At 44.4% G+C, this 467,641-nt stretch overlaps 6 protein-coding genes, 1 long non-coding RNA gene, 3 other non-coding genes and 3 pseudogenes across 16 annotated transcripts; 6 read left to right on the top strand and 7 right to left on the bottom strand.

Annotated features, from left to right (window-relative positions):
* The first annotated feature begins 4,425 nt into the window (after positions 1 to 4,425).
* NXN (nucleoredoxin) lies at positions 4,426 to 183,530 on the top strand. The gene is made up of 8 exons (XM_066263098.1): positions 4,426 to 4,916; positions 152,410 to 152,527; positions 155,019 to 155,152; positions 155,644 to 155,744; positions 157,229 to 157,335; positions 175,458 to 175,637; positions 177,314 to 177,438; positions 181,929 to 183,530. Exons 1-8 carry the CDS (start codon positions 4,527 to 4,529, stop codon positions 182,109 to 182,111), a joined length of 1,338 nt encoding a protein of 445 aa, XP_066119195.1. The 5' UTR covers positions 4,426 to 4,526; the 3' UTR covers positions 182,112 to 183,530.
* Positions 28,215 to 29,666, bottom strand: LOC136323514 (26S proteasome non-ATPase regulatory subunit 12 pseudogene; annotated as a pseudogene).
* Positions 45,055 to 45,212, bottom strand: LOC136324845 (small ribosomal subunit protein eS27-like; annotated as a pseudogene).
* LOC136327948 (U6 spliceosomal RNA) lies at positions 60,479 to 60,582 on the bottom strand. Its single transcript, XR_010730001.1, has one exon. It is a non-coding gene; the product is annotated as a U6 spliceosomal RNA (small nuclear RNA).
* Positions 65,198 to 65,324, top strand: LOC136327559 (small nucleolar RNA SNORA27). The gene has a single exon (XR_010729752.1). It is a non-coding gene; the product is annotated as a small nucleolar RNA SNORA27 (small nucleolar RNA).
* A 5,898-nt stretch (positions 183,531 to 189,428) lies between the features above and the next one.
* Positions 189,429 to 197,791, bottom strand: MRM3 (mitochondrial rRNA methyltransferase 3). 3 transcript variants are annotated; one of them, XM_066263094.1, is made up of 4 exons: positions 197,461 to 197,791; positions 196,967 to 197,211; positions 193,532 to 193,699; positions 189,429 to 191,001 (listed from the first exon to the last, which is right to left on the bottom strand). In XM_066263094.1, the coding sequence occupies exons 1-4, from the start codon at positions 197,772 to 197,774 to the stop codon at positions 190,460 to 190,462; spliced, it is 1,269 nt and encodes a 422-aa protein (XP_066119191.1). In that variant the 5' UTR covers positions 197,775 to 197,791; the 3' UTR covers positions 189,429 to 190,459. The 3 variants fall into 3 exon arrangements, with proteins under 3 accessions (XP_066119191.1, XP_066119193.1, XP_066119192.1); XM_066263096.1 differs by lacking the exon at positions 196,967 to 197,211 and having other exon boundaries at positions 197,461 to 197,595; XM_066263095.1 differs by lacking the exon at positions 197,461 to 197,791 and having other exon boundaries at positions 197,025 to 197,154.
* Positions 197,792 to 197,848: 57 nt separating this feature from the next.
* Positions 197,849 to 227,279, top strand: GLOD4 (glyoxalase domain containing 4). Of its 3 annotated transcripts, XR_010729510.1 has the most exons (10): positions 197,851 to 197,986; positions 202,075 to 202,124; positions 203,420 to 203,540; positions 209,477 to 209,621; positions 213,143 to 213,279; positions 213,986 to 214,072; positions 214,341 to 214,454; positions 214,556 to 214,642; positions 221,084 to 221,209; positions 225,890 to 227,279. XR_010729510.1 is itself a non-coding variant. In XM_066263093.1 (9 exons), the coding sequence occupies exons 2-9, from the start codon at positions 202,085 to 202,087 to the stop codon at positions 225,953 to 225,955; spliced, it is 864 nt and encodes a 287-aa protein (XP_066119190.1). In that variant the 5' UTR covers positions 197,849 to 197,986; positions 202,075 to 202,084; the 3' UTR covers positions 225,956 to 227,279. The 3 variants fall into 3 exon arrangements, 2 of the variants coding, with proteins under 2 accessions (XP_066119190.1, XP_066119189.1); XM_066263093.1 differs by lacking the exon at positions 221,084 to 221,209 and having other exon boundaries at positions 197,849 to 197,986; positions 202,075 to 202,191; XM_066263092.1 differs by lacking the exon at positions 221,084 to 221,209.
* A 2,729-nt stretch (positions 227,280 to 230,008) lies between these two features.
* On the top strand, positions 230,009 to 237,927 carry GEMIN4 (gem nuclear organelle associated protein 4). Its single transcript, XM_066263091.1, has 2 exons — positions 230,009 to 230,174; positions 234,569 to 237,927. Exons 1-2 carry the CDS (start codon positions 230,165 to 230,167, stop codon positions 237,730 to 237,732), a joined length of 3,174 nt encoding a protein of 1,057 aa, XP_066119188.1. The 5' UTR covers positions 230,009 to 230,164; the 3' UTR covers positions 237,733 to 237,927.
* A 1,464-nt stretch (positions 237,928 to 239,391) lies between these two features.
* Positions 239,392 to 247,908, bottom strand: TLCD3A (TLC domain containing 3A). Of its 3 annotated transcripts, XM_066263115.1 has the most exons (5): positions 247,570 to 247,908; positions 247,046 to 247,129; positions 242,701 to 242,905; positions 241,479 to 241,574; positions 239,392 to 241,029 (listed from the first exon to the last, which is right to left on the bottom strand). In XM_066263115.1, exons 1-5 carry the CDS (start codon positions 247,689 to 247,691, stop codon positions 240,760 to 240,762), a joined length of 777 nt encoding a protein of 258 aa, XP_066119212.1. In that variant the 5' UTR covers positions 247,692 to 247,908; the 3' UTR covers positions 239,392 to 240,759. The 3 variants fall into 3 exon arrangements, with proteins under 3 accessions (XP_066119212.1, XP_066119214.1, XP_066119213.1); XM_066263117.1 differs by lacking the exons at positions 239,392 to 241,029; positions 242,701 to 242,905 and having other exon boundaries at positions 241,485 to 241,574; positions 247,570 to 247,704; XM_066263116.1 differs by lacking the exons at positions 239,392 to 241,029; positions 241,479 to 241,574 and having other exon boundaries at positions 242,777 to 242,905; positions 247,029 to 247,129; positions 247,570 to 247,704.
* On the top strand, positions 247,607 to 249,046 carry LOC136326746 (uncharacterized). Its single transcript, XR_010729511.1, has 2 exons — positions 247,607 to 247,739; positions 248,495 to 249,046. It is a non-coding gene; the product is annotated as an uncharacterized lncRNA (long non-coding RNA).
* A 24,554-nt stretch (positions 249,047 to 273,600) lies between these two features.
* On the top strand, positions 273,601 to 467,089 carry VPS53 (VPS53 subunit of GARP complex). Its single transcript, XM_066263104.1, has 22 exons — positions 273,601 to 273,818; positions 276,360 to 276,440; positions 293,406 to 293,455; positions 296,768 to 296,834; positions 329,444 to 329,530; positions 332,473 to 332,588; positions 334,252 to 334,371; positions 343,049 to 343,127; positions 349,477 to 349,620; positions 350,084 to 350,226; positions 355,546 to 355,687; positions 377,594 to 377,695; positions 386,572 to 386,666; positions 402,691 to 402,933; positions 407,076 to 407,223; positions 416,075 to 416,157; positions 417,783 to 417,861; positions 436,062 to 436,210; positions 442,885 to 442,954; positions 453,887 to 454,024; positions 458,828 to 458,932; positions 459,395 to 467,089. The coding sequence occupies exons 1-22, from the start codon at positions 273,732 to 273,734 to the stop codon at positions 459,563 to 459,565; spliced, it is 2,499 nt and encodes an 832-aa protein (XP_066119201.1). The 5' UTR covers positions 273,601 to 273,731; the 3' UTR covers positions 459,566 to 467,089.
* Positions 419,482 to 420,566, bottom strand: LOC136323513 (small ribosomal subunit protein eS1-like; annotated as a pseudogene).
* Positions 449,312 to 449,418, bottom strand: LOC136327851 (U6 spliceosomal RNA). Its single transcript, XR_010729912.1, has one exon. It is a non-coding gene; the product is annotated as a U6 spliceosomal RNA (small nuclear RNA).
* Positions 467,090 to 467,641: the final 552 nt, after the last annotated feature.

Raw genomic sequence — 467,641 nt, 5'->3', positions numbered from 1 at the left:
TTGATGCTTCCTGCTCCTCCTCCTTCTCTCTCTCTCACTCCTCTCTCTCTAAAAAAAAAAAATCAATAAATAAAATATTTAGGCCTGACCTGTGGTGGCGCAGTGGATAAAGCATCAACCTGGAAATGCTGAGGTCGCCGGTTCAAAACCCTGGGCTTGCCTGGTCAAGGCACATATGGGAGTTGATGCTTCCAGCTCCTCCCCCCTTCTCTCTCTCTGTCTCTCTCTCTCCCTTCTCTAAAAATGAATAAATAAAATTAAAAAATATATATTTAAAAAATGTTGATTATTAATTACTTCTTTAAAAAAAAAAGAGTCATAATTGAATCAGCTTTATTGATACACAATTAGGCTCTACCCAGTCCTTTTCCAGTTTCACCAGTGTATCAATAAATATCTGTGCATATGCATCTTTATGCATATGTGCTACTACACCTGAAGACCAAGAAATTTGATTTATGTATCATTTTTATTTATTTATGAATCTTAAAGGTAACAAATACAAGTTTGTCCTGTGTGACATGATACACCTTAGAATGCAATTTCTCAATAGGAAACTATAATGTGTTATATTCTGTATAATGTCAGGCATGTTGTAGCTCCTTGATAACTATGTTAAAACAATTATAATTTTCAGACTAGCAGTCAATTCATGTAACGTAACTAGCTAAATATCAATAAGAACATGCTCTTTAAATGGGTCTTTTTAAAAAAACTATTTTATTTACTGATTTTGAATGATAGAAGAGAGAGTGAGAAAGAGGAGGGGAGGAGCCAGAAGCATCAACTCATAGTAGTAGTTGCTTCTCATAAGTGCCTTGACCAGGCCAGCCTGGGGATCCTAACCAGTGATCTCAGCTTTCCAGGTTGATGCTTTATCCACTGTGCCACCATAGGTCAGGCATCTATTTAAGTGGGTCTTGAACTGCATAAGCAGAGAGAATGCTTTCAGTAAGCCAAAGGATGTTGGCTATTCTTTACAGGAAGCCCAATGAGTCTCTTTGGGCCTCTTCTTGTAACAAACACCAGCTAGAATTATGATTTTGGAATAATTTCCAATGCAAATCCCCTCTTTCCACACCTTTTTAAAAGGCAGCTGTGATATTTGGCTTCTAACCAAGGACTGCTGTACCAACAATTCTCTGAATTTTATTTATATTTCATGTGCAGCATGTTCAAACTCTCACTCTCCCAGGTGCCAGATGCTGGTTTGGATACACTCCAGTGGAAAGTGCTTTCCTGTAAAATAATAAAATTAAAATGCCGAACAAACCACCTCTTTATATCAGACTTGCACCTAGTTTACCAAAGTTAAGTACTCTAATGACTTCACTATTTTCCCAAATTTGCAGTACCCCAAATTCCCTCTTCACCTACCTCCACTCCAAATTGTCCCTTGGCTTCTGTAGGATATAAAAGCTTATAGTCATTTCACATTTCTTCAGTGTTCATTTGAAAATGTTAGTGTAGGCCCTGGCTGGTTAGCTCAGTTGTTGGTTAGAGCATTATTCTGATATACCAAGGCTGTGGGTTCAATCCCTGGTCAGGGCATATACAGCAATCAACCAATGAGTGCATAAATGAATGGAACAATGAATCAATGTTTCTCTCCCTTGCTCTCCTTTCCTCTCTCTCTCTGATATCAATCAATAAATAAAACAATTTAAATTAAAAACATGTTAGAATGCAAGAATCTGTCTCACATGCTTTCAATGGCGCCTGACGTAACCCACCCACAGGAATTTCAAATATGTTTTGGGTGAGGAGATAAAGCATGAATCCATTTATAGGAGTTTAAAAGATATCTAATAACTTAATGTCTGCCTTGTTAATAGTTTTAACACGTTTTCACCAAAAAGTGATGCTTTCTGTGTTTTGTAATAATACTATCACTGCAGTGGCACACAAGTTTAGCATGGCACTCTAAAAATTAACTCAGAATTTGTCTTAGTTATAGGATTCTGGCCTGCTTAAAGAGAGTCCTCAATCCAATTATCCTATTTCTGAAATGAGCAACAATGTGAGATAGATAACTAAGAAAAGGGATACATTTTTTTAGAGGTTGCCAGTCCACTCTTGGCTTCCACCTTCATTCACCTCTTGCACAGTTTATGGGGTAACATTCACTGAGGTGACATCCACTAAAATTCCTTGTTCTAGCTTAGAAAAATTGAGAACCTTAGGCATGGATATTGGTGCCAAAAGCTTGCGGTTATATTCTTGGGTTTAAATGAACTCTGTAAAGCATGCCATGATTTGTATGTGTGTGTAAAGCCGCTATAAAATAACAAAATTTTCTGTTTGGCTGCCAAGTATCTCTTTTCATGTAGTATGGGGCTCTGGTATACCTCGTCTCCTTTTTCACTCTTTCCATTAGATGGCGGTAGATGCGCAAAAATAACTTGGGAAGGGCGAGTGGAGAGCGGTGAGAGGAGCGGTTTTTTTATTTTTCTTTCCACTGGGTGTTGGTAGGTGAACTAAAACGCATTGAAGGTCGGAGATTGAGAGTGGGTGTGGTATACATTTTATTTTATCGTGTGTGTGTGTGTGTGTGTGTGTGTGTGTGGCCAGGAGACTAGCCACAGACCACCTGTTTAACAGACAGGTCTTGCTAGCTGGAAAAACAAAATCTCAAAATTTTTCTCAACTATTGATAGACCTGGTATAAGCTATGGAACCTATTCAGGAGAGCAACCAGCATTGATTTAAAGATGCTGCAGCATCTGTTGCATAGATTTATGGAGATGGAAGACAGCCACTCGCTGGTGTGGAATGGCCACTGTGAACTGTGTACTGAAATCCCACAGGACGATCTGCGACCAACCACAAGTATTATTGCAGGAAAGCAACCCAACAGAGGATAGACACTCAGATAACTTTAGAAAGCCAGCAGAGCACGAAGGGCTAGTGGCTCCAAATAAACGTGCTCCCTGAAATTAGATTTCTTACATCTTATATACCCTTTACAGAACACAAGTTCACATACAAGGGTTTTGTGATTCCTTTGTGTAGAGGTACACATGTCAATCACACGATTTCAGGATGGGAGGAGGTTTAAGTGATGTCACAGAATAAGCATTGGAAATCGCCCATTAAGGTCTTAAAACTTTTAAGAAAAGGGGAGAGGAAGGGGCTGTTCAGATCTCCCTTCCCCCCTGCGTTCCTCATTGCTTCTCTTCCTCCTCAGTGAATGGGGGGGGGGGGGGTCTGACTTCTCCCTCCTTCTTTCTTTGGAACTTTCTAGTATGAAATCTCTCCATTAGGCCTGACCTGTGGTGGCGCAGTGGATAAAGCGTCAACCTGGAAATGCTGAGGTTGCCGGTTCAAAACCCTGGGCTTGCCTGGTCAAAGGCACATTTGGGAGTTGATGCTTCCTGCTCCTCCCCCCTTCTCTCTCTCTCTCTCTCTCTCTCTCTCTCTCTCTGTCTCCTCTCTATAATGAATAAATACAATCTTAAAAAAAAGAAAGAAAACCTCTTCATTAGCAAAATAATAGCCCTTCCCAAGCAGAAAGGCAATCTGTAACTTCACTGACCATTTTTAGCTGGTGTTGCCTAGCCCTCATTGTAAATCACACACAAGTATAAAAATCATATTTACAAAATTATTTGGCCAACATTTTACCCCTTTTGCTTGCTTTGCTATCTACACCACAGGCATTCCAATGCAGGGAATGAAGTACATTACAGTAACAGTACAAGCCATACAATTACAAAGGTGTCCTTTACAATCTCTCTGAATGCTTGGCCTAAAACATAAAGTGTCCCTGAAGCTTCTTGGTTCAAGGGGGGGACTTCCTTCCTTAATATTATGGATTCCCTCACGTGTGCCTAGAACCAGATCAGAAACTACACAAGAAATATAAGAGGTGGCACCCTCCAATCCTCTTATAGTAGAGAATACAAAACATACACACAGAAGTAAGTGCCGAGCAAGACCTAGCCTGAGAAAAAGATACTTGTGTCATTAGGGTGGTAAATCCTATAAGCTTTATGAGAAGTTAGTGGGGTACAAAATGGCTTAAGGGTTAGGTTTTGTGTAGGGTGAGAGAGAGGAGGGGGAGAAATAAGGAAGGGTAAGAGAACTCGGGAATCTTTGGAGAAGTACCGAGAGAACTGAGAATTTGGGGAGAGGAAATGACGGGAGGGGTGAAGCCAAGTCCAGCAGCATCGGAAAGGAGGGTTGGGCAGACCGGTCTTTCTTCACTTAGGCCCCGGTAGGAGCGGTGGGTGTCTGGTCAGCTTCTACGCCAGGCCTGTTTCCCGAACACTTTGGCCCTACGGTGGACGCCGGCGTCCCGTGTCCCAGCTGCTGGGGCTAGTGCCCGGGCGAACCGCGCGGCCTGGGACAACCACGGAGGGGGCGTGGCGAGGACAGACCGGAGGGGGCGTGGCGTGGGCGGGCCTGTGTGGGCGGGGCTCTCCTCTAGCCGCCGCTGCTGCTGCCGCCTCCGTCCGCCGCGCCGACCGAGGGAGCGGGGTCGCCGCCGCCTGCACGTCCGCAGGCCGGGGCTGCGGTGGGCCAGGATGTCGGGTTTCCTAGAGGAGCTGCTCGGCGAGAAGCTGGTGACGGGCGGCGGCGAGGAGGTGGACGTGCACTCTCTGGGCGCCCGCGGCATCTCTCTGCTGGGGCTCTACTTCGGCTGCAGCCTGAGCGCCCCCTGCGCGCAGCTCAGCGCCAGCCTGGCCGCTTTCTACGGCCGCCTGCGGGGGGACGCGGCGGCCGGGCCGGGGGCTGGGGCCGGGCCGGGGGTGGGACCGGGACCGGGACCCGGGGCCGGGGCGGCTGCGGAGCCGGAGCTGCGGCGCCCCCTGGAGATTGTCTTCGTGTCCTCGGACCAGGACCAGAGGCAGTGGCAGGACTTCGTGCGGGACATGCCATGGCTGGCGCTGCCCTACAAGGAGAAGCACAGGAAGGTGAGCGGCGCGGGCCTTATCCGCGCCCCCGGCCTGGGAGCGCACCCCGCGCATTCCCCGGAGGCTGGTCCTCGCCGACCCCCGCTCGCCAACCCAGCTCGCTGTCCCTTCTGCCCCGTCCTCCATCTTTGCACGCGTTTCTCTTCTTGTCCCTCAGTGTCCCCTTTCTCTGTGCCCACCCCCATCTTGGGACCCCGCCGGGTTGGGACTCCCGCGGCAACTCCTCGGTTCCTGTGCCAGGCCACGCCTGCGGGGGAAAAGTTTGATACCCTTCGTCCCCCCACTCCGGCTTGCATTCTGAGGAGAGTCCTGTCCCCACAAGTTGGGTGCTTCCCGGCGGGGTGGCTGTGCTGGGGGTCCGTGCCCCCTACGGCCGGCCAGAGGTGCGGGGGAAGGCCGCTTCCTTCCCGCAGCCACTGGACTCCTCGCAGATAACTACCTGTAGTGGGTGGGGGAGGGCGCTAGCCCCCTACCCATAATGCCCAAACCAGGAAGTGTCCTTTCTTTTCGAAAGAGATCTGCCTTTCTGGGGCTCCGTCACCCGGGACCCTAGACCCCAAGGCCGAGGCCAGACCGTCCTGCGCCCCTGACTGTGGAGGGAGGCGGCCGCTGACCGTGGCATGGGGCAAGAAGGGAACACACTTCTCTCATTTTCCCACACTCTCTGCTCCCCGGGCTGATCTAGTGGCTTTTCATTGTCTAGCTGTCCAGCCAACCTCCTTAGATGCCTTCCAGGCACAGGAACGGACCCGTCCTTGTAGAGTTTAGTTGCTTGGTTGGTGGGCCACGGTCGTCTTGGCATGCTTCGAATTAAATGCTGAACTGATCCTAGGTGCAGATTGACGGGAGGAACGAAGATTTGGGGGAAATTTATACTTTCGCTGTCAACTTCTCATTCCTCTTAGGTTGCTGCTGAAGTTAGTTTGGGTTTATGACTGGATCTGTTGGATGAAAATCTCTTTTTTAATAAAACAAATTCAGGAAATTTTGTCATGAATGAAAACAATAAGTTTGTGGGTGCTCTTGCTTGATTAGTCTGCAACTTGTGAATTCAGCCCCTTCCCTTTCTGAGGAGAATCAAAGTTTATGGACAGGAGAAGGGCTATTCTGAGGGCCTTTAGGTTCCTCTAGGGAGGATGGTAAAGGCATGCCATGTGTTTCTTTTATAGTCTTGTTGAGAAGCATGATTTAGATTTAGTGAGAGCAAAAGGCTTATACTGTGACCCTGAATGTCTCTAGTAAGTCATCCATCCTGAAGTAGTGTAAGGTACAGACTTGGGATTTAAGTATGAAATACAGTTTAACAAGTACAGTTGTACATGTAATCCTGGAAAAACATGGTCTCACTAACTACACAGAGGCAAAACTTGGCATTTTAACTACTTTTAAGGTGATTTTGCCCATCTTTGATTTATACTTTTGATAGTACGTTACTATGAATGACTAGTTCTTTTTTGCTTTACAACATGGATTCCTTGGTTTTCTTTAGTGGTTGTTTTTATAGGCTTTTTGGGGAGGAATAATGTTCAGAAAGTGATTTACCAAATAATACTTTCATCATTATGGCAGTTTCTATTGTACACCAAAGTCTGTGTAAAATAATGCCCTTATTGGGCAACGCCAGTGTCTTCCAGCTTTTGCAAACATACAGTGATGGTAAAATGTGACATACCTAAGTCCTGTTGTGATTTTCACAGTGGGGGAAATAAACTTGCTGGATAGTAAAAATATGGAGCAAGTTGAGATGTTTTACAAATGCTTAAAGCTTTTTTTCGAAAAAGAAGAATATTTGATATGACATAGGCCATGCCCTGGTTCTTTATGCCCTGGCCAGTCCTCTTTGTACACAAAAAAGTGGTCTGTGTCCCCAACCTGGACCTGCTAATTTCATCAGGAAGAGCGTCTGGATGACACAGGGCAGACCCTCATTTGAGAATGTAGTTCAGCCTGACCTGTGGTGGCGCAGTGGATAAAGCGTCGACCTGGAAATGCTGAGGTCGCCAGTTCGAAACCCTGGGCTTGCCTGGTCAAGGCACATATGGGAGTTGATGCTTCCTGCTCCTCCCCCCTTCTCTCTCTCTGTCTCTCCTCTCTAAAAATAAATAAATAAAATAAAAAGAGAATGTAGTTCAGAATGCTGTACATGCCCAAACCATGGTGTGTTAGCATTTAAAAATTTTATTTTTTGCTCAGAGTGTTTCTGTTTACTTTGTTCTCTAAAACAGGTTCAATTTCTGTTCTCGGATGTTCATGACTAGGCAACTCAAGATCTTATGCCAGAAACATTCTTATTTGAGGTGATATAACCAGGTAAAAAGGCTCCAGCTGTGTTTCTTATGGAAAACATACTCCTGGAAATTACAAAAGCCGTGCACTCACTTTTTTTTTTTTAATTCGGTGAGAGGAGGGGAGGCAGAGAGACAGACTCCAGCATGCCCTGGGACTGGGATCCACTGGCAAGCCCACTAGGGGGTGATGCTCTTCCCGTTTGAGGTTTTGCTCCATTTCTCAGCAACCTAACTCTTCCTAGCGCCTGAGGCTGGTGCCATGGAACCTTCCTCAGTCCCTGGGGCCAGTTCACTCCATCTAGCCTTGGCTGCAGGAGGGGAAGAGAGAGAGACAGAGAGAAGCCAGAGGGGGGTGGGTGGAGAAGCAGATGGTCACTTATCCTGTGTGCCCTGGCCGGGAATGGAACCCAGGACTTCCATACACCAGACTGACATTCTACCACTTGAGCCAGCTGGCCAGGCCCATCCACTCACTTTTGTTTAAAATTTTTTTTTTAAATTTGTTGATTTTTTAGAATGTGTGGGGAAGCAGGAAGCATCAACTCATAGTAGTTGCTTCCTGTATGTGCCTTGACCAGGCAAGCCCAGGGTTTTGAACTGGCGACCTCAACATTCCAGGTTGACACTTTATCCCCTGTGCCACCATAGGTCAGGCCATCCATTCATTCTTAAGGGAGTTATTTTCCCTTTTGAAACCAAAGAGATGTAAAACAAACACCTTTTCTATAATTTTGAGTTTTTGTCTGTCTTGTTTGAAATTGGGGTGGTTAGAAGTCTGTGAGCTTGTGATGCCAGTTCCATGGTAAGAACAGTCAGGGCACCCCCAGTTCAGGGTGTTGGGTACATGAACACTGATCTTGTTGTTGGACCCTGTCTGTATTTCACCAGCTATAAAAATAGTTTTAAAGAAGAGAATTTTGTTTTATAGTGATGAGAAACCAGCGTTCCAGATTACTAATTTTTTAAAGTTCTCATTAACATTTGTTCTTTAAAACCATTCGTATACTTCTTCCCATTGGGAAAACAAAGGATATGGTTCTAATTAGTTATTGGCTGGCATTTCTCTAAAGAAAATTGAAAAATTGTGGTGGGGAAAGAAAATGCTGTGTGGTATTTCTTTTTTTCTTCTTTTATTAATTTCCCCCTTTTATGTAGTAGGGAAGTCTGGGGATGACCATATATGTTAAGCCTGCGTTTTGCCTGGCTCCTCTCACCTTGATTGGAGCTGTGAGGAAACAAATGAAAGAATTCCAGCATCTTTTAAAAAAATTCTTGACAGAGGGTTGTCCTGTTTAACTTGCTTTAGTGGTAGGTGCAGAAGTAATTGAAGCTTCATTTTTTTGGCTTCCAAGCACACACAAATAAATAGCTGTATAGAAATTGTAATTAGACAATAATAGAACTTTGGGTGAATTTATAAGAGCAGTTTTGTAAGGCAACATAATCCTGAAGTTAAGGCAGTTAGACTTGTTTAAGGTAGATTTGGTTTTTGTTTTGTTGGTAGACATTTTTCTGATTTCTGGAGAGAGAAAATGTGATGAATAGTTGGAAAGTGGTGAAGATTTGGACTTTTGGGATGTGGTCTATCCCATTAGATAAGTTACTTAGTTGTCAGAACCGAGAGTTGATCTCCAGGATCTACTTCAGCATCACAGAGGAGAGGACTGATTTTGGTTTTAAAGCCACAGGACTCAGCTTTGCCTGGCTGGATGCCTGGTGGAGAACATTTGATCAGTGTGGGTGTGCTGATATCAGAGGGCACAGACAGGTTTGCTGGGGCCTGGCTTGGTTCTGGAACTTTCTGCCTGACAAAGGGGAAGAGAATGTCAGAGCAGGAGAGTGGAGGAGTTAGGGAACTCTGGTCTAGCATCCCTAGTCGACTTGTTGAAGCTGGAATAAGTGGAATCTTCTTGCTACCCCTTGTGGATGTTTGCTCTCCATGGCTCTTTTGGTTCAGACTAAATCAGAGGCTTGGCCTATAATTCACCTGAATCCCTTTGGCTCTTTGGATGGAGCAAGATTTGGTACCAACCCAAACAGTTTTTTGTTCTTTCTCTTTTTTTAAAGTGAGAAGAGGGGAGATAGACAGACTCTCGCATTTGTCTCAACTGGGATCCACCTAGATGCCCCTATCTGGGGCTGACACTTGAATCAACTGAGCCATCCTCAGCACCTTAGGCTGATGCTCGGACCAGCCAAGCTATCTTCAGCACCTGGGGCTGATGCTCAAACCAATTAAGCCACAGGTTGAGGGAGGAGAAGAGAGAGAGAAGGGGGAGAAGGAGGCGAAGAAAGCAGATAGTTCTTCTTTTGTGTGCCCTGACCAGGAATTGAATCTGGGATGTCCATACTCTGGGCCAGTGCTCTATCGACTGAGCAACTGTCCAGGACCCCAAACAGTCTTACAGCTCCATCTCTCCCAACCCTTTCTCCTTTAAATCTAAATATCCTAGCCACTAAGAGAATAATTTTTACAACACTGACAGACCACTTTCTTTTAAGATGGTAAAAGGTGGTAAAAAGGCATGGGGTTTACTGCCTTCCACATAAGGAGTCTGCAAGAGAAACATTGACCTGTTGTTCCACCTAGTCATGCATTGATTGGTTAACTCTTATATGTGCCCTGACCAGGTTCGAACCCACAACCTTGGTATATCAGGATGATACTCTAACCAACTGAATGACCTGGCTAGGGCAAGGCTCCCTCTCTTGACTGTGTTTTCAGGCTTTGGATCCAATTAAAGTAATAAGAGCAGTTTTCCTTGAGAGGCTTTTTTCTTGTTCCATTATTTTTAATGCATTTTCAAATCTCATTTTTCTTCCCTGCATAATGAAGCTGTCTAGTGTAGTGCCTAAAAATATGGACTCTTGTCCATCTGCCTGAGTTTAGATTCTGGGTCTGCCATTTATTAGCTCTGACCTTGCACGTTACTGTACATGTGCCACAGATTCTTCATCTGAAAAGTGGAGATGATGATAGCGCCTGCTTTATAGGATTGTTATAAAGACTACACGAGATAATATACACATGCCTGGCATATTGTATGTGCTCTGTAAGCTTATTAATACATTGTCATGAAATTTAGTACTTCAGGCGATAGCTTAAGCCTTTGGAATATATCACATTATAGAATTGCAAAACTGTTAGGTGTTTTTTTGTTTTTTTTTTTTACAGAGACAGAGAGTCAGAGAGAGGGATAGATACGGACAGACAGACGGGAACAGAGAGAGATGAGAAGCATCAATCATCAGTTTTTCGTTGCGATACTTTAGTTGTTCATTGATTGCTTTCTCATATGTGCCTTGACTGTGGGGCTACAGCAGACCGAGTAACCCCTTGCTTGAGCCAGTGACCTTGGTCTAAGCTGGTGAGCTTTGCTCAAGCCAGATGAGCCCACGCTCAAACTGGTGACCTCAGGGTCGGTATCGAACCTGAGTCCTCTGCATCGCAGTCTCTATCTACTGCGCCACCGCTGGTCAGGCTGTTAGGTGTATTTTTTAACTTTTCAAACAAAGGTCTTTTATAAGCACACAAGGGAATATGGTTAAGCAGTTGAAAGGGTTGCTCTTGAAAAGATTATAATCGAGTAGAAAGACCTAGAAGAATGAAACAAAAGCAAATGATTATTAAAAAAATACTGTTGCTTAAAATACTAATAATACTGATAGTGACTGAGCCTCATACTTCTGTTTGCCATCGAAACAGAGACAGCACCTGTCTGCATAGCTCAGTTGGTTAGAACGTCGTCCCAATACGCTGAGGTTGTGGGTCTCATCCCCGGTTAGGGCACATACAAGAATCAACCAATGTTTATATCTCTCTGCTTTCCTCTCTCTAAAATCAATAAAAAAGAAAAGAAAAAGAAACAGAGATAGCAGATCAATGAAACTTAGATATTATAAAGCAGTGGTCCCCAACCCCCAGGCCGCGGACCAGTACTGGTCTGTGGGCCATTTGGTACCAGTCCGTAGAGAAAGAATAAATAACTTACATTATTTCTGTTTTATTTATATTTAAGTCTGAACGATGTTTTATTTAAAAAAAATGACCAGATTCCCTCTGTTACACCGGGATCCACCCGGCACGCCCACCAGGGGGCGATGCTCTGCCCCTCTGGGGTGTCGCTCTGCCGTGACCAGAGCCACTCTAGCGCCTGGGGCAGCGCCTGGGCCATCTTTGCTCCAATGGAGCCTTGGCTGCGGGAGGGGAAGAGAGAGACAGAGAGGAAGGAGGGGGGGTGGAGAAGCAAATGGGCACTTCTCCTATGTGCCCTGGCTGGGAATCGAACCTGGGTCCCCTGCACGCCAGGCGGACGCTCTACCGCTGAGCCAACCGGCCAGGGCCAAGACTCACTCTTGACGCTTGTTTCAGTCACATGATACATTTATCCGTCCCACCCTAAAGGCCCGTCTGTGAAAATATTTTCTGACATTAAACCAGTCCGTGGCCCAAAAAAGGTTGGGGACCACTGTTATAAAGGCTAACAACTTTAAGATGATTAAGATGACAAGGCACTCCTCTTGTGAGGGATTAATTTTGTGCATGGTGATGGTTTTGTGGTGTGCCTTTCTATTAGGCATGTCTTCCACGGAGGGCTGCTTCAATCTGGGCAGCATGACAGTTGCGGATTGCTGCTTTTTCACTTGGGAAGAAATGGACTATGTATGGTATCTGGAGCAGAAGAAACCTCATCCCCTAGCATGGGACTGCCTCCCTTCTCAGCTCTGGAATGCTGTAGGATAGCTTTGCTCAGACTTGTATCCTTCGTAGGTTCAATACTTGTCTTCCAGTTAGCGGCAAAGGCCCCACTGCCTAGCTGTCCACAGCTCTTGCTAATTAATTTGTTTTCTTTTTTTTTTTTTTTTTTTCCCTGAAGCTGGAAACGGGGAGAGACAGTCAGACAGACTCCCGCATGCGCCCGACCGGGATCCACCCGGTACGCCTACCAGGGGCGACGCTCTGCCCCTCTGCAGCGTCGCTCTGCCGCGACCAGAGCCACTCTAGCGCCTGGGGCAGAGGCCAAGGAGCCATCCCCAGCGCCTGGGCCATCTTTGTTCCAATGGAGCCTTGGCTGCGGGAGGGGAAGAGAGAGACAGAGAGGAAGGAGGGGGTGGGGGTGGAGAAGCAAATGGGCGCTTCTCCTATGTGCCCTGGCCTGGAATCGAACCCGGATCCCCCGCACGCCAGGCCGACGCTCTACCGCTGAGCCAACCGGCCAGGGCCAATTTGTTTTCTGATATGGGTTGGAATGTGAACCGGAGCGCAGAGAAAAAGCAGCAGTGGGTTTTAAGGTTAGGGTCATTGATTTTATTCTACTCTAGTTTTCTTTTATTTTTTCCCTTACGATCTTTTTATCACTCTTCCTTTGGGGGGGAGGGGTTCTTGTTTTAGTATCTGCACAATTTGAGAAAGAAGGCTTTGTGTTGTATACAGCAGGGGTGGGGAATGAACAAGATCCTCGGTGGGAGAGTCTTCTTTTTTTCTGGTAGAGCTTGGGGCTCCAGCCAGCCCCATTCTGAACTAGACTGGGCTCCTTCCTTCGTGTTATCATTTCAGAGGGAGAGCGCAGGCTGGATGTGTTTTCACTCTGAATTCCCAGAGGTTAACCACCAGGGTGCTTAGTTTTCTGTATTTCATTAATTTACCATTATGCTATAATCAAAGGCACTCAAAGAAAATGGCAATGAATTTAGAATCTTTCTGCTGATCCTGACTTTCATGAATCATTTGCATACTGTTGCTTTACATCTTGTCTTGCCTTTATTTTAAAGAAAATAAGAATTCTTGAGTCTCAGGAGACATCCTTGATTCTCTTCCACCTTTCACATGCAAAGGGCACTGAATCTTGTTTATTTGATCACCTTAATTGCTCTCCACTTTGACCCTTTCTCTTCATCCCTTCCCAACTATCACTGCTTGAGTTCAGGTTTCATTGAGCCCACTGTGTACTAGCAGCCTTCTCCTGGGGTTCCTTGCTTCCAGCGCTGACCTCCAAACTGATTCTGTAGACTAGTTTCTCAAACTGTCTATAGTCAGCTAATTGTTAATTATAGTTCTTAATTACTAATCAGTCCCTCACCAATACAAGTGGCCTTACCATACATGACTCCTACACAGCGTGAACCACTTGCCACTGCCCACTGAGTTGACAACACACAGGCTGGTCTCTGTCCTGTTCAATAAGACGAGTCCATTGATCACAAGCTTGGGTGCTGCTGTACTGTTGAGCTGCTGTAAATGTTTCTAAGTGCTCATTCTCAGTTTCTGTACTTGCCTGTTGCCTTGAGCCAGTAAGAAACAACTACAACAACTACTGGACAGGCACTGGACCCACCTTGATCAGCACTGCTCTAGACTATTTACAGATCAGAAGGATAAGCCCCTAAAGACTGTTGTGATCGTTATCCTCCTGCTTATGCATTCTTCAGTAGTTCAGAGTCTCTGGGGTCAGGTCCAGTAGAGCATGCTCCTGGTCACTTCTCCCTCATCTCCCACCTGTGCAGTGTTCTCTCTCCTCCCGCCTGGCTGAGTTTGGAACTTCTAAACTCAGTCCTGATTTCCCTGCTCTAAGCTTTCCTGTCTCTTTTCCTCCTGGGTAGGATGCTTCTTTAAGCATCCATAGATTGTGTGCACAGATATCCTAGCAATTTAACCTTTTGTGTTTTTGTTTGTATTTTTCTTTTATTTATTTTTTTTTAGATTTTATTTATTTAGTTTTAGAAAGGAGAGAGAGAGAGAAAAGGGGGGAGGAGCAGGAAGCATCAACTCCGGTATGGGCCTTGACAAGCCCAGGGATTCAAACCGGCGACCTCAGCATTCCAGGTCAATGCTTTATCCATTGCACCACCACGGGTCAGCCCTGTATTTTCTTTTTCTTTTTCTTTTTTGTCTTTTTCATTAAATGGTAAACTCCTCGAGAACAGAAACCAGCCAAAGGGAGGTAAAGATAATCAGTGTTCAGGTGCTGAGAATTGGATCCCAGAAAACAGGCATGTGACTTTGAGACTGGTAACTTGGAGGCATGGTAGTCTCCACACGTGTGAATTGAAACGTGCACTTTCACTATTACTTAGCTTGATTTTAAAATATTCTATTAGAATTGAGCCTTAATTGAATTGTCTGATTGTACATACCCACAGTATGTGGGCTTTTTGTGTTTTTTTTTTTTTTTTTTGAACAGATAGAGTCAGAGAGAGGGACAGATTGGAAGGGAAAGAGATGAGAAACATCAGTTCTTCATTGTAGCTCCTTATTTGTTCATTGATTGCTTTCTCATAAGTGCCTTGACTGGGGGGCTACAGCAGAGCGAGTGACCCCTTGGTTAAGCCAGCGACCCTGGTTCAAGCCGAATGAGCTCGTGTTCAATCTGGCGACCTCAGGGTTCCAAACCTGGGTCCTCTGTGTCCCAGTTCAGTGCTCTATCTACTATACTACCGCCTGGTCAGGCTTGTTTCTTAACGAATGCTTTAAAGAGCACTTAAATGAACAAATGGGTGTGTAGCTCCATTGCCCTGTAATTCTGTGCTTAAAAATAGGGAAAGACTCCATTCTATTTTTGAAATGTCAAAAATCAGTCCATTAAATAGTCTATTATGCTTTTTTACTTCATACAGAGTTGGTGTTTCTCTCACATCTTTCTCCTAAGGAACTCCAAATGCATGTGTATTACATCTTTCAGCAACTAGTAATCAGTAGATATTAAGAGTTTTAATTTTCCAGAGGATATCTGAGTTGGAGAATTAAAGCAAAGAGAACCGATTATGAGATCAGGGTCACAGTTTTGGATGAAAGGTCTCGGCTGAACTCTCTTAAATTTAACTCAGTCCTTTCTGTTTATGACATTATATCTTAAAAAGCATTCACATCAAACATTCTCTCTCCATGGAAGAAGAGGGAGCTGAAAGTTCTCTTTTTAACAAATGGCTTATGGTGTGGATTCACTCTAGATATGCATAGACTCTGAAATAAGCTAGAGGTAGTTTTTTTTCACTTGTTTTTTTGTTTGATGCTTTTAATATCATTATTTGTGTTACATGATACACAATCAAGGATGATGGTAAGCTAGAGGTAGTTTAACTGCTTAAAGCATCTGCTGTTGCTTGGAAGACAGGAGAGCCAGAACTTCTATTCTGTTGCTGCCTTTCTGGGGATGTGGTTTTTAAGTGCCTTTTAATGATTTGGCTTTTTTAGATCAGCCAGTGAAGTGCCCCCACCCCCTTCCTCCTACGCAAAGCCTGTGGTCTGCTTTAGTGCTTTTGTTCAGAGACAAAACTGAACTTCAGGTATCCTGCGGAGATCCTAGGACTAGATCAGTCCTCCCTTTTATGAGGTTTTCAGAAACTGCTGTTCCAACTTCAGTGAAATTTCAAACATGTGCTTTCTGCTTTATGACAAAGCAAGAAGTATAGTAATTGAAAGTTGCCTGAGTGCTGTTATTCTGGGGTGAAACTCTGTAATGAAAACTTTGTTCTGTGGCATCTGTGATGAAAAGTAAACATAAATTTTCTGTTTGCTGGACATAATTCTTGGGCCAGATATACAATGTGTTTTCCTATGACTTAACTCTTCAGAAAGTCCTTTAAAAAAAAAAAAGCCAAACCAATTTAAGGCCCTGGACGAGTAGCTTGGTTGGCTAGAACATTGACATGATACGCCAAGGTTGCCTGTTCAGTACCTGCTCAGGGCACATACAATGATCAACCAATGAATGCATAAACAAGTGGAGCAACAAATTGATGTTTCTCTCTCTCTGAATTAAAAAAAAATGTAAGCCACAAGTTCCACATTCCTTTCTCTTCCGTATCAACCACTCCCCATTGGATTATTTCAATTGGTAGACACCAATTACAGGTAAATTCAAATAACGTTTCTGCAGTTAATGTGCTTTTATCATCATGGTTCATTGTTGAATAGTCATAAAACAGGGTGTGGTGAATTTTGCTGTCTGAAGGATAGGGTTTCCCTTTTTGTTTTCCTAGGAGAATTTTATCCAGATGAATTGGTTTTACAGTTTCTTGTCTTTTTTGGTCAGTATCCCTGGGATAAAAATCTGAATGGATTTAGTCTGTTTAAAATCAGAAGATGTGGCCTTTTTTCTCCTTTAAACGAGATCAAGTCAGGACAGTTTGCTTTTGATTGTGGTGGCTCACAGCACAACTGCCTCATCTGTTCCTCATTTTTCAGGGTTTGATGTGAAATACAAAGATTGGGTAGAACAACATGCAGTAGGGAAGAATCACAGTATTACCCTCTGGGCTCTGAATGGCAGTGACTGTGTGTGTGAGGGCAGCGTTTTCAGCTTTGGGCACGTGTTTGACTGCAACTTAAAGCATTTATATCCATAGACCTTCAAAGTGACTCCTTTATTATAAGTGAATATTTAAAATCTGTTGCATAGTGGATGAGTATGGATGCTGGATCTGGGTTTCCTGGGTTTGCATCACTTTCTAGCTATGTGACTTTGGTGCAAGTCACCTAATGGGTGTCACTAGTTCGAAGTCAGTTAAGTGGAGATGACAGAACCTACCTTACAGGATTGTTAAGGGTTAAATCAGTTAACATTTGAAAAGTGTCTAAAACAGTGTGTGGTGCATTGCAAGTGCTCTTTAAATGTTTACCCTAGGCACTTGGATTTCATTCCATATTTTATGGTTATTTAGATTATAGGAGAAGAGAATTTTCAGCTTTTTTCTTTGTACCCTCCCCCCCCCCCGCACCCCACCCCAACCCTCAGCACCTGGTTCTTTCATCTAGTTGCCTATCGCATAATCTGGTTTCTCTTCAGTTTCTGAGGAGAATTATTTGTCAGTTGTTGGTTTCAGGACTCACTCCTGTCTTTGACTAATTAATTGGGTGCTCAGTTTTAATGAATGGATTCTATTTTTACTTTTGAGCTGAGAGAGAGTAGGAGAGGGAGGGACACTGGTTTGTGCATATTTCTCCTGCCATTTTTTTTTTTTTAATTTTAATTTTTATTTTTTTTTATTTATTCATTTTAGAGAGGAGAGGGAAAGACAGAGAGAGAGAGAGAGAGAGGAGAGACAGAGAGAGAGAGAAGGGGGGGAGAAGCAGGAAGCATCAACTCCCATATGTGCCTTGACCAGGCAAGCCCAGGGTTTTGAACCAGCAACCTCAGCATTTCCAGGTCGACGCTTTATCCACTGCGCCACCACAGGTCAGGCTCCTGCCATTTTTTATTCTAACTTTTTATTATGGAAGACTTGAAACATCACACGGGTAGGGGAAATAGTGCAGTGACCCGTTATATACCCAGCATCCAGATAAGAGGATCATAAACTGAGGGACACCACCACCTACTCCTCACTGAATCACATTGTAGCCACTCTCAGACATCATATCTGTTTCCTTAATAAACATTTCACTCAGTAACTCTTTAAAAGAAAACAATCACAATATCATATCATACCTAAAAAATCCAGTAATTCCTTAGTATGGCAAATGTCCAGTCAGCATTCAGATGCTCCCAATTTCTTCTTCTTTTTTTTTTTTTTAAATTGGTCTGCTTAAATCCCAATAAGGTTTACCTGTTACATGTCTGTAAAGTCTCTTAACCTATAGTTTCCCATACCATATATTTCTTGTTCCCCTCCATTTAAACTTTCTCTGTCTCTGGGTCTACCTTCTTTTTTTTTTTTTTTTTTTTTTATTAAAGGCTTTTTTTTTTTTAATTTTTTATTTATTTATTTATTTTTACAGAGGCAGAGATAGACAGGGACAGACAGGAACGGAGAGAGATGAGAAGCATCAATCATCAGTTTCTCGTTGCGCGTTGCGACTTCTTAGTTGTTCATTGATTGCTTTCTCACATGTGCCTTGACCGCGGGCCTTCAGCAGACCGAGTAACCCCCTGCTGGAGCCAGCGACCTTGGGTCCAAGCTGGTGAGCTCTTTGCTCAAGCCATATGAGCCCGCGCTCAAGCTGGCCACCTCGGGGTCTCGAACCTGGGTCCTACCGCATCCCAGTCCGACGCTCTATCCACTGCGCCACCACCTGGTCAGGCTCTGGGTCTACCTTCTTGCCATATTTCTAACCTTTTCTTATCGATATTTTCTCCCTTTATCTAGGTCTGTAGTTTGAAACTTTCCCAGCCTCCTGTTGCTGAGAAGTGTAGATGTAGGTCACCTTAAGGGCTGTCTCTGTGTGGCCCTGACCTCTGGCAGGCAGTTCCTTGTAGTGACAACATAAGGGCCACTTGCAGCTCTGTGTTTGCTGTCTGTCCTCCCAGTACGCCTACAGAAGGTGGCCAGCTTGGTCTTCCTCCCATCCCGGAACCTGTTACCAGGGCCAGAGTGTGTAATACTCTGGCCAAAGCTGACTCACATCCACATCTGTGTAGCCAGAAGTGAGACTATGAACCAGGTGGACTGAGCGTCAGGAAGGGTGGGTGGCTTACTAAGGAAAATGAGGGTGGGTTGCCAGAGGGAGGGGACAAGAATGCTGGGCAAGCAGAACTATAGATGTCCTAGAGTTATCTATGTTAACCCTGTGACAACACGCCCCGAAAGTGGTCATCCAGCCTCTCCAGAAGTATGTCTAGTGACGGCAACCCACCACCACCTCCTGAAAAGGCATCTCTGACATCAGCCATTCTCTCCCAGGAGACTAAACGGCCTTCAGAGAACTGGAGACCACTCTTTTCTCTGCCAAATGGGATTCTCTTGGTCCTTGGACCATTTCTCTTATGGTGTGTGGGTTTAAGTTTCCTCACCATGCTGGCCATTTGTATCTGAACCCTCTCCAGGTTTGTCTGGAACCTCTTATAAAGAGTTGTCCCCGATCTTGAACGCCAACTCCAGTGTGGTCTGCCCCAAGCACAAAGGGTTGTAAGCTTATCACCTCCTTTGTTCTGAATATTACTTAGACTTACATTATCATAGCATTAGGTTGCATTAGCTTTTCTGACAACCGAGTCACACCACATTGATTCACTGACCTTTTTATTTTTTGTGACAGGGACAGACAGAGAGAGGGACAGATAGGGCCAGACAGGAAGGGAGAGAGATGAGAGAAGCATCAATTCTTCATTGCAGCACCTTAGTTGTTCATTGATTGCTTTCTCATATGTGCCTTGACTGGGGGGTGGGGCTACAGCAGACCACGTGACCCCTTGCTCAAGCCAGCGACCTTGGGCATCAAGCCAGCGATCCCTCGCTCAAGCTGGTGAGCCTGCGCTCAAGCTGGCGACTTTGGGGATTCGAAACTGGGTCCTCCGCACCCTAGTTCGACGCTCTGTCCACTGAGCCACCGCCTGGTCAGGCCAGCCCATATTTCTCCATCTACTTAATGGGAGAACTTAACAGCTTGCTATAACTTAGATATTTCCTGTTTCCCTTTCAAGGAATTATTGTCTGAAATGACTTGTGTTTGGTGAACCCATGCTTGCTTCTAAATTGATCTTCTTTTCTAAAGTTGTGTGTTTAATAACTGAAATAAGCTATAAGGTCTTATTTAAGGGTTGATGTCAATTTCACCAGTGTGTAGTTTGCAGAATCTCCCCCCTTTTTGCCCTCTTGAAAAATCAATATTCCTTCCATCCGTTGGTTGCTAGTGATGAAATCACTGACAACAGTTAGGTGATATTATGGGTGTATTTCCCCAGCCTTGGATGTAATTCATACCTTAGGAAGAGTTGCTAAATCAGCTGTGCATGTGTGGAGTGTTGCTACACTTGTTTCCTGCAGAGTACCCTGTAGGAATAGCTGTGGCCAGATACCCCTGACAATCAGTGTGAAGTTGAGAACACGACATTTGTTCAGGAGGCCAGATCTTGTACTTTTTGAAGGCTGTGTGGCAATAGTGGCTGCCTTGTCCCCATCCCAACACGCCCCTCCCCCACCACCTCATTAGGGCACTAATAGAGCCTAAGGGAGCCTTTTTCTTAATGTCATTTCTCTCCATCAGGCCCATGCAGGATGAGAATCTGGCTGGCTAATTAAGTGTGGCATTTTGTTTCAAAATTAGCAAGAGAGGGTCACTAACTAGCTACAACGCAACCCAGTGTCCTTTTGCGGACACATTTGCTTTTCTTAATATTTGACTTCTTAGGACGAATCAGTCCATTTTTCCAGAACAATTTACCTTATTTTAAAACAAATTTGTTTTATCACCCAGGTGTATTTGCCCATTTAAGATTACACATCAATCTGTTATGTGCTTTTATAGTTAGATCCCTAAGAATTCTGACATTTCACATGTTAGGCATAAAGATCAGTTGTAATTAAGTGCCTTAAAACACTTTCCTGGGGGAAGTCACTTCCCTAAATTTGCAGAAGGTCGCTGGCTTCAACCCTCGATGCATTGTTTTAAGCTTTTGCAAACGTTCTTAAGAGTAAAATACCACTTAATACTATTTGAGCGTATTCTCTTTCATTTGGATTTGTGGAAAGTATTAATTTACAGGGACTGTGGTGGAACACTCAAATTTGAAGCACCTTTTGAAGCACGGCTTGCCTGGGAAGGCTCAGTTCATTCATTACTTTTCCCCAAACTCCTCTGGGTCTGTTCTTCAGTTGACATGGCCACAGAGGTAGTAGTTACCATGCAGATCTTGCTGCCTGGAAAAAAACCTGATATGCTCTCCCGAGCAGAGTGGGATTTGTTTGTGTGTGTAGACAGCACGAATTATGACTTTACTGCTGTTTATATTAAAAAGCCATTTATATTCCTTTACTCAGCATGTACTTAAACACTATTTCTCCACTTAGTAACTTTTTTCCGTTTGCAAGAGAAAGCCAGCATTTCATTTTTTTGTTGTAAAAATAATCCTCTTTCCAAAGATAACCACTGTTAATAGTGTCTTGTAGAGTCTTCCAGAAAAAAAGACTGGGCCTATACTGTGTATATAATGGTCTATGCTTTAATATATATTTTTTATAACAATAGATTTAGCATTTGAAATTAATTTTTTTTTCTTTTTTTGATTTTAGAGAGAGGAGAGAGGGAGAGAGAGAGAGAGAAGGGAGAGGAGCAGGAAGAATCAACTCCCATATGTGCCTTGAGCAGGCAATCCCAGGGTTTCAAACTGGCGATCTCAGCGTTCCAGGTTGATGCTTTATCCACTGCGCCACCACAGGCCAGGCTGAAATTAATTTTTATGTTCTGAAATGATAATGCCTTCACATGTTAAAAAACAATAGGCCTGGCCTGTCTGTGGTGGTGTAGTGAGTGGATAGAGCGTTGACCTGGAATACTGAGGTTGCCAATTCGAATCCCTGGGCTTGCCTGGTCAAGGCACGTAGGACAAGCAACCAATGAACTACTAAAGTGAAGCAACTGTGAGTTGATACTTCTTACTCTCACTCTTCTTTCTGTAAAATCAATAAATAAAATCTTTTAGCCCTGGATGGTTGGCTCAGCAGTAGAGCCTTGACCTGGCATGTGGAAGTTGTGGGTTTTTCAGTCACAGCACACAGGAGAAGTGACCATCTGCTTCGCTCTCCTTCCCCTTCCCCTTCCCCTTCCCCTTCCCCTTCTCTCTCTCTCTCTCTCTCTCCCCCCCCCTCCCTCTTATCATCCTGCAGCCATGGCTTGTTGGCCCCAGGCTCTGACAATAGCTCTAACAAGCCTCTGCCTCAGGCACTAGAAATAGCTTGGTTGCCAGCTGCCCCAGATGGGCAGAGCATTGACCCCAGACAGGGGTTGCTGGGTGGATCCTGGTCAGGACACATGTGGGAGTCTGTCACTGTATCTCTCCTGTTCTCTCTTAAAAAAAATTCAATTAAAATGAAAGCCCTGCAGAAAAAAGTATGTCTGACTGTAGTCTGCCTCCCCCGAAGCAGCCACCATTGTCAGTTTCTTGTGTCTCTTCAAAGGCATTTTGCACATATACAGGCATGTGAGTGTGTGAGAACCTGACACACACACACACACCTTTTTAAACCAAGCCTTTTATGTACATCTTGCTCGTATCCTTGGCTGCCTATGACAGGTGCTGCTTTTTCTGTCTCAGGTGAGTAAAAACTAGAAATGTATTGCATAGCCCTGTGGTTACTTTGTATTGTGTCTGCCATGGTAATGAACCCAATACAGAAGCAAGGAACAGAAGGAAAATGGCTCAGTCTGACATGCTATCTGAGTATGCTAGGCTAAGGAGACCTCTGAAAACAGTTTTCCCTGTCCTCCAAGAGGGGCCCCTTTAGGACTGACACAAAACAATGGGAAGACAATGTCTATGAAATTCTCACTGCTGTGCCCTGCCATTTGGATAAATTAAGAGGTTTGTTCTCTGAGGCTGTCAATCTGTTCTTCCAAGAGTATGTGGATTTCTATAGGGACAAAAGACTTCCCCACGCCAGGCACTTGTATTATACTGTGCCTTTTGTGGTGACTAGTATTAAGTTGACTTGTATTTAATATAGGTTTTTATTTACTAATGTGTGCTGCATTTTTAGAAAATCCATCACCCCATAATGCAAAGTTATGAAACAGATAAAATAACAGGCAGTGACCATTATTTTCATTATAGAAGGATCTTCATTTTAATAGGCAAATTGTTTTAGATTGTGAGTTCTAAGAGATGTTCAGAATGTGATTTCTTCCACTTAGAAAACCTCCCTTTAAATATCTTACAACTTTATTGTTAATTAAATCTCAATAAACCTAAAATTAATTAATTATAATAATAATAAAAAAAAAGAAAACCTCCCTTACAGCATCTCAGGGATGCATCTGTTTCTTTGAGAAAAGTGTACAAATATTACACCAGAAGTCATCCAATATCACACACAACCTTTCTCTTTCCCCTTCCCCCTCCACCTGAACATTCCTTATTCCTCTCTGTATGAGGCAGCTGAAAAACTTAGGATTCATTCGGTATCGATTCACATAGGCAAGTCATTTATGAAAAATCAAAGGGTTGCTCTGGGAATCAAATAGATATATTAAATAAATAGATAATAGAAATTATGTAAGACAGACTTTGCAAATATCTAGTGAATCTTAAAAGAGGACTTGATATAAGAATGGAAAGGAAATTAGTGTCAGTTTAGAAGTGAGAATATTTTTTGAACAGTTAGTCATATATGTAGATTAAATGCATAGCCTGTGTGTCAGAACACAACTATAATGATGCTTGCCTTACCTTACCTTGAAGATATTCTTTAAAGCTGTGTATAATAGGAAGACATTGGAAATGCTCTAAATGTTCAACATGGAATTGGTAAATGAACTACAGTGTTCAGAGTTGAGTTGAACAGCTATTACAAATGGAGTTAATGACCTTTGCTGGAACATAGAACCATGTACCTGAGATACTGTATTCAAAAAAGCAAGATTCCAAATCATACAGATACCATGATGGTAACACTGTTTAAACCAATGTATAAGAAGAAAGATTGAAATAAATACCATACCTTGCTAATAGTTATGTTAGGGTAGTGGTGTCTATGGTGGTGGGTCTCAGATTTCCAGATATTTTGAATGTAATCACTTTTGTAATAAAAACATAAATATATGTGAAGAAAATAAATGTGCTTTTTGCCTGAAAGAGTGTGCATCTAGTTTCTGAATACTTGTGTTAGTGTAGGGTCCCCCCTCCTTTTGATCTACTTAGCAGTTCAGTGGCATTTTCATATGACTAAGTAATGCTGCTCATGATCATGTCTTATTGAGCAAAGGAACATGAGGGGAAAGAATAAGCTTGCAGACACCAACTTATTTCCAGAAAGCTTTCTGGAAAGAATAACTTGAAAGTGACCTTTTGCCTGGCCTGTGGTGGCGCAGTGGATAAAGTGTCGACCTAGAACGCTGAGGTTGCTAGTTCGAAACTCTGGGCTTGCTTGGTCAAGGCATGAATGGGAGATAATGCTTCCTGCTGCTCCCCCTCATCCATCTCTCTCTCTCTCTCCCCCCTCTTTAAAAAAAATGAATAAATAAAATCTTTTAAAAAAGTGACCTTTTAAAATGGGGTTTGTGCAAGGGGAGGATAGTCCAGTGGATTAAGAAAGAAAGATACTCTGGATATAAATAACCATGTGGGAATGAAGGGTAAAGTTGAGAAGGAGAAAGTTCATTTGATCCAGCTAGAGAGAGTAAGTATGGGATGAAGAATGACGATGCCTGTTTTGAAACCTGATGAGTGGCAGAGGCTCCCCATGCTCAGTGGGAGCATGTTTACCTTTTATAAGGAAAACAAACGTTCCTTTGGCAGGTGGCCAGGAAAACACGTTTTAGGTGATGCTGACCTGGAGGTGCGATCCTGTGCGTGGAGGCTCTGGGAAGCTGACTTCGGTGTTCAGTTTGCAAGGTGATGGCGGCCTCTCTTAGAGGTTGGGGCATGGAATGAGAAGGGAGGCTTGGATCCCAGACATGCCACATAGCAAGAAACAGATGCTTCTACCAAGATGGCCAAACTCAAACCCAAGAATCTCATCCTGGGCCAGGTTGCAAAAATGCATTTTCTAGACTCTTAGATCATAAAGAAGAAACTCTGGGTGAATGTCTTCTGTTTGTAAAATAAAGCAAAGGAAACTCCTCTAGGAATTTTCCACTACTGTATAGTGTTGGGGAGAGGGAGGGGGAGTGATGACAGGGACTAAGAAGCTCCCAAACCAGATTTCTCACTTCGTATGGGTTCATGTTACAAAATCAAGTTTGTGCTTTTCATTGCTTTGTATTGGCACTGCCCATCCTCAGTCAGTCACATGTTTTGTGAGTGTCTCAGTTGCCCCAGGCAGTGTCAGGATGCAGAAAAAATAATGACAGAGTCCCTGCTCTTACAGGCATTTATAATTTAGTTGTGGAGATAAAGCATTACAGACACAGATACATACACATATAGAGTCTATAGGATGACATCTGGTATGGGATGAGGTTGCTCTGAGATCCTAAGAGTCCTGTGACCTGGTCAGACAGCAGCCGGAGAGGCTGACCCCTCTGGTGCATGACCTGCCTCAGCTGCATCTCTCCTACCTCTCTAGCCTTGAGATCTTGGGCAAGTTACTTTAATCTTGTGTGTGTGTGTGTGTGTGTGTGTGTGTGTGTGTGTGTGTGACAGAGACAGAGAGGAACAGACAGGGACAGACAGACAGGAAGGGAGAGAGATGAGAAGCATCAGTTCTTCGTTGCAGCACCTTAGTTGTTCATTGACTGCTTTCTCATATGTGCCTTGACCGGAGAGCTACAGCAGAGTGAGTGACTCCTTGCTTAAGCCAGTGACCTTGGGCTCAAGCCAGTGACCTTTGGGCTTAAGCCAGCGACCCTGGCATCATGTCTATGATCCCACGCTCAAGTCGGATGAGCCCGTGGCTCAAGCCAGTGAGTGACCTCAGGGTTTCGAATCTGGGTTGTCTGCGTCCCAGTCTGATACTCTGACCACTTTGCCACCGCTTGGTCAGGCTACTTTAATCTTTTGATGCTGTGGTTTCCCCATCTGTAAAATTGGAATAATAACAGTACATACCCTGTAGAGTTGCTGTGGAGATTTGAGATGACACATAATATCAAGAGCCATGAGCACTGGGAGAGGCACGTGGAAACTGGTCGGAAGGTGGTAACTACCGTTCCGCCAGACCAGAAGGTTTCTAAGGGCAGGGACTCTGTGCTCTTCATTATTGTGTCACTCATACTAAATACATTTGGTGTAACTTATTAGGAAATATTTGGCCCAAATATTTATTGGAAGAAAGAGGGAATGGTTTGGACTGAGAATTGAAGAGCTGGCAGGGTTCCAGTAGGGAGAGGAATGGAATGCCAGGCATTAAAGGTGAGCCTCAAAGTTAAACAAAGGCATGCATTCTTCTTTATGTTTGTGCTGTAGTCATAAACAAACAGTTTTGTTATATAACATGCAGCAGTGTTAAACTGGTGAGGAGACTGAGGCCCAGAGAGAAGGTGGCTATGTGGCTTCCCGAGCTTCTAGGTTCTAGGTCTCCTTATTGCTGGATCGGTGCTATTCCTTGGCATGTTTTCTGGCAGCCCTTTTAAAAAAAGGGCCAAGCAGTGACTGTGAGAGCTTACCAAATTTTGCTCCTAGAACAGAGAGATAAGCATTCTGAAAAAAGAGAAATGTCATAGTCCTAATTTTCCTGAGTAATTTTGTGTATCTTGGCCTCTAGAAAGCAGGACGAGTTCCCTGGTCCCCAGAGCCTATTCCTGAGAGCGGAGTCATTTTCCTATGGAAGGGCTGGGGTCAGGCCGGGGGTGCCAGTCAGACCTCCTCGGTGGAAAGCCTCAAGTGGCTGCAACTCATTGCTGTAAAAACAAACATGTTACCTCCCCGAACAACAGCAGGGAGCACTTAAGAAACGGATTACCAGGGCTGAATTATGGGAAACGTAAAGAAAGGAATTAAAAAAGAGCCAGGTGCTTCAATTTGTGCATCTGGGCTGACGAGACCCTGAAGTGTTAAATAGAAATTCCATTCTGATGACATGAGGCTACAGTATTTTTTCCTGTTGGGCCAGCGGGGAGGGAGAGGAGGAGGCGCGTTATCCTGGGGCCTGTCCAGGCAGTTAGTGTCCTTCTCGTGTTGAGGGACAGCTGGGACCTGAACCCTTTGGCACCTGGCCCTGGGGCCTGGGGTCATGGGAATTTGCCCTCTGCTTTGAGGTGGTTATTCCAACCTGAGCAGGAAGATAAAAACCAGAGTAGAGAAGAGCAGAGTCGGCATGGGGCAGCGTGAACCCATACTTGGCTTCAACCTTGAGAGTTTGGAAAGGGGACTGCTGGCGGAGGCCAGCTGCTTCACTAGAGGGAGAACTGACGTTCTGAAACTTAGGGAATTGTTTCTAAAGCCAGTTCTTATTACTGGGTTATATTGGTGTGTGTTAAATATATATTTTAAAATGTTTACTTACTGATTGATTTTAGAGAGAGAAAGGGAGAGCGATAGAAACGTCAATTTGTTATTCCACTTGTTTATGCATTCATTGGTTGATTCTTGTATGGGCCCTGATGAGAGATTGAACTCACAGCCTCGGTGTACTGGGATGACATTCTAACCAATTGAGCTACCTGGCCAGGGCTAAAGTACTTTCTGAAACCCGGCACAGGTATCCTTAAAGCTGTGATTTCGCAGTTTGCTATATACAAGGAGGAGATCTGACATGGAGCTAAACTGCCTGTATGCATGCATGGTCATCTCTCTCCATGGTGACTGTGTATGAAACTTTTTTTTTTCATAGATTTACAACAAAATTTATTTAAAAAACACTTAAATCACTACCCCGTAAAATGTTCAGAAAACAGGCAACCATAGAAAATAAACTTGCATATACTGCTTTTATTATAATTGTGGTTGTTAGCTGAATGAGAACAAATAATAGCTTAAAAAGGTTTCAAATGATAATATTTGGGTAAAAAAACATTTGGGTAAGTTATGATAATTTATTTATTTATTTATTTATTATTATTTTTTTGTGTGTATTTTTCTGAAGCTAGAAACCGGGAGAGACAGTCAGACAGACTCCCACATGCGCCCGACCGGGATCCACCCGGCACGCCCACCAGGGGGCGACGCTCTGCCCACCAGGGGGCGACGCTCTGCCCACCAGGGGGCGATGCTCTGCCCCTCTGGGGCATCGCTCTGCCGCGACCAGAGCCACTCTAACGCCTGGGGCAGAGGCCAAAGAGCCATCCCCAGCGCCCGGGCCATCTTTGCTCCAATGGAGCCTTGGCTGCGGGAGGGGAAGAGAGAGACAGAGGGGAAGGAGAGGGGGAGGGGTGGAGAAGCAAATGGGCGCTTCTCCTATGTGCCCTGGCCGGGAATCGAACCCGGGACTTCTACACGCCAGGCCGACGCTCTACCACTGAGCCAACCGGCCAGGGCCAGTTATGACAATTTTTTGAACACTCGGACAATAGAAATGTATTATATTTCTGTACCAATTGCAAATGAAAAGTTAACAATGAAATCAGGAAGGTGAAAGGTTGAAAGAGGCCTCAAACATATTCACTGTATTTTAAATGTTAAACAAAAGAGTTGAGAATAGGACAAAAAACCCAACACATACACCATAACTGTCTCTTTTTTTAATGACTTCCAATTTTAACTTTTCTCTAAAAGCACTAAGGGCAGCGGCCCTCATTGCAGATTATGGACCATCTCCTCTTTGGCTATGAGGTGCGTGGTCTTGTTAACTAGAGACATCAATGAGTTCAGTTTCTGAGACCAGTCATTTAATAAATTATTGGGATCCTTGGGTCTCTGGAAGTTGACAATTCCTGCCAACCTGTCTACTTTAGCAAAGATGGTCTTGTTTACTACGAGATTCGAGAGAAAAGCCTCTGACTTGTCAACAGACAGATCCAAAAGCTGTGCCATCCTCTTCATTGTTATCCTCGTGTAATACTTGGCCATTATTCTAATATTATGTTCAACAACTCTGTTCTTCAAGTCTTTCCACCTTTTTTCACCTTCTTCTGTATAACCAAAAACATCAGTTGCAGGACTCTCCACAGAACCTTTTCTTAATTCCATTCCATAGTCTTCAACAAGAGTGGACCAACGCATCAACTCCATGTGGTAAAAAGCTTTAAAAGATCCTTATATTTAGGAATCTCTTCTAACTTCTTGTCACCACTTATTCGGTGGACCAAATCTGACTGTTCATTATCAAAAGGAGCCAAGATAACATATAGGACAACACTTTTCAGAGCCTGTTGCCACTTTTCACTTTCTGCCTGTATACAGGGAGTGTCATATATTGCTCTGTAGTGCTTACAAATAGACAGATAGGAGCCCTCGTGTTGATCCAGCTGAATCATTAAGTTATAGCATTTAAACTTTAATTTCTCTGTATTTTCTTCCTGGAAAAACTTGGTGTTGATCTTCTTGCCTATGACCTGTGTGCGGATGTAATCCTTCACAGCCAGGCACAGCCTCATCTGCTCCAAAATAAACTCCACTCGCTCTTTCTTTTCCATTGACCCATAGGTTTCCACCTGTAACTCTTGCAAAATGGAGGCGGCCTCTTTGACCTCACCATTTTGCTCTTTGATGGTTGCTAATGTTTTAGTCTGTCAGGCACGCTCAATTTCAACATAAATCTTTCCTTCTGTAACCATTCGTAGAGTATTAATTAATCGAAGTTTGATTGGAAGGTCTGTGATTTCCTCAATGTAAGTACAGCACTGCTGAACCATTTTTGCAACAGCTTGTTTTAACTGACTCCGTCTCTTTGATAAAAGCATAATATTTTCATTAAGTAAATCCCATTCTTTAGCCTCATAGCACATTTTCACTACTGCAACTAAGATGCGGGATGTAGACACCATATCAGAAGCAGTACGGGCCTGTTTTTCCAAAGACAGAAGGGTTTCAATGACTTCCTGAAGTCTTCCTTCCTTGGCGAGCTTCTCGCACTCAGGCAGACTCTGGTCCACCGTGGCGCTGTAGTCCACCTCCATCTTGACGATGCGCCCATCAGCCCGCTCCGAGCCACCATCTGCCATAGTATCTGCCTGAGCCTCTCCCTCGATGTTCCCCCTGCTTCGGCCACCACTCGTTACCCACAGCGGAAGCTGCCTATGAAACATTTCATATGTGCTTCTGTTTAAAGACACCTTATTTAATATAAATTGTCAATTCAGTAATATTGAACTTTTGGCCTCAGCATTTACTGTACCCCATGCCTTAATGAAGCTCATCTGACACACTTGTTTTCTTCATAAGGCACATACATCACAACCATTTTGCACTTAGGAACACTAGACAGCACTTCAACACTATGCTTGGGGGCCATTTTAAACAGTGAAATCACCAAAAAAAAAAAAAAGCACAAAAATGGGGCAATAAACAGACTGCCAAAGGGACACTTTACAGTATGAGTTGAAACAAGAGGGCAGAGTGTTGCCTTTTTGTAAAATTCATTTTAGATGGGGGGGGGGGGAAGAGGGAGAGAGAGAGAGAGAGAGAGAGAAGGGAAAAGAGCAGGAAGCTTCTATTCTCATATGTGCCTTGACCAGGCAAGCCAGAGGTTTCGAACCAGCAACCTTAGCGTTCCAGATTGATGATTTATCCACTGTGCCACCATAGGTCAGGCTGAGTATTGCCTTGTTTAACTTCAACTGGTAATGTGTGGTGGGTGACTCAGATTTTTTACCACCCTGTGCATGTCTGTGAATGACCGTAAAGGTGTCACTAAATTGATTTGGGGGTTACAAAATATTTTAACAAGTAGATGAATTCACAAATACAGAATTCTTGAATAATGAGGCTCAACTAGACCCATTTTCCAAAGTATTATCCTAAATGTGCAGAATTACCTCTATAACTTATTACTGCGTGGCTTTTGGACCCACTCTTTTAGCAAGTTCCTTTATTCTCTCCTTTTTTTAAAATGTTTATTTTATTGATTTTAGAGAGAGGAAGGGAGAGAGAGTGTGAGAGAGAGAGAGATAGGAACAGCTGTTGCTGTATGTGCTCTGACCAGGGTTTGAACCAGCAACCTCTGTGCTTCTGGATGATGCTCTAACCAACTGAACTATCTGGCCAGGACACTTTCCCCTCCTTTTTAATTCTGGGGTTATTTAAAAAATTAGAAAATTCAAATCAGCAAAAGAAAAAATACTTAAAATCACCAAACTACCACCAACTGGAGATCATTATTGTTTATACTTTAGTGCCTCTTTCCAGAGTTTTTTTCCAGAGTTGTTTTTTTTTTTTTTTTTTAATGAGACAGAGAGAGGGATAGACAGGGACAGACAGACAGGAACGGAGAGATGAGAAGCATCAATCATTAGTTTTTTGTTGCGCATTGCGACACCTTAGTTGTTCATTGATTGCTTTCTCATATGTGCCTTGACTGTGGGGCTACAGCAAACCCAGTAACCCCTTGCTCAAGCCAGCGACCTTGGGTCCAAGCTGGTGAGCTTTGCTCAAACCAGATGAGCCCGCGCTCAAGCTGGCGGTGACCTTGGGGTCTCGAACCTATATCCTCCGCATCCCAATCTGACGCTCTATCCACTGCACCACCGCCTGGTCAGGCGGGTTTTTATTGAAAATATATATCCGTCATCTATACTCTTGCACATTTTATTTATGTATATACATAAACATGTATGTTTAAAACAAAAGTAGTCTTATACCATGCTTCCTATGATGTCACCTGCAGTTTGCAGTTCCTCATTGATGGAGACTAAAGGGAGAGGTAGGAGTGAGTGGTGGAGGAGGAGGCCAGATGGACAAGTGGGGGGGGGCAGCAAATGAAAGGACATCAGGGTGTAAGACTGTGTCTTGACGGGGACACTGGAGGGTTCTAAGCAGGGACATTTCCTGAAGATTAGATATAAAATCATGGTAGTGCTCTGGCCAGATAGCTTGGTTGGTTAGAACAGTTTGATCGCCGGTCAGGACACATACAGGAACAGATTGATGTTCCTGTCTCTCTCGCTCTCTCCCTTCCTCTCTCTCTAAAATCAATCAATAAAGTTTTAAAAAAAGATCTATTGGGCCTGACCAGGTGGTGGCACAGTGGATAGAGCGTCGGACTGGGATGCGGAAGGACCCAGGTTCGAGACCCCGAGGTCACCAGCTTGAGCACAGGCTCATCTGGTTTGAGCAAAAAGCTCACCAGCTTGGACCCAAGGTCGCTGGCTTGAGCAAGGGGTTACTCGGTCTGCTGAAGGCCCGCGGTCAAGGCACATATGAGAAAGCCATCAATGAACAACTAAGGTGTCACAACGAAAAACTGATGATTGATGCTTCTCATCTCTCTGTGTTCCTGTCTGTCTGTCCCTATCTATCCCTCTCTCTGACTCTGTAAAAAAAAACAAAACAAAAAACAATTAAAAAAAAAAAGATCTATTGGCCCTGACCGGTTGGCTCAGTGGTAGAGTGTCAGTCTGGCGTGCAGGAGTCCCAGGTTCGATTCCCGGCCAGGGTACACAGGAGAAGCACCCATCTGCTTCTCCACCCCTCCCCCTCTCCTTCCTCTCTGTCTCTCTCTTCCCCTCCCACAGCCAGGGCTCCATTGGAGCAAAGTTGGCCCGGGCACTGAGGATGGCTCCATGGCCTCTGACTCAGGCGCTAGAATGACTCTGGTTGCAACAGAGCAATGCCCCAGATGGGCAGAGCATCGCCTCCTGGTGGGCAATGCTGGGTGGATCCCGGTCGGGCACATGCGGGAGTCTGTCTGACTGCCTCCCTGTTTCCAACTTCAGAAAAATACAAAAAAAAAGAAAAAAAAAGCCTGACCAGGCGGTGGCACAGTGGATAGAGCGTCAGACTGGGATGCGGAAGACCCAGGTTCGAGACCCCGAGGTCGCCAGCTTGAGTGAGGGCTCATCTGGTTTGAGCAAAAATTCACCAGCTTGGACCCAAGGTCCTTGGCTCAAGCAAGGGGTTACTCGGTCCACTGAAGGCCCATGGTCAAGGCACATATGAGAAAGCAATCAATGAACAACTAAGGTGTCGCAATGCGCAACGAAAAACTAATGATTGATGCTTCTCATCTCTCTGTTCCTGTCTGTTTGTCCCTGTCTATCCCTCACTCTGACTCTCTCTCTGTCTCTGTAAAAAAAAAAAAAAAAAAAAAAAGAAAAAAAAAAAAAGATCTATTAAAAAAGGAAGAAAGAAAACCATGGTGGCTGTGTAGACAGTGGATTCGAGGAAGAGAGACTAGAGACACACTGCCCAATATGGTAGCTGTGTGGCTGTGAGCACTGCAGTGGGGTAGTCCTAACTGAGGTGTGCTGTGTTAAATATATACTGAGTAACAATGACAGGGTATTAAAAAAAAGAATGTAAAATATCCCAGTAATCCTTATATCAATTATACGTTGCAATGATAGGTTGAGTTTTTAAAAAACTTTTTAATGTGGTTACTAAAAAAATTTGGATTGCTTGTATTTCTGTTCAACAGACTAGACCAGAGTGGGGAAGATGAAGAGGGCCGACTCCAGGGTGGTGGGATGGGCATGAGAAGGATAGGGAGTAGACAGGAGATGCATTAGAAGATAAACTTCATGGCTGTGTCCTGGCCTTGGAGGGTGCTGTGGGCTGAATAGTTACTTACATACCTCCCAAATTCATGTGTTGAAGTCCTAAACCAACCCCAATGTGTTGGTATTTGGAGATGGGGCCATTGGAAAGTAATTAGATTTAGATGAAGCCATGAGGGTGGGGCCCCCACCATGGGTGAATGCCCTTATAAGAACAGGAGATCAGAGCTTGCTCCCCCACCCCACTCCCCATCCCCATGTGAGCGCACATGAGAGCAAGAAGGCAGCCGTCTACAAACCAGGCAGGAGGGCCCTTTCCCGACACCGAATTCGCCAGCACCTTGGGTCTTGGATTTCTGCGAATCTCGAGAGTGGGGAGAAAGAATGTCTTGTTGAAGCTGCCCAGTCTGTGGTTTGTTATGGCAGCCCGAGCTGACTAAGATGGGGTGAAGCATGAAGGAGTTAATGGCATCAAGGTATGTCACCGACTAAGATAGGGAGAATGGAAGCGGGTTTTGGTTTGTGGAGGAGGCTAGGGAAAGTAAAAGCAGGTAGAGATATTGAGCTGGCCAGTGGCCTGTTTACAGCAGCTGTGCCTGAGACAGACCTGTGGGTCACCCGCAAATAGAGGCATGGGAGGCACTGAGAGTTCCAGAGAGTTTGTGGAGAGAGAAGGAGGTGGCCCCCAAGGGGAGGCCCCGGGGAGCATCACTGTGGACCTGGGGACAGGACAGCAGGACATAGAAAGGGCACAAGTAGGAGGATATCACGAAGGCCAGTGTACATCAGAGAGGGGGTGAGCATGAAATACAGAAAGAGGACTATAAATCTTCAGTAGTTGATCTATACTTTATTATGGTTAATAATAACACTTAACAATTATGCAGCATTTCCTTGGTGGCAGGCACAGCGCTGCAGACTTCACACAGCGGCCCCGTGGGGCACCTACCTTGTTACCCCACTGGACAGGCAAGGAGACCGAGGTACAGGGATGTGAAGTTACTTGCCCAGAGTCATGTAGTAAATGGCACCTGCAGGGTTCCAGCCTTTATCTCTCTGACTCCATCCAGTACCTACAGTTTGACCTAAACGGTTTTGTTTTTTTTTTTGCAACTTCCAGACTTGCCTGGGTAAGAAGTAGGTAAGTGTCCTGTCACTTAATTAAACCAGTCACAGTCAATTAAACCAGTGTTTTTTAACCATTGGTCTGCAGACCTGTGTCAGTCTGTGAAAGAGTTAACCACCCAGATGTTGTGTGAAAGTTACACCTGCTCATGAAAGAATTAAGCACCCTGATGTTGTAAGAACATTATAGACCCAATGATTATAGACTATAATCTTCATATAGTATCAGGGTGGTTAACTCTTTTGTGGACTGGCGCGAAGTTTCTGGCAGATAGATACTGAATGAAGCCACAAAAAAAATTCTACCCTTCCTTGAGCACTGGCCTTGGGGGAGCAATGATGATGGATGGCAAATTGTGGAGAATTTTTTTTTTTGCATTCCAGGGTGCTGAGGTCAGTGTGTGTGTGAGCCAAGTGGCACTGGTTTTCAGGGCTCAGGCTCTGCTCCTAAGACAGCCCGGCCGCTGTTCATGCTCGGTGAGCGGCCGTGCCTTCCCATCCTGGGTGCTTTGCGGCTGTTGACTGGGCTGTGCCTGTTGCTTTCCTGCGTTTCATCACTTCTGGCCTTATGGCAGTTCCACTAAAGAATCCACGGGACCCCAGGCCAAAGGCAGGGCTGGAAGGGCTCCTGTCATCCATCCCTCTGGGCCCAGACTTGCCTTTCCGTGAGGAATGCCGCCCCCACCCCCAGCCCTGCCCAGACTCATGTCTGAGGTTTTACTGTTTCACTCACTTCCATACATGGAAGTGGGGCTGCCAGCCTCAGCCGGGAGGGAGAGCGCCTGCAGCAGGACGTTTGTTTCCCCGCAGCTGACAGGCACCCCTGGCTCACATTGTAAAATAAGTATATTTATTGAAAAAGACCAGGAATTTAAACCATACATGTCTGCAAAAAAAGAGAACTTGAGCATCTCAGCAGAGAGAATAGTGAGTAAAAATTGCAGTCTAGTTCCTGAAGGCTGTGGGTCCAACACTTGTCTCCAACTTTGTGATTGTTAGAAAGTTCTAATAAAGTGAGCAATAGATTTTTAAATCTTAAACTAGGTAAAGAAGCTTTCTAGGGGAGAGGAGGTTCAGTCCATAAACATATTAGTGTGTACTTATTAACATATATGAGCATACACATATTTTTCTCATTGATTTGAAAAAGAAAAGGAAATCTGAGGGGGTGAACCAAAACGTAGAAGTGCTCTGATGAAACAGGAACGACAAGCAGTCAACAGCAATATAAGAGTTTCTTTGGTTCTTTCAAGAAAATGCTTTTCTAATGCACAGTACTATGGTTCTACCTGTTTTTTTTTTGTTTATTTTTTTCTTAAATGAACAAAGATTGGACCTTGTAGAAGTGAGGCTGCTAGAAGTAATGGTTGACAATAGTGGATTCTGAAGTAGTTTTAGGAAATAATGACTGTAGTATATTTCTTATGTAACTCTCTTTACTGGTTTGGTACATAGTTTATTGGTCCTCTTGTGCCAAATTTACCATATTATCTGGTTCTTTTCCCTGCTACCATCTTAGGCCAGTTTTTTTTTATATATTTTCCTGGGTTTTCTTTGTACTCTGCCTCACATCTCTGAGATTTGTTAAGAGTGGAAGCTGAATTATTTGAAAGCCATAATTCAAGATTGTAAAATTCTGGAAGCACATGATGAACTCTGGTTTTGTTTTTGGGAACTGGATGAGGGACTGGAAAGCTGATGCTGGCCTGACAGCCCCCCCCCCCCATTCTAGATACTGTTCCTGCCTTGGGGAGGAGATTAAAAATAAAATCAAGCCTTCTAGTTCTTTCTGACTGTGATTTATTTTGAGCTTAAAATAACAAACTTTAAACATCTTGATCTCTATCCTCCCTCCCCCTGCCCCCTCACTGAATCCCTCCTTCCCTCCATTCCTCCGCCCTCCCTCCCTCCCTCCCTCTCTCCCTCCCTTCCTTCTCTTTTCTTTACTCTTCTTTTCTTCCTTCTTTCCTTCCTTCCTGTCTTTCTTTTCTTCTCTCTCTCTCTTTCTTTTTTTTATTTCAGGATTGTCCCCAAACTGTTTTTTTATTTTTATTTTTAAATTTCATTTTAGAGACTGGGGAGAGAGAAAGAAACATCTATCTGTTCTTGTATGTGCCCTGACTGGGGGTTAAGCTGGCAATCTCTGCATCAGGACTATGCTCTAACCAACTAAGCTATCTGGACAGGGCACTGAATCCCTTTCTTTAATTGCAGAAAATGATTTTGAAATTCTTCCTTGATCCTTTCCTGCCTCCAGAGAAAGGGATGAATGGGCACCAGTTTTATGGCTACAGTCTCGTGATGTTTATCTGAATTCCTTCTCTTGCTCTTTTGCTAGTTAAAAGATTCCCTTCTGGCCTGACCAGGCAGTGGCGCAACGGATAGAGTGTCGGACTGGAACGCGGAGGACCCAGGTTGGAAACCCTGAAGTTGCCAGCTTGAGCACAGGTTCATCTGGTTTGAGCAAAGCTCACCAGCTTGAGCCCAAGGTCACTGGCTTGAGCAAGGGGTCACTTGGTCTGCTGTAGCCCCCATGGTCAAGGCACATATGAGAAAGCAATCAATGAACAACTAAGATGCCACAATGAATAATTGATGCTTCTCATCTCTCTCCCTTCCTGTCTGTCCCTATCTGTCCCTCTCTCTGTCACACACACACACAAAAATAAAAGATTCTCTTCTGTGACAGATGGATGTGTATTCAGAGGACATTGAATTTGTAAAGTGGATAGAATTGCTTCTGAGTTAAAGGACTTTTTTAAAGCAGCCTCTTTTTCCCTTCTTTTAAAAAAATGATTTCTGAAGCATCAGGCTATCATCAACCTACTAATTGTCCTGCTTGGTTCTCCAAGCAGGACTAAGACTTGGGGCAAATTACTTCTGGCTGTTGAGCTGTTAGACCTTAGCTTTATCCTTCCAGAAGCTGCTGGCCAAATGGTTGTTATCACAAAGTATCGGGCCTGCAAGGGGCCTTGCACACACCGCAGCTGCTGTTCCCAGGCTGGAACTTGGGCTAAGTCCTCAGCCTTCTGGGGGTGGGGATAGGGTGGAGGCCCTCACTTTGCTGCCCTTTCCAGATTGAGGAAGGCAGAGGCCAGTGGAGGGAAGAGGAGACTCTGCTCTTCCAGTTCTGAAGTGTAGGTTCCATATTATTGTGGAGAATACAGTTCTCAATCTCACAGTGCAGGAGGGAGAGACAGGGACCCCAGTTCTGTTAGGTTTACTTCAAGAGCTTTGTTCCAAGTGAAACATCAAGTGGAAATTTTCTTTTTATTTAAGTGAGAGGAGGAGAGATAGACAGACTTCCACATGTGCCCCAACTGGGATCCTTCCTGTGACCCCCATCTGGGGCCCATACTCACAACTGAGCTATTTTTAGCACCTGAGGTGGATGCACTCAAATCAATCAAGCCATGGCTGTGGGAAGAGAAGAGAGAGAGAAAGGGGGAGGAGGAGGGGAGGAAAGCAGATGGTCACTTCTCCTGTGTACCCTGACTGGGAATCAAACCTGGGACATCCACGTGCCAGGTCAATGCTCTACCATTGAGCCAACTGGCCAGGGCCGTATGTGGTAATTTTCAAACACATTCCCACTGCTTGTTCATTGTTGTATCCCCAGCATATAGCACAATGCCTGGTACATAAGGCTGCACTATGTTAAATGCATGGGAAACTCATCCTGTCTGCTCATAATGTCCAGGACAGTGAGTAGATACAGTCTCTTAGTTCCATTCACACACAGAGTCAGAGAAAGCTGTCAGTTGTATCCTGTGTTCCCATATCAAGTCTTGTATGAAGTTATGCAGCTTTGGTCCATTCCCGATAGTGTCCTGATGATTATTGTTAGTGCTTTTAGGTCACTACTGTACTCAGATATCTGCTGCTTTGTGATCTAGAATGAGACACTTAAATGAAAGGGGACGCTGAGAATATGTAATCATAACAAGTATAAGAATTACAGGTTATATTTACTGGGTATGCACTTTGCCAGGCCCTATCTCACGGCCTTGTTTGTACTTACTTCATTCTCATGTAACTCTTTGAGTGAGCCACTCTCGGACTAAGTTTTTTTCTCGGTCGTGCTGATAAGTGTTTGAGCCAGTATTTGAACTCTGGCCTTTTGCCTATGCTGTGCTGAATTGCTAACTGACCAAGGCTCTCACTTCAGCAGGTGCCTTCCATGTGCCAAGCACAGAAATGGAAAGTACTTTACTTGTGCTGCCTCATTTAATTTTCACAGGAACCCTATGTGTATGTTACATGCCGTTGAGTTGTTTTCAACTCCTAGTGACCCTATGAATGAATTATGACTACAATGTCTTATCCTCAACAGACCTGCTCAGCTCCTTTAAACTCATGCCTATGGCTTCTGTTATGAGTCAGTCCATCTCATATTTGATCTTCCTCTTTTCCTGCTGCCTTTGATTTCCCCCAGTGTTACTGTCTTTTCCAAAAGAACCCTGCCTTCTTATGACGTGCCTGAAGTAGGACAACTTCAGTTTTATAATTTTTGCCTCCAGCAGTGTTTCAGGCTTATTTTGCTATGGAACCCACTTGTTTGTCTTTCTGGTGGTCCAAGTTACCTGTGTAGCTCTCCTCCAACACTATATTTCTAATGAATCAATCTTTTTCTTACCAGCTTTCTTCACTGTCCAACATTCACATGCGTACATAGTAATTGGGAATACGAGGGTGTGTGTGATCTTAGCCTTGGTCTCGAATGGCACATCTTTGTTCTTGGTGATCTTTCCTAATTCTTCCATTTCTGTCCTTCTGAGTCTCACCTTTCTTTTGATTTCTTGGTTGCATTCTCCATTTGAATTGATGATTGACCCAAGGTAAGCAAAATCTTTAACAGTACCCACTGAGCTAATAAGCGGCAGAATCACTTGATCAGTTTCCTACAAAGCCTATTCTTTTTCTCTGTGTCTCACCATGTCTGAGGGAGAGAATGGTGTTAGGCACATTTGGGAAGCACAAACGGCCCCTGTCTTCCAGCAGGAATTTCTCGGCGAGGGTGTTACTGAGGATAACGCAGGCTGAGTCTTGAGCTTACCAAACAGACTCTTGGAAAGAGAGTTCAGGAGAATGATTGAAATCCCTCCGTTCTTTGAAAAAGGCCTTCTGGACTTTCAAGCGCATAGACTCCATCAACCCCTTGTCTTTTAGTTAACCCAGCTCCCCCCGACACACACACACACACACACACACACACACACACACACACGTCTATCCCTATCCCAGAGAAGAATTCTGTGGCAGCAAAGAAAGAGCCTTTTGAGCAGCCACCAGGGTGAAAGCAGCCAAGGTTCCAGGATCCCAGGGACACTTCCAGCCTGTGGTTTGCTGCTTTAACTCAAAGAAGCTCCTGATTGGCTGATCATCTCTGAAATATTAGAATTTTTCTGAAAGGGCAGAATTGACAAGATTCTAGAGAAAGAATGTAAAAAAATAATCTGAGAGGTAGCAATGGTAGCAAGTGGGAGTGGTCTGCCCCAGACGTCTGATGGTGGGAAGAGGTACTAGGAGGGCTGTGCACCCTGTGTGCTGTGCCTGCCTTCGGGCACTTTCACTGGACCTCTCTGTTCCTTACGTTGGGGAAAACATCTACACCTGTAGTATCCAGTGACTTTTCAGTGTTTAATTTCTAACTCTGTAATCTGGAAAATGTTTATTCCTCAAGTTTCTGCTTGGAATCATAAGACAGGCTATAATATAGGGCAGCAAGCTCAGATACCTACTGTGACTTTATTGCATGAAACACGGGGAATTTCTATAGGGACCTTCCTTGTGTGCTTTGAAGCACAGGAATACTCTCTTTCACAAAGAAACATGTTCCTTGCCTGTTTTTCTGGAAACATATTTTCTAACCTTTGATAGTGACTTGAGAAAGGATTTTAGTTTTTTTTTTTAATTTAGAAATTAAATTTAATGGGGTGACATTGGTCAATAAGAACACATAGCTCTGCCTGACTGATGGTGGCACAGTGGATAGAGCATCGACCTGGGATGCTGAGGGTCCCGAGTTTGAAACCCTGAGGTTGCCGACTTGAGCACGGGCTCATCTGATTTGAGGGTAGACTCACCTGCTTGAGCATGGGATCATCTAAATCAGTGGTAGTCAACCTGGTCTCTACCGCCCACTAGTGGGCATTTCAGCTTTCATGGTGGGCAGTAGCGGAACAACTCAAGTATAAATAAAAAGATAGATTTAACTATATAGTAAGTTGTTTTACAAAGATTTATTCTGCTAAACTTAGTGAAAATCCGATATAAAGTACTTGGTAAGTAATTATTATTATATGCTTTAACTTGCTGTAACTCTGCTTTATAAATTTTATAAAGTTACTTCCCTACTTTATAAATCACCATTACTGTGGAACCGGTGGGCGGTTAGAAAATTTTACTACTAACAGAGATACAAAAGTGGGCGGTAGGTATAAAAAGTTTGACTACTCCTGATCTAAATGATAACTGTAGTTGCTGGCTCAAGTCCAAAGGTCACTGGCTTGAGCCCAAGGTACTGATTTGAGCAAGGGGTCACTGACTCAGCTTTGAGTCCCCTGGTCAAGGCACATATGAGAAGCAATCAATGAATAGCTAAAGTGATGCAACTATGAGTTGATACTTCTCCTCTCTCTCCCTTCTTGAATCAATCTCTCTCAAAAAAAAAAAAAAAAAAGAGTATGTAGCCTTATTGTGTAAGCTAATAGCGTAAAGTGTGAGTCTGGAGGCAATAGGTAGTTGAGGGGCCTGCAGCAGACTGGTGAGAACATGCTTCATCTCAAAGGAACAGCCATGCTGGAATGCAGACCTGGTTGGTCAGATTTTTCAAAACATTTACAAAATGTGAAACCTGATTTCTGAGTGTTGTTAATTAATTTTTTTTTCTTGACAAGGACAGAGGGAGAGTCAGAGAGGGACAGATGAGGACAGACAGGAAGGGAGAGAGATGAGAAGCATCAGTTCTTCGTTGCAGCATCTTAATTGTTCATTGATTGCTTTCTCATATGTGCCTTGACCTGGGGGCTACATTAGAGTGAGTAACCCCTTGCTCAAGCCAGTGACCTTGGGCTCAAGCTAGTGACCCCATGCTCAAGCTGGTGAGCCTACGCTCAAGCCCGTGACCTCAGGGTTTCGAACCTGGGTTCTCTGCATCCCAGTCCGACATTCTATCCACTGTACCATCGCCTGGTCAGGCTCAAATTTTTTTAAAAAGATTTTGTTTATTGATTTGAAAGATATAGAGAGAAAGGAGCAGAGGAGCAAGAAGTATCAACTTGCAGTAGTTTCTTCCTTTATGTGCCTTGACAGGGCAAGCCTGGGCCTCTAACCAGTGACCTCACTCAGCATTCCAGGTTGATGTTTCATCCATTGTGCCAGCATAGGTCAGGACCAATTTCAAACATTGTGCATGTGTTGAATGACATATCTAAGGGTCAGTTTGGCCCTTGAGTGGCCCCTTGGTGATTTTGACCTTCAGAGTTTTTACTGGTTAAGCGACTACCAACACTGTGCTCAGTTTGGACTTCGCAGTCTGTAGGCACTGTGTGTGTGTTGGGAGTACTCAGGGAGACCCTGGGAACATTCAGGAAATGAAGTATATGTTTTCCAGGGAGTGTATAGTCTTCTTACAGAGAAATGGCCCTGCCTGGGTCAGCCATAAAGAACATACTCAGTAAAGAACGAGAGAAGCTGGCTTTCAGCCATGTAGGATGGTGTGGAAGGAGTCAAAAGGCAAGTCCAGATACCCTGGAGTGATCAGAGAAGGCCCCAGGGGGGCAGGACTTGCCATGGACCTGGAAGGGCAAGGGACAAGGAATATTTTAGGGAGACTTCCCAGTGTGAGCTCAAAAGTGGTCATAACACACACTTTTTAATTTTATTTATTTATTTATTTATTTATTTATTTATTTATTTATTTTACAGAGACAGAGAGTGAGTCAGAGAGAGGGATAGACAGGGACAGACAGACAGGAACGGAGAGAGATGAGAAGCATCAATCATTCGTTTTTCATTGCGCGTTGCAACACCTTAGTTCATTGATTGCTTTCTCATATGTGCCTTGACTGCGGGCCTTCAGCAAACCGAGTAACCCCTTGCTCAAGCCAGCGACCTTGGGTTCAAGCTGGTGGGCTTTTGCTCAAACCAGATGTGCCCGTGCTTAAGCTGGCAACCTCGGGGTCTCGAACCTGGGTCCTCTGCATCCCAGTCCGACGCTCTGTCTACTGTGCCACCGCCTGGTCAGGCACACACTTTTTGCATAGCACGTGACCATTTTCAGAGCACTTTCCCCAGTATATATTTCTGACAGCAATTCTGGGTAATAAGGGAACCCACATTTGCAGAGACTGAGGAAAATATGCTAGGGCCTGAGCACCCTGCCAAGGCTTTATATCCTCTCCCCCATATTATCCTTCAAACAACCCCGTGGCGTTAATCCCTATTTTCAAGTGAGGAAATTGAGGCGCAGAGAATTAAAGTGATTTATCCAAGCGAAGCAAATCAGCAAGTGACAGAGGTGGGATTCAAGCCCAGGCCTGTCTTCCAAAACCCAACCTCCTTCCTTCACAAAAGTATTCTGGACCACACAGCTGTAAAAGACAGACCTAGGACTTGAACTCAGGTCCTGAGAGGGCCCCTGCTTGTTGGGAGTAGAGGAAATGAAGTCTGCACTGAGGGTGGGGCTGGAGAAGCAGGCTAGAAAGTTTATCTGAAATATACAATGATGTAAGCAGCCATTCAAGGGTTTTGCGCAGAGCCATGAGATGATTGTGGTATTGAAGGGAAATTTCTCTGGTATGATTTTGTTGGAGGAACTAGAGGGGGAAAGAGGGGCCTTGGGAGGCTAATGAGAGGACGCGGGCCAGGGTGCTGACAGAGGGCATGGCTTGTCGCAGGGACAGGCCCGAAGGCCTGAGGAAATGGTTTTCAGCCCCTTTTGGCACTTCCACAAGTACTTTTAAGAGAAATGCTGCTGATGGGAATCACTACTATGTTGTTATGACCAAGGCAACCATTCCTAGAGTTCTCTGGTGAGCTTTTTGGACATCTAACTCCATTTTTTTTTTTAAGTCCATTTTCATTTTGCACCCAATTTTCTCTTCTCAGTGTGTTTCACAGTTGGGAGGTGGTTTGTTATTGTTGGTTTTAAGATTTTCCCCAGTGCGGCCCTCGCCTGAAAGAAAACACTGTCTTCGTTGGCCACAATTTAAAACATTTGACCTGTTCCCAAGCATTTCTGGATCTTTATCTTTGTTTAGTTTCTAAGAGTGAGGGATAGGAACTCGATGGGAATCCCAACACAAAGCTTGGTATTTTTGAGGTGGAAATAAGGGGAGGGGCATCCTTCCCTCCCCACTTCTTTCACCACGTCCCCCCCAACTAACTGCCAGCAGAGGGACTTTCTCAGAACCAGAGAATTTGTCAGAGGTGAAAGTGCAAAAGCTCTGGTCACTCTTAGCAATTTGAAATAAGTAAACAACAACAAAAACCGACCATACTTTTGGCCTTGTGCTGTGTGTGTAACGGAAAGAGGCCTCCTCTGGCTCCAAGCATGACTGCCGGCGGAGACAGTGAGCAGGTGAGAGAAACCGCCAGGCGCACGAGCACGAAGCGCGGCCTTTGCAGCGGACAAGAAAAGAAACGTGTTTTGGAGGTAGTCCGTGTAGAGGGAGGGTCTGTTTCAACTTTTTTGAAGTCAGAAGTATATTTTACTGCCTTGGAGTTTGGGGCTAATAAGGATGGAAAAGGAGCCCGAGTCACCTGGATTCTAAGATCTCTGTATAGTTTTAGCAAGTTACGTTGCAGATGATTTCTTCTTTTAAGTGTAAGAGTTATTGATCTAAATGACTTTTTAAAAAAAGCTATAGGTGCCCTGACTGGTGGCACAGTGGATAAAGTGCTGGAGCACCGAGGTCGCCAGCTCAATCCTGAGGGCGCTGGCTTGAGCCACCGTCAGGGCACATAAGAGAAGCAATCAGTGGCCTGACTGGTAGTGGCATGGGGATAAAGCATTGACCTAAAATGCTGAAGTCCCTGGTTTGAAGCCCCGAGGTTGCTGGCTTGAGCGAGGCACCATCCACACAATTCCAAAGCTGAGGCCAAAGGTTGCTGGCCCAAGGTCACTGGCTTGAGCAAGGGGACACTGGTTTCGCCCCAATCCAGGCACATATGAGAAGCAGTGAGTGCACACTAAGGTGAAAGCAACTATGGGTTGATGCTTCTCACCCTCTCTCTCTCTCTCTCTCTTCCCCTCACCCCCCCCTGAAAGATTTTATTTATTGATTTTATAGAGTGGAGGGGGCGAGGGACAAAAAGTATCAACTCACAGTTGCTTCACTTTAGCTGTCCATCGATTACTTCTCATATGTGCCTTGCCCAGGCAAGTCTGGGGTTTTGAACCAGCAACCTCCACATTCTAGGTCGACACTCTATCCGCTGTGCCACCACAGGTCAGGGCCCCCTCCCCCCCAGAAAGAAAGAAAAAAAGAAGCAATCAGTGGTACAACTAGGTGGAACGAGTTGATGCTTCTCTCTCTCTCAAAAAAAAAATTAAAAAATAGTTTGTAGGCTATACATGACAACTTACCATTTTAGCCATCTTTAAGTGGCATAGAGTACTTTTACCTTGTCATGCGCATCCATCACAACCATCCATCTCCAGAACTTTCTCATCTTCCCAAACCTAGCCTCTGAATCTATTAAACAGGAACTCCTCATTCTCTCTCATTCTAGCCCCTAGCAACCACCACTGCTACTTTCTTTTTTTAATCCCAAAGGGGTTTACTGGGCTGGTCCCCCATGTATCTTGATTCAGGAGCTTTTAGAGCTGCTTCTTTCTGGAGGAGCCTCCTTCTGTCAGCCTTGCTTTTCCTCCTATGGACTGACGGAGGACAGTGGAGCAACTACCACACAAACTATCATTGGTGGATGGCTAAAGACAGGGCTGATTTTACAGCATCCTGTGCATTTCCCATCCATGAAGTCAGAACTGGGGCTCTGCACGAGGAGCGTCTTGTTGTGTTTTGGCTTCCCTTCTGGAGAGGGATGATGAAGAATCCTGAGCAGGAGGCGTGCTATTGTGGGGACACCGTCACCGCCTGAAAGGCCCACCATTCTGCTTTCCGTCTCTGTGAACGTGACTGCTCTAGGCACCTTATGTAAATAGAACCACATAGTATTTGTCCTTTTGTGTCTGGCTTATCTCACTTAGTGTAATATTTTTCAGTGTTCAGCTGTGTTGTAGCATGTGTCAGAATTTCCTTCATTTGTAAGCCCAATATGCCATTGTATATTTACACCGCATTTTGCTTATCTAGTCATCTGTCGGTAGACAACTGAGCTAAATTTTAAGGTCTCTTCTAAACTTATGATTTCATGAATCTCTTATTTTCCCTTTGTAACCTCATTTTTTTTTTCTGTCCATAACATAGGACTGGCAATTATGGATACTTTGGTGGGAGGATTATTTAAAATTTTGTGAGTTTTTTTTTTTTTTTGAAGAGAGCTGTATAATTTCATGACAAAGTGTTACTTGTTTTCACTGTCAGAAGGCTGAAAGAAGTAACTTAGAAAAAGTTTGTAAGTTTTGGAGAGCCGACCCACCTGGTGTGAGTGCCCAAGACCTTCCCAGGGAATCCTATCTGTCCTTCCAGAACCCTCTGGTCAGCAGATCTCCTTGGAGACTCCATTTCCCTGCCTGTGATTTTCCTCTGAAAGTCCTTGAACCAGGATTGTTAATATGGAGCTAGGAGCCATTTGTCCACAGGGTCACTTCGGTCACTTCATGCAGGACAACCACCTCAGTTGAAAGATTTAAAGTTCACAAACATTTAAGTTGAGAGAGAATTATGAGACCTGAGAAGGAGCTTACCCTAATATTTACCTTTAGAAATTGATGGGTATTTAAAAATAGTGAAATATGTTGGCACAGAGAAGGGAGGATGGCGTCTAGCGCCTGCCTGCCCAGTAGTAAATTAAAGGAGGCAGACATCCTGTGAATTTACAGCTGTGCAGTGGAATCCCATTTCTAAGGGTTCTGGAAAGCCCGCTGGATTGTTTGAAAATAAGGCAAACTGTAAGGTTCCAGGCCTGAGTCGTGAGTGAAGACACTTGTCGAGGTGGGTGATAGCTTTGTAAGCTGAGCTGCCTATGTCCTCAATGGAAATGATTTTTAGCGGCACTGTTTTTGCATTTTAAAGTTGCCCCAGGCTTTTTCTTGTTTTAACCAAAGTATCTATTGGGATATTTTTCTTATTTAAAAGTAATACAGGATCATTATAGACAATTGGAAAATACACAATGTACATAGAGGAGAAAGCCTTGTTGGCCTCTTACCATCGATTCTTTTGTCTCAAGTCAGCCTTACCTTTTTTCTGTTTGCGTATTTCTGTGTAGGAATATATGCTTTAAAAAGATGATCTCTAATAGCTACACGTATTCCACTATATAAATACAGCATACTTTAACAAGTCCCCATTTTGGGGAACTTAGCCAGTTCCAAGTTTTGCTGTAATAATCGTTGCTATTGTAAAGTTTTTATTATACGTCTTGTGCGCGCGCATCTTTGGTTGTTTTCATAGGGTAAATTCCTAAGAAGAATTGCTGGGTTGAAGATTCTATTGTATCTTTAGTTATCATTTCCTTTCCATCTATTCTACCTTCAATTTCATCTTCTTTTTCTTATTTTGATTTTCTCTGGTTTTTTTTATTACTATTTTCAGTTCTACAGTACTGATTTTTTTGGTTTATTGTCCTTAAATGGAGACTTTTTTAAAAATGCATTTTTAGTTTCTTTTCAATATTTTCTCACTGTATTTAGCTACCCTTCTTTTATTTGACATTTTGGCCTAAAAAGGATATGTTTTTTACATTTCCCCACTTGTTTCCAGTGGTCTACTTTTGGTAACTTAAATGCAACATTGCGCTGTTGTACGGTAGATTATTTCTGGAAACTTCATGGTCTGTATTGTTTATTTGTCCTTGAATGGAGAAGGTTTTGTCAGTTCCTGTGTTTGCCTGGACAGGGTGTGTAATTGTTACTTGGTTCCCTTTCTCTGCCCTGTTGCAGTCAGTTATCTCCTTTTAGATCTTGAGTTTGTTAGTATAAATTTATGTCACGGTGTCAGCTCTTCTGTGTCCCAGTGGGAGTGGGAAGTTGCTTGACACATGGGCAGTTCTAACAGGAATATCTCTCTTCTCTTTCTCCTGTTTGTTGGCGTTGCTGAGATGGAGACAACTTTATGTTGGGGACGTATATTTTCTTCCTAATAACTAAGCCGTGATTGTGGCCAGCCTACCTATTTGTCACATCTGGGAAAACTCTTGCCAACCTGCTATAGATAACTGCACCTCTGCCCTTGGACCTGCCACCCCATGCTTTTCAGATATTACTTTCCAAGTGAAATGCTTATTCTCTCCCGCAGGCCTCTCTTGTCCTCTAGCCCTTGTCCCTCTAAGGAAGGGGTCAGTAGTGGGGGTCCACCAGAGTCTCCTCCGTTTAGTCTCTGTATGCTATGGCTGCTCTTCAGGAGGGCATTTGCAAGTCTGGCCTTGATAGGCTTTTCAAATCTGGCCCCAGCTACACTGTCTCTAGCAGTGATTCCTTTTCCTCTTTCATGTCCTTATACGAAGCATAAATTTTCTGGGTTATTACTTGGTGAAGAGAGGCTAACCCTAAGCAGCCGGATCCCTCTGTTATTTTCCACTGGGTGCACCCTTGTTCCCTTGCTGGTCTGCTGCTGAGTGCCACTCTGGGCTGTGTGACTTCAAAGCCATTCCCCCAGAGGTGGCTGTCCTAAAACTAAAACTAGAACCAAAGACATTTCTGAGCTCTTTAAAAAAAAATTAAATAAATAAAACACCCTGTGATTCCCTGCTTTTCATGTGGTTCCTAGCCTCCCTCTGACAGCATGACCTGTTCTGGGCTGCCAGCTTGGGTTCCTTTGATGTCTGTTTCCAGGATACCTCTCTGGAATCTGTGCGGAGGAGAGTGAAACTGTCTGGTGTGAATGTGTTGGTTGGGAGGGGGGGTGAGGAGAGACCCCAGTAACTTTGTGTACGTGTTTGGAAGGAAATGAGGTCTAACTGGCAGTAGTCCTGGAAGAACATATGTCTTCTTGATTATGGAGAATATTTCAGTTTTTCTTCCCTTTCTATCCCCCACCCACAAGTTTTCCCTTAAAGTGCTACTTCAGTATTTATTGTGTAGTGATCATTGACTGATGGTTTTGTGAGGTATTTGTTGTTCCCCATGTTCTTCAAAGGAGGCTCTCTTCCCTGGCCAATTCCCTCTCTGGAATGCATGGGCTTTCTTTCTTTTATTAGCCATTTAGTGCTCTCTTTTAAAAACAAACAAACAAAAAACCTCCACCACATCATTTTTGTTTTCATTTCAGAGAATTTCAAATATATATATAAGGTCTACCGGAAAGTTCTGTCCGTTTCTATCACAACAAGTTTCGACTCATAAGCACGTGTTTATTTGGCGCATGTGTGCCTCTCTATTTTTATCACTTAATGTATACATACTGACGTAGCAAATTAACTAAAACAAAGTTGATTCACGTTAGTCTTATGTATGAAGTGATAGTGTACCCATGGCTATTGATAAAGTTCATTTACGCCACTGTAATTTTTATGAATTTCAACAAGGAAGAAATGCTACAGAAGCATGTCTGTCGCATCCACCATATTCCCCGGACTTAGCACCCTCCGACTCTCACTTGTTTTTGTCCTTAGAAAATTTTTTGAAGGGCAAAAAATTCAAAAATGAAGAAGATATCAAACAAGCACTGGTTCAATTTTTCGCATCAAAAGATAAAACATTTTTCAAAAATGGGATATACAGCCTGACCTGTGGTGGCGCAGTGGATAAAGCGTCAACCTGGAAACACTGAGGTTGCCGGTTCAAAACCCTGGCTTGCCTGGTCAAGGCACATATGGGAGTTGATGCTTCCTGCTCCTCCCCCTTCTCTCTCTCTCTCTCTCTCTCTCTCTCTCTCTCTCTCTCTCCCCACTCTTTAAAATGAATAAAAAAATAAATTAAAAAAAAGAAGATAAAAACTGCACCACATTTAAAAAAAAAAAAAAAATTTAAAAAAAAAAAATGGGATATACAGATTGCCCTCACGCTGGCAAGAAATCATTAATAATAATGGCAATTATATTATTTAATAAAGTTTATTGACGGTAAGAAAAATTTGTATTTTGTTTTATTCCAAAAACAGACAGAACTTTCCGGTAGACCTTATATATTTATATATAACAATAATATCATGAACCCTATATACCCATCATCCAGCTGCAACAGTGATCAACTGAGCCAGTCCTGTTTGAACTATACCGTCTCCCCCCCCCCATTATTTTATTTATTTATTTATTTACTTACTTACTTATTTAGTGAGAGGAGGGGTGATAGAGAGACAGTTTCCCACGTGTGCCCTGACTGAGATCCAGTCTACCCAGCAACCGCATCTGGGGCCCATGCTGGAATCAGCGGAGCTGTCCTCAGTGTCTGGGGCTGATGCTTGAACCAGTTGAGCCACTGGCTGCGGGAAGGAAGAGAGAAAGAAGAGGGAGAGGGAGGGGAAGAGAAGCAGATGGTCCTTTCTCCTTTGTGCCCTGATCAGGATTCAAACCCAGGACATCCAAATGCCAGGCCAACATGCTATTCACTGAGTCAGCTAGTCAGGCCACCGCCCCCACTCCATATTTTGAAGTAAATCTCAAGACATTTTCATTTCAGCCATAATATTTAAATGTGTATAAAAGGTGAGGATTTTAAAAAGAACCAATACTCTCATTGCACCCCAAAATTAATAATTTCTTAATATCAGCAAGTATCTGACCAGTGTTTGAATATTTCATATTTTATATATATATTTAAGGGTCAGCTTTTAAAATGACATGTATATATCCCTTTAAAAAATTTTTTTTTTATTTAGTGAGAGGAGGGGAGGCAGAGACAGACTACCACATGCGCCCTGACTAGGATCCACCTGGCAGACCCACTAAGGGGCAATGTTCTGCCCATCTGGGGCCCTTGCTCTGTTGTAACCAGACCCATTTTTTAACACCTGAAGCAGAGGCCGTGGAGCCATCCTCAGTGCTCAGGACCAACTCGCTCTAATCGAGCCATGGCTGCAGGAGGGGAGAAGGAGGAGAGAGAGAGAGAGAGAAGCGAGAGAAGCGACAGGGGGAGGGGTGGAGATGCAGATGGGCGCTTCTTCTGTGTGCCGTGACCGGGAATCAAACCTGGGACTTCCACATGCCGGGCCGACGCTCTACCACTGAGCCAACCTGCCAGGGCTGACATGTATGTCTTGATTAATCTGAAGCTTTCTTTCACTTAAGTGTTTATAAAGCCACAGTCCTAGAGAGCTCTAATTTAACAGCCTCCCAAGCTAGCAAGGGAAATTTGATAAAAAGCAGCCATCCAGGATCCTTGGCCTGGGTCCTTACTTAGAAGATGGCTGGCCCGTGCTGTGGACCCTCCTAGCCATACAGCCTGCTGTGGGGGCAGCTCTGGGCTCCTCCTCCCTTTGGGCTTGGAGGTCCTGGAGGCTCTCCAGACAGTTTCCCTGTGTCTGGGGTCACAGAACATTTTTCTTTCTTTCTTTTTTTTTTTTTTTTGTATTTTTCTGAAGCTGGAAATGGGGAGGCAGTCAGACAGACTCCCGCGTGCTCCCTACTGGGATCCATCCAGCATGCCCACCAGGGGGCGATGCTCTGTTGCGACCAGAGCCACTCTAGCGCCTGAGGCAGAGGCCACAGAGCCATCCTCAGCGCCCGGGCCATCTTTGCTCCAATGGAGCCTTGGCTGCGGGAGGGGAAGTGAGAGACAGAGAGGAAGGAGAGGGGGAGGGGTGGAGAAGCAGATAGGCGCTTCTGTGTGCCCCGGCCGGGAATCGAACCTGGGACTTCCGCACGCCAGGCCAACACTCTACCACTGAGCCAACCGGCCAGGGCCCACAGAACATTTTTCTTAAATATGTTGTATCAAACTATAACATTTAAAAATGTTTCTTTATTTCTTACATATTCAACAAACTTGCAGAACACTCACTTTGTAATGAGCGCTGTTGTGCTTCTACATATTAGCTCTTTGTCATAACGATGCTAAGTTTGGTTTACTTTACCAGAAAGAAAGGATTATTTTCTTTTTTATATCAGTAAGTATTGTAATGGTGAACACATGCCCTGCATTTTCTGGGACACTTCTAAATTTATATAATTTTTACTTTTTCAGTAAAGGCGAATTTATAGGTTTAAGTGTGAACCATAATGTCTTTGTAAAGTGTTTCATACCTGCATACTGGTTTAGACAACAGCTTTGATGCCTGACTGAGGCTCCATACGCCTTTAAGCAGGGGTCTGTAGCATCCTTCCTTTCTCACTGCACAGCCAGGATTTGGCATTCCAGCAAGGAGGCAAGCTGACACAGTTCAATGTCCTCTCCCTGCTTCTCTCTAGCTCAGAGTTTTTCATCCAGGTCTATTCTTTCCATAAGCAGTGTTATGTCTTCAGGTCACTTTTGGAGACTGGAAGGTGTGGGAGGAAAGAATTATGGGCCACATGGCATGTTCAGTGATTGAAGGGGATTTACCTGGGGTGGCTGCTGGCCCTGGTCTCGCTAGGTACACCAGCAGCATCTAAGGGCTGCACCTGACATGCCGGCTCTCCAAGGCATGCAGAGCTGCGGTGCTCAGACAAAGGGCAGCTCTTCCACTCTGATGGGAAGAAAAAGGTAAAAGAACCGAATGGTTTGTAATGGAGAACACTTTTGGTCTGAGGACAGTAGATAGCTTAAGCCAGGCCTTGTTTGCATGTCTTCCATGCATAGGTTGAATGAGTGGCAATCTAGTCATATGGAGAGATGCCATCCATCCTTTGGAAGACAATTGCTGTAAGCAGGCAGGGGACTAAGGATCGTGTAGCCTCATAGCAGCTGGGCTGCGGGTTTTATTTTGGGCAGGTTTAAAGGATGCTAAGCAGACCTCGTGTGGCTGGGATGGTATGAATGGCAGCTCTGTTCTCCGAAGAACTGCAGCAGTCAGTGCCCACATTAACAGCATTTTCTCCCAGAGCTCTATCAGAGTAAGTTCCTTCTGTTATTCATGGTCCTGTTCTGCACAGCTCAGGGTCTTATACACAGTAGGCACTCAATAAATACATATGTATCGAGTGAGCCAGCACATAGCTCATTGGTCCGAATGCTCCTTTATTGCTGTCCTCCATGGATTCCAAAGCTGCTGTCTTGTCCTTTTCACACAACCTTACCATATCTTCTTTAAACATTATCACCTCTCTTTTTCTAGGGTCCTCCTAATTCTGCCTTAGCCAGAAGGTTTGAGGGCTTTCTGAGCTTTGTTCCGGCCACACCCAAACCTGATGTCAGAGCTCTCAGTTTCCAAAAATTGCCTATCCTCAAACTTCATTGCCTACTTGGCTACCCACAAAATAGCCTTTGGTTTCTCCTTGTCCTGTCAGCACAGTCATCCAGTGGCAGCCCCCTGCCTCTCAGTTTTGTTAAGATTGAGGGTATTTTTGGCTGTCACAGAGACCACAAAATAGAGGGGAGGTGGTGACTTCTTGCCAGAGAATCCCCAGAAACGTAGGAATTGGGGTGGAGTCCTGTGGCTGTTTTAAAGAGCACAGCAAAATGATGCAGCGCTGAGTGGCGTTAAATGAAGCCTCTGCCCAGCTAGAAATACAGCTTGGAAATGGGTTAGGAGAATGTTCTTACTTGGGTTGAGAATTTAGCCAGACTTGGGATTTTTATTGACTATCAGCCATCAGTGCAAGAACTTTTTTAGCGGTGTCTCCCTGGTTTTGTTATTGTACTTCCTAAATTTCCCATAGTCAGCATTTATTATTTTTATAATCATAAAGTTAAAAATAAAATACCTACTTTAAAAAAAATAGAAGTTCGGGCCTGGCCTGTGGTGGCGCAGTAAATAAAGCGTTGACCTGGATGGAATGCTGAAGTTGCTGGTTTGAAACCCTGGGCTTGCCTGGTCAAGGCACATATGGGAGTTGATGTTTCCTGTTCCTCCCCCCATCACTCTCTCCTCTCTGAAATAAATAAAATCTTTAAAAAAAACTATATGATCAGAATCTGTGAATTTAGTCCAAATTAACAGTGTTCTGATATTCGTATAGACTTTATTATATATAGCTATGTTTAAATAAAGGCATATTTTAAATAAAGGTCAGTATTCAACTGACCGCACAGAGTTTGGGATAAACAGATTTGTGACTAATAGAGATATGGATTTACTGTGGGAGTCTTGAATATTTTTTAAATGCGTTGTTGTAAGTTAGTGGGAGGCAAAGATGAAAGAACATTTCAAGATAAGCCCTATGAATAATTTTGTGTTGCAGCGAAGAGGGAAGAGGGGAGACGGCCCGGACTGGCTTTGGCTTTGGCACACAGTTCTGATGCAGAGTGCCTGAGCAGAGTGCTGCCCGGGACTCATCGGCAGGGCAGGACAGGGGCCCTCGTTTTGGCTTGGATTTGGGAATTGGGCATGTGGTGAGTCTAATTTTAGAAAATCAGTCCTTCCCCTTCCCCCATCTCCATGCATCTTAAAGTGCTTCTGTCTTTCACAGTGAGCACCAAGGCTCTCCCCATCCTTTCTTTTGTGTTCTCTGTGCAGCCATTGGAAAAAAAACAATTTTTTTGGCTGCTTTTTACTAATCAGATTTTCTCCCTTGCCCGAGCTCTTCTCCCAAAGGCCTTGCCCTTGTCTTAGGACGCACGCTCACCAGTTAGAATGGTTCCGTGTTTATGAGGCACGTGTTGCCTTGTGTCTGTGGTGACCACACCCGAAGTACAAAATCACATCAGAAAAACCCAATACCTTGTATGGTGATTAGTTACACTGTGTCTTGGTCCCCGCAGCATCTGGAATGAGACACCAAATTATCTTGCACTTTGGAACTTCTGAGGACTTGGAAACAGGTGAATTTTTAGTCTTCCTGGGGATTTGGGCTGTAAATATTGAAGATGGTAGGCAGGGATGATTTTAAGTGGCCCTGAAGATTGAATCAGAACATGGTTAAAGAGGAAGACTTGGCTGCTTCATCTCTCATTTCCTTTGTGGTCTTGAACAGTTCAAGTCAATTGAAAGAAAGTTGTCACTAATCACTGACAAACAGCCTTTGGTAGGGAGGGAGGTTGTTGGACGGAGTAATTCCTCAGTTTTCTCTGGCACCAAGATTTTACATGTGAACCATGGGTGTTTATGGGGATTCAGGTGCGGTTGAAGGATGTTTGAATTTTCTAAGAAAAAGCAGTGTCTCACTGGTTGACTTGAAATAAATAATAAAAATAACCTTTGAACTAGTGTAGTTAATATAGGAGATAAGTACTACTGATCACGCTACATTTAATGAACAGTTACTATGTGTGAGACATCATTTTAATTTTTACTGGTATTAATTTGCTTGAGCTATATGACAGCCCTATGAGGTAAGTGCTGTTATTAGCCCCATTTTATAGATGCAGAAACCGAGGCATAGGAGGTTAGGTAACTTCTGTAACATTATAAATTGGGAAGTGATATAGCAGGATTCAAACTCAGGCAGGCTGATTCCAAGCCCAGTCTCTTCACTGTTACATCTTACTGCCAGTACAGTTCATTACTTATGAATGTGTTGTCTTATACCCCTCAGGGATTTCCCAGCCCTCAGGTAGCCTAGAGGAGCTTCAGGGCTTCCTATGTGGGCTGAGTGCAGTGGCAAGACAGGGACTGGTAGGATTGGTAAGTCAGGGGCAGTAGGAGGAAGTGGCAGGAGGTTTGTCTGAATTCCTTGTCTTGTGGATGGCAGATACGGAAGGACAACAAACCATTCAGTGTCATTTTACCTATCTTCTGTTGTGCTTTCCCAAAACTCAGTTCATCCCTTATGCCATGGAACTAGTCTTTCTTTCTTTTCTTTTTTTTTTTTGAGGGGGGGTGTGACAGAGACAGGGAGAGACAGACAGCAAGGGAGAGAGATGAGAAGCAGTAATTTTTTGTTGCAGCTCCTTAGTTGTTCATTGATTGCTTTCTCATATGTGCCTTGACTGGGAGGCTATAACAGTGAGTGACCCCTTGCTCAAGCCAGTGACCATGGCGTCATGTCTGTGATCCCATGCTCAAGCTAGCGACCCTGCACTCAAGCTGTTGAGCCTGTGCTCAAGCCAGCATCCTCAGGGTTTTGAATCTTGGTCCTCTGTATCCTAGTCCCATGCTGTATCCACTGCACCACCCGCCCGGTCAGGCAGAACTAGTCTTTCTTAACTACCACATTCACTTACTGAGTCATAAGAGCAGTGGTTCTCAGTTGCTCCTGTGCCCTTGCCCTCCATGCTGGCTGCTGCTGCTCCATCCCTCCCAAGTCCAGGTTCAGTGTGCAGCCCCAGACAAGCAAGCTCGTCTTCTTACAGACCCTGCACAAAAGGTTTGCTCCCATTTTCTTCTCTGTGCACTGGTTGTTCCTCCTGCCTGAAACATCTTCCCTTCTGCTCTCTGCCTGTCCACATTCAGTTGTGACCTCCATAAAGCCTTCTCCAACTCTCGGATAGTTCCTTTTCGGAACCTCTGATGTTATTTTCTGGTTAGCAGTTTGGCACTTATGTTGATTTGTATTTTTCATTTTTCTTTTTGTGAATGGCTTGTTTCCTTAGCATAATGTCCTCAAGGTTCATCCATGTTGTAGCTATGTCAGAACCACTTTTTTTTTTTTTTTACAGGGACACAGAGAGAGTCAGAGAGAAGGATAGATAGGAACAGACAGACAGGAACGGAGAAAGATGAGAAACATCAACCATCAGTTTTTTGTTGCGACACCTTAATTGTTCATTGATTGCTTTCTCATATGTGCCTTGACTTGGGGCCTTCAGCAGACCGAGTTACCCCTTACTCGAGCCAGCGACCTTGGGTCCAAGCTGGTGAGCTTTGCTCAAACCAGATGAGCCCGTGCTCAAGCTGGCGACCTCGGGGTCTCGAACCTGGGTCCTCCGCATCCCAGTCAGATGCTGTATCCACTGCACCACCCCCTGGTCAGGCTCATTTTTCTTTTTAAACTGTATTATAGGCCCTGGTCGGTTGGCTTAGTGGTATAACGTAGGCCTGGCGTGTGGAAGTCCCGGGTTCGATTCCCGGTCAGGGCACACAGGAGAAGTGCCCATCTGCTTCTCCACCTTTCCCCCTCTCCTTTTTCTCTATCTCTCTCTTCCTCTCCCACAGCCAAGGCTCCATTGGAGCAAAGTTGACCCAGGAGCTGAGGATGGCCCACTAGCTCTGTTTGTAGCTGAGCAACGTCCAGATGGGCCGAGCATCGTCCCCTGGTGGGCCTGCCAGGTGGATCCCGGTCGGGCACATGTGGGCTTCTGTCTGCCTCCCCACCGCTTCTCACTTCGGGAAAAAAAAACAAACAAAGAAGCCTGACCTGTGGTGGCGCAGTGGGATAAAGCATTGACTTGGAAGTGCTGAGGTCGCCAGTTCGAAACCCTGGGCTTACCTGGTCAAGGCACATATGGGAGTTGATGCTTCCAGCTCCTCCCCCCCTTCTCTCTCTCTGTCTCTCCCTCTCCTTCTAAAATGAATAAATTTAAAAAATTAAAAAACAAAACAAAACAAAGAAAAAACCTGTATTATAAGCACGTTGAAGGAAGAGAACAGGAGAGAAAATTTAGATTGCTCTGTTTGTGTTCAGGTAGGACTCAGACCACTTTTAAATTGGTTTCTGGAAGTTTCAACTTGAATTTCTCTTATTAAGGATGGTTAGGCCACAATCAGCTCACCAACTTCTAGACCTCAATTCTAACAAGGCTATTTAGGAGAAATGGAAATAAGTCCTATTTCATGTAGCCAGTAATAAACTTATAAAATTTATTACCCTAAGAGGGAAAATATGCATAAAATTATACATCATCAGTGACAGTCACCTGCTCCTAAGAAACTCTAGTGTAACTGTGTCATCCTTCGGAGCTTCTGTTAATGACAAAATACTTAGGTATACTGAGCCACATATGATAAAAGTTCATGTTGTCTGCAACATTGATTGAGTAGCAGTAGCTTTGTGAGCTGAGTGTTAAGAAGGATTCTGAGGCTTTGTCTGAGTGTTGTGTCTATCAAAAGCTCTATAAGCCTGACCTGTGGTGGCGCAGTGGATAGAGCATCAACTTGGAATGCTGAAGTCGTTGGTTCAAAACCTCGGGCTTACTTGGTCAAGGCATATATACGAGAAGCAACCAATGAACAAATAAAGTGAAGCAACTACAATCTCCCCCCCCCCTTTTCTCTCTAAAAATCAATAAATAAAATATTTTTTTTAAAAAAAAGCTCTGTAGACCTGACCTGTGGTGGCGCAGTGGATAAAGCGTCGACCTGGAAATGCTGAGGTCGCCGGTTCAAAACCCTGGGCTTGCCTGGTCAAGGCACATATGGGAGTTGATGCTTCCAGCTACTCCCCCCTGTCTCTCCCTTCCTCCCTCTCTCCTCTCTAAAATGAATATATAAAATAAAAAATTTAAAAAAAAAGCTCTGTAGAGGAAAATGGTGGCAATCACGAAATGTTCCCTACCTTCCTGTAATGCTGAATCCCTAAAATAGAAGCAGCAGTAAGAGACTAGCAAAGTGTATACCCTGGAGCCCATCATTAGAGTGTATTAAGGTACAAGATACTGCTTCCTCACTCTCACTTTCTTTTTTAAGTGAGAGAAGGGGAAATAGACAGACTCCTGCATGCACCTGGACCAGGATCCACCTGGTGACCCCTGTCTGGGGCCAGTGCTCTGCCCATCTGGGGGGCATGCTCGCAACCAAGCTATTTTTAGCACCTAAGGTGGAGGCTTCACAGATCCATCCTCTCAGCACCTGGAGCCAACGTGCTCGAATCAACTGAGTTATGGCTGTGGTAGGCTAAGAGAGCGAGTGAAGGGAGAGGGGAGGAGAAGCAGATGGTTGCTTTTCTGTATGCCTTGACCAGGAATCAAACTTGCGACTTCCACACACCAGGTTGACATTCTACTGCTGAACCAGCCAGCCAGGGCTAACGCTTTAGTGTCTTTTGAGTCAGAAATAGCCAAAGGATATTTGAGAGCTCTGTTCAGAATGTCAGGAGCCAGAAGTGCCTCTTGCATCCTTATAATAGCAAATGACTTATGCAAAGCCAGTCAGAGGACATTCCCAACCCACTCAGCTGCTCAACTGAGGCATCCCACTTACTGCCCACTGATGGCTGTGCCAACTGGGTACCCCTCGGAAGCTGCCTCCTGTGCTTGGTTTTCCTGCTGGCTCCCACCTGAATTCACACAGGGCATGCATCATCTCTCTGGCCCTGACCCTGGGGAAACTAGCTCTGGAGATTCTTTTAAAATGCATAATTTCTTCAAAGGCTCTCAGGTTTTCACCTGAGGTGGCCTTAATGGAGAGTGAACACTTTAGCTGAGAAGGTGGTGACACCAAACACTGCTAGTTTTGGTTCGCCCAAGACCTGTGGATTTCAAACCTGAGTCTGCGTCAGAGTTACCTGGAGGGATTGTTAAAGTACAGATTCTTGGGTCTCATCCCAGACTCTGACTAGGTAGATAGATCATGGGTAAGGCCCCCAAACTTGCATTTCTAACTAGTTCTCAGGGGCTACTGCTGATGCTGGTCCAGGGACCACACTTTAAGGACTGGTACGCAGGACAAAATTGTACAACATTGGTTGGTAGCCAGGTAGGGAGACATCTGGATTATGATGTTAGTTTAGCTATTTTTTTAGGGTTTTAACTAGATTAGAAATGGTTTAAAAATTAAATAATATATGCTTATGGCTAAAAAAAATCAGACAGTATATATAGGCTTATAATAAAAAGTGGTCTTTCTCTATTTATTTCTATTCCTAAAAGCTACCATTTTAAAGTGTTGCCATTTTTTCCCTTTTTTTAGATTTTGCTAATTACAGCCATATCTAAATAACATATGTTCCTGCTGCTATTTCCCTATCAATCCCTTTTCAACATTATTTGTTACTTTTCTGCTAGGATAGGTGACTCTTTAGCTCACTTAAATCAATTTTGCCTCACCTTACTGCTTCTCTTGATACGATTATATCACCACTTACGGTTCTCTTGATTATACTCTTAGCTTTTTATTTTTTATTTTTTCAATAAGACAGAGAGAAGAGAGAGGAGGGACAGACAGGGACAGACAGACAGGAAGGGAGAGAGATGAGAAGCATCAATTCTTCGTTTCGGCACCTTAGTTGTTCATTGATTGCTTTCTCATATGTGCCTTGACCAGGGGCTCCAGCAGAGTGAGTGACCTCTTGCTCAAGCCAGCGACCTTGGGCCTCAAGTCAGCGACCTTTGGGTTCAAGCCAGCAACCATGGGTTCATGTCTATGATCCCATGCTCAAGCCGGCAACCCTCGCGCTCCAGCTGGTGAGTCTGTGCACAAGCTGGATGAGTCCATGCTCAAGTCGGCGACTCTGGGTTTTTGTTTTTTGTTTTTGTTTTGTTTTTTTTTTTCATTTTTCTGAAGCTGGAAACAGGGAGAGACAGTCAGACAGACTCCCGCATGCGCCGACCGGGATCCACCCGGCACGCCCACCAGGGGCGAGGCTCTGCCCACCAGGGGGCGATGCTCTGCCCATCCTGGGCGTCGCCATGTTGCGACCAGAGCCACTCTAGCGCCTGAGGCAGAGGCCACAGAGCCATCCCCAGTGCCCGGGCCATCTTTGCTCCAATGGAGCCTTGGCTGCGGGAGGGGAAGAGAGAGACAGAGAGGAAAGCGCGGCGGAGGGGTGGAGAAGCAAATGGGCGCTTCTCCTGTGTGCCCTGGCCGGGAATCGAACCCGGGTCCTCCGCACGCTAGGCCGATGCTTTACCACTGAGCCAACCGGCCAGGGCGACTCTGGGGTTCTGAACCTGGGTCCTCAGCATCCCAGGGCAACGCTCTATCCTCTGAGCCACCGCCTGGTCAGGCTACACTCTTAGCTTTAAATAATATGTCTTTGTCTTTTATTCTTGTCCTCAATGAAGACTTTTTATGATTTGAGAATGTTTGTATCTTTCTTTCTGCTCTTCAGTCTTCTTTTTTCTCCCCCTCCTATTTTCTGTACCTGAAATTTTTTTGTCAAAATAGATGGTATTTACATTGTGTTGTATAACTCTGATTCAGGCTTTGTGTGCAGGTTGAAACTCGTGCTTTGTTTGTAGCTACAAATCTCTAAATATAGTTCAGGGCCAAATTCAAGTGGTATTTTTTTTTAACATGGAAAGCTTCAGAAATTTGTATGTCGTCCTTGTGCAGGGGCCATGCTGATCTCTGTATTGTTCCAATTTTAGTGTATGTGCTGCTGAGGTGAGCACTCAAGTGGTATATTATGATTACATTCTTCTACAGCTTCTTGTTTTTTCTAAAGTTTATAATTGCCTCCCCCACCCCCATATTGTTTGTGTCCTCAGTTTACCCCCCCAAAACTCGATTCAGTTATGTATTCTATTGTGTTCCCCTTTTACCTCAGAGAGTCCCCCATTTCCTGGGTCTTTCCAGCCCTTCTCCATTCTGGACAGGTTGTCCTGTGTGTGCTACACACTTGTCATTCTGGTACTTACCTGAATTGGATTTCCAATTGGATTTTATTTTAACTTCAGTCACTAACTGAATCCAAGTTTGTTTGTTTTTTTTTGTTTGTTTGTTTTGTAGCCCAGATATCAATTTTGGATGTTACCAAGGAGATCTTAAAGAGCAAAACAGCAGAACTTTAAAATTTAGTATGTGAGTTCAACACAGGTTAAGTGTAAATGAGAATCAGCTGTCTTTGGATTAAGCACCGTTATACAGCTTTTTAAAGAAGATTAAAGAGGGAAGTGGAGCAAGGATTCCAAATGCTGTCCTCTTTCCAGAGCCGCCCGGCTGCTTTGCAGTTGGGATTCAGATCTCCAGTTGGGTCATCCTGGAATCAGGGCTGTCTCTAGGGCTTGAGGGTTGCATGGTGTGCTGGGAAATGTGGGATTAAGATTTATCCCAAGTCCTGAGTTGAGCCCTGGTGCCGTAGCTCAGCTGATTAGAACATTGTCCCTCTATACCAATATTGCAGTTTTGATCCCCAGTCAGAGCAAACATGGGAGCCAACCAATGAATGCATAAGTGGGTAGAACAACAAATCCATCTCTCTCTCTCTCAAATCAAGAAAATGAAAATAAAATAAAAAAGCATTTAACCCAAGTTCTGAGTTGAAATGTTGCCTTTGGGCCCAGTTAGCTGGTTGATCTCGCTTATAATACAGACAATAAGCTCAGATTTCTTGGAATATTGGGAAAATTAAATAAAGCAAAGACTAGGAAAGCACAGTGAAAAACTGAGGTGTTTTGTAGGCGCAGGTTATCACTGTGAAGTTTTGATCAGATGTTGGATCTTGCAAAGGCTGGAAGTGAGAGAAATTGGAATTGGAGTTTAATGTGCAATCAAGCTCACAGTCTGTGGTTTTACTTCATCCATGATGCTTATTCTCTCTTCTCTTTTTTAGCTGCCACCAGAGCCCAGTTTCTCAGAGGACTTGACTTTGTTAACACTGGCCTCTCTGGCTCCAGAGATTCTAGGTAGTAGAAGGGCTGATAAATAGAAGGGCTGAGTAATTCAAGGACAGCTGGTGAGGGGTGGGCAGGGCTCACTCTAGGCAGTATTCTGAAATTAGCTTCACCCATCTTCCTTTTAGCCTCTCTTATTTTTACCACCCTCTGTTCTCTGCCCCTGAGAGCTGGGTATCCTCTGACTGGTTTGCAAAGCTTCCTGCGTTAGTACCCCTGCTACTGCCCTACAGGGAGGTCAGCTCAAACCTCCTGGCTACTATTTTGCTTCTTCCACTTCCTAGTCCTGCATTCCTTCCAGCCCTTATCAGATCACCCATTCACCTTGAGAGGTCGTAAACACTTTCCTGGCTGCCTTGAGTGGGAACATGGGCAAACATACTGAAGAGCAGAACTTCTTATGACCTAGAAACACGTTCCAAAAACACATGGGCTGCTGCTGTTAATAAAGGGGGCGGGGGTGGCCCTGGCCAGTTGGCTTAGTGTAGAGCATCAGCCACGTGCATGAACATCCTGTTTGATTCCTGGTCAGGGCACACAGAAGAGGCACCATCTGCTCCATCCCTCCCCCTTCTCTCTCTGTCTCTCTCCTCCTTTCCTGCAGCCATGGCTTGTTTGGAGCAAGTTGGCCCTGGGCGCTGAGGATGGCTCCGTGGCCTTGCCTCAGGTGCTAAAATAGCTTTGTTGAGGGAGAAGCAGCCCCAAATGTGGGGGGCTTGCCGAGTGCATCCCGGTTGGGGCGCATGCAGGAGTCTCTCTTTGCCTCCCCACTTCTCACTTAAGAAAATATAGTAAAATTAAAAAATATATATATATAGTAAAATAAAGGGGGGGGCACAAAAACAGTACTACTTAGAATTTGCAGGTTTAACACTGTCCCAGTTTTTTGTAGAGTTTTAAGTGAATGCAAACATTCCTGACAGGTAGCAATTTGTAATTTTGCTGAAACACAGATTTGAGGTGCAGCTCCATTGTAACTTTTAACTAAGTAAGACTATCTTTGTGAAAAATGGCTCTATTGGAAAGAAAATCAGCTGCTGGTATTAATGATGGTCAGAAAGAGAAAGCAAAGATGTTTAAAGAAGGGATTGGTCATTGCCAAAAAAAAAAAAAAGTAAGTTTTAGATAAATTAAAGATTAGATGAATTTTGCTGTGCTGGGAATAAGTTCACCATGTGGTTTATAGGGAAACAAGGAAATTTATGAAAATTTTAGCAATTGCTTAAGCCAAAGAGAAAGCCAGAAGCCTCTACAGCCCTTTCTGTATTCATGGGGTGGGGATTTATGGAGCTGTCTGGATGTTTTGCTCTGGAATGTCAGGGCTCTGTCGTACCCCCGTTTTTGGATGTGTTCAGACAGGTGCTGTATGGCCAGCTGTCAGAAGTATTGTGAGAAAATTCCTGCAGTTCGTTGCTGGGAGGCCTAATTCTTTGACATTTAAATTTCTGTTTCTTCCTTACCTTCCTCCTTCCTTCTGCGTGTGTGAATGGGGAGCGTCTTAGCAGCCAGAGGCAATTGAACTGAAAGAAGCAGAGGCTTATGGTTGGTTAGTCCTTGCACCTGAATACACTGGCTGCTCCCAGGGCCCTGGGCTAGACTTCAAAGTTCAAAGCTAGTAGTTACTTTGCCTTTCTATCTCTGTTTTAAAATCTCCTCCCACTACCACATCTCCCACCTTCAGATTGTCCAAGATTGCCACCTAGACCTGTCGTCTCCCAGCTCTATAAAATCTCTGGCTCCTGCCTGCCTTACTCACGCAGCCTTTTCCAGTTATGAGAGTTTGGTAGATGAAGAAATTTACACTTAAAGTGTGAAGGAAGCTTGATATTTGAATGTTGGCATTTTAAAATCAAATGAGGCTTGGTGTTTGCCAGGGGCTGGGGTCAGGGGCAGGGAGTGGTTATGGTGTGTTCGTGTTGAATGGGTACAGAGTTTCGGTTTGGGACGATGAGAAAGTTCTGGGGGTGGATAGCGGTGGTAGTTGCAGAATAATGTGAATGTACTTAATGCCACAGACTTATATGCTTGTACATTATACCAAGATAAAAAATTAAAAAAAAAAATCAAATGAGACTTTCACAGAGAACATTAGACAATATGTAAGAGCTTGTAAAAAATTGAAAATGCTGAGAAGCCCAAGGAAATAGGAGTCTTAAAACTCCCTACTGCTAACATTTTGCATTTTACTGTATTTGTATATCCTTCCAGCCTTTTTTCTGTATATGTCTAATTTTTGTGCAAAAGGAGGGCTAGACTATACATTCTGCTTTGTAGTTTCCATTTATTGTATCATGAATGTTCTCCTATGTCATCAAATAGTCATCAACACATCATTAGATTTTTTTTTAAGTGAGAAGAGGGGAGATAGGAGACAGACTCCCATATGTGCCCAGACCAGGATCCACCAGGCAACCTCTGTCTGGGACCGATGCTCAAATCAACTGAGCTACTGGCTGTGGGAAGGGGAAAAGAGAGAGAAGGGGGGGAGAGGGAGGGAAAGAGAAGTAGATGGTTGCTTCTCAGGTGTGCCCTGACCTGGGATGGAACCCAGGATGTCCACATGCCAGGCTGGTGCTCTATCCATGGAGCCCACTAGCCAGGGCCATCATTAGATTAAAAAAAGGTTTTTTTTCCTGATCTGTGGTGGTGCAGTGGATAAAGTGTCGACCTGGAATGCTGAAGTCACTGGTTTAAAAACTCTGCCTTGCCTGGTTAAGACACATATGGGAGTTGATGCTGCCTGCTCCTCCCCCCTTCTCTCTTTCTCTCTCTCTCTCTCCCCCCCCCTCTCTAAAATGAAAAAGAAAAGTATTTTTCCCCATTGATTGGAGAGTGAGGAGGGGGAGAGGGGAGAAAGAGAGAAGTATCAACTTGTTCCCATTTAGTTGTGCACTCATTGATTGCTTCTTGTATATGTCCTGACCGTGGGATCAAACTCATGACCTCTGGTGCCCCGGATCGATGCTTTATTCACTGAACCACCTGGCCAGAGCAACACATCAATAGTTTTAACAGTTGCTTGATAATCCATCAGTCTTGACCCCTATATAAGGCCCTCTTTTTTGTACTGTAGGCACTCATTGTAACCTATATATTTATTTTATAACACTTATCAGGGTTTTTTTAACATGTTTTGGGGAGTATTTGGTATCTGTCTCCTCATAAGAGTGTAACTCCACAAGGATGGGTACTGTGTGTGTTTAGCTCACTGTTTTATCCCCAGAACCTAACATTGCACCAGGCATGTTATAGGTCTGCAAACAAAAGGTGAATAAATGAGTGCATTGTTGGACATTTCATTTTCCAATATTTGGTCGAGATTATATGTAAACCTCATTTACTTTTAGACAAAATGTTATTCAAATCCATAATTGTTTTCTTATTATAAATTTCCAACCCCCTTTTCACTTTGCCAGTAGGATTCATGTCTTTGTTGGTCATTCGAGTGAGGCAAAGGAAATACCCTTTTAAAACTCAAGCAAACTGGGTGTTTGTCTTGTGTCCTGTCAGAGGCAACAAACTGGAAAAAGAGAAAAAATGTCTGCAAGTCAGATAGCTTTCGTGTTTCTAATTATTAAAGTATTCTATGCTATGTGTGGAGTTTCAGAAAAACATAGAAAAAAATTAAAAAAAAAAAAGTAAAGATCATCCACAGTTCTTTTTCTGGGCTCTAGAATAGTTGAAATAGCATAATAATTTGCTCTTCCTTAGAGATTTGAAAAATTGCCTTTGACTCCATCTGAGCTCAGTGTCTTTTTGGGCAGGTGGTAATTTGATAAGAATGTATAATAGATGTTCTGTGATTATTGTTATATTCAAATATTTTACTTCTTAAGTTAGATCTTTGGCCTTTTATATATATATTTTTTCTCTCTATAGAGTATCCATTTATCCCAAATGAGCTTTTAATTGGTGGGATTCTGAGGAGAGATTCTGTGAGCGTAGTTCCCAGCCTTAACCAGTCTGTGAAGAAGTAGGTTGCAGTCACTGGGTTAGACAGGCCTCCATTGATGAAGGCATCCTGTTTCTGGGAGAGGGCAGCAAGGGTGGGGGTGTATTACGCACAGGAACCTGGAATCACTTGGAAGGAGATAGAAAGTCAGTTTGTCATTCAAGGAGCCGTAGTGAGCTGCTGGCCAGCCTCACTCGCTGTGAGGGAGATAATTAGTGTGTCCTAGTTCTTGTGAGGATTAAGTGAAGTGGTTTATGTAAAAGGTTTAGTTCTCACTAAATGGCTGTTTTCATTTTTCTTCTGTGCTAGCCACCATCATAGCACCCGCTGAAGACATAAACTAGATGAATAAGACAAGGGCCCTGCCTCTGAGGGGCCCATTGTGAGTAGGGAAGACAGAGGATAAATAGAAAAGACTCGTGGCTGGAGAAAGAACTAGCTGTGTCTGAGGAGGAAGCCTCACTGCTCATGAGACATTTGCAGCTGCCTGTGAAGGAGAGGCGATGGCAGTTGGCTGTAGGACGGGAAAGGCCAGAAAGGCTGTGCAGTTGGCCAAGGGGTCAGAGGATGGCATGTTCCAGGGCAGCAAGAGAGTACTAGTCATGGGTCGTAGCTGCGGAAATGCTGATGGGAGGTAGGGAAGGCAGGTTGGGGCTAGACTGTGAAGGCTGAAGAAACTTATATACTCATTTCTGATGGCAGTTGGGAGCCACTGTGTGTTTTAAAGCAGAGAAATGGTGGCCTGATCTGTGGTGGTGCAACGGATAAAATGTTGACCTGGAAACGCTGAGGTCTCTGGTTCGAAACCCTGGGCTTGCCTGGTCAAGGCACTTATGGTCAAGGGACTTGATGCTGCCTGCTCCTCCCTACCTTTCTCTCTCTTCCCTTCTCTCTCTCTCTCTCTCTCTCTCACTAACTCTCAAAATGAATAATTAAAAAAAAAAGAGAGAAATGGTGTGATCACAGTTATGGTTTAGGATTGAGGATGAGAGAGGGACTCATGGTTGGGGACTGTTAGTGGATGGTGTGGTTAAAGGTGAGAAACAGAGACATCCTGGACTGATGAGATAAGGGTGGCTGGGAAGGTAAAACAGGAGACATTTTGAGGAACTTGGGACCTGAGTGGACATCAGTGTTGAAGTGGGAAGAGGGAGGAGGTGAACAGAGCTCAGGCTTCAGCTCAAACTTCAGCTCAGGCCATTGGCAGCCACAGTCACCTGGGAAGATCTGAGAGGAGGCTCCCACAGGGCCTTCCCTCACTTTATCTCTCTAGCTCTGAGCCCTAAACTTGAAGTCCCACACCCTTGAGCTAACTGGGTCTTTTGGAATGTACCCCTTAATTTTATTTGTGGCCCTATCTCATTTCTGACTTAACAATTCTTACACTTGGAATCCATGTCCATGAATACAGGGTTAACCTACTTCTCTTTACCAGTAGGATCACAGATAGCCCCTCAAATGGGTATGCTAGAATTATGTCCTTTGAGCAGCTTACCAGGGGTTTGAAGCAGGGACACTGAGTTAAAGAAATACAGAGGAAGAACAGGTTTGGGGAGAGCAGTAACCTCAGTTTGGACAAGCTGAATTTGAGATCCCCTTGGGGTAAGTAGGTGGAGACAGCAGGCAGATAGAGCCCAGAAGAATCTGGGTGAGGAATGAATGAATGAGTAGTCATTAGCATACCAGGCATTGTCCACGTTGTGGGAGGAGATGAGCTTATCTTTGGGGGAGGAGGAGAAAGCCAAGGGTGAAACCTGCAGCCCAACATTTAGGGGGCAGGCAGAGGGGCTGGTGCAAGAGACCAAGGAAGGGCAAAACCCAGAAGCAGATATGCCAGGAGAGGTGACTGAAGAGTTTCACAGGAGAGATGAAGGGCAGAGGTTTTAGATGGCAGAGTGGAGCGAAAACTAGGCAATGAACTTGCTATTAGAAGTCATCTGTGAATTTGCTGAGAGGGAAATCTACAATTGCAAGGGCAGAAGCCTTTCTATAGGAAGTCAGAGAGTGAACAGGGATAAGGAAGAGGCAGTGAATCAAAGAGCTTAGTGTTGAGTAAGAGAAAGAAAACGGTTGCTTGAGGCTAGACAGTTATTTTGGGGGGTGATTGTGATTTGATTCTGTAGGCAGAGGAGAAAGAGAGGGAGCAGTAAAATAGTCTTGCGAACATGCCAGTCACTGTTCTAGGTGCTTTATATCTGTGATCCCACTCAACCTTCACTACAAATCTGTGAAATAGATGCTCTGCTCTATGTGGTCCACGCATGAGTGGCAGATCTGGGATAAAACAAGAGTGCAGGTAGAAGAGTGGGTGGTAGGAAGTGGGGTACCAGCTTCTGAGACTGGGGGAAAGAAATGAGATGGGGAAAAGAGGGAGGAGAGGCTGAACAAGTGCTTACTGGATGCCTTCTGTTTTCTTCGTGAAGATGAAACGAGGTTGTTGAGAGTGAATGGCTGTTGGGGGAGGAGACCAAGTAAAGTTTTGAAACAGCCGCTGTGGGCACCAGTAAGGGAACTGAAGAAATCCCTGAGAGGATTTTCTGGGCAGTGGAATTCTTGGCTGGCAAGGAACTGGAGAATGGATTAGTAAGGCAGCATCAATCAAGAGTTAGTTGAGCCCTGGCTGGATGGCTCTGTTGGTTGGAGCATCGTCCCAATATGCAAATGTTGTGGGTTTGATCCTAGGCACATACAGGAATGGATCGATGTTTCTGTTGCTCTTAATTTCTAAAATTAAAAAAAAAAAAAAAAAAAAAAAAAAAAAAGAGCTAGCTGAGAATGTAGTAGGTGCTGCCAATAAGAATATGATTGATGAGCCGGCCCCTGGGGCACAGGGAGAGCCTGGGAGGGTAGTGCAGATCCAGCAGGAGCTGGTGAGGGCTGGCCACTGGGGGAAGGTCCTGGGCACCGGGAGTGAGGATTTTGGAGGGATTGGGATAAGAGACTGTGCCAAGGCCAGGCAGGCCAGGCAGGCACCAAGGCCAAGGGGTTCATACAGGTGCTGTGTTGTGAAGGCAGATTCTAGTGAAGGGCCTGGGTATTTTTTGGTGCACCTGGCTGAGCAGATAGCCATGTGGGCATCTTGGCTTTTATTCTTTTAAAATTTTTTTTGTAAGTGAGAATAGGGGAGATACAGAGACAGACTCCTGCATGTGTCTCAACCTGGTGCTGGCAACCCCTATCCGGGGCAATGCTCTGCCCATCTTGGGCCGCGCACAACTGAGCTATCTATCAGGCAGAGGCTCCATGAAGCCAGTCTCAGCGCCTGGGGCAAACATGGTTGAATTAATCGAACCATGGCTATGGGAGGGGAAGAGAGAGAGAGCAAAAGAGTAGGAGAATGGGAGGGGGAGAGCAAATGGTCGCCTCTCCTGTGTGCCCTGACTGGGAATTGAACCTAGGACTTCACATGCCAGGCTGACGCTCTACCGCTGAGTCAACTGGCCAAGAACTATCTTGGCTTCTTAGGCTGAATTTGAACAATCATAAGATGTCAGATTCCCCAAAGACAAAGAAATGTCTGATTGGGAGAGATGAAGGGATAGGAAGCAGGATTTCTAAGTTTGCAGTTTTGAACATGGAGGTATTTGTGCATTAAAGATGTAGGATGTTGGCCCTGGCCGGTTGGCTCAGTGGTAGAGCGTCGGCCTGGCATGCGGGGGACCCGGGTTCGATTCCCGGCCAGGGCACATAGGAGAAGCGCCCATTTGCTTCTCCACCCCCACCCCCTCCTTCCTCTCTGTCTCTTTCTTCCCCTCCCGCAGCCAAGGCTCCATTGGAGCAAAGATGGCCCGGGCGCTGGGGATGGCTCCTTGGCCTCTGCCCCAGGCGCTAGAGTGGCTCTGGTCGCGGCAGAGTGACCCCCCCAGAGGGGCAGAGCATCGCCCCCTGGTGGGCAGAGCATCGCTCCTGGTGGGCGTGCCGGGTGGATCTCGGTCGGGCGCATGCGGGAGTCTGTCTGACTGTCTCTCCCCGTTTCCAGCTTCAGAAAAATACAAAAAAAAAAAAAAAGAAGATGTAGGATGTTGCCCTGGCTGGATAGCTCGGTTGGTTAGACTGCAGGGGTAGTTAACCTTTTTATACCTACCGCCCACTTTTGTATCTCTGTTAGTAGTAAAGTTTTCTAACCGCCTACCGGTTCCACAGTAATGGTGATTTATAAAGTAGGGAAGTAACTTTACTTAATAAAATTTATGAGTTACAGCAAGTTAAAGCATATAATAATAATTACTTACCAAGTACTTTATGTCAGATTTTCGCTAAGTTTGGCAGACAACTTACTATAGTTAAATCTATCTTTTTATTTATACTTTGGTTGCTCTGTTACCGCCCACCATGAAAGCTGGAACGCCCGCTAGTGGGTGGTAGGGACCAGGTTGACTACCACTGGGTTAGAGCATCATCCCAAAGCACAGAGGTTGCCGGTTCAGTCCCCAATCAGGGCATATACAGGAACAGCTTGATGTTCCTGTCTGTCTTTCCCTCTCTCTCTCTCTCTCTCCTCCCCTCCCCCTCCCTCACTCTCTTGCTGAAGTCAATAAAAGAAACTTTTTTAATTACAAAAAAAAAATGTAGGATGTTGCCAGGTGAAGGTTCTTAGTTAGCATGGAGGAGGTTACAGAACTGGGTGGGCAACCTAGATGGTTGATGAGGATGCTAGCGGGAATTGAGGCATAGAGAAACAGAGGCACATTTTTTCCCTGGACTGGAGGTTAGTGAGTATCAGTTTGTAGGATGAGCAGAGGGAAGTGTAGCCGGATGAGCTCACGCACCAGTGTGGTCTGCCAAGAGTGGACGGAGTGAATTTCCAGGTGTTTTCTATCAGGACTGCTTTGCATCTAGGTGGATTTTCTGGATTCCTTTCCAACATGATTTTTCCACTTGTTGCTTTTGCCTCCAGAGCTATGTACTACCTCATAAACGTTGATTGATGCCATTCTCTTTCTCATTTGAGGGCCAAATGAGATGAATGCTGGGATTTCAATGAGTGAGGCCCAAGGGGACACAGATTCTGTAACCCACAATAAAAGGAGAAATATAGAAAACGATCTGACTTCACAAAACTGGCTGCATGAATTTAAGTCCCTATCACGCTGAGATTATGGAGTTTTTTCATCGTTGTTACAATACATTTAATAGTTTCTTAGAACGAAGCATTAGCGTAGCACATTGACAGAGCCCTGTAACAAAGGCTGCTTAATTGGAATAATCATCTCAGAACCCTTTCTCATAAGGCTGTGCAAACTGGACTTGTTCTGTTACCTGAGTCCTTAAATTCACCAAGGGTTCAACCAAACCCTTTTTAAGTCAAGAAACAAAGACAGAAGGTGTTTAGAAGAGAATTGTTGACACAGTAGCTGAAATAAAGGCAGGAGTTATGGCTCCTTGAGTCCAGTTCACAAAGGACATAAAAGGCTGTGACAGAACTCCCTGATGCATTTTGGGATCCTCCAGTTTCTTTTTAGATCCTCCTTCCCTATCCCTGCAAACCGAATGTTACAAAGGAAAACAACCTTAATCAAGACCAGATCCCGCTGGGCCCAGGGTCTGGGGCTCTGTTTATGGCACAAAGGATCAGGCCTAGCGTGGCCTCATCTGTTGTTCTGTGATTACAGATGGAAAGAGCTCTGTTGTCTTGGGAAAGATGATATGAATTTTCTGGGGTTTTTTTGTTTCTGATTTTGGTACTTCTGGTAGGATAATGTTATGTGTCTAATGTTATAGGTTATTGTATCTAACCTATTGTTATAGGTTAATTGTTATAGGGGGAAACAACTGTGTAAGGCTTGTTCTCTGGTTTCCCGGCTGCGAGCACTTTGCAAGATTAGTGCGTGAGCATGTGACAGAAAGCCATGTGTGTGTCTCTGTGAAAAGCTACAGGTGCTTTCTCTCGGGGGCAATTTTCTCAGATGGCTCTCCTGCCACCGCGAGGTACGTTTCCCTGACTTCCTTAGCTGCCACTGTGAGGAGCTGCGTTCCTGATCCCTTGCCCTCCATTGCAAAAAGCAGGTTTCCTTTGTTTATTTGCTCTCCTGTCTCTGAGAGCCTCCAATAAACAGGAAATGGCCCAGTGCTTTCCGGCTCTGCAGTTCCTCTACCGTCTGCCCGAATCCAGTGTGAGCCTGCCTGGCCTTGGCCACCAGCATTACGTTATTTTTGGATTTAGACACAAAACTTTACTTTTAAAACTTTTTTTCTTGTTAATGTTCATTTTTATTGATTTTACAGAAAGGAAAGGAGAGAGAGCAGGTGAGAGATAGGAACATCTGTTTCTATATGTGCCCTCACCAGGGATCGAACTGGCAACCTCTGTACTTTGGGACGATGTTGTAACCAACTGAGCTATCCAGACAAGGGTTATTGTCTATAAAACTGACTACAAAACTCATTAGTTTTCTTTACTACCATGCTGTTTCCTTGGTTTAGGATGGTCTTCCTACCCCTTTCCACTCTCTCATCCTCTGAGATGAAGTTTAGCCATCATCTGCTCTGCAAAGCCTTCCTGGAGAGCATTAGCTGCTCCTTCCCATTGCTCCTGCGATGCACGTAGGAGGTTGAATCAGGTAGGAACTTCCGCCTGGCGTAGGTAGTCTGAATTGGGCTGAGATGGTGAAGTGGGTCTGAGCCAAGTCCTTGAGGGGGAGTGGCCCACAGGTACCAGTGCTCAGTTCAAGGAGTCGGCATGAAATAAATGGGACGTGAAGACAAGGGTCAGGAAAGAGATGGCAGCATGGTCAGAGAGTGGGAGGAGGCTGAAAGGGAACCAGGAGGATCTGGGACAGTTGCCACAAATTACAAAGTGGTACCTGGGGCTTGGCTTTCAGCTCATGAGTAAAAGAGTTCCACACACAGAAAACGTCATCCCTTTGTTCGCTTAAGAATAAGCAATCTCATCGCAGGCAAAGTCTATTTGATTTGTAACTCCAATGTGTGTAATGGAAAGGGACACCTAGTATGTATCTAATAAACCTGATTAATGAATGCAGATAAGACCTACTGAAAATATCTTCCTTAAACTTGGTTAAACAATTTCTGAGGAAGGGATCTAATATACAGCATGGTGACTATAGTTAAAAATACAATATAGTTGAAATTTACAAAGAGTAATATTAAGTGTTCTTGCCACATATACATAAAAAATGGTGTATGTCTAGCAAATCATCACATGTAACTTCAATTACATACAGTTAAGGAAGGGAGGAGGGGGAGGGAGGGAGAAAGGAAAGGAAGGAGGGAAGGAGGGAGGAAGGAAAGGAGGAAGGAAGGAAGTTCCTTAGGAAGAGGTTAAGATGGTTATTAAGAGAAGGCCCATTGGCTGCTGAAACTAATGAGCATAACTGTTCAGACGCTCGGTGCTTTGTGATTGTTGGACAACTCTGAGATCTCTGCGCCATCTTTTCTTCTCCTTCCCCCATTTGCCCATAACACTGACCTCTGAGCCACAGGGATCCCTGGAATCCCCGACCACTTAGAACTCTGAACCTTGGATATCGACAGTCGCTAATCCAGCTGGGGTGCAATTGCACATTTCACCAAGAGAGACTGTCACTTAATTGTATCCTGAAATCTTAATTTTAAAGTTTGGAAATATCTTTATTTTTATTCCGTACTTTTTTTAGTTCAGAAAATTTGGAATTTAGTATATTAAGTTTAGTTAGAACAAGGGATTTGACCTTTAATCGTTCCCAAAAGTGCCCTGTAAGGAAAAGCCATGTTTAAAATAATTTCATTTTCAGCAGGATGAAGTAGAAAAGAATAAAATGGATCCTGACCACAGGAACCTTGCGGTTTTTCCTATTTGATACTGGGCTTTCTGGAAGATGCAATTTTCCCCTTCCAGCTCTGTTGTCGACAGGCCAGGATTTCCAGCAAAGTGGCCCCAGTGTTTCACTGGAGGTTACTTTTCATTGGAAGCAATTCAAATAAAATCATCATTCCGTTTCTCCCCTTTCATTTGACATTTGACTAAAACAATGCTTTGGCAGCTAGACAGGAACTCTTAAGAGCTTCAGTATTTTTCTGCCAGTCTTTGCCTTTCAAGAAGTGCCTTTTCAAAATGTGATTTAAAACTGAGCATAGAAATAAAAACATAGGACTGATTGCTTAGAGGCCAAAACTCTAGTGACAAGGGGGACAGACACGAGAGGGAAAGCTGGCAGTTCCAGCTTGGCCCCCTGTATGTGGTCACCCACGTCAGTGTTGTGCTTCCTGGTTTGTGGGAACTGTCACCCTTGTTGGGTCTGCTGTCGTGTCACTGCCAAGTTTCCAGTTCCAGGGCAGTCTTGTTATATTCTTTCCCTGTTCCTGCACCAAAGCTGATGAGCATTACACTATGTACTAATTAATTCTTATTTCTGTTCCTTTCTTAGAAACAACTTCTGGAGGTCATCCAGAATTTTACTTTTTGGTTCTAATCATAATCCCATTTATTCTCAACTATGAAGTCATATTTCTCCAGTATAAGTTCCTTACTGCCACCCCACCCTCTTTAGTATTTCTATTCAGCCTGTTTTCTTTCTTTCCTCTACCTCTGTTCTTGGTTCCATGAATGTATCAGTTTCTCTGGAAAGTCCTGATTCTCTGAATACGGGCTCAGGTAGGTCACTTGAGTTTTGGCCTCTGAGCAATCAGTGCTTAACAGTACTTTGTACTTTCCATATCATAATACTCTCTCTTCACTTGCATGTAGAGTTAATTATTTCACTGCTGTGAGTTCCTCTAGGGTTAGAAGCAAGTCTTTATTAATCATCTTTGTCTGCATGGAGTCCAGTGCTGGCACAAGGTAGCATTTAATAACTAGTATATGTATTGAACTGTGTATATTTCTGTCTCCTGGGAATTTTGCTTGCTACATCAATTACAAACTTGTGTGTTTTTTTCAAACTTTCCTCTACTGTCTCATTGTCTAACTTTTATCTTCAAAAATCTTCCTTCTCCCTCAATGAACCTGTATTTAAGCTCCTATCCCATCAATCTCCTTTTCATTTCCAGGCTTCTCTTTGGAAGAGTCCGCACTCACCATATCCATAGTTTTCTCTGACTTCTAGTCTGGTTGGGTTTCTCCGACTTCTAGTCTGTGTTTTTCCTTAGCACTTGACACCTTCTCCCATGAAAAGGCTTAAAACAGGTTACTGAAATCATTGTTTTACATGTTTCAGCCTCTTGTTAGACTATGTACTGCTGTGGAAGGCAAGGAGTCCATATCTGTAGATCTCAACATGTGACTGGCACTCAAGAGACGTTTGTTAAACCCCCTACAAAGAATCTTTGTTTATTATTGTGGTGGCACGTTGATTGTTATTTTTTTAAGCTATCCCACTTACACAGACATTAATTTGTGCCATCATGTGTGGATTCTAAGAACAAACAATGCAGTTAAAATCTTCCCAGAATTTGAGAGGATACATCATTTTAATTAGAGTTAATGCCCTGCGGTTATATGAGTGACTTGATGCCAGTGGAGGTGAAAAGAGAAATTATTTTTTAATGTTTTTTTTTCCTACTTCATTTTTCTGGTGGTTTCTTTCTTTTTCTTTTTCTTTTTCTTTTTCTTTTTCTTTTTCTTTTTCTTTTTCTTTTTCTTTTTCTTTTTCTTTTTCTTTCTTTTTCTGGAAAGGAGAAGAAGAAGGAGGTACCAGGAGAGAAAAAATTACCTGTGAGAACATCTGCCATTTGTTCATTGCCTGGGGACTTAGTGGGTAGTTGCAGAACCTGCTTCACTTCTGTTTTATTTATTTAGGCAGGCAGGGGGTCATCTTGTGTTGGTCATGGTCTCTCTGGGAAATTGACCAAATTGCTTTTCTTTGCCTGTTGAACTGGTGGGTGTTGTGTTGAAGAGTCTCGGCTGTGGCAGAGCAAGGGCCAAAATCTTCATCTGTAATCACTTCTGTTTTGAAACAGCTCAGCCAAAGCCTCTTTTACTAGAAGCAAAGAGGGTTGCTGGCCTCTGGGAAACTGACAAACATATGGACGTTTCAGGTGAAATGAGAAAATGTGCCTTTCCAGAGGTCTGCGGATGCCATTCCCATGAGTCACCTCATCAGGTGCTGGCGGTGGTTTGGCTGAGACCTCTTTGCTCTTCTAAATTCTCACAAATTGGGGGGGGGGAGGATTTTTGGTGACTGGTTGTTAATTTTTCTGTCTGACATCATCTTTTTGAAAGGAAGGTAACATATATGCGTGTTCAGAAAACTAAGCTAGATTTTGTTGATGAATATAAGGGATGACTCTAATAGAAAACTTCTTTGTGGTTCAAAATAACAAACTGGGTCAGATGACAAACTAGAGATGGGAACCATTTCTAACACATACGACATAAAGAGCTCTTAAAATTAACTTGAGTAAAGAATTGAAACAGAAGAAGAAATATAAACGTGTATAAACGTGAAGAGATAACCTGGTTTCACTTATAATGAAGAAGTGCAACTGATAAAATATGTCATTTTTAGACTGGCAAGAAGGACATTGGATATGCTGCTGTGTTGGCAAGGGTATGGGGGAGCAGGCGCTCACACCCAGAGGGAATGTAACACAGTTTCTTTGACAGTGTCACTCAAAATTAAAATGTATATATATTTATATATAAAAGCTTCAACCTACAACTCAATTTTAGGAAGTTGGCCAACAGAATTAACAAATACAAGCAAACATCTGTACAAAGATATTCATTATAGCAGTATTTGCAGTTAAAATGTGAATCTAAGTGCCTATGAGGAGAAGACTGATTAAGGACATTATGGTCTAGTCACACAATGGAGTACTGCTCAGTCATTGAAAAGATTTGTCCTGTGTGCTGAATATAATGAGTTTATTTTTAGCTTCTGTGTCCAATATCAGTTTATTATCACTTAGCTCCAAATTCACCTTTCATTGTCTGGTCTGTGAAAATTGTTCTGTTCCCTTTGAATATTTTTCCTTTTCCAGCTGAGAGTTGATAAATTGATAACTGACCCAGAGTTTTTTTTTTTTTTTTTTTTTAATTGTGCATTCAATTTTCTCTCATTTGTGTAGTTTTTATTTATTTTTATTTTTTATTTTTTTACAGAGGCAGAGATAGACAGGGACAGACAGACAGGAACGGAGAGAGATGAGAAGCATATATCATCAGTTTCTCGTTGCAAGTTGCGACTTCTTAGTTGTTCATTGATTGCTTTCTCACATGTGCCTTGACCATGGGCCTTCAGCAGACCGAGTAACCCCCTGCTGGAGCCAGCGACCTTGGGTCCAAGCTGGTGAGCTCTTTGCTCAAGCCAGATGAGCCCGCGCTCAAGCTGGCGACCTCGGGGTCTCGAACCTGGGTCCTTCCGCATCCCAGTCTGACGCTCCATCCACTGCGCCACCACCTGGTCAGGCTGACCCAGAGTTTTAAAGGCAGGGTGGCAGGGAGACATGATATTTATGCTCATATAAATATGCACACTTATGAACATTTTATGGAAGCTACATAAGATACTGTCGAGAGGTGCAACCTCTAAAGGTGAGACTGAAATCTGGGGGGAAAGAGACTTGAAGTGTTTTTTTTTTTTTTACCATGTGCATGTTTTGTTTTTAAGTTAAAACTATAAAACTTTGGTTAGGCATTAAAGAAAAAAAATAAAAAGGTTTGCCTTAATGGAGAAACAGATTATTCCTAGCTGGAAATGTGGAGTATTCTAAAGATGTTGTTTAATGAAAATTAACTTACAGGCTTAATGCAGTCATGGTAAAGAAAAAAAAAATCCCAGGGTGGAGGCAGGGCATGGTTTTTATCGTTAAGAATCCTAGAGTACAGTTTGGGAGACAGAAACATAGTGTTCACCAAAAATGCCTCAAACAGTTATAAAGCAGTATATCAAGTGCAAAGCAATAAAATTGAATACATATGTATTGTGGGAACTTGGAGTCCTTTGAGAGAATAGACAGAATGGAGTTAATCAGCAGTGGATACCAAAAAAAAAAAAAAAAAAAAAAAAAAAAAGATAAGCTATAACAAGAAGGAATCTCTTAAGATCCATATTCTCTTCCCCAGAATGGGAACTGACCTCCCAAAAGCTTCTTCCTCTAGGGAGGGAATTCTTTGTGCAGTGTATTTTGTATTGAGAAGAGCTGTATAAGAAAGTCTATGGACTGTGTTGTGTCACAGTACTTGTTCTACTGCCGAAGAAAGTGGCCCAAATGCCTCTGCTTTTTCACTTTTGAGTTTGCAAATAACTGAAAACGCAGTAATCAAGGACAGACGGGTTTGGGTTGACTGTAACAAGGAGTACAATTGCTTGAAGAATCTGGAAACAATACTGACCACATTTGTTGGCATTAATTCATCGAAGCAATAATGCCGTATATATAGAAAGTATGTTTTTTTTTTAAGTCATCAGTTCTGAGTATTTGTTGCAGTTGAACTCTAAGTTGGAACTGATGATAAATTCTTTAAGAAAAGAAACAAAGAGCAGACAGTATTATGCATTGGGAGCTTTAAGAAATTCCCATAGCATTTGGAAGACATTTTATCATCTTTCTATGCCAGTTATAAAGATTAAAATTTAAGTCATAGATTGTTTGATTTAGAAGGTGTGACATGTTGCTCCATGCTAGAACTGGATTGAACTTTTAGTAGAAAAAAACAATTGCTTGAAAAACAGTTGCTTTGGTAGGTCTTGGTGAACTCTTCACTATGAATGGGCGAAATTAACTTTTAAGATTTTCTCCTGGCAAATAAATTACCTTTATGTTAGGAGTATTTCATGATAATTTTTAAATAATATCTGTAGTGGATGAAGTAGATATTAAAGGAGATCTCACTTGCTAACTTTTTAAAAGACATGTTATTTATTGCATAGCATATCCCATTTGTATAGTTTCTAAGATAACATCATTCACAGTAGTTCCATAAGACGTGTTTCCTTTGGAACACAGGTTTATAAAACCTCCATTTTTCATCCCTTGCAGAACTCCAGCAGAAGTAAAGAAATGCTGTCTTTTGTGCACGGTCAAAGGTCGTCATGGTTTGGGTGGCTTTATTGTTTTTCCAATAACTGCAGGTCTGTCAAAATGTCTTACTGAGCTTTTATTCTGAAGGCACACCAGAAACTCCCAGGGAGGACAGTTCTGCAATGCTTGGGTTTATGAGCATTCTTTTTTTTTAAGCAAGAGAGACACACAGGAAGGGAGAGAGATGAGAAGCATCAACTCATAGTTGTGGCACCTTAATTGTTCATTGATTGATTTCTCATGTGTGCCTTGACCAGGGTGGGGGGCACTCCAGCGAAGCCAGTGACCCCTTGCTCAAGCCAGTGACCTTGGGTAATGTCCACAATCCCATGCTCAAGTTGGTGAGCCTGCGCTCAAGCTGATGACTTTGGGGGTTTCGAACCTGGGTCCTCAGCATCCCAGGCCAATGCTCTATCCACTATGCCACCGCCTGGGTCAGGCTTTATGAGCATTTGTAACTTCAGATTTTGCCATATTTTATTAGATTAAAGCTGAGAAAATCAAAGTGTGCTATTTTTTTTAATCATTTAATCTGCAACTTAAAAGAAGGTATTGAGATAAGTTCTCTAGCTAATAGGACACGTTACTGGCAGGTAGTATATTTATTAAAAGTGCTAGCCTTGCTTTCTGGGTTTTTAAAACACGAGGATTTCTTTTTAACAGCAAAAGGTTTCATGGCCTCTCTCATAACAGTTGTACTTTTGAATTTTGGGTCTACAGTCAGTTTTGGGTGCTCATTTGGTTGCAGAGACCTTTGTAATGACCCTGAGGCCCTGTCCTAGACCAAAGGCTCATGTTGGGGAGCCACTGCCATGCACTATTCCAATTTAATCATCCTGGCTTCAGTTCAGAGAGGTGGAACATGGTGTGGTTTTTTTTTTTTTTTTTTTAATTTATTTTAAATTTAATTTTTTACAGAGACAGAGAGTGAGTCAGAGAGAGGGATAGACAGGGACAGACAGACAGGAATGGAGAGAGATGAGAAGCATCAGTTATTAGTTTTTCATTGCGCGTTGCAACACCTTAGTTGTTCATTGATTGCTTTCTCATATGTGCCTTGACCGCGGGCCTTCAGCAGACCTGAGTAGCCCCTTGCTGGAGCCAGCAACCTTGGGTTCAAGCTGGTGGGCTTTTGCTCAAACCAGATGAACCTGCACTCAAGCTGGCGACTTCAGGGTCTTGAACCTGGGTCCTTTGCATCCCAGTCCGACGCTCTATCCACTGCTCCACTGCCTGGTGAGGCGGAACATGGGTTTTTGAAACAGCCAAATTGGACTCCAAAGTAGAGAAATTCTGTCAGAATTGAAATCGTTCTTCCTTTGTAATGCATTCCTACTCTGAGCATGCTCTGTGGATCTACTCAATTAAGACACTAAAAGTTATGATTATATCTTGTTTCGGAATGTTAACACATTTTATATTAATACCTGTAGGTACAAAAGCAGAAATGCTTTTGATTAGGGGTTATCGGTGTCTAGGGAGGGAAGCTGGGGGATAACCTGGGAGGTAGAACAGAGAAATCACTGAGCCTGTTGCCTCAGATGGTGCTGAGTCTACCACTGTTGAGGGCCGCTTTGATGTGCAGTTCAGCAATTATAAGCAAAATAGATATTCAGCTGGCTTCTGGAGAGAACCTACCTTCAGTTTTTTCCTGCCACCCAGTATATTTTGTGTTTGTTTATGAAAGTGGAAGTGTCTAAAGATGTTCTTTATGGCAACTTAAGGATACTCCAGATCTTGCCCTGACTGGATAGCTCGGTTTGTTACAACATCATCCTGAAGTGCAGAAGTTGCCAGTTTGATCCTTGATCAGGACAATCCGTCCCTCTCTCTCTCCACCTTTCCCTCCCTCGCCGAAATCAATTAATAATAATAAAAAAATTAAAAACTGTATAGTTCTTTCAGATCTGATATCCATGTTTAAATGCCTCCCCTTCAGCCCCCAGAACACTACGATATTAATATCTCTGAGCAGTAGAACCTGGTGAACTGTGTGCATGTAGCATTTTCCAAAACTCATTTGGCTAAGTTCCTCCCTGGACTTCATGAAATGCCTGGAAACATTGTGGGGAACATACTGTGGGAAAGGCTGGTCTTAGATATTATCTGGATTCCAGAAGAGCTGATGCACTACTGCTTAATTGTACAGTGAGGGTGCTGTCAACCATGGTCTTCCTGACTGCTCCCAGGGTTAGGTAGTGCTCTGTATCTCCAGGGTAAGGTGCAAACGCCAAGTGCCTCCCATGGCCTTTAGAAACAAGGATGTGTTCTCTCTCTACAGTTAGTTCTCAAAGACAAAAGCTTTCTTTGGTTTCTTTTTATATAACTCACTCTTCATAAAGTCATTACTACTTGATCACTACTCAAGGCTTAAAGTTTGGTCTTTATTCTCCTAAGAGGTTGGGGTGGGGAAGGGCACCGGCAGTCTTTTGTTCAGCTATCAAGAAATATGGAGACAGCAGCTGTCTTCTCAGTCTTAAAATATTGATCGTTTCTAACCACCCAAATTCAAAGATAATTTGTGAAAACTCTTTAAAGAATTAGAAGGACTGGAGGAAGGGCAACGAGGGTAGGATAGGGGGATGGATGGGGTGAGCGGGTTGATGTTCTCCAGCTTTTGTTCAATAGTTCAGAACATTTATTTTTTCTAATTCTCTTAGAGGCAAAGCTAGTTCCCTCTAGAATCTGCTGATCAGTGATGTCTTCCCATTTTTAAAGCAGGGTCCTCATTTTAACAAAATATCTGTTCGACCAACAGTTTAAATATCACTTGGAGCCTGACCAGTGGTGATTCAGTGGATAGAGACTTAACCTGGGACTCTGAGGTTCTATGTTTGAAACCCCAAGGTTGCCAGCTTGAGTGTGGGGTCGCTGGCTTGAGTGTGGGATCATTGAAACGATCCTTTGGTTGCTGTCTTGAGCCCTAAGGTCGCTGGCTTGAAACCCAACTTCACTGGCTTGAGCAAGGGGTTACTTGACTCAGCTGGAGCCCCTGGTCAAGTCACCTATGGGAAGCCATCAATGAACAACTAAGGTGCCGCAGCTACGAGTTGATGCTTCTCATCTCTCTCCCTGTCTCTCTCTCCCTCTTTAAAATAAATAAATAAATAAATAAAACATATATATATATATAGAGAGAGAGAGAGAGAGAGCGCTTCATATATATATACATATATACATATATGTGTGTGTGTCTATATATAAATCACTTGGAAATTGTGATGTGATCTTTCTTATGAAGTAGGTTTTAGCTTCTGATATGGTAGTAGAGTTAAGGAACTATGCATATGCATTCTTTACTGTTTAGTAGATGCCTCCAGGAAGGAAGGACAGCTGTGTGCAAAATGTTTACAGACTGCAGAGAAGAATGCTGATCTACAAGCATGATCTGTTCTCTTACAGGAGCTGTTAGAACAATAATTTCCTTGCATATCACTGTACAAAACATATGACCACATTCAATGAAGCTGATGTTAAGGTTAAAATTATTTGCCCAGAGCCATTTTGTAGTAAATGGGTAAGCGTGAACTTAAATTTCTTTTCTCGTTAAAAATCTTTTAAAACATAGTATACATTCATTATTTACAGTCATTCATTTAAAAATACACAATTTATAAGTAACCCAGAACTCTGAACCTTTCTTAATTGTACCTTACCAATTCCTAGAGCTTCATGTGCCTACTGAGCACTTGAAATGTGGCTGGTCCAAGTTGAGATGTGCTCTCTTTAAAATGCATACTGGATTTCAGTGACTCTGTATGAAAAAAAGAATATTCTATTTATAATCATTTATAATGATTATATGTTGAAATGATGATATTTTAGATATATTGAGTTAAATATACTAAGGTTGATTTCACCTATCTCTTAACCTCTAGAAAATTTATTTATTTATTTATTTTTATTTTATTTATTTATTTATTTTTTTACAGAGACAAAGAGAAAGGGATAGGTAGGGACAGACAGACAGGAACGTAGAGAGATGAGAAGCATCAACCATTAGTTTTTCGTTGTGATACCTTAGTTTATTGATTGCTTTCTCATATATGCCTTGACCGTGGGGCTATAGCAGACCAAGTAACCCCTTGCTCGAGCTAGCGATCTTGGGTCCAAGCTGGTGAGCTTTGCTCAAACCAGATGAGCCCACGCTCAAGCTGGCCACCTCGGGGTCTTGAACCTGGATCCTCGGCATCCTAGTCTGACTCTCTATCCACTGCGCCACCGCCTGGTCAGGCAGGAAATTTAAAATTGTATGTGTGGCTCATATAATATTTCTGTTGGACAGCAATAACTAGAACTATTTTTCATGGTTTGCAATAGCATAATTTGTTTCTTCCACAAATAATATACCTTTATATTTTATAGCTATTCTGACATGTAATAGTGTCCCCCATTTTGGAGGAGGGCGTTTGACCTAAACTTCCCTTTCTGTTTCAAAGACTATTCTAAGAAGCTAGTAGTCAGAGAAGGGAAATATTAGTGAAATTATATATACATAACAGCATTATAGAGAACAGCAAATCCTGGAGGGGAGGGGGCTAAGGGGAACACGGGGGAGTGGGGGAGATATATCCATTGGGACACTTGAATCTATGTAAACACAATAAATTAAAGTCATAAATTTAAAAAAAGAAGCTAGTACAGCCTGATCAGGTGGTGGCCCCATAGTGGATAGAGTGTTGGGCTGGGCTGCCCTGGGGCACTAAGGACTCAGGTTAGAAACCTTGACGTCACTGGCCTGAGTGCAGGCTCACCTTGAGCGCAGGCTCATTCAGCTTGAGCGGTTGCCAGCTGGGATCATAAACATTACTCCATAGTTGCTGGCTTGAAGCCTAAGGTCTCTGGCTTGAGTAAGGGGTCACTCACTGGCTTGGTTGGAGCCCCCCCCCCAATCAAGGCACATATGAGAAAGCAATCAATGAACAACTAAGGTGCCACAACTATGATTTGATGCTTCTCATCTCTCCCCCTGTCTGTCCCTTAATCTTTGCTTTAAAAAAAGAAAAGCTGGCCCTGGCTGGTTGGCTCAGTGGTAGAGCGTCGGCCTGGCGTGCGGAAGTCCCGGGTTCGATTCCCCGCCAGGGCATACAGGAGAGGCGCCCATTTGCTTCTCCACCCCTCCCCCCCTCCTTCCTCTCTGTCTCTTCTCTTCCCGCAGCCAAGGCTCCATTGGAACAAAAGATGGCCCGGGTGCTGGGGATGGCTCCTTGGCCTCTGCCCCAGACACTAGAGTGGCTCTGGTCGCAACAGAGCGACGCCCCGGATGGGCAGAGCATCGCCCCCTGGTGGGCGTGCCAGGTTGATCCTGGTCGAGCGCATGCAGGAGTCTGTCTGACTGCCTCCCCATTTCCAGCTTCAGAAAAATACCAAAAAACAAAAACAAAAAACCCAAAACAAACAAACAAAAAAAGCTAGTACATTATTTTATAATTTGAATGTAATATTTGTGATTTTAATGACACTGCCTTCCAAGAAAGGCTGGATCCATGGTACCGTGAGTATGAGAGTATGAGTCTGTGTGTATGTAGCTCACACGTGCATATGTGGCCAGGAGACGGGAGAGGGGAGAGGAAGATGGGAAACAGATTCTCCCAGGGCTTTGCCAAACTGTGTAGGTCCCCACCCTTAAAGAGTCTGATTCTTGAAGGGTGGAGAGTAAAGATTGGATTCTACCACTACCTCCCCTTCCCCTTAAAGAAATAACCACGTGGGTGAGCCCCTGTTACTGATGGAAATGCATTGAGTCAGAACAGGGGAAAAGGCTGAAAATCATCATACTGCAGAGAAATACTTTATAGCCCTCAGCTAGTAGTAGAAAGGAAAGGTTTTCCTTTCATGAGCCTTTTCGTATTTGTTGTACCCTTTCTTTTCATCCCTGTGGCTGGGGGACATTATTAAAGCTGAGCCAGTTGTTAAGTGGATGGAAGGCAGAAGTCGCAGGCTGCCCACAGGTGTCTTTCTCCTCTGATGGTCCCCGCACACAGCCTGCTCCGCCAGCCCTTCTTCAGGCTCTGCGGGGCTTCCAGGATAGCCGTTAAGTCAGCAGATGTTGTTAGGCATGTACCGACAGAGTTTGGTCTAATTCAGTCTGATTATTAAAATTCTTGGCAGGAATTCTACATGAATCACCTCCAAAAAAATCTGCATTAAAGTTAATGCTACAAGTCTGACTTCAGTCCACAAAACGTAAAACTTGGAGTTCTAAGCCTGCAACCGTGGTCTTAACTCCTCCATGTCCACGGACTAGTGACTCTTTTTCACAAAGGCACACAGATTTTTATTAAGAACCTGTATGTGTGGTGGAGGGGGGTGGGGGTGGCTTGCATGAGTCACTTCAGGAGGGAGTTATTCTGATCTTTGAATTAAGACAGATGTCAGGCCCTCTGGCTGTGGGTAGACAACCTGGGTTCAAATCCTGCCAAAGCACTTACGGGTTGTACGACTTCGGGCAGGTTCCTTACCCTCTCTGAACCTTAGTGTTCCATCCGGAAAATAGATACTAAGACCTCAGAGAGTTGTTGTGTGTACTGAATGAGCTAATGGCATACAAAACCTGTGGCAGAACGGAAGAGGTAAGCACCTAATAACCGCTAGCTGCTTTTGTTGCTGCCACCGCTATGATCACTCCCCGTGCTGAGCTAGTTTGGATGGCAGCTTGGGCATGTTAACACAGTGGGGCACAAGCATATAGCAGTGCCCGTCTCTATGTCACTTCCCTTCACTTCCTCCCTCACTTCTTTGTAAGTAGTTTTGGAGGAAAGACTAGTCCTGGAAAGCCCATGGCATTGCCACTGAATGACACCTGACTTGAAATAGCCTTCTGTGCTCCCCTTTTGGGGGGTGGGGCAGGGTAAGAAGCCCAGTGGGGCAGCATCTTTTCTTGTCACTGCTGTCTCCCTAATCCACCTGCGCCTGCCTCAATACAGGTGTGCTCAGGGTCTTCACCGTGGTTTTCCAGGTTCAGAAAAGACATCGCAGTGCCTTCGACATGAAGATTGTAGATGTCAGAGGTTAATACTGCGAGATAAATTTTCGTTTCTATTACCTTTGCAGTTTCTAAGAATAGAGCTAACGTTGATTTATGTCTGGGATGGATGATATTTGTTCTTTGCACATGTGGGAGTAGTGAATAGTGAAGATCGGTGAGAGGTGGGTGGACAGCCGTAATACTTTCCCTTGGTTTCAGGTTCAATCTTGACTCACCAGCTGGAGCAGACACCCTGGGGGTATTTTGGGGAGATGACCTACCAGTTTTACTGTCCAGCTGACTGACAGATGGAACTGTATCAGGCTATGTTTAAACAAGTTGAGGGGAACTTCCATGATGAGTGTTTACAGGACAAATTCCAGTTGATTCCAATTTAGCTAACATTTATGGGGTGCCTGTAACTTGCCAGGCCTTGTGCTGGTTTCAACCAGTGAAGTGTCCTTTAATCTTATGAGTTCTCTGAGGTAGGATCCAGCGAGGAAGCTGAGGTCAAGGCATTAAGCACTTGTGTCACACTGAGTCTGGGCTGATCTGGGAGGTAAAACCGGGCCCCCTGTTTCTAGGGCGAGGTTCTTCCTTGGCATAAACTGCAGAAGGGAAAGGAGCTGACGGGGTAAGTGTCCACTTCTGTGTCGGGTACTGCTATCCCATTTAATTTAGCTATCACTTCCCCTCTCCCCAATGTCCCCAAATTTGGAGAGGCTGTGTGAGCACAAATCAGAATGTAGGTCTGTCATCTGGAAATCTGCGCTTGTCCCTGAATCCACTCCGCACCTCAGAAGATGCTTGCCAGCCCAACAGACTAGATCATTTTTAACATCTGTGTAACATGGTCCTGAGCTTTTAAATATTACAACTCTTTCTTTCCTTGAGAAGAAGAAAGGCAGACATTTTTGGCCCCCTTCTTTGTAGGCGTTAGCTTTTGAGTGATTTTTTTGGCCTTGATGATAAAGTGCTAACGTTTAGGACCAGTCCCAGTGGTAAGAATGTGAAAAATTAATGTCATTCATTTTTCTTCTCCTTGTACTAGCAGATCCCTTTTGCCTGTGAATAAACTCCCCACCTCCCCCTCCCCACCCTGGGAGGACCCTAAATGCTAGCCACAATTTGCCAACAGCCTTCTGTGAGAAAAGAGCTTTCCCCCTGACATCTCTACCTGATGTGTGCCTGTCAGATTCTGTACGAGGCAGTGATACGTGGTGGGGAAGAGCTTGGGTTTTACAGCCAGACGCCTGGTCCAGTTTACTGGCTTTGTGATTTGGGCAAGCCACTATTTCTGAGCCTCAGTTTCTCTAGCTATAAAATGCTTATTTCTCTTTATAAGCATTTTTGTAACATTTTAATGTTTAAAAGGATGGCTTAAGGAAAATAACAGAAACCGTCTGATTTTCTGTCTGTAAAAATGTATCCATTGGGAGGATCCTCCCTTCAGGAAGCTTACAGGTTGCCAGGACAGAGCCCCTGTCCCTGAGTTTGTGACAGACAGCAGAAAATGTCAGTGCCTGGAGAGAGAGGAGGCAAGTGTCAGTTCATTTTGTTTTATTTTTTAAGGCTCAGTGCTAATCCTGTAGTTACAGCAGTGAACAAAGCAGACTTTGCCCCCAGGGAGCTGAGTCTCCTGGGTGGAGAGGCCAGCTGTATTTTCTTCATACCTGTTATTAATATCTGCCATTTTTTATTATTGTTTATTGCCGGCTCTATCACTAGAATGTAAGCCCATGAGAGCAGGAACCCAAAGTGTCTTATTCCTGTACCCAGCACTTTAGTCCTCATTGAATTAATTAATGGGCAGTTGAATTATTAAAGTAAGGTGACAGTTATGATGCTGTGACCCTAGGTGCTGAAGAAAAGCATGCGTAGGGCAGGCAGGGTGGGCACACAGGGGGAACACAGGGAGGGGGGGAGTGCCAGTCGTTTTCCAGAGGGAGTGGCATCCAAACTGGTTCCTGACAGCAGAGTAAGGACATTGTATTGAGTTAGGAGATTAAAAATGGGACCAAAAGTATTCCAGGCAGTGGAAAGTGAAGGGAAATTTGTTCCCAAAATTGCACAATGCACAGGACTACAAAAGTGATTCTCAACAGGGGTTAGTTTTGCCCCAAAGGGGATATTGTTACATCTAGGAGGAGTGCTCTGAACATCTGCAGTGCATTGGGCAGCCCCCCCACCACAAAGAACCCTGAGCGAGGGGAGGAACCCTTGGGAGGCCAGGGGGAAGGGCCGAGGTAGGAACAACGGTGAATAGCCACAGGAAAGATGGGCAGCAGTCGTGGGTAGTTACTTGAGAATTAAATATTGTTCAGTCAGCTCCATACATAGAGTACTTGTAGGCACACAATGTCAAGTCATCTGTAAATAATCCTGAACCAAGAATTCATTTAACACCAAGTTGAAGCACACACTGTATTGAAGAGTCTTTGCTGATCACCCTGGGACTGGGCAGTATGAAGCTAATAGATTATGCTGTCTGTAATTTCTCCGTTTCCTTCCAATAATAGCAGGACATGCAGGATGTCAATGAGGCTGCTCAACATTATCCTTCTCTTATAAAATTTAAGTGATTGCTTTTCTACATCTGACTGATGGGATAAAAATGCACCCGGCCCTGAAAGGTCAGGACAAAATAGAGTTTCCTTTTTCCTTCTTCGCCACAGAACCCGTCTTACTAATTGATTGTCCCCTAAGCCGTGTTGGGCAGACCCTGGTGGCTTTGTTTCCACTGTGCTACAGCACTGACTCACCCCGCTGCCTTTCCTGGGCTGGAGCCGGGGCCTTCGAGAGTGCAATGGCGCCTACCTCCGCCTCCCTTTCCCAGAGGCTGAGCACTCACGGTCTCCAGTGAGCCTGGCTTGGGCTTGCCCAGAACCTGCCAGGAGCTGAGGTTGTTTTCTTTTTCCCACAGGAAATAATTTTCCTGGGCACGGCAGCCCTGGGTTGCCAATCCCTTGCTTTCACGAAACCTCACGCACGTGTGACAGTGGCACTATTGTTGGGCATACTGGAATTTCCATTACAGATCCTGTGTTTATCTATTGCAGTGATTTTTCTGAGAGGCATCATTTTAACAATAAGACATAAAAAGGGACTGGTTTGAAAAAAGAGAGGGAGAATGATCTCTGGGATATGAGGCAACTTGGAAATGGGGTGCGTTGTTGAGTGGGCACATGTGAGTGGTTGAGCCTTGGTCAGTTTCGGTGGCCAGGGCTGCTTGGTCCTTTGTATTGTTTCAGAGCTCTGGAGAGGTTGAAGTGTCTGTTAGAGGGTTTAAGGGACTTTTTTTTGTTGTTTGTATTTTTCTGAAATTGGAAACGGGGAGGCAGTCAGACAGACTCCCGCATGCACCCGACCGGGATCCACCCGGCACACCCACCAGGGGGCGATGCTCTGCCCATCTGGGGCGTCGCTCTGTTGCAACCAGGGCCATTCTAGGGCCTGAGGCAGAGGCCATAGAGCCATCCCTAGTGCCCGGGCCAACTTTGCTCCAGTGGAGCCTTGGCTGCGGGAGGGGAAGAGAGAGACAGAGAGGAAGGAGAGGGGGAGGTGTGGAGAAGCAGATGGGCGCTTCTCCTGTGTACCCTGGCCAGGAATCGAACCTGGGACTCCTGCACGCCAGGCCGACGCTCTACCACTGAGCCAACCGGCCAGGGCCAAGGGACTTTTGAACTGGATGAGAAGGTTGCATTACCAGGAACAGCTCTCTAAATAAAAAAATGTCAATTTCACAGAAACTTCCCTGGGCAAGGGTTGATGAAATAAGTGGGGGAACTAGATAGTTTAAGGGATGTTTAGATTTAGTTAAACATGTCAGAATGCAAATAAAGATAATAGATGAAACCATCGAGTAAGCATGAAGTATGTGCCAGGCACCAGGTCAAGTGCGAGAGACATACAATCCTACTTAATCCTCTCAACAACCCTGGGAGGTGTGTGGACAAGTCTTACTGCCCATTTTACCAAAAGGCTCAATCGTGGAAGAAATCAACAGTGGAGAGAACAGTTAATGGTGTTGGGTAAGATTAAGTCTCTTTAGAAAGTATTGCAACAACTTTAGAGTGGTGATTAATTAATTCTATTTGTCTCCACACCTAGCTTTGTCATAGCGTAGCCCAGAGTACTTCTCCTGATTTATGTTATCATCTCTCGTTTTTCTGCTTCTTTGGTGAGGCTCTTTCCTTCCTTTTTCTTTCAGAGAAGAACTATAAAAGGATGGGGAAGGGTGAAGTGAAAGGAGGAAAGAAGAAGGAAGCGGGGCCACAGGCAAGGGAGAGGCAGGTACTCTAGGGCAGTGGTCCCCAACCTTTTTTGGGCCACAGACCGGTTTAATGTCAGAAAATATTTTCACAGACAGGCCTTTAGGGTGGGACAGATAAATGTATCACATGACTGAGACAAGCACCAAGAGTGAGTCTTAGACGGATGTAACAGAGGGAATCTGGTCATTTTAAAAAAATAAAACATCGTTCGAACTTAAATATAAATAAAACGGAAATAATGTAAGTTATTTATTCTTTCTCTGAGGACTGGTACCAAATAGCCCATGGACTGGTACTGGTCCGCAGTCCTGGGGGTTGGGAACCACTGCTCTAGGGAAACCTCGGAAGTGACCTGTTGGGCTGAGGGGGCTGGGGGGGGGGGTTGCACTTTTCAGATGTGCATGTGCACCACAGCCTGCCAAATGGACTTAAACTTGATGTTGACACATCTCAGTTATGCATCCTGGTGGAAAGGAGTATGTTAGCACAGGTCATACAAAGCAGAGGATAGGATTCACAGGCCCCCCTCTCCACCATAATGCTGTCAGCTCATAGACAGAAACACAAGAGGTAGAGCTGTAAAAGCCACTATGAGAAGGACCCCAAGGTTGGGGGAAGGTGGGGTTCAGGCACCTGAGAACCTAATGCTTTCCATGCCTGTCTTAGGCTACTGGGCTATAGAGATAATTTGTGACAAAGCGAAAACCAAGGTGGGCGTTACCAAAGACTGAATTTAGTAGTGGGGGCCAGGGCGTGAGGATTGGGTCCCTCTGTCCAGCCTCTGCCTAGATTTTTCTAAGAAATGGGGTCCCTCAACTTCCCCCATTATAAGATTGTCCTCTAGAGGAGTCCCTGCAATCCATGTACACCCAGAAAACCCGCACCCTTTGTCCAGAAGCGTGACCTGATACAACTGGATTGATCAACGTCAGAAAGCAGTGAGAGCGGCTCATTGCCAGGGACTCGGCTTGCTGCCACCGTGGTGATTCTCAGCTGGACGGTATTGTCCTATGGGGCGTATGGGCAATGTCTGGAGACCTTTCCTTAAATTAATAAACTTAATTTTTTTAGAGCAGTTTTAATTTAGGTTTACAGAAAAATTGAACAGAAGTACAGAGTTCCCATAGACCCCCTCATAGTCCCCTTCCCTATTTGCCCTAGTATTAACATCTTGCATGGATGTGGTACACATTTGTTACAATTGATAAGCCATATTGATATGTTATTATTATTTTAAAATTATTTTTAGAGAGGGAGAGAGAGAGAGAGAAAGGGAGTGGGGGGAAGAGCAGGAAGGATCAACTCATAGTAGTTGCTTCTCATATGTGCCTTGACCAGGCAAGCCTGGGGTGTTCCGGGTTGAGCTCTCTCCACTGTGCGACCACAGGTCAGGCAGATACATTCTTATTAGCTGAAGCCCACAGCTTACATTAGGGTTCATTCTTTGTGTTGTTGTACATTCTGTGGGTTTTGACAAATGCATGATGACATGTGTCCTCCATTCTAGTATCATACAGAATAATTTCACTGTCCTAAAAATCCCCAGTGGTTTCTGGAGACATTGTTCATTGTCACAACTAGAATGGGTTTTACTGGCATCTGAAGAGTAGAGGCCAAACATTCTACAAGCAGCACACAAGACAGTGAGTGCCTCAACAGAAAGTCATAGTGCTAAGATTGCAAAACCCCAAGGTACAGACATGTATGCAGGTGTGGTTGTGTGCCTGGTGGGGATGACATGGGGGGCTGCAGCGCTAGGAAGGAACCTGGTGTTTGCATGCTGGGACGCCTGGCCGTGCAGTGTCAGAAAAGGGGCACTGGAGGATTTGGACAAGTCTGGAGAAAATGAGCTACAACTTGCAGGCAGCATTCTAGCCATAATCCCTACACACATTCCTTTAACTCTCACTCTCTTAAATTCAAACCCTGAGGTCTGAGTCTAATTAAAATGCCAAAAAATACAATTATTGGGTGGTGCATGGGGGAGTTTGCTTTGGTTACTCTCAAATTAAATACAGTCCTGATCCATCCAGAACTAAAAGCCTTAGGTTTGGGTCCCTGGTGTTTAAGCAATATAGTTACTTTTTTGCTGCCTTGGTTTTCTTTGCTGAAAAGGAAGACCGTTCGTTGTCCTCCTCTTCTTAACTTTGAGTGTTTTCGTGAGTTGGTATTTGCAGTGGACTCCCATTAGCTTTTGAGGTGTCTGTGTTGCGTGGTGGGAAGCTCACATATTGTTAAAGACTTAACCCATTAAGAACTGCCCAAGGAGTAACGTTTTTATGGAAAGAGCTTAGGTGGATGCTGAGGTTTGTGGGTGGGAGTGGTAAGCTTCAAGATTACTGCTTTTAAGGACCAGAAATTTATAAGGGAAAAATACAAGTTTTGTAAAAAGTCAGCAGTTCTTGCAAGTGGAGGGTCCACAGTCATGAATGGGTGGTGCCCCATCCATCAGTCCTGCGGACCTCGCGTTGCTCCATAAATCTTGTCAAATGGAGCAAGGACTTATTCTCCTGATAGGCATCGGAGGAGAATCCGAAACCCAAACTCACTCCCTTCTAGAATGCAAATGTGGATCAAGAGAGATACTTCTTTTCATAAATGACCTCCTCCACCTTCACCTTCCCGAAATCAAAACACCAAATGTCATGCGAAAATTGGTCTTCTGAAAAAAAAAAAAAAATCTTCCTTTGTAGGTGCATCATTGGCTAGAGAAGAAAAAGCTTTGTAGAACAAAAAGGTTCCAACAGAGGCATGTAAAACAAATTTTATTAAAACTGTAATTACCTCCCACCTGCTGGTACTTTGTGACATTCAGAGGAAAAGGGCTAATTGAGAACAGCATTTGATGTGCGTGAGTGTTGCTGGGTTCTTTCCTCTTCTTAAAGGGGATTTGTTCTTAATCAAGTTTATTCCATAATAAGTAGGTCCAGACAGTGAGTTCACATTTGCATTTTTGACACTCTTTAATTAAGATCCTTTACATATGAGGTGTCAACTTGTGTTATTTTGAATTTAACGTCTTCCTGAGTTTATTTTGAATTTAACGTCTTCCTAAGTTTGGACCCTCGATTTGGGGTGTTTTTCTTTACACTAATGGTAGAGGTCATGAACTGGCCATGTTCCTCTTGCATGTTCTTTGTAAGTGGGGGTACATTTTGTAGGGCAGGTCCAGGGGGGTCAAAACAAAGCATTCTGTTTTGTTCTTTACTTTGTGGGCTCTGAAGTATCCATGGCCTTAAACTTGAATCCCCAGGTTCCACTCCTATTTTCTATTCTGCAGCCCCCAAGGATTAAGCTATCTGCATGTATCATTTTCTCTTCAGTCCTGTGGTCTTCGTTTAGACGTGAATTGAAGAATCACTCCAGGTATTAGCACTCAGAGCTTTTCAGTATGTTGCAACCACGCTAACTTTCTGACTTAAGCATTTAACATGCACAGTGACTGGCCTTAAGAAGCTTTGCCTTCTCACTGACTCTTCCAAGAAGCCACGGTCACATGGCTCCTGGGTGGTGGAGCTAAGATTTGACCCTGTTTGGTGACCCGAATCAAGTCTTTACAGGCGATGGGGCGTTCTCTTTGTGCTCTAAGACTTAGAAAAACCCACAGCTTTCTGGTTCTTGGTTTTTGTGTATGTGTGTCGTTGCAATTTTGAGTGGATCAGTTCAGTGTTTGTGTAAATTCCAAAGTACCTGAAAAGTCCTCTTGTATCCCAGCTGTGTTTTTTTCATTGTGATTGGTAATAGCATTTGTCTAAAGACTTCGAGAGTACCCTAGTTTGTTAAAGATTTTTTAATCTTGCTGAACTTTCACTGGCCCTGTTCCGAGACGTGGATTATTCTGTTTTTCCTTCGTTAAAAGCTCCTGAAGCCCAGTCTTCTGTCCTTTCTGCACCTTCTGTGGTATCTGCACTGCATCCCTTAGGTATAATATGAACCCAGTCAAAGGCAAAGGGACATTTACTGAGCATGTGCTAACCAGGTGCTTTCTGAATGTAGATTATCTCTTTTTATTTATTTATTTATTTATTTATTTATTTATTTATTTATTTTATCTAGAGAGGAAGGGAGAGAGAGAGACTGGAACATCGATCTGTTCTGTATGTGCCCTGACTGGGGTCAAACTGGCAACCTCTGTGCTTTTGGACAGTGTACAAAGCAACTGAGCCATCCCACCAGGGTGGATTATCTCTTCTAGTTGTCATAGCAACCTATGTCATAGTTATAGATCTCTGTGTTTTACAGATGAGGGAACTAGGCTTGGAGAGGTTCAGTATACTTGCTCTAAACTTCATGACTTGTGGGTTATCATAGGACAAGGGATCAAATTTGGGCCCGGGGCACTGTGACACCAAAGCCCAAGTTCTCTCTGCTCCACGTATTTTCTATCTATTGAATGGGAATTGGGTTAAATGGAATTTTGCTTTTTCTTGGGAAAATAGATATAGAGAAGGCTTTAGAAACACATGGACAGCCTTTCTTATTTCCCCCCCAAGCTAAAGAGGCCATCTCAGTAATGGTTACTGATATCAAGTGAATGGAAAAACTGGGTCATGTAGTTGCCAGGAGCCTGCATTTCTGTTTAATTGGCTAACACACACTTTCTTTGTAATTGTTTACTTATGGCAAGTTCTGACAAATAACATGGATTCTTTTCTTGGCCTCTTCAGTTGGAAGAAGTAAGCTGTGGGATTTTAGTAGAAGGAGTAAAGGACTGAAAATACCTGGATTTGGAACATCTCCAAATATGTGGTACAGAAGAAGTTATTCTTGTTGACTTGGGTGACAAGAGCATCTGAATGACCACCTCCTGCATCATACTCCCCGAATCACACACTAACCTGTTACTGCATAACTTTGTATCCCCCTTCCCTGTCCTTCACCACTGCGGTCTCTTCCCTGGGACCATACTGGCCAGTCTACGAACAAGTGTCTCTTGAGCTCCTACTAGATAAAAGTTTGTTGTACCCAGATTGTCAGGCGAAAATGTTCAAGTCAATGACAGAGTGAATCCAAGGCATTCTTCCTTTTGCTTTAGGTCAGGGTTCAAAGCATCCAGCAGAGTAAGAGCTATTGTTTCTATACTTTCCCTATGTCGCATCATTGCAGGCTTACTGGATTTGGATTTATTTTCTAGAACTGAAACTTTCAGAATCTAGCAGTTTTCCTCCAGAGCCTTAAAAGTCATTGTATAATTGGGACTTCATTTCCTGTCCCTTTTTTTTCCTTTCTCCTGCTGATTATTTTTGTTTGTTTGTTTTTGTTTTTCACCCCCTGGCTGATCCCTTGCCATAATGACTTCTGGTAGCTTAGCAACATGGATTGTCAGGTAGCAAAGCCTCCTGTGCACTGCTGGCCCTCCCAAGGAAAAGTCATATAAAAATGTCAGGTATCCAGTAGAATAGATCTCTTTGGACTAAATATCCTTTGGCTTAGTACAGGCAAAGCCCTTTAGTCCAGCCTGGATGTGAGGGGACCTTCTTCTTAATTTATTGTTTTTTTTTTTAAAAGCCAAAGCAGTGTTAGCAGAGCCAAGAATAATGTTGGCAAGATTCTGTACAAGATCTTACCCTTGCAGAGTTTCCTGACAGGAGTCCAGTCTGCCTCACACAGGGGACCCTGGGGCAGCTATAATTGAGAAACCCATCACCACGCTCAGAACGTGATGGGTGCTGAATGCAGAGCCTTTAACTTCAATGGGCCCCTCCTCATGCCAGCCTCTTTCTGCCTTTTGTGTGGTTCTTTGCCAAAGTTTTGAGCTGTATTTGGAAGCTTTGTTTAAATTTTCCTGAGGGACATCAAAAGCAAGTGTCGCAGCCCCCAGGTGGGCACAGAGCCTTTGTTCAGAATGGGGCATGTGCAGAAAGAAAAAGAAAAGGCCATTTAATGCCAGAGACATTTCCTGGCTGAGAAATTGAACAGAGGAAGTGGAGGATTGGAAGTAGGCGATGTATTAGGGAGTCTTTTATCCTTTTTATCGCCTACCTCCTGCTCAGACATGCACATCTTGTTAATATAATCATCATCCAAGCCTTGCCTGGTCTTTGTGGGACCTGTCATCCTGACAAGACCTTTTCCTGGAATTCTCCTCTTTGTACCACTTCATCCTCCCCCCTCCCAAGCGACCTGGCTCAGCACTGCTTTGTCTTAGCTGATGTCCTTCTTATTCTTAACTGAGATGGAGCTTCCAGATGATGTACTCAGATAGACTTCTTTCATACTTCAGTCATTCTTCCTCAGCTATAAATCTGGGGGTAAAGCCCACAAGTTAATCATAATAATTGGGCCTTAATACTTCATTTTCTTGTGTATAGAATTTACGAATGTGGGAAGGTGGGCATCCCTTCTAAGAGGTGTTTGACTCTTACCAAGATGAGGTCAGCCAGCTTTCCGCCAGAAGCTTCAGTTTGCCCAGTGACTTCCCTGGGGAAGGTTCATCAGATGTGAGACTGTGGAAACCATGTTGTTGATCTCTGGTTCCTCAGGCTCTAGATCGGTGATTGGGATGCAGCTGTTGATTCACATTCTAGAGACCTGTTTTACTTGGAGCTTCAGAGGTGACGAGACACTTAGGTTCAGCTCTCAGCTCAGGCTAGTTTATTCACTCACAAGGGACCATCCATCCCTTTTCTAGTTTATATTCTACATCAGTGACACCATATTTCCCCATTCTCTAGGGGACTAGAAACCAAATTAGGAACTAAAAGTTTTCTTAGAAAGGCAGATAAATGGAGAGATGGAGGGATGTTCCTTCCTGCCTGTCCCCAGCACCTGTGACCACTGAATTTCACACTTTCAGAACTTGCTTTTGTGAAGCCTGACTTTCTCTGCTCTTTTCTGACCATGCCCCACATCACCATCCACCGTCCCCCCGGATCTTTCTGTAGGGGTGCTCATCCCCCTGACTAGACCAAGGTCTCGAGGTCTTGTTGCCTTCATTTGCATACTTGAATCTGGGACAGTTACCCTTGAAATCTCACTAAGTGAACTTTCCTTGGTGCTTATCCTTATGGGAATTTCTGATTCTCCCAGTGTTGTATCTGCTTTCTGCAGAGGGTTCCGGAGGGTCCCTTCATAGGGGATCTCTCTTGAGAGGAGGTTTTAATTTCTTAGTCTGGGATACTTAGGGCCAGCTTCTTTCTTTAGCCTGAGGTCAGGAAGGTGGTGGAGGAGGAGGAGGGTTGAGCCGTGGATGTAATGGAAATTTGAAGCCCATGCTGGTTGAACTCCAAGAACAAAGACTACTTTTACAACAGCCAGCCAGCCAGCCAGCGGCTTCTGCTGGGGGAGACAGGGGAGGGAAAGGGAGAAAAGGAGAGACCTCGCTCTGAACGGGTGTTCCCATGTCTGAGACACTAAGACTGTGAGAGTCAGGTTCCCCTGTCCCAGTCAGCTCTCTTCCTCCCTGCCTTCACCTCTGGCCTCACTGGCATGGTTCTGGCACATGTTCATATGAAGAAAGAAGGAGAGGGAAGGAGAAATAGAAAAATAGTCCCCCCCCATTTACAAATGGATGGTTGTATATTCTATGAATTGGTTTCCCAGACACAACAAAGGAGAAAGAGGTTGGATTAGTTGCTAATCTCACCCTTTCTCAGGAGAGACAGGACCACCCACCTGCCAATGGTCTCTTAGTGCTGTAAGGCCTGGCCCCTTGGGGACCCTCTTGGCTTCCATCTTGTGGTTACACGTGGCCAGGCAGGGTGCAACTCCCTTTGCTCACTTTCTCTGGGTTCTGCGGGCTCTGTCCACTATGTAATTCCAGTTCTGTGAGCACGGTTCTCTGCTTTTTATTACCTCTTGGGGGGTTGTGAGCTGATCGCCTCCTCACACTCTCAACTGTTGATAAAGTCAACCTCGCCTTAAACAGCTTCCCACAGGTGTCTTCTAGATCCTCACGTCTTGCAGCTTTTTGTCCTAGAATTGCCTTCAACACATCACCTGTCCCTTAATACTCATATAAACATGCTCTTCTCAGTCCTGCTGTCTTTACCTCCTAGGAGATTGGCTCCAAAGATTTTTGCTGTTTTAATCCAGGGCTATTAGAGACTGTAAACACATTATGATCATTTTTCTAGTTCTCTTAATTCTGCACATTAAGCCCAGTTCTTGACTCTCTCAGCCACTGGAGGGTTTGAGCGAATAGAAGAGTGGCATGTGGCATGAGAAGGCAGGAAGGGCCTGCTGTTCAGTGGTTTGGCAACTGCGTAGCTGAGCAGATCCACCTCTGCCTCCCTCCATCGCTAACTCTCGCAGTGGCCTCAGCAAGATTAGTCACAGTGAGGCTTGGATCCCATTCTACAAGAAGTGCGTATACATCTATATAACGACTCATAAAACATTGTCTCAAAGCAGTAATGAGGTTTTTCATTACACCTCTTGGGCAGCAGTGTGGTAAGTGGGAATTGTGTAGGTTTTTGGCATCAGAGTTGCCTTCTTTTCTGCCTTTACCTTTCAGTGCTCTGGTCCTTAAAACAAAGTTCCTTATCCTCTCTGAAGGGTGCTGTTGGGAATAAATACCAGTGATGATGATGCCCACATTTCCAGGCAGTGCAGAGAGGCCAGGGCAATGCAAGGTATACAGTAGGCACTTCATAGAGTTGGGTTTTTTTTTTGTTGTTTTTTTTTTGTATTTTTTCTGAAGCTGGAAACCGGGACAGACTCCCGCATGCGCCCGACCCCGACCGGGATCCACCCGGCACGCCCACCAGGGGCGATGCTCTTCCCACCAGGGGTCGATGCTCTGCTCCTCTGGGGCGTCGCTCTGCCGCGATCAGAGCCACTTTAGCGCCTGGGGTAGAGGCCAAGGAGCCTTCCCCAGCGCCCGGGCCATCCTTGCTCCAGTGGAGCCTTGGCTGCGGGAGGGGAAGAGAGAGACAGAGAGGAAGGAGGGGGGGTGTGGAGAAGCGAATGGGCGCTTCTCCTATGTGCCCTGGCCGGGAATCGAACCCAGGTCCCCCGCACGCCAGGCCGACGCTCTACCGCTGAGCCAAACGGCCAGGGCCCATAGAGTTGGTTTTAAGGATCTTGTAGTTACAGAAAGGAGTAATGCAGTTGAAACGCCTGAGGATTGGGTAGGTTGAGTGACTTACTCCTAGGAAATACTTTGGATACATCCGTATTTTGCCACAGCATGGCAGATAAAAGCCTGAGACTCTCGTCTGTCCTAGAAGTTTGTTTTGCTTGTGGAATACAAAATGAATGTATGAAATACAGACCATTTCGTGCCTGTGCTTAAATGTGACATTCATTCATTCAGACAGTTAAGCTAGTACCTCTATTTTCCTAGTGCCTGAAAAGCTGAACAAAATAGCCCCTGTACACAGTTAAGTCTGTTTATTCAAAACAAAATAGATCCTCTCTATGCAGAGTGATAATTGCTATTAAATGACCCAACATATGTAAAGTGCTTGCACCTGGTCCAGTCATCATAAGCCATCTTATAAGCATTTAAGCCCCATACCAGTGTCTGGATGTCTGGATGTCTGGAGGGCAGAGGAGGATACATAGGAGAGAGTCTATAAGAATAGGTGATGCTTGATCTAAGTCCAAGTAGAAGAATAGGGACTTATCAGGTGGACAAGTGTGAAGGTAGGGGTGGGAGGGGAGCATTAAAGGGGAAGTAGTAGGAGGCTGCTCCACCCGGCAGCTGTAACAGCTAAAGCAAAGAGTTGCTTGAGGCACTGAGGGAACTGACTGCCTTTGCTAGTCCTGCTAAGGAGTTTGGTCTTTATCCTCAGGGTGAGTGAGAGCAGGAAGAGAGTGTTAAGCAGAGGCTTTTACTTTGGATAAGGACAGATTGGGGAGCCAGATTGGAAATGGTCCAAAGGCAGATGTAATAACCTGAACTCAAACTCCAGCTGAGGCCTTTGGGTGAAGAGGAGTGAAGGGGTGGGTTCAGGAGCTATCTAGGAAGTGTAAGAGAAGCAAAGAAGAAAGAATGTGGAAGACTCCCCATTTCTGACTTGGGAAACTGGGTAGAGGGTGTTTGGTGCTGTTCACTGTGACAAGGAATAATAGCAGAGAAAGAAGTGGGGTTGGAGAGGGAGGCCAATTTGATACAATAAAATATACATGTCTGCCGTGGAGGAATAGCTGTTTATTGTTAGAGCATCATTCCTAAGTGCAGAGATCGCCAGTTACGTCCTCAGGGCACATTCAGGAACAGATTGATGTTCCTATCTCTCTCTCTCCCCCCCTTCTTCTTTCTCTAAAATCATTAAAATAAACATTTTAAAAATACACAGATTTTAGTTCAATGCAGTTGGACAACTATTATGTAACTATCATTCAAAACAAGATACAGAAGATTTCCATCTCCCTAGATAGTTCCCTCATGCTCCTTTTCAGCCAGCCATTCCCCCTCTCTGCGTATTACTTTTGTCTTCACTCACTATAATTTAGCTTGAACTGGTCTGGAACTTCATATACATGGAATCATATGTATGCATTTAATGTCTATAAGGTCCATCTATAGTGTTGCTCTTATCAATAGTTTGTTATTTGCTGAGAACTTTGATATTGTACATTCATTGTTCATTCCATTGAATGAACATGTCACATTTTCTCCATTCTGTTGATGGAGGTGTGAGTTGTTTCTAGTTTGGAGTGGATAGAGGCTGCTGTAAACATTCTTGTACAATTTTTTTTTTTTTTTACAGAGAGAGAGAGTCAGAGAGAGAGGGACAGACAGGGATAGACAGACAGGAACGGAGAGAGATAAGAAGCATCAATCATCAGTTTTTCGTTGCGACACCTTAGTTGTTCATTGATTGCTTTCTCATATGTGCCTTGACCGTGGGCCTTCAGCAGACCGAGTAACCCCTTGCTCAAGCCAGGGACCTTGGGTCCAAGCTGGTGACCTTTGCTCAAACCAGATGAGCCTGCTCTCAAGCTGTCAATCTCGGGGTCTCAAACTTGGGTCCACCGCATCCCAGTCTGATGCTCTATATACTGCGCCACTGCCTGGTTAGGCTGTACAATTCTTTTTATGGAGATACTATTTTTCATTGCCCTTTTGGAAATACCTATGAGTAGCATTGTAGGGTTATAGGGTAAATATATGCTCACAAAAATTAGGGGATATTTTATTGCTTCATATTAATTTTTGAAATATCCCCTAATTTTTGTGAGCAGTGCAATTCTTCATGGTAGTTGTACCATTTCATACTCCCACCAGCAGTGTTTGAAGTTCGGGCTGTTCCAGCTCCTCACCAGCATTTGGTGTTGTCAGTCTTCTTTATTATTGCTATTCTGGTTTATGCCAAGTAGGTTTAATTCGCATTTCCCAATGACTAATGATGTTGATCACCTTTTTACATGTTTATTGTCCTAGCCACTTTGATAAATTGCCTGTTCAAATCTTTTGCCTGTTTTTTCTTAGTTCATATTTTTATTTTTGATTCGTAAGAATTCTGTATAGTGTGGGTAGGAATCCATTGTTAAATATATATTTACATAAATTTTTGGTTTTAGTATCACTTGGTTCACTCCATTATGAGGCCCTAAGCGTTAGAGAGGCATTTTCAAATTCTTATCAGGAAATGATAAGAATGAAAGGTGCTTTAATTCTTATAACAATATATTTCCATTGTTGAAAGATGTATAGAACATTGGTCTAGGTGGGGGTTGGTACTGAGTGAGCAGTGCTCATATAGGCATAGGAGAGACTCTGTATATTAAGAAATACACTGATCACACCTGATCAGGTGGTGGCGCAGTGGATAGAGCATCAGACTGGGATGTGGAGGACCCAGGTTCAAAACTCTGAGGTAGCCAGCTTGAGCCCAAGGTCGCTGGCTTGAGCCAGGGGTCACTCGGTCTGCTTTAGCCCCCTGGTCAAGGCACATATGAGAAAGCAATCAATGAACAACTAAGGTGCCACAACGAAGAATTGATACTTCTCATCTCTGTCCTTTCCTGTCTGCCTCTCCCTCTCTCTGTCTCTCTCTGTCTCTGTCACACACAAAAAAAGAAATACACCGCTCACAAATATTAAGGGATATTTAAAAAATGAATATGAAGCGATAAAATACCCCCTAATTTTTGTGAGCAGTATATGTGCCTGACCAGGCAGCGTAAGGGATAGAGCAGGGGTCCCCAGACTTTTTACACAGGGAGCCAGTTCACTGTCCCTCAGACCATTGGAGGGCTGGACTATAAAAAAATCTATGAACAAATCCCTATGCACACTGCACATATCTTATTTTAAAGTAAAAAAACAAAACAGGAACAAATACAATATTTAAAATAAAGAACAAGTAAATTTAAATCAACAAACTGACCAGTATTTCAATGGGAACTATGGGCCTGCTTTTGACTAATGAGATGGTCAATGTCCAGTTCCATATTTGTCACTGCTAGCCGTAACAAGTGATATGACGCGCTTCTGGAGCCGTGACGCGTGTGTCCCGCGTCACCGGAAGTAGTACTGTACGTGAGGGACTGACCACCAATGAAAGAGGTGCCCCTTCCGGAAGTGCGGCGGGTGCTGGATAAATGGCCTTAGGGGGCCGCAGTTTGGGGACCCCTGGGGTAGAGCATTGGCCTGGGATGCTGAGGTCCCAGGTTTGAAACCCTGAGGGCGCTAGTGGCGCTAGCTTGAGCCCAAAGGTCATTGACTTGAAACCCATGGTCACTGGCTTGAGTGCAGGCTCACCAGCTTGAGCACAGGGTCGCCAACTTGAGCATGGGATCCTAGACATGACCTCATGGTCACTGGCTTGAGCCAAAGGTCACTGGCTTGAGCCCAAAGTCACTGGCTTGAGCAAGGGGTCACTAGCTTGGCTGGAGTCTCCTGGTCAAGGCACAGATGAGAAAGCAAACAATGAATAACTAAAGTACTGCAACTACGAGTTGATGTTTCTCACTTCTCTCCCTCTCTCTCGCTCTTACTCTCTCTTTCACTGAAAAAGAATATGAAAAAGAAAAAGAGATGGTAAATTCTAAACTTCAAATTTCACAGTAGAGGCCCTGGCCGGTTGGCTCAGCGGTAGAGCGTCGGCCTAGCGTGCGGAGGACCCGGGTTCGATTCCCGGCCAGGGCACATAGGAGAAGCGCCCATTTGCTTCTCCACCCCTCCGCTGCGCCTTCCTCTCTGTCTCTCTCTTCCCCTCCCGCAGCCAGGGCTCCATTGGAGCAAAGATGGCCCGGGCGCTGGGGATCGCTCTGTGGCCTCTGCCCCAGGCGCTAGAGTGGCTCTGGTCGCAACATGGCGACACCCAGGAGGGTCGCAACATGGCGACACCCAGGAGGGTCGCAACATGGCGACGCCCAGGATGGGCAGAGCATCGCCCCCTGGTGGACAGAGCGTCGCCCTGGTGGGCGTGCTGGGTGGATCCCGGTCGGGCGCATGCGGGAGTCTGTCTGACTGTCTCTCCCTGTTTCTAGCTTCAGAAAAATGCAAAAAAAAAAAAAAAAGACATGAGGAAAAAAAAAAAAATTTCACAGTAGAGAGGTTGTTATAATGAGCCCTAATGTCTCCATCACCAGCTTTATTGGTTCACAGCCAGGAAGTGTTTCATCTATTCCCTAATTTTTGTGAGTGGAAATACGTTGCCACCCTGATCCTCCTCCCCAGCTTATTTTAAAGTAAAATCCAGATGTCATATCATTTCCATCATAAATGTTATGATATGTATTTCTAAAAGGTAAGGACCCTTTTAAAACACATCCATACACACACACACACACACACACACACACACACACAAAACTAAATACCATTATCTTAAAAGTTAATAATTCTTTGCCTGACCTGTGGTGGCACAGTGGTTAAAGCCTTAACCTTGAATGCTGAGGTCTCCAGGTCGAAACCCTGGGCTTGCTTGGTCAGGGCACATAATGAGTTGATGCTTCTCCCCCTTCTCTCCTCTCTCTAAAATCAATAAATAATCTTTAAAGGAAAAAAAAAAAGAAGAAAAAAGGAAGGAAAGGAGGGAGAAATTTGGACCCATATATTTGAGCCACTGGACCCTGGTCTGCTCAGCCTCTTGGAGTTCTGGCCCAGACTGTAGGATTTGCGGAGGAGGGCCGCTTTTCACATAGTTTTATCTTACGTCAAACCAGATGCCCTATTTAGTTTCTGGTTAGAAGTATATGTTCTTCACAATCAACTTATTCTTTTGACCGAAGGGATGCTCTGCTCCCCAAAAAAAAAAAATGAGTGTAAGGAATTTGACTGACAGATCCCTAGCTCTCTCTGCCCCCCTTTTCCTCTTTCCCCAGCTTCCTCCCGTTAGTGGGGCCTTTTGTTGTGCCAGCTCACAGCCTCTAGGAAGATTTTGTGGCTTTTCTGTGGCCTCTCTATTTGGAGTCCGATTGTTTGGTTTTGATCAGAAAAATAAACTTATTTTGAATTTTTCCCCTGACCTATCTGAGCTAGGTTCAAGTGATCTCTTTTAACTCTACCACATGTGAATTACAGGAAATGCTCTCCTATTGGGGAAATGGGTCATTTCCAAGATTTTTTTTCTCCCCAGGAAAAGTGTAATTTATTAGTTTACCGAGAAAGACTCAACCAGGAAGCAAAGAAGTGCTTACTGAGATATTTTCTTTTTTGTGTGTACCCCTAATCACAATCTTATCATAAACTTCATTCAGCCTTGGGAGTTAATCCAAAGTTGTTTAATTAAATTATTTTATTTTACATATGAGGAAGTAAAAAAATAATCTCACTCCCCCCTTTCATCACCACCAAAAAAAAAAGGGGGGGCTCAAGAATTATGTTCTGAGTATACGGATAAAACCACCACTTCAGATATTTTAAACGATGTTTTTAAAATGACTATGATCTCTTTTTTTTTCTAATTCCTATTGAAACCTCATCTTTGAATTTGGTGCATCAGAGATTTGCTTGTAATAAAAGTAGAATTTTTGCCTGACCAGGCAGTGGCTCAGTGAATAGAATGTCAGCCTGGGATGCTGAGGACCTGGATTCGAAACCCTGAGGTCACCAGCTTCAGCACGGGGTTGCCAGCTTGAGCGTGGGATCATAGACATGACCCCATGGTCACTGGCTTGAAGCCCAAGGTCACTGGCTTGAACCCAAGGCTATTGGCTTAGCTGGAGCCCCCCTGTCAAGGCACATACGAGAATGCAATCTATGAACAACTAAGGTGCCACAACTATGAGTTGATGCTTCTTATCTCTCTCATTTCCTGTTTGTCTGTCCCTTTCTCTGTTTCACTAAAAAAGAAAAGTGAAATTTCCATTCTTAACCAAACAAAATAGAGCTCAGAGATTCAGCTTGAAAGATGAATTGATCTCACTTTCATTTTGTTCATCACTTTCTTCTTAGACCAAATCAGTGCTTTACCACAGTGGACAAAGTGGTTGAATTTCATATCTGTGAGAGAAGGTTCTAGAGACCTTTGGCTTGAAACATACACAGTCAAGTTCTTTCTTCTGAACTATCTTTTTTTGCTGCCCCCTGCTGGAAGCCAAAAAGAGACAATTGCAGAAAGCTCCTCTCTCTCTGCCTGCGCTTCTCTGTAAGATGTAACTGCCCAAGTTGGGGAAAGGTAAAGTCCAACTAACAGTAGTTTTCATGTTGGACCATCATCTGCTCATCGGTCAACCAGTGGTGTCCTTACCTGGTTGCTGGAGAGAACTCAAGTTCCCTGGATCCAAACCAAACTTATTCCCTGACCTCCGCCAGTTCTTCCATTTTGTTCCCTCCTTCTCCTTCCATCTCTATCCACCCATTCTTTCTTTCATTCATTCATTCAACAAATATTTGGCCTTTTCACTGGCTTTCCTTGCCTTTTTAGGCTCTGGTTAACTGTGATAGCAGTGTCATACTGACCCATTTACCCAAGCTACATACCTTGACATTTCTCATTTCCCCCATTCTCGGAATCTAATTAAGTTTCAGTGCAATTGGTTCAGTAGTCCCTTAACTTGTCCACTGACCTCCAGTCTCACCCCCTCTGCACTGCTCATAGGACTTTTCTATACCACTGGTGGTTCATGTCACTGCCCCACATGCAGACTTCACTGCTGATGGATTAAAGCCCAAACTCCTTGGCAGGGACGTCAAGGCCTCCCACCACCCAGCCTCACCTAACTTTCTGCCATTGCCTCCTGCACTCACTTTGGCAATACTCTGTGCCACATTTATCTGCTCCAAAGATCCTCAAACCGCCGTCCACTGTTGCACCTTTTTTTAAAATTAAGTGAGAGGTGGGGAAGCAGACAGACGGGCTCCTCCATGTGTCCTGACTGGAATCCACCCAGACATTTGGGGTTGCCACTCCATTGCTTGGAAACCGAGCTATTTTGGCACCAGAGTCAAGGCCATGGAGCCATCCTCAGTGCCCGGGGCCAACTTACTCGAATCAAGCCATGGCTGCAGGTGGGGAAGAGAGAGAGATAGGGGAGGGGTGGAGAAGCAGATGGTCACTTCTCCTGTGTGCCCTGACCAGGAAGCAAACCCAGAACTTCCACACGCTGGGCCAATGCTTTACTGCTCAGCCAGCCAGCCAGCCAGGGCCTGAGCCTTTGTGCATGTTGGTTCCTCCACCAGGCGTTGCCTTCCCTTCTCTGATGGAGTTGTGCTCAAAAGTAAGCAGTCTATATTGCTCCTTCAGATACCACCCACTCTAATAAACCTTACCTCCACTGTGCAGTTATCACTTGGATCTATAGATCTCTGTTATGACGTCTATCACCTGTACTGCAGTTACTTACAGTTACTTCTCTGCTTGTCTGTCTCCCCCTCCAGACTGTGTCCCCAGTGTGTAGCTCAGGTGTTCTAGGTCTGGCCTTATTTCCAGTAGTTTGTTTCAAAGATGACATGTGTCAGAGTTATACTTGTCAGCCCATATGGCTCCAGGCTCTCCTTCTCCCATTGTTCCCAGCCCTCCTCAACATAAGCCTTGGAAGCTTTCTGTTCTGTAGTCCTGAAAACCTTGCAGTTCCCCAGTCTACTGGGCCCTGCCCTACATCTTGTTCTGTCTTGGATGCCTTACCCCATTCTATTCATGACCTGCCTGGTGAAATCGAGTTCCTTCTTCAAAAATCAGGTCAGAGGTCTCTTCTTTCCTCTTCACTTGTTCTAACTTGCAACAAGATTAAGTAATAAAAATAGCTAGCCTGACTGGGTGGTGGTGCAGTGGATAGAGCGTCAGACTGGGATGCGGAGGACCCAGGTTTGAGACCCCGAGGTCGCCAGCTTGAGCCCAAGGTTGCTGGCTCGAGCAAGGGGTCACTCGGTCTGCTATAGCCTCTGGTCAAGGCACAAAGCAATCAATGAACAACTAAGGTGCCTTAATGAAGAATTGATGCTTCTCATCTCTCTCCCTTCCTATCTATCCCTCTCTCTCTTTCTGTCTCTGTCACAAAATAAATAAATAAAATTAAAATGCAAAAAAAAAAAAAAAGCTAAAATGTGTATGGCATGAACCAGAAGCCCCGCACACTGTTCTAAGCATATGGTGCATGCCACAAAGTCAGTGCCCAACAATGGCAGCTAGTATTCTTTTTATTTTAAGAATAAATCGCATTATATTACACTGTTGATATGTTTCTCCAAACTTACTCAGAATTGTTCTTTTCTCGTCATTTTTGTCTTTTATCCCAGCTAACGTATTTCTCCATCTGGAGCAGATTCTGCTTTTGTGCTGCAGGACTGTCTCTCTGCAGCAATGACTGATTGCCTTTGTGATAAAGGGCTTGTGCTTGAGAGCAGAGAATTCATGCTGGAGATCAGGATTCTGTTGTAGGAGTGGGTGTTGGAGAATTAAAAGAAGCTGCAAAGTGTTCATCCTCCCTAGACCCCAGTGTGCCTCCCTTTTTGTTGTTCTGATTAATAAATGAACTCCCCCTGTCTTTCCCCAGGGAAAGAGTTAAATGCAGGCTTAAACATTTTTCCTTAATCAACTGTGGGAGGGTTTGTTTCATCTTTGATGAAAGGAGGCAATTTCCTACAAACGCCCTGGATATTATAACTCTGAACAAAGCTTCTGGGACTTCACTTCCTCCAGACCCTCTAGCATAGGGGCTAAGGAGGCCTCAGGTAAGCAGAAGCTAAAAGAAGGCTCCAGTGAGAGTCCGAAGTTCCAGTGCTTCATCTCAAAGGTAATAGCCTGTCTCTGGGATCTACAGAAGTCGTTGATTTGGGCTCTGTAGTAGCCTGGCTTCTCCAGAGAAACAGACCAATAGGAGATGTGTGTGTGTTTATAAATTAAGAGATTAATAATAAGGATTCGGGTCATGGAGTTATGGAGGCTGAGATGTTCCAAAGCCTGCAGCTGGTGAGCCGGAAGTCCAGGAGAGCCGATAATGTAAGTTCCAGTCCGAATCTGAGCCCAAAAGCCAAAGACCAGAGTCCTAGCTCAGGAAGAGAGAGTGAATTCTCCCTTACTCAGACTTTTGTTCTAGTCGGGCCTTCCCAGTGGATTGCATAAGGCTTTACCCACATTAGGGAGGGCAGTTTGCGTTACTTAGTCTGCTGATTCGCGTGTTAATCTTGTCCAGAAACACCCTCACTGACACACCCAGAATAACGTTGAATCAGATTTCTGGGCACCCTGTGGCCCAGTCTAGTGGACACATAAACTTAACTATCACAGGTGCTCGCGTGTGCTTTCTCTTTCTGCCTCTCTACGTCTCTCTCCCTCTCCCTTTCTGTCTCTGTCACTGACTGTCTTTTGATGATGTGGTTCAGTGTCTGGACCTGGGAGTGTCTGGTAGCGGAGCTAAAAGACTGGGATGTGATATTGGAACTTTGTTTCATCCCAGGTTCTTTCATTTACAGCTGGTGTTACTTCAGTTTTTAGTTCTGTATTAGAACCACAACCCTCCACTTTTTAATTCATTTATTTATTTGCCATAGCCCATGTAGTTTATGAAATTCCATGCATAACCTACTCCTATGGGCATGTTCAAATTTTGCCAATTCCTCCCCCATGTCCCCACCCCCATTTTCCAAGAAATAAAGCAAACAGCACCACGGATGCCTTGTGCCTGTAGTTTCCAAAAGCATTCTACACGCTAGGAGGAACTCTCAAGTGCTCATCAGTAATGCGGCATAGCTAGATTAGCGATGGATGAAACATTTAATTCCCAATTAGCTAGTGTACTTCAGTTTCTTCCACTCAAGGAAGTTTATCAAAAAACAAGTGCCTGTGCTCTGATTGATAATTGAAAAATAAGTGATTTGTAAACTTTCCTTGAAGTGGTATTAGTACTAAATTAGTTGTTTTTGAAAGAGAGAGGGACAGACAGGGAGAGACAGGCTGGAAGGGAAAGAGATGAGAAGCATCAATTCTTCATTGCAGCATCTTAGTTGTTCATTGATTGCTTTCTCTTATGTGCCTTGACCGGGGGACTTCAGCAGAGTAAGTGACCCCTTGCTCAAGCCAGCAACCTTGGGTTTCAAGCCAGTGACCAAGGGGTCATGTCTATGATCCCACGCTCAAGCTAGTGACCCCGCACTCAAGCCTGTGCTTAAGCCAGGTGAGACTGTGCTCAAGCCAGTGACCTTGGCATTTGAACCTGGGTCCTCAGCATCCCAGGCTGATGCTCTATCCACTGCGCCACTGCCGCCTGGTCAGGCTAGATTAGTTGTTGGTTATGTCATCATTGAGGTGATCATGCTAGAATGTGTAACATTGGAGATGTGGGATCCTGAGAGGTGCAAACTCTTTTGGTTTATGGTGGTTGTAAATGTGGCCCCAGAATAAGAGCTGTGGCAATCACTGTGCTTAAAACCAAAGCATATAGCTCTAAAAGTGGAGGTGATTTCAAGCTACTGAGAAGGAAAGATGATAGGGATAGGATTTCTCATTCAACCTGGTCTTTCCTATTCCATGATGTTCTTTTAGGCCTCCTAACTTTTATCAGATTATTTATTTATTCATTTTAGAGAGGAGGGGGGAGATAGATAGAGAGAGAGATTGAGAGAGAGAGAGAGAGAGAGAAGGGGGAGGAGCAGGAAGCATCAACTCCCATATGTGCCTTGACCAGGCAAGCCCAGGGTTTTGAACCGGCAACCTCAGTGTTTCTAGGTTGACGCTTTATCCACTGCGCCACCACAGGTCAGGCAACTTTTATCAGATTATAAAAATGAGACTATTACAGCTCGCTCCTGATTCTGCCACATCACACAATAATGTCCAGGTGCTTTCTCTGTCACCAGTACATGGCGGAACCCGTGCGTTGCTGAGCTAGCTCTCCCTTTGTTTCTCTAGTCTGTGTCTTCTATTCTTATATTGGAGAATTGGAAATAGGAAGTGATGCAGGAGCTAAAGAAGTTTAGCAGGGGCCTTGGCTGGTCAGCTCAGCTGGTTAGAGCATCGTCCCAAGACATCAAGGTTGCAGGTTTGATTCCCGTTCAGGGCACATACGGGAAAGTGATCAATGAGTGCACAACCAAGTGGAACAACAAACTGTCTTTGTCTCTCCTTTCCCCTCTGTCTCTATCAATAAAAAAAGAAGATTATGCTAAAAAAACCACAACAGAATTCTAACAGACTTATAGTAAGGCTTCTCAACCTTGGCACTGTTGACATTTTGACTCAGATGATTTTTTGTCTTTGAGAAGTGGGGTGGGAGGTGCTGTCCTGTGCATTGTAAAACATTTATCTATCTATCTATCTATCTATCTATCTATCTATCTATCTATCTATCTATCTATTTTAGTGACAGAGACAGTGAGAGAGACAGAGAGAGGGGCAGACAGACAGGAAGGGAAAGAGATGAGAAGCATCAATTCTTTGCTGTGGCTCCTTGGTTGTTCATTGATTGCTTTCTCATATGTGCCTTGACCAGAGGGCTACAGCAGAGTGAGTGACCCCTTGCTGAAGCTAGTGACCATGGGCTTTAAGCCAGCAACCTTTGGGCTCAAGCCAGTGGCCATGGGGTCATGTCTATGATCCCACGCTTAAGCCAGCGACCCTGCGCTGAAGCCAATGACCTCGGGGTTTTGAACCTGGGTCCTCTGCGTCCCAGTCCGACACTCGCCACTGTGCCACCTCCTGGTCAGGCACATTGTAAAATATTTAAAAGTATCCCTGCTCCCTACTACTGCTCTCTACTTACTACATGCCAGTAACACCTGCTTTCCCCAGTCCTGACAACCAAAAATGTCTTCAGACATTACCAGATGTCCCCTGGGTTACAAAATCACTCCCAGTTGAGAACAGCTGACTTAAAGCAAGCCCTTAGTGCCAGGCACTCTCCCTTCCTTCCCGACCAGCTGGCCTGCCCAGAGGCAGGCTGCCTTTGACATGGGGGCAACAGGTTGACAAAAAAAGGGTGAAGATCTGGTTCCCAGAGACACTGCAGGAAGAATTGGCAGGACTTTGCAGGAAATTGTTTATAGAATACAAAAGAGTAGAGAAAATAAAAGACTGTGACAAGATTTTATGTATATAACACTTTCTCCTTTCCTTTTCACTCATTTCCCCAAGTAACTTACATAACTGAATATTTGAATTGAGAAATTTTTTCTTAATGGATAGAGCTAGGGAGCTAAATACTTCCACTGAAACCGACCTACAGCAATTTATTCTTATAGCATCTTCCTCGAGTATTGAGTTGTACGCCACAGAAATTACACTCAAGAGTATAAAGTACATGGAAGTGAACAGGGGAAGGAACTCAGTCAAAACACCTAGGCTGGAAAGTCCCCTTTGCAGCTCAGGGCCATTTCCGGTATTTTAGTGTCCTCCCTCCACCTCGTACATGTGTAGGCTTGAAGCCCTTGTTAGATCAGAACAGAAATCTGTCAGGCAGCCCCCTGGAACCTAAAGTCGCCTTCCGCAAGCTTCCCAATCAGAGAGCATGAGCTGGTGCCTGGTGAGTCAGAAGCTGGGTCGCTCCTGGGTCAGTGTCGGGAGCTGCGGGAGCAGCCGCTGGTGCTGGTGCTAGTGTCAGCGGGCCTCCTCGAAGCGTTCCGGTCTTTGATGTAAGCCTGTGCATGTAATGACTGTCTGCCCTTTAAAAAGAAACAGATTTGTGATGAGAAGTTAACAAATAATGAAATAAAGAGAGATGTGAGGAAAGGAACTGTTTGCTGGATGGGGAACGGGGGGATGGGGTTCACCCAAGTCCCACATTCCTCTGTGAGAAGGCCAGGCTGGATACAGGCCTGCGGCTTAGGGTAGCGTGTGCCGTTTCCCTGCCTGCTTCTGGAGTGACGGAAGCAGCCCCTTGAAGAGTTGATGATGGGGCTTCTGTGTGCTCTGTACTCATCATTTGTGCAGTAGTTAATGAGATAAAAGGAAAGCATCTTTTCCTATTTGTCCTTTGGGATGTTTCCTTTTTCTATGCATTTACGCCTTCTGTAAACTTGTGATGGACTGTGACCCTGGCAAAGGGCCTGGTGGCACTGGGGCTATCATTGTGGAGAGGGATATGGGTTCTGTTCCCATCCTACCGTGAATATCACAATTCTCTCCTGTCCCCACTGATACCGTGGTGTTTTATTAACATGACATAGGCTGCACACAGTGAGTGGGGAGAAGAAGGAGATAAGTCTCAAGAATAGAGGCAGGGATTGGCCTTGGCCGGTTGGCTCAGTGGGAGAGCGTCGGCCCGTGTGTGGAAGTCCCGGGTTCGATTCCCGGCCAGGGCACACAGGAGAAGCTCCCATCTGCTTCTCCACCCTTCCCCCTCTCCTTCCTCTGTCTCTTCCCCTCCCGCAGCCAAGGCTCCACTGGAGAAAAGTTGACCCAGGTGCTGAGGACGGCTCCATGGCCTCTGCCTCAGGCACTAGAATGGAGCAACACCCCAGATGGGCAGAACAGGCATACCGGGTAGATCCTAGTCGGGCACATGTGGGAGTCTGTCTCTCTGCCTCCCTGCTTCTCACTTCAGAAAAATACAATCAATCAATCAGAATAGAGGCAGGGAGACCACTCTGGAGCTATTGTAAGGGCCCAGCCAGGAGATGACACACAGGAAGCCCCACAAGCCCAAGCCACAGTATAACTCATGCCCTCCCCACTCTAGCCCCCCCACACTGAGCTTCCCCTAAAGTAGGTCTGGTTCCTATAACTCAAGGGTCTTTACTGACAAAGCAGAGTCCTCATTCATGACTTTTTCATTCACATTCTGCATATCCTTTGAGAGTTCATGGGCTGCTAATACATTTGTTAGATCTCCCAAGGTAAGCTGTCTCTCTTTCTCTTATTAATTACAAATTTGGGATTGATTATTCAGACGGCTCAACTGCTCTTCACCCTGGCTTTGAGTAAAAGCCGTCTATCTATATCTTGTAGCTACATAGTTTTGCTAAACTTTTCCTTCAACAAAGGAAACCCTACCCAGAGCACAATTTCAGGGACTGGAAAGATTTCCCTGGATAAGCTAGGGAACTTGCTGACCAAACTGGCATCAGTTTTCTTTCCCGTAAAATGTTTCCACTTCGATGTTCTGACTCCAACCAGAGCCTGGCACCAGCAGCGGGTTTATAGAAAAGAAGTTTCTGAATGTTGGCCTTGTCCTGACCCATGTTCAAACCCTTTGTTTCACTAAGGGTATATATATATTTTGATATAGCAAAACTAGATTAGCTCACATCCAGCAATTTAATTGCTGACTAGGTTAAAAAGTCTTCACTGGATAGGGCCTGGCCTGAGGTAGAGCTCCCGCCCAGGCTGCCAGGACTTTTCCTGAAAGAAGAGGCCGTCCCCATTTTTTCCTTTAATTATAAAAGCAGACTACTTACATGCACATGGTGAAAACTGTTAAGCTGTACTAAAGGATATAACAGGTATAACTCAAATAACCCCACATCCTCCTGGAACATGAATATGTATAATACATCTTTCTCTATGCATTTATAATCGTTCATATATGTATGGGTCATATATGTCTTATTTACCAAAAAATTTAATTCTATATCTTGACTATCTTTTCCTTCCAGAACACATAGGTCAGCACTGAATTCCATTGAATGGATAATAACATAAATTACGTAGCCAGTGCTCTGTAAATACTCATCCATCCCCTAGTCTTTTGCTCTTTCAAATAATAGTACAACAAACATTCTTGCACATACATTTTTGCATTTGCGTGCATCTATGTAGGATAAACTTCTAGAATGGGAATTGCTAGGCCAAAGAATAGGTGTGTACACCATAACCTTTGATAGACATTGCCATGCCAAGGTCCTTCATGGAGGGGACAGGGCTGGGTTTGCTTTGTAGAAAATGTCAAACTCCAGCTGCTGACAGCCAACCTAAAATGCTGTTAGCTTCTCTTCCCAGAAAATGTTGCTGCTCCTTAACTCAGAGGCTGGAAGCAAGTGCATCATAGACCAGAAGGCAGCCCTGTCAAGGAGGCATGGGTGACACTTGGCAAGACAGACGACTTCTGGGTACCTGGGTGTCTTGTCTGTTTAGTCATTGTGTGCAAGATGATATGTTTAGTACCCTTCATGATTTTACATAAACCCAGGTACTGTTCTAGTTCTGAGATTCAGAAGCCTGGCTTCCCGGAGAGGCTTAAGCAGGTGGCAAAATGCCGGGCTTTCAGCCTTTCAATCTCTAGGTCATTTAACAAAGTGGGAAGGCTTCAGGATGCCTGGCCCTTCTCTGGGCGGGAGGCAGCCTGAGCAACTCCTGGGACACCTCCATTTTCACACTGGATAGCAGTTTACTTAACTGCATCATCCTCTTTGCTCCTTTAATGCCAAATATATACATTCCATAATTAGAAGGGCCTCAGAGCAAGGGGTGGGGTAATTATGGTTTCCATTACAATTAGCTTGGAAATGACTTCGGGGTACAAGTCTGGTAAAAAAAAAAAAATGTCTTCTGAGATGTTAGATCAGAGAATTGTCTGGAGAGCAAAGAAATTCAAGATGAGCTCCTACAAAGCCTCACACTCTTGTTGGTCTGATGTTTGTCAGGGAAAACAGCCTGTTCCTACAGCAGACCCCGAGTTGTTCCTTTATTTTATTTCCCTCATATAGCCCCCCCCCACCTGATACCTTTGAGGCTGATGTCTTAGTCTCACCTTGCACGTGGACTGAGAACGCGAATCAACCTAATTTAATACTACCCAACATTAAAATTTTTTTTAACTTATTCAGTTTAAAGAAGAAAGAGAAAGAGAGAGAGAGAGGGGGAGAGAGAGAGAGAGAAGAGGGGAGGAGCAGGAAGCATCAACTCTCATATGTGCCTTGATTGGGCAAGCCCAGGGTTTTGAACCGTAGACCTCAGCATTCCAGGTCGATGCTTTATCACTGCACCACCACAAGTCAGGCCACCCCAACATATTTTTTAATAGAGAGAGACACAGTGAGACATAGAGACAGAAAGGGACAGACAGGAAGGGAGAAATGAGAAGCATCAATTCTTTGTTGCATCACCTTAGTTGTTCATTGATTGCTTTCTCATATGTACCTTAACCAGAGGACTCTGCTGAGCCAAGTGACCCCTTGCTCAAGCCAGCAACCTTGGGCTCAAGCTAGATGAGCCTGTGCTCAAGCCAGCGACCTTGGGGTTTTGAACCTGGGTCCTCTGCAACCCAGGCTGACGCTCTATCCACTGTGCCACTCACCTGGTCTAGCTCCAACATTTCTGTGCACTCAAGAACCAACAGTGCACCTGACCAGGCAGTGACGCAGTAGATAGAGCATTGGACTGGGATGCGGAGGACCCAGGTTTGAGACCCTGGGGTTGCCAACTTGAGTGCAGGCTCATCTGGGTTGAGAAGGCTCATCAGCTTGAACCCAAGGTCGCTGGCTTGAGCAAGGGGTCACTCAGTCTGCTGTAGCCCCCCAGTCAAGGCACATATGAGAAAGCAATTGATGAACAACTCAGGTGCCGCAACAAAGAATTGATGCTTCTCATCTCTCTCCCTTCCTGTCTGCCTGTCCCTATTTGTCCCTCTCTCTCTCTCTCTCTATGTCTCTGTCACAAAAACAAAAAAGAAGAACCAATGATGGCTCTGGCTGGTTGGCTCAGCAGTAGAGCGTTGGCCCAGTGTGTGGAAGTCCAGGTTCGATTCCCAGTCAGGGCACACAGAAGAAGCACCCATCTGCTCCTCCACCCTTCCCCCTCTCCTTTCTCTCTGTCTCTCTCTCCCCCTCCCACAGCCAGGGCTCCACTGGAGCAAAGTTGGCCTGGGCGCTGAGGATGGCTCCGTGACCTCTGCATCAGGTGCTAGAATGGCTCTGGCCACAATGGAGCAATGCCCCAGGTGGGCAGAGCATCACCCCCTGGTGGGCATGCTGGGTGGATCCCAGTTGGGTATATGCGGGAATCTGTCTGACTGCCTCCCGCTTGTAACTTCGGGAAAATACAAAAAAGAAAAAAAGAAAAAAAAGAACCAACAATGTGAAGAAGAGCCATGATTTAGATTTCCTGAGAAGGAAATGGATTAAGACTTATTTTTCTACTCCCAAACTTTTATTTTGGGAAATTTCAAATTTGCAGACAAGTTAAAAAAAAAGTACAATGAATACCCATCCTATACCTCTCACCTAAATTTACCAATTATAAACATTTTGCTACATTAAGTTTCGTAAGTGATGCTGCTGTTGCTGCTGGTGTGGGGATCTTATTTTTTAAGAACCACTGACATATATATCTATACATAAGTATGAATGGTGGGTAAATACCATATTTTTCACTCCATAAGACACACCTGACATAGATACACCTAGGGTTTAAAGGAGGAGAATAAGAAAAAAAAATATTCTGAACCAAATGGTGTGTTAAAATATTTAATAAAATGCCATATTTTCCAAGCAATCCCCTTAAGATCAGGAACAAGGCAGGGGTGCCCCTTTTCACCACTCTTATTCAACATAGTTCTGGAAGTCCTAGCTACAGCAATCAGACAAGAAAAAGAAATAAAAGGCATCCAAATTGGAAAAGAAAAAGTAAAACTATCATTATTTGCAGATGATATGATATTGTATATAGAAAACCCTAAAGTCTCAGTCAAAAAACTACTGGACCTGATAAATGAATTCAGCAAGGTGGCAGGATATAAAATTAATATTCAGAAATCAGAGGCATTTTTATACACTAACAATGAACTGTCAGAAAGAAATTAAGAAAGCAACCCCCTTCACCATTGCAACCAAAAAAATAAAGTACCTAGTAATAAATTTAACCAGGGAGATTAAAGACTTGTACTTGGAAAATTATAAAACACTGATAAAAGAAATCAGGGAAGATACAAACAAGTGGAAGCATATACCGTGCTCATGGTTAGGAAGAATAAACATCATTAAAATGTCTATATTACCCAGCCTGACCTGTGGTGGTGCAGTGGATAAAGCGTCGACCTGGAAATGCTGAGGTCGCCGGTTCAAAATCCTGGGCTTGCCTGGTCAAGGCACATATGGGAGTTGATGCTTCCAGCTCCTCCCCCCTTCTCTCTCTCTGTCACTCTCTCCTCTCTCTCTCTCTCTCCCTCTCTCTCTCTTCTCTGAAAATGAATAAATAAAAATAATAAAAAAATGAAAAAAAATGTCTGTATTATCCAAAGCAATTTATAAATTCAGTGCAATACCGATTAAAATACCAATGACTTACTTCAAAGATATAGAACACATATTCCAGAAATTTATATGGAACTAAAAGAGAGCATGAATAGCTTCAGCAATTTTGAAAAGGAAGAATAAAGTGGGAGGTATCACACTTCCGGATATCAAGTTATACTACAAGGCCGTTGTACTCAAAACAGCGTGGTACTGGCATAAGAACAGGCATATAGATCAATGGAACAGAACAGAGAACCCAGAAATAAACCCACACTTTTATGGACAACTGATATTTGACAAAGGAGGTAAGAACATACAATGGAGTAAAGACAGCCTCTTCCACAAATGGTGTTGGGAAAATTGGACAGCTACCTGCAAAAAAATGAAACTAGACCACCAACTTACACCATTCACAAAAATAAACTCAAAATGGATAAAAGATTTAAATGTAAGCTGTAAAACCATAAGCATCTTAGAAGAAAACATAGGCAGTAAACTCTCTGACATCTCTCGCAGCAATATATTTGCCGATTTGTCTCCACAGGCAAGTGAAATAAAAGATAGGATAAACAAATGGGACTTTATCAAACTAAAAAGCTGCACAGCTAAAGACAATAAGAACAGAATAAAAAGACAAACTACACAATGGGAGAACATATTTGTTTATTTATTTATTTATTTATTTATTATTTTTTTTACAGAGGCAGAGATAGACAGGGACAGACAGACAGGAACGGAGAGAGATGAGAAGCATCATCAGTTTTCTCGTTGCGCGTTGCGACTTCTTAGTTGTTCATTGATTGCTTTCTCACATGTGCCTTGACCGCGGGCCTTCAGCAGACCGAGTAACCCCCTGCTGGAGCCAGCAACCTTGGGTCCAAGCTGGTGAGCTCTTTGCTCAAGCCAGATGAGCCCGCGCTCAAGCTGGCCACCTCGGGGTCTCGAACCTGGGTCCTTCCGCATCCCAGTCCGACGCTCTATCCACTGCGCCACCACCTGATCAGGCTGGAGAACATATTTGACAATACGTCTGATAAAGGGTTAATAACCAAAATTTATAAAGAACTTGTAAAACTTAACACCAGGAAGACAAACAATCCAATCCAAAAATGGGCAAAAGAAGTGAATAGACACTTCTCCAAAGAGGACATACAGATGGCCAATAGGCATATGAAAAAATGCTCAACATCGCCTGACCTGTGGTGGCACAGTGGATAAAGCGTCGACCTAGAAATGCTCAGGTCGCCGGTTCGAAACCCTGGGCTTGCCTGGTCAAGGCACATATGGGAGTTGATGCTTCCAGCTCCTCCCCCCTTCTCTCTCTCTCTCTCTCTCTCCTCTCTCTCTCTCTCTCTCTCTCTCTCTCTCTCTCTCTCTGTGTCTCTCCCTCTCCTCTCTAAAATGAATAAATAAAAAATTTTTAAAAAATGCTCAACATCACTAATCATTAGAGAAATGCAAATTAAAACCACAATGAGATATCACCTCACACCAGTCAGAATGGCCCTCATCAATAAAACAACACAGAATAAGTGCTGGCGAGGATGCGGAGAAAAGGGAACCCTCCTGCACTGCTGGTGGCAATGCAGACTGGTGCAGCCACTGTGGAAAACAGTATGGAGATTCCTCAAGAAATTAAAAATCGAACTGCCTTTTGACCCAGCTATACCACTGTTAGGAATATACCCCCAGAACACCATAGCACTGTTTGAAAAGAAGAAATGCACCCCCATGTTTATGGCAGCATTGTTCACAATAGCAAAGATCTGGAAACAGCCCAAGTGTCCATCAGAGGACGAGTGGATTGAAAAGCTTTGGTACATATATACTATGGAATACTACTCAGCCATAAGAAATGATGACATCGGATCTTTTACAACAACATGGATGGACCTTGATAACATTATACTGAGCGAAATAAGTAAATCAGAAAAAACTAAGAACTATATGATTCCATACATAGGTGGGGCATAAAAATGAGACTCAGAGACATGGACAGGAGTGTGGGGGTTACAGGGTGGGGGGAGGAGAGGGAGAGGGTTGGGGAAGGGGAGGGGCACAAAGAAAACAGTTAGAAGGTGACAGGACAGTTGGACTTTGGGTGATGGGAATGTAGCATAATCAAATATCAACCTAGAGATGTTTTCTCTGAACATATGTACCCTGATTTATCAATGTCACCCCATTAAAATTAATTAAAAAAAAATACCGTAGTTTTTGTTCCATAAGACACATGGGCATTTCCCCTTCCACTTTGGGGGGGGGTGCGTTTTATGGAGCGAAAAATATGATATTTTTTTTCCTGAACTATTTAAAACTTTTATGTATTGATTTTAGAGAGAAGAAAATATTGATTTGTTGTTCCACTTATTTATGCCCTCATTGGTTGATTCTTTTTTTTTTTTAAGTGAGAAGAAGAGGCCCTGGCCGGTTGGCTCAGCGGTAGAGCGTCGGCCTAGCGTGCGGAGGACCCGGGTTCGATTCCCGGCCAGGGCACACAGGAGAAGCGCCCATTTGCTTCTCCACCCCTCCGCCGCGCTTTCCTCTCTGTCTCTCTCTTCCCCTCCCGCAGCCAAGGCTCCATTGGAGCAAAGATGGCCCGGGCGCTGGGGATGGCTCTGTGGCCTCTGCCCCAGGCGCTAGAGTGGCTCTGGTCGCAACATGGCGATGCCCAGGATGGGCAGAGCATCGCCCCCTGGTGGGCAGAGCGTCGCCCCTGGTGGGCGTGCCGGGTGGATCCCGGTCGGGCGCATGCGGGAGTCTGTCTGACTGTCTCTCCCTGTTTCCAGCTTCAGAAAAATGAAGAAAAAAAAAAAAAGAGAAGAAGAGATAGTGAGACAGACTCCCACATGAGCCCTGACTGGTATCCACCCAGCAACCCCGTCTGGGCCGATGCTTGAATCATTTGAAATATTTTTAGCACCTGAGGCCAATGCTCTGGGACCAACTGAGGTATCCTCAGGACCTGGGACCAATGCTCAAACCAATTAAGCCACTGGCTGCAGGAGGGAAGAGGGACAGAAGCGGGAGTGGGACTGGGAGAGAGGCAAATAGTCGCTTCTCCTTTGTGCCCTGATCAGAGTTGAACCTGGGATGTTCATATGCCAGGCTGACACTCTGTTCACTGAGCCAGCTGGCCAGGGCCTGGTTGACTCATGTGTGCCCTGACCAGGGATTGGATCCACAACCTTGGTGTATCAGGATGATGCTCTAACCAGCTACTGTGCCAAGGCTTCCTGAACTATTTAAAAATAGATTGTATACATCATTTCAGTATGTACCTCCAAAGAACAAGGATGTTCTCTTTATAATAATAATAAAATATAATAATAATAATAATAATAATAATAATATTCTAGTACCCAAGAAAACTTGCTTCCTTTGGCGGAGAAATAGTATGATATTTAGAAACCAGGATATAGGCATAAAGTGTGCCCATTGATAGGGGTGTCACTGCTCCCAGACACTCAGTGGAAAGAACTAGGAAATTTAAATGGTTTTGACTTGACCTCATTATGGTCAGTTCACATCACAGGGCACTTCCCTACTTTCCACAATGCGAATTTGTATCCGTTTGGTCCCACAGTGAGAACTTTGTTTAAATGTTTAAAGATTCATAACACCAATTTCATGACCAACAATAAACCTACTAAGTAAAGTTCAAGATTTCATTTTTTAGTTCTCTTTGTCCTTTGACTACATCCAGGTAGGGGTGACCATCCAGAGAACTACATCCAAGTCACTTGAATGACTTCACTTTATTGTGCAGATAATGCAATAATTATCATATATAATTAGGTTCATATGTTTCTTTTCACCTTCAACTTCAGGATTTGCTTTTCCATCATGCTTTTTATGTGGTTTTATTCTTTTAATATGTAAAATATTTACATGATTCAAAACTGGATAAAAACTGTACAAAACAATATACCAAGAGAAGTCTCACTTCTGCCAGAAGTAACCACTTCCATTAGTTTCTGATTTGTCCTTTCTGTCTTCCTTGTTGTGAGACTAACCAGTACCTATCTGTGTTAGAACTCTTTTCTATGCACCTACAGGAATGATCTGAGGTGCTGGTTCTCAGGGTCAGCCATGACTAGAAGGTGAAATGTAGCATTCCTTATCTTCTTTTGCTCTGTTAATTTGCTTATTAGTTTTGTCTATTGCAAAAGACAAAGCTCTGTGGGAGGGTAATTAACCAGTGAGTGGGAGGATCTGATGTGCAGGCCTCTCAAGAGAATGAAGATGTCTAAGTCTGGTTTTGATGGGCCATTTAAAATCATTTTTTGATGAGAGTGGAGCTAACTCTGGTATCCCTGGAACAGATCTGGGAGCCGTGAAATAGATTTTGACCGTGCAGATAAGTTGCTTCTCTGGTGGGCTGTTGAGTGCAGCTGTTGTTTTGTACTTGTGTAATTTGGGTTTCTCTTTCCTTTTCATACAATATTATCTAGTTTTAAGCCCCTCCTGCATAAGAGTTGCAGGGAACAAATTTTTCTTTGAAATAAACATCTTGGGGAAGTTAACTTTTCACATTTGTTGTTGTTGTTCTTTACTTGACATTGAGGAGCTTTTATAAGCAATTAAAACTAGGAGAAAACCCAAACCAAAAATTCCCCTAAACTCCAAATGACCTCAGTAGGAATCTCTTCCAGTATTTCTGATCTTAACTCCTTCAGTGAGTGTAGGGAGTGACATTTTATTCCACTTCCTAATGACAACTGAATAATTGGTGAATATGGATAAACGCATCTAATAGATTACATTACACATGGTTTCCAGGTCAGACTGAGAAGAGTTCATCTTAAAACTATAACTGGACAGCCTGACCAGCTGGTGGTGCAGTGTGTAACGGCATTGGTCTGGGATGCTGAGGACCCAAGTTCAAAACCTCAAGGTCCCTGGTTTGAGTGCGGGCTCATCCAGCTTGTGCATGGGCTCACCAGCTTGAGTGTGGGGTTGCCGGCTTGAGTGTAGGATCATAGACATGACCCCATGGTTGCTGGCTTGAGCAAAGGGTCACTGGCTCGGCTAGAGCAATCCCCCCCTGCCATCAAGGCACATATAAGAAAGCAATAAATGAACAACTAAAGTGTCACAATGAAGATTTGATGCTTCTCATCTCTGCTCCTCTCTGTCTATCCCTGTCTGTCCCTGTCTTGGTAAACAAACAAAATAAAATAAAACTGTAGCTGGACAAGAAACTGCATCTGAAGGTATTTCCCAGAAAGACTGGGTCCTTTTTTTGACTTGTGAATGTTTTCAGTAAAGAAACTCTCCCAGACAGTGGAGGTGGGATGGCCTTTGAACCCATATCCTTACAATATTAAATCATTGTGTCAGTTCTTCCTTGGAGGATGAAGTCCATTTTGATCATGTCAGGCTGTTCAGAGAAGAGCAAGTAAACTCTGAAAATTGATCACTGCTTAGATACGGGATAGAAAAGGAAGCGTAAGGTTTTCACAGATATTTTCCATATCTTATTCATTCCACTCATGATAGTTTTGTCATGTCAGAATACCAGTTGTTTTACCATTTACTTAATACTTTTCTTTATGTATACTCAGTTTTAAAATTTAGATTTAGTCCTGGCTGGATAGCTCAGTTGGTTAGAGCATTGTCTCAAAATGCAGAGGTTGCAAGTTCGATCCCTGGTTAGGGCACATACAGGAACAGCTCTATGTTCCTGTCTGTCTGTCTCTCTTTAAAATGAGTAAATAAAATAAAATTTAGATTTATATCATTAAAAAAGGAGATGAGCAGGTGTTTGAGAAATGTTACTCATTCACTGACATCAAACTAAGACTTTTCTCCTAAAGTAATTGGAAGAACTAAAAGAAAATTGAAAAAAACAATAACATTTTATCACTATTTGATTCAATGTTATTTAATGGGAAATACTTGTACCACCAAAAAAACTATTTCCATAGGGAAATCCACTTAGAGAAACACTTCCTAATGCCATATTTGGACATATCTGGTAATATTTGGGAAGGTGATAACCATTGGTACAGTTGGTACAGACAGCTTTTAGGCTCAACTTTTTAGAAGGTCCTTTAATACTAGGGACCCAGTAGTTTGACATGTTTTTTGTTTGTTTTTTAAAGATTTTACTCATTTCAGAGAGGAGGGGAGAGAGAGAGAGAGAGAAAGAGAAAGAGAAGGAGCAGGAAGCATCAACTCCCATATGTGCCTTGACCAGGCAAGCGTAGGGTTTCGAACCGGTGACTTTAGCATTCCAGGTTGACGCTTTATCCACTGTATCACCACTGGTCAGGCTGACATGTTTTTTAAAATGTTATTTCACATTAAGTCACTGAGGTTTCCTCTAGAAACAGAATACATACATCATACTCTAATCCACATTTTAAAAAGGATTTAAGTTGACTTATAAGGAAGCATAAAATATGGCAGGATAAAATTAAGTTCAAGGTGAATCAAAATAAGATAAACACAGAAATAAAATATATAAGAAAATAAGAAAAATAAGGAGAGGGGGATGTTGGGTAAACAAGTGTGTGTAGGTTTGTTCGCTTCCCCTGCGTGTATAGTCTATGGAAGGCTGTGGTGCTTGCCCTCAGGGCGGCAGATTGCAAATTGTGGATTGCCTTCCTCCATGGGGAGGGGCGGCTGTCTGCTATAGTTTGCTGGAGCAGGGATATTTCCGCCTGGCCTGTTTTATTGGAGAGGGCTAAGGCTGGTGGGAGCCTGTGAGTCTGTAGGCGGTTGGGGCTCTGGGAGCCCTGAGTGAAAGGGAGGTGGTCTTCCCTGCCTGTTTGCTGGTCTGCTGTTACAAGACTCTAATAAATGGAATGGCCTACCATTTTCTAGCTCCATAGTTTCTTTACTGTCTGCCTGAATCCAATGAGAACTGGCATGGCCATGGTGACAGCCACTGGCTTTACAGGGGGACAAAATAAAATTATCATGAGATTTAAAATGTGTCTCATGGTGACCTATATACCTGCTACGTGGGAACTTAAAGGTTTGCATGTGTTGCCCAATAGCCAGTGTGAAAGGGAAACTGTGTCTATTCTTCTGTTCCCAATGTCTGTAAGAGAAAGCAAGACCAACTGCTTAAGAAAACCATGAGCATTTTTTCCAGGAACTTTCAGAGAGAAGAATTTATATTGTCTGTTACATGATACAATAAGTAATATCTTATTGTTAAGTCCATACTTTCTAATTGATTAATTATTTATTTTTATTTTTATATTTTTCCAAAGTTAGAGGCAGGGAGGCAGTCAGTCAGACTCCTGTATGCGCCCGACCAGGATTCACCCGGCATGCCCACCAGGGGGCAATGCTCTGCCCATCTGAAGCATTGCTCCTTTTTGGCCGGAGCCATTCAAGCACCTGAGGCGGAGGCCATGGAGCCGTCCTCAGTGCCCGGGCCAACTTTGCTCCAATGGAGCCCTGGCTGTGGGAGGGGAAGAAGGAGATAAAGAGGAAGGAGAGGTAGAAGGGTGGAGAAGCAGATGGGTGCTCTCCTGTGTGCCCTGACCAGGAATTGAACCCAGGACTTCCACACGCCAGGCCGACGCTCTACCGCTGAGCCAACCGGCCAGGGCCAGTGCATACTTTTTAAAAGATAATCACTAAAAAAAAAAAAAAAAAAAAAAAAAAAAAAGATAATCACTGCACCCTGGCCGGTTGGCTCAGTGGTAGAGCGTTGGCCTGGCGTGCAGAAGTCCCGGGTTCGATTCCCAGCCAGGGCACACAGGAGAAGCGCCCATTTGCTTCTCCACCCCTCCCCCTCTCCTTCCTCTCTGTCTCTTTCTTCCCCTACCGCAGTGGAGGCTCCATTGGAGCAAAGATGGCCCAGGCGCTGAGGATGGCTCCTTGGCCTCTGCCCCAGGCGCTAGAGTGGCTCTGGTCGCAACAGAGCCATGCCCCAGAGGGGCAGAGCATCGCCCCCTGGTGGGCGTGCCGGGTGGATCCCGGTCGGGCGCATGCAGGAGTCTGTCTGACTGTCTCTCCCCATTTCCAGCTTCGGAAAAATACAAAAAAAAAAAAAAAAAAAAGATAATCACTGCTAGACTCTGATGGCATTCTACCAAAGAGAAACTTAGTAAAACTGCTTGTGGGTTTGGTCAGTGTGAAGCTTAGCGCCCTTCTACTCTGCCTGAAGTAGGCACATTCTTTAGATTACCTGGAAGTATTTTCTTCAGGCATTCCTCGCTGAATGTGGTTTCTCTCACTTAAGGGAGTGGCAGTGGGTTAATTATTCTACTTCCTGAATTTGCCTGGACTGTAGGGGAACTGAGGGTAGGTTGGCACCATCTTGTGAATGCCAATGTGTCCAGTAACAACAGACTGGAGAGCCAGAACTCCTCTCAGAACCTCATTTGAATCTGCTCCCGTGCACAGATAGATGGTACATGGGGGATGACTGAGTGTCCAAGATTCACTCAGTAGGGCATGATTTGAGACTGAACAAGGTTTAATATGCGTAAAACCAATCAGTCATGTTGGCCAAGAAGGAAACCATCAGGTCCTTCACACTCTACCTAGCTTTGATCCTGGTTCTTGGTGGACTCTCTGTGATGATAAAACTAGAGGAAGCAGCTTGTCCCGTGGATTGTTACTTAATTTACCAGTCAACTGAAAGTTGGGACATGGAAGTGTCTATTAACAATAACAACTTCAGCTTTGTAATAGTTGGTGTTTAGCCCTTCTGACAACAGTTAATTAGCAAAATGAGCTGTCTTTTTGAAATGATCAACGTGCATCATAGATGGTAGAAGAAGGTCTATTTGTACTTTTTGTTCTAGAGAGGCCTGTGCCCAGCTCATCCAAAATGGGATCTTAAAAAAAAGGGGGGGGGGCCCTGGCCGATTGGCTCAGCGGTAGAGCGTCGGCCTGGCGTGCGGGGGACCCGGGTTCGATGCCCGGCCAGGGCACGTAGGAGAAGCGCCCATTTGCTTCTCCACCCCTCCCCCCTCCTTCCTCTCTGTCTCTCTCTTCCCCTCCCGCAGCCAAGGCTCCATTGGAGCAAAGATGGCCCGGGCGCTGGGGATGGCTCCTTGACCTCTGCCCCAGGCGCTAGAGTGGCTCTGGTCGCGGCAGAGCGACGCCCCAGAGGGGCAGAGTATCGCCCCCTGGTGGGCAGAGCGTCGCCCCTGGTGGGCGTGCCGGGTGGATGGATCCCGGTCGGGCGCATGCGGGAGTCTGTCTGACTGTCTCTTCCCGTTTCCAGCTTCAGAAAAATACAAAAAAAAGGGGGGGGGATCTTATCGGATCCTTAGAAATAAGTTATAAAGAAGATAGGCCCGAATGGAAACCTTTTCTAATTCTTTCTTTTCTTTATTTTTTATTTACAGGGACAGAGGGAGAGTCAGAGAGAGGGATAGACAGGGACAGACAGACAGGAATGGAGAGAGATGAGAAGCATCAATCATCAGCCTTTTGCCGCAACACCTTAGTTGTTCATTGATTGCTCTCCCATATGCGCCCCAACCGCGGGCCTTCAGCATACCGAGTAACCTGCTGCTGGAGCCAGCGACCCTGGGTCCAAGCTGGTGAGCCTTTGCTCAAACCAGATGAGCCCGCGCTCAAGCTGGTGACTCCGGGGTCTCGAACCTGGGTCCTCCGCATTCCAGTCTGACACTCCATCCACTGCGCCACCGCCTGGTCAGGCAAACCTTTTCTAATTCTACTGAAACGACTGTCTCAGGAAAATGTTTCTCATTATAACCCTCAAACTATTACAGTCTAGGATCTCAATGAGCTTCTAGTCCAAACTTGAGTTCATACCCTTGGCCTATGACCTTGTCCTATCTGAGGAAGCAAAGACCCATCAAAGCCAAAGATCATCTGATGTTTCTGGTCGATTTCTACACAGAGTGGTTAAAAAGTATAACAGGTGTGAGGTGGCCAGCCCATCATATAAAATATTGGCTTGAGAAACCCCTACTAATCAGTATTTCTGTTGCCTCTTTTGCCAGGGCTAGGTCAGTCTCACTTTATGGTGGATGATATGACTGGCCTTGTAGACTAATGAGCTGGAGTTTACCATGATCCAGGTAAAGTTGGCCATCCAACTTTGGGGCAGGCTTAGCCATGGAAAATGGTCTTTGCAGTGAAAGACAATATACTTATTTGCAAGACCAATGGAGCCATATAAAACCTGGTAGGTTCCCGGTCTAGAGGATACTCTACAACGATATAACATTCTCCTCCTACCAGAGCACCCCCATTCAGAATCCCAGAGGTATGGACCTCAATGAGAAAGCTTGCCTGAGGGATTTCATGTCTGTTTTGTGCTTGCAAAAGCCTTACTTTAGAATGCCATCTCCACTTACGTAAGGTTTTAGGCCTTTTCTTTCTTTGGCCATCATGGAAAAGACTTTTGGCAGATGAAGGCTGGATCGGCCCCCGCTTGTCTCCGTCTCCCCCTGGGGCTTACTGTGGAGTTGCCTGTCTCATATGACAGGAATCACTTTCTGCTGGTTTTGATTGAGTTCTCTGGCACACTGGGTAGGATTTGTTATAGCACATACATTCCCTCTGCCAAGGTACACAGTCTTTAGACCTAAAGGCTTGTTTTATGATTTCCCCCCGCTAAACTTAATTTATTCTACATATCCCATGGCAGAGCTAAACATTTGTGGGTATTTGGCTGCCAGAACTGATGGTGGATCAGATGGGGCCATGTCTGTACTTGTTGAAGAATGGGAGGATTGCTTCCTTCTGGGACATATTTTCAGAGAGAGTTGTCCTAATTAATATAAAACTTTTCAACGAACTTATTCATGCATACAACTCAGGGGATAAATTGATCCTAGGGTAGCAGTCAGGTTTTTTAGCCCTAGAGAAGGTATTTTGGATTGGGTAGAAAGCGGTCTCTACCTTCTGCTTGTAACCCTGGGCATAGCTCTCTTGGATCTCCTTGTGATACATTGCGACCCAGGAAATTCAAGGGCTGCAAGGAGCAGGTGGGTGGGTCTGTGAAGCTTTCAGCCTCTTATATCACTGTATGTTAGTGTATGAAAGTTTTGTAATTTTTTAAATTCCATTCAGGTGACCAGATGGGATCATTTAAAATCCCTTTAAATGAAAAGTATCTCAGCACCAGGATTCTCTCTTCCCAGGACCTGCTTGCTAGTCTGTCTGGGACTTACAAGTATCTGAAAAACCTTAGTGAGAAGAGTGAGGTATGGTGGGAAATGAGAATTAGAAATTTCTTTTCTTGATTCATTCGTTTAATCAACAGATATTATTACCGAATGCTGACTTTGTCCAGGAAGCTGGGGCCACACTGGTGAGCAGAGTGTCAGCCCTGCCCTCACGGAGTGCTACAGGCCAGTGGGGAAGACAGGTGTTACCACATGGCACACAAATATATAATGGAAATCATGACCAGGGCCTGTTCTAGGCTTGAGGGTGGGCAGACACGGCTTCTCTGAGGAACTGATATTTGATCTGAGATCTGCAGAACCAGCAAGAAATAACTGGGGAGGGGGGGAGCAGCATGGGAGACAGACGCTATGTGCTTAAGAGCGTGTGTGACTCAAGGGATGTAAGAATTACCCGGAAGCTTTCTTTTTTTTTTTTTTTTTTTCTTTCTTTCATTTTTCTGAAGCTGGAAACAGGGAGAGACAGTCAGACAGACTCCCGCATGCGCCCGACCGGGATCCACCTGGCACGCCCACCAGGGGCGACGCTCTGCCCATCCTGGGCGTTGCCATGTTGCGACCAGAGCCACTCTAGCGCCTGAGGCAGAGGCCACAGAGCCATCCCCAGCGCCCGGGCCATGTTTGCTCCAATGGAGCCTCGGCTGCGGGAGGGGAAGAGAGAGACAGAGAGGAAAGCGCGGCGGAGGGGTGGAGAAGCAAATGGGCGCTTCTCCTGTGTGCCCTGGCCGGGAATCGAACCCGGGTCCTCCGCACGCTAGGCCGACGCTCTACCTCTGAGCCAACCGGCCAGGGCCCGGAAGCTTTCTTAACAGTTCCATTTTGGCATCTTACCAGCAGAGAGTCAGATTCAGAGGGTCAGAAGAGGGTCATAAAGCTGTCACCCCAGGGGCTTCTGATGCAGGTCTTACCAGGGAAGTACTGCGTTAAACATTGTTGGTGAAGCTCTTTCCTTCCAATTTGCAATTTTTGCTAGGGAGAATTCCAGGCCTCCTTCATAAGGGTGGATGCAGTTAGATTTGGCCTAAGTGAAACTCCAGCTACTTAGGGGGACCTTGCCAACTTCCTGGTTATGGTGGGTTTTGTGTTTCCTTGATGGAGACAATGCTGGCTGTGGTCCAGCCAGGTTCTCACCGATGGGGGAGAGTCATCGTGATGCCCCTAGATGGCAGGAGACTTGAAACTGAGCCAGCAGGGTTTTCTCCTGGGTGAAGAGCTTCCTGGGAGGTGTGGGGGCCCTGGCCAGCATGCAGGGGTAAGCTGAGTCCCCCCAGATTCTCATCCCCTTTTCTCACCACTGCCTCCACTGGCACAGGACCTGAAGAATTTAAGGTGGCAGGACTGTTAGTGGGATTGGAACTACTGGTTAACTACCTCATGCATCTTCTCCTCTCCGTTTCAAGTCTCTGGTTATGTCAGGAGAAAGTTCTGACGTGCACAGAACTCTAAACCTCTGGAACGCTCACCAGTCTCCTTTGCAATAGAGAAAGACCTCAGAGCCTTCAGCAGGCAACAGGGGCTAGATCAAATTTAATAATTGTTTGGGTTTTGTCCTTTTTATTTTGACACTCGCCCTCTATTTATGGTAAGCGGCACTGGCTTTCCATTTACAACAGCAATATACATTTTCCTTTCCAAATAAATGGCTTCTTTTTACTTTTAAGAGTTCATTTTAAGAAAAATAAGTAAACAAGAGAGTTAGGGGCACAAATTGTAAATGACATGTGAAAGACTGAGTTTGGGAAATATAGGCGCTAGAAGGAACCATCTGGATTTTCTATCTCGTAGAATGCTCATAGCAACCCTGTGAGGCAGGAACAGTCATTTTCCCGATCTGCAGCAAAAGTAAGTTTCTCAGATAAGTGAGGTAACTTGCATGGGCTGGCCTTGGTCACTCTAGTCGCTCAACCTGCTCTTGGCTGGGACTGGGGACACAGTGAACCGTACACTGTTCCGGGACCTTCCTCTCCCCCTCCCCACTTGCTCTGCTTCCTACTTTCTGGGCATTTTCTCTTTCTGTCTTCAGATTGCAGCTGCTCTTAGAGGAGCAGGCAGAGTTCACCCCACCCTTTGTCCTGCCCTTCCTCATTACAGCCTGGAGAACTATGGGTCTTAATTGTTGTGAAGCAAAGAACAGAGCTCAAGGACACCAGAATTTGGTTTCTTGCTTTTGGATACAGATCATTCTACCAGTAGTCTGGAGTCCGGCTTGCAACTCGCTGACATTTAACAGTTTCGTTCTGGTAAAGGTTGACGGGTTTATTGTGCTCTTGAAAATGGTCAGCGTGTCCCAGAAAGTCCATGCTCCTTATGGAGAATCAATTTGTGCGTGGTTTCTATTCAGAAAGCCTCAGCATTTTAAGTTTTCTAAGCAAGTGATTAGTGGCATAGTCAAGGTCTGATTCACCGGGACATTTCTGTTCTGGAGGAGAAAGTCAGCCAGTCGCAATCTCAGAAACTTGACACTCTCTGCCCGTTTTGGCTCTGTGGCACCCGAGGCTTCTAGAACAGCTCGCAAGAAGGTGCTGGTGCAGCTGGCCTTCATGGAGCTGTCTTGGAAAACCAGAGTTTGTGGAGACGTGCAGTGTCTGCTTCTGAATGTCATGCGTGCTGTTATACCTTGGGAATGTGCTGTAATGGCTGTGGGATTTTTGAACAGTGGCCATTCATCTTGTCTGTAGAAGAAAACTTAGACTTTTTTTTCTTGCTGGCTCAGGTCAGGGCAGCATCTCGTGGAGCCAGAGGAAATGCAAAATCTTCCTCTCCTTGGAAACTCCAAGAAAACAGGTGCTTTTCTCTGCAAGTTTGTGACAGCTTGTTCATGGTCACTTCCCTTTGACCTGCAAGTCAGAGAAGCAGGCAGATTTTCTCACATCTGCAGATAATATTTTAGGCTCCCATTTAAGAAGTGCTTCATTTTAAGTGTTGGTGGCTGGCAGGAAGCAAAGAGGCCCTGGTATTATTTTGCTCTGTCATCTTGCTCCCATCCCTGCACCCACAGCACACAGATGAGTTTCCTCGCCAGGGTCCCAGGATCCTGTGCGGACAACAGAAGAAGGATCTATGAGAAAGAAATTTAAAAGGGTTAAGAGCATAATGTAATTTGCTTTTCTTTCGCTTGTGTTTTAAGCAGTGAGGATTGCGTGGTGCACATGGGCCCTCCATGTGCACATAGTGACACATTTGTCTTAGTTAGGAATTGTTTACAAGGACCGAAATTCACTCAAGTTGGCATAAGTAGATTGGGTTCAGCTGTCAGGCAGCCAGATCCAGAAGTCAGGTCCAACGAGACGGGAATGGGATTTCAGAAACAGATCCCTCGTGCCCTCCTTCCGGGCTGCACAGTTCCTCTGATCGGCTTCTCTGTTCTCTGACTCTGGTGTCTGTCTTCTTGCTGTCCCTTCTCCGTCAGCTCTGTTTTTCTCTGCTTGTCCCTGATCCAGCAAGGCTACTCCTACGTCCACTTGACATGACTTTTGTCCCCTCTATCACCTTCATCACAGTCCTGTGACGTGTAGAAAATGATCATCGCTGGTCTTGTGGCATGCAGAGACAAAGCAGCTTGCCACCAGAGCGCAAGGACCGGTGCAGGGGGCTCGAGTTGCCCAAGGGCTGTGGGGATCAATATGGCATCTGACCTTATTGAATCTATCTTTTTATCATATTTCTAAATTCCCAGGAGAGCATATGATTGGTGCCAGAACAAATAAGTGTCTATACCTACGACAGTCACCTGTGGTCCAAGACTGGCACCTGCAGAAGAAACATGCCTTCAGGCTCACCAGGGTGTTGGTGGGGGTGAGTGGGACCACGACTGGTATCCCAGGTGGAGTGTCCAAATAGCTACAGGTTCAGGTACTAATCAGCCTCCTTTCTTACCTGGAAGGCAAAGACCTTTGCCTTTCATATCAATGTCCTTACACTATTTGGCACAAGTACTTGGTAGGTTTTAGATGGGCAGTATATGTCTATTGATGTTGTGTGTGGTATAGATTTGATGTTCTGCCAAGCTGCATCTTTTTTTAAAATTAATTAATTTTGAGAGAGAGAGAGACACTGATTTGTTGTTCCACTTATTTATGTATTCATTGTGCCCTAACCAGAGATCAAGCCCACAACCTTGGCATATTTGGATGATGCTGTAACCCAGTGGTCCCCAACCTTTTTTGGGCCACGGACCAGTTTAATGTCAGAAAATATTTTCATGGACTGGCCTTTAGGGTGGGACAGATAAATGTATCACGTGACCGAGACAAGCATCAAGAGTGAGTCTTAGACAGATGTAACAGAGGGAATCTGGTCATTTTTAAAAAATAAAACATCGTTCAGACTTAAATATAAATAAAACGGAAATAATGTAAGTTATTTATTCTTTCTCTGCGGACCGGTACCAAATGGCCCACGGACCGGTACCGGTCTGTGGCCCAGGGGTTGGGGACCACTGCTCTAACCAACTGAGCTAGTGGGCCAGGTGAGCTGCATCAAATGTGACACTTGACCTATCTAGAAAATTTGGTAATCTTCGCTGCACCCTCTGTCATCCTTGCCTGCGGCTTCACCCCACATCATGTCCTTGCCTGCGGCTTCACCCCATTTCTCTAGCACATCTAGCAACTTAGACTTAGAGCACTCCTGCTGTTTTCCTCTCTCTTGTTCCCATCTGAAGCCTCACACTGAGAACAGTTAAGCAGAGAGGCAGGCTGCCTGTGTTTTTTCTCTGTATGAGGCATTTGGAACCAATTGTGCAGTGGCCCCTTTGAGTTAGCTGTTTAGAAGTGAAACAACACACACTGGTACTGCATTGTAAAAATGGCTTTCCGGCCAATGTCATGAACTTTTGTGTTTCTGTGGAAACACCTATCTAAATTTCCTGCTGGATTTTTTTTTTCATAATGGCCAGTATTAACCTGGGAAATGCTACAGTATTTTTTTAATTCTGCTGATGTTAATGTAATTAAGCAAGTGACAGTAGTATCTTTTGGACATAAAAAATCAACATTCAGTTCTTGGAAATACATTGGTGGTTGATGTCCCATTGAGAGGGGCAAGAGACTACAGAGAACCTCTGTTTAATTAATAGTTTCATCTTGGATCCATCACTCAGCCTGTTTTACACCAGCTTTGTTTGGCAGAAGGAGGGATGTGAATTGCTCTTTCTTTGTAAGGAGAGGGGAATGCAGCACTTTATTTTGTATTTATGTCCATATTTATTTCTATATTGGGTATGTAGCTGTTTTTTACTTACTCTACATGGATCACTTGGAAGCATAAATTCAGGGACATATGTTTGTGGCTCTTCCACATCTGTCTTGAATTTCATCTCTTCCACCCTGTCTTCTACTTTCCAAACAATTTACCTCCCTCTTTCTCTCTCCCTGCTGTTATTTATTTCACTGTGTGGTGGAACCCTTTCATTTCAAGAGCTGGTGGAGGGGACCAGTGCAAACCACAACCCATTTCTATATAAAAGCATCTTGGAGCATGGTGAGCACAGCGTCTTAGTGTAGGATACGACTCCTTTCACTCGAGGTGCAGCTGGTCCACATCCGAGTGGTTGATGCTGAGCTGTGGAGGAGCCTGGTTTGCCAGGTTCCCAGTGAGGTAATGTTCCCATCATGGACCAGTCCAGTCCAATTTACGGAGGACCTTCATGTGCCAGGCTCCGTGCAGAATGGTCCCTTATGCCTGTCAGCTTTGATCTTTTTTTCCAGCCTGGGAATTTCTCACATCTCTGTAAACGGTTCCTTTCCTCCCCTTGTCATTCAGCTAGGGCTCAGTGGGACTTCCTGAAGCAGGAAAGCCGTAACAAGGGGTTTAACTGGGCACTCGAGAAAGTTCTGCCAAGAAACAGAGTTTTCTGTGAGGCTAGTAGGAGGAAAAAAATTAAAAACCACCCTGATGAAATAACAATCAAGTAGGAAATTGAAAGAACTACTCTGCTGAGTGCTAATGGCTCCACGTAGAACAGGTTCAGATGGCGCTGAAATGATAAACTTCTCTGTAATTCTCACAAACCACATTTCCTGCTCCTGTTTTCATTGGGAGAGGGGACAGGGAAAAGCTCACCCTGCTGACTTATCATTTATAGCATTTGGGTTAATAGGTGTTAGGCAATTGCATTCCTAATCTACCAGAAGCTGCTGAGTTTGGAACCTATCTGTCTGATTTTTTTCTTCTTTTTGGATAGCAGCTTATTTAGGACCGATGATGGCTATGTGAAAATGAGATACCAGCTTATTTCTCATGCTGCATCTGTATAGAGTGCATGGTGAGAGGCTAGCAAGTGATTCTTTCTCATCCTGAACATCACCATCATCACTTCCCAGATACCTACATAAGGCACAGATGATGCAAACACAGCATAAGATTTAGTCCCCGGGGGGTGGTGGGGTGGTGGGGAGGCCTCTGAGAAGGAGATACAAGATGGTCTTTTTTCTTTTTTCTTTTTTCTTTTATTTATTTTAATTTTTTTCTGAAGCTGGAAACGGGGAGAGACAGACAGACTCCCACATGTGCCCGACCGGGATCCACCCGGCACGCCCACCAGGGGGCGACGCTTTGCCCACCCGGGGGCGATGCTCTGCCCCTCCGGGCGTTGCTCTGTTGCTACCAGAGCCACTCTAGCGACTGGGGCAGAGGCCAAGGAGCCATCCCCAGCACCTGGGCCATCTTTGCTCCAATGGAGGGGAAGAGAGAGACAGAGAGGAAGGAGAGGGGGAGGGGTGGAGAAGCAGATGGGCGCTTCTCCTGTGTGCCCTGGCCGGGAATCGAACCCTGGACTTCTGCACGCCAGGCCGACACTCTACCACTGAGCAAACCGGCCAGGGCCACAAGATGGTCTTTTAGTTCCGAACCCTGTGAGGATGAAAGTAGGAGTCTAGATGCGTGGGATTCTCTTGCCATTGATTTGGTAGACCATTTCACATCTTTTTTTTTTTTTTTTCTTTTTTTTAAGTGAGAGGAGGGGAGATAGTGAGACAGACTCCGGCAGGCACCCCAACCAGGATCCACCGGACAACCCCTATCTGGGGCCGATGCCCTAATCAGCCGAGCCATCCTCAGCACCCAGGGTGACACTCAAACCATTTGAGCCACTGGCTGTGGGAGGGGAAGGGAGAGAGAAGGGAGACAGGGAGGAGAAGAGAAGCAGATGGTCGCTTCTTATATATGCCCTGACCAGGAATCGAACCTGGGATGTCTGCATGCCAGGCTGACGCTCCATCCACTAAGCCAGGGGTCCCCAAACTACGGCCCATGGGCCGCATGTGGCCCCCTGAGGCCATTTATCCGGCCCCAGCCGCACTTCCAGAAGGGACACCTCTTTCATTGGTGGTCAGTGAGAGGAGTACATTGACCATCTCATTAGCCAAAAGCAGGCCCATAGTTCCCATTGAAATACTGGTCAGTTTGTTGATTTAAATTTACTTGTTTTTTATTTTAAATATTTTATTTGTTCCAATTTTGGTTTTTTTTTACTTTAAAATAAGATATGTGCAGTGTTCATAGGGATTTGTTCATAGTTTTTTTTATAGTCTGGCCCTCCCAACGGTCTGAGGGACAGTGAACTGGTCCCCTGTGTAAAAAGTTTGGGGACCCCTGCACTAAGCCACTCAACCGGAGCCCATTTTACATCTTAAAACTTCCTGGTTTTCATACATTATGAAATCTACCCCTTTTGGTCATTGGAGTTTTTTTACTCTGGTACCTGGTCCTAGGGGTTCTATCGTGGGCAGTAAGTCCAGGCTAGTGCTGAGTTTGAGAGCAGAAAAGCAGAGCCTGGAGCTCCAAGGTTATGACTTGTCAGCCCACCCAGAACTGAGGAGGCTGGGGCAGCCCTGTTGTCCTTCCTCAGGAGCCTGAGCTAACACTGTCTCCGGGGGAGAGGTCTGTTTTCAAATAAGAAGGCATCTTAGTATGGATTTTTAAAATTATTATTTAAAAGAATAAAACAAAATCTTTTTTTTTTTTTTTTTTTTTTTTTTACAGAAACAGAGAGAGTAAGAAAGAGGGATAGATAGGGACAGACAGACAGGAACGGAGAGAGATGAGAAGCATCAATCATCAGTTTTTTGTTGCAACACTTTAGTTGTTCATTGATTGCTTTCTCATATGTGCCTTGACCGTGGGCCTTCAGCAGACTGAGTAACCCCTTGCTCGAGCCAGCGACCTTGGGTCCAAGCTGGTGAGCTTTTGCTCAAACCAGATGAGCCTGTGCTCAAGCTGGTGACCTCAGAGTCTCGAACCTGGGTCCTCCACATCCCAGTCCGACGCTCTATCCACTGCGTCACCCCCTGGTCAGGCCAAAACAAAATCTTGCTGGCATATTGTTTTCCGAAGTCCCTTCATCAGCTATGGCCAGTTCCCAGATTTGATCACTTTGCATGTTATATTGAGCCACGAGGGATGGATTGGTTGGGGTGGATTGATGGCACCCACCTTCCAACAGAGGAAGAACAGCCTTGACAAGCAGCTTCCTGCAGCAGAATCCCCAGGTCTGCACAGAGCGGCACTTTTCCTTTCACAGCATCCTGTTCCTAGGGTTCTTTTCTTTATTGTTGTGTTTCACCCTTGTGGGCCCTATAAAAATATGGTGTGCAGATGCTCGGAATTATGTTATGTTCACTGGTATGAACATAACATTCTGGGTAGAACCTGTGTGGTGACACATTTGTCCAAAGAGGTGGCAGATTAAGGATCCCAGTGTTCAAGTAAAAATACACTCCGTCCAGAGTGCATGTAGGCAAATGTGAACACTTTCCTGACAATATCAGCAGAAGGATCCACAGTGACAAAAGCCTCAGAAACCCTATCTATCCCCCACCAGAAGTGATTGCCTTTGGAGCTGCGATGTGGTCTCTCAGATTCCAGACCAATTCTGGCTTCTTTTCCTCCCTCTTATACCAACACTCCAGCCACTTCTTTCGTCCTTCGTTCTTTGTACCGTTTGGCCCTGGTCTGTCATTACTAGCCACCCCCTTGCTGTTCCAAACCACTCTGCCCAGCAGAGGTTTTTATACCAGATGGAGCTTTAGGAAATCCCTCTGTCAGCTTGTGAGAGCTTCAGCACAGGGAAACGGAGCAGCCTCCTACTCCATCTGTGGTGTCAGCCGGAAAGAACTTGGCGGCCATGTGTTGCTTTGTACTCCCAACAAACTGCTCATCTGCTGGCTTATTGAGTCATTAGGGCAGGAAATTGTATGGCATAGCCAGCGAACCGCTGCCATTGGTGTTACAGATGGTACCAGGTTCCAAGTGCCAGAGGACTGGACTCTCCAAGCCCGCAGTGAACTACAGCGATTAGGAATTATTTTGCATTTCAGTAGTTTTGAAAGGACGAGAAGAAAACATTTACAATTTTGTCTTTATACTTGTGGACATCATGTTTTATCTCATTCATTTGTTGTTGATTAAAGGCCGGTCTGAAGGTACAGCTCTCTGAAGGAAAGTTTGCCTGGTGAGCAGCGCCTGAGAAGGAGGGAGTATGGAGGAAGAGGAGTCCTCTGGTGTCTCCAAGTGTGCCCGCTTCCCTGGCACCTTTTCTGATTGCTGGGGGCATGTGGGCTGCCTCCTCTTGCCCGAGCTCAGCCCTCATGGTCCCCAGTAACCCACTGTAGCCTGCATCACCAGAATCACACAGCTGCAGCTTGCTGGTAGTGCTGAGAGCCAGGCCTCCGAGCCAGGGGGAACACCACCTTTTTATTTTTTAGCTTTTCATGTCCACCTGCAAGGTCACCATCAACCCCTTGTGTTTTTGGTGGTTGTGGTCAGAATTAGTGACCATTTCTTACTTGAGTTCTGCCCCTCCCCCATTTTGAGAAAGAAGGAACCATGGACCGGATGCTGGTCTGGGAAATGTAGTCACTGCCATGACCTGGTGGAGATGCTGCCCACCCAGAGCCACTGCTGGGGCAGGAGAGACTTCTTACTCTGCTATGACCTAGTGGAGATGCTGCCCACCCAGATCCACTGCTCACTCTCCCCTCCCTTTGTCAGGGTTGCTCTGCTTATGTTCTGGCAGAAGATCTCTCGTAAAATATTCTGTATTGCCCTGGCTGGTTTGCTCAGTGGTAGAGCATCAGCCTGGCATGCAGGAGTCCCGGGTTCGATTCCTGGCCAGGGCACACGGGAGAAGCGCCCATCTGCTTCTCCACCCCTCCTCCTCTCTTTCCTCTCTATCTCTCTCTTCCCCGGGCGCTGAGGATGGCTCCATGGCCTCTGCCTCAGGCGCTAGAATGGCTCTGGTTTTAACAGAGCTACGCCTCGGATGGGCAGAGCATCGCCCCTTGGTGGGCATGCCAGGTGGATCCCGGTCGGGTGCATGCGGGAGTCTGTCTGACTGCCTCCCCATTTCCAACTTCTAAAAAATACCAAAAAAAAAAATAAATTCTGTATTTATTTGTGTGAATTGGTCTGGGTCCCAGCCCTGGCATGGACTGGTGGCACTATGGACCTGATCACCATAGTTAAATGCCTCTTGCATTTTGAGGACCATATGCAGGAACCACTGCCCTAAATGGGCTTTCTGCACTTTGTATTTATCATGGGAAAATATATGTAACATCACATTTACTATTTTAAGCTCTTTCTGCCTCTAAAATGTAAGGTTTCTGAAGGCAGGCATAGTATCACTCCCTGTTCATTTCCCGGCAGCCCATTGAGTAATGTTTACATCAGTCACACCTAATAAAGCTCTGTTGGGTTGCATGGCCCAGTGAGGTCAGCTATAAACTGGTGGGAAAACTTACTATTCTGAGACTTAGGGAAATGAAGAATACATTCTGAATGTTCTTTCTACCCAGCCTTTCCTTTTTCTTTTACTACAGCCTGAAGCAGCAGGGTTGGATCCAGAAGGAGGGCATGTGGTGTGTTCAATGCCTGGTGCCTTTGTCTGCAGGATGCAGAGTAGACACGGTATTTTCTAAACTTTACACTCTGTGACCCTTCGGGCATAGGTCTTCTTTCTGAACTAGCTATAGTGAAGGGAAAATTGATTGTTAAACTAGTTTCATAACTGCAAATCCACCAGCAGGGCTTTGATTTCTCGTAAGCTAGTGATGGTTCAGACCGCCTGGCCCAGCCCACAGCCTCTTTTCTTTGGTCTCACATGCTGGTTCTTTCTTTGTGTCGGCTCCAGGCAAAGGAGAGATGGGAAGGTGAGGAGGGTGCAGGGATCAAAGGCATTGTTAGATAAAGGGAGGAGAGCTCTAATTCCACTAGCACTTGTTTTGGATAATTTATTCTGCAGTTGAAAGAGCCTCTGGGCACCCAGGTATCCCAAGGAACTAGGAGGAGTCTTGGGCATAAGACAGGCCTTTATTATTTTATTTATTATTTTTTTCCTTTATTATTTTTTTTAAGATTTCATTTATTATTGCCTGACCAGGCGGTGGCACAGTGAATAGAGTGTTGGACTGGGACGTGGAGGACCCAGGTTTGAGACCCCGGGGTCGCCAGCTTGAGCGTGGGCTCATCTGGCTTGAGCAAAGCTCACCAGCTTGAGCCCAAGGTCACTGGCTCGAACAAGAGGTCACTTGGGCCTGACCAGGCGGTGGCGCAGTGATGATAGACCTTGGACTGGGACGCAGAGGACCCTGGTTCGAGATCCCGAGGTTGCCAGCTTGAGCACGGGCTCATCTGGCTTGAGCAAAAAAAAAAAAAAAAAAAAAAAAGCCCACCAGCTTGGACCCAAGGTCGCTGGCTCAAGCAAGGGGTTACTTGGTCTGCTGAAGGCCCGCGGTCAAGGCACATATGGGAAAGCAGTCAATGAACACCTGAGATGTCGCAATGAAAAACTGATGACTATTGCTTCTCATCTCTCTCCATTCCTGTCTGTCTGTCCCTATCTATCCCTCTATCTCTCTCTGTCCCTGTTAAAAAAAAAGAGGTCACTTGGTCTGCTGTAGCCCCCTGGTCAAGGTACATATGAGAAAGCAATCAATGAACAACTAAGGTGCCGCAACGAAGAATTGATGCTTCTCATCTCTCCCTTCCTGTCTGTCTGTCCCTCTCTCTGACTCTCTGTCTCTGTCACAGAAAAAAAAAACTCATTTATTGATTTTAGAGAGAGGAGAGGGAGAGAGAGGAAGGATGAGGGGGTGGACAGGAAGCATCACCTTGCTTCTCGTATGTGCCTTGACCGGGCAATCCCGGGGTCTTGAACCAACCGGTGATGGCAGCATTCCAGGTCGACACTTTATCCACTGCACCACCACAGGTCAGGCCAAGACAGCCCTTTAAACAGCTGAACTTGATTGCTAGCTAGGTCTGCAGTCTAGCTGATATGTTCAGTGTTTCCTCTCTCCCTTCCTCCATTTGTTCATCTGTAATTTATTGAACACATAGCATGTGCCAAGTACTGGACTTGGCCAACTGCTGTACCAGGCTGTAAAATTTCAGTCACAGGTCAAAGCACACAGTGGAAATCATGCCTCAGAAACAGGGTTTGGTCTGAGAATAGGAGGACAAGTTCCTGCAGGAGCATTTAGAATAGTTCTTAGATAACAACAACAAAAGTGACATTAATAATAGCAACTAATCATAATAATACAGTACCTAATCTATGCCAGGCTCTGTTCTAAGCACTGTATGACACACATCTAATCTTCACAATAGCCCAATGAAGTGTGTGCACTGTTATCCCATTTTACAGATGAGAAAACCAAGAGAGAAATTAGGTCGCTTGTCTGAGGTCACTAACTAGCAAGTGGCCAGAATTAGACCCGACACCTGACATTGGAAGGTGGAAGGAGGAGTGTTTCTCCTTTCACATTTTATATATATATATAATGGTCTTTGGTCGTGTTTGGTTAGGAAGGGTGGGGACACTTTTAAGGATGTTTTCGAAAGCTGCTCACAGGAAGGATGGTGTTGACTGTGGTCAGCATGTATGGAAGGGCAGGAGTGAAGTTTGCCTGCGAAGGCTTCGGCAGACCTTGCCAAGGTAGATTAATCCTGCATCTGTGTTAGCTTTGGCTTGATCCCACGGATTTGCAGCAGCTGTTGATGTTGAGAAATAAAAACTTAGCCCCCCCCCCCCCCGGCCCTGTCAAGTGCAAGGCCCAGTCCTGAGAATGAGAGGCGGATTCCACATCAGCCCCCAGAGCTGGGGCTTCTCGGAAATCGCCCGTTCGCCTTTCCCTGCGGCATCTGTGGGTGCTGAGTAATCTCACCAGTTTCAGATGAGGTCGGCTTTTGAGTTTGCGTGTTTGTAGTCCACAGGTTCCCCAGCCTGTCTCTTCTGACGTTTGCCTCATTGTTTCGTGGGTCACTGTAAAAATATTTCTGTCCAGCATTCCCAGGATGGTAGAGCTTCCACCACAACCTTGGAATTGCTAAGCAGAACCAGCCACCAGGCTGAGAAATGGGAACTTTCGAGTAACCCAATAGCTCATTTTGTCATCCTTTTTGATTTTTGCCACGTTGAACTAATATCTTGTCTCTCTCTCTCTCTCTCTCTGGTCTATTTCATCTTTTGTTGCTTTGCTTTTGAATTTGGCAAAATAATTATAAACACTTTGATTTCAAGGCTTTGGGGTTTTGCTGCAACCTATTCTATTCGAGTCATCTGGTCGCTGAGCAGCTATGCAAGAAGGTCGTTTAGCCAGTCCAAGGTGTCATCAAAATGACCTGCAGGTAGGCTTTTATGCCAGGACAGTCATGGAGGGAGAGCAGGCATTGGATGTGAAGGTCATTCGATCTTCTGCAGCTGCAGCAATGCCAGCGTCCCCAGGTGAGGGACCGTGAGCTCTTGCTCTCTGTCCAGTCTCCTAGCTTGTGGGCTGTGCGATGGGAATGGCCTGGCTCAGCACCTCCTCCTTCCAGGCCTGTTTGAGACGGACTGTACTGTTTTTCACACTGCAGCCATCCGAGCCAGAAGGCAAAGAAACGAAGTAGGAATTCCTGTCAGAATCCCATGTGGTGTCAGGGGCTTAATAGAAAAGTAAAATCCAGAGAGGCAGTTCTTAAAAAGAAATTTCAGATGTGCCTTTAAAACCTGGAAATCCAAAGTGGGAGGTGAGAGGGAGAGAGGAGAAGAAGAAGGCAAACAGGCTTCATAAAACTGGCCAGGAAATACGTGTGTGCATCGTAGAAGGTGCTTATGGTGAAAAATACCAGCTTTTATAGGAGGAAATCCTGTTTTCAGAGTTTTATATATAGCCTACTGACTATATACAGTTGATGGGTTCACTTTAAAATAGAATTGACAGGAAAATATTTTTTGAAGAGGATGCTGACAAGAAAAGAGGAAAATAAAGCATAAATTTGATTCAGATATTAATAACGAATCCCATGTGTATAATGCTTTAGTTTTCAGAGACTCTCCACACACATCACCTCATTTAAGTCCCACATTTACCCTGTGATGTGGGTATTACTGGGCTGGGTGAGAAGGTGTGACCTGTCCAAGGTCTGGTACCATGTCACCTACTGACATCCAGTAAGATGTCAGGATCAAGATGAAAACCCAAGTCTCTCAATTCTGTTTTCTCTCTATGCTACCATGTCTTCTTCTAAGAAGGAAGTTTAAGATCATGAGGCAGCACTTATGTGACTATTATACCAAGGGAAAATATGAACTCATTTCTTGGGATCCTTAAAAGTAAGTGCATTTAGTACTCTCAGTTCTGGGTGGTTCAGACCTTTACCATCTTGTCGGCAAAGGGAGGTCCAGACTGCAGGAGATAATCACGTTGAATGAGTTTCACTGTTCATCTTCACTATTGCATCATCTTGAGTTTGGGGAAATGCTGATTTTTATTAGAGGAATTTTCACAATAGGAATAAAGACGGAGGGGTAATGTCTCTCTCCCAGTTTAATCAAGGTCAAGCTGTGCACTAAAATGAACTCTTGAGACAAAGGGGTCTTTTTTTTAATGTTTATTTTGTTGTTTTTAGAGAGAGGAAGGGAGAGAGAGAGAGAAAGAGAGAGAGGGAGAGAGAGAAACATCAATCTGTTCCTGTATGTATCCTGACTGTGGCTCAAACCAGCAACCTCTGTGCTTTGGGACAATGCTCTACCCAACTGTGCTATCCGGCCAGGGCCAAAAGTGTTTTTACTTGGGGTCCATACAAGGATGGGATCAGACAGGTTCACTGTCAAGCTTCACGAGTTTCATGAACTCTGTGAAATTACACAGAAATTTTTGTGCATGTGCATTTTTCTCTGGGGAAAGGATCTATATCTTTTATCCTCCAAAGCGCCTGTGACCCAAATTTAGTTATAAAACTACTCTTTTTTTTTATGTTTGTGTGACAGAGAGAGGGACAGATAGGGACAGACAGGAAGGGAGAGAGATAAGAAGCATCAGTTCTTTGTTACGGCTCCTTAGTTGTTCATTGATTGATTTCTCATATGTGCCTTGGCCAGGGGGCTACAGCAGACTGAGTGACCCCTTGCTCAAGCCAGCAATCATAGGCTCAAGCTGGGTGAGACTTGCTCAAACCAGATGAGCCTGTGTTCAAGCAAGCTGGCGACCTCGGGGTTTCAAACCTGGGTCCTCCGTGTCCCGGTCCAATACTCTATCCACTGCGCCACCGCCTGGTCAGGCAAAACTACTCCTTTTTTTTTTTTGTATTTTTCTGAAGTTGGAAACGGGGAGGCAGTCAGACAGACTCCCACATACACCCGACCGGGATCCACCCAGCATGCCCACCAGGGGGCAATGCTCTGTGCACCTGGGGCATTGCTCTGCTGCAAGGAGAGCCATTCCAATGCCCGAGGCAGAGGCCACAGAGCCATCCCCAGCGCCCGGGCCAACTTTGCTCCAATGGAGCCTTGGCTGTGGGAGGGGAAGAGAGAGACAGAGAGGAAGGAGAGGGGGAGCGGTAGAGAAGCAGATGGGCACTTCTCCTGTGTGCCCTGGCCGGGAATTGAACCCGGGACTCCCGCACGCCAGGCCGACGCTCTACCACTGAGCCAACTGGCCAGGGCCACTATTCCTTTTTTTAAGAGGCCTTTTTGAAAACCTTTAGTGGACTTTAGATGTCACACACACTTGAAAAGGCACAGAGGTGAATCTTGGTGATCATTTCTTTAAACTCAAGAATTTCTTATTTCCAGTCAGAATAAGAAAACCAGCATCAAAGCCAACCTCTATGACTTTTCTAACAGAAAGTTCACTTTCGGATTTGGGTATCACAGTTGACATGTTTGGAATGACCATTCCTATGCCTTCTGTACTGTTTTAGAGCAGAGTGACTATGATGCTACAACCTGAGAAAAACACTCTCATTCAGATCTACAAATCATTGGTGAATGACATAAGTTCCTAAACATATCACTATCATAAAATTAGACCATGATGACGTGTTAGTCTACAAAAGAATCACCTTTTCAGTGCCAAATGTAAGTCTAGAAGCTTAATTTTTTTTTTTTTTAACTAAACCAATGGACCTTTACTTGGAAACAAAAGATTTAACAACCGTGGATAAAACATAAGCCAAGACCTCCTGTCTTTCCCAATGGGAAAAAATGGGGAGGACTCCTAGGAAGGGAGAGAAGATAAGGGTTATAGGTGCTACAGTTTCTTCCCTCTCCAAGGAGGATACTGAGAGAAAAGAATTATCTGTTGTGATTTAGGGTGGAGCAATGGGACATGGTATAGTCCTTCTGCCTACACTGAGGGACCTAGGAAAAAAAAGAGTATTTCCTTATCCATCAAGGGGGGAGTCTTTAAAGCAACTAGACAAATGCCCTCAGGCAGTCCCAAACAGTCTAGCCTTCTTCAGGGCTTCCTTTATGTCTTGTGCGGGTGAGAGGAAAGTCCTGACTCATGCTGAGTAGCCAAGAATTTAGGTACTAGGTTGCCCAGGTTCCAAAACCTACTATTAAATAAAATAAAAGATCTAGCCTGACTAGGCAGTGATAGTGGATAAAGTGTGGACTTGGGATGCTGAAGACCCAGGTTCGAAACCCTGAGGTCACCGGCTTGAGCACAGGGTCACTGGCTTCAGCATGGGATCCTGGACATGACCCCATGGCCACTGGCTTGAGCCCAAAGGTTACTGGCTTGAGCCCAAGGTCACTGGCTCGAGCAAGGGATCACTGGCTCTTCTGTAGCCCCCCCCCATCAAGGCACATATGAGAATGCAATCAATGAGCAACTAAGGTGTTGCAATAAAGAATTGATGCTTCTCATTTCTCTCCCTTCCTGTCTGTCCCTATCTGTCTCTTTCTCTCTCTAAAAAAAATTTCTTTTAATTAAAAAAATAAAAGATCTAGCCAAAAGCCAATCATATGCTTACATTTCAAGTGTAATATGGGTGCTTATATCAAACTGCTCAGTCTAATCATCTTGCATCTGTCATCCTTATATTTAAGGCTCATAGGCTGCAGTTTACTTTAGGAAACAGTCTACCTGTCCAAAAAGAGTCTTGTTATGAGATGCTATATACCACAACAGGTCAAAGGAATAACCGTAAAGTAACCATCCATTCCTGATAAAGCATTTGGTCAAAAAGTTATGGAAGGATGCCCTGGCTGGGTTCTCATTGGATAAAGCATCAGCCTAGCGTGCCAGAGGTCGTGGGTTCAACCCCTGTCAGGGCATATATGAGAAGCAATCAATGAATGTACAATTAAATGGAACAATTAAGTAGAATGACAAGTTGAGGCTCTTTCTCTCTCTCTCTCTCTCTTTCTTCCCTTCCTCTGTCTCTCTCTTAAGTCAATAGAAAAAAATTTTTTTAAGTTATAGAAGGTGATTTTTTATTATGATAAAATTTACCATCTTAACCATATTTAAGTGTACAGTTCACTGGTATTGAATACAACATTGTTATGCAGCAATCTATCTCCGTAATTCTTTTTATTTCGTAAAATGGAAACTCTGGTTATACTTGTTAAACAATAATTCCTTATTTTCCCATTCCTGCAGCTCCTGGCAACCTCCCATTACAATTTCTGTCTTTAGACTGCTCTCAGTACCTCATATAGGTAGAATTATGCAGTATTTATCTTTTTACGACTGACATCTTTTACTTAGCATAATGTTTTCAAAGGTCATCCATGTTGTAGTGTATTACAAAATTTCCTTCCTCTTAAAGACTGAATAATAATCAGGAAAGACTATATTGTTTAACATGTTAAAGAATATCTGTCTCAAACCAGTGGCTAATATTACATATGATAGTGAAATATGTCAGGTATGTACCCAGTATGGTCAGGATGCTTTCTCTTAAATATGATTCTGGCAGTTACAGCCAATAATAAGTGGTATAACTGTTGAAAAAATAAGATAAAGTCATCTCTTTCTTGCAAATTGTGTGGCTTTCTCTTGAGACTGAAAATCTATTTTGAAGTAAGAATATATATTTTAAAATGAGCTGTTTTTACAACTCCACCTTTTCATTCATGGCCTAGATCTCGTTCTTTTGCCTATTCAAGTATTTTGTTCTTGCATTTTTCCTTTTTTGTCAATTTTTTTCTCTTTTCTGGATTATCCCCAGCAGTGTATGTTATAGTATCTCCCATCTTTAAAATATTCTCCCTCTGACCTCATCTTTAAAATATTCTTCCTCTGGGCCTAGCCAGTTAACTCAGTGGTACAGCATTGACCCAGTGTTTAGCAGTTCTGGGTTCTATTCCCAGTCAGGCCACACAGGAAAGGCAACCATCTGCTTCTCACCCCCTCTCCCTTCTCTTCCCCCTTCTCTCTCTTTCTCTCTCTCTCTCTCTCTTTCTCTCCCATAGCCGTGGCTTGATTGATTCAAGCACATCAGCCCCCAGTGCTGAGTATGGCTCCTGTTGAGCCCCCACCTCAGGCACTAAAAATAGCTCGGTTGAGAGCAGCCCCAGATGGACAGAGCATCGGCCTTAGATGACATTGCTGGGTGGATCTTTGTCAGGGTGCATGCGGAATCTATTTCCCTCTTCTTACTTAAAAAAAAAAAAATCCTCCTTCTGACTTCATCATTGTGTTTTTCAAGCTACAATCCCATTTCTCTGTTCCCTTTAATAACAAAACTCTTAAAGAGAATGGTTTATAGTCCAACTCAGCTCTTTAGCTGCCATTTTCTCTTTCTCTTCTTATAACTGTATGGCCAGTAGTCACTGCCGTCGTGGCCATGCACATGCAGGTTCCCATTAGATTCAGACAGACAGTAAAGAAACAGTGAAGCCAAAAAATGGTGAGCCATTCCTTTATTCAAGACTCACACCGGCCGGCAAGCAAACACACAGGGAAAACACTTCCCTTTCACTCAGAGCCCACAAAGCTACTAACCCATTCTCCGGTCCCGCAACCAGGAGAATCTTCTCTGGTTTTTCCTAGAATCAATGGCCCCACTAGTCTCAGCTGAGCTTGCAATAGCTCCTCACCTCTGGTTCCCCATCTGCATCCGCTCTGCCAACATGGCTACTTTCTCCGCAAAACTGGCCTCTCTCCCTTTCCCTGCCATCTTGGCTTCTTTCCTGCACTCTGCATCCTCTCTGCTCTCACTCTGCAAAAATGGCTTCCCCCTTTCTCCTTCTCCTTCTCCTTCCTTTTAAAACTTTCCTGAAGCCAAAACCTCTCCTCCCGCACACATTGGCATAACAGTGGCCTTTCCCAAGTAGGAAAGTAATTAGCAATTTCACAGATCACATACCTGGGGCTACCCAGTGCCATTTTTTAACAATAAAAGTGAGCAAATTCAAAAATTATGTTTTACCAACTCATTTGCCCAATAAGAACCTTTCTCCGTTTTATTATTTTCTTCTAAATATTTCGCACATTGTCAGGGGGACTCGAATTTGGCTGGGTCCCAGGCCCACATTAGGCGTGTGTGCTGGGCAGAGCTACGTCCCCATCCCCCCCCTCTTTCCACTGCAGTCTGTCTTTCAGCTTCACTACTTGACTGACTCCTCTGACTCCGTTAAGGTCTTATGAGGCCTTAGTTGCCTGTTCACTGGTCAATTTTCATTTTATTCACCATCTCAGCGGATTTGACACAGTTGCCTACTCCAAAACACTTTCTTCACCTGCCTTTTGTGATATCAATGTCTCCTCGTTTTCATCCTCTGTCACTCAACACTCTTCAGTCCCCTGTGTGGGTGGTCCCTGGCTCTACCCTAGGGCCTCTTTTCTTCTATAGCTGTATTCTCTCCTTGGATGACCTCATCCAGGCCTGTGACCCCGTACAGCATCTAGGCACTGATGATCCCTGATTTACATCTCAGGCCACCCTCCCCCAGCAAGTCTAGAGTTGTAAATCCAGGTGCCTGCTTTGAAATCTCCACTTGCACATGTAATAGGCAACTCAAATTTGACCTGTCCAATATTGATCTTTTTTCCCTCTCAAACTTCCTCTTCCTCCATTGCTCTTCATTTAGCTTAAACAGACCCTTGACACACTTTTGTTCAATCCTTAAAACCACAATACATCCTTGATCTTTTTTCTTGCCATCACCCCTTGACATTCAATTTATTGACCTACTCTATTGACTGTCTTCAAAATACAGCACGGCCTTACTGCCACTGCTGCTACAACCCAAATCCTTGCCACTGCTCTCAACGCCTGAGCTGTCTTCAGTAGCCTCCAGATTGGTCTCTTGCCTCCCATTTGTCTTCCCTGTAGTGGCGCAGTGTATAGAATGTCAACCTGGAGCCCTGAGGTTGCCAGTTCAAAACCCTGGGCTTACCTGCTCAAGGCATATATTGGAGTTGATACTTTCTGCTCCTCCCCTCTTTCTTTTTCTTTCTCTCTCTCCTCTCTTTCTAAAAATAAATAAATAAAATCTTTTTTTTTTTTTTTCTGAAGCTGGAAACGGGGAGAGACAGTCAGACAGACTCCCTCTTGCGCCCGACCAGGATCCACCCGGCACGCCCACCAGGGGCAACGCTCTGCCCATCAGGGGGCAATGCTCTGCCCCTCCGGGGCGTCGCTCTGTTGTGACCAGAGCCACTCTAGCGCCTGGGGCAGAGGCCAAGGAGCCATCCCCAGCGCCCGGGCCATCTTTGCTCCAATGGAGCCTTGGCTGCGGGAGGGGAAGAGAGAGACAGAGAGGAAGGAGAGGGGGAGGGGTGGAGAAGCAAATGGGTGCTTCTCCTATGTGCCCTGGCCGGGAATCGAACCCGGCTCCCCCGTACACCAGGCCGACGCTCTACTGCTGAGCCAACCGGCCAGGGCCAATAAAATCTTTTCAAAGTTAAAATGTAAATCAGATCATACCACTTCTCTGCTAACCTCAACCTTTTTTTTTTTTTTCAATTCAGTAAGAGGACTGGAGGCAGAGAGACAGACTCCCACATGTGCCCTGACCAGAATCCACCTGGCAAACCACTAGGGGGTGATGCACAGCCGCTCAGCTACTGAGCTCTTCTTGGCGCCTGAGGCAGAGGCCATGGAGCCATCCTCAGCACCTGGGGCCAACTTGCTCCATTCGAGCCATGGCTGCAGGAGGGGAAGAGGGAAAGAAAGAGAGAGAGAGAAGCAAGAGGGCGAGGGGTGGAGAAGCAGATGGGCGCTTCTCCTCTGTGCCCTGACCAGGAATTGAACACGAGATATCCACATGCTGGGCCTGATACTTAACCTAAACCTATTTTACTTAAAATAAAATTTCATAATTTTTACGTCTTCAGGGCCTTAAAGATTTGGTTCATGATTGTCTTTGACCGCTCCTCCCCGGCTCTATCTGGCTCTGTCCACCCTAGCCTTCCCCGGTCAGCCTCCTGGTCTCTACGCAGCTTCCCTGGGCCTCAGGTGGCTTTCCTTGATGTGCACGTGGCTCACTCATTACCGGGGTCTTGTGTTCAAACGTCATTTCTTCAAAGCTGCCTTCCCAGGTAACTCTCTAAAGTCCATATCACTGCCAACCCCCTGCAAGCTTTGTTCTTACCCTCCTTTGTTTAACTCTCATCAATTACAAGTGTCTGAAATTGTTTTTCCATTCAGGTTCTTTTAGAGGCTCTGCAAAGGCAGTAGCTTCATCTGCCTTGTTCTTTCTTGTATCCCTTGTGCTTGGAACAGGGGTGGCACATAGTAGGTGCTCAGTTAATATCTGCTGAATGAATTTCAGCACTTATCAGTTACAAAACATACTGGGAAAAACAGTCTATTTATAACAGTTATATGCATATATATATGCCTAATTATCAACAGGTAAAAAATAAGCAACAAAAATGAGGTTTTATTTTTTTCTATTAAATTGGAAAAACTAATGTTGATGATAATACTAGTGAGGGTGCTAAGAAATGGGCACTTTCATTTGCCACTGGTGAGAATAAAAATCCATCTAAGCATTCATAAGTGGTGAGTCATGGGTGAGTTTTACCTCAATTTTTATGATGTGCTATGGTTCCTATATTTTCTAATAATCACTTTATTCCCCTGGTAATTACTTTTGAGCCAGAAAAATTTAATAATCTTAATCTTCTTTTTTTTCTCCTTTAAAATAAAAAAATTAACCTGGCTGGATCTTTGCACCAGCCAGTTTGTGAAGCTGACCTTGGCAGCAGAGGGTCCTGTTTTGTTGTTGAGCCTCTTCTTATAGGAATGTTTAATCTGGATCCTGGAGCAGGTTTCTCTGGGATGATGCAGTCTTGGCCATTGGAAACTAAATGTGCAGAATCACTCTCAGTCTGAGGTCCTGGGCTGGCTTGGGGAGCCCATTGGAAACACGAGGCCAGGGAAGAACATGCAGCATGAAGGCGGGGCCCACCCAGTTCGAGGTGGGGGTCCCACAACCCTTCCTGCCAAGACCCAGGTCTCTACAGCAGGGGAAGCCGAACATTTCTTGGCAGATACCCTGACCAACTCCCTCGCTGCCTGGGTTTAAATTGAAACAATAATTATCACAGCCACACGTGCCTTCCCTTCTGCTTTATGCAGCTGGACTTCTATGCCTGTTTCCTTAGACATATTTGTGCCCATTCTGCCATGCCCTGGTGGCCAGCCCTCCTCTCTGCCCCGGGACTCCAGAAGAAAGGCTCGCAGCTGAATCACTGGTGGGCCATTCTTCAGTTTCTCCTTGTTTCTTTCTTTCCTAGAGGTGCATAGGTAACTCGACATTTCATTAAATTATGTTGTTTTCTGGGCTTGGCAGTTAAGTTCCCAAGTACCTAGTGGCTCACCTGAACAGTGTTTACCCGGATGGCTGAGTGCAAAGCAAACGAAACCCACACATATCTGTTCCTGTGTCTGGGCTGTTGCCTTTACATTTCCTTGACCTCACCCCACTTAGACCCTGGCCTATGACAGTGTGTACAGTCAATCTCAAGAACCTGCCAACAGATTGTGGGTTGTTTTGAGTGGCACCGAGAGTTGGTTGGGGCTGGCCTAGAATGTTGCTTCCCTGGTGTTTGCTGGCTGAATGGCACATGCTTGCAATGACGGCCAGTGTTTCAGGGACCTGATGAAGCGATGAGAGGGACAGATTTTAACTATTTGTCTTCTGTTGGATACCATTGTCCCTTCTCCCTTAGGGCTCAGGGGACACAGAGCAGGGGAGCTCCAGCCTGCTGCTAAGGTAGAAAGGCACCAGTAAAAAGCCTCCTTTTTTGCTTTAACTACTTACTGGGTCTGATTGTGTTCAAAAAAATACATAATCCTTCATCTTTATGCTTATTAGATAGAGAAAGTGCCTGGGGCGAGATAGGAGAGAAGAGTTGTCCTAGAATGAGTGTCATCCGTCCGTCATCAGCCTCCACCGTGACTCGAGCCTGGGTGGGAGTCAGACACTGGGTCTCTGCACTGTCACAGACTGCAGGGCGAGGGCGGCTGCAGCTTCACCTGTCTGTCTGTCCAGCCAGCCCTGCTTTCCATCAGTTCCTCACTTATCTGTACATTAGCGTTTTCCAGCCCACCTACCCCTCCGGCCTGGGGTTTTCAAAAGAGCTTTGCAATTAATCTAGTTTGAACTTAACCACTTTCTTTAACTATTCTTCTTACAGCTTAAACTTTGGAACAAATATCGAATTTCCAACATTCCATCGCTAATATTCTTGGATGCCACCACCGGAAAGGTCGTGTGCAGGAATGGGCTGCTGGTGATCCGTGATGATCCAGAAGGTGAGACCTTGGCGTATCCATCCTGAACTCTCTCTCTGTCCCTCTGCTGACCTGTTCCTCTATTGCCAGAGAATGTAAAAACTGAATACAGTTGACCCTTGTACAACATGGGGGTTAGGGGCACTGATCCACATATAACTTGGACTCCCCCCCAAACTTAACTACTAATAACCTACCGTTAATGGGAACCTTACTGATTGTGTTAAACAATCCATTGACACATATTTTATATGTTTAATATATCATATACTGTGTTCTTACAATAAGCTAGAGAAAAGAAAATTATGTGAAGAAAATCATAAGGAAACAAATATATTTATAGTACTGTGTGTTTTTATCAACACTGTAGGTTGACATCATCAGTTTTAGGCCGCACAATTTATCTAACTGTTGGTTAAAAAAAAAAAAAATCTGTGTATAATGGATCCAAGCAGTTCACCCATGTTGTTCAAGGGTCAACTGTGTATCTAAGTGGGTTTATTTGGCTAAAGAATATTGTCTTGATGAAATTATAGTATTCTCCAGGTCATGGTTAAGATTTTTAAAGGGATCAGAATGTCCCCCCTGGGAGCTTTAATTCATAGGCTGAAGGAGATGGAATCTGAGAGAGGAAGTTCAGCTTTGAGGGTTGAGGAGGCTTTTGAGAAGCAGCCAGAGCTCAGAGACGGCTGGTGCTGTTTCCATGGCAGCTGCCACCTTCACAATGGGAGGAACACTAAGTGATTTTTTTTTTTTTAATATTACTGTAGCAGAGTCACAGGCTCTGTTGCTCTCCTGGTCTCAGTGGAGAGTGCACCTCATTTCTTGGTGCTGCCCAAGTCCTGCAGGCCTTGGTCTTGCTGGCCACTGGGTAGATGGCCAGGCATTGGGAAGGTTCCCCTGGAGCTGGAATCATAAAAGGGTCCTAAGAGCTTTCTCCCTCACTTTCTGATCCAACTAGAGGATTCAAGCCTGGTCACAAATTTTCCCAATGAAAGTTTCACCTGCTCCAAAGAATGGCCCTCAGTGAAAACTAAGGCATGAGAGAACCAAGTTTGTACCTTCTCAAATTTAAATGCACACACACCCGTGAAGCTTGTTAAAATGCCCGTTTCCTCCCTCCCCCAGCCCCCATATTTTTGGACCCATTTGTTCAGGATGGGCTTGGCCACCTGCTTTTTCCTCCGGTCTGTGCTTCTCCCTCCGCCCCATTCTCCCCTCACCCCAGGTGATTTTGAGGCAGTGGTCCATGGACCACCCTCTGAGAAAACACTGTGTCTGTTGAGCTGAGAGCATATTATTTGCTCTTCCTGCCTGGGACTTAAGTGTCGTGAGAATGAAGACCATCTGGGTTGTGTGAGTTTTACTCTTTCCTTTCCCTAGACCTAAATTCTTATCTCACTTGGTTCCCTGGGCCCCAGCCCAGACTATCTGAACCAGAAATTCGGGAAGGCGGGGGCTGGGGTGTGGGGGGTGGAGCATGATATTTTATTTACTTAAAATTTTTTTAAGAGAACAGCTTAGGAAGACACAGCATTTTGTTTTAAAAGATTTTATTGTTTTTAGAGAGAGGAGAGAGAAAGAAAGAGGAGGAGAGCGGGAAGCATCAGGAGAATCTTTTTTTTTTATTTTATTTATTCATTTTAGAGAGAGGGGAGCGAGAGAGAAGGGGGGGGGAAGAGCAGGAAGCATCAACTCGTAGTAGTTGCTTCCTGTATGTGCCTTGACTGGGCAAGCCCAGGGTTTCCAACCTGCAACCTCAACATTCCAGGTCAATGCTTTATCCTCTGTGCCACAGGTCAGGCTCTTTTTTTTTTTTTTTTATGATTTTAAAAAATATATTTTATTGATTGATTTAACAGAGAGAGGAGGGGGTGTGAGCGAGAAGAATCAACTTATAGTTGTTTCACTTTAGATATCCATTGCTTGCTTGTTGCTTGTCATATATGTGCCTTGACAGGGCATGCCAAGGGTGTCAACCTGGCGACCTCAGCATTCCAGATTGATGCTCTGTCCACTGCACCACCACAGGCCAGTCAGGAGTATCATATTTAAAAATGCCCAAGCAGATTCTGAAATGTGTCAGAGTTGAGGGTCACTGAGATTCCAGGGTTAGAACTAAAGAAATTTACAGATGTTTAATACCTGAGGCAGTGCTCCCCCGACCTGGCCCATTATCAGAGTTACCTGGGGAGTCTGTTTCATGTTTTTTGTACATAAGCTTCAACCCTGGATGCTGGGACTTGGGGTATGACCTGGGCTTCCAAATTCTTCAGAAATCCCTCAGGAAATGGTCCCCGTGATCATGCAAGTGTGGAACCATTGCCTTGAGGACAGGTAGGGCTGCTCTGTCAGGTGCTTTTTGTTCCTGTGTTTTTAGCTGCAGGTCCTGTGGGTATGTTAACAAATACTATTTGATGGTGAGGTTGTCACGCTCTGAGCTCTGAGGCCTCTTGGGTCAGAGGCCACACTGAAGATTCTTAACCTGTTCACCATCTGTTGCCTGTTTCAGGTTTGGAATTCCCTTGGGGACCTAAACCCTTCAGGGAAGTCATTGCAGGGCCCTTGCTTAGAAATAATGGGCAGAACCTGGAGAGCAGCAGCCTGGAGGGGTCTCACGTGGGAGTCTATTTCTCTGCACACTGGGTGAGTGTTTGGTCCCTCTTTAGCCCAGACAGAAGGAAGCAGTGCTGTCACCACCAAGGCCAGCTGTGATTGGCTTCTGGAGGTGTGACTGCTTGGGCATAATTTCCTGGCGGTCTTCCTTTCTTCTGTACCCAATGCATTATTGATGTGCAATAAGTGCTTATTCTTATGAATGATAACAGCAAGAAAATGACTTCTTTTGACTGGTCTAAAAGGATAGTTTTCTTAACCCACTCGGATGAGGCTTCTAATGGTCCCTGAGGGGTTTGGTTTAACTGCTGCCTGCTGGCCTGCTGTGAGGGGTGGGGAGGAGGCCATGCAGGATGCTTGGCATTAGGAGAGGCATGTTTGTTCCTGCTTCTTTTATGAACCAGGTTTTGCCAGCCCAATTCTACGTGGTTCTTGCTTGCCTGGCTTCTGATGGCAAGTAGCTGGGAAAGGGGATGTCGAAGGTGCAAAGTCACACTGCCGGAACCATTCTTGTCTTTCAGTGTCCCCCCTGCCGAAGCCTCACCAGGGTCCTGGTAGAATCCTACCGGAAGATCAAGGAGGCGGGCCAGAAATTTGAGATCATCTTTGTTAGTGCAGACAGGTAACGAGCACAGGTGGGGGGTAGGGCAGCACAGCCTTTCTGCAGGTGGTTAACATGCCTTTCTCTCACCTTACACTCTCACTTCTGTAGTAGAGTTCCGAGACTGGGATTGAGGGAGATATATCTGGGATTAGTGGCAGAGGGACAGATGCATTTCACATTTACTCTTAGCATTGTCTGAAGGGAAGCTGAGAAACTTTGTTCTGGCTGTAAATATGGAGATATGTCCTAATTCAGGCCTGAGTCATTTGAGATTAGGATGCATTTTCCTGATCAGTTCAGTTTTTTGGATTGTGGAGAAAGGCTATGGAGGGGGAAGGATGGAAAGAAAAGAGCCAGAGACGGATGGACTGAGATGTCTGCCTTAGATGCCTGTGTAGTCATTTTCCTTAGCTCTGGCCCCGGACTTTATCTGGGGGCTATCACAAAAAACAGAAGGGCAGACAGACCTTTTTCCTGGAGTATGTCAGATTCTTTTAGCCTCGGTTTCCTCTGCTTCATGCCCTATCGCTGGCTTTTACTCATCAGTGACCTTCCTGAGTCACAGAAGTCCTGCCTCCGTTCAGACCGAGCCACCAGGTGCTTCTGTCTCATCAGTTCCTGGTCCAGAGGGCTCTCTGAGATGCCTGCACACTGAGAGCATGGTGTGCGCTGCTGCGGCCTTGATGTCTATTTCATGCTTGGTTTAGTGGCCGGTGGGCCCGCCCGCTGCTCTGCAGCTCCCCCTCTCAGTGCTGTGCGTGGGGGCAAGCTTAAAGGCATGCCAGGCGGAGCAATCACTCTCTTAAAGCTTTAAAATATATATTGACTCTATTGAAGTATAATTGACATATAGTGAAATGCATAAATTTTATTATTTTTTGAAATGCATACATTTTAAGTGTATAGTTCAATGAATTTTGATAAGTGTACTGTACATACCTATGTAAGCGTCACAATTAAGATAGAGACCATTTTCATCACTCAGAAGACTCCCTCATGCCTCGCCTCCATCAGCTCTCACCCCTAAACCCCAGTTTAAAGGAACCACTGATCTGTTTCCTGTCACTTGACTAGATTTGTCATTCCTGGAATTTCTTATATGTGGAAACATAGTTTAGGATTGGTTAAAAGTGTGGTTCTGTCCACACCACTGTTTGTACATAAAATAAAAGTGTCATAGGAATAATGGTGTCTGAACCTCCAGGCTTCTTATAAAAGTAAGAGCTGTGTGTGTTGAAAAATGAAAAGTCGGGCATGAATTAAACTAGTAGGATACAGGGGATGAGCTATTGAAATGGCCTGGCATTTTAGTTTGATATTTATGTGTTGTGTGGAGCAGTTGCTTCCTAGTATATACCAGGCTAGGCAGAATGACCCCCTGCTGTGTCTGAACACAATGATGCCTCTGCATCTGTAGAGTTCTGGGCATGACTTGGTGGGAAGGACCCAGTGGTGGTGCATTTGGTGGTAATAGAGCCTTGTTCCCATGCATATTTCTGTAGGTCAGAGGACTCATTCAAACAGTACTTCAGTGAGATGCCCTGGCTCGCTGTCCCCTACACCGATGAGGCCCGGCGGTCGCGCCTCAACCGGCTATATGGAATCCAAGGTAGGCATTCCTGACTCCAGGGGCTTCCTGGAAACCTGCTCATCAGGGCTCCCCCGGTCTTTGGCTTTCCTTTCAGAGGGGAAAGAACTTCTCTATTTCCCTGAGTGTTCACTTGCTTTACCATTATAAAAATTACATGTAAATTTTACATTATGTAGGTTATACCTCATTGAAGCTGTGTTGTTGTTTTAGAGACAGAGAGAGAGTCAGAGAGGGATAGACAGACAGGAACGGAGAGATGAGAAGCATCAATCATTAGTTTTTCGTTGGACACCTTAGTTGTTCATTGATTTCTTTCTCCTATGTGCCTTGACCGTGGGGCTACAGCAGACTGAGTAACCCCTTGCTCTAGCCAGAGACCTTGGGTCCAGGCCGGTGAGCTTTGCTCAAACCAGATGAGCCCGCGCTCAAGCTGGCGACCTCGGTGTCTCGAACCTGGGTCCTCTGCATCCCAGTCCGATGCTCTATCCACTGCGCCACCGCCTGGTCAGGCGAAGCTGTTTTTTAAGCAAAGAACTTGTCCAGGTGAGATAGCCACTTCTCACACCGCGGGCCTAGTGTGTTCTGACATGGCCAGGCCACAGAGTGCGCGCTCCCCAGTGACTTGTCCAAAACCGTATGTGTTACTGTCAAACAGACCTGAAAGTGGTCTTTGGTCCTCTCTCTCAGACTTGAGTCTTAGTTTTCTCATCTGCAAAATGGGCATGAGAAATCTTTGCCACAAAGACTTGCTGGGAGTTATCAATAGGATGTAAATCACTTCTCATGATTCATGAAGCATATGGCAGAGGGAAAGTAAGTATTTATTACCTTTTAGGTAAGAAAATGGATTTCTCCATTTTCTCTAGGACTTGAAGCACTAATCCTGTTTTTCAGAAACAATGATTGTTAGTGAAGCAAACTGTATTTTTGTTCTTTATTATGTAAATACCTCCTTCTAGCCTTCACCCAGCCACCTGTTTTCTTGACAGAGCACTTAACTGGCCTGTTAAGAGTTCAACTCAGCCTGACCAGGCGGTGGCGCAGTAGATAGAGCGTCAGACTGGGATGCGGAAGGACCCAGGTTCGAGACCTCGGGGTTGCCAGCTAGAGTGCGGGCTCATCTGGCTTGAGCAAAAAGCTCACTAGCATGGACTCAAGGTCACTGGCTCGAGCAGGGGGTTGCTCAGTCTGCTGAAGTCCCGCAGTCAAGGCACGTATGAGAAAGCAATCAATGAACAACTAAGGTGCTGCAATGAAAAATTGATGCTTCTCATCTCTCCCTTCCTGTCTGTCTGTCTTTCCCTATCTGTCCCTCTCTTTCCTTATCTCTTGCAAAAAAAAAATAAAAAAGAGCCTGACCTGTGGTGGCGCAGTGGATAAAGCGTCAACCTGGAATGCTGAGGTTGCCAGTTCAAAACCCTGGACTTGCCTGGTCAAGGCACATATGGGAGTTGATGCTTTCTGCTCCTCCCCCTTTCTCTCTCTCTCTCTCTCTCTCTCTCCCCCCTCTCTATAATGAATAAATAAAATCTTTAAAAAAGAGAGAGAGAGAGAGAGAGATTATTTAAACTCATTCCCTTTGTACCAGATCCTGGTCAGCCAAGACAGATACAGCTAATATTTGAGTTCTCAGTGCTCCTTGTGCTATATGGGGGGGGGGGGGGGGCAAATGAAGACTTACCCACAAATTCCACAGTTTATGGGGGAACTCATCATATTCTTTAACCTTTTTCTTCATTTACAATAAGCACATAGCTTTGTTTGGAGCTGATGTTTCAAAAAAATTTTAATTTAAAATTGGGTCTTCTCAGTTTCAGATGTGCATAAGAATCACCTGGAGGTTTTATGTACGTGCAGACTCTGACTCAGGTGGTCTGAGTCACTCAGCTGGGAGTGACCCAGCTGCTGCTGCTGGTGGTCCAGGGGCCACATCTTGGGTATTAATAGTGTAGGTCTATAAAAAGGAAAAAAAAAGTTGGTTCTGGCTACGGTAGAGCATCAGCCTGGCATGTGGAAGTCCCGGGTTTGATATGTGGTCAGGGCACACAGTAGAAGCAACCATCTGCTCTTCCACCCCTAGCCCTTCTCTCTCTCTCTCTTTCTCTCTTCCCCTCCTGCAGCCATGGCTTATTCGAGTAAGTTGGCCCCAGGTGCTAAGGGTGGCTCCATGACCTCACCTCAGGTGCTAAAAATGGCTCGGTTGCTGAGCAACGAAGCAGCGGCCCCAGATAGGCAGAGCATTGCCCTTTAGAAGGCTTACCTGGTAGATCCTGGTCAGGGTGCATGCAGAAGTCTGTCTGTCTGCCTCCTTGCCTCTAAGTAAAAAAGAAAAAGAAATAGTGTAGGGCTGTTAATTTTTTTTAGAATGTTGGCTGCTAATGCCTCCTACTAATAAAAAAGATGAAAGCAGTCCCTTTCCAAAGAGAAGTGAAGTGGACATGACATTGTTTATTAGTCTAGAAGGAAAGGCACCAAGTTGGGTAATTTAAAGGAGACATGTCAGGCTTATTTCCTCCCAGCACTCGGTTTGCAGAGAGATTTAGAGGCTTCGAGCATGTGTCCTTTGGGGTATGAACAGAAAATTGAATTGCCACTTTATAGGGATAAGTAAACTTCATTTCTCTTAATTCATTTATTTATTCATGCAACAAATATATGCTGAATGACTTTGAACAACTTACTTAACCTCTCTTTTATCTATAAAATAGGGAAGTTTCAGTGTTGGGTACAAAGTAGGCACTTAATAAAAAACTAATTATCTCAGGGGGAAAAAAGGGAAAGAATTCAATTTTACAACCTAAAAAAGATCAACTTTTGGATGTCAATCAAAAAGCTTAAACAAAGGCAGCCAACAATATCAATAACATGATGGCAAAGAATCAATATCCTTTACAGAGAAAGAGCTCTCCCCAGATGCCACTCCAAAAGAGAAAGAAAAGACAATTTAGAAAACAAAGGTATGAGGTAGGCAATTAACCCCATGTTTATTGTCAGAATGAATATGAAAAATATTCAACATAATTTACTTTCATGAATGAGAGATAAAAACTGAATTTGTATCTCTCACATTTGCAAAGAACTCCCCCATCAAAAATAATAATAATAATCTCTAGTGTAGGAAAGACAGCAGATTGCTAGTATGAATGTAAATCAGGACTTTTCTGGAGCAGAATTGGCAGTGTACATCAGAGGCCATTAAAAAATCTATACAACCTGCCCTGGCCGGTTGGCTCAACGGTAGAACATCAGCCTGGTGTGTGGAAGTCCCGGGTTCAATTCCCAGCCAGGGCACACAGGAGAAGCACCCATCTGGTTCTCCACCCTTCCCCCTCTCCTTTCTCTCTCTCTCTCTCTTCCCCTCCAGCAGCCAAGGCTCCATTGGAGCAAGGTTGGCCTGGAGGTTGAGGATGGCTCCATGGCCTCCGCCTCAGACACTAGAATGGCTTCAGTTGCAACAGAGCAATACCCCAGATAGGCAAAGCATCGCCCCCTAGTGGGCATTCCAGGTGGATCCTGGTCAGGCACATGCAGGAGTCTGTCTCTGCCTCCCTGCTTCTCACTTCAGAAAAATAAAATAATAATAAATAAATAAATCTATACAACCTTTCATTTAAAAATCCCACCTGTAGGAGTTGATGCTCAAGAAATTACATACCCTGGAGCACTCAGCAGTGGCTGAGCTTCTCTTGAACAGATAGTGGCTTTTTTTTTTGTTTATTTCTTTCAAATTTGTATTCTTGGATTTTCATTACAGACCATGGTTCTTTCTTTGCTTTAGTCCATAAAAAACCCAGAGCTGAATTTGTAATCAGTTCAGCGATTTTTGTGAAATTGACCATCATTTCTGTGCATGCTCTTGACCCTCGCTTTGTTTTCTCTTCCTTTCTTGAGGGGTATATTTTTATCTGTTTTTATTGGATTATATCATATATATTATATCACTTTTTTTTTACAGGGACAGAGAGAGAGTCAGAGAGAGGGATAGACAGGGCCAGACAGACAGGAACAGAGAGAGATGAGAAGCATCAATCATCAGTTTTTTGTTGCAAGACCTTAGTTGTTCATTGATTGCTTTCTCATATGTGCCTTGACCGCGGGCCTTCAGCTGACTGAGTAACCCCTTGCTCGAGCCAGCGACCTTGGGTCCAAGCTGGTGAGCTTTTGCTCAAACCAGATGAGCCCACATTCAAGCTGGCGACCTTGGGGTCTCGAACCTGAGTCCTCAGCATCCCAGTCCAACACTTTATCCACTGCGCCACTGCCTGGTCAGGCATATATTATATCACTTTTTAAGCCACCTCAAATCCTTTCTGGAAAAAGATGGAGTAGATTTAAATCCATAGGATTCTATTTCTCAAGTTCCAACTGGCCACCAGTACTGAGCTCTGTGGGAAATAAGAAACCAGAAGGGTGGCCCGGTACTGCCCTTGAGTTGACAAGATGAGACTTACATTGAGAAATTACTAAAGAGCTGAATCATAATGTAAAAGGTGTTGGTCAACTAAGTGCCGTTTTGTATGGATGCTTAGTAGACTGACACTTGTCCCAGAAGAGTGGAACCAGGTGCTGGGCCTCATTCAGCCACTTTGCTTGGTCAGGACACCTCTCCACATTTCCAAGGATAAGACATCAGTGGGGTAGAATCTTTTCTTCTCCAAGGCATGAGTTGAGTTGTCTTTTCCTTGATGTGGGGTCCAGCATGGTGCCGGCATTCCTGGTGGTCAGTGCTAAGGCCATGGGGTCACCTGCAACAATTACCCCGGGACAGCCTATATATAATGCATAGCCAGTTTGAGGTGGGCAGTCTCTGCCCTTCCAGTGCTCTGTGAGATGCTTCTGAGGACTCTGTTGGGTGAGGGGCATGCATAGGCACAGAACAGCAATCTCCTAAGAGACACCATGAGCTCTTTAATAAGAATTCAACAAGAGTTTTGGACATACCACTAAGGCTGGAGGGCACCCTTCTGTGGACTGTTGGCCCCCAAAATGAAATTATTTTCTGTGTGCGTTCAGAAAGCAGAGAAGGGAACTCTCAGATTCTCCAGGTGTCATGTAAATATTACAGATGGAGGAGCCTCGGTTCAAGACGGCCAGAAAGTGGGCGACCATACTGAGGAGGAAGAGAATGGGGAGTTTGCAGAGCCACATTCACTTGGCACAGTCTCTTAAGGCCCTGGCAGTGTGGGGATGCGAAGTACACCTTGGCCCCTGACTTCAAGAAGCCCTCATTTGAGGATTAGAAAGCTGATCTGGAGAGGATCTTTGCCCAGGCCAGCAGCAGCCAGCCAGCCATGCCACACTGAGCCAACTGTCCAGGGCTGATGGTGCCATATTCTATAGAGCTTTCAACACCATGCAGAGGTCCGTGGACTTGACTCTTTGGACTTGTGGAGCCTTTTAAATTTTTTGATTAAGGAGAGATCAGTACAGAAGTGACATTTAAGCTAGACTGGAAGAGAAATCCCAGAGGTTGGTTGTCCACTGATATTTCTTTTTTAAATTGAGGTAAAATTGGTATATAACATGATATTAGTTTCAGGTATACAAGAGAGTAATTTGATATTTATACACTGTACATAGTGATCACCACAATAAGTCTAGTTACCATCCATTTCTATATAATTGACGCCCTTCACCCATTTTGTCCACCCTCAGCCCCCTTTTCTACTGATAACCACCAGTCTGTTCTTTATGAGTTTTTTGTTGTTGTTGTTCATTTTGTTTTTTAGATTCCACATGTAAGTGAAATCATACATTTGCCTTTGTCTCTCTGACTTAACATAATACTCTCAAGATCTATTGGTGTTGTTGCAAATGGCAAGGCTTCCTTCTTTTATGGCTGAGTAGTAGTCCAGTGTGTGTGCTTGTGCACGTGTGTGCATACTTGCACACCATGTCCATTTATTAACTCATCATTGAGGGACATTTAAGTTGTTTTCATATCTTGGCTATCAAAAATAATGCTGTAGTGAACATAGGGATGAATATATCTTTTTAAATTAGTGTTTTTGTTATCTTCAGATTAATACCCAGAAGTGGGATTGCTGGGTCAAATGGTAGTTCTCCTTTTAATTTTTTGAGAAACCTCCATACTGTTGTTTACGGTGGCTGCACCAATTTATATTCCTGCCAACAGTTTGGAGGGTTTCCCTTCCTCCACATCCCCTCCAATACTTGTTATTTCTTGTCTTTTTGATAATAGCCATTTTAATGGGTGTGAGGTGATGTCATATTGTGATTTTGATTTGCATTTCCTCGGTAATTAGTGATGTTGAACATCTTTTCATGTGTCTGTTGGCCATCTGTCTTCTTTGGAAAACTGCCTATGTAGATTATTTGCCCATTTTTTAAATTAGATTGTTTGTCTTTTTGCTGTTGAATTCTTTATATATTTTGGATATTAACCCCTTATCAGATATATAATTTTCAAATATTCTTTTCCATTCAGTAGGTTGCCTTTCCATTCTGTTGATGGTTAACCTTTGCCTTGCAAAAGCTTTTTAGTTTTATGTCAACCCACTTGTTTATTTTTGCTTTTGTTGCATTTTAGGGTCAGATCCAAATATTTAATGCCAAGGAGCTTACTGCCTATGTTTTCTTCTAGGAGTTTTATGATTTCGGATCTTACATTTGTCTTTGATTCATTTTGAGTTAATTTTTGTGTATGGTCCAGTGTCATTTTTTTGCATGAGTCTGACCAGTGTTTCCAACACTATCTATTGAAGAGACTGTTCTTTCCCCGTTGTGTATTCTTGGCTCTTTTGTCATAAATTAATTGACTGTATATGTATGGGCTTATTTTGGGGCTCTCTGTTCTGTTCCATTGATCTTTGCATCAGTTTTTATGCCAGTACCATACTGTTTTGGTTACTATAGGCTTATAGTATAGTTTGCAATCAGTGAGCACGGTTGTCCCGATTTGTTCTTCTTTTTCAACATTGTTTTTGCTATTTGGGTGTTGTTGTTTTTTTATGGTTCCATACAAACCTTAGAATTATTCGTTCTAGTTCTATGAAAAATGCCATTGGAATTTTAATAGGGATTTCATTAAATCTGCAAATTGCTGTGGGTAGTATGGTCATTTTAACAATATTGATGATTCCAGTCTGTGAGCATAGGATGTCTTTTCATTTATTTGTGTCTGTTTCAGTTTCTTTCATCAGTGTCTCACAGCTTTCGATGTACAGGTCTTTCACCTCCTGAGTTAAATGTATTCTTAGGTGTTCTTTTTGATACAGTTGCAAAAGAGATTATTTTCTTACTTTTTCTTTCTGAGTTTGTTAATAGTGCATAGATACACAACATTTTTGTGTCTTGGTTTTTGTATCCTGCACCTTTCCTGAATTCTTGTATTAGTTTTAACAGTTTTATGGAGTCTTTAGAGTTTTCTATATATAGTATGTCATCTGCAAATAGTGACGGTTTTATTTCATGGTTTCCAGTTTGGATCTTTTTACTTCCTTATCTGGCCTAATTGTTGTGGCTTAGGCTTCCGGTACTGTGTTGAATAAAAGTGGCAAGAGAGAGCATCCTTGTTTTATTCCTGATCTTAGAGGAGAAGCTTTCGGCTTTTCACTGTTGAGTATGATCCACTAATATTTCAGGTGGACACGGTAAGCACCCACTGTGACCAGGCCTCAGGGTGGGGTTCACAACAGGCCTTCCTGTGGAGAATGGGAAGCTGCTCCCTTAGGCTTGAGAGCAGGTGGCCCAACCAGCCTCTGCAATCCAGTGCCCATCTCCTTGCCTCTGCCTCCCTCCACTCTCACAGGGTCACTTATTATCTTCTGCTCCATGCATGTTTTTGGGTCTCGTGTACGTTAGGGGTCTCGTTTCTGGTGGAAGCACATGTTGTTAGTAAGTTCTTATGCAGCATTTTACATAGATCTAACCAGTCAACGATACTGTTCTGACAAGTACAAGAGGAGGTGAGTTTTTGCACCCTGCTACCTCTAAGTACCAAAATAGAAGGTAGGGCAGATTTCCAGCCCGTTCTAGGGGTTGGAGTTGCTGAGAACCTTTCTTTTCATCCTTGCAGAGGCTGGGCCAGGAGCAGTGATGGCGATGTAGACCAGGGCTAGCAGGGACTTGCCCCGTGACCTTGAGCTGAGGTTCCGAGGCCATCACTTTCCTCCCTGGTGGTCTCTCCCATGGGACAGCCTCATCTTCTTTGCATAGCCCTCCTCCAGCCTCTCTCCTCTGCAGACCTGCTTTGTGGGAGTATGGCCAGATCTCCATGATTCCCTCAGTTTCCTTCTTTTCTACCATGAAACATCTCGGTTACAGCACCAGGTTCCTAACACAGAATATCTAGGCATCCATTTTTCTCCTTTTTTGTTAGAAGTATCACTTCTTTCTAAGATTCTGCCTTGTTCTAAGGTCTTGCTCTTGCCCCCCATTTCTCTTTGCCTCCGTGTCTCTTGTCCTCCTTTTCCAACATCACAAAATGCTCAGCTCTCCCTTAGTTCTAAAAAACAAAATCTCAGCATCCCCTAAAGCTAATGTCTTATATGAATGGCTCAGGCTTCCGTAACAACACACCATAGGCTGGATGGCTTAAGCAGTGGGAAGATTTCTGACAGTCTGGAGTCTGGGAAGGCCGAGGTCAAGGTGCCAGCTGGTTTGGTTCCCAGTAAGGGTACTCTTCCTGGCTTGAAGATGGCCACTCTGTTACTTACATGGAAGAACGAGAGACCTCTGGTGTGTCTTCCTCTTTGTTTTTGTTTTTTTTTGTCTTCCTCTTTTCGTATGGGTGCCAGCTCTATGGAAATTGGACCCCATCCTTATGACTTTTTTCATCTCTTCACAGGCTCCATCTCTAAATGCATTGGGGTTTGGGGCTTCAACGTATTAATTTGGGGGCAGTACAGTCCATACCACGTACCACCCCCCTTTTCTTCTCCCAAACGCCAGAATTCTCAAAGACACTCCCAGAGCCTCAGCCTCTTTGACTCCTACCATGTGACAGGCCTTGTGTTGGTATGAGGAACACCAGCATGATGAAGTGATGGTCCCTGCCCTCATAGATCTGAGGGGTACCACTTCAGCTCTACCAGCCCCAGCAATGAGCTGGAAATGGTCTCCCAGGTGCCCGGGGGCTCCTGTGCACAGACTATTTAACAAAATGTAATTATGTGCCTGTCATGTGCCAGGTGATTGTACATGAACTGAAAAGGCAAAGGTCCCTGACCTTGTGGAGCTCACGTTCTAGCAGAAAGAGTCAGGCAATAAACAGAATTAAAAAAAATAAAGTGTACAGTGTGTTGAGTTATGAGTGCTGTAGATAGAAAGTAGAACAAAGTAAAGGAATTGGGAATACAGGGTAGGATTAATGGGATCCACTTACAGACTTAATTAAACTTTAAATATTTTAAACTGTGATTTATAAATTTAAATCTTAAAAAAGAACACTTCTCCGAAAGGACAAAATGTTCCCAAGTTCTTAAGTAAGCCTGTTAACTCTAGTAAATTAAATTTATAAATATGGTGATTCTTAAGTTCTCCTAAATGGAGCAGTACTGTTGGTAAGGTTTTAACTTAAAATCATAACTTGGAATCAGTTTCTCGGTAACACATTTTTGTCTTGGAATCACAGGACTGCCCTGTTACTCTGCTGGGCCGCTTCCCTTAAACAAAAACAGACGCGGAAGTTAAATATCCAATATGTATGGGTGTCTTGACATACACAAACGTTAATACTGTGGGTTTGATTCACATTTCTAAACATAATTCTAGGTCTTCCTAAATTTGAAAGGTGCTCCCTTACAAGGGAAATAATCGTATACTTCCAGTTAGACCATTTTGGAAGTCTCTTCCCGCGCTCATTGAAGTTCCGTATGTGGATGGCCCTCGTCACAGTGCTGTCTCCTTGCCTTCCAGACAGGACAGTCTTCGCCTTTGGAGTCCTTGTAGCTTAAGGCCCCTTGGTTTGGGGTCATTTCTGAATTCATCTCTTGCTTGAAAGCTGGCACCTCCCCCCTAGGCTGCACCGTCCCTCACTTGAAGTTTGCTCTTCTTTACCTCTGAGAATATTTAAAGACTTCCAGTCTAGCTCTGAATACCTTTGAACTTGAAGGAGTTGTGTATTCTTTCATACTCTTCATAGCATCACAAAATTGAAAATGATTTTACCTTGAATTCTGAATATTTCTGAGCTTTGTGTGACTCTGTGGTTACAACTTCCAAAGTCATTCCACTGATATGTTTATGTGTATGTATGTATGTGTAGTCTGAGCTGTTTTTTTTTTATTTTCAGGGTCAGAGAGAGAGTCAGAGAGAGGGATAGATAGGGACAGACAGACAGGAACGGAGAGAGAGAGAGATGAGAAGCATCAATCATCAGTTTTTCGTTGCGACACATTAGTTATTCACTGATTGCTTTCTCATATGTGCCTTGACCGCGGCCTTCAGCAGACCGAGTAACCCCTTGCTGGAGCCAGCGACCTTGGGTCCAAGCTGGTGAGCTTTTTTGCTCAAGCCAGATGAGCCCACGCTCAAGCTGGCTACCTCGGGGTCTCGAACCTGGATCCTCCGCATCCCAGTCTGATGCTCTATCCACTGTGCCACCGCCTGGTCAGGCTGAGCTGTTTTTATTCACAGTTCTTCTGGTACCAAATGTGTGGGGTTCTTTCCCCCACACCAACCAGTTCTTTGACACCTGCTGTCACATGTGTACAATTCAGTTTGGACACCATGTACCTGGAGTTAGGGTTGGAGCCCACAGAACCTGCCTCTCTCCCACGTCAGATGTCAGTTGCAAGTCCCAGTACTTTTGACTGATTGGCTCTAAATTGGTTCCTGTGACCCCTCCTCAGCTTTGATAATTTGCAAGAACAGCTCATAGAATTCAGGAAAACATTTTACTTACTAGTTTATTATAAAGGATACAACTCAGGAACAGCTAAATGTAAGAGAGGGCAAGGGAAGGTCCCTGAGGAAGGGGTGTGGAGCTTCCATGCCCTGGCCAGGCACGCCACGCCCCCAACTGACCTCCACGGCACCAGCACCAACCTGGAAGCTTTCTAAACCCATTACTTAGGGGTTTTAGGGAGATTTCAGTATATAGGCATGATTGTTTAAATCACTGACCATTGGTCATTGATTTAATTCTAGCTTTTCTCTTTTCCTACCAGGTTAAGGTTGGAGGCAGGGGTGGGTGGGGTGGTGGTGGAGCAAAATGAGCCAGCATTCTAATCATGTATTTCCGTGACCAGCCACCATTCTGAAGCTATTTAGGGACCCCCAGCCTCCAGCCATTCATTAGCATACAAGAAGACACCCTCACCACTCCCACATCCTAAGGGTCTTAGAGGCTCCTGTATCAGGATCTGGGACTAGGACCGAATATTATAACAGAAGGTGCTCCTTTCACCCCTTATCACTCAGGAAATTACAAGGGTTTTAGGAGTTTTGTGCTAGGAACTGGGGACGAAGACCAAACATTTATTTATTACTGTAGTACCACATACACACACACACACACACACACACACACATACACACACACACACAGAGTCACTGCAGGGCTTTACTGTTCATGTCAGCACATCCTCCAGGGCCGGCTCTGGCTGAGCCTATGCTCTGCTTTGACTCTGTCCTGGACTCTTGCTGCATTTTCTGTCTCCTCCTGAAGCATTTGATGAAGGTGCTTTCACAAAGCAGGACAAGGTACATTCCCCACTCCCACCCCCACCCCCCGAGGTAAGCCACCTCCACCTGGCCTGTCTTTGTGCCTCACAGTAAGTCAATAACGTGACCTGACAGTATTTCGTATATTGAGGTACAGGAGGGCAGAACTTCCCTGTGTGGTCCTGACAGGCTCCAATGAAATGGCTCATGCGAAAAGAACTCAGATGCCTCTCAGCATCTCGAGAGCCAGGCTGAGAGCGTGCCTGGGTTCTAAGTGTCAGCAGCATACTGCAGGAGGCCTTGCATACATGCCAGCAGTGTGTTGAGATGCCCATCCAGATGTGGTGAGAGAGTGTGGATCTTGAGACCAGACCTCTGCTCCACGAGTCCCCCTTTTACAACGCGGCAGGGCCTGCTGCAGCCTTGATGGTGAGTTTGCCCCAGGCAGGTCAGGCTGCAAGTCCTGCTGCTGCTGCTGGGTGGGTTGCTGGCTCCCTTGGGTGCTCTGGATGGTGCCCAGGCTGTCAACCAACAGCCTTAACTGGCCCTCTGGGTTCACGGGGACCCTGGCATTTGGCCTCCATCCATTTCCTTTGATGGGAGTATAGCTGCATTGCCCTGAGTTGGAGGCCTCCTTACTCACCTCACTAAGCAGACTGGAATTTGCAGTCCTATAAGCTATTTAAAAATGCCTTTCTAAAGAGAGGATTTAGACACACTTGGCAAAGGCAAATCCCATTAGCAATTGTCTAATCCTGGCTGTCAGAAAACACTGAGTTCTTTGCAGGGAGGCTTAGAGCCCCTTCTCTCCGGGGTTAGGGGCCCTAGGTGGTTTTTTCCTTTCCCCTCCGCTGCCCCCAGCCTTTGGAGATAGCAGGTGGGGCCTAGAGTAGAGGTTGGCCGTGCTATCAGGGGAACAGACACCTGTTAGGCCTGGCTGCTGGGAGGCTGTATGTGAGGGCCTTTCACTCTCTCAGGATCTGTTTACCTTCCTCTTCTCTTTGCTTGTTCCTCTGCTTTTCCTTCTCTCCTTCCTTCCTCCTTCCTTCCTCTTCCATTCTCCACCTCTCTCCTTCCTCTTCCCTTCCTTTACCGTCTTCCCTGCCCCTTTCAAAATACAGATTTGAGGCAGTATCTTTTTTTTTTTTTTTTTAACAGAGACAGAGATAGGGACAGACAGACAGGAACGGAGAGAGATGAGAAGCATCAATCATCAGTTTTTCGTTGCCGTTGCAACACCTTAGTTGTTCATTGATTGCTTTCTCATATGTGCCTTGACTGTGGGCCTTCAGCAGACCGAGCAACCCCTTGCTCAAGCCAGCGACCTTGGGTCCAAGCTTTTTTTTGCTCAAGCCAGATGAGCCCACCCTCAAGCTGGCGACCTTGGGGTCTCGAACCTGGGTCCTCCACATCCCAGTCCAATGCTCTATCCACTGTGCCACCGCCTAGTCAGGCAGTATCTGTTTGTTTTATATAGAAGCGAAGCATTTGGAGACTGTATTTTTCCGTCACTGGAGGGCAAAGGGCTGGTGCTGGTGTGTTTTGTAGACAGAGCTCAGGGTCACAGGTTATCCTGGCCACGGCCCTGGAGAAAGCAGGCCCTGTGGGCAGAGCTGGGGCCGCCTCAGGACCTGCTGAGCAGCTTCTGTGTCCTGCTTTGTTTATCTTGTTTTATGTTGAGAACATAAAAAAAAGAAAAAATGGAAAGGACAAGAATAGTGTAAGGCCCGCCTGGAATTGAGGGTTTTGCTTCAGGTATTTAAAATATAAAGATGGGAGCATTACTGTAGGCAGAGGTGGGGTTCCTTTTACTCCTCTGCAGCGCCTTTCTCTTTCCTTCTCCCCCAGGGAACTACCGGGTCTTTAATGTGTATGCTCCTAATCTGTCTTCATATTTTAACTGCATATATATGAATCCATGAATAATAGATGGTCGTGCTGGGTGTGTACTTTACAGCATACTTAAATACTGACACGGTGTGATATGCTGCAACTTGCTTTTCTAGTTTAACGTTATGTTGTCCAGATTTATTCTTGTCGGTATTTATATCTGGTTCATTTCTTTTCAGTGCTGAGAAGTGTTTCATTACATGACTGTACCATGGTTTATTTATCTATTCCAATGTTAATGGATACTTGGTTGTCTCTGGTTTTTCTATATTTCAAGAATATTGCCTTAAATGACTCCGTGTCTGTCTCCTGACATAGGCACGTGCCCAAGAAGCTTTCAGGCTTTCTGGCCGCGCTCATGTAGTCCCAGACCTACCCCTCTGACCTCCCTTGGGTTTCTTTGAGCTTCACTGGACACACCAGCTGCCTTCTTTCTTTCTTTAGTTTTCTAAGCAAAGAAAGTTTTAGGGGAGCCAGGAGGGATAGAATTGGCAATTAATCCAAAGCATGGTTTGGTATTGTCATTCCCACCCCACCCCTATTGCCCTTTGGTTCTTGTTTGGTTTTTATTTTGTGTTAATAATTTATCATAACGCCATTTAAGAAAACTCAAACATGTCTGTCTTACCCACATTCTTGTCTCACTCGCACAACTGCTTTCACTTTCTGAGTCCGTTTTGGTCTCTGTCCACATGCATACTTATCCATAGTTGTAATTGTAAAGTAGCTTGTGTATTGTGTATTTTCTATGTAACCGTATATTACCAACGTTTTCCATCTTGCCACAGTCTTTATAATTGCCATTTCCTTGGTTACATAATGTTTTAACCCTGTCCATGTGCCCTGACCTGCTGTTCCTGTCCAAGGATCTGCTTTCCTTCCATTTCTCCTCCCAGCTCCCCCCAAAATCTTTGAGTGATACTGCCAGCACCCTCAGAGCGTGTAGCCATCTGGAAACAGAGAAAGAAAGCTTTCTAGACTACCACCTGCCCATCTTCCCTGTTCCAGATGCCCCCACCTCTGCTTCCTCTTTTATTTTTATTCATTGATTGATTTGAGAGATAGAGAGAAACATTGATTTGTTGTTCCACTTCTTTATGCATTCACTAGTTGATTCTTGTATATATCCTGAGCAGGGATCAAAGCTGCAACCTTGGTGTATTGGGGTGATGCCCTAACCACCTGAGCTACCTGTTCAGGCCTAGCTTCCTCCTTTAAAACTCCCTCTTTCCTTGGCAATAGAAAAGCATCTAAACTAAACTATGGGATAGTATCAGTACATGGGGCTTTGAGATTATTTTAAATACAAAAGGACTCCTCCCAGGAACAGTTCCGAGGAGCATCTTGGGCTTTGTTCTTTCTTTTCTAGGTTTGGAGGGAGGAGATCAAAGTGATTATTAGACACTGTTTGTGGTCCAGCATAGCTCCCCAGGGGACTTGGGGTTGAAGCCCTCTATTAGAGCATAAAGTATATGTTCCTTGCCCAAAGGTTAAAAAGATGCCAGCCCCAGGCAGACATCACACTGTTCCTGGAACCCTTGCTACAGTGCTGACATTGTCCTGTCTTCTGTTTCAACTGACTCCCTCCACTGGTGTGGAGGTTTCTGTTTATCCTGCTAGAGTGAGGCACCAGTCTTCCGTATCTATGCCTACTTATGAGCCAAAGAATCGACTTAGGGATGATAAAAATAGTGATGAACTTATGTATAACAAGGCCTCATATTTATGGTATACTTTTGTATACCAGATACTCTGCTAAAAAGTACTTTATACCGGTCATCTTATTTATTCCTTACAACAACCAAATAAGACAGGGAAGTATCACTAACCCTGTTTGATGGTGGGGAAAGGAGGCCCTGGGAAGTTAAGCGACATGCCCGGGTCTTCCTTAGAATTCTCGCCATGCTTTCCCCCAGCCATCCGAGCTGGGAAATGATGTGTTTAAGCGAAGCAAAGACAAGCTGCTCCTTTTCATTCCCTCCAGAGATGCCCCTTGCTGGTGTGGAGGTTATTTCGTATAAAGGCATTGATTAGAAGTGTTCCATTGCCTTGAAATTTCCCATTAGAGGCTTTGCCCTATTTTCTCCTTAGAAGTTTCTGCTTCAAGGGAGGGAGGGCAGGCTTGATGGGGCAGGAAGAGAAGAGGGAGGTGGGTGGAGCAGAAACCTGTGTACGCCGTGGTCCTCCGATGCCCTAGTCATGAGAGTCCCCAATCCAGGTGGCGTGAGAGCCCCCACCATCTGGTGGCCCAGGAGAAAGAGCAGCTGGTTTTACACCAGGCAATCCAGGGTTCCTGTCCCAGTGTGGCCGCTGGCTGGATGACCATGGGGGGATAACTGTACTTCCCACAACCATCTGCTGTGAGGACTGAGGACTGGCTGAGGAGCATCTGTCGGGCTTCGCACAGAGCAGATGCACCAGAGATGCCAGCTGCCCCCCTCCTGCCCACTCCTTCATCCTGGAGGGGAACACACACTTAGGGCTCTCAGGCCAAGCTATGCATGATCTGGTGGTGGGAAGGGGCTCGGCATGGTGCACTTGGATTCTTTTCCCTTCTGTGTGCCAGGAATGGGCTTCTCTAGGTTGAAGTCTGATTAAGGTAACAGTCACATGCACCTTGTTATCTTGGGCTTTTGGACTCAGGTTTCAGTGCTCAAAGCACCAAATATAAGTGGGAACTTTTCTCCCATAGTTGTGGGGAAGGAGTAGGGAGACGCAAGGCCTGGCGGAACTGTTCCTTTTTGAAATCAGCTGAGGATGCCTCTGCAGCCAACTGGGGGCCTGATCCCCACAGGCGTGGCCTTGAGAGAGCCTGCAGCCATGGTAACAAAGAAGGCGCTATAGAGTCATCCCTTGGAGAAACTGAGATACCAAACCAGGAAGTGGACTTCTTTGCCTTTGGATTTCATTTCTCCTTCCTTCACTGTGTCTGTGTCTATGTGCCCTCCACAGACCAGCTCTGCATCCTGCATTGGGGCTACAGGGAGGCCAGCTGCTGTATCTAACCACAGCAGTGGGCGGGCCCCGGTTTAGCCCAACAACTGTAATTGCCTGACTTTAGAAATGCACTGATTCTCTGATTAAAGAACTTAGCCAGAGCATTTTTGAGATAGGGCTTCGGGGATGGCAGGCTCTTGCAGCAGCAGCCAACCTGTGTGGCCCCAGCCCCAGCCTTGGGCAGGGCTGCTGACTTGAAGCCCAGCCTAGTCCTCAGCGATGTGGACAAACCCAGGCTTCCAGGTGATAATTGTACAGGTTCGAGGATGAGGCTGGAAATGCCCGAGTCTCTTGTGCTCCAACATAACATCTCCAGGGGTATGGACAGCTCCAAGCGCATCTCCAAGCCCCATAAGAACTGGCTATGAAGGGCGAGAGTGGCTGTCCTCCGGAGCCTGTTTCTCTCTGGGCCTGTTCCTGAACACACCAAGCCACTTCTTCTAATAGGTGCGAACATAATGGATTTGTTTATTCCTTTTGAAGACAGGCCCACCACCGCATGCCCGCTGCGCCAACTGCCACGGCACGTTAAAAAACACCAGGGCCTTATTTCTGGTACCTCAGCCTACCCCCCACGGAGAAATAAAATGTCAGTGGAGCAAATTACTGACTGAATGCATTGGAACCTATAAATATTAAATTGCTCTGGCTTTCAGTTGCGCATGTACAATTAAAGCTCTCTGGTCAGCTCCAGCGAACAGGCATCTGGTTAGTGCAAGGTGGGGAGGAACCGGCTGCCGTGGAGAGACAAGTGTCCCCAAAGGACAAGGCTGAGGCTGGCTCTGTGGGCTGCGGTTGGTGGGGGTGGCCCTGGCTGGAGAAGCAGCAGCTGGTACAAAGAGCAGGGAGAAAGAAAACCCAAATGCAACTAACCCAGGATGGGCTCTCTCTGATTTTTCATTTGCAGCTTTATGGTTGGGGGTGCATGGGGTTTGCGGGGTGCTTTGTGTTGTGTTTCTTGCCCCAGCCCAGGACTCTAATGTGAGGGTGGCAGCACTGCCATCAGTGTGCTCCCTCCAGGGACTGTCCCCCTCAGAGCAGCTATTGGAACCTCTCTAGGCAGCAGGGCTGGAGTCGGGGGTTGGGGACTGCTAGCTCGCTGGCAGCCAGCTGTCCTATGCTGCTGCAGCTCCCCGGCTCCTCCCTGACATAGGGCCCCCTGCCTTTGTGTAGACGCCCACGGCATTGTTGATTCCTGTCTGTAGGCTGCCTGAGAGCATGTTTTTACACCATCAGTTGGATTTAGCTTTCTGGTAGGTGAGGGTAGTGTTTCCTACTTCTTTGGGATTGGTTTAGGATTTATCAACTGCTTCCATGTGCCACGACCCTATGCAAAGTTCTTTAAATACACAGTTCATTCATCTTTACTTAGTGGGATAAGGCGGAAACTGCGGGACATCCACCATGTGACCCAGAGAGATGAAGGGACTTGCTCAGGGTTCCATGGAGAAGGTACTGCAGACCCAACGGAGTTCTGCGGCTGTTCAGCGGCGGAGCCTGGGTCCCAAACTGAGGCTTTCCTACTCTTAGCCTATATACCTAGACCTGGGTCCTCCCTTGAACTCGAGGTGGGAGCTGACCCCTCCCACTGGGGCCTTTGGCCAAGTGCTCTCTCTGTCTTGCAGGCATCCCCACCCTCATCGTGCTGGACCCACAGGGGGAGGTGATCACACGGCAGGGGCGGGTGGAGGTGCTGAATGACGAGGACTGCAGGGAGTTCCCGTGGCACCCCAAGCCCGTGCTGGAGCTGTCCGACTCCAATGCTGTGCAGCTCAACGAGGGCCCCTGCCTCGTCCTTTTTGTAGGTATGAAGCTCATCAGGGGGACCCCAGAGTGGGTGGGACAGGGCAGACCTCATGTGGGGGATGTCTGCCCTTCAACTTTTCCTGTCACAGAACAATGCAGAGCCTAAGCCTTTGTCTCTCCCAGCAGCCCTGTTTTTGACCCCAATGGTTTATTCATAAGGCTCCCCCCTGTAGGAGGTGTTCTGGGAGCTGCTGCTGTGCTTGCCCCTGGCTGCTCTCAACTGCCTGCTGGGAAGAATAGGTCAGGCCGGAGATGCCCTGGGCCCCCCATGAACAGACCCATTGTGGGAAGGGGGTGGGGCTGCACCACGGCAGCTGCTGGGCCGCCTGTGCTGCTCCTGCTGCTCCTTGGTGTTCTGACAGACTGGCCCCGGGAGCTGCTGGAGCTGGCCCAGCCTCAGGTGGCCTCTCGGTGTCCCCTATCTGGCTCTCTCTGGCACTGGATGGGTGGCTGCTGTGAGAGGCAGGAGGGCACAGGTCCATTTATTCTTGGCTCCCTGCAGCCCTGTGGGATAACTCTGGTTTCTTTTGCAAACAGAGTAACTGCTGCCCAAGATCCGCCTCACCCTCTGCCTTGGGACTTGTTGCTTAGCTCCAACTCAAAAGAATTTTGGGTACTAGGATCATGGCTGATGTGCTCCCGTTCCCACTTTATGAGGCGGGTTCAGGGCATATGTGCAGCGTCCTGCCCCTGTTCTCTGTACGTCCAGACCTAGGGGAATTCTGAAGCAAACTGACTCGCAGGCTGGTCCTGTGCTCAGAGGACAGAGGCTGCCGCCTGGGGAAAGATGACCTTGGGATTTTCCCACCTGCTGCTGCTCTCACACCTTTGTCCTAGGGGCTAGGAAACAATTCTGAACTGAGGGATGGTTGGGAACCTCACTAGCCATCTGCAGATGTGGAAACAGTCCCAGCGAAGCAAAGCGAGTTCCCAGCTTCACAGAGCTAATTCTATATGGATCCAGAGTGTGTCCCACGGAATCTGCACGCTGCAGGTCTTGAGCAGTGTGGCATTTCTGGAGGGAAGTCACCTGTTCCTCCCGCCCCCCAGCTCTGCAACTTGGGATGTCACTCTTGTTCTCAGTACAGGATTCAGCAGGAGCGAGCCCTGGGGTCCCCAGTATGTGGTTGTTTCTGGAGGCAAGAGATGCCCCTAGGGGACTCTGGGGAGCCTGGTTGGGTGGTCTCCATGCAGCAGCCCGCCCTCTCCCAGGTGAGTCTGGATATTAGCTGCCCTCCCCGTGGCCGCCAAAGCTGCTGAGCAGACCACAGCCCTACCCACCACCACCACCACCACCACCACCCCGCCATTTTCATTAGGAAGTCAGTAATCCAAGGTCATGGCACCTCATTCTGTGACTGAAAATCTCTTGGGGACCTCAAGTCCTGCCTTAAGGGAAGCTCAGCTTCCAAGGTGGGTTTGTGAAGAATTCAGTGAAAGGGGTCCTGTTTGCTTGGGGCATTAGTGCTAATCAGTGAGGTGAGTTGTTCTTGGGGAGCATGTGCTCTACAAGCGCGTACATGAGACCCACTCTCTGCACCCAGGAGGCAAGGCCTGCATCCCCAGAGAAGCTCTTCCATTCAGGGGCTGCCCAGACGGGCAGTTCAGGCCCTGGATACAGGTGCCCTAAGGGGCCATTTTGCTGACAAGCCATTGTGATCTCTTACCATCACAGATTCTGAGGATGATGGGGAATCCGAGGCCGCCAAGCAGCTGATCCAGCCAATAGCTGAGAAGATCATCGCCAAGTACAAAGCCAAAGAGGAGGAGACGCCGCTTCTGTTCTTCGTGGCAGGGGAGGTGAGTGCTATCGGGGTCCGACTGGGTCGACTTTCAGAACATGAGTGATGGGCTTTGGGGGATATTTAAGGGAGCCTTAAGGTTTGGGGTGACAGTGCTTCTGGGGTCGCCCACATGGTATAAAAAGGTATATCATCCCCAGTCATGGAAAACCACTGCTTCCTTCCATCTTCCTCACTCAGCGGCCTCAGGGCAGCAGGATGGCCTCCCAGGACAGAGGCCACTCTGCGCCCAGGCTGCAGGGGAGAGTGGCAGCCACCAAGATTGTGGTCAGCACTCACGCCGGGTCTGAACCAGGCCATTGATCCTTTACAGTGCCCGCTGAGTTCTGACCTGCAATTCCCCAGGCAGCCCAGGGAGAGGGTCGGGGGGGAGGGGATTAGAAACTTTTGGCATCCCTGTCTCTTTCCCTCAAGGCCTGTCCCTTGACGCTGGGCTGCATGGGGCAGAGGGCTTTTCACAGGGTGAGAAGGACAGGCCCTTCAGTTGAGCCACCTCCTGCCAGTGCCTGCCTCCTCCAAGGTCCATCCTGCAGGCATGGGGATCTCTGCAAGATGTCCACCACTGGTGTAGGTGCTCTGCCTTGGTTCCCACCCTCTGGGGCCATCATCTACGCATGCTCCCCTGCCCCCCTCAGCCAGGCACCGGCCATAAGCAGGCTATTGTTATTGACAGACACACTTTTTTTTTTACAGAGACAGAGTCAGAGAGAGGGATAGATAGGGACAGACAGACAGGAACGAAGAGAGATGAGAAGCATCAATCACCAGTTTTTCATTGCAACACCTTAGCTGTTCATTGATCGCCCTCTCATATGTGCCTTGACCGTGGGCCTTCAGCAGACTGAGTAACCCTTTGCTCAAGCCAGCGACCTTGGGTCCAAGCTGGTGAGCTCTTTGCTCAAACCAGATGAGCCCGCGCTCAAGCTGGCGACCTCAGGGTCTCGAACCTGGGTCCTCTGCATCCCAGTCAGATGCTCTATCCACTGCGCCACCACTTGGTGAGGCAGATACGTTTTTTTTTGTTTTTTTTAATGTCAGTGATTTGCCATAACATTTTTAAAAACATTTTATTTATTTATTTATTTTTTACAGAGACAGAGAGTGAGTCAGAGAGAGGGGTAGACAGGGACAGACAGATAGGGACGGAGAGAGATGAGAAGCATCAATCATTAGTTTTTCATTGCGCGCTGCAACACCTTAGTTGTTCATTGATTGCTTTCTCATATGTGCCTTGACTGTGGGCCTTCAGCAGACCAAGTAACCCCTTGCTGGAGCCAGCGACCTTGGGTTCAAGCTGGTGGGCTTTTCCTCAAACCAGATGAGTCTGCCCTCAAGCTGGCGACCTCGGGGTCTCGAACCTGGGTCCTCTGCATCCCAGTCCTACGCTCTATCCACTGTGCCACTGCCTGGTCAGGCCAGATACACTTTTTGAAGCCCGTCTGCCCTCCTTCCACCCATCTGTACCTTCAGTTGGTCAGACCCGGTGCTCCTTTCTCACTATGTTTGGATCCCCAGAGAAGCAGCATCGGCCAGATACCCTGAACCAGCACCCATTCATCACCTCCCCAATAGCCTCCCCTGCTAAGCCCTGCTGGGCCCCTTACAGGCAGCTGAAGTCACCAGACTGGGGGATGGGAGGGAACAAAGCAGGTTCACAGGGCCCTGCCCTGGGGCTATGTGAGCCCACTCCACACAAAGCACAATGGAGGCTGTACTGAATTCATTAAGCTCTAGCCCCTTTCAAATGGTTCTGAAAGAATAGATGGGTGCAGAACAGAATGGGCTGAGCTGGGGGGTGGGAAGCTGGGAGGCTCTAGTAACTGCTATAGAAATGTGGCTGTAAAGGAGAATTAGTAGGTTTTCTATATACCAAACACTAAGCCAAGAGCTTCCCCTGTACTATCCCACTTGTCCTCACCTCTCTGGCTGAGATATAATCATGACTGTTTCATAGATGAGGAAAGCGAGGCCTGGAGAGGGAGACTGCTCCAGTCCAGCGGCTATGAGTGCTGGCTGGCTGGCACACTCGTGTGAGCTGGTATTAGGTCCATTTAACAAGGCAGCAAAGTCTGACCAGGCGGTAGCGCAGTGGATAGAGCATTGGACTGGGACGCGGAGGACCCAGGTTCAAAACCCCGAGATCGCCGGCTGAGTGCGGGTTCATCTGATCTGAGCAAGGCTCACCAGCTTGAGCCCAAGTTCACTGGCTTGAGGAAGGGGTCACTTGCTCTGCTGTAGCCGCCCAGTCAAGGCACATATGAGAAAGCAATTAATGAGAAACTAAGGTGCCGCAGTGAAGAATTAATTGATGTGCTTCTTATCTCTCTCCCTTCCTATCTGTCCCTCTCTTTGTCTCTGTTATACACACACACACACACACACACACACACACACACACATATACACACACACACACACACACACACACACACACACAACCAAAAAACAAGGCAGCAGACCCAAGCTTGGAGAAATGACCTGCCAAAGTCTCTCATTACGTAGAGAGCAGAGAGAGGCGTGAGCGTGAGGTTGGTGTGATTTGAGAAGCAATGTCCTGCTCCTTTGTCCTGGTGGTCCGGCAGGTGTACTAGCCCACCAGGGAAGGATGCCGGGACCAGGAGGTTGGACAGAGGAGCGTAGTCATCTACTGCTCCCGTGTCTGCCCGGCCTCCCTGTCCTTGCTGTGCGTTTCACTTGGGCTCTGGCCTGGCAGCTCTCTTGGTCCAGTTCTGTCCTCAGCAGCAGGGCAGCACGGAATGAGGATAGGCACGGGACACGGCAGCAGCAGGCATTAATGAGCACCTCTGAGCCCAGGACTCCGCCCAGGGCTAAGGGGGACCCTCATCTGTCTTGATCCTGCCACTCTGGCAGGCAGGAGTCATCCCTTCTGAAGCCTATATGGACATGAAAATTCATCGCCCTGTGCTTTGCTCAGAGGGAGAGGGGAAGGGAAGCAATGGGAATTTGATGTGTATGTATTTGTCCAGGTGCCTCCCTCTGTTTATTATGAAGATTGTTTATTTACCTATATGGAGTGCCTGAATTCGGTTAACAGGGCCAGAGATGTTGAATCACCCAGCAGTGCAGGAAAGTGTGTGTTATTTCTGCTGTGGGGGGAAAAAGATGATTACCAATAATCTTCCTAAAGATTCCTTTTAAGAAAGGATTATTTTTTTCTTTCTTTTGTCTCAGAAACTGGTGAGTGGTAAAATTCATGCCTCTTGCTCACCAGCATTTAAGCCAGGAATACCCCACCCATTCTCAGCAGGGTGACTCAGATCTTTTCATTCAGTTTAGAATAGTGTACATTTTACAGTGAGACAACCTTGGGATGGGGATGGGGTATGTAGAGTCCGTTTTCTGTTACTAAATGAGCATCAGCAGCATGAAAGGTAATCCCAAGTTACCAGTCATTCCCTTACAAATCTTTCCCCCCGGCCCTGGCCGGTTGGCTCAGCGGTAGAGCATCGGCCTAGCGTGCGGAGGACCCGGGTTCAATTCCCGGCCAGGGCACACAGGAGAAGCGCCCATTTGTTTCTCCACCCCTCCGCCGCGCTTTCCTCTCTGTCTCTCTCTTCCCCTCCCGCAGCCAAGGCTCCATTGGAGCAAAGATGGCCCGGGCGCTGGGGATGGCTCTGTGGCCTCTGCCCCAGGCGCTAGAGTGGCTCTGGTCGCAACATGGCGACGCCCCGGAGGGGCAGAGCATCGCCCCCCTGGTGGGCAGAGCATCGCCCCTGGTGGGAGTGCCGGGTGGATCCTGGTCGGGCGCATGCGGGGAGTCTGTCTGACTGTCTCTCCCTGTTTCCAGCTTCAGAAAAATGAAAAAAAAAAAAAAAAAAAGATGAACAAATCTTTCCCCCCGTCCTCAGATGTCTGTGTTTGCCTTTATACTTAATAAGGCTATATCTGATATTAGGGAAATTCTCCTGGACAGTCACTGGGAACGTGTGATAGAGAGCCAGCTTCCTGCTCAGATAAATCCAGTGAGCCTTACAATTTTCAGTAGTATTTCTGTAGTCCTGTCTTCCCAACCAGTTCTGGGATGCCTGCCCCCTAAAACCACAGGGTGGGGTGAGGGCAGTTCTGCTTTAAACACACTCAAAGCTGAAGTCCAGATTGGCCTCAGGTAATCCACAGTGGGGCCGCAAACGATTGAGAGTTGATTGCAAAAGTAAGCAATCAAATGAAATCACATTTTTGCAAAGCAGAGGACATGTGAAAGTTCCTTTCATGGTAATAAATAAAGAAGACTTGCCTAGAGTTTGGGGTGATGCAGAGAGAGGATTTTTAGAACCAGCCTCCCTCTCTGCAAGCCAGGCAGGGCCCACTGCTCCTTGTCTGAGAGCCCATCTTTCTTGGAGGGGCCTGCTCTTCAGGGTGATGTTGGAGTGGTTCCACTCCGTGCCTTCCGGGGAACCTGGGCCCTGGGCAGTCTCCTACACCTTCTTGAAAACTTACGGGTTCTCTCTCCATTCTGGTGACTTCCAGGATGACATGACCGACTCCCTGCGAGATTACACCAACCTGCCCGAGGCCGCCCCTTTGCTCACCATACTGGACATGTCCGCCCGGGCCAAGTACGTGATGGACGTGGAGGAGATCACCCCTGCCATTGTGGAGGCCTTTGTGAATGACTTCCTAGCAGAAAAGCTCAAGCCAGAGCCCATCTAGGGGGGCTCCGGCCTCATGAGACGTTATTTAAAACTCAGCCTTCTCCCTCCTCCTCCTTCTCCTCCCCTTCCTCCCCTCCCTCCCCTTCCTCCCCTCTGCCCGTGGACTTTTCCAGCATGTCCTGAATCACCAACACAAATGTCCAACCTCTCTGTGGTGCCTTGTTTCTGCATAAACTCCTCAGCTAGCACCCTAGGGTGCACGTCTGCTCAGCGGCAGAAGAACCCACCATGTTTGGAGACTGCTTGGAATTCATGGGGCTGCCGTAACCCGGGCCAGAGCTGGGGCCGCCTCGCTCTCTCAGTCACCAGCCCTTAGTGAAGAACTTGCCAGGGTGTTCTGCCAAGTGGGCATGAAGGGGCAGTGCAGCGGTGCTCTGGCTCACACAGCTGAGTGACACACGTGGGGCAGGGAAAGGGCTGCCTCCTCCTTAGGCCTCAGCTGGGAGCTTCTGGTGAGAAATCCTTTTCCAGGTGACTTTGTCTTGGCCTGAAGGAAAACACTAGCTTGTGAGTTTGTTCTTGGGCAGGGGAATCTCGGATCTCAAAGGAAGTTTGTGTTCTTTTCTGGTGAGAAAAAAAAAAGCTGCAGTAATAATTCATATAGTAATTGCTGACTTTGAGCCCCGACCATGGGATAAGAGCTTGTCATTCCCTCCTTATCTCTTCTTTCCTTGATCTTGACCTTCTGTTAAGTTTCTGCCTTTCCTAGCTTGGAATTCTGTTGTAAATTCTTCCCCTCGGACATCTTCCCATGAAGAGGCACTGGCCTGGTTCTCAGAGGAGTGCTGCTCGCCTTTGTAGGCCCTCTGACTCAGCCCAGCCGTGGGCCTGGGACCACCGGGGCTCTGCTGAGGTGACTGTGCCCGCCTTTGGTTACACCTGTCATTCCCTTTCCTTTTCAAAGCAGAACTAAAAAGAGACAAATGACCAGAAGCTTCACGTTTGCCTAGAAACCTACAGAAAGAGCTGTGCCGTAGGGTGGGAGTGAGGGCAGAGGACCTGCCGACAGAGAGCAGGCCTTGGGCCCCCTTTGCTAGGCCCTGGTAGGTTGGCTCCTTATTTGGGCTGAACTGACCAAAAAAAGGAGAGTAACATCTGTGTTCTCAGGACTTGGGATGGAGGGCTTCGCCCCGGGACTTGCAGGGTTTAGTGTCTCTCAACCAGGTGTCAGTCTTGAAAGCAATCCCAGGCTTTCCCCTGGGCTCCACTCACAGCCCTCTGCCAACCAAGACTGGTTATTCGGAAAACCCAGCCCCCAAATAGCTGTAACACCATTGCTCCCTGCCGAAACGGATTGTTGATTTGTAGTTCAGAGGTACAAAATTAGTTGGTAATTAGACTATTACTTGATGTCACCAGCCTGAAATGCAATCACTTCATAAGAAATAAAGCAGACATCTCTGGACGTTATCAACCACTTGACCTTTCCTGTCCTCAATAACAAAAATCTTTCTTTTGCTTGTGGTGCTGTGCTCTCTTAGGAGGTAGGCAGTGGGGGATGGTGCACAGGTGGTCTTCTTGTTGTGCGTTGCGTTCCTGGTAGCTATGTGTCACAATTGTCGAGAACCCTGAGAACCCTCAGAGGTAGGTGGTCATCTGCCAAATCCTCCAGGAGCCAGAATGCTCGTTTGGATTAGAGCACTGGAGACAGATCCCTATTAGAGGTCTGGCTGCCGTTTCTCCTGGTTCAGCTCGTCCTTGCGGGCAGTGGACTCTCAGATCAGACATCTTTGTGTTCACTCGTGCTTATTCCCACCCTATAGGGAGCGAGTGCTCTGAAGCCAAGAAATCCAGGTGGGGAAACACAAGCGTGCATGTGTCTCCCTGTGAAGAATGGTACAATGACTGGAGACCGTCGAACCTAGCTCTGTTGTAAGGCCAGGGGCTTCTCTGGGAACCCTGCCAGTGTCTCCCTTGGGGGGTGGGCACAAGTTGAGGTTTACCTACCTTGGTAGATGGGCAGGATTTCTGTCTGTACCCTGAATCATGATGACCTTGGGTCGCGCAGCAGCTACTCATTTTCTGAAGTGGAAGGAACACAGTTCGGTGAGGAGGGAGTCCTGATGTCATTGCAGCAGAAAAATTAAGCCATCTGTGACCTTCGGTGGCCTGTACAGGGCTGACTGCACTTCTTGCTACTAATGTCGGCTGGGTCCTTGATGTCAGAATTCCCCAGTTAGAGGGATGTGTGGTGAGTTAAGATCAGCGGGAGGTTCACTAAAGCAGTGCATTAGGCTTATATAATGGCGACATGGGGGAATCTGCTGGGGGAGGAGCACTTGGCCAGTGCCAATGAAATATCTGTCTTGCCTGACCAGACGGTTGCACAGTGCATAGAGCATCGGACTGGGATGCGGAGGACCCAGGTTCGAGACCCCGAGGTGGCCAGCTTGAGCACGGGCTCATCTGCTTTGAGCAAAGCTCACCAGCTTGGACCCAAGGTCGCTGACTCGAGCAAGGGGTTACTCAGTCTGCTGAAGGCCCACGGTCAAGGCACATATGAGAAAGCAATCAATGAACAACTAACGTGTCGCAACGAAAAACTGATGATTGATGCTTCTCATCTCTCTTTGTTCCTGTCTGTCTGTCCCTATCTATCCCTCAATCTGACTCTCTCTCTGTCTCTGTAAAAAAGGAAAAAAAAAAGAAATATCTGTCTTGACAGTGCAAGAGATCTTAAAGGTTATTGATGCAGACGAAGTGGGTGGCTTAATTTCCACTAAGCACCTCCAAAATACCTTAAAATTCTTGTCACTAATTGGAAGCAGGTTAAAACACCAGCTGCCGCGTAGCCAAGGGTTTCCAATAGCAGCTAAGGAAACCATGCCCTGCAGGTTGAGGCAGGATGGTGGTTGTAAAAATGCCACCCTGGGGGTTCCAGGTTTGCATTCATCACAATGACTTCCAGATTCGATTCTACTGGTTTTCATAACAGATGAGGTGGTTGTTTTTTTTTTAACCTGTCCCCAACCACAAAGATTGGCTTAAGATAAAAGGTATATATGTTCAGGGTTGGTATTACAATGGGCAGCTGCAGAAGCCAGAGGGCTACTGAGAACCAGCTTCCTTTGCCCCCCATCCCCCACCAGGTGGGTCCTCAAAATCAATGATGCTCACTTATCTGAACACAGGGAGCCAGTACGGTGTTTTTGGCATCAGCCAAGTTTCAAGTGGTAATTTTCAGCCAGACTGTTTTTTCCTGTTGCCTAATTAAAGACACAGAAAAGCTGCTTTCTCCTGCTGCTGCCTTTTTCCAGGACAGCAAATGGATTCTGCAGTGATGTAAAGACATAGTAGGATGGTCCAGGAACAAATCTGCCGGATCTAAGGAAGCTGTTGCACTGGTGCCTTAAGGAGAAAACCACACGTGCCTGCACGCCCGAGGTGTGGAAATGCTGTGTGCACTGGAGTGTAGCGCTGGGAGGGACCTGAGCAAGGCTGGGCAGGCCAGTGCTTGCCCGATTGGCCCAGAATGCCACCGCAGTCCAGGCTGCGGAGAGGCTCGGCCAGGCCCCCTGCAGCTCTTCTCTGGGTGCTGCTTTGTGGACCGAGGACTGACGGAGGCCAGGCTCAGCTTTCAAATTCCCCCTGAAGCAGCTCTGTTGAACTGGGCACGTAGCCCCCATCCCTCTTTGCTGATACCAACAGGGAGAGAGCACCCCCTGCTTTCCTCCAGGTAGGCTGCTCAAGGGGAAATTCTTTGGGGACAAATGGCTGTTGTTTATTAGCTTCATTATTGGTGCTAATGGTGTGTGTGCAAAGGGTGAGATATTTTCCAGGAAACAAAAGGCTTGTATGCAGGAAAATTTTATATTGGGTCTGCTATATGGCTAGGGTTTCTCCTACTGGGGAAAATATGACATTAGCATGTTCTACACACGCCTTGTACGTGAAAGCATGAAGTAAATAGGCTTAATTTTCAAGACATAAGAATGTCTCACCCCCTTGGTGTTTAGGGTACTTCCCAAGCCAGGAAATGTGTTATTAAATTTGAGTAGGACCTGTTCTGGGGGACTGTTAGATTTCCATTAAATAGTATGCCAAAGCATGGAGCCTCTGTCCGCAGACCAGCAGGCCAGTGGGAAGGCCTGGAGACAGAACCTCATGTCTGGATTTGTGGGTGCTCATGCCTCACACAAAAAAAATTTACCCACATGAGCTGTAACTAGGATACAGCAGGAGGCAGGATCTTAGGACCAGGACCATAAGATATACCTCCTTTGGACATCAGAGGATATGGGAGTGCCCAACCAATCTAGAGCCACTCTGCTGGCTTGCAGTCAGTTGGTATGTGCTTCCCAGGAGGCTTGGAGGCCAGACCCTGCTGCAGCCATGTCACCCCCCCACACCTTTGTTCCCTTCCTTCTTGCTTTTTGAGGACGCAGCAGCTTTGATGGTGTCCCTCTGCAGCTATGAGGCTTCAATTGAGGTCTATGGCCATACCACCCTGAACACGCCCGGTCTTGTCTGATCTCGGAAGCTAAGCAGGGTCGGGCCTGGTTAGTACTTGGATGGGAGGCTTCAATTGAGAAAAGTAGCTCTTCCCTACAAAGCAAATGTAGTAAGAACAGAACAGATACCATTGGGATGCATTCAGATTTTTTGGTCATGTTTGGCCTTTGAGCAGCAGTCCTGCTCCAGTCTAACAACGACCTAGTCCAGAGATTGAGACATCTAGAGCTGTCATCCTGGCCCATCCATTAATTTGACTTATAATTATTGCCTTTGTGTATTTAATTGAAAAGAGACAAAAATAAGGTCTTGAAGTTTAGAGGTGTCTATGTGACTGTTCCCTAAAAACTGTTAAAGGTGAGCCAGTCGGGTCTGCTCCTGCAGGAAGGCAGAAGTGACGGGCCAAGAGGGAAGCCCTGGGCCCCGCAGGGCAACCAGTGGTTTTCAGCACCAGACACGGAAGCTTGGGTAAGGTGCTGGTTTTGAATCTTTGGTGGCAGAATAATGAAAGTGGAGCTAAATGCAGCTCAGCTTAGATGGTGGTGACATCTGGTGTTGCTATTAACCCTGGGGCAAGTGGTAGGACCGAGGTGGAGACAGTCCCCAGGTCTGTTCATCCTCTGGGCCTTAATGTGGGAGCTAGCAGCTGTGATTGGGGGGAAGGGAAAAGGAGGACCCTGTCGTTGTCCGCCCCCCCCCCCCCCCCCCCGCCTTCCTGAAGCTCCTTCCCAGTGTGTGGCATGGGGACATCAGCATTTGCCAGAGCTGCTTTGCTGCTTTCTCGGAGGTTCCATTCAGAAAGAAAAGGTGTGCTAACTTATTTGCTGGGACCACTTCTCATTTTTATGCATTTCCCCCTTAGTTTTTGGTCCGCTGTCCTCCTATACTTCAGATTCTGCCCATAGAATGAGTGACAGTCTGAACGAGTCTCCAACATCAGCCTCTCTGAGCACAAATGGCTTGCAAAATGCCCTGTGGTGGAGGAAGACTTTTCTCCATCTTTTTCAACTTAAACCAGGAAAAATCCCCAACCCTTTGGTTGAGAATGGTCTTGCAGCGTGGCTGCCACCTTGTGGCAGAAATCAAATTACAGCTATGCTCAAACACAAAGGCAAACGGTAGCTTGGCCAACCTGACAGCTCTCCAGTCAAGCAGTGTTTTGCTTGTCATATACTGTACTGCTAAATTCTTATTATTCCCAGGAAAATGTGATAGAATAAATGTTGGCCTCAAACTTGAGAATTCAAGATACTAATTTTCCAGTATTACTCTGCAAACAAGAATTTCACCACTTGCTTCCTTTGCAGTTTACTTACTGATTTTTTAGAGAGGGAGAAATATCAATTTTTCTACTTAATTCATGCACTCAACTGGTTGATTCTCGTCTATACTTTGACCAGGGATCAAACCTGCAACCTTGACATAACGGGATGATGCCCTAACCAAATGAGCTAGCAGGCCAGGGCTTGTAGCATTTTAAATGGAAAATTTGCCCTCCCATTAAATTATTCCTACAAAAGTAAGCCATTGACCACAAAGTGATTGCAATGTACATTTCATTTCCATCTTACATTCAGGATAAAATAGGCTTAGAATTACTTTATAGGGTTTGTTCTTTCACTGATTTTTATTTTTTAACAAAAATTAGCAGGAACCATAATCCAGGACAGAAGTTGCAGATTGGTTTCATGCAGGGCATGAACTTCTGTTTGGTGACTTGTTTTTCCAAGGTGTTGAGAGACCAAATGTCAACAGAGGAGTGGTCAGTGTCTGGGCTTCCTCCCAGATGTAGCCTGCCGGTATGATGGGTACCATGGCTGCAAAGCTAGCAGACTAGGCCCAGCCTTTGTGGGCTCATTTACTTTCCAAAAGCATACAGTCTTAAGAACAATCTGTGGGCCACTTGCATGAGACATCTGTGGAGGGCCCCAGGCAGGCCAGACCAGAGGTGGCACCAGAGCAGCAGTTCTGGCCAGGAAGCTGGCAAAATCCCTCCAGAGCAATCCCACCCTGCCACTTTGGGCATGAGTCATGCTTGAGCTTTTAGTTTATTTTGAGAGGAAGTTTAACCAGGGACTGGGGGAGCCAAAAGGGAAGGAAAGGGTGTCACTGTTTCCTTCGGGCATGCCCGCAAAGCAGCCTCCCTGGAATGAGCAGCTGAAGGGCTCCCGAGGAATCCTAACCATTATAGAAGCCATTCTACAGAAGGAATGTGGTAAGACTACCCTGCAGCTCCAACCGTCTTCTCTGTGGCTGCAAAAACACTGCTGAAATAGGTCCCATACGTCAGTCCCAGCCACCTCCTTCCCACAGTAATTTAAAAAATTATTTTTATTTTTTTTCATTTTTCTGAAGCTGGAAACAGGGAGTCAGACAGACTCCCGCATGCGCCCGACCGGGACCCACCCGGCACGCCCACCAGGGGTGACGCTCTGCCCACCAGGGGGCAATGCTCTGCCCATCCTGGGCGTCGCCATATTGCGACCAGAGCCACTCTAGCGCCTGAGGCAGAGGCCACAGAGCCATCCCCAGCGCCCGGGCCATCTTTGCTCCAATGGAGCCTTGGCTGCGGGAGGGGAAGAGAGAGACAGAGAGGAAAGCGCGGCGGAGGGGTGGAGAAGCAAATGGGCACTTTTCCTGTGTGCCCTGGCCGGGAATCGAACCCGGGTCCTCCGCACGCTAGGCCGACGCTCTATTGCTGAGCCAACCGGTCAGGGAAAAAAATTATTTACTTATTTAAAGACTTTGTTCAATTTAGGAGAGAGAAGGGGGGAGGAGCAGGAAGCATCAACTCCCATATGTGCCTTGACCCAGCAAACCCAGGGTTTCCAGGTTGACGCTTTATCCACTGCACCACCATAGGTCAGGCCAAGATTTTATTTATTGATTTTAGAGAGAGGACAGAGAGAGAGAGAGAGAAGGGGGGAGGAACAGGAAACATCAACTCATAGTAGTTGCTTCCTGTACGTGCCTTGACCAGGCAAGCTCGGGGTTTTGAACTGGTGACCCCAGCATTCCAGGTAGACGCTCTATCTGCACCACCACAGGCCACGCCTTCCCATAGTAACTTAAAACACAGCAATTACTATCTGCATTTGCCCTCTTATTCCTGGCTGCCCCCCAGCTGGCACTTGGTGAGGATCCAGCCTGCCCTTGTCCCTGGGGTGTTTGACAGAACAGCAGGGTCCTGCTGCAGTACTATGGCCCAAGGGTCCCAAACTCTCATCCTCTCCCCTCGAAGGAGCCCTCTGCTCACATAGCAGACAGAAATGCTGGCATTTTCCTAAGCAGTTCTGTTCCTCTATGCAGGAGAAGGGATTAATTTAAATAAGTAACTCCAGTCATTATATTAAATGGAAGTTATATAAAGTAGGACTAAGAGCAGGAAGCAAGTGAAAAAGGTATGGCTTTCCTGACAGATGCAGGATTAAGCTGAAGATTTTAAAACTGTTTCTTCCTTTTTCTGAACAAAGAGACCTCAAAAAGACATCTGCAGAAATGCCAAGAAGGTATAACACCCCCTGATGAACTCTGCGGTTTCTCCAGAAATGGAGGGAAGACTGTGTTATACATACACAGTGGCTGTAAGTCAGGGCCTGAACAAACAGTGCAGACTGACACGGCCAAGCCGAAAGAACAGTGAGCTACTGAATGCCACATCTGTACCCTTTACATGTATGTAAAAATTTGGGAGCTAGGAGACCTCAGGAAGAATTCTGACCTTTGTTATTTTTGAAAATAAGCAGAAATTCAGGGAAATTCTTACTTTCCCAATAATCATCCAACAGCATCATGTCGACCTGCTTGGAAGCCACAATGACCAACTCTGACAGCCGAATAACGCAGCAGGAGCTGGAGACAACCTCACACTGAGGGTCACTCCCATGGCCCCTCTCAGCGGTAACGCCTGTCTCGGCTCAAGTGTTCCGCCCTTACCCGCAGCTGTCTCTTTCCTTCGAACAGTAGGATGCTGGCAGCCATGGCCGAGTTCAGGCTGTCCACACCTGGCACGACAGGGATCAGCAGCCGCTTGCCCCCGGTGCTGCTGGCCAACTGCAGAGACTCCAGGCTCACGCCATGGGTCTCCCCACCTACTACCACAGCTGCTGGCGCCTCTGTCCAGTCCACGTCGTAGCTCTGGACCTCAAGTTCAGGAAGCCAGCCCCTACTGGCTCCAGTTTCTAGATCATCCTCCATCTCTTCCTCGTACTTGTGAAGCTTTGAGAGGTGTTGGTCACATACCCAGCCATGGTCAATGGCTTTATTAGATGTCTGGGCCTGGGCATAGAGGCCACAGTTGTCTGCCACGTAGACCCGGGTATCGGTAGGCAAATAGTTGGGCACTGTCTCCCAGTCCAGATTGTTGACGATGGGCACCTGGAAGTGTGCGCCCATGCCTGCCCGCAGCACTTTGGGCTCCCAGGCATCCACACAGCCTAGAAAATAGAAAACAGGATCCAATTCCAGTTGAGATTTCAAAGTACCATATTTCCCCATGTATAAGACGCACTTTACTTTTGGGGCCTGAAATTTGAAAAATAATATATTACATAAAGTTATTGAACTCAAGTTTTATTCATCATAAAATTCATACAACTCCTCATCACTGTCAAAACTCCTATCCATTAGCTTGTACTTTTATCTGTGTCTGATGACGAATCACTATCCTCATATATTGCCTCATCTTCAGTTCCATCTATGGCATTTGAAATGCCACAACCACTGTATAAGACACTGAGTTTTTAGACCCCAAATTTTTTGAAAAAAAGGTGAGTTATATTATACACGGAAAAATATGGTAAATCGGATTAATTATGGATCAGGAGATAAAGCAAAAAGCCCTACTGCAGCCTTCTGACAGTTGGCACCTCTGCCTCCCTTAGCGTGGCAATGCCCCACAGAGGGACTGCAAGAGAAATTCCTGCTAGTGCTGGATCAGACTTAATCATCCCTCAATGTTTACCACACGTCTGCCAGACACTGCCCAGAGCTGCCAAGAGCATTCAAGTTCCCAACCTCAAGGAACTCATGATATAGACATGAACAGGGGAAAAAAAGCCCTTGTACAAAGCAGGACTATCAGGATAAACATCCTAGAGGGCATGACACTGAGCTGGACCGTGAAGGACAGGAGGATCTTGTCAGAGAAAGGCAGAGGCAGAGGACAGAGTGCCGCAGTCCAAGAACCCCAAGTAAGGCGAATCAGGAAAACATGGGCAGGGGTGGTGGGAGATAAGATGGGAGGCAGGCAAGGACCAACGCAAAGGAAGCTGGGCGTGCTGGGCATGAGGAGTTTAGGGTTTTATGTAGAAGACAAGTGGCAATGAGGGATTTTGAACAAAGTGACAGAATCTGGTTTATGTTTTAGAAAGACCCATTTGGCTTCAATGCTGAATCTGGATTGGAGCACAGAAGATGCTAGGGATGGAGAAATTGGATTGGAGGCAATTATAGTAATCCAGGGAGAACCAGGGTAATAGCCTTGTCATTCATATACTCAGCTACTCTTACAGTAGGAAGGCTAAAAGAACTCTCATGAACAGGTACGTGCAAAACCCCGCCAGGTCTATACACTGGCAGACACTTCACCTTTCCCAGGACCATGGGACTGGAAGAGACAGCAGGACCAGGTCACCATAATCTACCATCCTCCCCTCACTGTTAACACAAGTCTCCTCATTGTAAGTAATTTTAAAAAGAGGGACCCATGCTCATGAGGAGAGCCATCTAGTGTGACCCCTCTAGTTGGTGGAGAGTACAGGGCAAGATGAGATCCCCCCCCCGCATCCTCCTATCCTCAATACTGGGCATTACACCAAGTGTTCCCTACTCTCTCCCTACCGCTTATATACCAGCCACCAGCATCACTGTGAAAATCCCACTGCTTGGATTATATACGTACATTTCCAAAACCACACCTGCTCTCAGAGCTCTCAACAGTGGGCAGGTAAGTGGCTACTGACGGTGGATCTGTAGCACCTCGCTCTCATGCTGGCAGAGAAATGCACTCCAACATGTGACAAGGGGAAGTGTTTAAAGGAGCAATTTAGGCAAGTGTCAGCAGTGGGTACTAACACCAGTTTACAGTGAAAGGTATCGTGCATGTTCCTGATGAATGATCTCCCTCCCAAACTCCCCCTCGGTTGTAATAAGCATTTTAGGCTTGTCCCAACTGTTGGGCAAGTCTGTTTAAAACCACTTTACTAATCCTCATTTCTAATGAGAGGAGACAAAGAAATGTAATGAGTCTAACTTGTATGTGGGGTATTTGACTTCTGAGGCTAAGGAAAATTTATCACAATTTCATAATCGCTCTGTTGAAGTCATTCCTTTCACAGGACTCAGAATGTAAAGGGTTAGAAAGGTCTCATATACCCAACATTTGGGAACTCAAGATCAATAAATAAAGGACTTGAAACTAAGTATTAAAAGTGGCATCTACTTCTTTCCCTGATTAATTTTGACTTCTTTAATAACCTAGCTGGTGTAGAAATAATTTTAAAAGACAGTCACCATCTGCCTGACCTGTGGTGGCGCAGCGGATAAAGCATTGACCTGGAACGCTGAAGTCGCCAGTTCAAAACCCTGGAATTGCCTGGTCAAGGCACATATGGGAGTTGAAGCTTCCTGCTCCTCCCCCTCTTTCTCTCTCTCTCTCTCTCTCCTCTAAAATGAATAAATTAAAAAAAAATAATTAAAAAAAAAAGTCAACATCTACTGAATTACTGTGCCAGCCACAGTGCTAAGTACTGTATGTGCACCATGTCACTTAATCTTCAGCACAACCCTACCAGGTAGATTCTGTTAATATTCCCCTTTGCAGATGAGAAAACCAGTACCCCAAACATTGCTCATAGATGCGCAGCTAATAGGGGCAGATCCAAGATTAACATCCATGTACGTCTGTCCATAGAGCCAGCTCACTTACAAATGGCCACTCAGTCCACCAGTCACATGTACACTTACCTTTGGTGAGTAATACTTTACTGCAGCCTGCCCCAGCAGCAGATCTCAGAATTGTCCCCAGGTTCCCAGGGTCACGGAGATTGTCACAAATCAACAGTAAGGGCAGTGAATGGCGAAGCTGAATCTCTGGGAATGTCATCTTAACATGGTCAGGTTTGGCAAAAATCCCTAGGGAAACAAAATAAGCAGTTCACTTGTCTAATGTGGACACGGGGGATAATCTGACTTTTCATTTACTTACCACTTTCTATATTAATTGCACAAACACATTCTGATTGAAAGGATGCAAACATGAAGTCCTGCCATGATCCCCTGCATAACTGCTTTCAATCTTGGACTGTATCTTATCCCTTCAGAACTTGTTCCATGTAGCTACCTACATAAATGTGTATCTACCCATATATATAGGTGCTTTATTTTTTTTTTAAGATTTTATTTATTGACTTTTAAAGATATATATATATATATATAAATAAAGGCAGGGCAAGGAGCAGGTATCATCAACTTGTAGTAGTTGCTTCTTGTATGTGCCTTGACCGAGCAAGTCCAGGTATTGAACAGGGCCCAGCATTCCAGGACGACACTTTACCCATTGCACCACCACAGGCGAGGCAAGTGTTTTATTCTTTCACATTAACAGAAAGAAAAAATCATACCGTGTATTATTCTGTAGTCTACTGATCTAACTCGATAACATATCTTGGAGAACTTACCATGTCAATACATTCTGGCCTAACCAGGCAGTGGCACAGTGGATAGAGCGTTGGACTGGGATGTGGAGGACCCACGTTTGAGACCCCGAGGTTGCCAGCGTGAGTGCAGGTTTATCTGGTTAGAGCAAAGCTCACCAGCTTGGACCCAAGGTCGCTGGCTCGAGCAAGGGGTCACTTGGTCTGCTGTAGCACCCCGGTCAAGGCACATATGAGAAGTCAATCAATGAACTAAGGAACTGCAACGAAGAATTGATGTTTCTCATCTCTCTCCCTTCCTGTCTGTCCATCCCTATCTGTCCCTCTGAGTCTCCCCGTCTCTGCCACACACACACAAAAACATTCTGAACTACTTTATTCTTTTAACTGCTACATGTTATTTTGTAATTTGAATGTACCATGTTTATTTAACTCTTTCTCAACTGACACTTAGATAGTTTCAGTTTTCCCTATTATAAACAACCCTGCAGTAAACATCCCTGTATGACTCTGTGCATATGTCCAAATATTTCCCTAGGAAAAACACCTGTAAGTGCAATGAAGAAACACTGTGTGTGCACTACTAATGTTAACTAACATTGTCAAACTGACTTCCACACAAACTCTTCCAGTTTATTCACGCCAAGAACACATAAATACTTATACCTGCTCTATCAATGAAGGCAACTGAATGGTACCAGGCATCTTTGTGCTGTAAATAGATTTTGCACTTAAGAGTCACAGGGAGCAAAAAAAAAGACACAGGAAGGGAGCCACCAGAGCATTCAGTAGGGCAGGAAACCTTAGAATTCCTTTAACTTTCACTTGAACTGCTGTAGTAGAAGACACATTATGGGTTTTAGAAGTCTGACAAGTACAGTGTTTCCGTAAAGTCATGGTGCACTTTTGACCGGTCACAGGAAAGCAACAAAAGACGATAGAAATGTGAAATCTGCACCAAATAAAAGGAAAACACTCCCAGTTTCTGTAGGATGATGTGGCAGCATGTGCGCATGTGCAGATGATGACTAACACCGTGTATACAGTGGAGCAGCCCACGGCCATGCCAGTCGAGATGTGGACGGTACAAAGAAAAGTTCAGTGTGTTCTGTGGCTGACTAAATTCGAATCCATGACCAAAGTGCAATGTGAATATTGGCGTGTTTATAACGAAGCGCCACCACATAGGAATACTCGGTGGGATAAGCAGTTGAAGGAAACGGGCAGTTTGGTGGAGAAACCCCGTTCTGATAGGCATCAGTCAGTGACGAGTCTGTAGAGGCTATACGGGATAGCTACCTAAGGAGCCCTAAAAAATCTGTGAGTGAGCCCACATAGAACTGCACTGAATAGGTATGAAACTGGGAGTTTTTCTTTTATTTGGTGCCAATTTTACATTTCTATCGTAGTGCTAGATCTTATCTATTTCTCCCTATACCGCCCCCCCAATCTGAAATAAACCATGACAAGGATAGGCTAATATGTTTTTCATAAAGTTTATTTACTTATTTAGAGGCAGGAGGGAGGGAGAGGAGAGGGAGGATGTAGGGGAGAGAGGGGGAGGGTGGAGAGAGGAACATCAATCTGTTCCCGTATGTGCCCTGACCGAGGGATTGAACATGCAACCTCTGCATTTCTGGACTACGCTCCAACCAACCAGGCTATCTGGCCAGGGCAATATATATTTTTAAAAGCCGTAAAATCACAAACAGTCATAGTGACCAAGGGACTACAGAAGTCCAGGATAGGCACACATGGTAAAAATGAGTGATACTTTCACTGTAGCAAGGTGTAGTGACTAGAGGTGTAGCTAATGTGAGTATAGCTATGTAGAGCTGGTGGGAAACTTTTTAACTTCAATGTCAAAAATATACAATGAATTTAGTCTTTCCGTATTTTAAAAAAAAATTTCTAAGTGCTAATAAGTATCACAGTTACATAAAACCTTAAGTTAGATTCAATCTAATGAAGACAAGGATTCCTGTTCAATTGGCTAAACGGCAGTAAACTGCAGCTTACTGCTCAGACCTACTTCTAGAATAAGGGAGTCAATGATAGGTATCACCACTCTGGCAGAGGTTTTGTGGAGAGCTAAATCTTTTGGTACACATTTTTCTTAATTTTCAGTTGGACATTATTTATTTATTTATTTATTTTACAGAGACAGAGAGAGGATAGATACGGACAGACAGACAGACAGGAACGGAGAAAGATTAGAAGTATCAATCATTAGTTTTTCGTTGTTACATCTTAGTCATTCATTGATTGCTTTCTCATATGTGCCTTGACGGTGGGGCTACAGCAGACCGATTAACCCCTTGCTCAAGCCAGTGACCTTGGGTCCAAGCTGGTGAGCTTTGCTCAAACCAGATGAGCCAGCGCTCACGCTGGCGACCTCAGGGTCTCGAACCTGGGTCCTCCGCATCCCAGTCCGATGCTCTATCCACTGAGCCACCGCCTGGTCAGGCTCAGTTGGACATTAAAGGTTGAAAAAGTGATGTAAAAATAATGTGTGAGGAATAAATAGCCTTAATACAAATGACAAAAAACTAGCTTCAGTTTCCACTGAAAATAATGTAAGATGCACGATTTACATTAAGATTTGAGAACTGAACTGTTCTGGGTATCTTAAAAGATTAGGCAATACCATTTTGAATTTGGTTTAAATAAAATTTGTTACCCTACGACAAGTATAAACAAATAATCCTAAATCTCTACTTCTAGTTTGACAATATTAATCACTGACCTAATATTCCTTGTGGAGTTACTAGGTCGGACCAACCCTTGATATCCTCAAATTTCACCTTAATGAGGCTGACACCTTTCAGCTTATCAATGGGCAGCTCCTTTAAGTAGTCCAGACGGCTAAAGAAGAAAACTTTTGGCACAGCACCAGCCTTGAGTGCATCTGCAATCAGCCTGCGACCTTCCAGCAGGATTTTCCCTTGCTTTTCCCGAAATGGCCTGGACTTAACTATTGTCATTACACTGCTGTAGGCGGAAACAAAGAGTGGTAATTACCAAACATGCCAGATACATACACCTAGTTCTAACAGACATTGAAACCTTCACAGAGGGAGAAACAAATTTATTCTGAGCAAGGTATTATGCACCCTCCGAGTATCATAAAAACCAGCGGAAGGTGCTGGAATAGGTCCTCCAATTGGAGGAAAGAGGTTAAGGTCCCATGTGAGGCGGGACGAGAACAGGAATACTCCACAAGCTTTAGGAAGATATCACCTCAGCCTTTTGTCCCCGGGGAAAGCCTTATCGTAGCGAAGCCCGGACTCTTCCCAAGTGCTGGGCGTCTGGGATGTGGGCTCCTGAGCCGGCTGCTTCAGTCGCTGCACGTGGGGACTCATCTCAGCCGCCACCTTCCGGGGCTGCTTCTCATGACTAGGCTTCCGTGCCACCACCTGTCCAGATGGAAACGACACTTTCACGGGGCTCCGCCGCAGCGCCCGGACCCAGCGCCGGCCGTCAAGGTCCCAAGTCTGGACCACCGGCAGCAGCGGGCGCAAAGCCCACCCTACGCCCTTCACCACAGCAGCCATCTTCCTCCGCGCCGTGGGCTGCGTCACGAAAGCGCGCCAGCGGCGATCGATGACGTCATAGTCACGAGGCCGTCGTTGGGGGCGGGGTGGCGCTGTGTGACGGGTGTGTGGCTATGGTTCTCATGGCGACTCGGCGAGCTTTGCACTTCGTCTTCAAAGTGGGAAACCGCTTCCAGACGGCGCGTTTCTATCGGGATGTCCTGGGGATGAAGGTGCAGACGGGGCCGAGGGGGACTGGCGTGCGAGGGCGGCACGGCCGGCTGAGCCACGCCGGGCCGAGGGTGTAGAGAAGTGGGCTTCAGCCAGAAACCGGGTGGCCGACCTTAGCCCTCGGACTTCCCCATTAGCCCTGTCGCGTTTCAGCTTCAGGAAGAGTTTCGAGTCTGGGTTGGGTTAGATGGCCTTTGAAAGGGGGCTCCCGCTTTTTAGTCGCCCACTGAGTGTCCACACCCGTTCTTTCATTTCAGTTCGTTAACAAATATATATTGAGCTCCTGCACTTGTGGAGCTTCCGGTCTGGTGGGAAAGACAGTAAATAAACAAAACTCCCAGTGAACAATAACTCAGCCTCTTCAGGTTTGGAGCCTTTCGGTTCAGCATATTCAGGGCTCTGTTTCTCTCAGGGCTGATTTGAATGGTGTCTACTACTGAGTTTCTGTGGATGAATACTCGGACTGTCCTCTTTACAGTCCAGATCTAAGTGTGAAGTCGGAACCCCTTCTCTCCAGCACCCAGAATCCGCCTCTCTGCAGCCCTGAGCAGCTGTGATTCTGCAGGGGTCAGTGGGTGACAAGCAGGTAGAAGCTATTGGGAGCTCCTGATAAGCAAGGACTTTAGAGATACAAGAGTGCTGTTTAATGTAGAAAGTGCAGAACACACGGGGTGCAAATATATTGTCCAGTTTCACAGTACAGTATTATGTAACAAAGATAAAAATGACCCTGTGTATCTGTCCTCAGTGAAGGCTGGGATGGGGTGAGGGTGGAAATTTTATTTGTCCATAACTAATAGTAATGGGAGTAGAAACTTGATAAGTAATAAAAAAGCATAAAGCTCTCCTTTAATGTGTCAGTATTAGCCACTATTATCAAAATTCAACAGAAGGAGAGACTTAACTCCAATCTGGAGTGGTCAAGAAATAATTCTTGGTGACTTTGCATTTGAGTTGAAGTCTAAAGATGGGATTTCCACAGACCCCTATTAGAGGGAGTAATATACTAGAAAAACTCCAGAGCCAATGCAAAGATAGTGTTTGGGAAACATCACTAGTTTTATGTGCCTTTAGCTTCGATTACTTAGTTGAAGTTGAGGAGTTAAGGTATCAGTACAAATAGGTTGGGACTGCTTCTGGTAGAGTCTTGAATTCTATGCTAAGGAGCTTAGATTTTTATGTCACAGTAAGTAGGGAGCTAGCTGTCTTAAAGTTTTGAAAAGGGCAGTGATATGATCAGAGCTGTGCCTTAGGGAACTAATTTTATGGTGGGTGTCACTGTAAGAAACATCCAAGCCTGTAGAGATTTTTTAAAAATTATTTTTCCAAGTGAGAGGAGGAAAGATAGAGAGACAGATTCCTGCATGTGCCCCGACTGGGATCCAGCCAGCAAACCCCATCTGGGGCTGATGCTCTGCCCATCTGGGGCCATGCTTGCAATTGAGCTATTTTTTAGTGCATGAGATGGAGACTCCATGGAGCCATCCTCAGCACCCAGGGCTGATGTGCTTGAACCAATTGAGCTATGGCTGTGGGAGGAGAAGACAGAGAGAGGTGGAAGGGAGAAGGGTGGAGAAGCAGATGGTCACTTCTCCTGTGTGCCCTGACTGGAAATTGAACCTGGGACACCTACACGCTGGGTGGATGCTCTGCCACTGAGCCAACTGGTCACGGCCTAGAGAATTTTCATTATAACAGTTTATTTGAGCCAAAGTGACACAGTGTTGGGAAGAAAGATCTCAAAAGCTCCAGAGAATGACTGTTTTGCCGTTTCTTTTATACATTTGTAATTAAGGAGGGAATGTAAGGAAGATTACCTGAAGATGGAGAAAGCAAAGTGGGGGTTGGATTATGGGATAGTTAACAATATCATGTGCTCTCTTGGGGGTGGTCATGCTTCTGAAGGGCCTGAAAAGAGGCACTTCAAGGGTGTGTTAATCTAGATGCAGAGAAACAATGAACAGGGCTCGCTTAAGACAAACCTTTTACTGAAAAAGATATATGCCTGGGACAGGACTACTCAACATAACTTGCTCATAGAGCCCCTTTTTTATCCACAGTGGTATTAAGGAAGGAGATCAATAAATATGGTTTTTAGTAGTCTTTGAGAAAAGTGATAGGAGCTTGAACTGAAGCAGTAGCAGTGAGAATCAAAAAGGGAAATAGAAACTAATATATTGAGAGCTTAGTGTGTACTAGGCTCTGTGCTGTAATAAATCCATTTTCACAACATATTGGAATTTTTAAAAAAAGACTTTATTTATTGATTTTCTAGAGAGAGGAGAGAGAGAGAGAAGAAGGGGTTGGGGGAGGAGCAGGAAGCATCAATTCATAGTATACTTGCTCACAAGAATGAGGGGATATTTCGAAATGAATATGAAGCTATAAAATATCCCCTCATTTTTGTGAGCAGTATAGTTGCTTCTTGTATGTGCCTTGACCCGGCAGGCCCGTGTTTTTTTGTTTGTTTGTTTGTTTTTTGTATTTTTCCGAAGCTGGAAACGGGGAGGCAGTCAGACAGACTCCCGCATGCGCCCGACTGGGATCCACCCAGCATGCCCACCAGGGGGCGATGCTCTGCCCATCTTGGGGCGTCGCTCTGCCACAATCAGAGCAATTCTAGCGCCTGAGGTAGAGGCCACAGAGCCATCCTCAGCACCTGGGCAAACTTTGCTCCAGTGGAGCCTTGGCTGTGAGAGGGGAAGAGAGAGACAGAGAAGAAGGAGAGGGGGAGGGGTGGAGAAGCAGATGGGCGCTCCTTCTGTGTGCCCTGGCTGGGAATCGAACCCGGGACTCCCGCACACCAGGATGACGCTCTACCACTGAGCCAACCAGCCAGGGCCAAGCCCGTGGTTTTAAACTGGCAACTTCAGCATTCCAGGTCCATGCTTTATCCATGCTTTGTACCACATTAGGCCTTATTAGGCAGTTTAAGCCATGGTCTCAGGGTTACACAAGTACTAAGTGACAGAATTCCAAGTCAGATTTTTCTAATGCTAAAGGCCACATTTTTTATTTATTTTATTTTTATATTTTTGTATTTTTCCGAAGTGAGAATGGGGGGGAGAGGAGACAGACAGACTCCCGCATGCGCCCGACTGGGATCCATCTGGCATGCCCACCAGAGGGGCGATGCTGCACTCGTCTAGGGTGTTGCTCCACTGCAATGGAGCCATTCTAGTGCCTGAGGCGGAGGCCATAAAGCCATCCTCAGCGCCCGGGCCAACTTTTGCTCTAGTGGAGCCTTGGCTGCGGGAGAAGAAGAGAGAGATAAAGAGAAAGGGGAGGCGGAAGGGTGGAGAAGCAGATGGATGTTTCTCCTGTGTGCCCTGGCTGGGATTTTAACCTGGGACTTCTATATACCGGGCCAACGTTCTACCGCAGAGCCAACTGGCCAGGGTCAAGGCCACGTTTTTTAAAAATTATATATCATTGTTGCCCTGGCCGGTTGGCTCAGCGGTAGAGCGTCGGCCTAGCATGCGGAGGCCCCGGGCTCGATTCCCGGCCAGGGCACACAGGAGAAGCGCCCATTTGCTTCTCCACCCCTCCGCCGCGCTTTCCTCTCTGTCTCTCTCTTCCCCTCCCGCAGTCAAGGCTCCATTGGAGCAAAGATGGCCCGGGCACTGGGGATGGCTCTGTGGCCTCTGCCTCAGGCGCTAGAGTGGCTCTGGTCGCAACATGGCGACGCCCAGGATGGGCAGAGCATCGCCCCCTGGTGGGCAGAGCTTCGCCCCTGGTGGGCGTGCCGGGTGGATCCCGGTCGGGCGCATGCAGGAGTCTGTCTGACTGTCTCTCCCTGTTTCCAGCTTCAGAAAAATGAAAAAAAAAAAATTATATAACATTGTTTCCCTGTCTAGATTCCACAACTTGGCTTGGTTGCCTGGCCTTTGGTTCTTCCTCACCTCTAGTACTTCTAGCCTAGGAAGAATTCTTGTTTATTATCTCCTGTTTGTTTTACAAGTAAAACTTTCAAATGATAATGTCTATACTTTGATTATTTTATTTCTGTGTGTGTATTGATTATTTTAGTTTGTGCTAAATATGCTGTATGTAGTACTAGCAAAACTTTACCATTTTAATTCCCTTACAGATTCTGCGGCATGAGGAATTTGAAGAAGGCTGCAAAGCTGCCTGCAATGGGTATGACACCTTTCTTAAAATGTGCTTTCGGCTCTGAATATACCTGGAGAACAGAAAGTTTCTCAAAGTAACTATAAGTCAGGGAAATAAATTGGGCAACTTCAGGAACACAAATAAAAAATGCTGCGGATGAAACAGCGTCTTATCAAGTATGTCTTAAACTTAGTAGTCATGGCAAGCTAGAAAATTCCAAGGCCTGATGGGAATCGCGTGCTTACTGATGGATATGCAAAAAAATAAATTAAGGTCAGGTTGGAGAACTGCCTTTATAGGATTCTGTTCCCTACTTGAGAGAAAAGGTAGCCTAGGCCCTGCCTGGGTAGCTATTGGTTAGAGTGTCGCTCCAAAGCATAGAGCTTGCCAGTTCGATCCCCAGTCAGGGCACATACAGGAATAGATCAGTGTTCCTATTTCTCTCCTTTCCTCTCTCTTTAAAGTCAATAAATAAAATAAAAATTAAAAAAATAATAATAAAAAAAAAGAAAAGGTAACCTGACCTGTGGTGGTGCAGTGGTTAATTGTTGACCTGGAATGCTGAGGTTGTTGGTTCAAAACCATGGGCTTGCCTGCAAGGCATATATGACAAGCAGTCAATGAACAACTAAAGTGAAATAACTACGAATTGATTCTTCTTGCCCCCCGCCCCCCATAAAATCAGTCAATAAAAAGAATACTAAAAATAAAGAATAAAGAAAAGGGCCTGACCTGTGTTGGCGCAGTGGATAAAGCATTGACCTGGAACTCTGAGGTCGCCGTTTCAAAACCCCGGGCTTGCCTGGTCAAGGCACATGTGGGAGTTGATGCTTCCTGCTCCCCTCTTCTCTCTCTCTCTCTCTTTTCCCTCTCTAAAGTGAATAAAAATCTAAAAAAATAAAAAATAAAGAAAAGGTAAATGAATGTTTGCCTCAAGTAAGTGCCAGACAGACGGTCTGTGGAGCGTTTGGTGATGGGGCCATGAGCACTGTCCCCAACTGCTCTCAGCAACATCTGAGGTCATTTCAGCCTTTTGGTATGTAGAAGACTAGAGGGACCTGTCCACCCCTCTGTCCCAATAGTTCCTTTTTTTTTAATGTTTATTTTATTGATTTTAGAGAAGAGAAGGCAGAGAGCAGGAAAGAGACAGAAACATCTGTTCTTGTATATGCCCTGACCCAGCATTGAACCGGCAACCTCTAGCTTCAGGACGATGCTCTAACCAACTGAGTTATCTGTCCAGGACCCTAATAGTTCTTTGGGAGGGGCCTGAAGCAGATTTTGTCTGATGTCACTGAGTTTATTTACATTCATTTTTCTAGGCCATATGATGGAAAATGGAGTAAAACAATGGTGGGATTTGGACCTGAGGATGATCATTTTGTTGCAGAACTGACTTATAACTATGGCATCGGAGACTACAAGCTTGGCAATGACTTTATGGTAATTTTTTTTTTTTTTTACAGAGACAGAGAGAGTCAGAGAGAGTGATAGACAGACAGACGTGAATGGAGAGAGATGAGAAACATCAATTCTTTGTTGCAACACCTTAGTTGTTCATTGATTGCTTTCTCATATGTGCCTTGACTGCGGGCCTTCAGCAGACCAAGTAACCCCTTGCTCGAGCCAGCGACCTTGGGTCCAAGCTGGTGAGCTTTGCTCAAACCAGATGAGCCCGCGCTCAAGCTGGTGACCTCGGGGTCTCGAACCTGGGTCCTCCGCATCCCAGCCTGACGCTCTATCCACTGCGCCACTCTCTGGTCAGGCTATAGTAAATATTTTGTTCTAGATTTTTGGCTATACCTTTTATTGAGATCACTGATAGTGTTAGATTTGATGACTGCTGAATTGATGGCCTTTGGGTAGTTTAGTGATTAGTTTTAAAATGCTTTCTATTTAAGACAAAACTGGGTACTCTGGCTTCTGGATGAAATGTATTCTCCCTGTTTTGTAATCAAACTCAAGACTTGGAGAAAGCTTTGAAGGAGACAAAACACCTCTAGAGGAATGATTGGCCCTCATAAGGTAAAGAGCCAAAGTCATTGGTCCCGATCACCATCTGGAGAAATACTGTTCCTGTAGTGGACTGATACAATTGCTCTAGGCTGCGACAGCCAGCCCTAGTCAGAAAAATCTGAGATGGTTTTAAAGGTAAAGAGAACACATTCATTCATTCAAGAATTCAAGTTATACACTATGCACTTATTGTAGTAATAATAATGATATCTAGATGGAAGGTTTTACGAGAATCAAATGTCTACAAAAGCGTTTTCTAAAAGGAAAGGACCATTCAGATTCAACATATAAATATATTTGTTTTTCCTTTTCACTCTTTATGTCTCTCACTAATGTATTCATTTAACAGACATTTATTTTATTTTTATTTTTATTTTTTTTAACAGACATTTATTATGACTTGCTATATGCCATCTACCTTGTTAGGTCTTGGGAATACAATAGAGAGTAAAGCATGTTCCCTGGCCCAAGGAGCTTCCTGTCTGGTGGGGGAAACAAATAAAGAGACACTAAGAATATAGGGCAGTAGTGCTAAGACTGGATCCAAGAACAGAGCGGGGTAGGGACACAGCAGTAATTCCCAGCATACTCCTGGGGAGGCAAGAGTTCAGGAAAAGCTTCCCAGAGGTGACATCTGAGCCAGGTGAGAGGAGTTGGCATGGGAGAGTGAGAGGCATGTCTTCAGCTTGTACACAGACCCAGAGGTGAGGTGAGAGGCACCGTGTTACTCAGAACTCTGAGAAGCACAGGCTGAAGAAGTAAGCTGGGGCCACATCATATTAAGATGTTTAGCCTGAGCCTGTCCTGGCGGTGGCACAGTGAATAGAACATTGACCTGGGACTCTGAGGACCCAGGTTTGAAACTCCAAGGTCACCGGCTTGAGCATGGCCTGTTCCAGCTTGAGCATGGGCTCACCAGCTTGAGCGCTGGGTCACTGGCTTAAGCGTGGGATCATAGACATGTGTCTGCATGGTCGCTGGCTTGAGCCCAAAGGTCACTGACTTGAAGCCCAAGGTTGCTGACTTGAACCCAAGGTCGCTGACTGAGCAAGTGGTCACTGGCTCAACTGGAGCCCCCCCCCCGGTCAAGGCACATGAGAAAGCAATCAATGAACAATGTAGGTGCCGCAACTATGAGTTAATGCTTCTTGTCTCTCCCTGTGTGTCTGGCTGTTTGTCCCTGTCTGGCTGTCTCTCTCTTGCAAAAAAAAAAAAGTATTTATACTTCCTTCTGAAAGCCACTTTTAAGAGTGAAGCCACTTTTAAGCAGGGGAACGATACAGTATTTGTGGTGTGCAACAATCCACCTGGCTAGAGCATGGAAATTGGGTTAGAAGGGAGCAAGACTGAAGTGGGGAAACTGGCTCATGGAATAGAGGAAGTGACTAGCAGCTCCTTAGCTCACATGGTAGTGGGGGATGGAGAGGAGAGGGTGAATCTGAGAGACGTTTAGGAGGTAGAGTTGATAGGATTTGATGATAGAGCATATGTGAGAGTTTCTTTGTAATTCTCATCATTTCTTTACTCTTCAAATTTAAATCAGAGAGAGAAAAGAGAACGAACCATCTTGGTGTCATCAATGCTTACCTGGCACAGGTCAGATGTTGATGGATGGGACCGCCGGGGCTCAGATTCGTGTAGGTGGGGGGAGCAGCCTGGCTGCTCCACTCGGCCTTGCTGAGGAGCTGGGCAGTAAATGGGCCTGCTGATTACCGTGCTTTCCAGTTCATGGAGCAAAAAGAAAACGGGTTAATTAGAGCTCCCATATACTTAAAGAACTCCTGTACATTAAAAAGAAAAGGATCAACAACATAATTTTTCTTTAAGGGCAGAAACTAGGAATAGATAGTTCACAGAAAAGAAATTAGAAAAATTAGAAATGTAGCCTGACCTGTGGTGGCACAGTGGATAAAGCATCGACCCGGAATGCTGAGATTCCCCGATTCAAAACCCCGGGCTTGCCTGGTCAAGGCGCATATGGGAGTTGATGCTTCCTGCTCCTCCCCCTGGCCCCCCCTCCCCGCTCTCTCTCTCTCTCTCTCTCACCCTCACCCTCCTCCCTTTCTTACCCTCTCTCTTCTCTCAAATTAATTAATAAAACCTTTAAAAGAAAATTATAAATGTCTCTTAAACTTGAAATAGGTAGTATTCAGCTTCCATACTGCCATTTGTCGCCTATGAGATTGGCAAAATAAAGTGTGATAATACAGTGTATTGGGAAGGGCGTTGGAAAACTGCCACTCTCATATATTATTAATAAGTGTGTAAGTCAGTACCTTCAGTTTGGCAGTATCAATCAATGCATTTATTCTTTGATCTTGTAGTTTCACATCTAGGTTTTTAGTTTACATCTTTGTTAACAAATATATGAAATGACCCATGTATTATTTATTACAGAACTTACTCATATAATGATACTGCTCACAAAAATTAGAGGATATTTTATTGCTTCATATTCATTTTTTAAATATCCCCTAATTTTTGTGAGTAGAATATTTATTTATTTATTTATTTATTTTTTGCAGAGGCAGAGATAGACAGAGATAGACAGAGACAGACAGATAGGAACGGAGAGAGATGAGAAGCATCAATCATCAGTTTCTCGTTGCGCGTTGCGACCTCCTAGTTGTTCATTGATTGCTTTCTCACATGTGCCTTGACCGCGGGCTTTCAGCAGACCGAGCAACCCCCTGCTGGAGTCAACGACCTTGGGTCCAAGCTGGTGAGCTCTTTGCTCATGCCAGATGAGCCCGCACTCAAGCTGGCGACCTCGGGGTCTTGAACCTGGGTCCTTCCGCATCCCAGTCCGACGCTCTATCCACTGCGCCACCACCTGGTCAGGCTGAGTAGAATATTTATTGAGTGCTCTGTGCCAGGCACTGCTCAAGGAACTTTGGATCAACTGTGAACAAACACAAAAATATGCCTGACCGATGGTGGCGTAGTGAACAAAGTATCAACCTGGGGTGCTGAGGACCCAGGTTTGAAACCCTGATGTTGCTGGGTTGAGCGCACGCTCATCTGGCTTGAGCAGAGGCTCACCAGCTCAAGCGTGGGGTTACCAGCTTGAGCGTGGGATCATAGACATGATTCCATGGTCACTGGCTTCAGCAAGGGGTCACTGGCTTGGCTGGAGCCCCCCAGTCAGGCACATCTGAGAAGCAGACAGTGAGCAACTAAAGTGATGCAACTTCTCATCTCTCTCTACCTTCTTGTCTGTCTCTGTTTCTCTCTCTCTCTCTCACATATGCGTTAAAAAAAACTCGAAAATCTATACCTGACAGGGGAGGGGGTCAAGGGCCTGATAGACAAAACTAATAAATAGACTAAATAAATAAATCATATGTTATTTTAAAAGTGATCATTGTTGTGGGAAAAGAACAGAATAGAGTAAGGGGGCTTGGGAGTACAGTCATCCCTCGCCATATCGTGGTTCACTTTTTGTAGTCTCACTGTATCGCGGATTTTTAAATTTTATATATATCTAATTTTGTATCGTGGATTTTTCGCTGTATCACAGGGTTTTGCGGTATATAGGTATTTTAATAGATTTATTATTTTAATTATTTTGGGGGTAGAATAAGCATTTTCTAGCCTAAAAAATTGAAAACAATATTTTTAAAATATAAGAAATACTAATTAAAAGAATATTAAATCAAAACAAAGCCTTAAAATAATAGATAAATAAAATAAATATAAGGTCGCTACTTCACAGATTTTTGCTTATCCCGGGGGGTTCTGGAAGCTAACCCCTGCAATAGACAAGGGACCACTGTGTAGGGCACAGTGACTGGTTATGATTTTAAGGAGGATGTTGCAGGAAGGTGTCAGTGCAGAGCTGACATTTGAGCAAAGGCTCAAGGAGAGAAGGGAGCCATGAGGATGTCCTGGTGAAGAGCATTTCAGGTAGAGAAACAGCCTGGGCAAAAGCCCCAAACAGCGCCTGAGGTGTTCAGTAAAATACAGGGAGGCCAGTATGGCTGGAATGGGGGGAGTGAGAGGAGATGGGGTAAAAAAAAAAAAGAAATGACATGGGGTCAGATCGAGCCATTGCTGAGTGAAATGAAAAGCCATCAAGGATTTTAGGCAGAGGGAAAAAAATGTGGATTTTGCTGTCTTGAGAATAGACTGTGGGGTATGTTTTAGAAAGTTTACTCTGGCTGCAAGGGTGGCTGATGGATTGACAAGACTGGAGGCAGTGAGTGGGGCTATTGCCGTAATCCAAGCTAGAGCAAGGCTGGCCTTATCAGAAGGCATACGCGTACATTTTTAGGTATTTTGATTAAATTTAAATTAAAAATTGCCTTGATAGTTGGTATGCATTTTTTGTTTAAAAAGCAAAAATAGATTTATCTTACTCGATCTTTAAAATAAGAGAGATTACCGCCTGACCAGGCAGTGGCACAGTGGATAGAGTGTTGGACTGGGATGTGGAGGGCCCAGGTTCAAGACTCCAAGGTCACCAGCTTGAGTGCAGGCTCATCTGGTTTGAGCAAGGCTCACCAGCTTGAGCCCAAGGTTGCTGGCTCGAGCAAGGGGTCACTCGGTCTGCTGTAGCCCCCCAGTCAAGGCACATGTGAGAAATCAATCAATGAGCAACTAAGGAACCGCAACGAAGAATTGATGTTTCTCATCTCTCTTCCTTCCTGTCTGCCTGTCCCTATCTGTCCCTCTCTCTGACTCTGTCTCTGCCACACACACACACAAAAAAGAGAGATTACCTTTGGTTTTAATTCAGTGGCATATGAATTTCTGTCCTGTAATTCACAAAGTTTGGAACCTGTGTAGGAGAAAACATGTCCAAAATCGAATTTAAAATCACTAGAAGGAAATTTGAATGCTAATTAATTCTTAGGTAATTTGTTGTTGTCAACTTAAACGTCCAAGTCTGCAGAGGATGTTTATGAGTTTATTTGAACCATACTGACTACATTGCCAGGAAGCAAAATCTCAAATGTACTGAAGAATGAGTTTTGCAGTTTATTTTACACTTTTGGAATTAAGGAAGATTACATGAATATGGGAGAATGTAAGGTGGTTGCATCTCTGAGGAGTCTAGAAAAGAGGATTTCATCTGTATCTCAAAGGCGTGTTAACCTAGATGCACAAGAACAGTGGACAGGGTTTGCTTAAAGCCTGTTATTATAAAGACGCTATATGCCTGGGGCATGACTACCCACTATGACTTGCCCAGTCATAAATGTATAATCAGATCACCCTGTGAGGTTACTTTCGGTTACTGAACTTGTACATACCCCCTTTTTTGTCTACAATGTAAAGGTGATGGAATTTTGTCTCATTATCTTATTCTATAAAAGATCTGTTATAGTTATACACTTGGATGATACTGTTGTTTGTCATAGGGTATCACACTCGCTTCTAGCCAGGCTGTCAGCAATGCCAGGAAGCTGGAATGGCCGCTCAGTGAAGTTGCAGAGGGTCTTTTTGAAACTGAGGCCCCAGGAGGATATAAGTTCTATCTGCAGAATCAAAGTCCACCTCAGTCAGGTAATTATACTAATAAAAGGCCCTCTGTCTAACAGCACCTTTGATTGAAGGGAAGAGAGAGCTAGATTTCAATCTCTGTGGAGTCTTTGTATATTGACATGACATGTCTTTCCCAAGCCAGTGTTGTTATTTGTTCTCTGAGAAATTATCTTCTTGCCTAACCAGGTGGTGGCTCAGTGGATAGAGTGTTGGCCTGGGACGCAGAGGACCCAGGTTCAAAACCTTGAGGTTGTCTGCTTGAGTGCGGGCTCACCAACTTGAACACGGGGTTGCTAGCTTGAGTGTGAGATCATAGACATGACCCATGGTCGCTGGCTTGAGTGCAAGGTCCCTTGCTTGAGCCAGGGGTCACTGGCTCAGCTGGAGCCCCCCCTCCATCAAGGCACATATGAGAGCAATCAATGAACAACTAAGGTACAGCAACGAATTGATGTTTCTCATCTCTCTCCCTTCCTGCCTGTCTGTTCCTCTCTTTGTCTCTGTCTCTCTCACTAAAAAAAGAAAAAAAGAAAATACCTTCTTATATGAGATCATTATAATTATAGGGGATCTAGACTTGTTTTATTGTACTAGTAATGTAGCTATTTAATAGGATACTTTCGGCTGCGAATAGCAAAACCCAATTCAAACTAGCTTGAACAATATGCGAATTTTTTTAGCTCACAAAGCAGGCATTCTATAGGTAGGGAAGATTTCAGCATTCGTTGATTCAGCAGGTCAGCAATGGCATCAGGAACCCAAATTTTCTCTCTCCATTCTCTTGTTGGCAGGGGACCACTTCTAGAGCAGGTGCCCGTCGGGTGGCAGGGTGGCCGCCAGGAGCTGTTGCTGCTATGTGCTCCCACATTCTCTTCTCATAGTAGAGGGGGTGTCCAACTTCCGTTCGCCCTCTTTTTATGTTTTATTTTTTTATTTAAAACATTGAGCTGTTACTGTCTGTGTCCTGATTGGGGATCAACCAGCAAACTCTGTGCCTCGGGACGATGCCCCACCCAGCGGAGCTATTTGGCCAGGCTGTCTTGGGTTGTTTTTTTTTAGAGCAGAGCAGAACTTGCCTAGAATCTTTCAGCAAATTTCTTAGTCAGATTTGATTCACATGCCCACTTGTGAACCAATCACTGGCAAGAGAAATAAGATTATCCTTAGACCAGTTGGTCATATTCTCTAGCTGAGGCCAGTCCCCAAACTACAGTGCTGGTACTGGGTGGGGGAGGGGATGGACGTGAGGAGCTGCGCACCACACAGGGAGCAAGAAAGAACGAACCTGCGTGATGTATTGTATTTACAGCAGAGGCATTCTCATCATCAGTGTGTCTCATTCCTGCAAATTCTACCTGCTCTGCCAAAATAAAAAAATACTGGTGAAGAGCAAGGGCAATTCTGCCTGCCCTTTAACTCAGGGAATATGTGCTCCTGAGTGAACCTGAGATGGGAGACATATTTCTCTTTCCTTTGATGGTCTGCCTTGAGTCCCAGAATCCCCTGCTTTGGAGTCTGATTGTTGTGCTGAATGCTACTTGCTTTTCATCTGGAGCTCAGCAAAAGACAGCGACCTGTTCTATTGTGGGAGGTTAAACTGGTGCTGTCGGACTTACTGAGAGATGGTCTTTCTCTTTACTATAGTGACTTAAGGAATTTTGTATGATAATTTTCTTGATAAGTGATTGTTGATTTATATACTAACTTTAACTCCTATTACTAATTCCACTGTACATTTTTTCCATCTTAATTTTTTTTTCTTGATGTTTCAAAGCCCCACAATCCTAAAATATTTTTGTTCTTTGGGATGATAGTCCCTTCACAGCATTACTTTCTGATTGGCAATATAGTCAAATCTATCAGTCTAGCTGGTGTTCACCCTTCCTTTGAATCACTTACCTGTAGTCTCACCCACTTGTTAGCATTCCTGTCCCTGCAACCCTTTGGAGTCAGCTTGAATTTGTTGCTTTCTCAGTAAATAGGAAAACTGTAACAGTCTTCTAGGCAGAGAGAACTGTGAGGAACACCCCACCTTAGGTCATGATACTGCTCTCTAGCAAACAGGACAGAGGCACGGAAAATGTATTGAATTTATCATGGTCAGTTGTAGACTTGGAACAGCTCTTCAGAAAGTCACTTTACAATATAAAAGTTTTCAATAATACTGTGTTTTAATATAACTTTTTTTTTTACAAAAAAATAGACATTTTCCTAGACAACATGTAAACAAAAAAAGAAGAAAACACTACCCATATATCCAGAGATAGCCACTGTTAACATTTTAGAGTATAGCTTTCCAGTCTTTTATCGGGGGAATAAAAAAAAAGGCTGGGTTGCTCAGTGGATAAGGCATTGTCCCAGTGCACTGAGGTCACGAATTTCATCCTGGTCAGGGCATGAGCGAGACAAAATCAATGAGTGCACAACTATATAAATGGAACAACTAAGTGGAAGGCAAATTGATGCTTTTCTCCCTCTTTCCCCCTCTTCCCCCCACCCCCTTTCCTCTCTCAAATCAATGGGAAAATTAAAAATAGATATGTACTTAAAAATAAATATTTTTATTCATATTCTGTTGTAAGGATTCCATTGTATTGCATCGTAGGAAGAGAAACAGTTATCTATTGTTGGATATTTATGTTGTCTCGAGCGTTTCATTATTATGAGCCACACTGTGATGAATGCCTTTGTGATGAAAGCCCTTCCTACATCCACAGTTGCAGTACTTTTTCTTCCCATCCTCAATTACTTCTTTAATAGCTGAAAATAGGGTTGCTCTTTTAAAAACAGTGTATATTTTTTAGGCTCTTGATATATTCTGTCCAGTAGTTCTCCAGAAGTGAACTCATTTACATTCTCCCAGTATCATATGATTGTGATTTTCTCCTGCAGTGTCACAGTCAATGCTGTGATCTTTTAAAATTATTTGCCAATTAGATAAACAGTTTTGCTTGAATTCAATTTCTTTGATTATTTGTGAGGTTGAATATTTTTTCATATGTTCCTTGACCAGTTCTGTGCCTTTTGGCTATTTTTCTAGAATAGTCATTTTTTCCCTAATAATGTTTAAAGCTGATTTAACTAATAAGGACTCTGTCATTTATGTTGCAAAAAATGTTTGTTACTTTGTTGTCTACTCTTTAATTTTGATTGTAATTCTGTTTTTGGTTTTTGTTATCTTGGAATTTTCTGTTTCCTGTAATTAACCTAGTAATTTTTCCTTCATGGTTTTTGTATCTTGGGTCAGGTTTTTATTAAAGTCTCTCTACCCCAAAATTATATAAATAATTACCTATTTCTAGTATTTTTATGGCTTTGTTCTTTAAACTTAATCCTTGGACTCAATAGGAATGCATTTTGCCATGTAATGGTAAAACTTTTTCACACTAAATGAAAAGCCAGTTATTGAATAATGTGCCCTTTCGTACTGACTTAAAATCCCTTTCTTATCATATGCTAAGTTCTTACTGAGCCTGTTTTGGTTTTTCTGTTCTATTCTATTGCACTGACCTATCCATTCTTGCTGTTTTATTACCCTACAGATCCTGTAGTAAAAGTAACTCTAGCAGTGTCTGATCTTCAGAAGTCCTTGAACTACTGGTCTAATCTGCTGGGAATGAAAGTTTATGAAAAAGATGAAGAGAAGCAAAGGGCTTTGCTGGGCTATGCTGATAACCAGGTGATTTATCTCGGCGAGAAATAATCTGTTACTTTGAGTTTGCTTATAAATGAGGTTAACATGAAGGTTATTCCCTTAATTTCTTCACAGTGATTTAATAGTTATACAGATAAACAGAAGAAAATAAAAATTGCTGATAACCTCACCACCTAGATATTTGGGGATATATCCTTTCAGAAGTGGAATTGCTGAGTCAGAAGAGATGTAGACCAGATGTAATGCATAATGATACTCTATTTTTATTGTTTCCTTTTAAAAAATAACCTGGCATTTAAGCATGCTTTAGTCTTTTCACTTTGACCCAGTAGGTCTGTTCTTAAGAATTCATTTTACCTACTCATTATACATGTTCACAAAGAACTGTGTACAAGGTTATCTGTTACAGCGTTGTTTTTAATAGGAAAATATAAGAAATAATCTAAATGTCTTATGGATTAGAAGAATAGCTCAAGAATAGCTCAATAACCCATTGAACGGATTAATACGTAGCTATCAAAAAGAATGAGGTGAGTCTTACTGTGCTGATAGGTAACAGTAATTGGAGAGAAACAAGCATGAGTCCAGAAGCATACACAGGAACTGCTCACTGGCTGCCTTGTAGGTGGGAGACTTCGTTTTTACTTGATTGCTTTAGTACTCTGGATTGTTTTTTTACCACATAGCCTGTTCAAAAGGAAACCAAACCCACTTTGTAATATCTTTTCAGTGTAAGCTGGAGCTACAGGGCATCAAGGGTGCAATTGATCATGCAGCAGCTTTTGGAAGAATTGCCTTTTCTTGCCCCCAAAAAGAGGTAATGTTTTGTACCAGATTTTTTTGTTTAAGTTCTGTGACTGCCTAGTTCAACCACTAAGAACCTCGAGCCTCCTGTTGTTTAGGTTCATTCTGATGGTGGCTTTGGTATCAAGGTCAGCAGTTGTCTCGAGCAGCTGAGATAAAATCAGAGGAGTGGCTCCCGGGTTCTTTCTGGTTGATCTGATACTCCTCTAGGGCTGATGACAACCACGGCCTGAGAGTGGTATGCAACCCTTAGCTCATATGTCCTTTTTATTTTCCTCAAGTTGCCTGACTTACAAGAGTTGATGAAAAGGGAGAACCAGAAGATTCTGACTCCCCTGGTGAGTCTGGATACCCCAGGGAAAGCAACAGTACAAGTGGTCATCCTGGCTGACCCTGTGAGTATTACCAGGAGCGACACAGGCTGTGCTAGGGCTTTCTTCTGAGGTGTCTTTTTGCCAAGTTTCTTTTGTCTTTTTTTTTTTTTTTTTTGGTGTAGGATGGACATGAAATTTGCTTTGTGGGGGATGAAGCGTTTCGAGAACTTTCTAAGATGGATCCAAAGGGAAGCAAGTTGTTGGATGATGTGAGTCTCATTTCTAAATGTATAAGACCATAGGCCCAAGGGAGGTGGCATTAAGTGTATATGGGGAAAGGCCAAGGCAACACAGGCCAGTTCTTACTATCAGAACCATGTTGTTTTGCTTGTGGGATGACTTTTGAGCCAGGGACTTGTGTCTTCATTGCCACCTATGTGACTCTTATCCGGGTGCAGCATTTGTGCCTTCCGACTTCCTCAGGCTGCCTTGGGGAGCCACTGCTGCTATATGTGATTATTCTGCTCAGTGAGTGGAAATGCATGGGTACCATCCCTCTCATTTCCATAGCTCTTTTGGTCATCTCCTCTTCTAGAGCATCATTTTCTTCCTTTCTAGTGAATTGTTCTCAAACTCCAATATTTTCCATCTTTGAGAAATCTTTCATATAAGTTCTCCAGATTTTTTTTCTTTAAAAATCTACCTATAGCCTGACCAGGCGGTGGCGCAGTGGATAGAGTGTTGGACTGGGATGTGGAAGGACCCAGGTTCGAGACCCCGAGGTCGCACCAGCTTGAGCACGGGCTCATCTGGCTTGAGCAAAAGCTCACCAGCTTGGACCCAGGGCCCCTGGCTCCATCAAGGGGTTACTCAGTCTGCTGAAGGCCCGTGGTCAAGGCACATATGAGAAAGCAATCAATGAACAACTAAGAAGTCGCAACGCGCAACGAAAAACTAATGATTTATGCTTCTCATCTGTCTCCATTCCTGTCTGTCTATCCCTCTGACTCTCTGTCTGTCTCTGGGAAAAAAAATCTACCTATACACTATTTCCACTTCTTACCTTCCATTCATACTTTAGTCTGTACTAGGCTGGCTCCTGTCACTCAGTGAAAGGTGCATTTTGATCTCATCAGTAACTTCCATCTTGCCAAATCAGACAACTATTTTTTTTTTAAATTTTTCATTGATTTGAGAAAGAGAAGCATCAACTTATTGATTTCACTCAGTTCCATTTTTTAAGTTGTGTATTCACTGGTTGCTTCTTGTATGTGCTCCGCCTCACTGGGGATCAAACCCACAACCTCAGAGCACTGAGAAAACACTTTATTCACCGAGCAACCCGGCCAGGGCCCAGCAACTTCTTTTCGTTTTATTGTTGTTGTTGTTGTTTTAGAGAGAAAGAGAGAGATGGAGGGACAGACAGGGACAGGCAGAAGGGAGAGAGATGAGAAGCATCAACTCGTAGTTGTAGCACCTTAGTTGTTCATTGATTGCTTCTCATATGTGCCTTGACTGGGCAGGTCTGCAGCTGAGCCAGTGACCCCTTGCTCATGCCAGCAGCCTTGGGCTCAAACCAGCGACCATGGAGTCATTCATGTCTATGATTCCACACTCAAGCCAGCAACCCCACGCTCAAGCTGTTGAGCCTGTGCTCAAGCCGGATGAGCCCGCCCTCAAGCCAGCGACCTTGGGGTTTCGGACCTGGGTCCTTTGCGTCCCAGGCCAGTGTTCTATCCACTGCATCACGGCCTGATCAGGCAAGCAACTACTTTTCTGTCCTCTTCAAACTTGATTTTTTAGCAGCATCCAAGCAATTGTTCACTGTTGTACTCCAGCATCTAGGATATACCTGGCACATAGTAATATGCACTCAGTCAATACTCTGATTGATTAAAAGAGTGACTCAATCTTTCCTGGTTCTGTCACTTAGTATCTATGTGACAGACCTCGAGCAATTTACTTAAGGTCTCTGAAGTTAAGTTTTCTTTTTTTTTTTTTTTTTTTTGTATTTTTCTGAAGCTGGAAACGGGGAGAGACAGTCAGACAGACTCCCGCATGCGCTGGACCGGGATCCACCCGGCACGCCCACCAGGGGCAACGCTCTGCCCACCAGGGGGCGATACTCTGCCCCTCCTGGGCGAGCGACCAGAGCCACTCTAGCGCCTGGGGCAGAGGCCAAGGAGCCATCCCCAGCGCCCGGGCCATCCTTGCTCCAATGGAGCCTTGGCTGCGGGAGGGGAAGAGAGAGACAGAGAGGAAGGAGGGGGGTGGGGGTGGAAAAGCAAATGGGCGCTTCTCCTATGTGCCCTGGCCGGGAATCGAACCCGGGTCCCCCGCACGCCAGGCTGACGCTCTACCGCTGAGCCAACCGGCCAGGGCCTGAAGTTAAGTTTTCTTATCTCAAAATTTGAGAAAATAAGATTAGCCACCTCATAGGATTGTTGTGTGGTTTATAGAGCATGCCAAACGGCTGACACAGCCGACACTCAATTATTGTTAATCAAAGTAGAAAATAATAGCATTTATAAATTTTACTGTACAGGAAAATAGAATCTCAGGCAACCTCTCAGTTGGCAGATTTGCTAGACTCCCTCCTTACTTTCATATCATTGGCTAACCCTCCTTGTGACCGCTAGTCCCCTTAGTGTTAGGGTCCTGCCACTTTCATCTCCGACAGCTTCCCCTCAGTCACATACACCTCTTCCTGTGTCTGATCCCGAATGACTTTACCCGTGGTCCACTTTGGCTGTCTTTATTCTCACTCTGTATTCTCTCTCTTCTCTGAATAGAAGTTACCTGAGCTTCAACCATCATCACTTCTCTGACTTCTGAATTTCTAGTTCCTACTCCTTGAGCTCCAAACAAGTATTTTTTTTTTCGTTGTTACTGAGGTATAGTACCCAAAGAATTTAAATGTACAGAAATTTAGTGTTCAATTTGATGGAGTTTTGGCAGTTATATGTACTCATACAACCACTACTGAAATTGTATTTTCATTACTGCAGAAAATTCTGTCTCCCCATTTCCAGTTATTTTCACCCCCACCTCCTAGAGCAGTGGTTCTCAACCTTTCTAATGCTGTGGCCCTGCAATACAGTTCCTCATGTTGTGGTGACCCCAAACCAAAAAATAATTTTGGTGGCTACTTCATAACTGTAATTTTTCTACAGTTATGATTCGGAATGTAAATACCTGATATGCATTATGTATTTTCCGATGGCTTTAGGCGACCCCACCAGGGTCGCGACCCACAGGTTGAGAACTGCTGACCTAGAGGTTCTGTCTGTTCTTGGAGTTCATATAAATGGAATTGTTCAGCAGGTATGCTTCTGGGCCTCGTTTTTTTTACTCAACATTTTTTAGTTCCCTGCATGTAATTGCATGTAGTTTGTTTGTTTTTTTAAATTGCTGAGTAGTATTCAGTTGTGTGAATATAACAGTTTGTTTATCCATTCTTCCAGTGATGGATATTTGAGTTGTTTCAGATTTCCACCTTTTATAAAGAAGACAGTTGTGAACACTATTGTAAATCTTCTTGTAGACATATGTTTAATTTCTCTTGGATAAATACCTAGAAGTGAAATTGCTTTTACTCTATAAGAAACAAACAGTCATCCAAAGTAATGGAACCATTTTATACTTTTATCAGCCCTGTCATGCACAAAGTTCCGGCTGCTATACATCCTCACCAACATTGGTATTTTTTTGTTGTTTTTTTTTTTGTTATAGCTATACTAGTTTATGTAAAATGGCTTCTCATTGTGATTTTATTTATTTATTTTAAATTTCTGCACTAATGTGAGGAGATGGGAAGGGGAGAATATTTGTTCTACTTCATTCCATTTAGTTGCATACTCATCAGTTGCTTCTTGTATGTGCTGATAGAACCTGCCACCTAGGGCAGTGGTCAGCAAACTCGTTAGTCAACAGAGCCAAATATCAACAGTACAACGATTGAAATTTCTTTTGAGAGCCAATTTTTTTTTTAATTTTATTTATTTTTATTTTTTACAGAGACAGAGAGTGAGTCAAAGAGAGGGATAGACAGGGACAGACAGACAGGAACAGACAGACAGGAACGGAGAGAGATGAGAAGCATCAATCATTAATTTTTCATTGCGCATTGCAACACCTTAGTTGTTCATTGATTACTTTCTCATATGTGCCTTGACCACGGGCCTTCAGCAGACCGAGTAACCTCTTGCTTGAGCCAGCGACCTTAGGTTCAAGCTGGTGGGCTTTTGCTCAAACCAGATGAGCCTGTGCTCAAACTGGTGATCTCAGGGTCTTGAACCTGGGTCCTCTGCATCCCAGTCCGACGCTCTATCCACTGCGCCACCACCTGGTCAGGCCAGAGCCAATTTTTTTTTTTCTTTTTTCTTTTTTCTTTCTGAAGCTGGAAACGGGGAGAGACAGTCAGACAGACTCCCGCATGCGCCCGACCGGGATCCACCCGGCACGCCCACCAGGGGCTACGCTCTGCCCACCAGGGGGCAATGCTCTGCCCCTCTGGGGGCGGCGCTCTGCCGCGACCAGAGCCACTCTAACTCTAGCGCCTGGGGCAGAGGCCAAGGAGCCATCCCCAGCGCCCGGGCCATCCTTGCTCCAATGGAGCCTTGGCTGCGGGAGGGGAAGAGAGAGACAGAGAGGAAGGAGGTGGGGGGGTGGAGAAGCAAATGGGCGCTTCTCCTATGTGCCCTGGCTGGGAATCAAACCCGAGTCCCCCGCACGCCAGGCCGACGCTCTACAGCTGAGCCAACCGGCCAGGGCCAGAGCCAAATTTTTTAAACTTAAGCGCTATATAAGTAGGTACTTTTCTTATGGAGGTAGCGCCCACACGTGCTATTTTATGGAAGAGCCACACTCAAGGGGCCAAAGAGCCGCATGTGGCTCACAAGCCATGGTTTGCCGACCACTGACCTAAGCTTACAGGGACTGGGACGATGCTGTATCTACTGGATCACCTGGCCAGGGCTGTCATTGTGTTTTTAATTTTCACTTCCCTGATGACTAATGATGTTGAGCACCTTTTCAATGTTTATTGACTATTTGCTTGTCTTCTTTTGTGAATTACATGTACTTTTGTTCATTTCTTTTCACAATAGATTTATTTTTAATATGTCAGGATTAAAAATTCCAAATATAGCCTGACCTGTGGTGGCGCAGTAGATAAAGCATCGACCTGGAATACTGAGGTCTCTGGTTCGAAACCCTGGGCTTACCTGGGGAAGGCATATATGGGAGTTGATGCTTCCTGCTCCTCCCCCTATTCTCTCTATGTCTTCCCTCTCTCTCTCCTCTCTCTCTAATAAAAATGAATAAATAAAATAAATAAATAAAATAAAATTTCAAATATACACAAGAGAGTACAACAAATCCTGGTGTAACTGTTACCCATCAACTTTGTGCCATAATTTTTCCTATTTTTACATTTTATTTTTTATTTTTATAAAGAGAGAAGAGAGAGAGAAAGAGAGTGGAGGGGGGAAGAGCAAAAAGCATCAACTCCCATATGTGCCTTGACCAGACAAGCCCAGGGTTTTGAACCAGCGATCTCAGCATTCCAGGTCTAAGCTTTATCCACTGCGCCACCACAGGTCAGGCTGTGCTGTAATTTTTCATCATTCTTTCCCACCCCACCTTTTGTTTATGCTGGAGAATTCTAAGGCAAATTTTAGATACCTTGACATTTCATCCCTAAATACTTAAGCATTTTGCATATTATTTTTCTTTAATTTTTATTTATTGCCTGACCAGACAGTGGTACAGTGGATAGAGAATCAGCTTAGATGCTGAGGACCCAGGTTCAAAACCCCGAGGTTGCTTGCCTGAGCATAGGCTCAGCTGGCTTGATAATAGGCTCACCAGCTTTAGCTTGGGGTTGCTGGCTTGAGCAACGGGTCCCTGGCTCAACTGGAGCTCGCCCAGTCAAAGTACATATGAGAAAGCAGTCAGTGAACAGCTAAGGTGCCGCAACTATGAGTTGATGCTTCTCATCTCTGTCCTTCCTATCTGTCTGTGCCAGTGGTGGGATTCAGTGTGTTCACACCAGTTCGGCAGAACCAACACCTAGTTTTTGTTAAGTTCGGTGAACTGGTTGTTCAAATGGCGCTTATAATCAAGGTTCTCTCTAAGGTGGGCACCTGGGCAGCCACCCAATGTGGAAATTATGCTTTTTTAATGTTCATCAGTGTAACAGTGTATTCTAAATGCCCATAGTAATGTTCATTTCATCCATAGGTGAAAAGAATTTGATGGAACTATGCTTGTAATATTTGTTCATTTCATAAAACTCGGTATACCTTTGATGAAATACTACATTTTATTTCATCATGTTTATTACTTCAGTAAACAAACATGTAACGTAAAGAGAAAAAGTGTCAACCAAGGGGGTGACAAGCTGGCACTGGAAATATCCTAAAAAACAGTTTCACTGTGTTTTGTCAGGTATTATTTAATATTTTTTCATTAATATTTTAAAACTCTTATAACAATATAGTTTTGTGTACCTCTTTTATTATTTTTATTTAACTATTAAATGTATGAAGTAATAAACTACCTTTAAGTATATATTTTTTTATACTTAAAATGGCCATTAGGGCAGAGAACCAGTTATTAAATTATTTGAATCCTACCATTGGTCTGTCCCTGTCTGTCTTTCTTTCTTTCTCTCTTTCTCACTTAAAAAAGTTATTTATTTATTTTAGCGAGAGGGGAAGGGGGAAAGAGAGGAAGACAATGATCTGTTCCTGTATGTGCCCTGACCAGGGATCGAACCAGCAGCCTCTGCACTTAAGGACGATGTTAACCAACTGAACTATTTGGCCAGGGAAGTATGTTATATATTCTTTTTTTTTTTTAATGTTTATATTTTTTATTTTAGATAGATAGGGAGAGAGAGAAACAGAAACATCAGTCTGTTCTTATATGTGCATTGACCAGGGATCGAACCAGCAATCTCTCTGCTTTAACCAACTGAGCTAACTGGCCAGGGGTACATATTCTTAAGACAATTTAAAAGAAATAAACGTTAAGGAATTTTCTTGCATATCATATTTCCATCATCACACTTTAAAAAATCAACAATATAGCTTTAGTGTGACCTAAAATTCAGTTCTTACTCAGATTTCCCTGATCCTCTAAAAATAGTTTTATACAGTTGGTTTGTGCTATGTATTTTTTAATTAGCTTTAATGTAATTGGACTGTGTAAATACAGAATGGTTATATAATTCATTGAGTTTCATGACAGACTGCCTGGGAGACACACCTCTGACCTATTTTCATTTTAGCCATTCTAGTCTATTCTCTAATCTCTAAATATATCTTTTCTTAAATTAGTTTATTTTCCTAAATTGTCCCTTCTCTTATTTGAATATTTGATTTTTTAATTGAATTTATTGGGGTGACATTGGTTCACAGACCATACAGGTTTCAAGTGTACAACTCAATAAAACCTCATCTGGCCCTGGCTGGTTGGCTTAGTGGTAGAGCGTCGGCCTGGTGTGCAGGAGTCCCGGGTTCAATTCCCGGCCAGGGCACACAGGAGAAGCGCCCATCTGCTTCTCCACCCCTCCCCCTCTCCTTCCTCTCTGTCTCTCTCTTCCCCTCCCGCAGCCGAGGCTCCATTGGAGCAAAGATGTCCTGGGTGCTGAGGATGGCTCTGTGGCTTCTGCCTCAGGCGCTAGGATGGCTCTGATTGCAACAGAGCGACACCCCAGAGGGGCAGAGCATCGCCCCCTGGTGGGCAGAGCGTCGGCCCTGGTGGGCATGCTGGGTGGATCCCGGTCGGGCGCATGTAGGAGTCTGTCTGACTGCCTCCCCGTTTCCAGCTTTGGAAAAATGCAAAACAAAAATGCAAAAAAAAACAAAACCTTCATCTGCACACTGCATCATGCACCAGAGAGACCAAAGTCTCTTTCTGTCCTCATCCCCGCCCCCTTTGCAATGAAATCCATTAACAAGTTTTTGATTATTTATCTTTTTCTTCTTGATTTGTTGGAGTTCCAGATATGATGCAAGTACTTTTCCCAGTTTATGGCTTGCCTATTTACCATATGTTTTGCTCCATAAGATGCATTTTTTTCCCTCCAAAAGTGGAGGGGAAAATGCCTGTGCGTCTTATGGAGCGAAGACTAGAGTATTTTATTAAATATTTTAACACAACATTTGGTTCAGAATATTTTTTTTCTTATTTTCCTCCTTAAAACCCTAGGTGTGTCTTATGGTCAGGTGCATCTATCTTAAGGAGCTAAAAATACGGTATTTTCTTTCCTTTTTTTTTTTTTTTTTTTTAAATGAGAGAGAGAGAAACAGGCAGGGACAGACAGAAAGGAAGGGAGAAAGATGAGAATCATTGACTCCTTGTGGCACTTTAGTTTATTGGCTGCTTTCTCATATGTGCCTTGACCAGGGGGCTGAGCCAGTGACCCCTTGTTCAAGCCAACAACCTTGGGCTTCAAGCTAGCAACCTTTGAACTCAAGCCAGCAACCATGGTCATGTCTATGATCCCACACTCAAGTCAGTGACTCCATGCTCAAGCTAGTGCACCCACACTCAAGCTGGCAACCTCAGGGTTTTGAACCTCGGTCCTCAGCATCCCAGGTCAATGTGCCACTACCTTTTTAGGCCCCTTTTTATTTTCTTAATAGAGTGTTTTGAAGAACAAATTTTTTTGTTTAGTTTGTAAACTTTTTCTTTTATTTATATTTTATTTTATGACAGAGACAGAGTCAGAGAGAGGGACAGAGGGACAGACAGGACGGAAGAGAGAGGAGAAGCATCAATTCTTTGTTACAGCATCTTAGTTGTTCATTGATTGCTTTCTCATATGTGCCTTGATCAGTGGGGCTACAGCAGACCGAGTGACCCCTTGCTCGAGCCAGTGACCTTGGGTTCAAGCTGGTGAGACTTGCTCAAACCCGATGAGCCCGTGCTCAAGCCGGTGACCTTGGGGTTTTGAACCTGAATCCTCCGTGTCCCAGTCTGACACTCTATCCACTGTGCCACCACCTGGTCAGACAACTTTTTCTTTTATGTTTAGTGTACCTTGTGTCCACACTAAATTTATAGCCAATGAAACCTCTTCACATGGATATTTCATACTCAGTGTGTCTATAAATTAATTTCTCTCACCTCAAATCCATTCTAAAATAATATAAAAATAAAAGTATTTTTTATCTCCTGTGTTCTTGAAATATGACATACTCTTAAGTGCTTTGTATATATTCTCTATTCTTACACTGTTGTGGCAACAGTGAACTAACTACCCTGATACCAGATGACATGCTCCAAGGGGCCAAGGGGAAGCAACAGCCCCAATCTGCAGACTGAAGGACTAAAGCCCCATCCCCAGCCTTACTCACTTAGTAGCCAGTACAAATAACTCAGAGAAGCAGACAGCAGAAGTTTTCAGGGGGTGAAATAAAAGACAAGGAACACGCTGACTCCTAATCTCTGTTCTGAGAGCCTAAACATTTCTTGTTGCTGAATCTTATCCTGCTGTTTTACTGTTTCCAGCACGCACTGTTTCCAGTTAACGGTCAGAGAGGCCCCTGGACTCTCCTCTGCTCAGGGCTTTCACCCTAGGGCACCTCTGTCTCTGATTCTTATTCTAACTCAGCATATTTTCATAGCATATTCCTACATTACACAATCTGCAAGTTTGATAGTTCCCTTTCAGATGGGGAAACCAAGACTCAAAAATGTTGTCACCCAATAGTATACATTCAGTATGTGTCAGGGTAAGGATTCAAACAGATCTTGCAGGCTTTATAGCCCATTCTTTTTTCTCTATTTCTGCTTTGCTCCCTCCCCTAAACAGTATTGTATGTCTTTTATCCCAATTATTTAAGCTAGAATTCATAAAGCCAATTTCTTTAAATTTAATTTACTTTAGAATATTTCTAGATATACAGTCATTTAAAAATATTTTTTCTCCTCACCCCAAAATTCTATTAGTCATTAAGAGTGAGTTTTACCTCTGAAATCTTGTCTACTTTATTTTGAATGAAGCCTCCTTCCACCGTCTAGTCATTCCCTTCTTCCAGCATTAGCTTTCTAAAGCACAAATCTAGTAATTAAAAAAACTGTTTTATCTTCTGATAGCTCTGTTGCCTCAAAGATACATTCCAAATGCCTTGACAGGGCTTGTAGCAGGTCTGGCCCTTCCTGCTCTCTGATTCTCTGTGCTGCCTGCCTCTCCTGTGAATGGGGCAGTTCACTCCATTCCAGTCCCAGGGGACTGTTTATATTAGCCAAGTTTCATCTTCTTGCCTCCCCTTGAGGGTTTTTCTTTTCCTTCCCTCTTATTCAATGCCTCTTTCAAAACTCAGACGTCTTCTTGGGCTCTCTATACTACAGTTTGTTGTCCGTCCGTCCCCCCTTTTTAAATGGCTCTTAAAAGACAGAAATTTCCACATCTGTGTGGGTTGGTGTGTTTTTTCTGCATATTTTTTATTTTTAAATACTCTTTGTCTTGCCCCATCGCTGAGTCCCACTGCCCAGGGTAGCCACTCTCAGCATCACTGTTTTTAAATAAAAAATACATATATCTGTTTCTGCATTTTCTTTTGCAGACATCTTTTGACTTCTTGCTGAGGTAGATGAGTGTTTTTACGTTATTTCTCCAATCAGTTAGTTACTCCTTTCCTTTCAGGCTGCTGTTACTTTATTGTTCTATTATAGCATGTGCTCCCATGCCCCCCCATGCCTTTATGCAAATTGTTGTTTTCATATCTGAGTCTTCAGCTACTCTGTGTTCTTCAAAGCCTCAGACTATGTCTCTGCTGCTACACCCAAACCCAAGTTAATAACTAGCTCATAATGAATACTGGCATTTTTAAAGGTATTTCTATACTTGTTTCATTGTTGAATAAATGAATGTACCTCCTTATCAAACAGCTATTTAACATATGCTTGGTTGTATTGGACAAGAAGTTTTAAGAGACTTAGCTTTCTCAGCTTCTGCACACCTCACTGCATGGAACTACAGGATAAAGGACTCCAATGGAACCAAAACATATTGTTATTAACAAACCTTCATATTTAACTAAGTGGCCCAAAACTAACCATACAGTACTAACATCAGTGGAAAGAAGTATAGAAAAAGGAAATTGTTCCAGGCTCAATAGCTAAAATGTCAGAATAGCTTTTTACCTTTGATCTCATGATTAGGCTGTCTCAGGAGCACTAATGATTCCGGAGAGCCTACCCAGGTGCTAGGAGTAGGTGCACTTTCTGTTCTGCCGAAGACCCCACAGCTTGGTCTGCTAGTCCTTGCTCTCTAGTCAGCCAGCCATACTGCCTGGCCACAGGCCCTTTCCAGAGTGAAAATCCACGAGCAGGTGCTCAATACTCATCAGCGTCCTATCAAATTAAACATGATACTCTATACTGAACAAACACTTTTCAATTGTTTATTTCTTGATTATGGACAATGCAATGACATACAAAGTGAACTATATGTTTTATTTTGTAGACTTAGAATATGTATTCCAATTCTGTTTCCATAGGCAATGGCAGCAGATAAAAGTGATGAATGGTTTGCTAAACAAAATAAACCAAAAGCATCAGGTTAGCAGAAGACATCACGTGGAACAAGCATTTGTGATTCCTATCTAGCACCTGAGAGGTTTGATGTGTCCATTCGTGAAAAACGCTCTCACAACTTGGTTGTTTCCTGTATCAGCAAGGAAGCTGGGCTGGTGAAGATTTGTGTATTGTAATCTTTGAAAACTGTTACATTTTAGGTATAAAATTCTTTTACTCTCGATTCAGTTAGAGGAGAACTCTTGCTGTATTCTGCATTGTGGAATGGCATAATCTGTGTGTAACTATATTAGATTAGTAATAAATTATTTCCCAGCCTGGGGCAGCTATATAGGACATTACCTTTGGTTGGGGGTGGAAGGAATTTTGGTAAGCATGTGGATTTTATGAGAACACCTGTTCAAATAATCCAAATCAATTGTTTATAACAGGAATACTTCCAGCTCTGTTGACAGTTATTCTAATATCTTACTCTAGCAGGCCTTGACATTTAAACATTTTAAAAGAAATTTTGGTTCCTGTCTGTCTGTCCCTATCTATCCCTCTCTCTGACTCTCTCTCTGTTCCTGTAAAAAAAAAGAAAAGAAATTTTGTTCCTTGAACCAAGAGTTTTAACACCTCCACATTCCTTGTTTTAAAACTTTGAGTAACCAGAGAAAAACAGAAGGATCTAATGTGTTGTGTTGCTACATGCCTGGCTCATCCTAGTTTCCTTATGTAATTTTTTTAAATCTTCACAAAAAAAGAACATGTTAAATTTCTTAAAAACGGAGTAAATTATTTCTTTAGCCTGAAAAAAATTTTTTTAATGTTTTCTTGCAATTTTGTTTGGTTCTACAGAACAGATATATTTTATTCACTGGAAACATAAATTATATTGGGCATAGTTATTACTAAATATTTTTTAAAGATATACTTCTGAAGTCAAGCTGTTATACTAACTGGTAAGAGTCATTATTTAAAGTGGTGGGCAGGTTCAAGTTTTTGGAAAGAAATCGATGAGATGGGAAAGGACTGACTCAGGATATCTGTTCCAGAATAGTATAGATTTAATAACTTGTAAATCATAGCACCTGCTGTTCTTCCTGGCTGGCAGGGTGGGATGTACAAATTTCAGGGTGAATTTCAGCTCACTCTCTTAGAGGATGACCTTACCTTCACTGAGGGAGAAAAATCTTTTTCTAGCTGCACAGCACTTTTCATTTAATTTAAATTCTATATTAGGGAAGTAATCATGAGTTTCAAAACAAACCAAGTTATATATGTTACTCTTCTAGATGGTTCACTTTTTTCCCTATATACAGGGAAATTACTGTATGAATTCTGAGTAATCAAATAAACTTCTGTGTCTCTATGATTTGTTAATTCTCAAATTTTCTATTAGTAATTATTGATGTTTATCTTTAGTAATACTGTTTTTGTGAAAAGAAACTATACTTTTTCCAGTGTATTAGGCTGCTGTGATGTGGCCTTCTTAGTTTGTTATAGTAAAATAAGTGGTTTATATAAGTACTGAATGACTAAACATATACTAGATCCCTCTTTATCTGCTTATATTTTACCATACATCAAATTAAATGTACAATTCTGCATGATAGCAATTAATGCTTTTTATCTACCTGGGACTTCATTATTATTATTATTATTATATTATTATTATTATGAGAGAGACAAGACGGAAGGGAAAGAGATGAGAAGCATCAACTTGTAGTTGCATCACTTTAGTTGCTCATTGATTGCTTCTCATATTTGCCTTGACCAGGGAGCTCCAGCTGAGCCAGTGACCCCCTGCTCAAGCCAACAACCATGGGCTTATGCCAGCGATCATGAGATTATGTTGATGATCCCACACCCAACCTGGCAACCCTAGGCTCAAGCTGGTGAGCCCACGCTCAAGCCAGATGAGCCTGCACTCAAGCTGGCAACCTCAGGGCTTCAAACTTGGGACCTCAGTGTCCCAGGTCAATGTCTCATCCACTGCACTACCACCTGTCAGGCCAAAGTAGCTTTTAATTGAGGAAAAGTATTGGAAAATTCCATCCCACTACTGACCTTCTGCTTTGAAACATCTCTAATAATATCATTTAGTACTCCATATCCCAGTACAACATTGTGCATTGATGCCTTCATGATAATCAATACTAAGGAGAAGCTGAGCTTGGGCACTCTGGTCCTTGCATGTGGGTCAAGGGGTTTGTTGTACTAAAACAAATCTCATGTGCATACATGTACATATTGTCCCACCAACATCCCAAGTAGAAACAAGGATTAGCTATATAGAAGCCCCAAAAAAATTTTGATTGCTAGGCCTTATGTGAGTGTTTCAGAGGTGGGATTTGAAAACTGTCTGCTCCAGTGTCTCTCAACTGCTATATTGTGATACTTCACTACAAATTAATTACTTCACTAAAAGTCTGACTTTCCTCAGAACATTAACTTCATCAGGCCTGTGTTCCAGTAGAGGCTTTTTTGGTAGGATTTGACTTTAGCTTTTTGGAAGACAAAGCCCCTTTCCATCCGTAATGTTGAGTTAGTAGTGAATGGACATCTTTAGAAGAGATAAGGGGCCTCAGCCTCCTCTCCTTACCGTACCCTCCGCCAGATGGTGAGCGTCTCTTACCTCAGACGTTGGGCATTTTCATAGCATGATTCTCTTCCCACCCCTCTACTGCCAAATATCTACATATGATCTGAGACTAGGGAGGCTGGGAACACTACAGAGAATCATACTGAAAGCCAGTTTTGATGGAACTTGCCCTCAAGGAGAGATGCTTTTTATACATTTTGGACAACTCCTCAGGACTCACACAATAACTTTGAGTTTGTTGCTTTTCCAACAACAGGCATCCACTTTCATGCAGTTTAAGTAGTTTATTGATGTCCCAGCTATTGTTGTTAAAGTTTCAGGACATTTTAGCCACCAAGGTCTTTAGAGAAGCCCATTTCCCCAGAGGAACCATGTTACTTGGTTCTGTTTGAATTTTGTCATCCTTAGCCAGTTTCTTTTTTCTTCAGTTCTTCTACTTTAGCAATGTAGTTCCTCATGGCATCCATCTTGGACATCCCTTTGTACTTGTTCCATGCCTCCCACTTGGCCTTGGCTTTCGTATCTGTGGCAGGTGGGGCAGGAATGTTGCAGTCGCCCTGGGTGGCCTGTTTGTAGAAGCTATACACTAACAGTTTCTCCTGATCACTCACAGGGGTCTTCAACTGCTTTATAGCAGCACAGGCCAACTCAAACTCCACATGGCACATTGTGGGAACTGAGCCTGGGCCCCTCTCTTCTAGGTGATACCTGGCACTGGAAACTGGAAAGTAGAAAGTTAGAAACACTTGAGGCTGACAAGTCTTAAGAAGAAGGGAAAGGGAGAAAAGGAGACAGGATAATACATGAGAAGAACACAGGATATTTGTGTGTGTTCTCAGTGAGAAATCAAATGTACATTTTTATAAACTAACCTTGCAAACTAGGGCCCACTGGATTGGCTCTCCCCCCTGATCTGGCTCACACTACATTTTCTGGGGAGGACAACTATTAACATTCAAAGGCGTATATGAAGCCAGAAAATTAAGGAGCTGCTGTTGTAGTCAGAGGAGGAATCCTGGGGACGATTGTGAGGCTGTGCGACGGGAAGATCTGCTGCAGGAAAGGGAGCCTGCCGTTATTATGGAGCACCTCTGTGCTGGTTAGTGGGCAGTCTGGCGAGGGACATTTCAGTGTGGGTCAGCTGTGTGCAGAGGGTCCCAGGGGTTACTGGGCGGAGCAGAATGCGGGGCCAGGGCTAGGAATGGAGCTAATAGGTAAGCCCCACTGGGATCAGGAAGCAGGGCTTGGCAGGGAACTGAATAGACGGGTGGCCACGCGGAGTGGAAATTGAGGGGACCGGTCTACAGGTGAGCAGGATCTGAAGCGGTGGAGAGGGAGGGGTCGGGCTTGCAGCGGCAGGAGGGCGGAGTCGGTACCAGCCTGTTGGCGGGTTGGAGGCCTAGAGCCGATAGAGGGCGCTGTGGGCTTGTGGCCTCGACGCTGCGGGCTCGTAGGTGAGGACTGCGCGTGCGCGCGGAGCGGAGCGAGCCTAATGCTGACTGCTCGCGACTGGAGCTGAGACTGTGGGCGGGGATTGAAGCGAGGCCTATAGTCCCGCCCCCCTGCGGCCGCCCATTGTGCGGTGGTGCCTGCGCAGTACTCGCCGCTTTGCGAGCTAGGGGCTGACGGCGCCGCCACTTGCGACCCCGCCATGGACCTAGGTGAGTGTCTCAGATCCTCTTCCGGAGCCTGTCTGGGCCGCGTCCCGAAACGGGCGACCAGGGCAATGCTGAATGGGCCCGGCTAAGGGAGGCCTCCGGGTTGGGAAGGGGTTTTGGAGACCGGAGGTCGTGAGACCTGACTGTAGACCGGCCCCGCCGCTCCTTGGGTTCGTCTCTTTCCCCCTTTATCCCCCTTCCCTGTGAAGGGCCAAACTGGGTGGTTAGATTTCCTGAAAGTGAAGAAGGTTCGTGCACGTGCTTTTGAAAATTCCAGGTTTGCAGGGCGCCCGGGGGTATCCCGGATGCTTGACTGTCTCGTTTGTTGAAAGCCTGATAAGTTCTTGAGCAAGTGACTTTCGCACGTGAAGTCCTCATTGATAAAACGGAGATAGTAATGTGTCCACTTCAGAGTTTGGGGGAGTTTTCATTGAGATCACGTGTATACGACTCCCGGCACAGTGCCTGGTACGTAGCGTTCAGCAGACTAACAGTTGTGGGGAGGGACAGCCGCGGTGGCATGTCCACCTTGATTCAGAATCCTGAGGGGCAAAATTTGGAAGGAGGGAGGGAGGAGCTGGTATAAATCTGTGGCTCCTTGCCCAGCCTCTTATCCTTCTGGACATGCTCCTAAGGGCTTAAGACCAGGAGACTGCTCTGGGAGAGCTGGGGTGAGGCACCCCAAGGTATGTCAGTCATACTAAGCCGTGGAGAAAAGTTCTTGTCCCTGGCTCCAGCCAGTTCTTAAGTGGTGAAATGGTAGAGCTGGAAGATTTTGAAGCCCTACAGGATGTGGTGATTTCTACCCAACCACTTACGTGGTTTGCAACATTTTGAGTAAATTGTTTTTGAGTCTCCATGTTCCCATCTCTAAAACAGGAATAATACAGTCCTCAGAAGGTTGAGATGAAGACTTAAAGAGATCTTACATGTGTACCACCTAGGGCAGTGCCTGGCACAGAGTAGGAATTAATAATAAATTTTTTAATTCATTTTAGAGAAGGGAGGGAGAGGGGTGAGGCACAGGAAGCATCAATTCCCATATGTGCCTTGACCAGGCAAGTCCTGGGTTTCGAACCAGCGACCTCAGTGTTCCAGGTCAACACTTTATCTACTATGCTGCCACAGGTCAGGCAGGTAGCACATGTCCTAATGTTTCTGGAAAGTAGCTGTTGGGGGCCAAACATCTCAGCTGAGCTGATAGCACAATAAAATTCAATTTACAGAGTCATAGGGAACATATTTTGGTGCCCTGAAGAGTGGTCTGAGCCAGAAAAGAGGTCCAGACCTCCAGAGAGACACCATTCAGCACCTTAACCCTCCCTGGGAGTCCATCTCTGCCACTGAGAGCTACGGTGGATACCTTCACCAGTGTGAGCTGCATAGGAGCGCTGATCCCTTGACCTTTTACTGCTTCCATAAATGGTTGAAGGAGCAGGATGTTCCTTAGTCTGCTGGAGTTGGGAATCTCTCCGTTGGAAGATGGATTATTGGGAATATGAAGGACTAAGAAAGGGATGGCATCCCTGGGCCTTGGGAAAGGGAGAGGAGTCAGGAATATTGCATAGTGGCCAGTGTTTGTGCTCTGATTTAGTTTCAGGGCCAAAGGAAACACGTGAGAAAGATCTGTGTATGTCTTCTCATGTTTCTGAGTTCAGGGAGGCCAAGAATAGTGACAAGATTCTGGTCCTATCAACAATCAAAAGGTTTGGGGAGCCTGACCTGTGGTGGCGCAGTGGATAAAGCGTCGACCTGGAAATGCTGAGGTCGCTGGTTCAAAAAAACCCTGGGCTTGCCTGGTCAAGGCACACATGGGAGGGAGTTGATGCTTCCAGCTCCTCCCCCCTTCTTTCTCTCCTCTCTCTCTCTCTTTCTCTCCTCTCTAAAAAAATGAATAAATAAATAAAATATTAAAAAAAAAAAAAGGTTTGGGGAAAACCAACATTTATTGAGCATTTCATCAGGCTCCTTGTATCCTGATCCTTATTGTAGCTCGATTTTGCTCTATCTTGTTTAACCCTCACCATCCTGGGAGATGGGATCAGGGGCTAACAGGAAGCCAAGGTAAGGGCCAAAGGCTTGAGTAGTATAATAGCATTTGATCCTCACAGTCTTTTTTTTTTTTTTTTTTAAGCGAGAGACAGAGAGAGGGACAGACAGACAGGAAGGGAGAGAGATGAGAAGCATCAATTCTTTGTTGTGGCTCCTTAGTTGTTCATTCCTTTCCCAAAGGTGTCTTGATGGGGGAGGGGACCTCCAGCCGAGCCAGTGACCCCTTGCTCAAGCCAGTGACCATAGGGTCATGTCTATGAGTCTGAGCTCAAGCCAATGAAAACCTCAGGGTTTTGAACCTGGGTCCTCTGCGTCCTAGGCCAACACTCTATCCACTGTGCTACCTCCTCATCAGGCAATCCTCACACTCTTTATATGAAGTTTGTATTGGGCCCGGCCTGTGGTGGCTCAGTGGATAAAGCATCAACCTGGAATGCTGAGGTCACTGGTTTGAAACCTCTGGTTTGCCTGGCCAAGGATCATATGGGAGTTGATACTTCCTGCTTCTCGCCCACTTCTCTTTCTACTCTCTAAAATGAATAAGTGGGAAAAAAAAGTTTGTATTATCCCCACATAAGCAGAAGGGAGGTTCAGAGAAGTTATCTGTCCAAGATCATACTGCTTTTATTTTTTTTTTTCATTTTAGCGAGGAGGGGGAGAGAGAGAGGGGGGGGGGAGGAGCAGGAAGCATCAACCCCCATATGTGCCTTGACCAGGCAAGCCAGGGTTTTGAACCGGCAACCTCAGTGTTTCCAGGTTGACGCTTTATCCATTGCACCACCACAGGTCAGGCTATACTGCTTTTAAATGGCTGAGCTAAACTCATGTCTGATTAAACTTCCCAAGATGCCATCCTTGAGAAGCCTATGTCAGTGCACGGCTCAATGAAGGAAGGACTTTTCTTAATGTAGTGCATTATTTTTCCTACCTACCCCTTCGTTTCTACCAGAGTACCATGGCCATGAGTAGCTGTTCTTGATGGAAGAAGCCATGGGGTGAATGATTCCCCTGAAAGGCAGAACAATTGGAACCTGTTTGCAGGACAAGGCTATAAGAGAAAAGGGGAAATGTAGGGTTTGTCTGATTGCCTCAGAGCCTACAGCCCTGGGGCCATGTGCCTCTTAATCTGTATCATAATTATAAGCCCAGTTTCAGGTCCTGCAGTATGTATTCAGTGGCCCCTATAGTTTGATACTGTCCTTTTGCCATCTCAAACCCTTCTTCCCCAAGTGCTCTGTTGGCCCATTTTTTGCTGGAGAGTCTAGCCTCAGGCCTGACCAGGTGGTGGCGCAGTGGATAGAGCGTCGGACTGGGATGCGGAAGGACCCAGGTTCGAGACCCCGAGGTCGCCAGCTTGAGCGCGGGCTCATCTGGCTTGAGCAAAGAGCTCACCAGCTTGGACCCAAGGTCGCTGGCTCTAGCAGGGGGTTACTCGGTCTGCTGAAGGCCCACGGTCAAGGCATATGTGAGAAAGCAATCAATGAACAACTAAGAAGTCGCAACGCTCAACGAGTCTAGCCTCAGTAGTCCAGCTTTTCCTTATCAAATGCTTCTCCTGCAGGATCTCCTTCAGTTCATTGGTTCCATTGATCCCCTCTGACTTTCCTCCGGAGCTTCAACCCTGCATTTCCATTGCTGGAGGGCATCTCTTCCTTACTGTTATACCTCAAACTCCAAATAACCAAAACTTCACTATTCCCTCCAAACCTGTTCTGAGCTTCCTGTGTCCCCTATTTCCAGTGGTGGCTGTTATTGTCCCAGGTCCAAGCTAGAGAGTTTGGGAGTCCTTTTTGATTCCTCAGGTAAGTCCTTTTGACTCCATCTCTGCAGGGGTTCCTAGAACCACCGCTTTCTTTCCCCTTCCACTGATCCTAGTGTTTGAACCCTTATCTCTAACCCTGATCATGATAGCCAGCATACTAACTACTGTCTTTCCTTCTAGCCTCTACTTACTATTCTGAAATTTTTCTTTCTTTTTTTTTTTTTTTTTTTTTGTGACAGAGAGAGGGACAGATAGGGACCAACAGACAGGAAGGGAGAGAGATGAGGAGCATCAAGTCTTTTTGTGGCACCTTAGTTGTTCATTGATTGCTTTCTTATATATGCCTTGACTGGGGGGCTACAGCAGAGCGAGTAACCCCTTGCTCAAGTCAGGAAACTTGAGCTCAAGCTGATGAGCCTTGCTCAAACCAGATGAGCCTGTGCTCAAGCCGATGACCTCGGGGTTTCGAACCTGGGTCCTCTGTATCCCAGTCCAACGCTTTATCTACTGTGCCACTGCCTGGTCAGGCACTATTCTGAAATTTTTCACCATACTCTATCCTTTTTGGCTTCTCTCTGTGCAGGACCCTTGAATATCTGTGAAGAAATGACTATTTTGCATGGGGGCTTTTTGCTGGCTGAGCAGCTGTTCCACCCCAAAGCACTGGCAGAGCTGACAAAGTCTGACTGGGAGCATGTGGGGCAGCCCATCGTGGAGGCCTTGAAAGAGATCTCTGCCGTGGCATGCTCCCAGCCCTTTGCCTGGAAGAGGAAAGCTCTGGTCATCATCTGGGCCAAGGTTCTTCAGCCCTACCCCGCCACACCGTCCGACACTGAAACTTGGTGGCAGGAAGATGTGTTCTTCTCAGTAGGCAACATGATCCCTACCATCAATCACACGGTTCTTTTTGAACTGCTCAAGTCCCTGGAAGCTTCTGGACTCTTTATCCAGCTCCTTATGGCTCTCCCCACCACTATCTGCCGTGCAGAACTAGAGCGCTTTTTGGAGCACATGGCTATTGACACGTCTTCAAAGGATGTGGCCTTCTTCCTTGATGTCTGGTGGGAAATGATGAAGCACAGGGGCGACCCGCAGGACCCCCTGCTGTCTCAGTTTAGGACAATGGCCCATAAGTACCTGTCTTCTTCAGATGAGTTCTCCCACCCTCCAAAGAGATTTAAGTCAGATCCAGATGTGTGTCCTACCATGCCACTGTTGGCCATGCTGCTCACTGGGCTGAAGCAAATCCAGAATAGAATCCTGTGCCCCAGGATGAGGTGCTGTGCACTAGCCAACTTGGCTGACATGCTGACCGTGTTTGCGCTGATGGAGGACGACCCTCAGGAAGTGTCTGCGACTGTGTATCTAGACAAACTGGCCACAGTGATCTCTGTGTGGAATTCAGACACCCAGACCCCATATCATCAACAGGCAATGGCAGAGAAGGTGAAGGAGGCAGAACGGGGAGTTAACCTGAGCTCGCTGGCAAAGCTCCCCAATGAGACGATTTTTGTTGGGTTTGAGTTCCTGCGCAGCCTGCTGCGGGAGTGGGGGGAGGAGCTGCAGGCCATGCTCAGCAGCAGCCAGGGGACAAATTATGACAGCTACCGGCTGTGTGACAGTCTGACATCCTTCAGCGAGAACTTGAAGCTCTACCTGGAAACCACCAGCTTGTCGAAGGAAGAGAGGCAGGCGGTCTCTGAACTGGCTGAGTGCATCAGGGATTTCCTGAGGAAAACGAACAGGGTACTAAACAAGAGCTTGGAGGAGGACATCACTGCCTCGATCGCCATGGCCATCATCGAGCAGAAGATGGATCGGCATATGGAAATGTGCTACATTTTTGCTTCTGAGAAGAAGTGGGCCTTCTCGGACGAGTGGCTAGCCTGCCTGGTTAATAACCAGGCTCTCTTCCGAGAGCCAGATTTGGTGTTAAGGCTGCTGGAGACAGTGGTGGAGGTCAGTACGACAGACAGAGCCATTCCTGAATTGCAGATCAAACAAGTGATCAACTTGATCCTGGAGTGTTATGCAGACCTCTCGCTGCCAGATAAAAATAAAGTCCTCTCAGGTATTCTGGTTTCCTGGGGGCGAAAGGGCCTCTCTGAGAAGTTGTTGACTTACTTGGAGGGGTTTGAGGAAGACCTCAACACGACCTTTAACCAACTTGCACAGAGTGCTTCCCAACAGGGCTTGGCTAAAGCTGTGGCCTCCGTGGCCCGCTTGGTCATACTGCACCCAGAGGTCACAGTGAAGAAACTGTGCAGCATGGCTGTGGTCAGTGTCAGCACCCACAAGTTCCTGGCTCAGATTCTCACCGCCTTCCCCGCCCTCAGGTTCACGGAGGAGCAGGGTCCAAACCCATCCACCACGTTTGTGGTGTCATGCCTCAAGGAAACCGTCTGGACAAAGTTCTCTACACCCAAGGAAGAAAAGCAGTTTTTGGAGCTCCTGAGATGCCTGATGAGTCCCGTGAAGCCCCAGGGCATTCCAGTCGCTGCTCTTCTGGAGCCCGATGAGGTGCTGAGGGAATTCGTCCTGCCCTTCCTGATGCTAGATGTTGAAGAGGTGGACCTCAGCCTGAAGATCTTCATCCAGACCCTCGAAGCAAATGCCAGCTTAGAGGAATACTGGCTCCAGACCTGTTTTCCGTTCCCGCTGATCTTCAGCCTGTGCCAGCTTCTGGACTGCTTCAGCAAATACTGGCAGCTCCCCAAGGAGAAGCGGTGCCTCTCTTTGGATGGGAAGGACCTGGTGATCCACATCCTGGAGCTCCTCTGTGAGATCGTGTTAGCTAATGCCGAGACCTTCTCCCCAGACACCTGGAGCAAGTCCCTGTCCTGGCTCCACCGGAAGTTGGAGCAACTAGACTGGACTGTGGGCCTGAGGCTGAAGAATTTCTTTGAGGGCCACTTCAAGTGTGAGGTGCCTGCCACACTCTTTGAGATCTGTAAGCTGTCTCAGGATGAGTGGACCTCCCAGGCCCACCCTGGCTACGGGCCAGGCACAGGGCTCCTTGCCTGGATGGAGTGCTGCTGCATCTCCAGCAGCATCTCGGAGCAGATGCTCTCCCTCTTGGTGCTCGGGGTGGGGAACCCTGAGGAGGTCCGATTGTTCAGCAAGGGCTTTCTGGTAGCCCTGGTGCAAATCATGCCTTGGTGCAGCACCCAGGAGTGGCAGTACCTCTACCAGTTGACCAGGAGGCTGTTGGAGAAGCAACTCCTACATGTCCCTTACAGCCTGGAATATATTCAGTTTGTTCCTCTGCTTAACCTGAAACCCATGGCCCAGGAGCTTCAACTCTCCATACTCCTCCTGAGGGTTTTCCAGTTTCTCTGCAGCCAGAGTTGTCGTAATTGGCTTCCTATGGACGGCTGGAGCCACGTGGTCAGACTCCTCTGTAGCAGTGTGACCAACCTCCTGGACTCGGTTAGGTTGATACAGTCAGTTGGCCCTTGGGCCCAAGGACAAGAACAGGACCTGACCCAGGAAGCGCTATTTTTTTATACCCAGGTATTCTGTCATGTTCTGCACATCATGGCCATGCTCCATCAAGAGGTGTGTGAGCCACTGTATGTTTTGGCCTTGGAAATCCTCACCTGCTATGAAACCCTGAGTAAGACCAACTCTTCTGTTAGTGCCTTACTCCAGAAAGTAAATGAGCAACACTTCCTAAAGTCCATTGCCGAGAACATTAGTCCTGAGGAGCGACGCCAAACCCTGCTGCAGAAGATAAGCAACTTCTGACCTTTGTCGATCAGAAAACAGCTGGGCCTCCACTGGGTGGGTCTGTTTGGAGGGGCTAGAGCTGAGAAACGAACTTCAGTTATGTGAGATTGTACACAAGCTAAAAAGTAAATGGCAGTAACAGTGTAAAGAAAAGTTTCTTGGGTATTTGTAACAAAAATTATAATAAAATTCTCATTTTTGTGTTTCATCTTACCTCTTTTGAGTCTTTTCCTCAGTAGTCTAGTCTAGGCTTAGACGTGCTGAAAGTGGGCTCAGCTAGAGACTTAGGGACCAAGCTGAGAGGAACATGTTCAGAATTGGACTTCTCCACCCTAATATCTGGTACAGAAGTCCAAAGGTGGACCACCCAAGTAGAAAAATTACAAGGTATATGTGTTCTTTTGCACTGAAACCCTCTCCAGGAGTCATTCTGTGGTTTCTTGGAAAGGGCAAGCAGTAAGGAAAAGAACTCTATTCTGCCATCAGTTGTGCCCAAAAGGTCTGCACCGTTGTAAAAGAGGGACCAAGAGAATTCAGTGCTGGGGGTAGATTAAGGACTTCAAGAAAATGGATGGCTTGTGAATTGAGGACTTCTGTCTGTAGCCTTAACTCCCTCCATTTGGTGGGTCCAGCAGGGACTGTGCTAAACCTAGGTCTGGCAAACACAGCAGAGATGTGTTTAATGATCTGCAGATTGTCATGGTTCTGAAGAATAGGAGCAGGGTGGCAGCAGACCCTGCACAAAGTGGGTATCAGAGTTAATACTGTGAGGAGACACAATAATGAGAATAGTTTTACCAAAGATAATGAAACACCACATAATGCCTGCATTTTACCATTGATTAGAGTGCATCCTTAGAAAACAATGTAACAAAAACCCAGGACAATTTTTTGGAAATTGTATGCTCTTTAGCAACTTTGTGTGAATTTTTTTATACAAGCACTATTCTATGAGTTATAGGTTATAAAAATAGAGAAAAAAAAAGAATAGGAGCAGGGAATAGTATCTGCAGAAGCATAAAAATGCAAATTTAAGGTGTCCGGGGCATATTCTAGAACTATGAGGACTGGTTGGTGAGGTGTTTGATTTGGGAGGCAAGGAAGGGAAAAGGATATACCCATCATTTCCTTCATATACAGATCTTTGGGCCACAAGCTCTGGCTTATCAGGTGGCGGTCTAGATGCCACTTCTTGCAGTTTGGAATGTAGAAGTCCATCTCCACTTCACGTGTAAAGGGCAGTGTCAGAGAGTGAGGTTACCCAGTACCTAGCTCGGTGTACACTTTTCCACTTTACCCCTATAGTTAACACTCAAAATGAGGTGTTATTCAGGTTCTCTCCTCTACTTAAAGTAGGCTGGCTCTGTAGCCTAGAATTGGGATTCACCTAGGAAGAGAAAAAAGGCCTAAAGTTACAAGACCCCTGGCTTGAACTCCAGGACCCTGCAGTGTATTGGAACCATGAATCACAGTAAAATGTTAGAGTAAGGTATGGGTAGGCCCTCCTGGAGGCTGAGAGCATTAACGCATCCCCCTCCCCTCCACACCCCACCTCTCCCGGTTAACTGGGTAGGAACACAGACCAGAGACAACTCTGCACACAGCGGCCAGCCAACTCAAGTCACCGATGGGTCTTGTAGGAAGTTGGTATTGATATATTTCACAAGTGAGAATAAGTTGGGAAATATTAGTGCAATTTAATCACCACAGGGGTGATTTATATAAGATACACTGACTGAACAAAACAGTAAAAAAAATTAGAGCATTTTGCAATTTTTAAAATGGCACCATTAAAGACAATCAAAATTTGAGCCGCTGTTACATATTCAATACTTTTAAAAAGTTCATGGACAACAATGAATTAAAAGGCACTTTTAAAAATCTAGTTTTTCACTACCACTTGAAAAAAAAAGTTACGGTAGCAGTTTCTAAAACCCATCCTAGTGGATAAGGAATGATTAGTGTTGGCACCAGAAACTCCCATTTGCAGATGGGAGTGGAGTCAGTCCACAGGACGAATGCTGGCCGGGACTCGCACTCTTGCCCTCCAGCCTTCTGCAGCTAAATGGGTACACTGTCCTAGCTCATCTTGGAATAGGGTTTGGACCACAAGGTCTAGCTTATCAGGTGGCGGTCTAGATGCGACTTCTCATGGTTTGGAATATAGAGGTCCATCTTTACTTCACGTGTAAAGGGCAGTGTCAGTGAGGTTACCCAGTAAATAGCTCGGTATACATTTTTTCACTTTACCCCTATAGTTAACACAAGTGTCTTGTGTGTGTGGATATGGGGAGAACAGTTTGAAAGGACATGCTAAAAAGGGAATAGTGTTTGTGGCTGTTTACAATAAACTCACAAGTTTGACCCTGGTCTTAAAAAGTCATCCTGGAAAGATGCTGACCTGTCAGCCTCCCTCTTCCTCATGTGCTTCAGGTTCCCACACCTGCCTCTGGTCCCCCGCCCCTGTTAGTGAGACTTCTGAGTGGAAGCCAGTAGACAGGAGAATTCAATATTGGCACATGGATGAAAGGATGAGGCAAAAGACTAATGGATTACCTAGTAAACGATAAAAAGCTATCTACCCACAATGATTTTCCCAGGCCAACATCGTAAGAAATTATTTCAAGAACCAAGTCATCACTTGCTTCTGCTGGCCCAGTATGTGTAGATATTGCCCTGAGTGTGTGGGAAGGTGGGTAGCTATCAATATGTAGGGCCAGCTGGGTGCCCAGACACTTATCATCCTGGTCCATTTGTCTCCACACTCCATGCTTCTACCTCCCAGAGCCCTTGAGATAAGACCCAAGGAAGAATCCTTGGCCTTGCATCCAATAGACACTACTAAGATAAAAGTGCTTCTGCAAAAGGGGCAGGTTAGACGAGGGAGGTAATATGAATATTCTTTAGAAAAACTCAAACCCATCTGCTTATCAATACCCAAAAGGCTGAGGAGGCCACACAGGGCACAGTTTGGTCCATGGAACACTGAGTGGAAGAGGCAGCTAGTGTGAGAAGGCACCCCCACTGCCTGACTCCTGGGAGCAGTTATCCATCCTTCTCGGCTGGGGGAGCGTCAAAGAGCCGGGCTGCCTTCTTGCACAGCAGAGAGAACCAGTAGATCTGGGGAGCAATGAGGGCGGCATTGGCCACATTGCAGAAGAAAGGGATCCTGAATGGCACTTGAAGTATGTTTAGTTTCTGCTGTCGGCTATAGGACCAGTACATGAAGGGGAAAAGAAGGATCCGACAGCAAAAGAAGGTGGTCATCGTGAGGATTCCATTCACCTTGTACAGAATGGTGTGCTGTTGCTTTAGCTGCAAAAGAGGAGGGAAGGAGAATGCAGTCACTGAGAGGCTGGGCCTTCAGGGAATGACTAGCCCAGGTCCCACAGTAAAGGCCCAGTGTCTCACTTCCTGACCCTTGGAAAAGTTGATTGAGCACTGCCATATTTATTTATGCATAGAGCCTTGTAGGTTTCCCAGTAGTGATACTGAATTTGACATAAGCCACCTAGCTGACAGGACACAGGAACAGTGGATGAGAGAAAATCTGTGGCCAGGAAAAAAGTACATGAAGGACTGTATCAAATTTGAATCAAACATACAATTTTGTCCCCACTGGTTGGGAAGACCAATTGACCTCCAGGGTCTCCTATCCCGCTATTCCTAACACTAAGGGATATCTCCAAACCCCACAATCTGCCAAGGAAGGGCAGAGGCTGTGCCCGCCCCGGCGCTGTTTCTGCCATTTCATTCATACATGCCTGAATCAGAATCCTGCCCAGCGACACAAATGGAGTGCTCAGTTCTGCAGTGAAGATGCAGCCAACAAAGAAGTCCCCCAGCTCTCCCCTAAGTCTCTGCAGATTAGAAGAGGAAAAGGGGGAATTAGACATGGAGGTGAACGAACCACCGGAAGGAAAATTCCAGCTAGGGCTGTTGAAAAGGGTAACCGTGAGAAACCAGGAAGGGAAAGGGAAATGCTAAATGGGCAAGTGTAGGCCCATTCAACACTTTGCTGCTTTCAGGGCAATGGCACTTGGATGGTTGCATCACTGGGATCCAGAGGCAACTTCTGATTGGCTAATTGCATCACACACCAGGCTTTCTCTGAATTTCAGTGTCAGCTGGAAGGAACTCTGCAGCCTACTTTTGGGTATCTAACTTAGTCATGCCAAGGGCACTTAGCCAGGTCAGTTAAACAAAATATGTGCCAAACCCTGTACTAGATGTTAGGGAGACTTCTTAAAGAATGTAATGCACTCTACCTCTCCTTTCACCTTGTCAAAGCAGGATAGCATAGTAGAATAGCAGCTCTGGCATTGAGCACCACCAAGTGAGCTAGGCAAACTCTTCAGAGCCCCAATTTCTTCATCTATGATTAGATAGGGCTAACAATTTCTAGTGCTATGTCTATCTATTTCTAATAATTTCTAGTTATTATCAGAAAGCGATGAGCTTTTAAACCAAGTGCCCGTCACCTGGCAGGCACTCAGAAATTACTACTTTTCCTCTCTGCATTCCCATCTCTTCCTTGTTGGGTAAAGTTTTTATGGGGACAATGGATCTCGGGAGAAATTATGAGGCTATTTGCTTTGAGATACTGCCTTTGTGACATCAAAATAATGCATCCAGGTCTGTCTTTCACTGTAAGAGCAAATAACCAGTTGACTGATTTAAATTTGTTTTAAATTTCATTTTTAAAAATTATGTTATATTTTATATTTTATGAACTACAGTCAGAACCTTTTGCAAAGGCTAGGGAATCACAAAAGGCTGGGTGATGCCAGTAAGGAGGATCATGAACACTTCTATATGATCTGCCTGGGGGATTTAACTGTGGAAGCAGCTGGCCTGAGCGGGTGAGGTAGGAAAATGAAGAAAAAGAGGGGCAACCCTGACTCCTAAGTGTGGGTCAGGATACCCAGATCAAAGGGGGAAATGAGGGACCAAGGCTCCTGGTGGCTGTATCCTGGGGGGCCATACCTGTGCAACTGGCACAAGGACCAACAGAATGACCACGTGGTGCGTGATCATGAGGCGGTTTTTACTTAGGAAGTTTCGGAAAATGGTGAGGGTGTGTTTGCGGTTCTGTTCGCTGGTTCGGTACCATTCACAGATGTACATGGCGTAAGTGTCATAGACCATATATGGGATCAAAAACCATACATATTCTCGGGAAAGCCAGTGCCTGAAAGAAAGCATATGCGTAGTCCATGAAATAATTGTAGATATCAATTATGAAGGCAGGCTCAAAGCCAATCTCTTGTCAAACACATTTCCTTTAGCTTTGTGTTAATCAGATGTTTTTACTCCAAATACTTTACAGTGAAGATACTGAAGTTGACAGAGTGAACAACTTTCTCTAAATTACAGGGGAAATTGGTGTCACTAGCAGAAACGCCATGTGTTTATGTGACCAGCTGGCACTATTTGCCTGATTTAACTACTCATTTGTAATGAGTTTTCTGGCATTTTGTGATATAAGCTGACTTTGATATAGATATCTCTCTACCAGTCATTCAACCGCCCCACCAAGAAACTGGTTTGGAAGGTGTCCCAAATCCCAATCCAATATTTCCAGTTTAACTCCACTCATTGCTCAACAGTTGGGAGTTTCCTCTTTGCATCTGCTTGTAACCCCGCTCTCGGGAGTTCCTGGCAAGCAACCCTGGCCATTTTCTTTACAATTCTATGGCTAATCCCAATTCCACTCATTAAGACAAATATGTCTGGAAAGGAGCCCAGAGCTCAAGGACTACCTTACAGCAGTCAGATACCAAAAGAGAAGCTGGGACAAAAGACAGTGTTCCCATTTATTTCTTCAAAGGGATTGAATCAATATTTGCTGAGTCAAAATGATAGTTTACCATTGTCCTGGAGCAGATTAGAAGAAAAGTCTATAACTTACACAATTTTGTTCCCAAATGATAAATCATAATTCTACAGAAAACTGTTGTGGGAAAAAAAAACATCTAAATTGAAATCGTGTCCTATTTTGGGAAGGAATAGATTCGCTAAATCAGCAAATTTTTATTCAGCCCCTTGTGTTAGGTAGAAGAGACAATTTAGTTTTATGGTTCTCAAACTATCTGAACATCAGCATCACCTGCAGTGCTTGTTAAAGTTACACCCCCCCCCAAGATACTTACAGCTGTCAAATCTGTATTTGTAACCTTGTCTCAGGTGATTTCCTAAGGAGCCAGTCCACAAAATGCAACATTGAGAATATACTCTATAGGGTGACATTTGAGTTTCCATTCCTGAATGATGCTACACTTAACACAGCATCACTCAATAATGAATAAACAATGAAATATGCAAACAAAGAGGGATGGAAAATATACACTCAGGTAAATTAATTAATTTGCCTAATTTCATTTAGGCAAAAAGATACAATATTTATTCTACTGCCCATCTATGGTCTCCAGTGCTTTTGTAAAGCAATTCCAAGTTAAATAATTGTAACGAGTTATTAAAAGCTGAGCTGAAACAACTGGCCTCTCTCCTTGAGTGGAGTCTAGGGTTTTAGTATTTTCCACACAGTATCAATTCAATAAAATCTGAAATTGTGGCTGCTTGGTAGGTAGAATTCTCTCAAGTTTTATCAGCAAGAGATCTAGATTGTAATCTAACTACCACCAGACTAAGTTTAGCTTTCTTTATAAAATGAAGATAATAATCACTGTCTTACTCCCCTTACAAAGTTATTGTAAAGAATTATTTTTAAAAGTCTTAAAATATTTTTAAATGTAAAAAGTACTATCCAAATATAAGTGCTTAAGTTGGGAAAACTGCCTAGAGCTGTGACTCTTAGCCTTTTGGAGATCTAGACATCTTTAAGAATCTGATGAAATCCTTGGCCCCATACCACATTCTGCATATAAATTGGGGGGATTTATAGATACCCCTACCTATAGAGAGTCTACATGAAGGCATAAAATGAAAATGTATAGCCTGACCAGGCAGTGGCGCAGTGGATAGAGCGTCGGACTGGGATGCAAAAGACCCAGGTTCGAGACCCCGAGGTCACCAGCTTGAGCACAAGCTCGTCTGGTTTGAGCAAAAAGCTCACCAGCTTGAGCCCAAGGTCGCTGGCTCAAGCAAGGGGTTACTCGGTCTGCTGAAGGTCCGCGGTCAAGGCACATATGAGAAAGCAATCAATGAACAACTAAGGTGTTGCAATGCGCAGTGAGAAACTAATAATTGATGTTTCTCATCTCTGTAAAAAAAAAAAAAAAAGAAAATGCATATAATAGAAAAAGATATTTGTGGGGGAGGGGTATACAGCACAATCAAATGTCAAAATAATCTAGAGATGTTTTCTCTCAACATATGTACCCTGATTTATCAATGTCACTGCATTAAATTTAATAAATAAATTTAAAAAAAAAAGATATTTGGGTATACAGGATATGAGCCCCAAAGGCCTTTTCCCCTCAGATGATCTAGGGGCCGTTAGAGCATCCTTGTGCATCCATGAAAGTAGGGGGCACAGAAACATGTCTGTCTCCATTATATGAGCAGAGAATCTAAAGGCATAAAGATACACAAAAGGAGGATCCCGAAAACCGAATTCAGGTTTCTTACCATGCTCAAGCCACTAAAACACACTGCTTCTATGGGGAAAACACAACAGTGGTGCTACAGAACTGAAAGTTAATTGTGCACAAATATCTTTTCTGAAATGTGTAGTGCTTGCCTGCTGCTTGCCCTCATGTCAGCTCAAGATAGTGTCTTAATCTTTGCAAAAGAGGCTGGTTTCAAGTTTGATCTGACAAGCTGGGTGAGGGCAGTGAGGGAGCTTGCCTCATGATAACAAAATGCTCAATTAAATTAAAAATGGGGCCCTGGCCGGTGGCACAGTGGTAGAGTGTCAGCCTGGCATGTGGATGTCCCAGGTCTGATTCCGGGTCAGGGCACACAGGAGAAGCGCCCATCTGCTTCTCTACCCCTCCCCCTCTTGCTTCTCTCTTTCTCCCCCTCTCCTCCTACAGGCATGGCTTGGAGTGAGTTGTCTCAGGGTGCTGAGGATGGCTTTGTGGCCTCAACTCGGGTGCTAAGAAGAGTTTGGTTGCTGAGCAACAGAACAATGCCCCAGATGGGCAGAGCATCACTCCCAGTGGGCTTGCCAAGTGCATCCTGGTCTGGCTGCATGCAGGAGTCTCTCTGCCTCCCTTTCTCCCACTGAATAAAAATAAAAATAAAATAAAAATGGACGGCCCTGGCCAGGTGGCTCAGTTAATGGAACATCCTCCCAGAGCACCAAGGTCATGGGTTCGATCCCAGGTCAGGGCACATATGAGAAGCAACCAATGAGTACACAACTAAATGGAACTAAGTAGGAAAATGAGTTGATGCTTTTTTTCTCTCCCCACCCCCTACTTCCTTTCTCTCAAATCAATAGAAAAAATTTTTAAATAAATAAATAAAAATCAAACCCAGCCAAGCAAATGTGTTAGACATGCAATCAGTCATCTGGCCTGTCTCCTCTCAGCATCTACAATTCATCACCATGAAAAGCGTAAAAATCATGATGGCAGCATTAATCCCAAGTAAGATCCAGATACTAAGTCTGCAGGCCAGTGAGACAGATACCCGGCTCTGGCTCTTCTCCCACTGCAGTCTCAACAGGGGAAAAGAGGGACACTCTGCAGTATCAACACGAGAAAAGAATCAGGATCAGTCTCCCTGTACATTGACTATCACTTTTCAACTTAACTGAAAGTGAGAGTGGTTCTAGGAAAAATGGCTTCAAAACATCACCATTGGCCAGGTATAAATACTATACATACTATACAAAGTAGACTTTATGATTTGTTTCACTGGATACACATTTCCTGACCTGCAGCTGGACTGAACTCTAACACACATACAAATCAGTTTTCTGAAAACACCCGAAACCTCTTCACCGCCTTCAGCAAATCCAAAGGAAAGGAAAGAGCAGCATTTGTAAGGATCTGCTAACCACACTGCAAATATCTTGGCAATCAATGCTCCAGAGTAGAACACCAAAAGCCACACTCTCACTTCTGAATAATTTTCAGAAGTATCTCTCAGATAAAGAACTTGGATCAATGGACCACGCTGTCCTCTCACTTGCCACCTTATATCAGGCTTAGACGCTGTCAATCTCTTGTATATATTTCTTTGGTTTGCTTTCTTCTATGGTGGCCATGCAGAAAGAGGTAAGGAAAGGAAGAGGGAACTAATTATGGTGCCCAAGTTTTCCCATTAATCGGCTATCCAACAGCCTGTACTGCTATATGTGCAAACTTCGAAAAAGCTCAGCGATGATATTTTACTTCTTTCACCTGGCTTTGGATGTTACCTGTCGGTGATCACGTTTCTACAGTAGCAGATGATGACGATCCCCGATCCGGTGGCCAACACAGCCTGCGCTGAAGAAACCAGCCTAATGTGCGGCAGAAAAGAAAAAAGGGGGGTTGGTCGGTGGGGAGCGCGTTCAATCCAGTCCTGTGAACAGCATAAAGCCAAACCTCCTCAACCTGACTTTCCCCTAGGCTGCCAGCGCCTGGAGGAAAATGGTAGAGCCGCCTCCACACTCCCGACCCCCGAAGGAACTGGCAGATGTGTTGCAGGCTTCCCTCCCCATTCTGAACAGCGTGGGCAGCCCTCCACCCTGCTTCCCTCTCCCTCCGGGACGGGACGCAGAGGGTCTTCCCAGAGCCCTGGCCAGGGCTGCGAAGAGGAGCAAGGAGCTAGGGAGGCAGCCCCCTCGCTTCCTGTCGGCCCCCCCTTTTCTCCCTCACTGGACGCAGAGGCGGGCACGGGCGGGTCTGGGCAGCCCGCGCGCGGCCGGGTGGGGCGCACGGCGCCGGCCTCGCCGCGTACCTGGTGCTGATCATCACGCAATCGTATTCGGTCCATTCGGGCCGCGCGCGGCGCAGCCCCCAGGTGCAGAGCGCGAAGAGCCCCGGGAAGAAGAGTGAGCCCGAGGCCAGCGTCAGCAGCATGGGTGCTCAGGGCTTGGGGCCTCGCTCGGCGCCCTCGGCGTGGCTCAGGTCTGCTCTGCTCGGCTGCGAGACTGCCGCGGCCCGCCCGCCCCTATTTCTACCTTCCAGCCTCCACCCCGCCCCGCCGGCCCGCCGCGACTCCGGCAGCCGCGGAGCGCTGGCCTGGAGCCCGCACCGACACTCTCCGCGTGACCAGGCCGGCGGCCGCGATAGGCGCGAGCTGGCGGGCCGGGGCGGGGTCTCGCCGCCACCGCCCCTGGGCCCCGGGCGTCCCCGGGCTCCCGCGAGCGAGCGGACCGCGGGAGCGAGCTGCAGCCCGAGCGGGGGCCGCGGCGCGCGCGGCCTAGTGGGTTCCTAGTGCGCCGACGCCGCGCCTCGGACGAACCGGGCTCCCGGCCGAGGTGGTCGTGGGGAGGGCCGAGAGTCGGGGGCTTCTGCTGCGCCGCCGCGGACGCTACCCTTTCCCTCCGGGACCAGCCGGACAGACGAAGTGCTCGCACCTGCCACAGCCCTTCTCTCCTTCCCAGCTCCGTGGGAAAAGGGGCCGGATGGGAGGGGGGAAGGAGGGCCCCCGAGAAACAGGTAGGAAAATGCAGTCCGTGGAGACCCTCTACCATGAGGGTGGGATGAGTCCTCCAGGCCGGGGCATTGCTCCGTGCCAGCGGTGCAGTGGGCATCCCTCTGGGGGAAGGAAGGAAAGGGTGGGTGAGCTTGTGGCTATCTGCCTATCTGTGGCTTGGCTTATCAACTGCCATGCACTCTTGCTTCCAAATAGTTGTTTGAAGGAAATGTTCTTCCTGCAGGCTAAAGATGGCTTTTCCACGTCCTGCCAACTGCTGCAGTTTCTCCAGAGGGGATCGCTCCAACAAACATTACATTCTGGCCACAGAATGCAGCAGTTCCTCTTTCAATGTACACATCGAGGTGGAATATCATGTCTGCAGACTTTCTGTGGTACTGCCCTACTGTCTTTTGGCTTTGGATCAAGGTACTACCCAGTCTTGGTGGCTGTTTTGATGTTGTTGACAACGGCTCTTACTTAAAAGTTCCGGGCCAGGTGCCCTAAATTTGAGTGGATTGGAATCCATTCACTTCCACTAAGCACCAATCACAGGGGCTAATACAATAACTTCAGTATTACTGGCTGCTCTTCCTCTTGGGACTTACCAAAGCTTTGCTTTGCCTTGGTCTGTATCTTTTCAGCTAATATGGGGAGAAATACAATTCACTTATGTCTACTGCAATTGAAAAGTACTATGAGTCTCTTCAAATCACCCTCATGCAAAATGCTGACAAAAGCCCCATAAGAGGACTCGGCCTGGAACAATCCTGCTCAGCTTTTCTGGGACATAGTTTCTTCATTTTGAAAGGAAGAGGCTGAATCATAAGCTCTTTAAGGCTCTTCCAACTTTAGATTCATAAGAGTATATGACTTTTATAAAGTAACAAATGATTTCTATTCTATGTCAATTAAATTTCTCTAACATGGCAGTTACTGGTGTAGAAACAACACAGCATTTAACATCTCCCTATATGTTGTTCAGATGAGGGATTTAACCAGGATTTAGGAAGCAGAAAGCCTGAAGACAAGTGTGAAATCTCTTCTACTCAACGCAACATCTCTAACTCCCAAACTGCTAACACCACATACGCTAACATATGTGGTGAAATAAGAAAGAAACTTGTTTGGTAGCAAGGTATCTGGCCAATATAAAGCTTTCTGTATTTTCACATTTGCATGTGGACAAAGGACAGCTATCTGTCAACTTTCCATTCTCTCTAGGAGCTGAATAAATCCTTGTGCTTTCCATGTTTTATTCCTTACCCAGTTATTCCCATCACTCCAGCTTTTCCAGAGACAGGTGGTTATAAGTCCTTCCTGCCTTCTCTCTTTAATGGGATCACCAACATGTACCAAGGATCCTAACACTTTCACGTGGGGGAACAAATCTATAACCTATGCAAGAAAGTGTTTGTACCACCTGACCAGGCAGTGGCACAGTGGATAGAGCATTAGCCTAGGATTCAGAGGACCCAGGTTTGAAACCCTGAGGTCACCAGCTTGAGCGTGGGATCATAAACATGAGCTCAAAAGTAACTGGCTTTTTTTTTTTTTTTTTTACAGGGACAGAGTCAGAGAGAGGGATAGGCAGGGACAGAGAGAGATGAGAAGCATCAATCATCAGTTTTTTGTTGCGAGACCTTAGTTGTTCATTGATTACTTTCTCATATGTGCCTTGACCAAGTAACCCCTTGCTCAAGCCAGTGACCTTGGGTCCAAGCTGGTGAGCTTTTGCTCAAACCAGATGAACCCACGCTCAAGCTGGCGACCTCGGGGTCTTGAACCTGGGTCCTCTGCATCCCAGTCCGACGCTCTATCCACTGCGCCACTGCCTGGTCAGGCGAAAGGTCACTGGCTTAAAGCCCAAAGTCTGTGCTCTCTTCCACCACCCCACCCCCTAGTCAAGGCATGTATGAGAAAGCAATGAACTAAGGAGTGCAATAACAAGTTGATGCTTCTCATCCCTCTCCCTTCCTGTCTTGTCCCTGCCTGTCTCTGTCTCTTGCTAAAAAAAAAAAAAAAAAAAAAAAAAAAAAAAAAAAAAAAAAAAAAGGTGTTTGTACAGCTCTAAAGCTGTCTATGAAATGAAAACAAAACAGATGTTTTACATGTAAAATGAGCTTCTGACACCACACCACATGAAGTCACCAGAATGTTTAGGTTGAATCACCAGAAAGCTAACAAGTATATAAACATGAGTCTTGACTTCAAACACCTGAGGGGAAAGATAAAGCCAAATGAGAAGCACCAAGCCTTCCACTCCCCAGTCAAGTCTTCAGTCAAATGCTTCCTCCTCTAGGGAGGTTTCTATTTACCTGTCTCTCCAGGCAGATTTATAAATTCATTTCCTAACCTGGCTTTCCATTTGAGTAGTGAGCATGTTGTTTTTAATTTGTATGTATGTTTCCCCACCAAACTGTTAGCTCTTTGAAACAGGACCATGTCTTTTCATTTCGTTTCCCAGCGTAGGCCTGGCACATCACAAGCACTCAAGAAATGTTTGATACTTTTTAAAGCTAATGTTTACTGAGTATTTACTACATGCCAGGCACTCTATCAAACATTTTGAATGCATTATTTCATTGGGTCCTCACGAAAAATCTAGTATCCTCACTGTGTGTATGACCCAGAGTAATTAAAATATTGCCCAAAGTCACACTGCTGGTAGCAGAGTTGGGATTTGAATTCAGTACTTTCTGTCTTCAAGGTTTTAATGTGATTAATGATTAAACTGCCTTCAAACTATAAGGAAAGAATAATTCTGTTTCACAAAGTAGTTTCTGATTAAAAACCACTGTTCCTAATTATTTACTCACAAATATAAATATTTGAGGTGGACCTTATGGGTTCTGATGCTGCTGTCATTAAATACCATTTTATATCTATATATACCTTTATAATTTTTCAAAGCATTTTTACATATATTATCTCACTTGGCTCTCAAAATTACTCAGTGAGGTAGGTGAACATATTATTTTCACTTTATAGATGAAGAAACTTAGGCACAGAATGGTAGACTGACCTGCCACCCTATAAAGTGGCCAGTCTCAAGTTAGAACCTGGGTTTCCTCATTCATGTCCCAGGGTGATTTCAGCTACTTCATGCTGTAGGGCTAGGACTTAAGGAGTTTATTATTCTGCTGCTTGTGTAGGTTTCAAGAGTAAAGTTTGGATTACTAAGATATGTTAAGACTCATTTACCAAATCAGTCTCATCCCTTACACAGGAATTTGTAAAGCTTCCAGTTTTGGAGGACTGTGGTGGGATTTCTCAGTGGGTCCTTCTGCTACGGAGGTATATGAGCCTGCTTTTTGGTACCCTCTACATCCCTCTCATTACTTTAGGCCCCAATCTGGAAACCATTAGAGGACAGGATGCAGGACTCACCCCATGTCTGCTCCCTGGTTTTCCAATCTTAAACTGAAAATACCATATTTATGTTGAAAATTCAAGTAAATGTCATTGACCTAAGTTATGTGTGGGCTGCTACCTTTGATGAAGAATATTATCCAGAAAAATGATTCTATATTACTTAGGAAAAACAGTTGAGATTCATACATGAAACAGTATATCGAGTTCCAGAACAGAAAGAGAACTTAGAGGTCTCCATCCACTCATCTCCTTAAAAATCATAACAGGGAAAATGAAATTGTATCCTGAAATAATTATTTTGTTTAGATCTGCACTTCATTTTTGCACTGAGGACATCTGAAGTAGAGGCAGCAGGAAGGAGGACAAAAGAAGAAATGAAGTGATGGGAAGAGACTTGGAGAGAAAGCTCCAGTACAGGAGGAAGGTCCATTAGAGGAGACTGAGATACAGTTAAGAGGGACAAAAAGGACAAGATACACCATTAGACAGGAAAACAGAGAGACAGATCCAGATCCAGAGATTGTAATTCACAGTGAACGAGAGGAAAAGGGCAGTGGTGGGATTCAAATAATCTGACAACCAGTTCTCGGCCCTAATGGCCATTTTAAGTATAAAAAAGGGTATACCGAAAGGTAGTTTATTATTTTATGCATTTAATACTTAAATAGGAACAATAAAAGAGGTACATGTAAAGCCAATAGGCACAGCCACCTGGCCAGGCAGGTTTCGCATTGGATTCAGACAGTCGGTAATGAAACAGTGGAGCCAAGAAGTGGTGAGCCATTAGCTTTAATCCTAGCTTGCACCTGGCGGGCAAGTAAAAACACACACTGGGCTCCAAAACCCACTCATTTAGTGCTCACAAAGCACTAAATTTTCCTAGAATCAAAGGTTTCTAGCTTACCAGCCTTATTCACCTCTGTTCCCCATCTCCTTCTCTCTGCACAAACTGGCTTCTTCAACACTCTGCCGTCTTGGCTGCTTCTAGTCTCCTCCATGTGGCCTTTCTCTGCTCTCTCCTCTAATGCTAATCTCAGGAACCCAGAGAGAGCAAGCTCCCAGTCTGCCTCACTTTATAGTGCAGAAATCAAAACCTTTAATCCAATATACAAAATAGGGAAGTCTCTAATACAAAGTCATTTACCTGAGGCATGATGGGATTGTACCACCCCACATCAAAAAGGGTGGGAAAGGCTTAGTCCTAAAACCAAGCCCTAGGCTACAAGGATCCTGCCTGCCCACAGCCCGCCCCCAACACACATTAATATCACCTGGGTGATGGGCTTCTACATGGGCAGCACCATCTTTAACAAAGTGAGTATAATATATTTTATCTGCCCAACAGTACACATATAAGAGTTTAAAAATATTAATGAAAAAAAATTAATGAAAAATATTAAATAATATACATGACAAAAAATAATAAAACTTATTTAAAATATTTCCATATTGTGTTGTAAGGTACCAAAAAGCTGAAAATTGATATTCTGGGAGGAAAGGTCAGGCTTTTCTATCAGGCTTTCCTGTCCTGTCCCTCCTTTAGGGAGGGGAGGGAGAAGAATGTAGAAGTTTCTGGCTTGCAAGAACAATGGGTCATTCTGTTTTAAATCTAAAATAAAGGTTAACCTAGAAACTTCTTTTCTTTCAATAGGAGGCAGAATTTACATACCACCTTGTATTGATTGTAGTTCCTTCCCCTTCCTGGAATCTTGAGGGTAAACTACGTCTAGGCTAGTGAGGGAAGATGAACCCTGAAAGATTTGTAAACATCTTTGTGTTACCTTGAAAATCTTAATGTTTCTGTGTATCCCCTAAACAAATGTTGCCAGCTCATACCATGGTGTCATGCTCTCCCCTGCCCCTGTGTGAGCAAGAGTATATAAACAGCCCCTTAACTATTTTTAGGACTGCACGATTTGGATCTGATGCCCTGTGTCAGCCATATGCAGCCAGCATATTTAATAAATCTCCTCCTCTAATAAAACTCTTCAAAATTCATCTGGACTGGGTATCCCTACATGAACTTGATGAAATGAGGTACAGTACCTTTCAGAATCTGGGGTGCGGTACTTTATAACATGGGGGCTTGTCCGGGATCTGGCGTTTCACGTCACCAGATCGAGACACCCCGAATCGAACGGACTCTCCGCTGAGCTGCCTGCCCTACTTGAATCTTGAGGAGAGGCGTGCCACCTGGGACTTTCCATGGCTCCCGGTCTTCCTGTGGGGTCCAGACAGTTCTGCGATAGATGCCTCCCGGTTCCCAAATTTAACAATTTGGATAATTTGGCAGAGAAAATCGAGGAGGTAGGTAGAGCAACTCTTTCTGCTTTAATGAACTTTCTGGCTTCCCTTTGAACTCTTGCTTTCGCTTTTATGTTTGTAACTAGTTTATAGTCTGTGTCGAACTAGAACAGGGGTTGGGAACCTATGGCTCACGAGCCAGAGGTGGCTCTTTTGATGGCTCCATCTGGCTCACAGACAAATCTTTAATAAAAAAAATAATGTTAAAAATATAAAACATGGAAATGCTGAAGTCTCCGATTCGAAACCCTGGGCCTGCCTGGTCAAGGCACATATGGGAGTTGATGCTTCCTGCTCCTCCCCCTTCTCTCTCTCTGTTTCTCTCTCTCTCTCCTCTCTAAAAATGAATAAATAAAATTTTTTTAAAAAGGGTTTTAAAAAAAATATATATAAAACATTCTCATGTATTACAATCCATACATTTCCTACCGCTCATGTTCATGGTTGCAGGTGGCTAGAGCCAATCACAGCTGTCCTCGGGACAACACCAAATTTTTATTGGATAATGCATAACATACATGAGTTGTTGTATGGCTCTCACGGAATTACATTTTAAAATATCTGGCACTCATGGCTCTCTCAGCCAAAAAGGTTCCCAAACCCTAGATAGAATGTAGGTAGAGTGGATTTGGGGTGCGGTACTTTATAACAATTGCTTCTTGATTGGCTTTTTCCTCACTTTCAATTTTCTTTGCTTTTATCCGACCATCGTTGGCTGTGTGGCTTATCCTTAACCATCTTTTCACTGTAGGAGTAGGATCCCATTCCTTTAGAGGTAGGCCAATTAGACTAATAGTCATTGTGTTTGATATATTAGAAACAGTTAAGTATTGCAAGCACAATTCCGTCAATTATTTTTCACCTATGGACGGAATGAGCATTACTATGGGCACTTAGAATATGCTGTTGTGCAGATGAACGTTAAAAAAGAGTACAGAATATAAATATGTGATTTCCACAGGCTGCCCAGGCACCCCCCTTAGAGAGAACCCTGATTACAAGTGCCATTTTAACAATTGGTTTGCCAACTCTATAAAAAATTAGGTATTGGTTCTGCTGAACCATGTGAATTGGCTGAATCCACCCCTGGAAGAGGGTTGTAAGATAGAAAAGTAAAATGAGGTGTACAAAGAGAAATGAAATGCGTCGGCCTGGCGTGCGAGAGTCCCGGGTTCGATTCCTGGCCAGGGCACACAGGAGAAGCGCCCATCTGCTTCTCCACCCCTCCCCCTCTCCTTCCTCTCTGTCTCTCTCTTCCCCTCACGCAGCCAAGGCTCCATTGGAGCAAAAAGTTGGCCCGGGCGCTAAGGATGGCTCCATGGCCTCTGCCTCAGGTGCTAGAGTGGCTCTGGTTGCAACGGAGCAACACCACAGATGGGTAGAGCATCACCCGCAGGTAGGCATGCCGGGTGGATCCCGATCGGGCGCATGCGGGAGTCTGTCTGACTGCCTCCCCGTTTCCAACTTCAGAAAAATACAAAAAAAAAAAAGAAAGGAAATGACAGCCTTTAATGGAACATCATTCCCTTTATGCCAGCACTAACAAAAGCATTTGAAGATACACAGCTGACCAATACAGAAGCAACTTTTTCTTAGGACTGAGAATGTGGCGAGGAGGAAATTAATGGCCATTTTTTTTCTCCTGCACTTGGCATTCCATAAAACACCTTATCAGTATGGCCTTGTGCTGACATTTGTGTATGTGCTTCCCCTTTTGACTGTGTACCTCTAATGGGCAGGCAGGGACTGTTGGTCCAGGAGGCAGCCAAAGCATGCAACACCGTGCTTAGGATCAGAGGGCCTGCGTTCCAGTCCTGGCTCTGCTACACATAAACTGCGTGACATGGGGAAAATTACTTAATCTCCTATAAAATGGGGGTTCCTCTACCTACCTCACAATTGTAAGGATTAGATGTTTTCAAGAATACATGTTAACTATGTGCTGGGTACAGGCGAGGAACTATATTTTTTATCTTGATACCATTGCAACAGTTTCTTGCTGTTAAGCTTCTCAATAAACATCCATTGGATTGGAGGTGCCCTGGGGCTGGCCTTAGCCAGCACCGAGACTGCAGCTTCCTGTTTTATCCTGGACTATTTGCAAAGGCAAACTAAGTCTAAGAAACACAGTCACACCCCAAGCACAAGGTTTCTACAAACAGTGACCACAGCTGCACACTGCAGGGAAGTCTTTGTTCTTATACACAATGATAACGATCCCTATCAATTAAAAAAAAACATAATTTACTCAAAGAATTGATTATATAGTGCTTCCTTTGTGTATTTCTTTATATTTTTTGAAGTACTTTTGTATACACATTTCTTTTCTATAAATGCAAAATTTTGCTTGTTTGCTGATAGTTACACCCAACTAAAAGTAATGAGTTCTACACTCAGGTTTAAAAAAATATATTCAAAGACAATAAAATGAAAAGAAATTACCTTTGAAATTACTTAGAACCAGCAAATCAGCCTTCTTGAATTACCAGATCAATAATTTTCATTGTCTTCATATCTCATAAGTAATCCCATAAAAGGTTTATTTTGCCTGCTATACTTAACTCAGTGATTATACACTGCTCACAAAAATTAGGGGATATTTCAAAATGAATATGAAGTGATAAAAAAAAGCATTTGATTTTTTTTATTAAACAAGAACATCAGAAAAGCAAACAACAAGTCAAAGAAAGTTCAATTATGCAAATGAGAAGCAAAACCAACTTTTTTTTCATTGGTGAAAATGCACTCTACAAAAGGCTGAAAGTACTGAAGTGTCTGCACGTTCCCTGATCCCCTAAATTTTGTGAGCAGTGTATTTTTAGTTTTCTGATCATAAAAAATGTTAAAAAATAAAGCATGTCCACTAATGGAAAATAATAATCACAATGGATGCCATCACTGAGAGATGTTATTGTCAGATATTGGCATTTTGGTAGGATTTTTCCCAGTTCTCTTTGTATGTAGTTATTATAAATTTGATTGAGATTATGCTTTAATTAATTTTGAACATTAATATTTCATTTATAAGCATTTAAATGCCATTAAAATTTCAGAAACCTCATTTTTTGTCAAGTAATTGTTTTGTTTGTCAAGTAATTTGATATTTTAATTATTATAGATTGTCTTTCAGAGTGGGTTATCACTGATTTTGAAAGGAATTCTTAACTTGGGGAGAATAGATTTGTTCTGGCAAATTTAACCTTAAAAACATTAAGATTCTCATCCTATTAGCAGTCAGTTTCTGTCTTTAAAGTGGGTATCATAATACCTATAGAAATCCAAGCTCTTATTTAAGTATCTAGTTTTTTTCTTTTTATAGGCTGGGCTCTAGTAACCTATTTAGTAAACTACAATTAAATAGGTGCTTGATATTTGTTAAGAAATGAGTGAAGGATCAGTTGGGTAGAGCATCCTCCCAATACCCAATGTTATGAGTTCCATCCCCAGTCAGGGCACATACAAGAGTAAACCAAGGAATGCAGAAATAAGTGGAACAACAAACTGATGTTTCTCTCTTTCTCTCTCTCAAATCAATAATTAAAAAAAAAAATTAAAAAGAAATGAGTGAAGAAAAAGCCATTCTTTGTGAAGCTAAGTCTATAGTGTCTTTTATCATACATAGCCAGTTTCCTTTTTTCTTTTTCTTCTTTTCCAAGCAAGAGGAGGGAAGATAGACAAACTCCTATATGCACCGGGACCAGGATCCACCTGGCAATCCCCCCTGAGGCCATGCTCACAACAACTATTTTTGGCACCTGAGGCAGAGGCTCCACAGAGTCATTCTCAGTGCCCAGGCCAATGCAATTGAATCAATCGAGCCATGGCTGCGGGATGGGAAGGGGGGTGGGTGGGGTGGAGAAGCAGATGGTCACTTTTGTGTGCCCTGACCAGAAATTGAACCCAGGACATCCACATGCTGGGCAGATGCTCTACCACTGAGCCAGCCAGCCTAGGCCGCACAGCCAATTTCAACCACTAGGTAAATTACTTCTCAACAAGAAAACCTAAATGGCCAGAAACTAAAAACAATGCAGAGAAAGCTGATTAGGTACAAGGACTTAAAAGTCTTATTTGGGAAGGAATCTTCATTATCCGGTGGTTTTCCACCTTTTTATACTTGGGGACTGGTGAAAATAAGAGAATTATTTTGGGGACCACTAAAGCAGAAGTCACCCTGAGCATAAGCAAATTTGACTAACAACATTGGGTCTATAATCTTCATACATCAGGGTGACTAACTCTTTTGTAGACCAGCACTAAATTTCCAGTGGACCAGTCCATAGACCAGTGATTAAAAAACTAATATATATAAGAACCTCAGCCCCAACATACTAACACATGCTTATGTGGCCACTGGGTGTCATCACTGTTCTGAGGCCTCAGGAACTATTAATGGTCATTTTAAAGACTGAATGAACTGTTGAGCTATAAGCCAGACTGAAATACATTTGCCCTGCAGGCAGAGCAAATTCCCATATTGCCAGGTAACTTGATGGAGCTGCCCAGTACAGGTCTTAGAAGAATTTAGAGCAGTATTAGTGCAAGATGAAGGACAGGGAGCACTTGCTGGTCAAAATTTGCCACTTTCCTTTTCTGTATTATAAGTCCATTGTTTCCTTACACAGTATCAATGGCTTGATTGGTTTGTCTTTATGTTCTCTTCTATTTAGATGGTAAGTACCATGTTCACTCAATCTGCTGCTATCTAGCACTCTACTATTGGGGTCCTGGCCAATGTAACAGCACATACACAAACCTCCAAAAAAGATTTTAAGGCCCTGGCCGGTTGGCTCAGCGGTAGAGCATCGGCCTGGCATGCGGGGGACCCGGGATTGATTCCCAGCCAGGGCACATAGGAGAAGTGCCCATTTGCTTCTCCACCCCCCTCCTCCTTCCTCTCTGTCTCTCTCTTCCCCTCCCGCAGCCAAGGCTCCTTTGGAGCAAAGATGGCCCGGGCGCTGGGGATGGCTCCTTGGCCTCTGCCCCAGGCGCTAGAGTGGCTCTGGTCGCAGCTGAGCAACCCCCCAGAGGGGCAGAGCATCGCCCCTTGGTGGGCAGAGCGTCGCCCCTGGTGGGTGTGCTGGGTGGATCCCGGTCGGGCGCATGCGGGAGTCTGACTGTCTCTCCCCGTTTCCAGCTTCAGAAAAATACAAAAAAAAAAAAAAAGATTTTAACATTTGAAAGGAAGAGAAATAACTATCACTATGTTCAAACAATATAGTAATTTATCAAGACAAACAACTAAAATATAGAATTTATCAAGAAAAGCAACTGAGCCTGACCTGTGGTGGTGCAGTGGATAAAGCGTCAACTTGGGACGCTGAGGATGCCAGTTTGAAACCCTGGGCTTGCCTGGTCAAGGCACATATGGGAGTTGATGCTTCCTGTTCCTCCCCCCTTCTTTCTCTCTCTACTCTCTCTAAAATGAATAAATAAAATCTTTAAAAAAAAAAAAAAGAAAAGCAACTGAAATATAGAATAAAATAATTGAGGTAAGGTGGCTGGATACAAGATCAATGTACAAAAATAAATGGCTTTTCTATAAGCCAGAAATGGTCAATTATCATATGTAATAGGAAAAAAAGGACTATTTACAATGTTAAATTTATAAAGTCACTAGTTTTGACCTAATAAGAAATATGCTGCCCTGTCCAAATAGCACAGCTGGTTAGAGCGTCGTCCCAAAGCACAAAGGCTGCTGATTCAATCCCTGATCAGGACACACATAGGAACAGCTGGATGTTCCTATCTCTCTCTCCCCCTTCCTCTCTTGCTAAAATCCATAAATTAAAAAAAAATACACAAGACCTATATGAAGAAAGCTACAAACATTTACTGAAAGATATAAATGCCTAGTAAATGAAGAACTGGCCCTAAAGGAAAGATTCAATATTGTAAACAAATTTTCATCAAATCTAGCTATAAATTCAATGCAACCCCAATCAAAATCCCAACATGGTTTTTAAATTTATTTATTTATTTTCTAGAGGAAGGAAGGTAGAGAGAGAGAAGCATTGATTTGTTGTTCCATTTATCCATGCATTCATTGGTTGATTCTCTCATGTGCCCTGACTGAGGATCAAACCCACAACTTTGGTGTATCAGGATAATGCTCTAACCCAGGGGTTCTCAACCTGTGGGTCGCGACCCTGGCGGGGGGCGAACGACCAAAACACAGGGGCCGTGACCCACAGGTTGAGAACCGCTGCTCTAACCAATTGAGCTACCCAGCCAGGGCCCAACATGTTTTTAATGAACTCAATAAACTGTTTTTAAAAGTTATGTGAATTAAAGATAATATTAAAGAATGGCCAAGAAATATTTGAATAAACAACACTGGGGGGAAGAATTTTCAATATATTAAAACATCCTACAAATTACAGTGTAAAAGAGACAGATCAATGGAACGAAACAGAATCCCGAACCAGACCAATTAAATTTAATGTGTGGCAAGCCTATCATACTTGTAAGGAAAGAAAGAACTATGTAAGAAAACCACATAAACCATTATCTTTCCTTTGCAAAAAATAAAATTAGTTGAATAGTGCCCCCCCTACTCAACATTCATGCCCACCCAGAACCTCAGAATGTGACCTTGTTTAGAAATGAGGTCTTTGCAGATAAAATTAGGGTAAGGACTGAGATGAGACCATCCTGGATAAGCATAGGCCCAAAATCCTATGAGAGTATAGTTGTAAGAGACAGAAAAGGACTCAGGCACAGAGAAGAAGGTGATGTGAAAATGGAGTGAGAAACTGGAATGATGCATCTACAAGCCAAGGAACATCAGGGCTGCTGGTAGTCGCCAGAAGCTGGGGAGAGGTATATAGGAATTTCTCCTTCAGATCCTCCAAAAGAGAATCAACCCTGCTGACAACCTAATTTCAGACTTCTGACTTCCAGAACTGGGAGGAAATAAATTTCTATTGTCATAATGTACTCCCCCTGTGGTCATTTGTTATGGCAGCCCTAGGAAACCAATACAACACCCTGCCACACACCAAACACAACCATAAATTCCAAATATATTGAAGGCTAAACATAAAATGCAACACTATAAATGCAGAAGAAAATTTTGAAAAATATTTTAATTCATGGGCTAGAGAAAGCTTTAAAACCCAGATGTCATATAGAAAAGGACTATCAGATTTGTGTATACTGAAAACAAAACAAAACTATATCAAAAGGCACTGTTAAGAAGTTAAAAGACAAGGAACAGTTTAGAAAAGAAATTCATGTAGTATGTAGCAGAGCAAGGGTTAATACCTGAAATAGTCAGAGATTGTACAAATTATTATTTTTTTGTATTTTTTTTGAGATTGTACAAATTATTAAGAAACAAATGACCCCCAAAATTATTCAGATGCTATATAAACAGGAAATACACAGAAGAAATACAAAAGGATAATAAAAGCTTTATAAGTAAATATAAAAGACTGATAATATCAGTATACATAAAGACACAAAGATACAATGTTTTCAATGCTGGTAGAAGTATAAATAATGTATTACAAGGATATAGTATTGTTTGTAATAGCATAAAAAGTTATCACCAATCTAAATATCAAGTAATAAAATATTTTATGTATAGTCAAAGTATAGAATACTATATAAACGTTAAAAGGAGAGATAGACCAAAATACAAAGAAAGCTCTCCAGAACATACTGTTAAAAGGAAAAGAACAAATCACTGAATAATAAATACAGCGAGATATGACTGATTTTAAAAAGCTGTAAGTGTGATTGATACATATACTGGTATATAATGAAGCAAAGACAGTTTGGAAGAAAAACACCGAATTGCTAACAGTGCTACCTCTGCAGAGAGAAGTGTGTGTGTGCATGTGTTGCTTTTATGTGTACAGAGGTTGAGTTGAATTAAGAGTGAGTTGGATGAGTTTTCCAATGAAACGGTAATTATTTATCACATAAATATAAAAGAAAGGCAACTCATAACCACCTAGAAAGTAATGGTAAACCTTGCTTAGCTTTCTGTGGAACCTTATTCACTATGTGCATGTATTATTTTATTTTATTTTATTGATTATAGAGAGAACGAAAGGGGGAGAGAGAGAGAGGAACATCAATCTGTTCCCGTATGTGCCCTGACCAGGGATTGAACTGGCAACCTCTGCACTTTGGGACGATGCTTCAACCAAATGAACCATCCACCCAGGGTGCATGTGAATATTTTGAAATAAAGTTAGAAATCTGATGAAGAAAAGCATGCTGCCTTGATACATGATATACATATAACATGCTTTTGGGGTCGTCATATTTTAAAGTGTCAAAGTGTCACATAAGCTCACATAAGCTCTTGGAAAGCAATGACTGATTCTTTCAAGACTTTCCTCTGCTGTAACAGGACCTAGTTCAGGAGGTTGGAGAGACAGAAGAACAAAAGCACTGGTCTGTAATATAACAGACCTTGGTGTCAGTCTAGCAGGCCAATACTTCATGTGACCTTGGTTCCTCTCCTTACTGTCCTACCTACCTCAAGGACTATGGTGAAGATTTAAGAAATAACATATATGGTCATTTGGCTCAGTGGTAGAGTGTTCGTCCAGCATGTGGCTGTCCAGGGTTCAAATTCCGGTCAGGGCACATGTGAGGAGTGACCATCTGCTTCTCCATCCCTCCCTCTCCCCCCCCCCCCTCTTTCTTTCTCACCCTCCTGCAGCCATGGCTTGATTGATTCCAGCAAGTTGGCCCCTTGATGCTCAGGACAGCTTCGTGACCTCCGCTGCAGATGCTAAAAAAAATAGCTCAGTTGTGCCTGACCAGGAGGTGGCACAGTGGATAGAACGTAGGACTGGGATGCGGAGGACCCAGGTTCGAGACCCCAAGATCGCCACCTTGAGTGTGGGCTCATCTCCTTTGAGCAAAACTCACCAGCTTGGACCCAAGGTCACTGGCTTGAGCAAGGGGTTACTCAGTCTGCTGAAGGCCTGCGGTCAAGGCACATATGAGAAAGCAATCAATGAACAACTAAGGTGTTGCAACGAAAAACTGATGATTGATGCTTCTTATCTCTCTCCACTGCTGTCTGTCTGTCCCTATCTATCCCTCTCTCTGACTCTCTGTCTCTGTAAAAGAAAAAAAAAATAGCTCAGTTGCTAAGCAATGGAGCACCGCCCCAGATAGGCAGAGCATGGCCCCATAGGGGACTTGCTAGGTGGATATCCCAGTCAGGGTACATGCGGGAGTCTGTCTCTGCCTCCCCTGCTCTCAATTAAGAAAAAAAAAAAACCCAACAACAAAAGAAATAACATATATAGCCTAACCAGTGGTGGCACAGTGGACAGTGTCAACCTGGGATATTGAGGTCTTAGGTTTGAAACCTCAAGGTCACCAGCTTGAGTGCGTGCTTATTGACATGATCCTATGGTCGCTGGCTTGAGCAAGGAGTCACTGGCTTAGCCACTGCCCCTCTACCCTATCAAGGCACATATGAGAAGCAATCAATGAACAACCAGAGTGCTGCAACTATAAGTTGATGCTTCTCATCTCTCTCCCTTCCTGCCTGCCTTGCTGCTGCTTGTCTCTTTCTCTCTCACTAAAAAGGGAAAAAGGAAAAAGGCCCTGGCTGGTTGGCTCAGCAGTCGAGTGTTGACCGGTATGTGGATGTCCTGAGTTGATTCCTGGTCAAGGCCCACAGGAGAGACGACCATCTGCTTCTCCCCCCTGCCCCTTCTCTCTATTCTCTCTCTCTCTCTCCCTCTCTCTCTCACTCTTCCCTTCCCATAGTCATGGCTCGATTGATTTGAGCACGTCAGCCCTGGGCACTGAGGATGGCTCTTGTTGAGCCTCCACCTCAGTTGCTAAAAATAGCTCAGTTGAGAGTGACCCTAGATGGGCAGAGCATCGGCCCCAGACGAGGATTGCCATGTGGATCCCAGTTGGGGCACATGCAGGAGTCTGTCTGTCTATCTCCCCTACTCTCATTTTTTTCAAAGATTTTTTTTTTGCCTGACCAGGCGGTGGCACAGTGGATAGAGCGTCGGACTGGGATGCCAAGGACCCAGGTTCGAGACCCCGAGGTCGCCAGCTTGAGTGTGGGCTCATCTGGTTTGAGCAAAAAACTCACCAGCTTGGACCCAAGGTCCCTGGCTCAAGCGAGGGGTTACTCAGTCTGCTGAAGGCCCGCGGTCAAGGCGCATATGAGAAAGCAATCAATGAAAAACTAAGGTGTAGCAATGTGCAACGAAAAACTAATGATTGATGCTTCTCATCTCTCTTCGTTCCTGTCTGTCTGTCCCTGTCTATCCCTCTCTCTGGCTCTCTCTCTGTCTCTGTAAAAAAAAAAAAAATTTTATTTATTAATTTTAGAGGGGGGAAGAGAAAAAGAAAGAAGGGGGGAGAAGCAGGAAGCATCAACTCCCATATGTGCCTTGACCAGGCAAACCCAGAGTTTTGAACCTGTGACCTCAGCATTCCAGGTCAATGCTCTATCCACTGTGCCACCACAGGTCAGACCCTTACTCTCACTTAAAAATAAATAAATAAATAAATAAATAAATAAATAAAATTTAAAAAATATATGTATGAAAACTTTTAGGCAGTGCATGAAGTACTATGCAAAAGCACCTCATTGTATTATTCCCTAAAGCCATTCACTATAATTTAGCATAGTGGATTATATCTGCCCATAAAATGCTAAACTCTAAACCCAACAGATAAATGTGCCTAGGCAAGGGCAATGAAGGCAAAGAAAAAGAGAAATTGAGAAAAAGCAAAGTGAAGATTTTCACTGGCAGTTGACAATATGTGCCTGACACTAAGGAGAGAAACCAAGGTGTGGTTATAAAAGATTTGGCGCCGTGGCCAGATAGCTCAATTAGTTACAGCATTGTCCCAATATGCAGAGGTCCCTGGTTTGATCCCCAGTCAGGGCACATACAAATACAGATTGATGTTTTTTTCTCTCTCTCTCCCTTCCTCTAAAATGAATTAAAAAAAAAAAAGAGCCTGACCTGTGGTGGCGCAGTGGATAAAGCGTCGACCTGGAAATGCTGAGGTCGCTGGTTCGAAACCCTGGGCTTGCCTGGTCAAGGCACATATGGGAGTTGATGCTTCCAGCTCCTCCCCCCTGTCTCTCTCTCCTCTGTGTGTGTGTGTGTGTCTCTCTCTCCCCCCTCTCTCTCCTCTCTAAAATGAATAAATAAAATAATAAATAAAATGTCATTAAAAAAAAAAGATTTGGAGACTAATGATAGCTGTGAGAGTGGTCTCTCAAAGCAATGAGTCTCCATGGGAGATTGGGGTGGAAGAAGCAATCAGAATCTTGAACAATATTATATTTAGGAAATAAAACTTTTACTGGTTTTCTGGTGTAGACCTAGAAAAGTTTAGATGGGCAAAAAAAATCTTGGCTGGTGGAGAATGGCTATCAACTGCACATCAGTGATTGTAAGATAGGAGGGGTGAGGATCAGATCTCATCAGAATATTGTGTGTGGGAGGGCTGTTCGCAAGATTTTTACATTTAGCAGGAGGCGTGGGATTTTTAAAAAGTTTAAGAAATATTCCATGGGCTCCCCCACCTTAAATTTGCACGCCAAATGTGCAAATGTGTATTTTTCTTCACCTCTGCACTATAATGACTGTCCTGGTTAACGTCAATTTTATAAAACAGGTGTTTTTGTATTTGTTGTAATATGTAAACCTTGTACACAAAGTTTTCATTTGCCTTATAGAATGATCACTTTGTTAAGTAAAGGAATTACTGAATATGAACCCAATGTAGCTAATGGGGAAAGAGTCTGATTTAAAAGCATCTGAGAGCTAGCTAGCATTATATGCAGGACAGAATGCCTGAGCTATAACCGTGGGAACAGGGGAACTACTGAAGCTAGCTGGAGATTATGATCTGTTTAGCAAGACTGGGCATGCACAGACAACCAGAGTACCAATCAAAACAAAACTAGGTGTCCAGGATATGCAAACATTCAGAACAATATGAATGTCAGTCAGTATCAAACGTCAGTGTCCCGAATATTCAGAAAACTCAGGAATGAAAGGTAGCAAAAGAACCATAGTGACAACAGGATCTAAGTATGATAGTGCTTAAGAGTACTAGGGGGCATGTGGTATTTTATAGGGGGTATTTTTGGTTATTACAATGTTGGGAGAAGGGGCTATGTGACTGGCATTAAGATCAGGTAATTCAGATATCCTGAAATATTTTTTACAAGTTTCACAAAAAGACCAGTTTGGAAGGTTATTACAGATAGGGAAGCTTAAATTGAATGTCTTGATTTTACAAAATAATATGCTCTGTCTGCACAGTGTCTACTTAATATACTCTAGTACTTCACAAACAATGAAACCAGTTGCAAATACAACAGGATATTGGAGATTCATTTTAATAGAGTTAGAAAGAAACTAAATTGACAGAGGTGCCTGAAATTTAGAGATCTTACTGGATTTCATTAACAAAGTTTGTTTTCAAACTACTTAGTATTTCCATCCTATATACTTACAATTTTTTTTGGCACAATGAGAAATGTTATGAAAATTCCTAATTTGGGGGTCATGGAGTTTTTTTCCATTTTTTTTCTGATGCTAATCTCAGAGAGGCACCGCTGACTCCCCTACAGCCTGCTTGTTACAGTACTTCTTTTACAATCCATCCTTTCCCATCGCCCATTACCTGAGGCACATTTGACGGCGAGCGAACTGGGCGCACGCCCTGAGCCCCGACTTCTGAAGGGCCCCGCAAAACCCCAACTTTACACTTTTTTTCTAATGACACCAAGTTTGGTTTCATATGTGCAATTTCACGTTAATAGTACATAATATTTTTTTATTTCTTTAAAAATATGGTTAACATGAACTTTTATTTTTCCTGTCTCTTTCTTTTTCTAAGGGGCCCAGGATTTTCTTCTGCACCCGGGGCCTCAACCGACCTGAATCTGCCTCTGCCTTTTACTAAAGGGTAGGGTCTCCAGGGTTTGTGTGTGTGCTTTTTTAAGTATCAGAGACTGAATTTATGCCTCACTTGGTGGAATTTCAAGGTAGAAAATATGTGTTCTGCAATACTTTGTCATCAGCTCTACCCTATTCCACAGCATAGCAGGAAATTGTTTAAAAAGAAAAAGCCCAGCTCATTTGTTGAGACTATCATGTGTTCCTATTTTCATACCCAAATTTCTCACATCTGTAAATTTCCATATTTTATTTGTCTTAAAACTGTAGACTCTGGCCCTGGCCAGATGGCTCAGTTGGTTGGAGCCCGATGTGCCAGGGTTGCAGGTTTCATCTCCAGTCAGGGCACGAGCAAGGGTCAACCATTGGGTGCATGAATAGGTGGAACAATAGGTGATGTTTCTCTCTTTCTCTAAAATCAATAAAAATAATTATATATATATATTATATTATATAATATATATATATATATATAAAATCTGTCTTTCCAGGCTTCCCCCTTCTATTAAAGGTATTTCCCTCTTTTGCTTATCATAAACAAATCAGTCTAGCCTGTTATTACTTATTTTAATGTAGTGTCCACCTGTATCTTTGCTTTTCAATATTCCTACACATTTTGTACTGTGTAACTTACATTCATTATTAGTATCTTATTTACAAAGGGGGGGAAAGGAAAAAATGATGGAGTTGAGGGAGCTTCTGAGTAGGGAAAGGTTTTGGGTTATAGGGCAAATGCAACTGAGAATTCAGTAAATGTGTAAAGGGCATTCAGTGGAAATTGGGCAGCACGGATTTCTACTGGAGATGGCCACCCCATTCACATGAATCTCTGTGACAATGTGGGCTGCTCAGAAACAGAGAAAGCAAAAATGAGTGGACTAGGCACAACAATAGGCATGGTAAACTTGGTCGTGTCACTCCTCTGTTTACAATCCTTCAAATGCTTTCCATTCCATAACATGTCCTTCAAGAGCCGCCCCTATTTGTCACTGCCTATTTCTCCAGCCTCTTCTTGTACCACTCACTCTTCCACTGGCTTCTTTTTTTTTAAGAGAGTGAGACAGACAGACAGACAGACAGACAGGGAGAGAAAGAGGTGAGAACCATCAATTCATAGTTGCAGCACCTTAGTTGTTCATTGATTGCTTTCTCACATGTGCCTTGACGGGGGGACTCTAGTCGAGCCAGTGACCTTGGGCTCAAGCCAGCAACCTTGGGCTTGAAGCCAGTGACCTTTGGGCTCAAGACAGAGATCATGGGGTCATATGATTCCATGTGGAAACTGGCAACCCCGCGCTCAAGCTGGATGAGATCGCGTTCAAGCTGGATGAGTCTGCGCTCAAGCCAGTGACCTCGGGGTTTTGAACCTGGGTCCTCTGCATCCCAGGCCTACACTCTCTCCACGGAGGCACCACCTTGTTAGGCTCCATAGGCTTTCAGAGTCCCATCACCCTGGCCAGTTGTTTCCATCTTCATGGCTTTTTCACACGCTGTTCCTTTCATCTGTCATCCCCTCCTCCCATGCCCCACCCTTTGCTTCAGCGTAAAAAGCACTTCCTCAAAGAAGCCTTACCTGACTAGTCAGGACACTCTGTTACTATAGTTTCTCAACATACACTTTACTTGTCTTTCTTTAGACCTTTCATCATTATATAATACTTACTTGTATGAGTATCCTTTTCATACATGGAAATAGCTCCAAGTTGACTGAAAAATTCCCAGCACCTAGAGTAGTGCCTGTCACCAGCAGGAACATTCATTCACTAATTCAAATTGAATTTCTTGAATGAGTGAATGAATGCAGAAGGAGTTAGCAAGTTTTTTTGTTTTGTTTTAAACTGTATCTCCATTTTCTTGTCTGTTAATGGTGATAATGACAATAATTACCAACCTCAGAATTGCCATGCAGATTAAAAGAGACACTGCATGCTTATCATGTAGTATTAAGGGCTAGGAAATGTTAGTTATTATTACAATTATTAAACATAAGCTCTGTGAGCAACCAGAAGTCTCATACATTTCTGGTAGCAGTGCAAAAAATGATACAGCTACTTTGAAAAATGTTTACCAGTTCCTTATCAAGTTACACACAGATTTACCACACAACACAGCAATCCCACTTCTATTTACCCAAGTGAAATGAAAACTTATGCACACAGAAACCTGCACACGAACGTTTATAGCAGCTTTATTTATCATTGCTCAAGACTAGAAACAATCTGCCTGACCTGTGGTGGTGCAGTGGAGAAAGCCTCAACCTAGAACACTGAGGTCACTGGTTTGAAGCCCCGGGCTTGCCGGGTCAAAGCATGTATGAGAAGCAATGCCTGCGAGCTAATGCTTCCTGCTTCTCCCCTCCTCCGGCTTCTCTTTTTCTCCTCTCTCTAAAATCAATAAATAAAATCTTTAAAAACAAAACAAAACTGGAAACAATCTTAATATCCTTTAACTAGAGAATGGATAAGCAAATGTGGCAGGCACATCCATATAGTGAAATAGCCCTCAGCAAGAAGAAATGAACTACTAATAAATGCAACAGCATGATGAAATGCAAATACATTATATCAAGTGAAAAAAGCCAGACTCAAAAGGTGATACGTTTCCATTTATATGACATTCTGGAAAAGTCAAAGTATAGAGATAGAAATCTGGCTAGTGGTAGCCAGGAGTGGGGTGAAGAATGAGGGAATTTGGGGGGGGGGATGATGATGGAACTGTCTATGACTTGATTGTGATGGTGGTTACATAATTATAACAGCTATCAAATCTCACATTATAAACTAAGTGGGTGAACTGTAATGTATGTAAATTTTTTAAGGTAAAAAATGAAAAAAAAATCCAAGACAGGTGGATATAATTACCTTTTCCTTTTTTTTAATGATATATATATATAATAATAATAATAATTATTATTATTATTTTTTTACAGAGACAGAGAGAGAGTCAGAGAGAGGGATAGACAGGGACAGACAGACAGGAACGGAGAGAGATGAGAAGCATCGATCATTAGTTTTTCGTTGTGCATTGCGACACCTTAGTTGTTCATTGATTGCTTTCTCATATGTGCCTTGGTCACGGGCCTTCAGCAGACAGAGTAACCCCTTGCTTGAGCCAGCGACCTTGGGTCCAAGCTGGTGAGTTTTTTTGTTGTTGTTGTTGTTTTTGTATTTTTCTGAAGCTGGAAACAGGGAGAGACAGTCAGACAGACTCCCGCATGCGCCCAACCGGGATCCACCCGGCACGCCCACCAGGGGCCACGCTCTGCCCACCAGGGGGCAATGCTCTGCCCCTCCAGGGCGTCGCTCTGCAGCGACCAAAGCCACTCTAGCGCCTGGGGCAGAGGCCAAGGAGCCATCAAGAGCGCCCAGGCCATCTTTGCTCCAATGGAGCCTTGGCTGCGGGAAGGGAAGAGAGAGACAGAGAGGAAGGAGGGGGGGTGGAGAAGCAAATGGGCGCTTCTCCTATGTGCCCTGGCCGGGAATCGAACCCGGGTCCCCCGCACGCCAGGCCGACGCTCTACCGCTGAGCCAACCGGCCAGGGCCTGGTGAGCTTTTGCTCAAACCAGATAAGCCCGCGCTCAAGCTGGCGACCTCGGGGTCTCGAACCTGGGTCCTTGGCATCCCAGTCCGACGCTCTGTCCACTGCACCACTGCCTTGTCAGGGTATAAATGTTCTTTTTTTTTTTTTTTTGTATTTTTCTGAAGCTGGAAACGGGGAGAGACAGCCAGACAGACTCCCACATGCGCCCGACCGGGATCCACCTAGGACGCCCACCAGGGGGCGATGCTCTGCCCACCAGGGGGCGATGCTCTGCCCCTCCAGGGCGTCGCTCTGTCGCGACCAGAGCCACTCTAGCGCCTGGGGCAGAGGCCAAGGAGCCATCCCCAGCGCCCGGGCCATCTTTGCTCCAATGGAGCCTCAGCTGCAGGAGGGGAAGAGAGAGACAGAGAGGAAGGAGAGGGGGAGGGGTGGAGAAGCAGATGGACGCTTCTCCTGTGTGCCCTGGCCAGGAATCGAACCCGGGACTTCTGCACGCCAGGCTGACGCTCCACCACTGAGCCAACTGGCCAGGGTATAAATGTCCTTTTTAAAAAAGGAAAAGGTAATTACTCAAGACCCCGAGGTCGCCAGCTTGAGCGAGGGCTCATTGGGTTTGAGCAAGGCTCACCAGCTTGAGACCAAGGTTTCTGGCTCCAGCAAGGGATTACTTGGTCTGCTGAAGGCCCGTAGTCAAGGCACATTTAGTCTACTAAACATTGGAAGGTATATTAGTTGAGATTTGTCATTTTAGACTTTATTTTAAGAATTAGAACTTTCAAGCAAATCGTGTTCATTGTTATTTTGTTATTTATTACATCATTGTATCATATAATGTTTATAAGCTATGAGAATTGGTGCTAATTGTATTAGCCATTTGTTGTGAATGCCAATAAATGTTCACCAGGGGCCAGAATGTATATTCTCCGTTTAGAAAACCAAGTGTCCTTTATATTTATAAACAAATGCGACAGTTTACTGGGCATGTGTGATCTGCAGAGGGGTTTTTCATTTCTTTTGTTATACAACAAGCTTCTAATTTACACTCTCAATCTCAGATTGTTTGAAGTTGCTGTGTCCAGTGGAACAGTACTCAGGTGTTTATACAAATGTTTTACAGTTCTCAGACTTTAAAATATAATAAAGTTAAATACAAAAATTTAAAAAAAAGTTGTACAGGCTCATTGTACACATTTTGGAAAATGAACAAAGAATGTACATTCCATCACCGGCAGAAAAGCACTATTTCTTTGCTATTATTATTTTTTTTTTTCTTTTTTTTTTTCTGAAGCTGGAAACGGGGAGAGACAGTCAGACAGACTCCTGCATGCGCCCGACCGGGATCCACCCGGCACGCCCACCAGGGGCGATGCTCTGCCCACCAGGGGGCGATGCTCTGCCCATCCTGGGCGTCGCCATGTTGCGACCAGAGCCACTCTAGCGCCTGAAGTAGAGGCCACAGAGCCATCCCCAGCGCGCCTGGGCCATCTTTGCTCCAATGGAGCCTTGGCTGCGGGAGGGGAAGAGAGAGACAGAGAGGAAAGTGCGGCGGAGGGGTGGAGAAGCAAATGGGCGCTTCTCCTGTGTGCCCTGGCCGGGAATCGAACCCGGGTCCTCCGCACGCTAGGCCGACGCTCTACCGCTGAGCCAACCGGCCAGGGCTCTTTGCTATTATTTTTATAGGCACAACATACACATACAAACTGGGACCACACTGTACATTTCTGCTTTGTAAAATATACATTTTGTTTTCTGAAATATTTTCCCTATGTCATTAAATTTTAAAAACTATGACTTTATGAATCAATATTCAAATGTATAGCTGATCTACATTTTAAACTTTCCTTTATTGTTAGAAATTATGTTGCTTCCATCTTTTACTACAGCTTTGCTTAAAAAAAAAAAAAAAAAGAAGAGCCTGACCAGGTAGTGATGCAGTGGATAAAGCATCGGACTGGGATGCGGAAAGACCCAGGTTCAAGACCCCGAGGTCGCCAGCTTGAGTGCGGGCTCATCTGGTTTGAGCAAGGCTCACCAGCATGGACCCAAGGTCGCTGGCTCAAGCAAGGGGTTACTCAGTCTGCTGAAGGCCCGCGGTAAAGGCACATATGAGAAAGCAATCAATGAACAACTAAGGTGTTGCAACAAAAAACTGATGATTGATGCTTCTTATCTCTCTCCGTTCCTGTCTGTCTGTCCCTATCTATCCCTCTCTCTGACTCTCTGTTTCTGTAAAAAAAAGAAAAAAAAAAAAAAAAAGAAAAAACCTCAGAGGGGCCAAGGACTCTTCCATCATGGAGCTTCACAACGTTTAACTTGTAAAATAAATCTTCCAGGCCTGACCTGTGGTGGCGCAGTGGATAAAGCCTCGACCTGAAACGCTGAGGTAGCCGGTTCGAAACCCTGGGCTTGCTTGGTCAAGGCACATATGGGAGTTGATGCTTCCTGCTCCTCCCCCTCCTCTCTCTCCCCTTCTCTAAAATGAATAAATAAAATCTTTAAAAATAAAAAATAAAACAACTCTTCCATTGGCTGCAATTCTCTCATTAAGTGTTTGGAGGGAAAGTGGTTTCACAGGGTGATCTGGCCTCTTTTTCTTTTTGTGGTGCATAAGAAATAGACACTCTAATATTACCTGTATTACTAGCTTAAATTTGCATGTGCTTTTTATAATTAACCCTCACCACATCTTTGCAGGGTAAACAGATGGAAGCTGCAGACACCCCAGAAATCTCTGCCTAGAGGCTTGGCACAAGGGGAACTTAACTCTGCAAGCGGACGCTGTCCCATCCTACATACTGCCTTTGGCAACATTGCCACTTACCAGCTGGGGTCACTTCTCCCCCGATGGCAGGGGGATAACCTACTGCCACTGACCAAAGGGGCCCTGGGAACCGAAGGATCGTCGGCTTCGCGGCCCTGAGGGTTGCTTGCTGTCGATCGGTCACAATGGTGCTGGGCTCGCCCTCACTGGGAGGACCTGCAGGGGCGTCCATGTCCTCCCCAATATCAGGGCCCTTCGGCGAGGTGACGAGGGCCCCCACCCTCGTAAGAAAGCTGAGGGGTGCGTCAGGGGACGCCGGACTACAGGGTTGTCCAGGAAGACTCCCGCGACGTGACAGGAAGGTCCTCTCCAGGCTACCAGAGGTCAGTCCTCCGCTATCCCAGAGTGCCCCGGATCCCGGAAGTGCTTGGCTTCCCGGAAGCTCCCGGCTAAATGACAGAGCCAAGACTTGCTTGACCGTTGCAACTGAACGCTTGCAGTTCGGCGGCTTTGGCGACCGCAGGAGGTCCGACTCGGCGTTGGGGTGTACGTCGGCAGGGAGCTGAGCGGCGGGATGATGGAGGAGGAGGAACTGGAGTTCGTTGAGGAGCTGGAAGCCGTGCTGCAGCTCACGCCTGACGTGCAGCTCGCTATCGAGCAGGTGAGCGTTCCGCCTCCTGAGGGGAGGGGAGTGCGGAGGACTGGGCATCTCTGGGGGTGGGACCGCGAGTGGCTCGGGGAAGAAGCGGTCTTTGGACTGAGGAGTGGGAGCTCGGCACGGAAGGGAAAGGAGAGGTTTGGGGGAGGTGGTGGCGAGAAGAGGCCTCTGAATCCAGAGAAGGGAGAGAGCCCATTTTCAGCCTTGATTGTGTTTGGAGGGGGGGGCATCTTGATGCATTGGGCAAAGATGTGCTTCCCGAAAGGATGAACCTGAAAGTTGGGACCTCATGAGTAGCCATCACAGATTTGGGGGATTGTAGAGTTCTTTCATTTACCGGGCCGGTGTGCCACTGTTCCGAGTCTCAAGCTAGCCCTCTGTGAGTGACTCCGAATTGAGGGGAGGGCGTAACTTGAATTTCCGAAGCGGATCACAGCCGAGGGAAAAGGTTGAAAAAGGACTCCTTTACCATACTTAACATGGTTGAGAATTCCTGCTGTTGATTAGTTTGGGTTAGGTTGAAGAATATTCTCAGGAGGTCTTCCTTCCCTGCAGGGACTCTTTAGTTGACTAAATTCTCTTTTCAAGTTTATTGATTTTTAAAAAAAGTTACGATATTAGGAATAGCGATTTAGACCTTGTATTGCTCCTGATACAGGAAGGTCTCTTTTAAGATTTTTTTTTAATAGATGATTGATTTCATAGAGACAGGAGAGGAGAGAGAAACTTCGATTTGCTGTTCCACTTATTTATGCATTCATTGGTTGACTCTTGTATATAACCTGACGGGGATGAACCTGCACTTGGTGTATGGGTACAGTGCTTTAACCAATTGTGTTACCTGGCCAGGGCCAAGTTCCTGATTGCCAGCTCTTCATTTCCTGACACTATCTGAAACATAAAAATTGCTTCACTGCATATTGAATTCTGTCGCTGAGACTTCATTGAGACATAGTGCATAAGTCTGTTATCAAGACTGCCTTAAAAAATAATACTTTATTGATTTTAGGGAGAGAGGAAGGGAGAGAGTGAGACAGAGACATCAATTTATTCCTGTATGTGTGCTGGCGGAAATAAAACCCGTAATCTTTGCATACAACACTCTTAACAACCAAGCTCTCTGGCCAGGGTCAAGACTTATTTGATACAACCATGTCATCAGCTGGTTTTATTTTATTTGTACAATTGACCACTTATTTTTCCTTGTTGTTGGGATTTTATTGATTACTGTGGAACATTTCACTGTTGCATGTTCTGTTAGTTGCACCAAGATGCATGATGTTAAAATTATAGATGTTGCCTGACCGGGCAGTGGCGCAGTGGATAGAGTGTCGGACTGGGATGCGGAAGACCCAGGTTTGAGACCCCGAGGTCGCCAGCTTGAGCGAGGGCTCATCTGGTTTGAGCAAAAGCTCACCGGCTTGAGCCAAGGCCACTGGCTCGAGCAAGGGGTTACTCGGTCTGCTGAGGGCCCGCGGTCAAGGCACGTATGAGAAGGCCATCAATGAACAATTAAGGTATCGCAATGCGCAACAAAAAACTAATGATCGATGCTTCTCATCTCTCTTCGTTCCTGTCTGTCTGTCCCTGTCTATCCCTCTCTCTGACTCTCTCTCTGTCTCTGTAAAAAAAAATTTAAAAACCCTGACCGGGCGGTGACGCAGTGGATAGAGTGTCGGACTGGGATGCAGAGGACCCAGGTTCAAGACCCCGAGGTCACCAGCTTGAACGTGGCTCATCTGGTTTGAGCAAAAGCCCACCAGCTTGAACCCAAGGTCGCTGGCTCGAGCAAGGGGTTACTCGGTCTGCTGAAGTCCCGCGGTCAAGGCACATATGAGAAAGCAATCAATGAACAACTAAGGTGTTGCAACGCGCAATGAAAAACTAATGATTGATGCTTCTCATCTCTCTGTTCCTGTCTGTCTATTCCTGTCTATCCCTCTCTCTGACTCTCTCTCTGTCTCTGTAATAAAAAAATAAATAACTAAAATAAAAAATAAAATAATAAAAGAAATAAAATTACAGATGTTGATGAAAATTAAAGATTTACTTTAACAGATTTTTTGGGGTATCTATTGTGTGTTAAGCCTTATAAAATGAAAAAAAATTTTTTTTTATCTTCAAGAAATTTATCACCAAGTATGGAGGAAAGAAATAATACATTAAACAAGACAGAAAGATGATAGTTATTTTGCCTGACCAAGCAGTGGCGCAATAGATAGAGCATTGGACTGGGACACAGAGGACCCAGGTTTGAAACCCCGATGTTGCTGGTTTGAGCGTGTGCTCATCCGGCTTGAACTTGGAATCGCTGGCTTGAGTGTGGGATCATAGACATGACCCCATGGTTGCTGGCTTGAGCAAGGGGTCACTCGCTTTGCTGTACCCCCCCCCCCAAGGCACATGATAGAAAGCAGTCAATGAACAACTAAGGTGCTGCAAGGAAGAATTGATGCTTCTCATCTCTCTTCCTGTCTGTCTCTGACACACACACACACACACACACAAACACATACTAGTTATTTCTAATCTGTCTTTATATAGGTATTTCCAAGCCAGGATCCTCTAGATCGAGCTGATTTCAATGCTGTGGAGTATATCAATACCCTCTTCCCCACAGAGCAAGTAAGTATGGAATTTCTTTCATTTCAGTATTATGATTGGTGTATTATACTATATAACTGAAGGGGTCTTGATAAACAAGGAGTGATTCAAATCAAACTTTATTGTAACCAATTGGGGGGGTAGCTAATACCATTGTTGTGTTAGAGTGGAAGTCTTTGTATAGTGAGTATATGATTAGAAATTGTACCCTTAAATATTTTCCTGGGCTAAATTTTAAGCCTGTACTCTGAAAATATTACATACGTGTTCTAGCACCAATATTCAATACATTTGGTTTTAGTAGTGTTTGCTATATAAATTAAGAATGAAAATAGAGGTTATATTTTCTTCTCATACCCCAGCAGTGGTCGGCAAACTCATTAGTCAGCAGAGCCAAATATCAACAGTACAACGATTGAAATTTCTTTTGAGAGCCAAATTTTTTAAACTTAAACTATATAGGTAGGTACATTGTTATTAACTTAATTAGGGTACTCCTAAGCTGGCCTTTGCTAAAAATGTCACATGCTATTAGGTCACATGTGGTTCGCGAGCCGTGGTTTGCTGACCACTGCCCCAATGCATGTTATTGTAAACCTTGGGGATGTTCACACCCTCCTCTGGAGACTGCTACTCTAGGCAGTAGGTGTTCACTGAAGGACTCTTGATGGCTAATGACTAGATCAGCTTCACACTTTTTTTTTTAAACTCTTCTTTTTTAAAAAATTTATTTATTTATTTATTTATTTTCTGAAGCTGGAAATGGGGAGAGACAGTCAGACAGATTCCCGCATGCGCCCGACTGGGATCCACCTGGCACGCCCACCAGGGGCGACGCTCTGCCCACCAGGGGGCGATGCTCTGCCCCTCCTGGGCATCGCTATTTGCGACCAGAGCCACTCTAGCGCCTGAGGCAGAGGCCACAGAGCCATCCCCAGCACCCGGGCCATCCTTGCTCCAATGGAGCCTTAGCTGCGAGAGGGGAAGAGAAAGACAGAGAGGAAGGAGAGGGGGAGGGGTGGAGAAGCAGATGGGCGCCTCTCCTGTGTGCCCTGGCCGGGAATCGAACCCGGAACTTGTGCACGCCAGGCCGACGCTCTACCACTGAGCCAACCGGCCAGGGCTCAGCTTCACATTTTAAGAATTCCATCTGGCAGCAGTGTGGAGGGTGAGCTGGGGGGAGGCAGAACTGGAGGCAGGAAGACCAGGTCGCAGACGGCTGTGATAGATTACTTAAGAGGGATGATGGGAGCCTAGGTAGAGACTGGGACTGAGAGAACAAGATCCAACAGCTATTTAGGAGGCAGAAGACACAGAATTTGGTGGCTGAAGTGATGTAGAACCTCACATTCACTCACTTCTTCAATAAAGAACTCCTCCTCTGCCTACTTCTGTAAGAAATTTGCAGCTAAAGGGATGAACAAGGCAAATACACTCCTTCCCAATATAGAGCTTCCAGTCTACCTTAATAGATAATAATTACACCTAAGTAAATTATTATGACTTCACAATAACTTGTTTGGATAACTATTAATTCTCAAGAGTTCTAACTTCTAGTACAACTATAATAAGAGTGCACATATATTGGATACTTGCTATGTCCAAGGCACCATTCTAAACGCTGAATAATGATAAATTCTCCACTTTGTTAACATGCTGGTTTTATGATGAGAATAACGAGGCACAGGGAGATAAAGAATGCTCAGATTCAATGTGATAGCACTGCTGTGAAGGAAACATGCAAGTACTGTGAAAGCAGAACACACAGGGCCTTCCTCAGTGTGGGGGATCCAGAAAGGCTTCCATGAGGAAATGACATTTAAGCTGTGCACCACAGGCCAAACCAAGGGTTTTGAACTTTGATTTCTAGCCTGACAAAGTGGGTGTTGGCACCTTTACCCTATATTGGGAGTAAGATTTCAGTGTAAGTAGACTAAGATTAGGGTATAAAGGCAAGCTCACTTTTGAACATAGTTGGACCATCAGGTGGAGACATGTAGTTGGATAGTATTTTAATCTGAAGCTCATAATCCCTATAATTGTTACTATCTTGGCATAAATTCATCTCAACTTTTTCTGATGAACATGGTTGTTTTTTTGTTTTTTTGTTGTTGTTTTGTTTTGAATTTTTCTGAAGTTAGAAGCGGGGAGGCAGTCAGACAGACTCCCGCATGCGCCTGACTGGGATCCACCGGCATGCCTGCCAGGGGGCGATGCTCCTTTGTGGCTGGAGCCATTCTAACACCTGAGGCGGAGGCCATGGAGCCATCCTCAGCACCTGGGCCAACTTTGCTCCAGTGGAGCCTTGGCTGCGAGAGAGGAAGAGAGAGATAGAAAAGAAGGAAAGTGGGAAGGGTGGAGAAGCAGATGGGCGCTTCTCTGTGTGTCCTGGCCGGGAATTGAACCCTGGACTTCCACACGCTGGGCTGATGCCCTACCACTGAGCCAACCGGCCAGGGCCTGATGAACATGTTTTTGAAATAAAGTTGGAAAACATGGCATCTTACTGTGTGATCCTCTTTTCTGAGACTTCACAAATAGCCTTTAGAGCTCATAATTTTCTTTCCTTTTTTTTAAAAAAATATTTAATTTATTGATTTCACAGAGCGGGGCAGGAATGAGAAGTATCAACTCACAGTTGCTTCACTTGAGTTGTTCATTGCTTGCTTGTTATATGGGCCTTGACCAGGCAAACCCAGGGTTTCGAATCAGTGACCTCAGCATTCCAGGTCAAAACTTTATCCACTGTAACACCATAGGACAGGCAGAGAGCTCATCATTTTCTATGAAAAAGGAATTCTGGGAATTAGCTGAACATAGAACAACTGATATAAGGATAGTTTTTGGTTTTTATTTTTAATTTTTAAATTTTATTTAGCAAATTAACTTTAACAGGATGACATTGATCAATAAGAGTACATAGGTTTCAGGTAAACATTTCTATAGCATTTGAACGGTTGATTATGTTGTATACCCAACACCCAAAGTCAGATCACTTTCTGTCACCATATTATTTGTCCCTCTTTACACCCTTCCCCCATCCCTCCCCCATCCCCCCCCCACATCCCCTTTCCCCTGGTAACCACTTCACTTTTTTTTTTTAATTCTTTTTATTCCCCTGTAGATTTTTTTAAATTAATTTTAATGGGATGACATTAATAAATCAGGGTACATATGTTCAGAGAAAACATCTCCAGGTTATTTTGACATTTGATTATATTGCATACCCATCACCCAAAGTCAAATTGTCTTCTGTCACCTTCTATCTGTTTTTTTTTTTTGTGCCCCTCCCCAACCCCTTCTCCCTCCCTCTCCTCCGTCCCCCTCCACCCCCGGTAACCACTACACTCCTGTCCATGTCTCTTAGTCTTGTTTTTATGTCCCACCTATGTATGGAATCATATAGTTCTTAGTTTTTTCTGATTTACTTATTTCATTCCGTATAATGTTATCAAGGTCCATCCATGTTGTTGTAAATGATCCAATGTCATCATTTCTTGTTTTGTTTTTGTTTTTTTTGTTTTTTTTGTATTTTTCTGAAGCTGGAAACGAGGAGAGACAGTCAGAAAGACTCCCTCATGCGCCCGACCGGGATCCACCTGGCACGCCCACCAGGGGGCGATGCTCTGCCCCTCCGGGGCGTCGCTCTGTTGCGAACAGAGCCACTCCAGCGCCTGGGGCAGAGGCCAAGGAGCCATCCCCAGCGCCCGGGCCATCCTTGTTCCAATGGAGCCTCGGCTACAGGAGGGGAAGAGAGAGACAGAGAGGAAGGAGAGGGGGAGGGGTGGAGTAGCAGATGGGCGCCTCTCCTGTGTGCCCTGGCGGGGAATCGAACCCGGGACTTTTGCACCCCAGGCCTACGCTCTACCACTGAGCCAACCGGCCAGGGCCGATGTCATCATTTCTTATGGCTGAGTAGTATTCCATAGTGTATATGTGCCACATCTTCTTTATCCAGTCTTCTGTTGAAGAGCTTTTGGTTATTTCCATGTCTTGGCCACTGTGAATAATGCTGCAATGAACATGGGGCTGCATGTGTCTTTACGTACCAATGTTTTTGAGTTTTGGGGGTATATTCCCAGTAGAGGGATTGCTGGGTCATATGGTAGTTCTATTCTTTTTTTTTTTTTTTTTAATTTTTAATTTTATTTTATTTATTCATTTTACAGAGGAGAGAGAGAGGGACAGAGAGAGACACAGAGAGAGAGAGACAGAGGACAGAGAGACAGGGGGGAGGAGCTGGAAGCATCAACTCCCATATGTGCCTCGACCAGGCAAGCCCAGGGTTTCGAACAGGCGACCTCAGCATTTCCAGGTCGACGCTTTATCCACTGCACCACCAGAGGTCAGGCGGTAGTTCTATTCTTAATTTTTTGAGGAACCACCATACTTTCTTCCTACATTCCCACCAACAGTGGATGACGGTTCCTTTTTCTCCACAGCCTCTCCAACACTTGTTACCTGTTTTGTTGATAATAGCCAATTTAACAGGTGTGAGGTGGTATCTCATTGTAGTTTTGATTTGCATTTCTCTAATAACTAATGAAGATGAACATCTTTTCATATGTTTGTTGGCCATTTGTATTTCTTCCTGGGAGAACCATTCACTTTTATCTATGTCCATGAGTCTTAGTTTTATATCCCACCTTGTGTGAAATCATACAGTTCTTAGATTTTTCTGATTTACTTATTTCACTCAGTATAATGTTCTCAGGGTCTATCCATGTTGTCATAAATGTCACTGTGTTATCATTTCTTATGGCTGAGTAGTATTCAATTGTATATATGTACCACATCTTCTTTATCCAATCATCTGTCAAGGAACACTTTGGTTGTTTCATATCTTGGCCACTGTGAATAATGCTGCTATGAACATGGGGCTGCATGTGTCTTGACATACCAATGTTTTTGAGTTTTGGGGGTAGATACCCCATAGAGGAATTGCAGGGTCATATGGTAATTATATTCTTAATTTTGGGGGGAACCACCATACTTTCTTCCATAATGGTTGTACTAATTTGCATTCCCACCAGCAGTGAATGAGTGTTCCTTTTTCTCCACAGCCTCTCCAACACTAATTATTACCTGTCTTGTTGCTAATAGCTAATCTAATAGGTGTGAGATGGTATCTCATTGTTGTTGTTTTTTGTTGTTGTTTTTTTTCATTTTTCTGAAGCTGGAAACAGGGAGAGACAGTCAGACAGACTCCCGCATGCGCCCGACCGGGATCCACCTGGCACGCCCACCAGGGGGCGATAATCTGCCCATCCTGGGCGTCGCCATGTTGCGACCAGAGCCACTCTAGCGCCTGAGGCAGAGGCCACAGAGCCATCCCCAGCGCCCAGGCCATCTTTGCTCCAATGGAGCCTCAGCTGCGGGAGGGGAAGAGAGAGACAGAGAGGAAAGTGCGGCGGAGGGGTGGAGAAGCAAATGGGCGCTTCTCCTGTGTGCCCTGGCCGGAATCGAACCCGGGTCCTCCGCATGCTAGGCCGACGCTCTACTGCTGCAACCGGCCAGGGCCTCTCATTGTTGTTTTGATTTGCGAATAGCTAGTGAAGATGAGCGTCTTTTCATACACCTGTTGGCCATTTGTGTGTCCTCTTGGGAGAAGTGTCTGTTAAGGTCCTCTCCCCATTTTTTTTTTTTTTTTTTTTTTTTTTTTACAGAAACAGAATCAGAGAGAGGGATAGATAGGGACAGACAGATAGGAACAGAGAGAGATGAGAAGCATCAATCATCAGTTTTTCGTTGCGATATCTTAGTTCATTGATTGCTTTCTCATATGTGCCTTGACCGTGGGCCTTCAGCAGACCGAGTGACCCCTTGCTTGAGCCAGCGACCTTGGGTCCATGCTGGTGAGCTTTTGTTCAAACCCAGATGAGCCCGCGCTCAAACTGGCGACCTCAGGGTCTCGAACCTGGGTCTTTCTGCATCCCAGACCGATGCTCTATCCACTGCACCACCACCTGGTCAGGCCTCTCCCTATTTTTTAATTGGATTGTTTGCTTGTTTGTTGCTGAGATTTGTGAGTTCTTTATACAGTGTGTCTGTAAAGTCATGGTGCACTTTTGACCGGTCACAGGAAAGCAACAAAAGATGATAGAAATGTGAAATCTGCACCAAATAAAAGGAAAACCCTCCCAGTTTCTGTAGGATGATGTGGCAGCATGTGCACATGCGCAGATGATGACGCAACACCGTGTATATAGTGGAGCAGCCCACGGCCATGCCAGTCGAGATGTGGACGGTACAGAGGAAAGTTCAGTGTGGTCTGTGGCTCGCTAAATTCGAATCTGTGACCAGAGTGCAACATGAATATTGGTGCGTTTATAACAAAGCGCCACCACATAGGTATAACATTACTCGGTGGGATAAGCAGTTGAAGGAAGCCGGCAGTTTGGTGGAGAAACCCCGTTCTGGTAGGCCATCAGTCAGTGACGAGTCTGTAGAGCAGGGGTCCCCAAACTTTTTACACAGGGGGCCAGTTCACTGTCCCTCAGACTGTTGGAGGGCCGTACTATAAAAAAAACTATGAACAAATCCCTATGCACACTGCACATATCTTATTTTAAAGTAAAAAAACAAAATGGGAACAAATACAATATTTAAAATAAAGAACAAGTAAATTTAAATCAACAAACTGACCAGTATTTCAATGGGAACTATGCTCCTCTTACTGACCACCAATGAAAGAGGTGCCCCTTCCAGAAGTGCAGCGGGGGCCGGATAAGTGGCCTCAGGGGGTTGCATGCGGCCCACTGGCCGTAGTTTGGGGACCCCTGCTGTCGAGGCTATACAGGATTGCTACCTAAAGAGCCCTAAAAAATCTGTGCATGAGCCCACATCAAACTGCACTGAATAGGTATGAAACTGGGAGAGTTTTCCTTTTATTTGGTGCAGATTTCACATTTCTATTGTCTTTTGTTGCTTTTCTGTGACCAGTCAAAAGTGCACCATGACTTTACGGACACACTGTATATTTTGGATGTTAACCCCTTATTGGAGCTGTTGTTTGCAAATATCATCTCCCATTTAGTTGGCTGCCTTTTTTTTTTGTCAGTTTCTTTTGTTTTTAGTTTGATATAGTCCCATTCCTTTATTTTTGCCTTTACTTCTATTCCCTTTGGGGTCAAATTTATAAATTGTTCTCTATGGCCAAGGTCTGTAAGCATAGTACCTATATTTTCTTCTATGTTATGTATTGTTTTGGATCTTATATTTAGGTCTTTGATCAAATTTTTTTTTGTATTTTTCTGAAGTGAGAAGTGGGGGGGGGGCAGACAGACTCCTGCATGTGCCCAACTGGGATCCACTCAACATACCTACCAGGGGGCAATGCTCAGCTCATCTGGGGTGTTGCTCCACTGCAACTGGGGCCATTCTAGTGCCTGAGGCGGAAGCCATGGAGCCATCCTCAGCACCTGAGCTAACTTTGCTCCCATGGAGCCTTGGCTGCGGGAGGGGAAGAGAGAGATAGAGAGAAAGGAGGGGGGGAAGAGTGGAGAAGCAGATGGGCGCTTCTTCTGTGTGCCTTGGCTGGGAATCGAACCCCGGACTTCCACACACTGGGCTGATGCTCTATCACTGAGCCAACCAGCCAGGGCCTTTGATTCATTTTGAATTAATTTTTGTGCAGGGGGACAAATTGTAGTTAAGTTTCATTCTTTTGCATGTGGCTTTTCAATTTTTCTAGCACCATTTATTGAAGAGGCTTTCTTTTCTCCATTGTGTGTTTTTGGCTCCTTTGTCAAAAATGATTTGTCCTTATATATGTGGATTCTTTTGTGTGTGTGTGTGTGTGTGTGTGTGTGTGTGTGTGTGTGTGTGTGATGAAGATAGAGGAACAGAGAGAGGGACAGATAGGAACAGACAGGCAGTAAGGGAGAGAGATGAGAAGCATGAATTCTTTGTTGAGGCACCTTAGTGTTTCATTGATTGCTTTCTTATATGGGGGTTGCAGTAGATTGAGTGATCCCTTGCTCAATTCAGTGACCTTGGGCTCAAGCCAGCAACCTTGGGCTTCAAGCCAGAGACCTCTGGACTCAAGCCAGCAACTATTGGGTCATGTCTATGATCCCACACTCAAGCCAGTGACACCATCCTCAAGCTGGTGAACCCATGCTCAAGCCAGCAACCTTGGGGTTTTGAATCTGGGTCCTCTGTGTCCCAGTTTGACGCTCTATGGTCAGGCCACGTATCTGTTGTTTTATTTCTGGGCTCTCAATTGTGTTCCATTGGTCTGTATGTCTATTTTTCTGCCAATACCATGCTGTTTTGATTATTGTGGCTCTGTTGTATAATTTGAAGTCAAGTAGTATTAAAGATAGTTTTAACCATGAAAATGTTTCTTTTACCTTATCTTATCAAGATTGCTGACCCACCAAAACAAGAATAAATGAATGTTAGATTTGACAATTATGTATGCAACTAGCAGGTTTTCACATCTTACTGATGTTTCTGTGTGTATTCATTTATTTATTTACTTTTAGAGGGGAGGGGAAAGGAGAGAGATGAGAAGCATCAACTTGTAGTTGTGTCACTTCAGTTGTTCTTTGATTGCTTCTCATATGTGCCTTGATGGGGGGGTGGTAGGACCTCCAGCTGAGCCAGTGACTCCTTGCTCAAGCCAGCGACCATGGGCTCAAGCCAGCGACCATGGGCTCAAGCCAGCAACCTTTGAGCTCAAGCCAGTGACCATGGGATTATGTCAGTGAGGCCATGCTCAAGCCAGATGAGCCTGCACTAAGCCATTGACCTTGGGGTTTCAAACCTGGGACCTTAGTGTCCCAGGTTGGTGCTTTATCCACTGTGCCACCACCAGTCAGGCAGTGAGTGTATTTATTTTTAAACTACTAAAGGTAGCACAAGACATTTGTTATTCCACAGATTCAGTTGTATATCTTGTCTTATGCCCCTGTGTACATGATAATGAGTAATGTAATTTCTTCAGTGACTCAGAGAATTTATGACCCAGGGTAACCTTTATTTCCCAATCCCAAGTTTACACTGAGCAATTCATCTTTCAACCCAGATTCCCATAGGTAGGCCTTAAGGAAAGATAATAGAAAGTAGTGGCATGATTTACACTTTCTTTCAGCTGTTGCTATATCTTGGGCGAAATTTATTTATATACATCATGGACCTGTGAAATACTCATGAATTACGAGTTTAGAATATTTAAAGTAGATGTCAGTATATCAAGAATAAATTTAGTGTCACTGAGGAGGAGGGTATGTATGTGTTTCTATTGAGTGGCAACTGCTGCATGTCTGTGGTTGCCTGGAGACAGGTGTGGACTAGAACAGATCCCTGATGTTTCTACTCCGCAGGTCCAGGTGTGAGGAACTCGGTGTCTGTATTTAACAGGACTCCCTGGGTAGTTCTGAAAAGTAGCCGGGTTTCTAGTCTCCTAGCAGAAAACTGAAGATAACCATGTGTCATGTTTTCATTAGAGGTTTGATTAGGGAAACTAGATGAAATTTATAAAAAAAGCTAATCTAATTAAGAACGTTGAATAGAGTCTTATGGAGCTGTTTATACAGAATTTTTTATGATCTCCCCAAATGTTCTACACCTATATTGTTAAGAGAAAAAAATAAGATGCCAAATTACTTATCAGCCCAGTTTAATTTTTTTAAGCCATATTGTATTTGCATAAAAGGGGCAGTAGAAAGCAATGCACCAAAACGCTAATGGTGATTACACTCTGCTGGGGATGAGGGTGATTTTACATAGTTTCTGTAATTTGCAAGAACTGCCATAAGAATCAGGAAATACTTTTTAATAAGTCATTTTTAAATGGTGGGATTAACATTGTACAGCCACATTACAACAGAACTAGATGAATGATTCTCAGAGAGGAGATGTTATCACCCCCACCCAGGGTAGCCAGTCTGGATTCCTGTGGGGCGTTTTCCCTGCTGCTGGAGAGGCCTCAACCCCAGTGAGAGTCACTGTCATTGTGAGGTACTGAATTGATAACAGGGAGTGTGTCATATCCCTCAGGTGTGCTGGGGTGCACAAAAACTAGGTCAAGAACCATTATATTAGAGAGCTGGTAGAGGAAGAAAGAGCTGAGGCCCAAGAGTCAGACAGACTCCAGCATCCATGACCTTAGACAAAGCATCTATCCTTTCAGAGCCTGTTTTCCATTCTTCACACCAAGGACAAAAAGAGCATGCCTAATATGGTTGAGAAGATTGAGGGGAATCATTTTTATAAAATGTCTAGAAGAGTATTGCATAACAGATCCGCATGAAATATTAGCACCCTTTTCCTTTTGCTACCCCAGTAGTAAATCTGGAAGATAAAGAACACGTGGTCACCTGTGGGTCCACCTAAGGTGCAGTCAAGCATTAGCATTTTAGGGTATTTTTTATGGCCTTTTAAAAAGCTATATTTATAGATTTTTGATATATTTAAGTATTTCCCCCCCTTATTAGCATGTTATTGTAGGTGATATGTGTTGTTTCAGAGCCTCCCTGCCTAGAGTCTTTTAGTGCTGGCATAAAAGTCCATCAATATATGTGTCCTACTTTATTTCATTTTTCTATTCATGGCCATTTATAATGATGGTCGTTCCCAGGTTTTCCCTTTTTTAAATACAGTCAAATATCAGAAGGTATAATACCGGTATATTTTTAATTCTTTTGTGTGTGTGTGTGTGTGTGTGTGTGTGTGTGTGTGTGTGACAGAGACAAGAGAGGGACAGACAGACAGGAATGGAGAGAGATGAGAAGCATCAATTCTTCATTGTGGCACCTTAGTTGTTCATTGACTGCTTTCTCATATGGTCTTTGATGGGGGTCTGTAGCAGAGCAAGTGACCCCTTGCTCAAGCCAGCAACATTGGGCTCAAGCCAGTGACCCTGTGCTCAAGCTGGTGTGCCCACGCTTAAGCCGGCAACCTCGGGGTTTTGAACCTGAGCCATCCACATCACAGTTTGATGCTCTATCCACTGTGCCACTGCCTGGTCAAGCTGAATTATTCTTTTTAGAAAAAATATTATGGCTTAAGCATGACCTTCATGTCTGAGTATGAAATTTTATGCCTGACCTGTGGTGGCGCAGTGGATAAAGCGTCGGCCTAGAAATGCTGAGGTCGCTGGTTCAAAACCCTGGGCTTGCCGGTCAAGGCACATATGGGAGTTGATGCTTCCAGCTCCTCCCCACCTTCTCTCTCTGTCTCTCTCTCCCCTCTCTTTCCATCTCTGTCTCTCTCTCTTTCCCTTTCTCTCTCCTCTCTAAAATGAATAAATAAAAAAAAAGTAAAAAAAAAAAGAAATTTTAGCAATGGTTAATTAGTAGTTACTGATGTGGAATGACCTTTAAGTTATATTGTTAAATGAAGAAAACATGGTGCAGGACAATGTGCATTTATATAAAGAAGAGGACATAAGTTATGGATGTGCTTTAAAAACATAGACATCTCTGAGAATGTTCGAAAGAAACTAGCCCAGAGCCATTGCCTCTAGAAAAAAAGAACTGAGGGGTGGATGGCAAGCAAGACAGGGCAAAGGAAACCTTACTGTTCACTTTGTGCCCTTTTCTATTTGAATATTTGGGCATGTACATGCTTTACCAATTTAAAATAGATTATAAATTTTTAAAAAAGATTTTTTATTGATTTTAGAGAGAGGAGAAAGAGAGAAAGGCTGTGGTGGGGAAGGGAGGAGCAGGTGCATCAACTCCTAGTTGTTTCTAGTATCTATGTGCCTTGACTGGGCAAGGCCAGGGCTTCGAACTAGTGACCTAGTGTTCCTGGTTGAAGTTTTAACCATTATGCTGCCACAGGTGAGGCAAAATAGATTACAATCATTTTTTTTTTGAAAGACAGACAGGAAGGGAAAGAGATGAGAAGCATCAATTCTTGCGGCACCTTAGTTGTTCATTGATAGCTTTCTCATATGTGCCTTGATGGGGGAGGGGGCCTTTAGCCTAGCCAGTGACCTTGGGCTTCAAGCCAGCAACCTTTGGGCTCAAGCCAGGGACCATGGGGTCATATGTAAGATCCACACTCAAGCCATCAACCACACATTCAAGCTGGTGAGCCCTGGCTCAAGCCTGATGAGCCCGTGCTCAAGTTGGCAACCTCAGAGTTTCACACCTGCGTCTTCAGTGTCCCATGCTCTATCCATTGCACCACCGCCTGGTCAAGCTAGATTATAATTTTTAATTTTGTTAGAGTTTCCCATTTTTAGAAAAGATGCAAGAATAGCACAAAGAATTAACAGCTATCCTTCATACTCAATTATCCAAATGTTAACATTTTTTAAATAGTTTTTTTTTTAAGTACCAAAACAGGTATTGTGTTTTTTTTTTAAAGGAATGGGTTCCAACAGAGAGAAGCAAGGCAAGAACTATTGTGCCTGTTTTGCTTATGAGAGATTAAATAGCTTGCCCTGTAGACACATGTAGACATACTTCAAGTTTGTTAGTGGCAGAGATTTGCCAAGCTCAGGTCCTCTGACAACCAGGTCCTTTTACCATGGTGGTGATCTATACCCAGTCCAGTTTTTAATTTTTCCATTGATTTGAGAGATAGAGGAAGGGAAGGAGAGCGGGAGAAAGAGAGAGAGAAGAGAGAAACATCAACTTGTTGTTTCACTTTGTGGTTCCATTTAGTTGTGTACTCATTAATTGCTTCTCGTTTGTGCCCTGACCTGGGATAGAACCCATAACCTCTGGCACTGGGACGATGCTATATCCACTAAGCCACCCATGCACGGTCCAGTCCAGTTTTGAAATGACAGGCTTGACAGAGGATTCCTCTATTAAAATAACTTCTTTTTTCTGAGATTTATCTCTATCTCAGTCTACTCTTGGATTTCTGAAAATTCTGAGTAACCATTGTCTCTGTCAGAATAGTAGACGCCATGTGAATGGCCCCATCTGACATCTCAAACACTTGTGACCTGGTTTTCTTTTTTTTTTTTTTTTTTTCCATTTTTCTGAAGCTGGAAACGGGGAGAGACAGTCAGATAGACTCCCGCATGCGCCCGACCGGGATCCACCCGGCACGCCCACAAGGGGCGACGCTCTGCCCACCAGGGGGCGATGCTCTGCCCATCCTGGGCATCGCCATGTTGCGACCAGAGCCATTCTAGCGCCTGAGGTAGAGGCCACAGAGCCATCCCCAGCGCCCGGGCCATCTTTGCTCCAATGGAGCCTTGGCTGCGGGAGGGGAAGAGAGAGACAGAGAGGAAAGCGCGGTGGAGGGGTGGAGAAGCAAATGGGCGCTTCTCCTGTGTGCCCTGGCCGGGAATCGAACCCGGGTCCTCCGCACGCTAGGCCGACGCTCTACCGCTGAGCCAACCGGCCAGGGCCGTGACCTGGTTTTCTTACCAGACCTGCTCCTGGCAGGCTCCTGGTCTTCTCCTGCTGGCACAGGTTGCTGGTAGCCATTTATAAGCTTAATTCTTAAATCACCTCCAATTCTTTTTCAGATAAAATATCTGTTGGCAAAAGAGAGAAGACTTAAAAACTTACCTACGTTTCTAAAGCCTGAGTTAAAATGTTGCTGTAAGACTGTACCATCTCTATTCCATTAGGGGGCACCATTTCCTCACAAGTTTTGCTTGCTGAAGTTGTGTATATATAGTCCGTTTGTTTTTATTGTCATTGTCTTAAAAATAGAAATAACTTTAATTAAAATAGCAATGCACAGTCAACATAAAACAATTAGAACAGGGGTCCCCAAACTTTTTACACAGGGGGCCAGTTCACTGTCCCTTAGACCGTTGGAGGGCCGGACTATAAAAAAAACTATGAACAAATCCCTATGCACACTGCACATATCTTATTTTAAAGTAAAAAAACAAAACGGGAACAAATACAATTTTTTTTTTAACTTTTTTTTTTTTAGACCTTTTTTTTAAATTTTTTTTTTTAAATTTATTCATTTTTAGAGAGGAGAGGGAGAGAGAGGAGAGACAGAGAGAGAGAAGGGGGGAGGAGCTGGAAGCATCAACTCCCATATGTGCCTTGACCAGGCAAGCCCAGGGTTTCGAACAGGCGACCTCAGCATTTCCAGGTCGACGCTTTATCCACCAAATACAATTTTTAAAATAAAAAACAAGTAAATTTAAATCAAGAAACTGACCAGTATTTCAATGGGAACTATGGGCCTGCTTTTGGCTGAGATGGTCAATGTGCTCCTTTCATTGACCACCAATGAAAGAGGTGCCCCTTCCGGAAGTGCAGGGGGGGGGGGGGCGGATAAATGGCCTCAGGGAGCCGCATGTGGCCCACGGGCCGTAGTTTGGGGACCCCTGAATTAGAAAATACTCAGGTAAAAAAGAAAAATTTTTAATCCTTCCTTTTCATAGACTTATTTGGTAGATTCCACCAGCTACTAGTACAGATTATGAGTGCTCGTATTTACCCTTTCAGACCTTTTTCTAGTGGACCTATATACTTAGAAAAAATAGATTTACTTATTTATTTAAATATGATGTCGGGCCTGACCAGGCAGTGGCGCAGTGGATAGAGTGTCAGACTGGGATGTGGAGGACCCAGGTTCGAGACCCCGAGGTCGCCAGTTTGAGCTCAGGCTCATCTGGCTTGAGCTAAAAGCTCACCAGCTTGGACCCAAGGTCACTGGCTCAAGCAAGGGGTTACTTGCTCTGCTGTAGCCCCACAGTCAAGGCACATATGAGAAAACAGTCAATGAACAGCTAAGGTGTCGCAATGAAAAACTGATGATTGATGCTTCTCATCTCTCTCTGTTCCTGTCTGTCCCTATCTATCCCTCTCTCTTTAAATAAATAAATAAATAAATAAATAAAATATGATGTCGAGTAATACTGTACACAAATCTTAAGTATACAGCTTGATGAATTTTCTTTTTTCTTAATTTATTGATTTTAGAGAGAGGGAGGGAGACACAGAAAGAGAGAGAAAAAGAGACAGTGTGCCGTGATGGGGGATCGAACCTGCAACATTTACGTGTTGGGATGATGCTCTAATCAACAAAGCTATCCAGCCAGAGCAGCTTGATGAATTTTCACAAAGTGAATTCAGCTATGTCACTTAGATCAAGAAATAAAATATCAATAGCGAAGATCTGGAAACAGCTCAAGTGTCCATCAGTGGACGAGTGAATTAAAAAGCTTTGGTACATATATACTATGGAATACTACTCAGCCATAAGAAATGATGACATCGGATCATTTACAACAACATGGTTGGACCTTGATAACATTATACTCAGCGAAATAAGTAAATCAGAAAAAACTAAGAACTATATGATTCCATACATAGGTGGGGCATAAAAATGAGACTCAGAGACATGGACAAGAGTGTATGGGTTACGGGGTGGGGGCTGGGGGAGGGGAGGGGCACAAAGAAAACCAGTTAGAAGGTGACAGAAGACAATTGGACTTTGGGTGATGGGAGTGCAGCATAATCAAATGTCAAAATAACCTAGAGATGTTTTCTCTGAACATATGTACCCTGATTTATCAATGTCACCCCACTAAAATTAATTTAAAAAAAAAGAAAAGAAATAAAATATCTCCAAATGGTCTCTCCACAGTCTTTCTTTCTTTCTTTCTTTCTTTCTTTCTTTCTTTCTTTCTTTCTTTCTTTTTCTTTCTTTCTTTCTTTCTTTGCATCATTATTCTAGTAAGATTTATCCATGTTGTTGTATGTATATTCATTCATTTTTATTTTATTTTATTTTTTTTTTCCTGAAGCTGGAAACGGGGAGAGACAGTCAGACAGACTCCCGCATGCGCCTGACCAGGATCCACCCGGCACGCCAACCAGGGGGCGATGCTCTGCCCCTCCGGGGCGTCACTCTGCCACAACCAGAGCCACTCTAGCGCCTGGGGCAGAGACCAAGGAGCCCATCCCCAGCACCCGGGCCATCTTTGCTCCAATGGAGCCTTGGCTGCGGGAGGGGAAGAGAGAGACAGAGAGGAAGGAGGGGGGGGTGTGTGGAGAAGCAAATGGGCGCTTCTCCTATGTGCCCTGGCCAGGAATCAAACCTGGGTCCCCCGCACGCCAGGCCGACGCTCTACCGCTGAGCCAACCGGCCAGGGCCTATATTCATTCATTTTTTTTTTTTTTTTTTTTTTTTTTTGCATTTTTCTGAAGCTGGAAACAGGGAGAGACAGTCAGACAGACTCCCGCATGCGCCTGACCGGGATCCACCCGGCACACGACGCTCTGCCCACCAGGGGGGCGATGCTCTGCCCATCCTGGGCGTCGCCATGTTGTGACCAGAGCCACTCTAGCGCCTGGGGCAGAGGCCACAGAGCCATCCCCAGCGCCCGGGCCATCTTTGCTCCAATGGAGCCTTGGCTGCGGGAGGGGAAGAGAGAGACAGAGAGGAAGGCGCGGCGGAGGGGTGGAGAAGCAAATGGGCGCTTCTCCTATGTGCCCTGGCCGGGAATCGAACCCGGGTCCTCCGCACGCTAGGCCGATATTCATTCATTTTTATTGCTATATTTGTTGTATGAATTTTTCATGATTCTGTATATCAGAAGTCAGGCAAACTTTCTGTAAAGGGCTAGATCAGGGGTCTCAAACTCGCGGCCCGCCCACCAATTTTGTGCAGCCGCAGACTGGCCCGCAGATTAATCCACGAAGTTTGATTAGTCTGCGGGCCGCACAAAATTGGTGGGCGGGCCGCACGCCCCGAGTTTGAGACCCCTGGGCTAGATAGTAAATATTTTAGGATTTGTGAATCATTCAGACTTGCAATTACTCAACTTGCTCAAAGCCAGCTGTAGATAATATGTAAATAAATGGGCATGGCTGGATTCCAATAAAACTTTATTTACCAAAAAATGGGCACTTTGATGGATTTTGCAGTAGTTGCCACTGCTACTACACTTTTTTAAAAAAAAGTAAAAATTGAATTGTACACTATGATTAAATTTTATGAAATGTCATAAATAACCATAATAGCTCATCATTTCCCTATAAAAGAGAAATTCCAGGAAGTGAAATAATAGCTGATCCTTTTCTTTCTTTATTGTAGTCTCTGGCAAACATAGACGAAGTTGTGAACAAGATTAGACTGAAAATAAGGTAAGTAATACTATATGTTATTAATAATGAAAAGTATGGTGTTAATTTATCACATTCTAGATCATACTTGTCTGTTAGCACACTGAAATCTTTGGTTTGCTGTAGATGGTAATTTTTTTAAATAATAATTCTTTTTTTTTTTTCTTAGCTAGAAAGACAAAGGGACAGACTGGAAGGGAGAGAGATGAGAAGCATCACTTCTTTGTTGAGGCTCTTTACGTGTTTACCAATTGCTTATATGTGCCTTGAAGGGGGTGGGTCAAGGAAGGGGTCAGGGCTCTAACTGAGCCTGTTACCTCTGGCTCAAGCTAGCAACCTTGGGCTCAAGCCAGCAACCATGGGGTCATGTCTATGATCTCATGCTCAAGCTGGTGAGTTCACGCTCAAGCCAGATGAGCCTGCACTCAAGCTGGCAACCTCGGCGTTTTGAACCTGGGTCCTCAGCATCCCAGGCCGATGCTATATCCACTACACCATTGCCTGGTCAGGCTAAAATAATAATTTTTTTATCTGGGTTTTCATATAAGTTTTATGACAACTCAATTCTTTGATCTGTCGTCAAGTATTTATAAAATGGGAAGGAAGCTGTAACAGGCTATTTAGAACAGTTAATCATAAAAGGAGATAAAAGCATTTCTATTTTTTTTTTTTAAAAAAAATATATATATTTTTAGCAAGAGAGAGTCAGAGAGAGAGAGAGAGAGGGACAGATAGGGGCAGGCAGTAAGGGAGAGAGATGAGAAGCACATGCTCAAGCTAGCGACCTTGGGGTTTTGAACTTGGGTCCTCTGCATCCCAGGCCAACAGTCAATCCACTGCATCTCCGTCTGGTCAGGCTATTTTAAAAGATTTTATTTATTGACTTTACAGGGAGAGGAGGGGTGGGGAGCAAGAAGTATCTACTCATAGTTGCTTCACTTTAGTTGTTTGTTGCTTCTACGTGCCTTGACTGGGCAAGCCCAGGGTTTTGAATCAGTGACAGCATCCAAGGTTGATGTTCTATCCACAGCACCACCGCAGGTCAGGTTCTACTATTATTTTTTATAGCTTTATTTCTCTAGTAGATTTCTTTGTTTTTTTTGTATTCCCACGACTTAGATATGAATATGATCTTATATTTGTATCCCTTGGCCACATATTGGCTATCAATGAGGTCAGATCTGCTGGGTGGCATGGGTAGTGACTCAAGATTAAACATCATACTTAATCTAGGATGTGATTATCTAGGATGGTCAAGTGTCCTTCCTGCCCAGTAGCCTTGTTTTAATTTGTCCACATCTGAATTTCCAGTGTTGAAATATGGTAGATAACTCAATGTTCGTTTGTTATAATTATTACCATAATGATTTATGGCATTAAATACAGATTTTTAAAAAACTTTTGATGAGGAAAAGCCTTTATTTTGATTTTTAAATTTTTTTAATTGATTTTTAGTGAGACAGAGAAAGGAAGGGGGAGAGAGAGAGAAGCATTCATTTGTTGTTCTAATTAGTTGTGCATTCGTTCCCTATTTTTGCATTGACCAGGGATCAAACCTGCAACCTTGGCATTTCAGGATGATGCTTTAACTAACTGAGCAAACCAGCCAGGGTCTGAGAAGCCTTTATTTTGAATCCAGGAGATGATATGTTGCCTTACAACCTTTAGTTTGGTGAAGACCTCTATTATTAATGTTTTGTTTGGTGGGATGCCTTAGAAAGTGCACAGAAGCCTTCTCATTGTTTTGGTGGCCTTTTGCTACAACAGTTCCAGTAGAGACCACTAAGTTGTCCAGTGTTTACACAGATAATGGAAATCCTCTGATCACTGGTGAGCCAGTTATTTTTCATTTTCTGCCCCCATACCTTTAATGAATTCTTCAAATAAAAAATGGAATTGAGTAAAATAAAATTTTCTGGTTGAAGTGCCGTCATTAAATGGCCCCTGTTGAGGCACAGGAAAAAAAGAAACTGGGTGCTCAGCTCTGACTCCTATGTATGTTGCACAGTCAGGACCCTGAAGGTAAAGCACTGATACCATATATTACCCTGGCTTCTTATCCCTTTTAAGGTTCCAGAGGAAGTTACTCAGGAAGGAATTTATGTAGGATAATTTGAGTTCTCTAGCTTCTTCCCATAAAGTTTCAGTAACTTCTTCATTTTGGGTTTACTCCATGAAAAATGCTAAAAGTTGGCCCTGGCTGGTTGGTTCAGTGGTAGAGCGTGGGCCTGGTTTATGGAAGCCCCAAGTTTGGTTCCTGGTCAGGGCACACAGGAAAAGCAACCATCTGCTTCTCCACCCCTCCCCCTCCCCTTCTCTCTCTCTCTCTCTCTCTCTCTCTCTTTCCCTTCCCCTCTTGCAGCCAAGGCTCGATTCAAGTTGGCTCTGGGTGCTGAGGATGGCTCCATGGCCTCAATTCAGGTGCTAAAATAGCTCAGTTGCCAATCAGTGGAGCAATGAACCCAGATGGGTAGAGCATCACCCTATAGGGGTCTTGCTGGGTGGATCCCAGTCAGGGTGCATGCAGGAGTCTATCTCTCTGTTTCCAATGCTTCTCACTTAATTTTTTTAAAAAATGCTAAAAGTTATATGGGTCCTTTTCGGCAGCTTAGAATATTAAGTGAAAATATCCCTTTTTAAAAAAAACAAAGACAGCCTGACCTGTGGTGGCGCAGTGGATAAAGCGTCAACCTGGAAATGCTGAGGTCGCCGGTTCAAAAGCCTGGGCTTGCCTGGTCAAGGCACATATGGGAGTTGATGCTTCCAGCTCCTCCCTCCTTCTCTCTCTCTGTCTCTCTTCTCTCTCTCTCCCTCTCCTCTCTAAAATGAATAAATAAATAAATAAAATGCTTTAAAAAAAAAAAACAAAGACAGCCTGACCAGGCAGTGGCGCAGTGGATAGAGCGTCAGACTGGGAGGCGGAAGACCCAGGTTCGAGACCCCAAGGTCGCCAGCTTGAGCGAGGGCTCATCTGGTTTGAGCAAAAAGCTCACCAACTTGGACCCAAGGTCGCTGGCTCAAGCAAGGGGTTACTTGGTCTGCTGAAGGCCCGCAGTCAAGGCACATTAAAAAAAAAAAATAATAATAATAAAATAAAAAAAACAAAGACAACTCATCAGTTTATACTGGGCTTGGCTTCTTACACCACTGTTGCTGCCCCACCTGGGTCGAAGGCTTTAGTCTGCCTGGTAACTGTCACTCAAACTTGTTTGTTTTCTGGACAAGTACTTGCAATCTGCAAAAATGCTGGGTAAATTACTAACTTTCTTCCTCTCAGTCAACCTAGAATAGAGATCATTTTAATAATTCGTATCCTTTAACTTTTTTTGCTAGGAGACTGGATGACAACATTCGAACTGTTGTAAGAGGTCAAACAAATGTGGGGCAAGATGGCAGGCAAGTGAGTAACTTACTTTTCCCTATTAATTCTACTCCCCTAACTTCTTCAAAATCCAGTGATAAGTGACCAAGTGTTGAACTACCTTCTTACAGAGCACTTTCTCATTGATCTCTCCCATACACAGCAGGAAACATGCATGACTTGTTCCACTAATAACAGAGGTTGGCTGCCCAGACCAGCCATGAACCGTGGGCCCGGGGCATATTAGCAGAGCTCAACCAGGCTGGGGCATGCCAGCTGAATGAGAACAGTGATTTCCTTTCTTGTTATCCTTAGTGCCAGACATCTCTGCTATCCTTCTATATTTTGTTTAATGTGGCTAAACATAGTTGCTAGTTTTTTTAATGATTTTATTTATTGATTTTAGAGAGAGGGAGAGAAGGGGGGGAGGCACAGGAAGCATCAACTAGTAGTTGCTTCTCGTATGTACCTTGACTGGGTGGGGTTTTGAATTGGTGACCTCAGTTAGTGCTTTATCTACTTTATCTACTGAGCCACCTCAGGTCAGGCCATGGTTGCTACTTTTATCTATTGGCTTAATTGTTGGGATTTTGATGTTACTTTTTTGCCTATGCATCAAAAGACACTATCAACAGAATAAAAAGGCAACCTGTGAAATGAGAGAATATATATGCAGATCACATATCTGATAAGGGATTAATATTCAAAATATGTTGAGAACTCCTAAAGTTAAACAACAAATAAAACAAATAGCTCAATTAACAATGGGCAAAGGACTTGAAAAGACATTTCTGCAAAGAACATGTAAGATTAGTCAGTAAGTACATGAAAAGATGCTCAACATCACTAATTATTAGGAAAATCAAAACTACAATGAGATACGACCTCACACCGAGGATGTGGAGAAATTGGAACCCTTGTGCAATGTTGGTGGAATGTAAGATGGTACAGTTGTGTAAAACAGTTTTAGGGAGGTTCCTCAAAAAATTTTTAGAATAGAATTATCATATGACTCAGTAATTCCACTTCTGGGTACATATTGAAAAGGATTGAAAGCAAGGTCTTGAAGAGATACTTATATAGCTATGTTTGTAGCAGCATTATTCACAATAGGTAGAGGCAAAGTGTCCACTGACAAATGAATAGATAGGCAAAATGTGGTATATGTATATATATAATGGGATATTGGTCAGCTGTAAAAAGGAAAGAAATTCTGACACATGCTATAATATGAATGACCTTGCAGACATTATGCTTAATGAAATAATCAGTCACAAAAAAATATTGTACTATATGGTTCCATTTATAATACACAAAGTACTTAGAGTAATATAAGGTCTACCGGAAAGTTCTGTCCATTTTTGGAATAAAACAAAATACAAATTCTTCTGACTTAATTCATGTGACACCCATATTGAATATTTCCACACCAATCCTGTCTTCCAAATATGGTTATAAATGGTTTGCTGAGCTGAATTAAGCCTTTCTGCAATCTCTGATGTTGTCAGAAAAGGATCTTGCTCCAACATGGTCTTAACAACATCGTCATCGATCAAAGATGGTCGCCCAGAACGTGGCTTATCAGAAAGGTCGAAATCACCTGTTTCGAATTTTTCGAACCATCTTCTGCATGTCCTATCAGAAATTGTACCTTCACCAAACACTTTCAATAAATTTCTACATGCTTCTGTAGCATTTCTTCCTTGTTGAAATTCGTAAAAATATAGTGGCGTAAATAAACTTTATCAGTAGCCATGGGTACACTATCGCTTCACACATAAGACTAACGTAAATCAGCTTTGTTTTAGTTAACTTGCTACGTCAGTATGTATACATTAAGTGATAAAAATAGAGGCACACATGCGCCAAATAAACATGTGCTTACGTGTCAAAACTTGTTGTGATAGAAACGGACAGAATTTTCTGGTAGACCTTATAAAAATCATAAATACACAAAGTATAACAATAGCTGCTAGGGCCTGGGCAGAATGAAAAGTTACTGTTTCATGAGTATAGAATTTCAGTTTTACAAGATGAAAAGAATTATGAGGATGGATGTTGGTGATGGTTGTACAATTAAAAATGGTTAAGATGAGGCCTGACCAGGCAGTGGCACAGTGGATAGAGCATTGGACTGGGGTGAGGAGGACCCAGGTTCGAGACCCTGAGGTCGCCAGCTTGAGCGCGGTTTATCTGGTTTGAGCAAGGCTCACCAGCTTGAACCCAAGGTCGCTGGCTTGAGCAAGGGGTCACTGGCTTGGCTGTAGCCCCTCGGCCAAGGCACATATGAGAAAGCAATCAATGAACAACTAAGGTGCCGCGATGAAGAATTGATGCTTCTTATCTCTCTCTTCCTGTCTGTACCCCCCATCTGTCCCTCTCTCTGACTCTCTCTGTCACACACACACACAAAATGGTTAAGATGACCGATTTTATATGTACAATATTTTAACACAGTAAATTTTTAAAAATCCAAGGTGGAAATACAATTCATATATTGCAAAAAGATAGTAATGTGACATAGCTATAATTCCACATACCTAGTTTTGTTGGCAAACAAGTAACCATATATTCATTGTAGAGTTTTTTTTGTTTTTTGGGTTTTTTTTACATTTTCTTTTTTTTTAATTTTTATTTATTCATTTTAGAGAGGAGAGAGAGAGAGAGAAGTGGGGAGGAAAAGGAAGCATCAACTCCCATATGTTCCTTGACCAGGCAGGCCTAGGGTTTCGAACTGGCAACCTCAGTATTTCCAGGTTGACGCTTTATCCACTGCGCCACCACAGGTCAGGCTCATTGTAGAGTTTTACATTGCCTTTGGATCTAGTTAGGAGGGCTATTGGAAGGGAGTGTAGGGGAAAAGTAGATGGTTGTGGCTCCTTAATTGTTCGTTGATTGCTTTCTCATGTGTGCTTTGACTGGGGGGCCCCAGCAGTGTTAGTGACCCCTTGCTCAAGCCAGGAACCTTGGCTCAAGCCAGTGACCTTTGGGCTCAAGCCGGTGACCATGGGGTCATGTCTATGATCCCATACTCAAGCTGGTGAGCCTGAGCTTAAGCTAGTGACCTCAGGGTTTCAAACCTGGGTCCTCTATGTCCCAGGCCGATGCTCTATCCACTGTGCCACTGCCTGGTCAGGCAACTTTTTTTTTTTTTAGAGAGAGAGACAGATAGGGACAGATAGGAAGGGAGGGAGATGAGAAGCATTAACTTGTAGTTGCAGCACTTTAGCTGTTCATTGATTGCTTTCTCATACATGCCTTGAATGGGGCGGGGGGCTCCAGCTGAGCCAGTGAACCCCTTGCTCAAGCCAGAGACCTTGGGCTCAAGCCAGCAACCTTTTGGGCTCAAGCCAGCAACCATGGGGTCATGTCTCTGATCCAACGCTCAAACCGGCAACTCCACACTCAAGCTGGTGAGCCCACGCTCAAGTCAGATGAACCCGTGCTGTAGCCAGTGACCTCGAGGTTTCAAACCTGGGTACTCAGCATCCCAGATTGACACTCTATTCACTATGCGACCACCTGGCCGGTCAGATTATTTGTTAAAAATTGTAAATAACAAAAGCTCTTTACCATAAAAACATCATTTTGATCAGTTTATGTTCCTTTAAAGTTGTTTAAAGCTTAATTTGTGTATCACTAGTCCCAACGTATTACTATTTGAAATAATAATGTTACTATTTACTGTGATTCAGCCTATATTTAGAATGGCTTGCTGGAAACCTTAACACACATAAGACAGTCCCAGGTACTTAAAATTCCAAGAATGTAAAAGTAAATGAAAAGATTCATCAAGACTTTTTGTTGGGTCATGTTATGGAGATAAATATCTTTTAGTTAGTTGTGTTTTAACCTGTGGTCGCAAACTAGCAGTGCTGGCGAGGCGGGCCCAGAATTGACAAGCCTGCAGGAATGCCGGCCTTCCCCGCCTCACATAGTAATAGGTTGCAGGTTGCTGCAGAGCAGAGCAGGTCATATTTCAGAGAGCAAGACCACATTTTCAAGAATGTTTAGATAGCATTTCAATCTGTGATGGAATTTTGTATTCGTCTCCTTAGAATCCAGACAAAAAGGAAGCCCAGAAGAAGTAATTGCTTTTCCTGTCATCCCCTCCATCTGTCTTTTCCAACAGTTTGTAATGCAAGCTGAAGTTGAGACTTCTATTTCCCAGGGAGCTTTCGAGTCCTATCCTTGCCGGCTCCTAAGGGTGAAAGCCTTGCTGCCCAGCCCTGGCTGGTGGTGGTTTCCTAAAGGGAGACTCTGTTTGGCACAGACTTGCGAGAATTATGGATGTTCCGAAGTCTGAGTTTTATAGGTGGAGAGGCCCAGGCTCTTCTCTTTGCTGGAACATAGGAAAAGTTTCTGTTCAGAACTTGTTTTGTAAGCTTCTGAGGAACACTCAAGAGAGCAGTAATACGGACAAAAGGAAGCTTTCCTTTTATAGATTTCATCTTTCTTCAGCCAGAACAGATGTGCTTTTATCTGTGTAAATAAGGGGAAAGTATTCACTTTACATTTACAGCATCTTTAAAAGACATTTCTAGCAGAAACATTATTTTTTGAAAAGCAGTATTTCTGACTCAAAAGTTATTTGTAGGAAGGGAATGATTTAGAAATTGAAGACACAGTGAGGCGGTTTCTTTAGTTTCCTGAAATTTCTGAAGTGCCAGCTGCCTGGTGAGCTTTGCCCCACATTGTAGAGCCTCAGCTTACTGACCACCTCCTACGTGGGTGGACTTGTATTGTGGGTGGGTCTAGTCTGTAACCTCTTCTAACCAGATTGTGGTGCTCGGACTAAGTTATTACAGCACTGAATTCTCCCCATTTTATCTGTTGAAATCATCAGGCAAAAGCTTTAATTAAATGCCCACGTGTTTGAAACTTTGTGGTTTAGATGAGTCAGTTCAACAAGTACTTGATCTGATATGCAATGAAACTCACCACAGCTTCCTCGAGAATTAAAATGGACAACTTGAAAGTATATAGAAAGAGAGGTGAGTAGAGGAGGGGTTAGAAGAAGAAAAAGTTGGCATGTGAAGTTATAAGAGTGGCCAAACCTTGACCAATTCCGGTAAGCTGAGAATCACCAGGAAGAGATTAGCCTCTGAGCTTCTGTCCCTTCAGTGGAGCTTGGTGACAATGTAATTATTGCATCAAGTAAGACTAATAAGTTTGGGAGGGGAACAGATTATTACAGTAGTCCCCCCCCTTCTCTGTTGGGGAGACCTCTAGTGGATGACTGAAACCGCAGATAAGACCAAACTTACACCTTTTCACTTAAAGGAAACTCTTAACCACTTCTCTTTGGCATATATGAATTGCCGGCATCACTACTTTTGCTCTTTGGGGCTATTATTAAGTAAAATAAGGGTTATTGAATATAAGCATTGTGATGCTGCCTGTTAATCAAGAAGACAACTGCAACTTCCCTACCTGGCTGGTAGTGTATACAGCATGAACATGCTGGACAAAGGGATGATTCATGTCCCACATAGGTGCTCTATTTCATCATGCTACTCAGGATGGCACTCAATTTAAAATTTATGAATTTTTTATTTCTGGAATTTTCCATTTAATATTTTCAGATTATAGTTCACCACAGGTAACTGAAACCATGGAAAGCGAAACCACAAATAAGGGGGGACTGCTGTATTGCCATCTCCAGCTCTGCTCACTGAGACTTTGATTTGGAAGAAAGCTTTAGATAATTAATTGTAGGACATCATTCCACCCAGTACAGAAATCCTTTCTGTGACATCCCTGATATTTCATTATCCTGTTTCTGCTTAGAGACTTCCAGTGATGGGGAATTCATTACCACGGGGAAGTCCGTTCCAGTTTTGTAGAGTTTTAATTTTAGACCCTTCTGTCTTAAACTGAACTGATACGGTGAAATACCCCTCCTGGCAGCTTCTTGTCGATCTTAGTTTTGCCAGCTGAACTGATATAAATGAAGCCCATTTCCTTCTAAAGGTTAAAATGGTTATGTCCCTTGCTGAATGTTCCTTTTTCTAGGCTAATCATTCCTAGCTTCTTTGACTTTATGATATGATTTCCAGACCTTGTATTATCCTGGTTGCCTAGACGGCGCTTGTTAACTTGGGAACTGAAAGTTCAGGGGTCTGTCAACTCTCTGGAATTCATTGTAAAATTTTGTATTATAGACATATTTTTTAAGAGAATACACATTGAAATTTTCTATATTCACTAAGGAGTCTCTGACTCTTCAGAAGTTAAGGGGCTGACCCTGGCTGGTTAGCTCAGTCAGTTAGAAGGTCCTCCCGAAACAACAAGGCTGTGAGTTCAATCTCTGGTCAGGTCACATGTGGGAAGTGACCAGTGAGTGTACAACTAAGTGGAACAACAAAGGAATGCTTCTTCTCTCTCTCTCCTTCTCCCTGTCCTTCTCTTCTTCTCTCTCTCTGAAACCAATCAATAAAGAGTTCTGAACATTAAAAAAATCATTTTAAAAAAAAGTTAGGGGCCATTGATTTAGGCACTGTTCTTCCATTTCTTTGGGTTGGGTGAAGTTTTTGGCAGCCATATCACAGCACTGACTTCAGTTGAATTGGCAGTTGTCTGAAACTCCCAGGTCAAGTGTTGCAAACAGATTACTGCAGAGCTGAGAAAGTGACCCAAGTGGCTTCAGCAGGCCAGTGTGCATCCATATGTATCCATTGGGGGAGCAAATGTCTTGCCTAAAGGGGACAACCATGACTCAGTTCTAACCAATTGCTCTCATGTCTGAATGCAAACCTGGAGCTGCCAGATCTGTTTGTTTTTTGAGAGAAGCCAGAAATCTGGATTTGTATGCGACTCTCCCAATTTTGAATGTTGGCTTACTGTTTTTCACAAATGCTATTACGGCCAAACAAAACACATCTGTGGGCCCACAGTTTGCAATATCTGCCCCAGGTCTTTTTTCATATGGACTGCTTTTAACCTCTTCCCTTCTCTATTTGATTAAGAGATACTTTGAAATTAAGTGCTGGATTTTATATGTCTCGCCCTTGGTGTCATCTTGCTAGTTTTACTTGATTGTTCCATCTTGCTGAAACCTTTCAGAACCTTGATGACTTTCCCGTTTTCTCATCAGTGGATCTGCCAGAGGTGCCTTCGATGTCTTCATTCAGTAGATGCATGGTTGAACAGGAGGGGTTCAGAGCCATGTGGCATGCTATTTGAGACTTCTCATTCCTCTCTTTCTTATTCTCATTTAATACAAAATGTCAGGCCAGAAAACCAAGAATTTCTTCCTGTCATCAGTATCTGTCCAGGGTTTTGTTTCTTCATTTTTCCGTGTCTTCACTTCCCTCAGAAAATGAGGCTAATCATTCTTTCCTTCTCTTTTCATAGAGATATCATAAAGACATTAAGTCAGCAAAGCAGGTGGCCTTCCAAGGAGAAAATGTGCTCTGCTTCTCATTCTCAAAATTAGTATATCATCTAATTGGGCCTTAGACAAAAGTAATTGTGCTCTCCAAGCCCCTGCACCAGGAAGATGGTAGACTTCCCAGCAAGTACTGATCTTCATTATGTGGGATTGTGACTGTAATTGTCAGCTCTCTGGCAGGATGATCTGAATTCTTCCCCTCCATCACTTTAAATTTATCCTTCCTCTCATCTTCTCCAGGAGGAAATTAAAGCCCATTCATTGATGGAAGAAAATTAATGGCATCAGTATTAAAGAGACCATAAATAGTTTGAGGGGGGAAAAAGGCAACTGTCACTTGCTTCCTCCTACTGGAACATACTAAATCCAAAGCAGTCGAGCTTTTAAAGCACAGGCTTAAGTTTTTCCATTAGTGATTAAGAATGGTTAGGCTTTCTTGTTTCTTTTACATTAAAAAAAAAATTTTTTTTTTCAGAATGTCTGCAGCTAACACTAAACTTCAGTAATTGCTAAGGCCTGGGAATGGCCGGGAGTGCCGAAGACTCAGTGGGGGTAGTGCTGGAGTTGAGCTGGAGTTCGGTCTTTTGTGTGCGCATGTCCCTGGTTTTGACTGGGCTTTCCACCATTCCCTAACCAGGGTTTCTTACATCTGCTGCAGAGGTCAAGGTCGGCCTGCCTTTATTTGACAAGTTGAATCCAAGTGAATGTTCAGTTTTGCCTAGAGTGCTAGTGCACTATTGACTGTAGCAGAGGCAAGGACTTCTAGAATGTCCATTATTTAACCCTATAGTGACTGGGTGCAGTCTTCTTACCGTGCTTCATTCTGCTAATCGCACATGAGCCATAGCACTTTTTGGCAGAGTGATGTGTCTACTGCATATTGGAATTTTTTTTTTTAAATAGAATCTTTGCAGTTTTTTTAAATTTATTTATTTATTTATGTATTTATTTTTTACAGAGACAATGAGTCAGAGAGAGGGATAGACAGGGACAGACAGACAGGAACGGAGAGAGATGAGAAGCATCAATCATTAGTTTTTCATTGTGCGTTGCAACACCTTAGTTGTTCATTGATTGCTTTCTCATATGTGCCTTGACTGCGGGCCTTCAGCAGACCAAGTAACCCCTTGCTGGGGCCAGTGACCTTGGGTTCAAGCTGGTGGGCTTTTTGCTCAAACCAGATGAGCCCGCGCTCAAGCTGGGGACCTTGGGGTCTCGGACCTGGGTCTTCCGCATCCCAGTCCGACGCTCTATCCACTGTGCCACCACCTGGTCAGGCGCATATTTTTCACTACTTGTCCTTCAAATCTCTTATTTTTTTCTGATAACCTATAAAGAATTCAAACAGGTGTCTTCTCTCTCCTTTATGTATAAGACTGGGCTTTTTGTTTTTTTTAGATAGAGAGTGAGCTGGAGGAACAGATAGGGACAGACAGCCAGGAGGTGAGAGAAGTCAGAAGCATCAACTCATAGTTGCATCACCTTGGTTGTTTGTTGATTGCTTTTTCATATGTACCTTCACCTGGGGACTATAGCAGAGCAAGTGTCCCCTTGCTCAAGCCAGCAACCTTTGGGCTCAGGCCAGCAACTATGGAGTCATGTCTATGATCCTATACTCAAGCCAGCAACCCTGTGCTCAAGCTGGTGAGCCTGCACTCAAGCCAGTGACCTTGGGGTTTTGAACCTGGGTTCACAGCATCCCAGGCTGATGCTCTATCCACTCACCACCTCCTGGTCAGGTAAGACTGGGCATTTTATTTGAATCTCTAAAGATTGAGGTAATTGGACATTGTCACTAATGTAACATTGGATGGCAGCCTGATCAAGTGAAAACCTGAGCTTTCAATTTAAATTTTGGCTCTGTTATAATCCCTTGGTGTGAACTTGGATGAGCTATTTAACCTCTTTGAGCCTCAGGTTCTTCAACTATGACATGGAGATAATAATACCTACTTCAGTTTATTTTAAAACACCGAGCACAGTGTCAGGCCCAGTTGTGCTTTTAAATGGCAGTAAGACTGCTGCTGCTAATCGTGATGTAACGCACCGGAAGATCAGTGTTCCCTAGTTCTGTGCATCCAGCTTTTGTCAAGTTCCTTTAGCTTTTCCATCAGCTCCACTTCTCTGCATCTCTGCTGCCTTGCTTTAAAGCAGCTCTACGTTTACTTGATCTGAAAGATTTCTTACAGTCCCCCAGTGTGCTGTTCTCTGAATGAAAATTGCAGCACAGCTTCCCTGTGTCCAAAATGCCTGCTGTTGCATCAGAGGCTGTGAAAGGCTCTGTTCCCTTGTCCTGTCCCTAAGACCTACATCAGATGTTTGCCAGGGCTTCTGCTCAGTCAGAGGTTTAAGGCTTTTGAGATGTGAGTTTGAGCAAGGGTGAGGGTTATCAGGGCTTCATGCTTTTCCTATAGTGCCCACTAATCTCCACATCTGCACCCTGAAAGGTTGCTCTTTCTGATGTCCAGCTCTGCCCGCAGTTTTTCTCACAAACAGCCAGTAGAGGTCTTGGCAAGGAGCCTGAGGGTGGGTGCGAATGTGCAGCTCTCAGAGGTTCTGTACTGTTGCACTAACCACACACTTGGCCTTAGTAATTTGTTCACGTTTCTAGTTGATTCTCTCTTGCCTGCTTGTATAGCATCGCTGTCTTCATCTTATGTCCTGTCACATATGAGACATCCTTTGGTGTTTTCCCATCTCTCCATCAGGAGCCTGTCCCTTCTTCAGTCTCAGGATTTCTAGTCACCTTTAACTCTCTGCTAGGTTCAAGAAAAGTTTTGAGTTTGCAGTTTACTTATTTTTCATTGTTAATGTAAGAGCAACACTCTTTCCAGCTTTCTGCATTCTAGACAGAAGCACAACTGACCAGTGGGTTTTAATATAGCAGAGTACAAGTTCGTTAATAAGATTTCACATTCCGTATTGCTAATGTTTAAGAATCTGCCACTTTTCACAGTTTGGGGTAGTTTCATAAAGGTTATTGACAAGTACCTGAAAAGGGTATTCAAGTATTTCTTCCTTAAAAAATTTTTATTTTATTTTAGAGACAGAGGAAGAGAGAAGGAGAGAGAGACATCAGTTTGTTGTTCCACTCATTTATGCATTCATTGGTTGATTCCTGTATGTGCCCTGACCAGGGATTGAACTTATCACCTTAGTATATTGGGATGACGCTCTAACCAACTGAGCTAACCGGCCAGGGGCAAATATTTCTTTCTTTTCTAACTACATACAGGGTGAGGCAAAAGTAGGTTTATAGTTGTTCATATGGAAAAAATACAGTTTTTTTGTGTTTTATTTTTGTATTTTTCTGAAGCTGGAAACGGGGAGAGACAGACAGACTCCCGCATGCGCCCAACCGGGATCCACCCGGCACACCCACCAGGGGCAACGCTCTGCCCACCAGGGGGCGATGCTCTGCCCCTTCAGGGCGTTGCTCTGCCGCGACCAGAGCCACTCTAGCGCCTGGGGCAGAGGCCAAGGAGCCATCCCCAGCGCCCGGGCCATCTTTGCTCCAATGGAGCCTTGGCTGCGGGAGGGGAAGAGAGAGACAGAGAGGAAGGAGGGGGGGTGGGGGGTGGAGAAGCAAATGGGCGCTTCTCCTATGTGCCCTGGCCAGGAATCGAACCCGGGTCCCCCGCATGCCAGGCTGACGCTCTACCGCTGAGCCAACTGGCCAGGGCCAAAAAATACAGTATTAATAAATAAAAATATAAGAATAAATTCTGTGTTTCACACACTCACAACTGTAAACCTACTTTTGCCCCACCCTATGTCTTTGTGGAGCCAGATTTTCATCCTGTTTTTCAACCAAAATAACATATCACAACAGATTTTTTTTTTAATTAAGTGAGAGGCGGGGAGGCAGAGAAACAGACTCCCGCATGTGCCTGACCAGGATCCACCTGGCAAGCCCCCTTAACAGGTGATGCTCTGCCCATCTGGGGCTGCTGCTCTGTAGATCGGCAACTGAGCTATTTTAGCACCTAAGGTTAGGCCAAGGTGCCATCCTCAGCACCCAGGGCCAACTTGCTCAAACCATTCAAGCCATGGCTGTGGGAGGAGAAGAGAGAGAGAGAGTGAGGGGGAAAGGTAGAGAAGCAGGTGGTCACTTCTCCTGTATGCCCTGACTGGGAATCGAATCTGGGACTTTCACAGCCCAGGCCGATACTCTACCACTGAGCCAATCAGCCAGGGCCTCACAACAAATTTAATGCAGAAACATATAGGAGAGTCCAGCTGGCATCTATTAAAGCATTTGCAAAGTACAGAAACAGTGCCACACTCTTCTCAAGAAATTTATTTTATTTTGGTGAAATGTAGTTATTTTTCATATAAACATGTTATTTATGTTAATATGTAATGGGTTTATCGTTATTTTAAAATGGATTAATGGGCCTGACCAGGCGGTGGCACAGTAGATTGAGCGTTGGACTGGGATGCGGAGGACCCAGGTTCAAGACCCTGAGGTCGCCAGCTTGAGCACGGGCTCATCTGGTTTGAGCAAAAGCTCACCAGCTTGGACCCAAGGTCGCTGGCTCGAGCAAGGGGTTACTTGGTCTGCTGAAGGCCTGCAGTCAAGGCACAAGAAAGCAATCAATGAACAACTAAGGTGTTGCAACGTGCAATGAAAAACTAATGATTGATGCTTCTCATCTCTCCATTCCTGTCTGTCTGTCCCTGTCTATCCCTCTCTCTGACTCTCTCTCTGTCTCTGTAAAGAGGAAGAAAAAAAAAGAAAAGAATAAAATAAAATGGATTAATGGGTATTTTTTCCCCCAATTTTTCCATTGATTTGAGAGAGAGAAAGGAAAAGAGAGAGAGGGGGAGAAAGGAAGGAAAGAAGAGAGAGAGAAAGAAGTATCACCTTGCTGTTCCACCTGGTTGTTTCATCCAGTTGTGCACTCACTGATTACTTCTTGTATGTACTGACCGGGAATCAAACTCGTGGCCTCAGCACACCAGGACAACACTTTATTCATTGAGCCACCAGCCAGGGCAAATAGGTAATTTTTAAACTTCTCAATTTTAATTTCCAATATGGTATATATCTATATAACCCACATAAATAAAATCTCTTTGGGTCTCTCTGAGTAATTTCCAAGAGTATAAGGGATCTTGTGATTACAAGTTTTTAAAAATGTTCTTTCTGAGTAATATTTCAGTGTTAAATAAGTAGGAATGACAGGCAATTTGTTCTTGATTTTAATGACATTCATGCTAGTTAGTATATTTGTTCATTTAGTCATTTAGTAAATATTTATCAAGTGCCTTCTGTGTGCTGGGCGCTATTCTAGGCATTAGGGATAATGCAATAAACAGGGCGAAGAGCCTTCTCATCTAGAGCTGACGCCAAGTGCGGTGGTATTTTGTTTCCACATTTTTTCACCGGTAAGGAATTAGCTTCATGACCTTGGTTCACTAATCTTATTTGCCAGAAAATAGACATTGAATTTTATCATATGCTTTTTCAGCTTCTACTAATATGGTCATATGGCTTTTCATCTTGTTGATTAGCTTAGGGTTTAAAAAAAAAATGCTTAAACCTCAAATACCTGCTGGGTTATTGTCTATTGTCCTTTTAATGTATTGTTGAATTTTGATATTTTTAATCTAGGATTTTCATTCATGTTCAAAAACTTCATTTCTTTTGATGACTGAATAATATTCCATTGTATAAAAATACTACATTTTATTCATCTGTTCATGGATACTTGGGTTATTTCCACCTTTTGGCTGTTGTGAACAACGCTGTAATGAACATTGACATTCAAATATCTGAGTTCTTCCTTTCAGTATATACCTACGCATGGACTTGCTGGGTCATATGGCAATTTTTAATCATCTCAATATCTAATCTCTAATCTCTTTGGAAACATTTTTTCCATATTGTTCTGAACTATGATAGATTTATTTTTCCACTAGAAAAGCATACATTCCTGTTTTGTCTTCATTTAGTCCATACAGACTATGTGTTTCAGATTAGCTATAGAGGCTTAAGGGGGTTTTTTGTGTGTGTTTTTCTTTAGCAAGAGAGATAGGGAACAGAGAAAGAGACAGAGAGAAGGACAGATAGGGACAGACAGGCAGGAAGGGGAGAGAGATTACAAGCATCAATTCTTCGTTTCAGCACCTTAGTTGTTCATTGATTGCTTTCTCTTCTGTGCAAACTGAGGGACTACAGCAGAGCGAGTGACCCCTTGCTCAAGCCAGTGACTTTGGGCTCAAGCCAGCGACCTTGGGCTTCAAGCCAGCAATATGGAGTCATATCTATGATCCCACGTTCAAGCTGGTTGAGCCCACACTTAAGCCAGCGACATTGGGTTTTTTGGGGGGTTTTTGGGGTTTTTTTTTTTTTTGTATTTTTCTGAAGCTGGAAATGGGGAGAGACAGTCAGACAGACTCCCGCATGTGCCCGACTGGGATCCACCCGGCACGCCCACCAGGGGCGATGCTCTGCCCACCAGGGGGCGATGCTCTGCCCCTCCGGGGCGTCGCTCTGCCGCAACCAGAGCCACTCTAGCGCCTGGGGCAGAGGCCAAGGAGCCATCCCTAGTGCCCGGGCCATCTTTGCTCCAATGGAGCCTCGGCTGCGGGAGGGGAAGAGAGAGACAGAGAGGAAGGAGGGGGGGTGGGGGGTGGAGAAGCAAATGGGCGCTTCTCCTATGTGCCCTGGCCGGGAATCGAACCGGGGTCCCCCGCACGCCAGGCCGATGCTCTACCACTGAGCCAACCGGCCAGGGCGACCTTGGGGTTTTGAACCTGATTCATCAGCATCCCAGTTCGACACTCTATCCATTGTGCCATCACCTGGTCAGGCTTAAGTTTTTGTGTTCAGTACCTAATGATAGTGGTGCTGCCTTCCCCCAAAAGAAAACCACCATGATGATTTCTTTTAGTAGTAAGTTCAGCAATTGGAATAGTTCCTTCCTGACCTTAGAAACACATCAAGTCTCGCTGTGTGCAACAGGATTATTGAAAATGGTTTTAGGAAAGTAGTATGCCAAGAAGGAACACTGAAGTTTATTATTCTTCTGAGCCATCTCCCTGTAAATTGGCACTTTTCACGAGCCAAGAAAGAAGTTCAGGCCTAACTTTTGCCATCTGCTTGTTTCCATGTTAAAGGCAGTCACAAGTTTAAACTAGAGTTTTTGCATCTACAGAGGAAAATGCCATTCATCACTACTGTAACTGCTCTGGCTATTACCCAGGTTACTCTTTTATTGCTAGTAGTTAGTGATTTTGGAAGGAAAATTCCATCCTTAGTTTGAGGTTGCACATTAGAAAAATTGCAGCATTATTGCTGACAGTGCAAAGCTTTCTGGGTTTCAGGTCCTTGACACAAGAAGTCATTCAGATATGTTTAAACAATGGATGGGAATTTGAAACTCTGTCTTCATGTAAGAACTTGACCTCTTTTTTTCTCTTCCCTCTTTCATCGATGGAAACCCAGGATTTCAAAAAGCATGAATTCAGTGCTGTGGTTGTTCTGTCAACATTTCCATTTATAAATCTCTGTTTGCAGTAGCCTGTAACATAGTTATAAAGTTTCCTTTGCTCTAATTTGTACTCTGAGGTCTCCTCTAGAAGGAGATTAATTTTGCAAAACTGGAGATAATGCTTTCAGTCTGTTTGGTTTGTTCTGTAGTTATATAGATCAGTGGTCCCCAACCCGCGGACTGGTACCGGTCTGTGGGCCATTTGGTACCGGTCTGCAGAGAAAGAATAAATAACTTACATTATTTCTGTTTTATTTATATTTAAGTCTGAACGGTGTTTTATTTTTAAAAAATGACCAGATTCCCTCTGTTACATTTGTCTAAGACTCACTCTTGACGCTTGTCTCGGTCACGTGGTAGATACATTTATCCATCCCACCCTAAAGGCCGGTCTGTGAAAATATTTTCTGACATTAAACCGGTCCATGGGCCAAAAAAGGTTGGGGACCACTGATGTAGATTACCAATTATCAACCTTTTTCATCTCAGCATACACATAAACTAATTACTAAAATTCTGTGGCACAACAAAAAAATATATTTTTGCCAGCCTGACCAAAAAAAAGGTATAATTTTGATTGATTTACAAAAAAAGGTAATAATAGTAATTACCTGCCATTTTTGCTCCAAAGTGACTCTTTTAAAAAAAACCAGGTGCATATATTTGTATATAGGATTTCTGGCCCTGGCCAGATAGTTCAGTTGGTTCGAGTGTCACATTGAAGCACAGTGGTTGCCGGTTCCATTTGTGGTCAGGGCACATACAGGAACGGATCAATGTTCCTGTCTCTCTCTCTCTCTCTCTTTCTCCCCTTTCTACTCTCTCTCTAATCGATAAATAAAATTTTTTTAAAAAATAAGGATTTTTGGTATCAAAAATTAACTAATCAGATGCAACCTTATTATGCAGCATGACCAATAAGATAGAACTCTATTATATGACCTATGACCTATGTATTTATGGTTCAAGACAGGTCATTTATATGTAATCGCTGTTGTGTGTTAACTGTTGTCATTTTTTTTATTTGACAGTCTTAAGAGAAAAGAGGTCAGTGCCCCTGACTAAATAGTTAGGTATTGCATGTTTCTTTTGTTTGTTTTTTTTAAAGATATGTTGAAGTCCTACCTACACACACACACACACCATTCTTCAGAATGTGACTTTATATTTTTTTAATTTTTATTTATTCATTTTAGAGAAGAGAGACGGGGGGGGGGGGGGCGAGAGGGAGGAGCAGGAAGCATCAACTCCCATATGTGCCTTGACCAGGCAAGCCCAGGGTTTTGAACCGGCGACCTCAGCATTCCAGATTGATGCTTGATCCACTGCACCACCACAGGTCGGTATTGCATATTGTTGTTGTTTTTTGTATTTATCCGAAGCTGGAAACGGGGAGGCAGTCAGACAGACTCCCGCATGCGCTCGACTGGGATCCACCCAGCATGCCCACCAGGGGGCGATGCTCTGCCCATCTGGGGCGTTGCTCTGTGGCGACCAGAGCCATTCTAGCGCCTGAGGCAGAGTCCATGGAGCCATCCTCAGCGTCTGGGCCAACTTTGCTCTAATGGAGCCTTGGCTGTGGAAGGGGAAGAGAGAGACAGGGAGGAAGGAGAGGGGGAGGGGTGGAGAAGCAGATGGGTGCTTCTCCTGTGTGCCCTGGCCGGGAATCGAACCCGGGACTCCTGCACGCCAGGCCGATGCTCTACCACTGAGCCAACCAGCCAGGGCGGTATTGCATATTTTTTAAAAAAATTTTATTATTAATTTTGAGAGCGAGAGAAACATCAATTTGTTGTTCTACTTTATTTATGCATTCATTGGTTGATTCTTGGGGATCAAACCTGCAACCTTGGTGTAACGCCAGTGGCTGTGGCCATGCAGGTTTACATTGGATTTAGGCAGATGGTAAAGGAACTGTGAAGCTAGAAAATGGTGAGACATTCCACTTATTAGAGTCTTGCAATGGCGGATGAGCAAGCAGGCAGGGAAAACCGCCTTTCTCTCTCTCTCATTCTCTCTTTCTTTCTCTCGCTGACAAGCTAGCAGGCGGGGAACAGGAACCCCTTCCTCAGCAAGTAATAGAAAAAATGGCGCCTCCCAGTGGCGGCAGGCAATCCGCAATCTACAATCTGCCACCCTGAGGACAAGCACCTACAGCCTTACATAGACTCCACATGTAGTGCTGCCCCATGCTCATACACCAACCGGGCAAAGTACAAGCTAGCAAGCCTAGCACACTTGTTTGCCCAACACTTGGCATGTTGGGATGATGCTGTAACCAGAGCTACCCAGCCAGAACTAGGTATTACGTGTTTCAAAAATTCTTGTGGCATATCAGCTGGAAACCGCTGGTCTAGATTGAAGCTCTAAAATATACAAGACATTTACCATCCTTCCTATTGTATTGGATCACATGCCAGGATTTCTGGGTTTTGTTTCCATGTTATATTGTGGACTCTGAACAGATGCCATGTTCATTTCTAGGTAGGTGATACCTTATGGATGTTAAGCAAAATACGTATATTAATACTCTTTTATAATGGCCCCCAACTAGAATGGGGGGACATTTCTTCTGGAGACACATACACTGACAAGTATATATGGTGATCCACGTATTTCACCCCACCTCAGACCTAATTACTTATCCTTGTCATAGTTCTGAACTTTTCTTGTCCCTAGTCACATGAGAACAGTAGGGACAGAGAGCTATTATTTATATGATACTGTTTATGCTAGGCCAAGTTCTACACTGTTTTTTTGCATTGATTACCTGGAGATTCTGACCTTTGGTGATTTCTGGTAACTTGGTTTAGCATCCTGTGGTCAGGTTCTAATACAGTCATCAGCCCTGGGGCTGTCCCGACCTCTGGAATTAAGAATGTACTCTTGGAAAACTCATATGTCTTTCTTGACTCATTCACTATAAGCAAAGGCACATTTTGAGTTGTTTTGGCAGAAGGTACATTTTGAGTCATTTGTCTTGATTGTAATATCTTACATTCTACAAAACATCGCAAATATTATTTTACTTGATCCTCACAAGACATGAATTCAGCCACATAGATGTTATTCTCTCCATTTTACAGATGAGGAAATAGGCTCAGATAGGTTCTGTGACTTGCCCCCGATCACTCAGTAAGTTAATTGCGGGTTCAGATTTTCTGATTCCCAGTATGCTACATACTTGTCCTTATCAAATTCTCTTTATAACAATGACAAACTTTATTTTTTAATTTTTATTTATTTTTTGTATATTTCTTAAGTGAGAAGTGTGGAGGCAGAGAGACAGACTCCCGCATGCACCTGACTAGGATCTACCCGGCAAGCCCACTAGGGGGAGATGCTCTGCCCAGCTGAGGCCATTGCTTTGTTGCAAATGGAGCCGTTTCAGCGCCTGAGGTGCCATCCTCAGCGCCCAGGCCAACTTACTCCAGTGAAGCCTTGGCTGCAGGAGGGGAAGAGAGAGAGAAGGGAGAGAGGGAAGAGTGAAGAAGCAGATGGTTGCTTCTCCTGTGTGCCCTGACCGGGATTTGAATCTGAGACATCCACATTCTGGTAAACACTCTACCACTGAGCCAACCAGCCAGGGCCTAACAATGACAAACTTTAAAAGCAGATTTGGGAAAGAGCCACTTTTTTCCATTTGCAGACTCTTGAAAAGTTAACTGGTTCACAAGGGGATCCAAGTGGTGACAGTACCCATGGCCTCATTAACCAACTGGGTCCCTCTCAGCATAATGAAGAAATGGCCGAGATGAGCTCAGTGATGAATGGAGACTACTATGTTGACTGCACACCTGTGGTCCTAAAGAGGTGAAATTAACCATTTGAGTAGTGAGTTTTTTTTCATGCTCACTGACCCCCGGGAATGAGGGGTTTTTTTGTAAAATGAAATTAGTTACAGTTTTATTAACTTAAAATCATGTTTGTTTGATAACCAATTTATGGAAACAAGAAGAACATACATTTGCTTTTTTTTTTAATGTCACCTTACACATTTTTAAAATAAAATTTTTAGTACATCCTGACCAGGCGGTGGCACAGTGGATAGAGCGTCGGACTGGGATGCAAAAGACCCAGGTTCGAGACCCCAAGGTCACCAGCTTGAGCGCAGGCTCATCTGGTTTGAGCAAAAAGCTCACTAGCTTGGACCCAAGGTCACTGGCTCGAGCAAGGGGTTACTCGGTCTGCTGAAGGCCCGCGGTCGAGGCACATATGAGAAAGCAATCAATGAACAACTAAGGTGTTGCAATGCGCAACGAAAAACTAATGATTGATGCTTCTCATCTCTCTCTGTTCCTGTCTGTCTGTCCCTGTCTATCCCTCTCTCTGACTCTGTAAATAAATAAATAAACAAATACATAAATAAATAAAATTTAGTATGATCGTACTCTGGATGGTCAGGAGTCATGAGGACGTACACGAACATTCATACTACTCAAAGGCTTAAATGAAATAGGAGGAGAAAATTGCTCAGATGAAATCCTAATGGTATGGGATAGAGGTATCTCTGAAAATCAAGTGAAGGAACGTCCAGATGTCCCCACCAAAAGATGTTTTCTCCTTAACAAAAACTCATAATATAAATGAGAGTTACTAAGTGACTAAAGTAAGAAGTAACATAGTAAGATATGGGGGATCAGAATTTAACTTGGCAGCTGGGAAGTCCTAGCTCTTTGGGGGAAGTAATCCTTTTGTTAATGTGTACAAATATGCCCCGTTTCTGAAAGTACTGACTTTCTGTACCTTTTATTCAGCAAAAGCAGCTGAGACTTTTGCTTAAAGATTTTCTTCTTAGCCTGACCAGGCAATGGCGCAGTGGATGGAGTGTCAGACTGAGTCACAGAGGACCCAGGTTTGAAACCCCGAAGTCGCCAGGTTGAGTGCGGGCTCACCAGCTTGAGCATGGGGTCACTGGCTTGAGCATGGGATCATAGACATGACCCCCATGGTCATTGGCTTGAGCCCAAAGATCGCTGGCTTGAAGCCTATGGTCACTGGCTTGAGCAAGGGGTCAGTGGTTTGGCTGGGGCCCCCTGATCAAGGTACATATGAGAAAGCAATCAATGAACAACTGTGGTGCCACACAAGAATTGATGCTTCTCATCTCTCTCCCTTTCTGTCTGTCTGTCCCTTTCTATGTCTCTTTATAAAAAAAAAAACAACAACAAACATTTTTTTCTCTTTTGCCATTTGGGGCTGTTGCTTTAAATGCAGTTATCCTCAAGGATTACATTTCATCAGAGGAAGCTGTGCATGAGTGCATGAGTGCATTCACCACTCTCAGCCATCTCAGGGCTGGCGTATTAAGTTATGGGTGATAACAGATATAAGCAGCACTTGAAAATGTCAATGTTCAGTCTTGTTTGGGCACTGCTGAGTTTGTGTTCCAGCCTTGTCTTATGATTTTAACTTCTGGCTTGTCTCCCAAGAACAATAAAAATGAACTCTTTGGTTCACATTTTTAGTGGATGTGATTTGCAGAAATCATAAATAAAAATAACTTAGGTGGAACAGAGCATTTTAACAAATACGGTGTGAATTACTGCTTTTGCTCTCTACATTCTTTTGGTTTACAAACTTAGAAAGAAATCTGTGCTTTAAATAAAGCCCCTTTATATTTAAGGTTTCAGAATGAGCTGTGGAGGAATTAGTATTAACACCAATGATGCCCATCTGATGGGTGCCCATCTGGCCTTTGACCAGGGCTATCAAATCTAGAAGGTACCTGTTGCGTTCAAGGACACATGGAAGCCTGAGGCTGGGCACATCAGTCATCCACAGCGCTGAGATTCCTGTCGCCTCTGCTACTGTTTGGTACCATCAAGGTGAATGAGTTGCATTGTTATTATTGTTGAAACCTCTTAAAGCACTTTGCTCAGTTGGTTAGAGCAGTGGTTTTCAACCTTTTTATACTTGGGGACCGGTGAAAATAGGAGAAGTATTTTGGGGACCGATAAGGCAGAAATCACCGTGAACATAAGCAAATTCAAGTAAGATCATTGGGTCTATGATCTTCATACATCAAGGCAGTTAATACTTTTCTGGTAGACTGGTCCGCAGACCAACAGTTGAAAAACACTGGGTTAGAGCATCATCCAGATAGATATACCACAATTACAAATTTGATCCCTCGTCAGGAAGGCTGAGTTTGATACACCATCAGGGCACATACAGGAATCAATTGATGAATGTGTAAATAAGTGGAACAACAAATTGATCTTTCTCTCTATCACCACAACCCCTTACTGCCCCCCAAAAATCAATCAATAAAAATTTTTTGAAAAAGCACTTCTGCGCCAGCTGGTGATAACCTCTTTCCGTAGCAGCAGCTCTATGAGGTACCTCAGTGGCCAGCGGTATCGAAAGAAGGGACATTCCATTAATAGAGTTTACTTAACACTAGGTGTCTACCTTTAGTAGATGTCACAGGGGCCACTGTTTAGGGCTCATCAGATCTGCTAGTGCTAGTCCTCAGCAATATTTTATTTCTCTTAAGCAGACCCTTGTTTTCCAAATGATTCCGGCAGTTGCTACTTATATCTTTTTGTATCGTTCTTATTTTTTACAGAGGCAGAGATAGACAGGGACAGACAGACAGGAACAGAGAGAGATGAGAAGCGTCAATCATCAGTTTCTCGTTGAGCGTTGCGACTTCTTAGTTGTTCATTGATTGCTTTCTCACATGTGCCTTGACCGCGGGCCTTCAGCAGACCGAGTAACCCCCTGCTGGAGTCAGCGACCTTGGGTCCAAGCTGGTGAGCTCTTTGCTCAAGCCAGATGAGCCCGCGCTCAAGCTGGCGACCTCGGGGTCTCGAACCTGGGTCCTTCCGCATCCCAGTCCTATGCTCTATCCACTGCGCCACCACCTGGTCAGGCTGTATCGTTCTTATGTTATAGTTTTATCTGATTCTTACATATATTTCATACGATCTCTTTAAAGATATGTTCCCAATTAGGGGTCTTTTTCTCTCAGTATCTAGCACAGTACATATAGTAGGCACTCACTTTTTCAAATTTTTAATTTATTAATCTTGGGGGGTAGGGAAAGAGACAAAAACCTTGATCTGTTTCTGTATGTATCCTGACCAGGGATCAAACCAGCAACCTCTGCATATCAGGATGATGCTCTAACCAACAGCTTTCTGGCCAGGGCGTCACTCACTTTTTATTTAAGGATCAAACAGAAGATTGCAACTTTCTTTTCTGGAGAATGTCTCATTTTTAGCATGGTTTGAAGAAACCAGCCCCCTGATCCATGAGCCACTCTTATACTTCTGCCTGCAGATGTTGAACTTAATCAGCTTACTTACAAAGCTCTACAAGATGAGTTGACACCTTTGGCTCTTATCCGAAATATGGTGTTCCATCTGGAAGATCTGGGAATAATATTAAAAGTTGCCATTTAATGAGTCCCTTTTTTGAGTTGAGTCCTCCATCAGGAAAACAAAATCCCAATTCAAACTGCCCTAGGCAAAAGGGGTGGATTATTTGGAAGGCTCTTGTGTGTTGTTTTGAAGAAGAGGTTGAACCGTCAGGTGGTTAAAGGGTAGTGTTGCAGCTGGGCTTGTCAAACAACTGAGCCCAGGGCTGGAGTAACACTAGGCTTTTCCCTACCTGGAGACCAACCCCTCCCTCACTAGGGAACCTTACTGCTATCTAACTCAGTTTCACATCTTGGAGTTCCCACCTCTGAGAGAGATAGATGAACTCTCTCTTAATTCATCCTGGAAAGTCATAGGAAAACTGTTTGGCCCAGCTTGAGTCTGGTTCGCCTCTGGGACAGCAGACTCTGTAAGAACACAGAAATTCTTACGTGCGAATTCTGGGTGAAAAGAGGATTCCCAGGAGGAAGGAGGGGTACTGGGTAAACAGTTCCACGGTGCTCATTACTATGCCCTGTATTCTTTTGTAACTAAAAGCCTTTGAGATAGGTGCTCTGATTCCTGTTTTCAACATGGTGAGCCTGTGCCTTCGAGAAGTTAAGTGGCTTGACAGAGATTACACAGTAAGTGGAAAGACCAACATTCAAATCCCAGTCTGGGCCCTGGCTGGTTGGCTCAGCGGTAGAGCGTCGGCCTGGCGTATGGGGGACCCGGGTTCAATTCCCGGCCAGGGCACACAGGAGAAGCGCCCATTTGCTTCTCCACCCCCCCCCCTTCCTCTCTGTCTCTCTCTTCCCCTCCCGCAGCCAAGGCTCTATTGGAGCAAAGATGGCCCGGGCGCTGGGGATGGCTCCTTGGTCTCTGCCCCAGGCGCTAGAATGGCTCTGGTCGCGGCAGAGCGACGCCCCGGAGGGGCCCCTGGTGGGCGTGCCGGGTGGATCACCCCAGTCGGGCACATGCGGGAGTCTGTCTGACTGTCTCTCCCCGTTTCCAGCTTCAGAAAAAAAAAAAAAAAAAAAATCCCAGTCTGCTGGTTCAAAAATACTTGCTTTTGCTAATACAATGCATTTTTTTCAAACTGTAAAAAAATAAAATAAAAGTAAATAAATAAATAAAAACAAACAAAAAGAAAAAAAGATGAAAGAAGAATCAAGCCTGTGCCAGGTTCCATACTGCTTGTCTTCTGTGTACATGACCTGGAGTGGCTTTGGGAGCCTATGCAGTCTGCTTCAGGAGGCATGGAAAATGAAAAATAAGTTACAGTTAATGGCCTGACCTGTTGTGGCGTAGTGGATAAAGCATCGACCTGGAAATGCTGAGGTCGCTGGTTCGAAACCCTGGGCTTGCCTGGTCAAGGCACATATGGGAGTTGATGCTCCAGCTCCTCCCCCCTTCTCTCTCTCTCTCTCTCTCTCTCTCTCTCTCTCTGTTTCTCTCCCTCTCCTCTCTAAAATGAATAATAAAAAAAAAGTTACAGTTAATGATGCACAGAAATACGGAGATAGTGTAATTGGTTCTGCTGCATCATCTAGGCTGGCTCAGTGGGTTGCTTTCAATCTCCCGATTGCAGAATTTGAGTTACTAAAGAGGACCAGTACAGTAACTCCTTCCTAGTAACGCCCTCGAATGCAGGCTGCAGCCACGCTCGTGTTTAGTTCGGAAACTCCAGTAAGGGTAGATGAAAAGCAGACATTTTGGGGTGATTAGTTCTGTTTTTAATCCACATACAGCTTGGAAAGGAAGAGTAGCTCCATTTTATTTTTAAGAGTGTCTAAGGATAATTTCAGAATCTTTCTTTCAGCACATTTTCTGAGTAGCCAGGTAGTAAAAGTATTTTAGTATTAAAAAAATAAAATCTTAACCTTTTATAGATCTTAGGATACTCCTAATCACAAAATGCTCTTCTTGTTAACTGATTACTAGAAATTAGCAAATATTAGGATATGTATGGAGAATGGACTTGCTTGATGGAGTGACTGCTTCAGAAGAATCTTTTTGACTCTGGAAAATGAATTATATTAAATTTCCTTGACCTCAGTACATAGTTACAACAAGCAAAAGCATTCCAGCCTGAAAAAAAAATCTGGCAGACCGTTTATCTTTCTTTAAGACTGAAATGTAAGATCGTGTGAGTCTTATTTGTTTGCTGGAAGAAAACAGTGGTACCTTCAGCAGAGATAGCTCTCTGGTGGGCTGCCAGATTGAGAATAAGAGAGAACTGGAGGGAGAAACCCTCTCTCAGAGACGGGATTGTACATTTCTTCAGACCTTAGCTTGGCCCTTCTTGCCTTTCTTCACTGAATATCGTATTTCTCAGGGTGTTTGACAAAAGACAGTGGTTATAATTCCAGTAAGAGCATCATTATAACATGATATGATCAACAATATCACAGAATTCTGTGATATGGGGCAAGCTTTGCCCCAAAAGTGTCCTTTCTGGTAGGCAGTGCCTGCAGAGGCCTCTGTAGTGTTATTTTGTGTCACGACCCAGCATTTCTTAGAAGATGCCACTGGTTGCAGAATTTGTTGAGCCCTTGCAGCAGCGTGGGCTTTAGACTCCATATCAGCCAAGTAGATAACAGTTACAGTGAGTGTGATGCTGTTTTTGAACTGTTTATAAAATATGTCTGGAGTTAGTGACAGAATTCAGAGCATTCATTGGTTGCTTCTTGTATGTGCCCTCATTGGGATTGAACCCATGACCTTGGTGCACAGGGATAGTGCTCTATTCACTGATAGACCCACCAGCGCCTGAAATGTGAACTATTTTTCTTTTTTTTTTTTAATTCTTTCATTTGAGGGGGGGGGAGGAATGAAGTAGGGGAGAAAGAGGAGCATCAACTTGTTTTTCCACTTAGTTGTGCACTCATTGGGTGCTTCTCATGTGCCCTGACCCGGGATCAAACCCATGACCTCAGCACACCAGCATGATGCTCTATCCAGTAAGCCATTTCTCAGAGTAAGTTCTTTGAGGACAGAGAGTGGGACCACGTCTGTCTCATCCACCATTGGATTCCCAGTACCTAGAATAATGCCTGGTACATGGAAGATGTTCAGTCAATACTTGTTCAGTGATTGAAGGAGTGACTTAATGAACTACTGACTGATGTAGTTGGGACTAGGACTGCTATAGGAATTCCGAGTAGCAGTTCAGATATAGGTGGTCTTCACTTATAAGGTCTGTTACTGGAAATTGATAATTTGCTCATGATAGAGTTTGGATTTGAAAAATAGCATTTTATTTGGTACACAGAACTGTTATAACTTATTTTAAAACACTCTTCCCCAAATGATAAGTTGCGAAGTTGTCATCTCCTCCCGGAAGACTTTTTGGATCTCCCTTCCTTCTCTCTCTCTTCCCACCAAACAAAACAAGCCAGGATTGGTGATGGTCCTTCTGGGCTCCCCAACACTCTGTACATATCTTTATCATATCTCAGTGTTCTTATGGTTTATCAGCCTATCTGTTTGCCTTACTAGGTTATAAACTCCCTGAGAGCAGGAATTATTTTTTATCCCTATATCTCTACTGCAGTGTTTGTTGATTGAATAAAGTGGATATTAAAATTGGTTCTACATCTTAAGGAACATAGCCTAAAGAAAAAATAATTTTGGCCTGACCTGTGGTGGCGCAGTGGATAAAGCGTCGACCTGGAAATGCTGAGGCCGCCGGTTCAAAACCCTGGGCTTGCCTGGTCAAGGCACATATGGGAGTTGATGCTTCCAGCTCCTCCCCCCTTCTCTCTCTCTGTCTTTCTCTCCTTTCTGTCTCTCTCTCTCCTCTCTAAAAATGAATAAATAAAATAAAAATAGAAGTGATCAATGGGTGCTCATCTAAGTAGAGCAACAAGATGATGCAAAAAAAAAAAAAAAAAAAGAAAAAATAATTTTGTAATTACCTCAGAAAAATAATTTATAATCTAATGTTTAAAAATATCTGAAATTTCTCAAATCTAAAAACATAGATTATTATGAGATCTTCATTGAAAAATGTCTGTTATATGTAGAGGGCTTTTGAGGTAGATGAAGTTCTACATATATATCCAAAACATTAATTTATTGTAATTTACTATTATAGCAACAACTTTAGAAAATTTGATAGGATGGCAAGTTAAAATTTTTTCCTGTATAATTTCCTAGGTTAATTAACTCAGCATTTTTTTCAGTATGTGAAAATTGCAAAACTGAATTATGTTGCTTAGGAAGGTCTGCAGCCCTGGCCGGTTGGCTCAGTGGTAGAGCATCGGCCTGGCATGCAGGAGTCCCAGGTTCGATTCCCAGCCAGGGCATATAGGAGAAGCGCCCATCTGCTTCTCCATTCCTCCCCCTCTCCTTCCTCTCTGTCTCTCTCTTCACCTCCTGCAGCCAAGGCTCCATTGGAGCAAAGTTGTCTCGGGCGCTGAGGATGGCTCCATGGCCTCTGCCTCAGGTGCTAGAGTGGCTCTGGTTGCAACAGAGCAACGCCCCAGATGGGCAGAGCATTGCCCCCTGGTGGGCGTGCCAGGTGGATCCCAGTTGGGCGCATGCAGGAGTCTGTCTGACTGCCTCCTCGTTTCCAACTTCAGAAAAATACAAAAAAAAAAGGTCTATAGTTTAAATGCTGGCACAGCCATAACTACTATGGCTAGTGTGTTGCCTGACTATCCCTGAGAGCAAAGATGGAGGGTGTGTCTGTGTTTGTGTACACCATGATTGATTGGTTATAAAATCAACTTAGTAAGCATGTATTGAACAGCCACTATATTATTCTGGGCACTACGTTAGGTATTGGGGAGTCACAATGAGTGAGACATGTCCCTTCCTTCTAGGATTACATAGTTCAACCAAAAGACCCACAAAAAAATTATTACAAATGTTAAGTACTATATACATAAAGGACCATGGACACTCAGAAGATGAATGAATGGGTTCTACAGCATGCTTCATGTATGTTCATGGGAGAGGATGTTGGAAGGGAAGAGGAAGTGGGGGGAAAGGATGGAAAAGAAGTAGCACTTGAACTAGGCCGTGGGAGACAACAGAAATTTGCATGTGATCAGTAGCTATGTTCAGCATTTTATTTTGAAGGTTCACTCTTTTTGTTATAACTAGACATCTGATCATTTATTCCCTTTTTAAAAATGTATTCTTTATTTTTCTTTTGTCAGAACTTGATACTGGTTTGTCATAATCTTATGAAATCTAAGGTTGGGTGTTAATAGTGGTCAGCAATGCTCAAAATTTTTTTTTTTTTTTACAGAGACAGAGAGTGAGTCAAAGAGAGAGATAGACAGGGACAGACAGACAGGGACAGAAAGATGAGAAGCATCAATCATTAGTTTTCCGTTGCACATTGCAACACCTTAGTTGTTCGTTGATTGCTTTCTCACGTGTGCCTTGACCATGGGGCTACAGCAGACCGAGTAACCCCTTGCTCGAGCCAGTGAACTTGGGTCCAAGCTGGTGACCTCGGGGTCTCAAACCTGAGTCCTCGGCATCCCAATTCGATGCTCTATCTACTGTGCCACTGCCTGGTCAGGCTCAAAAAATTTTGAATCCTGGTTTTGAAGAGGTGACCGTTAGAAACATGGAAGAGAATTTTTAAAATTTATTTTTAATTATAGTTGACATACAATACTATATTAATTTCAAGTTTACAACATAGTGATTAAACATTTATTATGTACTTTATGAAGTGATCATCACAATAAGTTTAGTAATCTGTCACCATACGTACTTATTATGATATTAATGACTTATTTCATAAGTGGCAGTTTGTACTTCTTAATCTCCCTCCTTCTCTCTCAGCAGCCCTCCATGGCAGTCAACAATTTGTTCTGTTTCTATGAGCCTGTTTCTGTTTTATTTTTTATTTATTTATTTATTTTTAAGATTTTATTTTATTTTATTTTATTTTATTATTCATTTTTAGAGAAGAGAGAGAGAGGGAGAGAGAGAGACAGACAGAGAGAGAGAAGGGGGGAGGAGCTGGAAGCATCAACTCCCATATGTGCCTTGACCAGGCAAGCCCAGGGTTTCGAACCGGCGACCTCAGCATTTCTAGGTCAACGCTTTATCCACTGTGCCACCACAGGTCAGGCTCTGTTTTATTTTGTATGTTTGTTTATTTTGTTTTTTAGATTCTGCATATAAGTGAAATCATACGGTGTTTGTCTTTCTCTGTCTGACTTATTTCACTCAGCATAATATCTAGGTCCATTCATGTTGTTGCAGATGGCAAGATTTCATTCTTTGTTATAGCTGAGTCATATTCCATTGTATATATGCATCATACCTTCTTTAGCCATTCTTCTCTCAGTCAAGAAATGGAAGCAACACTTAAGTTGCTTCCATTTCTTGACAGTTATAAATAATGCTGTAATGAACATAGAGGTGTATATATCTTTTCAAATTAGTGTTTCTGGCCTGACTGTGGTGGCATAGTGCAGTGGTCGGCAAACTGTGGCTCTTCCACAAAATATCATGTGAGGGTGCGACCTCGATAAGGAATGTACCTACCTATATAATTTTTTTTTTTTTTCATTTTTCTGAAGCTGGAAACAGGGAGAGACAGTCAGACAGACTCCCGCATGCGCCCGACCGGGATCCACCCGGGACGCCCACCAGGGGCGATGCTCTGCCCACCAGGGGGCGATGCTCTGCCCATCCTGGGCGTCGCGATGTTGCGACCAGAGCCACTCTAGCGCCTGGGGCAGAGGCCACAGAGCCATCCCCAGCGCCCGGGCCATCTTTACTCCAATGGAGCCTTGGCTGCGGGAGGGGAAGAGAGAGACAGAGAGGAAAGTGCGGCGGAGGGGTGGAGAAGCAAATGGGCGCTTCTCCTGTGTGCCCTGGCCGGAAATCGAACCCGGGTCCTCCGCACGCTAGGCCGACGCTCTACCGCTGAGCCAACCGGCCAGGGCCCTATATAATTTAAGTTTAAAAAATTTGGCTCTCAAAAGAAATTTCAATCATTGTACTGTTGATATTTGGCTCTGCTGACTAATGAGTTTGCTGACTACTGGCGCAGTGGATAAAGCATCAACTTGGAATACTGAGATTGCTGGTTCTAAACCCTGGGTTTGCCTGGTCAAGGCACATATGGGAGTTGATACTTCCTGCTTCTCTTTCTCTCCCTCTCTGTCTCTCCTCTCTAAAATGAATAAATAAATAAAATTTAAAAAATTTAAAAGTAGTGTTTCAGTTTTCTTTGGATAGATACCCAGAAGTGGAATTACTGGATCATTTGGTAGTTCTATTTTAATTTTATTTATTTTTTTAGAGAGAGAGAGACAGGAAGGGAGAGAGATGAGAAGCATCAACTCATAGTTGCAGCACTTCAGTTGTTCATTGATTGCTTTCTCATATGTGCCTTGACCAGGGGCCTCCAGCCAAGCCAGTGACCCCTTGCATAAGCCAGTGACCTTGGACTTCAAGCCAGCAACCATAGGGTCATGTCTATGATCCCATGCTCAAGCTAGTGACCCCGTGCTCAAGCCAGCAATCCTACACTCAAGCCGGATGTGCCCACGCTCAAGCTGGCAACCTTGGGGTTTCAAACCTGGGTCCTCAGTGTCTCAGGCTGACGCTCTATCCACAGCACCACTGCCTGGTTAGGCTATTTTAAAGTTTTTGAGGAATCTCCATACTCTTTTTTTCTAGTGGCTGCGCTAATTTCTAATCCTATCAACAGTGCGCTAGGACTAGGGTTCCCTTTTCTCCACCTCACCACTAGCACTTACTATTCTTTTTTTTTTTTATAATAGCCAATCTTGACAGGTGTGAGGTGTTATCTCATTGTGGTTTTGATTTGCATTTCCCTGATGATTCATGCTTTTTTTTTTATATATATAATTTTATTTTTTTAATGGGGTGACATCAATAAATCAGGATACATATATTCAAAGATAACAAGTCCAGGTTATCTTGTCGTTCAATTATGTTGCATACCCACCACCCAAAGTCAGATTGTCCTCTGTCACCTTCTATCTTGTTTTCTTTGTGCCCCTCCCCACCCCCTATCCCTCTCCCATTCCCCCCCCCCCCGTATCACCACACTCTTATCAATGTCTCTTAGTTTCACTATTATGTCCCACCTACGTATGGAATAATACAGTTCCTGTTTTTTTCTGATTTACTAGAAGTGATTCGTGCTTTTGAAGAGGGGTGGGGAGGTGGAATGGGTGGGCATGGATTCACTCAGGGAGGGCTAAAAGCAGTATGTGTCAGATAGATGGCTGTGTGTGAGAAGGGAAGTGTTGTCAGAAGAGATTATATATGTATATTTTTCTATACATATATGCTTACATGCATTTGCTCAGGTTGGTCATAACTCCTGGAAATAAATCTAATATTCATGCACCTTTTTACACCTATTATGTCATTAAATCTTCCCAGCAACCCTGGAAATAAGTGCCATCATTACAACTTGTCTGACAAGGATACTGCTGCCCAGAGAGGCGCAGCTAGCCCGGCCAGCAGAGGCAGCCTCAGACTGCTGTCTTCGGCTGCAGAAGGGAAGCTTTTCTCAGGACACCACAGCTGCAGTCCTGAAACGGGAGAGATGGGACTGGAGGAAGCCGGGTGGAAACAGTTGCTGAGAGAGACATCCTTTCTGGGCGGGATGGGATTGAAAGGAGCTGCTTAGCATGAACCAGTTCCATTCCACAGTTCCTTTTCCGACTCCAAAACCAAACTTTCCAATGATTAAAATACCTGTGTCCAAGTGGCAGAAATTACAAGTAGAAAGCGCCTCTGTGCACACACCTTTGTAGATGTAAGTAAAGTGATCCAGCAGGGTATACCCTCTGCCCAGGAGGTGGTGGAGCAGCTGCTGGAACAGCGTCACCTCAGACCTGGCAGCACGTGGGCTAAGGAGTGCCTTTCCAGAGGAGCTTCTGGACATACATTGCAGAAGCCATAAAATAGCCACATGCACCAGCTTAGCTGCCTTGTCCCCACATGTGAAACTCCTGGAAGCCCCAGAGGAGGTGGAAGTTCAGGAGAAAGCTGTGTTTGGAGTTGAGTTGTAGGCAGGGCAGGGAGGTCAGAATGAGAAAGGGTCCCGATATCAGAAGTGGTTGGCTCGGGAAACCTGAGGAGGAAAGGTAGATGAAGTTCCTACCTCTAACAAGAAAGGAATTTCTTGCAGAAGCAGCCAACTTAAGTTCAGTTTTTGAGGACTTTTTTAAGCAAAAGAGAAAATGTATGAATTCATAGTCTCGAGGTACAAACCATTGGGTGTGGCTGAATTCAGAGGTTCAGATAATTCTGTCAGGGCTTTTGTCTTCCTCCCTTCATCTCAGCTTCGCTTTCCTCTTCCCTCTGCCAGGGTGTCCTTCCCAGGGAGGCTGGCTGACTTTCTCTGCAGGCAAAGATGGCCACACACAGCTCTAGGGTTACATTTATAAAGGGCTAGTGAGGCCCAGTTAGGACAGGCCACTCTTAAATCCAGAATAAACAAAGAGCTTTTGATGAAGTGAAGCATGAGTTCTTCCTTTGGCTGCTGCAGCTTTTCTAAGTACATATGTTGTACACGTGTGTGGTTTTTGCACCCTCACAGATCCCTATTATTGCTTCCCCTACTCACAGGAGCTACTGTGGGTTGTAATACTCTTAATGTGTAGCATTCTTCTTTGTAGGTTTTATTAACATTTTTTCTTATTGATTCTAGAGAGAGAGAAAAGGAGTGAGAGAGAGAGAAACATTGATTTCTTCTTCCACTTGTTTATGTATTCATTGATTGATTTTATATGTGTCCAGACCAAGGATCAAACCTGCAACCTTGGTGTATTAGATGACACTCTAACCATTTGAGCTACGTGGCCAGGGCTTTGTCTCTTTTCAGTGGAAACATTAGGCTTACCGTTAGCTTTAAATGTCCCTTTCTAAGTTCATTTCATTGGTTTCTGAGTGGGGTGCTGTACATATCTTTAAGGTTTGCTGCAGTTCTGGAGACCCCATGGACAGTTGTGATTTTTGAAGGCACAGTATTTTGGAACTTCCAAAATTCAGAGCTTCTCCTACCCCCAGCCTCTATCTCTCTCCACATTTTGAAGGTTACTGCACACATTTGCGTGCATGCACTCACACACATGCACAGATGTGCATGTTCTGTTTATTTGTTGTCATCAATACATGTAGTAATCACTGAGATAGAGGGAAATAGTTTAGTTTTTAAATTAAAACTTTATGATGCATATTGGCAACAATCCTGAGTGTTTGCCTATATCCGAATGCTGGACTCTATCTCTACTACTTTTGTCCAGTAAAATTTATCAGCGTAAGTGCAATGAATCAAGAGAATTTTATTAATTTTTTTCTGAAGCTGGGCTTGATTACAGTGTACGGACTGGTGCTGTCTAGTTTTTCATCTATTTTTTTTTATTCTAGGCACTTGAAGAGGCCCAGAAAGCAATCCAGCAACTCTTCGGCAAAATCAAAGATATCAAAGACAAAGCAGAAAAATCAGAGCAAATGGTGAGTGTAGGTCTCTTCCGAACATTTTTGTACCAGAAGAGGAAGTTTGCATCTCGTCCAGTTACACTCATGAATGGGCTTTTACTCCCTTTTGCTGCCAACCACAGTACTCACATCTGTACCGTTTGAATACCCTTTGAGTATATCCTCAGTTCAGGAGGAAGATGGAAGATGCAGTGACTCACATTTCCTTCATTCTCCATTGGCAGCCCTGTGTTTAAATAGGAAAAGTTTTCTTCTTCTCCTTTCCCCAAAACTGTTCCCTAGTTATTTTGAAGTCCTTCTTCTGGCATTTGTTTATATCACGTATTTTATGTCACACATAGTACTAGGCTTGCAGTGGTTGCTTAGTGAACAGAAGGCATTATTAAGATATATTATATGTAACTTGTTATCAAATGGAAATCAGTCCTGGATCTGGGAGGTGGGTGTATCCTGCCCATGATTCATGCTTATGGTTTTGATTAAGTTCTCTCTCTGCAAATCTGCATCCTCTGGTGATGCTGTCCGCAGGCCCTGCTGCTGACCAGGTATCCAGCCTCACCCACTCATACTCCGTGGGAGGCACAGTGAAAGGCGCCCCTGGGCCCAGATTCTGACTACATAATGTAATGTCTCTGAATTCCAGTTTCTTCAACTGTAAATAAGAATAATAACCTCTAGCTCTAAGGGTTATAAGAATTAAGTATATTGAAAGCACGGAACATAGTACTAGACTGGTGTTAGCTGCTCAGTGAATGGAAACTATTATTACCGTCATTTTTCCCCCCTACTTTTTCTGGTTACAAAAAAACCTTGCAGGTTCATAGGTATGGAACTGAAGCTATGCAGGTCATAATCTTTATGAGGTCATGCAGGGTGGTCCAACTGAAAAATCAAGTCACATGAACTTAACTCACTACCAGGTTTTTCACTTTTAGTGGTAGAGATGTCTTTTCAGTGACTAGGATGTTTGTGCCTGGTCTGAGGGCACTCCCCTCCTCCAGGCATCAGAGAGCCTGGGAAAGCACGTTGCTGATCAGAAAGTGTCTTGGTCAACACGGACTCAGTCAGTTTAGTGGATGATTTCACCTAGGTGTCCATAGAGTTGAAGAATTGTTCCTACTTCACCATCGAGTGTGCTTTGTTAGTGACTGAAATATACTTATATTCCCAGATACAGTTTCTTCCTCTTGGACTGGCCAGATCAACACTGTTGGAACGTTACTCCACTGATTTCTTTCTCACTCCCTGAAGGCTATATGCCTCCCCTCTCATGACATCCCATTTTAAGCTTCTGTTACAGGGTATACAGTTTAATCTTCTTCAGATTTGAAAGTCTTTCTTTTCTGGAGATTGGACAATAAACCCTAGTCCCATAAATAAAGACCATTTCAAAAGCATTAGCCAACTAATACTACCCATTTGTACTGAATGTAGTAGTCTCAGTGGCACTTGACCTTGTTCAAGAGGAGATGTCTATACCTGGCGCCTGGGCACTGAATATGCCATTCTAAATTTCTATTTGGATCACCCCATTTGTGGTGAAAAATAGAGTTCATTTTATTCTCTCTTTTTTTTGTATTTTCTGAAGTTGGAAACGGGGAGGCAGTCAGACAGACTCCCGCACGTGCCCGACCGGGATCCACCCGGCATGTCCACCAGGGGGCGATGCTCTGCCCATCTGGGGCGTTGCTCTGTTGCGACAAGAGCCATTCTAGTGCCTGAGACAGAGGCCATGGAGCCATCATCAGCACCCGGGCCAACTCTGTTCCAATGGAGCCTCGGCGGCTGTGGGAGGGGAAGAGCGAGACAGAGAGGAAGGAGAGGGGGAGGGGTGGAGAAGCAGATGGGCGCTTCTCCTGTGTGCCTTGGCTGGGAATCGAACCCGGGACTCCTGCACGCCAGGCCGACGCTCTACCACTGAGCCAACCAGCCAGGGCCTTTATTCTCTTAATTGAGGAATTTATAACCCTGGGTAAAGTCAGTTGAAGAAATGCCAAATTAGCCTGACCAGGCAGTGGTGCAGTGGGTAGAGCATCAGACTGGGACGCAGAGGACCCAGGTTCGAGACCCCGAGGTTGCTAGCTTGAGTGCAGGCTCATCTGGTTTGAGCAAAGCTCACCAGCTTGGACCCAAGGTTGCTTGCTCGAGCAAGGGGTTACTCGGTCTGCTTAAGGCCCGCAGTCAAGGCATATATGAGAAAGCAATCAATGAACAACTGAGGTGTCACAATGAAAAACTGATGATTGATGCTTCTCATCTCTCTGCGTTCCTGTCTGCCTGTCCCTATCTAGCCCTCTCTCTGACTCTGTAAAAAAAAAAAAAGAAATGCCAAATTAAATTTGAGTGGGGCCCTGGCCAGTTGGCCCAGTGGTAGAGTGTCGTCCGGCATGTGGAAGTCCCAGGTTCAATTCCCAGTCAGGGCACACAGGAGAAGTGCCCATCTGCTTCTCCACCCTTCCCCTCTCCCTTCTCTTTTTATCTCTTCCTCTCTCATAGCCATGGCTCAGTTAGAGCAAGTTGGCCCTGGGCACTGAGGATGAATCCATGGCTCTCCTTAGGCACTGGAATGGCTCAGTTGCCAAGCAACAGCCCCAATTGGGCAGAGCATTGCCCAGTAGGGGGCTTGCCTGGTTGGTGGATCCCAGTCAGGGCACCTGAGGGAGTGTATCTGTCTCCGTGCTTCTCACTTAAGAAAAAAAAAATTTTAATGGGCTGATTGGGAACTATTTTGATAATCTATTGTGAGAAAGCCTGTGTTTTCTCCAAGGGCTAACTGAAGGGTTTTTTATTTTATTTTTCAACTATAGTTTACATTCAGTTTTACTTTGCATTAGTTCAGGTGTAACCTGGGTTTTTTCCTCACTTCATTTGCCTTATTTTCTTGTGGAGCAACTTGCAGTTGGTTTTACATCTTTCTTAACCTTCTTCCTTTTTCTCCTGTGGTTTTCAATATTTAGGTGAAAGAAATCACCCGAGATATTAAGCAGTTAGATCATGCCAAACGCCACCTGACCACCTCCATCACCACGCTGAACCACCTGCACATGTTGGCAGGTGGCGTCGATTCCCTCGAGTAAGCCATGTCAACTTTCTCTTTTGGGTCCACAGGAAATGAATGTATCACATATAGAAAATGGCCTCATAGGTTTATTTACTTCTCAGCCAGAAATATCTCACCATCCTGCCCCACTTTCTTCAAATCCGTCTCATGTTCAGTCACCAGATTTGCTTTCTGCCCTCTGGTGTTCCAAACCTAGCAAATACCCTGACACTTGAAGGTGAGATGCAGGTGAGTCTGACAGGACCCAGAAAGAATGTGGAGAATGACTCCAAGAATGCAGATCGTTTCAATGTGGTAGAGCTCTACTATTGGGGCCCACAAGGTGATTGAGCTCTGTAATCCCTTCCTACAGCCGTGGCCTTGGCAACTTCCTGCTTGTGTTGGGCTGAGTTGCACTGTCCTTGAATGTGTTGTGTGGAAACAGATCTTTGATTTCTCATTCAGCCCCCTTTTTCAAATACAGTAGCTTCCTGTTTGGTTTATAGAAGTGCTATAGAGAATGATACATGAGGACATTAGATATAGTATTAAAAGGAAGAACTGGTTATTTGTCACAAAGAAGCAGTGTAAAAGGCCACCTTTATTAGCAAGATCCTGACGCATCAGTTCTCTTTTATGGTCTCTCTCAGGCTGAGAATTTCCCCTACCCCAGCCTCAGTGCAATCTCATGTGTGGACAGAGAAAGTGCATCTTCACAGAAATTTAGATATGGTGTCCAAAGTTATGGGCGGGGCCAGACTCCTACCTGACCTCTCTCAGGCACTGCGTGAGTTTCAGCAAACCCTGATCCATTCTCCTATGAGTAGTGATCAGAGAGATCAGAGGCCAGTGGGAGACTGGAGGAGCAATTTCCTCGGCTCTTCCCCCAGATGCTCAGTTTTCCACAAACTATGTAATCAGACAGTGAAAGCAACATCATGTCTTGGCTTGAACTTGAGCCTGTCTTTTTAAACGCCTCTAAAGGGAAGTCATAAATTATACTTTTAATTTAAAAGCCCAACCTTAATGAAAGACTTGGTTGGACCTAATAGTTTGTCCTTCCTTGCTGTGTGTAGCTGTTGATTTTATCAGCATCCTTTTTTTTAATGCTTCATTAACCTTTGCAATAGGGAGAGTAGGTACATTTGACACGGTGTTGCTTAACATTGGTTTAAAACTTGCAGATTTGAGTTAATATGTAAGTGCACATAAATGCCCTTTGTTGTATCCTGGGAAGATGTGTTTGGTCTGCCCATAAACTGTAATCCTCAAATAGTAACATCCGTACCTCTGTTCTCTGTCAAAAGCCTGCTAATCCCATAATACCCAACCCAAATCTTCAAATTTGGTCTTCCCCAATTTCCCCTTCTCCCGCCCAAAGAGAGTCCATTACTCACACATTCATTTGTACCTCCCATTGCATGTAACTAGTACTTCTGTTTAGAACCCAGTTCCTCCTATTAAGTATTAGCTAGATGTGCATTTGGCTCTCTCCCTGACTAAATGTTATCACCCTGAAGATTTGGACCAGGTCTTATTTTCCCCCCACTGCCTAGCACCATACTTTTTTAGCGCTCAGTAAATGCTTATTAAATCAAGCTGATGTCCATTTTCGAGCTCGGAGTTGTTTGTTCCACATCTGTATCGTGTGTCTTTAGTGTTGTTCTAGAGTTCTTAACTTCTTGGTTCCTTGCAGAGCCATGACCAGGCGGAGACAGTATGGGGAAGTCGCTAATCTTCTTCAGGGCGTGATGAATGTTCTGGAGCACTTCCACAAGTATATGGGAATTCCACAGATCCGGCAGCTTTCTGAAAGGTAAAACGTCAGTGGAAAAAACGATCTTCCCTTTTAAGTTAAGATGGTGCTAGGAAATGCTTAGGCACTTCACTCAGTATATTCATTATAAAATCTTTTTTTTCACATGCGCACAAGAGAGATGGGGTTGGGGGAGAGAGACAGAAAGGGAGAGAGATGCGAAGTATCAATTTATAGTTGTGGCACTTTAGTTATTCATTGGTTATTTCTTATATGTGCCTTGACCCGGGAGGCTCCAGCCAAGCCAGTGACCACTTGCTCAAGCCAGCAACCTTGGGCTTCAAGCCATTGACCTTGGGTTTCAAGCCAGGGAACTTTGGGCTTCAAACCAGCGCCCATGGGGTCATATCTATAATCCCACACTCAAGCCAGCAATACCTCACTCAAACTGGCAAGCCTGCGCTCAAGTTGGATGAGTTCAAACTCAAGCCAAAGACCTTGGGGTTTCAAACCTGAGACCTCAGCGCCCCAGGTCGATGCTCTGTCCACTGCGCCACCACCATTCAGGCTATAGATTCTTATTCTAAGAGGTAACCTCAGATGTCATATGCCCTGACTCTGTGTGGTGGAGATGTCCTGTCTGCCATACCCTTAGCAACTCCTGACCATGTCTTCTAAAGCTGCCTAGGTTTGAGAGGGGCTGTCCTGCCATCATTCGAGTGGCAGCTGCTGAGTTGTATATGTGAATAACTTTCCGTTGTCTGTACTTGTGAGGGACGCTATCCAGTTGTCTATTTCCTTGTAACAAACCACCACAAGACTTAGTTAGTTTCTGGTCTACTACATTTTTCTTTGGAAGGTCTGGATGTTTATTAAAATCTTTGTATTATTTCTAAGAATCTAGGTGGGACATGAAGGAGAGATTGCAACATGTGCTCACATGCCGTCTCACAGTGGAAATGCCAAAGAGCCATTAAGGAATGTCAGAGCAGAGCTTGGCAGAGTGCTAGGGAAATCACCACCCTTCCCCTCATCCTTCCTAACCCCTTCACTTAGAGATGGCTGGTCACCATATAGCACTGGGGATGGAAAGCAGTAAAGAGAGCAAAGAGGGCTTTATGAGCTGCGAGAAAGAAGGAAGCTGGGATGGAGAAGGCAGACTTGCTCTTAGTGGATGGGGAGGAGGGAAGGAGGCAGTTGATCTGTTTTTCCCATTTATTTATTCTTGTTTTCATCTATCTAATGTATCTTTACTGTGTGCCTTCTATGTCCCAGGCCCTGTGCTTGAGTACTGAAGGCACAAGGATAAGCAATACATACTCTCTGCTCTCAAGGAATTCACCATTTTTGTGTAGAGAAGAGGAATGCTGATATAAAATTTCAGTATAGCACAGATATAAGAAAACTGGTATTTGCTCTGTAAGGCACAGCAGGGTCTTAGAAGAGGAGTTGATAGGCTGAATCTTCTGGGGCTGAGTGTAGGGGTCATAGAAGAATTTAATTTTAAGTTGATTCTAAAAGAATGGGCAGGATTTACCCCCAAGACAAGAAGGGGGGTGGAGGAATGGAAGAGAGAGAACCTCATGGCACCCGGAGGGGATGGAAAGTAAAAGCCTGCATAGAAAGGCAAGGTCAGAGTTTATGTCTTGCTAAAGAATTTGTTCTTTATTTGGTGGACAGTGAAATATCTTAAGAGAGCAAAGAGGGCTTTATGAGCTGTGAGAAAGAAGGAAGCTTGGATGGAGAAGGCAGACTTGCTCTTAGTGGATGGGGAGGAGGGAAGGAGGCATGATCCCATTTGTATTTTGTAAAAGTCTAGTAGATTATTGGTATAAGACGGTAGAGACTTATGTTCTAGACTATGTTCTTGACTAGAAAAGAGATGGACCATACCAAGACAATGACTATAAGGTCAAGGAGCTGTGTTGAGGTGTTGGTTACCAGTTGGTTAGTTGTGTGTAATGGGCATTGTTGATAGCAGGAATAATGACATTCCCCTTAAAGAGAGAATCTAACACTTTGTCAATATATTTCATTTCTTAAAACATTCATGATCGTGTAGGGTTGCTGCAAACACAGGAGGATTTACTTTTTTTTTAGTGGAAAACTTCTATTTGTACAAATATTGTGTAGGTTAATATAGAGCATGTGCTATTAAATAACACTGAAAATAACAGAGAAAATCTTCTTGTTTTCAGTGTTTGACTACAATTGTTTTTCGAGAGGTATTAAATTTTTGTGGGAAGTCCAGACATCTTATTTTTAGCATCATTTCTGGTGATTTTCCTCCCTGATGTTTACATAGCAATGGTAGAACCATCTGGAAATGATAGAAATAACTGGTTAGGGGGAGGAGAAGTTAGAAGGTAAGGGAGTTATACCCTATACATTTCTTCAGTTTCTCTAATTTAATAGCTTACTATATATAAATTATAGAAATCATATAAAAAGTTGTATTCTGAAATCTTTGCCTGTACATTTTTTTTTTTTTCTGAAGCTGGAAACAGGGAGAGACAGTCAGACAGACTCCCGCATGCGCCCGACCGGGATCCACCCAGCATGCCCACCATGGGGCGACGCTCTGCCCACCAGGGGGGCGATGCTCTGCCCATCCTGGGGGTCACCATGTTGCGACCAGAGCCACTCTAGCGCCTGAGGCAGAGGCCAAGGAGCCATCCCCAGCGCCCGGACCATCTTTGCTCCAATGGAGCCTTGGCTGCGGGAGGGGAAGAGAGAGATAGAGAGGAAGGCGTGGCGGAGGGGTGGAGAAGCAAATGTGCGCTTCTCATGTGTGCCCTGGCCGGGAATCGAACCCGGGTCCTCTGCACGCTAGGCTGACACTCTACCGCTGAGCCAACCGGCCAGGGCTGCCTGTACATTTCAAATATGAAGTTCATAGACCTTGATTTGAATATAGCTATTCTTTTCCAACTACCCTTCTGGAAAATGCTTAAACATTAATTAATATCATCTTTACATACAAATTCTCCTGGTTTAAGAATATCTATCAAAGCAAATGTTTCTAGTAATCAGTCAACATTTCCTGAGAAAGAATGGAAGATTCTTGCATTCTCTTGAAACTCATGAAACCCTTGAACTAAGAAGTATTTTTCAGGGCTGTTTCTACTCTCTTATGTGTGAAAGATACTTGGCAGATTGGGATCACATGATGTAGTAATAGAAGAAACTAAAGTAGTTTGAATGAAAAGTCCCACCTAATGGTGTGACTCTTACAAGTTCCTCCAGAAGGAACTTCAGTTTCAAAAGTGTGAGTTCTGAAAGTGTAAGGGTTTTAAAAGTACAAGGGTTGTACTTGATCTCAAAAGCATCCAACTGAGTCACTCCAAGATTCTGGGTTAAGATTATAAAGCCTGTCTGTTTAGAAATGGAACATCTAAGATTAATGTGGCTAATTAACCATTCTGTCCAAGACAGATGATGTATTTGGGAGGTCAGTTTGTTGTGAACTGTTATGGATGTTTTCTTTGGGGCTGTCATTCACAAGGTTATGGAAACATTGGAGTTACTTTATCTTCAAATGTCTAAATAATTGTCATGATTTGCTGCCCCTTTGCTCCTGCCCGAATGAAAACTGATAGCACATTTACGAAAGGGCACCTTTATATAACCCTTGGTCACATGGCATGGATGATGCTAGAAGCCAGTTGGTTGATGTTTCTTTCTGGGCAGCACAGTGGATCTTTTATTTTCTAAGAGTGATCAACACTGAATTGCCACCACTCAACCAGGCCAAATTTATTTGGATGCCAGGAGGTGTTTTTATTCACTATTTGGATGCCAGGAGGAACTTTTATTTACTACCCTGTCCTCTATCGGTTGTAGATTGATAGAATGACTAGGAAATCTTGTTAACTCAACTCATGTGCATGCTCTCCTCACAGAGTCTTAGTTGATTCCTCTCTACTGTAGGGATTTACTTTTCATTGTTAGAGGAGGAAGGGATACAAAGGAGTAAAGTTGAAGATATTCTTTTAAGTAATTTTCCCCCCTAGGATCCTGTGTAGGCAACTGATGGTAAAAGACTACTATTCATGTCTCACCCTGAAAATACATGGAATTGTGATTTGGGTTTACAGACACTGTCATTAATGTCAATATGGGAGGTGGTTGCTCTTTCACCTGAGTCACCTAGAGACATTTGGAAACATTTTTGTGTGGAAGCTTATTTTCTGCTTCAGCGTTAATTATACGTCTGACTTGAAATCACCTGTAAAGATGGATGGTGAAGGCAGCCAGCACTATAAGAGGGTGTTGTAGCCTGACCGGGCAGTGGCGCAGTGGATAGAGCATCGGACTGGGATGCAGAGGACCCAGGTTCGAGACCCCGAGGTCGCCAGCTTGAGCGCGGGCTCATCTGGTTTGAGCAAAAAGCCCACCAGCTTGAACCCAAGGTCGCTGGCTCTGGCAAGGGGTTACCCAATCTGCTGAAGGCCCGCGGTCAAGGCACATATGAGAAAGCAATCAATGAACAGCTAAGGTGTTGCAACGTGCAATGAAAAACTAATAATTGATGCTTCTCATCTCTCTCCGTTCCTGTCTGTCTCTGACTCACTCTCTGTCTCTGTAAAAAAAAAAAAAAAGAGGGTGTTGTAGAATAATCGGTACTGGAGAGGACAGTGACAGGCATCTCCTACAGGCCTCCATCCCTACTCTCTAACTTTACAACTATTCTTAGTTGTAGCCCCTTCAGGGAAATGACTTCCTTATGATTACATACGTGTAGCTCACTAGCAACACAGCTGAGTCTAGACTATGTGAAGAGGTGACTTTGAAGATGGGGTGAGGATGGCAAGGGTACGTACGTGCAGATCAGTCTGCTACTTCGCCCCCTCGTGAGCACTCAGGAATTACCAAGCCTCTGGTTGTCTTTCACAACCCCCCCTCCCCCCAGTTTTAAATAGATCAGGAAGATGGAGTTAAGGGGTGGTGGGTTGACAGCAGCAGATCTGAGACCATCCAGATCCCTGAGATGCTCAGGAGCCCTAAGAGTATGGCCAAGAGCACCCCTGGCTAGGGGTGCGACTTCCCCTCCAGGAATTGTCTCTGTGGCTGGGGATGGAGCAGTGCTTTCTGTGTGTTGTCAGTAGAATAGGAACAGAGGGGCCTGAGGCTCCGGAAGCTTTGTCTTGCGACCTGGCACCAGCAGAGTCTGTCTGCCTGGCCTGTTATATAAAGTCACAGGATCTCCAAGGGACACTTTTACAAAAGCTTATTCTCTTCTTTCCAATCAGAAATGTTTCCCTTTGTCTGTTGGGCAACTCTAGATGGAAGGCCTTGATTCTGACTTGGGGGGGCTATGCCAGTAACAGCCTTATCTCGGGCATTTCTAGCCCCCTTGAAAACTAACTAAAAAGGCTATCAGACTGGTTTTAAATGTTTTGAAATAGTGGGAAAACCCTGGAAAGTATTTAAAATGAAGATATAATGATGACTATGCCACAGAAAAATCAGACTGTTTTGGGTCCTGTCCCCTTATTAAAAAACCCCAAAAATCTCAGTAGGTTGCTAGGGTACTGCCTAGAAGCCAAAGAAATTGTGGTTTTGAGCTGTTCACTGTTTCTAGAAACTTTATAAAGTTAATTCCAAAGTAACAGGGTGGAGACCAAGAAAGGAAGAATACTATTTTTATGGTGCTTTTAGCAAAGATACAATATTTGCCTGGGGCTCAGGGCAGTTTAGCAAAGCCTTGCTCCCCTAAGGCAGAGGCTGGTGGAGGACAGGGGCATTGCAGGCGGCGGGATAACCTTCCTTCCTCATCCCAGCTGCTTTTCCTCTCTTTTCATTCCAGCCGGCAAATATTTGTGGAGCTCCTAGTGTATATGCAGACCTCTGTGTTAGGGACTGACCTTCCCTTTCTAACTGGTTTTCATTGCAACTCAGTCTCCATGTTCAGAGTCTTACTAGTGAGCTTAAATCTTCACTCAGTGACCTTCCCTCTCAATTAACAGTTCACTTGATCATTTTGGTCTTCTTTCTTTCTACTCTAGAAAACATTCTTTTCATTCATTTGTTAAAACTTATGATCCTGGTCTTGATTTCTGGGTTGGAAAAAACCAATTTTGAAATAGTATGGAGGCCCTGGCTGGTTGGCTCAGTGGTAGAGCATTGGCCTGGCGTGCAGGAGTCCCGGGTTTGATTCCCGGCCAGGGCACACAGGAGAAGCGCTCATCTGCTTCTCCACCCCTCCCCCTCTCCTTCCTTTCTGTCTCTCTCTTCCCCTCCTGCAGCCAAGGCTCTATTGGAGGAAAGCTGGCCCAGGTGCTGGGGATGGCTCTGTGGCCTCTGCCTCAGGCGCTGGAAATGGCTCTGGTTGCAACAGAGCGACACCTCGGATGGGCAGAGCATTGCCCCTGGTGGGTGTGCTGGGTGGATCCCGGTTGGGCGCATGTGGGTCTTGTCTGACTGCCTCCCTGTTTCCAACTTCAGAAAAAAATAAAATAAAATAAAATAAAAAGAAATAGTATGGAGCTTACCTCCTATGCCTCCAAGGAGCAGGTGAGCAGTTAAACCAGTAATCCAAAGTGGATTTATGTTTGATTTTGGCCTTATTATATAGCATTTCCCTGCAGCTATCTAATGACTTTGTAAAGGTAAACATGTACTACCTCGTGACAGGCAAGGTGTGACCTAGAAGAACTTGTATATAGAAAAATCTATGAATATAGAAAATCCTTCTTGAGATTAAATGGATACCTGGATCCTGGTCATAAACTTGCTACTGACTAGTGTGTGACCTCTTATCTAGCCCCTCCTCCTTCTGTCCTATCTCTAAAGACTCCAACAGTTCTGATCCCCATAGATCTTTGCATAACCCTTTGAGTATTACCAACGAACATTCATGTACATCCTCATGGGAGGTACAAGAGAATTGCATGAGATAACAAAAAATTTTATTTTAAAAATGTGCACGGTAACATTAAAAAAAAGGCAAATGTGCCTGACCCATGGTGGCGCAGGGGATAAAGCGTCAACCTGGAAGGCTGAGGTTGCCAGTTCGAAACCCTGCACTTGTCTGGTCAAGGCACATATGGTAGTTGATGCTTCCTGCTCCCCCCCCTTACTCTCTCTTTCTAAAATGAACAAATAAAATAAATTAAAAAAAAATAAAGGTAAATGTATATTCTTCTTGTTTCCTTCCATAAATTGGTTATCAAACAAATATGATTTTAAGTTAATAAAACTGGAACTGAAACTAATTTCATTTTTTGAAAATAACTCACTCTTGGGGGTCAGTGAGCATGAAAAACACTCACTACTTAAAGGGATAATTACTATGTGTTGGGCAGATAAAATATATTATGCTCACTTTGTTAAAATATTAATGTGTGTTTGGGGCAGGCTGTGGGCAGGCAGGATCCTTGTAGCCTGGGATTGGTTTTTAGACTAAGCCTTTCCCACCCTTTTTGATGTGAGGTGGTGCACTCTCATGAGGAATCCCACTATGCCTCAGATAAGTGACTTTGTGTCAGAGACTTCCTTATTTGTATATTGGATTAAAGGTTTTGATTTCTACACTATAAAATGGGGGCAGAACGAGAGCTTGCTCTCTTGGTTCCTGAGATTAGCATTAGAGAGGAGAGCAGAGAAAGACCACATGGAGGAGGCCAGGAGAAGCAGCCAAGATGGTGGAGTGCTGAGGAGAAGCCAGTTTGTGCAAAGTTTGTGCAGGGAGAAGGAAGGAGATGGGGAACAGAGGTGAATAAGTCTGGTGAGCTAGAAACCTTTGATTCTAGGAAACTCGGATAAGGCATGTAAAGCCAGCAGCCAGGGCCAGGGCCACTATCAAAGCAGCCTGGCCCATGCAGGTTCGCATTGGATTCGGACAGTCGGTAAAGAAACAACGGAGCCAAGAACTGATGGGCTGTCATCTTTAATTCTAGCTTGTACCCAGCGGGCAAGTAAAAACACACACTGGGCTCCAAAACCCACTCACATTCAGTGCTCACAAAGCTACTGATTTATCCAAGTTTCCTAGAATCAAAGGCTTCTAGTTCACCAGACTTATTCACCTCTGTTCCCCATCTCCTTCCTTCTCCCTGTACAAACTCTGTGCTCTCTTCTCACTCAGCACTCCGCCATCTTGGCTGCTTCTCCTGACCTACTCCACGTGGCCTCCTTCTGCTCTTCTCTCTGCTCTCTCCTCTAATGATAATCTCAGGAACCAAGAGAGCAAGCTCCCGCTCTGCCCCTATTTTATAGTGTAGAAATCCAAACCTTTAATCCAATATACAAAATAGGGAAGTCTCTAATACAAAGTCACTTTCTGAGGCATGATAGGATTGTACCACCCCACATCAAAAAGGGTGGGAAAGGCTTAATTCCAAAACCAAGCCCCAGGATACAAGGATCCTGCCTGCCCACAGCCTACCCCCAACACACATTAATATCACCTGGGCCACGACCTCCTCGTGGGCACCATCCTCAACAAAGTGAGCATAATACACTTTATCTGCCCAACAAGGCAGTAGCTTTGTGAGCACTGAATGAGTGGATTTTGGAGCCTAGTGTGTGTTTTTACTTGTCTGCTAGGTGGGTGCAAGCTAGGATGAAAGATAATGGCCCACCAGCTTTTGGCTTCCTTGTTTCATTACCATCTGTCTGAATCTAATGCGAACCTGCATGGGCCAGGCAGCTGTGATGGTGGACTTGGCCACTGGCTTAACACTATGGATATTTGAAAATTACCAGACAATGATATGTTCTCTTTTCTCTGCAGAGTGAAAGCTGCCCAGACTGAATTAGGACAGCAAATCCTGGCCGATTTTGAAGAAGCATTTCCTTCCCAGGGTACCAAGGTATTGTTTTGCATTTTCTTTCCAGTCTTTAGATATTATCACTTACCTAATTCATACTCACCACAGCTACCATTTCCATATATCATCCCAACAGTGTTTGCTGGCAGCCATAAGTCTGTTTGTCAGAGGTTCAGGGTAATGAAGCCATCCTTGATATTAAATACCCAAAAGCTTGTTCTCATTTGTGTTCTTTCAGTGTCAAAAAGTGAAGATTTGTTCTGGCTTAATTGTCTTCCCAGTAAATTCCTTATTTCTCATGTCTTTGTTTAAGATTTTTTTTTTATTTATTTTAGAGAGGAGAGAAAAAGGGAGAGACAGAGGGGAGGAAGGAGCAGGAAGCATCAACTACCATATGTGCCTTGATCGGACAAGTGCAGAGTTTTGAACCGGCAACCTCAGCGTTCCAGGTCTGCACTTGATCCACACTGCCTCACCACAGGTCAGGCTTCTTATGGCTGTGTTTAAAAAAAAAAAGACAGGCCTGACCTGTGGTGGCACAGTGGATAAAGCGTCAACCTGGAAATGCTGAGGTTGCCGGTTCGAAACCCTGAGCTTGCCTGGTCAAGGCACATATGGAAGTTGATGCTTCCTGCTCCTCCCCCTTCTCTCTCTCTCTCCTTTCTAAAATGAATAAATAAAATAAAAAATAAAAAATGAAAAGTTATTAAAAAAATGTTCCTAAAAAAATATTAAAAAAAAAAAAAAAAGACACACACACACACACACACACACACAGCCCCCGACCTGTGGTGGCGCAGTGGATCAAGTGTGGACCTGGAACGCTGAGGTCGCCAGTTCAAAAACCCGGGCTGGCCTGGTCAAGGCACATATGGGAGTTGATGCTTCCTGCTCCTCCCCCCTTCTCTCTCTCTCTCTCTCTCACTCTCTCTCCTCTCTAAAATGAATAAATAAAAAAATTAATTAAAAAAAACCTTTAGGCCGCAGTGTTTTTTAGGATTGTTATATAACTTATTGGTTGTAGTTTGGTGAAAAGACAGCCGGGAGGGGTGTCCACACACAGGCTTATGTAACTGGGACTGACACAGGAGACGCGCTTTTAACGATCAGAATCCTGTGGAATTCACCCCTCTAGCTCTCACTGGTAGCATAGCTGTTTGTTGTGTCTGGGAAGCCCATGGTATTTCACTTGTATGCTCTTGGTTACACTTCTCATGTAATCAAGAGAAGTGAGCTTTGTCTTACTTGGCTGTCATTGCACTTGGTTAATTGCTGTTAGCTCTACATTCAAATTGTAGCAGACATAATCTTAATGCTTTGCATGTGTCGGGGAAGGAAGCACCTTCAGAAGCTTTTACTTCTCTATTACTTGAGCTATTTCGGGAGAATTGTTCAACACAGATATGAACCAAATTACACGTGGGCAGGCAGCACTCCTCGCTGCTCTTGGTGGGCGGAAGTGGTGGACGTATGTTCGTTCACTGAGCCAAGGGACGTTGCTGGAGCTGTGCTATAATTCCAGAACTGGAAATACCTTAATCCTGTTTCTTTGTGTTCCGTAAAAGAAACGCAAGGAGTAGGTGGGGGTAGCTGCCCCAGCTTTGCAGATTACTGCTGTCTGTAGGAAACCTCCTGATTTTAATGTCTGCCATATTGTGCCTGTCTTCTAGTAATCACATATTTTATTTGTAAAGCATGTTCCTTTGAGGACTTGACATCCTTATTCAATTGATGTAACTGTAGGGAGTAGATGTTGGAAAGCTATTGTATGTAAAAAGATTATAAGGTATTCACAAATTATAAGCACTAAACCAGTGATGGGCAATCTTTTGAGCTTGGTGTGTCAAAATTCGCCAAAAAACCGAGCATAACTCAGGTGGTGTGTCACTTTGAGAAAAAAAACATAATGTTGTGATATTTATAGTTTAAATAACAAAAATGTATAATTGTAATATATAACTGTATTTAATAAACCAAAAACTAATTATTTAACTTACCTGCTTAGTGACTTCTTTGTTCATCTGTCAGTCGGTTTCTTTTGTTGGTCTTGATATTATTTAACTTGTGTGGTGTGCCGTGAACTAAGATAAGTGAGGGGGAGGGGGAATTCTTTTTTTTTTTTTTTTTTGTATTTTTCCAAAGTTTGGGAGGGAGTCAGACAGACTCCTGCATGCGCCCGATCGGGATCCACCCGGCATGCCCACCAGGGGGCGATGCTCTGCCCATCTGGGGCGTCGCTCTGCCACAACCAGAGCCATTCTAGCGCTTGAGGCAGAGGCCACAGAGCCATCCTCAGCGCCCGGGCAAACTTTGCTCTAATGGAGCCTTGGCTGCGGGAGGGGAAGAGAGAGACAGAGAGGAAGGAGAGGGGGAGGGGTGGAGAAGCAGATGGGTGCTTCTCCTGTGTGCCCTGGCCAGGAATCGAACCCGGGACTCCTGCACGCCAGGCAGACGCTCTACCACTGAGCCAACCGGCCAGGGCGTGGGAGAATTCTTTAACTAACCTACCTATTAGTGCCTTTTTTGTTGCTGAATTTCATTGGCTAAATCTTCAATTGAAGGTCAGTATTTTATACACTTCAAGCCCAACTTCATCTGTCAATCTGTTTCTTTTGTTGGTTTTGATATTATTTAACGCTGAGAATAAGGCCTCACAAAAGTACATAGAGGGAAAAATTATAGTAACGCCATTACTATATTTTTCAGGGTGCTAAAAGTGTCTGGTAATTGGTTCCAGGTACTCCAAATTTCCTATTCGTAGTGGCACTCTTCTTGATTCTCCAAGCGGCACCTTTCCAGATTCTCAAGCCTTGACCTCAAGTTGACAAACACCTGAGCCCAGATGCTGTCTTGAAATTCTGCTGCCACTATTTCTAATGGCGGGAAACGGCACCCATAGCACAGGCCCTCGCCTCTCCCAGCCTCCCCCTCACTTATCTCAGTAATGATGGTCAATTAGAAATCCATGACACCCCAGAACAGTAGATTGGATGATGGTTGCTGTGGTTATGTGGTTGCTGGTAATGGCAATCACAGGGCCCCCAGAGATGCGTCCCCCACGGCATCCCTCTGCTCTCTGCTTCAAAGGCCGGAAGTGAGGTCAAAGATTCCCTAACGGCCTAACCGGAAGTCCCAGAACTAGATGCTCTGTGCCGGAGTTCTGTTGTTTTGGCCTACAGACCTCCGGCACAGAGTGTCTACACTACAGCAAATGTTTTATCCTCGGCTATTGCACCTGGCCATGCAGGAGCCGAGGATGAAACGTCCTTCTTGGCATGCGGCCCTATACTTCTCTGGTATGCAGCCACATGCGGCCACGTTTCATTGAAAATGGCTATGCAGCCTGACCTGTGGTGGCGCAGTGGGATAAAGCGTCGACCTGGAACACTGAGGTTGCCGGTTCGAAACCTTGGGCTTGCCTGGTCAAGGCACATATGGGAGTTGATGCTTCCTGCTTCTCCCCCTTCTCTCTCTCTCTCTCTCTCTCTCACTCCTCTCTCTCTAAAAAATCAATAAATTAAAAAAAAATATATTAAATAAATAAATAAATAAAAAAGATTAAAAAAAAAAAAAAAAAAAGAAAATGGCTATGCGTGTTAGTGCTGACACGCGTGTCATAGGTTCGCCATCACAAAACTAGACTCTTCTCAGTGGAGGATCTGCTGTTCATCCCAGTTTCAAGAAGTTTCAGAAAGATGTGGACAAAGCCCAACTTTATTATTTAGAAGAAAGTAACCATGATCTATGTTTAACCTTTTTCTTGGATTCCATCAGGCAGATCAGGTCAAAATAATTTTAACAACTTGCCTCCCTTTTCTCTGACTGGATAACAATATTTTATTAAGGTTTTCGTGAGTCACCTTGAGCCAGGTGAGCGCCGTGGTCTGAGCAAGAGCATCAGGGCGCTGGGAGTGCAGACTGAAAATATGCTGTTCACCCGTGCACTGCTCATTCCCGGGTCAGATCCGCAGTTGTACCAGGGGTCTGATCAGGCTTGTGTCTGCTTCCTTCCTGAGTCGGCCAGAGATCTCATCTGAACAGCTTTCCTACAGCAGCTCCCACTCCAGGTGGCCAGATGAGTTCCAGATCAGTGTTGTCTGCCGGGACAGTGACACAGCAGCCAAGTTGATTGGTGCTGGGCTGCCAGTGGGTGTGGCTGGTCAGGGGCCAGGTTTGGAACAGTGTTTGGTAGTGTGATCATTAGCTATTCCAGAAACCCATCTCTCAAGCAGCAGCTCTTCTGTGCCATTCGTGGAGTTCTGTTTTGATGGTCACCTTCCTCATCCATCCTCTTTGCCATGTGAGGCTCCAAGGGGGTCACCTACCCACCCCTGCTGCTTTGACCCCAGGCCATACCTGGTGTTTAAACATGCTAAACTTTACCATTAAACACATTACTCTGGGAAAAAATTTTAGTCTGAAGGCATTGGTGGTTCAGCAATAGAATTCTTGCCTCCCTTTTTAATGTCTGCTGAATTTCTTTTTTTTCTTTTCATAACTTTTTATTAAATGAGGGATAGGGAGGCAGACAGACAGACTCCCACATGCACCCTGACCAGGATTCACCTGGCAAGCCCCCTATGGGGTGATGCTTTGCCCATCTGAGGCCACTGCTCCATTGCTTGGGCAACTGAGCTATTTTAGCGCCTGGGGCCAACTTGCTCAAACCATTTGAGCCAGGACTGCAGAAGGGGAAAAAAGAGAGAGAGAGAGAGAAGGGGGAAGGGGTGGAGAAGCAGATGGTCGCTTCTCCTCTGTGCCCTGACTGGGAATCAAACCTGGGACTTTCACATGCTAGCCCGATGCTCTATCGCTGAGCCAACCAGCCAGGGCCTGGCTGCTGATTTTCTTAAAGGCCTTGTGCTGTTATTTCTATTTCATAAATGGAACCCATGATGTAAAATTAAATTATCCAAGGTAACCTGTGAAGTCCTTTTTACTGCACTCGATCTTAGCCAAAAGGCCCAGAAGCGATGGAAGTCCTTTTTAAATGAAGATGTCTGAACCCATGAGCTCATAGGCTTTGGCTTCTGTGACTTCTCTATTAGATCAGATGCTTTTATCCAGAAGTTAAGAGTTTAGCGGTCTCTATTCTCAAAGGATGACATAACACCCACTCAGCGTGGGGCAAGTCTGCATTTAACAATTTAGTTCTGAGGCAGCTTAGGTAACACTTATAAAACAAACTTAAGTGGAGATGGATAAATTGGACAGAACTGACAAAACAAAACACAAAAAGATTTGGAAGAACCTTACTCATCACCTAGTTCAGTGCTAGTCAACCTGGTCCCTACCGCCCACTAGTGGGCGTTCCAGCTTTCATGGTGGGCGGTAGCGGAGCAACCAAAGTATAAATAAAAAGATAGATTTAACTATAGTAAGATGTTTTATACAGATTTATTCTGCCAAACTTAGCGAAAATCCGACATAAAGTACTTGGTAAATACTTATTATTATATGCTTTAACTTGCTGTAACTCTGCTTTATACATTTTATAAAATAAAGTTACTTCCCTACTTTATAAATCACCGTTACTGTGGAACCGGTGGGCGGTTAGAAAATTTTACTACTAACAGAGATACAAAAGTGGGCGGTAGGTATAAAAAGGTTGACTACCCCTGACCTAGTTAAAGTTCGTTATTTTTCAGATGAGTTTCAGTAACTGTGCCAAAGCTACGTGTCTATTTAGTCAAACCAAGAGTAGGTTCCAAGGGTTCTTTTTACTATAAGCCACTAAACCAGCTGTGTTCATTCAGTGAGTTACCCTAAAAAAAGGTTCAGTGAGATTGAATTGATTGCCTTCAGGAATAACAAAGGCCTTCTCATGTGATGTATCAATACAGACCCTCAATGTTCTGCTACTGTTCTTTTTAGATTAACAGGCTAATGTTATAATATTTCACCTTTAGCTACATATCTGGGTGTTTTACTATCAGTAAAATAAGTCTGGTGGTTTGGAACTTGGTTTTAGATTTTAAATGCCACCATACTTTTTGGCACAGAATACTGGAAGTATAGGAATCTGAGTTGGATTCAGGGAAAGTGGCACATATGGAATGAGACTGGGGTCATTCTGACTTCTGGGCTCTTCTACAAGGTTATTTCAATTTTGGTGTTCTGAAAGTAAAATTTCCTGCGATCATTACTGGCCGTGTTTTTCAAAATGTCTTATTGCTGATTCACAGAGTAGCTTTTATATTGGCTACCACACTCTAGCTTAATGATTCTCTCATTCAGGAACAAGTAACAAAATATCCATCCACAGCAGAAGACTGAGTGTCAGGGGAGTAATAATAACTTCAAGAGAGGAGCAGAAGTAGCAGCTGTCAAGAGGCCATGAGATTTAGAGGTTGCTTCTGGCTTTTAAATTGGTGTGTGTTTGTTTTAACAGAGGCCAGGAGGACCCAGCAATGTCCTACGAGATGCATGTCTGGTTGCTAATATTTTGGACCTCAGAATCAAGCAGGAAATCATCAAAAAGTTTATTAAACAGCATCTTTCAGAATATCTTGTACTTTTTCAAGAAAACCAAGATGTAAGTATCAATGAAATGAGATCGATGTTACATTTGAATTTTATTGAAAATTGAATGCTCTCAAAGTCTGCTGATTTATACTTTATTATTACTATCTTTAAGTATTGATTGTTGAACTGGGATACCTAAGGACGAACTGTACAGCTCAGTGATCCTTAACAATTTTGGGATCATTGACCCTTTGGAAAAATTAATGAGAGCTACAAATCTTTTCTCCAGAAAAAGATATCTATGCATAAAACTTTGCATACAGTTTCAGGGAATTTACAGACCGTTGGAGCCTAGTCATGGACCCCAAGGTGAAAACCTCTGGATCAAGTGAAAACGTAGCCTATGTTTTTTAAAACCATGAGAAATAGAGGGTTTGGTTGTGTTTTTCTTGGTTCCATGTTCTTGCTGTTTCCTGAAACTGTCAACACCACTTCTGAGTACTGGGCTGGATTTTGTTCCCTGATTCCCTAAGGTTGCCTGGCTAGACAAAATCGACAGACGCTATGCCTGGATCAAACGCCAGCTCGTGGACTATGAGGAGAAATACGGCCGAATGTTTCCTCGTGAGTGGTACATGACTGAGAGGATTGCAGTAGAATTTTGCCACATCACAAGGTAATTTCCAACTCTGGTAGCTTTGGTGTTAATTAAAATCAGTCCTCACAGTCTTTCTCATGTGGATTGGAATCACTTCGTAACCCCACCATGTGATTGCTATCACTTTCATATCAGTGATCACCCCGCTCTCTGCTCGCATCTTCTCTCCAGGACTTCCCTTTGGCCTAGTCTTTGCCTTGAGCAGCGTGCCTTCTTGCCTTCACCAACTCACTCGTCAACCAAATTTACCTATAGTGATTCATTGCCTCACATTTTTCCCTATGTCTGTCTCACATGTTGGTTTTCAGTTGTGTATATCCATCATCAGTTTGCTTTTTTTTTTAATTATTGATTTTTAGAGAGAGAGAAAGAGAAACATTAATATTAATTCATTGTTCCATTCATTTATGCATTCGTTGGTTGATTCTTGTGTGTGCCATGACCTGGGAATCCAACCTACAACCTTGGTGTCAGGTGGATTCTCTAACCAACTGAACTAACCAACCAGTCAGGGTTCCATCATCAGTTTTCTTTTCTGACTTGATAGATAGCTAGTTCTCTAGGGAGAGGGGTTGTATCTACTTCAGTGACATAGTAAACCATCAGGAAATATTTGTTGAACAAATTTTCCTCTCTTAATACATTATTTATACTCTTTGGCTAATTAATAATATTGACATCTGAGTATTCTTTTTTTTTTTTACAAGGACAGAGAGAGAGAGTCAGAGAGAGGGACAGACAGGAACGAAGAGAGATGAGAAGCATCAATCATCAGTTTTTCGTTGTGACACCTTAGTTGCTCATTGATTGCTTTCTCATATGTGCCTTGACCGTGGGCCTACAGCAGACTGAGTAACCCCTTGCTGGAGCCAGGGACCTTGGGTTCAAGCTGGTGAGCTTTGCTCAAACCAGATGAGCCCATGCTGAAGCTGGCGACCTCGGGGTCTCGAAACTGGGTCCTCCGCATCCCAGTCTGACGCTCTATCCACTGTGCCACCACCTGGTCAGGCGACAGCTGAGTATTCTATGCATTTTAAAAAACTGTTCTCATTTAGCCTGTCTTCAATTTCCATAAATGTAGCCTAGGGCCAGATAGTCCCTTTATATCCAAGAATTAAAGCCCAAGAAGGTTAGATTAATACAGTGGTTCTCAAAGTGTGTGCCAGGGTGCACTGCTGCACCCTAGAAGATTTCCAGGTGCACCCTATGGTATTCCAGAGAAATATGTGTATGTTGGGGACCAAAAAACCAAGTTTTTGGTTTTTGTATATCCATCATCAGTTTGCTTTTTTTTTAAATTATTGATGGAGTTTAGATTTTTGGGGAACAGAGGTGTGGGGAATTGGCTGTAAGCTGACAGTCTGCCCAACCCCTCACCTCACTTGCCTGATTATGTTGCAAAAGGCTGTTACGCTGTGATGCTAGATTGTTTACACTACCCCCCATGTTCCCCTGAAAGACTGGAGGCAAGTTTCTTCTATCCTTTGTTTGGTGTAAAGTTAAGATGATATGTATGGTGGGGGTTTTCTGCACTCAACACAATTAAGAGTAAAAAGACAGGAATTCTTCAGTGTATTGACGAGGAAATGAGAGTTTGTCTTTCAAATATATGCCCAAACATTGAAGAAATCGCTAGGACACATCAGGCTCATGTTTCTCATAAACACAAGAATAAGAAAACAACACATTCGCACCAGGACCTGCTGAATTTACTAAATCTTACTAAGAATGTATCTAGATATATAAAAAGATAACTTTTTGTTGTTTTTTTATTTTTTAACCCCTCTTTTTTACGAATTCTAAAAAGCATAACTCAAAAAATGTAACAAAAATGTTTTTTAATGTCAATAAATTTAATTTTGTTATATTTATTTCATTTAATTACCATAAAAGCACACTTGGACTTTATTTTTTTTTCTTTAATATTTGACTTAGTTATTATAACATATTTCTCAGAAATTTCTATATAGTGCAGCTACAATTATTTGTAGGATTTTAAATGCGCGCCTGACTTCAAAAGTTTGAGAACCACTGGATTAGTGTATCCATGACAAAGGTAAAGCTGGAGTCAAAATTTTTTATTTTTTACTTGCAGCTATATCATAACAGTAGAAACTGGGTTGTATTATTTACATATCTCTTTCTAATAGTTCATAATTACATTAACTCCAGGTTAATTTAAAAATTCCATATCTTAGCATAACACAGCCACTTTAGAGTAATTCATTATAGTCCTATGTCTTAAAGTCACAGAGAATACAGTCAAATTGCAAGCTTTAAGCACATTGTGGTGGGAGAAATGTTTTAAGGGAAATTGGCTATTGGTTTCGTGGTTATTATTTTTTTATTTTTTTTTATTTTTTTACAGGGATAGAGAGAGAGTCAGAGAGAGGGATAGATAGGGACAGACAGACAGGAACGGAGAGAGATGAGAAGCATCAATCATCAGTTTTTCCTTGCAATACCTTAGTTGTTCATTCATATGTGCCTGGACCGCGGACCTTCAGCAGACTGAGTAACCCCTTGCTCGAGCCAGCGACCTTGGGTTCAAGCTGGTGAGCTTTTGCTCAAGCCAGATGAGCCCGCGCTGAAGTTGGCGACCTCGGAGTCTCGAATCTGGGTCCTCTGCATCCCAGTCCGATGCTCTATCCACTGCGCCACTGCCTGGTCAGGTTTTTATTTTTTAATAGATTTATTTTTAGAGCAATTTTCGGTTCACAGCAAAAGTGAGAGGAAAATACAGAGATTTCTGTATACTCTTGTCCTCACACATGCACAGCCTACCTGTTATCAACATCACCCCAGGAATGGTTGGTACATTCATTACAGTCAATGAAGCTACATTGACACGATTATCACCTAGAGTTCATAATTTACATTAGAGTTTCCTCTTGGTGTTGTGCATTCTGTGTGGCTATTATTTTAAGAAACACATTTGCTACCATAGATTTAGATAACCTATTAGTATTGATTTGAGGTCAGTTGTAGTTGTCACTTTCTAAGTCTTGATTAGCAAAGAAAGAAGAGTTTCTTGAGAAATAGAAAAGCAATTCTCTTTAGCCCACAGTTCAGTGACTTGCAAGCCAACTCTGAGAAATGAAGACCACAGGAGACTAGAAGGATATGAAAGCCAGCAAACCTGCTACTGTGTCCGCTAATGGCAGTGTTGCTGTTAGGCTTTCAGTGTGCTAGTTTTGGCTGAAATCCTACAGATCTTTAATTCTCAAATAAATTTTGTTTAATTTTGTCATTTTTTTGTGGGGGAAGATGATCATAGCTCAGTTCTTACTAAGAACTCTCACATCATTGCTCTCAAACAACTTACATTCTGAAACAAAACATTTGAGTGGCACATAAATAGGCAGGAAGCCCCTAAACACATATGTGTTACTTTTTACATGGGGAGTCTGGTTTCTCACATATATTTCTCTGTTCGAATTGATGGTTATGGAGGGCTTTGTAATTCAATAGTTAATGATATGTGAAATTACATAGAAAATATAAATTTTATAAAATACTGAGTATTTTATATATACCTGTATTACTAACAAAGTATTAAAAAGATTAAATATTTAGCCTGACTAGGTGGTGGCACAGTTGATAGTGTCAGCCTGGGACACTGAGTTCCTAGGTTTGAAACCCCTAGGTTGCCAACTTGAGCGTGGGGTCGTCGGCTTGAGCATGGGAACATAGACATGACCCCATGGTTACTGGCTTGAAGCCCAAGGTCACTGGCTTGAGCCCAAGGTCACTGACTTGAGCAAAGGACCACTGGCTCAGCTGGAGCAATCAATGAACAACTAAAGCAATCAATGAATAACTAAAGCAATGAGAAAGCAATCAATGAACAACTCGAGTGTCGCAACTATGAGTTGATGCTTCTCATCTCTCTCCCTGTCTGTATGTCTGTCTCTCTCTAAAAAGAAAAAAAAAAGGTTCAAATATTTAAAAATAGTAGTAACAGTGTAAACAAACTGATGCCCATAGTTCTCGATTTTTTTTTTTTAAAGGAAGGACAAAAGGAGAGAGAGAGGGAAAGACGAAGGACAGAAGGAGAGAGAGAGGGAAAGGCAAGGACAGACAGACAGGAAGGAAGAGAGATGAGAAGCATTAACTTGTTGCGGTACCTTAGTTGTTTATTGATTGCTTTCTCATATGTGCCTTGACCAGGGGGCTCCAGCCAAGTCACTGACCCCTTGGGCTTCAAGCCAGCAACTTTTGGGCTCAAGCCAGTCACCATGGGGTCTTGTCCATGATCCCACACTCAAGCCAGTGACCTCAGGGGTTTTTTGTTGTTGTTGTTGTTGTTTTTTAACAGAGACAGAGAGCCAGAGAGAGGGGTAGACAGGGACAGACAGACAGGATCGGAGAGATGAGAAGCATCAATCATTAGTTTTTCGTTGCGCATTGCGACACCTTAGTTGTTCATTGATTGCTTTCTCATATGTGCCTTGACTGTGGGCCTTGAGCAGACCGAGTAACCCCTTGCTTGAGCCAGGGACCTTGGGTCCAAGCTGGTGAGCTTTTTGCTCAAACCAGATGAACCCGTGCTCAAGCTGGTGACCTCGGGGTCTCGAACCTGGGTCCTTCTGCATCCCAGTCCAAAGCTCTATCCACTGTGCCACCACCTGGTCAGGCTGACCTCAGGGTTTTGAACTTGGGTTCCCAACATCCCAGGTTGATGCTTTATCCACAGCGCCACCGCCGGGTCAGGCTCGCTTTTTTTCTTTTTTTGACTGGTAGATAATTTCACCTTAAAATTTTTATTTAAAATACATGCTTCTATTTCCCAAACATTAAACTAAGTTGGTAGCAGACCTCAGAATTTGAAATGACCACATACTTTTTTTTTTTTGTATTTTTCTGACGCTGGAAACCGGGAGAGACAGTCAGACAGACTCCCGCATGTGCCCGACCGGGATCCACCCAGCACGCCCACCAGCGGCAACGCTCTGCCCACCAGGGGGCGATGCTCTGGCCCTCCGGGGCGTCGCTCTGTCCGACCAGAGCCACTCCAGCGCCTGGGGCAGAGGCCAAGGAGCCATCCCCAGCGCCCGGGCCATCTTTGCTCCAATGGTGCCTTGGCTGCGGGAGGGGAAGAGAGAGACAGAGAGGAAGGAGAGGGGGAGGGGTGGAGAAGCAGATGGGCGCCTCTCCTGTGTGCCCTGGCCGGGAATTGAACCCGGGACTTCTGCACGCCAGGCTGACGCTCTACCACTGAGCCAACCGGCCAGGGCCTGACCACATACTTTTAAAATTATATCAGCTAAAACCATTTACTTTGTCTTATCTTGAACAATCCAATTTTTTTTACAATATTATCTCTTTGTTTTGAAGGACAGAACTTGCCAAGATTATGCGTACCAGAGCTAAGGAAATTGAAGTGAAATTGCTTCTCTTTGCTATTCAGAGAACAACTAACTTTGAGGGATTTCTCGCAAAACGCTTCTCTGGCTGCACTCTGACGGATGGAGCCCTGGTAAGACCTTTCCGAGGGAGGCAAGAACACAAAGTCCATGTGTTGGGTGCTTGGGCTTCATGTTAGTCCTTCATAATATCGTGTTCCATCTGTTGGCTCAAGTGTTTAACTACATTCCATGTTTTCACTGAATTCATGTCAGTAGTGATGATACCGAGTACTTTGTATGGGTTTATTGTTTCTCTCTTATGCAGCACTCCATGCTTTCAGAAGGGCCTATCCTCTTTTTAATCTACGTACTGGCCCCATTTTACAGACTGGCAATTTTTTTTTTTTAATTTTAATAGGGTGACATTGATAAATCAGGGTACATATGTTCAGAGAAAACATCTCTAGGTTATTTTGACATTTGATTATGTTGCATACCCCTCACCCAAAGTCCAATTGTCTTCTGTCACCTTCTAACTGGTTTTCTTTGTGCCCCTCCTCTCCCCCAACGCCCTCCCTCTCCCCCCCCTGTAACCCCCACACTCTTGTCCATGTCTCTGAGTCTCATTTTTATGTCCCACCTATGTTTGGAATCATATAGTTCTTAGTTTTTTCTGATTTACTTATTTCGCTGAGTATAATGTTATCAAGGTCCATCCATGTTGTTGTCAATGATCCGATGTCATCATTTCTTATGGCTGAGTAGTATTCCATAGTATATATGTACCAAAGCTTTTTAATCCACTCGTCCACTGACGGTTACTTAGGCTGTTTCCAGATCTTCGCTATTGTGAACAATGCTGCCATAAACATGGGGGTGCATTTCTTCTTTTCAAACCAGACTGGCAATTCTGTGACTCATAAAGGCCTTACTTATTTAGTCACAGATACCTTATTACTTTATTAGCTCTTGAGTTTTATTATAATTAGGATATGTTTTTACATTAGGGTTGTTTTCTTTTTTTCTTTTATTTTTTTTTAGATTACTTATTAATTTTTAGACAGAAGTGGGGGAGAGAAAGAGAGAGGAGAGAAGAGAAGAGGAGCGGGAAGCATCAACTCATAGTAGTTGCTTCCTGTATGTGCTTTGACCAGGCAAACCCAGGAATTTGAATCAGTGACCTCAGCATTCCAGGTAATGCCTTATCCACTGTACCACCACAGGTCAGGCTAGGGTTTGTTTTCTTAATATTTCTGGTGAGCAAATCAGGTCAATGTATTTATAAACTTTAAAATTGTGTATATAGACTTGCATGTCAGAGAGATACCAAAAGATTAAAATACAAAGGTGCACAGGTCTGAGGACTGTGTACCTCCTTTGGGAAGGTGGAATATGGTGGTATTGGTTAAAATTATCTAATCTCCATATAATCAAAGACCAGGTCCAAAGTGTCTCTGAACAGCTCTTTTTTGGAAACCTGGGCTCCCTGCTAACATATCAGTATGCTTTCTTCAGATTTCCTATCCATAGGAAAACCAAACTTTTATGTTTTATGGTAATTATGTTTATATCATCATACACAGACTTGAGCCCCTTGAATGCAGGAATCATGGCTGACTCATCTGTTTCTTAGTCATGTAAAGAGTACATAGACCTCATGCAGGCAGAGACGTGGAGAGAGGGAGAAAGAAATCAAAGCTGAGAGAGCCATAGCTCTTGAATTTTCTTTAAAACTGGATTTTAAAAAACAACAACAAACAAACCACTGGTAACAAGAGAAGTGATGTGATTTGGTAGGCAAACCCTTGGCTCAGCAATCAGAAGAGTCTTGTGGTCCAGTTCTGACTTTGCTGTAACTCAGTGGCTGCCCTCTCTGTTACATGAAAAGACTAGACTCTCCTTTAATAACGTAATACTAGGGGGAATAAACAAGACACAAAACCCAGCAGTCATAAAGAAGTACTGGAAGATTTGACAACATAAAAAAGAACAAAATTCTGTTTGGAAAAAGATATGGTAAATATAAGATACTCAACAAACTAGGAAAAAACAGTTTAAGACAAATGATTATTATCCAGCATATATATAAAGAATTCTTTTTTATTTTTCTGAAGTTGGAAACGGGGAGGCAGTCAGACAGACTCCTCCTTCTTGCGCCTGACTGGGATCCACCCAACATGGCCACCAGGGGGTGATGCTCTGCCCATCTGGTGCGTTGCTCTGGTGAGGCCGGAGCCATTCTAGCGCCTGAGACGGAGGCCATGGAGCCATCCTCAGTGCCCGGGCCAACTTTGCTTCAGTGGAGCCTTGGCTGTGGGAAGGGAAGAGAGAGAGAGAGAGGAAGTGTGAGATAGAGAGGAAGGAGAGCCGGAGGGGCAGAGAAGCAGATGGGCGCTTCTCCTGTGTGCCCTGGTCGGAAATCGAACCCAGGACTTCCACACACCAGGCCAACTCTCTACCACTGAGCCAAATGGCCAGGGCCATAAAGAATTTTTAAAAGTCAATATGAAAAAGACAAACCATTAAAAATATGTATAGGATCAAGCAGGAAATTCATTGAAGAAATATAGTTGGCTAATAATTATGTGGGAAAAAATAGAATAAGATTAATTTCCATATATCAGGTTGACAAAAAAATATAAGAATAACAAGACAGGCTTTTAGTGCTGACATACAAATTGATACCGCTTTTTTGGAGAGCAAATTTTCATTATATATCAAAATTTTAAATGTGCGTGCACTGTAAGGCACCAATTTCCCATTGAGCCATGAAGTCTACAAAACAGTCTATACTGAGGAAGAGGTGAACTTTAGCCTTCAAAGCAAAAAAATTGGTGATTTTTGTTGTGTTCGTCATTGAAGAATGGTTAAATAAAGTACAGTGTATCCGTCTTGTGGAGTAGAGTACAGCAGGTTAAAAGTGAAACAATGGGAGGAAGGTCTAGATGTGCTATCAGAGGAGAAAAACTCTCAGATATTGTTAAGTGTGTAATGTAATGTAAGCTTGTAGGCCAGTTCATGTTAGATAATTCCATTTATGTAAAAAGCAGAAAGCAAGTTTATGTATGTATGTAGGAAAAAGGTCTGGAGATGATAACAGTGGATGTCTCTGCGGAAGGAAGTTGGAGTGGGAATAGGTGGAGAAGCAAAGATTTTTTTTTCATTCCACTCTGGTATTTCTTATACAAATGCGTTTACATCTTTTTAAAATGTATTTTTTTGCATTTACATATTTTCAGTTTTTTTAAATGAGGGAGATGGGCCAAAACTGACTTCCAAACTCTTTCTTCTAACAAACCCTAATGTGGAATCCACGGAGAAAAATAGCTCACATATTTTGAACATCCACTGTGTGTCCCATATTGTGCTAGGTGTATTTTCCTAATCCTAAAGTCAATCACTTTGCTTCATCAGCTGTAGGAGACAGGTGCTATACTCATTTGAAACTTACCTGAGGCACATAGCTTATATATAAAACTGAACTGCTGTGATTGAAGCAGGGAAGTAAGGGCAGAGGTTGGGTCTAGAGTCCCATTCACCTGTTTACCCCTCATTCTACTATCTTTTCTAGCCCCCACCCTTCCAGTCCTAAAATTCTGGGACTTCAGTGGGATCCCCTCTTTGCCACCCAAGAGCTGCCTTAGAGAAGGTGCATCAGAAGCCAGTCCCTCAGGACACTGGACTGAAGAGTGCCATTAGGAGCTCTTAGGTTTGTTTTAATTTTTAGTGAGGAGAGGCAGTGGGGAGGAAAGGAGAGAAATGAGAAGCATCAACTTGTAGTTGCAGCACTTAAGTTGTTCGTTGCTTCTTATACGTGCCTTGACTGGGGGCTCCAGCTGAGCCAGTGACCCCTTGCTCAAGCTAGCAACTTTGGGCTCAAGCCAGCGCCTTCTCGGCTCAAGCCAGCAACCATGGGATCATGTCAGTTACCCCATGCCACAAGAGTTTGTGCTCTAGCAGATGACTATGGGGTTTCGAACCTAGAAAAATCTTTTGTGGCCACCATTTTATTTCAGGATATCAGAATAAACTACAACATGAACCAAGGTGTATCCCTTTTTATTTTTGTAAAGTGAGAAGAAAAGAGATAGACTCCTGCATGCCCCCAGACCATGATCCACCTGGCAGCCTCTGCCTGGGGCTGATGCTTGAATCAACTGAGCTATCCTCAGTGCTTGAGGCCAACACTCAGACCAGCTGAGCTATCCTTGGTGCCCAGGGCTGACCGTGAACCAGTCAAGCCACTGGCTGTGAGAGGGGAAGAGGGAGAGAAGGGGAAGTTTAAAGAAAAAGAAGCAGATGGTCGCTTCTCATGTGTGCCCTGAACGGGAATCGAACCTAGGATGTCTGCATGCCAGACTGATGCTCTATCCACTGAGCAGACCAGCCAGGGCCACCAAAGTATGCCCTTTAACATATGCCAGATTTCATAGAAAGTTACTGAATTTCTTAGTTATGGAACGGATCAGAAGTCAGCAGGGAGCCAGGCTGACCAGAGACCCTCTCAAACCCACCCCCTCCACCTTTGACTGATTAACAGTGAAACAATGAGGGTGAGCTGAGGGGTGACAGCTCACCTGGAAGGATCTGCCACAGTTCAGCTCCCCCTAACTGATCAGTGCGATGCATCATCTTTTGCTCTTTTTTGACAGATGCAACTTTGACATCTGGTAGAAATGTAGACTAAACAAACCTTAAGGACAGGTCTTGTTTTGTTTTTATTGTTCTGGCCCTCCCAAGTTTATACTGTCTTATGCTGTCACTGTTCCTGGAAGAAGTAGCTGCCACTGCTTTTTGCTAATTGCCTCAACTCCTGATCCTTTATGAGGGGTTCAGAATGGTCTGTATATTAAAATGCCTTGAAATGAAAAACAAATGTCTAGATGTGGTTTAACTATACCCACATGCCTTATTCATGACTCGACGATTAGATTCAAGGTAAACATTATATTCAGCCTCTATGAAAGCAGAGTGGATTGGGTTAAGTTGTTGTAACTGACTCAGTGAATTTGGGAAATTTTTTTTTAATAAAATTAAAATTTTTCCCATTTCATATAGCTGCATTTCTCCTTTTCTTGACCATTACATTCATTGCCTTTCTAAAAAGAATCATCCTGCCTGACCAGGCGGTGGTACAGTAGATAGAGCGTCGGACTGGGATGCAGAAGGACCCAGGTTTGAGACCCCGAGGTTGCTGCCAGCTTGAGTTTGGGCTCATCTGGCTTGAGCAAAAAGCTCACTAGCATGGACCCAAGCTCGCTGACTCGAGCGGGGGGTTACTCAGTCTGCTGAAGGTTCACGGTCATGGCACATATGAGAGGGCAATCAATGAACAACTAAGGTGTCACAACGAAAAACTGATAATTGATGCTTCTCATCTCTCTCCGTTCCTGTCTGTCTGTCCCTATCTGTCCCTCTATCTAACTCTTTCTCTGTCCCTGTAAAAAAATTTTAAAAAATAAATAAAAATTAAAATAAATAAATAAAAAGAATCATCCTTTGGCTTATAGGGTTCATTTTTATATACATTTGTACTTGCCCAGTTTTTTTCATTGTATTATAAATATAGAAACTGTACGTATGATTTTTGACCATGCTGTTTGAGCATATGAGTATTTGTAAAAGGTTCACTACTTATGAAAACCCACACAGAATGGCTTACCCTTCTACAGCACAGTCTCCCAGCAACTTAGCATCTGCATTAGGGAGAGGATGTGAGGGGAGGAGGGCCAGCGTCTCTGCTGGTCTGCTGAAGTACAAGGACTATTGCTCTGAACAAGGAAATAGCTTTCTCTTAGCCGGTGAGCCCCCTTTAGTGTTTCAAAATATTTTATAAATGCTGTATTTGATAGTAAAGTAATATATATATATATTTTTTACAGAGACAGAGAGTCAGAGAGAGGGACAGATAGACAGGAACAGAGCAAGATGAGAAGCATCAATCATCAGTTTTTTGTTGCGACACCTTAGTTGTTCATTGATTGTCTTCTCATATGTGCCTTGACCGTGGACCTTCAGCAGACCAAGTAACCCCTTGTTCGAGCCATCGACCATGGGTCCAAAGCTGGTGAGCTTTGCTCAAACCAGATGAGCCCGTGCTCAAGCTGGCGACCTCGGGGTCTCGAACCTAGATCTTCCGCATCCCAGTTCGATGCTCTATCCGCTGCGCCACTGCCTGGTCAGGCAGGAATATATTTCTTTATGTGGGTAATATCCTAATTGGAGGTTAAATTCTGTTTGTTTCTGGGGAGAAAGTAACACATGGTCAAGATAGAAAATTTGGGCCCTCACTGGGCAGCTCAGTTGTTTAGAGAGCATCATCATCCTGATATACCAAGGTTACAGGTTCAATCCCCAGTCAGGGCATGTATAGGAAGCAACCAGTGAATGCAGAACTAAGTGGAAGAACAAATTGAAGATTCTCTCTCTCTCTCTCTCTTCCTCCTCCCTCTCAATCCCCCTTCTTTTCTCTCTCTCTCTCTCTCTTTCTAAAATCAATGGGTTTTTTTTTTAATTTTCTTTAAAAGAAAATTTAAAATTATAGGGAAAAATGAAAAGGCAGAAAAGTAATTTGTTTTCCCATCAATCAGATGAGAATTTGGGTGTGTTCATTCTATACTTTTATATAGTTGAAATTGCACTTTTTAAATGTATTTTTCCCTGCTTATTGTATTTTTTTAATTGAAATATAATGCAAATAACAATATTTCATATAAAACTCACCATTAAAAGTGTACAGTTCCACTTTTTTGAGCATATTTACAAAATTGTGCCACCATATTTAATTCAGGACATTTTCATTGCCCCCGAAAGAACGCCCTCCAGCCCAAGCTGTCACTTCCAATTTCCTCCTTCCCCCCAACCCCAGCCAACTACTAATCTATTTTCAGTCTTTATGGGTTTGCCTATTCTAGACATTTCATATAGTGAAATCATATTGTGACCTCTGCCTGGCTTCCTTCACTTGGCATAATGTTTTCAAATTTCATCCACTGTGTAGCATGTATCAGTACTTCAGTCCTTCCTCTGGCTGAATAGAAGTCCATTATATGGATATACATTTTATTTATCCATTTGTCAATTAACAGACTTTTGCGTTGTTTTCAGTTGCTGGCTCAGATAATGCTGTGAGCTTTTGTGATTTTGTGTACTAGTTCTCGTGTGAACATGTGTTTTCAGTTCTTTCAGAACCATATCTGGGAGGAGAATTGCTGGGTGATATGGTAACTCTATGTTTAACCTTGTCCATGGCAGCTGCACCATGTCACATTCCCATCAGCAGCGTAGGAGAGTTTCAGTTTTTCCACATCCTCGCCAATATTTGTTATTTTCTGGGTTGTTTATATAATTGCAACCATCCTCATGGTATAAAAAAGTATCTCCTTGTGATTTTGATTTGCATTTTCTTAATGACTAATGACATTGACCATTTTTTCTTATGCTTATTGGCCATTTGTATATATTCTTTTTTATTTTATTTTTTTTTAGTGAGAGAGATGAGAAGCATCAACTTATACTTGTATCATTTTAGTTGTTTGTTGAGTGCTTCTCACACATGTCTTGATTAGGGGGCTCAGACTGAGCCAGTGACCTTGGGCTCAAGCCAGCGACCTTGGGCTTCAAGCCAGTGACATTTGGGCTCAAGCCAGTGGCCGTAGGGTCGTGTCTATGATCCCACGCTCAAACTGGCAATCCTGCGCTCAAGCCAGCAACCTTGGGGTTTTAAACCTGGGACCTCAGCATCCCAAGTCAACACTCTATCCTTGGCCCTCCACCGGTCAGGCCAAAAGGTTTCAATTTTGATGGAGTCCAAATTACCTATCTTTACCCTTTGTTATTTGAATTTGGGTGTTATAGTCAAGTTCACAAACATTTTTTAAATTAAAATATAAATTGGCCTGACCAGGCGGTGGTACAGTGGATAGAGTGTTGGACTGGAATGCCGAGATCCCAGGTTCGAGACCCCGAGGTTACCAGTTTGAGCACAGGTTCATCTGGTTTGAGCAAAAGCTCACCAGCTTGGACCCAAGGTCGCTGGTTCAAGCAAGGGGTTAATCAGTCTGCTGAAGGCCCACGGTCAAGGCACATATGAGAAAGCAATCAATGAACAACTAAGGTGTCGCAACGCGCAACCAAAAACTAATAATTAATGCTTCTCATCTCTCCATTCCTGTCTGTCTGTCCCTGTCTATCCCTCTCTCTGCTAAAAAAAAAAAAAAAGTGACCCTACTGTAAGTCTAGTAACCATCTGACCTCATACAAGGTTATTATAGTAATGACTATATTCCCTATGTATGCTGTACATTACAGCCCCATGAATTGCTGATTTTATAACTGAAAGTTTGTACCTCTTACTCCCCTTCACCTTTTTCACCTTTCTCCCCACTTCCTTTCCCTCTGACAACCATCAGCTTGTTCTTGATGTCAATGAGTCTGTTTCTGCTTTGATTTGTTTGTTCATTTTGTTTTTTCTACTCCACATGCAAGGGAGATCATTTGATATTTATCCTTCTCTGACTGACTTAGCATATTACCCTCTAGGTCTATGCATATTGCTACAAATAGCAAGACTTCATTTTTTATGGCTGGGTAATATTTTGTTATACATATATATCCTACACCTTCTTTATCCATTCATCTATCAATGGGTACTTAAGTTGCTTCCATATATCTTAGCTCTTGTATATAATGCTGCAGAGGTTTTTTTGTTTTGTTTACAGAAAATAGAGTATGTTCCCAAGGTCTCTGAAGAGGATTTTGAGTGCATCTCATCTGATCAGCATTTATTCAAAATGTTTTTGAAGTTCCCTCTTTGTGCAGGGCCTTGGGGAAAGATGAAAAATTGAATATGACAGATGCTTCTGGAGAAAGAAACCTACACATAGCTGTCACAATACAAGATATGAACATGGTGGTACCAAGAGAGGGGTCCCAGCAGTATTAAACCAGGTGTGCATAGCACTGTGTCCCCAGTCCTATCAGCTGAAGCCCCAGACCTTCTCTTTAAAGACAGATTAGGAATTGGGCTCAAGTATTTATGAAATAAAAAATGCAGAAATTGAGGAACTTTCATTTCATAACTGAATGCTTTCTTCTCCAGGGAAAGAAAACAGATTAAAGCTCAGAGTTCCTTCTTTGATAATTTGAAGTGCTCAGCTAGGGCCTCAGAAAGAGATTTGCTCAGACATATCCAGATATGGGTAGACTACTAACTAAAGCCAAGTTCTCTCTTAACAATAAATTAGACAACTTGACTTTCCTGTGGCCCGTATGGTTTTGGCAGTGCTGGGAATCCCACATGGTTTAATTAGTAGGAATTAACTTACTGTATGAAGAATTTTTCGTTCCTTATGGATTTGACATCAACTCTCATAACAAAAAAGAATGAATTATTTTAAAATTGAAAAGACATTCATTTCTCAGAACAAAATTTTGGTTTCATTTAGCAGCCCCAGAGCTTATGGAATATGTCATTTGAGTTATTTAAAAGCTAAACCCAAACTTGTAATTCTCCACGGTTTACAACAGCTGCAAAGCGAGAATGAAAAGTATGGTCTGGTCGTCTCTGACAGCAGGGCTTGTGCATGGAGGCTGAGTTGTGCACTGATTGCTCTCTGCAAAATCTTGTTCCTTCCTCACAGCAAATTAATCTGAGCTGGAGTGTAGCACTGTAAATAGCAGGGGTCCGTATTCACCCTCAGGGCTTTGTAATGTCACATTCACCAATAGGGTGGGTGTTCAGGTAGCACTTGAGTGGCTTTGCTGGAGACCAGGGGAGACAGAAGAAGATCAATGATCCTGTGCCTTGTAATTTGATGGGCACATTACTTTCATTTCCTGGCGAGATCCCAAAGAGACAAAATAGTAGGGACAGGATTTTACCTGTGATGAAAAGGAATTATTTTTACAAGATTTCTTAGCCCTGTGTTTCCATTTCTTCCTCTTCTGAGAGTTGCTTCACCCAGAGAAACAACCTCAGTTCTGCCTTATTTAGTTGCCCACCCCATTAGATGCTAATGAATGCTCCCACTTACTGAGCTTTCCCTATGCGTCAGGCATTGTGCTAAGCTGCTTTTTAGTATAGCTCATGCTTTATATGCATTATCTCATTTAATCCTCATGACAGTTCTGTGCAGCGGGTATTAATATTCAGTGGTGGGATTCAAATAATTTAACAACCGGTTCTCTGCCCTAATGACCATTTTAAGTATAAAAAAAAGATATACCGCAAGGTAGTTTATTATTTCATGCATTTAATACTTAAATAAGAACAATAAAAGGTACAAAAAACTAGATTATGTTGTAAGAAAGAGTTTTAAAATATTAATGAAAAATATTAAATAATACCTGCCAAAAACCAAAATGTTATTTAAGATATTTCCATATTGCTTCTTGATTGGCGTCATCATTTACAATTTTCTTTGCTTTTATCCAAGCATCGTTGGCTGTGTGATTTATCCTTAATCATCTTTTCACTGTAGGAGTAGGATCCCATTCCTTTAGAGGTAGGCCGATTAGACTAATAGTCATTGTGTTTGATATATTAGAAACATGCTACTTTTCTTCTCTGAACATATGTTTATTTTTGAAAAACTCCTTTCTGCTTCTGCTGAATTTACAGCAATTGTTCTGACAATATTTTTAGCTCTTTGAACACTTTCAGGAATTGCATAGTTGTGGAAATTTTTAAAAATGTTTTCCACAAAATCTCGATATTATTAATATCAATCATTAATATCAATTTGGTAATTAAAAATGTCACTAAATACAAGCAATTGTTTTTAGCTGCTTTCCATGGAACTAGTACTGCTTCAGTATTCCAATAATCTGACTGCAATAAATTGAGCAATTGTAATTTATTCCTATTTTGAAATTGGCTACAACTCACTTTTAAATGTTTATAATCCATTAATCTTTTTTTCAAATTTGTCACGATGTTTTCTAAAAGTCTTTACTGAGGAAGCCCGACAAATGGATGATTTTCTACAAATTTTATGTTTTTGAAGGTTTCTGAAGTAATTTAAGTCATCAACACTTTTTTTGTATGGAACCTTTTCAAGCATTTGAAATGCTTTAATACATCTTATCAAGAGTTTTTAGCCTTTATAATGTCTATATTTCTTGCTTGCAGTGCACTTGAAAGACGAGAAATTTTGTTTAAAATATCATTCATCAATGCCATATCTGTTATAAAATACATTTTCGAGATGGGAAGCCATACCTAAGTACTTTTTATTGAATAAAAATAGTGATGTAGCGCTGGATAAGCTAGGGTTGACTTTAAACTATAGGCAGCCCATCTTGATCCCAAAACTCTATCAATTTTTTTAATTTTAATTCCAAGTTGTACAGATATTTTGGTAAATTCAATTTGGTTTTTATTGGTTTGATAAAAAATAATATACATCTTATCAATAAATATTTTTAGATGATTTACTTGCTTTATTTCTTTTATTGAATCATCTAAAACAAAATGGAGGCAGTGGTTTCAACAGTGCCATATTATTATGTTTGGAAACTATTTTGCTATCTTAGCGCTCACTCCAGATTTTCTCCCAAGCATAACACTGGCACCATCAGAGCAAAATCCTATTAAATTTTTTCCTAGGTAGTTCTTAGTAAGCCCAACAGTATTTAAACTTTCCATAACGAGAACATATTGTCTCTGCATCTTGTTTTTCCAGTTCAACTAGCTCAGCGAAAACTGTTGGTGATGTAACTGAGTCCTCAACTTTTAAGAAAAATATAACTGGTTTGCAAGATATCATTGAAGCTTCATCAATAATCAAACATATTTTCAGATTATTTTCAATAACTTTAGTAAATATTTCTTTTTTAATTTCCTTTGCAATGAAAAACACTTTCACATCAGTTTTATGTGAATGTAATCCTATTCCCATATCTAATTCATTTTTTTTTTTTTTAATTTCTGAAGCTGGAAACGGGGAGAGACAGTCAGACAGACTCCCGCATGTGCCCGACCGGGATCCACCCGGCACGCCCACCAGGGGCGAAGCTCTGCCCACCAGGGGGCGATGCTCTGCCCCTCCGGGGCATTGCTCTGCCCCGACCAGAGCCACTCTAGTGCCTGGGGCAGAGGCCAAGGAGCCATCCCCAGCGCCCGGGCCATCTTTGCTCCAGTGTAGCCTTGGCTGCGGGAGGGGAAGAGAGAGACAGAGAGGAAGGAGGGGGTGGGGGTGGAGAAGCAAATGGGCGCTTCTCCTATGTGCCCTGGCCGGGAGTCGAACCCGGGACCCCCGCACGCCAGGCCGACGCTCTACCGCTGAGCCAACCGGCCAGGGCCTCTAATTCATTTTTAATTTGCACATCTATCTCATCTTCTATGTCTAAAAACTGTTTACATCTTTTTGCCAGGTTTTAAACTGTATTAAATACTCTGCAAGTAATACTTAAGTATTTTTTATTCATCGTATCTCTTACTTTTGTTATTGAATCCTGCTCACATTTTTTAAGTTCTTGTTACAAATGTTATGAGCTTTTGATGAAAAACATTCTTTCATGTTTTTCCTTAAAGAAGCTTGTTGTACCTCTTTATTTTTTCCTGATGCCTTATCTGAAAACATTTCCATTCTTTTTTTTTCCCCCCCTTAAGTGAGAAGCAGGGAGGCAAAGAGACAGACCAGAATCCACCCAGCAAACTGACTATAGGGCTATGCTCTGCCCATCTGGGGCCGTTGCTCTGTTGCTCAGCCGCCAAGCTATTTTAGTGCCTGAGGTGAGGCCATGGAGCCATCCTCAGCGCCCAGGGCCAACTTGCTCCAACGGAGCCATGGCTACAGGAGGGGAAGAGAAAGATGAAGAGAGAGAAGCGAGATGGGGAGGGGTGGAGAAACAGATAGTCACTTCTCCCGTGTGCCCTGACCAGAAATCAAACCCGGGACATCCACATGCCAGGCCAACACTCTATCACTGAGCCAATCAGCCAAGGCCAACATTTCCATTCTTTTGACACATGAACACTTTTCTCTTTTATGAAGTCATATTTCGTGCAATCCTAGCAACCTAGCTTTTTGTTAGAGATTACCAATCTGTCGTATTTTTTCTTTAAAATTGTTATATTGTTGTACTGTTTAGCATCCAGGAAGACTATATTTGAGTTTGGAATTCTTACCATTTTTTTATTTCAATAATTAACGTGCTGCTTTCTTCAAATTGGAGTGGTTGTGCTTGTGACTGTTTTGTACCATCCAAGGCCAATTCTGATATAACAGATTCCGATTTTGGTTTCTTATTGAAAAAAATATGTCAAACTCTGTTACCTTTTCATCCTTTTAAGGGCTACTGCAAAAAATTTTTTTAATATTTTATTTTAATATAGAATAATAATATTTACTTACATTATATCCTTTATCGAGGATTATAGGATACTGTACAAAAACTTATTGAAAAGTGTATACATCAATAACCAAGCAAGATATGTAATAAAGAATGCAGAGTTTTATAACATATTACTACAGTCACCAGAGGAAATTACAGAATAAAGAATAGGCAAGAATTAGAATCAAAAGAAAGAGGAAAAATTATAAAAGATAAGCCAATAGCTGGGACAAGACAAAAATATCACAAATATAAAGCTGATATTGCTCAAGTAGAAAAAATATCATGATTCAAACAATATGTATAAACTACATCAGTATCAGTATTTAGAAATAAGGTATTTCAAGAATAAAGGACAAATGTATAAGGGAATAAAAGAATATATAATCACAGAGCATGGGAAAAAAAAGAAAATATAGTACCAACAGTAGAAGTGACATGGCAACACATTCATAGAATCACAATAGGAATTAAATTTAAATATAGACAATAAAAGAGTACAAAGTATTAAGACATTATACAGATAGCAAAGAAATAAACAAATAGTATAAAAGCTGCATAATGATAAATTATATCAATATCAAGAGGCAGTTCATTATATTCTCTCCATTCTCTTTATGGCACTAAAATAAGTATAGTTTCTTCTATAGAAACTCACTTTTTTTTTTTTTTTAATTTATTCATTTTAGAGAGGAGAGGGAGAGACAGAGAGAGGAGAAACAGAGAGAGAGAAGGGGGGAGGAGCTGGAAGCATCAACTCCCATATGTGCCTTGACCAGGCAAGCCCAGGGTTTCGAACCGGCGACCTCAGCATTTCTAGGTCGACGCTTTATCCACTGTGCCACCACAGGTCAGGCCAAAACTCACATTTAAAAATCACTTTCTCGTTATGATTTTAGGAACATTGAAACACCAGATCTCAAGGAGAGCAGGACACTCAACAAGATTATTGCAAGTTTGTATATGAAATTTCAGTCAGTGACCCTCCTATACAGTTAGGTTAAGTACTTCCATAACATCATCCTCAGGTACCTCATAAGTAACATGGTCATGTTTATAGGATACCGATTTTAAGAACTTGTGTTTTATTCTTTCAATGCTACTTTGATTTTGTAATATGGGTTCCAAACTGTTGCATTAAATTCCAAGGTAGATTGAACCAGGGTATAGTGCAGAATTCTTAGCACATTAATGTCACAAAACTCCTTCATGAAACGATAAACAAAACTTAACATTTTGATGATTTTGTTATCAATGCCTTGAATGTGCAGTGCATCTTTAGAGCATTTCAGCTTGACCTTTATAGGACTCATTTTGTTTGCAGCTGGTTTACCCAGTCTATCTCACCTGTAATCTTGGATACATCTGTGGAATCAATCTTAGAGAGCAAAGGTTTTACTTGTTCAGCGTCCCCCATTTGATATGGTGATTCCCCAAAATTAAAAATTATTACATTGTTTGCTCTAAGACCTCTGTTTTCAAACTTTCGGGAGAACTTTTTGTCCACGAGGGGTCATATCATAAACCTTTATATATTATTTTATTTTATTTTATTTATTTATTTATTACAGAGACAGAGAGAGTCAGAGAGAGGGATAGATAGGGACAGACAGACAAGAACGGAGAGAGATAAGAAGCCTCAATCATCAGTTTTTCATTGTGATTCCTTAGTTGTTCATTGATTGCTTTCTCATATGTTCCTTGACCGTGGGGCTACAGCAAACCAAGTAACTCCTTGCTCATGCCAGCGACCTTGGGTCCAAGTTGGTGAGCTTTTTGCTCAAACCAAATGAGCCCACACTCAAGCTGGCGACCTCAGGGTCTCGAACCTGGGTCCTCTGCATCCCAGTTCGACACTCTATCCACTGCGCCACCACCTGGTCAGGCTCATAAACTTTTATAAACAAAGCGCTGTGCTTCTACTATTGATAAACATCAGTTAGAATATGCACTTTTGGCTCCAGATGGCTGTCTGTCTCTGCCTCCCCTCCTCTCACTTTAAAAAAAAAAGAACTTGCCTGACTTGTGGTGGCGCAGTGGATAAAGTGTCAACCTGGAAACACTGAGGTTGCCGGTTCGAAACCCTGGGCTAGCCTGGTCAAGGCGCATATGGGAGTTGATGCTTCCTGCTCCTCCCCCCTTCTCTCTCTCTCTCTTTCTCCTCTCTATAATGAATAAATAAATCTAAAAAAAAAAAAAAAAAAAAAAAAAAAAACTTTTGCCTGACCAGGCGGTGGCGCAGTGGATAGAGCGTTGGACTGGGATGTGGAAGACCCAGGTTCGTGACCCCGAGGTCACCAGCTTAAGCCCAACGTTGCTGGCTCAAGCAAGGGGTACTTGGTCTGCTGAAGGCCCGCGGTCAAGGCACATAAAAAAAAAAAAAAAATATATATATATATATATATATATATATATAAAATAAATGGCATAGTCTGCCTGACCTGTGGTGGCGCAGTGGGATAAAGCGTTGACCTGGAACACTGAGGTTGCCGGTTTGAAACCTTGGGCTTGCCTGGTTAAGGCACATATGGGAGTTGATGCTTCCTGCTCCTCCCCCTTCTCTCTCTCTCTCTCTCTCTCTCTCTCTCTCTCTCTCTCTCCTCTCTCTCTAAAAATCAATAAATAAAATATTTAAAAATAAAAATAAATGGCATAGGCTATTGCAGATTAAATATGATTGAGTAATGTGTACAACCAACCTATTTGTCAAGGGAAAGTTGTGAGCATTCTTCCATGGCTTCCAAAATGGGCAAGAAGATAACCCTTGAAATATGTATTTCTGTTGGTTCATTGTGTCCTAGCTTCCTATTGGTTTCACCATTTGGGAAACACCAGCACACTCATAATATCTTGGGAATTTTTGGCTTAGCACAAAGCTGAAACAAATGACAGCTTGTCTCCTCCTGGTTGTTTGGCAGTTTTTATGTTATATGTTTGTTTACTGACGTAACAAATGCAAGGGAATTAAAATGTAGTATTTCATCAAAGGTATAATGAGTTTTATGAAATGAATAAATAAGTATTACAAGCTTAATCCTGTCAAATTTTTTTCACCTATGGATGGAATGAACATTAGTATGGGTGCTCAGAATACACTGTTGTGCAGATGAACGTTAAAAAAAAGTACAGAATATAAATTTGTGATTTCCACATTGGGTGGCTGCCCAGGAGTCCACCTTGGAGTGAACCCTGATTACAAGTGCCGTTTTAAAAAGCAGTTTGCCTCCTGACCTGTGGTGGCGCAGTGGATCAAGCATTGACCTGGAATGCTGAAGTTGCCAGTTCAAATCCCTGGGCTTGCCCGGTCAAGGCATATATGGGAGCTGATGCTTCCTGCTTCTCCCCCCTTCTCTCTCTCTCTCTCTTTCTTTCTCTCTCTTTCTCTTCTCTAAAATGAATAAATAAATAAAAATTTAGAAAAACAGTTTGCCGAACTCAACAAAAAATTAGGTATCAGTTCTGCTGAACCGATGCAAACTGGCTGAATCCCACCACTGTTAATATCCCTTGACATTTCATATAGAAGAACTGAGGCTTGGAGAAGTTCTGTGACATACCCAAGTGATAGAGCCTGGGCTCATACCCAGGGTTTGGTACTCAGTTAATGGTAACCTCAGCCACGCAGTTGCTTAGGCCAAAAAGTGAGTGACTTGATTCCTCTTTCCTTCACCCTCACATCCACTCTATCAATAAGTCTTCTTGACCTTATCTTCTAAATATGTCCCAAATCTGGACACCTTTTTCATTCTCCACACACCAGCTTTGTCTACTCCCACATGAGCCCTTGCCTGGAACACTGCCGCAGCCTCTTCAGCTGGTCTTGCTTCCATTACAGTCCATGAAAATGGAATGACATTCTAAAATCTAAATTAGATCATATCACTTCCATGTTTAAAACTCCCACTCACTGCCCAATTGCAGTAAGAAAACTCTAACCTTTACCATGGCCCAAGGAAGACTGTGTGTGTGAGCTCCTGCCTCCTCTCTTTTCTCTTGCCCTCGTCTTCCTTTCTGTCCCTCAGACTCAACAAGCTCCCTCCAGGCTTTGTACAGGTCTTCCCGCTGAGACTGCTCTTTCCCAGGTCTCTGCCTGATCAGTTCCTTATTCAGGTGTCTGCTCAACTATCACCTCCTCAAAAAGGCCTTCTCTGATCACCCCAGCCTACTCCAGTTCCTAAATTTTATTTTAATTTCAATGCGTCATTTCTTTCTTTTTTTTTTTTTTTTTTTTTTGAAAGAGACAAAAAGGAAGGAGAGATTAAGAAACATCAACTCGTAGCTGCGTCACTTTGGTTGTTCATTGATTGCTTCTCACATGTGTGCCTTGACCGGGGGTCTCCAGCCAACCCAATGATTCTTGCTTAAACCAGTGACCATGGGATTATAATGATCCCATGCTCAAGCTGGTGAACCTGCATTCAAGCTGGATGAGCTCGTGCTTTAGCTGGCGACCTTGGGGTTTTGAACATGGAACCTCAGCATCCCAGGTTGACACTCTATCCACTGTGCCACCACTGGTCAGACAGTGCCTCCTTTCCTTATCAGTCTTATTCAGGGTTGTATACCTAGTGTCTAGAAGAGTGCCTGGAACAGAGTAGATGCCCAGTTCATAACTGTTGAATGAATGGCAAACAAACGCTATTCTTTGCCTAGAAAGCTCTGACCATCGCCACTTCACTTCTCCCACCTCCTTCACATATTTTTGTGTGTGTGTGTGACAGAGACAGAGAGAGGGACAGACAGGTAGGGAGAGAGATGAGAAGTATCAATTCTTTGTTGCAGCTCCTTAGTTGTTCAGTGATTGCTTTCTCATATGTGCCTTGACTGGGAGGCTACAGCAGACCAAGTGACCCCTTGCTCAAGCCAACGACCTTGGGGTTAAGCTGGTGAGCCTTGCTTAAACCAGATGAGCTCATACTCAAGCTGGTGACCTCGGGGTTTCAAACCTGGGTCCTCTGTGTTCCAGTCCAACGCTCTACCCACTGCGCCACAGCCTGGTCAGGCCCCTTTCATGTATTTAACTCTGGAGTATCCTTCAGTTCTGGCTCAAATATCATTTCCCTGGGGAATTTTTCAGTGACTCCTCTGTTGCATGCTCTCATAACAATCTCTACTTTTCCTGAATGACCCTCATCACACGTTTGTGTGGTTATTTCGAAGGCCATCTTCCCCGTCCGACCATAATTGTCATGAGGGCTGTGGGTGATCTGTCTTGCTTACTGCTTTATTCCTAGTGCCCGGCACATGGCACATCCATTTGTTAGTGGATGAATGGGGGAAATGAATCTCTTTTTTTGCATCAATTTGGTCCACACTTGGAACGAGTGCGCCCCAGATGAATGAGCAGGAAGTTTCTTAGTGCCCATGACTCCCTCTGGAATCCCATCAAGATGTTAATAGAGACAGGCGGTGGGAAAGGGAAGAAACCTTGGGACTCTTTCGACCCATAACACTGAACACTGAGGCTGCCCATGCTCTACTGCCCCAGAAAGCCTTTTCAATGCTGCCTTTTAATGTTTTCCTTCTTACATCAACCCATCAGACACTCCCCCAGTGACAGTGGAGCCCAGGAACAATCTTAGTTCACTTTACCAATGTCCACTTTTTGTCAGTGTTTCCAAGTAGCACGTGGTTTTTAAAATGAGGCCCACTATGTGTCACTGTGAGCTGTTATTGTCCACCCTGGTAGACCTAACAGTAGGTGAGGAATGTTTAGTTCAAAAACTAAAATCCTTGTTCTATTACTGAATAATTTTGAACAAAGCTTTTAATTTCAGTTACTGACTTGCCTTTCTCCTATCCCAGGGGTAGTCAACCTTTTTATACCTACCGCCCACTTTTGTATCTCTGTTAGTAGTAAAATTTTCTAACTGCCCACCGGTTCCACAGTAATGGTGATTTATAAAGTAGGGAAGTAACTTTACTTTATAAAATTTTTAAAGCACAGTTACAGCAAGTTAAAGCATATAATAATAATTACTTACCAAGTACTTTATGTCAGATTTTCGCTAAGTTTGGCAGAATAAATCTTTTTTTTTTTTTTCATTTTTCCGAAGCTGGAAACGAGGAGGCAGTCAGACAGATTCCCGCATGTGCCCGACCGGGATCCACCCGGCATGCCCACCAGGGGGCGATGCTCTGCCCATCTGGGGCGTCTCTCTGTTGCATCCAGAGCCATTCTAGCACCTGAGACAGAGGCCACAGAGCCATCCTCAGTGCCCGGGCCATCTTTGCTCCAATGGAGCCTCGGCTGCGGGAGGGGAAGAGAGAGACAGAGAGGAAGGAGAGGGGGAAGGGTGGAGAAGCATATGGGCGCTTCTCCTGTGTGCCCTGGCCGGGAATCGAACCCGGGACTCCTGCACGCCAGGCCGACGCTCTACCACTGAGCCAACTGGCCAAGGCTGAATAAATCTTTATAAAACAACTTACTATAGTTAAATCTATGTTTTTATTTATACTTTGGTTGCTCCGCTACTGCCCACCATGAAAGCTAGAACGTCCACTAGTGAGCGGTAGGGACCAGGTTGACTACCACTGGCCTATCCAAAGGACCAAAAGATGCAGGACAGCGATTCAGCTCAACAGTGTGATCTCAAAACTCACTGTTGAGCCAGTGGGATCAGGAATCCAACAGTATTACTGTTTATCTTGTTGAAGCTTAGGCTTCCACCGTTCCTCCTTCCCTGCACTACTAGCAACCCTTACAGGGACAACTAAAGCTTAGAAATACTGTTTTCAAAGAAACATTTCTTTCCACAAATAGCCTTAATTCTAAAAATAAGCTAAAATAATTAAGTTTGTAAGAATTTTTTTTCCAGATCAAGCAAGAAAGCCAAAGTTTTTTTCTTTTTCTTTTTTTGAATTTTATTGGGGTGACACTGGTTAACATAATTATACAGGTTTCGGGTACAAGGAAGCCATAATTCTGAGTGTATAAATTTGAGATGTTTGCTTGGTTATTAGACCATATTGTTTCTCAGCAGGGTACCACAAAAATCATTATCCTGCTAATGATTACCTTGAGCTAATGCATTAATTATAAGGCTTTCTTCATACACTGAGATTCTGTCTAGCTATAAAATAGCATCCAAGTGTTTTGGCCATTTTAGTAGTTTACATGAGTGGAAGCAAAATTATCTTAAAGCCTAAACCAGACACAGACACAGGTGTGCTTGTGTGTGTGTGTATTTTTGTTGTGTTTTATAATATCTTTAGCTGATATCCTGGCACTTGACAAAGTCATTCACAGGGTAGTCCATCTGCTGTCCCTCTTGGCTTAGGGATTAGTTCAAGTTTCTCCACTGATACATGCTAAAATGTTACAAGCACATTTAGAAATTCCCTCTGCACCTGGCTTCTTGTCTCGAGAGCCATTCCTTGCCCCTTCCCCTCATCCCCAGCACCAGCCAATCTGTATTATCCTGCTGGTCCACTTAGTTTCCTTTCTGCTAGGACTCCCAGTTTCCTGGCGTAAACAACATCTCGAGGTCAAATCTGTAAAAAAATTCCTAAGAGTTGCCTCGATTCTGTTGTTGCACTGGAATTATCATCACCAATGTCCCTTGTATGTATCATGTGCTTCTTCTAGGGTTTCACACACTTGATCACATTTGAGCTCTCGAGTAGTCCTATGACCGTATCCTCATTCAGCAGATGAGGCTGCTGTGATTCAGAGAAGCTAGATGATTTGGCCAGTGCAGCAGCATTGGAGCTAAAACCTATGTCTCCCGCCTCCAGCTTTCCCACTAGCCTGTAATCCCATTCAATAATATATTTTGAAAGAGTGGTCATATTCAGAAGTTGGAGAATAATTTTTCTCCAGGATATTTTGTTGTGGTTGTTGTAATGGTACTTATTTGGTAAGGGACTTTTGTCTGTAATCTAAGGCACATAAGCGTACCATAGCTTATAGTTCTTTTAATTTTTTTTTCAAGGTTCAGGCAATGAAGATGCAGTAATATTACTACTATATTATTTGTTTTCAGGGTTCAAGATTCATTGATGAAGGTTTAAAAGAGGGTCTCGCTGTGTTGCCCAGGCGGGAGTGCGGTGGCTGTTCACAGGCACAATCCCACTGCTGATCAGCATGGGAGTTTTGACCTGCTCCATTTCTGAGCTGGGCCAGTTCACTTCTTCTTAGGCAACCTGGTGGTCCCCCACTCCCAGGGAGTTACCATATGGATGCCAAACTTAGTGTGGACACCCAGTCGGCATAGTGCACTACAGCCCAGAACTCCGGGGCTCAAGCGATCCTCTTGCCCAGCTATAGTTTGTTCTTGAATTCAAGCCCATCTGGCATTTTGATTCAGGTGCCAGAGATAGGGCGGGGAGCAAGGCAGACATGACCTGCCATCATGGAATCTAGGGAGGAGAAGATAAATAAATAGGCAATGGCAATATTTTAATAAACACCTGGGTGGGGGATGTACCAGGTGGGATGGTGACAGGGACATCTAACACAAACCTGACAATGGGGTAGGCTTCCCAGAAGAAGGGACTTCTAATCTGAAGACTAAAGAACGAGGTGGGCAGTAAGGTTTCAAAAAGATGGAAAAGCACTCTGGAGGTGAGAATGTGGTTCAGGTTGTCTCAGTTCTTGCTCATTGGATCAGGTTTCATGATTTAGCTGTTGGAGAGACTTGGAAAAAGCAGATCAATGGGGAAAGCTCAGAAAATCCCTCTTTGTCATGTCTTAACAGAGAAAACTTGAGTCTCCACCCCCATCCACCAATCCTTTCCTGGAAGATGAGCCAACACCAGAGATGGAGGAACTGGCCGTGGAAAAAGGAGATTTAGATCAAGTAAGTCTGGTTTGCATTCCATGTGCAACCTGCCTGATGCTTGTGTCTGAAGATGGGTCGGCTCGCTCTAAATGTGATCCTATGGCTGTTGACAACATTTAGAAATTACAACTGTGGTGGTCTTTATAGAGAACCTTTATCTGAAAGTATATTTAGAAAACTGAGTGAAATAGCAGCCCCACCTCTCTTCTCCCTAAAGAGCTTTACCACCAGAATTAGCAACACATGCAACCTTAATTAGCCCACGAGGTGGGGCAGCAGATTCAGCCCTGCCTCGATCAGCATCTCCTGACCTTGTCAGCTGAGCTTTCGGTTGCCCTCTCATCTGGCCCGGTGATGACATGAGAGGCTAACAGTTCCCCAACGAATTTAGCAGCACCATCAGCTAGGAGAGGCCCCACTCAGTGTAAGCCAATCACTTTAGTCCTGGACGCCACTGAGGCGGTCTGGACACGTCAAGGTGACCCAATGGCATATTTGGAGAGTTCCTTTTCCTAGTACACTAGCACTTTCATTTGCTTTGGATTTTTCTGTCCAACTCTAAATTTCCTCTCCCTTCACCCTGCAGAATGGTGTTTTTGGAACAATAAATCAGAACTTTTTCTGTCTGGATTAGTGATCCTTCCTTTTAATTTTCTACACTTGGCTTCCAAAGAATTATTTTATAGTATTGTTTTGTTCCAGACACCATGGAAGGGAGGCTGGCTGGGAAGACCGGCTCTGGGAAGCCCGCAGCCGCGTGCTGTGTTCCCAGCACGGCGAGGGTAGGTGTGCAATCCTGGAAGGAGCCAGAGGGCAGGATTGCCAGGAGCTGTTCTGAAGGGGTGCAATAAAATGTGTCTGGTTCACTGATTAAATAATTGTAATAACACGGATACCTCACATTTTTATTGAGCTTTATAGTTTAAAAGTCTTTTATATGCTTTATTTCATTTCATCTTTGCAGTGCCTGCCGCTCGTTTTATATGAGTTTATATGAGCTGCAGTGCCGGCTGCTCAGACAGGTTAAGCAATTTGCCCAGGGTTATATAGTCTGGAAGTGGAGGAGCTAGGACTGGAAGCCAGATCCAAAAGTCAGAGACTAGAGTTCTTTTCCTGTCGCTCTTTTTATTACACTGTGATGTCTCAATGAAAAGTGGAAGACATAGAAATGGGTCCCGTAAATAAAAGTGAGTGAATAAAACTGAAGGGCTACCTTGAGGCTGTAGCCCAGAGATCTCTGGGATTAGTGCAATTGATTTAAAGCCATCCTATCAGTGAGCATGAGAGAAAACAAGATTTCCTCTAACATTCTGGGAGGAAGGACTGGGATGGGAAGAAGGAATCTGGACGTAGAGCTCATTCTTCACGTGTGTGTCCCCCATCCACACTGGCTCGCCTGCCCCCTGGGAGCTTGCTTTGTGTAGTAGTGCCATTTCCAGGGCCCTCGTGTCTCCCCCATGCTAGTGGCTGCCATTGTCGTGTCCAGAATTGTGTAGTTGAATACTCAGAGGCTGTAGTGCTGCTGTGGTAAGTTATCCCTTTAGCTAGTCATAGCTGGATGTTATTAAACTGGGTTAGGATAGGGTCCCCCATTACCTACAAAATCAGTTTTGCCAGGTCAAATATTATTTTCATTTCTCATGAAACTTTGTGCTTATTCTGGAAGCCCAAGGTTATTGTGGTAACAACCAAGACCTGCTCATTCTAAGGACACAGAACACAGATGCATGCAGTAGAGCTGAGTCATGTGGTAAGGAAGATGCCAGACTCTGGTCTGCCATTAACTGACTGACTATATGACCTTTAAGAGATTTTTACTCTCTCCAGACTTCCCTAGTTTTTCAATTTTAGCGCGAATGAATGGCTTTCAAACTGATTCCTTACTGCCCCCATCAGATGCCACTGTGGGGAGTTGGGAGGAGAAGAGGGCCCTAGGTACTTCCAAGCAGAACAGTTTTATTACGAGCCACTTTTATCATGGACTTCCAGGTAAAATTTCTTTTGAATGAGGAGTTTTATGTATGTGTGTTTAAAAATAAAGTACTAAAGGCCCTGGCTGGTTGGCTTAGCGGTAGAGCGTCGGTCTGGCATGCAGGAGTCCCGGGTTCGATTCCCGGCCAGGGCACACAGGAGAAGCGCCCATCTGCTTCTCCACCCCTCCCCCTCTCCTTCCTCTCTGTCTCTCTCTTTCCCTCCCGCAGCGAGGCTCCATTGGAGCAAAGATGGCCCGGGCGCTGGGGATGGCTCTGTGGCCTCTGCCCCAGGCGCTAGAATGGCTCTGGACGCAACAGAGCGACGCCCCAGAGGGGCAAAGCATCGTCCCCTGGTGGGCATGCCCGGTGGATCCCGGTTGAGCACATGCGGGAGTCTGACTGCCTCCCTGTTTCCAGCTTTGGAAAAATGAAAAAAAAAAAAAAAAAAAGTAAAAATAAAGTACTAAAAATCCCTGGAGCCTGACCAGGCAGTGGCACAGTGGATAGAGCATCAGCCTGGGACACAGAGGACCCAGGTTCAAAATCCTGAGGTCACCAGCATGAGCACGGCTCACCAGCTTGAGTGCATGGTTGCTGGCTTGAGTGTGGGATCATAGATGTGACCCCATGGTCTCTGGTTTGATCCCAAAGGTCGCTGGCTTGAAGCCCAAGGTTGCTGCCTTGAGCCCATGGTCGCAGGCTTGAGCAAGGGGTCACTTGCTCTGCTGTAGCACCCTGGTCAAGGCACATATGAGGAAGCAATCAATGAACAACAAAGATGCTGCAACAAAGAATTGAGGCTTCTCATCTCTTTCTCTTCTGTCTGTCCCGATCTATCCCTTTCTCTGTCTCTGTTTCTCTTGCTGAGAAAAAAAAATCCCTGGACTAGATTATCCACTTGCAATTTTACAGGCTGTTGCTTATTGGTAATAAAACTTAAACACCAGCCTGACCAGGTGGTGGCGCAGTGGATGGAGCGTCGGACTGGGATGCAGAGGACCCAGGTTCGAGACCCCGTGGTCGCCAGCATGAGTGCAGGCTCATCTGGTTTGAGGAAAAGCCTACCAGCTTGAACCCAAGGTCGCTGGCTCCAGCAAGGGGTTACTCGATCTGCTGAAGGCCCGTGGTCAAGGCACATGTGAGAGAGCAATCAATGAACGTGGTCAAGGCACATGTGAGAGAGCAATCAATGAACAACTAAGGTGTTGCAACGCACAATGAAAAACTGATGATTGATGCTTCCCATCTCTCTCTGTTCCTGTCTGTCTGTCCCTATCTATCCCTCTCTCTGACTCACTCTCTGTCTCTGTAAAAAATAAAAAAAATTAAATTAAAAAACTTGAACACCAGTGACGAATGCCTCCTCAACATACCTTCCCCGACCTTACACTGCCTCACCAGCCTTGTCCTGCTTGTGATGAATTAGGTGGAAACTCCAGGATCTCCCTCTTCCCAGCCACTTACTGGCTTCCGGAGTTAGGTCCACAGGTTGATAGTGGTGAGTTTAGCTGGATGTGGCAGAGAAGGCCCGTCACGCTTATCCTGGGCTCCCCAACCCATTGGGACACTGTGGTCAGTGGACAGTTTGCCCTCAAGGCAAGGCTCTTTCCCTGCTCACTACTGCACTTGGGTCTGGTGACCAGGAGAGTGAATTTGAAAAGAAGCATTCAGTTTGAACCATCAGTTGCCAGCATATTCCCAGTGATAACAAATGGCATATGAAAAGAGCCTGAGGGTATTCTGTATAAAAGAAAGAGGGAGGAGAAATAAGGAATTTCTGGTTAAAAATGTACCCTCCTGGTGATCCGAGCAGTTAGATTTAATCTATTTACATTGGATAGTAATAAAAGGAAATGGGGCCAGCTGCAGACCTCCTTACTGTGACAACAGTAACCTTTTATTATTCCATCAAACTCCAGGAGGAAATAGCTTAAACATCTGCAGCTTTTGGACAGAATTCACACACTCAGAAATCCAGCCTGAATGCTACTGTTAAATGACTTAGGATATGCTTTAAGCTGAGAATCAACCCCTCGGGGAGCTGGACAGTGCAAAGGGAGACACCAGCTTGAGCTGAAATTCCAGCACCTATTATCTAAATAGGGGCACGTTTGTCAAGTGGCTATAGGCAGGAGGCAGCCCTGTGGAAAATAAAAGAAACTTTAAGCAATCTCTCCTATTGTTCTCCTCTTCCTTCCATCTCACACGACAACACTGCAAGAGGACCCAGAGCTATGGTGACAGGTCTTTGTACTCACTGCCAGGAGCGGCATTAGTGGGCAGAGGCTGAGCAGAGCAGTCACTGACGGGTGGGGCGGCGCACCCCCTCTGTCTGATTATGCCACTCTCTGAGTGCCAAATTCAGAGTGCTCTGTGGGGCCTCATCAAGCACAGGGCCCGTGGAGGCTGATCAGGATGAGTATGTTGGAATATCATGTAGCTGTTTTCTTCTATCACTTAGAATTTGCATTTTACGGTTATACTGAATGAGCTTTTCAGGCTTACAGACTTTGATCGTATGTCACTTTCATACATACATTAAAAGGAAAATGTAAGTAATTAAATAGGTTAACCCCTTATAGCCAGGCATGGATGTCTGTATATTCCAACACATTATTGTCTTCCAGGCCATCTAGAATGTTGGTGACGTGCCATTTCTTAAGAATGCTCCCCTACTGTCTCTGGGATTTCCTGCCAGGCCATTGGCAGCCATCTCCCATGTTTTCTATTTTACTTTACTTAAAAAATTATAATGTCAAACTTAGAGAAAAGTTTTAAGAATATTACAAGGAACTCTTCAAATCTTTCACCTGAGTTCACCAGTTATTAACCTTTTTGTACATTTACTTTTATCATAGACTCCCTACTCCTCCCTCCCTCCCTTCTCCCCCTCTTTCTCTCTTTCATAACAAGATGTAAGTTGCAGATATCAAGCCCTTTACCTTTAAATATTCCAGTATGTATTTCTTTTTTCTTTTTTTTTTTATACAGGGTCAGAGAATCAGAGAGAGGGATAGATAGGTACAGACAGACAGAAACGGAGAGATGAGAAGCATCAATCATCAGTTTTTCGTTTTAACACCTTAGTTGTTCATTGACTGCTTTCTCATATGTGCCTTCAGCAGACCGAGTAACCCCTTGCTCTAGCCCGTGGCCTTGGGTCCAAGCTGGTGAGCTTTTTTGCTCAAACCAGATGAGCCTGCGCTCAAGTTGGCGACCTCGGGGTCTCGAACCTGGGTCCTCCGCATCCCAGTCCGAAGCTCTATCCACTGTGCCACCGCCTGGTCAGGCCAGTATGTATTTCTTAAGAAGGACATTGCCTGACCAGGCGATGGCACAGTGGATAGAGCATTGGACTGGGATGCAGAGGACCCAGGTTCGAGACCCTGAGGTCGCCAGCTTGAGCGCGGGCTCATCTGGTTTGAGCAAGAGCCCACCAGCTTGAACCCAAGGTCGCTGGCTCCAGCAAGGGGTTACTCAGTCTGCTGAAGGCCCACAATCAAGGCATGTATGAGAAAGCAATCAATGAACAACTAAGGTGTTGCAACGCGCAATGAAAAACTAATGATTGATGCTTCTCATCTCAGTTCCTGTCTGTCTGTCCCTGTCTATCCCTCTCTCTGACTCACTCTCTGTCTCTGTAAAAAATAAATTAAAAAAAAAAAAAAAAGAAGGGCATTAGGGCATTCACTTAAATTACCACTGATCAAAATCAGAACATTTAACATCAGTTCAATACTATTATCTATAGACTTTGTTTAAATTTCATAATGTTGTCATACTAAAATGATAAACTAAAACATTGTCGTTAGGAAAATGCACTTAAATTAGTAAGTAAATAAAACCAATACAAAATAGACATGTTGATTTAAAACATGACAGCGTTGTATAATACACAAACTCCCACTTATAATTACCAGAAGCTATCCTGTACATATGTGAATATTTTCATCAAGGGAAGAAAATATAAACAAGGGGATAATTACAATGCTTATGATGATTATATTTTAATTAATAAAATGATACATAGGTATAGTGGTCATATTTTCCAATTGTAATTCAGGATATCTAGTCTTACAAAGTTAGACAAATTAAATCACATTGTCTAATGTAAAGCCAGCAGGCAGGGCCAGGGTCACTATCACAGCAGCCTTCTGGCCTATGCAGGTTCGCATTGGATTCGGACAGTCGGTAAAGAAACAGCGGAGCCAAAAACTGGTGGGCCATAGTCTTTAATTTAGCTTGCACCCGGCGGGCAAGTAAAAATACACACTGGGCTCCAAAACCCAGTCACATTCAGTGCTCACAAAGCCACTGACTTATCGGAGTTTCCTAGAATCAAAGGTTTCTAACTCACCAGACTTATTCACCTCTGTTCCCCGTCTCCTTCCTTATCCCAAATACAAACTCTACACAAACTGGCATCTCACTCAGCACTCCGCCATCTTGGCTGCTTCTCCTGGCCTCCTCCACGTGGCCTTTCTCTGCTCTCCTCTGCTCTCTCTTCTAATGATTATCTCAGGAACCAAGAGCCAAACTCTCATTCCGTCCCCATTTTATAGTGTAGAAATCCAAACCCTTAATCCAATATACAAAACAGGGAAGTCTCTAATACAAAGTCACCCTCTGAGGCATGATAGGATTGTACTGCCCTACATCAAAAAGGGTAGGAAAGGCTTAATCCCAAAACCAAGCCCCAGGCTAAAGGATTCTGCCTGCCTTTAGCCCACCCCAACACACATTAATATCACCTGGGCGATGGCCTCTTCGTGTTATCTTTAACAAAGTGAGCATAATACATTTTATCTGCCCAACATCTACTCATTTAACAAGGCATCTATTTAAAATAGTAAAATAATAAAAAATAGAAAACTGACTTGGGACATACAGGACAAATAGGTAAGGACCACCCGGTCACAACCATTATACTACACATCATGGATCTTCCATTTTAAACTAATGGAATTGTGGGAAACTTCTGGACATATAGGGAATGAAGGGGAACTCAGGATCCAGCCCATTTTAATTTAATGCAAACAGTGTTGGGAATCTCTTTTAGTCTCAGTTTAAGGCCCGAGTTTGGGAGTGGCTTCTGGATGATAAGAGAAAACAGCCCAGATTGTAGTTCTTCTTAGGGAGGACCAGAGTTTCTAGGAATCTTACAAAACAAAGACAAGGAACTCTTAGAAGGTGAAAATGGAATAGAGCTAAATATGAGATTGAATGTCAAAGGTTGACATTTAAGTTTTGGGTGATATCAGTTTTTTTGTTTGTTTGTTTGTTTTTTTAATTTTATTTATTTTTTATTTATTCATTTTTAGAGAGCAGAGGGAGAGACAGAGAGAGGAGAGACAGAGAGAGAGAAGGGGGGAGGAGCTGGAAGCATCAACTCCCATATGTGCCTTGACCAGGCAAGCCCAGGGTTTTGAACCGGCAACCTCAGCATTTCCAGGTCGATGCTTTATTCACTGCGCCACCACAGGTCAGGCTGTTATCAGTTTTTACAGATGCTTTTATTCATTTCAATGTTTTATTTTTTTAACATCAGAAGAAGGTAATCATTATTTCTGTTATTAGGGGCTTAACTTTTTCTGTACTTATTAAAAGATATGAGCAGTTCAATTTAACAAGTACCCTGTGGGTACCAATCTATACCCAAATTATACTCTAGTATCAACCCCAGCAAGGGCTTGGGGTCCTTTTGTTGGCATTTGACAATAAATGGAGTTGGCCTTTATTAGAAATAGAAATAAATATGTAGGAAAGCCCTCATTTATTTTTAGATGTTTTAAAAAGAATTTAGTAGCATATACAGTTTTTAAATGTTTGCCTGCCTAAATTATGTATATATCAGGGGTTCCCAATTATTTGTTGGGGACCTGTGCTGCTCCATTTTTTCATTGGTCCAAGGCTAAAAATAAAGTCAAAACAGCAAACCACTCTTCAGTCTTCCTCCCTCCCTCCCTCCCTCTCTCCCACCCTCCCTCCCTTCTTCCTTCCTTCCTTCCTTCCTTCCTTCCTTCCTTCCTTCCTTCCTTCCTTCCTTCCTTCCTTCCTTCCTCTCTATCTCTTTCTTTCATCTATCCATCTACCTACCTACCTATCATCTATCTATCTGCTGTAAGGCCACCAACTATCTTTTCTTAGAAAGGACCACCTTTTTTCTGCTGTTTTTCCATATAAAGTGTAAAGAGTATACCATACTTTCTTTTAGGAACGTATGGTGAGAATAGAATGTAGCTAAATAAAAAGTTAGCAACCCTCTGTTGGTCCCCTGTCCTTTTTATTACGTGTATGGTACTTGATGAAATTAAACCATCTAGGAACCATTGCAGGAAAGCAATGACATACCAGAAAGAGTTCTAGTTTATTATGAAACTAAACTTCCCCATGTGCCATTGGGCAGGCTGCTAGGGCTCTCTGGACCTCCCTTTCTTTCAGTATAAATAATAGTAATACTTTTTACATTGAGGGTTGTAGTGAGGAATAGATGAGATGTTATTTTATGTCAAGTGCCTGGCCCATAATAACAATCAGTAAAAGGAGATGATCAAAATTAGATATATGAAAGCACTTTACAAATTTTAATGCACTATACCAATATAAGGCGCTCTTATTAGCTGGGATTTAAATTTTTTAAATGTCAGTCAGATGATGAATAGCTTCCAAATTGAAAACGTATGTGTTACCAAAGTAGCAGTAAATCATTCACCGTACAAAGCAAGTAAATGTTGCTAACAAAGCTGGCTTATTGTTCTCAAATTGGCAGGAATTATAATGTAGGATATAGTTCCAGTTTAGTTATATTGAGTGCTTCTTATCTGTAAATTAGGAGTAAATTTTAAGGGATGTTTACTTTGAAACTGCTTGAAAATTCACAAAGACAGCTCAAGTATAGTGTTTCTTTTTATTCCTTTATAGCCAAAGAAGCCTAAAGCCCCAGACAATCCTTTTCATGGCATTGTTTCCAAGTGTTTTGAGCCTCATCTCTACGTCTATATTGAGTCCCAGGACAAGTGAGTGTTGAACATTTTGCTGTTTTCTATTGCATTTCTTTCTCCTCTGGTCATGATAAAACATCCCAGGGGCACAGCTCTTTCCAGATTCAGAAGGAGGGACTTGGCATGCCTATGACCCTGCCTGGAAACCTGTTAAGGATATTTTTATATCTCTTGAATGTTGTTTATTGTGTCTGTTAAATCCCAGAAGCCTGATTTTGCCTCTAATGTCCCAAATGGATCCCAACACCCCCTTCCTGTGTAAGCACTGAGCCCCTACGTAGCTGTATGTGCCAGCCCACAGGGCTTTACAATGTCAGGCACTAGAAAATGGAGAAAGAAAGCCTAACCTCTAATGTATACATTTTCAAGTACAATTTAACTTTTCATTTTGAAATGATTTTGACTTACAAAAAATTTATAAAAAGTTCTCATAGATCCTTCCCCCCAGAGAATATTAACATTTTTCATAACCATCAGGAGGGTAACATTGTCCCATTAATGTCCTTTTTCTGGTCCAAGATCCAGCTGTACATTTAGTTGTCAGGTCTCTTTAGTCGCCTTTAATCTTGAATGGTTCCTCAGTCTTTTCGTTGTCTTTCATCACCTTGACACTTTGATAGAGTATGATCAGTTGTTTTGTACAATACTCTGAATTTTCGTTTGTCTGATGTTGCCTCTTGATTAAATCCAGATTATGCATTTGGGGCAAGAATACCATAGAGGTCACTTTATGTCGTCAGTACATCGTATCAGGAGGCTCCTCATGTGGATCTGTCCCATCACTGCTGGTGCAGCTTAGATCACTTGCTTTAAGTGGTGTCTGCCAGCATCCTCTGTGTGAAGCTACTGTTTTCTCTTTATAATTAATATCTTGTGGAGGGATACTTAGGGACTATGTAAATATCCTGTTCTTCATCACACTTTGCCCACCCATTTTGACATCCCTTGATAATTGTTACTATAGTGCTTGCCAGATGCTGATTATCTGTCTGCTAATTGGAGTTCTGCTATAAGGAAGAGCTTCCCCTTCTCCCCGATTTGTCTGTTTATTTATGACGGTATGGACTGATGGGTTCTTGCCTTCTCTTATAGATTAGCATCCATTTAATATATATGTGTCTTACAAACTTAAGATTCCAGAAAAATTGATAGAGCAACCTACTGTAGCCAGGTTTCCTTACAGTGGAAGAGTATGTTCATGTTCCAGTGTCCACTGTTCGCGAGAAGGGGGAAGACCCGCATCTCTGTCCAGCCAATGTGCAGACCCTTCCCCACTGAGAGGCACATTTTGGAAAGGTTGGGTTTCTGGACCAGCCAAGTTGACTGGAGACAGGCTGGCCCAGGCCGGAGAGGACTCCTGGTAGCCTGGAGAACCACACAGGAGGACCAGACAGTGGCTTTCCAGGGGGAACAGCAGTGGCTGTGAAAGGGTTCTTGGGGGAACTTTTCTGGGAAAGCATTTAGGTGCTGAAATCCAGTAATTTTTTTTTCCTTTTTAAATGATTCTGTCATGGGTTAGTGAATAGTTATTTCTAAATGTTTCAGGGGTAAACCATACGATTAAGAGAATATTTCAAGTGGAATCACAACATGGAACATTATTGTTGTTCACCTATCTGATTTTATAGATAGCTTCTACTCTTTTTCTGCCCTGATGACAAAATGCTTCATATTTATTTATTTTTTTTTATTTTTTTTATTTTTCTTCATTTTTCTGAAGCTGGAAACAGGGAGAGACAGTCAGACAGACTCCCGCATGCGCCCGACCGGGATCCACCCGGCACACCCACCAGGGGCGGTGCTCTGCCCCCCAGGGGGCGATGCTCTGCCCATCCTGGGCGTCGCCATATTGCGACCAGAGCCACTCTAGCGCCTGAGGCAGAGGCCACAGAGCCATGCCCAGCGCCCGGGCCATCTTTGCTCCAATGGAGCCTTGGCTGCAGGAGGGGAAGAGAGAGACAGAGAGGAAAGCGCGGCGGAGGGGTGGAGAAGCAAATGGGCGCTTCTCCTATGTGCCCTGGCCGGGAATCGAACCCGGGTCCTCCGCACGCTAGGCCGACGCTCTACCGCTGAGCCAACCGGCCAGGGCCAAATGCTTCATATTTAAATCCCAGAAAATAAACTTTGTAAAAGAGCTTCTACATTAACAAAAAGCTGCTCATTGCCCCAGCCACCCACCCCACCCAAAAACATAGCCTTGACATTTTTCTGCCTTGTATTGCCACAGGTTTCTTCCTACCGTCTCTCCACTAGGGTGATGTCTGCAGGCACACAAAGGGCAGTAGTTACTGTCTCCTGTTGGTCCCCTGAAAACACCCCATCTTTCTGCTTTCAGAAAGTTTTCTCCCAGGAAGTTAGTAAGATACCTCCGAGAGGGCAGCCAAAAGGATCAATCAATTATTTGACTTCTGGATGAACAGCTTTTTTTTTTTTTTTTTTTTTTTTAATAAATTTTTATTAATGGTAATGGGATGACATTAATAAATCAGGGTACATATATTCAAAGAAAACATGTCTAGGTTATTTTGTCCTTAAATTATGTTGCATACCCCTCACCCAAAGTCAGATTGTCCTCCGCCACCCTCTATCTAGTTCTCTGTGCCCCTCCCCCTCCCCCTAACTCTCTCCCTCCCTCCCTCCCATGTCCTCCCTCCCCCCACCCCTGGTAACCACCACACTCTTGTCCATGTCTCTTAGTCTCGTTTTTATGTTCCACCAATGTATGGAATCATATAGTTCTTGTTTTTTTCTGATTTACTTATTTCACTCCGTATAATGTTATCAAGTTCCCACCATTTTGCTGTAAATGATCTGATGTCATCATTTCTTATGGCTGAGTAGTATTCCATAGTGTATATGTGCCACATCTTCTTTATCCAGTCTTCTATTGAAGGGCTTTTTGGTTGTTTCCATGTCTTGGCCACTGTGAACAGTGCTGCAATGAACATGGGACTACATGTGTCTTCACGTATCAATGTTTCTGAGGTTTTGGGGTATATACCCAGTAGAGGGATTGCTGGGTCATAAGGTAGTTCTATTTGCAGTTTTTTGAGGAACCACCATACTTTGGATGAACAGCTCTTAAAGCAACCCATCTAGATGACTATTTCTGCACAAAACCCCTTCTTCCTTTATCAACCCAAAGTCTTATTTTTAAAAAAGCTTAAAAGTTCTTGCGTGCATTAAAGTACCTGTAACCACACACTTTCCCCTCACCTACCTGGCCCATAGAGTCATTTTTCTCAATTATTGTAATTCTGGTATCTACTCCTTTCACATGGCCTTGATTCATATAGAGTGTACTCATTGCTCATGGTACTCTGGGCAGAGAGCCAGACCTCCCTCCCTTAGGGACTCTCCATTTCTCTATGAAAGATGGAGTGCTGGCCGCTCACCCTGCTGTTTGGCCTTGCTGGGATGTTTCCACAGAAGTGGCGGAAGCTACTCAGAGGAGAACTGCATAGGTTGTGCCGTTGTCGCTCCAGAATAAGCAGCAAGAGCCCGAAGTAGAAAATAGAATCCACGAACTACATTCCCTCATCTGGTAGAGGAGAGAATCAGACAAAATAATGCTTAATGCAGTGGTTATTAACCTTCTCTGAGTCATAGATCCCCTTGAGAACCTGGCGAAAGCCATAGACCTTCTTGCCAAAACAAATCTTCATAAACCCACACACTACTTTTTAAAAATATTTTTAAGTGAGAGGGGAGGTAGACTCCCACATGTGCCCCGACCGGAATCCACCAGCAACCCCCGTCTGGGGCCGATGCTCTGCCCATCTGGGGCCATGCTCGCAACCAAGATATTTTTTAGTGCCTGAGGTGGAGGCTCCATGGAGCCATCCTCAGCACCCGGGGCCAAAACTCTAAAATCAGTCAAACCATGGGTGCAAGAGTGGAAGAGAGAGAATGGAGTGGGGGGGGGGGAGCAAATGTTTGCTTCTCCTTTGTGCCCTGACCAGGAATCGAACCCAGGACTTCCACACACTGGTCGATGTTCTACCACTGAGCCAACCAGCCAGGGCCTCCACATACTATTTTTTTTAGCACAATTTCAAGGGGTTCTGGAAAGCCCTTCCTTCCTTAAGTCAAAGAATTCTAAGGCTGGGGGAGAAACTCAGGTGGGAACTGATTTTGTCCAAATTACTACTCTTGTAGCTCTGACTCAAAAGATCTTCACAGGAGGAAAATCTTAAGCCATTCACCAGCTCCCAGGTGACGGAGACCCAACACAGTGTAGGGGAAAGAAAGTGTGCCTGGATGCCAGACAGACCTGGACTGGAGTCGGAGCTTCTCTCACTGGCCTGGGACCTCGAGCCCGGCGCTTACCCGATCCGAGTACTTGTCCTCTCTGCAGACAAGTTAACAATGCCTCCTCTTAGGATTAGTGGTGAAGATGCAATGAGGTTACAGATGGGCACTTGGCACAAGTAAATGGTGCTCAGGAACTGTGCCTGCCCTGCCCGCCCTGTGATCTTGTTCCGGACTCTTAAGTGGTTGGGCGGTCTGATCAGTGTTGCCACCTTTTTGTTGGGCCTGACCTGGGGTCTGTCCTTTCGTCTCCCCAGCCTCCTACCTGCCCAGGGAGAGTTCTGGCAGCACCTACTTCAGCCAGAAGCCAGGAAGCAGTAGGAAGACGGCATAGGCAGAACCCAGGGGGGAGGCCAGAAGTGGAGATGTCCCCAAAGCCACCTTTTTAATTGGGCTAAGCTGTCATTCTGTGCTTTAAGCAGCTTTCTTAATTTTTGTTTATGTTCAGGAGGAAGTTAGTATATCTTCTACTCTTGGAAAGGTAGGGATTTTCTTCTGCTGATGCTTGAAGAAGAGATTTCTCTACAAAGGAACTTTGTTCACTTCATTCAGTTACATTCTCTGTCCAAGAAGTTACTAGTGGCCCTACCCGGTGGGTCAGTGGGTAGAGCATCTGCATGGCGTATGGATGTCCCGAGTTCGATTTGCAGTCAAGGCACACAGGAGAAGCAACCATCTGCTTCTTCCCGCCTCCCTCTACCCCTTCTGTCCCTCTTCCCTTCTCGCAGCCAGTGGCTCAGTTGGTTCAAGTGTGGCCATGGGCACTGAGGATAGCTCTGTTGGGATGCATCAGCCTCAGGCACTAAATATAGCTTGGTACTGGAGCATCAGCCCCAAATGGGGTTGCCAGGTAGATCTCAGTCGGGGCACATGCAAGAGTCTGCCTCACTGTCTCCCCTCCTGTCACCAAAAAAAAAAAAGAAATTGCTAGTGACTCCATTCCTGCCCATTCTCCTGAGTTTCCTCTAATAACTTATTGAAATAGAGCTCCCCTTCTTCTGGCTTCATCAAGCCTAGAGTTTCTCTCAAAGTTAATTTCAAACTTCCAGGAAAGTTATAAGAATTGTACATAGAGCTTGTATATCCTTCACTCAGATTCCTCAATTAGCAGGTATCTTTCCCTCCTCACATACACACATATATACACATACTCACCTGTATATCCATATACATATTTTTCTAACTAATATGAATTCTCAAATTGTAGATAAGATGCCCATTACTCAGTAGTTCACTGGTCTTCCCAATAAATAAGGACACAATCTATGTAACTATACTTTGACCATAAAAATCAGGAAATTAACATTGATACAGTATTACCATTTAATCCCATGGGTCTCACTCTATTTCACCAGTTGTCCCAGTGATGCTTCCCGTAACCCGGAATTTATTCGAGGATTATGGGTTGCATGGACTTGTCTCTTTGGTCTACTTCAGTCCAGGAAAATAACTCATCCTTTATCTTTCATGACCTTGAAATACTTGAAGAGTATGGGCTTGTTACTATTTGGAATATCTCTCAGTCTATGTTTTCTCCGGATTTATGGGTAATGCAGAAGTGATGCTGGGTTCTCAATAATTCATGTCAGGACAACCCAGTGTCAGCTCGTCCCACAGCTTGTCAAGTCCATTTTTATTACCTGGCTTAGATGGTGTCTGCCCATTTTCTCTATTAATGAGTAATTAATTAGTGTCAGAAGAAAATTTGAAACCACATAAATATCCGTTTTTTCATCGTCCACCGACTTGTTATACTTGCCCAAATCATTTATTACTAACAGTTGTCAAATGATGATTTTTGTAATTCTGTCATTTTTTAAATGGATTGATTTTAGAGAGAGAGAAAGAGAGAGAAACATCAATTTGTTGTTCCCCTTATTTATACATTAATTGGTTGATTCTTGTATATGTTCTGACCGGGGATCGAACCTGCAACCTTGGTGTATTGGGGACGACGCTCTAACCAACTGAGCTACCTAGCTAAGGCTTCTACAGCTCATTCATATATATATGATATATATTTATTTATTTATTTTTCTTTTTATTTTTAGAGACATAGGATCATTGAGCTATTCCTGTATGTGCCCTGACCAGGGATTGAACCAGCAACCTCTGCACTTTGGGATGACACTTCAGCCAACTAAACTACTCAGTCAGGGCTTAATTTTTATTTATTGATTGTTTTTTAGAGAGACAAAGAGAGGAAGGGAGAGAGGGAGAAGCATTCATTTGTTGTTGCACTTAGTTGTGTATTCATTGGTCATTTCCCATGTGTGCCCTGACCAGGGGATCAGAGCTACAACCTTGTCATTTCGGGATGATGCTCTGACTGAGTTAACTAGCCAGGGCCTCTTCTACATTTCTTAGTTGGTATTATATTTTAAGCAAAAGCTTTCTCTGCGCCCCATTTATTTATATCATATGGACTCGTAGATCCTATTTTATTCAATAGGCTATAGCCATTGCTATTTTTTTAACTTTATATTGGAACAAATTCAGACTTATAGAAAAATTTCAAAAATAGTACATATTTCCCATATTCCCTTTTCCCAAGTTCCCCTAAGATGTTAATTAACATCTTACATAACCATAGCACAGTTATCAAAGCCAGCAAGTTAGCATTGGTATAGTATAGTATATTATACTAAACACCAGACCTGATTTGGATTTCACCAGTTTTTCCACTTATGTTCTTTTTTTTTATTTTTAAGATTTTATTTATTGATTTTAGAGAGAGGAGAAAGAGAGAAAGAAAAGGGCAGGGGAGGAGCAGGAATCACCAACTAGCAGTAGCTTCCCTTATGTGCCTTGACTGGGCGAGCCCAGGGTTTCTTACCATTTACCTCAGCATTCCAGTTTGATGCTTTATCCACTGCACCACAAGTCAGGCAAATGTTCTTTTTTTTCTTCCAGGATCCATTATTTATTTTAATGATCAGGTAGGCCCTGATTTGGTCATTGGAATCCCCTTCAAATTGGTTTTACCCCTTTCCTGTATGCTCCTGTCACTATTTTGGGCACTTCTTTTCAAACACACCAGGCTCATCTTGTGCTTTCTTCCCTCAGCCCTGGAGTCGTTCATTTTTTTAGGCTCCCTTGTTCCTTTGGTGGGAATGATACTCAGGAACTAAGTTCTTAGCATCAGGCATGTTCACTAATGCTTGGGTGTCATGCTTATAGATTTCTTCTACTGTAAAAGCTAAGAAATATATGTATGTGATTCTACACATATCTCTGTATCTATTTTTATACCTATTTCTATATTAAAAACCTGTGAGTTATGCTGATACCTTCAACTTGAATCTAACCGCAGAGGTTTTTCTTTGCTTCCTCCTTTCCATTTCTGTAACTTCCTTGTACAGCAGTAGGAAATGTGGCTCCCGGTACCGCCCCATATTTACTTCCTTGCTCCATTTACCTCTATGTAACCTATCTTCCAGTTGGGCTCAAGCCAAGCCTTGGCTGCCCAACCCCAAGGCCATTCCAAAGTCAAATCCTTGGCCCCAACTATAAAAGGAAGGGGAAGTGGGGTGGGTACAAATTAGTTTGAGTGTCCTTTAATTAGCAAGTTCTGTGACTTCCTGGAGACCTTAGCGGGTTCTGACCATACCTCTTTGTCAGCCTTTTCTGGCTACGTCTCCTCTCCCAGTGCCATCACCCCTTTACTTCCCAGCTACAACATTGTTCCTGTGAATGCTGAGTGCAGGTGCACCCAAGGAAAGTGCCCTGATCATCCACAGATAAGCTTGGTGGTTTTTCTTCTCGTTATATTGTTTTTTGACAGACAGAGAGAGTCAGAGAGAAGGACAGATAGGGACAGACAGGAAGGGAGAGAGATTCTTTGTTGTGGCACCTTAGTTGTTCATTGATTGCTTTCTCATATGTGCCTTGACCTGGTGGGTGCTACAGCAGAGCAAGTAAATGAACCCTTGCTTAAGCCAGCAACCTTAGGCTGAGCCAGCGACCTTGGGCTTCAAGCCAGCAACTTTTGAGCTCAAGCCAGTGACCATGGGGTCATGTCTATGATCCCACACTCTAGCCAGCGACCCCATGCTCAAGCCAGATGAGCCCCTGCTCAAGCCTGTGACCTCAGGGTTTCAAAACTGGGTCCTCCGCGTCCCAGTCTGATGCTCTATCCACTGGGCCGCCACCTGGTCAGGCTCTTCTCTTTGTTTTAATGTTTCCCTCTAGTGATACTACACCACAGTAATCTCTATTCCTAGGTCATCTTATTTATCAGTGGATCTCCGGCAGTATTTCCCATGCCACCTGAAATGCTTGTCCAGTTCTTGGGCAAAGGCTCAAGCTACAGGAAGAGAGGAAAGACACCATCTACATCCGTGACATGTTTCTTCAAGCTGGAGAGAAAGTGGATAACAACAATTGTAGTACTGTTTATCTACATAGTGCTTTACAGTTTTGAAATCAAAACACAATATAGTGAGTGGATGGAGCTTATCTCTGGAGTCTGACCTGGGTTCAAATTCTCACTCTAATCAGTTCTGTGACCGAGGGAAAATTATATTATTTTCCTCAACCTCAGTTTATTTATTTATAAAATGGGATAAGGCGGCCTTCTACTCACATCTACTGAGGTGATTAAATGAGATAGTATTTATAGTGCACCCAGCACATGCCTAGTTTACAGGCTTACAGCTCCAGCGGGAGAGAGAGGCCAAACAAAGATTATGGTACACAGCCTGAGGGGATAAAGATATGAATCATTTGCTGTGGAAGTGCAGAAGACTGTGTAAGTCAAACTGCAGGCAGCCTTTCTCATTCATTCGTATCTTCTACCTGAGCCAAACCCCTCTCCTTCCTACCCTGTCTTCCTCACCTTGTTCAGTGCTCACTTCTGACTCTCTGCCTTAATTCTCTTACCCGAATCTACTGTGAAATTTTCTCTCTCGTGTTCTGTTATTTCCTTTGTCTAAAACAAATTGTTCATTTTGTGTATACTGCAAATTTAGCATTTTGTTGCTATCTGGAATCTAAGTATAATCAGCATGAGGGTCCTATCTCCTTAAATAGATCAAAGCATCAAGGGGCAGACATCATGTCTGAACCCGAATAGCACCCTGATCTGGACTTGACCCTTTGTACTCTCTTACTTGATTTTGTAATTGCTTTAGGGCACGGGTCCCCAAACTTTTTACACAGGGGGCCAGTTCACTGTCCCTCAGACCATTGTAGGGCCGGACTATAAAAAAAAGTATGAACAAATCCCTATGCACACTGCACATATCTTATTTTAAAGTAAAAAAACAAAACGGGAACAAATACAATATTTAAAATAAAGAACAAGTAAATTTAAATCAACAAACTGACCAGTATTTTAATGGGAACTGTGGGCCTGCTTTTGGCTAATGAGATGATCAATGTGCTCCTCTCACTGACCACCAATGAAAGAGGTGCCCCTTCCGGAAGTGCAGCAGGGGCCAGATAAACTACGGGCTGTAGTTTGGGGGCCCCTGCTTTAGGGTATAAAAGGTGCCTCCTTGTGATTCCAGTCAACAAACAGGTCAATGTGCCACATGCACTCTTCCTCCAGTAGTCCTACAAGATCTTTCCAGAAGTTAGGGTAGTCTTTGGTGCTTGGGAGAAATGATAACCTTTGCGTTGTTGTTGTTGTTGTTGTTGTTGTTGTTGTTGAATTCATTTATGCCTGATACTGACAGCCCACAGAGCCTCTGAGTACTCGGTTGGTATTTGACTGGACTGGATCATTATTCAAACTAATGAACCTTGCCTGTTGCCATTGGGGTAACTTTTTTACAAAGTTCTTTTCTGTGAGATGTTAATTACTTGTTTTCTGAAGTCTTGTGTAGCATAGAAGTGTGATGTACACAGTGGGCTTGAGACAGAAAGTGGGGAAGGTGCCTCTGGTTTATTTCTCATCTCTGCCCGAAAACAATGTCAGAAGTCACCTGGCGGACATTCTTCAAAATATAGAACTCTACAGTTTTTTCAAGTTGAAATTTTCTTTATAGTGTATGATCATAATTAATGTATCATGTAACTCAGTGGTCCCCAACCTTTTTTGGGCCACGGACCAGTTTAATGTCAGAAAATATTTTCACGGACCGGCCTTTAGGGTGGGATGGATAAATGCACAAAATAAAATTATAAAATTATGCACCCGACATAAAAACTGTGATATTTTTATTTTTATCTATTTATTCATTTTTAGAGGAGAGAGAGAAAGATTGAGAGAGAGAGAGAGAGGGGCAGGAAGCTTCAACTCCCATATGTGCCTTGACCAGGCAAGCCCAGGGTTTTGAACTGGCAACTTCAGTGTTTCCAGGTTGACGCTTTATCCACTGTGCCACCACAGGTCAGGCCTGGTGAGCTTTTTGCTTAGGCCAGATGAACCCGCGCCCAAGCTGGGGACCTCAGGGTCTCGAACCTGGGTCCTTCCACATCCCAGTCCAATGCTCCATCCACTGCGCCACCACCTGGTCAGGCAAAACTGTGATATTTTTAAATACAATTGTTGAACTTACAAGACAAGCATCAAGAGTGAGTCTTAGACAGATGTAACAGAGGGAATCTGGTCATTTCTAAAAAATAAAACATCATTCAGACTTAAATATAAATAAAATGGAAATAATATAAGTTATTTATTCTTTCTCTGTGGACCAAATGGCCCACGGACCGGTACCGGTCCACAGCCCAGGAGTTGGGGACCACTGATCTAACTCATCAGGTTGGCCCTGAAATGAGTGATAGGTGAGTAAGTATTCTGACTTCCGCTTCTATGGAAATTAGAGAAAAAGTGAAAGTAAAAGCACTGCAGAGCTCTGGCCCCTGTTTTGGTTGGCACTATGGATTTGGAGATTAGGATTTCTCATAAAAAGACTTTTGGCTTCTGTTACATGCTCTCCTCCACTGCACCAGCCCCCACTCGTTTTCCACCTTCCCATCCTTCCGTTCACACCCTTTAGGAACAACGTGTAGAGGTCAATCAGCTGAGGATGTACGGGGCACCAACATAATTGGGAGAGTAGGTTCACACATACACATAAGGGATGGGGCTAGGGGGAGCAGAAATAACATAAACATGAGCCCTGCTCTCAGAAAGCTTATAATAGCATACAAGAAACAGATGATTCTTCTGCTATATAGCAAGCAGCTTTCACCTTTTGTACCAACTTAGTTTATTAGAAGTGGCCGCCTAGTGGGCTATCTCAGAACGATTCTGAGCCTCACTGGTGGTGGTGCAATGGATAAAGTATTGACCCAGAATGTTGAAGTCGCTGTTTCAAGGTCCTGAGGTCACTGGCTCTGAGTGCGGCCTTGTCAGTGCAGGGTCTCTGGCTTGAGTGAAGAAATCATCCATGTGATCCCAAATCTCATCAGCTTGAGCCCAAAAGATCACTGGGATGAAAAGCCCAGGGTCGCTGGTTGAGCAAGGGGACACTGGCAGAGTCCTGGTCAAGGCACATACAAGAAGCTCAGTGTACAACTAAAGTGAAAGTAACTATGAGTTGATGCTTCTTACCCTCTGTCACTCTCTCTCTCCCTTTCTATCTCTCTCTTTCCAGAAAGAAAGAAAGGAAGGGGAGAAAGGAAAGAAGAGGAGAGGAAAGGAAACAACAAATCAATGTTTATTTCTCTCTATGTGTCTTTTCCTCCCTCTCTTCCTCTCTCTCTAAGGTCAATAAATAAATAAATAAACAAAATTGCCACTATTGATGTACATTGCCATTATGGGCCCAGGATGGGAGACAGTTAACCTGTTTCTTGAATATTTTATATCCTTACAATGTATATTTAAGTGCTTAGAAATAAAGTATCAGTGTATTACAGATAACAGGCATTGAAATGGAGATGGAGGACTGTTGTGAGTAGGAGGTGTGTGAGTAGAGCTGAGTAGAGAAGTGGAGGGAGAACAGTTTGGAGGAGGGAGGCCTCCAGGCAAAGGCACAGGGAAGGAGATCGAGTGGGCAGGGGAGGTGAGTCTGACTGGAGCAGAGGGTCCCTATGGAGGAGAGGTGGGACATTACATGGAAAGGTTGGGCAAGAAAAGCATCCAGATTGAGCGGAGGATCACCAGCTTGAGTGCTGAGTTACCGGTTTGAGCCCAAAGGTTGCTAGTTTGAAGCCCACAGTTGCTGGCTTGAGCCCAAGGTTGTTGGCTTGAGCAAGGGGTCACTGGCTCAGCTGGAGCTCCCTTGGCCAAGCCATGTATGAGAAGCAATCAATGAGTCCTGGCTGGTTAGCTCAGTGGTAGAGCGTCGGCTCAGCATGTGGAAGTCCCAGGTTCAATTCCTGGTCAGGGCACACAGAAGGGACCATCTGTTTCTCCACCCCTCCCCTTTTCCCTGCCCCCCCCTCCCCCGTCTCTCTGTCTCTTCACCTCCCACAGCCATGGCTTGAATGGTTTGAAAGAGTTCACCCCAGGTGCTGAGGATGGCTCCATGATCTCGCCTTGGCACTAAAATAGCTCGGTTGCCGAGCAACAGAGCAGCAGCCCCAGATGAGCAGAGCATTGCTGGGTAGGGGATTGCTGGGTGGATTCCAATCAAGGCTCATGTGGGAGTCTGTCTCACTGCCTTCCCCTCTCTCACTTAATAAAAAAAGAGAGGAAAGCAATCAATGAACAATTAAAGTGACACAACTACAAGTTGATGTTTCTCATCTCTCTCCCTTCCTGTCTGTCTCTCTCTCTAAAAATAAAATAAAAAACTAAAAAAAAGAAAGAAAGGAAGGAAGGAAGGATTGTAGGGAATTGGAGTGGAGACCCTGGAGTTCCTTCCCAGCTGCTGTCCCTGGCCAGAAAGACTTAGCCTAGGTGTGAAGTTCTTTGAGGGCAGAATGGCTGCATCTGGATATAATAAGCTTTTAATAACAAAAACTCTTGAGTAAAAATGTCAATTTTCTCCTATTCCTGCTAATTGATGCTGTGTGTGGTTCTTGTCTTTTTCTTCATGACTGTTATATAAATACATTTGAAAAGCACAGCTGGATCCTTGTAGCCTTAGCCAGCCACCTACAAAGATGCAAAATGTCAAGAGGGATGGGAACCTCTCCCATTTTTCATACCGAACAACTGTACAGGGAACAACCAATACAGCCCTGCTGGATCCTAACTAGTAATGACTCGTGACTGAAGCGAAGTCAGTGATGTTTGAATGGGAAATGGGAAATAATTGCAGCCCATCATCACCACTGTTACCTGGGCAAGCCTAGAGCTGCTCAGACCCTCTCTTCTCCCACCTGTAAGTGGTGGTGGGATTCAGCCAGTTCGCACTGGTTCACACTGGTTCTGCAAAACCGATACCTAATTTTTTGTTGAGTTTGGCAAACCGGTTGTTAAAATGGCACTTGAAATTAGAGTTCTCTCTAAGGTGGGCACCTGAGCAGCCGCCCAATGAGGAAATCACAAATTTACATTCCTTACTCTTTTTTTTTTTTTTTTTTTTTAATTAATTATTTATTTATTTTTTACAGAGACAGAGAGTGAGTCAGAGAGAGGGATAGACAGGGACAGACAGACAGGAATGGAGAGAGATGAGAAGCATCAATCATTAGTTTTTCATTGCGCGTTTCAACACCTTAGTTGTTCATTGATTGCTTTCTCATATGTGCCTTGACTGCGAGCCTTCGGCAGACCGAGTAACCCCTTGCTGGAGCCAGCGACCTTGGGTTCAAGCTGGTGGGCTTTTTCCTCAAACCAGATGAGCCCGCCCTCAAGCTGGCAACCTCGGGGTCTTGAACCCGGGTCCTCTGCATCCCAGTCCGACGCTCTATCCACTGCACCACCATCTGGTCAGGCTCCTTACTCTTTTTTTGGGGGGGGTATTTTTTTTTGTATTTTTCAGAAGCTGGAAACGGGGAGAGACAGTCAGACAGACTCCCGCATGCACCCGACTGGGATCCACCCGGCACGCCCACCAGGGGGCGACGCTCTGCCCACCAGGGGGCGATGGTCTGCCCCTCCCGGGCGTCGCTCTGTTGCGACCAGAGCCACTCTAGCGCCTGGGGCAGAGGCCAAGGAGCCATCCCCAGCGCCTGGGCCATCTTTGCTCCAATGGAGCCTTGCTGCGGGAGGGGAAGAGAGAGACAGAGAGGAAGGAGAGGGGGAAGGGTGGAGAAGCAGATGGGCGCTTCTCCTGTGTGCCCTGGCTGGGAATCGAACCTGGGACTTCTGCACGCCAGGCCGACGCGCTACCACTGAGCCAACCGGCCAGGGCCTCCTTACTCTTTTTTAATGTTCACCTGCACAACAGTGTATTCTAAGTGCCCGTAGTAATGCCATTCCATCCATAGGTGAAAAAAATTGTAAGTGAGGACGCCAATCAAGAAGCAATATGGAAATATCTTAAATAACAGTTTTATTGAGTTTTTTTGTCTGGTATTATTTAATATTTTTTCATTAATATTTTAAAACTCATAATCTATTTTTGTATACCTCTTTTATTGTTCTTATTTAAGTATTAAATGCATGAAATAATAAACTATCTTTTGGTATATCTTTTTTTTATACTTAAAATGGCCATTAGGGCATAGAACCAGTTGCTAAATTATTTGAATCCTACCACTGCTTTTAAGTCTGGAAGAAAAAAAAACTTCATTAAAGGAGAAAGAAAGCGTTAGAATATTTATTTGTAGTTTCTCTTTGTTTAGGCATCTATCTTGTGGGCACATTTAGGTTAACGATACCTAAATATTTGCTGACATCATAATAATTTTGTATTTTAGAAGGTAGTAGGTTAGAATGGTTAAAAGCATGAGGTTTAGAGCCAGGCTGCTTGGTTTTAAATTCTGGCTCCCTTACCCTCTTGCTGTATGACCTTGGACAAGTACTTAACTTTTCTGTACTTTGCTTTTTGAAAATGAGGATAATAGTAGTACCTACTTTATAAGGTTATTATGAAGACTAAGTGAAGTTTATTGAAGTAACACTTTTTAAATGCTGGCATCGGCCTTGGCCAGTTTGCTCAGTGGATGGAGCATCAGCCCACATGCCGATAACCCAGGTTCAATCCCTGGTCAGAATACACATGAGAGGCAACCATCTGCTTCTCTCCCCCTCCCTCTCTCCCTTCTCTCTCTCTTCACCGCTTGTATCCGTTGGCTTGATTGGCCTGAGCATCCACCTCAGGCATTGAGGATAGCTCGGTTTATTTAAGCATTGGCCCCAGAGGAGCATTGGGGGTTTCTGGGTGGATCCCGGTTGGGGCACATGCAGGAGTCTGTCTCTGTCTCCCCTCTTCTCACTTAAAACAAATAAATTTTAAAAATTAAATAAAATGCTGACATAGTGCCTGGTATATTATAAGTGTTCAGAAAATGATTAGTTATTACTCAGGGTTTTCTACATGGAAAGGGGAGATGGCCCTAATATGGTAGAAGGACCAGTGCATTCACTCAAGTGGTGGGTTCTGGGCTCAGCTCTGTCACAAAATTGTGTGACAAACTTTCTAGGCCTTAATTTTTTTCATCTCTCAGAGGGTTCAGTAATACCTTATCTCCCTCCAGGGCCTGGGGTCAGATATGCTCATGAGATGCCCTGATAAGGGTGAATCAGCATGCAACTGCTACATTTCATGGTTGCTGTTATTTTAGGAGTAATGAGGGCAGTTAATGTTGATACTGATAAAAACGGATCTGATTTCAAATGTAAAAAGCATTAGGTATGACTTAATCTTGACAGCCAAGCACATTTATTAAGTCCTTTCTCTTTCTTGAACTAGAATAACGTTTCAGGTTTTCTTCCTTTTAGGAACCTCGGAGAGCTCATAGATCGGTTTGTGGCTGATTTCAAAGCGCAGGGGCCACCGAAGCCCAACACGGATGAAGGGGGCGCCGTGCTGCCCAGCTGCGCCGACCTCTTCGTCTACTACAAGAAGTGCATGGTGCAGTGCTCTCAGCTCAGCACCGGTGAGCCTATGATCGCACTGACCACCATCTTCCAGAAGTACCTCCGAGAATACGCCTGGAAAATCCTCTCTGGCAACCTTCCCAAGTGAGTCCTGTTCTTCCAAGTGGTGAAGTCTGATTCTAAACATACCTAAATATGGAAATCTTGAAGGAAATCCACTCTGAAGTTGTTTACTCAACTGCTAAGACTGTCAAGGAGGAAAACACCCTAATTGAGTTCCCAAGGGTCTGAGACTATTTCCTCACTAAATGGGATTCCACAGCCTATCCAGATCATTAGAGGAAATGCCCATCTGGCTGCCAGCGAAGGTCAGACCTTACCACACGGACTCCCAGGAGTCAGCCCATTACACAGGGTGGGCAAAAGTAGGTTTACAGTTTTTCATGTGGAAAATAGTAAACAAGAATAAACTCTGTGTTTCATGTTCTCACAACTGTAAACCTACTTTTGATCCACCTTGTATCTGTTTTCAATTTACATGGATACAGTGATGGGTACTTGGCCAAAAACTGTGGGGTATTGGTGGTAGAAATAACTTTTAATCATCATGGGCAGTTTCATTCAGGCCCCACTGAATGAGAGTTCGTCCTGGGATGATAAGTAGATGAGAGGCATGAATCTGCTTTCCCTCGGGCTGGTTACATCCCAGTCTCTCCTACGGTATGTGTATCTTGCTATGCTGGAGAGAGTCTAATGTTGAAAGATGTAGTGGGATTTAGGGGTAGGAGGTTGCATAGCACAGCTCCGAATTATAGTGACCTCACTGTATTCCCTGGGGCATCAGAATGTGTTACATTGCTTATTACTTGAAATAAATGAATCATTCAACTAGAGTTTTAGTTATACTATAGCAATTTTGATGTAATAGAATCTGATCTAAGGTGGTGCTTTGAAATTTAGTAATTATAAATTCTATACTCAACAATTATAGAATTAATTTCTGTCATTTTCACTAAATGTATCATATATGGGAGTTTTACATTATTTGAAGGAAAGGAAATAAAATTTCCATGCTCTATAAGAGATTTAAAGTAGCAGATATGTTTAACAACAAGAATTTCTTTGTGAGAAAAATTATTTTTAAATGTTTAGTAACTTTTATCCTGCTTATCAAAATAACAGCAGTTTGTTAGAAGACACGGAAGAGCACAGACTGAAAATAAAAATCACCTATAATCTCACTACCCATAGAAAACAGGTTTAACATTTTGGTATATATTTTTCCATTCTTTATTTATACATGATGTGTGTGATTGTGTCTTTTGGTTGTTTAAGAGAACTGCCTGACCAGGTGGTGACGCAGTAGATAGAGCATGGGACTGGGATGCAGAGGACCCAGGTCCAAAACCCCGAGGTCGCCAGCTTGAGCACGGGCTCATCCGACTGAAGCATGGGCTCACCAGCTCGAGTGCAGGATTGCTGGCTTGATCATGGGATCATAAGCATGACCCCATGGTCACTGGCTTGACCCCAAAGGTCACTGGCTTGAAGCTCAAGGTCGCTGGCTTGAGCCTAAGGTCGCTTGCTTGAGCAAGAGGTCACTTGCTGTGCTGTAGCTGCCCAGTCAATGCACATGTGAGAAAGCAATCAATGAACAACTAAGGAGCTGCAATGAAGGATAGATGCCTCTCTTGTCCTGTCTGTCCATCTCTCTGTCTCTGTCACACACACACACACACAAAAATGGGGAGCAAGAACTGGGACTCGACTGTTTATAGTTTATACCCTGCTGCTTTCAGTTATCTTTCTGGGACTTCCACATGTTAGCCAGTGTCACAGCAGGTCACAAATGGGATCCTCTACTGGGATGTTGTCAGAGGTAAAGCAGCTGTGTATTCACAGAAAAGGGGGCAAGGTCAAAGGAACCAACAGAGGATTCTGAAGCATTCAAGTACTAGTGTGTAATTATTACTGCTTTAAAACTTACTTGAGAGCAAGGGCTGTGGACCAAGGTCTGCCCCACAGAAACTGGAGTCATAGAAGGCAGGTCACTGCCAGGACCACACTGACACAGAGGGAACTGGAGGACTAGTCATTACTTAGACTCCTCTCTCCTCTATCTCTCTGACTTCCTGCAGCATCTCCCATTGGCTAAACCCACAAGCAGGCCTGAGGGCCAAGGAACCTGGCTGATAAGTCTGTGGAAGTCAGTCTCCAGAGCCATAGAGAAGGGAAGAGAATGAATCTAGAAGGCCAACAGAGAATAGTCGGCACTCATGACAGTAAATATTTATCAAAGCACTTTTAATGAAGCCATGGAAATCAAACATATAGAAGTCAGTTAACTTTTTTGTTTGTTTTTTTTTTGTATTTTTCCGAAGTTAGAAGCGGGGAGGCAGTCAGACAGACTCTTGCATGCACCCGACCGGGATCCACCTGGCATGCCCACCAGGGGGCGATGCTCTGCCCATCTGGGGCATTGCTGCGTTGTAACCAGAGTCATTCTAGCGCCTGAGGCAGAGGCCATGGAGCTGTCCTCAATGCCCAGGCCAACTTTGCTCCAGTGGAGCCTTGGCTGTGGGAGGGGAAGAGAGAGATAGGGAGGAAGGAGAGGGGGAAGGGTGGAGAAGTAGAGGGGTGCTTATCCTGTGTGCCCTGGCCAGGAATCGAACCCGGGACTTCCACATGCCAGGCTGGCCCTCTACCGCTGAGTCAACTGGCCAGGGCCCTCAGTTAACTTCTGAGAGTCTTCTCGATCATTCTCTTAATTGATCTTTTAGGTTGGGTTCACTGTTTTGGTATTTTAAGTAACACTCAGGAAAGCATCCTTAAACCAAAGTAGAACTACTGGGTCAAATCATCTGGACATTTTTTTTTTACAGAGACAGAGAGAGAGTCAGAGAGAGGGATAGATAGGGACAGACAGACAGGAACGGAGAGAGATAAGAAGCATCAATCATCAGTTTTTTGTTGCGACACCTTAGTCTTAGTTGTTCATTGATTGCTTTCTCATATGTGCCTTGACTGCGGGCCTTCAGCAGACCGAGTAACCCCTTGCTCGAGCCAGCGACCTTGGGTCCAAGCTGGTGAGCTTTGCTCAAACCAGTTGAGCCCACGCTCAAGCTGGCGACCTCGGGATCTCAAACCTGGGTCCTTCCGCATCCCAGTCCGACGCTCTATCCTCTGCGCCACCACCTGGTCAGGCTGGACATTTTTTTTAAGCTCCTGAAATAGAACTCTGGAAAGGTTGTACAACATGATACTTCTAACCCAGAGTGGATAGGGGTGTCAGTACACTCTTGTAAGTGATGGGAATTAAAATGTTTTCTACTCTTTGATTATCAGTAAGACTGGGCCAGTCTTTTAAAGGAGAAATTTCTCTTTTATTTTTAAGATAAATGTGATTGAACTCTATATTCTTTAAAAAAAAAAAGTAGGCCCTGGCTGGTTGGCTTAGTGGGTAGAGCATCAACCAGCATATGGACTTCCCAGGTTCGATCCCTGGTGAGGACACATATGAAAAACTACTGTCTTCTTTTTCCCCCCTCCCCCTTTCCTTTCTCTCCCTTTTCCCCTTTTGCAGGCAGTGGCTCAATTGATTTGAGTGTAGCCCCAGGCACTGAGGATAGCTCAGTTCATTTAAGAGCATCAGCCCCAGACAGGATTGCCCAGTGGACCCTGATTAGGGCACATGTGGGAGTCTGTCTCTCTGTATCCCTTCCTCTCACTTAAAAAAAAAAAAATTAGACTGTTGAAATAGGAAGCTTTATAGCGACATTTTGGCCTTTTGTGACCATGTGACTGGATCAGTGGGAAGGGATGAGGTGCCTTTGGGTTTCAAAAGGTACGCAGGGGTTTGGGCAGGAACCATGTCTTAACATTCACTTTGGTGCCCCTTCATAAGCACAGTAATAAATTCCTGTGCATAATTTGCTTAATTGAAAGAAGCAATTGGGGAACAAGCTCTTGTGCTGTAAGTCAGAAAATGCCAAGCTAAGCAGAGAGTCTGTTCAGCAGCCTTTTCTGTGAGTATCAGATCATTGTAGTAAATATGACTTATTTCTGGCTCACTGTTGGAATCATCTCTTCATATTTCTGATGGTGAGAGAATTTAAACAGATGATAGTCAAGGTGAGGTCAATAGGAAAGGACTCATTGTATGTGGATTTATTTGGGCCAGGTCCAGCCTTTCCTTCCCCCTTTTCTTTGTCTTAAAGTGTGCAGTTTCCAGTTCAGGAAGCAAATGAGAAGTCCCAGCCTGACTACTTCCTGTTCCTTTTCCTCAGAACCACGAGCAGCAGTGGAGGGCTGACCATCAGCAGCCTCCTTAAGGAGAAGGAGGGCTCAGAAGCAGCCAAGTTCACTCTGGAGGAGCTCTGCCTCATCTGCAGTATCCTAAGCACAGCAGAGTACTGCCTGGCCACTACCCAGCAGGTGAGCCGCTCTGGCTGCCCACTCTCCTGCTCCTTTTCCTGAACCGTCTGGGCCGCTTAGCTCAGTTGGTAGGCCACATACAACCTTAAGCAGACCAGTTGGCCTCCCACAGAAGAAAACTGGCTATCGAGCCAGAAGATGGTCATTTTACAGAAGGGCCTTGTTAAAGGATCCTGGGCAAGAAAGTATGACTGGTCTCTTCCCTGGAGTTATATAAGCTACAAAAAGGATATGCCCTTTTAAAAGTAGGTCAGTAGCCCTGTCTCCTGTATGAGACAAGCAGAAACAAACTTAAGGGTAGCAGGATTCAGCCTTTGGTGGTGATGAGTCACAGCCAGTTATTCCATTCTCAGAAGTATTACTAGGCTAAGCAGAATCCTTTGGGGGTTTATGAGTCTCCTGGAATTTACATAGCAGTCTCAATCTGCCTAAACAAATAACCATTGTTTGGATGTTGACGTTCAGGAACTGTGAGGCAGGAAAGGGTGATGCCTCTACTGCAGTTCCCCATTAAGAGAAGGAAGACCCAGAATAATTTTCCATTCAGCCTTAGATGTGGGATTAGAAATTCCTTTTCACATTTAATCTGGAATTCACCTCAGGCCAAGAGAAAGAAAGTAATTGGGAAGGTTTCGCTCTTCCCCTCTTTTTGGGTTTATTATTTGCACATGTCTAGATCATAGGAAGGCAGTCATAAATTATGGCCCAGACAGGACAGCGTGGAGTACCTGTGAGCTACAGCAAGAATAGAGGAGGCCAAATAAGAAGTGTTCTCTCAAAAACTTCACTGTTGGGGGTAGGCCAGCCAGAGGTGGAGGCAGCAGCATGCTCTGCTGCTCTGCTTGGAGACCTGGTTATACTGAGTCACACAGGGAATGGTCTGGAAAGGTTTGGCCTTGGAGCCAGAGACAGCAATCTGTTTAGCCCAGTGGTTCTCAAAGTGTGCACCTGGGTGCACTGGTGCACCCTAGAAGATTTCCAGGTGTGCCCTATGGTATTCCAGAGAAATATGTGCATGTTGGGGACCAAAAAACCAACAAGGTTTTTGGAGTTTAGATTTTTGGAGGACAGAGGTGTGGGGAATTGGCTGCAAACTGACAGTCTGCCCAACCCCCCACCTTACTTGCCTGATTAGGTTGCAAAAGGCTGTTAAGCTGTGGTGCTGGATTGTTTACACTACCCCCCATGTTCCCCAGAAAGACTGGAGGCAAGTTTCTTCTATCCTTTGTTTGGTATAAAGTTAAGATGATATGTATGGTGGGGGTTTTCTGCACTCAACACAATTAAGAGTAAAAAGAGAGGAATTCTTCAATGTATTGACGAGGAAATGAGAGTTTGCCTTTCAAATATATGCCCAAACATTGAAGAAATCACTAGGACACATCAATTTTCTCATAAACACAAGAATGAGAAAATTTAACACATTCGCACCAGGACCTGCCAAATTTATGAAATCTTACTATGTCTCTCTATATATAAAAAGATAACTTTTTTGTCGTTTATTTTTTAACCCCTCTTTTTTACGAATTCTAAAAAGCATAACAAAAATGTAACATAAAAATGTTTTTAATGTCTGAATATATTTAATTTTGTTGTATTTATTTCATTTAATTACCATAAAAGCACACTTGGACTTTATATTTTTTTCTTTAATATTTGACTTAATATTATAACATATTTCTCAGAAATTTGTATATAGTTTGCCTACAGTTATTTGTAGGATTTTAAATGTGCCTCGACTTCAAGAAGTTTGAGAACCACTGGTTTAGCCCCAAGAACTCCCAAGGCAGGATGGCAGTATCTGTCCTCTCCAAAGCAGGAGTCTCTGAGTTCTCTGATGAAGAAACACTATTTATTCTGTGTGTTTGCAGAATGAGAAAGAATACACACATATAAATAATAGTATTTTAAAAGTAAAATAACTATAGTACCAAAAACCCTATAAAAATAATGATTCTTAATCCTATCACTCTCAAATAATCATCTTAGCAATTTGGAGGGGTTTTATAAAACTTATTTTTCATCAACATATTTTGTATGCTGTGATCTTGACTTAATTTTCATATCCTCTTCTTTTTTGTTGATGTTAGCATCATAGCATTTCTCCTGTTATGTCTTTATTACTATCATTGTTATGGCTACATAATATTCCATTAAAACGTTCGCTACAGCCTGACCTGTGGTGGCGCAATGGATAAAGTGTAGACCTGGAACGCTGAGGCCACCAGTTCAAAACCCCGGGTTTGCCTGGTCAAGGTGCATATGGGAGTTGATGCTTCCTGCTCCTCCCCTTCTCTCTCTTTCTGTCTCTCCTCTCTAAAATGAAGAAATAAATGAACAGAAATAAAAAACCAGCATTTGCTACAAATTATGTAACAATATCCCTGATAATTGTTATGCTGTGTCAAGTTTTTGCTTTTATAAATAATTCTGTTTTAGGCCCTGGCCGGTTGGCTCAGCGGTAGAGCGTTGGCCTGGCGCTCAGGGGACCCGGGTTCAATTGCCGACCAGGGCACATAGGAGAAGCGCCCATTTGCTTCTCCACCCCCCTCCTCCTTCCTCTCTGTCTCTCTCTTCCCCTCCCGCAGCCAAGGCTCCATTGGAGCAGAGATGGCCCGGGCGCTGGGGATGGCTCCTTGGCCTCTGCCCGGGCAGAGTGACGCCCCGGAGGGGCAGAGCATCGCCCCCTGGTGGGCAGAGCCTCGCCCCTGGTGGGCGTGCCGGGTGGATCCCGGTCGGGCGCATGCGGAAGTCTGTCTGTCTCTCCCCGTTTCCAGATTCAGAAAAATACAAATAAATAAATAAATAAATAAAAATCCTGTTTTATAAAGAACATATTATGTTTTACATTATTTTCGTAGAACAGATTCTTAGAAGTTCTAGATGTATTAGATCAAAGACCCTTTTAATGACTCATGAGATGTACCCAATTTTTTGTCATTTAATGAAAATTATTTTTACTGATTATAAAAGTAAATACATTCTTAGCCTCTATATTGTGATTGCTAAATACCACTTTCCACTAAAAGGAACCAGAGATTCTTGGAGAAATAACTAATTTCAGGTTTGGGCAGGAAATGTACAAGAACATCATGTCATACAAACAGAAAGAAAAATATCAAAGACTGTGAGTGTCATTTCAAAAGGACTCACTCAGCAGCTGAAGTATCTTTAATGTCCAAATAAACATGTCTAGGTCCTAACCTCCAGTACCTGTAAATATGACCTTATTTGGAAATAGGATTTTTGAAGATGTACTTAAGTAAGGATCTCAAGATGAGATCTTCTTGCATGTAGGGTGAGCCCTTAAATCCAGTGACTGGTGTCATTAGAAAGGAGAGGGGATTTAACACTCGAAGACACAGGGAAAAACGATATGTGAAGATGGAGGCAGAGACTGAAGTGACGCGTCTACAAGCTAAGGGAAACCAAGAATTACCAGCAACTACGAGAAGATAGAAGAGAGGCATGGAACGGTTTCTTCCTCAGAACCTCCAAAAGAAACCAATCCTACCAACACCTTGATTTCAGACTTCCAGCCTCCAGAACTGTGAGAGAATAAATGTCTGTTTAAAGGCGCCACGTCTGTAGTAATTCGTTATGGCAGCCCTAGTAAACTCATATAGGAGCCAACCTGAATAAGCCCTGCTGGTCAAAGGTGGGACATACAAACATCGGTGAGAAGATGAACTACGTAGACTGAAACCTCAAGTACAATTCAACCCATTTGATTATATTGATTTTTTTAAAATTCATTTATCACCTTTGAAGATATTAAGGAACCATGGGTATGAATTAAATACTGGTAAATAAAGGAAAAATTCTTACCTTGCCTTTCCATTTGACTTATACCTCAGGATAACCAAATAATTGACAATGGGAAGCATTTCCTTCTAGCAGAATTTTAGCTAATAAATGAAGAAAAGATAGAATATCATTCTTTTATAGTTCCTAATGGAATAACGGATCTGGGCATTGACCATTAGTGGCTGCTGGTTTACAAAAAGAGAGACAACCAAACATCATGCACTCATGAGAGAAGTACACACACTGTCATGAAACAGTTTTCTACAAAGAAAACAAGAACCTGAATCTGATCATACTTTTACAGCAAGGATTGGGAATCTATGGCTCGCGAGCCAGACGTGGCTCTTTTGATGGCTGCATCTGGCTCGCAGACAAATCTTTAATAAAAATAATAATAACATTAAAAATATAAAACATTCTCATGTATTACAATCCATTTCCTACTGCTCATATTCATGGTTGTGGGTGGCTGGAGCCAATCACAGCTGTCCTCTGGGACAACACCAAATTTTATTGGATAATGCATAACGTACACAGGTCGTTGTATGGCTCTCACAGAATTACATTTTAAAATATGTGGCGTTTGTGGCTCTCTCAGCCAAAAAGGTTCCCGACCCCTGTTCTACAGTTAACCCTTGAGTAATGCGGGGGTAAGGGTACAGACACACCCCAGCCCCACACGCAGTCAAAAATTCACATATGGCCCTGGCTGGTTGGCTCAGTGGTAGAGCGTCGGCCTGGCGTGCAGGAGTCCCGGGTTCGATTCCTGGCCAAGGCACACAGGAGAAGCACCCATCTGCTTCTCCACCCCTCCCCCTCTCCTTCCTCTCTGTCTCTCTCTTCCCCTCCCGCAGCCAAGGCTCCATTGGAGCAAAGTTGGCTGGGGCGCTGAGGATGGCTCTATGGCCTCTGCCTCAGGCGCTAGAATGGCCCTGGTCGCAACAGAGTGACGCCCCAGATGGGTAGAGCATCGCCACCTGGTGGGCATGCCTGGTGGATCCCAGTTGGGCGCATGCGGGAATCTGTCTGACTGCCTCCCCGTTTCCAACTTCAGAAAAATACAAAAAAAAAAAAAATCATATATAATTCCCCCAAAAAAGTAAGGTAAAGAAAAATTTATTATATAAGGAAGAGGAAATCTCCATATGTATTGAAAAATATCCACATGTAAGTGGACAGTTCAAACCCATGTTGCTCCAGGGTCAACAGTACATCAAACTATAATCTATAGGAAACACAAGAGGGTCAACGGAGCATGTTAATTATTACCTTGTGGATGCAATCAACAAAATCCAACTATAGGAGGATCGACAGGGCAAACAACCCAGTTTCCTTAAAAAATTGCAGGGTTTGAGCCAGGCGGGGGCCCCCAAAAATAATGGAGGGAGAAACCAGAGACTTAAGAATCCAAGCAGTGAAGAATTTGAAAAATAAAAATTTAAAGACAATACCAATAATGTATCAATATTGGTTTACTAATTGTGACACTTTTATACTTAACATGTGCATGCGGTATTTCATTCATTCATTCATTCATTCAAGAGATCTTTCTGAAACACTTATATATGTCTCAAGAACTATAGTTGATATTAATTAACAGTGGTGAACAAAGTAGCCAAGTTTCTTTCTGTCATGGAACTTAGAACTGATGAGTGAGCCAGATAATAAATATGTAAGCCAAGATGTACCCTCAATTTTGTGTTATGTGCTAAGAAGGAAACAAATATTGCCTACAGAATTAGAGTGGTCAAGAAAGCCTCTCTGATGTGTATGCAACATAATTGAATGACAAGATAACCTGGACATGTTTTCTTTGAATATATGTACCCTGATTTATTGATGTCACCCCATTAAAATTAATAAAAATTTATTTATTTTTAAAAAAGCCTCTCTGAGGAGGTGACATTGAAGCAAAGCAGAGATCTGAGGGTTGGGAGGAGCAGGTGAGGCCTAGAGAGTGTTCCAGGGAAAGGAAGTCAGAAGTATGAAGGCCCTGGGGGGGAACAGACTTTGATATTTTCCCAGCTTTAACTGGTCAGTGTAACTGAAGCCAAGCCAGCAAGGGGGAAAGCTGGATGTGGGCAAGAGAGGGGACCCAAGTCATGGTTAGAAGTTTGGATTTTATTTTCAGTGTAACAGAACAAAGCTGCTGAAGAGTTAAGCATTGTAAGCCTGCACCATAATTTTTTTTTATCAGTCTCTTTTTTGGGGGCAAACAGTGTGTTAGGCTTGCTCTCTTGTACTTTGCTTGATTGGTACTTGAGCACAGTGCAGCACCTGTGTATGTAGTCTATGTAAGGCTGCAGGTGCTTGCCCTCAGGGCAGCAAATTATAGATTGTGGATTGCCTGCGCCATTGTGGGGGGGGGGCATTTTTTGGCATTGTTTGCTGGAGAAGGGGGTCTCCTCCCAGGTCCCCCCCCCGCCCTGTCTGCTTGTGAGTGCTGAGAGAGAGAGAGGGGCAGGACGAGTGGTTTTCTCTGCCAGCTTTCTTGTCCACCATTTCAGACTCTAATAAACAGAATGGCCCACCATTTTTCCAGCTCTCCTGTTTCTTTACCATCTGCCTGAATTCAGTGGGAACCTGCATGGCCAGGACCACTGGCCTTATACTCCTAAATATACATGTAGATTGTTTCCAGTTTTTCAGTAACAAACAGCACTAGAATGTGAGCTTTATGAGAACAGGATCTTGTTTTGTTCATTGAATAATTCTCTTACTCCAGGGGTCGGGAACCTATGGCTCGTGAGCCAGATGTGGCTCTTTTAATGGCTGCATCTGGCTCGCAGATAAATCTTTAATAAAAATAATAATAACGTTAAAAATATAAAACATTCTCATGTATTACAATCCATTCATTTCCTACCGCTCATGTTCATGGTTGCGGGTGGCTGGAGCCAATCACAGCTGTCCTCTGGGACACCACCAAATTTTTATTGGATAATGCGTAACGTACACGGGTCGTTGAATGGCTCTCATGGAATTATATTTTAAAATATGTGGCGTTCATGGCTCTCTCAGCCAAAAAGGTTCCCGACCCCTGTCTTACTCTATTACAGAGCCTGGTACAAAATGGCCTTTCAGTAAATACTGGTTTGAATGAATGAATGTTACAAAGAATACTTTCATAACTTTGTACATTGTTCTCATTACTTCATTGAAATACTTTTCTAGATGTGAAATCGCTGGCTCAAAGGGTGTGTATATTTAATTTTTTGCTTTTTAAATAAATTGCCTTCCAAAATGATTGCAGTAATTTACGTATCCCTAAGAGCATTTTTAAATTTAAGACAAAACACTCATTATTCTTAGAGTTTGTATAATAAATAGGTCTGGGAGTACTAGATGAATCCATTCCCAGGATGTCTGGAGATATTTACAATTCCTGTTCAGTTATATTTGTCTTTGGGGCGGCTGGGAGCATGGCCAGCATTTGTCTCATGTGCTCTAGACTGCTGGAGGCACAAACTGTGCTGCTTTTCTTTGCCTTTGTAACACCTTTAACACAGTAGGGGTGTATCAGAGCACTCAATGAATACTTTAATCCTGATTTTACTGTCTCCCTCCGCCAGGGTTTCCACTGTTGGGGAGTGAGCCTACAGTTGATGGGGCAGTATCTTAAAAATCAGGGTCCTTTTTAAAATTAGTGAAATGAATTGTCAGTGTGTCATAAGAAAAAGTTATGGTCCAGTGCTAAAGGGCACAAGTTCTTGAGGATGTTTGATTCCTGGTCCTACCACTCACTCTCTTGGGTAGGTCACTCAAAATAGCAATAGAGCCTGACCTGTGGTGGCACAGTGGAAAGAGCATCAATACTGTAAGGCCAGGGGTCACGGCCATCACAGCTAGGCTCGTGCAGGTTCACATTAGATTCAGATAGACGGTAATGAAACTGTGGAGCTGAAAACTGGTGGGCCATGCCTTTATTCCAGCCTCACACCATCAGGGAGTAAATACACACAGCAAGAAAACACTTCCCTTTCCATTCAGGACTCCCAAAGCCACTGACTTTCTCCCGGTTTTTGTGGGGTTTTTTTGTTTGTTTGTTTTTTACAGAGACAGAGTCAGAGAGAGGGATAGACAGGGACAGACAGACAGGAACAGAGAGATGAGAAGCATCAATCATTAGTTTTTCGTTGCGCGTTGTGACACCTTAGTTGTTCATTGATTGCTTTTCATATGTGCCTTGACTGTGGGCATTCAGCAGACCGAGTAACCCCTTGCTCAAGCCAGCGACCTTGGGTCCAAGCTGGTGAGCTTTTGCTCAAACCAGATGAGCCCGCACTCATGCTGGTGACCTCGGGGTCTCGAACCTGGGACCTCGGCATCCCAGTCCGACGCTCTATCCAATGCACCACTGTCTGGTCAGGCTCTCCCGGTTTTCCTAGAATCAAAGGCCCCACTAGCCTCAATCACCTCTGGTTCCCCATCTACATGCCTTCTCCCTTCTCATCTCTGCACAAACTCTGTACAAACTGGCTTCTCCTTCAGCACCCCACCATCTTGGCTGCTTCTCTGCAAAAACATGGTCTCCTTCCCCTCCTCCAGCACACATTAGCATAACAAAGCTCCTTCCCAAGCAGGAAGGTAATTAGCCACTTTACATGGGCAGCAGTCATTTTTTAATAAAAGTAGGCAAAATCAAATAACACAACTTTTACAAACTTACTTGCCCAACAGACCCAGAATGCTGAGGTTGCTGGTTCCAGACCCCGGGCTTGCCTGGTCAAGGCACATAGGACAAGTAATCAATGAACAACTGAAGTGAAGCAGCTATGAGTTGATGCTCTCTCTCTCTCTCTCTCTAAAAATCAATAAATAAAATCTTAGTCTATGTGTTGCCAAAGCAAGCACAATAAAATAAATCTTTAAAAATAATTATAGCAATAGGATCTTTCTCATAGTATTGTGAGAATTGAGTCAATACATGGAACATGCCTGGAATTGTGCCTGAATTGTCAAACTCAATGTTAAGTATTCTTACCATGGTACACTCATTTGGTTAATCATTAAGCATGCTGTTCTATCACTTATTTTCTAATAGCTAGAAGAAAAACTCAAAGAAAAAGTTGACGTGAGTCTGACTGAACGCATCAATCTGACTGGAGAAATGGACACCTTCAGCACGTATGTACCTTGCACACATTTGCTCTAGGCCTGCCCTTCCCAAAGCAGCATATCTCTGGTTGTAGGCTTTAAGTCATGACAGATCCCAAGGGGTTTCTGGGGCTTTCTGTTGGATCAGGGTTATTTGTCACTGGCCACTAAGAAGAAGTGCTAGAGGTTGGTGCAATTAGAAGATTGTATCCCAGTCTGTCTCCTCAGCTACAACCACTTTTAACTTCTGGGTTTTTATTGTTTCACTATTAGAATAACAAAAAGAAAAAAGCCTCCCTTGGCCATCCCTGAAAGGTCAGGTCCAAGGCCTCCTATCTGCCCCCCTTAAGTCCATAGAGGACTGGCCCCGCCACCAGTGGTTTTGAATATAAAGCAGTGATTTTCAACCTTTTTCATCTCATGGCACACATAAACTAATTACTAAATTCTGCGGCACATAAAAAAATATAATTTGGCTGATCTGAGAAAAAATAATAGGTATAATTTTGATTCATTGACACCAGAAGACTCTTGTTGTGTTGGCTATTGTCATTTTTTATTTGACAATCTAAGAGAAAAGAGGTCACTGTCTCTGACTAGTCAGGCCTTGCACGTTTTAAAAATTCTTGTGGCACACCGGTTGAAAATATCTGGTATAAAGTGTAAGCAGACAGATTTTAGCCGTGTGTGTGTGTGTGTGTGTGTGTGTGTGTGTGTGTGTGTGTTTGGATTGGCAGGGTGTCTCTCCAAGAAATTCAAACTGAAAAGCCTTCTTGAACTAGTTATTTCTCTCACTTATGCAAGGTGTTACCTTGCAGTGTTTTTCTTGTGCTCATTAAATGAGATTGGGATAGGCCAGGCTTTCTCATCCACCACTTCTTTTTTTCTTTTTCTTTTTTTTGTATTTTTCTGAAGTGAGAAGCAGGGAGGCAGAGACTCCTGCATACATCCTACCAGGATCCACTCGGCATGCCCACCAGGGGGTGATGCTCTGCCCATCTGGGGTGTTGCTCCATTGCAACTGGAGCCATTCTAGCACCTGAGGCGGAGGCCATGGAGCCATCCTCAGCGCCCAGGCCAGCTTTGCTCCAATTGAGCCTTGGCTGTGGAGGGAGAGGGAGAGTAAGAGAGAGACAGAGAGGAAGGAGGGAGAAGGGTGGGAAAGCAGATGGGCACTTCTCCTGTGTGCCCTGACCGGGAATTGAAGCCAGGACATCCACATACTGGGTTGACGCTCTACCACTGAGCCAACCAGCCAGGGCTATCCTCCACTTTTAGAGTAAAAATTAAAGTTCTCTTCTTAAGTCATTTCCTCTCCTTTTCTCAACTATTCCCCTCCCCCCCAAGTTCTGATTGAAACATTTTGGCAAGCAGGTCCTCTTAGAGGTAGAAATGAAGGGGGATTTTGGATGGAGCAAATAGGGAGCTTGGCTGTGGCAGGTGGTGTTCTGAGTGGGGACCAACCTGAGTGAGACCAGGACATGCAGCAAGAATGAAGCCAGAGGCAAATGCTCCTCATTGTCACTAACTCCCTTCTGATCTGAAACTTGTGTTTTCTGAGTTTCTGATGAAATGATGAATCTAATTTTACACGGGGCTATGGCATTTTAAAAGTCACTCATTTAAAGTCCTGACCTAACGGGTTTGATTTGCAGCGTCATCTCCAGCAGCATTCAGCTGTTGGTTCAGGATCTGGATGCCGCCTGCGACCCTGCCCTGACCGCCATGAGCAAGGTAAGGATTTAGGAAGTGTTCCTTCATAGATGGCCAAGAGTGACCCCAGGTGGCTTCTATCAGCCCTTGCCTGGAGTTTCTTAAGGCTCTTCAGTGCTTAAAGTATCAGTTGGGAAGCTAGTGGGAGACCTCTAGGAGTTTCCCAAAATATGCAGTTTATCTTAGGTCAGTTGCTTGTCCTTTCAGAGAAAGACAGGGAGCAGATGTGTTTGGTAACTCAGAAGGAGATGTTAACTTTGATTAACATCTGACACATGCCGATGGAAACCTTAAGTGGTCTTGCCGCGGACCAACGCAGCTTGTAATTCTGGGTCTTGAGTGAGAACAGTGCGGAATTAAGAAAACAGACTCATTAAGAAAAAAGGATGGGGCCCTGGTCAATTGGCTCAGTGGTAGAGCATCGGCCTGGCGTGCGGGGGACCCGGGTTCGATTCCCGGCCAGGGCACACAGGAGAAGCGCCCATTTGCTTCTCCACCCCCCCCCTCCTTCCTCTCTGTCTCTCTCTTCCCCTCCCGCAACCAAGGCTCCATTGGAGCAAAGATGGCCCGGGCGCTGGGGATGGCTCCTTGGCCTCTGCCCCAGGAGCTGGAGTGGCTCTGGTCGCGGCAGAGCAACACCCCGGAGGGGCAGAGCATTGCCCCCTGGTGGGCAGAGCATCGCCCCTGGTGGGCATGCCGGGTGGATCCCGGTCGGGCGCATGTGGGAATCTGTCTCTCCCCGTTTCCAGCTTCAGAAAGAAAAAAAAGAAAAAAGAAAAAAGGATGGGATCAGGAGGCCTCTTCAATGCTGATGGCAATAGCCGAGTGCCCCATAGCCCCAGTTTGCTTTATTATATAGCCATATGCAAATCAAGGAAGTCCTTGATACAAAGTTACACATCTGAGGCAAAAACAGGAACTCTCCCAAGGCATAAACAGGAATCCCTCCATTATGCATAAGCCAAATCAGCCAACAGCTGAACAAAGAGTGAGAGGAAGGGCATGTAAATTGCTTCCAGCAACTTAAGCAAGCAAATGAAGTGGGTGTAAATATTCAGCATCATAGCCAATATGGAGGTGGAGAGGGGAGAACTTAGCCTTTTGCTAAGCCTTGAATCTACAAAGGCTTTTTGCCATTTATGGTCCACAACATGGTCTCCCCAGAATGTGTGTTTTTGTTAGTAACTTCTGGCTCATCGTCCTTGTTTTTCCAACTCATTCTGAGCTCTGGTGTCAATGCAAGGTCATTTGATCAGGTTGTGGGCCCTAGTGTTCTGTTATCACGGTGGCCCTTAGCCCTCAAGCTCCCTCCTTTGGCACTTACTGCCTACTGCCTTGTGTTGCTATTTGGCTTTTATATACTTGTCTTCTTAAAAGAATGTAAATTCCTTAAATGCATGGACCATAGAAAACATAGAAGACTTTCATGTTTGTTGATTAATTGAGTTGGAAACAAGTGATTCTTTATTGATTTCTAAGCCAAATAACATGAAATTGCCCACTATAGAACCTTCTAGAGCAGGAGTTGGCACACTGCAGCCTGTGGGCCAAATTAGGCCCATTGCCTGTTTTTGTAAAGTTTGTGTTTTTCTTTTTTAATCACAAATAGGATTTTTATTGTCACCATTAAATGTCTAAATTTTAAACAGATTCCTGGACTGGGGACTTATATCCATCCGTTAGTGCAACCTTAGCACCTGTCTCATTCCCGGTAGCTTTTCTAGAACTGCTATCTTCAGTGAAGCTCAGTGAGTTTTTCCAGTTCAAACCTGAGCTTCTTCAGCATTTTGACTTTCCTAATAAAGACATCATGGAGCAGATAAATAGATGGGAAAGCCCTTTCTACGTCTTTTCCAGTCCTATCTGGAATTAATTTATTGAATACTTCTTTAAAGTCATTTGTCTGCATCTCTTAGGTTATAATTTTCATCATCATCTTCTGGATTTGGTAGACCTGTTGATGCTGAGCATAAGAGGTCTTATGAATCCATGATTGCATTTCTTTTTTTTTTTTTTTTGTATCTTTCTGAAGTTGGAAACGGGGAGGCAGTCAGACAGACTCCCACATGCGCCTGATTGGGATCCACCCGGCACGCCCACCAGGGGGCGATGCTCTGCCCATCTGGGGCATCGCTCTCTTGCAACCAGAGCCATTCTAGCGCCTGAGGCAGAAGCCACAGATCTATCCTCAGCGCCCAGGCCAACTTTGCTCCAATGGAGCCTTGGCTGCAGGAGGGGAAGAGGGAGACAGAGAGGAAGGAGAGGGGGAGGGGTGGAGAAGCAGATGAGCGCTTCTCCTGTGTGCCCTGGCCAGGAATCAAACCCAGGATTTCTGCACGCCAGACCAACGCTCTACCACTGAGCCAACCGGCCAGGGCCATGATTGCATTTCTTAGTAAAACCAACACAAAATAGACAAAGCAAATAACCATTGGTAATCATAACATAACATGAGCTTCAATCATGGTCTGCCATTTTTTGATCATGGAGCACATTTTGTCTCCATGGTAAGAGCCACACCATGGAAATTAAATTAGTTAGTCAGTGTTTGCCCTGAACATTTTCGGTAACTAGCTTGAATTTTCTAAATGCAACTTTATCAGTCTACAGATCAGCTAGGCTCACTTCAAAGATATGAGACTCTTGAGACCATCAGATGCGATTTTGGTTCCTTGAGTTCTCATAACTAGTGCTTTTGCAATATTCCTTACATTGAACATAGCTGTGCTTTTCTATCACACCAATCTTCCTTAGAAAATCAATCAACTAACCTTCTTGGTTCACTTTTGGCCGCCTTTTGTAAGGCATTTGTTCTTGCCAACTACCATGGTGCTGCTCAGAGAGCTGAAAAGTGTCAGTAAAGTTTTATTGGAACGTAGCCATACTCATTTATCCATACATATATTATCTGTGGTTGCTTTTTGGATACAAGGGCAAAATTGAATAATTACAACTGAGACCATGTGGCTCACAAAGCCTAAAATATTTACAATCTGGCCCTTTATAGAAGATGTTTGCCAGTGCCTGTTTTAGAGTCTTAAACTCTTGTTGCATTCTTACAAATTCTGGAGAAAGAACTTCTCTGGGGTATACTGGCCAGTAGTAGACAGAGCACAGTGGAGAGAACACTGGCTTTGGAGTTAGACAGACTTAATTCTCCTTATTTTTCCTTTGGGGGGTTTTGAGCAAATGAATTAACCTCTCTGGGCCCAAATTACCTTATCAGGGTGTGAAATACAGGTACTTGCTTCCCTGAATTGTGAGGATGGAGCTCGAAGAGAGTAGGACTGAGCAGGCGCCAGTAAATGCTCATTTTCCCTCTTGTTGGGAGGAGTGGCTGCATCAGAAGGTTATGTAAGCAGACATTTGGTCTGAATTTGGGTTTGTAGTAGATTGTAAATATTTAACAAAAATAGGATTAAAACCAAAACTTAGGCATCAGGGTTTTCTGAAGCTAAGTGGGGAGTCCTGAATAGCTGATGTCACAGCGTTTCTGTTCAAAAGGCTGATCCTTTGGCCAATCACATGTGGATGTGTATTTCCAGTACTCTCAATGTTTAGAGGCAGAGAACTCTGAGTAGGCTGAGTGAGGCTAACCCACATTCTTAAAGGAACGTAGCTCTGAAAATTCATTCTGTGGGCTCCGATTATCCCCTCGCTGCTGGTGAACATTCACTGCGTCCCGAATGTGATCTGTTCCAGCTGCCATCGCCCCTGAACTGCCACACATTTCAGATTGGAATGCAGCTGGTGAAAGAATTTTTACATTTACCAAAGGAAGATTGGATTTTTTTCTTTTTAGTAAAACAACAGTTGTAGGGGATTTAACACTCCAGGTGTTGCTTATGTGAACTGTCAACTCACTAGGTGGATTTTCCTCAAGCTCCCCATCCCACCCCACCACTCATTTCTCCCCCCGAAGCCGCACCAGCAAATATTAACAGAGACCATACCTCCAGAGTCTTTTGTTTATATCACAGGAAAACCACAGGCCTGGGGACACAGCAGCTGGGCGGCCATTGATCTTTGTCCTGGAGTTCTAGCAAAATGAAATCCATGTGATGAAAATGACCAGATATAAACAAGCCAGGCGGTCACAGATTGATTCAATGCACACTGTCCGTTATTTGTGCCTGTGTCCTATTTTGTGTCGTTTCTTCTAGGATTTTTTAAAACTTTAGTTCTGTGATCATGCTTATTTCTATCTCTGATCCCATCAGTTTTGCTGCCAGTTGAACCATTCGAATCCGACTCTACCCAGCACGGTGCTGGGAATTGCAGGGCTGGGAAGGACACAGGCCTTATCTCAAGGTTCTTAGATTCCAGAAGGCATGGGGCAAGAGATGTGTGAAATGAGAGGAATGCCCAATAACTGCAGTACCATAAAAATCAGTACCAAAATGAGTAGAGTAAGAAAAGTACAAAACTCAGCATCTAAAAGAGAAGAGAGTTTATATACACATGGGGAGATGAGAGGAGCCTTCGTGAGGAAGTGGCATTTGAAATACAACTTGATGGTGAAGGTCTATTAGAGGGATGGCGAAGTTTGGAACAAACTTGTGGTTAGCACAGCATTCCAAACAGTGACAATATGAACAAAAGTTGGTAAAGTGAGGAAAGCTTAGAACTTTGCCGAAATTGCCATTCTCATTCATTACACATCTTTGGAATTCCACAGGGGACTGTGTGCTTGCACTTATGTAGTCGAGATTGGAAACGGTCACCCGCAAGGAGTTTATAGTCTGGTGGGGAGAAAACTTTGAATAACTGGTGTTGTAAATAAATGTAATATCTAAATGGTGAGAAAAATGAGTGTTGGACTTGCCAAAGTGGGATGGAGCTGTCAGATGATGCTGAGTTTGACAAGATGGATTGAGTAAATAGCTGTTACGTCAATCTCCTGGAAGGAGCCCTCGTTCCCACTGAGGCACTCTGTGACCACTGCCTTGGCGTATGGGGGTTTTGTCATCTGTCCCTTCACCACCTTGTCAGTTCTGTGTGTCTACCTGTACTCCAGCCTCAGAGCCATTTCCACTACCCTGAATGCATTACATTTGTATGGTTTCCATGCCTTTTCTTTTTCTGTTCTTTCTGCCTACAATTATTTTCCCACTATTGTCTGCCCAGTGAGCACATCCTTTAAGAAATGTCTGCCCTTCCTGACCAGGTGGTAGCATAGTGGATAGAGCATCAAACTGGGACGCAGAACACCCAGGTTTGAGACCCCCGAGGTCGCCAACTTGAGTGCAGGATCATCTGGTTTGAGCAAGACTCACCAGCTTGAGCCCAAGTTCGCTGTCTTGAGCAAGGGGTCACTTGGTCTGCTGTAGCCCTCCGGTCAAGGCACATATGAGAAATCAATCAATGAACAACTAGGGTGCCGCAATGAAGAATTGATGCTTCTCATCTCTCTCCCTTCCTGTCTGTCTGTCCTTCTCTCTGACTCTCTGTCTCTGACATTAAAAAAAAAAAAAAAGAAAGAAATGTCTGCCTCCTTTTTAAAATTTGAAGTATAAGGCACCCTTTTAAAATATATAATTCAATGTTCACAAGGCCATCCACCACCACTGTCTAATTCCAGAACATCTTTACTACACCAGAAAGAAACCCATTCCACTGGCAGTCACTCCCCTTTTCCTTGACAACCCCTAATCTACTTTCTGTCTCTTTGGATTTTCCTATTCTGGACATTTCACATAAATGGAGTCATACACTGTGTGGGTTTTGTGACTGGCTTTCTGCACTTAGTCTAATGGTTTCAATGTTCATTCATGGGTTAACATGTATCAGTAAGTCATTCCTTTTTATGGCTGAATAATATTCCATTGTAAGGTTATACCAAACTTGGTTTATCCCTTTTTCACTCAGTGGACATTTGGACTGTGTCCGTATTTTAATTATTATGAATAATGCTATGAATATTCATGTACATGTTTTCATGTGAATATAGATTTTTCAGTTCTCTTGCATATACACCTAAGTGTGGAACTGCTGGGTCATGTGGTAGCTCTAGATTTAACATTTTGAAATATTGCCAAAATGACTGCACCATTTTGCATTCCTACCAGCAGTATATGAGAGTTCTTGTTTTTCCTTATCCTTACCAACACTGTTATTTTACTTATAGCCTTTCTAAGGGAGGTGCAGTGGTATCTCAATGTAGTGTTCTGGGATACTTTTCTAATTCAGTTTTTCCCTCCAATGAAGGGGGTGGGAGGAGACAAAGCAGGGGAAGTGCCTCCTGACACTTTGCCAAGCCAGGAGCCTAAGACCTGGGTATCGCACAGGCCAAGAAGAAAAGGGTGGCTGAGGGGATGAGCAGGTGGCTGTAGGGTGCAGAAGGACTCAGAGGGAAGCTTCTGGGAGCCCCTGAGAGCTGCATACACACCCTGTAGGCAGCACATGGCCATTTCTAGCCGCCCTGGCTGATCCAGGTCTGATACACAGTCCTGAAGTGGTGGTGGGGAGACAGAAATAGAGTGATAGAGAGAGTGGTATGAGAAAAAGATAGGCAGAGAGGGAAAAAGAGACAGAGACAGATAAAGAAGGAAAGAGATGGAGGGAAAGGGAGACAGAGAGCGGGACAGAGAAGGAGTAAGAGGGACTGAGAGAGAAGAAGGGAGAGACAGAGAGAGATACTGTGCCCATTTTAAAATCAGATTGTTTACTGTTGTTGAGTTATAAGACCACTTATCAGATACATGATTTGCAAAAATATTTTTTTCTGAGGACTGTGTTTTCTTTCTTGCTCTTGTCCTTTGAAGCACTCAAGTTTTTCATTTTGACGAAGTCCAGTTTGTCTATTTCTTTTCTCTTGATGCTTGTGCTTTTAGTGTTGTGTCTAAGACACCATTGTCTAATCCATTACAAGCATTTTCTCTCAAGCATTTTATAGTTTTAACTCCTACATTTAGGTCTTCTATCCATTTTGAGTAAATTTTTGTATATGGTGGGAGGTAAGGATTTAACTCCATCCTTTCCCTTGTATACAGTTAGCTGTCCCGGTACCATTTGTTGACTTTTCTTTCCTCATTTGATGGTCTTGACACTCCTGTCAAAATTAGTTAACTATATGCCAGACCAGTCAGTGGCGCAGTGGATAGAGTGTTGGACTGGGAAACAGAGAACCCAGGTTCAAAACCCCAAAGTCGCTGGGTTGAGCACAGGATTGCTGGCTTGAGTCCAGGGTTGCTGGCTTGAGCAGGGGGTCACTCACTCTGCTGTAACCTCCTCCCCCCGACCTGTCAAGGCACATATGAGAAAGCAATCATTGAACAACTAAGGTGCTGCAACAAAGAATTGATGCTTCTTGCCCTGGCCGGTTGGCTCAGCAGTAGAGCGTCGGCCTGGCGTGCGGGGGACCCGGGTTCGATTCCTGGCCAGGGCACATAGGAGAAGCGCCCATTTGCTTCTCCACCCCCCCCTTCCTCTCTGTCTCTCTCTTCCCCTCCCGCAGCCAAGGCTCCATTGGAGCAAAGATGGCCCGGGCGCTGGGGATGGCTCCTTGGCCTCTGCCCCAGGCGCTAGAGTGGCTCTGGTCTTGGCAGAGCGATGCCCCGGAGGGGCAGAGCATCGCCCCTGGTGGGCGTGCCGGGTGGATCCCAGTTGGGCGCATGCGGGAGTCTGTCTGACTGTCTCTCCCCGTTTCCAGCTTCAGAAAAATACAAAAAAAAAAAGAAAAAAAAAAAGAATTGATGCTTCTCATCTCCCTGTCTGTCTGTCCCTGTCTGTCCCTCTCTCTGACTCTCTCTCTGTCTCTGTCAAAAAAAAAATTAACTGTAGATATACGAGTTTATTTATCTTTGATTTATATGTCTGTCCTTAGGCCAGTGAAATACTGTTTTGATTACCATAGTTCTGTATAAGCTTTGAAATCAGAAAGTATGACTCCTCCACCTTTGTTCTTTTCTGAGATTATTTTGGCTGTTTTGAATCTCTTGCAATGTCACCACTTTTTGTCTTACCAGAATGTCTTTCTCCCTCAAGACGCACAGTACACAGACTACCTCTCTACATTGTTATACAATTATTTTTATATCTTTGTCTTCCCTGTTAAGCTTTCAAGAACTTGAAGCCTTATTTAGTTTTGGATCTACATTGCATAGCATAGTACTTGTTTAACAGTAGTGCAGTAAGTCCTCACTTACTGTTGCTACTCTAAGTGAAATGACATAAAATGACACCAGTTTTCCCATCAGCTAACTGATATAAACAAGAGTTAAGTTTTTGTGGCATTATAACAAAATGACATTGAATGACACAACATTATTTGAGGACTTGCTGCACTCCCGAAATGACTTTGAAGATGAAGAAGGCAGGAAGAACAAAGAGCTAAAGTTTGTAAATAGCCATTTGACCAACGGATGGTGACAACGTAAAACGTGGACAACTGGGCCCTGGCCGGTTGGCTCAGCGGTAGAGCGTCGGCCTGGCGTGTGGGGGACCCGGGTTCGATTCCCGGCCAGGGCACATAGGAGAAGCGCCCATTTGCTTCTCCACCCCCACCTCCTCCTTCCTCTCTGTCTCTCTCTTCCCCTCCCGCAGCCAAGGCTCCATTGGAGCAAAGATAGCCCGGGCGCTGGGGATGGCTCCTTGGCCTCTGCCCCAGGCGCTAGAGTGGCTCTGGTCGCGGCAGAGCGACACCCCGGAGGGGCAGAGCATCGCCCCTGGTGCTGGGTGGATCCCGGTCGGGCGCATGCGGGAGTCTGTCTGACTGTCTCTCCCTGTTTCCAGCTTCAGAAAAATACAAACAAAACAAAACAAAACAAAAAAACATGGACAACTGTACTGGAGAGAGTTAGCTGTGTGGTGCTGGTGGACATAGAGGATGAGACTTGGGTGTCCCTGTAGGAAATGGCAACATCATAGACCCTGGAATCTTGGGGTGTATACAAATGCTGTTGAAGACAATGTGATGCTCCCTCGATGGTACTTAGAGGCAGGGCTTCTCACTTGAAAAAGTAGCATCCTGGAGCTTGCTGACTGAAGAAAGGTCAGAATTATGAAATGCCCACATGCAGCTCGTAGCTCCTCCCCCAAGTGTGGGCAAGAGTCCTGCTGCTGGAAAAGGAGAGGAAAACACGGAGGGACAGAGTTTGGTAGAAAACTTACACAGACATGGCCTTAAACAGGCCCGGCCCATGTGGAGGAAGTGAAATGTAATGAGAGTTTAGTGGTCTGTCTGAAACTAACTGAGATTATAGTAGTGTTGCTGATAAGTTGTGTTAAAATTACCTGCCTGACCAGGCGGTGGCGCAGTGAATAGAGCGTCAGACTGGGACGTGGAGGACCCAGGTTCGAGACCCCGAGGTCGCCAGCTTGAGCAAGGGGTTACTCAGTCTGCTGAAGGCCCACGGTCAAGGCACATATGAGAAAGCAATCAATGAACAACTAAGGTGTTGCAACGTGCAACAAAAAACTAATGATTGATGCTTCTCATCTCTCTGTTCCTGTCTGTCTGTCCCTGACTATCCCTCTCTCTGATTCTCTCTCTGTCTCTGTAAAAAAAAAAAAAAAAAAAAATTACCTCTCAGGCCTGACCTGTGGTGATGCAGTAGATAAAGCATCAATCTAAAGTTGCAAGTTTGAAACCCTGGTGTTGGGCAGATAAAATGTATTATGCTCATTTTGTTAAAGAGGCCATTGCCCAGGTGATATTAATGTGTGTTGAGAATTGTTGTAGCCTGAAGCTTGGTTTTGGGATTAAGCCTGTCCCACCCTTTTTGGTGTGAGGTGGTACAATCCTATCATGCCTCAGAGACTTCCCTATTATGTATATTGGATTAAGGGTTTGGATTTCTACACTATAAAATGGGAACGGAGCGGGAGTTTGGGGCTCTTGGTTCCTGAGGTTAGCATGAGAGAGCAGAGAGAATAGAGCCAGCAGCGGGAGGAGGCCACGTGGAGAAGGCCAGGAAAAGCAGCCAAGATGGCGGAGTGCTGAGTGAGATGCCAGTTTGTACAGAGTTTGTATCTGGGATAAGGAAGGAGATGGGGAACTGAGGAGAATAAGGCTGGTGAGCTAGAAACCTTTGATTCTAGGAAACTTGGATAAATCAGTAGCTTTGTGAGCACTGAATGTGACTGGGTTTTGGAGCCCAGTGTGTATTTTTACTTGCCCGCCGGGTGCAAGCTAGATTAAAGACTATGGCCCACCAGTTTTTGGCTCCGCTGTTTCTTTACCGACTGTCCGAATCCAATGCGAACCTGCATGTGAATGGCCACGATGGTGGCTCCTGGCCTTACACCTGGGTTTGCCCAGTCAAGGCACATACAACAAACAACCAATGAACAACTAAAATGAAGCAACTATGAGTTGATACTTCTCGCTCCCCACTCTTCTCTGTAAAAATCAGTAAATAAAATCTTAAAAAAAAAAAAATGCCTGACCAGGCAGTGACAGTGGATAGAGCATTAACCTGGGACTCTGAGGACCCAGGTTCAAAACCCCCAAAGTCACTGGCTTGAGCGTGGGATCATAGGTCACTGGCTTGAAGCCCAAGGTCGCTTGAAGCCCAAGGTCACTTGAGTCCAAGGTCGCTGGCTTGAGCAAGGGGTCACTGGCTCAGCGGGAGCCCCCCCCCCATCAAAGCACATATGAGAAAGCAAATCAATGAACAATTAAATGAACAAGTTATACCGCAAACTACAAGTTGATGCTTCTCATCTCTCTGCCTTCCTGCCTGTCCCTGTCTGTCCCTCTCTCTTGTTCTCTCTCTCGCTTAAAAAAAAAAAATTACCTCTCACACCACTTTCCCCTCCTATATTGAACTATTTTCTAGGATGAGCTCTTTAAGATGATAAAAGCTAAGTCACTTGTCTGTGATCACTTTGCCAGCAGGTGGCAGAACCGGGACTCAAACTCAGGTCTCTCTCTATGGAGCATTGTATCATATTATACATACAGAATAGGAGGAGTAAGTCATTTTGGAAAATGTGGAAACTGAGGTAAAAGCAGCTTAAGTGAGTGGCTTAAAAGTGAAAGAGTGATAAGTCAGTACTACTAGATTCACGTGAGTGTTCATGCTTACTTGATTATGAACTTTTTGAGCATTTGAAAGCCTCCTGTTAGATCCTTGCCTTCAGCTTTTCTTGTTCTGACACTGACTTTCCTGCATGGGAGAAAATGGGTTGAGCAGCCAACCCAAATTCCAGTCTGCTTTGTATACTTCTCCCTGAAAACTAATGAATTGTCATTCTGGTGTGTTTGTTTTCTTTTTCATAATATACCCAAAGCCATAAAGCTTTAGAACAGTGAAGCAAGAAATAAAACCAAATCTCCTGATTCTTAAAAATGGAGTTGTTTGAAAGGTTTTGGTAAAAACATCTACCAGACTCTGTTTTTTAAATGTAAATTCTGTAAATCCTTAGTAATTAATATGACTGATTATGGCCTTACAAGTAGGATTTTTTTTTAATCTAAGGCTTCCTTTAAAGGGACCATTGGTCCCCTGGACCCCTCGTCACTGTGTTCTTTTTCTTAGGGCCATGTGCATCAATAGGTTGAAAGAATCTAGTCTCTTAAGATCAAATGCACTTAGCTTTGGCCCACTAATGGTAGTTTTAGAAGAAAAAAAAAGAAGAAGAAACTGAACAAATTAAATTTCCTTGCAGTCTGGAATGTAATTTCCATTAGGTTTCAAGATTGTGAACATGTACTAATTTAGGAGGCTGTGTTACTATCCCCCAAAGACATTTTGAAATAGCTAGAACAGTCCTCAAATCTGTTCTCATTTTCCTCAGTAATTAAAATTTAGATCTATTTCAGGAGACCCACAGAACTGCATGGTTAAGGAATCCTCAAGTTCACTTTCTACCTGCAACCAAAGCATACCTTTATTTTTTCATAAAAGATCTTTTCTCACCATTATGACTAAAGCAAATCACCTTTATTCTAGAAATTTTTTTTTTTTTTTTTTTTTTTTTTTACAGAGAGAGTCAGAGAGAGAGATAGACAGGGACAGACAGGATCGGAGAGATGAGAAGCATCAATTATTAGTTTTTCGTTGTGCATTGCGACACCTTAGTTGTTCATTGACTGCTTTCTCATATGTGCCTTGACTGCGGGCCTTCAGCAGACCGAGTAACCCCTTGCTCGAGCCAGCGACCTTGGGTCCAAGCTGATGAGCTTTTGCTCAAACCAGATGAGCCTACGCTCAAGCTGCCGACCTCGGGGTCTTGAACCTGGGTTTTCTGCATCCCAGTCCGCTCTATCCACTGCGCCACCTCCTGGTCAGTCTAGAAAATACAATTTTTTAAGAAATAAATTTTATTTTTATTTTTATTTTATTCATTTGAGAGAGAGAGAGAGAGAGAGAGAGAGAGAGAGAGAGAGAGGAGAGAGAGACGGGGGAGGAGCTGGAAGCATCAACTCCCATATGTGCCTTGACCAGGGAAGCCCAGGGTTTCGAACCGGCAACCTCAGCATTTCCAGGTCAACGCTTTATCCACTGCGCCACCACAGGTCAGGCCAAGAAATAAATTATAAATCCCTATAATTCTAATTAATGATTTATCTCTTTTTTATACATATATATTTAAATACATTCATACTTCATATACTCTTTTATGACCTGTTTTCTCATTTAGCAGGTCTTAATAATTTTCTGAATTATTTAATCTAGAACTACATTATTCCATAGTATTAGTAAAGTATTTATTGTTAAAATTGTAGCAATAGTTAACATTTACTATGGAACTGATACATGCCAGGCACAAAAACATTTCATGCATTATCTTTTGGTAACTATATAGATTTTAGATATTATTATTATCCCCAATTTTAAAGCTGAGACAACTGAGGCTCAAAGAGGTTAGGTAACTGGCCCAAGACATACTTAGTAGGGTGTACAGACAGTATTAAAACTCATGACTGGGCCCTGGCCGGTTGGCTCAGTGGTAGAGCATCGGCCTGGCGTGCAGGAGTCCCGGGTTCGATTCCCGGCCAGGGCACACAGGAGAAGCGCCCATCTGCTTCTCCCCCCCTTCTCCCCCCTCCTTCCTCTCTGTCTCTCTCTTCCCCTCCCGCAGCCAAGGCTCCATTGGAGCAAAGATGGCCCAGGCACTGAGGATGGCTCTGTGGCCTCTGCCTCAGGTGCTAGAATGGCTCTGGTTGCAACAGAGCAATGCCCCAGATGGGCAGAGCATCGTCCCCTGGAGGGAATGCCGGGTGGATCCCGGTCGGTCGGGCGCATGTGGGAGTCTGTCTGACTGCCTTCCCGTTTCCAACTTCAGAAAATACAAAAAACAAAAACAAAAAGCTCATGACTGGCCCTGGCTGGATGGGTCAGCGGTAGAACATTGGCCCAGCATGCAATGTTCCAGGTTCAATTCCGGTTCAGGGCACACAGGAGAAATGACCATCTGCTTCTCCACCTTTTCCCTTCTCTCTTTCTCTCTCTCTCTCTCTCTCTCTCTCTCTCTCTCTCTCTCTCGCCCCTTCCCGCAGCCATGGCTCAGTTGGGTTGAGTGCATACGCCCTGGGTACTGAGGATGGCTCCATGGAGCCTCCACCTCAGATGCTAAAAATAGCTCAGTTGCGAGCATGGCCCCAGATTGGCGGAGCATTGGCACCAGAAGGGTTGCTGGGGGGATCCTGATTGTGGCACATGCAGAAACTTGTCTATCTCCCCTCTTCTCACTTGGAAAAGAAGAAAAAACCATCATGAATTTACTTGACTTTTGCTAATATTTCTGTTAACTTGAACAATGGAGTCATAACTGGCTAAAGTATTAAAGCATCTTACTGTATTCCCTCATATATAAGATGCACCTTTTTTCAAAAAATTTGGGGTCTAAAACTGGGTGCATCTTATAGAGTGGTTGTATATTTTTCATTTGCATTTCCTACTTTTTCACGCTCTTTTTGCGTTCGTTGAAGACAGTGATTCGTCATCAGACACAGATGAGGACAAGCTAATGGATGGGAGTTTTGACAGTGATGAGAAGTTGTTTGAATTTTATGATGAATAAAACTTGAGTTCAATAACTTTTTTTTTTTTTTACAGGGACAGAGAGAGAGAGTCAGAGAGAGGGATAGACAGGGACAGACAGACATAAACGGAGAGAGATGAGAAGCATCAATTATCAGTTTTTGTTGTGACACCTTAGTTGTTCATTGACTGCTTTCTCATATGTGCCTTGACGGCAGGCCTTCAGCAGACCGAGTAACCCCTTGCTTGAGCCAGTGACCTTGGGTCCAAGCTGGTGAGCTTTTTGCTCAAGCCAGGTGAGCCCACACTCAAGCTGACGACCTCGGGGTATCAAACCTAGGCCTTCCGCACCCCAGTCCGACGCTCTGTCCACTGCACCACTGCCTGGTCAGGCGAGTTCAATAACTTTATGTAATTTTTTTTCCCAGATTTCAGGCCCCAAAATTAAGGTGTGTATTATTCATGGGAGCATCTTATACATGGGGAAATTCGGTAGATCTTTTCACATATATTCTAAATGTGGGTACATGGCCAGTGGTGATCCAGAGCAGTTAGCTCACCAGCAGAAACTTGAAGTCCCACTTCCCCTGCTCAGTCTTGCTTAAGACTTGCTTTGTAACCAGTGACAAGGCATGTCACCACCTCCCTTTGTGGTCTTCTTCTATTGATGGAGATCTGTAGTGTTGAAATAATTGTTTATCTTTTGAGATGTTAAAATATAAAAAGCTGAGCTTGGAAAACAGTAGTCATTACTGTGGAAGTGCTTAGTGTTGACTGGAGGATGGGGGTGTCAAGCCCTTCCCCAGTTTCTTATGCTTTCTGGAACATTCTGCTGCTCCAGGTGTTGCCTTAGAGCTGGGGAAAACAAGATGAAGTATAGGCATTGACTGCTGCTGTCAATTTTGGCCTCGCCCTGTGAATTCATTTAAATTCACCTAGGATACCTAGGACACTCATTGTTTTCATGTATCTAATCTAAAATCAGGTAGAAAAATAAACCTCTTGAATAAGATAAAGAGAATTAGGAGCCTGACCTGTGGTGGCGCAGTAGATAAAGCATCGACCTGGAAATGCTGAGGTTGCCGGTTCAAAACCCTGGGCTTGCCTGGTCAAGGCATATATGGGAGTTGATGCTTCCAGCTCCTTCCCCCTTCTCTCTCTCTCTCTCTCTCCTCTCTCTCCCTCTCTCTCTCCTCTCTAAAAATGAATAAATAAAAAAATAATAAAAATTTAAAAAAAAAAAAAAAAGAGAATTAGGAAAAGATTATACATAACCAAAGCAATAGAATATAAAGTCAGTTCATACTAGACCTTTCTACTCTGTCTCCATTGTTTGTTTCTGTTTTTGTTTTTGCTTTTTTCCCAGTAAAAAATCAGAGACCTCAGATCTGAAACCTCATTGTGAAACCTTGCACAAGACTTAATGTCTCTGGGCCTCGCTTTTTTTATCTGTATAATGAATGTGGAGGTTACTTCCTCCTTTTTTGTGGTTCTGTGCTTATATGTACCTAAAGATTTTAGTATATAGGCCCTGGCCGGTTGGCTCAGCGGTAGAGCGTTGGCCTAGCGTGCGGAGGACCCGGGTTCGATTCCCGGCCAGGGCACACAGGAGAAGCGCCCATTTGCTTCTCCACCCTTCCGCCGCGCTTTCCTCTCTGTCTCTCTCCTCCCCTCCCGCAGCCAAGGCTCCATTGGAGCAAAGATGTCCCGGGCGCTGGGGATGGCTCTGTGGCCTCTGCCTCAGGCGCTAGAGTGGCTCTGGTCGCAACATGGCGATGCCCAGGATGGGCAGAGCATCGCCCCCTGGTGGGCAGAGCGTCGCCCCTGGTGGGCATGCCGGGTGGATCCCGGTCGGGCGCATGCGGGAGTCTGTCTGACTGTCTCTCCCTGTTTCCAGCTTCAGAAAAATGGAAAAAAAAAAATTAAAAAAAAAAAAGATTTTAGTATATAAATATCTGCTAATTTGAAGAATTAGGACAAAAACAGAGTCACTTAGAACTTCCTAGGAGCTGGGAAATCATCCATGTATAGTATGATTCTTCTTTTTTTATTTTTATTTTTTTACAGGGACAGAGAGAGTCAGAGAGAGGGATAGACAGGGACAGACAGACAGGAACGGATAGAGATGAGAAGCATCAATCATTAGTTTTTTGTTGCAACACCTTAGTTGTTTGTTTGGGGATTTTTTTTGTATTTTTCCGAAGTTGGAAACGGGGAGGCAGTCAGACAGACTCCCGCATACGCCCGACCGGGATCTACCCGGCATGCCCACCAGGGGGCGATGCTCTGCCCATCCGGGGCGTCGCTCTGCCACAATCAGAGCCATTCTAGCACCTGAAGCAAAGGCCACAGAGCCATCCTCAGTGCCCGGGCCAACTTTGCTCCAATGGAGCCTTGGCTGCGGGAGGGGAAGAGAGAGACAGAGAGGAAGGAGAGGGGGAGGGGTGGAGAAGCAGATGGGTGCTTCTCCTGTGTGCCCTGGCTGGAAATCGAACCCGGGACTCCCGCATACCAGGCTGACGCTCTACCACTGAGCCAACCGGCCAGGGCCATTAGTTGTTCATTGATTGCTTTCTCATATGTGCCTTGACCATGGGGCTGCAGCAGACCGAGTAACCTTTTGCTCGAGCCAGTGACCTTGGGTCCAAGCTAGTAAGCTTTGCTCAAACTAGATGAGCCCACGCTCAAGCTGGCGACCTTGGGGTCTCGAACCTGGGTCCTCTGCATCCCAGCCCAATGCTCTATCCACTGCACCACTGGCCAGTTAGGCCAGTATGATTCTTTTAAACAAGTTCTCTCAGTATTTAATTTTCTCCCCCCAAGAGCTCTATAAAAATAGGGTTTTCTGGCCAGAGACATCAAGGCCTCAGAACTACTGCCTTCCTTCTATGAACATATTGTATGGTTTGTGTTTAGCTTGGGATCATTTTAACACACAGCCCAGCTCTTCCGTGAGAGGCTGACTCAGCAGTTCCTCCAGCACTTGGCCACACTGTTCAGGATTAGAGTGCCCACCCTACCCGCTTCCAGGCAGGCTGAGAGCTGGTGCTGCCGCTCTTCTCCTGTGTACAACGGGGGGTGGGGGTGGGGCGGGACTACAGCACTGCTTCTTTTCCATTTTAATTATTTTTAATTTTTTCCATTGATTTGAGAGAAAAAGAGAGATAAAAGCAACTAAGTGAAACAGTGAGTTGCTCCACATATTTATGCATGCATTGGCTGCTTCTCATATGCGCCCTGACCAGGGATCGAACCCACAACCTCGGCATACTGGGAGGATGTTCTATCCACTGAGCCACCCGACCAGGACCGCCACTCTCTCCTTTTTACTGTAGATGTTTCCCAGAATGTTTTTCCTAATTTTCCTCAGGTTGCTAGAGCTTGAGCCCAGCAGGTTGCCTTTCCGCCCGTGCCTAGTTGGGGACCACAGTGTCCTCGCTGATGTCCAGGTCTCCCACCTGTGCCGTCCATACAGCCCCTGCGCCTCTTCTTGCCCTGCTCCCCGTCACTGCTTTCCCTCTGATATGCCTCTCAGCTTTATCAGAGAGCCTTTCTCGAGATTGAAATCTCAACATAATCCTGATGGTTTTAGGAGTAAGAATTGCATGTTTTATTATGGAAAATTTCAAGAATATACAAAAGTAGAGAAAACAGAATATTGAACTTCATGTACCCATCACCCAGCTTCACTGATCTTGTTTCAGCTACTCCTTTCAACCCCAGATTATTCGGAAGAAAGTCTCACACCACAGATCATTTCTAGTTTTTTTAAAAAACAAAAACAAAACTCCACCCAGTTTACTTGAGAGAAGGGCATAGGTTAACTCTCGTCCAGGATTCATTTACTTTAGCCCAGCCTCCTTTGTGGTCTCCGAGGCCACCAGTCTGCTCAGAAGTAAAGGTTCTTGTTCCCCCCCCCCACACACACACACACACACACACTCAACTCTCCATAGTCCCTTTCTGGTGAACAGCTGGCAGAAGAACAGGATCCAGTTCTCCTGCTGGGGGTTTCTGCAGAAGATGGCCACTCAGATGGTAAGAGGAGGCTGTTCCCAGCATGAGGGGCACAAGCAGGAAAGGATACCTGAGTCACACCTCGCTGTCACTTGTTTTTATTCATAATCAGCCATTACCAACCAGGTAAGACACACTCCCCAAAACAAAATGGAAGCCATGATAGCAAGCTGTGGCCTCATTTCCACTTCCCTGACCTCTTCCCTGGTAACAGGTAAGGCTCTCCTCCTGTGAGACATCTAAAGGCTTGTCCTGTCCTATCTCCATTTTCAGATGCAGTGGCAGAATGTGGAGCACGTTGGTGACCAGAGCCCCTACGTCACCTCTGTCATTCTTCATATTAAGCAGAATGTCCCCATCATCCGTGACAACCTGGCTTCGACACGGAAATACTTCACTCAGTTCTGCATTAAGTTTGCAAAGTAAGTCCTGGGACATTATCCTCACTGGGTTGTTTTGAGGCCGTACTTACCACCGGCATGCTCACAATCCAGGTCTCCCCCCATACAGGTGCAGCTTACTCCTGTTGCAGCAGACAAACTAATTTTTTGTGCCCCAAAGAAACATAATAATAAAACGAATTCCACTAAGGTTATAGGTAACAGTAACAGCAATGCTGTCGTCAACCACATCAAGGCAAACAGAAATGTAATGAGGGGATCCTGTTATTATTTTTAACCTTAACTTTTATTCCTTTTTTTTTTTTTTTTTCCGAAGCTGGAAACGGGGAGAGACAGTCAGACAGACTCCGCATGTGCCCGACCGGGATCCACCCGGCACGCCCACCAGGGGCTACGCTCTGCCCACCAGGGGGCGATGCTCTGCCCCTCTGGGGCGTAGCTCTGCCGCGACCAGAGCCGCTCTAGCGCCTGGGGCAGCGGCCAAGGAGCCATCCCCAGCGCCCAGGCCATCTTTGCTCCAATGGAGCCTTGGCTGCGGGAGGGGAAGAGAGAGACAGAGAGGAAGGGGGAGGGTGGAGAAGCAAATGGGCGCTTCTCCTATGTGCCCTGGCCGGGAATCGAACCCGGGTCCCCCGCACGCCAGGCCGATGCTCTACCGCAACTTTTATTCCTTTTTCAAAAATTGATTTTTAGAGAGCGAGGAAGGGGAAGAAAGAGAGAAATACATATAAATTTGTTGTTTTACTTATTTGTGCATTCATTGGTTACTTTTTTTTTTCTTAAGATTTTAGTTGCCTGACCAGGCGGTGGCACAGTGGATAGAGCGTCAGACTGGGATGCCAAGGACCCAGGTTCAAGACCCCGAGGTCGCCAGCTTGAGCACGGGCTCATCTGGTTTGAGCAAAAGCTCACCAGCTTGGACCCAAGGTCACTGGCTCGAGCAAGGGGTTACTCAGTCTGCTGAAGGCCCGCCGTCAAGGCACATATGAGAAAGCAGTCAATGAACAACTAAGGTGTCACAATGCTCAATGAAAAACTAATAATTGATCCTTCTCATCTCTTCGTTCCTGTCTGTCTGTCCCTATCTATCCCTCTCTCTGACTCTCTCTCTCTCTTTAAAAAAAAAAAAAAAAGATTTTAGTTATTGATTTCAGAGAAGGGAAAGAGAGAGAAGAAAGGGTGGGAAGGAATGGGAAGCATTAGCTCATAGCTGCTTCTCATATATGTCTTGACCAGGCAAGGCCCAGATTCTGAACCATTGACCTCAGTGTTCCAAGTCAATGCTTTATCCACTGGGCCACCGCAGGTCAGGCTTATTGATTGATTCTTGTATGTGCCCTGTCTAGGAATCGAACCCACAACCTTGGCGAATGAGGACAAAACTGTAACCAACTGACCTACCTGGCCAGGAGGATCCTGTTATTTTAAACTATGTGGACATAACTGTGTCCCTGCCCTCCCCCTGGTTTGTTTCAGTGATTCCATGTATACATTTTGTCTCTCCAACGAGATTATAAGCTTTTTAAGGGTGGGAACCATCAGTTCTGGGGTTCTTTTTGAGCCTTCTCTTCCTCCTTCCTGATAGTAGCTATTACTGTGGCTACCAGAATTTATCCAGTTGTGGAGGTCCTTGAGCTCAAGGAAGGTACTAGAAACTAGAAAGGGCAAGTCGGGAGCCTCATCGCCAAGGTGGGTGGAGTGAACACTGAGCTGCATGTCTTCCTGCCGTGTCCTTGTGTGTGGCCATTTCTGGCTTGCTGTGTTGAGGCGGAGAAATACTTTGGTCCTTTGCCAGTCAGTCAGCATCTGGCTGTAGCCCTGTTTCCCCTGAGACCAGACAATGGAGAGGGTCAGTGCCTCCTCTGACCAATTATCAACAAGCGCTTTGGCAAACTTCTCAGGAAAGGGCTTCAGAAGGTCAGCCCTGTCCAAGCTACTGTGTTTAGATTGTTCTCATCCAAGTCCCAAAGGGTGATTTAGGACTCCAAGTTTCTGTCTTCCCCAAATATCCCCCTGTTTGTATTCAATTAAGGCTTTTCTTCTCCTGCACAAATAAATCCCCGAGGAGCAACAATGACGAAGTGGCTTGTGGTGTCAGCTTCTGCTTCCAGTTTGTCAGGAGAAGACAGAGCAGACTCTCTGGGGAGGCATTAATGTTTGCAGTATGGCAGATGAACCAGGAGTTGACATTCCCTTTACTCTCGGGGTGCTCGTTACTGTGTGTTAAAAGCATTGCTGATAAATCACATGGTGACACTCCCTGTAACCCCTGGTAGAAACGGTATCTCTGTAAAAACTTACTGTAGCCAGAAATCTGCAGTGTGGTCGCACGGGGTGGGGTGGGGGGAGGCTCACTGAGCTAACATTGTAGTGAATTTACTCGGCTGGGCCCGGTACCAGCCCCATGTCCTCTCAGAGCTCTTGCATCTTACTACTGAGCCCATAGTGGATGAACTGGGAACAGGGTGCCCATCTCTCACGGCTGGGAAAATTTAACCTGGGACCTAGAAAGTGGCTTTCTGATTTAATCTGTGGTACCCTCTTGTCCTAGAATCCCAGTGGAAGATTAGAAACCTCCAAGAGGGGTGTTTCCCCAGCCAAGAGCAGGAGCCGCTGCCACACAAGGGGATGGAGAAGCGCTCAGCAGTCACCCACCACACTGCTGGGACATCTCCCCCAAGATATGTCCCTGGTGTCTCTACTTTTCTCACCCCACCCCCAGTAGACTAGCAGACACGGCCAGTTCAAGGGCACAACCGACGCCTACTCCAGTATAAAATAACTCAGGTTATAAACTGTGCGTACCATTCCAATTGGTCATGAATTCAATCTTGCTTTCTTGTTTGCCTGGCTCTGGTTTGAAGAATCCCTTCTGCATAGTCCCTGTTCTCCCTCCTGATCAGCAGGCCTCTGGAGTGTAGGTTCCTTTCCCTTTAACTTCCTTTCCTTCCCCAACAAGGCAAAGCCGTCGATGTTTGCTTTTGCCTCTGTTTGGGCTCTGCAGCAACTGCCTTTCTTGTTTAGACATTAAGATCACCCCCTGACTGAAACTGCTAAGTGAGCTCTCGTCCACTAAGCTGATTCTCCTTCATTCAGTAATGGAGATAATAAGACAAATTTCTGCATAGTGGTTGGAAGGGTAAAAAGAGAAGTCATGTATAAACTTCCTGATAGAGTGCTGGTACCAAGCTGACATTCAAAAAGTTGTAGCTGCTATCATTATTATTTATTATTATTATTTATTATGCATTGACTTTAGTACCTGCTATGTCTCAGACACAGAATTAAGTGCTTTGACTTTATAGGCATCATCCCTGTTTTCATTTGTTGTACAGTCAAGTGGAGGGACACAGACATGTGAGCAAATAAGTATAATAAAGTTGGTTAGAGGTTAAACTAGACTCTGTGGACTTATGTGGATTCCATGTAGAATATGGGTGAGATAATATGGTGACTGAGGAAAAGCTTTATAGGAGAGGTGTCCTAGAGCAGGGTCCAAGAGACACGTGTGTGGACCCACAAGGCCATGGGGAAGAGTGTTCCAGGCAAGGGAGCAGTGTGAGCAAAGGCGTAGAGGCGATAAATAGCCTGCAGAGCCATGGGCCTGCAGGTAGCTCCGCCGGCTGAAACATAGGGGCCAGGGCTGAGCATGGTGACGCTACCCACAGAGAATCAAAACACCAAGGAAGGCCTTGTCTGCAGCCTTAAAAGAATTTTAATCAGAGGAAGGTCTTGATCATATTTGCATTTGAAATATATCCCTTTGGCAGCAAATGGATTAGAAAGGATGAGGCTGCTCTGGCTGGGTACAAGAGCACCATCCTGATGCAGCAAGGTTGTGGGTTGGACTCCTGATTAGAGCACATACAAGAATCAATCGATGAATGCATAAGTGAGTGGAACAACAAAATGGGTGTGTCTGTCTCTCTTTGTCTCTCTTTCTCTCTCTCTCTACATTCCTCTTTTCTAAAATCAATAAAAAAAATTTTAGAGTAAGATGAGGGGGGTAAATAAGAAGAGGGGTGCTAGCCAGCCTTTGTCTCAGCCTACAAATCCGGCTTTATTCCCACTGTGTCTCCTTTGTTTATGGGCTCTTATGACAGTCATTATCTTCCTCATCCCTCCACTTGGGTAAGAAAGATACTTAGGTTGGGAACTTACGATATGGGCTCTTATGACACCTCCAGCTCTGTCTCTCTGGATCTGCCCTTGACTGTAGGCATTTCTAGTTCCCGCACTTTCCATTCTGCATTAATACAACCCAGCTTTTTGTACTGAAGCTGTGTAGTTTTTTCTAAAAAGCCCCATATTACATTTCCATCATCCCTTTCCCAAACCAGCATCATTATTGTTCAGCTGGTCCAGGTTGCCCTTTAGTCTCCATTAAATTGGGGGAGATGATATGTTTCTTTTTTTTTCTTTATTAAATGAGAGGAGGGAAGGCAGAGAGACAGACTCCCACATGCATCCCAGCCAGGATCTACCTGGCAAGCCCCCTAAGCGTGATGCTCTGCCCATCTGGATCGTTGTTCCGTTGCTCAGCAATGGAGCTATTTTTAGCACCTGAGTCAGAGGCCCCAAAACCATCCTCAGCCCTGGGGCAATTTGCTCGAACCATGGAGCCATGGCTACAAGAGGAGGAGGAGAGAGAGAGGAGGGGTGGAGAAGCAGATGGTAGCTTCTTCTGTGTGCCCTGACTAGGAATTGAACCCAGGACATCCATATGCTGGGCCAAAGCTCTACCACTGAGCCGACCGGCCAGGGCCAGAGATGATATATTTTGTTCCTTATCTGACAGTTACTCCTTTAACAATTATTTCCTATTTTAGAATTTAAGGTCCCATAACTTCCTCATGTATAGTCTACTCTCCTATCTGGTAAGATGTTTTCAGCTACTAGTAACAGAAACCTTGACCTGAACTGACTCATACAGAAGGTGAACTTTTTATGTTCTATAACTGGAAGCTCAGAGTAGGGACAAATGCAAGGATGACTGATCCAGTGGTTTAGCAATGTCATGAAGGATCCAGGCTCTTTTCCCTACTCTGCTCTCCTTGGGGCTGGCTTCTTCCTCAGGATGGTGAAAAAATGGCTGCTTATATAACCAAATACAATAATACCCTAAAGAAGAAGAAAGGGTCTTGTCCCAGTCAGCAGTTAAATCCTTCCCTCTAGTCTGATTGGGCTGGCTTAGATCATGTTCTCGTCTCAAGCCAAACAACAGTTACCAAGGGACTGCACACTGACTGGCTGAGGCTAATGAGAATTCAGCTTAGTTGTTTAGGAGAGGTCAGCTTTTCCCTGGCATCCCAAGGTCACGCTACCTAAATAAAACTAGGGCTTTGGGCCTGACCAGGCAGTGGCGCAGTGGATAGAGCATCGGACTGGGATGTGGAGAACCCAGGTTCAAGACCCCGAGGTCGCCAGCTTGAGCGCAGGCTCATCTGGTTTGAGCAAAGCTCACCAGCTTGGACCCAAGGTCACTGGCTTGAGCAAGGGGTTACTCGGTCTGCTGAAGGCCCGTGGTCAAGGCACATATGAGAAAGCAATCAATGAACAACTAAGGTGTCGCAACAAAAAACTGATGATTGATGCTTCTCATCTCTCTCTGTTCCTGTCTGTCCCTATCTATCCCTCTCTCTGACTCTCTCTCTGTCTCTGTAAATATAATAATAATAATAATAAAAAGTAAAAAATAATAAAAAGTAAAACTAGGGCTTTGGCTGGAAAGCAAAAGGAGGCAGTGGATGCTGGTAGGCACAGATGTATCTGCTTATTTCTCAGTTTGCTTAGGAAGAAAATGGGGCTTTTTTTTTTTTTGAAGCTGGAAACGGGGAGAGACAGTCAGACAGACTCCCGCATGCGCCCGACCGGGATCCACCCGGCACGCCCACCACCAGGGGCGATGCTCTGCCCACCAGGGGGTGATGCTTTGCCCCTCCGGGGCGTCACTCTGCCGTGACCAGAGCCACTCTAGCGCCTGGGGCAGAGGCCAAGGAGCCATCCCCAGCGCCCGGGCCATCTTTGCTCCAATGGAGCCTTGGCTGCGGGAGGGGAAGAGAGAGACAGAGAGGAAGGAGGGGGGGTGGGGGGTGGAGAAGCAAATGGGCACTTCTTCTGTGTGCCCTGGCCAGGAATCGAACTCGGGTCCCCCGCACGCCAGGCCGACGCTCTACTGCTGAGCTAACCGGCCAGGGCCAGAAAATGGGGCTTTAAAATTTCTACAGTTCGGCCCTGGCTGGTTGGCTCAGTGGTAGAGCGTCAGCCTGGCGTGCAGAAGTCCCGGGTTTGATTCCCGGCCAGGACACACAGGAGAAGCGCCCATCTGCTTCTCCACCCCTCCCCCTCTCCTTCCTCTCTGTCTCTCTCTTCCCCTCCCACAGCCGAGGCTCCATTGGAGCAAGGATGGCCCGAGCGCTGGGGATGGCTCCTTGGCCTCTGCCCCAGGCGCTAGAGTGGCTCTGGTCACAACAGAGTGATGCCCCGGAGGGGCAGAGCATCGCCCCCTGGTGGGCAGAGCGTCGCCCCCTGGTGGGTGTGCCGGGTGGATCCCGGTCGGGTGCATGCGGGAGTCTGTCTGACTGTCTCTCCCCGTTTCCAGCTTCAGAAAAATACCAAAAAAAAAAAAAAAAATTTCTACAGTTCATTACAGAAGCGAGAATAAACCTAATTTATCACTTCTTTTTTATCCACAGCTCCTTCATTCCCAAGTTCATCACCCACCTCTTCAAGTGCAAACCAATTAGCATGGTGGGAGCGGAACAGGTGAGATGAAATTGGTACAGCGTCTTTTCTTCTTGGCTTTGATTGTAGATCAAACACATATCTTTCCAGTACACATCTGCTCTAGAGAAATAAAATTGCTGATTTCCCCTATTTGGGCATAGTATGATGATCTGATGGCTTCATTTAGTCATCCATTTATTTAAACATTTTTTGTTGAGCACCTGCTTAAATACCCAGGCATTGTTCAAAGGTGAGACAGAAAAGATCTCACCTTTAGGATGCTTACATTCTAATAAGAAAAGACATAGTTTACAATTTAACTAAAAATTAGAAGACAATTTCAACATAAGCATGCTAAAAGGTATAAAATTAGGTCATGGGAAAGAGTATCTTCATGGCCTGAGGGAATAAAGGCTTTAGCTCTGATAGTCAGAGAGGGCTCTTGTGAGAACGGGGGCTTGAGAGGGTCTCTGAGAAAAGTGTCCAGGCGGAGGGCGCAAAGGCTCTGGTGATGTTGGACCTGATGGTTGGGGCGGAGACCACTTGACAGTAGCAAAGAAAGGCTTATCTTTTTGGTACCAAGAAACTGCTCACCTCTCCCAAGAAGGCTTCCTTGATTAGCCACACTCCCTTCACTTGGATTGTGTGCCTCAAGATGTCTCTTCATAGATGTGTCCCCTCAGCACTCATGAGCTGAGTTACGTGCTACAGCCACATCACTTCTTTTCAGTTGCCTCCTGTTCAGACTGCCCAAAGTGTGAGCAGTCTGAGTTCAGAGAGCATTAAGCTACTTCTTAAAAAGAAACAATAATATTTAGCACCCAATTCTCTAAAAACATCAACTTAGATACAAACTATTGATATACTGATCATAAATGATTCTCATGTTAATTAAAATAAATTCTCTCCAGGCCTCTACCTAGCAACACTTAGTTAACCTATTTCAGTTACTTTTTATATTTTAAGGAACTCAAAGCTACATTTTTAAATAAGAAGGTTTGAGTTCCTTGAATTTCAAGACATTTCTTTTTTTTTTTTTTAAGTAAGAGGAGGGGAGATAGTGAGATAGCGCCCACAAGTGCCCCAACTGGGATCCACCTGGCAACCTCATCTGGGGCCAATGCTCAAGTACCAGAGCTATTTTTTTTTTTTTTTTGTATTTTTCTGAAACTGGAAACGGGGAGAGACAGTCAGACAGACTCCCGCATGCGCCCGACCGGGATCCACCCGGCACGCCCACCAGGGGGTGATGCTCTGTCCCTCCGGGGCATTGCTCTGTCCCTACCAGAGCCACTCTAGTGCCTGGGGCAGAGGCCAAGGAGCCATCCTCAGTGCCCGGGCCATCTTTGCTCCAATGGAGCCTTGGCTGTGGGAGGGGAAGAGACAGACAGAGAGGAAGGAAAGGGGGAGGGGTGGAAAAGCAGATGGGCACCTCTCCTGTGTGCCCTGTCCGGGAATCAAACCCGGGACTTCTGCACACCAGGCCGACGCTCTATCACTGAGCCAACTGGCCAGGGCTCAGAGCTATTTTTAACACTTAAGGCTGACACTCAGCCTGACCAGGCGGTGGCACAGTGGATAGAACATCGGAGAAGCAGAAGACCCGGGTTCAAGAACCTGAGGTTGCCAGCTTGAGCACAGGTTCATCGGGTTTGAGCAAAGCTCACCAGCTTGAGCCCAAGGTCACTGGCTCGAGCAAGGGATCACTCGGTCTGCTGTAGTCCCCTAGTCAAGGCACATAGAAGAAATCAATCAATGGACAACTAAGGAACCGCAACGAAGAATTGATGTTTCTCATCTCTCTCCCTTCCTGTCTGTCCCTGTCTGTCCCTCTCTCTGACTCTCTCTGTCTCTGCTACAAAAATAATAAAAAAATAAATAAATAAAAGGCTGATGCTCAGACCAACTGAGCTACCCTCAGTGCCTGGGGCTAATGTTTGGACTAGTTGAGCTACTAGCTACAGGAGGGGGAAAGGGAGAGAAGGGGGAGAGAGAGGAAGAGAGAAGCAGATGGTTGCTTCTCATGTGTGCCCTGACCGGGGATTGAACCTGGGACATCCATACTCTGGGCCAACACTCTATCCACTGAGCCACCAGCGAGGGCCTCAAGACATTTCTATAACTCCTGCTCTTCCATCAAGTCAATTAACTTGGCAGAGGCTCAGCTCTCTCCCAGCTCGGTGACTTGCCCTCACACTGGGCTCTTGGCCATGCTGGTCCATCATGCATCAGGAAGATGGCAAGTTGGCATGTCCCCCAATGCATTATGGGTCTCTCTTATGAAACTTCAAAGCCAGAGATGTAATCTCTGTGAATATCAAGAATCTCTTGAATCTGCTATGTGCCGTGTGTGTTTTTGTACTCACTTTGTGAGTGGCCTTCCTAGGTATGGAAACTCATTATGGTGTGAGCATTACAGTCATGGGCTCCAGAACCACAGAGGTCGGAGGCTGAATCCTGCCCGTAACATAGCAACCGTGTGTCCTTGAACAAGCTACTTAACCTCCCAGCACTTGAGTTTCCTCATCTACAAAATAGGGATAATTCTAGTACCGCCTCACAGGGTCGTTCAAGGACTACACAAGATCGTGCACATAAAGTGTGTGGTACAATGTCTGGTACAGGGTCAGCCCTCAGCAAATGCCAGCTCTTACTGATTTAAGCTTCCTCAGACCAGGGACATGACTTTGTTTCTGCTTTCATGTTCAATCCCCCTGCATAGTAGCATCTAGCCAGTGTTTGCCACTGGCAGTCTGGCTGACCAGCTTTAGCCAGAGTAAAAAATACAGGGGTGGGCAAAAATAGGTTTATAGATATAATTCAGTAATTTATAAATAATAACATAATAATAAACTCTGTGGTTTGCATACTCACAACAGTAAACCTGCTTTTTTCCTTACCTTCTGTTGTCTCAGAAAATGTCTTGGGAGATTGTGTGGATTCAGACACGGACTGACAGTATCTGTAGCACTTCCGTGTTTTGAAATTCTTAACTCTTACAGGTCATAAGCATTGGACTAAGTCTCTCCATTAGGAACTGCAGCCTAACACCCCAACATGTTATCTCCAGTTTCATTAGCACGTGTTTACTGGAACTGATTCTGCTCACCTCACTGTTGAGTGTCATCGGAGAGGATGCGGAGTGATTATGATCTGTGTATCTGAAGGAGCGGGAGCATTCTCAGCTACTAGGTTTCTGTCTCTAGACATGATGCAGCCACTGGAACACAAAGCTGACTCGATGGAAACATGTCTTCAGGACAGTGCAGCTTTCCAGGCCTGGCTAGCTGATTCAGTGTCTGAGAACCTTGATATTTTCATAATGTCACATAAATCCAAAATCATATCTTTTCCCCAGATTTTTCTCTTTTTTAATAGAATGGTAATGCATGACCAGGCAGTGTTGCAGTGGATAGAGCATTGACCTGGGACACTGAGGACCCAGATTCAAAACCCCGAGGTCCCTGGCTTGAGCACGGGCTGACCAGCTTGAGCATGAGGTCTCCAGCTTGAGTATGACCCCATGGTCACTGGCTTGAGCCCAAGGTCGCTGGCTTGAGTAAGGGGTCACCGGCTCTGCTGGAGCCCCCAAGTCAAGGCACATATGAGAAAGCAATCAATGAACAACTAAGGAGCTGCAACTATGAGATGATGCTTCTCATCTCTCTCCCTTCCTATCTGTCTGTCCCTATCTCTCTCCCTCTCTCTCTCTCAGAAAGAGAGAGAGAAAAAAAAAGAGAGAGAAAGAACGAATGAAAGAAGGAAGAATGGTAAAATAATCAGCTCAGACTCAAAGCCCATATCTTCAGAAAGATATCAGTTTAGCCAGTATTTACTCCTGCTTTGAGATGGGAATGAGAAAACCACCTGTGAAAGTGGAGTTTTACTTTCTCGGATCCCAGGCAATGAGTGGGTGATAAGGAGCATGGATTGCAACCAGCCCAGCCTGGGGGAGGGCGTGGCTGGGAACTAACAGCAATGCCCTTGAAGGAGCCCTATGTAAAGTTCAAGGTTTTTTGTTTTGTTTTAAAATTTTTCCATTGATTTGAGAGAGAGAGAGAATAAAGAAGAGAGAGGGGAGGAGGGAGAGAGAAAGAGAGAAACATCAACTCATTGTTACATTTAATTGTTTCATTTAGTTGTGCACTCATTTGTTGTTTTTTGTATGTGCTCTCTGACCAGGGACCGAACCCGCGACCTATATACTGAGGCCCTGGGCTAGGGCCTAAAGTTCAGGTTTACCTGAGTCCATGCTTGTCCTGAATATCTGGGCTTAGAAACCCAAGCAGTCATGTAGCTTGAGGCAGCAGAACCATAGGAATCAAGAAGTTAACAAAGAGATGTTCATGGACTGAAACAGATTCTGCCTCGAGTCTTGTAGTGGCTATAATCCAAGCTTTAATAAAAACTGAAATGCTAGGATTTAGCCTAATCTCAGTTGACTCTGCTTTGCCACAAAGGTACTAGATCCTAAATTTAGATTCTACTTTAATACTTCTTCTGAAAATAGGGAAGGAGACATTTTCCTGCTCTTTATTCTCTTCCTGATTACTATATAAAGTGAATTATTTATCTTGGACCCTAGAGTCCTCTTGAGCAATTGCAAGGGTGTGTGGAATTGAACCATACTGGTATTTGTAATGCTTCTTGCTAGTGTGTGATTTTCAGAGGATCTTGTGGGATTCGCAAGGTTTTTAATTAGTCTCATGCCCCTGGTTATCTATGACTGAGCACACAGCAGAAATGGAGTCCGTGTGCACAAACTTACCATAGGAAGCAGCACAATATGGTGGAGGGAAAAAAACCCTGAGACTTGGGTCCAGTCCCCCTTCTGTTATTAACGGTCCCTTTGATCAAAGTAGCTGCTTCTCTGCTCTGGGTTCAGTTTTCTTTATGTTTAAATAAGAGCACACTGCCTGACCTGTGGTGGTGCGGTGGATAGAGCGTCGACCTGGAACACTGAGGTTGCCGGTTCGAAACTCCAGGCTTGCTTGGTCAAGGCACATATGGGAGTTGATGCTTCCTGATCCTTCCTCTGTTCTATCTCTTTCTTCTCTCTCTCTCTCTCCCTCCCCCCCCCAATAAAAATGAATAAATAAAATTGAAAAAAAAATAATAAAAAAATAAGAGCACTGAACCACTCTCATACACCCCTCCCAGTTGTATCATATTATAGAGTCTAAAATATTTTGATCAGTATTATTCATGTCTATGAAGTTAACTTACTTTCTTTTGTATTGTCTTTATACCTCATACTGATTTTTTTATTGTGGTGAAACATGCAAAACATGGAATGACCGTTTTAACCATTTTAAGTGTACAGTTCAGTGGTATTAAGTGCATTGACATTGTGGTTCTATCTCCCACCTCTAGACCTTTTTCATCTTCCCAGACTGAAACTCCATTCCCATAAACACAGACTCCCCATTCCATAGTCCCCCAGCTCCTTGCACACACCATTCTACGCCTGTCTCTGTGAGTGTGACCACTCTAGGAATCTCTTATAGGTGGAATCATACAATATCTGTCCTTTCGTGTCTGGCTTGTTTCACTTAGCATGGCTTCAGGGCTTCTCTATGCTGTAACATGTTTTAAGATTTTATTTATTTATTCATTTTTAGAGAGGAGAGAGAGAAGGAGAGAGAGAGACAGAGAGAGAGAGAGAGAGGAGAGAGAGACAGGGAGAGAGAAGAGGGGAGGAGCTGGAAGCATCAACTCCCATATGTGCCTTGACCAGGCAAGCCCAGGGTTTCGAACCGGCGACCTCAGCATTTCCAGGTCGACGCTTTATCCACTGTACCACCACAGGTCAGGCTGTAACATGTTTTAGAATTGTCTTTTTAAGGCAGAATAATATTCTATTCTCTCTATGTACCACATTTTGACCATACTGACTTTTTAAAATTTACATAATTTAAAACCATATGTAAAGTATGTTTTTATTTATTTATTTATTTATTTTTCCCCCCCATTTTTCTGAAGCTGGAAACGGGGAGAGACAGTCAGACAGACTCCCGCATGTGCCCGACCGGGATCCACCCGGCACGCCCACCAGGGGTGATGCTCTGCCCACCAGGGGGCGATGCTCTGCCCATCCTGGGAGTCGCCATGTTGCGACCAGAGCCACTCTAGCGCCTGGGGCAGAGGCCACAGAGCCATCCCCAGCGCCCGGGCCATCTTTGCTCCAATGGAGCCTTGGCTGCGGGAGGGGAAGAGAGAGACAGAGAGGAAAGCGCGGCGGAGGGGTGGAGAAGCAAATGGGCGCTTCTCCTGTGTGCCCTGGCCAGGAATCAAACCCGGGTCCTCCGCACGCTAGGCCGACGCTCTACCGCTGAGCCAACCGGCCAGGGCCTGTAAAGTATGTTTAAAGCAAAATTTAGATTTTTTTTTTTTTTTTTAAATATGGAACGCTTCACGAATTTGTGTGTCATCCTTGCGCAGGGGCCATGCTAATCTTCTCTGTATCGTTCCAATTTTAGTATATGTGCTGCCGAAGTGAGCACAAAATTTAGATTTTTTTAAAAGCTTTAACACCAAGTAAGGAGAAAAAGATTACCAGATGATATGCCACACATGGCAGCTGGGAAAATGAGGCAGTCCAATGGTCGCTGTCAGTGCAGCTCTTCTCGGCAAACCTGTGTGTGGCAGTGTTTTTAAGCACTCCTTTCAAAATAAAAACAAAGCGCCTGACCTGTGGTAGCACAGTGGATAAAGCATCGACCTGGAAATACTGAGGTCGCTGGTTTGAAACCCTGGGCTTGCCTGGTCAAGGCACATATGGGAGTTGATGCTTCCAGCTCCTCTCTCTCTGTCTCTCTCTGTCCCTCTCTGTCTCCTCTCTAAAATGAATAAATAAAATAAAATAAAAATTTAAAGAAAAACAAAAAAAAAACAAAGCACGGATTGGTAAAATGTAATACCCATATATGATAGATTTTTTTTAAATCTTAGCAAACTAGATACATAAGGGAAATTGTTAAATCTGATAAATGGTATATATAAAACTTAGGAGAAGGTATGGATTACACGAGTAAATTCATCAGTCAAGATTATAAAATTAAGACCTATACATTTCTTTTTTTTTTTTTTTTTTTACAGAGGCAGAGATAGACAGGGACAGACAGACAGGAACAGAGAGAGATGAGAAGCATCAATCATCAGTTTCTCGTTGCGCGTTGCGACTTCTTAGTTGTTCATTGATTGCTTTCTCACACGTGCCTTGACCGCGGGCCTTCAGCAGACCGAGTAACCCCCTGCTGGAGCCAGCGACCTTGGGTCCAAGCTGGTGAGCTCTTTGCTCAAGCCAGATGAGCCCGCGCGCGACCTCTGGGGTCTCGAACCTGGGTACTTCCGCATCCCAGTCCGACGCTCTATCCACTGCACCACCGCCTGGTCAGGCAAGACCTATACATTTCAATGTATGCAAATTTTACCTCAGAAACACTAAGCAGAGATAAGGAGTGGTTACAGTAGGGTTTCTTGGCCTTTGCACTATTGCCATTTTGACTCAGAGAATCTTTTATTCTGGAGGCTGTCCTGTGCATTATAGGGCCTTTAGCAGCATCTTTTACCACTACTCACTAGTTGCCAGTGACACCCTCCCAATTTTGACAACCAAAAACATCTCTCCAGACATTGCCAAATATTTGAAATATCTGGGAGGATGAATAGAGGGATAGATCATATCACCCCCAGTTGAGAGCTACTGGATTAAAGGCATAAATGAAGCAAGATGAGAATGACAGAATGGCCTGACCAGGCAGTGGCGCAGAGGATAGAGCGTTGGACTGGGACACAGAGACCCGGGTTCAAAACCACAAGGTCACCGGCTTGAGCACGGGGTTGCTGGCTTGAGCATGGGAACATAGACATGACTCAGAGATCACTGGCTTGAAGTTCAAGGTCACTGGCTTGAACCCAAGGTCTCTGGCTTGAGCAAGGTGTTACTAGCTCTGCTGTAGGGCCCCCCCCCATCAAGGCACGTATGAGAATGCAATCAATGAACAACTAAAGTGCCGCAATGAAGAATTAATGCTTCTCATCTCTCTCTTTTCCTGTCTGTCCCTGTCTGTCCGTTTCTCTGACTCTCTCTCTGTCTCTGTCACACACAAAAAAATGACAGAATACCTTTAGTTGCTGCTGAGTGATGGGGGCATAAGGGTTCATTGTATTATTGTGTTTACTTAGTATGTGTTTGAAATTCTCCATAATAACAAGATTAAAAAAATAATACTGGTCCACTCATCTGTAATCCAAAATAAAATTTTATTTTGGGTCAACACAAAACTTTCATACTTCTCCAATTAAACTAGCTTCCTTCTAGATCTTCTGATTGTAGAACTTATTTTCAGAAAAGGTAAACTTTCTCTTTCCTTTAAAAACAATGTTTGTTGATTGATTTTAGAGAGAAAAGGAGAGGGGGCAACATTAATTTGTTGTTCCACTTATTTATGCATTTATTGGTTGATTCTAGTATGTTCTCTGACCAGGGATTGAACCCACAACTTGTATTGAGATGATGCCTTAGCCAGCTGAGCTGCCTGACCACAGCCCATTCTTCCTTCTTACGTGTGCATGTGCTTCTGCTCATTTGTAGACCTTACCTCCTCTGCACAGCACATTTCTTTTTTTTTTTTTTTCTTTTTTCTTCTTTTTCCAAGTGAGAGGAGGGAGATAGACAAGACTTTCGCATGCGTCCCAAACGGGATCCACCTGGCAACCCCTGTCTGTGGCCGATGCTCTGCCCATCTAGGGCCATGCTCACAACCGAGCTATTTTTAGGGCCTGAAGCAGAGGCTCCATGGAGCCATCCTCAGCACATCCTCAGCACCTGTCCTGATTTGCTCAAACCAGTTGAGCCATGGCTACAGGAGGGGAAGAGAGAAAGGAGAGGGAGGGAGAAGGGTGGGAAAGCAGATAGTCGCTTCTCCTGTGTGTCCTGATTGGGAATTGAACCTGTAACATCCACATACCAGGACATCCACATGCTGGACTGACACTTTACCCCTGAGCCAACAACATTTTTCCGTTTCTAAAGAGCTTTCTGAATCTCTATTCTACCCAACAACTCACTCTTCTCTGGCTGATTACGCTCTGGCCCATCTTGATTTCTGTGATACCATCCTTCCACTGAGAACACGAAGCCTTTTCTATCACTCAGTCAAAAGGGACCTTTGTGCCACACGGAGCCAGGAAATAGGCACGGGCATGCTCCAGAGGCCTTTATTGTCATCAGCAGCAGCATCAATGACCGAGAGATGAGACCAATCATTAGTTTTGTTGCACATTGCAACACCTTAGTTGTTCATTGATTGCTCTCTCACATGTGCCTTGACCACGGGCCTTCAGCAGACCGAGTAACCCCCTGCCGGAGTCAGTGACCTTGGGTTCAAGCTGGTGGGCTTTTGCTCAAACCAGATGAGCCCACGCTCAAGCCGGCGACCTCGAGGTCTCGAACCTGGGTCCTCCACATCCCAGTCCCACGCTCCATCCACCGCGCCACCACCTACCTGGTTAGGCTAAAATAGAAAATTTTTAAAGAAATAAAATGTATACAGATTAGAAACTAAACTGTCATTTTGAATAGAGAACATGATTGCAATAATATCCAAAAGAATTTATGGATAAATTATTAGAATATAAATTTAGTAGGGTTGCTGGATAAAACGTCAGTATTTTTTTAAATTTTTTAGTATTTCTATATACCAGCACAGTTTTTTTTTCCTTTTTTTACAGGGACAGAGAGAGAGAGAGTCAGAGGGAGGGACAGACAGGAACAGGGAGAGATGAGAAGCATCAATCATCAGTTTCTCATTGCGACACCTTAGTTATTCATTGATTGCTTTCTCATATGTGCCTTGACTGTGGACCTTCAGCAGACCGAGTGACCCCTTGCTTGAGCCAGTGACCTTGGGTCTAAGCTGGTGAGCTTTTTGCTCAAGCCAGATGAGCCCACGCTCAAGCTGGCGACCTTGGGGTCCTGAACCCGGGTCCTCCGCATCCCAGTCCGACGCTCTAAACACTGTGCCACCGCCTGGTCTCTATAAAGAAAATTTTTTTTTAAAAAGTGTCAGTCTTCTACATAAAAAAATGATACAATTTTTTTGAGAGTATGATTCTTAATTATATATTTAAATTTAAAAACTTTTTTAATTTAAATTTTTCATTTTTAATTTAAGAGACATTAAAGACCTTTAAGATGACAAGGAAGCTAATGTTCCTAGATTAAAAGGCTCAAAAGGTTGCAGATTCTTTCAAAATTAATTCATAGAATTGGTATAATCTCAATCAAATCCTGGCAGGGGTGGTGTGTGTTTATGTGTAAACTGATAGGCTGACTCTAAAAGTTAAATGGAAATACAGAAGGCCACGAACAGTGAAAACATGTCAAAGAAAAAGAACAGATTTGAGAGACTTAAACCTCAGGATATCAAGACCTAGTTTAATGCCGTAGTAAATAAATAAGGCTTGGTGGTGCCAGCACCCGGGACAAATAGGCCAATAGAGCAGAATCAAGTCCAGAAATAGAGCCACACATTTATAGACAAATCAAAGTCTCTCTTTTTCTCTTTCTCTCCCTCTTTTCCTCACACTCCCTCCCTCCCTCTCTAAAATCAGTTTTAAAAATTTTAAGACATTCACGATGGGAAAACAGAATTCAAAAATTTTATTTTTTTATTTTTTTTTTTATTTTTTATTTTTTCAAAAATTTTATATAGTGAATTGAAAAAATAGATTATAAAACTATGTACAGTATAATTATAGTTTTTTTTATTTATGTATGGCCTAGTGGGAATTATGCCACATTTTTACTGTGACTTCTTACTTTTTCCTGGGTAATGAGATTTATAACTGTTTTCCCTTTTATATTTGTTTATTTTCCAAACTTTCTCCAGTGAGAATGTATTACATTTAAAGTCAGGAAAATATGTCCATCAGAGGTGGCTAGTAACATTCTGTTTTCTCTCACAGCTGCTGCTGGACACCCATTCCCTGAAGATGGTCCTGCTCGATCTCCCTTCCATTGGCTCACAGGTGGTGAGGAAAGCACCTGCCAGTTACACTAAGATTGTTGTGAAAGGCATGACCCGGGCGGAGATGATCCTCAAGGTAGGGCTTCTGTCTTCCTGGGCTTTCTGTTTAAGGGGCTAGTTGCCTGATTGCTTATTCCAGGGAGTACTGGTTTCGAAAGCACAGACTAGGGCCTATTCACATCAGTCCCAAAGGATTGTCCACATTCTTTGGAACTAGATTTTAGCCTTTTCAGACATTGTCAAAAGACAGTGAACAGTTCCTTGGGGCAGAGGAGGTGTCAGTAAATCTTCCTGACAAATGAACTCTTCACTGTAATAGGATTCTTTTGTAATAAGATTTTGCCGAGACTGGAAGTTGGGTGGGGTTGTCTCTGTGAGTCTCTTTGCTCCTCAGCAGAAATTTCCGGCCCAACTGTCAGTTACTCCCTTTCACACAAGCCTCTCTGGTTTTCCAAACTCTGCAACTCGACAAGAACTCCGAACAGATGTTTCAGTAACGGACCAATCAGTGGATGGATTTTCTAAAGTCCAATTTAACAAAATATTATACATGGGGTGATGCTGCGAACGTCTGGAGCCCTTAAGCACCTGCATCTCATTTTAGCCTGCCCTCATTGAGAAGAGGGGAGAAAACGAGAGAATAAATGGAACTATCATGGCACACTTTTGAAATCCAGGGCCTGCAGGCGCTTCAGGTCTGTCTCCCAAACGGAATGACTCCAACACTAGCAGGAGGAGAAAGTAGCAGTGGGTCCGAGTGGTGGGTGGGGCCAGATGAGGGGCCTGTACGACCTTGAGCCGATGGCCTGAGGAAATTGGAAGCAGCTTGAGAATCCGATTCTCCTGCAGCTGGGTCACTCACCAGGGAGGAGAACACGGTTTGGGGATTATCCATGGAGAATTTCTCTTTCTTTCCTTTTTTTTAACTTTTCACAAATAACATATTTTCTCATGTTTCCTAAGTATAATATTTCCCTTAGTGAATTTGTACCTCGAGTACAAATATTTATAAAATAATTAACACCGGTTTTCCCAGGTTGGTGTGATAGGAAACACCTGCTGAAGCAGTCTTAATGTTATTCCCAGACAGAAAGTAATCTTAAGTATATTTTAATTGTTCAACAAAGAAGTCATTAAAGTTGCCTGTTTATTTTAAAGACAGGACTTTAGGCCCTGGCCAGTTGGCTCCCTGGTACAGCGTCAGCCCAGCATGTGGATGTCCCAGGTTCAATTTCAGTCAGGGCACACAGGAGAAGTGACCATCTCATTCTCCATCCCTCCACCTCCCTTTTCTCTCTCTCTCTCTCTTTCTTTCTCTCTCTCCCTCTCTCCTTCTCCCCCTTCACAGCCATGGCTTGATTAATTCGAGCAAGTTGGCCCTGGGCTCTGAAGATGGCTTCCTGGCCTCCGCCTCAGGCACTAAAAATAGCTGGCTCACTGAGTATACAGCCAGTAGCTGTGGCCATCATTACACTCGCCTGGCTTTTTGCAGGTTCGCCTTTAATTCGGACAGACGGTAATGAAACTGCGGAGCCAAGAACTGGTGGACTATTACCTTTATTCCTGGCTCGTACTCGTCAAGCGAGTAAACACAAACACACTGGGCTCCAAAACCCACTCATTTAGTGCTCATAAAGCTACTGACACATCCGAGTTTTCCTAGAATCAAAGGCCCCCACCAGTCTTATCCCCTCCGGTTCCCCATCTTCCTTCTCCTCTCTGCACAAACTGGCTTCTCCTTCAGCACCCGGCCATCCTGACTGCCTCCTCTGCCACCCACGTGGCTTCTCCTCCCTGCAACATGGTCTCTCCTCTCTCCTGGAACAACGTGGTCTCCTCCCCAGAATGGCCTCCTAACTCCTCCTTTTAAAACTTTTCCCCAGGACAACCCCTCTTCCAGCACACATTAACATAACCAAGCCCCTTCCCAAGCAAGAAAGTAATTAACTGTATCACATGATAGCATCATCACGTGAACAGTGACCATCTTTAACAATAAGAGTGAGCACAAAAATCACATTACAGCTAGTGCTCGACTTATGACCACGATTGGTTCTGACAGAGCGGTCATAACAAGATTTGGTCGTAAGTTGAGTAGGCTATATGTACAGTATTGTAAAATGATGTTATAAAAATCTTTAAGTCATATTTTATCATAATTTTCTTTCATTATTGTTATACGTCATAATTTTCTTTGTTCATTTTATGCCGTTTGTATCATCTCTACACCATTTTGTTTCTTATTTTTACATTCGTCAGGTTAAGTAAAACACTGCATTACCAGTACAACTGGTTTAATATTTGCAAAATGTACAAAATTACAAAATACAGGTGCATACAAAAATACAAAATACAGGTGTAAAAAATACCATAGGAAACATTTTCCCAATTGCAAAACATATCAAAATATATAAATATGTACAAAACATTTTATTGACCTCTGGTGCTTGGCTGTGGATCGTTGATGTCATCATCTGAGGCAGCAGTTGGGGTTACCGGAGTTGATTTTTTCATAAACATGGTGAGCTTTGTCTGAATTGTATGTTTCTTTTTTTCTTCATAAATTTCACGATATGGACAAAACACATCGGGCGCCATCTGTTCAATCCTTGCAAATCGTTCGATGTTTGGGTCCATTGCTTCGAAATGTATAAGAAGTTTATTCAGTAAAGATAAACCTTCTGATAATCCCTTAGTGGTGAACTTTCTTTCTGGCTTCTCCTCGTCTTTCTCTGCTTCTTTCTTCTTCTGCACTCGCTGCTTCTCCAGTCACTCAAACACTATGCATTTGGAATCTTTTCTTGAATCTCTGGAACCAGCCAGTGCTTGCTACAAATTCTTGACTGTAATCTTCTCCAGCACGCTCCTTCAGAGTCTGAAATAGACTTCTAGCCTTCATCTGCACAGTAAAAAGACTTAATGGTGTTCATTTTTTAATTTGATCTTCCATCCAAATATATAGCAATTTCTCCATTTCATGGATGAGCCCGCTTCGTTGCTTTGTTATAACTGTTGATCGCATGGGTGCAGAACTTTTCACAGCTTCACAAATTCTTTCTTTATCTTTCAAAATCATCGACACAGTCGAATGTGATAACTTCATATCACGTGTGATCCATTCACTTTATTTCCGCCTTTGTACTGCTTAATTACCTTCATTTTCATGTAGAAATGGATGGTCTTTCTTTCCTTCTTGGCAGGCTGAGGCATAGACAAAGACAATTTCCTCTTGGTAGACATCTTGGGAGGGGTTTGATGAAAAATATTCAAGACACAAAACACAAATTGCTATACCGAGTCTGGGATAACAATTGAAATGGTGCACGCGGAGATGGTAGTGCTGCTGGAAGCTGGTCCGCACTGTCGTACGCCCAGCTGGGCAACGCTTGCGCTGCCAGATGCGGAGCAGTCGTGGCTAGCGATTGTGGTCGTAAAGTCAAATGGTCGTAAGTTGCATAGGTCATAAGTCAATCAATACCTGTAAACTTATCTGCCCAACACTGAACAATAGAGCGACGCATTGCCCCATAGGGGGCTTGCTGGGTAGATCCTGGTCAGGGTGCATGTAGGAATCTCACTGCCTCTCCTGTTCTCAATTAGATAGATGATAGATAGATAGATAGATAGATAGATAGATAGATAGATAGATAGATAGATGATAGATAGATAGAAGGATAGATAGATGTTCTCACTTAGATAGATGATAGATGATAGAAGGATAGATAGATAGATAAATGGAAAAAGAAACAAAGACGGGACTTTATCTTTGTTTCATGAATTCTATACTTTGAAATGGAAGACTGACTGTTAGATGTCTCTGCTCAGTTTCAGAGTGAGTGACTCCTTGCCACTCTGAACTGTGTGCTCAAGAACTCAAACCAGAGCCCGTCTTCTGGAGGAAGAGACTCAGACACCGCATTTCAAAACCAAATGGAAACGAATGTGAGGACTGTGGTGCTGTTACCTTCCTTCTGCTTATATATTACTTGGATGTAGTTAAATGAAGTTCTACCGTTTCAGTCTTGAAGAGAGTGAGGCAGCTTTGGGATTTTTGTTTTTGAGGAAATCTACTTAAATCAGTGCCTTTTGCTGCTCAGTCCTAAGGAAATGATATGTTAAGACACAAGGAGCAGGTACCTCAAGACCACGAAAGGTCTCCAACAGGAGACCCTCTAAATACAGTGTTTCCCAAATGATCCTGATGTTTAAAAAATCACCTGGGATCCTACCCAGGCCTCTGAATTAGAACCTTCAGAGGAGGGACTTAGGAATCTGCACTTAAAAAGCAATCCAGCCTGACCAGTGGTGGGCAGTGGACAAAGCGTCAACCCAGAAGGCTGAGGTCACTGGTTCGAAACCCTCAGGTCACTGTGAGCACAGACAGGCTCATCAGCACGGGTCATTGGCTTGAGCAGGGAATTGTCCACATGATCCCAAAGCTCACCAGCTTGAGCCCAAAAGGTTGCTGGCATTAAAAGCCCAAGGTCATTGTCTTGAGTGACCCAAGGGGACACTGGCTTGGCCCCCGTCAAGGCACATATGAGAAGCAGTCAATGCACAACTAAAGTGACGCAACTACAAGTTGATGCTTCTCACCCTTTCTCTCCCTGTCTCCCTGTCTCTTTCTTTCTCTGTGTCTCACCCTCTTAAAAATTAAAAATTTTTAAAAAGCAATGCAGGTGATATGATTGAGCAAATTTAGGAAATACTGCTCTAACTGAATGTCGAGAGAAAATGGGCCGTCAGGACATTGGTGCCTCCGAGGTTGCTGCTGCTCAGGACAGCTTGCAGAGTCCGTCTGTGGTCGGCATGCAGGTCGGCGTGCGGCCCTCCAGTCACGAGCTCTCCTTGAGAGCCTGCTCTCGTCTCTCCCTTGTAGGTAGTGATGGCCCCTCACGAACCCTCGGTGGTGTTTGTTGACAACTACATCAAACTCCTTACGGACTGCAACACAGAAACCTTCCAGAAGATCCTGGACATGAAGGTTAGTGAGGGTCCCGTTCTGTCCACATACACAGCCTTCTCACCCGCAGTGGTTCCTACCTGGGTGGTGGGACATGGGCCCCTGGGGAGCTTTCTCAGCACGCTTGTGCCTGGCCCGTGCTGCACACCACATTCTAAGACGCCTTTGGAGAAGGATCCCGGCACATGAACTTCCTGATTCTCCCTGTCTAGTCGGGAACCACTGCTCCCGAAAGGAATGGAATGGAGAGGGTCTTACCGCCCCACCCAGTTTACCTAGCCTTTCTCTCTCACCCTCGTCTTTCTGTCCCACCCCATTACCTTTGTTTCTTCCTCTGCTTGCCTCCCAGGCTCCTGCCCAGGGCCTGGAACTCCCCTGAGGATAGTGGTAACCCTCAGCCCAGAGCGATCATAGGCTTGCAGAGGCCGCACTTCGGCCTCGGGCCTTCCTGGGGTTGACCTCAGTTTGTCCTCTCTAACACAGGGGCTGAAGAGGAGCGAGCAGAGCAGCATGCTGGAACTCTTCCGCCAGAGGCTCCCCACCCCGCCCTCGGGGCCCGAAGGCTCCAGCTCACTATCCCTGCTGGCTCCCACCCCAGAGCAGGAATCATCTCGCATCCGCAAACTAGAGAAACTGATTAAGAAGAGACTGTAGGATCCCTGGCCAGCACCCCTCAGCGCCCAGCACCCTGGGAGCCCACCCTGACTCTCAAACGGTTGACCTTCAAACTTCCTGGGACGTTTGGGTGGTTGTGTCTTTCCCATGCCCTGTCCATTCCTGTCCTAATCAGAGAAGCCAACTAAAGGCCTTTTGATTCTGACAGTCTCTGATTTCTGCAGTAGCAGCAGCAGCACTGGGTGAGAGGTCCCTGCTCTTCACTGCTGATTCTGGGCGGCTCTCAATGGGTCCACTTGTCACTGACTGTAGCCTTCCTCCCTCTGGCATGTGGCCCTGTTCCCTCCATGCACCTGTCCAGGTGACATGGGTGACAAAGCGTGGAAACCACCCTTCCTCCTGCTGCTGCTGTTTGTTTGACGTTGGCCCCAGGGCCCAGTAAGGAAGTGGCAGATTCCAGGTGTAGGAGGTTAGCCTTTCTTTATGAAGGAAATGGAAGCAGGAACACTTTTCCATGTAAACCCATTTGGGGACATATTTTGCTTCTGGTACTTTTCAGCTTGGCCAAGTCATCCCTGCCTCTTCCTCACCCGTGCCCAGGGCACTCTCTGTGGACACCCGCGGGAAGATCCCCTCTGTCGCTCGGCCAGGAGGCTCACACATGCCCGGCCTTGGGAGCAGAGCCCTCTGTGCCATGGGCCCCTGGCCTGGTGTGGGGCAGAGCCACGTCCAGCTGGGAGAGAGGGATTTCTGGCACACTCACTGCGTTGTATAAGAACATTATCTCGGCCCTGGCCGGTTGGCTCAGCGGTAGAGCGTCGGCCTGGCGTGCGGGGGACCCGGGTTCGATTCCCGGCCAGGGCACATAGGAGAAGCGCCCATTTGCTTCTCCACCCCCCCCCTTCCTCTCTGTCTCTCTCTTCCCCTCCTGCAGCCAAGGCTCCATTGGGGCAAAGATGGCCCCAGGCGCTGGGGATGGCTCCTTGGCCTCTGCCCCGGGCGCTGAAGTGGCTCTGGTCGCAGCAGAGCGACGCCCCGGAGGGGCAGAGCATCGCCCCATGGAGGGCAGAGCTTCACCCCTGATGGGCGTGCCGGGTGGATCCCGGTTGGGCGCATGCGGGAGTCTGTCTGACTGTCTCTCCCCGTCTCCAGCTTCAGAAAAATTAAAAAAAAAAAGAACATTATCTCTCCCATTTCTTTATCCTCCCTCTGTACCTGACTTCTAGGAGAGGGACTGCCTTCTGTGATGGGAAACCAGGGAGTTTTCCAGAAAAATTGTCATAGGCTTTCTCCTCAGATAGAGCAGTGGGACAGCATAGGAGGCCTGCACCCTCTAATTCCCTTCCTACTCACTTATTTTCTAATACAAAGTACCTTGCAGAATTACCTGACAACAGCAAAGGTGATGTTCGATGCCAGAGAGACATTACTTTATTACTAACAAAGAAGGACCTAGCACAGCCCACAACGCACCCTGACCCTGACCTGTTCGTCCTCTCCACCACGGGCCCTTGGCCGGCGCAGTTCTGCAGGAGAGAATTGCCTCCCAGGACGGTTTCGATCCTCACACAGCATCCTGCAGCAGGCCAGTGGTTTACCTGGTTCACTGGAAACCAAGCCTCCATTAACTGTGACCATGGCCTCAGGCTAACCATTAGTTTCAGCATTTGTTCAGGAATTATGAACAGTTTGTTGGCTAGGTAGGGAGAAGATGGAGCTTTTTACAAAGAATGACCATGTCAGGCCTCAGTATAAAATATAAAATTGGGATATCAAATAGCACTCAGGATAGAGGAGGTTTCCTAAAAATTCATGAAACTTGTGACAGCCATATAGTAGGATATTAAGGTTTCAAAAATCTGACCAGAAACTGAGTATCTTTCCCCTTCTTACCTCCCCACTGTACCCACTGTGCACTGTTCCCCTTCCCTATCCATCAGCCTTTGCCCAGACTCGGCCCACTGGCCCCACCTGTCATCCTGGGCCTCATTTCTTCATCAGCCTCCAGCCTATTCTTTTTTATTTATTTATTTTTTTTTAAGTGAGAGGAGGGGAGATAGTGAGACAGACTCCTGTAAGCACCCTGACCGGAATCCACCCAGCAACCCATGTGGGGCCAGTGCTCAAATCAACTAGCTATTTTTAGCACCTGAGGCTGATGTGCTCAGACCAACTGAGCTATCCTCAGTGCCCAGGAAGAGGGGGAGGAGGAGGAGGAGGAGAGAAGCAGATGGTCACTTCTCTTGTGTGCCCTGACTAGGAATCGAACCCATGACATCCATATGCTGAGCCAAAGCTATCCACTGAGCTAACTGGCCAGGACCATTTTCCAGCCTATTCTTGCTGGCCAGTTTGACTCATGTACTGATCATCTCAGATTTGAGAACATTGAGGAGAAAGTAAATGATGGAAGAAAGAGGTGTGGCCTTTAGCTGAGCTCAATTAGGAAAACGAAGGCTAAATACAAAAATGTAGGAAGCAGGGGCGAGCACCTGGCTGCTCAGCAGCTGGGTTCCGTGTGCCCGTCACTGCAGTGACGTTTCATAGCCTTCACTCTGCGACTAATGTTCCCTGTCCGCTGATTAAGGAAGGGGCAGTGGGCCTATCTCCAGACTGCATAGTCTCTTCAGCCAGCGGCTGTCAACCCGGGAAACTGGATAGCCAGTGGGCTGCTGCACCTGTTTTTTGTCACTCGGTGTTTACAGATCCACACTTCTTTTTTGATTCGTTGGTGAGGAGTCATTTTCTGGATGTCTCCATAATGGCGCTGAGCCCTGTTTTCCGCCGGGTGGTGTCACAGCCAGGGAAGTTGCTTTTGTGATTTATTATCCTGTCAGTAATCTCCAGGGAGTCAACGGATGTCAGTAGGAGTTACATGTTAAATGTCTCGTTGATGGGGTCAGGGCTGTGTGTGCATCCTGTGAGGAGAGGCTTTCTCAGCTGAGGGGCTGCGGCAGAGCCACCTGGGGCTCTTACAAACAGATGCCTGGAGGTTCTGAATGAGGAAGTCTGGGGTGGGGTGGGGCCAGGCACGTAGGTTAAAAAGTTCCATGTCTTCTCCTTGTTAAAAACCATTGTGATAGAGAGAAATCTGCTTTATTGAACAGTTCCTATTACACATTTTCATAAATGTGTCTTTTTTCTTGCTCTCTAAGCAAGTGAAGTTACCATATAATTGAACTGTTACCAACACAGTAAAGATTTTTTGCTGATAGCCAGCAGCTTGAATTTTAAACTTATGTTGATAGTAGGGACAGTGCCAGAAATTGTGCTGCTCCATACCGACTAGAAGTCCCTGTTTTGGTGAACCAACTCCAGAAAGAAGGTTTATTTATTACTGTCACTGCACAATGACTTATAAAGGGGCAGTCATTTTTAAAAACAGCAGCTCACAACTCTGTTTTTAAAGCTAAACTCAGATATTGTTTGTTCCTCCAATTTTCTGTAGCCTCTTAAAAAAAACAACTGAAGTCTTTTTATGTGGTGAGAATAAATATTAGTAATTTACAATTGATAAAGAGTTCCCTAAGAGCTCCTAAGAGCAGGCGTAGGGTGCCCAGGCTGGAGAAAGTGCTGTTTGGTCATCACAGGGAAACAGAAAGGAACGGTGTTTTGACCTCCAGAGGTCAACGGTGAATTGACCTCTGTTCTTGAGGCTAATTCTCCCCACTCCTTTCTCTCTCTCTCTCTCTTTTTTTTTTTTTTTTTTTTTGTATTTTTCCAAAGTGAGGGGGGTGGGAGGCAGGCAGACAGACTCCCGCATGCGCCCAACGGGGATCCACCCGGCATGCCCTCCAGGGGGCGATGTTCTGCCCATGGCCATTCCAGTGCCTGAGGTGGAGGCCATGGAGCCATCCTCAGCGCCCGGGCCAATTTTGCTCCAATGGAGCCTTGGCTGCGGGAGGAGAAGAGAGAGATAGAGTGAAAGGAGAGGGGGAGCCTGACCTGTGGTGGCGCAGTGGTTGAAGTGTCAACCTGGAAACACTGAGGTCGCTGGTTCGAAACCCTGGCTTGCCTGGTCAAGGCACATATGGGAGTTGATGCTTCCTGCTCCTCCCCCTTCTCTCTCTCTCTCTCTCTCTCTATCTATCTATCTCCCCCCTCCTCTCTAAAATAAATAAATAAATAAATAAAAATTAAAGAAAGAAAAGAAAGGAGAGGGGGAAGGTAGAGAAGCAGATGGGCACTTCTCCTGTGTGCCCTGGCCAGAAATTGAACCCAGGACTTCCATACGCCAGGCTGACGCTTTATTGCTGAGCCAACCAGGCAGGGCCTTCCTCTCTTGAAGAACAAAGAACCAGTAACTAGGACTTTGTCTACCACTCAGAAAAGGGAGCCCATTTTCCCAGGCCTTGGGTGACTCCTCTGCGCAGACCTAACAGGACAGAGCCGACTGCCAGAAACCAAAGTGAAAGGCGGGCGAGCGGGTCTGAGGCTGCTGCCCAACATGAGGGATGTCACCAGCTCATCCTGAAACGCCATTGAACAAGGGAAACTTGTTCTCCATTTATGGAATGTTAGGGGAAATGCCCAAAGCTCGCAGCTGGAAATGCAATCCCTCTCCCTAGGAAGAGAAATCTCCAAAATAACTAGCTTGCTTGAGGATGAAAGCAAGTGTTTCACACTTGTCTCCCAGTGAGATTGCTAAAAATAAAACGAGACCTGCGCTCGGCCACCTCGGCAATGCCTTGGAAACACCGGCAGCTGGAGAGCTGGCGTGCATCAGGAGTACTGTTGCCGTGTGTATAGAAATGAAAACTTCCAGTCTCATTCTAGTAATCAGAATAGATGGTCTCCTGGACCCTCTGAGTTCTTTACAGTTCTCTACCTACGGGAGGTATCAGTTTCCTTAAAATAAAGAGGTTGCTTTTTCGTGTAAATAGCTTTCATATTCCCCATCTGGAAGTAATTTCTTGGTGCATATTGGAGCATAAAATACTACAGTTAATTAAAGCATTACTGGCTGTCATTTGCTGGGATGTATTTCCTTACCGTTGACAGATAACAGAATGGACTACAGGAAAGAATTAGCAAGCCACAGGAACCTCAGGCTCCCCTCTGGGCATTTGCCCTTCTCTCTAACCCCAACCCTAACCCTAACCCTTCCCTGCTGCCTAAGGAAGCAGTGCACAAAGCAGTGCGATCCTCAGTGAGGTCCCGGCCAGTCTAGCTGCACTGGAAACCTCCCTGTAAATATGTATAAAGTGCCCTGCTGCTGATTTGGAAACCTTCTTGCACTCTGCATTTTATCCTGTTGACTTTCCCTTCTCCACCTTACTATTCCAATCATAGCCTGCTTTTCCATGTGAATACCAAGGGATTTCTCTCCTATACTCAGTAAATTAATCCTGTTTCCTTCAGAGCTGGGTGGGCATTCTGCAGTGAACTTTTTGGGAAGTCTGATGTTTCTTCCAGCAGTGGAAAATCTGCAGCACTTCCGTGAGGTCAGCTCCAAGATCATTACCCAGTTTCCATCCTTGATTTACACTAGCTCCCCACTTTAATAGGGTAGCCAGGGATCAATCTGTGAGAAAGAAACATTCCATATAACCCACCTGGAAGAGCATCAGTGCAAGGTGATCTACCTGCGAGGCTTTCCTTCTCACCTACATAACCGAGCGTAAAGCAGTGGGATTCAAAAAACATGCCCATTTGAAACAAAAGCAGCCTTGGAATTGGAGACTTCTAGAGAACACCTGGTCTCCAGGTCAGGTTCTGGCACTTTGATGTTGGGCAAGTCATTGACCCTCTGAGCCTCAGTTTCCAAGATCTATGAAAGGGGATTATAAGAATAGGACCATGAGGCCCTGGCCGGTTGGCTCAGCGGTAGAGCGTCGGCCTAGCGTGCGGAGGACCCGGGTTCGATTCCCGGCCGGGGCGCACAGGAGAAGCGCCCATTTGCTTCTCCACCGCGAATTTCCTCTCTGTCTCTCTCTTCCCCTCCCGCAGCCAAGGCTCCATTGGAGCAAAGATGGCCTGGGCGCTGGGGATGGCTCTGTGGCCTCTTCCTCAGGCGCTAGGGTGGCTCTGGTTGCAATATGGCGACGCCCAGGATGGGCAGAGCATCGTCCCCTGGTGGGCAGAGCATCGCCCCATGGTGGGCGTGCCGGGTGGATCCCGGTCGGGCGCATGCGGAAGTCTGTCTGACTGTCTCTCCCCGTTTCCAGCTTCAGAAAAAATGAAAAAAAAAAAAAAAGAATAGGATCATGAAGTTCACACAAGACCAGGTTGCATGCACATGCTCTGGAAGCCGTGAAGCAATCTAAGATGTGTTGTGTTCATTGTCACTTGCCAAGCCTGAACCACAAGTGGCCAGCCGGACTGGGTGGTTGGTGTATAGCACTGGGTGGCTGGAGGGCTCGTTTTTTTCCCTGGGCAGGCTTGAAGGAGATGGCCACGTGACAGCTGCTGTGTGTGGGCTGCATCTGCAGCAAGCATCAAAATATCTAGTCTTTGCCTGACCAGGCAGTGGCGCAGTGGATAGAGTATCGAACTGGGATGTAGAGGACCCGGGTTCGAGATCCCAGCTTGAGTGCGGGCTCATCTGGTTTGAGGAAAAGCCCACCAGCTTGAACCGAAGGACGCTGGCTCCAGCAAGGGGTTACTCAGTCTACTGAAGGCCCGCGGTCAAGGCACATATGAGAAAGCAATCAATGAACTACTAAGGTGTTGCAACGTGCAATGAAAAACTAATAATTGATGCTTCTCATCTCTCTCCGTTCCTGTCTGTCTGTCCCTGTCTATCCCTCTCTCTGACTCACTCTCTGTCTCTGTAATAAATAAATAAAAATTAAAAAATAAATCTAGTCTTTAACTTTTTCGGTTATGATTGTGATATCCAATTTACTCAAGAGTTTTAGCCTGACCAGGCGGTGGCGCAGTGGATAGAGCATTGGATTGAGATGCAGACGACCCAGGTTCGAGGCCCAGAGGTCGCCAGCTTGAGTGCAGGCTCACCAGCTTGAGTGCAGGGTCACTGGCTTGAGCGTGGGATCATAGACATAACTCCATGGTCGCTGGCTTGAAGCCCATGGTCGCTGGCTTGAGCAAAGGGTCACTTGCTGTGCTGTAGCTCCCCAACCCCCATCAAGGCACATATTGAGAAAGCAATCAATGGACAATTAAGATGCCGCAATGAAGAATCGATGCTTCTCATCTCTCTCCCTTCCTCCCCCCCCCCTCTCTGTCTCTGTCACACATACACACAAAAAAAAGTTTTAAAAGACTCCATCTTCATCCTGGCTGGATAGCTCGGTTGGTTACAGCACCATTTTAATGCATGGCGGTTGCCAGTTTGATTCCCAGTCAGGGCACATATAGGAATACATTGATGTTTCTGTCTGTCTCTCTAAAATTAATAAATACATTTAAAAAAATAAAGTAAAAGGACTCTCCATCCTCTATTCCTCTTGTCCTTAGCAGCTGCTATCTCCATAGCATTTAGGGATAAACCTGCAGCACTGAGAAGAGCCTCCTCCCTCGTGGTGGGGCTGGCCTACCTGTTGTGGAAAACATGGCACATTTCCTCTGAATGCAAATTAGGAGGGTAGCTGAAGGTTTCCTTCCAAAAATTCCTTTCAGATATGGTGTCGGGTGTCCACAGACCAGGCTTCAAGTGGCTATTCCTGGCAGGGACAAAGTTCTTGATTATACGTTTTTGGGTTTTGGTTTTTTTACCTACAGTGCCCAAAAAACTCTTAAGAAAAATTATCTTGGAAGAAGCTGGAAAGCTTGAGGTTCACCAGCTATTTGATAAGTTTATGATTATCTTTCAGAGAAGTCTAGCGCGTCCCCAAGGCCAGCGGAATCCCTGTAAGCATCTGGAAAGGACTCATCTGGCTCTTCCAGTCCCCTCTGGGGATAGTGATGAGGAGAATGCTGGGCAGAGAGGTGTTAGAGTGGAAGCTGTTAACTGCCTCGTCCTCTAGGAATGTTTATCACTTAATCTGAGGGCTCTGGTAGCTTCTGCTCGATAAGCAAATGGAATTTGCACAATCGCTGGGCCTCCTCCTGTTTTGGATAATTTTTCAACAAGTGAGAGAAATTAAGAACAGCTTCTCATCAAACCTGCCTCGACTTATGAGGCCAAGAAAAGTATTTGCAAAGTGGGTTGCC

This window comes from Saccopteryx bilineata, chromosome 2 (assembly GCF_036850765.1).
Source record: "Saccopteryx bilineata isolate mSacBil1 chromosome 2, mSacBil1_pri_phased_curated, whole genome shotgun sequence".
NCBI lineage: Eukaryota > Metazoa > Chordata > Mammalia > Chiroptera > Emballonuridae > Saccopteryx > Saccopteryx bilineata.
This window is presented reverse-complemented; position numbering and strand designations above follow the sequence as displayed.

Coding starts and splice junctions, on each gene's coding strand:
- NXN (XM_066263098.1), top strand. CDS start 4,527: ATGTCGGGTTTCCTAGAGGAGCTGCTCGGCGAGAAGCTGGTGACGGGC. Junction 4,917..152,409: donor ACAAGGAGAAGCACAGGAAG/GTGAGCGGCGCG, acceptor TTCTTCTTACAG/CTTAAACTTTGGAACAAATA. Junction 155,745..157,228: donor ATCTTTGTTAGTGCAGACAG/GTAACGAGCACA, acceptor ATATTTCTGTAG/GTCAGAGGACTCATTCAAAC.
- MRM3 (XM_066263094.1), bottom strand. CDS start 197,774: ATGGCTGCTGTGGTGAAGGGCGTAGGGTGGGCTTTGCGCCCGCTGCTG. Junction 193,700..196,966: donor AACTCCACAAGGAATATTAG/GTCAGTGATTAA, acceptor TTGTTTCCCTAG/GGATTTTTGCCAAACCTGAC. Junction 191,002..193,531: donor TAAAGTATTACTCACCAAAG/GTAAGTGTACAT, acceptor TCTATTTTCTAG/GCTGTGTGGATGCCTGGGAG.
- GLOD4 (XM_066263092.1), top strand. CDS start 197,888: ATGGTTCTCATGGCGACTCGGCGAGCTTTGCACTTCGTCTTCAAAGTG. Junction 213,280..213,985: donor TGGGCTATGCTGATAACCAG/GTGATTTATCTC, acceptor ATATCTTTTCAG/TGTAAGCTGGAGCTACAGGG. Junction 214,073..214,340: donor TTTCTTGCCCCCAAAAAGAG/GTAATGTTTTGT, acceptor ATTTTCCTCAAG/TTGCCTGACTTACAAGAGTT.
- TLCD3A (XM_066263115.1), bottom strand. CDS start 247,691: ATGCTGCTGACGCTGGCCTCGGGCTCACTCTTCTTCCCGGGGCTCTTC. Junction 242,906..247,045: donor AGAAACGTGATCACCGACAG/GTAACATCCAAA, acceptor GCTTTCTTTCAG/GCACTGGCTTTCCCGAGAAT. Junction 241,575..242,700: donor TCCTTGTGCCAGTTGCACAG/GTATGGCCCCCC, acceptor TCTAATCTGCAG/AGACTTAGGGGAGAGCTGGG.
- VPS53 (XM_066263104.1), top strand. CDS start 273,732: ATGATGGAGGAGGAGGAACTGGAGTTCGTTGAGGAGCTGGAAGCCGTG. Junction 273,819..276,359: donor TGCAGCTCGCTATCGAGCAG/GTGAGCGTTCCG, acceptor GTCTTTATATAG/GTATTTCCAAGCCAGGATCC. Junction 407,224..416,074: donor GCCTGGCCACTACCCAGCAG/GTGAGCCGCTCT, acceptor ATTTTCTAATAG/CTAGAAGAAAAACTCAAAGA.